Source organism: Aedes aegypti, chromosome 3 (genome assembly GCF_002204515.2).
Source record: "Aedes aegypti strain LVP_AGWG chromosome 3, AaegL5.0 Primary Assembly, whole genome shotgun sequence".
Taxonomy (NCBI): domain Eukaryota; kingdom Metazoa; phylum Arthropoda; class Insecta; order Diptera; family Culicidae; genus Aedes; species Aedes aegypti.
In genome coordinates this window covers 403450737-403972300 of record NC_035109.1, presented here as the reverse complement: position 1 = coordinate 403972300, position 521564 = coordinate 403450737, and the positions used below count along the sequence as shown (strand labels likewise).

The 521564-nt window shown below is 37.8% G+C and overlaps 5 protein-coding genes and 4 long non-coding RNA genes across 19 annotated transcripts; 5 read left to right on the top strand and 4 right to left on the bottom strand.

Annotated features, from left to right (window-relative positions):
- The first annotated feature begins 5571 nt into the window (after window positions 1–5571).
- Window positions 5572–52298, top strand: LOC5566716 (putative uncharacterized zinc finger protein 814). 2 transcript variants are annotated; one of them, XM_021855645.1, is made up of 28 exons: window positions 5572–5663; window positions 5971–6115; window positions 6171–6293; window positions 6357–6536; window positions 20868–21233; window positions 21317–21448; window positions 21512–21892; window positions 21956–22048; window positions 25732–26094; window positions 26150–26326; window positions 26395–26601; window positions 41485–41637; window positions 41701–41757; window positions 41827–41994; window positions 43267–43323; window positions 43389–43502; window positions 43561–43617; window positions 49283–49429; window positions 49521–49577; window positions 49641–49847; window positions 50463–50519; window positions 50578–50700; window positions 50918–50974; window positions 51034–51174; window positions 51348–51404; window positions 51463–51603; window positions 51716–51772; window positions 51833–52282. In XM_021855645.1, the coding sequence occupies exons 2-28, from the start codon at window positions 6020–6022 to the stop codon at window positions 52148–52150; spliced, it is 4086 nt and encodes a 1361-aa protein (XP_021711337.1). In that variant the 5' UTR covers window positions 5572–5663; window positions 5971–6019; the 3' UTR covers window positions 52151–52282. The 2 variants fall into 2 exon arrangements, with proteins under 2 accessions (XP_021711337.1, XP_001651125.2); XM_001651075.2 differs by having other exon boundaries at window positions 5578–5663; window positions 5968–6115; window positions 51833–52298.
- Window positions 29832–30341, bottom strand: LOC110679838. Its single transcript, XR_002502739.1, has 2 exons — window positions 30297–30341; window positions 29832–30238 (listed from the first exon to the last, which is right to left on the bottom strand). It is a non-coding gene; the product is annotated as an uncharacterized LOC110679838 (long non-coding RNA).
- Window positions 31462–32001, bottom strand: LOC110679837. Its single transcript, XR_002502738.1, has 2 exons — window positions 31752–32001; window positions 31462–31691 (listed from the first exon to the last, which is right to left on the bottom strand). It is a non-coding gene; the product is annotated as an uncharacterized LOC110679837 (long non-coding RNA).
- Window positions 52299–68450: 16152 nt separating the features above from the next.
- On the top strand, window positions 68451–149155 carry LOC5564120 (zinc finger protein 91). 6 transcript variants are annotated; one of them, XM_021855641.1, is made up of 35 exons: window positions 68451–68629; window positions 68937–69081; window positions 71983–72105; window positions 72172–72351; window positions 77868–78233; window positions 78296–78454; window positions 78518–78898; window positions 78962–79054; window positions 83477–83839; window positions 83895–84071; window positions 84140–84346; window positions 90621–90755; window positions 90961–91074; window positions 91172–91270; window positions 91343–91462; window positions 102179–102346; window positions 102417–102623; window positions 103607–103687; window positions 106822–106935; window positions 106999–107097; window positions 107162–107281; window positions 110891–110968; window positions 111022–111132; window positions 111202–111282; window positions 128769–128849; window positions 128903–129013; window positions 129080–129127; window positions 129192–129311; window positions 139212–139337; window positions 139856–139936; window positions 139990–140100; window positions 140170–140418; window positions 145189–145266; window positions 145330–145460; window positions 148938–149155. In XM_021855641.1, exons 2-32 carry the CDS (start codon window positions 68986–68988, stop codon window positions 140266–140268), a joined length of 4449 nt encoding a protein of 1482 aa, XP_021711333.1. In that variant the 5' UTR covers window positions 68451–68629; window positions 68937–68985; the 3' UTR covers window positions 140269–140418; window positions 145189–145266; window positions 145330–145460; window positions 148938–149155. The 6 variants fall into 6 exon arrangements, with proteins under 6 accessions (XP_021711333.1, XP_021711331.1, XP_021711332.1 ...); XM_021855639.1 differs by having other exon boundaries at window positions 111202–111294; XM_021855640.1 differs by having other exon boundaries at window positions 68934–69081; window positions 111202–111294.
- A 38925-nt stretch (window positions 149156–188080) lies between these two features.
- LOC5564127 (neuroglobin) lies at window positions 188081–311263 on the bottom strand. 3 transcript variants are annotated; one of them, XM_021855621.1, is made up of 4 exons: window positions 310828–311263; window positions 301415–302318; window positions 211752–211983; window positions 188081–188809 (listed from the first exon to the last, which is right to left on the bottom strand). In XM_021855621.1, the coding sequence occupies exons 2-4, from the start codon at window positions 301609–301611 to the stop codon at window positions 188585–188587; spliced, it is 654 nt and encodes a 217-aa protein (XP_021711313.1). In that variant the 5' UTR covers window positions 301612–302318; window positions 310828–311263; the 3' UTR covers window positions 188081–188584. The 3 variants fall into 3 exon arrangements, with proteins under 3 accessions (XP_021711313.1, XP_021711314.1, XP_021711312.1); XM_021855622.1 differs by having other exon boundaries at window positions 301415–302281; XM_021855620.1 differs by lacking the exon at window positions 310828–311263 and having other exon boundaries at window positions 301415–305232.
- Window positions 208342–209034, top strand: LOC110679836. Its single transcript, XR_002502737.1, has 4 exons — window positions 208342–208447; window positions 208510–208574; window positions 208632–208698; window positions 208768–209034. It is a non-coding gene; the product is annotated as an uncharacterized LOC110679836 (long non-coding RNA).
- A 52-nt stretch (window positions 311264–311315) lies between the features above and the next one.
- Window positions 311316–490855, bottom strand: LOC110679835. Its single transcript, XR_002502736.1, has 3 exons — window positions 490237–490855; window positions 489307–489328; window positions 311316–311635 (listed from the first exon to the last, which is right to left on the bottom strand). It is a non-coding gene; the product is annotated as an uncharacterized LOC110679835 (long non-coding RNA).
- Window positions 359985–467943, top strand: LOC5564113 (GATA zinc finger domain-containing protein 14). Of its 3 annotated transcripts, XM_021855619.1 has the most exons (8): window positions 359985–360061; window positions 361165–361573; window positions 416745–416941; window positions 417014–417163; window positions 443078–444286; window positions 444346–444730; window positions 466127–466803; window positions 467436–467937. In XM_021855619.1, exons 3-8 carry the CDS (start codon window positions 416798–416800, stop codon window positions 467598–467600), a joined length of 2730 nt encoding a protein of 909 aa, XP_021711311.1. In that variant the 5' UTR covers window positions 359985–360061; window positions 361165–361573; window positions 416745–416797; the 3' UTR covers window positions 467601–467937. The 3 variants fall into 3 exon arrangements, with proteins under 3 accessions (XP_021711311.1, XP_021711310.1, XP_021711309.1); XM_021855618.1 differs by having other exon boundaries at window positions 359985–361573; XM_021855617.1 differs by lacking the exons at window positions 359985–360061; window positions 361165–361573 and adding an exon at window positions 392216–392529 and having other exon boundaries at window positions 467436–467943.
- LOC5564141 (MD-2-related lipid-recognition protein) lies at window positions 468024–469159 on the top strand. Its single transcript, XM_001648386.2, has 3 exons — window positions 468024–468217; window positions 468415–468695; window positions 468754–469159. Exons 1-3 carry the CDS (start codon window positions 468127–468129, stop codon window positions 468853–468855), a joined length of 474 nt encoding a protein of 157 aa, XP_001648436.1. The 5' UTR covers window positions 468024–468126; the 3' UTR covers window positions 468856–469159.
- Window positions 490856–521564: the final 30709 nt, after the last annotated feature.

The window sequence follows — 521564 nt, the reverse complement described above, 5'->3', positions numbered from 1 at the left end:
GGGGCCCAGAGAGTCCTTATGAACTTATTCTCATCGCGGGCATTCGCGGGCTACTAATGTCTTAGGGTACTTTTATAAAAAATAATATGTTTTTTGAACAATTTTAATTTTAATTCACTTTGTATGAATATAATGAAAATTTTTATTCAACTCAAATGTGCTTTATGTATATACAAACAACTTCTCTAAAGATACCATTGCGGCTTAAGCTCTCTTTAAATTCATAAATAGCTTGTGAAAAACGGATCGTAAATATTAATTTTCTTGAAAAATCATGTCCACGGTCCACTCAAGGAGCTGTAAAAAATTCAAATTTCAATGAATCTGCTTCAAACTTTGGATTTGAACAACAGAAGTGTTGAGAAAGTCGGGAAAAATATTACTGTTCGGATAAAACAACTTTGATTTTTGAGGTTTTGGCCGCCTTCGAACCATTGTGCTGTGGTTTGACCACAAAAAATATCAGGATAAATAACGAAATTCGAAATAGTGCATTTTTTAGTAAGTTCGTTACGAAATCTGTTTACCGTGAGCGGAAATAGGAACACTTAGTTGCAGTAACAAATGCAATTAAATATTTTTTCATTAAAGTTTTTCAAATTATTTTTATTTTGCCATCGATTACCTATACTTGGAGCTACACTGTAACATAAAAATAGTATTGATCGACACAATAGTTATTTTATAATAAACATTTAAACACATAACTTCCCTTAAATGAGCGGAATCTGGTGCACTGATGGTAGATGGAAACCAAAGGCGTAACATGTAGTGGTGGTATCACATTTTGACATTTTTTGCTTAAAGCCGCGTCATAATTTGTCTGGCATGAGCCTTTGCATGCTATAAAACGTTTGACTTTTACTGTACGCCCTGTTTTCAAGTTGCCCGTAAGAGAGAGCGAGACAGCACCAACACACGGTGCACAGTATAAGTCATGAGAACAAAAGAATTTATGGCACGTACAGAGGCTCATAGACGGACTAATCTCTCGGATGTGATTCAACGGACATTCTGCATTCTGCGTCGTTGATGACATTGATGACCGTTTCAGGTGAAGATGAATCGAAGCCTAGCCTCAAATTTTCAAGAGCACAAATCTGGAGAACTAAACATCCGTTTGAGCTGAAAACTTGGTGACCAATCGATTAAGTTTTCAGCTCAAACGGATGTTTAGTTCTCCAGATTTGTGCTCTTGAAAATTTGAGACTAGGCTTCGATTTATCTTCACCTTCAAATGAATAATCTATTCAAAGTGGACATTAATGCTATTGACGAGATTGGCGACGATCAGTTAGCATTTTGCTAACCAGAATGATCCGAAGCCACTCCTACAATTATCTAGCTAGACGCATCGTTATCATATACGACGTAGGAAAGATTACTCTGAGGAAAATGACTAGTAGATTCATTGAGTAGAAATAACCCGCATAGAAAAATACAATTTGCTGCTCATTCCAAACAGTAAGTTTCTTTTAACTGTTATGGTAAGTGTATCACAAGCAGTTGCTATTTAATTGAACAATATGGAGCCTTAAGATAGGAACTGTTAAAAATTGTTAAAGTAAACTATCCTAAACAGTGACGTAACACTATAATGTGTAGATATTGTTGAACAATATAGACATGTTTTGTTCTTTTATATGAGTAACAACTCATGTATGTGCATTTTACTATATAATACTTCATTGCAACAGTTTGGCGAACGGTCGCCGATACACGCTTTTAAAAATATAGTTGGCAGTAAGTGAAATAACAACAATACTTTCATTTTTCGAAAAGATGCACTTTATACACGTCGACATTTGCATAACTGTGTTAATCATAATTTATTAATATAATACGAGAAAACAAAATTAATTATTTTTTCGATGATTGTGCGTAAGTTTTTGATCACTGAGTATATTATTGTTTAGCGTGCATTTTTCTGTGCCTCTTTCGAGACCGTGAAAAAAAAAAACAACAACCAAAACTTCGGTCGCGAAAAGTTTGTTCCGTTTTTTCCTTCAAGGATGCAGAAAAACAGCGATGGGACATTGTGCGGCCTACGGCTTGAGGAAACAGGTAAGTTGGTGAACGTAAGTCATGAATACAGCGTTATTGATTACGTTTTTCTTTTTCAGTTCAACAAAAGGAGAATTGGGTCCTAAAATGTTTAATGAATTCTTGTTTTTATTTAATAATACGAAAGAGCATGTTATTGCAACTACTTTAGCAAGTTTTCCAGCTCAAATAACGGCTATAACATTTTTAAACTTCAATTTTAAAAATGGTTTCGAATATGAACCTTGACACTTGTGATCTTGTTTGACATTCACTTTTTCGACAAAAATGCCACAGGGCATATAGTTTGAACACTGGGGTTGTTCCTATCTGACATTTCGGAAGGGACACGGAAAACAAAATATACCCAACATTTGAGTTTAAACCAAAAGGTGTGACAAAATCATAAAAAAATGTTTTTTGTACTTAAACCAATGAAAATCAATTAAAAATTGAGTAAACATGTGTTTCTGCCCTAAACTTAAGCGTTTGGTACTAAAATTGAGACAGGGCTTTAGGACCCTATTGAAGACCCGGCTACCGCCTGGGCCACAAGAAAAATACTCATCAAAAACGATTTCAAACCACGTCCGTAGCAACATCGTAAGTAAAATTTAGAATTGATATTGTTAATTTGAATGGTAAAACTGGCTATCCTTTTATGTTGCAGTTCCTGTTACACCGACGGACTTGTACCCCAAGTAACACAACATGTTCATATAAATCACAATGACTTCAATATGACTAATGAGAATGTTCTGTTTCATAGCGAAAAAACTGGAATTCATACTTATATATGACTGGAAAAGCGCAGAAGGTGGAGCTTGTGCAACATATTTTTGTTGTCAAAATTATGTGTCATATGGGTTTAGGTATACATAATTATGCATAATATTTTGTCCAACAAACCATTAACGCAACAAAATACTGAGAACATTTGGTAGTGGAAATGCATTGGATGGTCGACAATGAAAAATGTAAAAGTGCAAACATTGACAAGCCTTCATTTTAGATTGCATAACTGTTATTTAACGCTAAATTAATATGCGAATCAAAAATTATGGTGAAATATGCACTTTTACTTCGAAAAAATCAATTCGCCCTTATAAATCGTTCAATATACATTTCTCGACATCAAGCTAAGTAAATATTTCCAAGAAGGAATCATCACATTTTGCAAATTAGTTCATTATTTTGTTTTCTAATACTACACTGAACTTTTACTGAACTATTATTACTTTTTTCAAAGCTTCAGAACAAAAATCTCGTCGTTATGGTAAATATTCAAAATTAAATTCAATAATTAAAGATGGTCCCCTTAGACACACTGCATGACGAGTGTTTTGGGAAAAGACAAAAAATTTATTGCCAACCATTTGCCATTGTTTCATTCAAGGCAGTGAAATGTTTTCAGGGACAACTAGTGTGATCATAAATTTACAGTGTGATATGAGTTTGATAAATCACTTGACTAAAAACACGTAAGCCCTGCATGAACACAACTGTAAGTGAGTTAGGTAATTCCATTGAACCTTTTCGTACTAAACAGTGGCAAACAACCACCACACTCTATTCATTCATATAAATTGATAAATCGGCATTTAGAGCATACCTTAAAAATAATAATTTACTCAAAACATTTGCCTAAAAGTATTCAGTGGACACCATATGGCGAATTTCTTAGCTGGCAGTGTATCATCCATGCTATCAAAAGAATTAAATGTCACTTTTGTTGCATTTGTTTTATAGACAACTAGAAAAACTTATATTTGACTGAAAATAAACATAATTTGTTTATTCAGAACATGTTTGAAAAGAGTATATATTATGACATACATGTAACATGAATATGACATATTGAGATTGTTTATTTGTCGTAAATGTCTAAACCAACCGAAATAAGACATATAACCAAACACATGTTTTGCTAAACATAAGAAGACAAATATAAAACATAATATGGTTGAAACATAGTGAACATAATAAGAACATTTTCAGCAAAATGGTAGATTTGTATTGCAAAACAAATTATATGCCTTAGTAGAACATCTCCATTCAAGTTCAATATTGAAAGGTTTAACAAAACAAAATAGCGACTTACGTGAGACATGATATGATTCAAAAACTTTCTAGCAATCATTGTAGGACAAACTGTGTATTTTTAAATTGGATTTATGTTTTCGGTGTTACTTGGGACCCCGGCAGCAGCATCACCAGAACACCAGATATAATCCTCGGCAGGATTATATCCATAATCCCGATCCTTGCTTAATCATTCCGGGAGGGCCAGTAGACGACCGACGATTTTTTGTAATTTTCGAGCTTCTGAATGCTCAACGGGAACGAGCAGGACGGATAATGAAAATTCTGATTTAAGCTCAAGTTTTGTGTTTATAAATAATATAGCATAATGAAATACAGAAAAAAAGGTTAAACTTGTTGTTGAAATTATTTCTTATTCAATTTGTTCGAAAATAATTCTTATAATATAAACATTTAAGTACAGTACCGCATACGGTTCAAATACCGTAACAAACCATATTTCAACAATTACTCATACATTACCCGTTTTCATTCCAATCATATAGGTCAACTATTCCATAGCTATTTCCAACACAGTGATTTGTGTGGAATAGTGGACAATATATCCATCATTTGGCAAACTGTTAACGAAAAATTTTGTTCGGAGAAATCGACGTTTTTAAATGGTTACATAACTTAACCGCCTATTCCCCATATTGTGATTTCCCCGATTACTGTTCACCAAATTGTAAAAACCGTTTTCGGTAGTGTCGGTTTATTGTTATTTTTGATGTTTAACGAAATTATTGATATATTGTTGCAAATTGTTGTGCACACTACGGGATACAGTACGAATATAGTTCTTGAATATGCGGGAAGTGGCGACTATCTTATTTTAATATGAAATTTTCTTATACAGTCGACGCTCCATAACTCGATATTGAAGGGACCATCGAGTTAAAGAACACAAAATCAGTGCAAATGCAATCCAAGGGTCCATCGAGGTGGCCATGAAAATAAACTTTTACTGTGGTTCTCTAATCGATATCGAGATACGAAATATCGAATAAGGGAGAGTTGACTGTAGTTAGCTGAAATTGATTTTTTTCAGTTTAAACATAATTGACCTCCATAAATTGCAATGTAATAAATCAAATAAGATAGTTTGTACAGAACCACACATGTTCTAAATCATAAATAAGAAAATCATCTAAATAATTCATTTTATTGAAAAAATGTTTTTGGACTTTTGCCGTGAAATTTTTAGTTCTGGCCCATAGTGGGCCGCTGAAAACAAAGTTGCTGGAGGCGGAAAAGTTGAAAGCTGCTTTGCAAGGAGTTGGTGTTTAACAATCGTCCTTTCTTCAATAGGCCTATTCAAATGACTTTTCAAATCAGCTGATCCGGAAGCTCTTTGACAGTTCTTCTATGAAAATGACAGGCCCGTGTTAGCACCGGTCCTCCACCGATGTAAACAAATGCATAGACGGACCTGTCACATGAAAAGGCCTATATATCAGTAATTTCGAACATTTATTGTGGTAACAATTGTTGTGTCTTGTAGTACAAGTAGATAGAGTGGATCTCAGCTTATCGAGGTAAGATGCAGAACCACTTGAGCACTTCCATGATTTACTTTGGCGTGGGGGGTTTTCTCGACCGAAAAATAATTACTAATTATGCTAATTATAATAACTGTCTGAAACTTTACAATAAGAAACGAATCTGTATGACGCATATTGTGATCAATTATGAGCTCTGAAGCTTTCATAAAACCCCACTGCCCAAGTTAATCAAAAGTATCAAGAATATTATCCGGCACTATGTGCCAGACTTTGATTTAATGGTGGAATTTGAGTACAATCCAATGGCACGTCTTGCCACTCCTATTCTATCGCCCAGCAGCCGGATTCCGGACCTTGTCGAAGGACATATCTCAGGGAAGGATTTGGACATGGAAGCTCAGGAACGAACGGTTTTCCGGTGTACCGTTTGCGATTGGTACTACCTGAGTGAGGAAGGATTGTGGAACCATGTACAGCTTCACGACGTGAGTAGATCGTCTTTCTAATTGATGTATCTCCTCAAATGAATTTTCATTGTAGATTCCCGACGAAAAGAGGAAAAGCCACTTCGAGGAATTGATAACTTCCAGTGTGCTGTATGAATGCGAACAATGCAATGATCAACGGCTTTATGAGGAAGATGGCTACAATCAGCACATTATCGTAATCCATGTTTTATTTCCAGAGCACTTGAATTGGGTATAAAAAACTATGTTTCATTTGTAGGAATATCATGATGAGCCGCCAACTGAGCAAGTGTCCATCAAATGTGAATGTACGGATTGCGGGGACATTTTTGCCAATCACGATCTGCTATTACAACACGTCGAAGAAGCCCACCGGATCATTGCTTGTAGAATATGTGCTGCGACTTTCAATGATGATATAGAACTGGATAATCATAAGGTAAGTTATTTGTTTTAACAAACAAAAGGGCCGGATGCGTCTCCCAGCAGGACTCTTTGGAGAACTCGGTTGACCTCCAATTTTTGGCACTTTCCACGAGCTTTTTTGTGATTATTTTAAACTTAACATGGATTTCTCTAAAAGAATACGCTGCCCACCGCAGCGTGAATAAACACAAATTGCTAACAACCATCATAACGCGACATTGCACCGGTCGTTGCTAAACACGTATGGGAAACAGCAACCTACCCTGTCGCTTAACAGTGCGTTTGTACATTTGGCAACGCTATTCAACCGATCCAACCGTTGCTATAGGGACCCAGATAGCCGTAGCGGTAAACGCGCAGCTATTCAGCAAGACCAAGCTGAGGGTCGTGGGTTCGAATCCCACCGGTCGAGGATCTTTTCGGGCTGTAAATTTTCTCGACTTCCCTGGGCATAGAGTATATTCGTACCTGCCACACGATATACACATGCAAAAATGGTCATTGGCATAGAAAGCTCTCAGTTAATAACTGTGGAAGTGCTCATAAGAACACTGAGAAGCAGGCTCTGTTCCAGTGGGGACGTAATGCCAGAAAAGAAGAAGAAGAACCGTTGCTATTTTTCAAAACAAAGTGACGTTCGTTTTGCAAGATGCGCATGTTTTGTTATGAGGATAATTTTTTAATATATTTAAACCTTTTCATATTTAATATTGTGTATCCGATAGAAATCAAGACCAACATTATTTTAAAATTATTGTTTTCTCAGGAGCTTCAGATGAACTTCATCTTCTAGAGTAACTCCATAAAGGAAATCTGAAGGAATTTCGGAGGGATGTAAAGTAACGAATTCCTGGAGAAATCCAGAGGAAATGTGGAGGTGGAGCTCTGAAGCAATACAAGGATAAACTTGTGAGAATTGCCCGGAGGAACTTTTGAGGATGTATTGGAGAACTCTGCAGGATAACTAGGGGAATTTTCGGAATAACTCTAGAAGGATTCAACATGGAGCTTCGGAGGATTTCCTAGGAATTACTGGAGCATTCCTGGAGAAACTCCGATTAAATTATTGGAGGAACTATCTCGAAATCCAAATAAAATCCCAAAGAAATTTTCGGAGGAGTTCCCAGTGTAGCTCGAAATGAATTGCCGGTAGAGCCGCCCAGAAATTACATCGGGACATTCTTTTCAAGAATTTCTCCGAAGATTTCTCCAAAGAACTCCTACGGTATTTTCTTCAGGAATTTCTCATGGGATTTTCCAATATCATTTCTCATTCCTCTTCATCCAGGAAATTTTTTCTGAGGATTTCGTCCAGAAATTCATAAAGAAATTCTTATTTGGATTTTTCTCCAGAAATTATTCGGGGATTTTTTACAGAGAATTTAACCATCTGTAGATTTGCAGCAGGAATTTTTTCCAGAAATATCCTTCAGGAATTCCTCCGGGGATTTCAAGGAATCCTCCAGGGATATCCCCCAACATTTACTCAGGGATTTTCTTCAGGAATCTCGAGGGATATTTTTCAGGCATTCATCCGGCGATTTGCTGGCAAGAATTTCTCCGAGGACTCGCTCCAGGTATGCCCGTCGGGTATATATTTCCTTCAGATATTTATCCGTGGATTTCGTCCAGAAATTCCTCTTGGGATTTTCTTAAGAAATTTCTTTGATGACGTGTCTCAAGATTTTTTCCGGGGGTTTCGTCCAGGAATTCCACCGGGGATTTTCTCCAGATATACCTCCGGAGATTTTTCAAGAACTCCGGTGATTTGGTTCAGGATTTTCTCTAGGATGATTTTCTTCATAAATACTTTCGGGGATTTTTTCAGAGAATTTTTCCGGAGATTTCCTCCGAGAATTTCCCTTGGGATTTAAACCAGGAATTCATTAGAGAATTCTCTCCTGGATTTTTTTTCTAGAATTTCTCCAGGGGTTTCGAGGATTCCTTCGGCGAATTCCCCAGGAACCCCTCCGCGAGTTTTCTCCAGGAATTTCCCAGGGGATTTTCAATAGCTATTACTCTGTGGATTTCGTCCAGAAATTTTTCGGGGAATTTAGTCTAGAAATTCTTTCGGAGATTTTCACCAAGAATTGTTCCGGGTATTTCAACAAGAACCTCCGAGAATTTCCTCCAGGAATTTTTCTGGAGATTTCGTCCAGGAATTCCTACGGCGATTTTCTCCAGAAATTCCTTCGAAGATTTTTTCATAGAATTTCTCTGGAGATTTCCCCAAGAATTCCTCAGGGAATTCACTCTAGGAATTTCTCCGAGAATTTCAAGGATTCTCTCAGGGGGTATTTCTAGACCTCCTTGGTAATTTTTTCCAGGAATTCAACAGGGGATTTCTATAGCAATTTCTTGAAAAAATCCTCCGGAGATTGTTTTATAGAATTCCTCTGGGGATTTACTCCAGGAATTTCTCCGAGAATATCAAATAGCAATTCCTTCGGGGATGTTCGTCAAGACCTCTATTGAGAATTTTCTCCAGGAATTCCCCAAGGGACTTCTAATAACTATTCCTACTGGATTTCGTCCAAAAATTCTTTTGTTGCTTTTCCTCCAGGAATTGCTTCGGGAATTTCCTCCAGAAGTACCTTCGGAGATTGGTCCAGGAATTCCCCTGAGCATTTCCTCCAGAAACTTCCCTGGCGATTTGCTCTAAGAATTACCAAGGGATTTCCAATAGTAATCCCTCAGGGGATTTCGTCCAGAACTTCCTCTGGGTATTTCACCCAAAAAAATCATAGAGAAATTTCTCCTGGGATTTTCTTCAGAAATTCTTTCTGGGATTTTTTTCAGAGAATTTTTCTGGAAATTTCGTGAGAAATTTGCAACAGGATTTTTTCCGAAATTTTTTTCCAGGAATTTCTTAGAGGATTTTCTTCAGACATGCCCCGGGGATTTCTTTCAAGAACTTTTCCGAGAATTCCCTCCAAGAAATAATCCGGGGATTTCTTTCGCAGATATTCTTCAAGAATACATCCGGGGAATTCTTTTGGAGCTCCACCAGGAATTCCTCCGAATTTCCTTCTTAGTTTCTTTAGGAATATCTCTAGAGTTCGTCAAGCAATTACCCCGGAGCTCTAGAAACGCCTCCAGAGTTCCTCCAGAAACAAATCTGGAGTTCCTCCATAGTTTTTTCTACGATTTCTTTTGGAGATTCTGTAGGATTTTGCCCAGAGTTCCTACAGGAATTCGGTGCTTCACCGTTCATTCCTCCTGAGCTACTTTGGAGTACTTTTGGATTTCCTTCTTAGCTCCTTTGGAATTGTTGCGTAGTTCTTTCTGGTATTCCTCAAGGAATTTTCCGGGTTTCCCCCATGAATTCCTCTGTAGGTGCTCTAACTATTCTTCCGGCGTTCCTTCAGAAATTTCTCCGGAGTTCTTCCTGAAGCTTTGAAGAAACTTCGAAGCATATGCTAGATAAAATCCAAAAGAATTGCTGAAAGAACTCCAGAGGAATTTCTGGAGCAAGTCAGGAGGAATCACCGGTGAAGCTCCGAAGGAACTCTAAAGAAATTCCTGTAGGAATTTTGGACATAACCCTAGAAAATCTCCAAAGGAAATCCTGGAGTAACTACGAAGCAATTCCTGGGAGAAACTCCGGATGTCCGGAAGCGTTTCTAGAGAATCACCGGAGTAATTGCTTGACGAACTCCCGAAGAAATTCCTGGAGAAACTAAAAAGAAAGTTCAAATTCCCACAGTTGGAAGGAAACTCCGGAGGAACTTTCTAGAAATACAAATGAATCGCTGGATGAATTTTTTGGAAGAAATCTAGGATAATTGCCGGTGGAATCCGGAGGACGTTCCGAGGAATTGCTGGATGATATCCAGAAGAAATTGCCGATAGAAATCCGTAATAATTTTTAGAGGAATTCTCAGAAGAAGTCTAGAGAAATTCCCGGAGAAATTTTCTGAGGAACTCTGGACAAACTCCCGGAGGGAATGTAGTGATTATTCGAAGCAACTTCAGAAGAATTCCATTTCAATGTTTTACTATGATGGTCCTCTCAATCAACTTTCCAAAGCATTTCTGTTCTATGAGTCGATGGGAATTTCAGTAATCGACTCATGGAGGTTTGCCTGTAGTTGAGGAACTCTGGAAATTCTGGAGATATTTCTAAAAAAATCAGGACGAATTATGTTGAAAATCCGAAGGAATTCCCGGTGAGCTCCAAAAAATTTCCCGAAGAGTCTTGAAAAAACAAATCTCGGATGATTTTTTAGGTGGCCACGTCCAAGGAGGAAATTCTTGGCTCCGGAGGCGGAAACCTTAAGAGGAGTTCTTGGGACCTAGTGTTGCTCAGACTCATTCCCCGAAAATAAACATTTCCGAACTTGCGAAGCCACGAACTACTACAACCATGCTCTATCCTCCTGAGATAGAAAAGCAGATGGTTATGCTTGAGTACTGCCACCAAAATCGATCAATTTTGATCCCAGGAGAGCCACAATTCAAAGTTTCGGTGAAATGAAATGAGGTGAGTGAGTGAGTGCGAATTATTTCACCGAAACTTGAATTGCGGCCCACCGAGATCGAAACTGTCGATCCCATGTGCAACACTCAAGCCAACCACCTCTCCCCTCCATCTCAGGAATACAACGCACAGTTATAACAGTTCATGGCTTCACAATTCGAATTTCGGGGAAATGAGTCTGGTCACACTGCTTGGGACATCCCCTGGAGGTTTTTTTTAAATCGCCGGATGAATCTGAAGAAAATTCCGGTTTATTCCTGGTGGAGCCAGATCCTATTCTTGCACATTTAATTCATTTTTCGGCCAGAGGGGTTTTTGTAAGCTACATAGCTTATATATTGGTCAAAATATGCATCGTACTGAGGCGCTTCTAATTGCAAAGTTTCAGACGATTCGGCCGAGAAAAACCCCCATGGCAAAGTGGTTCTGTACCCTACTTTTTGTCTAAATGTCCAAACAATGCGGAACAAATATTGACTTCGCAGCACTAAACCGTAATCGCACCTGCTCATGTGATGCGAAGTTTTCTAGATGCGAAGCTAATGTCAAAGTCGAAACAATGGGACGGCGGCTGTGACGACTTCGGGCGGCTTCCACAGATGTAAATAAGCGGCTAAATTGACCTCTTACACACTAAGTCATTATTGACGAACTTCAATGAAATGTTATGCAGCTTGTGAAATTAATATTTCTGACGTCGACATTTCACTGAAAACTGTTTTATTTTGATCAATTATGATGTGCATTACTCTAATTTGGCAAGGAGTATTGATAATCTTTGTGAAGTCTCATTTATGTTGCTGCATGTGGTGTTAGAAATCAAGAGAGTTTTTAGACTTTGTTCTGAGCAATTTTCTCTCACTGTGTAAATAAGTTCGCAGCTCCAAACAGAGCTGCGATCGCATTCTGGATTTAACCAAAAAATACAATACTTCACGTTATTGAGCTCTCGCCGAGCGGTGTCACGAACACATGCGTAAATTTGCTGGTTGAAAATACTGCCATTTGATTTTGCTGGGGACAGCTGATCATTGTTTATATTTTCCACCAGCAATTTTTAAGTAAGTTGGTGACATGTACCGTGTATTTACACGAACGCAGAAACCACTATGTCGTGCAAACACTGTACACTGAGAAAAATCTACACGTCAAGGTCGTGTGTTTTACTTATAGATTTGCGCAATGAGGAAAACCACATGATTTGAGTGTGGTAGCCATATGGATTTCATCATTGATTTCACGGTATAATAACATGTGTATCAACATTAGGTTGTCATGTGAAACAAACATGAATTTCCAAATATTAAATCATGAAAACCAACTGATTTGCTTATTGAATTCGAAATGTAGTAGCTTTAGATAGTCATGTGTGATAGAACATAAATGTCATGGGACTGAAAGAATAAATTTGGTAGAAAAACTTTTGGTCCCCAAAATATGGATCCGAGGCTCCTCTGCTTGTCGCAAGCTCTTTTGATTTTTTTTCAAACCCGTGAGCCAGCAACAAGCGGGGCGCCGCAAGTCCATAATTTGGGATAAGCATATTCTTTTTTTTTCGAAACTGAAAGCCAGGAAAATCTGTTAGTGGAATCCGATTTTTCTACTAAACTATACATTATAATCAAGGTAGAATTCTCGTATATCGGTCAAACTTCACTAATAAAAGAAAAATCGAATTCACAAATTTTCATCTAACACTTTCAGCTTCAAAATTTGCTTCTTCTCTCTGGAAGCATGATGATGACTGTCGTTCGACACGAGATCCAACCGCAATTCAGTTCACTATGCATCCCATGGGTTGATCACAAACAATTTAGAAGCTTTGAACATGGAAATCGATAGCATAGCTCATGGATTTTATCATAACAATCTCATTGCGCAAATCAATGAATCGACCAACTTGAACATGATGATTATGACACAAGATAACCATAAGCAAAACACACTGAATCCGTGTTGGAGTGATGATCTATGCGTCCATAGGTTGACACATACGAATCTGAAGAGAAAGCTTCGGGAACTTATGTGGAAAAAATATGGAATCCCTGTTGTCGGTTGATGAATCAATCCATGAAGCAAAACACAGGAATTTAATGTGTAACACACACGAAGTTTGCAAGAAAATCATAGCAAATCGATATGGACGTTCATGAATCGATCCATAATTTTAAACACACAGATCGAGCGTGTGGATTTTTATCAGTGTAGCTGTCAATAATGATAAACAGAAGCAAGAATAGCAACTAGGGTAACGGTCGTATTTTGGACCCCCTAAGGAAGTGATTTTAGTTTTGTGTCCCAATTAATTAATTGCACAGCGTAACCAAGTCAAAGAACATGCCAAAATGTAGAGAAAAACTTCCTCTACGAGATAAAAATGCCCAAACGGTCATGTAGGATCCAAAAAAAGACGAAAATAATTGAATTGTGAAGCACTGTTTTTAATTATTTTGGACACACCAATACATTTTGGACCCTCAAAGTATATATTTTGCACCCGCGGCATTTTTTTTATCGTTTGGCGACAAAGTCCATGACACTGGATGTATAATATGCTTACCTATAGTCTAATCAATCGATCGACAATGGAAAACCGAAGAAATTCTACGCTTTTTGTCCAGAATTTGAAAAAAGTTTTTTGTTTACATTTGAAAAATTTCTGACGGCTCCAATTTCTGTGTGTAACGTGTTTATAACGGTTGCATGGATGCAGCGATTAAATTAAATTAATTTCAAATAAAATAAACACATTTTCTTTGCACAAACGGTTGATGCAAGTGTGAATCCCAACTAACATTTAGTGCAAATGTAAACATTCTCTAGGCCCTCTTTATACGGCTTTATGCTGAGTAAAGGCGCTGTACATACGAACGAAAGCTTCTAAGCGATCCTTTACCAACAAATCTGGCGAATCTACTCAGCTACTTTTAAGCTGTGTTGGCAGCTCTTATTCATACGAGCATTGCTCTATCTCGACAGTTATACGACAAGTAGCTGTTGTAACATCTTCGGAAGGCGCTTTCTCAACCATTTCGCAACTGTTGAATAATTGTTATACAGCTTCGCTGTATTATCGATTAAATATTATTTTCAAGCTGTTTCACGCTTCCGGAATTCATATCATAAGTATCTGAATTTAATGTTCCCAACGTTACTGCCACCGCTTGGAATCAAACTCACGATCTCTGCATCCACAAGTCTCCACGCTGTTCTTGTTGCCACCACAGTCTATATCGAAAGGCAAAGAAAACACAACGTTTTGTTCTACATCGAAAACGGTTCACACAATATTTATAATGATCGTAAAAGATGCCATAGCCGCGCTTACACCACTTCATCAGGCTGTAAAAGGGTGCGAAACGTCAAACGCAATGTTTACATCCAACAAGCTGAGTAGATGCGCCACAAGTTGTTGTTTTACAGCATACTGCTGTATGCTCGCTGTATAACCACAGACAAACAGACGTAACACTTAGAACTAATCTCGATCAAAATCATAGTCACGAGGACATGTGCGGCCAATGCTAAAATTATTGTATTTGGCCCGACGGGCCAACAGATGGCGGTAGTGTGCAAACGTCAAACGCGAACAATAACGATGCGAGCGCTGCGGGTGGCGGATTGGCCACCTACCATATTTTTGAATCGACCGTTAAAAAGGTGGTCGATGGACAATGATGAGAGTGTGACGTCTGTTTGTCTGTGGTATAACTAACGACAAAGCGCTTCTTAAATATATATTGAGCAGCATAACAAATCATATTGTATAGAAGCAGCCGGATTGATGATGGCGAGTTTTATTCCACATCATTGGGTTGCTATCTTTTACGGTGCTGAGTTACAACTTAGTGAAAGCAGCAAAAGCGATAACTGACGAAATTTATTCAGCTAAGATTTGTAACTGCAAAACGTTTGCGTTACAGCTGTATTAACGCTAATCGTTCTATTTTTGACAGCTTTTATTTTTCGCTGCGTTCGCTGTTTCAATTCAAACTGTTATACAGCACAAAGCAAATAATCTTGGCTTATAGCGCTAAAATTGTTAGTTGGGGAATAGTCCTATCTTCCCAAATGGCATGCAAATTGAGTTGGTCTTTCGATTTGAACTGCGAAATTTGCAGGAAATGGCCAAAGGGGTCCAAAATATAATGGTTACCCTACCGGTGCGGAAACCAACCTTGATATCAACGATCGGTGCAGAAATGAAAGAATAGCTAAAATAGAACCGCTTTGCGTATTCATTTTATGCACGCATCTGTGAACGCACTGGTGGGCATCGTCTTAAGATTTTCATCGGGATTCTTGTGGAGATATCTAAAGGAGAGATCACAGCAAGCGGTGACCGCGAACAGACGTTTTTAAAAAAATCTTTCTGCTATTTTACTCGCGCATGTTAGTTTTTTATCCGACTGAAGTAAAAAGTTATGGGTGTAGCTAAAATCGTTAGCAAGATGTTTTTAGTGCAAAATTGTGTTCGAAACGTGGAGTGGTAAACCTGTTTTCGAAAGAGAAATGATGTCCGAAGCTTCGCTGTTCGTGGGAAAACAAATACCCTTTGTGGAACCGGAAACGTCGTCTTCCCCAACTGATATCCAGTTTTAGGATTTGGTGAGTTTGTTCCATATTATTATTCGGGATTCAGTTGCAATTTTAATTGCTACCACCGGAATGATTTGATTTTGATTGTTTTTTTTTGTGATGTGTATCGTCGGTTTACGGAATCAAGAGGTTTACGTCTATTCAATTCTGTTGCTTCTCCTATGGGGAGCAGAAGACGGAATTGTGTTCGGTTTCGTTTTATACGGAAATGAAAAAGCATCGCGTGTTTGATAGTGTTTGATCATTCGAATCGGGCGAAAGACGAAGTCAATGATCAGATTTGTTTCAATAAACTGCTTGCTGCAGCCATTGGGGAAAAAAAACTGGATAATCTGTATGAATTTCTGAAAAAAAAACCTTTAACAAAATCTCTAATAGGAAAGTGTATAGAAAATTATAAAGAAAAAGACTTGAGAAGTCGAGTCTAGTACACGGGTCTGTAAGAATTTGAATTGCAAACCAAATTTAGTTTACTCCTAGGACAGGACGTGACAGCTCAACTAAGACTGCCCCGTTGTGTTTCAGTCAGAGCATTTCCTCTTTTTTACGCATCAGTGAGGTATCATTGATGGCTCCTTTCCAAAAAATCATATGTTTTGTCAGTCCCAAAAGAATCAACACAAAGACACTTGACGCCATGTTGAATCAATGTTGGGTAGCTAATTATTGGCTTTTCACTCCCCCTGGTTTCAGTCGATGACCTTGACGATGCAAAAGCCAGTGCAACCAGTGTCCTTTTAAGCAAATCTTGTAAACCCACTCTAATATCAAGGCTCATAATTTGGTTGTTTCTAACACGTTTCATTCATTTAGCACAATAGAGGAGGCTAGCTTTTTAGCCAAGGTTTGCACATCAAACGCAAACAACAATACCAGAAGATTGGACTATGGAATAAAACGTACATTTTTCGATAAAAACGACCTGCGCTATTTTTGGATAGATCGTCTCTAGTTTAGTCAATTTGCCAAATTTCAGCTTTTTATTTTATCAAAAAGTCATATAAATAATTAAGTTTACGCAAAAAATTTGCTCCATTGCACCAGTAGTTGCCGTCGTGTTCCAGTAGTGGATCAACTGACGGATGCTGTTTCCTAAATAGGTATACCATCAGTGCACCAGTATCCGCTCATGTCCCTATTTCCGCTCACTAGTGAAAAAAAATGGTTTTTCATGTCAAAAATCAATATTTTTCGCGCAGATATATTCTAGCAATATTAACAACTTTAAAATGAAGTCATCTGACATTATTTTCATTTGATAAAATAATTCTTTATATTGAAAACACAAGACCTCGTAGCTTACTAGGTATTTTTGTGTGTTCCAATAACCGCTCATGCAAACAATTTTAGTTTAAAGCCTTCTTTATAGCAGTAGTAGCTATGGTTCAACCATAAAAAATATCAGGATAAAAATAGTATTGATCGATACAATAGTTATTTTATAATGAACGTTTGAACACATAACTTCCCTTAAGTGAGTAGAATCTGGTGCACTGATGGTATAAAAATTAAGATACGTCCCAGAGATGATCTTTATGCTTCATTCGAATGATTTCAGTTGATGCTCCGAGGGAAAAATATTAAATGTATGTTAAAATCAGCTACCGTAAAATGGGGTGTTAAGGACTCGTGGGGTTTTAAGGGATTGAACTTCTCAATCAAGTTCGACAAATCACAGAAACCTCGAAAATCGATATATAAGTCATCTGAAATGCTCGATTTGTTCAGAGGATTGTGAACTGCATTATGTAATAGGAGCTGTCTATTAATATGAAGTATTGTGGTTTCTAGAAATTGAAAACCTTTCAAAACATTTTTGTTCGAATTTTATGGGCTAAATACATTTATCTATAAAACCATGAAATATATTTGAGAAAAATTCGCGAGTAAGGTAGAAGATAAGGAAATTTAATTGAGATCATAGTACATACAAAAACTTCATAAAATTATGTCTAGGTTTCAATTTTTAGAAACTTTTATGAAAAAAAGTCTCGTTTTGAAAATAAGTGAGGTGTTAGGGAATTATCTATTCTAACTTTTCTAAGTAACTAAACTCATTAAATTTATGCCGTAATATATTTCAATATAGTTTTGAGTTGTTCCGTCAAGTTGAACTACAATGTAAAGTTAAGGGATCTATTTAGTAAGTCACTAAATATCTCCAAAAATGACTTATTTCAAAATTTGGTAAAATTGGTAGAAAAATCTAAATAAAAACTGATTAATGTGAATATGGTTTTTTATGATAATATTTTCAAAAGTTGTTCCATCGCATTGGAGAAAAGTTTGCATATAGGAATGATTATCTTATTTGAAATGGTTTTGGAGTTATTAATTCTTTTAAGTTTTGAGATTTATTGGCGTAATTTCGGTCCACGGGTTACATTAATAAACAATCGTTTTGATTGAAGCCGACATTTCGAGCATTTATTTGCTCATCTTCAGGGCAAACTACAATTCACAAAAATATATACTATTTGTCTGGTCAAGTCCGAAACATTAATTAATACTACTTACATCATTGATTTGTTTTTAAGTCAAGTGGGTTTGGACAAACATTGATTGAATTTGAATTGAACACTGCAATTACAGATAAATTTTGGACATAATAACTTAACTCACATAATTTTAATTTGAACGGAGCACAAACTTACACAGCTTTTACCCGAGCACATCTAAACAGGTTTGACCTAAATTACGCAAATAAATCTCAAAATCAGTCTAGACGGTCGATATTCCATCAAATTCTTTTAAGTATTACCTAGGTCCTAGATAAACAATCATAATATAAGGTTATTTCCGAGCTTTTTTTTTTGAAAATATATAGTGTGCGGTATAATGTGAGCGATTTCGCTCTGTATTGGAAACTGGGTGTTACATGCAAATCCGTTATTTTGTGTGGTGCTTTATTTGAAAGGCAAATTGGACACTTACCCTATTCACACTTAAAGTTGTTGAAATTATCCATCTTTTGACAAGTCATGACAAGATTGCTCTGCACTGTTCTAGAATACGAATACTGCATATAAGTATAAAAATCTTTTCAAGACAATTGTGTGATGCACTGATAGCTTGCTTGAAAATAGAATCAATATGTATGAGAGATTTAGCAGTTAAAATAAAATGATTAGCGTTTTCAGGAGTTCCAACTTGAATTATATTGAAGTAATATTGTTGTCAGTAATAGTAGGCGTGCAGAACTAGAATGTAAGAACATTAAACATAGTATGCATTGAATTATGTAAAATAAAAATTTTCATTCCACTCTCAAACGTCAACCAAACTAGAAGTTATTTTCTACGGCTCTTTATAACAAATATCATCTTTAGATTTAACAAGACCTTTAGAGTTGAAGGGACACATCAACGATGTTGACCAAAATATTTTTTTTTTTGCTGTTGGCAAAATATTGTTTTATATACAAAGCTCAAATTCCTTAACACCCCATTTTGCATTTTCGTCAAAAAACACACATTTTTATGCTTATCTCAGAAATCTGCCATATGATCGTCTTCATTGTAATTGGCTTTTGATATAAATGCCGGGAGAATGGTAGGACTGTATTTTGTTCAATTATTGGCATACTAGAAGTTGCTCGAATTTAAAGTGGAATTTTTTTTGCATCCCTCAATACCCCATTTTACGGTATTTTGTTTAAAATTTCTTGTATCAATTTAGCGCAACTACTGGAACACGTGTACCAATAACACTGCGGAACACGTTTTTGCCTCAAGTACCAAAATACTGTTATTAACTAAATTAAGAGTTGCTGAGTCCATTGCCGTTTTCAGAAATATCATAGCACGTCTAGTTTTCGAGATATTGACTGTTGAAAATGCAAAATTTGACTGTTTCATCCAACTTGCATGCAAGTTTGCCAGCTTGTACGGCAATTTATTTGCTTAATTTGCTACATAACTCAAACTTCATGTATAAAACAATAATTATCAACAAAGTTCATAATATTTTCGATGGTAAAATGTTATTTTTGGTGGTTCAGAAAAGTGTTGTATTTTGCCATATAAGAGAAACGAAGAAGTTTATATGAAGACTGCAAGCTTGTTGAAAAAAATCGATTTAAACTAAATTGTATCATGAAATTTCAACTAAATTGTATCTAAATTGAAAGTTCAAGTCCTATTTAGAATGTTTGGTAGATTATATTACAGAAAAGTTTCATAAATCATACCTTAAATTTCATGTAAACATCAATAAAACCAGTGTTTTATACAACTTTGGCGACCTGTAGCTAAAAATTGTGATGTGCTGGAACATTTCTGAGAACGGCATCTGATTTAGCGACCCAAAATCTACTAGAGACACATTATTTGATCCTCAAGACACGCAAAAATGTCATTTTTGTTACGCTGTGTAATGGCTCAAGCGAATTTATGCTCAAAAAATAATTTTATTATTCTTTTTTATATTCTTATTATACAGTAGAGGTTGAAATCTTCCTGTTGACGCCAAAAGATCTCTGTAGTCCACTATCGGCACCGGCACCTTAGTTATACAATTGAAGCACCAAGTAGAATGTATGAATTTTCTGATAAACTAATAATTTTATTCCAACACCTTTCTGTTTATGTTGAGTTCGTCGACAAATAAAAAAAATCATCTGTGTCGATCCATGATCGGTAATGTTTCCCAAGTTGTAACAAGATTGATAAATAACAGTAGCCAACGAGAGCTCAAGAGAGAGAGAGAGAGAGAGAGAGAGAGAGAGAGAGAGAGAGAGAGAGAGAGAGAGAGAAAGAGAGCAATGAGAAAACCCCTTTCTGTCGCCTATTTCAGGAGTAGGCGGGGCACTAGGGTGTCCCAAAATTTAATGTGGTCAAAAAAATTGGGGACTCAACCGTCAAATGGTAGTTGAGGATGTTGAAATCATACTTTTGCATGAAGGGAACTCTGAGAAATGACGTTTACAGGTTGCCCTTGAGATTTTTGAAAAATGTCCTATCTTCAATCCCTGATTTAGTTACAACTATCATCCATTTCCCCCCTGATCAGCAGCCATGCCCACTTCGGTCTTCTGCAGATCACGATCCAAAAGGCTTCATTCAACGTCCTGACATTCTATGTACATACCAATTTTCCTTTTATAGTGCCGAACACTCTTTCAGTTTTAATGCTAATGTCTCTGCCCTCAACCATGTACTTAGTCTCGATAAATTGTATGGCCAAATAAAAAAAAATCTTTCTTATTCGAAATCCAGTTGTGTTAGGTGACGAATGATCTTGATTTCGTCCTATTTTTCTCCACAGAGCACCCATCATTTGGAGAAGAGTTATTCCTGCCCATACTGCTTGGAGACGACACCCGATGTAAATACATACAAAAATCATGCAGATTTCTGTTCAAAGCAACAATACTCGTGTGAAATATGTAATATCGAATTTGCGAGCTTAATATTCCTGGAAAAACACAACAGCCAAGTCCACCCCGAGTATATTAGCCAGCCTGAAGATGTTGTGGAAGATAGCAATAATGGTGAAATTATTATCGATAATATTGTACCAGCCAATGATGAAATCAAAATGGAAATTTCTGTGGAGGAACCAACGTTACAACCGGTGTCTCATGATCAGGCTCACGATGATATGCTTTTAGTTGTTTCCGATGCTCATGAGGTGAGTATTGTTTAGGTTAAACCGCAGAAATTGCATCTAATCAAAAATATGCTTGGACTGATAATACTAATATTTCTGACAAGGATAATGGTGAACCTCATGTAACGGTTGATAAAAAAGAATATCGTCGTTATAATGTGGGAAATAGAACCGTCTTTGAGTGTCTGATCTGTAATGCAACGTTCGATAAGATTAATGCCTACCGGTGGCATAAGGTTCGTTCGGTTACCATTGATTACAAGTTCAGTTCAGTCATTGAACGCCATTTCTCATTCCAGATTAAAACCCACATCGGAAAGACACTTATTTGTCCACATTGCGGAAAGTCACTGTGGAAGCTAAATGATTTCCAGAATCACGTAGCCAAGTGTGCCATCAAAAAGTTTCCCTGTGAGTTCTGCAGTCGTAGGTTTCCTACAAAAGAGGCTGTGGAAGTTCATATAAAAGAACGCCACAAGTTACAAGTACAGCAAATGATTGGATTGCCCATGGTCACGATGCCCAATGTAGACTGCAAATGTGAATGTACAGTTTGTGGTGATATTTCTGAGAATAGGGAGCTGCATTTCGGACACATGAAAGCTAACCATGGCCATAAAGTTATGTGTGATTTTTGTACTTTGACCTTTACTGACGATGACGAGCTGGCGAGTCATACGGTATGTAAGATGGAAAATCCAGCAGCATAACTAAAGTAATTAAATCTGCTTTAATTTTTCCAGAAATCCGACCACAATCAGGCTAGTCAAAAGTGTTACGAATGTACACTTTGTGGGATCATGTTTAGCAGTCAACAACGTTATAACATGCATAAGGTTGGTTTAGTAATTACACTTAGCAAAACTTATATAGTACCCCCCTGTTTTTTCAGTGCAATTCGGGTCGCCGGAGAGTTTTAGCGTTTTCATGCCCCCATTTATAATAAAATCTAAATAGGACAAACAAAACGAACTCTAGAAATTAGATTAAAGGAACATATTTCTGAAGTTGAAAAGCGGGCAAGGAAATAGAAATGGTATTATCGTATCGAGATGGAATGTGCCGGGATAAGGATGGGATCATCTTGACGGACGGACGCGAGATGATCGTGTTACATCTTACTTGCGCACCCCTAGGGGCCCATTCACAAATTTCATAACGCTGAAGGGGTTGGGTGGGTGTCCTCAAAATGTTACAGCCCATACGAAATTAGAAAAAATACTCATACAAAATGTGTTATGAGAGGGGGTGGATGGGTATCAAAAATGGTCATTTTTAGCGTTATGAAATTTGTGAATAAACCCTAGCGCAATCGTTATAAAAGTGTCGAGTAAAATTTAGTTTTCGCGTGCGTGTGGTGAATTATTCTGATATTTGAATTTGGTTGGCCATCCTCCATGTTTGCAGCAGAAAATAGCAGAAACTTGCCGGGAGCCTTTGAGGATAGAGGCAGAGAACGCATCCGGAGGTAATTTGCATCCACTATTTGGCGATGGCCGTTATCAGCCAGCGGCGTAAGTCAGCCAGCTAGCAAATCGTTTAGTAGCAGCACAGTTCGGCAATCTCAAGAACGAAACTAATCCAAGGAGAATTCCTCAACACAAGTTCAAGGGAACTGGTTCATTGGCAGCTTAAAGCGTAGCGGAATCTCGTGAAATTTTCGACCGTAATTTGCGTAGCAAAATCAGTAAAGTAGGATATGCGTTGGAAACGTGGACACAATTGCCCACAGGACGCAGATCAGAGTATGTAAAAAGTCAACAACCTGACAAAGGCCCAACATCATGATCATGAGAGAGCAACCAAGTGACATAATGCAAGACGACCAGATGATTACCTCCGGTGATGGGCCGCTCAATGGCGAGGAAGAGATACAGGCTCCGAAAGAAAGCAGAAACAGAAGAATTCAGGAGTCTGACTCGAATCAGGTGGAGATTCGGAGGTCTAAACGACCGAGAAATGTGAATCGTATAATTATAACTAATTGCATTTTTTTTCGGATTATCTTCTGTAGAATTAGTTCTCCCTGGGCTTGGGATTATATTTTCCAGGGAGCGATGAATTTTGATAATTGATCGCTGTTGTTAGTAGTTTTGATTAGATGTTGGGTAAATTTCAAAGCAATGGCAACCTTTTTATTACAAAATTTAGATTTTATCTTCTGACCTAAAGATTCTGGTTAAACTACTGTACTATGCAGTTGGGCTGCACTACGCTATCACTCATCAAAATTACTTTCACTTCGGGAAAATATAATTTCAAACTGGCGAGAAGATTACAGACTGAGGGTGGGTTAGGAGCACAATCAGACCCTTGAATGTGCAATGTGGGGTAGTAATTGGGAATGCCATTGACGGTCTGTAATCTTCTACGAGGTTTTCGAAAACCAACAGGGCGCGTGCACCGGGTTGCGGATAGGAGCAAAGGGAGATCAATAGCATCTATCTAAAATAATAGAGCAAAAAGCCGTTCCATGATTAGGTAATGTTAAGCGATCTTCTATGGTGTTCTAGTACTATAAAATTCTTCACTCACTGGGAATTCTGGCCTTGATAATATCAATAGTGATAAAAACATAAAATAATACCTAATACTTAATAAGCACAATGTAGCTTTAATGTAGTAATAAATGAAACAAAATCAATTTTCTATACTTGACAAGGTTTTGAAGACAATCAATGAGTGAAAGAACTACCTATTAGAAAAGCCACATCAGCTAAGTCTATACATATACAAATGTTGGTCATAGGGTCATGGCGAGCATTCGATATGTATGTCTATGACTGATTCTGATCTAATAGGGGCACTAGAAGACCACGCGGACAATTTCGAAACAAATTATTTTTATACATCGATCTTACGTTCCGAAAGGCTCAGCTATGCTGCAAAGTAATTTTATAAGTTATTCATTACTGCTGTTTAATTGTTTATAATTCTAACAAAACTACATAATTAACTCATTACTAATCACTGTTCCTATATTCTCTTTTTCTCTCCTTCTTATCTGTTGCATGATTATGAGCATCACTAATATAATGCATGAGCATGCACAATAAGAATAATTTCAGGATTGAAAGCAGTACATGGATACCTGGATAGAATAGCTTCGAAAAGGGCGCTCAAAATATAATATTTCTGGTCAGGGAAGTATTTCATCAAGGGTATGTAAAATTTTTCCATTATTAACACCTAGATCACATAAACAAATGAACTAATATCAAATATTTTTTGAATATTTTTATATAAATCAGCATCGTCAATCAGTGTAAAAACAGATAAAGTTTGTAAAGTTATCAACATCGATTAAATTGCGCTCTGTATAGTAATGTTCATTCAGTATCAAAATCTCCTAAAGCGTCGCATTGTGCCATCAGCAGCCCTTAGCATCACTCTCATATTGTTATTATTTTGTTGTTTATAAAATTTCTAGAAAGCGATCAGCATATACTTTCTTACTTGTACAATGGCCGATCTATTTGGAATTTTAATAAGTCAAATCAAACTTCAAAACTCAAATTAAATTGCTTTCAGCACATTTACATTTTGCAGCATTAATCGCATTACTGTGTCAAGTCTTCTCCATTCCCTATACCCTACCCCAACCCTTCTTATCCTTTCCGATGGTGTTCAAGTGGTCCGCATAGACTATTACGGCCATTACCTATCCCTTACCCCGGCTTTGGACTGACTTGCGCTCTCATTGCCCCACCAAACGCTGCAAAATGAAAATGAAAATGAAATTATCTTCTGTAGAATTAGTTCTGAATTCAAGATGGTTTTTTGTACAGTTACTCAATGTGAGTTTATTTTCACCTTCGAATTGTAGTTTAAACTTTATACAAGAGGAAGAATTGTTACATCCTACTTGCGAACGACTAGCGCAATCGAAACGTCATTTGACGTTCTACTTCGTAAGACGAACTTATTATGTAGCCGAAAGGCTCAAACGAATCACACATATATGAGACAGTTAGTGTTATTTGAAACCTCAACCTAAACGGCTGTTCTATCTTTAAGATCACGGTTCTCTTATAGTTAGTTCTCAGCTGTTAATAGTTCTGCTCAGTCAGTCCACTTCGGTAGTGCCCAGTCATTGAAGTTATAGAAATCAAAAGGTGAAAGCAGCACTACGACTATCTCGGGGATGGGATTCGATCCCAGGTCCTCGGCGTAAAAGGCGAGTGTTTTAACCACTACACCAGGTCCAAATGCCAAATCGGTATCGGAGCCAAACGCATCAATCTCCGAAGGCTCCGAAGCCTAACTCATCAAGATGGGCCCAGAATGCATCCCAATGTGATTTCTGATACTCTCAAGTGGTATTTTATGTAATTGCAAAAAGCGTTGTACACAACTGTTTTGCAGAACTCGATTTTTACAGCACGCGTAGTAAATATCCAACTCGGCAAGTCTCGTTGCGTAAACTACTATTATGTAACAGTGGAAAAACAGGATAGTACTATTTTGATTTATCTGGGTGTATGTCCATGCATGTTCAATAACTAATGCTCAATTTCAGCAAGTAATTCACCAAAGGATACAACACAAATGTTCCAAATGTTTGCGACAGTTTTACAAAACACATACATTTTTGGAACACAAGGCGCAATGCGTTGGTAGGATACTTTGCTGCAAATTCTGTGATGCAAAATTCTCAACTGACAAAGCATTGAGAAAACACCTTCAAAGGAATCACAAAGTTGTCGAGCAGGCATCAGAGCCAAACATAATTCAATCCATCAAAAGCGAGTGCCCGATTTGCGGGGAAGTGTTTGGTGATGGGTTTCAGCTTTCCAAACACGTACAAGAAAGCCATCAGAAGACTGTATGTACGATTTGCTTCGAAACGTTCGATAATGATGATGAACTTTTTAGCCATAAGGTATGTATGAATGCTTCGGTTGCAAGAAATGGTATCTTATCTCTTATTATTTCAGCTTACATCTCACCAAGAGCCAGCGCCCGACACGTTTGAGTGTCCTCATTGTGCCAAACACTTTCGCTCATCTGCCTTACTCAATAGCCATCAGGAATCGTGCGGCTCTCGATGTTTGCGAGAGTGTAATATTTGCCATAAGAAATATGTTAAACTTAGTCGGCTTATAGAACATACGGTTGGTTGTTTCTCAACTATGACTGGCATTACTATTGTTTCACCATTTGTCTATGTTGCAATCAACAGAGCTCGTGTCATCCAGAAATGATCTACAGTTGTCGCTCTTGCCCGAGAAAGTTCATCGAAGAGGCGGCTCTTCTCAGGCATGCGGATTATTGTGCGGAGCGGATATATTCCTGCAGTCAGTGTGATGCCAGTCGGAAGACCTTAGACGAATTCAAACGCCATGTTGCGCTGACTGGCCATGCGGCAGAGCCTGTGATAGCACCAGAGGTAACAAATTTTTGATATAGTTTACTGTTCCGTTGAATTTTCTGATAAGAGTTACTTATTTACCCTATTTCGTAAATGTACCTCAACTTACTGACTTCGATCCATGCCGTTTATTTGAATCTTGATTAAATTCGGAGGGGCAATCCCGTTTGGCATAAAGCCAATTTGGGTTAAAGGTCATTCCGTATAATTGTCAGGAAATTACCGTGATGCTACCGTATTGCGCGCACGCTCCTAATTGCGCTCACTGCCATTTTATCCATATTAGTTGATACATATTGGATAGTATAATTGCAAATTATATTACCATGACTGTAGTAGAATTGTTCAAAATACTAGCAAACAAAAATACCTTTTGCAATACATGTTTAAAATGACAGTGAGCAAAATTAGGAGCGCGCGCGAAATATGGGTACTTTTTACTGCCCATAACTGCAGATTTGTAACATTCGACAAAAGTAGGCATTGAGTAAGTGGAATACCAAGTGTGTATTTTATGGCAGTATGGGAAGAAATAAAAAAAAAAATCTAAAAATTACCAGGAACTCAAAAGTGCTTATTTGAGGCTGATATTTTGTACAAAGCATATCGCATACTAGGTGAATTGTCAGAAAATAATTCTGGTAGAGATTTCATTGCTATTACATTACGAGGCTCATGTCAGTCATTTGACTGTTAAGCGGTTATAATTACCAATATGACAAAACGATCCTATAACATTTCCCCGAATGATTGTCCGACATTTCCCCGAAAACCATTTCCCCGAATGATTTCTTCCCGAAGGATTTTCTCCCGAAAACCATTTTCCCGAATGAACTGTTTCCCCGAATGTATCGTTTCCCCGAAAGCTTTTTCCAAGACTAGAAGGGAGACTCAAGGCCTTATTATGTATTGCAAGATATAATAGATTCTAAGGATCAATGGTTTCACTGTAGCTAGTCACTAAGTGTAATTAAATTACGTTTAACCTAGTGGACATATGGCACGAAGACGTTTGGCCAAATAAGGCATCTTTGTGTAATAATGCGAAACAATGCGAAAGAACAGCCTATTATTAAAAGAAGGGAAATTTAAGATTGTCAGCTAAGTGTCACTGAATATTGGAACAGTATAAATATAAAGAACAGCCAATTATTCTTCGAAGGCAAAAATAAGCCGAATGTGCATTCGTCCAAATGTTCATAAGTCAACCATCTATACTCCAATAATACCGCTTCAAATGACACTGCCTATCATGTGCTCGCTTTTTTCATCAGGGTATCACAAAAAATAATCTTAGTTGTTTTGAGCCAAATGCTCGTGGCACATTATTTTGAACATCTGTAACTTTAAAGACATGGATTTCTATAACAAATTAATCAATTTTCGTCTAATCTTACATCAGCTAACACATTAAATACTTTTTGGCAGCAGGAACATGGATAGCTATTAGTATGTCATTTATATTACGATTTTTTCGGGGAAATGGTACATTCGGGAAAACAAATTTCGGGGAAATAGTTCATTCGGGAAAATGTCATTCGAGTAAATTACATTCGGGGAAATAGTTTTCTGGGAAATGTCGGACAATCTCCCCGAATACCATTACCCCGAAAACCATCACCCCGATAGTCAAGTACCCCGAAAATCATTACCCCGAATAGTCCGTTACCCCGAATACCATTTCCCCGAATGGACCATAAGCCCGAATTTTTTGGCACGAAAAATTGAAGATCCGACAAATGAATCCCATATACCTATTTCATAGAATTTAGATTTTCATTTGAATTTATGTTCTTCATGTTATCAAAGATTTATTATTCTTTTAATCAACAGCTATTCTTCATGAGCCAAGTGAGAACCCAAATTTTACTCACATGCGTGTACTTGATTTTGTGAGAATGATTCTGTTCACAGCAATAAATCATTTTTCAAACTGATGATAATGCTGACATGTTAATATTAGAGACCTTTCCCGCCCTCTTTCAAAATCGTTATATTATTTGGTAATGCATAATTATATTTTTATATTGCTGGAGGCTGATATTTTGTACAAAGCATATCGCATACTAGGTGAATTGTCAGAAAATAATTCTGGTAGAGATTTCATTGCTATTACATTACGAGGCTCATGTCAGTCATTTGACTGTTAAGCGGTTATAATTACCAATATGACAAAACGATCCTATAACATTTCCCCGAATACCATTACCCCGAAAACCATCACCCCGATAGTCAAGTACCCCGAAAACCATTACCCCGAATAGTCCGTTACCCCGAATACCATTTCCCCGAATGGACCATAAGCTCGAATTTTTTGGCACGAAAAATTGAAGATCCGACAAATGAATCCCATATACCTATTTCATGGAATTTAGATTTTCATTTGAATTCATGTTCTTCATGTTATCAAATATTTATTATTCTTTTAATCAACAGCTATTCTTCATGAGCCAAGTGAGAACCCAAATTTTACTCACATGCGTGTACTTGATTTTGTGAGAATGATTGTGTTCACAGCAATAAATCATTTTTCAAACTGATGATAATGCTGACATGTTAATATTAGAGACCTTTCCCGCCCTCTTTCAAAATCGTTATATTATTTGGTAATGCATAATTCAACGAGTTCAACATGTTCTAAAATGTCATTAGACTATGGTTTGAAAAATGTCAGATGAAAATGTTAACTGATATTAAACTGACCGCTATTTCAAAAGTACATCGCTAAAGAACAGCCTATGATAAAAGAAGAAAAAATCACTGTTGAAAGCGTCAATAATTATGATGCCAACAATCACTTTGCTTGTGCAACTTCCGAAAGAATAGCCGATAACTAAAAGGACAAATCTCTTGTTGGAAATTGTAATACTGACAAGATGTAATACAGACAAGTAATGCAGGGGCTTATTTTCAATTATTTTTTTTAAGTCACAGTCAACTTTGAATTTCGCTCAAGACAATTTTGTCAGTCGATTTTTTTTACCGCTATCGCACAAACTTCAACTCAAACGGTACAACTCGAAAGAACAGCCTATAACTAAATGAAGAGAAAATCATTGATTAAAATTTTTACACTGCGATTATACAACCTCGAAAGAACAGCCGATGATTAAAAGAATAAAAAATCACTAATAGGAATAGTAGTAGTTACTAAGCCGAAAACTTTGTTGTGGAGTTGGGTCTAAGCAGAAGGAAAGCCTAAGACCACCTCGGCTAGCACAGGTCAAACGCCAAGACAATGATTTACATATTCATCAACAATGAGCCAATTTATTCCATCTCATTCCTCACTGGCCCTATCTGCCTATCTTCTTTGCTTATTCTAACAATTTTCTTAGTTATTTACTCACGGACCGGAACATGCTGACGTGGGTTACGATTGACCGTACTGTGGTGACCTGCATGTTAGCCACGGACCCTTTTACTGCTCACCCTCGGCGATCCGCGTTGCGAGGAGCCAACCCCAACCAATGGCAACTTTTCGGTTCATCCGTGTGGCTTGCCACCCGGTTCTGTGTCGTAACGGGTAGGTGCTGACCACCCGGTGTGTCCGGAACTCGCTGGAGCCGTCAAGGAAGGAGTTTCTCTCCGCTGGTCGGTCTGCGTTCGGGCTGGAGCTAATGAAGCGCACGAAGAAGAAACAGAAAAAAAGGCCCTGCGTCGGTGACGCAGATATCAGCATGAGCTCAATGCCCGATCATAGCGCTACTCACTTCCACGGAAGGCCTTTCTTGTTGTATTATTCGCACAATGCACAGTGGGACGGATTGAGGTTTTAGGAGGAAAGATGGAACTCACGCTTTCAATTGTGATTTTACGTAAAAATGATGTTCTACAAAGTTGTTCCTATTATAAAAACAATTTTTTTGGTCGGAACGAAAATTAGGGTGGCCCTTCGTAAAAAAAGATAACCATCAAATCTTTTTAATTTTAAGGAATATTGATATAGTTTGTTCTACAAAGTTGAAGATCGGAAAATTTTAAGCTGATTTGACAAAAAAAGTTTTTTCCTAGCTCGAAAATTGACCGTTGTTGATACAATTTTCAACTAATGAGAAGTTGCCGACATTTTCATAACAAAATAAAAACATTTTTTATATGTTTCTATAGTTGGGGAAACAAAGAGAATTGTGTTGGCATGACGATAGTGTTTGTCAGCCTAAATTGCAAACAAAAATCGTATTATTCTTCTACGGATCTGTTTGTTAATGATATGACTGATTTATTTGCTATTAACCGTTAATAACAGATTTTAAAAAGCATCTCCCAAATATACTACAAGGTTCAATTTTCTGGCAAGGCTAAAACATATATACATGATCAAATAATGCACATATTTAAAGCCGAAAGATAATTATTGCCCCGCAAAAAAAAATCTTTTTATTTGTCCCAGCTACATCTACATGTAAAAAACGTTGTTTTTCATAAAAAATGTTTATAACAATCCACCGTCAAAATTGTACAGGCCTCAAAATATGCATTTCAATCGGCTCTAAAGATGAAGGGGAAACAACTTGGCTGAGAAATTTGAAAAAAAAAATAAAACACAAAAACCTATTTTTGAAGGGCCACCCTACATCAATAGCGAAAAATGCTCTAAAACGATCAATTTTTGAGCTAGGAAAAAACTTTTTTTGTCAAATCAGTTTAAAATTTTCCGATCTTCAACTTTGTAGAACAAACTATATCAATATTCTTTGAAATAAAAAAGTTTTGATGGTTATCTTTTTTTACAAAGGGCCACCCTAATTTTCGTTCCGACCAAAAACATTGTTTTTATAATAGGAACAACTTTGTAGAACATCATTTTTACGTAAAATCACAATTGAAGGCGTGAGTTCCATCTTTCCTCCTAAAACCTCAATCCGTCCCACTGTGCAATGGTTCGCACAATTGAGTTTGCGCTTCCTTGTCTAGGATGTCAAATCGCCCCGCGAATCGTGGCCTCGAACTCGCTTCGGTGTGGTCGCAACCGTTTGGCGTTACGCCAATCTGCCGTTCGTTCCTGCCTTGTGCTATTAACTACCTGTGGCCGTGAGCTTTGTGGCCAGCGATCTTCTCTGCGTTGGGGTTAGGTTTGCGCACCCAGCGTGCCTTCTGCACAATCACTATGAGTGGATAGAAACTGATGTTACTTTCCGCGCAAGATTGCGGGTTTTCCTTCTTACCTCCTGTAGTGTACAGCTATCTTAGTTGGGACGAAACTTCCCACACTGCCTCTGGTGTGCAAAATGGCCCCTGTGATGCGACGATTTACCCCGTCGATTGGAAATCCAATTTTCTTCTAGCCACAATTTGTGCACACTTCACTACGGCGATTATGATATTCGCGGCACGAGGCTGTTTCCCAGCCGATAATCCGAACCACCGCACTAGCAAATTACTGTGCTCTTCTTTTGCACATCGGCACTCTCCCGCCGCAGCACGATGATGCTTCTCGACGGCTCCACTAAGAATGATTTCTTTCCTTTAACACGAGCTGATCGTGAGCGTTGACGGAAGTTGATCCGATGATGTGTCAGATGCAGGATAATTTTCCTCATTGCAGGTGATTCAAGCGAGTAACCCACGCAGCAAATTTCCATCTTCTACCCACAGTTGGTTACACGGTCATACGATTCTGATCACTTCTGTGTTATTTGGCTTCATTTGAGTTAAAATTATACTTGGCATACTCTTTCATATTGGCTTAACATATCTAACGTAACACAACCTTACCACAGGCGCAGAGTTTTTTGTGAGCGCGGACAGGCAGCTCACAAAAAACTCAGACTCACTTCTACAAGAAGTCGCAGAGAGACTGGAGCAGATCTGAAGGTTATCCCTTAAGCAGACCTTAAGATGTTGATAACTGCAGCAAAACTAACAACGTGAGCGGTGTTGCTCACCAGATCTAAAAGCTCAAACATAAACAAAACAACATAACGGCAGCGAATCCTGCCAAAGGTGATCTGAACGCTCACCAATGAGCAAATGTCTCTGCGCTAGTTCTTGTCCCATCTTCTGTGCTTTGCCGTTCCTGTGGCAAACACTCAGAACGATCTATGCTAGTTTTAAGAGCTACAATAAAACTAGAGATCAAAACATGTAACGAAATGTACATTTAATGTTGGCTAATATGAGAACGATAATAGTGGATGTTGTCAATTACAGTTGAGAAAAGGACGCATTTCCTCGACCTAAATCACTACGAGCCCAGATAGGAGGCTTTACCGCGCCCCCCGGTCGCGTTACTTTAGAGGAAGATTTCGTAGTGACCCCCATGCAACCGACTACCACTTCGTTCAAGACCTGTGCCTGGAAATCAGTCAATGACACTCGGTTGGATTTACTCCTCCGACTGTGATGTGTCCGATCGGTTGATCGGCGACGTGTGCGCGCTTCAGGTCCGACGACTTGTGATCGACTGCAATGGGCTCTACTGATGGTTGCTTGATGGCTCGTAGTAGATGGAGGTTCAGACCATGTTCGACAGATGATACTGGTGTGCTGGTCTACTGGAGTGCAAGAACGACGAGGTTTCGGTTGATGATCTTGGTCCTCTAGTCTCTGCCGCAGAACGTGTTTTGGTGAAACGTATGCTCGTCGTCAACAGCTCCTTGCTCGCTGTCTGCATAGCTTGTCCGGCATTTGGAGCCACCTTACTAGTTTTTGGAGTCCCAATCTCCCTCGCCGGCTGTGCTCTCCGACTTTCTTTGCACCGACACTGTTTCTGGTATTTGGGGCCATCCTCTAACTTTCAGGGTTCCAATCCCCCAAGCCTTTCCTAGGCTCTGAACTTCTCTGGCGTTGTGTCTTTAATGGTCTCTCCTTTTTCTTGGTATTTGGGGCCTCCCTACTTGCTAACTAGTGTTCAGGGTCCCAATCTCCCGGGCCTGCCGTAGGCTTTGTGCTTCTGCTGCGTTGTCGCTGTATCTGGTATTTGGAGCCTCCCTACTTGATAATAAATCTTCGAGCTGTTTAGTAGAATACCTATAAGTAGATGAAAAAACCGAATTTAGTACTATACCATTTAATTCCACTAGAGTTTGTATCCTTTGACAGATACGCGTATTTCGACCTCAACTGTAAGGCCGTCTTCAGTGTCGTGTACTAGACTCGACGAAGTCGAGTCTAGTACACGACACTGAAGACGGCCTTACAGTTGAGGTCGAAATACGCGTATCTGTCAAAGGATACAAACTCTAGTGGAATTAAATGGTATAGTACTAAATTCGGTTTTTTCATCTACTTGCCTCCCTACTTGCTAACTAGTGTTCAGGGTCCCAATCTCTCGGGCCTGCCGTAGGCTCCGCTACGTACTCCTCCTCTCTCAGTACAGTCCAGGTGCGATTCCGCTGCGCCTGATAGTGGCCGTAAGCATCGAATCCGCGTCGAACCGAACTCAATCGTCGATCTCCGGCTCTCCACTCCTCCTATCCAGAAGCCAGCTGGTGTACTGCAGAGATCCCTGCTTCCCGTTTCCAAAAATGCAAGGTGCGATTTCTCCCGACTCGCGAACGGCGCGCGGTACACTTTCTGGCGCGATGGAAGTGTTGGTGTACCGCTGAATTATCTCCTTAAACCGCAGGGGCATTCTGTTCTATGACCGCAATGCGTGTGTTTTTTCCTTCTCGGCGAAGGTAGTTGTCTGCAAAGTGTTTGCTTGCATAGCTGGACGCTGGTCGAGGTGGAGAGGTAGTCTAATCGAATGTTGTTGCTCATCACACCTGACGGAAAACGCTGGATTCAGCTCAGCTTCGAACATCTTCGGCTGAAAAATGCCGCTGACGATAGCTTCGATTCTGGTGCAGAGAGATGAAACTTGTGCGGAGCAGCACCGTCTAGGTCCTCCGTGATTCCGGAGCGCGTTATGGTGATTCTTCACTGCGTTCCTTCTGCTACCCATAGGCGTTGTCTGCTAATCGTTCTGCACACAGAAATCATGACCGCTTTGCGTGTTTTGCTGATTCTCCGTGGATAATCTGTGGTTGGCAGCTATTGCTGCTTACATAGCTTGATAAAAAGGCTTCACTAGTCCGGTTTTATGTCCTTGGCATGGTACTGTCCACGTTTGCCATCCCTGACGTCTTCCAGCATGTACAAGTTGCTCCCCAAGACCTTAATCACTGTAGCCGGAATAAACTTGGAGTCGAGTTTGCGATTAATGTGATCTACCTTGGATGACTGCGTGAACGTTCTTCGCCATACGAGATCTCCGACCTTGAATACGATATCCCTTGTTCTCATATTGTACCGCTGCTTTGTCTTTTCGTGGTTGTTCTTGATGCGCTGGATAATGAATTCGTGGATACGGCGGATCGCAGAGAGACGTACTTCTTGCGCTACCTTCGGATCATCGGGCGTGTTCAACTCCAGCTGAGTATAGAGGTCAGTGTGCAGTATTAACTCTCTACCGAAGTTTGCAACGTGCGGACTGACACCGGTGGCCTCATGTTTTGCTCCGTTGATAGCTGCTATGATGGCTTGTAGGTTTTCGTCCCATCCACGGTGGTCTTCGTCTAACAGGGCTCGTAAGCAAGTGATCAGGACTCTGTTCACCCTTTCCGCATTGTTCACCATCGGACAGTAGAACGCAGTCTTCATATGGATGATGTTATGCTTGGAGATTAAAGCCTTGAATGCTGCTGATAGGAATTGTTTCCCATTGTCCGAGAGGATGATACGAGGTCTAGAGTACAGCAAGAAGACGTGCTGTTCTAGGAAGTCTACCATTTTCACCGAATTTGCTGAACGCATGGGCTGAACGACGACGTACTTGGTCACCCAGTCTACCACGACAAGCATAACTGTGTTTTCTGCGCGGGAACGGGTGAATGGGCCTACGAAGTCTACCGAAACCAACTCCCATGGCACGCGAGCAGGTTTAGGGCCACCCATGTTCGGCATCATTGTTCTGTTCGGCGCCTTGCTTGCTTTGCATGTTTCGCACGCCCTAACGTACTGTGCTGCGTCCTCAATCATTTTCGGCCAATAGAAGTGGTTCTGTAGTTTCTGCCATGTTTTCTGAAAGCCAAGGTGAGCCCCTGAGGCTGAATCATGGAACTTCGCAATCACTCCAGCTCGCTGGTTGAGCGGCACGACCTTCTTCCACTTGTGTGTCCAGGCTCCTTCTTCATTTTTGCTGCTGCAGTTCTTGTAAAGCTCTTGGTTTACCACACGGAAATCCGGAAATTTGTCCCCGGCTTTCTGCACTCTTTCCATCAGCTTCTGATACCACTGATCGACGGTGGCGTCGGCGGAAAACACCAGTGTGCTAACAATTCTGGAAAGCGCGTCCGGAACTATGTTGATTTCACCCTTTCGATACTTTATGTCGAAATCGAATGCGTTTAGTCGCAGTATCCACCGGCTCATGAGTGCTGTAGGGTTTTTCATCGATCTCAAATAGCTCAATGCTGAGTGGTCGCAGTGAACGGTAAATTTTGTACCCTCTACGTACCCTCGGAATTTCTCTATTGCTCTTATCACGGCTAGGCATTCTCGTTCGGTTACCGAGTATTTCCGCTCCGACGACGACAGCTTCTGAGAGAAATAAGCAATTGGGTGCTCTTCTCCGTCTGTTTCTTGCGTCAACACCGCCCCAATGGCTACGTCGCTCGCATCGCAGGCAATCGCAAACGGCTTAGTGTGATCTGGCATTGCTAGAACAGGCGCTGATACGAGTGCTGACTTCAATTTCAGGAACGCATCTTCTGCATCCTTTGTCCACCGGAACTTTGTTTTCGTTTTGGTCAGCTCCGTCAGCGGTACTGCTATTTTGGAGAAGTCCGCTATGAACCTTCGATACCAATTGCACATCCCCAGGAATCGTTGCACCTCTTTTCGCCATTGAGGAGCTGGGAAACGTACGATGCAGTCGATCTTCTCCTGATCTACATTCCATCCGCTTCGATTTAGCACATAGCCTAGATATTTCATTTCCTCCAAGCAAAACTTGGATTTTTCTGCGGATATGGTCAGACCGGCATCCCTCAGCCGCTTGGCCACCTTTTCAAGCATCTCAATGTGCTCGTCGATCGATCTTGAACAGATGATGATATCATCGAGGTAGTGGAACACATGAGGTTCCAGATCTGCAAAGAGATGGGTCATCAGCCACGCTAAGGCCTGACTCGCTGTGCATAACCCGAATGGTACCACTTTAAATTGAAAGTGCCCTCTTTGTGGTACCGTGAACGCTGTCACCGGACGAGATTTCTCTTCTAAAGGCAGTTGCCAGAATGCATCTTTCAGATCGATCGCTGATATGTAGTTGCACCCGCTGAGGTTATTCATAATAGCCGATATTTGTGGGATGGGATACCCCTCGTTCACCATCACCGAGTTTAGGTGGCGGGCATCCAGGCAGACTCTGTACTGGCCCGTCTTCTTCTTTACTGCAACCAGCGGATTGTTCCATGGTGAATACAGCGCTTCCTCTATCACGTCGAGCTCCAGCATCCGGTCGATCTCTTTATTCACTTCATCTAGAACGTACTTCGACATGGGGTAGTACCGTTGCTTCCGAGGCTTCGCTTCTCCGACGTCAATGCGATGGACGTATCGGTCAGTTCTTCCCAATTTACCGGGTTCTGCTTTTGGGAACTGGTTTATGGCTTCTTCCAATCTCCGCTTTTCGTCTACGGACAGCGACTTCATCGAGACTTGCTGAGGATCAACTCGCATGCCAGGCTCCAGGCTTATCTTGCAGCAGACTGGTTTGATGCTGAATGCGTTCCAGAAGTTCATTCCGAAGATCACACATGTCGGCAGCGTGGGGAGTAGCAACATCGTCACGACTTCATTCTTGTTGTTGTAGTCTATGGGTAGACGAGTGTATGATTGGATGCGATGCTCCGTGCCATCTGCTGTTCTTATGCCTCCAATCAGCGCTGTCTTCTGCAAGCCCAGTTCTTGTGCCATCTTCACGTTGTCGCCTCCTAAAATGGAGCAGTTGGCTCCGCTGTCGAGGAGGCCGGTAACTTGCTTTCCTAATACTTCCACTACTGCATGCGGACGATTGTCATTGTCGGGATTGATGATCAGTGAACTGATTTGGACTAAGTCGGGTATTACTGAGGGATCGTTATGGTGAAGCGAGGACTCCATACCCTCGGTTACTGATTCCCCGCTTGCGCGTTTCCCGAGCGTTGACGACATGTCGGGCAACTTCGCAGCGAGAATCCGTTCTGACTACAGCGATAGCAGAACAGCACCGCCTGTGGTTTGGCACAGTCCATGAAACGGTGTCCCTCTTCATCACAGTTCCAGCATATCATCACACTTCACTTGTTGGAGTATGGCTTCCATTCGCTGATCCACCTTCTCTTCCTCTTGCGTTGACTGCTCGGCTTCCGGAATGTAATGATTGTCTCCATGGCTTTGCAACTTCTCCGATTCCAACGCATGGACCTTTCCAAATCTTTGAAGCGGTTGCTGAAGCTTTGATGATCGCAATGAAGAGTGCGGTGTAGCTAGTTATGGCTCGATAAGTGCTCCATAAGGTAACGAGATTCTTCGTTGATGTTGTTGTAGTTTTCGAAGTTCATCTAGTTCCTTGCACGCCTTTACCAGCAAGCGTGTGGAGTGATGCGATGCTGCGATGGGAGCGTAGGTGGAGTTCATATTCTTCTTAATGATGAACAGCTTCTCAGGATCGGTCATCGGAGGGTCTACGTACTGGAATAGAGTGGTAATGTCTTGATAGAACTTGCTGAACGGCTCGTCCTCTCCCTGCAGACGATGGTAGGCCTCTGCTCTCAGGATATAGGCGTAGCTCGCTGGAAGGAATTCGTGCCTGATTAGGCGCTTGAAATCATCCCAGGATACTAACTCGCCAGTCACGTAAACGTTGCTGTACCAGTCGAGCGCGTCGTCCATTAGCAGGTGCTTAACGTTCTTCAACAATACGTCCTCAGGAACTCCCTCGGATGCTGCGAAGATTTCTACACGTTGTAGAAAAGTATTCAGCGATGATCCGTCCTTCTCGCCTTTATACCTAAATGGCCAATTGTGGATTGCCTTCAGTGTTCTTCTTTCCTCCAACAACGGCCTTGGGAGGTATTCTTGTGGTCTCTGGTTCAGCTGTCGTAAAAGATCGGCTCGGAGTTGGTAGTAATCTTCTCTGGCGTCAGCTTCACCTGCTTCTGCTCTAGGTGGTTCGTACGGCGGGGGTGGTATGCTGCTAATCGTTGGTTCACGCCGGCCGAAATCTTTCTCCATGGTGAATCTGTTGCTGGTTGCCACCCGCTGCCTTAACGCTCCCCGACCTCTTCCTCGGTTGGCAGACAAAGCTTCCAAGGACTCTGCTCCCCTTTCGTTGTCGTGTTGAGTTGAGTTCATCTGCTGCGGCCGATTCTCCAACGCTTCAATCCCTGGAGATGAAGACTGCCTTTGCGGATGTCCAGCTTGCTCGATGCCCACATGATTCGACGAATTTGAACGAAAAGACGGGTTTCCCTCTGCGTCGAATCCTCGGAAATCTGCCTCGGCGAATATCGAAGTCTGGCTGATCCTTTTCGGAATTGCACCGGTGCTGCTTTGGTTCACACTTTCACTATTCACGGGTCTAGCACTTTTTCTCGTTCTTCCCATCGCATCGTCGACATCCTCCAACGAAAACTGCACTAGTAGTGATAATGTGGCGTGCGTGTCGACGCAAACCTCCGGCGGATCGATAATTGCCAGTCTATCCCGATAGTGAATCAATCGCGATCGTATCAGACGCACGGCCGGGAGATCCCCGCGTTTCATCGCTGCTTCCACTTCTGGTAATAATTCGCGCATACGAGTTTGACATTGACTGATATTGTCCCCCGCATCCATAACGTGGGAGGAACTGTCATAAATAATGCCTCTAATCTCATCTTCCTGCATAAGAGCACGCAAGCGAACGGCCCTTGCCCTGCGAGGAAGTGCTCCGAGATTGTTAACATGGCGCAACGCCAATTCGTAACAGATCTCCTCTTCAGACAGGCTTGCTGGATCCATGATCCAAATGGTCTTAATTAGCCAACTAGACAAGAACTAATAAAATGGTAGGTTCTACAAATGTGTTACTTAATAACAGAATTGTGCTTCAAACTCAACACAAATTCTAAAAACTACAAACCACAAACCACAAACAAAAATGGTTCGTTTTGTTGGGCGCCAATGTTGTGAAACGATCTTGCTGGGTTGGAATGGGCAAGAATCGGTCCGGCTAACCACATAAAACGCCACAAAATGCAATATTAGTGTGCAAACATTTTATTTACTTTTCCTTAACCTGTCTCATGCTCCTACTCTTCTGGACCCTAACATTCTAGCTCTTCTTTCACTCTATGCCACTTTCTTCATAGTACTCACAGTCACCGCTTCATTGCTGCTTGTGGGCGAGCGCGTCCGCTTCGGCCAGTGGCCCATCTACCACCGTAATCCCCGGCATCCACGATCACCCGCCTCTCCGTGCCGAATCCCGGCTCTGTTTGGGATCTACGCTGTCGATGAACCTCGATCGTGTGACAGCTCGTACCTTGCTGATGGATTGGTCGCGGTCCAGAGTCCTCCGCCGAATGAGTCTGAAGGCCAATCGAAGCTGTAGAAAAAAGAGAGCCTTGTAGGCTCTCTTGTTTTGATGGTAGGGTTGTTCCAACGGGTCTGCTCGGTGCTCAAGCAAGTTCTTCGTGCGCCCCGGTGTTGGAGTGGATTGGATAATAGGACCTTTCCTGATCCTATTGCTGGACATTTTACGCCAGCGGATCCACAGATCTAACGAAGTGCTTGCCGCTATATATCGTAGCGCAGTTTGCTTGGGCGATGAGTGCGTCCCGAAGGGTCTGAAGGTGCTTCTCCAAATGCCCGACTGTCCAGGTGTTCCGAATCGTTTTCAGAGCGGAATAGTTCCCCACGGAACGCCGGCTCTCTTCGGCGAAGGCTGTGTGGACCAGTTGCTCGCTCGTTGCAGGCTTTATCTGGGACACCGAGGATGCTCCCACGTGCAAACACCTTCTGGGTGCAATCGTCCCCGGAAACTTGGTTCACTTCCACTCGATTTGCGCTTATGGTCTGTTTTAATCACCGACCGAGGTTTTCCACGGCCAAACTCTTCGCCGACTGTATTTTATTCGGGCTTTTACTTCTCGCGAACTTTTCCGGCACAGCAGGCGGTGGTCTTTTCCACGACCGGTCGACACAATGACTTCCTTTTTCTGCTCGCTGATGGTCCGATGGAGTGACTGCATTCCAATGCAGAAGCAGTTTTTGACAGCTGCTATGCTGTATATTCGCAAGTCAAATTATCGACTAATCTTTGCTTTCAAGCAAATTGTCCCTCGCAGCATAATCTTCACTCTCAATACAGTTTGCACACAAAATGTAACTGGCTAATATTGCAAGTATATTTCTAACGTAACATCCCTCTGAAAATATTCCTAGTTATTATCCCAGAATTTTCTCCAGGTATTTTTTCCACTAATTTTTCAACGATTTCTGCAGCTGTTACTTCTAGGAAATCTTCCAATGATTTATACAAGAGTTTTTCTAAGAAAATCCACAAATCCTCAGACATCTAACAATTCCTAACAGTTTTTCCAATATTTATTCCACGCATTTTCATTCTAAAACCTCCAATAGTGATTATCACGCCGAATGGTATGAGTGCCCTAGTGTAGATGTAGTTGTGAACCTTAGAGGAAAACAATATGAACTCTGTCTCGAAAAGCACCCAGAATCCGGGTGTAAATTTTTCAAATTGAGTATTATTTCCATATGCATTTTGATGAGTCTGGAAAGCGTGTGCAAGTTTCTTTGAATAAAACACAAACAAACTGTGTATGACGATCGTATGCTAGTCTACGTGTGTTCAAATGTCACTAAGCTCTATAAGTGCTCCAATAAATCCTCTGGGCTTCATCAACAAAATATGCAAAATATTTGCAGCTTTTTACCCACACGGAACCTCGCTTCAAGTGTACCCGCTGTCCGAAGACATTCTTCATGCGTAGGACATTGTTGCAACATTCCCAAAGCCACGATGAGGAGTACGAAAGGGAGAGGCATAGGGTGTCGATGGCCGATCCCAAGAATATAAAGGTAAATTATTAGATTTATTCATACATATCAGTTACAAATATGTTGACAAATCCTAATCTTCAGGAATGCGAAATATGTCATATCCCGTTTTCCAATAGACAAAGGCTACGACATCATATGGTAAGATAATTTTCTATTCAGAGCAAGATGTATAACTACTTATAACGCGCATTTATCCCTTACCCACAGCTTACAGTCCACGAGGAGCCGAAGCACAAGTGTGCAAAATGTGGAAAAGCATTCCATTACAAAGGTGAACTGAACCGCCATGAGCTAGTTCATGCGAAAAATGAATCGGGCTACTTGCCACCACAGGAGAAGAAACCGAAGACTGCCGTCGAACCAGCGTCAATACCGGTAAGACCATAACTGCCCATACTCGCATAACAGTCCCATATTCTATGGGATTTCCTATATAAATGGGACTGTTATGCGAGTATGGGCAGATAAGATTCAGCAACTAACCTACATTCAAAAATACTTCCCAAACATAGGCAAGTGTGTAATAATCGGCTCCAGAGACACGTTCTCGGCTCGTTGGGAGATTCCACATAAACGGTGTTAAGACTCCCCCTTGGGGGCATCCGCAATAATTTAATTTCCGATATCCATTTCGTATAACTATTTTTTGCAATTTCCATCGTAATAGGCTGTTTTTATCACGCCAATCTGTCAAGAAACGGCCTACTTTCCTGCACTGAAGTATGCAGTGCGGGAATAGTAGTTTACGGAACAAGTTGCAGAATGATGATTTTTACAGCACGAGTCGTAAATTTATTCTATGAGGCTTTCCTTCAGAGGTTTTTTCAGTAATTTTTCTACCGATTTCTCCAATTGTTATTCCAGATTATTGTAAGAATATTTCTACAAATATTCCAGATTATCTGACAAATCCACAACGGTTATCTCTAAAAAATATTTTAAGAATCATTCCAAGAATTCTTTTAAGAGTTCTTACGGGTATTTTTCAGGTATTTTCTATTCATTCCTGCTATTTTCATAGGGATTCCTTTAAAAAATCTCTATGGATATATGTATCACGAAATCTGTAAGGAACTTCAATTCACGGAAGATTCAGAAAAATCCTTGACGGAGTGTCTGTAGAAATTCTTGAAGAATGACTTGGAAAAATTTTACGGTAGATTTGAGTAATTCCTGGAGATATCCTTGAAGAAAAATCTGTTTGAAGTCTTAGAGAAAATTTTGAACGAGAACTTCTAAGAAATCGTTGAGGGAACTTTGGTATAGTTCCTGAAAATATACTTAAATTTTTGAATACAACCTAATTGGAAAACGCCTTAGCCAACAATTTATGGGTGTATCATCAGAGGAATACCTGAACGAGCCTCTGAAGAATTATTGAAGGTATCCTTAACGAAAAGTTAAGTTGGGAAGTCTGTTAAAAAGTTACTGAATTTTATTCTGATGAAATGTTTGAAGACAATCGGAAAACTTCATTGTTGAAGGCATTTCATTATCATTGTTTGGTCTCTTTTTGGCTCCTGTTCAATTTTCATTTTTGTTTCGTTTTTCAGCTTTGAGGTCTCAATTTTGTTTAAATTCTTAGTAGTTAGTAGTCCTGTTATTTTTTTTTCTTCAATTATAACTAAAAAAATATTCATTTTTCAGACTTGTGAGCAATGCAACATTCAATTCCTGAACAAAAGAATACGGCATCATCATATGGTAAAACAAATGAAACTCAACTGTTTGTTCAGAGTATAGACAGATTTTTCTGTTTTTCCCTACAGGTAACAGTGCACTCCGAACCAAAGTTCAAATGTCCCTACTGTCCAAAAGTGTACTATTTTCTAAATACTCTTGAGCGCCACCAAAAAACGCACAGCAAAATTGGAGCGGAGAAGGTATAGTATACTGGAAAATTACCTGAATTTAATCACTCATTACTCGTTCTTTTTCCAGATGTGTAAGACTTGTGGGTTACAGTTTGAAACGGCAGCGAAAAAGTGGCGGCATATGGTAAGTTCCCAGGTAACCATAAGCCGTACCCAAGTAATCGTAAGCACTTACGTAATAACCCGCAATCAGCATTAGAAATGCATACAGGCTTTATAATAGCACTAAAATGCAGACATGCCTAAGAACAGAACTTCCACCAAACACGAAATAAAGACCTTCATGTTCCTTGCAGTAGCCCAAAATTATATGGCACATAAAGTAGTAAAGCAAAATCTAGAATGCCGTGAAAAGTGTATTGTGATCTGTTGAACTTGGGTCGAACTTTTGCAGTACCAAGGGTACCCAATCTGAACCCGACTACTATGTCTCTATGTGTCTCTGCTTCCACTGCATAGAAATCATAGTAAAGCATCATTAATACCTCAAAGCCAGAGGGGCCTTCCTTAGCCGAGTGGTTATAGTCCGCGGCTACAAAGTAAAACCAAGCTGAAGGTGTCTGGGTTCAGGTCGGTCCAGGATCTTTTCGTAATTGAAATATCCTTGACTTCCCTGGGCACTTCGTATCAGTGATGCATTTCAATAGGGTCCTAAAGCCCTGTCTTAACTTTGGTATCAAACGCTTAAGTTTAGGGCAAAAACACATGTTTACTCAATTTTTAATTGATTTTCATTTGTTTAAGTCCAAAAAACATTTTTTTATGATTTTTGAAATTTTGTCTCACCCTTTGGTTTAGACTCAAATTTTGGGTATATTTTGTTTTCCGTGTCCCTTCCGAAATGTCAGATAGGAACAACCCCAGTGTTAAAACTTTATGCCCTGTGACATTTTTGTCGAAACAGTGAATGTCAAACATGATCACAAGTGTCAAGGTTCATATTTGGAACCATTTTTCAAATTGAAGTTTAAAAATGTTATAGCCGTTATTTGAGCTGGAAAAATAGCTAAAGTAAACATGCTCTTTCGTATTATTAAATAAAAACAAGAATTTATTAAACATTTTAGGACCCAATTTTAACGCGAGCCAAAAGTGAACTGAACGCGTTCTAATTTTGCACGCGAACGCAGCAAACAGTGAACTTGCGTGCACGATTCGGACGCTGCTCACGAACGGCCCGTTCACTTTAAAATGCACAGTGAAGCTCAAAACCCTTAGATTCAAAATTTTGAACTGATCAATGTTCAAGCCTACTTGATTCCTCGTTCAAAAATTTGAACTGGAACGCAAACTGAACGCGTTCAAATGCAATACTGCTTCGTATATGCCACACGATATGCGAATGCAAAAATGGCAACTGCGGAAGTGCTAATTGAACACTAAGCTGAGAAGCATGCTCCGTCCCAGTGAGGACGTAATGCTAAGAAGAAGAAGTAGTGCTTCAAAGCCTGATGAGCTAAGACATTAAAAAGGCATTACATTGGCTTTATATTTGCATACAGGGTATGTTATCTATTATTATTATTATTATCTTTATTAACGAGATTTGCAGCCCGAGGCTGGCTCATCTCGGGTATGTTATCTAGTGTTTTGATAGATGTATCACATACTTCGTGTTTGCATGTAGTGCAGGCATTAGGGATCGTTCAAATATTACGTAACGCAACAGGGGGAGGGAGGGGCTCTAGCATAGTGTTACGATCCATACAAAAATTTAAAATGTTCCATACAAAAGCTGTTACGTGGGGGAGGGAGGGGGTCTAAAATTAGCAAATTTTGCGTTACGTAATATTTGAATGAACCCTTACAGAATTCGTTCTCAATTGATTTTGAAGCACGATCAAAGCAAGCGAAGAAAAACATCTGAATACAAGTTTGACAAACAAGAGCAGCGAACGAGAGCCCCAAAGACAGCGATAATAAAATCAATTTTTCGTGACATTGTGGGTAGGTGTTTTATTTTACTGGCATCATAAATAATCCCCGAACATCCTATAGCAATGGTGTCTCCCAGGTTTGGAGCGTGTTTAGAGGGGTTTTATCGTGCACTGTTATGCCCACAAAATAATCAGAGCTGTAGCAGGAGACGATAAACAGACTCTCATGATGTGCAGCGAATCATGATTATTACAGAGAGCGATTGATGAGTGATATTCTCAATTTTCTCAGAATTAAACCTCTGTTTACTGCACAAAATAGTACTGTGTATGTACACCTACCCCCTCTTTGGGGCGCTCCTTCGCTGCTGCTGTTTATCAAGCTTGTTACGAATTGCGAAACATTGTCGATCATGGACCGATACATATGTTATGTCATTCTTCACTTGCTTTGATCGTGCTTCGAAATCAATAGAGAATGTATTCTGCAATGCCTGTTTGCCATTATAATCAAGGGAACTTCAAGGATCCTTGATTATACACGCAAAAAAAAAGTGCGATAAAGACTACCATTTTAGGGGGTTAACTTAAGGTGAAGATGAATCGAAGCCAAACCGCAAATTTTCAAGAGCACGGATCTGGAGAACCGAACACCCGTTTAAGCTGAAAACATAATCGATTAGTCACCACCAGCGAGTGACCAATTGAATAAGTTTTCAGCTCAAACTGATGATCCGCGCTCTTGAAAATTTGAGGTTTGGCTTCGATTTATCTTCACCTTAAGCGCTCGCATCAGCAGTTTTCAGCAGACCAGCAATGCGGTTGATTTTACCATGGCTGTAGTCGAAATCAGATTGATAGAAATGATTTCTGTCAAATGTACCAGTAATGTGGTGGGATGTACTATAAACATGGTTGGGCAGCGTCCATTTATTACGTAACGCTAAATTTTGAAATTTGTGACCTCATCCCCCCCTCTGTAACGCTTTTTGTATGAAAAATTTAATTTTTTTGTATGAGCCGTAACGCCTGAGCACCCCCCCTCCCCCTAGAGCGTTACGTAATTTGTGGATGCCGCCTTATATGTTCTGAAATTCTATGATAGTTTTAGGAATGGGCGTAGTCAGTTAAAATAGCTAAAATAGTAATGACGGGGTTGGTGGTCTAATGGCTACCGCTTCTGCTTCATAAGCATAAGGTCATGGGTTCAATCCCAGGCACGTCCCTTTCCTCGTACTTTGTAGTAGTATCGCTCACTTGCTTCTATCTACCACTCTTAATATATCACAGTTGATGTATCTATCACAGTTTATAACATTTGCTAGAACCCGAGACGGACAGAAATAAACCGTTTCCCTACGCTTCCATTCGTTCATCGTTATAGCATGCCTTCCTTTACGCCTGATACATAGGCAGTCTGCTAACCAAACCAGCAATCGTATCTGCCATAAAAAATACCCCACCCTTTCACCCTTCCCGCATGAACTGGCGTTGACGCAGTGATATATACGGTCAACCATGCGAGCCAGTTGAATGCATCATCAATTCCTTCCCCTTCCCCTCATTGGTCTGCATTCTGACGTGCAGGCACCATTGTTGCCTAAAAATAGAAGATCACCAGCACTTATACACTGAGGGTGCCTGTTAATCCCAAGCAGTCATCTGATTGGTTCCTTGTGTAAGTGCAGCTGATCTGGCGATACTGGAGTAGCAACCACGGGCGGCCAATCAAGCTCAAGCTAAAATAGTAATTTTTGTCACAGATTTTTTTCCCATGTAATAGCACGCTCTTTCGCTTTTTATAGCATTATATGTCTATATAAAGCTGTCAGGCATCAAATGACTGTACTATATGTGCATTAGACCTGTTCATATTTTGAAAAATGTCTTGAAATCTACCGGTCAAGCAGTATTCGGAATTCTCATGCTAAGAACAATGTCTGGTCAAATTTTCAGCTCATTTGATAAAGATTTCAGTATGCTTCAAGTTGAAAATGTGTTGTTGGGCTTATTTCAGGGTTTGAAAAATCATAACTAGCATGTGGGAAATCAAAACCACTTGCTATTACCACTATTTGAAAGCTAATTCTATTCTGTTAAAGTTTGTCGAACACGCTAATAAGATTAAATTGAGTTTTAACATTGTTTGATCCAAATTTGTACTCCGCTGTACCCAAAAATTACAGTTTTCTCAATATACATGGTATATAAAACATGCATTGGTATTATTTTTTTAGGCCCTAGTCAACGGGAATCAAACATAATACGTTTATGAATTCATTGACCATCAACAGATTACATGTTGCTAAAGGCAATAAATTATAATAAATGACCAAAGATCGAGCACCGCATCGCAACCTGATGATAGTTAAATCATGCATGACACATGTACCGGAAACGAATGAATTGAACAAGTTAGCATTGCTTTTTCTTTCCGAGTGATGATTGTTTTGATCGCATTTCACTGATCATTTAGAACGATTTGAAAACAATCATCATCATCGACTGAGAAAAGGCAGTGCTAACGTGTTCATTTTTTGTATTCATTGAAGCTCACGGTGGTGCTCTTGGCTCACCCACAGTGGATTTACAAATGTGCTTCAGAATTACCTATTTTTTACAATTTATTTTCGTAAGACAAATGGTTACTTTGAACGGGATTGACTTTTAGATATGCATTGTCATCATGTCTGGAAATTAAAAATCCGAAATTTTCATGCAGGCATGCTATTCAGTGAAAACAATTGCCGAAAAAATAGATTTTCAAGAACCTCGAGATACAAACCTCAACCAAACTATGTTAAAACTTGCTCCAATCATAAAAGTGTGTTCGGCAAAAGTTCGTAGAATTGGATGAACTACTATGTAGAAGTATTTCCGATAGATTTTGATGTTTCGTTCGGTAGTTATGATTTTTTAAAGCTTGAAAATAGCCCAAAAACACATAATTGATTTGAAGCACAACTAAATTTACTCTAAATTGAGTGAAATTTTGGCCAGAAGTTCATTTCGCAATGAAAAATCAAAGTATTGGTTGTCTGGGGAGTTTTCAGACATTTTTGAAAATATGAATAGGTCTAATGTGCATATAATGCAATTATTCTGGCGTATCATCGTGCTTACTGATTACTTGGGTACATTGATTCAAAACCATTCATATACAGCTGAGATAGTGCTGCTTAACCATTTCTAAGCCTTATATAAGCAGCATACCAGCACTTTTGCTCAATACACTGCTTCCAAAGTGATACCATCAGTGTACCAGTATCCGCTCATGCCCCTATTTCCGCTCACTAGTGTAAAAATTGTTTTTTCATGTCTACAACCAATATTTTTCGCACAGATATATTCTAGCAATATTAACAACTTTCAAATGAAGTCGTCTGACGTTATTTTCGTTTGATAAAATAATTCTTTATGTTGAAAACACAAAACCTCATGAGCGGTTATTGGGTCACTAGGTATTTTTGTGTGTTCTAATAACCGCTCATGCAAAAAATTAAACTAAATTTTAAAGAAATGCCGATTCTAGTATACACTCTTTTTTATTGCAGTAGTAGCTATGGTTTGGGCATAAAAAATATCAGGATAAATAACGAAATTCGAAATAATGCATTTTTTAGTAAGTTCGTCACGAAATGTGTTTACCGTGAGCGGGAATAGGAACACTTAGATGCAATTAAACATTTTTTTTATGAAATTTTTCAAATTCTTTTTATTTTGCCGCTGATTACCCGTACTTGGAGCTATATTGTGACATAAAAATAGTGTTGATCGACATAATAGTTATTTTATAATGAACATTTGAACACATAACTTCCCTTAAATGAGCGGAATCTGGTGCACTGATGGTACTTCCATGCTTGGTCTTTTGTAATGTTGGTTCAGAACGAAACTTGATTCTTTTTTCAGCTAAATGTTCATCAAATACCACGCTATCGGTGTCCTGAATGTGCAGATCCGTTCATGTACAAGCGAAGGTTGAGACGCCACATGAAAAACCGTCATAAAAAGGAAATACCTGTGATGTCGCACGGTCCATATTCAATGCTTTCGAAGGTAAGGTAATAAAATAACCTTAATAACAAAAGGGACTCAAAAATCAGTCAACATAAACATATTTGCTCATATCTACTATTCTAAATTTCAGAACTGTTCAAAATGTAATCTTGAGTTTGCCGACATGGATGAAAAGCGTAAGCATATGGTATGTATTATCGCCATAACATTCAGAGCAAAGACATAAAAACAATTACTGTTCCTTCTGCAGCAGGAAAATCATGCGGAATTATTGGTTTGGTGTTCTCAATGTCCGAAAGCGTTTGGCCATAAGGGTTCTCTGCAGCGCCATGAGCAACGTGTGCACGGTGCACTGCCAGTTCGCCAAGTGAACGCCATTCTCGAAGCGAACGCACTTCTCCAACCGAACACGGTGCCTGATGGTCCAAAAGGGTGTAATCGCACACAATGGGCGAAGGTAAGGCTTTTGGGCAACGCAGGGCAATTTAATACAGAGATTTTTTAAGGGAAACTCAATAATTATTGAGACAGTTCAGATTGGTTGGTAAATATGGTGAGCTCGTTCCATGCTTCTGTTTTATCTTCTTATTCGACAGTCAGCTCCAATTTTGCGTAATGTTTAGTAACATGCTTTAATTTTTGTTTTTTTTTTCAAAATATTACAAGATCTTTTAAAGATTCGACACTGGAGGTGTAATCTTTTTCTTTAGAGACTGTTAGATGACTTTTTGGACTTTGGTGTTGCATGGTTGGCATCAGGTGTCGAAATATTGTCCATTCAGTCAAGTTATGTTCAGATGCATAGATTACTATTTTAATTGTGGCAGCGTAATTGGCTTTATTATCACGTTTGGGATATGAGTAATTTTTCATTTTTCTAAATTATGGTTGACATGCTTCAGCAAAATTGTCTTACAAGGATATACGTAATATACCTTATAATTATGGTCTAAAAATAATATTGAAAGGAGAGTTCTTAAAAAAACATTATAACATAGACTGTCTGTGATTATAACTTTAATATATAATAAATACTTTTCATTGTTCTTTTTTCTTTGCTTTTTGGTTGAAGAACTGTTGGGATTGTGGACTAAAATTTACCACCAGTACGCAAAGCAATGCTCACATGGTAAGTTAATTGTTCATTGAAACTATTTCCAATAATTATTGTATTCGTTTTCCATTAGCGGGAGAAACATCAGGATCGACTGTTCAAATGTTTGGAATGCCTGAGCACGTTCATTTACGAGCGAAGTCTCGTACTGCACAATCGTTCACATAATAAAGTACCGCGAACTGTCACTGAAAAGGTAAGATGGATCACGAAGTTAAACAACGTTCAGGCTTATATTTTGTATGCTATCTTGGTGCACAAAACAGTACATATATTTTCATTGGAACTTACAATTATGAGATTTCAAATCAAGATAGCCTACTAGTTAGCCCAATGTCTGTAATTTTGTAATTTTCAATATTGTATTTCTGATTATCGTTTAAAATTATTTTTATGTTCAATGAACTCATCAGACATGCTCCAAATGTGGTGTCATGTTTCCTACCAAATCAGAGAAGTATAAACACATGGTAAGTATTTTGTATACTTGTATGAATAGCATTATAAAAAAACAATACATTGTCCTCAGATGGAAGACCATGCTGATTCCATGTATAAATGTTCTCAATGTCCAAAACTATTTGTCTATAAAGGCAAACTTGAGAAGCATGAAAAAACACCTCATGATACAATGGAAGAGAAACCACCCCAGAAACTGGTTGCTGAAACGGTAAGACATCTCTAATCGAAATTCCTTATGTATTCTGAATCAACTATTTTCATTAAATCTGTTTTTTTTTCCCATACTCATTCTGACGGAAACGATTGCAACATTATGTCTGTAATTTTGTAATTTTCATTATTGTATTTCTGATTATCGTTTAAAATTATTTTTATGTTCAGACATGCTCCAAATGCGGTGTCAAGTTTCCTACCAAATCAGAGAAGTATAAACACATGGTAAGTATTTTGTATACTTGTATGAATAGCATTATAAAAAACAATACATTGTCCTCAGATGGAAGACCATGCTGATTCCATGTATAAATGTTCTCAATGTCCAAAACTATTTGTCTATAAAGCCAAACTTGAGAAGCATGAAAAAACACCTCATGATACAATGGAAGAGAAACCACCCCAGAAACTGATTGCTATAACGGTAAGACATCTCTAATAAAAATTCCTTATGAATTCTGAATAAACTATTTTCATTAAATCTGTTTTTTTTCCCATACTCATTCTGACGGAAACGATTGCAACATTACAAAAAGGCGTGTTCGATATGTGGACTTCAACTTGAAACTCGTCCCAAAAAGAGACATCATATGGTAAGATAAATCATATTTTCTGAGTGTCGATCACATAATTTTTCTGACCATATATTTTAGTTAACGGCCCATTCAGAACCGAAGTTTGAGTGTTCTCTCTGTGGCAAACAGTTCTATTACAAGCAATTGCTAGACCGCCATGAAACTAGTCACCGGAAACAAAATAAACGCCTTACTGATGCAAGTAAATCTGACGGTAATAACATTAACAATCATATTGTTGACGGGTCATATGGCAATACAGCTGCTGGATTACAGCTTGAATGCAAAGCTGACGAGTTTAGTGTTCACGAAAATAGGGCAGATATTGCTGTTGATAATGAAGCATACGGTTTCAAACCAGACGAAGAGAAACCTAACGATAATAACACAATATAAATCAAGACTGAACCTAACGATACAACGTATATCATAGTCCCGACACAACCGCAGCTAATTAAACAAGAAAATTCGTACAGCTAAATGTTAGCGCGCAAATTTGCCATATGTGGAAGAAACAATAAAACTAAACGTAAAAATTTGGAAACAAATATCAGTGAATGGAGATATCACGACCATTTTAATCATAAATCTTATTTAATTGTGATAGACATCGTAACAATCAGGCAATGGACATGCCCTATATCAACTGCAGCGATTTGCAGTAGACAGGATGTCCCGGGCCCGATCTATCTGACAAGCCAGGTGTGTCCATCATGTCAATAGCCTGGTAACAATAGGCCTATTCAAATGATGTCTCAAATCAGCTGATCAGGAAGCACTTTGACATTTCTTCTATGAAAATGACAGGCCCGTGTTAGCACCGGTCCTCCACCGATGTAAACAAATGCATAGACGGATCTGTCACATGAAAAGGCCTATAGACTGATGGAAATTGAAAGTTTTTGTTTCTTATCTCGTTCAATATCAATTTTATTACACTCAGGCAAATAGACTATCGAAATACATTTAAACCCCTAATGAAAATTCGCCACAAGAAATCTGGTTGAAATTCATAAATTTGCCGTATGAAACTAGAATCCGAAAACAAAAAAAATGTTTTCGCTTGCAATCGATAGACCAGTGCGTACACCACGCGCCTATCGACGCGTTGATGTGGAGTGATGCGAATGCGATACATAAAGCACCATAAAGCGTTCGTATTACAATAATCGTTCCACCTTCTACAAGGCAAAATGTATAAATTTCGATAGTCCAGTTCGCTGCGTGTAAGAATTTCAAACAAAACAGTTGATTTTTATATAGATTTGTCATTTTTTACTCGGAGCAGCAACTAAAATCTTTCAAATGAAGTTTAAAGATCATCTTTGGGTCATTTCTTTATTTTCATACATCTATTTAAAAAATATGTTCCCATCAGTTGATTCAGTATTGGAACGCGACGACAACTACTGGTGCAAGGAAGCATTTTTTTTTTTTGCAAAAACCTGATTATTTATATGACCTTGTAAGATAAAAGTACAAATTTGTCAAATCGATTGAACTAGAGAGGGTGTCTACTACACCCGATTCTGTTTTTGCACGGATTTTTTTTTACACGGCCGTGCAAAAAAAGTTTCCATACAAAATTTTTTGCCAAAACCTTATTTTTACATGAAACGTCGAGAAATGGTGTTACTTTTTTTACACGGTTTTTTGAAATTTTGAACTGAAAACTTTTTTTGCACGGTACGCATCCCCCGTGCAAAAACAGAATCGGGTGTACCTGGAATTATCTGGGAATTTTATTCAACCTGGAAACAACCTGGCATTCTCAGGGAGTTTCGCCTGCACTCAGGGAAAATATTTCGAATGAGTTATACATGATAGAATATTTCCTCTTTGTATCACAAAATCTCATCAATTAACAAAATTTTCGGCTGCGCCGCTATTAGTGCATTTTCAGGTTAGCAGGTCTCTTGTAAAAGGCTTGGTTACTATTTTAATGCATCTCTCTACAAAGTGTCTATTTTTGGTTAAGGTCTCTAACTCTCTAATATGGTCTTTAAAATCACATTTTTTGCCTTAACCCCCTCTTTCCCATGGCAACTCCAGTTGACAAGATGCGGGTTTGTTAGTATTTTTTTTCACTTCAGACCGCTTGGCAGCAATGCAATCTTGCGTCCTGAGACAAAAGAATGCTGACAAACCCGCATCTTGTCAACTTCATTTACAGAAGAGAGGATCGATGAAGAGAAATCGATCATGCGACTTACGCCCTTATTCTAGCACACGCTTGATTTATGGTTGACAGGACGCGGTGAAACATTCACGGACGGAGAAATCAGAATACCCAAAAATAAGTTCTATTTACTCAAATTTGAGTAAACTGCATTTAGTTTTTACCCACGGTTGGGTTGTTTTGCTTCTCTCGCAACAGCAATGTTGTCAAAAACAGAGAGAGACGCACCGACCCAGCGTCGAAGTTCAATGGAATAAGCCAAATTTGGGTTCTTTCGAGTTTACCTAACGTTAAGTTGTTTTAACCCATCACGGAGACTTCGAAAGCTAACACTGGGTAGATTTTTGTTGCACTGAGTTGTTTGTTTTGCCGCTGTCAAATGGAAACAACCCAATGATAGGTATATAGCAGTTAACTCAAATTTGGGTTATCCAACGGAAGAGCCGAATTGCGTCAAAAGAAGTCAAAGTTGGGTTGATTTGCGGCTCCGTGTTGACAATAAAAAAAATTGCTGGTTGAAAATATAAACAAAGATCAGCTGTTCCCAGCAAAATAAAATGGCAGCATTTTCAACCAGCAAATTTGCGCATGTGTTCGTGACACCGGTTGGCGAGAGCTCAATAGAGCGCTGCATATGTCGAGCCTAACCTCACTTATTTGACAGCTGCTGGTCCTGTTGTTTATGTTTCGGACTTAGTCGTTTTTTTCATCATTTTTTCATCTTCGCATTTCTATCACCAGCATGATGATGGCGACGATTTTCCACGGTAGGAAGATAGAATAATACGATCCGTGGGTATCTGCAGTGGATTTGACCTCTCCTCGCAGCAAACTTTCACGAAATTAAGAATGATTCGAAAAAAGTACTAAGTCCAAACTGTAAACAACAGGACCAGTACCTGTCAAAATTGATGCGTGACGTCACAGTGCAGTGGAGTATATCGTGGTCGTGGTCTACACAGAAAGAAAAATCCATGTAAATTTCAGCGTAAAATCATGCACATAAAGGGAATGCCAGATTTGTCGCAAGTTTACATGACATATAGTGTAAAATTATATCAACATCTTGTAAATTTATGCGAATTGTCGCGTAATCGGTTAGAGCCCATGCTAGATTACACGATATGCAGTGGAAACTTACATGATGTTATTTCAATTTTACACGATTTGACGTGTAAAATTACGACAAATCTGGCATTCCCTTCATGTGCATGATTTTACGCTGAAATTTACATGGATTTTTCTTTCTGTGTATGGCAAGGCGCGTTTAATTCTCTAAGGTGTCCTATTATGCTCACTTTGTAGAGAAAATCAGACAGGGTAGGTGAGGAAGGGCTGGCCGTTTTGTTTACAAACATCTGAGACAGGTAGTCGAGAGATTGGCTCATGATTGGTTGGAGAAATACTCTGGCTACAGAGTAAAATGCACACACCTTGGTCTATGGGGCTCTGCACAAAAATCATCCACTCTCTTTCACTCTTACGTAAAATTTGTAAACAACAAGGCCAGTAAAAGTCAAAATCCCATAGAGCTTAGTGACATTTGAGCATACGCTCGTCATACACAGTTTGTTTTTGTTTTCCTCAAAGAAACTTGCACACGCTTTCCAGACTCATCAAAATGCATATGGAAATATTACTCAATTTGAAAAATTTACACCCGGATTCTGGGTGCTTTTCGAGACAGATTGCATATTGTTTTCCTATAAGGTTCACAACTACATCTACACCAGGGCACTCATACCATTCGGCGTGATAACCCCTATAGTGGTTTCTGCGCTCGTGTACATACACGTTACATGTCACCAACACTACTTAAAGAGTGCTGGTTGAAATTATAAACAAAAATCAGCTGTTCCCAGCAAAATCATGCGGCAGTATTTTCAACCAGCAAATTTGTGCACGTGTTGGTGACACCGGTCGGCGAGAGCTCAATACAGATTCAAAACAATGCAGAGTCCCATGGGGCTCTGCACAAAAATCTGTCTCTCTCTTTCCCTCCTTCATGAAATTAGTAAACAACAAGGCCAGTAAACGTCAAAATCTCATGCAAAATCAAAACAGTGCAGAGGCCTATAGGGGCCTACAGTGAAAAAAATCCACACGCTTGATCCGTGTGTTTAAAATTATGGATCGATTCATGAACGTCTATGTCGATTTGTTGTGAATTTCTTACAAACTTCGTGTGTATTACACATTCAATTCTTTAGTTTTGCTCCATGGACTAATTCATCCACCGACAACATGAATTCCATAGTTTTCCACATAAGTTCCTAAAGCTTTCCATTTCAAATTCGTGTGCCTTAACCTATGGGTGCATAGATCATCACCCAACACGGATTCAGTGTGTTTAACTTATGCTGTCGATTTCTGTGTTTCAAATTTCTAAATTATTAGTGATCATCTCATAGCGAACTTAATTGTGGTCGGACCTCGTGTCGAACGACAGTCATCATCATGTTCCATAGAGAAGAAGCAAATTCTGAAGCTGAAAGTGATAGAGGAAAATTTACGGATTCGTTTTTCCTTCTGTTAGTGAAAATGTCCGAGTTCATTCTAATTTTCTGTTAATAAAATGCATTCTTCCAGCTTTGGATATAATATATATGATGTTAGAGAAAAATCGGATTCCACTAACAGATTTTCCTAGCTTTCAGCTTCGAATAAAATGAAATATGCTAATCTCGGGCTCCTAAAATGTTGAATTAAATCTTGTTTTTATTTAATAACACGAAAGAGCATGTTACTGTAACTACTTTAGCAACGGCTATATCATGTTTAAACTTTAATTTAAAAATAGGGTCCATAAATGAACCTTGACACTTAAGATCATGTTTGACGTTCGCTCAGTCGACAAAAACACCACAGGGGTTATAGTTTTTTCACTGGGGTTGTTCCTATCTGACATTTCGGAAGGGACACGGAAAACAAAATACACCCAAAATTTGAGTTTAAGCCAAGGGGTATGACAAAATCTAATAAAAAACATAAAAAAAAATTGTGGACTTAAACATACGGACAACATTAAAAAATTGAGTAAACAAGTGTTTATGGCCTAAACTTAAGCGTTTGGCACTAAAATTGGGACAGGGCTTTAGGACCCAATCCCGCTTGTTGCTGAATCACTTGTTTGAAAAAAAAAAAAAAACATTCAAGTGAGCTTGCGACAAGCAGGAGAGCCTCGAATCCATATTTTTGGGAGCAAGATTTTTTCTATCAAATTTCTTCTTTCAGTCTCATGACGTTCATGTTCTATCACACATGACTATCTAAAGCCACTACATTTCGAATTCATTAAGCAAATCAGTTGGTTTTCATGATTTAATATTTAGACATTCATGTTTGTTTCTCATGACAACCTAATGTTGATACACATGTTATTAAACCGTGAAGTCAATGACGAAATCCATATGGCTACCACACTCAAGTCATGTAGTTTTTCTCATTGCGCAAATCTATAAGTAATACACACGACCTTGGCGTGTAGATTTTTCTCAGTGTGTATAGGGGCTGCACTATGGGCCAGAACTTAAAATTACGCGACAATATTCCAAACAGCTTCAAAATTAACAAAACTCGCGTACTCTGAGATAACGCCCTAAAAGCCATTGGTAACCACGTGCGTAGCTCGTTGTTTCTAAGCAAATGAATGAATAATCATCCAAACCAATATCACTGGCAGGTAGAAAATGATACTTTTATCACCCTAGCGTTGTTAAATAACGTGTAAATCCTTTCAAGTGCTCAGGAACAACGAGCTACACACATGGTTACCAATGGCTTTTAGGGCGAGATCATATGTTATGCGAGAAAACTCAACCTAAAACTTGAACAAGTCATCAACCTCAACCTATAACATGAAAAAGTCGTGTTTGGGACGATTTAGATACATTCTGAATTGGGTCCTAATATTTTTAATGAAATCTTGTTTTTATTCAATAACACGAAAGAGCATCTCACTGCAACTACTCTAGCAATTTTTCCCGCTCAAATAACGGCTATATCATGTTTAAACTTTAATTCAAAAATTGAGTCCATAAATGAACCTTGACACTTAAGATCATGTTTGACGTTCGCTTTGTCGACAAAAACACCGCAAGGGTTTTAGTTTTAACACTGCACTGATAAAAAATGCGTGGTGCTACAAACAATTACCGTGTGGTTAATTCTACTATGCCAATTCATAGTTAGAGTGAACATATGTTATGTCGCTTTTACCATGTTTTAGTTTGGATAACCATGGATTTATGACATAGCGCATAGTACCTACAACTACTAATTATAGTTAACTCCAGTGGGAAAAATATATCTAGCGTCAGATTAACTTGGAACTAAATCGTCTCTAAATTTTAAATTAGCACGTTTTACTAAAATTAATTTACAAAAAAATACAGGGTAAGCACCAGTGGTACAAAACGCAACCATGTCAGTGCAGATATGTATATTAAATTCAGATATGTATATAATTAATTTCCCAGGGCTTCAACAATCGACCACAGACGGCAGCTTCATAACCGCTATCCGCATACTTTTTCCTTCGCATGCCATAAGGTGAATCGATTTGCGTCGTACTTTGAACTTTGTCAATTTGCTAATTAAAGATTACTCTTGAACTTTTTAATTGTTCCCGAACCATGACCATGATTTCCGCCTCGACATCGTAGATGATTGTGGTTCCCTGGCCGATTGACGAGACAGAAAAGTGAAAGGCGCAGCTATTTGGAATACGCAACAAGCTGATTCTGATAAGTGTGGTTATGTTGGGCGCTATCTGTCTGGTCGTTCTACTGTTAATTCTGGCCAAGTCTAGCGCCACAGAGAATCGTTGGGATCAATTTCAACAGTTTCTCGAACGGAACGAGATCAAACTTCCCCTTCGAAGGTGGTCGGGCAAGGCAACATTCAACATAGCATTCCGTTCTGCGTTGGTTTTCCGGATCGGTCAGAGCCATCAGCTTTACCAACAACCCGCATAGAAAATTATAGTTTGCTTTACATTCCAAACAGAATGTTTATTTTATCGGTAAAGGTTAGTGTACCACAAATAATTACTTTTATGTTGAACAATATGTAACTAAAAGCTTATTACTGTATGAAATGATTTTCGTACTTCATACCGAACAGTAACAATTTGTTTCAGTGTCCAAATAATGTTGAACAATTTGGGGATGAATGCTCATGAAATACAGTGAAATTGTAACATCACATTTTGCCAAATTGTGTGTGATTATTTTTCCGCTTCAAACTAACACAGGGATATTTCACTATATTTTACCTTTTTTCAACAGTTTGGCAAACAGTTACACGCATTATTGTGTCCAATGTATTTGTGAGCGCGCATCAATATACAGATGTACTGTCCCGATTCCGATTAAACCATATGATACCTAAATTCAACAGTTTGGCAAATTGTTTTGCATGTTGGTATTTGTAACCGATCCGTACATGCAAATTTTCATCGTATTGCTGAAAACCGTCGCGCTTTTTTGTTTGTTTTTTCTAATATAAATTTCAACAATTCAGAGTGAGTGATAATTATATTTGGTTTTGAAACTAGCGAAGAAAACTCTCGTTGCTTCCGTTAAGATCCGTTCCGCATTGTGGCCGATAGTGACATCCCCGCAAGATGATGAAACGGGTTATGCTACCTGCAACGGGAAGTGAACTGAAGAATCGAGTGTTTGGAACTGGAATCGTGCCGCCGGAAGAAAATAAAAAGTGTTCGGTACGAATTACACGTTCATGAGAAGCATATCTAAAACATCAGATAACGGAAGTAATGTGGTTCTCCAGACGATGTGTATGATTTCAAAATACTTTTTACATAATTTTTTTTCGATTTTACTAAGTTCCATTAAGGGAAGAGATGGCAATATGAACAAGTCTTGTGGATTTTATAGAATGCTGTGAGAAATCATCAAATATTGGTTTGTATAATTGTTTAATAAAAATGTGCTAAATAAAAAATTGTAACATAATTTTAAAAGTTAATTGTTTTCTTCCTTATGTTTAGTTAAAATTGGATCTGTAGTCGATCTAATTGAAGTAAGTTTCTTCCACGCGTCTTTATTTGTTTCATTATTTCTTATTTAGATAATTTATGAATGCTTCCATAATGGTATAATTATAACAGAACAGTGAAACAAAGGGTTGAAATACTTCAAATTACCGTAAATCAACAATTACACATACGTTCTTTGCTTTCTTTCAAATTTATAGTTAACCTGTATCAAAACTGTTTGCTTTAAAGTGGATTGGACCAAAAATGGACAGTAAATCGACAATTACACAAATTGTGAACGTTAAATTTTGTTCGGGAAAATCGGCGTTTTCGAATGGTTACATAACTTAACCGCCTATTTCCCATATTGTAGTTTGCCCAATCACAATTCAGCAAACTGTTAAAACCGTTCGTGAAAGGGTGAGTTTATTGTTATTTTTTCTGTTTTACGAAAACATCCAAATATTGTTGCAAATGGCTGTAAACAGTTTTGCAAACAGTAAGCGTACGGTTCAGAATTATGCGGGAAGGCTTCTTTGGCTTTCCATGGCGTGGTTTTCAACCTATGATTATTTATTAAGAATTTATTTTGCTCATTATTAGTCGCATGATTCACTTTGCAAGAGATGATGAAATAAAAAAATCCCAATAAAAACAAAAGAAAACAACTAAATTGCATTTACAGTACAACTCAACATAGAGGTTGTTGTTACTAGTTTGCTAAAATCATCATAACCAGAAACATTGTAAATTTTACTACGACACGATTCACATAGTAAAGTTTACGATGGTATAGTCACGCCAATAATAAAACATGTTCTGTCAAAATCAAGTAGTAAAAATGTTTTAATTTCACTCTCGACATGGTTGGTGTCACTATGCTTTTCTTTTCAGTGTGGGGTTGTTCCTACCTGACATTTCGGAAGGGACACGGAAAACAAAATGCACTCAAAATTTGAGTTTAAGCCAAGGGGTGTGACAAAATCTAAATAAATGTTTTTTGGACTCAAACCAACGGAAAACATTAGAAAATTGAGTAAACATGTGTTTTTGGCCTAAACTTAAGCGTTTGGCACTAAAATTGGGACAGGGCTTTAGGACCCTATTGAATAGAAAATATTTGTTGAGCTTGAGCTTGAGCTTGATTGGCCGCCCGTGGTTGCTACTCCAGTATCGCCAGATCAGCTGCACTTACACAAGGAACCAACCGAATGACTGCTTGGGACTAACAGGCATCCTCAGTGTATAAGTTCTGGTGATCTTCTATTTTTAGACGACAATGGTGCCTGCCACGTCAGAATGCAGACCAATGTGGGGAAGGGGGAGGAATCGATGATGCATTATACTGGCTCCCACGTAGACCGTATATACCACTGCATCTACGCCAGTTCATGCGGGAGTGTTTGGATTGTGGGAAAGGCATGGCAGAGAGGTTTGCTTTTGTGGTTAGCAGACTGCCAATGAATCAGGCGTAAGGAAAGGAATGCGAATGGAAGAATGGAAGCGTTAGGGAAACGGTTTCTTGTCCGTCTCTGGTTCTAGCGTTTGCTATGAACGGATATAGTTTGAGTGTGATAGATTTAGAATGGAAGATAGAAGCAAATGAGAGATATACAACTACAAAGTACGAGGAAAGGGTTGGGCCTGGGATTGAACCCATGACTTTCTGCTTATGAAGCAGAAGCGATAGCCATCAGACCACCAACCCCGTCGAATAGAATATTTTTGTGTGGAAAAATAAGTAATTTGAGGTTTTATTTATTCAAATTCGCTCATATTTCATATGCCCTCCCCTTGGTTATGCGACCTTGCTGCGATGGGAGTGGCATAATCCATTAGCCCAGTAGATGGAAACCAAAGGCGTAACCTGTAGTGGTGGTATCACATTTTGGCATTTTTTGCTTAAAGCCGCGTCATAATTTATCTGGCATAGACGGACTAATCTCTCGGATGTGATTCAACGGACATTCTGCATTCTGCGTCGTTGATGACATTGATGACCGTTTCAGGTGAAGATGAATCGAAGCCTAGCCTCAAAGCACAGATCACAAATCTGGAGAACTAAACATCCGTTTGAGCTGAAAACTTAATCGATCGGTCACTCGCTCTTCACCTTCAAATGAATAATCTATTCAAAGTGGACATTAATGCTATTGACGAGATTGGCGACGATCAGTTAGCATTTTGCTAACCAGAATGATCCGTAGCCACTCTTACAATGATCTAGCTAGACGCATCGTTATCATATACGACGTAGGAAAGATTACTTTGAGGAAAATGACTAGTAGATTCACTGAGTAGAAATAAGTGGCGACTATCTTATTTTAATATGGTTTTTACATTGCCTCTCAACCAAAATTTTCTTCTACAGTCGACGCTCCATAACTCGATATTGAAGGGACCATCGAGTTACAGAACACAAAATCAGTACAAATGCAATCCAAGGGACCATCGAGGTGGCCATGAAAATAAACTTGTACTGTGGTTCTCTAACTCGATATCGAGATACGAAATATCGAATAAGGGAGAGTTAACTTTAGTTGGCTGAAATTGAAGTTTTTCAGTTTAAACATAATTGACCTCCATAAATTGCAATGTAATAAATCAAATAAGATACCCAACTAACATTTAGTGCAAATGTTAACATTCTCTAGGCCCTCTTTATACGGCTTTATGCTGAGTAAAGGCGCTGTTCATACGAACGAAAGCTTCTATGCGATCCTTTTACCAACAAATCTGGCGAATCTACTCAGCTACTTTTAAGCTGTGTTGGCAGCTCTTATTCATATCGGTCATTGCTCTATCTCGACAGTAATACGACAAGTAGCTGTGTAACCACTGACTAAACTGACGTGGTGGCTAGAGCATTTTGCTTCATGAATAATAACCAAATATTTGAATGAAAATACGTTGGAACACTAACTCCACCTGGTGGTTTTTGTAAAGAAACACTTTGACGGACAAATCTTTAGCACTCCGAGGAAAAACTACACATGTTCGGGTAAAAATACGAGGAATATATTTAATCATATTTGGGAAATAGAGAATACAAAAATCTAAGCTTTCCTTTACGAAATAAAATTTTCTTGACTCAAATATATTGCTTTAGAATCAGACTCACATGATTGTCGATAGTTTTGACAAAACTAAAATGCATCATACGAAATTGATTTAGTTTATTTTAGATTTAGTATTTTACTCATACCTTACTATTTTGAAACCAGTGTGTATTGTTTGGTTTGACTGATGAAGATGCTCGTTGTATAAATGTCACCTTCGTACTATTGACGTTGCATCAGTTTGACATTTGCGACCACTCATTATTTGAATTGACCGTTGCATATTTTCGGTTACCGTCTGCAATCGAGAGTCACGTCAGTTTAGTCAGTGGTGTAACATCTTCGGAAGGCGCTTTCTCAACCATTTCGCAACTGTTGAATAATTATTATACAGCTTCGCTGTATTATCGATTAAATATTTTTTTCAAGCTGTTTCACAGTAGAGATGGTCGGGTCTCGGGTTTTCAAACCCGAAACCCGACCCGAACCCGAACCCGACGGGTTCGGGTCGGGTTCGGGTTTGAAACTTTTTATTTTTTCGGGTTCGGGTTCGGGTCGGGTTTGAAGGTTAAAAAAATATCGGGTACGGGTCGGGTTCGGGCTTGAAAAAAATCGGGTTTTGCCGGGTTTGGGTCGGGTTTGGGGATAATTGTTCACAAAGTAACAACCGGAAAGCTTCCCTATGCATCAGAACCGATGAATTTATCATCTTTTCGAACTCGGGTTCTATTCGGGTTTTTCTTAGAAAACTTTCTCGGGTTTCGGGTCGGGTTCGGGTTTGAACAGCGAAAATTTTTCGGGTTCGGGTCGGGTCCGGGTTTGCTTTTAAATTTTTGTCTCGGGTTCGGGTCGGGTCCGGGTTTAAAGGAATAAATTAAGTCGGGTACGGGTCGGGTTCGGGTTTGAAAAATGTGAAACCCGACCATCTCTATTTCACAGCTTCCGGAATTCATATCATAAGTATCTGAATTTAATGTTCCCAACGTTACCTGCCACCACTTGGAATCGAACTCACGATCTCTGCATCCACAAGTCTCGACGCTGTCCTTGTTGCCACAACAGTCTATATCGAAAGGCAAAGAAAACACATCGTTTTGTTCTACATCGAAAACGGTTCACATAATATTTTATAATGATCGTAAAAGATGCCATAACTACGCTTACACCACTTCATCAAACTGTAAAAGGGTGCGAAACGTCAAACGCAATGTTTACATCCAACAAGCTGAGTAGATGCGCCAAAAGTTGTTGTTTTACAGCATACTGCTGTATGCTCGCTGTATAAGTAAAGACAAAGCGCTTCTTAAATATATATTGAGCAGCATAACAAATCATATTGTATAGAAGCTGCCGGATTGATGATGGTGAGTTTTATTCCACATCATTAGGTTGTTATCTATTACGGTGTTGAGTTACAGCTTAGTGAAAGCAGCAAAAGCGATAACTGACGAAATTTATTCAGCTAAGATTTGTTGCTGCAAAACGTTTGCGTTACAGCTGTATTAACGCTAATCGTTCTATTTTTGACAGCTTTCATTTTTTGCTGCGTTCGTTGCTTCAATTCAACTGTTATTGTAAATTTTGCACCCTATCGGATTTGTAATCGTCGCCGGTGAAACCGTCGCCAAAATCGTCGCCAGCCAAGCAACCACTGTGAATTTGACGTTACACCAGTCTTACCAACACAATGGCAAATCACCTCCTTTGATTTATTTTCTGGCATTTGACATTTCCCCAGTCTTGCCAACACAAAAGCAAAGTACCTCCTTTGATTGGCTTGCTGGCGATGATTTTTTTCAGTCTGTTCGAAAGTTGGCGGCGCGTTTTGTTGTGAATGAAACAGACAATATACAGCACAAAGCAAATAATCTTGGCTTTTAGCGCTAAAATTGTTAGTTTGTACAAAACCACACATGTTCTAAATCATAAATAAGAAAATCATCTAAATAGACCAATCCAGTTGCCTGCGTAGTAGTGCAATGTTGACAAAATTTTCTTCGTTTGCTGTGAGAACTGTCACAACATTGCTTTTGTTTGCTGTGAGAATTCAAATATAAACAGAATTGCTGCAAAACAACCACTTCCTTGTTGGCCTGCCGTTGACCGAAAGCTCAATGACGTCAAACAAACATCGATACGTTTTCATTCTTAGGAAATCGACTTGTGTAAGATTGATTGTGCGTTGGTGTTCGTGGCAGTTTGCTTGGGGACCTCTATACCGTTTTGCTTCGAAATCCGGACACTTGAGCACCTTGTAACATTCAACGCTGGATTTTTTTATTAGTTTGAAGTCTAATGAATATTTATTCCAGCTTATTATCGAAACAAATATATTTTTCGTCTGTTAGTTGGGTAAAAGAAGCATTAAATTTGGAATTAATCACTAAAAATATTAAAAATGAGAGATGCACGTTGCTTCGAAATACGGACACTTTTGCTTCGAATTCCGGACACTTGGATATTATCATTAAAAATCGTGAACAAGGTATTTGTAAAAAAAATCACATGAAAATTAAGCATCTTAAATGTTAGTTTTATTCGGAAGTAATATTTCTATTTGTTTCGCTTCATTAAAAATATCTAAAAAAAATGTTCGAAATATGTTGTAAGTTAATCAATATTAAGCAGAAGGTTGATCAGTTTATTTTTCTAAACTAAACTCCTATATTTGTTATTTTTAATTGTAATAGCTAGTGTTTTTTATCTATTGGAAATCATGATATTCAAAATTGTGTTGAAGTTACCAATTTTACCAATGTTGTGTGATAAATAAATATTCCGGTTGTTATTGGAAATTTATCATATGCATCAGCAGTCTATTTTTCGGTGTTTAATCTCCAAATGAAATCGAAACTCTTTGGAGTATATGAAAGCGTGCAATTAAAAAAAATAAACAAAAAATGGCAGGTTTCAAGAGTTCTATCAACTGGTATTTGTAATGTTGATATATAACTCAAATGATTGATGCTATAATAGTCGATTATTCGATTATCGAGTTCACAGCAGATAAAAAACCAGTTGAATATTTGAGTAAGGTAATCCGTTACCATATACAATTTTAATAATCAATGAGTGATTGTGGCTTGACATCTGAGTAATTAACTTAAAATTGCTATAAAATTGCTACACACAATGGACTTATTATGAGCGAAGGTAGTGGGGCACATATATGTACATCGTACTGCACAATTTGATTTTTCTATCCAAATGGGTTTGAAAATTTGAGTATAATTTTGTAGTTCAACACGTTTTAAATATAAATATCAAATTTTGGTTCACAAATTCACAAATGGAGATAAACATTAAAACGAGCAAGACTTGAATTGGTTCGATCGTAAAACAACCTGTGGGCTGCATTTGACGTTTCGTGAGAGGGGAATCTGGGCTGCATATGACGTTGATATTTTTCCTCTTCGCGAGTCTCTCTCAGAAAACAACTACACTGAACGAAATCTCCCGCCATACATTGAATGATTTTTGCCTCATCCGAGCCCCATTCCTATTTTCAGACACATTCAAGATGATTTTCATCTGCATGAAAATCATCTGTTTACAAATCACACTGAATGAAAATCATCCAATCATGGAATGAATTGTCTGTTTCCAAAAGCGATCGATAATTGAATGATCATCATACATCTAAATGTAAACATATTGAATCAAATACCAATAAGATATTTAAATGATTGCAAATCGAAGAGCAAGGCTTCTTAATTGTTCAACGCACATAAATATTTATTTCCACGAACTGTTAAGCTGCATTAAAAGTATAAAAATTATCAATCTTGAATCGACGACCATCGTGACTTGGCGTGAGGTGCCTATTTGAATAACGACTCCTTGATCCAGCCAACAATCCTTCATCTTTAGCTACAAATGATGTTTGGTGCTCCTAAATATAATAATCAGTTGTTACAGATAACAATAAGTCCGTCAAAAAGTCCAATTACCTGTAAAATCAAATCGAAAAAACTCCGAACTCTGCACGCGGGAACTGTTGCAACCGCCATTTTTTACTACAATTGACAAGGATGATATAAGGTCCAGCATCATTAGTCTTAAATATGACATTCAGAACATAATTGAATGATTTTTGATTTGGGACATGGTGGAAATTATTATCTTTTAATATAAGCACATTATTCATTCATGTTGCTATAATTCAAATATCAACATATTTTCATACGGATTAATGCTGAATGCCATCACAGAATCGGATGATTTTTGTTCAACAAATAGTGGATGCATCATATTCACTCAAAATCATTCAAAATAAGGAATTTTGAGATATGCAGCCGTGTGAATTACGAATCATTCAATTCAAGGCGGGAGATTTTGTTCAGTGTATGTTTAGAAAAACGGTGCCTCTTCTCTCATCTGGATGAATTCAATACAATAGGTACCTTTTTATTCGTATATATTGTTAAAACACGTTATCATCATATAAATGCGCCTTGTTCACCGTTCATCTTCACGGTGGAAATTGATTTTGAGAACGATAACTATCTCCATCCGTAATTATGTATAAAGGTTCAATGACGTTATGTTTGGTTAGCTTCTCTTCAAGATTAAACACTTTCACGTCGTTTGAAACCTCCCGGCAATAGGAAATTTAACATGTTTGTATAATAAATATATTAGAAGTTAACGGTAGTATTAAAATCTTGTTTATTTCTACTTACCAGAAGTTTTAAGCATAAGCGTCCGGCATTTGAAGCATTAAATAATTTTGCCTCGAAATCCGGACACCTGCAATTTATGTTAAAAATACGTATTTTTTCAATTTTCAAACAATTTCCACTGCATGTGATTCTTAAGGCCCAAACGCAATGATAGCGGAACGGCAACGGAATGCGGAACCGGTTCGCCAGCATGAATCACATCATCTCGACTGACCTGTCAACGAATGAAAGTGAACCAACACTGAGTCGACTAGCATTTTGTAGTTCATCCTGGCGAACCGGTACCGCTTTCCGTTGCCGTTCCGCTGTCATTGCGTTTGGGCCTTTACTCAAACATAACATCAACCGTTTAAAACATAAAACAACGTGTGAAAACTTTTTTACTTTGAATAATAATGATGAACAATTTCAACTAAATTTTAGCAAATTGGCTAAGCAGTACTAAAACAAGTACCTACGATGACAAGTGATTTTGTTTTTCATGTTTTTCTTTTAATTTTCACCACCTACTACGATGCTAATACGTTTAAAATGATTAATTTCAATGTATTATTTGATAGGTATAATATTATATACATTTAATTTCACTTTTAACATCCAAAAACGCTGAAATTGTTCAGAGTGTCCGGCTTTCGAAGCGTCCGGGAATTCGATGCAAAACGGTAATAATTTCACGACAAAAGTCCAAAAACATTTTTTCAATAAAATGAATTATTCATTTTATTGAAAAAATGTTTTTGGACTTTTGTCGTGAAATTTTTAGTTCTGGCCCATAGTGGGCCGCTGAAAACAAAGTTGCTGGAGGCGGAAAAGTTGAAAGCTTCTTTGCAAGGAGTTGGTGTTTAACAATCGTTTTTTCTTTAATATTTATATCAGTGATTTCGAACATTTATTGTGGTAAAAATTGTTGCGTCTTGTAGTACAAGTAGATAGAGTGGATCTAAGCTTATCGAGGTAAGATGCAGAACCACTTGAGCACTTCCATGATTTACTTTGGCGTGGGGGGTTTTCTAGACCGAAAAATAATTACTAATTATGCTAATTATAATAACTGTCTGAAACTTTACAATAAGAAACGAATCTGTATGACGCATATTGTGATCAATTATGAGCTCTGAAGCTTTCATAAAACCCCACTGCCCAAGTTAATCAAAAGTATCAAGAATATGATCCGGCACTATGTGCCAGACTTTGATTTAATGGTGGAATTTGAGTACAATCCCATGGCACGTGCTGCCACTCCTATTCTATCGCCCAGCAGCCGGATTCCGGACCTTGTCGAAGAACATATCTCAGGGAAGGATTTGGACATGGAAGCTCAGGAACGAACGGTTTTCCGGTGTACCGTTTGCGATTGGTACTACCTGAGTGAGGAAGGATTGTGGAACCATGTACAGCTTCACGAAGTAAGTAGATCGTCTTTCTAATTTATGTAAGGTACCGTGGGGCAAGTGGGTAATGGATTTCGTATAGTTGGGATTCTTCAAATCCTAGAGACTTTAAATGAAAACAAATGAGGTCGTGTATATTTTTTAGCTTGACTCCCACCAAATATAAGCAATATGCTGAAATTTATTTTTATGTAAAATTGAAAAAAAAAGTAGAGAAAAAGTTTTTGAAAAACGTCTCCTTACTTTTCACTTGCCCCACAAGTGGGGTAAGTGAAAAGTTTACCGTTTTGAACAATACATTCAAAAACTAACAATTATATTCACGATTTCTATTACCTTTAACATTTGTTAAGGCGTCCCAATGAATAATAACATAAGTAACATGTGAACAAAGAAAAATTTATTCTTGTTACTTGAATTTTCTTCTGTTCAGTTATGTTTGTTGAAATGATTCGACAACATTATAACTGCAACATTTCCAATGCTAGTTCTCACATCATGGGCCAGCAACTGCATTTCTGCTCTGTAGAATTTATACCACTCGTTATTTGTTAAGAAAATCGGGTATTACGTCGGATAATTCTTCGAGAGAAATCAAACGGAATCCTTCAATAAAGTATTTAGAAACTTTCTTATGTGGATACACCTATACCCCATTTTTTATGTTTTGAACTAGCTTTACATAGACATTCCACGAGATTTCCGTGCGTTTTCTTTTATTGGAACTTTTCAATCAACGTCTTTCTTTAAATCGGCTGTCCGAAGTAAACATATTAATATCGTAATTTTTGGCAACCTTTTTTTTAGAGAAGTTCTATGATATGGCCATGATATAAGCTTTTAACGCTTTAAGTATAGTGTTTCTTGAATTATCAGCAAGTCCTGTTGTTCTATTATAATTGCGAACCTTCTACACTTATAGCTACCTAAAGAGAAAACACAAATTCAATCTCTAATGAGATACTTTTCACTTGCCCCACGTGAGTAGAAAATTGACGGAGTTTCAATTTAGTTATTTTTAGGTCTATGTCGAATTAATTCTAAAACTTTTTTTATTGTTGTTTAAAACTGTCAGAAGAGGCTACTAAGAAGTGGTACAGAAAATTATTTTTTGCAATTTCTCATCGTAATAGGCTGGTTTTCATCACGCCAATCTGCCATGAAACAGCCTACTTTCCTGAACTGAAGTATGCAGTGCGGGAATAGTCATTACCTAACTGAAACCAGTGCTGTAATGATTCATTACGCAACGATTCCTCATTACGCAACTGTTTTGAGTTCCGTAATGTATCATTACACAACATTTTTTCAGAAACTTTGAAATGATGGCGAATGCATTCCGGTATAATTTCTGATACCCTCAAGTGGTCTTCTACGAAATTGCAAAAAATGTTGTGCGTAACTCGTTGCAGAACTCGATTTTTGCAGCACTCGTCGTAATTATCCTACTCGGCAAGCCTCGTAGGATAAATGTACGACTCGTGCTGTAAAAATCATCATTCTGCAACTTGTTCCGTAAACTACTATTCCGCAACTTTTTTCCGCTGAAAATATTAAAATCAGATTGCACGCCGCCAACTTGTTACGGAGTGATAGTTGACAGGTTAACAATCTTTCGCTCTCAGTTATCAGCCAGACATCGCACGCGTCGCACGCTCTTCGTTGCCTCTCTCGCTTTCACATTCGCAGTTCGTGGAAAATGTCCGGTACGCGGGTAAACACACTAGTGGTGGATTTCAGTGTTCTTCCTGTTCGCCCTGAAGTGGCGAAGGTGCACCAGTTTTTGGAGGAAGAATTGAAGATTCAATATGAGGACGTTAAGAGTATACAGTTGCATCATGCACGCAACTGTGTACTAATTGAAATGAAGACGAAAGAAATTGTCACACGCTACCAATTAGAGCATAATTGGAAGCGAACAATGCTTTCAAATAATGTGAAATTTCGTATTCCGGTCTACGTTGATTGCGAGGCAGTAACGGTCCGGGTCCATGACCTTCCGCCATCGATGAGTCACGTCACCATCGCGGAGCACATGTTAAAATATGGAGAGGTGATTTCCATACGGAAGGAAAAATGGAAGCATTATTTTCCCGGAATTTCCAACGGAGTGCGAGTACTAAGAATGAACATTCTACGGCATATTCCATCGTTCATAACCATTGAAAATGAAGACACAATGGTCACTTACAATGGCCAGCCAAAATCTGATCAATCGTCCCGTCCTGGCAAGTGTCCGGAGCCAACCACTACTTCCAATGGAAGACCACCATCGTCGACAGCAACAAAATCACCCAACGGTTTGTTCACGCAGGATGATTTCCCGCCGATAGCAAATAGCCTGCAAAAAACTACAACTCCCGTTCCCGAATCAGTGCAAGCTAAACAGAACGACAATAGCGAAAACAACAACGACGATGACTGGACCGATGATGAAAGTGCTTCAAACTCTTCGTCCGAATACAATGGTGCAACATACAAGCGACGGCGATCGAGGCAGAATAACAAAGGGTGTAGAACGAAAAAGGCTTGCTCCAGTCAGTGTTCCCCAAACACGGATCATGCGGAAATGTGTTCGTCGCCAGATGAAAAAGGCAAAAAGAAATAAACTTTTAGTTGTGATTCTTCTATACAATGTAGGAAGTGTTAATCGGCTCTGTTAAGCTGAATACGGCGTGTGAGCCTTAAAATAAACGAATTGGTAAAAAAAAAATCTTTCGCTCTATTATGCAATAATGGCTGAAAAATCTCAGAAATCTCTTGCCTAACGTAATGTTCTCAATGGCCTCAAAGTTTTACGCATGAATTTAAAACGTTAATTCACATATTCAGCTAAATTTACCAATTATTTTCACTTACCCCATTTACCCACTTGCCCCACGGTACCTTATCTCCTCAAATGAATTTTCATTGTAGATTCCCGACGAAAAGAGGAAAAGCCACTGCGAGGAATTGATAACTTCCAGTGTGCTGTATGAATGCGAACAATGCAATGATCAACGGCTTTATGAGGAAGATGGCTACAATCAGCACATTATCGTAAGCCATGTTTTATTTCCAGAGCACTTGAATTGGGTATGAAAAACTATTATGTTTCATTTGTAGGAATATCATGATGAGCCGCCAATTGAGCAAGTGTCCATCAAATGTGAATGTACGGATTGCGGGGACATTTTTGCCAATCACGATCTGCTATTACAACACGTCGAAGAAGCCCACCGGATCATTGCTTGTAGAATATGTGCTGCGACTTTCAATGATGATAAAGAACTGGATAATCATAAGGTAAGTAACTAACTTTTAGTTGTTTTAACAAACACTAAAGGGCCGGTTGCGTCACCCAGCAGGACTCTTTGAAGAACTGGTTTAACACCAATTTTTGGCACCTTCCACGAGCTTTTTTGTGATTATTTTGTACATAATATGGATTTCTCTAAAAAAAAAAGGCGAAATTCCTTAAGATTTTTGTCGGGATTCTTTTGGAGATACCGCGAGGGACCGAAATCCGTACACTTGACCTAATTATCATTATTTTGGTATTTAAATGGCTTAATATGCAGTATTAAATGGACGCATCTAATCACAATAAGTTATAATGCTATTATGCTGGTAATGCCAACTGTAGGTCATGATTTGAAAATTATAAAAATCAAAACGTGATCGCTTACCATTGTGCTGTGTGGTTTCTTTGCCTTCTTAGCGATTTGCTAACAAAAGTGGATATAGTTTTCAACAGATTAACAATAAAATTCCTTATTTTTTGATCCCGCTGCTTATCACGATATCTTTGAATAGTAAGTATTTGTTAATCCAATGCAGTATATGCCGTTTCTGACCAGTACAATAACTATTTTTGAGGTTCATTGTACTGTACGGATTTTGATTCATACTTTCAATTTGAATCTAAATCCGTACACAGGAAAAGTTTAACATATTTCATCATGTTCTAGCCAAAACACATGATACAGTGAAACCCAAATAGAGTGCTGGGGATTTGGAAAAAGCCGTTGAAGCAGTGCGCAATGGCCAATCATTCCGGAAAGCTGTGGATGCTTTTGGTGTACCGAAGACCACTGTCAAAGATGCTGTTGTAAATCGGTAAGCCCAAAAAAAGGAGCTCCCACAGTTTTCACAACCGATGAGGAAGCCGGAATTGTGAACTGGATCCTTGCAACGGCCGCAGCAGGATTGCCGGTGGGTGAAAAGCAGGTATGTTAAATCTATCGATTTTGGTGACGTTTTTTTATTTATGCATTAATGTATAGGTAATTTCGTACGTATTCACATACAATTCACAGTATACGATATTTTGCAATTACAAACTATAAAAGTGCCCTTAGAACACAAAGCTGAAAATGAGGCGTTGTCCAATTTGGTATGTAATGTCAATAATAGAGAGAAGAAGATAAAAATGCATTCAGGTTTTGAATTTCAAGTAGCTGTACGGATTTCGAATCACATGTGTACGGAATTTGATTCAACCTTATTCAGGTGTACGGATTTCGATTCAAGACAAGTCATTTTTATTCCTATTTTTTAATGATTTCTACTCAACTTTTAGATCTTGATGTGATTATTTACATCTAAAAAGATGTTAAGGTAACAGAAAAAATGCTGATCGATTCTGTATACAAACTCACAAATTTTAATCATAGGCTTTTATTTGGCTTAGTGCTTAGGTGTCCCAAACGGTATCTAAAGGAGAGATCACAGCAAGCGGTGACCGCGAACAGACGTTTAAAAAATCTTGCTGCTATTTTACTCGCGCATGAGCCTATGCATGCTATAAAACGTTTGACTTTTACTGTGCGCCCTGTTTTCAAATTTCCCGTGAAAGAGAGCGAGACAGCACCAACACACGGCGCACAGTAAAAGTCAAAAGAACAAAAGGATTTATGGCACGTACAGAGGCTCATGTCAGTTTTTTATCCGACTGAAGTAAAAAAGATATCCATCTTTTTACGCTAGCTTGCTATAAACTTTGAATCTCCCCTCCTTGACATTTCTTGCCTATACTATAATATTTTTATGGTTTAATCGAAGCAAACTTTGCGATGTTGAAAATTGTTCATGTTGATGCATAGCAACATCAACAATTCTCGATTACTTTTTCAAATCGACGTAAGTAACTTTCATATGGTTTTGAGAAAATTAATTCAGAAGAATCACAAGCTGTCTTTTAAAACTGTTTTAAAATTATTCAACTTTTTAAATTTTTTTCGCCGTGTACATCGCTTAAATTTTGCATACATTAAGCTCGCGTTCAAAAACTAGGGAGTTCCTGTTATTTCCCACAAAAAAAAATATTACAAAATGATAAGCCGATTTATTCAGTTACTTTCGACGTTTTTCTACCAGTGTAAAATCGGCTCAAGTAGTGTTTTGTTTTGATTCGTGGTTAAGTCACTTTGTCTCTCCATACAGCGGGGCGGCGAAAGTAGTGGTTAGGTTGCGAAAGTTGAGAATCTTACTTTCGTCGTTTTGTAAATCCGGAAATTAAACGTTTTAAAAGTGAAAAATCGAGTTGGTTCAGAGCGCATCGTGTAGAATTTCGTCTGCGAAACACGTAGAATCGATAAAGTAAGTTTGTATACTTTTTTGACTTGAGTCTGTTAGAATAAGTTTTCGAGAATTGTATTCTTGATATCAGTAACCGAAAATCTCAAAATATAGGTATGAGCCTGTGCATGCTATAAAACGTTTGACTTTTACTGTGCGCTTTGTTTTCAAGTTGTCCGTGAGAGAGAGCGAGACAGCACCAACACACGGCGCACAGTAAAAGTCATGAGAACAAAAGAATTTATGGCACGTACAGAGGCTCATTCCTCATTTTCTGTATTTAATACTTTTTGCCATTTTAGGTTAATGATATGCAGTCATCACTGGTTCCTGTAAACTCTCGATAATGAGTCATTTAATGAACTGAACCACGTTAATGAGTTATGAACTATACAGATAATTTGCATTTTTTAAAACAACGACCATTAAACGAGTTTTCAAAATTCAGGGAATATTGTCGATGATCCAAATCGCGATCAGAGCGGTTCTTGGCCTTATTACTTTTAAGCGATTGTTTGTTAATTGGGTACGGAACAAAGTACGGAGGATGCCAAACATATTTTATTACACTTTCAACTTCCCAAGTAATCATGATGTTCAAGCTGCAATTTATGCATATAAATGGTGTATATACAGCTAGAATTACTGTATATGAACAATTAAAATTGATTTAAAGTTGTAATGGATCCCACTAAAATAATATTAGAAGTTATAGTTTATAACACTAACTCGACTCGACAAACAAGCTATTTTACCGGCATAATGTAGTAGCTCGTAAGGAGCTGCGCATAATCGACATAGACCTTGACGAAGATGATGATTTGTAGATGTTTGAAATTTATTTGGAATGGTAGTTTTAATCTAACCACTGATCTAGGATACTCTACTGGAAGGATTTGACCTATGATTTTATGGCTTTTGCAGTCCAGGGAAATCAAAACGGAAAGTTTTGTTTTGCCCTGTTTCAACACTTTGTATTTGGCATTTATCAAGGGTAAACTAAAATAGAAAAGACTTACAACATAAACAAAACTTTCCGTTTTGATTTCCCTGGACTGCAAAAGCCAACGTGAACTTAGCATACGGTATCCGCTTAGCACAAAACTATTTTTTTATAATTAATATTAACAAACACAAATTTATATCATTTTTTTTAGTGAAATCCCAGAAATCGAACTCAAAAATAAAAATTGTTGAACCAAATTGATGGTAGCTATTAAAATAATGAAAACAAATTATAAGCCAGCAGATAATACAGAAATATTGTTGTAATGACTCAGAATTTATTTGATATCACAATTGGTTTCTCTGCGTGTAGTTTAAAAGTTTAATTAGTTGAAGATAAATACCATCAGAAGTTCATGTTAATATCTTCGGATATTACAAGCATTGAAAAATAATGGTTTTATTAAGTAAATTTCATCTTTTTATGGGGTATGACATCTTGCCCCGAAGTAGTTTTAAGTTGTTATATCTGAATCTATGACATTTGGTCGAAAGAACATTTCGTCGAATGGGCATTTGGTCGAAAATTTGGCCGAATAGATTATTGTCATTGCCAGAGTGACATTTTGACGTTAATACACAAAAGGGGAGTGTATATGTGGTACATGCTATTACTGGAGGTTGCCTATGCTAGAATACCACGATAGAGTGCAACGAATTTGCTTTGGTTTTCTGGTAAAGTTTCTTAAACAAACTTAAAGCATTCAATATGTGACGAGCGATATTTTGAAAGACATAGGTATACGGGATCCCGTATACGAGATTTCTGTTCTGTAAATACTGACTGCCGTAGATGCAGAAGATAGAGACTTCCCGGACTGTGGACTGATCAACATGTTACTTTATTCTTTATTTGCAGATTATAAAATAAGTGAATAGGTTATAAGCAAAGGGATGTAAGTGGCAAAAACCTAGTTTTGAGAAAATCAATTTTGAAGTTTTACAGTTATTTTTCATTCCATACAAATTGCATGGGAGCCAGAAAAACAAGACATCCTTCTACGATATATGTCATTTTTACTGTTGCATAGAATAATCTCCTAAAAAACCATTGGATAGCTTAGAAACCGCATTTTTCGTATACTTTACTCAAAATAACCAAAATGTCACTTACACCCCTTTGCGTTTGGGCCCCTCAAGTGTTATTTGGAAAACTATTTTTTACTTATCCAAACTTTCGATAATTGTAAGTTGAAGTAATAATGTCAAAAATAAGGATGATTTCTAATTTTACCAAAATAAGGAAGTTTAAGTAGGCTTAAATCGAGCTCATCTTGCTCCGTCTGACCCTAGGTGTCTTATATTATTGCATGATAAATAATCCCCGAACATCTGATAGCAACAGTGTCGCCCAATTTTGAGCTTGCTTACACGGTAAAAAATCAGCACGTTGGATTAAACGGATTGATCACTTGACTCAATTCAAAACACTGATCACCATTATTTAAACTGTTCTAACTTTGGATGTGCTCTACTGTCTTTAGCCCTACAATCTAAAGTGAAAAGTCGTCGCTTTTGAACATCATGCCTTTTGTATGAAAGCAATCATTGGCAGCTCGTTGTAGAAAGTGATTGAGCTCAATTCAACCTCTTTCAACAGATGCAAGTTGGTGTCGAGGTAAGATTCAAGACTTGCACTCCGAAGATTGAAGGTCGAAATCTTGTTCTGACGTAAACATTTATTTTATCTTTTTTTTTTAATTTCAAATCAAAACATGCAACGTTGAATTCAAGTGCTGTTATTTTGATATTGTCAAGATTTAACAGTAGTGCAAATCCAAGTGCAGAACTATTGATAACATCGTGCTTATTTTTTACCGTGTAGATTAGCTGATTTAGTGCTCATGATGTGTTGCGACAATGTGATATTAAAACACATTGGTGTTTCGGATCATGATTGTTACAGAGAGCGATAAGTGAGAAATACTTAGAATTCAATCCCTGATCTAGTTGCAACTATCAATCATTTCCCCCTGAATAGCGGCCACGCCCACTCTGGCCTTCTGCAGATCACGAGCCAAAAAAGGCTTTATTCAACGTCCAGACATTCTAAGAACATACAAAGTTTCCTTTCATAGTGCCGAACACTCTTTCAGTTTTATTGCTAATGTCTACCCGCAACCATTTACTTCGTCTCGATAAATTGCATGGCCAAACCAAAAAAAAAAAATCTTTCTTATTCCAAATCCAATGTTAGGTGACGAATGATCTTGATTTCGTCCTATTTTTATCCACAGATCACCCATCATTTGGAGAAGTGTTATTCTTGCCCATACTGCTTGGAGACGATACCCGATGTAAATACATACAAAAATCATGCAGATCTCTGTTCAAAGCAACAATACTCGTGTGAAATATGTAATACCGAATTTGCGAGCTTAATATTCCTGGAAAAACACAACAGACAAGTCCACCCCGAGGACATTAGGCAGTCTGAAGATGTTGTGGCAGATAACAATGATGGTGAAATCATCATCGATAATATTGTACCAGCCCATGATGAAATCAAAATGGAAATTTCTGTGGAAGAACCAACGTTACAACCGGTGTCTCATGATCAGGCTCACGATGATATGCTTTTAGTTGTTTCCGACGTTCATGAGGTGAGTATTGTGTAGGCTATACCGCGTAAATTGTGTCTAATCAAAAATATGCATGGAAATAGGAACTACATGCCGATAACTCTAGTATTACTGACAAGGAACCTCATGTAACAATTGACAAAAAAGAATATCGTCGTTATAATGTGGGAAATAGAACCGTCTTTGAGTGTCTGATCTGTAATGCAACGTTCGATAAGTTTAATGCCTACCGGTGGCATAAGGTTCGTTCGGTTACCATTGATTACAAGTTCAGTTCAGTCATTGAACGCCATTTCTCATTTCAGATCAAAACCCACATCGGAAAGACACTTATTTGTCCACATTGCGGAAAGTCACTGTGGAAGCTAAACGATTTCCAGAATCACATAGCCAAGTGTGCCATCAAAAAGTTTCCCTGTGAGTTCTGCAATCGTAGGTTTCCTACAAAAGAGGCTGTGGAAGTTCATATAAAAGAACGCCACAAGTTACAAGTACAGCAAATGATCGGATTGCCCATGGTCACGATGCCCAATGTAGACTGCAAATGTGAATGTACGGTTTGTGGTGATATTTCTGAGAATAGGGAGCTGCATTTCGGACACATGAAAGCTAACCATGGCCATAAAGTTATGTGTGATTATTGTACTTTGACCTTTACTGACGATGACGAGCTGGCGAGTCATACGGTATGTAAGATGGAAAATCCAGCAGCATAACTAAAGTAATTAAATCTGCTTTAATTTTTCCAGAAATCCGACCACAATCAGGCTAGTCAAAAGTGTTACGAATGTACACTTTGTGGGATCATGTTTAGCAGTCAACAACGTTATAACATGCATAAGGTTGGTTTAGTTATTATACTTAGCAAAATTTAGATAGTACTCCTCTGTTTTTCAACTTTTCTTTCTTATCTTGATTGTAAATAGTGCTTCAGAAAGATCAAGCAAAGTGCAATTCGGGTCGCCGGAGAGTTTTAGCGTTTTCATGCCCCCATTTGTAATAAAATCTATATAGGACAAACAAAACGAACTCTAGAAATTAGATTAAAAGAACATATTTCTGAAGTTGAAAAGCGGGCAAGGAATTAGAAATGGTCATGGAAATGGTATTATCGTATCGAGATGGAATGTGCCGGGATAAGGATGGGATCATCTTGACGGACGGACGCGAGATGATCGTGTTACATCCTACTTGCGCACCCCTAGGGGCCCATTCACAAATTTCATAACGCTGAACGGGTTGGGTGGGTGTCCTCAAAATGTTACAGCCCATACGAAATTAGAAAAATACTCATACAAAATGTGTTACGAGGGGGTGGGTGGGTATCAAAAATTATCGTTTTTAGGGTTATGAAATTTGTGAATAAACCATAGGCGCGTGATTGTGTGGTGGGCGATCAATGAACGAATGTGCTAGTTAAGAATCAAAGGCCGATCTTTTAACTTCAGCATATGAACGCTGCCCAAGCCACGACGTCAAGATCATCATAGGAGATTTGAACGTTCAGGTTGGCCAGGAGAAGGAGTTCAGACTGACGATTGGAAAGTTCAGCGGCCACCGGCTCACGAACGAGAACAGCCTCTTACTGATAGATTTCGACGCCTCCAAGAATATGGCCATTCGTAACACCTTTTTCCAGTACAGCCTCCCGTATCGGTACAACTGGAAATCACCTCAGCAGACAGAATCGCAAGCAGACCACATTTTGATCGATGGACGGCACTTCTCCAACATAACTGACTTCAGAATATATCGATTCGCTAACGTTGACTTCGACCACTGATGGTGAAGCTGCGCCCATAACTATCCGTCATCAACAATGTACGGTATCGACGCCCGCTTCGGTACAATCTAGCGCGACTGAAACAACCGGATGTCACTCGCAGCATCTTGAGGCAGCGTTGGCGTTACCGGATGAGGGCGAGCTCGATGGAGTCCCGCTTGAGGACTGCTGGAGGACAGTCAAAGCAGCCTTTAACGACGCAGCTGAAAACATTGTCGGCTGTGTGAAACGGAGATCAAGAAACGAATGGTTCGACGAGGAGTGCAAGGAGGTTTTGGAAAAGAAAGCAGCGTGGGCTGCAATGCTACAGCATGGTACGCGGCAAAACGTACAGACTCAAGCGGAAAAAGCAAACACTCTTATTCCGGAACAAAACGCGCCGTCTGGAAAAAGCATCCCGCAGGGCTTTGTGCCTCGAGATGGAATGTGCCGGGATAAGGATGAGATCATCTTGACGGAGGTGATCGTGTTACATCCTACTTGGGCACCCCTAGCGCAATCGTTATAAAAGTGTCGACGAGTAAAATTTAGTTTTCGTGTGCGTGTGGTGAATTATTCCGATATTTGAATTTGGACGGCCATCCTCTATGTTTGCTGCAGAAAATAGCAGAAACTTGCCGGAAGCCTTTGAGGATAGAGGTAGAGAACGCATCCGGAGGTAATTTTCATCAACCATTTGTCGATGGCCGTTATCCGCCAGCAGCGTAAGTCAGCCAGCTAGCAAACCGTTTAGTAGCAGCACAGTTCGGCAATCTCAAGAACGAAACTAATCCAAGGAGAATTCCTCAACACAAGTTCGAGGGAACTGGTTCATTGGCAGCTTAAAGCGTAGCGGAATCTCGTGAAATTTTCGACCGTAATTTGCATAGCAAAATCAGCAAAGTAGGATATGCATTGGAAACGTGGACACAATGGCCCACAGGACGCAGATCAGAGTATGTAAAAAGTCAACAAACTGGCAAAGGCCCAACATCATGATCATGAGAGAGCAACCAAGTGACATAATGCAAGACGACCAGGTGATTACCTCCGGTGATGGGTCGCTCAATGGCGAGGAAGAGATACAGGCTCCGAAAGAAAGCAGAAACAGAAGACTTCAGGAGTCTGATTCGAATCAGGTGGAGCTTCGGAGGTCTAATCGCTCGAGAAAAGTGAATCGTATCATTATAACTAATTGCATTTTTTTCGGATTAGTGACCCAGAGATCACATACACAGAAGGTCAGGACAGCGAAGGCGATGGCTCCGTCAGCACAGCGGACAATAGAAACCAACCTTCTCCCACGATGAGAGAAGTTAAGGAAGCCATTCAATAGCTCAAGAACAAGGATTTTTTCTATCTTTATTAACAAGATTTTTAGTCCTAGGCTCATTCATCTCGGGACCAACGGCTTTACTTCCCTTCCGAAGGATGTCGTCGTCACTATAACTTTTACGTCATAAGTGACTATCTCGGGGATGGGATTCGATCCCAGGTCCTCGGCGTAAAAGGCGAGTGTTTTAACCACTACACCAGGTCCAAATGCCAAATCGGTATCGGAGCCAAACTCATCAATCTCCGAAGGCTCCGAAGCCGAACTCATCAAGATGGGCCCAGAATGCATCCCAATGTGATTTCTGATACTCTCAAGTGGTCTTTTATGAAATTGCAAAAAGTATTGTACACAACGGTTTTGCAGAACTCGATTTTTACAGGACTCGTACTGCCCCTCTTTGCACAACAGTCCCATGTTGAAAAACGACAAACTGAGAAAAAGACGATTGAAATGTGGAAACAATTTCGCTCCATTTTGATTCTCTATTCGGCCTAAAATGTGTTATATTTCTACATATCACTATTTGTTGAGTACACGAACATGCCTAATAAATTTCTTTTGAATTCAAGTTGAAAATTTGCATAAAAATGCACACAAATCGTAGCGAGACTGTTATGCGATTATATACAATATAATATATCAATATAATTGCATACCAGTCCCATTATACTCATCGGCTCGTTCGACAGCTACTAAAACACTCAATGTTATTAACGCACTGGTTGATTCATTTGCTATTTATGTTCTTTGACCATAAAAAATAGTTATTGTAGTACAATCAACTCTCTGTAACTCGATGTTAAGGCGACTATAGAATTAGGGAAATATCGTGTTAAAAACACACAATCAGAGTAACTTTCGTTCAAGGGACCATCAAGGTATCCATGAAAACCCACATTTACTACACATTCTATAACTCGATATCGAGATACGGAATAGCGAGTTACGGATAGTTTACTGTATGTCCATGGATGAATCACCAGATAAAAAACATCGGATTGAATAATTTCTCAAAACACACGTCATGATGTGGAATGCGCTTACAGTCATGAGAGATCCAGAAGATCATCTTTTGGATACTGATTCAGGACGAAATTTTCTGTATTTTCCCAATAAGCAGATGAAGAAAACGATAATCGCTGATGGTTTTTATATGGAAATCTTGCTTTCGCGTTGAAAAGTTTTTATTTTCCACACTTCCAAGTACTCCTTGGGCAGTTTTACCAGTTATTGAAAAACGCAAAATTAAGTTTTAGTTCAATATTCCTGAGCACCAGCAAAGAATCGTTTTAAGTAGGTATACAAAATTTGAATCAAAAATTGTAGAATGAAATATATTGTTTTTGGTCCTAGTTTATTGTTATCCTCCTCGTACCACCCAGATGGTTACGGACATAAAAGAAAATTAATATTTGTATAAGCCTTATCTAAAATGAACATTAATTATGCATCATAATTGAAAATACATAATTATGTGTGACATCCACTAATTAAAAAATATTTTCGAAACAACGTAAATACATGACATTTACAATGCCGTAAGCATGTATGTTTTAAATACAGTCAAACCTCCATGATTCGATATCTGAAGGGATCATCGACTCATGGAACAGAAATGCTTTGGAAAGCTGTTTGAGCGAATCATCATAGTTACCCTCAAATTTTGTTTCTAGTATGGTTCCATGAGTCGATATTACAACATAGAGCATCGAATCATGAAGGTTTCACTGTATAATTGATGTCCCTTTACTTCGCTACACATCAGTGTATAACTAGTATTACCGATAGACCGAATGTAATACTAGAAGTGGTACCAATTCTGAGCCCGACCGCTATACGGACTTTGATGTGACTGTTATGCGAATATTTTCAAGATGGGACAACACAAGTGGGGTTTGTTTTTGTACAAGTTAGGAACAAAGGCTACTTTTTTAGCAGTTTTTATCGAGCTTCGGACGATGTTGAGTTGATTTATGCAAAAAACGCAAATCGGTCAAAAGTCGACATGGGACTGTTATGCGATTATGGGCAGCGTAGTAAATATCAAACTCGGCAAGCCTCGTTGCGTAAACTACTATTATGTAACAGTTGAAAAACAGGGTGGTACTATTTTGATTTATCTTGGTGTATGCCCATTCATGTTCAATAACTAATGCTTTATTTCAGCAAGTAATTCACCAAAGGATACAACACAAATGTTCCAAATGTTTGCAACAGTTTTACAAAACACATACATTTTTGGAACACAAGGCGCAATGCGTTGGTAGGATACTTTCCTGCAAATTCTGTGATGCAAAATTCTCAACTGACAAAGCATTGAGAAAACACCTTCAAAGGAATCACAAAGTTGTCGAGCAGGCATCAGAGCCAAACATAATTCAATCCATCAAAAGCGAGTGCCCGATTTGCGGGGAAGTGTTTAGTGATGGGTTTCAGCTTTCCAAACACGTTCAGGAAAGCCATCAGAAGACTGTATGTACGATTTGCTACAAAACGTTCGATAATGATGCTGAACTTTTTAGCCATAAGGTATGTATGAATGCTTCGGTTGCACGAAATGGTATCTTATCTCTTATTATTTCAGCTTACAACACACCCAGATCCAGCGTCCGACGCGTTTCAGTGTCCTCATTGTGCCAAACACTTTCGCTCATCTGCCTTACTCGAAAGCCATCAGGAATCGTGCGGCCCTCGATGTTTGCGAGAGTGTAATATTTGCCATAAGAAATATGTTAAACTTAGTCGGCTTATAGAACATACGGTTGGTTGTTTCTCAACTATGACTGGCAATACTATTTTTTCACCATTTGTCTATGTTGCAATCAACAGAGCTCGTGTCATCCGGAAATGATCTTCAGTTGTCGCTTTTGCCCGAGAAAGTTCATCGAAGAGGCGGCTCTTCTCAGGCATGCGGATTATTGTGCGGAGCGGATATATTCCTGCAGTCAGTGTGATGCCAGTCGGAAGACCTTAGACGAATTCAAACGCCATGTTGCGCTGACTGGCCATGCGGCAGAGCCTGTGATAGCACCAGAGGTAACAAATTTTTGATATAGTTAACTGTTCCGTTGAATTTTCTGATAAGAGTTACTTATTTACCCTATTTCGTAAATGTACCTAAACTTACTTCGATCCATGCCGCTTATTTGAATCTTGATTAAATTCGGAGGGGCAATCCCGTTTGGCATAAAGTCAATTTGGCTTAAAGGCCATTCCGCATAATTGCCAGGAAATTACCGTGATGCTACCGTATTGCGCGCACGCTCCTAATTTCGCTCACTGCCATTTTATCCATATTAGTTGATACATATTGGATAGTATAATTGCAAATTATATGACCATGACTGTAGTAGAATTGTTTAAAATACTAGCAAACAAAAATACCTTTTGCAATACATGTTTAAAATGACAGTGAGCAAAATTAGGAGCGCGCGCGAAATATGGGTAGGGGGACACGGGGCAGTATGGACACCCTAAGGAATTTGCCTATTTTGACTGCAAGGACATGAATACTATACTGTTTTTTATGTGCAGTATGCTTTTTAGAGTTCTTAAGCATTTGTTAAACATGGTTGCATAATTGGGAAAAAAATATTTTGTTTTCAAAAATAGGTTTAAAAAAGCTTATATTTGGTAGTCGCCATTAAGCTAGCGGGGCAAAGTGGACACCCCCATGGGGCAGTATGGACACCCTAATGTTTATAGGAAAATTGTCCCGCGATCGTTCTCAAAACCTCGAAAAATGAAGTTCATATTCAGGAAACCATAGTGACAGGTCACTGTGTCACTGGAAACATGATTAAAACCAATTTACGACATTTTTCGTAGAGATGCTTTCAGTATTGCCTCCAGGTTAGTTTTAATCAAGAATTGACGATTTTCAACTGATTTGTGGTTCCGCTTTATAATCATTGCATTGAATGCTAAATATTTTTGGATAATTTTGTATTTGAAGTTATAATTTTTTCTCTTTGAAGTGTCAGCTCTACTTTGTCACCCGGTGTCCATATTGCCCCAACAGTATAAGAAATTTTTATATAAGTTTTTCAATGTCTTAAAGTACCAGAAAAAAATCTACTATATTTTTGAATATAGCATAAATAATTCAAGATTCAATCAAGAGCTACATTATCGGTCAACTTGCAGTCATTTGCCTCTGAAACCTTATTTGGTGAGGTGTGAATGTTATAATTTTCGACCCAAAAAAAACATGCTCAATTTTTCTCTTTAAAATCAATGTTTTGAACATTTTTTCTGAAATTTTAGTGGATAATTTACCGTGTACGCACCAAACTTTGCGCAGTTAAGAAATTATTATCGTATTTTTACTTCAAATAAGGCTAAAATATGTATCTTTTTATTCAAACTTCTGCCAACGATAGGCTTTTAACCCTTCAGTAGAACGCGTGATTTAAAAAAAATAAAAATGATTCACAAAAAATTAAAAAAAATGCAAAAGGTGATGCAACACTATGTGCCTAACATTGCGCACAAAATCTGAATTGTTCCTAACTTTGCGCATGATGTGCCTAACTTTGCGCATGCCTTAAATTGCTCGTTTACTCTAAATAATTTTACTTTTTTACTGGTTTTGTATTAAATAAAAAGCTTACAACTAATATGAGTTTCATCAAGAGTTTTTCACGTGAATTTCAATTTAATTTATTCAATCACCTCAAACATAGAGTGCCCACGAATAGTAATTTACTCTGTTCTTATTTTTTTATAATACATATATTCACAAGATTACAATCTGAGCAATATAGTTTACAGCCGCAGCTTATGCGTATTTGTTATCGTACGTTGCTTTATATAACTTATTCTCTAGTTTTTTTTTTAATTCTTAAGATGTATCGTTGATCTCTCGCGATTAATTATTTTTTTATCTATTTGCCGCCAGTACGGATATTCCATAATTGAACGCTTTTTGCTAGACAATTGGAGCTTGAATCATTGTCCTTCAACTGGGAAGCCAACCTTTGCGCTATCAATTATCCAAGTTTACAGTAATAGTCTCCTGTGTTAATACAGTGGATTTTCCGAGATTTTTCAATGCACACCTTGCCTTCAGCTTCATACAAAAGGTACTTTCAAGAATATTACATGTAGCCGCTGCCTTATGGATTGAGTGACCATTCCTGGAAAGATCGACAGATTTTGTCATTTGCAAGGACGTACATGTATTTACGTGCCATTCCGAATTGTTGGAAGTGCGCAAAATTAAGACCCTCGTGTAAAAAATGGGTCCTAACATTGCGCATCGCTTTTTTCAAATAAAAATTCAACGTATTATATGGAAAATAAATGCAGGGCTGTTACAACAGGCGCGAATTTCGCGATTCTCGCGGATTTCGCGATTTTCGCGGATTTGTAGCGGATTTGGCCAGTTAAGCGCGAAAATCGCGGGTGGATAAAATTCTGTCGCGAAAATCGCGGATTATCCAAATCATGCGGCAAAAATTGTAGTTATATACATACAGTCGTGATTTCAAAATTGGAAAATTTCTATTTAAAGCAGAAAATCCAAGTAGATGAAAAAAACGAATTTAGTACTATACCATTTAATTCCACTAGAGTTTGTATCCTTTGACAGATACGCTCGAAGATTTATTATCAATAGAAAATCCAAGTCTTGTCCTTGAGAGCAGTAAAGTTCAGTTAGTATAGTCACTGATATCAAAAATACTGTTCAGGGAAATATAAAAAGCAGTAACATTTTATTAGTAAATCATTTTCATTTTATTTGGAGTCATTTTTCTCGAGGGTCGCTAGTCAATCAAGAGATAGCTCATCCCTAAATTCTTAATGACACTAATCTAAGATTCTATTCTATTGACGGCGATCTATAGGTTCTTGGCTTTAAGATAAACTGGAAAGAGAAAATTATACCGTTTAAATCCTGTGAGTTTGAAGGATATTTATCTTCCGTTAAAAATCGTACAAAATGGCGCTCATTAAGACCATTCAACACATTTGGCTTGGCTTTAAAATATTTGAAATCAGAAATGTGTCAAATTTACTGATCATTGATATAATATGTCAAGACATTAAACCGTGTAGGAATGCTAAATTTGTTCAGCTTGATTACATAAATGCATGCATTCAAAGTTTTTACGGATAATATGCGAACACTCTGGTTGAGTGTTGGCGCTGCAGTCATAGTTGGTTACGCTATAAAATCTTAGGATCGATAGAAAAGTTTAAAACAATATGACTACAAAGCTAGTGAAATTAGCAGTTTTGTCAGCGAAGAATAAGTATTGTAAATCTAGAAGATACAAATTACTTGAAGTTAATGGAAAGCAGCACTAAAAATTGTATGTATAATTAATGTAATATTTGGTGTAAATATAACTAAATAAAACCTATTAGCTGATCATTATAAAACCGTTTTACGATCTGCTTTAAAAACCAGTGCAACGATTGAATCACCACCACAACAAACCGGTTAAAAAGTTAGCACCTGGTGAAATCGCTCAAAATAATAGTTTTGCTTGGTAAATTCTTGTTCAGCAACAATTTTGTAATAAAAAATGGATCATTTATAAATTTGTAACTTTGGAGAAAACTGTTGAACACAGACGAGTGAAGAAAAAATTAAAAAAAGCATAATGCAGCTGATATCAAAACTACTAATATTTTGAGCGATTTCACCTGGTGCTTAACTTTTCAACCAGACACTTAGAAAAAATCTTTGAAATTTACGTCATATGTCACGTCTAAGTCACAAATGACGTAATTTTCCGTCACAATCTTGGTCACAATGGACTGAATATTATGAATCACAAAAATTTTCAGTCACATTGGACTTAATTTTACGAGAATGACGTATTTTTAAGTTTTAATACCATCAAATTTACGTTACGTACGTAATATTAGGGTTTCCTAAGTGTGCAGTACTATGACGAATTTCGGGATAATGAAATTGAATAGACATTTAGAGTTCTCCGTCAAAATTTCATGCGTTTTGCTCATAGGAAAACAAAGTTACAGCATGCTAAAGTTGAGAATTTTGTATGAAAATCGGCTTTCACTACTTTTATTCTGAATACAACTGTATGTAACTGTGTAAAATAGTAAGCTCCGCATAATAAAATTCAGTAGTTTAAAAACCAATGTTTATAAAATTTTATTGCGTTTTTTTTTGTTAAAATTTTGAATTTCATTTGTTTTAATATATAAATAAGGTCTTGTTGACATTTCATCAAAATTGATTTATAGGTGATTCAGATCTGCCCTGAAAAACTCGCTAATTTGATCGGTACCTCATGCAAACCATCGGGGTCCATTTTTAATTTGAACATCTAGTCACCCTAGAAACGTGTTTCTGGTTACCTCTTTCACTGTTTTGTTTTGATTCCGCGTTCCGTTCCACAGCGTTTCATCTCACTTCACTGCGTTCCATGAGCTAAATGACGTTTGAGCCATTTTTAATCTGAACGATGTGCAGATTAAAAATGGCTTCGGGGTGCAGATTTAAAGGTGTTCAGATTAAATGAGGCCAAACCAACGGGGGTACCCGGTATTGGATTTTTTTCGCTTTTTACCTTATTTCCTGCCTAGTGGCGCAACTTAAGCAAATTAAACATATTTCATAATTTAACTCTACCCTTAGTGTTGATAGAAATCCGTATACCAATTTGTCTTGCTCAATTGTAGATACTTTAAGGCAGAAAAAAAACCATTAAAAACTAGTTTATGATCAAGCACGCTTACGCATTTTTTATAATGAGTAGAAAATATGTCAATGAATCAGATTTTTTTGAGGCGCGGATTAAAGTTCCTAGGCGCGGATCAAATTTCTGAAGTCGCGATTTTCGCGGATACGATTTTAAGATTTTTGTAACAGCAAATATACTTTTCAAAACACAGTTTTGTTCATAAAAATGTTGATTTTTTGCAGATCCACTCGTTAGCGCTTGTTCTAAGACGGTGTAAAAGTACACGTTTGGTATGGCGATAGGTTTTTGTTTATTTACTAACATTAACGAGGGTTTCTTAGTAAACAAATGTATGTCAAATACTCATTTCACATAAACAAACATGTTGCTGAAACTGAATTGTTAAAAAAAATCAATGATTAATTATCATTTTTTCGTGCTTCTTTAAAATGCGCAAAGTTTGGAGCTGCGCAAAGTTAGGTGCGTACACGGTACTCCTCCGTCAGGCAACTGAAATATTGTTTGCATTTAAAGTGTAAAAGTATTCGCTTATGCAAAGATACAGGGGGTGTCCATTCTGCCCCGGGTGTCCATACTGCCCCCTGTACCCCTACTTTTTACTGCCCATAACTGCAGATTTGTAACATTCGACAAAAGTAGGCATTGAGTAAGTGGAATACCAAGTGTGCATTTCATGGCAGTATGGGAAGAAACCAAAATTTCTAAAAATTACCAGGAACTCAAAAGTGCTTATTTGAGGCTGATATTTTGTACAAATCATATCGCATACTAGGTGAATTGTCGGAAAATAATTCTGGTAGGGATTTCATTGCTATTACATTACGAGGCTCATGTCAGTCATTTGACTGTTAAGCGGTTATAATTACCAATGTGACAAAACAGCTCGGTATTTTTTTCGAATTTTCTAGAACAATCACAGATTTCAGTAAGTTGTTCGAAAGTATTTATCATTTGATAACTCTCCATGGTACTAACTCCAATTTGTCAAAAATGTCGAATGAAAAAAATAAATATCTAGGAAAAAATCTTATAATACAGCTGAAGAGCATTTTAATTTTTCATATTTGAAAATGACTATACTATTGGTCTTATGAAAATACTGGCGTAAAAGATAAATAATAATTAATATCCGGACGCTTAAGTAGTGTCAAATGAATCTTGGAGGTGCCGAATTAGATTTTTACCCTACATTGTTTCATGTTGATGCTTACACGATTGGCAAATATAATGACATATAGTTTACGCAACAAGTTGCAGAATGATGATTTTTACAGCACGAGTCGTACATTGTCGTACGACGAGTGCTGTAAAAATCGAGCTCGGCAACGAGTTGCGTACAACATTTTTTGCTATTTCTTAGAAGACCACTTGAGGCTACCAGAAACCATATCGGAATGCATTCACTATGTTTTACAATTTCTGAGAAAGTGTTGTGTAATGATTTATTCCGCAACTCTCCAGAAAGACAAAGCATTGCGTAATGATTCATTACAGCACTGGTTTCAGTTGCGTAATGACTATTACCACACTGCATAATTCAGCGCAAGAAAGTAGTCCGTTTCATGATAGATTGGCGTGATGAAGAACAGCCTATTACGATGATAAATTGCAAAAAATATGTTTTACAGGCACCCGCTCACAACGAACCTAACCACCAATGTACCAAATGTAATAAGGCGTTCCATTCCAAATCAAAGTTGGCGAAACATTTGCTCCGTCACAATAGAAGCAAAAAGTCACCTGTAAAGCCAAAGCCGATTCCGGTAAGATTATAGAAATAACATGCATATGATATGAGATGAGGTGTGAACTCTGAAAACAGATAGTATGCGTAAATCCGATTACATTATTTGTCTCTAATTTTAATCTAACATAAGTTAGATAGAAACTAGGCACCGTAGTTACGCAATGAATCATTGCAGCACTGGTTTCATTTGAATAACTAATGACACTAAAAATGTTTCACAGCCGTCTATGACCAGAGAACCATACATACAATGTCCCAAATGTGATAAGAAGTTTCGTTTCCAATCAAAGCTCAAAAGACATTTGCTCCAGCACGATAGAGTAGTACAAATCAAGGTAGTATTATAGGAAATAAAATCTTGTTTCATTTTCTGCTATGCGTGACGCGTCTACCCTGGTCGACACCTAATTCGATATTTTGTCATCATTATAGAAAAAGCATCCCATGAAGCGAAAGGAGTCGAAAACATCGTTCCCATGCTCACTATGCGACGCTGTATTTCCTAATGTTAGCAGTCTAAAATATCATAAGGTGATATATCATAAGTGCCGTTTGTATACCCTGTATCCTGTATGTAGTGTTTGCAACGATTTTCTTTTTCAGAGAATGATTCATCAAAAGCCTAACATCAAATGTCCCGATTGTGACAGAACATTCCATTTCAAGTCCCAACTAGAGAGCCATTCAAGCGTCCATATTGGAGTCAATGTAACCCGGGTAGAGGTGAATAACAAAATAATGACAAACTAAGCACAAATTTTGCAGGCATATCAAGTTTGACAATAGTTATTATATTATTATTATATTTTCAATCGGTCAAATGGCCGGACACCGCCGATATATAAGCTTTACATCTTGTTTTTGGAATGGTATTTATAGTTTTCCATTAGTGTCATTTTTCGGCCAAATGACCCGGAACCACTCAAAGTATATTGTTTCGAAAAGCGAATAATCGAAGATAAGAAAAGGTCATAAGCTTGAGATATTTACGTGGGTTATGGCTACGCGCCGTCTCCAAGGGATTTCGGAATATCTTCGAATCCAGTTCCAGAAGAAGAGCTTTTTGAGAACTTGTGAAGAACTGGTGCAAAAATATCGAAAAAACAAAACAAAAATATAGCGATTCAAATATTTTGTTATTATATTTATATTACTCTAATAATCCCTCCCCTGAATTTAATAAAAAGTGTAGTGAGTAACGTTTCTGAAAAAAAAAACTCAAGGTCTCTGGGGCACTTCTCTAATGTTTGTCTAGAAATGGTGATTTTCCCCCACACAGGTAGTAGTGGGAACGTTACAAATGTAATCATGTGTTCTGTGCAGTCTTCCCAAACGAACACCGAACACGTTGGTTCGGGCGGTTTCGGTACTCTCCTTGTTCTTTGTTTTCGTGTGCAAACCGAAACGCTCGAAACTGAACCTAAACCCAAACATGTGTAACATTGCAACCGCGGTTCAAATTTTGGTGCAAATCTTCGGTTGCAGTCGAGCTTCAGAACGATGACACAAACGGAGAGCCAGAAAATTCTTGATATCCACGCTTATCAATTTCTATTTATCGTGTCTTGTTGTTTGATATAGTAAAATTCTTGGTTTTTTCATAAAGTTACCACTGAATGTTACTCAAAGTATTGATCTCAATTGATCTGCTTAAATAAAACATTTGTTCAAGCCTCAAGGGTCTTGCGATTTGAACCAAGAAGTTCCATATATGATCGTAGAAATTTATCCGCGTGGATTTCAACCGTTCTCTGTCTGCCTGCTTTGTGCCATTATTTGAACCCAAGTTTGAACCAAAGTTTGAACCGAAGTACACATGTACCGGGTTCGGTTTGATACACTGGTACAGAGACGAAGCGCGTTTGTGGTTCAACACAAGTTGCAATGTTCAAACCAAAGTTGCCTATCGATTCGGTTCATGGGAAGACTGGTTCTGTGATTTGTATAATTGCGTAAATGTATAATTCATTTATTTACATTTGAAACATATCGTAAGCTGGTGGGAAATCGATCACTATTTTACAACTTTTTGTTATATTCAAATATTGTCAAATTAATTTCGACAAAATCACTACTTCATTGGTGTCTATCAGTTTAAATAATTGATTTTTATGAAATAACACCTAACATTTCATAAATTATTATTTGTTTTTATTTGAGTGGTTTTTCGCCCTTGGCGAGTTCACTACTTTTACATCTCATAAAATTAATTCCAATATTAAAAATTAAAAATGAAATTGACCCGAATATTTAAAATTGAAGATGGCACGATGGGGCGAAATTAATCACCATATAACAAAACATGTTTCAGAATCAAAAATGTCCCTATCTGCTCAATGTGGCTCATCTGATTCTGAAAATGATGTCAAAATTCTTGCGACGTGTTTGTAGGTAGGTATTATCAGAAATGTGGCCTTCCTCAGCCGAGTGGTTAGAGTCCGCGGCTACAAAGCCAGCCAGAGAGCTTTCGCGTATGCGGCCAAGCAACTGGTACACGAGGTAAATAAATGAATGAATGAAAACGGAAACCTCTAATAGTATGCAAAAAATGTAATAAAATGATACAGATAGTACTTCTCCGTATCAGACATATTTGTGTGGTACTGAATGAACATTGTCATAGATCTTGTCTTCCAACCCTGTTATGATGGTTGACAATCAAAAGCCTGTTGAAAGAACTCCGAGAATGTAACATCGGATCGGACATCAAACGATCTAGTAGGCATGGCACAACTTCGACGCCTCACTCCTATAGTAATGTCAGAATGGAATGCAAGGTTCTTCGTGGTGCTCCCGCTTGCCAACAACGATTCAGAGCTTCACATTTGGCGAACCTGCCAGAATTTTAAATAAATTTTCGTTTTTCCTGGAGAGCCTGGATTCGACAGCAAGCGGGAGTGTCCACTAGGAAATGTGTTTGTGTCGAGTGCTTCTTGAACCGCGTGTGAAAATATGTATTCAGAGTGATTGTGGAGTGAAGTTTGAATCTGATAAAAAGGCACCTGTAAGTAAACAGCAATGTGGTATATTCTATGAATAATAGAAAACTGAGGAAATATGACATTAATATACATTAGCCGCTTCACTACTCGCTGAAGCAGCAATGTTTCTCTCTGTTCTTGTTGTTGCTCTTATTGAACACCAGCATCGCCTCAACTATTTGAGTTGCGCGATGCAGGCTTTGAAGTGAATATTTTGTTTTGCATTTGAATTCAAACAGATTGCTTCGATGGAAATATTTGAATGTAATAGAAAGTGTTTCATCTATTTTATCCGATTCAAAGATTATGATCATTTCGAGCTGATTCATCTAAGTTATGAAGTGCGCATTCTGCTTTTATCAGGGGCCTATTTTCTGCATAGATTGAACGGAAAAAGAATAACGTTAGGTACTGAACTATTTTTTTTTGCAGAAATCAATTGAACATATCCGTACAAAACGTGTATAAAAAAATATCGTATAATTAAGTATAATTTGTAAAATAATGTGATTTTGCAAAAGAGAAGTGAAGTGTTAAAGTTATTAATGGTTTTCATGAATATTAATCAATTTGTATAACTTATCAATTAGTAATTTCAATCGAAAAAAAAACTCCCGTAACATTTATCAACTGTGCAAATTTCTATATACATAATAATAAAACTTCGCTTTGGTTGTATGTGATCATTTCATCGTTTCTTCTGTGATGATACACACATTTCTATATCTCATCTCTCCTGCTTGCAAATAAAAACAAAATAATTTCAATAAAATAAAATAGAGTGAAAAATGAATGTAAGTGTGTGCAAATATTCCTAACCATGGGCGATTTTGGATTGGTGTTCCAAAAGAAGATTTTTCGTTCCAATTAATCGATTTTTTGATGTTGAAACAACATGAAATCCTAATACAAGGGATTCGATCTTATTTTTAGTCGTTGTTCTTGTAAATTTGCTTACGAGTGAAGAAATCGAATCGATTTAAATAAAATCGATACAAAGGACGAATCGAATTTTTATTCGATTCAGTATTATCGATGTTTTGGTCAAATTTGACCAATAATGCACATGATTGTTTTCTTTCCTATTTGCTTCAGTACATTGTGTATCCCGTAATTTTTAACGAACAAGTTAAGTGTGAAGCATACTGAATCGGAGAAATTTGTGAATTTTGTGTCGATAACCGGTGAGATCAAAACTATTCAAATCTACTAAATTCATTATTATTTCTAAATAAATGTCATGTTAAAAAAAATAATAACATGTTTGAAAAAAAAAATATCCTTAACGCGACTGGTGGTTGCTATGGAAAAAATGCCCTTAACACAATTGGTGTATGCAATGCAAAAAAAAATGTACTTAACGTGACTGGTGGTTGCAATTAAAAAAATATTATTGCCGCGATTGGTGGTTGCATTTGGTTTGGTATTTGGTTGTCTTTAACGCGACAGATGGTTGCAATGAATATGTTGTTAACTCGACTGATGTTGTAAGCTCGACTGGTGGTCGTATATTTATTCTATGCAATGGTGGTGTACCCTTGCTACCGCGACTGGTAGTCGCATACTTGTTCATAGTAACTGCTATTTTTTTTTTTTTTTTTTTTTTTTTTTTTTTTTTTTTTTTTTTTTTTTTTTTTTTTTTTTTTTTTTTTTTTTTTTTTCTTTTTTTTATCAGTATCATTCCAAACATTACATTCATTATTTATTATATCTAGGTGTTCTGTGTTATTAGACAACACTATCATCCTAATTTGGTAAAACAAATCTAAGATTTTATTAACATTTTGTTAACAACATATTACATTTCATTTGCCGTAGCAGTTCAGATTTTTTTACAGGTGAGTTGATTTCACCTGCTTATAAGAGAAAAAAAAAAGTTTTTAATATACTTAACCTAACTTAACCTAAACATATAACGCATTAATCGTGGCAATAGTAGATTGTAACGATTTTTGCCTGAAATTATTGATTATTTTATTTGACATTTGTTCCAATGTTTCAACATTGGATATCCTATGTAACTCATTGGTACTATACCAGGGAGGAAGCCTCAGAATCATTTTCAAAATTTTATTTTGAATTCTCTGCAGAGCTTTTTTCCTGGTATTACAACAGCTAGTCCATATTGGTACAGCATACAACATGGCTGGCCTGAAAATTTGTTTGAATATCAAAAGCTTGTTCTTAAGACAAAGTTTTGATTTTCTATTAATAAGGGGATAGAGACATTTTACATATTTGTTACATTTGGCTTGAATGCCCTCAATGTGATTTTTGAAAGTTAAATTCTTATCTAGCATGAGTCCTAGATACTTAACTTCATCTGACCAATTTATTGGAACCCCTCTCATCGTGACAACATGTCTACTTGAAGGTTTCAAATAAAGAGCTTTTGGTTTATGTGGGAATATTATTAGTTGAGTTTTGGAAGCATTAGGAGAAATCTTCCATTTTTGCAAGTATGAAGAAAAAATATCCAAACTTTTTTGCAATCGACTACAGATGACACGCAGGCTTCGTCCTTTGGCGGAGAGGCCTGTGTCATCCGCAAACAAAGATTTTTGACATCCCTGAGGTAGCTCAGGTAAGTCAGATGTGAAAATATTGTATAATATTGGTCCCAAAATGCTGCCTTGTGGAACACCAGCTCTTACAGGAAGTCTTTCAGATCTGGAGTTCTGATAATTAACCTGAAGTGTACGATTTGACAGATAACTTTGAATTATTCTAACAATGTATGTTGGAAAATTAAAATTTTTCAATTTTACAATCAAACCTTCATGCCAAACACTGTCGAATGCTTTTTCTATGTCTAGAAGAGCAAGACCAGTAGAGTAGCCTTCAGATTTGTTGGAACGGATCAAATTTGTTACACGTAAAAGTTGATGAGTGGTCGAATGTCCATGGCGGAATCCGAACTGTTCATTGGCAAAAATTGAATTCTCGTTGATGTGGGCCATCATTCTGTTCAAAATAACCTTTTCAAAAAGTTTACTGATGGAGGAAAGCAAACTGATTGGACGATAGCTAGAAGCTTCTGCAGGATTTTTGTCTGATTTTAAAATTGGAACAACCTTAGCATTTTTCCATTTGTCAGGAAAATATGCTAATTGAAAACATTTGTTAAATATATCAACTAAAAATGATAAGCTACTTTCTGGAAGTTTCTTGATGAGGATGTAGAAAATTCCATCATCGCCAGGAGCTTTCATATTTTTGAATTTTTTAATAATAGTTCTCACTTCTTCCAAATCAGTCTCCCAGGCATTTTCGAAAACGTTCTCTTGATTGAGAATATTTTCGAACTCCTGAGTAACTTCATTTTCAATTGGACTAGTAAGTCCTAAATTAAAATTGTGCGCACTTTCAAACTGCATAGCAAGTTTTTGAGCTTTTTCGCAATTAGTTAGTAATAATTTGTTTTCCTCTTTCAATGCCGGTATAGGCTTCTGAGGTTTTTTCAAGATTTTAGATAATTTCCAAAAGGGCTTAGAGCCGGGGTCCAATTGAGAAATTTTATTTTCAAAATTTTTGTTTCTTAAATCTGCAAAACGTTTCTTGATTTCTTTCTGCAAATCCTGCCATATAATTTTCATAGCAGGATCACGAGTGCGTTGAAATTGCCTTCTCCTCACGTTTTTAAGACGGATCAAGAGTTTAAGATCATCGTCTATAATCACGGATTCAAATTTTACTTCACATTTTGGAATTGCAATGTTTCTGGCTTCAACAATGGAATTTGTTAAAGTTTCAAGAGCATTGTCAATATCAATTTTAGTTTCTAAAGAAATGTTAACATCAAGATTAGAGTCAACATACGTTTCATATATATTCCAGTCGGCTCGTAAATAATTGAAAGTGGAGCTGATAGGATTGAGAATCGCTTCATGCGATATTTGAAATGTAACAGGGACATGATCAGAATCAAAATCAGCATGAGTAACTAATTGGCTACAAAGATGACTAGAGTCAGTTAAGACCAAGTCAATCGTAGATGGATTTCTAGAAGAGGAAAAACATGTAGGGCTATCAGGGTATTGAATTGAGAAATATCCTGAAGAGCACTCATCAAATAAAATTCTGCCGTTGGAATTACTTTGAGAATTATTCCATGACCGATGTTTGGCATTAAAGTCACCAATGACAAAAAATTTTGACTTATTGCGAGTCAATTTACGCAAGTCAGTTTGGAGCAAATTAACTTGCTGTCCAGAGCATTGAAAAGGCAAATAGGCAGCTATGAAAGTATATTTACCAAACTGTGTTTCAACAGAAACACCTAAAGTTTCAAAAACTTTAGTTTCAAATGACGAAAACAGTTGATGTTTTATACGCCTATGAATGATGATTGCAACTCCCCCACATGCCCCATCAAGTCGATCATTACGATAAACAAAAAAGTTAGGATCTTTTTTAAATTTGGATCCAGGTTTTAAATAAGTTTCGGTAATAACTGCTATATGCACGTTATTAGCTGTAAGAAAATTAAACAGCTCGTCCTCTTTACCATTCAGAGAACGAGCATTCCAATTTAAAATATTTAAATTATTATTTGGATCCATTAGAAAAACGTAATCCAATAACAATTTTATTTGTAAATTTTACACCTACTTGGACTGCTTCAGTCATAGTGGTGGCTTTGAACATTGCATCAATCATTAGATTCAATTGTTCAGTTAGAAAATTAAAATCAGAGGCAGACATATCATCTGATGATTTCCCATTGGAATTTTCGGTAGACGAAGAAGCGGGGTAGGAGTTACCTGTGGCGGTAGGGTTTTTTCCATTTGATTTGAAACAAGTAGAATGGGTACTCATGGAACGAACAGGGGAAGAGTTCAAATTACCTGCTACGATATCGGCAAAGGATTTACCGTGGGTAGATACATTCGAAATTGAAAGATTCGAACGGCTACCCGACGGATTAAAATTTGTTTGTGAATGAACATGATTATGATCTTCCTGGTGGGTATGATTCCTAATCAAGCGATCGTTAACTGAAAAATGAGCATTGTTCGATACTCTACCAGGCAAATTCCGGAAACGACCGTTATCGTAACGGATATTATCCTTCATCTGCTTGGCACGAGCCTCAACGACTCTTTTGCGTGAAATGCATTCCCAAAAGTTAGCTTTGTGAGGGCCCTTGCAATTGGCGCATTGAAATTTTCTGGTATCTTCTTTCACAGGACAGTCGTCCTTAGCGTGAGAAAAACCTCCGCAAATCATGCATTTAGCATCCATGCGACAATTTTTTGTACCATGACCCCACTTTTGGCACCGACGGCACTGAGTGGGGTTCTGGTAATTTCCTCCAGGTTTCTGGAAATGTTCCCACGTCACACGGACATCGAACATAAGTTTAGCTTTTTCTAAAGCTTTAATATTATTTAGTTCTTTTTTGTTAAAGTGAACTAAATAAAATTCTTGAGAAAGCCCTTTCCGAACAATGCCAGATTGGGTTCTCTTTTTCATAATGATTACTTGGACTGGGGAAAATCCAAGTAAATCATTTATTCCATTTTTGATCTCTTCAGGTGACTTATAGTCACTTGAGAGACCTTTCAAGACGACTTTGAACAAACGTTCAGTTTTGTCGTCATAAGTAAAAAAATTTGTGCTTCTTCTCTTCAAGATATCTGAGAAGAAGTTCGCGATCTTTAAGAGTTTCCGGCAAAACGCGACAGTCTCCTTTCTTTGCGATTTGGAAGGAAACCTTGATTCCCCTAATGGAGTTCAAGATCTCCTGCCTAAATCCCCCAAATTCGGAACAACTGACCACGATAGGCGGCACTCTTTGCTTCCTCACTTGAATCAAAGAGCCTGGGCTAGAGGCTGCTTCGATTTGGTGTTCGGAAAATTTGTCTAGAGCATCGAACTGATTGCTCATTTCAATACAATTATTCATTTCACCCTTGGAAGAAACTTCGCATTCCGGGGAAGCGTCCTTTCTTCCATTCTTGCCACGTGTAGTGACAGTTTTAAAACCCACTTTTTTGGAAGGAAGTAGTGAATTCAGAGATTCACCCTTCCTTTTGTTAGTTGTTGATACCATGTTTAGTTAATAAACGAGAAAGACGTGACCTTCGAGAGGTTTTTTCCCTAGACGGTGTCCAAGAAGGATTACCACCGCTAGCTTTCGCCAACGGGTCCAACGAAAAATCGAAGGCACGGGTCCAAACAAGGATCGTAAAGGGATCAATAGTAGAAAAAATAGTACTGAAAAGTACTGTTTAAGTAGCACTGAAAAGTACCGTTTTTAATTTTAGCACTGAAAAGTACTGTTTGTGTAGCACTGAAAAGTACTGCTTTATTGCTTTAGGTAGTTTTTAAGAAAACTTCCAAGAGCAGAGAGAATTCATGTACGCACAGCACGAAGGTACGATGCGCACTGATAGTAACTGCTATTGATGTTGTTAACTCGACTGGTGGTCGTATACTTGTTCCTAGCAAGTATTATTGATGTTGTAAGCTCGACTAGAGGTCGTATATTTGTTCTATGCAATGGTGGTGTGCACTTGCTACCGCGACTGGTAGTCGCATACTTGTTCATAGTAACTGCTATTGATGTTGTTAACTCGACTGGTGGTCGTATATTTGATCTAAGTAATGGTGGTGTACACTTGCTATCGCGACTAGTGGTCACAAATTGGTTCCTAATAAAAGTGATGTTCACATGCATGCGCGACTGGCGGTCGAAAATGTATCTATAGAATAAGATATGTAAGCCCAATGATGGCTAGTAACTTAGTGGATATGTTATATCAAAACAAGTAACAACAGTCAAACAAGTCTTTGAGTGAGTATTTCCGTGAAAGTACGGTGGATTGAATGTACAACAAGATGAAAGTCAAACACTGATGCTACTCTGTTGAACGCATATATGTCAGTTTATTAATAGCAATATTTTGTCCAAAATTCGTCTTAGATATGTCATTTCATATAATTAGCTTGCCGTTTCTAATGTATGGAACGACATTCAACCGATCAATAATTTCAACGCCGTTCTGATTGTGTGGGTATCCTACAGCGGAAAAATGTTTCAAAGTCGTATGTACAAGTGAACAGTTGGGATATGAAACAGTATACATCGGTGAAGTTCTTAGCGATGTGAAATATACATCCTGAATTCCTGAAAGCTTTCGTGATGACGGAAACGATGTGAAAACTCATCACTTCAAACCTTTTTTTTTCTGAGAAGAGGGAGGATGTGTGGTACTGAATGAACATTGTCATAGATCTTGTCTTCCAACCCTGTTATGATGGTTGACAATCAAAAGCCTGTTGAAAGAACTCCGAGAATGTAACATCGGATCGGACATCAAACGATCTAGTAGGCATGGCATAACTTCGACGCCTCACTCCTATAGTAATGTCAGAATGGAATGCAAGGTTCTTCGTGGTGCTCCCGCTTGCCAACAACGATTCTGAGCTTCACAATATTCGTTTTGGTAGTTTTCATCCTTTTGAGGACTTGCAATTGCCACATTTGATCCTCGTTTTATGATGATGAAATTCCTCATTTTGCGTCTCGAACCTGCGACACCCGTATTAATGAGTTGTTGTCCTGCTCCTTTGCTCCTACGGCCACATAAGATGAATAGTATTGGAAAGAAAAGTGACCAATTTAAAACATCACTTTTCCCCGTCATAAAACCTGCAATTGTAGTAGTGAGAAGATTTATGTTTGACTCCCTCTTACCACTATAAGCAAACACAAAGCAAGTGGTATTTCTGTCAAAACACTGGATGGCATTTAAACATGCCCTGTATTCGAATATAAAGCCAATATAGTGCTTATTTAATGCCTGTATGCATCAGGCTTAGAAGCATTAATGATTCTGTAATAGGGTTTCTATGCAACGAAAGTGCTGTTATAAGGTGTGTAAGCATTTGTGGTGCTATTATAATGCATGTACGCATCTATGATGCTGATTAAGGGCTTATTATTAGTGATTATGGTTACTTGGGGCAATAAATAAATAATTACAGAGTTACGTTTTTTCTCGCTTAGGTGTCCCGGTACTTGAGGATCTTTCCCTATATCTCAATAATAACTGATTTTGTTTTTTATGCTTGTCTATTTTTTATGGGTTTATTATTACTGAAGCAAACTGAGTTATTATTGGGCTTGTTCACAAATTTCAAAACGCTGAAGGGGGTGGGTGGGTATCCTAAAATTGTTACGGCTCGTACAAAATTTGTAAAATTTCAATACAAAAAGCGTTACAAGGGGTGGGTGGGTGTCAAAAATTGCCATTTCGGCGTTATGAAATTTGTGAACAAGCCCATTTTTGTTGTTCTAACTTTATTTCAAACAAACAAATGACAAATTTTGCATTCATTCAAACACTCTAATTTAATGGTAAAACGTGACGTATATTTGCAACCCGCTATGTATGTATATCATCAAACAATTAAATTTAATGTTGTTCCTTAATCTTTTCATCCCGTCTAGAACACTCAGTCTGCCGAAAGCGACTCACCTTCCTACCCGTGCCCACATTGTACCAAACAATTTGACAGATCTGATCTACTCAAGCGGCATGTGAGGGAATGTGTCCCTCACGAGTGCTATATCTGCAACCAGACGTTTACCGCGTATGCTAAGTACAGTACGCACATGGTAAGCCACTATCCTTTTGAACTTTATTCTACAACACTATTCACATTTTGTTCTATTTTTATATTAACAGCTGACAAATCACCCGAAACTGGTGCACAGTTGTCCGTTTTGTCCGAGAAAGTTTTTCGACGAAGACTTTTTCCACCGGCATACGGGATACTGTGCGACACGGAAATACTCGTGTTGTGAATGCGATGCCACTCGAATGACTTCAGGCGAATTTAGGCGTCATGTTGCACGGACTGGCCATGCGGACACACCGGTCATCGATTGTGGGGTAATATGTGGATTAGGCTGTCCCAAAATTTCACTTTGTCAGGAAACTTGGGGGATCAACCTCCAAATGGTGGTTAAGGATGTAACAATCAAGCTTTTGTATGAGGAAATGATGGGTAGATGTTGCCCCGTTGAGATTTTTGATAAAAGTCCAATTTTCGAGAATTATCCTAACTAAATGTAAACATCCTGACCATTGAATCAAATTGTCATTAAAACAGACGAAAAATAAACAACAAAGCAAGCTTGCTCACAACCGTTTATCCCAACTTTTGCGGATTGGGATACAATCAGAAGCAAAATTGTCATGACAATCACAGGGCGCAACATTGTTCCAATCTTTTCAACTCGCGATTATTCAGTTATTTTAAACACAAAACCAAATTTGTCGATAATGTGTCAATGTTTACCAACACGAAGAAAGTTCTCGAAAAATTTCAATGCGAAGCCCAGAAAATCGCTGCGCACGTGGCGATCGATCATTGTCATATTCTGTTAAATTGGTGATAAACTGATGTTGCGGAATGAAATTGTTGCAACAAGAACAGGAGATGACAATGTCTTTGTAGCTGAGTGTTGGGTGACAATTGATTCACTGATCCTGACGCTTTCTTTATATGGCTTTATAGAAAAAAAAAAACACCGTTTTGGTTTACATCGAGAACGAGTCATGTAATGTTTTATAATTATGTTATAAGATGTTATAACCATGCTCACACCACCACATCTGGCTGTAAAATTGTGTGAAACGTCAAACGCAATGTTTCCATTCAACAGGCTGTGTAGATGCGCCACGAGTTTTTGTTTTACAGCTTAGGTACTGCTCTATATTCGCTATATAACAAATGACAAAGCGCTGCTTACAAAAGCTTGATTGTAATATCCTTCGTTACCTTTTGCAGGTTGAGCCCCAAAGTTTGCTAACAAAGTGAAATTTTGGGACGATATCGACGTCAACGAAATGACGAATATATTTCATTACAGGAGGCTCGCAGGGAGTTACAGCTTCCATGTCCGATTTGCAAAGCTGTTTTTCGATCAATCAGCTCACAACAATACCATATGGTAAGTATGATAGGATTGTAATTCATAAATCAAGCGTGTACTAGAATAAGGGCGTAAGACGCATGATCGATTCTCTTCATCGATCTTCTCTTTTGTGAATAAAGGTGACAAGGCGCAAGTTTGTCAGCATTTCTTCCACCTCAGGATCGGTGAATTCGCTTCGAAAGTAACTCCGATTCCTTATAATGTATAATGCTAAAAAAATTAATTATTCTATAAGTAGATGAAAAGCCGAATTCAATACTATACCATTTAATTCCACTAGAGTTTGTATCCTTTGACAGATACGCGTATTTCGACCTCAACTGTAAGGCCGTCTTCAGTGTCGTGTACTAGACTCGACTTGAAGAAAACATTATATATTTAAACTAGGTATAATCATAATTCCCTATCCATTGTTTTAACTTAATATTTAAGGACTATTAGGTACATTTCTTCCCCCTTCTGTAGAAACTTTCAATTACGACTAACAAATGGCGAAACAGATAAACGAAGGCTCCTACCGACATTTTGGGTCCACTACCCGGACTCATCAACCTTACGGACAAAGGACTGCAAGACGATTATTGGCTCGTCTGAAAGAGTCAAACCCCATTATTCCACGGATTAAAGGACTTCCAAAGATTCAGTTAAAAAAACAATGAGTTCTTCCAGAAACTATTATCATGACACATCCAGGATGACGAGATTATGGTTTTTATTCGACGTAGTGGCTCTTTTCCCCAGTGTTCCAGTAGAGGATTCCCTAAATCTTTTCGAGGACTGGTTATTACCCTAAAGGACGGATTCAGCATGGAAAGGAAAGGTCAGGAAACACATGTGGTTGTCAAGATTGTGCATGGACGAGTACTACTTTCAATTTCGAGGAAATTTTTACAAACAGACAAAAGGAGCCCCCAAAAGATACTTTCTCTTTCTGTTTTTGTGCGAACTATTCATGGCGATTTTTGAGGAAAATTTAAAGGAACAAGGAGTATTACTCTGGTGATAGTGGAGATACGTCGACGACATTTTCAGCGTTATTAAGCGTAACGATCTGGCTAAAATTTTGGATACATTCAACAACGTACACAAGGATATCAAGTTCACCCACGAGGAGGAGAGGGATGGAAAACTATCATTTTTGGATCTATTCGTCACCTGGGAAGAAAGTTCTTCTTAAAACTTCGAAATCTATAGGAAACCTACAAACTCCCAGCGAGTCATCCCCTACACAACGAATCATTCATTCCAGCATAAGATGGCAGCGTTTCACCACATAATCCACAGAACGCATTCTCTACCCCTCAGCGAAGACGGAAATACCAAGGAACTAGAATATGTCTACGAGGAAAGACAACATATTCGAAGTGCTTTGGCGACACTCACCCCTATCACCGAACCCTGGGAGGGAGGCACCGATACTACACACGAAATATAAAACAACGTTTGTTTGAACTGCAAGATATTTCCAGCTTGCCAACAACAATCAAGGCAGGCTTGGGGAAAACCGCTAGTTTTCTTTTGTTGTGTACCTTCGATCTTTCCTGACAAACATGGAAAAAGGGCCACAGTTTATTATTATTAATTATTATTATCAATTTTTATTGGAAAAAGTAAAACGATGCGTTTTTAATGCTTTATATTCAATCAGTTGGAAGGTGCTCACGTGACATTACTTACATATTGTGTATGAATTGATTTTCATTCAATTTTTGTCACTTTTGATAAAATGCGAAAATGTGTTTTAATCAGTTACGCGCTTTTTCCATGTTAATCCAATGTTTGAGATCTGGGCTCACAGTGACAGTTCGTGACAGCGGAATCTCGGCTCACTATGACGTACAGAAATTTTGTATTGGTTTCTCCCTCCCAGACCGAACCCATGAAGAGAGTCTCCATCCTATGCGACAGACACATCAGCAAAGAGCTCCGCCCAAAGCTGAGGAATTTCGGAATTGATTTGGTGTTTTCCAGCAGGGACAACCAACTTAAGACTTCGTTAGGCACTACCAAGGATCCGGTAAACACACTAAACAAGGCTGGTGTTTACTAAATCAGTTGTCCTCATTGCAACAAGGTCTACGTTGGTCAAACAAAGCAGTCTTTCGACGTTAGATTCAAGGAACGCTTAGCGGAAATAGGAAAAGCTCAGAAGACGATAGACAAGGGGATGTTTCATGATTTCAAATCTAAGGTAGCAGAACATGTCTTTTCAGAGGGTCATACAATCACGACGGCGTATATCAAAATTTTGAGAAATTGAATGTGGCGGAAAGTCTAAAAATTTACAAACAGGTACCTTCGACGCTGCTCAACAGAGACAACGGCAGCGGCAATACATTTGATACCTACTAATCCTTCCCGTGATGTACCTTACAGCTCTTTAATTGGAAGTTTCTACAAAAGGGGGAAGAAATGTACCTAATAGGTCTTAAATTTTAAGTTAATTAAAAATGGGTAGGGAATTATGTGTATACCTAGTTTTAATGTGTGCATACGATGGTTTTCTTCAAGTCGAGTCACTGAAAACGGCCTTACAGTTGAGGTCGAAATACGCATATCTGTCAAATCATACAAACTCTAGTGGAATTAAATGGTATAGTACTAAATTCGCGTTTTCATCTACTTATAGGTATTCCACTAAACAGCTCGAAGATGTATTATAATAATTCTATGTTTTGTTTCTAATGATACATTTTTTCGTCATTAAAATGTAATGTTCATGAATAAAATAATAAATAATCTTGTATTTGTAAGTAAGAAAGACATCAAAATGCAACAACCATCTTAGTTATTCATACAAATGAGATTTCAATACACTCAGTTTTTATATACATATTGTTGCGCCGCATCATTCTTAGGAAATTACATCAACTTGAAGAGTTTAGGGACCTCCTTGATGTTAGGTTATTCCCTGGCTGCTCCAGTTCTGTACTTCATGACACTATTGTATGGTAACAATAACAGCAGTCACAATGAAATAATGTTTCTAAAGTCGCACAGCCACATTTTAAATTTAAAATGTTATGCGTTTCATATAACTGCTTACTGATAGAGTATACTCTACTCTACATTGCATCAACCAAGACCATATGAATTTAGTAAAATATCAATATATTATTACTACAATATGCGATTAACAATTTTTACAGACCATAGCTCACAAGGAACCTCATATTAAGTGCCCTAAATGTGATGAAGTATTTCACTTTCAACGGAGAATGCAGAATCATTTGGCAAGCCATGATGGAACACCAGTTGATAAGGTAAAACAATAAAAGGTTCGTATTATTCCCAACAAGATTTATGTACAAATATCATTTTAACAGAAAATGGAACGAAAAAGACCAAAGGTCATGCGTTGGGAGTATCCATGTCAAAAGTGTAGCGCTGTATTCTACACCAACAAAGAATTGATGCATCACAAGGTGAGTAGTATTAAGTGATTTACTTGTGCAACTATCGTAATGTTGTAAATGCCTATTTTTTCAGTTCACAATGCATAAGCCGCCTTCTCGCAAATGTTCCAAGTGTCCAGAGTGTTCAAAAGTTTTCGACCGCAAATCCAGATTGACAGATCACATGAGCCGTCATCACGGCGGCGAACCAAGGGTAATAATGCATAATTTGAGTAAAAGTGAACTGTTTATCTTTTTCAAAAGTGTAACAAGTCAATTGATTATTAAGTATCATTTCAATCAATGCAATAATTACATCTGTTTTGGTGTTCTGTGTTAGGTAACACTATCATGGTAATTTGGTGAAACTGAATTATCAATCGCTTTGTTTATAACATATTACGTTTAATTTGCTGCAGCTGAATTCATCAAAATGGGCCCGGAGAGGTTGGCCGTCTGTCTGCATCGGCTGATAGTCAGAATCTAGGAAACAGAACAGCTGCTGGAGGAGTGGAAGTAAGGGGTCTCATCCGTTATGTCCCATCTACAAGAAGGGCGACAAACTGGAATGTGCGATCACTATCCTAAATGCCGCCTATAAAATGCTATCCCAGATTATCTTCCTTCGTCATTCACCAATAGCAAATGAGTTTGTGGAAGGTTATCAAGCACGTTTCATTAACGGCCGCTCGACAACGGACCAAATCTGCACTGTACGGCAAATCCTCCAGAAAGGCCGTGAATACCAAGTTTCTACGCATAACCTGTTCAACGATTTTAAAAGGGCCTATTTTAGCATCGACCGCAAAGAGCTATAAAAAATCATGGACGAGTACAGTTTTACCGGGAAGCTCACAAGACTAATAAGAGCAACGATGAAAGATGCGAAGATTTCAGACGAATATTCTAGTTCGTTCAAATCCCGCCGGGAACTTCGACAGGGTGATTGACATTGGTGCTGGCTGTCCAACATCGCGCTAGAAGGTGTCATGCGAAGAGCAGGGTTTAATAACCGAGGTACGATTTTCAAAAGATCCAGCCAATTTGGTTGCTTCGCGGATGATATGGATATTGCTGGCAGAACATTTGGAACGGTGGCAGATCTGTACACCCGCCTGAAACGTGAAGCAGTCGGCTTGATGGTGAATGCGTCAGAAACAAACTGATAGACGGAACATAGCGTGGCAGAGCCCGCCTAGTAAGCAGTATTACGATAGATGGCGATACTTTCGAGGTGGACGATTAGTTCGTCTACCTCGGATCCTTGTAAACGGCTGATAACAACGATAGTCGTGAAATCTGCAGACGCATCATCAATGGAAGTCGCATCTACTATGGTCTCCAGAAGAAGCTGCGATCGAGAAAGATTCACTCCGCACCAAATGTATCAAGCACAAAATGCCAAGAAGACCGGTGGTCTTCTATGGACATGAAGCATGGACCATGCTGGAAGAGGACCTGCAAGCACTTGGAGTGTTCGAATGAAGGGTGCTTAGGACCTTTTTTGGTGGTGTGTGGTGGCGGAGAATGAACCACGAGCTCGCTAGGCTCTACGGCGGATCCTGTATCCAAAAGGTAGCGAAAGCCGGAATAGGGGGGTTGGGGGATTCAGGGCATGTTGCACTACCGGACAACAATCCTGCAAAGATGATGTTGGCGTCAAATCTGGATGGTACAAGAAGGTGTGGAGTACAGCTTGATCAGGTGCAACAAGATCTGGAGAGCGTCAAATCAACGGCGTATTCTATTGAAGTTGTGAAGTTGTTACGCGCCTTCAAGATGGTCGATTGAGAAATTTTCCCACATGGTCCGCAGGATGATAGCTGAACTAGCTAATCGGCAGCCAGTAGTGATAGCAGGCGATATTAATGCATGGGCAGTGGATAGCCACGCTTGAGCATACTCCCCCCTCCCCCTAGAGCGTTACGTAATTTGTGGATGCCGCCTAAGACTAAAGGTGTCATAGAGCCCCAAGAGAAGTCGCCCGAGTTGCTGCGATCGATAATCGATGTACTCTTCCCGCACCATCCCATAAGCCCATGGCCCCCAGCGCCGTATGCGGCAGATGAAGGAGAAGAAGTGGCGAGAGTGACGAACGAAGAGCTGGCAGAAGTCGTGAAATCATTCGCGTCAAATAAGGCACCGGGACCGGATGGTATCCCGAATTTTGCCTTAAAAGCGGCAGTAAACGCGGATTCAGACATGTTCAGAACCACGATGCAACGATGCAAGAAATCTTCCCGGATGTATGGAAGCGACAGAAATTTGTGGTTGTCCAACAACCAGCTTGGATTCAGAAAAGGTAAATCTACTCTGGACGCCATCCAGTCGGTCGTTCAGACAGCTGAGGTGGCAATCGAGTATAAAAGCAGCGGCATCCGTTACTGCGCGGTTGTCACTCTGGATGTGAAGAATGCGTTCAACATCGCAAGCTGGGAAACAATAGCTCACGCACTTCACTGCCTCAAGGTAATGGTGCAGTTGTGTAAGCTTCTGGAAAGCTATTTTGATGGTAGGATTCTACTGTATGACACAGAGGAGACGCAGAACAGCGTTCGAATTACCGCGGGAGTAGCTCAGGGTTCAATCCTGGGCCCGCTGTTATGGAATGCGATGTACGATGCCGTACTGAGGCTGCCCCTTCCGACGGATGTTAAGATTGTTGGCTTCGCCGACGATATCACCCTAGTGGTCTATGGTGAATCGATGGAGGAAGTAGAGTTGACAGCAGCGCACTCTATTTCCATAGTTGAGAAATGGATGTCTAGGAAACTAGGACTGGCCCGTCACAAGACTGAGGTGGTGGTGGTCAACAACCGCAAGTCCGAGCAACGGGCGCTTATCTCGGTAGGTGATTGCACCATGGGCATGGGCATCATTGGGTAATAATCGATGACCAGCTCAGCTTCGCTAGCCACGTTGAATATGCCTATAAAAGGCATCTACGGCTATAGCGGCGCTTTGAGGATGATGTCTAACAGCTCTACTGTTATAGCCGGCAAATGCAAGCTCCTGGCAATCGTGGCGCTATCAATGCTAAGGTATGGAGGACCAATCTGGTCAAAAGCGCTTTGAAGGAACAGAAACCTAGAGTTGTTGGAAAGTACGTATAGGATAATGTGCTTAAGAGTAGCAAGTGCATACCGAACGGTATCTAAAGAGGCCGTGTGCATCATTGTTGGAATGACGCCCATTGGGATCATCATCAAGGAAGATGCTCTATGCTTCAACTAAAGAAGTACCAGAGGAGTCCGCAACGCGTGTACAAAAGCAACGCTCAGAGGTTGGCAGCAGGAGTGGGATAACTCCACTATAGGTAGATGGACCAGAAACCATGGGGAAGGGAACTTCCACCTGACGCAGTTTCTGTCAGGACATGGTTGCTATAGGCAGTACCTGTTTTGTTCGGGCATTCAGAATATCCTACGTGCCCCAATCGTGCTGGTGTGGAGGAAACAGCGGAGCATGTCGTGTTCGAATGCCCCCGTTTCATTGCTGTGAGAAATTGCATGGTCGATTTAACACGTACCCCGACAATATAATCCAGAGAATGTTTGCTCATGCCGAGTGCTGGACTGCAGTAACTACGGCTGTCACTCACACTGCTAGAATTGTAGCGCTTATGGCGGCTGCAGAGGTTTGTCCCTGCCGAGCCTGGTTCGTTTATGTGAAGGGCAAATTCAAAAAATGGACCCTTGCAATTCAGACATACAATTTTTTTGATAGCTTCTTTCACAGGACAGATGTGTAACAGATCAATTGCATTTTTGAAGGCTTCTGGAGGATAAGCCTTTGTTAATAACATTTATTCAATTTATTTTAGAAACTACCCCCAAACAAACGAAGTTGTAATGATTGTAATGTCGAGTTCAACAGTATTGGTGCATTTAAGTATCACATGGTAAGCAAATGCCGTCATTCAGTGACGTGTTCTATATGTGAAATTATTTTTAGGCAAAGATTCATGGAGAACATCGTTTCAATTGTCCTGTATGTTCAAAAGCGTTCCACCTGAAAGCTAAAATGCTCTTGCATTTGAGAACCCATGAAAAAAATAACCTGAAGGTAAAACATAGCAATGAAGAAATATATGTTTTCCATTTACTTCACTCAGTCTTCATTATTCCATTGCAGCTTATAATTATACCCGCTGATGTACCTTTTCCGACTTGTGGCGCTGAGGTTAAACCTATGCAGGCAGAAGGGCTACTTGAAGTACGTACGAATGTAATCAGTTTAGATATGCATCAGTTGTATTACCGATATTTTTTCTAGGCGAATAATCATGCTAATACCACAGACAAGCAGACGTAACACTCGAATTATTTTCATCGTACAGCAAACTAGTGCTCAATTCTGATGTTCGATAGTTGACTAATGACTCATTCGTGGTGCTCGCATCGCTTTTGCTCGAATGAGACTTTTGCGCACTATCGCCACCTAGTTCCCAGTTGGCTAATGGCGTTTTCGTTTATTGCTGGGGCGAACCTAGTTTCGCCCTGGATCCGCTCTAACAGCTGTCAAAACGTTTTTTCATTGGGTCGGGTCGAACCCGGATCCGCCCCCGGTTCGACCCAAACACAACGAGGTTCGCTCTGCTGATTTTTTGCGATCCAACCTGAGCGGGGTTCAACTGTCAAAAATTGATTGTTTACATTTTTATAATTAGCAAAATTAACGATTAAAGCAAAATTTTGCACTCAGAGTAACGAAATTTCATGAAACTGTGTGGCTGACAGTTCGAATGTAGGTTAAGGTGACCAGATGTGTCCCGGAAAAAATCAGGGACGTATGTTAGATCTCATCCCCAATAAAGTGCTACCCATATTTGATGTGTAATTTACATTCATATTCAATCTAAGGCAAGTACTAAATACTAAGTTAATTGGAATAAAAAGTATTAACACTGTACTGTTGAGTTGAAAATTGCTCTGTCCCGGATAATCCGGGACGTCTGGTCACTTTAATGTAGGTATGACACATTCGATTTGACTCGAACCTGGATCCGTTTTCGTTCGTTTATTGCGAGTCGGGTTAGCTCTGACCCCAGGTTTAAAACCGAAAACGCCATAAATCGCGCATAATTCATGATCTCGCCCTAAAAGCCATTGGTAACCATGTGTGTAGCTCGTTGTTTCTGAGCATTTGAATGGATTTACACGTTATTTAACAACTCTATTGTGAAGAAAGGATCATTATCTACCTGCCAGTGATGTTGGTTTGGATGCTTATTTATTAATTTGCTCAGAATCAACGAGCTACACACGTGGTTACCAATGGCTTTTAGGGCGTTATCTCAGATTATGCGAGAAATGTAGTATTTTTAGCATTGGGCGTAAATGCTTATTTCAGGTGTTACGTCTGTTTGCCTGTGTTAATTCTGAACCTCGTTTGAAATGTCATAAGTGTGAAAAATCGTTCTATTTCCGATCAAAACTGTTGAAGCATTTACGTTTTTACGCTAAATTAGCTAAGAAGCAAAATGTTCAAACATCAGTGGCGCAGGAAGTGGGTGGGACAGGTAGGACATGTGCCGTAAAATGGGGCGAATAGAAACACTCTCCGACATGTTTGAATGTGTACAACTCAAACCGTGTGGATGAAAACTCATTTTGTTAGTCTAAAATTAGGGTCGCGTCTTCCTTTGCTGAGACCCCAATTGCTGTTAAAAAATAAAAATAATATCGTACAAAGATTCATGAAAATATTGTATGTTTCTATTCACACTGCATTGGGGCGAATAGGAACACTGTTTAGTAAATATCAATACTTTTTTTCATTTTAATTGAAAACTTACCACTTTTTCAAGTGCATCTCGAAGAAATATCAAAATGTATTTACTTTGCGAAGAAAAACAGTAAAATTATTGAAAACAATTTCATCCTTCGATCATGTAAGAAATCGGCAAAGATGGCGGATGTTTCAAACTATCAAAACTGGTTGAGATTTCTTTTTTTGTGAAAAATGTAGCAACGTTTTTAATTTGAAAATAGTCTATCGACACTCTGTTGCTATTCGACTAAGAGAAACAATATATTTCAGTTGTTTTTTAAAGTTTATCATTACATAATTTTCGCATTTCTGACAGTAGGTCGCTTTGTTTCTATTCGCCCCACTTTTTCTGTTCACCCCGTTTTACGGTATTACGCACAATAAATCTTGGGTAGGACAGTCAAAGGATTGTCCTACCCACGATCCAACAAAAATAAAATCCAAACAAGATAAGCTGAAAGCTTGAAAAATAAATTAAACTGTGTACAGGGATTGAATCTTGAGAAAATTGAGAGAATCTCTCACGTATCGCTCTCTGTAACTATCATAACATGCTGCACACTATGAGAGACTGTTTATCGTATACTGCTACAACTTAGATCAGATTGGGGGGATAGTAGTGTATGATAAAACCCCTCTAAACATGCTCCAAGCCTGGGGGACACTATTGTTATTGGAAGTTCGTGGATTGTTTATCGTGCCAGTAAAGAAAAACACCTATCCCCAGCGGCAAACAAGCGAGAAACATGGATTTCATCATCGCTCTCTCTCTTTGGGGCTCTCGCTCGCTGCTTCCATTTATCAGACTTGTAACACCTTGCGATACAATGACGATCGTGGACAGCAACAGATGGGATATTTTTCTTTGCTTACTTTGATCGTGCTTCATACTCAAATGAGAGCGAAATCTGCAATGCCTGACTGTGTATCATCCGTTCAATATACATAAAAACTCAACTTCATACTAATTCTTATGGAGAATAAAATACACGATAAGGTTTTTCATTGTTTCTCATGCCTAGAGAAGCGTGACATGGTTTGTGCATGACCCCCAAAATATTCTGGCTCGTGTGAAGAACGATAGAGAATATCTAATCATTAGAAAAACTAATGGATCCAATCGCCTATGACATTTTTTAATGAATCAATGGATGGTTTCGTAAAAATATTAACGACCAACCCTGTGTATGTTCTGGGACAAATTTCAGTGGCATTCCAGTAATTCATGAGAAGTTTTTGAAACATCCATAGAGAATTATCAGAAGATTCTTGAAGAATCTTTGGAAAAAGATATGGATGAATCTAAAATCAGTTGTTTTAAGTAATTTCTGAACGTTCGACCACTTTTGATTTAATCTATCAAAGCATTGCTGAACCTCTTGAAGATTTTCAGAACAATTCCTATTGAACTCCAAGAGTGTCAAGAAGTTTTTGGCTGGCTTAGAATTGCCGTAGACATTTATGAAGTACCGTAAAATGGGTTGTTAAGGGATGAAAAAAAAATTCCACTTAAAATTTGAGCAACTTCTAGTATGCCAATAATTGAACAAAACACAGTCCTACCATTCTCCCGGCGTGTATATCAAAAGCCAATTACAATGAAGACGATACTATGGCAGATTTCTGAGATAATCATAAGAATGTGTGATTTTTGACGAAAATGCAAAATGGGGTGTTAAGGAATTTGAGCTTTGTATATAAAACTATATTTTGCCAACAGCAAAAAAATATTATTTTGGTCAACATCGTTGATGTGTCCCTTCAACTCTAAAGGTATTGTTAAATCTAAAGTTGATATTACTTCAATATAATTCAAGTTGGAACTCCTGAAAACGCTAATCATTTTATTTTACTGCTAATTCTCTCATACCTATTGATTCTATTTTCAAGCAAGTTATCAGTGCATCGTACAATTGTCTTGAAAAGATTTTTATACTTATATGCAGTATTCGTATTCTAGAACAGTGCAGAGCTGGGAGGGAGGCACCGATACTACACACGAAATATAGAACAATGTTTGTTTGAACTGCAAGATAACTCCAGCTTGCCAACAACAATCAAGGCAGGCTTGGGAAAAATCGCTAGTTTTCTTTTATTGTGTACTTTCGATTTTTCCTGACAAACATGGAAAAAGGGCCACAGTTTTCTATACACTAAATATTCATTTTTATTGGAAAAAGTAAAACGATGCGTTTTTCAATGCTTTAAATTCAATCCGATTGAAAGGTGCTCACGTGACATTACTTGCATTGTGTGCATGAATTGATTTTCACTCGATTTTTGTCACTTTTGACGAAATGCGAAAATGTGTTTTAATCAGTTACGCGCTTTTTCCATGTTAGTCCAATGTTTGAGATCTGGGCTTACAGTGGCAGTTCGTGACAGCGGAATCCCGGCTCACTATGACGTACAGAAATTTTGTATTGGTTTCTCCCTCCCAGGTGCAGAGTAATCTTGTCATGACTTGTCAAAAAATGGATAATTTCAACAAGCTTTAAGTGTGAATAGCATCTTTAACGGGGGCGACTATTTGGGTGATTAAAATGATCACCCCCAGAGTTGTCATTTTAGTGTAGTCACTCATTCTCACACCGGTGGCTACCATATTTAGTAACTCGTTTCCGTACCGGTCGTTGCTTTTTGGGTTAACATATGAGTTGTGAAAATAATGGTGATCAATTCAGGTTGGGAATTTTTGTAACTCTGCTGGGATATCTATTATATTCTGGTGCGGAATTATAAGAATTTTATCGGAAATTTTTGAGATTGTTTATAAATTCGATTGGATGCTAATTTGATTGGAACCCTTGCCAATTCTACCGGAATCCTTGTAAATCTTACAAGAAATATTGCAAATTTGAATTATGGTGAATCCGACTGGAATCCTTGGGATTCCGACTGGAATCCTTGGGATTCCGACTGGAATCCTTGGGATTCCGACTGGAATCCTTGGGATTCCGACTGGAATCCTTGGGATTCCGACTGGAATCCTTGGGATTCCGACTGGAATCCTTGGGATTCCGACTGGAATCCTTGGGATTCCGACTGGAATCCTTGGGATTCCGACTGGAATCCTTGGGATTCCGACTGGAATCCTTGGGATTCCGACTGGAATCCTTGGGATTCCGACTGGAATCCTTGGGATTCCGACTGGAATCCTTGGGATTCCGACTGGAATCCTTGGGATTCCGACTGGAATCCTTGGGATTCCGACTGGAATCCTTGGGATTCCGACTGGAATCCTTGGGATTCCGACTGGAATCCTTGGGATTCCGACTGGAATTCTTGGGATTCCGACTGGAATCCTTGGGATTCCGACTGGAATCCTTGGGATTCCGACTGGAATCCTTGGGATTCCGACTGGAATCCTTGGGATTCCGACTGGAATCCTTGGGATTCCGACTGGAATCCTTGGGATTCTGACTGGAATCCTTGGAATTCCGACTGGAATCCTCGGGATTCCGACTGGAATCCTCGGGATTCCGACTGGAATCCTCGGACTGGATTGCAGTCGGAATCCCAAGGATTCCAGTCGGAATCCCAAGGATTCCAGTCGGAATCCCAAGGATTCCAGTCGGAATCCCAAGGATTCCAGTCGGAATCCCAAGGATTCCAGTCGGAATCCCGAGGATTCCAGTCGGAATCCCGAGGATTCCAGTCGGAATCCCAAGGATTCCAGTCGGAATCCCAAGGATTCCAGTCGGAATCCCAAGGATTCCAGTCGGAATCCCAAGGATTCCAGTCGGAATCCCAAGGATTCCAGTCGGAATCCCAAGGATTCCAGTCGGAATCCCAAGGATTCCAGTCGGAATCCCAAGGATTCCAGTCGGAATCCCAAGGATTCCAGTCGGAATCCCAAGGATTCCAGTCGGAATCCCAAGGATTCCAGTCGGAATCCCAAGGATTCCAGTCGGAATCCAAGGATCCAGTCGGAATCCAAGGGATTCCAGTCGGAATCCCAAGGATTCCAGTCGGAATCCCAAGGATTCCAGTCGAATCCCAAGGATCCAGTCGAATCCCAAGGATTCCAGCGAATCCCAAAGATTCCAGTCGGAATCCCAAAGATTCCAGTCGAATCCCAAGATTCCAGTCGGAATCCAAGGCCAAGGATTCCCAGTCGAATCCCAACCAGGATTCAGTCGGAATCCAAGGATTCCAGTCGGCATCCCGAGGATTTCCAGTCGGTGTTCTTATCAAAATCTCTTTCCAATTCTGATCAGAATCCCGAGGATCCAGTCTGAATCCCGAGGATTCTAGCCGAAATCACGAGGATTCCAGTCGGAATCTAGTTGGAATTCCAAGGATTCCAGTCGAAATCCCAAGGATTCCAGTCGAATCCCAATATTCCAGTCGGAATCCAAGGATAGGATTCCAGTCGGAATCCCAAGGATTCCAGTCGGAATCCCAAGGATTCCAGTCGGAATCCCAAGGATTCCAGTCGGAATCCCAAGGATTCCAGTCGGAATCCCAAGGATTCCAGTCGGAATCCCAAGGATTCCAGTCGGAATCCCAAGGATTCCAGTCGGAATCCCAAGGATTCCAGTCGGAATCCCAAGGATTCCAGTCGGAATCCCAAGGATTCCAGTCGGAATCCCAAGGATTCCAGTCGGAATCCCAAGGATTCCAGTCGGAATCCCAAGGATTCCAGTCGGAATCCCAAGGATTCCAATCGGAATCCCAAGGATTCCAGTCGGAATCCCAAGGATTCCAGTCGGAATCCCAAGGATTCCAGTCGGAATCCCAAGGATTCCAGTCGGAATCCCAAGGATTCCAGTCGGAATCCCAAGGATTCCAGTCGGAATCCCAAGGATTCCAGTCGGAATCCCAAGGATTCCAGTCGGAATCCCAAGGATTCCAGTCGGCATCCCGAGGATTCCAGTCGGTGTTCTTATCAAAATCTCTTTCCAATTCTGATCAGAATCCCGAGGACTCCAGTCTGAATCCCGAGGATTCCAGCCGAAATCACGAGGATTCCAGTCGGAATTCTAGTTGGAATTCCAAGGATTGCAGTCGAAATCCCAAGGATACCAGTCGGAATCCCAAGGATTCCAGTCGGAATCCCAAGGATTCCAGTCGGAATCCCAAGGATTCCAGTCGGAATCCCAAGGATTCCAGTCGGAATCCCAAGGATTCCAGTCGGAATCCCAAGGATTCCAGTCGGAATCCCAAGGATTCCAGTCGGAATCCCAAGGATTCTAGGTGGAATCCCAAGGATTCTAGGCGGAATCCCGAGGATTCCAGTCGGAATCCCAAAATCCCATAATTCTCCGAAATCGATAAATTCTTACGAGGATTTTCGAATATTTCATAAACTTCTATCGGATTTCCAATAATTGCATCAGATTCCTAGTACAGGTCGGACTCGATTATCCGGAGTATCGATTTTTTTTTTCACTCCGGATAATCGAATCACTAAGAAAAAAATAAAAGAACTTAAATATTATCTTTTTGTTGTTGTTTTATTTATATGATGCCGTGGCGTAGCCAGAAATTATTTCTAGGAACAGTAGGGGTCTTTACAAGAAAAACAAAACTTTGACCAGCATACACAAAAAAACACTTTTTCAAACCCCCTTTTTCTTAAATACGTTCAAAACTGCAAAACCATTCATATTGTATATTGCAAAACCAAATTATTTCAGATTCATGCATAAAAATTGCAAAAACAAATTCCGGATAATCGAGTCTAAAATTCCGGATAATTGAATCCCGGATAATTCAGTCCCCGGATAATCGAATCCGACCTGTATTCTTATCAAAATCTTGAAGGTTTACCCGAATTCCCAAAATTTTGAAATTTCGACTTCATGCGCATCATGCATCAGATTTCCAAAACTCCAACCAGAATTTCATATCCCACACCGTATGCTTGAATTCAAATCGAATAGCAGCGCAACTATCGCGTTGCTAAATTTGCTCACCCGATGCTTTCCGAAAGCAGCGCTGTCATTTTGCTACCCTGGTTAGTAGCGCCCGGTACGGATCAGCGTAATGATACTGCGCTATGTAATTTAGTTTAGTCGCGCACCGTTACGGTTGCTCTAAGTGTCCAATTTGCCTTTTAAATAAAGCACCACATCAAATAACGGATTTGCATGTAACACCCAGTGGCATGATCGGGAAAAATCCTAACGAAAAGTTTCCAATACAGAGCGGAATCGCTCACACCATACCGCACACTATATATTTTCCAAAAAAAGCTCGGAAATAACCTTATACTATAATTGTTTATCTAGGACCTAGGTAATACTTAAAAGAATTTGATGAAATATCGGCCGTATAGACTGATTTTGAGATTTATTGGCGTAATTTAGGTCAAACCTGTTTAGATGTGCTCGGGTGAAAGCTGTGTAAGTTTGTGCTCCGTTCAAATTAAAATTATGTGAGTTAAGTTATTATGTCCGAAATTTATTTGTAATTGCAGTGTAATGTTGTTAGCCGTTCAATCAATATTTGTCCAAACCCACTTCACTTAAAAACAAATCAATGATGTAAGTAGTATTAATTAATGTTTCGGACTTGACCAGACAAATAGTATATATTTTTGTAAATTGCAGTTTGCCCTAAAGATGAGCAAATAAATGCTCGAAACGTCGGCTTTAATCAAAACGATTGTTTATTATTGTAACCCGTGGACCGAAATTACGCCAATAAACCTCAAAACATAGAAGAACTAATAGCTCCAAAACCATTTCAAATAAGATAATCATTCCTATATGCAAACTTTTCTCCAATGTGATGGAACAACTTATGAAAATATTATCATAAAAAAAACATATTCACATTAATCAATTTTTATTTAGATTTTCCTACCAATTTTACCAAATTTTGAAAGAAGTCATTTTTGGAGATATTTAGTGACTTACTAAATAGATCCCTTAACTTTACATTGTAGTTCAACTTGACGGAACAACTCCAAACTATATTGAAATATATTACGGCATAAATTTAATAAGTTTAGTTACTTAGAAAAGTTGGAATAGATGATTCCTTAACACCCCACTTATTTTCAAAACGAGACTTTTTTCAAAAATGTTTCTGAAAATTGAAACCCAGACATAATTTTATGAAGTTTTTGTCTGTACTATGATCTCATTATTATTATATCTTTATTATAGAGACTTTCAGCCCTTGGCACTATGATCTCGATTAAATTTCCTTATCTTCTACCTTACTCGCGAATTTTTCTCAAATATATTTCATGGTTTTGTAGATAAATGTATTTAGCCCATAAAATTCGAACAAAAATGTTTTGAAAGGTTTTCAAATTCTAGAAACCACAATACTTCATATTAATAGACAGCTCCTATTACATAAAGCAGTTCACAATCCTCTGAACAAATCGAGCATTTCAGATGACTTATATATCGGTTTTCGAGGTTTCTGTGATTTGTTGAACTTGATTGAGAAGTTCAATCCCTTAAAACCCCACGAGTCCTTAACACCCCATATTACGGTAGATGTTAGTTAATTATTGAAAAATGATTTCATCAAATTCCCATTGATATTTTCTGATCTCTATTTTGATACAAAAATACCTTCTGATTTAAAATACCTGAAGAGTGATAACTTCGTGATGTTGCCTTATGTGGAGAAAAAAATACGAGATTTACCATTTTTTCAAGTGTTCTCTAACAAAGCCAAACAAATTTTTTAACAAAGATGTATGTAAAACATCCTTGATACAATGTATGTATGTTTTGATAAAATAATATTTTACTAGTTATTTTTCAACAAAAACAAAATGTAGGGTCTGTGCTGACCAGATAAGAATTGATTTTCTAAAATCAAAGTTTTCAATGTAAACGCTTATTAAATCAAACAAATTTATCACAGATGCTGGTTGAAATAGCCTATAGAAAAATACAAAAATATAAAAAAATATTTGATTGTTTGGAAAAGTACTATAATTTTCATTATCAAAGTCGTGCCCATACTTTCTGGTACACCCTTTAGAACAAAATATTCAAACAGAATGGGATTTTGTTGACTTTACAAGAAACAAGAAGATCAAGAAAGATTCAAAGACGATTTGGATAAACAAGTGGAGTGCCATCCTTTTGCGTAAATTCTTAACGATTTTTTAACATGACTTTTCCAGCTACAACAAAAGCTTTCGCAACGAAGTTTAAGACTAAGTTCGAATGCAATTTATAGATCTGCAGATCAAGTAATTTAATTATTTATTTTGAAAATTACTCCAGATCACATTGCAGACCTGGTAGCGGTTAAGTGCCTTGAATATAGGAACATTAGAGAACACTAGCTTGGAAAAATGGATCAAAAAGACACCAGACAGGAATCAAAAAGAGACCGAAAATGGAGCAAACAGGAAACAGAAAATCAGAATGTAACCTAAAATGAACCAGAAGAAAAGAGAATCATGCCAAAAATTTCTATTTTTTTTTTGATACTTCATTACGCCGTCGTGTTACTGCTTGTATAAGTGTATATATTTTTTCATGTTTTTTTTTTTTTCTAGTAATCTCTTTAAAATTTAGGTACCTATTTTCCCAAAGATTCAGAAATAATTCTGAAAATTAAGTTATTTAATTATTTGCTGTGGAATTCCTCGAAGAATTTTTCTAAGGAACTTCTCCATGAATTTTGTTTCGGATATCTCAAGAATATAACCTGGATTTTAACAAGAATTACTATAGCAAAGTAACATTGGTAGCTGAATAACAGCTTATTCAGCCTAACTGTTGTTTATACATTGTTGAATGAACTTTTAGGGATGGTACACAAATTATGTCACGCTAAATCTCAACTTTCTTGACCCTCCCCCCCTTTGTCACGATTTTCAACTCAAAACTTTTAAATATCTCTGTTTGTTCAACAACTTGAATTAAACATGAGTAGAATAAGGATAATTTGAATAAAAGTACCTAAAAGAAGAGAATCATCAAACGAATTTTGTTGTTGACGAATAAGCCCCAAAAAATTTAATCTGTTCAAATATAAAATCTACCATCTGAGATATCTTGAAGTATCAACAGCAACATTGGCCACGTAGTGGCTCCGTAACACATCCAGAGATTCCCGGATAAGTAGTTAATTCGTTCATTTGATGGAACGATATCATGCGACACATCAAACTTCTCAGAAATTCGTACAAAATCTATTAGAAATGTATTCAGTAATGTAAGGTTATATTGGCCACCCAGTGATTATGTAGCAGGTTACCGTGTTTCCTGGATAACTAATATTTGAAATACAGGTATGTTCCGTTTTTATCACGTTCCGATTTCGTCAATAAATTATTCCGCTTTTATCAACACACAAACATTATTTTTTAATTTTCAAAATGATTAGAATATAAACTAAATACTTATTACGAAGCAATTGAATTTTCAATAGCCTTAGAGTTGAATTTTTCACATTATGTTAATGTTGAGCACCTACGATACATGGTAGGTGTCCAGTCATATACGATTCAATATGGTTTGACTCCTTCTTATTCACTAATCAATTGGAGTTTTCAAACTTAGGCATGGTGTGTTGAACAAGATTGACCCATCCATCAACAATCGAGAGTTGCTCTGGCCACGTCCTAGCAAAAACGTGAATTTTTTATTAGTTGAATACGTACTTAAGAGAGTTGCAGAGACCTCTTTTTTTCGTATATAACATGGCATCAACGAATTTCCCATGTAAATTTGATAGACAGCCCAAAGTCCATTAATTACGTTAGACAATTTTGGCGATTTTTGACCTACCCTCCCCCTATGGTATGCTTTATTGTATGAAAATTAAAAAAATAATTCGTATGGCACGTAACTCAACCCCAATTGAAAACTACTTAATCTGTGTGCCGGTTTTCAGCAGCATACTTGGCAAAACGAAGTTTAACGAGTCCACTAGTATTCAATAATATTTTTACTTAACACTACCTAAACTAGAACTTCAGGTTAGTTTATTGCCATTCTATTTGTGATCTAACGCAAAGAGAAATCGCAGCAGGCAGCAGGTGGTTGAGATTTGAATCTGCTTTCACGATTTTTTCCTTCTTCAAGTGATATCGGCCGGCAGAATGGTCAAATGGCTGATGCAAGTGCGTGAATTTTTTTAATTGTGTTCGATTCAGTGCCGATTTTGTTGTAGAGTCTAAAAATTTACAGGAAGATTAGTCCAGATAGTGTTCTTGTGCAACAGGAGCCGCGGCTGGATCAAGCGAGAACATGTTGGATTTGCGGAGGAACCCCGTTTTGCTCGCAGTTATCCAAGGAAGAAAATAGTATTGAAGTTTCTACTCCTCTAGTTCTCTTGTGTGCTGGAGTGTTTAAGCTACCCAATGCTGGATCAAGAATTTGGAGAGGTCTTTCCTACATTATATTCAATGTTATATTTATTTATTCGTTAAACAAACTATGAATGGTTCGTCACTATAGGTGTCGGCATCAGCCCTTATTCCAGTTTTATAAAAAATGTGATAAATGTATCTATTCTATTATTTATTTTTCAGAATTACTAAAACATATTCTCTGAATAGTTCGACATTAAAAGTATCGACGCACTTATAGATAACTTTTTAAATTGAGACTACATGAATCGCATCACTTACCAAGGTGAATCCTGATCATATAGCTTTTGCGATTCTATGACACAAGGTCGAAAGACCAAAGGTCGAAAGGACAGAAGGTCGAAAAACAAAAGGTCGAAAAGACAAAAGGTCGAAGAACAAAAAAGAAGAGACAAAAGGTCAAAAATCTTTTTTCAAAGAAGGAAATATCTCCCACCAAGCAAATCACTTTTGACCTTTTGTCCTTTCGAACTTTTGTCTTTCGACCTTTGGCCGTAAACCAGCTTTTGCGCCCCTCCTACTCCTTCCTGTGGAAACCATGGAGACGCAGAGGTGTTCTCGGTCTCTAGTAGCAATTGGTGTCACACTTACATTCCTTCCCTTCTCTGATGCCCGTAAGGCTATGGCCGGCGCCGTTATTTACATTACTAAGTTTGGAGTTTTCGAAATTGTACATTGAAGATGGTACGCTACTCCCAAGCTGTTGGTTCCCTGCACAATTCTGATCATTCAGGTCAATCACGGAGTAGCATCTACGAATTGTACAATCATCAATGCTTATGCTTAGTCTAATTGTGATCTAACGTAAAGCTAAAAGGCGATGGTGACGCTGTACTTGATTGATACATGCAGGAATTGCTTGCGAAATCCTTAAAGGAATCCCTGTCAATATTTTTTCAGGAATCCTTGGATGAATCATTTATTGAATCCCTGGAGGAATTGCTAAGATATTCCTGGAGCCCTATGGGATCCTTAATGCACAATGTGTTACTTTTCTCAATGCATTAGGAAGATTGACTTGTTTTTTTTTTCGACAAATTTGCTCATAACAGCATTTTCTACGTCTTTTTGGTGCCTTCAAAACTTGTATATTGAGAAGATGGGAAAATGCATTTTCTATCTTACTTTTAGGGGAATAGATCAAAATGCATCAAAACACATGAAATGCTACGCGTTTACTTACTGAAAATCTTTCTAGAGGACACCACAATGCTAGGAAGCATAATTAGGGCGCTATTAATTAAGAGCGCTACCCGCTGATGTATCTTCTCCGATTTGTGACGCTGAGGTTAAACCTCTGCAGGCAGAAAAGCTTACTTACTTACTAATATCAGCAGTTATATATTAGGGTGGTTCTAAATATCGTTTTTTGCTCCACACCGCTTATTTTAGATTATCGATCAAATTATGAGTGTGCTCCCAAAATTTGAGCTCATTTGGCATAATTTCGATTCTGCACAAGTTTGTATGGGGATTACTATGAGAAAAGTAAGTGAATTCGCACAATCAGTCTTAGTGTTTGCGCAAACGTGCTTTTGAAGGTTAGAGCAACGCTAATATTGTTAGATACAATGAGTTGAATAATATCGACTCGGATCATTATCTCGTTGTAACTAAAATTTGGGCGCGGTTATCCAGCGTCACGAGTTCCACAACAAACAGAACGCTGCGCTTCAATATACAACGCTTGTCGGCTGATGGGGTAGCTGCACAGTACTGTCAGCAACTAGACGAGCAGTTGGGAAGAATCAACGTTGCTGGAGACGTCGACAGCCTGTGGGACCCTATCCACGAAGCTGTACCAACAACGGCGCGGAAAGTGATTGGCACTGATCAACGACGAAGACGAAACGACTGGTTCGATGAAGAATGCCAGAGAGTGACAGACATGAAGAATGTCGCCAGAAGCCCTATGCTTGTGGCCGGTACCCGACATAACAGAGAGCGGTACAGGGCAGCGAGAGCCGAAGATAAGTGAATACGCCGTAGAAAGAAAAGGCAGCACGAAGAAAGTGTGGTAGCTGAAGCTCAAGAAAGCATGAACCGGAATGATATGCGGAGATTTTATGCAACGGTCAATGGTGCGTGGCACAATACCGTACCAGTGCCCGTCATGTACAATGATCGAGAAGGGAATTTGCTGACCGATAAACGGCGGTGGCTGTCAGGTGGAAGGAGCACTTTCAGCAATTGTTGAACGGTGAAAATGGAAATGTAGCGAGGAACAGGATGAACATAGATGATGACGATCAAGCTCTTGACCCACCGACCATAGGGGAGAATAAAAAAGGCTATCAGCGAGCTGAAGAACTGTAAGGCTGCTGGGAAGGACGAGTTCCCGGTCGAGCTTCTCAAGCACGGGAGTGAGCAGCTTTACCAGTCGATTCACCGAGTACTTCTGAAGGTATGGGAGGACTAAGAATTGTTCACCGGCTGGTTGGATGGCCTCATCCGCCCTATCTACAAGAAAGGACACAGACTGGAGTGTGCCAATTACAGAGGAATGGATCATTGAAGGTAGTTTTAGTCAGTGCTCACCGCATCAAAACAAAGGCGCTACTGTATATGGGATTTAACATTGTGACAGCATTGCTGATATGTCAAACACACAAGGCAACGGTGGCGCTATCTATGCTTCCCATAGCGGCCGTTTTGGTTATTTTAATAATCCATTACCCTGATGAATTCGGCGTAAAAAATTCTGTCGCGCGTCCTGTTTAACAGACTGAGACCGCTCGAGGAGTCCTTCGTCGGCAAATACCAAGCTGGTTTTCGTGAGGGTCGTTCGACAACGGACCAGATGTTTAGCTTGCGAATGATCCTAGACAAATTCCGGGAGTATAACTTGCAGATTCACCATCTGTTTATTGATTTCAAGGCGGCGTACGACTCAGTGAAAAGGAATGAGCTTTGGCAGATAATGTTTGAACATGGTTTTCCGGCGAATGGTTCGTGATCAAGTGTTCGGATCGCAGACGAGGTGTCAACCTCGTGCAGAGAAATGGTACTATTATCACAAGATCGCACATGCTCCTTGGCTTTGCGGACGATACAGACCTAATTGGAATCGATCGCAGGTCAGTGGAAGAGGCCTTCGTGCCTCTGAAGAGGGAGACAGCGAGGATAGGCCTGATCATTAATTCTACCAGAACGAAGTACATGGTTGTAGGTAGAGATAGAGTCAGGCATGGTGGTGTAGGTGCTGAGGTAGTGTTTGATGGGAATATGTTAGAAGTTGTTGAAGAATTTGTTTACCTTGGAACACTTGTGACATGCGACAACGACATTTCCCGCGAAGTAAAAAGACGTGTTGCAGCTGCGAATAGGGCCTTTTACGGGCTACGTAACCAGCTTAGGTCCCGCAGGTTGTAAACGGAAACAATATTCGCCCTGTATAAAACATTGATTCTTCCGGTGGCTCTCTACGGGCACGAAGCGTGGACGTTGAAAGAGTCAGACCGGAAAGCTCTCGGTGTTTTCGAGCGTAAAGTGCTGCGGACAGTACTCGGTGGGAAACTCGAAAATGGTGTGTGGCGCAGACGCATGAATCACGAGTTGTATGAAGTGTTCAAAGATGCGAATATTATCAAGCGTGTAAAATACGGCAGACTTCAGTGGGCTGGTGACTCAGTGCGATTGTCCGATGGAAGAATTGCGAAAATAATATTCAGCAGGGAACCAAGTTGAGGTCGGCGGCTTCGGGGAAGACCACGAATACGTTGGCTATACGCAGTAGAAGAGGACCTGGCGACCCTGAACGTTCGGGGCAACTGGAGAAGTTTCGCCCAAGACCGACGAAGATGGAGCTCTACAATACGCCCTGCAATAGCGTGACACGTTGTAGCCATCAAGGTATAAAGGTGTATGTGTTGAAACATCTTTGGCTAAAATAATTGACCTACTCTGCTGGCATCACTGGATATGTGCAGTGAAACGTAGTAGCCATGATTTGCGTGTGGCGCCAGTTCCAGCAATGTTGCCTGTTCAGAAGATAAATGAGAACTGTTGAAGAATATTTTCGATTGGATATTAATCAATAACTAATTGCTGAGACGTCCGATTTGAATACAGTCTTCAGCAAAGCTGAAGCTGACGAATGTATCTAACAGTGTTACCGTTGGTGTAACCGTGGGCAAAGCCTATGACCGATTGAATGAATAGCTTGCTTTTCCCATAGCAATTCCTATACAAACTTTGGCTTGGGTTGTCTCAGTTTTCTTCCATATGAGCTCAAATTTCGCGAAGACACTCAGAATTTGACCAAGTATTGAATGAGCGGTGTGGAGCAAAAAACGGTTTAGTGTTCTGTAGCCAACTAATCAAAGTGCCGGTCTAGCGTACAAGGAGTTGTGAGTTTTATACCCCCAATTTGCCAATTTTATACCTTCTCCCTCCCCCACGTAACAGCTTTTGTAAGGAAAATTTTAAATTTTTGTATGGACCGTAACACTATGTAAGACCCCCTCCCTCCCCCTGTTGCGTTACGTAATATTTGAATGATCCCTTACAAGTTTCCCAAAAGTATGATCGCTTACCTGCCTTTCCACAATTCGTTTATGTGAAGGGCAAATCCTCAAGTTGGACTCATGATTACCCTTGCAATTCACACACACACATATTTTGGTACCGTAAAACGGGGTTTCTTTGATAATGCGGGTAACTTTGATATTGCGGGACCCACCACATACTAAACGAAATCTATATAAATAAAAATGGAGTGGTGTTTGTATGTCACGAAATAACTTGAGAACGGATGAACGGATTGGCGTCAGTGTTTCACAGTTGCACAAGGAAGGGGATGCGACGTGTTCGTGCGAGAAAAAAGTTTGGGAAAGTCTCCGGAATAATCGAGAAAACCGAGGAAGACTAATGTGTCATTTTGTATGGGGGATTACATGACGTTTTACAACAGCCTACTTGATGGCAAGACGAAGTTTGCCGGGACCACTAGTAAGATAATATTTGTTAATCAGTTTAGCAAAACGAATGGAAAATTAAAGAATATTAGTATGACACTTCATGTCAGAGCTATTTTCATTTGAATCGAGAACGTTTGAGACTTAATAAACGAATATTAAAATTTTATGCAACTTTAGCAATTTCGAAACGTTTTCATACAATCTGCTCTACAATCAATATTTTATGTAGTTTTGAATTGTTCGTCACCGATACTTGACAGCCTAGCTATAATAGAACTTGACTATGGTCTCAAATCTCTTAGCGAAAACAATTTTAACAAATTGGAACAACCATTTTTGAAATCGGAGTCAGAAATTGCCATATAACGATATACGCCTAGAAATATGTAACGCCCTATAAATGTTACGTAAATCATTCAATTTTGTTCGATTTATATCACATTATCAAAGTAACCCAAAAACAGTAAACCGACTTTCGATTATATGAAAAATTATATCAATCTATCAACAGCAATCGATAGCTAGGATGCCAGTACTTGTTTTAAAAATATAAAATATAATTCTTTTATACAGCATGCATGAATATTCAAGTTTTCTTCGAAAAAAAAAAAAAAAACTATCAAAGTTATCCCGTTTTACGGTAGCTTCTTTTACAGGACAGATGGCTTTCAGAGTTACGCTAACATAATTTATTCAATTTATTTTAGAAACCAAAAACACCAGAAAACAGAAGTTGTACATATTGTAATATCGAGTTCAACACTATAGCTAAATGGAAGTATCACATGGTAAGCAAACGCCGTCATTTAGTGATGTGTTCTATATGTCAGTTTATTTATAGTTAAAGTTCCATCGAGAACCTCGTTTCAAATGTCCTATATGTGCGAAAACGTTCCACTACAAACATTCAGGGAAGGCACATTTGAACAAACATGGAACAACAGAACTGGAGGTAAAATCTAGCGATGAAGAAATTTATATTTTTCAATAAATTCACACCATTTTTATTTTTCCATAGAAGATACAGCTTGAGGAAATTATTCCAAAGCCACGAAGGCTACCCAAAGTATGTACGAATTTTAGCAGTTAAGATATGCATCAACTGAATAACCGATATTTTCTTTTTCTAGGCAAAAATTGAACCTCGTTTTAAATGCCCAAAGTGTGAAAAACCTTTCTATTTCCAATCAAAACTGGATCGGCATTTACGCAATCACGTTAAATTCGATAGGAAGCAAAATGGTTTGACGGTAAGAGTTTGAGGGAGCAATTCTTCTTATGTTTTGGTTGTCCCCACTAACTATTTTCGTAAAATGAAAGTAACTTCGTTAACCTTCTAGTACCCATTTTTGTTTATCGAATTAATATTTTTCGTTATCTGAAATCGATTTATACACGTTCTGGGCCTTTAGTATCATACCGGCGTATCTACAGTGATCGATTTCGCTTAATCGATTTTCTCTTTGGATTAGCACACGAAAATCATTCGATTTTCAAAACATTCTACGATGCAGCATGACGAGGGATGATGAGTAGTTTTTTATTCTTCTTTCTGGCATAACATCCTTTCTCAGCTTAGTGTTCTTATGAGCACTTCCACAGTTATAAACCGACTTGTCGAGTCTAGAACACGACACTGAAGACGGCCTTACAGTTGAGGTTGATATACGCGTATCTCCCAACGAATACAAACTCTAGTGGAATTAAATGGTATTCAGTCAACTCTCCCTTACTCGATATTCCGTATCTCGATATCGAGTTAGAGAACCATAGTAAAAGTTAGTGATCGAGCAAGTGGTAGGCGTTTCGGCTCGATTCCGTGCGGAAAAGAGATATACACAATTTAATTCACATATTTATTTCGGACTAATACGAATCACAATGAACATTAGACCATTTCACAAAAATCGAAATGTCTGGGATTCAAACAGTCACCCCCTAGTCCTAATTGCAATACGAAAACAAACTACCAGACAAATTTTCATCAAATTTGGAGAATATTAGAAGGTGCCTCAAGTCGAATTTGTGTTTTTTGACTATTTTTCACATTCAAAAATTTCTAACGAGAATTTGGAAAAACTAAAATCGAAATACTTACCACTAGTTGAACGTATTATTAGTACTTCACAACTTTTGAGAACACTGTATGTGGATTGGAGATGGTTTTGACCAAATAAAATTGGTTTCTGTTCTTCGAAGTATCTGTAAAACATTCATTTCTCTACAGTTTTTGTTCTACGAGATTCTTAACCTCATGCCTAATCATAAAAATTCAACCGTAGTATCATTCCTTTGCCTTTTCGGAACATTATTTTAGTACATCATTTTCGTATCCGAATTACGGATAAATTTAAAAAACCGTCAGAAACACGACATTCCTCATTTCACGGCATTTACAGCTCCTTCCAAATGGCGTAATTGCTGACATGTTACAAAATTGAAAGCTACTATTTTGTTTTTTCAATGATGGATGATGATTGAAGCAAACAGCTAGCAAATTCATCAATGCAGTCGTGCTTCAAAGAACATTCGCATTTGATGCTAAGCTGTTACATATTTGATTCTACTGCTGACGGATTTCACGTCAACTCGACACGCAATTGGCAGCACCCCTTCAGAATTCAATGAAACTTTCTGGATATCAGAAGTATGTGAAACTAAGATACTTTGCATATTTTGTATTTTCAAAATCGATCTAGACTAACATTTGAAAAGGGTCAAAGTTTTTTTTTACTTTTTTTATAAACTCGTATAACTCGAAAACGGTAAGACCTACAAAAAAGTGTTGTATGGGGTACTGTCGTGAAATTTCCTGAAGTTTTAGAAAAAAATATTGAAAAAATAAAAAAAAACATTTTCTACACCGAAAAAACAATGATTCAAAACTTTAAAGTCGATTTAAAAAAAACGGCCATTTCAGATTTTGATCATCCTTAAGCAAAAAGTTTCGTAATTAAATTTACTAAAAGTCGTCCATACATTGCAAATTGGGCATATTTTAGGGAAAAAAGTTTTCTAACAACGAATTTTTTAAGTCCAAATTTTTTTTTTGATTTTTTTTATTTCGGTTTAAATAGTCTAGTATGCTCATATTTTGAAGTGATAAATGAGTTTTAATCACAAAATAGATTATATTTGTTTTATTGGGAGTAGTTAAAAGAAATAAAACGGAATTATACAGAGTTTTTTTTTAAATTAAATACAATTGATCTCGCACCAAACCGCTTATAAGAAAATTAACTCCGTCTAACAATCCGATGGGTTGTTAATGGTTGGAAACATATCACAATAATATTTTATTTCTTATTTGGTCAAAGCCAATCTTAACAGGTGTCTGGAAAGGGTCAATATTATGCTTATAAAAAAAGTCGTGGTTTTTTTTTATCATGCATCATTATTTTTATTATTGCTATATATCCTAAAACGTAGTATCTGCACATGAATATTTACATTATTTTTGGGCTTTACTGAATAAATTGAATATTTTTGGTTCATCCTCTGAATTGGTATACCGTTTGGCTGCAATTTGTGTATCACTAATAGGCATAAAACAATGATATTTTTGGGTACCAGGGACAGTTTTAACCTTATCAAACAATTCCATCAATTTCTCTGACATGTTAACATACTGTTTATTAGATATATAACAGAAATTTAATTTGGTGTATCAGTTTGTTTCACTGCCCAGTCGAATAGTTCTCGCGGAGTTGCGATTGTGTTTCCATAGTCTTTTGCAAGACTTGCTCTTTTTGCCATTCGCTTGAGAGTGCCACCAATAGCGTCACAGGGGCCTTTGCCGTGGGATGTGGCAAAAAAGTGCAATTCTGCTTCCAATCCATATATTTTCTTGAAATTACATAAGCTGGCAATTTTTTTTTATTTTTATAATGAGCTGCAGCTCCATCTGACAAAAAAATTACTTTTGAGAAATTTATTTTTTGTTTAACAAAATTTATCAATTTTGAAATAAATAGCTGAACTGCTACTGTATCATGGGTCAACACTTCTGATATTATAATAAAACTAACGTTTTCCAATTTATTATCTTTTTTATGGTAAATCTCGAATGAGTGTAACGTTGCTTGGGAATTATTCCAGTGATATCCTTGAGCAGCGTTTTGTATGATTTTCAGAAAAGTCGCTAATTACCAGTATTTCACCTTGTTTTAAGGAGTTTTTTTGTTTCGTAGAAAAGAAGGCTGTTCTTTGCAAATAAAATCATGAGTTATTAGCTTATCAACTTTCTCCGCGAAATACGTAACAAATTCTTCAACATCTGACCGCTTGTTGGTGGTTGTGGATTTTGATTCACTTCGCCTCCACCCGAACGTCGTTTTTTCTTAGGCGGACTTCTGTGAAGCCTGATCACTAATATGCATAGTTTCATCAAGCTGATGACTATATCCCATAGCACGTATGTGTTCGATCATTGTTGGTGACAAGTTTCGCAACTGGCTACGCCTGCACTTAGGATTGTTCATACCGGCGCAATTCTAAATGAATTGCTCAAGCACAGTGCATAGGCTGGTTTTAGCGGGTCGTCGTTGGTGCGTCATCCCCGCATTCCCTGAGTTATCTTCTCAGGGGATCTGTTTGCAGATTTCCCCCTTGTAAAAAACAAAAAAAAAAATACCGGCGCAACATCTCGAAATTTTAATGCGCGATAAATCTTGTTGATCCATCTTTAACTTCTTTTCACAAATGACTTAGATAAAATGAAAAGAGTTTTATTGACATCAAGCTTAAATAGTTATATGCATAGGTAGAACGACAATTATAAGCTAAATACCTATCTTTCTATACACTCACGCGGTGATTGTTGAGTAACTCAGGTCGTTAACGGACATTTTAGGTAGATAACAAAACAAACATTATTTCTTATTCATCTGGCTTGTAACGCAGGTACGTTTAGTAGTATTTTCTAGAAGAAAATTTAATGGGGTATGGATCAGGTTGTTCCTTTTCAATGTTTGCAATCTTTCGAACCATAAAAATCCGTCGGATTGTTAGACGGAGTTGATTTTCTCATAGGCAGAGGCGAAATCCATAGATTGCCTTCATTTAAAAAATATAATCACTGCATAATTCCGTTTTTTAACTATTCTCAATAAAAAATACAATTTATTTCTGATTCAAACTCATTTATCACTTGAAAACACGATCATATTTGACGGTTTAGAACAAAATCTTTGAAAAAAAAAAAAAATGTTAGAAAAACTTTTTTCCCTTAGATATGCCCAATTTGCAATGTATGGACGACTTTTAGTAAATTTAATTACGAAACTTTTTGCTTAAGGATGATCAAAATCTGAAATGGCCGTTTTTTTAAATCGACTTTAAAGTTTTGAATATTTTTTTTTCAGTGTAGAAAATGTGTTTTTATTTTTTCAATATTTTTCTCTAAAACGTCAGGAAATTTCACGACAGTTCTCCATACAACACTTTTTTGTAAGTCTTACCGTTTTCGAGTTATACGGGTTTATAAAAACAAGTAAAAAAAAACTTTGACCCTTTCCAAATGTTAGTCTAGATCGATTTTGAAAAAACAAAGTATGTAAAGGATCTTAGTTTCACATAGTCTTCACACCCAGAAAGTTTCATTGAATTCTGAAGGGGTGCTGCCAATCCCTTTGTCGAGTTGGCGTGTAATCCGTCAATAGTAAGAGTGGCTACGGATCATTCTGGTTAGCAAAAGGCAAACTGATCGTCACCAATAGTATTAATGTCCACTTCGAATAGATTAATTATTTGAAATGGGCATCAATTCTATCAATGACACCGAATGTCCGTTGGATCACATCCGAGATGTTATTGCGTCTATGCCATATGAATTATGACGCGGCTTTAAGCAAAAAAAAAAAAAAATGCCAAAATGTGATACCACCACTACAGGTTACGCTTTTGGTTTCCATCATATGGGCTAATGGATTATGCCCTCCCATCGCGGCAAGGTCGCATAACCAAGGGGAGGGATGTCCATCTACGTTTGTTTCTTGCAGACAAATCACGACCGGTTGGTGTTTCGTGACTGAAATCTGCATAACACTGCACTGCATAGCGAATGAAGACGGATGGAATCGCTCAGCATCGTCCGAAGCCGATGAGGGGGTGGAGGATCTTGAGTTGGAATGCGATGGCCTGGGATACCGTTGGTTTCTGTTGCTAGCAGGGCCGCGTATGGTGTTGCTCAACTCGACTGGATTCCAGAAGGAAGGCGAGACTAAGCCCTTATGGTTATCAGGGAAGCGAAGGCATGTTAGTGTGACATCCATCGTTACTACACACCAATTCCAGCAATTGCATTTGCTGAAACCAAATCAGCAATACACCATTTTGCTGATGTACAGCACTTCTTAAATTATGTATTGGGATTCAGCAATTTAACTTGCTGAATACTTGTCAACATCATCAGGTTTATTGGTTTTCAGTAATTCATATGACAAATGATTGATAATCAGCAATCGATTAGAAAATTTGCCGTAAAACAGCAAATATAATTACTGAACTTCAGCTACAGTTCTAGGGCAACGTATATAACTTGGACATGGGCAGGCTGGTTGTTCTATGCTTATTTCCAATAAGATGGTGAAGAATATATGTACAGTAAATCATGTATTGCATTATTAATACACAATGCTACTTATTCATGATGACCATTTTCATAACAATTACAAATTGGCTTCAAAAATATCAAAATTATAATTTGTATCAACAGAACATCTGTGAAACCTACGAATGCAAGAGGATGTACTTTTGAAGAACAAACATTAAATGTAATAATAGCGCTCAGAATTGGCATTCATAAAACATTTTAAAGTGGTAATATGATGAAATATGTCTAACTTTGAAGCTAAGTTCATCTAAAATCTTAACATGAGTATATAAGGCATAAATCATGAGTATATAAGGCATAAATCAGAAGATGTCCGAAATAGATTATGGTTTTTGTTCAGTTGACATAATTTGGCCATCTGATGAAACACACTGGAATGTCACATGCATGCATACTTGCAGGCTTATTTCGTGGATCTGATGATGTTTGCTTGCCTTAAATTAAATTGTTGATTATCACTAATATACACATCCAAAACGCGAAAAAATGCATAAGTCAGATGTAAACACATAAAATTCTATTACAGTGAGAGGCAAAATAAAGTGCCCACCTTACCAGTTTTCGAATTTCTCTCATTGATTTGGTTCAAATTAAAGTTAACACACCTAAATCTTTTGTGATATTTTATTTTTGATGTTCTTTTAAAGTTGCACTTACGAAATTTTGATAAAAAAAAGAATTTTACTTAAAGAAAAAGAAAATCAATTTGTATTGAAAAAAAAGTAGTGACAAAAATAAGTGCCCACTTCCTTCTTGGCCCCAGAAAAGATGATTTAAGAAAAATAAAAAGCAATTTAATAGTTAATGTGTCCTCCTTTGGCCTTAAGGACTTGCTGGAGGCTCTTCGGCATGCTTTTCACCAGGTTTTGTAGGTGTTGTGGATCTAGTTCTTCCCAGGCGCGCTCCAAGGCTTCAAAATAATTATTTTTGTTGGTAACACCAGTTTTTTCAACCCTAGCATCGAGAATCGCCCACAAATTCTCGATGGGGTTGAGGTCTGGGCTTTGTGGAGGCCATTCCAGCGGTTTAATCCGACAAGACCGGAAGAAAGACTTGGTCTTCTTTCCAGTATGCTTCGGGTCGTTGTTCTAGAGAAATATGAATTTCTCTTCAAGGCCCGTCTGGATCAGCGAAACCTCCAGATTTTCCAGCAAGATGTTAATGTAGGAATCTGCCGTCATTATTCCGTCGATTTTCACGACGCTTCCTACTCCACTCCATGAAAAACACCCCCAGACCATCACATTTCATCACATCACACTTCCATGCGTCACCGTTCCTTGGATGTGGCGCTCCTGAAGCTCGAGCTGTCTAACCGAGAGCGGCGGGCTCGTGTGTGATGCAGAGCACCACATCCAAGGAACGGTGAAGCATGGAGGAGGAAATGTGATGGTCTGGGGGTGTTTTTCATGGAGTGGAGTAGAAAACCTCGTGAAAATCGACGGAATAATGATGGCAGATTCCTACATTAACATCTTGCTGGAAAATCTGGAGGTTTCGCTGATCCAGACGGGCCTTGAAGAGAAATTCATATTTCTCTAGAACAACGACCCGAAGCATACTGGAAAGAAGACCAAGTCTTTTTTCCGGTCTTGTCGGATTAAACCGCTGGAATGGCCTCCACAAAGCCCAGACCTCAACCCCATCGAGAATTTGTGGGCGATTCTCGATGCCAGGGTTGAAAAAACTGGTGTTACCAACAAAAATAATTATTTTGAAGCCTTGGAGCGCGCCTGGGAAGAACTAGATCCACAACACCTACAAAACCTGGTGAAAAGCATGCCGAAGAGCCTCCAGCAAGTCCTTAAGGCCAAAGGAGGACACATTAACTATTAAATTGCTTTTTATTTTTCTTAAATCATCTTTTCTGGGGCCAAGAAGGAAGTGGGCACTTATTTTTGTCACTACTTTTTTTTCAATACAAATTGATTTTCTTTTTCTTTAAGTAAAATTCTTTTTTTTATCAAAATTTCGTAAGTGCAACTTTAAAAGAACATCAAAAATAAAATATCACAAAAGATTTAGGTGTGTTAACTTTAATTTGAACCAAATCAATGAGAGAAATTCGAAAACTGGTAAGGTGGGCACTTTATTTTGCCTCTCACTGTATATGACAGTCTTTGGCGGCATCCATAAATTACGTAACGCTCTAGGGGGAGGGGGGGAGTAGTCTCAAGCGTTACGGCTCATACAAAAATTTTAAATTTTTCATACAAAAAGCGTTACGGAGGGGGGAAGGGGTCAAAAATATCCAATTTTAGCGTTACGTAATAAATGGACGCTGCCTTTAAAAAAAAACATTGTATGGATATTGAGATAACGACCCTGTCCAAATTGTATTAACATGAGGGTGTTCAAAATGTATATTGGATTTCCGAAATGTATAATAGACAGGCCGCTAAAGAACTCTATTTTTGAAGCTAATGCTACAGTTTGTAAATTTTTCTCCCCAGAAACTCAAAGTACAATGAGACATTCAGCATATAAGTAACATTACGTAATAAAATATTAGTATCTAATGCAGTTAATCGATCGCCGTTTCCAGACGTATCCTTAGCCTGTCCAAAATACATAATTTACCCTACATGTCAACCGATGCAATTAAAAAAAGAGAAAAAAAATCTTCTACTGGTTTCATTTGCAAATCAACATGAAGGATTCTGAGAAATAATATCTAAAATTCGCATGTTTTTTTTTTGTTTATCTCGGGGAATACCTGAGTAAGTACTATATTTAAGGAAATACTAATTATTGTTAAATAACTCAAGTGTTTATTACTAGGATGGTAACAATACCGGAACGACAAACGGGATTTTTTTTTCTTTGTTCGAAACATAAACCACTGCGACCAATATTTGATTTATTGTAGTATATCCCGTGTCCTTTGTTTAGTGCATTTCGTGTTACCTTATCACTATTGAGAAGTGATAAAGTATTCGGTTTTCTTACAGTTGTAATTCCTAACTTGATCGCAGGAAAGAATTCTAATTGAAAGGTTCCGCTATTTATACCCTTTAAAGAATGTGGTCGGTACACTCTCCCCAGGCGCGCTCCCTTATCAGTCAAAATCGGATCCCTTGATAAAGCCAAGAAATTACACCGATATTGTCCATGCATCAGAATCCTAGTCCTTACTTCTTCAAACTAGAGAACTAAATAAATAAAAGATAAGAAAACAAATTGTTGTATTCGACTCATTTTTTTCCTTGTCTCAAGATCATTCTCGGCAACCGGGAAAACCGAGTCTTGTCACTTTCAACAAGGTTCAAAAATGTAACAAGGACTAAAAAAAAAGTTCCTTTGATTACTATAAAATCCTGTTCTATTCGTTTGAAGCAGTCAGGGCTAGGGTTCACTGGTAGATCTTTACCCCATAACGCACCACGAAAAGGTGATCTACCCGCGTTATGGGTAAACGGGGCTTTACCTAAATGTTTCATCAACCAGACCCTGGTTGATCTCAATAAATCTCACAAGAATAATCAAAAATCAAGTTAAAATGCACTTTGCTGGATGATCATTAAAACAGCTGTCATTTTTATGTGAATTCGCTTTGCTGAAAGATCCAGAAAATTTCATTTTGCTAGATCGAGTGCTGAATTTACAGCCCAAAAAAAAAATCAGCAAAAATTTGCTGGTTTACTGCAATAAAATTTTAGTGTGTAGGTTGATTGAAGAAAATTTTAAAATATACAAATTTTGTCATACGCCCTATGTAAGGTGAAGATGCATCGAAGCCAAACCTGGAATTTTCTGAAAATTTGATCGATTGGTCACCACCAGCGAATGACTAGTGAGTTACATTTTCAGCACAAACGATTTAGACTCTTGAAAATTCGAGGTTTGGCTACGATGCATCTTTACCTTGGTCACCTCTTTCACTGTTTTATTTTGATTCTGCGTTCCGTTTCACAGCGTTCCATTTCACTTCATTCCGTTCCAGAAGCTAAATGACGTTTGAACCATTTTTATTCTGAACGATGTGATTATATGATTTGTATAACATGTTTTGAAAATTTCAACCATAGTTACAGTTACTGTTGTTAAACATATCATGGTTTTAAACACCGTGCGTCTAATCCCGAATGTCGGACGACAAACATTTCTAAAATGAACGATCCAAGTGAGGCTTCAGTATCAAACATTGCTTAGAGATTTTGTCTGATTGATTCGAAAAATTTAAGATATGTTTTATTCAGCAACTTTGGAATAATAATTGAAAAACAGAATCAGGAACTCAGGAACTACTGTTAATTTCAAAAGTACTGAAAAAATTAAAATTTTCTTTTTTGGCAATAATGAATATATATAATATATAGAAAAAATTAAAAACTTCAAACTTCAAAACGTATTTAGATTGATTTTAGATATCAACAAATGATACTTAGAGTGCTTAGACCGAGAATAAAAAATTGGGTGTTAGAAGGTTGAAACTGGATTCCGTAATGAAGAATCTAGAAGGTATCATATGTTAAGTCGACGTATATATCACGTAAGCCGAAGTGCGTTATATTACAAGTGTTATTTTCTCTTGCAGACTACGATTCCTACAGAGCCGCGTTTTAAGTGTCCCAAATGCGAGAAACCCTGCAAATTCAAAAGTGAATTGAAGAGACATCTAGAGTCCCATGCTAAACAAGAATTGAAGCCAAAAATTCAAAAGGTAGGATTTCGTGTAGGTTGGCATTACAATCATCAGTTTCGTCGCCCACCACTCACTATTCGATTAAAATTTTGAGTGAAAACTGTTAATGAATGAATCGAAGTAAAAAGAAATGTTGGAGCTTCTACACACTTAATTTAGTTTATTTTAATCAGGATCGGAACAGCCGAGTATGAAGTAAATGAATTTTATGAGATCTTAGGAAATAAATGCCAAGAATCAGTAAATCGCGCTTTGTTGTCAAGCAACCTGACAGTTTGTGAGCTGAATCTTCGTTTTAATTGAAAAACCGAGATTTGCTCAGCCGAGTGAATAAAAAAAACAGTGTGTACGTCTTCGCTTATCTGCCTTTCCACAATAATTAATTATTAATTTCGTTTATGAGGGACAACTCCTAAAGTTGGGCTTATGATTGCCATTGTTCAATTCACACATATAAACTTTTTGGTAGCCTCTTTCACAGGACAGATGTGTAGCAAATCAAATTACGCTAACAAGATTTATTCAATTTGTTTTAGAGACCACTACCCGCAGAAAAACAAAGTTGTACAAAGTGTAATGTCGAGTTCAACTCTTATGGTGCATGGTATTATCACTTGGTAAGTAAATTCTGTCATTTAGTGATGTGTACTACATGTCAATTTATTTATAGACACATTTCCATCGAGAATTTCGTTTTAAATGTCCTTTGTGTATGAAAGGGTTCCAGTACGAATCTTACCTGAAAACTCATTTGAGAAACCATGAGAAAAACAAACAGAAGGTAAAATATAGCAATGAAGAAATTTATGTTTTTGATTTGTTTCACGCTGTCTTTATTATTCCATTGCAGAAAGAGCCTGAGGAAATTATACCCGCGGATGTGCCTTCTCCGATTTCTGATAATGAGATTGAACCTACGGAGGCAGAAAGTCTTTATGCATCAGCTTAAAAACCGATAATTATATTTTTCTATGCGATTACGAGTACTGAGCCTCGTTTGAAAAGTCCAATGTGTGAAAAACCGTTAAATTTCCGATCAAAACTGTTGAAGCATTTAAGCTCTCACACTGAACTCGATTGGAAGAAAAATACTTTGAAGGTAAGTGTTTAGAGCTGTTTATTATGTTTTGCATCAATTAATTTGATAACACCTCGCCAATTCGCACAGTTCATAGCCGCTTCTCTCCATCCTCGACTGCGACCCACGTTCTCCAGGTCCTGATGCACCTGGTCAATCCACCTAGCTCGCTGCACCCCACACCTTCTTGTTCCGAACGGATTCTTGGCGAACACCATCTTTATAGTGATGTTGTCCGGCATTCTTGCATCACGCCCAGCTCAGCGTATCTTTCCAGCTTTGACCACCTTCAGGATACTGGGTTCGTCGTATAATTGAGCGATCTCGTGATTCATCCTTCGCCACCACACGCCGTTCTCCTGCACGCCGCCGAAGATTGCCCTTAGAACTCGGCGTTCGAAAACCCCAAGAGCTTGCAGGTCCTCCTCGAGTATAGTCCACGTCTCATGCCCGTAGAGGACTACCGGTCTATGGAGCGTTTTGTACATCGTGCATTTGGTGCGGAGATGAATCTTTCTTGACCGCAGTTTCTTCTGGAATCCACAGTAGGCACGACTACCACTGATGATGCGCCTTCGTATTTCCCGACTAAAGTTGTTGTCGGCCGTCAGCAAGGATCCGAGAAAAACGAACTCGTCGTCCTCCTCGAAGGTATCCCCGTCTATCGTGACACTGCTTCCAATCCAATCCCTGCAGGGCCCTGTCGCGATCAGTTCCGCCTACCAGCATGTACTTTGTTTTCGACGCATTCACCATTAGCCCGACTCTTGTTGCTTCGCGTTTAAGGCAGGTGAACAAATCTGCCACCGTTTCAAATTTTCCCAATAACATCCATGTCGTCCGCGAAGCAAACAAATTATCCGGATCTCGTGAAAATCGTGCCTCGACTGTTCAATCCGGCTCTCCCCATGACACCTTCAAGTGCAATATTGAACAACAGGCATAAAAGTCCATCGCCCTGTCGTAGTCCTCGGCGAGATTCGATTGGATTAGTGTGTTCGCCCGAGATCTTCACGTAGTTTTGCACACCGTCCATCTTTGCTGCAATCAATCTTGTGAGCTTCCCGGGAAAGCTGTTCTCGTCCATGATCTTCTATGCAGTGGTTTTCATATCGTTAAGGCTCAAGAATTCATCATCCAATCATCAGCGATCATCAAAAATTAAAAATTTGAAGAAATCGTCATGAAAATCTATCACCGCATTACAGATAGCAAGTGAAATGCAATGATAGATTTTCATGAAAATTGCTTCAATTTTGAGCAAAAAAAACTGGTTTTGAAAATTTGTAAAACGATGATGGTTATTTTCCTCCTAACCTATGCAGACATTAATGATGGCTTAAAAAGAAATATTTCGCTACAGGACCTCACTCAGTTGTTCGAACTAACAACAAAAGGAGGATAATCCAAAGTAATTCTGCGTTTTCAAGTCAAGAACTTTGAAATATTTTGCGAAAAATTAAACATAGTTTCATTTGCCTTCAACCCACGAATTTTGGTATATTTGACGAAATACCAAATATAGGTTCATTTATGCTTATTTGTCATAGTTAAACTTTGAAATAAAAAAGTTGATCAATAAAACATTTTTATCTGATTAGAATTAAAATTTAAAATTAAATCAAAATTAATTAAAGGTTGACCAACATAAATCTCACTTCACAATTACAGTGGGATTCCGTTTTTGGCAACAAAGTTGAAATTTTCAGTTGCCAAAAACGGAACCGTGCCAAAATCGGAACCCATATTTCAAATTTTATTTTTCAACTATAGGTTTTGAAAACATCATTAGATTGTTAAAACATCATCTTTATGGAATCATAAGGCATCGAGTCTTCGGAAAGGTTAACTTCGAAGCATTTTTCCGCAGGGTTATACTATGTTATGAAGCCCCGTAATGGTAATTCTGGCAAACGTTCTACATACTTTTTACGCCTCACCGTCTTCAATGGTTTTCTAGAAGCTTTATGTACACTTTTTGTGTAAGTGGGCCATGTAAAATCTATAATCGCATAAGTGACCTTCATTCAAGAACTGGACAATTTCTTAAAACTATGTAAGAACACGAAAAAAAAAAAAAATTATCACGTATTAACGAAACAATCTTCAGGTTCTCATAAGGAATCTACAGAAAAACGCTAGGGCGCTGATGCATCTTGCCAAGAATCCTTAGGATCTCACCTAGAATTTTCAGGATCTTGTTAAGGATTTTGCTAGGAATTAACATCTTGGGATTCCGTTGCAATATTGACAGATTTTGGACATAATCCCCCATAACCCACCATACATTCTCAGGATCCCTCAAGAAATCCTCAGTGATCCAAAAAGGTGAGACGAGAATTATGATTGTAACTCTGTGTGAGTCATACATTTTTTGTTGCTCTTATGTCGGTACTTGTGCTTTGTTTTTACAAGCTGTTCCATATCTGAAGAAAGGTGTTTTTAGTGTATCACCTACTGGCAGACTCAAGTGGGCTGGTAGCTCAATATGAATGCCTAAAAAAAGAGATTGGTCTCTAGTTGAGATACTGGTGGAGAATATTGGCCTCATGAAATGTTGCGTTTGCTTGACCAATGACCATCCTGAAGTAAATAAGCGCGTACGCGAGTCCTTATTAGTTGGTGAGATTTAGGGGAATATCGACGAAATTGGAGCTCTGGAATGTAATCCGTGTGGAGTTGACATGCTATGCAAATGACTAAAGTAACAGACACGATAATATTCACAAAAATTTACAAATTTTATTGGTATTGGAAAATGTTGCCAAAAACGGATCCATTTTGTTGCCAAAAACGGAATCCCACTGTATTTAGGTATTATAGGGTGGATTTTGGTGTGTAAAAATAATCAATATTTCAATAAAGAACAGGTGCTCCGCGCAACCATTTTATTTCAAAAAGTGCTCCGCGAGCTAGAAAGGCTGAAAACCCCTGTTCTATAGCTCTACATGGTCAATACTGTCGTATGACGCCTTGAAATCGATGAACAGATGGTGCGTAGGGATCTGGTACTCACGGCATTTCTGGAGGATTTGCCGCACGGAAAAGATCTGGTCATCTGGTCCGTTGTCGAACGGCCGTCGATGAAACATGCTTGATAATTTCCCAAGGATTCGTTTGCTATAGGTGATAGACGACGGAAGAGAATCTGGGATAGCACTTTGTAGGCGGCGTTTAGGATAGTGATTGCACTATAATTTTCACATTCCAGTTAGTCGCCCTTTTTGTAGGTAGGAGCTATAACGCCTTGCTTCGACTCCGGAACGGAACAGCTACCACCGTTTCCCAGATTCTGACTATCAGCCGATGCAGACAAGCGGCCAACCTGTCTGGGACCATTTTGATGAGTTCGGCTCCGATACCATCCTTGCCAGCGGCTTTGTTGTTTTTGTGATGTTGAATGGCATCCTTAATTTTGTATATTTGTTATGTTGAGCTTCTGATAGAACTTCCGCGTTTCTTGAGAACGGTACAGCAGCTCCATCTTTTGGCATTCTACCTCTTCCAGGCGGCACTTTTTGTCCCGGAATTTACGGTTTGCTGTTTCCGCTTCAGTATATCGTCCCACGTTTTACCGCATACCATGCTGCAGCATTGAAGCCCGCGCTGCATTCTTCTCCTTCAAATCTACCTGGTACTCCTCGTCGAATCAATCGTTTCTTGACCTCCGTTCCACACATTCCGATTATACTTTCGGCAGCGTCGTAAATGGCTGCTTTGACTGTCCTCCAGCAGTCCTCAAAAGGGGCCCTATCTAGCTCGCTCTCATCCGGCAACGCTGTCTCAAGATGCTGCGCGTAGGCATTGGCAACATCCGGTTGTTTCAGTCGCGTTAGATTGTACCGAGGCGGGCGTCGGTACCGTACATCGTTGATGACGAATAGTTTCGAATCTGTCTGCTGAGGTGATCTCCAGATGTACCGATATGGGAGGTGGTACGAATACCATATTCTTGGAGGCGGTGAAATCTATCAGTCGTAGGCCGTTCTCGTTCGTCAGCCGGTGGGCGCTGAACTTTCCAATCGTCGGTCTAAACTCCTCCTCCTGACCAACCTGAGAGTTCAAATCTCCTATGATGATCATGACGTCGTGGCTTGGGCAGCGATCGTACTCGCGTTCGAGCTGTGTGTGAAATGCGTCCTTGTCATCATCAGTGCTTCCGGAGTGTGGGATATGCACGTCAATTGTGCTGAAGTTGAAGAACCGGCCTTTGAGCCTCTTACACATTCGTTCATCGAATTTCTTATCGCTAATCCATTTCCGTCGCTGTGGTCTTTGCCGATTGTTCCGGTTTGTATTCTCTCGTTGACGTTCCTGTGCTGATGTGTTTTTACGGTTGGCTTGCAGGGCCTGACACCAACCCCCTAGATTTTCGGAGAACCATTCGGAGGACCATAGTGCGCAGTTTAGCTTAGAGTACATCTCTAGCACTCGGACGATGATCAACCGCCCCTGACAAGGGGAACAGACGCTGTTGTAAGCCGCTCCTAACATGGAGTACAGACGCTCCAGGTTTGCAGAAGCAAACCGCCCTTCCCTGTCAGCATACGACCAAAGTTCCCACCGGGGTTGATTACCCGATCTTCTCTAAGATTGCTCATACCTCGGTGTCTTGATCCTACCTGTAAGCTAAAAATAAAATCATTTTGATTTTCGAGATACGGAAAAATACAAAGCAAACTTACCTCGTCTTAAGGCGGGGTTGAGTATTAGAGGGTTGGAACTGTATTTTCATTTCGAAATTACACTGTATTCTGTATCTTAATCAACTTGATTGCTAAATTCCCACAGAAAACCGAGGATCCCGACTCACCGATTATTCATTTAAGTGTTATCTGCAAGGCTGAACTCCGTACTGCTGATTCCATGGTAAGTCAATGTATATACGTGAGCCGAAATGCGTTATGTTTGAAGTGTTCATTTCTTTTGCAGACTACGGTTCACATAGAGCCGCATTTACAGTGTCCCAAATGCGAGAAAGCCTTCCACTTCCGAGGTCGATTGCAAAAACATATAGAACAACAATTGAAGCAGGCAATTGAAAAAGAGCAAATATAAAAAAGGTAGGAATCAGACGCATTATCTAAAAGTTGGCATTATATTGGTGATTACAGAATAGTATAACCACTAGAGTGATGCAAATTTCGAAATTTTTGCTCCCCTATGCTTAAACGATTTAAATTATGGTTAAAAGCATCCTCCCAAAATTTGAAATGATTTGGAAGAAATTTGACTGTGCACACGCCATTTGAAGTTTATATGGAGATTTCTATGGAAAACGCCAACCTTTTGTGTTCAGCCCTCTATCTCTTCGTCACTAAGTTTTATGGAAAAGTAAACACACTCTTCTCATGTGAAATTCTTCCTTTTTGATTGGACCTCAGGATAAATTGTTATTCATAATCATAAAGTTGGTTTGCATGTAGTATGTTTCACCAACTGTTCAGCAGGCAACAGTGGTGCTCCTGGCGGGAAGAATAGATCAAAGTAATCCAGACTACTGTGTTCTACAGCAAATAAGCAGTGTTGCTCTGAAAGTAATTGAATGATCATCTCAGCATGGTTTAGACTTTGGAATCAAGAATAACAAATTATCCTTACGTCCCAACAAAATGTGGTCTTCGGCAAAGTTGTAGCAGGGAAGATTTTACATCGGAAGAGTGTGTTCGCTTTTTCATATATTATTATGGTGAGCAGATAGAGGACTGAACACAAAAGGTTTGGCTTTTCCATAGTAATTTCCATACAAACTTCAAATGACGTGTGCACAACCAAATTTCTTCCAAATCACTTCAAATTTTGGGAGAATGATTTTCATCATAATTGACACCGTTTAAGCATAGGGGAGCAAAAACTTCAAAATTTGCATCAGTCTAATAACCACTGTCAAACAGACGCAACACTGAAGAAAATTCCATCAACCACTTATTCAACTACCATTTTAAATTGTCTATGTTACAAACCTCAAACGTCAAACACACAGAAAAACGATGCGTGCGCCGCCGTTTTTCTTTGTGTTTGACGTTCTGCAGATCTGTAGATCTTGTTGCACAAAACGGTTTTTGGTGAATATGCTCCACAGATGATGATGGTATGTAAACTGGGCGATGGATTTTAATGGAATTTGTGCTACGTCTGTTTGTCTGTGGTCTAACAAACATCACGGACTTCGACTAAATTTGAGTCAAAAAGTCATTCCTGTTTGGCACATATTCCATCTTTTTTTGCTCCAAAACCTAACTTTGGACTCAATTAGACGAAAAATGTTACTTTTTATACACGTTTTTTTACTTTTAACTGAAAACTACTTTTGCATGGTGCGCTTAGAGTAAAGTGGGGCAAAAGTTCGAGTGGGGTAAGAGTTTCTTTTTAAGATTTCCAGCTCAATTCAAAACAAATCTTATAAATGTCATTTGTTTTCCTGGAAACTTTGATTATACCACTAAGGTCGAACTTTTGCCCCACCTTACTCTACTACGAAATTCGTTTTTTTTTATGCAAGATGCTCACTTTTTATGTCGATCGGACCATTACCGTGATAGAGAATTCGATTTGATATAATAATATATTCTAAACTACTCATGAATCTTCGGTCTGTGCACGCTTTATTATTGCAACACAGAGAGTGTGTTAAAAGTTCATAGTTCAGTATTATACACCCTCTTTATCGTCATTGATCTTTTGTCCACAGATTTTTTCACTCATCGGTCCACTGTAAAACAAAAATAACTTTTAACAACTGTTGACGAAAGCAGATGGAAATAAAAATGTGTAATTTTTACAAATAAGTGGCCAAATCTGCCCAGGACTATGTTTGAATGTATAGGTAATAGGATTAATCATGATGGAGAAAAAATATTGCACGACTTATTTTGAGTGGACAAATTGATTGATCCCAATCTGGATGCACTACCGGAACCGATTCCGGAAAAATGTCCATGGATCGATTTTGATACATACTTGACGCACCAGTCGCTTCAGAACTTCTTCTTCTTTCTCCATTTTGCAGTAAAATTTCGAATTTCAGCTGTTGGCTTTGCCAAAAACACGTCATGCTTCTGGAAATCCGGATTATCAACGGTATCCGGAGGTCATTGTTCATCTCCGTGGATGCACTGCATTGGTTTGCTCGTTCAGAACTTCTTGAAGAAATAAAATCGGTCAATATTTGACAAAGTTCCAGCCTTCCGAAATGGACCATATTTTCACCTATCCTAGTTATTTATATATTTTAGTATTTTAATACAAGGGATTTCAAACTCTTATGTCTCAAGATACTGTAAAGATTCCCAAAATACAGAAACAATTCGATTCCTTCTTTCCTCTCCTAAACCTAGGCCTACTATGATCTGAATTGATTTCATTTTCAGTACTAGCTAAACAGTACATTGGCTCACGAACATATTTTGTTTTTACTATACTCTGCTTCTAGTTTCTCATGATTCCCTAATTCGGTTTTCATTTACTTCTAAAAACAAGCAAAATCATGGATCATGGATTTTTGTTAAATTTTTAATCACGGGCCATAAAAATGTCATTTTTGCATAATGTACCGCGGGGCAAGTGGGTAAATGGGGTAAGTGAAAATAATTGGTATATTTTACTGAATATGTGAATTAACGTTTGAAACTCATGCGTAAACCTTTGAGGCCATTGAGAACATTACGATAGGTAAGAGATTTCTGAGATTTGTCAGCCATTATTGCATATTAGAGCGAAAGATTGTTAAAATGTCAACTGTCACTCCGTAACAAATTGGCGACGTGAAATCTTATTTTAATATTTTCAGCGGAAAAAAGTTGCGGAAAATAATTTTCTGTACCACTTCTAAGTTGTCCCCTCTGACAATTTTAAACTGCAATAAAAAAAGTTTAAGAACTAATTCGGCATAGACCTAAAACTAACTAAATTGAAACACCGTTAATTTTCTAATCACGTTCAAAGATGAATCGAAGCCAAAGTTCAAATTTTCAAGAGCACGGATCTGGAGAACCCAACATCCGTTTAAGCTGAAAACCTGGAAACTTTGATTATACCCACCTTACTCTATGCTTAATTTGCTCTATCGTTTTCAATTCTGTGAACACAATGAGATAGGGTAAGTGTTCCCTTAGTTGTGGGTGTTCCTATAGTTGCGGTAATGCCGTTTTCACTGATTTTATTACATTAGCCACAGAACCAACACTGCCAATTGACTTATTGACTTGTTGATACACGGAATAGTGGAAAAGAGCGTTCAAATTGCTTGAAAACTGATAAAATATCACTAAAATTGCTTAAACTTTTCTTACTTGTACCAATAGTTGCGGTAAAGTGTTCCTATAGTGGAGGATCCCATAAGAAATCAACGGATACCGCAACTATAGGAACACAAATTGAAAATATACCGCAACTAAAGGAACAGTGTACCAATAGTGGAGGTACATCTACCCTACCAGCTTAGTAATTCCATGAGCACTTTGATATTAATTTATTTTAATATTAATATTAATTTATATATTAATTAATTATTAATGATATTAATTTATTTTTCGTTACAGGCAACGGTTCATGTGGGAACAAATATTGAGTGTGATAAATGTGACAAAACATTCCATTTCGCATCCTGGCTCCTGCAGCATTTTCGTACTCATGAAGGTGAAAAATAAAGTAAGATTAAAAAAAAATAATCGAATACCAATGTGATTTTCAAATTCATACTTGTACAAAACCTAGAAGTAATAAAACTGAATCGATAGAAATTTGGTGGAATGGATAATACAGTACTTTATATGTTCTACATCTAGTATTGCGGCGCTCACATTAAATCCACATCCTGCGACGGCGGCAACGCGCAATTAAAACGCAACTTTGAAATTCAAGTAGTCTTCGATTTTTTTTGCTGTTCAAGAACGCGAATGGTTCAAATTTGCTGAATCTGCGAAATCTGAAGATTTTTAGTATCACTGCAACGGTATATCGACATTTTTATATAACACTGCGGATCAACAAAATACCGCTATTTAATTTATTAAGGGTTATTACATCCATTGCCGTTTTCCATAGCACGTCTAGTTGAAAATGCCAAATTAGACTATTTCATCCAGCTTGCAAGCAAGTTTGTCAGCTTGTTTTGAAATTTATTTGCTTAATTTGCCACATACTTGAAACTTCATGTGTAAAACAATATTTATCAATGAAGTTCATAACACGTCCAATGCTCAGAAGTTATTTGTTGATGGTTTAGAAAAGTATTGTATGTTGCCGTATGAAAGAAATGAAGAATCCTACATGCCAAGCAGATTCTATCGATCGGTGGCTTATATTTGGGAAACCATTACACAGTCATGGATGGTTTGTCCATATCATGCGTATTTCTCCCCGGTTAAGCCACACACATGATCATTGTTGTATGAAATGCGTTTTTCTTATTAGTTGATCGCCAACAGTATTAGGGCACTTGGAATCTCCTTCTATTTGGCTGACATGGTAGCGTTATTCGAACAACACGCCAAGCCAAGGCAAAAAAGGTCTGAATTAGCTACATATTTGTCATCTAAAAAAAAAAAAAATATTCATGTCGACAAAATGACATGGATCTATCTTGACCTCTGACTCGATTCCTTTTTACATAAATTACCTCACTGCGTGTTTTTTTTTTTAGTTTTAGAAGGTGGTAAATTGCTATTAACGAACTAACCCATCGATCACGTTTGATATGTAGACTAGCCATATCGAATTCGTCCATCGTGCGCCAGAGTGTCGGACTTGGAATCCACTACCGACTGAATCCACCTTCGCCCACGAGCCATTCCCCCCGGAACTACTACTTGTCATTACTTCATGGAGGCTATTGTGCAAACCAGCACTGCTTCTTATTTCGCTTCCTGCGTGTGACTGTGCATCTTGTCCTCCTGAGTTTTCCTAGCTCTCTTCATACTGCATCCCTGGGCTGGCGTCATGCCAGGGAAATGTTTCTACTGCTGTGATTGCTACGCTTCGTTGCTCTACTGCGACGCGTTTGGGGCTGGCATCTCGCCAGAGCCCTGCAAAACTTTTGCACTTGCTGCTAATCCACTGATTCTCGAGCTCTCCAGGCATAGTCCCCAACGGTGGAGCTAGCCTACTCCAGCGGAGAGTTCGCTACGTAAGAATATCTCCCGAAACTGTTAACGTAACGCGTTTGTTCCCGATTCACTGCCGCTGACTGGTGAAGTGCCGAGATCGATCCAGCGAATCCGGATGAAGGATGGCTTCCGGATCACTGGTGGCTCGACGACTAAGCCGGTGACTCGCTACGGACTACTCAGAATAGTTCCCGATGGTAGATTTATCCTACTCCGACGAAAATTTCGCCGACGGCGGAAGATCCTCCCGAACCGATGCTATCCATGCAGATGCGGAGGTCGATCCTGCAATTCCGGTGGAGGGAAACTTCCGGCTCACAGGCGGCTCGACGACCATTTACCGGTGCTGTTTCGCGATCTACTCAGCTAGTCCCAGGCAGAGGATCTAGCCTACTTCGGTCGTCCCCGTTGGTCTCCTTTACATGCTCGCTTCAACAAACTGACTTGTCGAGTGCCGAGGTCGGTCCATCGATGCCGGCTGCTCCAACGACTCAGAGCCATGTGATGTCCGCTGTGTTAAGTGCCGCTGCTCCTCTCGCCATCTTCGTTGTAACAGAAACATCAGCTGGACAATTGGTCTGTTTACCGCGTCCCATTTTTCTTCGTGAGCATACATTCGTTGGACAATACAGTATGACCCATAAGAAAATGCGAAAATTGTTTGAACGTCAATATAGCATCCACAAGCGTTATTTTCATTGTTTTTGCTAGTGAATGTATTTTCTGGTTATTGTAGTATATTCTGACATAACTTCGCTATCCAGGACAATTTTTGTCATATTTTTCTTACTGTCCTAAATAATGTAATGAAGCAAAGAAGTTCAAAGGTTTTGTCCGCCCAAAGCTAGAAACAGCGTCTGATTGTCTGGTGATAAACTTTCCACCTTCAAAAATCACACTTTATTGTTGAAAATTTTAGTTTTTTTGGTATCAGAGGACGGAGGAGTTCTTAGAGAACGTGTTTTTCATGATCACAATAAAATATTTTGCCAGGGTCATAGTTTTGAGGGCATTTGCGTCTTATAGGTTTGATATGCCTTTATTTTTTGTTAAAGATGATTAAAAAATAAATACGGAGGCCTATAACAAATGTTTGAGGATGAAATATGTTCCTTCAGTTAGAGACAACTTATATCAATACTAGCTCATAGGTTTTGAGCAAAACGGGGCCGCTTACCACACTTATATGAAGGTTCAATCAAAGCTCTCCAAAATGAGCCGTTTTTTTTCGAAAATATGTTTAAGTCTCCAATTACCCAGGTATGAATCAATTCTATCGTTTGATATGGGCGTATGCTGGAGAAAAGGCCTGTAAAGAATCTCAGGCCATCGTTGATGTTTTAGAAGCTTTCATCACACAGATATTGAACTCAACGTCCGCATGATAAAATTTGAAGGTATGCTTCCAATTCCTTTCTGGTAAGGTGAAAGTAACAGATAAAAATCCTGTCCAAAGTGAAAAACTGAGTCTAAATAGATTAAACAATACAAGTAATGAATAATATTCATGTTTCATTCACATTTTCTATGTAAAAACTACCATAAAACATTATATGACCATTTTCGCATTTTTATGGGCCATACTGTATTGTGCATATTAACGTCATTGCCAACGACGGATCTCTTCTCGGCTCGCTTATGCTTGAAACGCGGACATTCGTAAACCACGTGCTCAGGGTTTCCTCAACATCGTAGCATCCGGTGCATAACGGCAATATTGTGTGTCCAAACCTATTCAGGTAACGGAGCGGAGTCGATTATCGACGTTACTTTTTGTAGTCCTGGCCTAACGAGTACCGTAAAACGGGGTAACTTTGATAGTTTTTTCGAAGGAATCTTGAATATTTATGTATGCTGTTTCAAAGAATAATAATTTATATTTTTAAAACAAGTACTGGCATCCTAGCTATCGATTGCAGTCGATAGATTCCCAAAAGATTTATTATGAATGGATATATAATTTTTCATATAATCGAAAGTTGGTTTTCTGTTTTGTGGTAACTTTGATAATGGAGTATGAATCGAACAAAATTGAATGAATAACGATCATTTGTAGGGCATTGCATACCTCTAGGCGTTTAACGTTATATGGAAATTTCTGACTTAGATTACAAAAATGGTCCCAGTTTGTGCAAATGCTATTCGCTAAGAGATTTGAGACCGTATTCAAGTTCTATGATAAATAGGCTGTCAAAAATAAGTGGCTAACTATTCAAAACTACATCAAATAGTGATCGTAGAACAGATTGTTTGTAAGCGTTTCGAAAATGCTAAAATTGTGTCAATTTTCAATATTCGTATAAAAAGCCTCAAATGCACTTGATTCCAATGAAAATAGCTTTGACATGAAGTGTCATACTAATACTCTTTACTTTTGCATTTGTTTTGCTTAACTGATAAACAGAAACTTCGTTATTTCGTTTAATATGTTGTGGGTCTCGCACTATCAAAGTTACCCGCATTATCAAAGTTACCCCGTTTTACGGTAGTTCGAACTGGAGGGTAGACAATGCCTACACTCACAGCGACCACCTGGCGGTTCGCTACAGTATCGACTACAACAACAGCAGGCAGCGCGTAGAGGAAGCGGCTAGGTCAAGGCTAAGCCCTCGTAGGTGGAAGACATCGTACTTCAATGACGAAGTACTTAGGGAGCCGCTCCGTCGTGACCGTAACCTACTCGGGCTAAGCGAGGACGAACTGGTAGCGGTGCTTTCGCGTGCATGCGATGCGACCATGCCTAGGAAAGTCCACCCTAGAAATGGGAGACCACCGACGTACTGGTGGACTCAAGCAATTGCGAACCTATGCCGTGCCTGCCTACGGGCCAGGAGGCGGATGCAGCGAGCACGTACCGAGCAGGAGCGTGAAGAACGAAGGGCGGTGTTCACCGCTGCCAAAGTCGAGCTGAAGTCCGAGATAAGGGCAATCAACAAGGCCTGCTTTGAGGGACTCTGTCAGAGTGCCAACGCGAACCCGTGGGATGATGCCTACAGGATCGTTATGGCGAAGACAAGAGGTGCAATTGCTCCTACGGAGCAATCTCCACAGATGCTGGAGGGGATCATCGAGGGGCTCTTTCCGCGCCACAACCCTAGCCCATGGCCTCCTTTTGTAGGACAGCCTGGGATTGGGGCTGGCGATGAGGATAGAGTAACCGATGAGGAACTTGTAGGGATTGCAAAATCCCTAAGCATGGGGAAGGCACCAGGTCCGGACGGAGTTCCAAACTTGGCCCTCAAAGTCGCAATCTTGGAGGCTCCCGGTATGTTCAGATCTGCTATGCAGATATGCCTGGACGAGGGAGTATTTCCAGATGTGTGGAAGAGGCAGAGCCTGGTACTATTGCCAAAGGCGGGGAAACCACCCGGTGACCCGTCGGCGTATAGACCAATATGCTTGATTGACACGGTGGGGAAGCTGCTCGAGAAGATCATCCTCAACAGACTGTTGAGGTACACCGAGGGTGTAAATGGTCTCTCAAGCAACCAGTTCGGCTTCCGGAAAGGGAGGTCCACCGTAGACGCTATTCTGACGGTTAAGAATACCGCTGAGATAGCACTCCAGCAAAAGAGGGGGGGGGTATTCGCTACTGCGCAGTAGTGACTCTGGATGTAAGGAACGCATTTAATAGTGCCAGTTGGGCGGCTATTGCTGATGCGCTCCTGCGTCTGGGGATACCCGAGTACCTGTACAAGATTCTCGGAAGTTACATCCAGAATCGGGTACTAGTCTATGACACAGAGGTGGGTCGGAAGTGCTTTCACATAACCTCAGGAGTCCCGCAAGGTTCACTTGGGGGTGATGACCGACGATAAGCTTACCTTCGGTAGCCATGTGGATTATGCCTGCAAGAGAGCCTCCACAGCTATTGTGGCACTGTCCCGGATGATGTCCAATAGCTCTGCGGTGTACGCCAGTAAGCGTAAGCTTCTGGCCAGTGTCGCCTTATCCATACTGAGGTATAGTGGCCCGGCTTGGGGCACGGCTTTGAGTACCGATAGCTACCGTAGCAAGCTAGGGAGTACTTATAGGCTAATGTGCCTGAGGGTTGTGAGCGCGTACCGTACCGTGTCACACGATGCACTCTGCGTCATCACCGGTATGGTGCCCATTTGTATCATGGAAGACATAGAGTGCTTCGAAAGGCGCGGCACAAGAGTCATACGCAGGACTGCCAGACTGACCTCCATGGTCAAATAGCAGCGTGCGTGGGACAGTTCCACCAAGGGAGTGTGGACTCACAGGTTGATTCCGAGGTTAGATATCTGGGTCAATAGGCGCCATGGGGAACTAACATTCCACCTGACACAGGTCCTTTCGGGCCATGGTTGCTTTAGACAGTATCTATACTGTTTCGGTCATGCGGGTTCTTCCGAATGTCCAGTTTGTGCAGGTTTAGAGGAAACGGTGGAACACGTTTTGTTCGTGTGCCCGCGTTTCCGCACAATGCGTGACCGCATGTCGGGACACGACTCCGGACAATTTGGTCTAGAGGATGTGTGAAGACGAATTTGGCTGGAATGCCGTTTCATTGGCTATCACCCAAATCGTCTCGGAACTCCAAAGGAGGTGGCGAGTGGACTCGAGGAGTGACTAGTGCAGACGCTAAACAACAGGTGGTCCAAGGTTTCGCAGTCGGCTACGTAGGTCATACCGGTGTCCTACGGTCGAAATCGACCCTTACAGCGATTAAGTGGCCGCGGTGAGAACATCCTGGTAGCGCTGCTGTCGTGGCGCCGGCCTACTGGGTTGGATACGAGCCTCTGGTAGTTCGGGGCAGGTGGAGGCCCCTTCGTCAGTAATCCCAGTTGGTGCTAGCTGATAGGACCTGAGCCTTCAGTAGGTCAAATTGCGAAGCCCGCAGTATCAGTTCTTGATACCTGCGGTGCAGCTGGGCGCGGGCGTAGTGGTCGACCCTGCCCGCCTTCAGCGGACAATGGGAGGTGAGGACCACCTGAGAAGCTGGCAAAGCGTGTAATCGATGTTCGTTGCTGCATGGCTACGCAGCTAACCTGGAGGATGCGATGTGCAATAGCCCCTCTCCGAAGCAATGCCTTCTTGGTAGTCCCGGAGAGACGAAGGGTTTGGCGGCAAATGAAATGGTTTAGTGGGTCGGGGGTGTAGTCCTGTTTACTGCTTGCATGTAGTAAATGGTCTCCAACCCCACACTCCCGGACCTCGGTCCGGAGTCTGTTGAGCAGATTATCCCCCCATTGCTTAGAAGGAAAAAAAACCTATTCAGGTATTTCTTGAAGCAGCCATGACCAGACAAAAACTGCATCAAGTGGAAATTCACTGTTCCGTGTTTTCTGTTCACTCACATCGACAGGCACGGAATTAGTCGGTGAGTCCATCTACCCTTCTCAGCGCTATCCCACTGCTGTTGACATTTTCTCATGGTTTCATCTCTGGCTCATTTCCGAATCCCCCACGGGTCTGGGTCCCTGTAGACAAGCTCGCCAGTAGTCGCTTCTTGCTGCTGCTGATCGCTGAATTGTTGGACATAATCCGGATTAGAGCTGATATCACCTTCACGGCCCTCTCACATGCATAATCGACATGGCTGTTGAAGCTCATCCGATTATCGATCATCACTCCCAGGTTTCTGGTGAATCGATGGAGGAAGTAGAGTTGACAGCAGCGCACTCTATTTCCGTAGTTGAGGAATGGATGAAGTCTAGGAAACTAGAACTGGCCCGTCACAAGACTGAGGTGTTGGTGGTCAACAACCGCAAGTCCGAGCAACGGGCGCTTATCTCGGTAGGTGATTGCACCATAGAGTCCAAGCATATTGGAGTAATGATAGATGACAAGCTCAGATGCGCTAGCCACGTTAAATATGCCTGTAAAAGGGCATCTACGGCTATAGCGGCGCTTTCGAGGATGATGTCTAACAACGCTGCTGTAATTACCAGCAAACGCAAGCTACTGGCAAGCGTGGCGCTATCCATACTAAGGCATGGTGGACCAATCTGGTCAAAAGCGCTTAGAACGAGCAGAAACCTAAAGCGGTTGGAAAGCACGTACAGGATGATGTGCATAAGAGTAGCAAGTGCATACCGGACGGTATCTAAAGAGGCCTTGTGCATCATAGCCGGGATGACGCCCATCGGGCTCATCTTAACCCCAGGGCTACAGAAGGTTACGTCAATAATTGAATCTCGGCCATCACGACGGTATGTGCTGGTGGTACCATCGTTGGCAACATCTTCGTTTAGCCTTGCAAAGGCCTCCATTAAACTGCTCACTCTTGAGTTAGTGAAGCGACTGCCCAACTTTATGGCCCAGGCGTTGAAATCGCCGGCTATGACGACTGGTCTACGGTCTGTGAGCTTTTCTGTCAGAGCATCTCGTTGAACTGGTCAATAGACCATCGCGGGGGTGCGTAGCAGCTACATAAGAAGACTCCGTTAATTTTGGCTACAACAATCTGCACGATGCACCATTTCTTGGAAAGGATATCTTCCCACCGTCCATATCACCACTGATTTTGCGTTGTCTGCTATCCAGTTCCCATCGCCGGCCGGGACACGGTATGATGATCATCAATGCTAAGGCTTAATGACCGAATATTACCTTCTTTTGGTTTCTAATTTTTCTTTCTAGTTTGCCACCCTTTCACTGAAGGCTTTTCTTGTACCTTCTGAATTGCATCACTTTTCGAGGAAATAAATCATTCGGAGAAAAGGTTCATTAGGGGAACTGAAAGGTAGCACAATCGTGAAGAGTCGTTTTTACCCACATTTATCATAAGAAACTTTGAACAATTATAAGATTTTTGTTTAATTTATTTGTTTTTAATCGCGTAATAAATAATTCACCTTCGAATGATGTGGAAAATAATCCTTCCCTTTTTAATTCTTCATGCATCGCACATAAAAGTGCCACCCATTTGAGCAGTGCCCATTTATGATGCTTTAAAAATCTCGCTCATTACACATCCGTAAATCACCTAATTCCAATGCTATAAAATCACTCCTCATTCTTTTGTTAGCCAGACGCTAGACAGAGACCACGCTTCGGATTGCTCCCGAGAGTTCAGCAAACCACTCAGGGCCCAGCTTTAGCCGGTCGTTGAGCATAAAATATGGATTGAAAATAAATCCCACTGGCTCGTTGAAATGCTAATGAGATTACATGACCACCGCATCGGGGCTCCTTATTGAGCCACGCCTTGGGCCAACATTCCGGACTGCCGGTGATTTCAAAAGTAATTTTAATGCGATTCCATCGTTTGAGCGAAGCAATCCTTCGAAACGGCTCTTAAATACGCCACGGTGCTCCCCAGATCGTCATTATCAGAAAAAAACCATCAATTATGAGCTTACCGGTCGTTTTCTGTGATTATTAGATGAAATAAACCATGAACATTTTGTTTGAAGTTGGTTTATGTAGTGATTTTAACCTAAGTGTTTTCGCACCATTGCTTCGTTTTACTGCAAAACTGGGACTACGCGTGCACTAACACAAGCAAACTTGTAACTGCAAAAATCAATTGATTTCAAAATGGGTTTCTGTCAATCAAAAATCCATTGTATATAAATACTGTCAACTCTTCATAACTCGATATTGAAGGGACCATCGGATTAGGAGGCATCGAGTTACAGAATACAAAATCAGTGCAACTGCGATCCAAGGGGCCATCGAGGTAGCCAAGAAATCCAACTATTACTATGGTTCTCTAACTCGATGTCGAGATACGAAATATCGAGTTAGGGAGCGTTGACTGTAGTTTTTTTAACACATGGTGAACATTTCAGTTCTAATTGAATGAATCACAAAAAACGTGATTGTTATAAATAAATATAATATAAAGTGGATTAAGTATTAGTATCATTTATTGGCAGACTGTTCACGCGAATTTCAATAAGTTTTAACATCCTCAAACACTGTTTTCACACCTAGACAAAACAATCCTGAATTAACTTTCAATCGTGAATTACTTCTGATAATCACGATAAATCAAAAAACCCGTTGAAATAACACCGATTTCCTTTAAATTTATGGATTTATACCGGCGATTTTCTCAAAATTTTGCCTAGACATGCAGCATAGCCTTACCAACGACTCTGGTCTCGGAATTGTTAGAGTTGTTTTAGATAATCACAGTATTGGGACCACCGTGGTGGGCGAAAAGGAGGCGAGCTTGGTATTATTTTCTCTTCTCGCCTACTTAAACGTTTTCGTTTCATCGAGCGAGGAGCTGATTTCGAGTGCCAAGTAAAACCAAAAAGGCTCTGTCTGTAACTGTTTGGGAATGCAAATCCCTTTACCTACTTTTGCTCCGTCCCGAAAACGATTTTTTTCTACGTTGATGAGTGTGTGTGTGTTGACTAAGTTTGACCTGCGGTCAAAGGAAAAGTATTTGAGAAAGACAACGGCTTTTCGGATATACAGATGTTTCCGTTTCCGGGTCATTCGCCTAATAAGCTTTAGACTTCTTTTAAATCTAATGGAACTTTGCCCTGAATCTGTAGTTAGGGACATATCAGATCGTTAGGTGAAATTGATTCGTACAATATATAATTAAATTTATAGCTTAGCGATTAGTTTATTGAATGTGTTTTTAGTATTATGTTATCTTTTATTTACCTTGTTCATTTGTTCAGCTCGGGTGCCATGGGGCATAACATTTTTTTTACATTTATTTGCATAATTTTTAATGCATTTTATAATTTGCTCCTTTTGCACAGTTATGCCATTTTGGTAAGCATTGGTCCAAAAACGTTGAAATTTTAGATAAAAATGTGTTGAGAAAATAAAATGGAAGTCGAGTCTAATACACGACACTGAAGGCGGCCTTACAGTTGAGGTCGAAATACGCCCCAGACAACCAGAAATCGCATGAAAGTTCACGTTACAACTCGTTTATTCGTACTAATTACATCAAACCCGCAAAACACCGTGGATAAACTCGTCAGATTGATGAGTTTCCTCGCATAAAACTATTCTTTTCTGAGTTCATTTGTACATTTTGTTTCGTCTCGTACACTCGTACAAAGTAAGTCGAATCAATTCGTAGCAGCTGTCAAATCAACATTTGTTATCATAAGTTAAGTCGCATAAGATCACAGGTTAGTTCGGTAGAATATTTATACACTCGCATTGTATGTTATTATTCATCACATAATATATGCACGCATATCGCCTCCACTTTTGTACGTAGAAGGCCTTTTCGCGACATCTTATAAGTGAAATTTTGCACACATAAAGCCTCCAGGTGATTTCGTTATACGTACATTTTGGTTGTCTGGGGCGTATCTGTCAAAGGATACAAACTCAAGTGGAATTAAATGGTATAGTACTAAATTCGGTTTTTCATTTATTTTCCACCAAATAGCACTGACGCATAACTATCTTATTCGATGCTAAGCTACATCACCAAACCTTATTTCTCAAGCTTCTATGAAGAACTTGCTGAATGAACGTTTTCATTTCGTGCGAGATTTGTTGGGGTTTTGTAGAAGTTTACTGCACTATACTACTACTAAGAGCATCTGGGGCAATCTTTGGAGGAATCTCTGAAAAAAATCCCAGAAAAAATCTTGTGAGCATAACTGTAAATATTACTGAAGGAGTTCTGGGATGAATCCTGAGAGGTTTCCTTAAAGCAGGGGTTTTCAGCCTTTTTGGCTCGCACCTTTTTTTAAAATACTCACCTGATCTTCATCATCACTCCATTTGAAATCTGTTTTTTTTTCTTACACGATTAAATCGACCCTATTATTCCTACGATAATCGTGAAGGACGACTTATATTTGTCAATCTTTCATTAATTTTGAATTTGTTTTTTAAGTGTGTTTCTTTATGAAAAGTTTTGGTTCATTTGATTATTTTTTATTTCTAGATATAAAATTAGGCATATAAATTGAACTATATTTGGTTTGTCGTCAAATATTTCAATATTCATGGCTTGAAAGTGGCAGAATTGCTTTGGTTAGGCAATTTTCCGGCTTTTGCTGTTTGCTCGAAAATATTCTTAGTATTGATGAAACTGGTGAAATATTTGTAATGGAATACGCGATACAACGTTGTCCAAATCGATTATTACCGAAGTTGGCGGGATTTGGGGCAAGTGTGCCACCTTAAGCAAATTGTTCTCTAACTTTGTCTAAAGCTTAAAAAACCCGCCAATCCAGCCTCACGATGTTAGTTTCACATCTTTTCATAAGCACTGTGCCATTTAAAAAGAAAATAATTTCAAAAAGTATTAGTTTTGGAGCTCCTCAAATATCATCCAAAATACCCTGATTTTCAACACTATGGGGCAAGTGTGCCACCCTTATGGGGCAAGACGGCCATCGAATGAACATTCATGTAATTCTACTTGTAATAAAATTTTTATTATTTTCTGTTAATATTGCTAACAAAGCAGAGCCTAATTGACAATTTTAAAAATATTTTTTGGTTTACCGTCATGAGGGGATGCTTTATAACAAGGTTCATCACATGTGGAACTCTCTACTAGTCAATTCGAATAACTAAAATCGTTATTTTTGTCTCCATTCAATACGATATATGAATTACTCTTTCATTATAGAGGATCTGTATAATATTACACTAGATCAGCACTAAATAAAGGTAAAATATTGATGAAAATAAGTAAAATAGTTCTTAAAACGCCTAAAACCATGTTATTATCGAATATTTGGAGAAAAAATCATTGTGGGAGCAAAAATGTTCGCTATTCCTCTTCTACACTTCAAAAACCACTACTGGTGCCTCATTTTGGTTCATTATCATGATTTTGTTGATGATGTTTACATTTTTACGAATTTCACTCCAACCATTTTTGTTTACCAAATAGGTGGCATACTTGCCCCAAAAAGTATAGATTTCAACCAAAATGGATTTTGTATGTAAAACTAAATATTTTTTTTTGTTCAAATGCCACAATTACTTACACATTTGTATAGCTTCACAAGGTACAGTACGTTTGAAAAATTTGTTATTAATTTACCTCTCACCATGCTATTTAGAAACAACGAAATCTTATAAAAAATCACTGAAATTTTATGATTTTCACAAAAGTCGATCTAAATACGTGAAAAATAGAGCAATTTGCGTCATATTTTGACCATTGTATTATGGACTATAAGGGAACATATTATTAAGCTCAAATAAAAAATATAGTTTGTAGTTTTTACAAAAATCAGGGGTGGCACACTTGCCCCTATGGCACACTTGCCCCAAATTCCGCTGCATACATCTCAGTTTTTTTATACGAGGAGAGGATGAGCATCCCAACACCGCTAGTGCATGCCCAAGTAACATTGATAGCTAAATAACAGTTAATTAAGGTGAAATATGCTTAAGAGTGGTGCAGGCCTTACAAGCCAGCCGTAAAAATCATCAGTACAGGAAGCATACAATGTAAATTCGTACCGGAACAATCGGCATAGACCCAGGCATCGAAAACGGACTAACGATTGGAAACTCGGATCATGGAACTGTAAGTCTCTCAATTTCTTGGGAAGTACCCGCATTCTTTCCGAATTATTGAGGGTCCGCAAGTTCGACATCGTAGCGCTGCAGGAGGTTTGCTGGAAAGGGTCGACGGTACATACGTATAGGGATGGTTATACCATCTACCAGAGCTGCGGCAATAGACATGAGCTGAGCACAGCTTTTATCGTGATGGGCGTAATGCTGAGGCGCGTGATTGGGTGGTGGCCAATCGACAACAGAATGTGCAAATTGATGATCAAAGGCCGTTTCTTCAATATCAGCATAATCAACGTGCACAGCCCTCACCTAGCAAGTGACGATGACGATAAGGACGCTTTCTGCGCGCAGCTGGAACGTGAATACGACGGCTGCCCAAGCCATGATGTCAAAATCGTTATCGGAGATCTCAACGCTCAGGTTGGCCAGGTGGAGGAATTTAGACCGATTATAGGGAAGTTCAGCGCTCACCAGCTTACGAACGAAAACGGCCTTAGACTGATTGATTTCGCCGCCTCCAAAAACATGGCCATACGTAGTACCTACTTCCAGCACAGCCTCCCGTATGGGTACACCTGGAGATCACCCCAACAGACTGAATCACAAATCGACCACGTTTTGATTGATGGAAGGCACTTCTCGGACATTATCGACGTCAGAACCTATCGCGGCGCAAACATCGATTCGGACCACTACCTTGTGACGGTTAAAGTGCGCCAACGACTCTCCGTGGTGAACAACATTCGGTACCGACGCCCGCCCCGATACAATCTGGAGCGACTCAAGCAACCCGAAGTCGCAACTGAATACGCGCAAAACCTTGAGGCAGCGTTGCCGGAAGAGGGAGAGCTCACCGAAGCCCCTCTTGAGGACTGCTGGAGTAGTCTCAAAGCAGCCATAAACAACGCAGCGGAAGGTGCCATTGGGTTCGTGGAAGCAAATCGACGGAACGGTTGGTTCGACGAGGAGTGTCAGACGGTTTTGGACGAGAAGAATGCAGCGCGGGCGATGATGCTGCAGCAAGGCACCCGTCAAAACGTGGAACGATACAAACAGAAGTGAAGACAGCAAACCCATCTATTCCGGGATAAAAAGCGCCGCCTGGAAGAGTTGGAGTGCGAAGAGATGGAGCAGTTGTATCGTTCTCAAGAAACACGTAAGTTCTACAAGAAACTAAATGCATCCCGCAAAGGCTTTGTGCCGCGAGCCGAAATGTGCCGGGATAAGGATGGAGGTATCTTGACGGACGAACGTGAGGTGATTGAAAGGTGGAAGCAGCACTACGATGAACACCTAAACGGCGCAGAGGAGGAAGATCAAGACAGCAGGAGGAATGGCTCCATCAGTACGGCGGATGAGGGAGACGTGCCAACTCCCACAATAGGTGAAGTTAAGGATGCTATCAAACAGCTCAAGAACAACAAAGCAGCTGGAAAGGATGGTATTGGAGCGGAACTTATTAAAATGGGCCCAGACAGGTTGGCCACTTGTCTGCACCGATTGATAGCCAGGATCTGGGACACAGAACAGCTACCGGAGGAGTGGAAGGAGGGAATAATATACCCAATATACAAAAAGGGTGACAAGTTAGAATGTGAGAACTATCGAGCGATCACCATTCTTAATGCAGCCTATAAAGTGCTTTCCCAGATCATCTTCCGCCGTCTATCGCCACTGGCAAGCAGATTTGTTGGAAGTTATCAAGCCGGATTTGTGGACGGGCGATCGACGACAGACCAAATTTTTATGTTGCGGCAGATCCTCCAAAAGTGTCGCGAATATCAAGTCCCTACGCACCACCTATTCATCGATTTCAAAGCGGCCTATGATACCATCGACCGCGAAGAGCTATGGAAGATTATGGACGAGAACGGTTTTCCCGGGAAACTGACTAGACTGATCAAAGCAACGATGGATAGTGTACAGTGCTGTGTGAAGATATCGGGTGCTTTATCGGACCCGTTTGAAACACGCAAAGGACTTCGACAAGGCGATGGTCTTTCCTGCCTCCTGTTCAATATTGCGCTAGAAGGTGTTATGAAACGGGCGGGCTTCAACATGCGGGGCACGATCTTCAATAAATCCAGCCAGTTCATTTGTTTCGCTGACGACGTGGACATTGTCGGAAGAACGGGTTGGATTGAAGGTAAATACGTCGAAGACGAAATATCTGCTGGCTGGAGGAACCGAGCGCGATAGAGCTCGCATAGGCAGACGCGTGACGATCGACGGGGATGAGTTCGAGGTGGTGGACGAATTCGTCTATCTCGGATCATTGATAACGTCGGATAACAAATGCAGCAGAGAAATTCGAAGACGTATCATCGCCGGAAGTCGTGCTTACTATGGACTCCACAAGACCTTGCGGTCTGGTAAACTTCACTTCCGTACTAAGTGTACCATGTACAAGACGCTAATAAGACCGGTAGTCCTCTACGGGCATGAGACGTGGACAATGCTCGAAGAGGACCTGCAAGCGCTAGGAGTTTTTGAACGACGTGTGCTTCGGACGGTCTTCGGCGGAGTATGTGAGAATGGCGTATGGGGGAGAAGAATGAACCACGAGCTTGCGCAACTCTACGATGAATCCAGTATCACGAAAGTCGCCAAAGCTGGAAGGGTACACGTTGTGAGAATGCCGGACAACAATCCCGCAAAATGGTGTTCAACTCAAATCCGGCCGGTACAAGACGAAGGGGAGCGCAACGAGCTAGGTGGTTTGACCAAGTGGAGCAGGATCTTGGAAGTGTGGGGCGATCGAGGAATTGGAGGTTAGCAGTCATGGACCGAGTTAGTTGGCGTAACATTGTGACGCAGGTCTTGAAGGACGTAGAGCCAGCAAAAGTAAAGTAAGTATGCTTAAGAGTGATTTGTTCAACTTTTATTCAGCTAAATTGTTTGTTGGGTGACGGTTCACCATAGTAGTATCTCCAAAAGAACTTGAAACTATTGAGAACCAGAGCTACAGATCCAAAGCCCTGATAAAGGTGGATGGTTGTGATGGTTATGACCATGGTCACCATGTAAAGAACAAACGGACATTGATGTATAGTGTCAGCATCGAGGAGGCAGCCCCTCTAGCACGATATAGGTAGCGCAACCCTGGTCAGATGACCTATCAAAGACTCTCCACCAACCAAGAAAAGCAAACGGATTGATTTTACGGCAACGTATAAAGGACAACGATTGGAAAGTCGGATCTTGGAACGTGAGAACTTTGAATGAACGCGAAAAACGTGAATTCCGAGCGGTAGATCCCATCGAAAACACTTCATTCAATTACCACATCTCCTACAGCGGCGGCGATAGAGTAGAACGTGGAGTTGACTACATAGTGATTGGGAAGTGAATTATCTGGTGGAAGCCGGTATGCGACCGAATATGTGTGTTGAGAACGAAGGGCAAGTTCTTCAACTACAAGCTGAAAATTCTTGCACGATTGACATAACTTTTCCGATAGTTGTTTTAACATGCCTGGATACAATTGTTACAAGCATATTATCGGTGCTTCTAAACTGACAGTATGGTTTGCCTAATCGCTTTTGCTTTTGTTTCTATCTTCCATCACATAAATATTTCAATTATATTATTGTTGAATCAGCTTTCCGTACATTATTACCTTGAAACGTTATGAGCTGTACCGCAAAAAACCGCTGTTTTCCAACAAGCGATGTTGGAGTAGATGTAACTTGATGGGCTCTCACTCACAAGATAGTAGTTTGTATTCCTGCTCCCATGTTTATTTACATTTTGTCGCATTTTTGCAATGTCGATAAAGAAGATTCATGACGGTTTTGACAACATGACGGTTCTGTCATGATTGTATATTAAGGGTCACAAATTTCATAACGCCAAAAATGACCATTTTTGACACCCACCCACCCCCTCGTAACGCTTTTTGTATGAACATTTTACAAGTTTTGTATGAGCCGTAACAGCACGAAGATACCCACCCACCCCCTTCAGCGTTATGAAATTTGTGAATGGGCCCTAATATTGAGTAAATCATATCTATGGTTGATTCAATTATTTTGTGTAGTTGAACCAGTCATACCAAATAGTTAAACCAACCATAGATACTGTTGAATCGATTTGACTGGAATTCAATGTAAAATATGATTGATCTACCAGCAAATATGATTGACTGGACAATTTTTTTTTCTCCGTGTACAGCCTGATCAGCATATATTCATCAACGAACGATAATCTCAATGACGTGGAGGATGAGTTCTATGAGAGCCTAGATAAGGCCTACGGAAAGCGTCTAAAACCATGTCAAGATAGTCATTGGCGACGCAAAAGCGCAGATCGGGAAAGAAGATTTTTTCTGACCCATCATTGGAACGGAAAGCCCTTCCGTTAGCAATGATAACGGCCTGCGGCTAGTAACCTTCGCTGCTGCTAGAGGGATGGCAATCAACAGTACCTACTTCGCACGCAAGAATATCCGCAAACCTACCTGGCGACACCCGAGTTGCGATGCCTGCTCCCAGATAGACCACGTGCTGGTTGATGGGCGACATTTCTCAGATGTCACGGATGTCAGGACCTTTCGAGGTCCTAATATCGACTCGGATCCTTATCTCGTTGTAGCTAAAATTTGGGCGCGGTTATCCAGCGTCACGATTTCAAGAACTAACTGATAGAACACTGCGCTTCAATATCCAAAGCTTGTCGACTAACCCCATCAGTTGACAAGCTTTGGATAGCTGCACAGTATTGCCAGCAGCTAGCATCAAAGTTTCTGTAGATGTCGACAACCAGTTGGACCCCATCCACGAAGCTGTGACAACAACGGCGCGGAAAGTGATTGGCACTGGTTAACGACAAAGACAGAACGACTGGTTCAATGAAGAGTCCTAGAGAGTGACAGACATGAAGAATGTCGCCAGAACTTGGTACCCGACAAAACAGAGAGACGAAGAAAAGCGAATCCACCGTCGAAAGAAAAGACAGCATGAAGAAAGTGTGGTAGCTGAAGCGCAAGATAGCATGAAATGGAACGATGTGCGGATATTTTATGCAACGCACGGCACAATACCGTACCAGTGCCAGGACGAACATTGATGATGGCGAACAAGTTGTGGGCCCACCGACCATAGAAGAGGTTAAAATGCTATCAGCGAGCTGAAAAACTGTAAGGCTGCTGGGAAGGACGAGATCCCGGTCGAGCTTCTCAAGCACGGAAGTGAGTAGCTTTACCAATCGATCCATCCAGTACTTCTGAAGGTATGGGAAGACTAAGAAATGCCCCTCGGCTGGTTGGATGGCATCATACTCCCAATTTACAAGTAAGGGCACAGACTAGAGTGTGCCAATTACAGAGGAATAATCCAGCTGAATTTGGCGTACACAATACTGCCGCGCATCCCGTTTAACAGACTGAGACCTCTCGACTTCTTCGGCGCTGCGCGATATAGACCTAATTGGAATCGATTGCAGGTCAGTGGAAGAGGCCTTAGTGCCTCTGAAGAGGGAGACAGCGAGGATAGGCCTGACCATTGATTCTACCAAAACGAAGTACATGGTCGCTGGTAGAGATAACGATAGACTTGGTGGTGTTGGTGCTGTTGTACTGTTTGATGGCGATGTGTTTTAAGTTGTTGAAGAATTTGTTTATCTTGGAGCACTTGTGACATGAGACTACGACGTTGCCCGCTGCGAATAGGGCCTTTCACGGACTACGTAACTAGCTTAGCTCCCGCAACTTGCAAACGGAAACGAAATTCGCGACATTGATTCGGGCACGAAGCGTGGGCGTTGAAATACGTAGACCGGAAAGCCTTCGGTATTTTCGAGTGTAAAATACTGCGGGAAATACTCGATGGGAAACTCGAAAATGGATCACGAGTTGTTTCAAGTGTACAAAGATGCGAATAATATTAAGCATGTGAAATACGGCAGACTTCAATGAGCTGGTCACTAAGTGCGATTGACTAAGTAACTAAGTAAGAATTGCGAAAATAATATTCAACAGGGAACCAGGTAGATGTCGGTGACCCCGTGGAAGACCACGAATACGTTGGCTGTACGCAGAGGAAAAGGACCTGGTTACCCTAAACGTTTGGGGTAGGTGGAGAAGTATCGCCCAAGACCGACAAATATGGAGCTTTACAATACGTCCAGCAATGGCGTGACTCTATGCTGTAACCATGCAGGTATGAAGGTAGGTAAGCATCCACAGAAATTTCACACCCTGAAAGTTTCAAAATATTATTTAGAAAAAAAATGATTTTCTTCAACTTTGAGAGTGTTTTTCAAATTAATTTCAAGAAAACCCAATTTTGCAGCTACAACTGTCACATATAAAATGTAAAAGAAAATTTTCTCCGATAGAGTTTTTTAAACCTTCCAATTACAAAATCTTACCATGACTCACATAGTAAAAAATGGGGACGCTTGGTACTAAGTTTCATCCACGTGTTTCATTTCGAGTGGATACAGGGATAGGGAAATAGGCAATGAAAAGAATACAAAACAATTAAAGCACATTTACGAAATATGTTTATTATGTCTATTTTTTCTTTCTTTTAGTTTTTTTTTGTTTTTTTTCTTCCATTTTCTTGGTTGTACAGTATAATATCATATGACTTTTGTGTTTGTGTGTGTGTGTTTCTTGATGCGTTATGCAATCGTGTATTTTCATGCGTTAATCACGCACTCTTCTATATGGTTTTCGAATTTTGTGCTTTTGACGGTCGCTTACTGTAATTAGCACTTTTCTTCTCATCCCATGTTTTTGTATGTGTCGGTGTATGTATTCTATCAGGGGGAAGTTCGAAGGTAATGAATGATGACAATGGAAGTGGAGTTAGCTTTGTATGATAGTGTGCTTGTCCTCTCCGGTGAGGGGTGGATTTTTCTCAATATAGTGTTGCTGTTTATTTCTGTCTACTTCTTAGATTATGCGATTCAGGAAACCATATCGATACTGAACAGTAGCTTATGTTGTTGTTTCAACTTTTTCCCACTTACTTTCCCATGTTACGGTTGCGTCAGTACAGATGTTCTTTTCCGATTCATTACAAACGTATTGTTATTGGGAACGAGCCGCAGGTGGCGTTGGCAGAACGGAAAGTCACAAAGTCAAAGGAAAACGATCCAAGTATGCGGAAAGCTTTGCTTGTTTTTCCTACGTCATATATGATTTCATGGCTTACTGCGTCAAGAAACGCTGTTTTGCTCCAAAATTGATGGTTCATGCTTCGGAGCAGTGGGTTTTGCTAATTGACATCATTTACACGAGAGCGTGCTAACGCTGTTCCCTTTTGCGAGCTTTGATGGAAAAATTAAGAAAGCATTAACACATCACGCATCAACTCAAGCCAAACGGAATTCCAAGCACGAGTAAAGGATTGAGTGCCTATCATGACTATTAGTTTGTGCTATCATTGGATACAGGAAATTGTTTCTTTTTTTTTTCGCTAGAGTGGTGCTGGAGGCGTTGAAATGTGGATGGTTTTTGCTCATCAGTTGCGACAACGTTTCTCGAATGTTTGTTGCGCAAGAAGTCAGCCTTAGTTTCTTATTTTGGATTTACTGTGTATGTGTACTTGTGTAATTTTATCCCCCACTGATCCCAGTCGTGGAGCTCAACAATTTTTTTCTGCATGCTTCAACTGCTAAATTTATACTAAATTACTGATATTTTTCTCTATTAGCCGATATTTTCTTCTTTTTACAATCCTAATCAAAAGAACAATTTATTGCCAATTTCCCTTATAACTTTTTTTTTGTTTATTCTCGTGTCAAATTTCAAAAGCTCGTTACTATCAATATAACAATATAGGAAACAAAATAATTATTGTACAATTTGCCAATTCTATGTTTCCAAACTCCGATCAAAATATCCGCTTTTTGCCTTAAAAATATTCACCCGAATAAATTTCGACCAAATCGACCGCTTGAATTTTTATTCTAGCCTCCCTAAATCTACGTTTAGCTCCACCTTTTTTTCTGCCACAAAAGAAGGCTTTGTCACATATACTTCCTTCGTCGCCTATGTGTCTTGTCTCGTTTTCGCTTCTAATAGTCTAGTTTTGTTTACTTTATATATCTTTTTTTATTTATTTTTCTACATTACTCCTACAAATGTACGACTGTTTCAATGCATCATAAAGTTTTTCTTTTCCCTTATCTCGTATGGGTGATCAATAACCCTACTTGTTTGACAGAAATCTTCCTATAACGGTGACAGCAACATGGATTACCATTTAATGTTTGTTTACGGTTCGTTCTTTTCTTCGACAGCTGACAGCTTCTCAGTAGGCTAAAATGGTAAATTATGTGTATCTGCAAAGCTTCTTTCACTTATACTGGCACAGGGCAGAATAAAATTGACTTTGTTCGGTAATCATACAAACAATATAAAGTTTAAAATATCGTCAGTGTGATTTGATGATCAGATTCCAAGCTAGGAAAATGAAAATACACCAAAACCTACCTTATTCTGCCACGTGCGCTCTAATCAACGCTTGCTACGAGCTGGTTTTGTGTTTTCCGAATAACCAAATTTATGCCCTTCGGAGGATGGTCTGATGTGCTCATCGGGCTACTTTGTTGGGAGGAATTTCTTCTCCGCACCGATTGACGTAAAAAGCGCAAACTATATTCATCTACACAGTATATATTCATAGTAGCTAGGTATATTTCTCAGTAGATTATCACGATTTTCCTCCACTTGGTATGGTTTGTGCTTTCGGTATATTGTTTCATTCTGGTTTCCATTCCAGAAAAGAAATAGCAAATGCCGGTTGGAGAGTGTGCGCACGTGATAGGAGCAATGATTTACCGACCGTTACAGCAGCCAGCGGTTCCATTTGAAACCGCGGAATGTTTATGAATTTTGGGAGTTTTTATTTTCTGTCTCAACCGCTGCGGTGAACTTAAAGAGTATATCTACGAGGTGGAAGCTGTTCGGGGTGTTGAAATATGTACGATACCGCTCGATCATAAACGCAACTTAACCGACCGGGAAACTCACACGTCATGTGGCGCTGAAAATGCTATCGCGAGACCATAAACGCCATAAACAGAGTTTTTACTTATTCAGGAATAGTGCAATTTCCTAAACCGAGTAGGCGGAAGCAGATAGTAGGCACAGAGCTGCTGGACGAGAAAAGGCGATGGTTAAAATGGGTTGGCTGAAGCCCGCGTAGTCGTAGAAGGCCTTGATTTAGTAACTTCTTTTTATGGGATCACGTTCGCGACAGGCAAAAAATAACGTTGACGCTGAACGTGTGAAACAATAAAATAAAAAAGTAATTCTGCACAGTACGCTGGGCAAGCTGTTATCCTTAAAACCTGTTTTATTATTTCGAATCCCGCTGGAATTCTGCGGAAAATTGTTTACTTTCACGATTTATGTTCGTTCGTTCGCTCCGAATGATAGAAGGTATATTTTCGGGGCATTTGAGTCAGACAGAAGTACGATGAAACCGCTTCAACAACAGGGATAATAAACAAGACAAAAGAGGAGGACTTGACTCTCTTCCTCAAAAAGGTTGGCTACGGAACGGCAATGTAAAAAGTTTGTTGTTAGAATGAAATATTCGCATTGTTTTAAGATTAAAGCACGTTAGATACGGCGGGTAACGTTTTTTATGGGTCTTTCCTAAACTACGTTGGTTGATTTTACATTCTACCATGTGACCACGCGATTTTATTTATTTTTTAATATAGGGATGGTCAAATTCTCTTTCTTGGAATGGTGTTTGTATGTCACGAAATGGCATGAAAAAGAGTCAAAAGATTTACACAATTCTTTCACTATTATTTTCGTTTAGGGCTACGACGTGTTCGTGCGCAGAGTTGCTTAATATCAATCATATCAGCTGATGGCTGATGGTCTAAAACTATCACTATCACTTGCGAGCTATCAATATCACTTTGATTTGACAACCAACAGCAGTGATGCGACATCGCACTCTAGATCATAATCACTGTGGAATGGGTGATCACGTGGTAATTATCCAGGCTATTACTGTTTTTCATTGACCAACAAATAGTTTCAACCAATCTGCAGCACTGTTAAAAATATCGTACTGATAAATTGCCATTTAAACTGCTCAATTTAAGGCTAAACTTAACCCATTAGTGATATACATAGCCTATCGCTATCAATGCACTTGTGATGGAGTAGACAGCATGATATTGATATGATGTTGATTGATCCGAATTGTATCGCAGTCGGCCTGTACAAATCAGCAAATTTTAAGCGTTGATAGTGACAGCGAGCAACTCTGTTCGTGCGTAGAAGAACATTAGAAAAGTCTGCGGAATTGTCGAAAAAACTGAAGAAAACTAATCTGTCATGTTGTATGGGAGATTTCATGTCATTTTTCAACAGCACTTGATGGCAATACGACGTTTGTCGGAATCACTAATTGACACTAAACTTAGAAGCAGGCTCTGACCCAGTGGGACTTAATGTCCAAAAGGTAGGGTGGATCGCAAACGATTCCCATCTATATGTCTATCAGTCGCATTTGATGTTTTTGCGGTTATTTGAAGATTCTTCGATTTGCAATGTGTTTTTTTCGCGGCCGAAGTGATAAAAAATTGGATTAGGGTAGGTGTACCAGTTATGGCCATAGTGGTTCCCTATTTCGTCATACGTGATATCTTGAATGCCTTCACAATTTGAAAAATCTTTTGTGTTTTAGCAGCAAAATTAAGGATGAATCTTGATGTTAAAACATTCAAAAAGATTAAAAATGTAAAAGTTATCCAAATTTTGCATATGGCCATATAGGGAACCACTATGGCCATAACTGGTACACTTTCCCTAAGAAGAATTTTCCACAGGGCTTTCATGCAATCTCAAGAGATTTTAGAGAGTTGCAAACGATTCCAATCGATTCACAGAGATTAACAGGGATCCTTAAAATCGCTATTTGGCATGCCACAAGCAACTTTGAAGTTTAAAAAAAGTTAGAATAAAGTTGCAATTGCAATTTTTAAGCTGCTTAAGAAGTTAAAGTATGTGAGTATAAGGAACTGTTACATAAAGTACCGAATAGAACTGAACAGTGTTTAACCCGTTGAATAAGTTGCCTGTTCTTTCATGAGCGAGCAACGAAATCAGGATCGTGTCCGGTTCGCGAGTGATCGCACAACATGCTCATGCTGAACCCATACAACATGTTTATGCTCACGTATTTAGTTCAAACTATTGGTCCCGGCAAACTCGTTAACTCGTTTTCACGCTATTTCGTGACTTACAATCCATTTTTATTTATATAGATTATGTATTGATCTTTTACCAAAACGAATCTCTTAAACAATCTTTTCCCATACCCAAACTCCCAGTGTGTTCTTGTGGAAGTGCAGAGCACTCCTTGACTTCCATAAAGCAAGTAACACATCAACATTTCCCTCCCATCCCCAAATTGACCTGCATTCGGACGCAGCCGGCGCCGTTATTGTTTGTTATAATAATAAGAGCACCAGCACTTACACAGCGGGGATGCTACTAATCTTGAGTAGTGTCTGTTGATTCCCTGTGTAAGTACAGTAGCAAAGGAGTAGCAACTGCGGGCGTTCAATCATGCTTATACTTATGGTCATAAAGTACTGAATTAGACATTTAGTAACCTTAAGTTCTGATTAATTTCCGGGGAGCATCTCAAGCAGAAGGGTTCCACAAAGTCTTCTTAAGAGCTTTGCGGAGAAGTTCCAAACTAAATCCCTTCGAACCTCTTACGCAGCTTGAAAGAAAAAAATCATCGTGAGCTTAAAAACAATTTCAAAGTTTGAAGAAATTTTGACGATGCTCATAGATTATGTTTCGTTTCGTTTATCAAAACGTTGCTGTTGATTTCCAAAAAAATCTCAGCGGTTCTTTTATAGTTCTTATAAGGTTCTCGAAGGCTGCTCAGAAGTTCCTAAGGCGGCATCCATTTATTACGTAACGCTAAAATTGGATATGTTCGACCCCCTCTCCCCCGTCCGTAACGCTTTTTGTATGAAAAAAAAAATCAAATTTTTGTATGAGCCGTAACGCGTAACCTCCTCCCTCCCCCTAGAGCGTTACGTAATTTGTGGATGACGCCTAATAGTATGCAAGTAATTCTTAGAAGTGCGCAAGAGCCTTTTAAAAGCTCCAGCGGTTACTAACTGGCTTAAAAAGCAACTTAAAGATTCCCAAAGGGTACCTAGAGGGTTTTCAGAGGTTTCCAATGTATTACAAAGGGGTTTAAAAGGTATTGAAGGAATTCTCAGAGATTCCGAAGGGATGTTCCAAAGATTTATCAGCGTATTTTTAATCTAAATTCCCCTTGAAATCTTGTATATGAAAACACTTTATACATTCCTGAGACATTCCGGTAGTCTTGCAAAAGGTCCTGCCCAACGCACCCTTCCGGCTTTCGCTTACAGGGTTATACAGCGAGATCGTGGTTCATTCTCCGCCGCCACACACAGCACCTTAGCACCCGTCGTTCGAATACTCCAAATCTTTGCAGATCTTCTTCCAGCATGGTCCATACTTCATGTCCATAGAGGACCAAGTCCGGATCTCATGCCCGCTTTGTACTTGCGTCTCTGCATTTCACAACTAAAGTTGTTATCAGTTGTAAACAAAGATCCGACCTAGACGAATTCATCAACCTAGGCAGAATCTATGACAAAAGGTCGAAAGATAAAAATTCGAAAGACAAAAGGTCAAATGACAGAAAGTCGAACAGAAAAAAGGTCCAATGGACGTAAGGACGAATGAACTTATGGTCGAATAGACATAAGATCGAATGGACATAGAGACTAATGGATAAAAAGTCGAATAGACAGAAGGTCGAATGGACAGGGTATTTCTAAACAGTTAGTTTTTATGAGAAAAAAAAAAAACAAAAATGCGTTCCTTGATGGATTCGACTGTAATTATGCTATTTTGAGGCTACGGCGCTTAGTCTTATATGATCAAGCATCAGGCTGAAAGTAAATGTGGCCACAAACTTCATTCGCTGAGTAAACTCTATATCACGAACATTGATAAAAACGCACCGTACAACATCATTTTATCTCAGCTAAGCTAAACGATTAACCCCTCTCCGGCAGCTTCATTTTTTATCGCAAGAAATTGTGATAATATTTTTGTTCCTCGGTATTTTTGTACCATTTTTTCACAAGTTCTCAAAAATCTCTTCAAGTTTAAGAATCCGCGTCGATATTGATGATTGGTGATCTGGTTTTTAAGATATTCCAATGTTCCTTGGGGTCCGATATTTTCCATATAAAATGTCTTAAACCAGGTGTGCTGTTCAGCTCAAGAAAAGTAAAAAAAAAATCTGCGGAAAAATGGTCAAGAAATTTTCTACAGTGAGCCCCATTTGAATTGACATATCGTTTCAACTGCGTACTGCAATCAAAGAAAATGTTTTTCTTGAGCTTTTCTTGCAAGAAATTTCCCACGCATCGAGATAGGCGATTACTTTTCTGTTGAAGTGCATACTTCCCATCAGGCGGCCATTCTATTTTACGTCTACTTATCTGAAAAATAAAATGTAGGCTATACAATGCCATTTAATAAGAAGCTACTTAGAAAAAATATGGAAATAAAAAATATTAGAGATATTTGAAATTTACGATATCAGGGTGACCAGCGCACCGGGAAATCGGGAAAACCGGGAAAAAGCCGGGAATTTAAAATCACCGGGAGAAAATCGGGAAATATACGGGAATTTCAACTAACGCCGGGAAAATTATGCAAACCAGGTATGATTCCGACCAATACAACCCCTATAAAGTTATTTAGTGAGTTTTTACTTTAGCTTAAGGCTAAGTATCCCGTCATTCGTTTTGCCAACAATGATGACTTTTCAGCTTCCATTTCAAAGTGATAAAACTCAGTCTTGATAGTTATATTGACTTGAAAAAGTATCACTGTACGCGCTAACATGCATAAAGTATGCTGATACTTTTTCAGCTGTGTCAGTGCAAAACCAACTGATTTTCTTTGATACGAAATCGTGAGATGAATTAACAACAATCATCAACAACGCGTACACATTTCAATGACGGCCTACTTCGCCTTAAACCTTACAATCTCAAGCTTGTCGATAAAGTCAATATAGAAACAGAATTGGAACTGATTTGATCAATATTTTAGAAAAAGTCTAAACGACGATTACACTTAAATTAAAACTTTTTAATGTTGAAAAAACCTGTGTTCTAAAAGATTGTTTCATAACAATTCTTAAAGAATTTTATGTTACAAAATACAATATCAATATTTTTTCCACACTAAATTTTTTTAAAACAAATTCCACGATTACTTAAAACGTCAAATATCGTTCCATAGATCAGACTGAAATTTAGCAGAAACAAGAAGGGCCCACAAAATGCGCGGCAAAAAAATTTCCTTTTTAAAGTCGTTGGAAATAGCTTAAAATTAAACCGGGGATATTTTTGAAATACCGGGAAAAAACCGGGAGAAAACCGGGAATTTGATATTGACTTTTCACTGGCCACCCTGCGATATGATGTTTTTTGAAGTTTTCAAGGTTTTTATATGGCCAGTATGGCACCAGCAACATAAATGCTCATTACTCAAAGAGGACTGCACCATCTTACTCTCATTAATTTATTGTTGCGATGAGTGAATATCCGAATACGATAAAAATTCTGTAGCATGAGATATATACGCGGGTTAGGGTTACACGTCGGTCTCCCAAAGAATTTCGGAATATCTCTGGTTCCAGATGACCAAATCTTGACACAGGTTCTAAAACTAGAAGAATGTTTTGAGAACCTGTGAAAAAATGCTGCAAAAATAACGAGAAACAAAAAAAGTTATCGCGATTTGAGTATATTTCTTGCGGTAAAAAATGAAGCTGCCGGAAGAGGGGTTAAATCATTACGCGTGGTAAAGATGAATAAATTGTGTGTGAAATAATGAAAAAAATCCACGTGCTCAGCTGGGGTTCGAACCCAGGATTTTTGTAAGCAAGACGAGTGTTTTACCAACTAAGCTACCGAGCCGCTTCGTGACAATACAAGAGTCCTGGGTTTGGGTCCCAGCTGAGCACGTGGATTTTTTTCATAATTTCACCCATAATTTATCCATTTTTACCACGCGTAATGAGTTAATTTAAAAACCATGCGGATTGGATTACCGAATATCTCAATGTATGTGTCAACACATTCGGAATTTGTCAAATCACACGCGCAACAAGTCAATAAAGAAGTAGGTGACCACAATAGAAGTAGGCAGAGCAGCACAGACACAAAAAGAATCAGTATAACAAAAGTAAACCTGGTGCCAAACAGACTGTATCTAGATGCTGCGAGCCGGATCGCTTCGGATAACAAGCCTACGTCTAAAACTAAAAGTGAGTATCCGATCGATTAGAAGTGTGTGCTCCTGCTAACCGTAGGTTTCTTGTTATATAAATACTAAACATAGATTACAATAAAACACAACATAAAACATTCGCTTGTCCACAGAATCCCTGAAAAAGGCGCAAAAAATGTGACTGAAACGTCGGATGAAAACATAACTTTAAAATAGAATAAAATGCTTATACGCACTCTTAAGCCTGAGTCTGGAGAACAGCCCGTTTTAAAAGAAGCAAAAAAATCTGATAAAACTATTCGAAACCAAATTTCAATTGAAATACCCATATTTTTTCAACAATATAACTTGAAAGAACAGCCGATGCCGAGAAAAGGAAAAATCACTATGAAAGTGTTTGAAATTATACTAATAAAGGAATTGAAAAAAAAATACATATGTTATGTAGAGATAAAGAGCCTATGTGTATAGGAAGAATCCCTGTCGAACATACATTGAATAAAAAGCAGCTATTAATAAAGAGCAGCTGGTGTACAGGAAAAAGTTCTGTTGAAAAAAAAATGTTAAAAAACCTATAATCCCTATGAATTCTATAACTTACAACATCTTTCGTCTTTGAAAGGGAAAAACTTTTGATTGAAATTTCTGCAGCCAACCACAACAAATCATTACTTAACGAAACTTGCCAAATCTGAAGAAAAAATATCGGTGCGATTATTGCTCAACTTACAATAATCTTTTTAAGAAAAACCTATATTCTTGGAAAGGATAATTTTTTGAGAGAAATTTAGCAAAAAACTTTTATAAACTCATATAAAACAGTGGTTAATATATTTCTTCCTTCCATTTGTATTATTGTATTGAGAAAAACGGGGGGTAGGTCTGAATCTCCGGAAAGAACATGTCGTGGTTTATAGACAGCCCCTTTCTGAACGCAACGTACTTAGTGTACGATCCATTTAAAATGATGATCTTGTTATCTTTGTTGGCTACTTCGCCAATCCAATCTGTTTGTTTGAATATAATCTTTCATGGTAGTTTTATCATTCGACCTTTTGTCTATTCGACCTTTCGCCCACATACCCTTTTGTCGTCCGACCTTCTGTGCTTCGACCTTTTGTCTTACAACCGCTCTGTCGTGCTCGGTTCTACCGACAATATCCATATTATCCGCGAAGCAAACAAATTGGCTGGATCTTGTGAAAATCGGTCGTTGAACCCGGTTCTCCGCATGACACCTTCTAGCGCGATGTTGAACAGCAGGCACGAAAGTCTATCACCCTGTCGAAGTCCCCGGCGAGATTCGAACAAACTGCAATGTTCGCCCGAAATCTTCACGTTATTTAGCACACCGTCCATCGTGGCTCTTATTGGTCTTATTTGCTTCGCTGGAAAGCTGTACTTGCCAAATATTTTCCATAGCTCTTAACAGTTGACGATATTATAAGCAGCTTCGATGAACAGGTGAACTTCGTTGGGACTTCTGGCACGGCATTTCTGGAGGATTTGCGTATAGTAAGGATTTTCTCCTTCGTCGAGCGGCCGTTGATTAAACCAGCTTGAAAACTTCCCTCAAACTTATTTGCTATCGTAGTTAGACGACGTAACAAAATCTGAGATAGCACTTTGTTGGCGGCATTCAAGAAAGTGATCGCAAGACTGTTTTTTCACACCAGTTTATCGCTCTTTTTGTAGATGGGGCTTATGACCTCTTGTTTCAATTCATCCGGTAGTTGTCCCGTTTCCCAGATTCTGTCAATCAGCAGACAGACGGCCAACCTCTCCGGGCTTATTTTGATGAGTTCAGCTTCAATACCATCATTACCAACCGCCTTGTTGTTCCTGAGCTGGTTGATGGCATCCTTAAGGTTCAAGAATCCATCATTCAATCATTAGCAATCATCTTAACCTCCCTCAATATGGGAAAAGATTTGTTTCCTTCACTCGCCGTTCTGAAGTAGTCATTTCCACCGCTACCGTAACCCTATGCGCCTGTGTTCTTCGTGCTATTCAGGTGTTCGTCGTAGTGCTGCTTCCACCTTTCAATTACCTCACGTCCATCCGTCAAGATGCTTCCATCCCTTATCCCTACACATTTCGGCTCGCGGTACGAAGGCATTAAGGCGAAGTAGGCCGTCACTGAAATTTGTACGCGTTATTGATGATTGTTGCTAACTTACTCCATGATTTCTAAGTAATGAAAACCAGTCGGTTTTTTTGCTGACGATTCTGAAAAAGTATCAGCATAGTTTCTGCATGTAAACGCATATAGTGATACACTTGAACGATACAGCTGCTCCATTTCTTCAAATTACGCTTCTTCCATGCGGCGCTTTTTGTCCCGGAATAGACGAGTTTGCTGATTTCATTTTCTATCGATCCTCGTTTTGTCACATTCTTTGCTGTACAGTCGCCCCACAGTTATGGATCAACTAAGGGTCATTTTGCAGAACAAAATATGATTTAAAAAAAAATGGTGACATTGTACAAAACAAAATTACCTCCCAGGCACTGCAGAATATATCTGTTTTTGAAAATACACCTCGAAATTCCCGGTTATTTACAAAAAAGTGTTGATTGCGATGGAAATTCCAAACGATGTCCACCCCACAGATGTGGATCAGTGGGAGAGCAGGATCCTTATTATGGATCAAATTTACTCATATTATGGATCAAAACACTATAACAGCAATTTTCGAATGGTGTGCTAGTGAAAGCATACGTTTTGGCGTTTGTTTCGGAATCGCCTTATCGTTGATTCATAACTGCTACGAATGGCCATATTCTTGGAGGCGGTGAGAACCTCTGTAATTCGTTAAGTAATCACTTTGGAAACACTTTAACTTCCAAAGCTATATTTCAAGAGTTTAAGGTGAAGATAAATCGATGCCAAACTTCAAATTTTCAAGAGCACGGATATGGAGAACCAAACATCCGTTGAAGCTGAAAATTTAATCGATTGGTCACTAGCTGGTGATGACCAATCAATTAGGTTTTCAGCTCAAATGGACGTTTGGTTCTCCAGATCCGTGCTCTTGAAAATTTGAACTTTGGCTTCGATTAATCTTCACCTTAATGGATGACTTAGAACATATGTGGATTTGAGTACAGTATGTTATTCAATCCACTTGACCATCTTGAGCACGTACTACATTCATGATTCTACAATAAGTAACTGATTACGCTCGTAGATTTGAATATCTATATTAATGTGACCAGATGTGTCCCGGAAAAAATCCGGGACGCTTGTCAGATCTCATCCCCAATTAAGCGCTACCTATGTTTGATGTGTGCATTACATTCATATTCAATCCAAGACATGTACTACATACTAAGGGGTCTATTTTGTAATTCGAGCGAATTCACGTGACTCGTCTGAGGTCATTGTCGATCAAAGTAAGCATACATATTTCAGATGTCACCCGTCGACTCCCATAGTAATCCAGTCACATAGAGTGACAACTGTCGATAAACTCGAGTGACAGAGCCGAGTCGAGCGAAATTTTTGGTCGACAGTGACTCCAGTCGAGATGTTTTTGATCGACTCAACTTATGAAATAGGGCCCTAAGTTAATTGAAATAAAAAGTATTGACGCTGTACTGTCAAGGTAAAAATTGCTCTGTACCGGATAATCCGGGACGTCTGGCCACTTTAATCTAAATTCCAGCGAGTTCTTGAATGCTCTATGTAATACCGCCCTGTTTTTCAGTTGTCACTAACAGACTCTCTTTATTTAGCACATTATGCAGAAATGTATTTTCAAATATTGCCGAAAGATTAGTTTCTACGGGCTTTCCCGTTTAAAAAAAATAGTTAATGCTCTCATACACTGGTTCAAAATTGCAGTGAAGTTAAATTGAAAAGCAAAACTAAAAAAAAATAATAAAAACTCACTTGGCGATTATTAAATATTGTTATTCCATTCACAAAGTTCAAAGTTGCTGAGCACGTGTCGAAGCTTAATACAGCAATCCACACCACAATCAATAACCTATTAGCTGATCGTAAATAACATCGATCCATCTATAAACTGCCCATCCAAATTTGGAACACGCAACCTTCGATCTGGCCACCAATTATATGACGCAAAAATGGATAAACGGATGATCCCCTTTTAGAGAAACACTTTCATTTTAGTGTTTGCAGTGCCGCACCTTCCCTCACTGAATGAAAAACGACTGTTGCTGTGGGACCAATTATTGTCCGTCGTCGCATCAATCGCTTTGTGGAGCCCATTATCCACTTTTCTCATAAGCATAATCACTTTCGCATATAGCATACCCACACACACACACACACCTGAGCGCTGACACGAATATTCCATTTGTCATGTAATCATTCTACCTTTACCACATCTGCCACACCCAACGATGCTCCTGTGGTTCGCGGGCGGGGTGAATGTGCATGGCAGGGAAGAAAATTCAAAATTGTGGCGAAGTAACAGCATGCCATGGAAATGGGAAGCAGACAACGCTTTCTGCAAACTATTATTTCTACAAAACACGCTCGTCTAGTAGGCTAGTACTTCGGAAGTTTCAGTGGGTTGTTTTGCCACGTTGCCTCGATTGCTTCAATTTTTAGACGATTTTCCGCGTTTTCCCACCAGGGATGGCATGCAGAAGTTTATATTGTCTCGAGTGCACCACGCTAACTAAAGTGTTTGTTGAGTGCTTGTGGCAGGCAAGACAGATTGCGTACCTAAGTTGCAAATAGAGCGAATCCTTTTCCAAATTGGAAATTGCATAACAAACCAGACAAGCACACACATTTTCATTTACTGAGATGCGGAAACTTATTTCCATTTGATAAATGTTCAATTTCGCTTATGTTGTACCGTAAATCGGAGTATCTTTGATAATATGGGTAACTCCGATAGTGTGGGATTCACAACTTACTCAATCAAATAACGCAATTTCTGTTAATCAGTTGAGCAAAAAAAAAATCAAAAGGGAAAAGTATTAGTATAAAACTTCATGTAAGAACTATTTCCGTTGGATCATTTGAGGCTTCATATTTAAATAGCATCTAATCTTTTTACGAATATATTTTTACAAATTAATACAAAAATTATAGATCCATCCAAAATGCAGTCTTTCAACTGCAATAGATCACTTAGATACTTGTTTTGAAAATATAAAAAATCTTTGTGACAAAATGCAAAAATAATCCGCTTGTCTTCCAACAAATTTAAAGGTTACCCCATTTTACGGTGCGTGCACTGCGTGGCTTTAATTTGTTCGTTCGTCTGGCATGAAAAAAAAAAACTGACTCGAACATTTCCATCTTGAATCGAACAACTCGTTGTAAGTGTTTGGATTCGAGGAGATCTTTCGCATTGATTATGATTGCCTTGACCCTTGAGCACGCTCGCCTTTTTCTTGGTCGCTGGATGCTCCTGGGACGAGGAGATGAGACGTTAAAGATTAGTGACGAGACTGCCTGTGCCCATCCGTTATCAGATGGTTTTCTTTGGAAATCCGAAATTGACTTTTCTGGGGGATGTTCGTTTTGATTGATACAAATTGCTATTTTGTGTTGATTTTATACCGTCGAAACGGCGTTTTATGGCTTTGTTCGTATGTAATCGGGGTTCGTTATGGGGGAAATCTCGAGGAGTGACGTAAGCGCCGTTTCGAGCTTTCAGCTCAATTTTTGGTTAACAAGCATCATCAATTTGTTGATTTTTTCGATAGAAAACTGAAAAAATCAGCTGAAGTAGCGAGAAATAAGTGAATGCATCAGAGCATAAGTCCTTGCATTCATACTTTAGACAAACATATATTTTTTCATAAACTTTTCAGATTTTCAAAGCCTAAAAATAGTTGATATTTCAAGAGGAAAACAACCATCATCGTTAAACAAATTTTCAAAACCAGTTTTTTCGCTCAAAATTGAAGCAATGTCAAAAAAAATTATCATTGCATGGCACTGGCTATCTGTAATGCGATGATAGATTTTCATTAGGATTTCTTTAGACTTTAATGAGAAAACTGATTTTTAAGTATTGATGATTGCTGATGATTGAATGATGGATTCTTGAGCCTTAAATGGGGTTGAGCCTGCAGAGAACGCAGTAGGCTTTGCCGGGAACGCTCGTGTTTTGTTTTGCTCCACGTGCTTTTTTCGTGCTCCCGTTTTCGCGATCCCGCCAATTTAGGCTGGCGCTACGCCATCCGAACTTTAGTTTGAGAATGAATCACCAAAAGCCTCCGGAGTTTAACGTTATAATTTGTGTCTTTTGGCTAAAAGAACGAACTAAAAGCAACAAATACAGCGTTCTGTGATTCGGTTTGTTGAAGAAAAGTGCGTTCATGTGAATTAAAGGCTTTGTCCCATTTGGGAGAAGGAGGAGGAAGAAGAAGAACGTTAGAATCCATCAATTATTCTGAAGATATTTGAGTTCACGAAGGGTCAGAAATAAGCCCTGGGGGACTCTTCGAGAACGAAATCCCTGGAATGTTTCTTGCGGTATCCTCTAAAAGATTTATAAATGAAAAATCTTTGAAAAAATATTGGAGACATTTCTAAAACAATCGCTGAAGCAAGTCCACTAGAAGTTTAACTGCATTGGAGCTATGCTTACACATTTTTGAAATAGTCTTCTTTTTTTGGTGAAATTACAATCGAGGATTCAAATGAGTACTTCGGTGACCATTTTTACAGCTTTCTAACCAATTAAAAGTTGAGAGACCGACATCTCCAACCTATATAATTATTATTCCTCCAGCACTTCTCCCAGAGATTTCGCCAGGAAAGTTTTGCGGAATTTTGCCAGAAATCCAACGCGAATTTTTTTTTTTGAATGAAGACATTCCTTCAGGAGATCTCCCATGTATTCATACGGTAATTCGTCCAGGTTTTTCCAATATTTTAGGTTTGATAACTACGCGTAGCTGTTAAGCCCGAATGATCAAATACATAATACAGTTGAACTCCCGCCGGATTCCTCAATAATGCAAAATTATACTTAGCTTTTCCTGGAACTTCCCTTGTGTACATGTTTTGGTAAAATTCACAGAAATTCGTGAAATGAGTTCAGTATGAGAGATAATCCTATACATTCTCTTCAAAAGTCTTAAAATTAATTTTACACTCCATGCAGCTTATGCCATGTTCTAGCCCAGACAACCAGAAATCGCATGAAAGTTCACGTTACAACTCGTTTATTCATACTAATTACATACACTTGTACATTCAATGCATACTTCAAGGCGTTTAGTGCATACTTTCGGGCATTTAATCATTAGCCTTTGAATGATTAACCATTAATAATGATTATTGATAAAAATGTTGATCAAAAAAAATTTTGAAAACTCTCATCCAAAAAGCATTACGGAGAGGGGAGGGTTTAATTTTTTTTTTATTTTTAGCGCTACGTATGCACGTATGCAACGAATGAGCCATAAACGTGAAAATGAATTAGGGTAGGTGTACCAGTTATGGCCATAGTGGTTCCCTATTTCGCCATGCGTGATAATTTGAATGTCTCAACATTTTTAAAAGTTTTTTTTTGTGTTTTAGCAGTAAGATTAACGATATATCTTGATGTTAAAACATTCAAAAAGATTAAAAATGTGAAAGTTATCCGAATTTCGCATATGGCCAAATAGGGAACCACTATGTCCATAACTGGTACACTTTCCCTACTTTACTCATTATTGAAGAGGATAATTCAAATTGAAAAGCTTTAAGGCCCAAGTAAAAATGGTGCAAAATCAAAACTGAAAAAGCAGTTTCCTTTTTATTTAGTAGATATCTTCAGGCGATGTAGGATTGCAAACATCAAACGTGAACAAAAGCAGCAAGGAGCTATTGACAGAAATACCACCTACTAGGGGATAACGACAAATTTTCGCTCTTGAAAATTTTGTGCAAATTTTCGGATTTTCATACAAAGTACACAAACATCTTATGAACGGCTAGAAAACTAGTGCTCGGTCGAAATTTGATGATCAGCGCCTATAAGCAGCAATCCTTCATGAAGAATCGTACCACTCACAAGCGTCTAACTGGGTCTTCGGATTCGGATCAAAAACAACTGAGAAAATGCACCGTCTTACTTGAAGGAAATATTTAAGGGTCTTTTTTAATCTTATAATAACGTCCACGGATATACAGAAAAGCCATGCTGCACACTAAGCTCTTAGGTGAATTTCACCGTAATCTCAACAGCTGAACAGTTCGGTAAAATAAAACACCGTAATTCCGTCGAAATTTTACGGATTCCGGTGATTTTTCACCGAATACTGTAAAACTTTACCGTACTCCGTTAATTTATTTTACCGAACTGTTCAGCTGTTGAGATTTTTACAGGAATCCGTAAAATAATTTAAGTGTGTGTACTTGGTTTGAATTTTGAATTTCCGTGGGCATAAGCTATCAGCGTTTTTGTCACACGATATAAGAAATGCAAAATTTATTTATACATTAGAAAGCAATGTTGAAATATTTGTCGAATTTCGTTCAATGATTGATTGATGAGTCCCAGTTTTGCAGTAAAACGAAGCAATGGTGCAAAAACAATTAGGTTAAAATCACTACATAAACCAACTTCAAACAAAATTTTCATGGTTTATTTCATCTAATAATCACAGAAAACGACCGGTAAGCTCAAAAATGATGGTTTGTTTTTTTCTGATAAAGCTCCTGGCGATGATGGAGTTTTCTACATCCTCATCAAGAAAAACAAAACAAAATGTTAATAAAAGCTTAATTTTGTGCATCAGTATGAACCTTTTGAATTATCAAAATGAAAATAATCAAATGTGATACCCATACTTCCAGCAATAGATTGATTCTACTATTTGGCTACCTGTTAGGTTTCTCGGGGCACTTAGAAATTTCCTCTAAGGTGGTCAATATGTATTAAACATCATCGCCTATGGGAACGCATTTTCGAAAACTAGGATACTTGATATCAACTTTTCAATGATAATAAATCTTCGAGCTGTTTAGTGGAATACTTATAGGTAGATGAAAAATCGAATTTAGTACTATACCAATTTTTGATAGATTACTGATTATTTTCCATAATATCTCCATATGGATCGTTAGACATATGCAGTTTTTTAAGCGAAATGCGTTCCTTAGCCGAGTGGTTAGAGCACGCGGCTACAAAGCAAAGCCATGCTGAAGGTAACTGGGTTCGATTTCCGGTCGGTCCAGGTTCTTTTCATATAGAAATCTCCTTGACTTCCCTGGGACTAAAGTATCATCGTAGCTGCCACACGATAAACGAATGCGACAATGACAACTTTGACAAAAAAAGCTCTCAGTTAATAACTGTGGAAGTGCTCTTAGAATACTAAGCTAAGAAGCAGTCGCTGTTCCAGTGAGGACGTAATGCCAAGAAGAACAAGCGTCAAATATTTGCTAGAAATTCACCGAAAATCTCACTCGATATTCAAAAATTCTTCTTCTTGATATTAACGTCCTCACTGGGACAGAGCCTGCTTCTCAGCTTAGTGTTCAAAGAGCACTTCCATTCAAAGATTATCTTCCCAAAATCACCAAATCTGGCGAGGAATTCACTTATGATCACAATAGAAATCAATCTAAAAAGTATCCAAAATTGTTACTATTATCAAGAATATTTTCTTAAAATTACCACTCGAAGAACTTTACGGGCAACCATGCGTCTCCACGGTAACGACAACGAACGAACATAAATTAGTAGTATGCACCATACCCCCCGCACACCATTTTTTAGACTTCTCATCTTATACTGTGTCATCGTTTGATTCGATTAGCGTGCTTAAAATACCTATTGGACTTGCTTCAATAAGCTGTCTGTATATTACCCTATAGAGCCACAAGCCAACCAAAGCGCAAAGGGCTCATAATGACATTATCAATCATGTAGCTCGTCAACGCAACTGTGCAGAATTGATGAGTTTAATCGTAATGTACATCCAAGTAAGTGGATAAAGAACCTCTGTTCCATTCAAATTGAAAACAGACAAGTCACCGCCAACTTTTCTAGCTGGAAGACTACAGTCCCTATGATTTGCCCTTGCCTGTACTCCATGACTTGCTTTAATCTGCAATCTTCTCTATAACGTGAACAGATGAACCGTTCAATAAACGGTAACTTGTTGCTCCAGCTCAACTGAAACACTAAACCGAAGCGATCAGCTTTTAGTTAATAAAATTGCCTCGTCCTTTCCAACGTCATTTTCAGTTTGCTCTGCACTTTCAAACGTCCGCCCTCCTGTTTCCCAAATAAAGGTACAAACTGGTTTTAACTCTTTCGGACCAGCGACAAACAGTAGTTAAACGTGACGCTTACCTACTACCATATACAGTTCCCGGTCTCGCCGTCGCCTACTGTGTGACATGTGAGTGGAAGTTAGAGCTTCACCTAGCGAATGTGTTTCTGACTGCCATCATGCTTGCTTGGATGCTAGTCCTGCCTCTTCCCATAACCTACCGCTCTGCGGCTCCTATATTCCTAAGGTTCGCTGTAAGGTTACATCTACACTAAACACACATATAATGTATGTTTGTTCAATAAAAACGCTTTTCATGCTCCGGATACGGCGGGTTTGCTTCGCTGTATCCGGTCGGGTGTACAGGATCAGAACTCCGCGCGCTCCACTTCATCGTTGGCCATCGCCGGGACAGGGAGTCAGTCGGGTCATCGCGAGTGGTAATGGCGGAAAACTATCCAGTGACCGTTCGGAAGATATGAAGATGTATGACATGGTGCTCGTCCGATTTTCTGTTTCCTCGAGGCACGGTGTGCACATGTTCGACCGATAGCACGGTTCGTTTAGGAGATAGAAAATAAAAAGTTTTGAGCCGCTTCTGCTGCTGCTATTATGGGTTTCCCTCATTTCACTTCTGTTTTTTTTTCGCTCGGTCTTTCCTGCTGCACTGTTATTTTGTTTCTGCTGTATAAATGTTTAAATGCATACAAAAAGTTTCGAGTGTCCTGCACATTTCTGCTTATTTTGAGAGTAGTATACAAAAAGTGTTTAGTGTGTGTGTGTTAGTAAGTTGTAGCAAATGTTTACAGAGTAAGGGGGTAGGGGGTGGTGGATTTTCCAGTGGAAAAGAGCTGCCTCTTCTCCGTGGGCTGTGTTTTTCTCATTGTCGGTTATCTCATTTGGTATTGGACATTGTCTCACGATTCATGTTTCGCTCCAGTTCTCTCGATAATAGTAATAATAATAATCATAAAACGGTGACACGTCGTTTCGGCTCAAACGGTTCAAACTCACTCTCATCAACAGTCGGATTATTTCAATTTACGGGTCACTACTCTACAGTCTATTACGAGCACTTGCTGCTTGTTTCACTTCCGCTTCCGCTGCCTCCGGTACCTTCTTGCTATGATGACGTTCAAGAAGTTTTCTTGTCCCCGCTAGTCGTCGGTCCTGCCGCCGACCCTGTCGTCGACAAATTCGCATTGTTGACGTCCTCGTTATTGTTGGCACTTGATTCATAGCCTGCAACCAGCGTTTCGATTATGAATTTGATAGTCAGCTTGTAAATTCCTTCGACGTTTTGCGTATATCGATCTCCGAGCGTGTTCGATACCGCCGACAGAAAGGGTTCCTCTATTCTCTGCAAAGGGACAAGAAGAAGACGGATAAAATCGTTACTATATGTTAATGTGGGTGATTTTTCATTGGTAGGATTCGATGACAGATTTGGGAATATACATTGGTGAAATACCGCTGGGGAAATTCTTAAGAAAATGTCCCTTTCATATTTCCTTTACTGGTCTTCGGTGCCTCGTTGTGAAGAAAAATGGCATTCATAATAAAGGTAACAGCCTTGTGTTTCAGCGTGTATGGTATGAATGAACAGAAAATCGAACCGTCGGCGTCATATATGCTCCATATATTGAAACAAGTGAAATAACGTAATTTTGAATTCCATATGACGTTATTTCCATCATATTGAACTTCTTATTGTTTTGACCACACTAATTTTCAGTCACAGTGGACGTTATTTTACAATAATGACGCATTTATATATGCAAATACTATAACATTTAGGTTATTCAATTTTTTACATCGATTATTTTGCTTAACATGATATTTACGCCATGTGTAATATTAGTTTTTTTTAGTTGTGTGTGGAAGCAGCACGTCGATTAACACCTGAATGGTGCTGAGAGCGTAGACAACACGGAGAAATCAGACTACCCAAAACATAAATTCTTTTTACTCAAATTTGGGTAAAATGCATTTAGTTTTTACCCACGGTTGTGTTGTTTTACGTCTCTCGCAACAGCAATGTTGTCAAAAACAGAGAGAGACGCACCGGCCCATCGTTGAAGTTCAATGGAATAAGTTGTTTTGACCCACTATGGAGACTTCGAAAGCTAACGCTGGGTATTTTTTTTTCACTGAGTTGGTTTTTTCGCTGTTGTCAAAGGAGAACTACCCGAGCAGAAGAAAATAACTACTGAATACCAAATTGAGGTATTCCATACCAGATAATTTCCAATACTTACAACCTGAATGAGGTATGAATGAGCCATGCATAAGAGGTAAAATACCTCAAATAATACCTTCTGCATATTCTACAAATACCAAGCTAATAACTAGATCAGGTATTGTAATACCTAAATAATACTTGATGGATTTTCATATAAAAGTGAAATTTTTCAATACTAGTTCAATACCTCCAGCAGTCCTCAATAGCTGTCGAATACCAAAATGAAGTATTTTGAATTGTTTTAAACATTTTTTTTTCAAATACCATTATAATACCAAAATGAGGTATTGATAACTGAACAATACCTAATTGTGGTATGATACCAAAATATGGTATGCATAAGTTATTGACGAGTTATTCTTTCCTCCTCGGGTACCTAACGATAGCTATATGTCAGTTTACTCAAATTTGGGTTATCCCACGGAAGAGCCGAATTGCGTCAAAAGAAGTCAAAGTTGGGTTGATTTGTGGCTCCGTGAATGCACAATGGTCGGGCTCCATATAAAAGAGCGGCCAAAACTACCAATTTTTTTTGAGATTTCTAAGTATTATATATTATATATTATACATTATTATGATCCTTAATTGAAATTGAGCAAAAATTTTAGTTTCTTTGACTTTTATGACGTCAAATTGGCTGAAGTCAAACAATTGAAAAATATAACAATAAAATGAAGTACAAATTTCATATTTTAGGAATGCAATAATCCCCTAAAATTATGTCAGATAGAACATCTTATGGTTCAATACTTTTATCGAGCATGAAGAGGGAAAACAATATAATATATACACTTTAGTATTTTTGATGATTTTGAACATGAAAAACAACTCTTGTCGCGTCATGTCTCCGCCATTTCGAAAATTTCACATCAAAAAACATCCTTAGATCTTACAAAAAACGTCTAATTTTTTTGTAGAAATTTGCTGATTTTCATGTGAGAGCTGTTTTAATAATTCAATATTTTACATATATTTTAACGATATTTTCATACAAAGTTCATTTAAATAATATTTAACCACTCTTCATGCACATTTTGTTCAAAATCGGTCAAATGCAAACAAAATAACATATTCAGATTACATATTTCATCGATTAAGGTGATAAAACTAGTTTTGACCGAACTTCATTTTTTACCGACCATTGTGCAACAAATGAAATTTGTACGTCAGTTTAGTGGACGATGGAAACAACAAGACCCCAATTTTACCATTCAACAGTTGAACATTTTATTTAATTTCATTCAACAGTTTAATATAGCAGTCAAAAGGGGAAAATCTAATTCTACTATTTATATACGCAGAGTTGCGTTATGAAGAAAAGTTTATGGAACTTGCGTAGTCTGGTGTCCGGCCATTTGAAGGGCATGCCGTTTGGCCGAACGCCTAATTACCCCAATTATTGTTTACGTTCGAATGCTTTTTCGATCAAAAACCGTTTTGCATTCCCGTTTACGCCCGCAAAATCAAGTGGGTCGTGAATAGACCATTTCCGTCAGATCTAACCCCCAGTTTTTGTATTTTTCTTCGAAAGGCAATCATTTTTAATGAATGTTAACGCTTTCAGATTTTGTTTATATGCACTCCTAATTTTCTTACAAATTTTTGAAAACATAGATACTCACCACATTTTGAAAAATAATTCGAGAAGCGGCACAGTTTGTTCAACCCTATGGGAATCAGCGTGGTGATTTTGCAACAGTTTTTCGATTCCACCCCTGCATTGGGATGCTTGTTTACATTTGGAAACGTCAAATCAGGTGCGCGCTCAAACTGACCGTGATCCCGGTCAGGGCGCCCCGAACAGGAGCGCCAACGAAACTAACTTGAAGGTAATCAAACAAACGTTTTTAAATCAGGTTGGATCTGGCGCAACCCGTTCTGAATCACAGTTTCAACTCCAACCCGATTCAGGTTTAGGAAAATATGTTTTCCTCCACATATTCAAAATTCAAAACCACCCCCTAACAATCAATCTCTCATCCACCCAACAGTTACGGTACCGCTGGTTCTGTAGAAGGCTATTTTTACTATTCATGCTGGCAAATGCCTAAATCTATCTGTTGGATGTTGATCCGTAAGATTTCCGCCTTGAGGCAGCAACATCCGCGCAAGGAAATTTTGAGATGCCTGATCTATCTGTTTTCTGCCGACGAGGATTGAATAAGCCGGAAGATTCCCGCCTAGAGGCAGCAATAGCCGCTCAAAATTTCCTTGGGAGGCTGTTGCTGCCTCTTGGCGGGAATCTTCCGGCTTATTCAATCCTCGTCGGCAGAAAACAGAGAGATCATGCATCTGTCAACTACAATCCTCTCGTTACAGAACCGTGTAGTGTTCGCCGGGTGCAGTCTTAATCGGCTGAAGGTGGTTTCCGCGGTGATTCAGGAACCGTGAAGGAAGGGGGAGCGAAACCAGCGGAGCCCATAGGCCAGGAGAAATGGATGAACTTGTCATTCATTTTTTGTCAATACTTATACAAAATCTACTTTTTCTTTGACATAAATTCACTCTAGGTGAACCACTTCCCCTGGCCTATTATGATGAATGAAAACATAAACAAAAATCATCTGGTCATGCCAGCTGATCTTTAATTCACCACAACGTGGTGGCAATACCATAGGGGAAAAAGGGGTCTGCATTTTTTCGAGGTGAAACAAATTGCAGGGGACCGAGGGGTGAACTTACGTGCCACAAGTTTTTCATCGTTTTTTAATAGTTAAAGGCTCCAAACCATATCGGTTCCTTAGGAAAGTTTGTTCAGTAAATTGTAAGAAAGCATATAAGGCAATAAAAATTTTTCACGGAAATGGTCTATTCGAACGAATAGATTTCGATCGAAAGTTGGATCCGCCGTAAACAAGAATGAGGGTGAATATCTCAGCTTTTGACAGTAACTAAAACGGGTTACAGCTCATATTCGTCCTTCTGCATAATCGGACTTCCTGGACTGTGAACAGATTAACATATGTATTGTTTTATCCTTTATTTGCAGGTTATAAAAGCAAGATCTGCCAAAAACTCGTAATAAAACTCATCAAGTTCCTGCCAAGCATGAGCATGAGCATTGATGACCATACAATTCGTAGCTGCTACTTAGTTATTGACCAGAACAATCAAATTTGCACAAGGAATCAACAGATGGAACTTGGGAGTAGCTTGCCGTCTTCAATGTACGCTTAATAGAATTCCAAACCTATTAAAGTCAATAAAGGCGCCCTCCATACAGAGCCGTAGCGTGGCCTCACGGCGCCCTTGGCAAACCTCCCGTTGGGCGCCCCTATGATGCAATTTTGTATGTGATTGAAGCACATTGAAGTTTTCGTTGAACATCCCAAGTAACCATACGGCCCAAGCTATTATTCATGCATATATATGGTGTACATAAAGCCAGCATCTACTGTATAGCTACTTTAAGGTGTCAAAAGGCTTCACAAAGGTCGAGTAAATTTTATAAAATATAACACAAAAATGCCTGTAGAGGGGCCCTTTTCCACTTTAAATAAACTTTAATTGTAGTTATACAGTATTGCTAGCTTAACGTATACCGTTTATATGCATATATTGCAGTTTTTGCTTGGGATACTAGACAATTTCCATAAAGACCCTTTTTGAAATACTAGGATAACTCTTAAATGAATGCATATATTAAATTGCGACTCAAGCATTCACTAATTTAGAGTTCATTAATATAATTAGTAAATATCAATGAAACGTGTACAACACAGTTCTTCTTGAAAACTGTGTAAGATTTTATAAAATATGTTTTGAAGAAATTTGTAAGAAATCTACTGTTCATGAGGCACTTCTGCGGAAACAATTGAGCATAGCATTGAAGAAACTCTTTTTAAAATCAATAGTTTTTATATTAAATTTCTTAAATACATTTTTTTTTATTTCTTGACATTGTTAATTATATTATCATTTGTTAAAAAATGCAAAGGCTTCTAAATATTTTGTAATGATTTTGCCTAACAACTCCTTAAGAAAACATTTTTTAGTTGTTTTCGCAAGAGTCTTCCAATAAGTGGAAGCAAATTCGTCAAATTCTTAGAATAAAATGCAATAAAAAGTTTTTATCAATTTTTTAGTGGAATCAGAGGAAATAATAAGATAATATGTGTTTTGTTATACCATTTTGAAATTTAATTCCTAAATAGTAACATGGAAAAATATGAATTTGTTTTATTAGTTAATTAAAAGTTCATGGAATTTGCAACGAATTTATAAGCATCCCTTACTCAATAGCCTTGTTTCTGTGATACTCGTGTTAGTAATTTACTTAAAGAAAATTACAACTGTTCTAGAATTTCCAACACTTCCGCTTCTTGGTTGAATTTCAGAAATGGTATTAAATGTGATCTTCTTCTTTCTGGCGTTACGTCCCCACTGGGACAGAGCCTGCTTCTCAGCTTAGTGTTCTTATGAGCACTTCCACAGTTGTTAACTGAGAGCTTACTTTGCCAATGACCATTTTTGCATGCGTATATTGTGTGGCATTAAATGTGATCTAAAATTTATTAATGCTAAATCATCTCCAGCGAATCAAAAAAAAAACTTTAGTCAGTCAGCGTGGAATATGTTCATACTAGGAAAAAAATAAATTCAATCTTTTTAACTCATGTTTGCTTATCACTGACACGAAATTCTCTGAAAATGTTGTTCAGGATTCTGTAAGAGTTCCTCCCACGTGTAGAAATTTTTGAATATTCTGCCCAGCTGCACAGTGATGTCACGGCGGAGAAAAGTTAAAAATAACTTTCACTAACAATTCTGAAAGTATTTTTGTATTTCTCTTCTAAATTCAAACCCAGAATTTTTTGAAGTTTAAATAAAAACTGATTTTATTACATTTCCTCAAAGAACGTTATCAAAATTCTTGTGTTTGTGCTCCCTAGTAAAATGTATGGGGAATTATAATCAACTTCGACTAAATTTTCAAATGTGAGCACACACTCGAATACATGCTCCGCTTAAACTATACATTTTTATACCAACCTTCAGAAAATCAAAGGTTCATCTTGAGCAAACTTGCACACCATAATTTTCGGTTGGTTGAAGAATTTAGGTGCTAAAAATCTGTATGGCCAAAATGTTTAAATAGATCCAATGAACATTCTTGTTTAAATGTTGAAACAACATTTACAAATCATTTGAAAAATTCTAATGCAAATAAGTTGAAGGTCTTTGTATCATGTTTTGTTGTTGCTTGGCTGATGCGTCATAAAACTTGACAGATATGATGATCATGATAATGATGAGGTTATCATGACCAAAGAAGAGTCTATCATGCGATGAAAATAAATAGTTTCAGACGGCAATTATCTGGTCATTCATAGTAAGGGATCTTCATTTGGGCATGAACAATCCATTTCAAGACTTTCTATACCATTTGTATGGAGATAAATCACTGTGAGCTGTAATGAAAGGCCTGTTCAAGATTATCTGTCATAATGATCTACCGTACTCTGTGAACCCTGTTCAAGATGCTCTTAGGCTTTCAAAAAGACTGTTTAATTCTTATCAAGTTTATTTGAATAATTTTTTTTTCCAAGAGAACCTCCAAATAAATACCACAAACTTGATTTTTGCTCAAACCAGTTTTAATGGCTATTAAAAACCATTAGATATTAAGCAAGTATCCATGATGTTAGAATTTGAAATAAATGTATGGGAATCATCCAAAATACTGAAAAGTATTTGAAAGCGATTCAGGAATTGTTCAAATTTTCCATTATTATGTTGAAAAAATTCTGTTGGAAATTTGTTTTAGGAGGCGCCCTTATTTAATAAATGCCTTTCAAAATTAACAAAATACTTAACACATTTTGGCGCCCCCCAATGGCTGGCGCCCTTGGCGGGTGCCAACCTGGCCAACCGCACGCTACGGCACTGCCTCCATATCCTTACGGTCATCGAGGAAGGAAAGGAATGGTAAAGTGACAACCATTACTAGAGACCGAAAAATCTTCTGCATCTCCATGGTTATCCCGGGAAAGAGTTTTTGTTAGTGGGGAGGTTTTTAAAGTTACATCATCTGGAGTCATCTTGGTAAGAGAAGCGATTCATGTAACATCAATTTAAAGTAGTCTTTTTATCTGAACATTATGTCAACACTTCTGATGAAGAACCATTCAAAGAACTTAATACAAAATACAAACAAGCGCGTGTGTAACGGTCGATTTGAAACGGAAGGTATGTTGAGGGATGTGTTCAACTCAGTAAGAGCGATCAATGCGATTCATGCATCATCCATTTAAAAGTGATCTATGCCTTCAAAGAAATTTTTTTTCCAACTGTTCAAAGATTTTGTATAATTATTATTAAATAAAAAAGAGAAAACGTGTTGCATTTTATTTAATATACGCAAATGTGTAAGCTGTCAAAATAAAATGAGAAATACACTTGCTTCGAAACAGAAGCATGAAACGAGCTCACCAATTCATCATCGTTTTAGCAGCAAATAGTAACTTTTCTAAATTTGTCACCAATACGCTGATCTGCTTGATCCAGGGTTGGGAAAAATCTTGGAATTTACTGTATAGAAGCCAAGCAAAGCAAATCAAGTCAGCGAAGCCATTGAAACTCACGCCCATCGTTGCTGTAGGCAAAAAGCCTTGAAAATAGCAAAACACTCGTTGTTAAGGACAACCCAAAATTACTGTAGAAAAGTGTTCTATTTCCCGGATTTAGAGCCTTCAATGACATTAATGATTTAGAGGATTCATGCAGCCAATATAGGCTGGTGAGATTCACTTTTTTGAACTACCGTACTGGGAAGAGCCACGTGAGTTTCTCTATATTCAAGCCTACTAGTATTACCGTGGGGGTGCGAACTGGATATCAACAAGCAGCCAGGCTGCTGTCGAGCCCAAATATTTTTCACAATCTTACAACTCAATTTGTCCAAATTGACTTTTGTGTCTACGACCTTCAGGTATTTTCAAAAAAAAAAAAACAACGTCGGCTGGTTAAGCCGTAATAGACATGACAACCCTAGTTGACCAAATTTTCATCAAAATGATGCGAGTATGCCTAGGAGTGTGCAGTCATTACTTCGTCACGCTAAACAATGTTACACATTTTATGTGACACAAAAACTATCAGCTGTTGAGGAAACGTTTTACTTAATCTTATTGATGCGTATATTTTTCAGAATTTTTGAGAAATATATGTTTAATTAAAATACGGTCAGAAACTTTTTGATTCCGCTGGTTAATTGGACTTTTTGCCTGCATCAAACTGCTTTGTGTGAAGTATTTTAAGTGTGCACCTTGAAAATGGTTTCCCGTGAGACAAGCAAAAAACCAAAGGTTAGCACTAGTGGAAAAAATGTGTTCATATTGAATGACCAAACTGTTCGAGCCCGCACCCCTCAAGTATTACCATTCCCAGCACTGGCTTGATCCATCACGACCAAACCCGATTGCTTGGGTCATTGCTGCCCTGCATAAAGCACACAAACTGAAACGAAAATACATTCCGGCAACGACGCGAAAAAACGAAACTTGCGTCTCTACGAAGCATCTAATTCATAAAGTTTCTGCCAAGCAAGCAAAACAACTAGGAAGTTTACAAAATATCACAAATTATAATACAGACAAATCTGCAAGAGTCGATATCTGAAGGAACCATCGACTCATGGAAATATCGAGGAATGAAATAGAGATACCTTGGAAAGCGGTTTGAGGGGACCATCATAGTAACCAGGTTTCGATGTATATAAATTTCATATAGTGCAAACCTGGGAGGGAGGCACCGATACTACACACGAAATATAGAACAATGTTTGTTTGAACTGCAAGATAACTCCAGCTTGCCAACAACAATCAAGGCAGGCTTGGGAAAAATCGCTAGTTTTCTTTTGTTGTGTACTTTCGATTTTTCCTGACAAACATGGAAAAAGGGCCACAGTTTTCTATGCACTAAATATTCATTTTTATTGGAAAAAGTAAAACGATGCGGTTTTCAATGCTTTATATTCAATCCGATTGAAAGGTGCTCACGTGACATTACTTGCTTTGTGTGCATGAATTGATTTTCATTCGATTTTTGTCACTTTTGATGAAATGCGAAAATGTGTTTTATTCAGTTACGCGCTTTTTCCATGTTAGTCCAATGCTTGAGATCTGGGCTCACAGTGACAGTTCGTGACAGCGAAATCCCGGCTCACTATGACGTACAGAAATTTTGTATCGGTTTCTCCCTCCCAGGTGTAAAACTAAGGGGTGCGGGCTCGAACAGCTTGGTCATTCAATATGAACAAATTTTTTTCGTTTGAGGTTATGGCTTTCAGTCTTAAATAAAACTCAAAAACGGATTTTTGCTTACATCCGACGTTTCGAACACATATATTGTGCCTTTTTCAAGGATCTGTGTTATGCCGTTTGCCCACAGCATAGGTAACATTTGTCTAACAGCATAAAACGCTACAACAAGAGTATCAGTTTCCAGGTGATCAAAATTTGCAGGCGGACTTCCTTATCGTTCGGATACTTACAATTCCCCTCGATGGTCCCTTCAATGTCGAGTTATATAACCTCAAACATCAACATAACAGTCGTACCTCCAAGAAAGTTCAACATGGCCACATATTTTTTTCCAGTGCTAACCGTTGTTTATTTGCTTGTCTCACAGGAAACCATTTTCAATGTGCACACTTAAAATGCTTCACACAAAATTTCTGCAGGCAATAAGTCCAATAAACCAACTGAATCAAATAGTTTCTGACCGTATTTTAATTAAACATGAGCAATGTGTACCAGTTATGGCCATAGTGGTTCCCTATTTGGCTTTATTTTTTTCTATCTTTATTACCTAGATTTTTAGCCCTGGGCTAGTTCATCTCGGGACCAACGGCTTTACTTCCCTTCCGAAGGAAGTCGTCACTGAAATTTTTAGTGACTATCTCGGGGATGGGATTCAATCCCAGGTCCTCGGCGTGTGTTCTAACCACTACACCAGGTCCTTATGTGATATTTCAATAAATTTCACATTTTAAATCTATTTGAATGTTTTAACCTCGAGATTAATCTACATTCTTACTATTACAACACATAAAACCTTCCAACACGTGAAGATAGTCAAGTAATCACGTATGGCGAAGTAGGGAACCATTATGTCCATAACTGGTACACCTACCCTTTATTTCACAAAAGTTCTGAAAAATATACGCATCAATAAGATTAAGTAAAACGTTTCTTGAACAGTTGATAGTTTTTGTATCACATAAAATGTGTAACATATTTTAGCGTGATGAAGTACACACTCAGTTGAGCTCGGCTATTTTTCATTCTTTTACCGAGGTCCGCACAGCCGAGCGATCAGCAACTGAATTTAAACTGATATTTTAGCAAAAACTCAAGTTTGTTTATAGCAACACCTTCGGGTGCCGCTGACATCAAACGTCAGTTTTGCTGAGATGTCAGTAAACGAACTTTAACCGAGATTCGCACAGCTGATTTCGGCATTCTGATTTAAGTGTATAATGACTGAACACTCCTAGGCACACTCGGATCATTTTGATGAAAATTTGGGCTCGACAGCAACCTGGCTGCTTGTTGATATCCCGTTTACAGGTGTAAACTGCAGCATATAGTAAAAAAAAATCAAGTAAATCTATTGTTACGGCATCACGTTTAATTTCCAAGTAAAGGGGCATGAATGTTACATGATCGCGTAAAATCGTATCGATTGGAAAATAAGTGTATAGTTATTTATTCCTTTGTTCCGTACTCTTCCCGAAAGTGTTACAGAATTCTTCTTTGAAAATTCCTTCAAAAAATCATTCAGCAATTTATAAAGAAATTCCTACAAAAACACAAAAGAACACTTCATGTATTTTAACAGGATTTTTTTTTGCAAAGATTGTTCCAAAATATACTACGAATTGAGCTTAGAGAGACGAGTCGCGACTGAGATTCATTTCAAAATTCCTCAAATATTATACGCATTATTCTAGAAACTTTAAGGATTCTACTGAATAATATCAGACAGTATTGCAAAAATTTGTTAAACATTTTTTTAGAAATTACTCCGGGGTTCTTCCAGTAATTTACATTTTTTCTAAGATCCTTTATGGGATTTCTCGAAGTAGTTGCAAGGGGTTTTAAGATATTTTCCTCAATTTTCAATGATTGTCGCAGGAATCTTCAGATTTAACTAGAGATTTTAACATGATTTTTATCCTTAAAATCCCTTTGAAAGTTATCCGAAAGTTAAACGACGAATTTTGCATGGATATTACAAGCATGTTCAAAAAGTCGATTAAAGGCTCCCCCAAATCAAAGCGATTTTTTTCAGCGACAATTTGAAGCCTGAGGCAAATAAAGCTTGCATACAAGTTGGCTCAACTCTACAAATTCAGCATTCCCAATAGGCAATTTCTCAAAAACTAGACGTGCTATAATATCTTTGAAAACGGCAAAAGATTCAGTTGCCCCGAATTGAGTAAATAGCGGTGTTTTGGTACATGAGACAAAAAAATGTAAGCTGCAACTTCCAAATCATTGCCGATCATGAACCGATACAAATGCGATTTTTTTCTTCGAAGGCTTTGATGGTGATTCGAAATTAATTAAGAACAAATTCTACAATAACTCATCCCAGAACAAATACTTGAGGAAAAAAGAACAGTATAAAATCTATCTATACACACTCAATCTGTTCGGTAAAAATAACTGGGTTTTGGAACTACCGAAAGAGTCAGTAAACTAAAAAAAATGTCAGAAATCGAAAAACAGAGATTTTTTACTGAAATTTTGCAGAGAGATTCCTTTTCATATCATACATCGATAAAAAATAAAATATGGTGAAATTTGCTTTTCAATTACGCGTGGCGACAGATTTAATTTTACTGACTTTTTCGGTAGTTCCAAAACCCAGTAATTTGATCTAAGTGTGTAAGTAATTGAAAACCGAATTTAGTACTGTACCATTTAAATCCACTAGAGTTCGTATCCTTTGATCATTGATAAAATATATAGAATTCTCAAAGTTTGGGAGGAATCTATACATCAACGGAAATCAACTGGATAAGTTTAGTTAGTTCTAGAATTTACTGGATTATTCCCGGAATTATTCTGTGGATTGATTTAGAGATACTGAGTTTTTTCCCAGGAATTCAAGAATTATTTTCAAAACCTGTTACTGTTTACTCACACTTATCTTGGTATTACAAACATGGTGTTCTGCAAACTGTTTAGAAATTTAATTTTGAAGATAATGTTGCAATAGAATTGAAAATTACAGTCCACTCTCCACATCGTCACAGTCGATGTTCCATATGTCGATGATTCTTTCAGTCCCTTCATTCTGCACACATTTTCAATCTCCATATCTCGATATCCTCCTTATTTCGATATCTCCCTATCTCGATGTGATATTCATTCCCGACTTTCTCCCCGTATGTCGATATGCCCATTATCAATGGTAACTAGATTAGATTTTAGGGATTCAAAACAATTTGCGAAGACGAAATTGTAGTGTCTTAGTGGGACACGTTCTGAATTATATAAATATGATTTTGTACTGAATTCGATTCAGAGTGTAACTGATGTCATTAGATGTGCTATGAATGTAGCGCGAGTTTTGTATGTGTGCTGGAAAGATAAAAATACAGACCAGCTCGAAGAGCAGGGCTCATTCGTGTTCTGGATAGCAAACTTGAAAGTTGTGTTTTTTTATAATTTCCTCTAGAAGAAGTTTTCCCCACAGTTTTCAGATATTCCAGAAATGACGTCTGTTTGTTTTTAAGTTTCAATGGTAACGGAGTGATTTTCAATCTAGTATTCATTAAAATTTTGTTTTATGTCTCGATATCTCCCCATCTCGATGGTCCCTTCGAGAGTTTTGCAGACTTCATTAAAGGCCATATTTTATAAGATACTATCTTTGAGCCGCTCGCACCATCATACTAATGTAAGGTATTGAGAAATTTAAAAAATAAATCGCATCCTAATTTTTTTCATTGCACACACTGCTTATAAAAGAATAAGTGCACTATACGGAAAAAGTAGGCATTGAGAAAATAGCGTTTAAAGTTTGAAATTTGTCTTCTCATATAAATGTTCATAATTTTCTAATACATCTTTGGATGTCGCACAGCTTCTGTTGATCAACAAAAAAAGTTTCAATTCAAATTTCATGTATTGCAGTTGCTATTTGGGTTGAAAGTTCATATAGAGACTGTTGTACCTTTTATTTTTTTCAATATGGGACTGTGCCAACTACTATATTCAAATAAAGTGTGTTAATGTTTATATGCGAATGTTGCGGTAAAAACGGTGTTGGTTCGAAAACCGATATGGGACAGTGTAATGGATTTGAATATTCGATGCCTTCAGAAGACCGATTCTTTCGATGTCCAGGAAGAAAGATTTCATGAGCCCCCCGAAGTTTCCCGTAACGTTCTTCAGAAGCAACGAGCGGATATTAATTTTCCTCCAGATTTAATAAGACTTAAAGCTACCAATGCAGCTGTGTCGCTATTATAATTAATGTGCCCGCAGTCGGTGGATTTCTGCTCCCTGCCGCCTACTTAGATAAATATCTCTTTGACCTTAATGAAAAGACGGGCATTATTTTTGAACAAAGGAAAGACAAACCCATAAATTGTACAACTTACCCTCCAGATAGCCGTAGCGGTAAACGCGCAGCTATTCAGCAAGATCAAGCTGAGGGTCGTGGGTTCGAATTCCACCGGTCGAGGATCTTTTCGGGTTGGAAATTTTCTCGACTTCCCAGGGCATAGAGTATCTTCGTACTTGCCACACGATATACGCATGCAATAATGGGCATTGGCACAGTAAGCTCTCAGTTAATAACTGTGGAAGTGCTCGTAAGAACACTAAGCTGAGAAGCAGGCTCTGTCCCAGTGGGAACGTAATGCCAGAAAGAAGAAGAAGAAGAAGAAGAACCTCCAATATCTCTGAAGTATTTTTCATTATTACCTGAGGCCAGCAAATGAACGATTTAGCTTGAATTGGTGAATAATCACGATGAGTAACTCAAATTGACTACCGCAAAGATGGGAAAATTCCTGTTTTCGTTCGTCTGTTCAGTCAGTGGTTGCTTTATGTTTCCCGTGGTTGACCGTTGTCGTCGGTGTCCGGTGTGGATCAGTTTCACCCCTCGGGAAGGAAGGCTCTAATTACCGTCACCTAGGTGAGTGTGAGAAGGACCGTTTGTTGCTTTTACTTCGCCGATTATGGGCTTCGCACATCTTCATTATTATTATTTCTATTTCGTGTTATTATTTCTGCCGTGGCGTCTGACCGACATAATTCTTTCGCTGTCTCACCTCCCCGTTATTAAAAGGGAGACTAAAGTGGTCTCCCGTTTTTGTGGATTACTGCTAAAGAGATAGCAGTAGCTGCTTCGTACAAATGACTGCTATCTCAGATCTTTCATCATCGCCACAGGCCTTTTCGTATAGCACTATAATATGTATTTGATTGCAAGAGCTCACAAACATTAGCGGTGAACTATAAACCAGCAAGCAAAATCATGCTGCGGGTCGTGGGTTCGATTTCCGCTAAGGTAGGATCTATTCGAAAAGGGGATTTTCTCGCCTTCCCAGGGCATATTATCTCTGTGTTATAACTTTAGTGGAATTAAATGGTACAGTACTAAATTCGGTTTTTCATTTACTTATAGTCCTATGCATGGTCCTATGTGAATGAACTTGAAATACATTAAAACAATAAATGTTTCGGATATGATAATGAACGTGTGTGGGCAAAATCGGAACATGACTGTACCAGAAATGAATCTTCCTTACCTTTCCGTCGCTTCGCGCTAAGGATGGGTAATGGAGGACCAGAGGAAACGGATAACTGCGGCCCAGTGACGGTTGTTTTCGCACGCATCTCATCGAGCAGTCAGGGGTGGAAGATTTCCGCTTTATTGCTATAGATGCCTAGTAGCCAACTTTATAGCCAAAGGTTAGTGCATGCTAAGAAATGTTTTGTTAGGAAATTGCGTGTTTATGGTCCGGTGTGAGAGCAACTGTCTCTGTCCGCAATGATTACTTTTCTCCGGGTTGCCATGGAATGGATAACGATGCGGCTCCATGGCAAACAATTTCCTCCTTTCACTCGGCTCAGTAGGCCTAAATTAGTTGCTCTCATGGCGACGGACGGCTGACGATTGGCATGATGATTGCTCAAGGTTGACGATACGGTTGGTTTGGTTGATTGCAATAATTAAAATCACCTTTTGTGATCCGATGTTTGCTTCTACCTGTTGTGTGTTATCGACTAATTGATAAGCTATTGCCTGATCATTGAACGTGTATATGAGATGCATTTTGATTGGCATGAAACAACTCACTGAATATGTTTCTCATACAAAAGAAACTGGGAAAACGAATTCTTTGAAACAATATCATATTTTCAAATGGACAAATCCTATAAAATTAAATTGACATGTATGTGCAGGGTAATGGTACAAATACAGTTAATTTTCCATAACTCGATATTGAAGGGACAATAGAGGGAGTATTGGAGGGAGGTATCGAGTTATAGAACACAAAACCAGTGCAAAGGAACCTTCGAAGTAGACATGAAAACCAACTTTTTCTACGGTTCTCTAACTCGATATCGAAATAAGAAATAGCGAGTAAGTAAGAGTTGCGTTGACCAAAAAAGTGTGAAAGTATTTAGATGAAAACAGAGATCTACCAAATTTTCATTAATTTTGGTGAGGATTTAAAAGTCCAAAGACATTGAAGGTTTATGAAAATGTACATGAAAAAATAGAAAGATACTTCCAACACCTGTACAAATATCGTATACAAGATGATGCTAAAATACATCACAAAAACTTATCGCACCAGCCAGTGGCGTAACCAGAAAACCGTTCAGGGCGAGAATCTTTTACCGAGATCCGCACAGCCAGGCAGTCAGCAAATGAATTTTAACTTAAATGTGAGCAAAAACCAAGTTCATTTAAATCAGCACCCTTAGGTGCCGCTGACATCAAACGTCACTTTTACTGAGATGTCAGCAAACTACCTTTAATTGAGATGAACAGCTGAGATCGGCATTTTGATTTATTCTAACGTATAATTGTTTCTTTTCATGAGCTTTCTTTTTCTTCTTGAGTCAAAGCCAGCTTCTCAGCTTAGAGTTCTTCGATTACTCATCAACTAAGAATTTGCTTCGACAATCGTTCATTATTGATTTCTTTTATGTTGTACGTAAGAAAAACATTCTCGACCGATGAGATCGAACCAATCATCCTGGAAGAATAACGTTAATCATAACAATTTCACGTAGTTTTTCCTTCAATAACATATTTCAATGTGAAATACCGTAAAAATTTCAAGCTGAAAACAATTGATAGGAAATAGTGCTCTTTTAATCGAATTTTACACATTAATGAAACTTGCTGTATTGTAAATATTTTTAATTAACAATTAACTATGATACACAAAAATGCTTGATAAAACTAAAGGTCTACACATAACATGGGACTCTCTCTCTCTCTCTCTCTCTCTCTCTCTCTCTCTCTCTCTCTCTCTCTCTCTCTCTCTCTCTCTCTCTCTCTCTCTCTCTCTCTCTCTCTCTCTCTCTCTCTCTCTCTCTCTCTCTCTCTCTCTCTCTCTCTCTCTCTCTCTCTCTCTCTCTCTCTCTCTCTCTCTCTCTCTCTCTCTCTCTCTCTCTCTCTCTCTCTCTCTCTCTCTCTCTCTCTCTCTCTCTCTCTCTCTCTCTCTCTCTCTCTCTCTCTCTCTCTCTCTCTCTCTCTCTCTCTCTCTCTCTCTCTCTCTCTCTCTCTCTCTCTCTCTCTCTCTCTCTCTCTCTCTCTCTCTCTCTCTCTCTCTCTCTGAGAGTTTTCGTTTTGAAAGAGTATCATGCTGAATCTCACGGCTTTACTAAAACTTGAAGTTTATGAAACTGTTCGTACAAAGCTAACATACCTTGTATAAAATAAACCTTCTGGTGATATTATCAAGATAATTTTTAGACGAAATTCCAAAATTTGATACATTACACAATTAGTTTTAAGTTTTAGTTAAATGCAATGAGCAAAACCATAGATTTAGATTGTTTCTACAGTTTTTCCGTAGAAATCGGCAGTTGATCCTGTCAATAAAATTTAGTACAAATTCATTCATCTAAAAAAAATTGAGGCTTCAAATATTTCCCAATGTTTTTACATTTTATTAGTAGCACTAAAATTCATCTAAGTCAATTTTTAAACTATCCCCAAGGACTTATTAGAAAACATTAATAATTCTCAAAGTTTGAAGAAATGTAGTTTTACCAATAAACAGTATAAAAAGCGTAATTGCGGAAGGATCTAGTGTGATCAAATTAATATAATTGATAAAAACTACTTGCTCATTCTCATTTTAAATATCAATCGAACGTCACAAATTAGATTTATTTGTAAAACAGTTTTCACGGCTATTAGAGCTCACAAAAGAAGAGCTTTGAAGCCTAACTGCTTAAATTTTGGAATTTGGAAGTAAATTTAAAAAAATAATAAATATAAATTTATTTATATTTATAATTTCAAATACTTCAAAAGACTCTTCAACTTATGAATTCTGTAATATGTAAACAGGTATGTCAGGTTGTTTTTTTTTCAAAAATTTTGATGGTTTTAGAAATTTCAACTAGAAAAGACTGGATTTCCTATGTCTTATATGGAAAACCTTAGAATGTCACTTCAAATTTGTATCTGGATCTTCCAGATTTTTGTAAAATGTAGACTCAAAAATCTGGAATATTCCAGACAAATCTGGAAGTTTGGTAACATTGCTTTTGAGATGCTTTACTGCTAAAAATGAACCTAGATTTTCTTCAATTCTTTTTTTTCCGTTGGATATGTTTGTCCCAAAATTTTGCCATGTGATCATTTTGGCGCCCCCTGACGGCTGGCGCCCTTGGCGGGTGCCAATCTGGCCAACCGCACGCTACGGCACTGTGCATTTGATATGTTTGACGGTAAAAAAGTTTATGTTTTGCTTCAATTGTCCTTTGAAATATGACTTCAAGTTTTTCTCTGCTTTAAATTGGCATATAAGCAAGGGGGTGGGAGAATCAGATTTTTGAGCAACATGACGAACCCAGAAAGGTTCTTTTTAGCTCTTATGATAGAGGGAGAGCCCTTTTACACATCGGAACGACTGATTTCGAATCATTGAATTCCATGCAAGTGTTCATTTTACCCCGATACCTTTTTGATAGCCTTGTTTTGGACTTAATTTTTAATCTCACTTTTCTGGCATATGATATGATTTTTATTACCATGAATGTAGCACGTCGTACTAACATAAATCTTGAAAACTAGCCTAACTAAACTAATTTGGAAAAAAATGTCATTGTATGGTCTTAAAACAAGCATTTGCTTGATGTGTCCATTATGCCCCGAATTCCCCTATATTAAATTTCAATCAACTCATCTGATATGCTTTATCCATTATACTACACAAAGTACTTCAAGAAGTTCCTACGGCAATTTTGAATCAGCCAAGAACTTCTAGAGAGTGTCAAGGGATTCCACAATGTTTGATAGTGATCGCATATTCCGAAATCGATAGTACTACCACACGAGTACTTTATATAACACGATGCGATTGATCTTAATCCGTTGCTTCTTCAAAAGATTCTTTTGTTTTTCTTACGATTACAGAAAGGTTTTCTTTTACCAATCCTTTCAGTTGGTGTCCCACAATTTCCACTATAGATGTTCTCAATTGTTCTTCAAACGATCCAGAACTTCTGTTACTGTTCTCTAGGCAGGAGATAAACATGAAACATTTTAGTCTGTTTTCCTTTCTTCGTAAGCATTAGTACGACCTTGATAAAGCTGGTATGTATATTAAATAGATGATGAATTAATTTATTGATTGTTCAAGCTTTCTGTTGATATATGTTTTTTTTGTTGAATCATGGGTAGGACAATCCTTTGACTATCCTACCCAGGTGATTTTGCGCGTAGTTCATACCTACACACTTCCCGCACCACTGCTCTGAATATTAGCCGATGTATTCTAGTGGAACAATAAGGATTATTTTCTGATCACAGCAAGCCGTGCGCGCGGGTGTCTGCGTTTTGAATTTTGTGTCACGTTTAACACGTTCCGCGTTTTTTCAATTCGGCTGGTAAAAATTAGATTCGGCGGATGGTGCTATGCATATGGATTATGAACTGCAGTTTTATTTTAAATTTTTTTGTGTGTTGCGTGCATTCTGATGGGCAGTGCTAAGTTACGGCTCATTGTTAGAGGAGCAACTGAAACCCCTGGTTTCAATTATAATTTGCTGGCTCCACCATCAAGCTAAATCCTTCACAATCCCTAAATTCCCAATAAATAAGAAGAACATAGGCGCCTCCTTAATTATGGCTTGAAGGAGAGCGAACCTTGTTCCCCTTTCACATTTACCCATTATTTAGAATATTCATTCGAGCAGTTTGAGCTCGGGCAATATATCACCCAGCCCTGTTAGAATAAAATCTATCACAGATGGCGCTGACGTAAAACACGGAATACCAACCACATTCTATCTGTCATGCACCAATACAACTACCCCAGCAACACATATGTTATAATTGTGTATTATCTACTGATATATGACCAAAATTAGTCATATATAAGTTGATAATACACAATTATAACATGTGTGTTACTCGGGTAAAAAGGGGTTTCATTTTAATAAAACTCATCGACGGACCATGATCGTCCTCTTTCCAAACCAGATCCTCGAGTGAATTAGTAGTGCGCGACGTGACTAGTTTATCCATAAATTTGAGGTAGTCATTGTTAAAAACCTCAAGTGGCGAATTTTCTAATAAGTTTGTGTTGTTCTTAATAGGCGAAAATCAAGCTGGCAAAAAGGCAGTTTTTGTTCAATAGTACGAAGTAGTGAATAGTATTACGGTATGTGGTGAAACCATTGTTTAAAGTACTTTATGCTCATTGTATTTAATGTTATAGCCAGCCATTGTAGCCATAAAAGCATCATTGTTCTATTGTTTGCTTGTGAAGAGTTGTTAAGAAAAAGGTAATTATCGGGTAAAAGGAGAAAAAGTGGATCAGGTGACGTCACATGGGGTATTAATGAGGTGGTCAGGTCCCAGCAAAGGACCTTTTTCTTTTTATTTGGTGTTTTCCCAGAGCCCAGTCGGAAGTTCAGTGGTCCATCAGCGAGAGCAAATCGAGCTTTGGAAAGAATCGAAAGTACGGCCTCTCTGTCGTCACGTTTAGCCGGAAATCCTTCAGAAGCACTACCGTCGCCATTGTTCTACGACCACGCGGTGGATCCGCGGAGAATCCGACATACCACTGGGAAAGCCATCTCTGTCCGGCCGTCCGCCGAAAGTTCAGCTATTCTTCTTTCCGGCAGTCCGCCGAGGATCGAGCCACCACCAGTTCCGGCAGTCCGCCGAGTGATCCGCCGCGGACCAAGTCCCCATCCGTTCGGCATTCCGCCGAAGATCAGCCATCTTCTGTCCGGCCGTCCGCCGACAAAGAAGCCATCCGTTCGGCAGTCCGCCGAAGACCAAGCCATCTCCAGTCCGGCCGTCCGCCGACCAGCAAGCCACCCTTTCGACAGTCCGCCGAAAGCTCAGCCATTTTCCATCCGGCAGTCCGCCGTCAACCAAGCTGCACTAAGCTACGGCCGTCAGCCGAGTCAAACTACAACCACCGTCCGTCGAGAGTCGCCGATTACGCTTATTTCGGCAACCCGGAACCACCAAGCCTCGTTCCTTGGGGATCTTTCTATTAGCATTTGAGAACCCATGGTGCTGAGTTGGTACTTCGATTTACACGTGCGACACCTGTGAATAGGTGTCCCTTTTCAATTTGTAGTTCCTGTTTGGAGTGAGTTTCTTCTTATTGACGTAATAATATGTGAAAGGTAAGCCATATAAGCGACCCTAAGATACTAATTACCTCTCCTGAGAGCTAGCAAGTTACACAACCAACTGCAGAGGAGTTTCGAAAAAGGAATTTGGTGAGCTTGTTCTGATCAGCAGGGCATCACAATGCGTAAATATTACATTTGTCGGCTAGAACATCTACCAAACGTATCCCATGACACCTATGAGAGGTTGTGGAGTTCTCTACATTTTTCTTAAGTTGGTGTTCAATCAATCATCATTTACCATTCCCCAGCTTTCGCAAGGACGTGGCCAGGACAGCTCTAGATTATTGGAGGATGCGTCAATCTTGTCTAAGAGTGACTTTGGTAACGGATGGGAAGGGGGCAACCCTCATGCAATGGTCTATTACTGTACCACCTACGAATTTGTGCAAAATGCTTAATGCTAATGCTAATTTTTTTCGAGCTCTATTGTTTAGCTCTTCTGGTCGAGATAGCAACTGATCATGTAATATGTGTTGCTTAATAAATATAGCATGAGGAATTGCAGTTGAAAATTACGAACATTTGCAGAAGAAAATACACGGATAAAAATCTGATTTCCCAATCATGATTTACAAGCCATGAAATTCATAAATTGGCCTCGATATGATATCAGGAAGACAACTCATGGTTCCTGGAGTCATTATCATGATTCTTCATGAGCGTAACATCTAGAGTGACAACACTATGCTTTGCTTCAAGTCATTCGTATCGATCACACACAATTCAACATGACAAGTTGGTAGTGTGGTAAAGTACGGGCCCCCAATCAGAAGGTTCTTGTTTCGAACCTCTGACATTTTTTTTGGTTCCATTTTACCGGGTTGACTGACGGAACTACAAATAGATTATAAATATATGCGAGAGTCATGATTTTTGAGTAATCACCAACAAAAAAAAAATAACGCTTGTGTTGCGTACGGCAGTCTGACTCATGATATCATGAGTCCGAATCATGGTGTATTTTCATAAGATGAAAACACTCTGGAATCATGATATCAGGGTGCTAATCATGATGTTTGAAGATTTAGGAAATAAGGCTTACATTGTTTCGTTATTTAAACTTTCCAAATATGCAGTATTTAATCACAGTTCATAGATCTCAAACAATTCCTCGTCACCCATGTCTGACTCGAGAACCATTTCCATCCAGTAGCAGCAGGATTCCTTCCACAAAAGTTAATAGTTCGGAATCTGAAATGTAAATTACAATTCCCAACATTCCATCACACAATGCACAAACACACATTCAACTCTTTTACCACCCATTTCTCAGTTTCAGCCACGACGCGATGAAAATAGTTTACATTGGGGTTGGCATTGTTACCGACAACAATGCGTGCAGACAAGCGGAATAATAACGAGAAGGGAAACTTCTTGGGCGAAACGCACATGAATGATATCCGAGCATGGGCTGTCTAATCCTCAACCATCAAGGGATTTGCCAGCTAACCGGAATTGCTTCCCCATTCCGCGGTGGGGCCTCTTGTACTCCCACGATGCCTCTAGTTAGGGTTAATTTTACACGAGTACGGAATTAGTGGCGGTTATTACCTGAACCCTCGCCAAACATTGCGAAATAGAGCGGATTCCATTTCGCTTGTGGTTGTTCCCAGGTAAGCAACAATCCAACAGGAACTGACGAACAAAGGAAGAACATTAGCGTAAGTAGGGTTCATGAATTCGTTTTATGGATTGATTTCAAACTGCCATCAAGCTGAGAAGCAGGCTCTGTCTTAGTTGAAAAGTAACGCGAGAAAGAAGAAGAAGAAGAAGAAGAAAGATCAGCATTGTAATATAATTAGGGCTGAGTTAAAAGGTATAAGGCGCTCAAATCTACTTTCAAGATTTTTTTAAATTTTTCATTTTGATCAGAACTTCTACTTAAACCTCTTTAAAAAAAGTGTGCTTCTACGCCTCTGCAAATGAGCAATAGGAAGAGCAACTTTCTCGTCAAACTGTTTTGCGCGCAAGGCACCTGCAGGTATCTCATTAGCACATGGCCTCGGTCGCAGCCGCACACATGTTAATTCCGTAGTTAGCGAGCCCACACCATCATTTCCAACTTCTCTATAATAGTTAGCATATTGTTGTTTCGACTTCTGGCTGCATCATAACACGAGGGAGTAAAACGACAACGACGACGCCACCAAGGAATGACTTTTGTTTACTGTGCTGTTGGCACTTACCCAGAAGTATTCCTGTTTGAAACCCGGTAATCGCCTGTGGGACGCTCCCACCTGGTGGATGAACTCGAAGAAAGTGTCCAAATCATCTAGGCCCCGGATGCCCTCGTCTAGCGTGTTCATCACCTTGTTGGCATGCTCCTGCAGCTCCTCCGACGTTGCCTGTTCCTCTTTCGTTTTGAGCTCCTTGAAATTGGCAAACATCTCCAGCAGTTCTGCATGTTCTTCGAACAATCTGAAATGGGAAAACCGGAAGTAGAATTACTATTAAACTTTGTAATTCAGACTCAGGGTGATTGGTTGAGTGGGATACAGGGAAAATGAAAATGAGTAGCACAATTGAGCATATGTGACTATGACACCATCTTTAGTCAATTTGCTTAAATATACATGTACATGGCATGTAATGCTGTGGTACTTGTTGGATAGCGTTGATTTTAGCTATTCAATTTTTTAAATGTTCAACATGGTGTCACGAGCAACGAATCAGAGTGCCACGGTGCTCTTCTGACTGTCTGAGCAAAAAAAAAAATAGCTCTCGTTTTGAAGTTACGTCCTTTTAATGGTATAAGTCACCAACTCTAAGAAATATAGTGATATTTACACATTTTTCATTTGACATAGCTTTCAAATAAAACAGAATTAAAAGTAGGTTTTTTACCTCTTGGAGAATTTTGGAGGAACAGATCGTCAACACATAATTCATTATCTTTAAAAATACAAATTTCAAATAGAATAACGCAGTTTTCAAATATAGTAATCGTCTTTTAATGTGTTCTAGAACTTATTACATTTACAAAGCATAGCATAGACCAACTCTACAGGTCAAAAGTTGCTACTCCGTAATTTATTGGACAGTAAAAACTGCCCTTCAATCCAAATGAGTGAGGAATGGGAGTTTCCGCTTATTTTTAAAACTGCACATTTTAGCACAATTTTCTCAAACTTTTTTTTACTTTCGCCCGCTTGGAGCCGATATATTTCGAAATCGCCCTCCTGATATGTGATTTTGATACACGTATATAACGCTTTACTTTGCTTAAGCTTCCATTTATATCTTATCTTAAGTATATTGAAAATTGGTCAGTTATAAAGTTCAATGGTGTGGTATTCTTAATGTGATACAGTAAAACCTCTATGAGTCGAGAATTAAGGGACCATTGTTTCAAGGAAATATCGAGTCATGAATCAGATATTCTTTGGAAAGCTGTTTGAGGGAACCATCTAGTAACCAAGATTTTTAGAATTTAGTATGATTCCATAAGTCGATATCGAGTACACGGATAAAAATCTGATCCCCACACCATGATTTACAAATCATGAAATTCATAAATTAGTTAGGTCATAATATCAGGATCACAAATCATGGTTCCTGGAGTCATAATCATGATTCCTCATAAGCGTAACATCCAGTGTGAAAACACTAAGCGGCGCACTTTGCTTCATCTCATTCGTATCGATCACTCGAAATTTAATATGACGAAGTGGTTGAGTGGTAGAGTACGTGGCTCACAATCGAAAGGTTCTTGGCTCGAATCTCAATGCATGCTATTTTTAACTTTTTTTTTTATTTTGTTGATCAGAAACGGATGCGCGACTCAGCATTTTTGGCATTTGAATCATGATTCCGAGCAATCAGCTACAAAAACCTAACGCGTGTGTTGCGTTACGGCAATCTGACTCATGATATCATGAGCCCAAATCATGGTGTATTTTCATAAGACGAAAACACGCTGGAATCATGATATCATGAGTCATAATCTTGTTTTTGGATTCTGATTTATACCCGTGTACCGTCGATGGGGGTGAAAATGGGTCTAGTAAGTGTGGGTCAAAATGAAAAAATATGATTTATGAAATATTTCAGCTAATAACGCTGATATTACTAAAATTTATAAATCATTTGTTAGCATACGTATTATTACACATAATTAATAACAATATACATTTTTAGAAATAGTAGTTTTTGTTCAATATATCAATAAACTTGTATGTTGCAACTAGACAAAATTTACAACATTAAATTTCTCCTGTGCAAAGTATCATGCATGTACTTTAACCTCTATTGTTGTATTAGTAGAAGATTGAAAGTCTGTTCAATACACTCTACATGTATTTTTCGGAATCTATTTGATTTTTCCAAAAAAAAAAATATTTTATTTGGTACGGTGTCAAAAACATTCAAAATGGGGGGTGAGATTTAGTCAAGGAAGAACGATGTCGAACGTAATCACAAGTCTACTTTTTTAACGTTTTACGATGCCGTGTGTACTCTTTCCTTATTAAGATGTGTTTATTTTTTCTAAATACAGCACCGCTGAAACATCAAACAAGTCTTGTTAAGGAATCCGTGCATTGAATAACAATGTAACGTATTTTGTCAACTTCTCAAACCAGCAGCTGTTTTTCGTGCGCAACAACATCGTCAAATTTTATCGAATGGATTTTTATTTTTGAAATTTAATAAGGTATATTAGAGTTTTCATATTATAGAAACATCTCAAGGAAGTACAAATGAGTTGGATAGCTGAAATACCGGGATTATGATGTCAATATCTGCCTGAAATGTATTGATCGTGGAATGTTACACCGAAATTTAACTATTTGCGTAGATTTAAACCTTTACTGTCTCGTAACCTTCGGGGAAACTGAATAGGATTTATGGCGATTGGGATGATACTTTGAAGACAATTTGAGGGAAACGAACAAGAAAATTTATGTAAACTTGTTGATTGATGCTGGGTTTACATATTTTTTCTCACAGCTCTTATATTTTTTTTTTGCTAAAATCGTTCTTTTAATCAGGTTTATCATACTTGTGAAACATTTTAGATGTTCTTTCACTTGGAGTGCCGCAGTGAATAAATATTTTTGTTTTTAATTTTTTGGACAGTTGTTAATGTAGCATCAAAGTACATACACACCAAATTTGAAGTTTATTGGAGTTAAATTGCGATAGTTATACAATAACTCAATCGTACATATCCTTTTTTGACCCATTCTTACCCCCAACGACGGTAATAGACTCATCGACTAATGGAGGTTTGACTGTAAAAATGTTGAACATATGTAGTTTTGAATCATATATCCATCAAAAAATGAGCTTGGCTCTTGTATCCAGAGTCATACAATGAGAGTCATATCCTTAGTTTCCAATGCCAACAAATCAATCCAACTCTCTCAAACTCAATAATCGACAATTATAAAAATGATTTGCTGTTTAGTAATTTTTAATTGCAATTGTTATACTATACTACATGTATTATACAATCAATACGCTTGTTTTCAACCGTAGAATAAATTTCTATGTTGAATTATGATGATCTTATATGATCCACCCTTCCAAAGTTCGTTCAGTAAATTGTTTTTAATATAAGAACTGATTAGAATACGTGTTACCAGAATATTAAAATGAGTATTATCGACAAATCTATTTGTGAGAAGCAGGATGCCAACATCTGAAATAAAGGGTGTCCACTATGAAATTGCTCTAACTTTTTAACCTTTTGGTAGAATATCCTGTGATCAAAACTCGCGGAAATGGAGTCGAAAGAACAGCTCGTGCGTGATAAAATCTCTCGCATCGTTCCATCGCTAAAAGGTTGGGAATCGTGAATTCCACAGTGTCGCGAGTGATTAAGCGGTTCTAGAAACGATTGACCACCGATCGGAAGCTCAGAAGTGAAGGAAAAAGTATTCCGTACAACACCAAAAATCACAACCGCGTAGATGGGGCCTTCAACCGAAACTCGAACGCCTCCGTTCGGGATGTGGCTAAGAACCTGCACCTAAGCCGAAGTTTTGTCCAGAAGGCCAAAACTAAGGCTGGGCTTCGAACGTTTCAAGGTACAAAAGGCCCCTAATCACGACGAGAAGCAGAACAAGTCCGCCAAAACCCGTGCCAGGAAGTTGTACCTCAACTTACTGACGAAAGTTAAAGTGCACCTTTCGTGACCCAGGACACGATGAACGGACAGGTGTACATAAAAGATTGCCTCCAGAAGCGGCTGCTTCCTCTCCTGAAGGCCCACAACGTCCTTACAATCTTCTGGCCGGATTTGGCCTCATGCCACTACTCCAAGGACGTGCTGAAGTGGTATGCGGACAATAAGGTCAATTTCGTGCAGAAAATGTTCAACCCTCCCAACACTCAGGAGCTCCGCCCCATCGAGAAGTACTGGGCGATTATGAAGCAGCATCTTCTTAAACGACCTAAGGTAGTGAAGACAGTCGAGGAACTGAAGAAAGTATGGGTTTACATGCCAAAAACTGTTGATTCACAGGTTGTGCAGAATCTTATGGCCGGGGTTAAGGCCAAGGTGCGGGCATTTGCGTATGGACTGTAAATAAAATACGAGTAAAATGGTAAAATGAAGTTCAATAGTTATTTTTCAATCCCTGAAAATTTGATGGCAATCGGATGAAAACTCTAATTTTTCGAATCATTTTTTTGTGTGGCAATTTCATTGTGGGCACCCTTTATCATCTGCCCAATTGAATTATTTGTCAACGAAAAACTCATAATTTTCACTTATTTGTGTACTTCGAAACACTCTTCAAATTTAATGACGCTGATAATGCCCGTTTTTACACCCACTCCTCCGTAACGGTCTGTACATGGATGTTCTGCAAATGTTGCACAACATTTTGAAGACACCCACCCACAATTTGTGAGTACAGGTATGTTCCGTTTTTATCAACACGATCGGCAATTTTCAGTTGACAAAAACGGAACCGTGACAAAAACGAAATAATTTTCTTATACAACTTATTTTACAAATTTTAAAATAAAATTACAGTTTTGCCAAGATAATACACAATTTCATCATAATAATGGACAGTATTGATGTTTAGGAGCTGTGATTAGCATTAAGATTTTTCATTCGCTTAAGTTCGTAAATTAGGTGGATATGAAGAATCAATATGATAAATTAATGTGATATATCATTGATAGTTTAAGTTTTTTTGGTTAGAATTTAAATGTATGAAATATGGAATAATAAAATGATAATCACCTAAATGTGCTTTGCATCATGAGATAGGACATATTTGTAAAAATAACTAAAAGGAAGTGGGTCACGCTGATCATTGTCTTATTTTTGAATAAAGATTCAACAAGAAACATTTTTTTTTCTTTTCTTATCATCATCCTTCTGCTTCTTATTTTTCTTTATGGTATTACATTCCAACTGAGGGAGAGCCTTTTTCTCAGCTTACTGTTTTTATAAATACTTCCGCAGTTATCAACTGAGAATTTTTTTGCCAAGTTACATTTTTGACACCCGATTAGCGATCAAATGTGAGGTTATGTTGCAAGAGTTTTGTTAAGCTTAAATGAACATTTACACTTTCCTGTGCTTTGGATTGTCAAAATCTATTCTGTAAAATGATTGTGGTGATTTTTCTTCTAATGTCATCACTACCAACTTCGACAGGGATGGACTAATCGCCATTATAGAACAGTACTACCTTCACCTTTTAGCTCTGCGTTAGATCACGAATAGGCTAGCACTAAAATAAACTAAAGTTCTAGTGCTTTGTTTAGTAAAACAATATTGAAAAGGTTTATCAAAAACACAAAAGTGTACAAGCTCCAGAACAAGCATATCCAAATTAGAACTTTTTGGTTAGGATTTCTTTTGTTAAGTTTTTTTTGTTAAGTTTTAGATTGCAGTAGTCTGTGAACGCGAATGGACGTGAAAAAAATTTCGGCTGTCATTTTTTGTCATTAAAAATTTCTATAAGATTTAATTTCGCCGGTGCTTTCAATTTATAGTTTTCTGTACATGTTTTGAGTGTCATTTGTAGAGAATGTGTTTAGTGGTGAGATTCAATTGTTTCCTGCATCCTAAGGAGCGGATCAAACTGTGTCTGACTTGAGTCCGATGGGCTTGCTGGCAGCTTCACAGAGTTACAATGTGCGTTGCTAGAAAGCATATCGGCAGCATAAGTATGCAAATTAGGCTATATTTAAGGTAACTTGCTGGTGATTTCAAGTAAGTATCCGTAACTGTTCAATGATTGTTTTACTGTTTTGTTCTATATTCGTATGCGATTTTGAATCTCCTTTGTTTACACCAACGCACAGTGGTTCGATCTAGAACAAATGTCGGACAAAACCTCAAACTCTCTTCAAATCAGCTGAAATCATATATTTGACATATTTTATGCCATATTGAACTATTATGGACTTTTATTTTCGATTTTTTCTTGTTTTAGACTGATAATTAGAATATTCAGGTTTGGACAATACATTTTCAACTTTCCAATCTTCCATAGAAAATGGTCATCTTTACGGGCTGATTCGCAGTAATTTATTAACAGATTGAAATGAAATTTCCACAGCATGCCAGGCATTTTTTGAATTTCAACATATATTTTTGAGTAATTTTTCCATGCACAACTGCAATAGTAAAAACAACTAGATTAAAGCGCAACTTTTGACAAAAAATATTAACTATTCATCCGAAGATATGGAAGCTCTACACAAAAACCATCATAAGTAAATATGTTCATCTCGTTTTAATGACCACCTTATTTATTAAATGCGCCAATTTTTCAAATTTGAAAAAAAAACAGTACGATGAACTCGTGATTAGAAAAACCACTCAAAAATTAATGTTGAAATTCATGTGACGTCTGAAAAAAAAAATGTGAAAATTTCATGCACATTTGTCTATAAATATCTCAGATCTAACCCTGCCTTTATGCAAGTATCATCCATTTAATCAATTTCAGCATGTCATGTCTTTAGCTTCAGTCTGTTATCATACTTGTTTTAATAGCCAAAGCAAGTCCACGTAGGGAATGATTTTTCCAATTTGTTTCATTTTATCTGGAGGCTGCATTTCGAAGGAAATAGTTTCGTTCAGCCATCTTAATAAGTCGAGATAATTTGTGTTATTTTATTTAGTGACAGCTCAAACTTAAATTCAAGAAAGTTCAATATTTTAATAATATCAAATAAAGGTATAGACAATATTTAATTAAGGTATAATACCAAAATATTGCATACATAGGGGCCCAGAGAGTCCTAGCGGTAAACTCGCAGCTGTTCAGCTAGACTAAACTGAGAATCGTGGGATCGAATCCCACCAGTCGAGGGTCTCTTGGTAAAGTAAATTTTCTCGACTTGCCAGAGCATAAAGTATCATCGTACCTGCCAGACAATATACACATGCAAAAATGGTCAATCGGCAAAGAAAGTCCTTAGTTAATAACTGTGGAAGTGGTCATAAGAACACCTGCCTGATTAGAAGCAGGCTTTGTCCCAGTTGGGACGTAACGCCAGAAATAAAAAGAAGAAGAAGATTGGAGCGAGTTTTTCGTTTCTTCTCGGGACGGGATGCAATTCATGGCTATTGCGATTGCAATGCACGTACTAGCGTATTACAGAATTATTTTTATTTAATTAGAATTGCACTCCGTACACCTTGAAACGCGTTGAAAGTGGTTTATCGCAAGTTTTCGCAAAATAATTTGTACCCTCCTTGAAAGCTCTTGTTTTTAGCTTTCGAATGAACTTATTTTCATCGCGGGCATTCGCGGGCTACTAATGTCTTAGGGTACTTTTATAAAAAATTATGTTTTTTGAACAATTTTAACTTTAATTCATTTTGTATGAATAAAATGAAAATTTTTATTCAACTTAGGTGTGCTTTATGTATATACAAACAACTTCTCTAAAGATACTATTGCGGCTTAAGCTCTCTTTAAATTCATAAATAGCTTGTGAAAAATGGATCGTAAATATTAATTTCCTTGAAAAATCATATCCACGGTCCACTCAAGGAGCTGTAAAAAAAATCAAATTTCAATGAATCTGCTTCAAACTTTGGTTTTGATTAACAGAAGTTCCTCAACACTTCAGTCGGGAAAAATATTACTGTTCGGATAAAACAACCTTGATTTTTAAGGTTTTGGCCGCCCTCGGACCATTGTGCAACGCTGAAATGAGCGAAATCAGCAATGATAAAAGTAATTATCTGTGCAGCTCCATCTTAAAGTAGTGCAGAAGTGTTTGAGGATCCATTTGATTACATCCGAAACGATCGGTGCGTTTTTCCACTTGCGGGTCGTAATTGACACTCATTGGTTTTGTTGTCCTCTGGTGTTTAGTTTAAACGTGCTTTCCTTTTTTACAACTATTCTAGAGTACCGTACCCTCGGCCGTAATTAAATATTATTATATTTTGTAACAGGGGGCCCAGATAGCCGTAGCGGTAAACGCGCAGCTATTCAGCTTGACCATGCTGAGGGTCGTGGGTTCGAATCCCGCTGGTCGAGGATCTTTTCGTAAAGGAAATTTTCTCGATTCCCAGGGCATAGAGTATCTTCGTACCTGCCACACGATATACACATGCAAAAATGGTCAATCGGCAAAGAAAGCTCTCAGTTAATAACTGTGGAAGTGCTCATAAGAACACTAATCTGAGAAGCAGGCTTTGTCCCAGTTGGGACGTAACGCCAGAAAGAAGAAGAAGTATATTTTGTAACAGACAAAGTTAATTGGTCGTGTTTCACGCGTTTTTTTTCTTGCTCGGTTCGGTTTTTGACATTGGTTTTGTTGGTGTTTAGTTAAAACTCGCTTTACTTATTTTACAACTATTCTAGAGAACCGTATTTTTCCTGACATTATACCTCTCCCAACTTCCAACTCCGTAGCATTTATGAGGGTGTCGCTGAGTCGGTGGCCTCTCATTAAGTAAGTGCTACATCAACATATCCTTCTCCTATCCCAAGTTACGGTAAAGATGGGCGTGGCCAGGAATAGCGATATTCATGCTTTTAATTCTCTTATTCAAGATTGGAACTAGGTGCACTCCTCTGCCTTGTTTTTGAAAGCAGTCTGGACGAGATTATTAAAATTGACACATGAATGTTGCTAGTATCCAATCTACGAAGTATATCGTAACTACGCTAACGCTAACGCTAAGAATTTCTTTTGTTAAGTTTTATGAATAAGCGTATGACAGTTGGTATAAGCTCTTAATTAAACTTTTGGTCTCCGCGTGAAGAAGATGCGCGTGTCTACTCAAAGATCAAGATCCCAACAAATTTGAGATAGGAAAGTGCATGACGTGGGACCATCCAGTATCAACAGTTTCTCAAATTGTCACCCATTGCAGTCCTTTTCCCTCTTCCCTGATGCAAACTTATTGTATAGAGGTTCCAAATATTTCAATAGATTGTTTAGTTTTGCAGGACCTTTTCGTCTATCCTTGCAACAGGACCTAATCAATGGCTGTTGCTATAATCTGTGCAATGTGATAGAGTTTGAGAGATAAAAGATAGGTAATGAACCAAATATGACGGGGTCGATTGGCCACCATCAGCGAGAGATCAATTGGTCCGGCTCTAGACCAACGCTCCTGAAAATTTGAGGTTTGGCCTCAATGCATCTTAACCTTCTGATTGGGATTTAACGCACCACTGTCCGGCAGAACATGTGTTAAATAAACCGACTGATTTCCGCTATAGACACTTTTTCTAAAACTGCACCGGCCGTTTCACCAGTCGAATCTAATAATTTGCGGAGACGATAAAAACGTGACAGATGAATTTTCAACACATCCGTTCGCGCGCGCTGGCTACTGCGATCCCCTGTTCAAGGAATTATCACATTTACATGGTATTAGGATGTATGCACTGCAACAGAAAAGTAATCGCCTATCTCGATGCGTGGGAAATTTCTTGCAAGAAATGCTCGAGAAAAGCATTCTTCTTGGATCGCAGTACGCAGTTGAAAAAAAATGTCACTTCAAATGGAGCTCATTGTAGAAAATTTCTTGACTATTTCTTGCGCAGAAACGCACGTTACTTTTCTTGAGCGGAACAGCATGCCTAGCTTATAAATTTAATTCATAATAAGAATTAAATATTCATGTACCTACATATTTTAATCTAGTTATTAATTTTCACAAAACAAGGTAATTTAAGTTATTTCTAAATGACTGCTCCGTGCTGAGTAGAGCGTATGAAAATTTTACGAAAACTTTAGACCCAAAAGCCGTTTGCCATTTTAAAGATATTTTAGAGATGGTTTTTCATTGAAGCTAGGTATGCTGTTCCGCTCAAGAAAAGTAAAAATTTCTGCCGCAGAAATGGTCAAGAAATTTTCTACAGTGAGATCCATTTGATTTGACATTTCTTTTCCACTGCGTACTGTGATCGAAGAAAAATATTTTTCTTGAGCATATCTTGCAAGAAACTTTCCACGCATCGAGATAGGTGATTACTTTTCTGTTGAAGTGCATACTTCCCATGAATATATAAAATGATGGTTGGGAAAACTTATGCAAAACACAAACATTCGTTGATCATTTTTTTTAATAAAATCTGTCCAGAGGTAAAGAATACTTATACAAATCAACTATAAACTAAGTTCTGATAGTATTTTTTCTCTACTAACAATAACTTTAAATGATAAACACTGTTTAATTTCCTTGTAGGCCATCAAGAGGGCGCAACTTCAAAACAGGCCACATGCATAGAAATCGACTTGAGAGCACAGAATTGAGTGTTTTTTTTATCTGTTAATAAAGGTCTGAGGCCCACCGTGAGTATACTTCTTTTAAGTTGCCGGCTACAATGCGCCACGTAAAACTTTCCTAGACGAAGGGGTCGTCGCGATCGATGCTAAATGAATTAGGTCTCAGCGAGACAGACGTGGTCTGAAGACGTACGATAGAGAGCCACTATACGACCTATCCGTTTTTTTGCGAAAGAAACACCGGATGTGTAAGGCGCGGCCGGATACGATCGCTTCTCGGATGCTGTCGCCTCGCTAGTTGCATGAATATTTGATGGAGTATAAAAGTAGAGCGAAAGGCATAACTTCGTTAGGGAGAGACTTTTGAAGTCTGATGTTTTCGATTCCGTGCCCGATTGAAGGCTGATGGCGAGGAAAAAAGAAACGATACTGAATAAGGCTATCAATTATGCACTGTGTGATAAAACGCTTTGTAGAATTTTTCGTTGAAATAAAGTTCAGTCAGACAGTGGGATCCTTATTAGCCTAGTGGTAACATTCGCGGCTACCAAGCAAAGCCATGTTGAAGGTGTCTGGGTTTGATTCTCAGTCGGTTCAGGATCTTTCATAAATGGAAATTTCCTTGATTTCCTGGGCATAGAGTATCATCGTGCCTGCCACATGGTATACAAAATCGAAAACGGCAACGTTGGCATAGAAAGCTCTCAGTTAATAACTGTAGAAGTGCTCATGAGAAAACTAAGCTGTGAAGCAGGCCCTCTGTCTCAGTGGAGACGTAATGCCAAGATGAAAAATCGTTTGACTTTGACATGCTTTTTCTTTTTTTTATTTGATAAGTAATTTTAACTCCCAATTCGAATCAATTAATGACAAGCTTAGTTGTTCCGTTATTCTTCTCTGTTCATTATATTGTCTGAACACCGACCTTATAGAAAATGAATAAATTAAATTTTTCATATTGGGCCATTTTCGCCCATCGTTCGTTTTGGAGTATCCTCTCTTGAGTTACATTTGTTAAAGTGTTCCCCATTTTTTGCGGATACACATCTCGAAGTTAAACCATCGAGGCATTTCCAGTTTGGATATTTTTCCTCTATTTGCACTGCTCCGTGCCCTCAAGTCCCAATTAACGCAGTAATCATTATGCCAAAAAGTCAATCAATCATCAGTTCGTACCGTTTCCATCCTTCATCCGCTCGTTTGATTTGTCAGTCAAACCCACTGCAGTCGTGTCAAATCTAATTTAAAAAACTCCCATCTGTTGGAATGAAATGCTAGGAGAACGCCCGGCGCGGCACACAAGTGGCCCCATCAGTGTCACTATAGATAGAGACGGAAGATTAGGTAAGCTCCACCGACAATTCTAGATCGATATATGCGAGCAAATTGAACTTTCCAGCAGCATTTGTGCTCGCTCTCGCCACTTGACTGTTTCCGCTTGTTTAACCCTCTAATAACCAAATTTTTATTTTTGATCTTGATATCATTTTCGTGCAACCTAAAAACGATTTAAACACAATGATTTATCAATTTAATGAATCTCGATTTGTGATTTTCTAATTTTTATTCTAGAGCATCCCTACCTTTTTTCTTTTTTTTTTCTCGAAGCCTATTCTGATTACTGGTTTTTGAAAATAATTAAAAATAGTGTTAACAGTATTTTTTGAAAACATACTACATAATATTTTGAACTATGTTTAATTTTTCGTGTTAATCGAAAAGCTATTTGGAATTACTTAGTTCCGCTATGCTATGTTTTCTATCCTATAATATAAAATATTTTTTTTTCTATTACTCGTTAAATAAGACTCAATCATTTGTAGATTATGAAAAAAACAATTTTGTTTGTAAAAATACAATAACTTCTTTTAGTCAAAACTAATATCATTTTGATTCTTATACAAAATAAACTAGAAAAACTTTCAAAGGGTACCCAAAGACGGAGTTGGATATTAAAGGGGTTAATGTTTGCACAGTCTAGGGTGGGTGGAAGAAAAACGGCCATCTAAATATCCGTTAAAGCGAATAGGGCATCATCACAGGCAAAAAAAAATCTGTGCGTATTCGTGACCGGCTTTGCAATGAACGAGTTCGAGCACATGTATCAAACGGTTCTCGTTTTTGGCAACTTGGATCGTGATACATAAGCATAACATTCTCCCTCTGACGACAGTGAGCTCGAACTGCCGAAACGATTGGCAAATTACTTTTCTGAAACGAGGAAAATGCCATTATCGAAGAACTGGGGACTGGGGAGCTAGCGTTATGTAATTTGGCATGAAAGTAGTCGCCATTTGAGAAGGTGATTGGAAATGGGCAGTTTGAATCGTGTGGGATTTGAAAATAGATCTAGTTCTTAAACACCAATTTTTGAATTGATTCGGAAGGTATCCTTGAATTAATGTTTATTTTTTGCGGTTTCATCAGTTTGTTCTACACTAACAACACATACTTAGTCCAATTATCGTTGATTGCATTACTTCGTTTGATGGCAGTAATATCAATCCAAACAACCGTCATGTTTCAACAAGTATGTTTCTTACCAGTAAAAACCAGTTCAGAAGAGTAAGATGAAATTGTGAGGAATATGAATAAACAACCATGTTGTAAACAAATACGAACCGAAAAAAAAGTCATACGAAAGGCGATCTGGCATGATGATTTTTTGAGGATGGGAAAAGTGATATACTACAAGCAAAGATATACAATAAATTGAGAAATTGATATACTATACAAGCTGTTTGCGGAAGACGAGGAATTCCAAAGGATATAGAAGCACTGCAATTTTTTTTTATCGAGATACGCTGAAATTCTACCTGTAGCTCAACAAATCAAAATGTGTAGGGATATGAAAGGACATCTTAACGGATCGATACGAGATGTTTGAAATGTGGAAGCAGCATTTTGATGAACACTTGAATTCCACTGAAAAAAGGCTATTGGACCTGTTGATTCGGGCCCGTGTGAAGTTCCATTCTCTTCCCGATCAGTAAAAAAAAAGTAAATTGCGTATGTTTCTACCATAATTTTACCATATTTTAATTCAAGGACATCATTCTTGAGTTCTAAGCATGTTATAAGAATTCCAGTTTTTTATCCTCTTCATTTTTTGTCTATGTCGTTTTTTGAAATGAATTTTCAAGGATCTTAAGAGAATTTTGAATGTCTGACTACGAGTTTATCTTTGGGTTTCTAATGAAATTGAGTCAATCATTTTATCTTGATTGTCTTCCGGGAAATGAATCAGAAAGTAATTGTGGAATTTGGATTATCAACGAGAAAAGAATCACCCTCCACGTGATGCTCACACAACTTACCCAGCCAACTATCGAATCGCAAGTGGCCGAGTGTGAATGCGTCTTATGTGCAAGTGACAGTATCGTGTTAGTCAGGGATGCCAACATTGACAATATGACAGTCTGCATCACAAAAGAACGTCTAAAACTGATTGCTGTGATCAACCCTCATGCCGTTTAACAACGCAGTGGATTCTGTATCCCACATTCTTCCTCTACTCCAGAGAAGTTTGAATCTCTTCAAATTTAAAGACGTAATAATTCTAAAAGTTTATTCATTCAAAGTTCTTTTTAGCATTTTAAAAAGATAATTGTGCATTGCATGAATAATACAGTTATTTTGATGATTCTCTAATGCCATTTAAAATCATCCATATTCTATGTTCTATCACAAAAATCATCTCATGAATATCTGAGACGAGACTCGCGAAGACGGGCTTCGTTTTCTGTGATTGCTGAGTTTTTTTTCTTATTCCACTTTGTGTTTATACCAACCATGCACAAGCCGTTCATGCTTTCACATGAACATCTCAGCAAAAAAATGATTGCGTTTGCATCACACTGAATCATAAATAGCCTTTTGAGTGAAATTTCGTGCCAGCAAACGTAGCAGACATAAGAAATATCTAATCTTGTGTTTAGATTTATCAGCAATTTTGGAAAAAAAAAACTGCTCCCCCGACTGAGGTTTTTAATTACAGTTTATTGTGAATACAATACTTTTCACTTTTGCAGCCATAAAAACGGCGGGCTGCATTTGACGTATCGTGACAGCGGAATCTGGGCTGCATATGACGTTGACATTTTTCCTCTTTGCGAGTCTCTCTCAGATAAATATCATCAAATTTGGAATGGTTACACTCGTTATGTATTTTAGAAAGTCTATTCCCTTTTCTCCAATTTAACGTTTTAACGCCACTTTGTTTTTGTAAACAATTCTTTTGTATTCAATTGTGTTTTCATTACACAGAACTTCGAAGAAACAAAATTATACCCAGACAATCAGAAGTCGCATAACAGTTTACGAACGAAGACGTTTATTTTCACAAATTTCATCACACCCACACAACATGGTGGATGATATCGTTTGATCGATGAGTTTCTTCGCATAAAACGCTATTTTCTGAGTTCATATGAACATTTCGTTTCGTCCCGTATACTCGTACAAAGTAAGCCGGATCAATCCGTAGCAGCTGTCAAATCAATTATGTTATTATAAATTAAGTCGCATAAGAGTACAGACTAGTTCACAAGAAAATTTACACACTCGCATAGCATGTTATTTTTCATCATACAAATTATGCACGTATAGCGCCTCCACTTTTGTACGTATAAGGCCTTTTCGCAGCATCTTATACGTGAAACTTTGCGCATGTAAGCATAGCATAACGCAAAAGGTGATTTCATTATACGTACATTCTGGTTGTCTGGGTATATTACGCAAAGTATTACCAAAGACGAAATAGTATAACGCTATTGATAAATTTTCTATATCAACTTAATGTTTTAGTAAGTATCCAGAGCCGTCAACTGAAATAATTCATATCTCTTGTTTTAATTGTGCTTTTAACCGCTATGTCCGGGCCACCTTCACATTCATCGTGTAATATTGGTCATACATCTATATTGGAAATTTTCTCGACATCCCAAGGCATAGAGTATCTTCGTACCTGCCACACGATATACACATGCAAAAATGGTCAATTGGCATAGAAAGCTCTCAGTTAATAACTGTGGAAGTGCTCATAAGAACACTAAGCTGAGACGCAGGCTTTGTCCCAGTTGAGACGTAACGCCAGAAAGAAGAAGAAGAACATCTATATTGTATCAAATTTTTACTCGTTTTAGGTTTGGCCGACCATTTAATTAGTCTTACAAACTTCTCATCATTTTAATTTAGTACTAGCTGTAATCAGGCATTTTTATTATTCTGGTGGATTTTTTCCACCAGAGGGCGCTGCTAATTCAGTAGTCTGTGTTCATTACTCGAATTTTAAACAAAATAATCGATTGATTCATGCTGTATCATAAGTGGACTTTACATTTTTTTTTTTGCAAACAAGTGTTTTTTTTTTGCAAAGAGCGAAATTGAGGGATAAAAACTCTTCTGTTCCGGTTTTGACATTTGTAAAAAAAATCAACAATAGACAAGTAGATGAAAAAACCGAATTTAGTACTATACCATTTAATTCCACTAGAGTTCTTTTGGACAGCGGACATTGCCGGGGGCTCCTCTTACCCCACGACAAACAACACGCTGGAATCATCCGATCTGACATTTGCTCATAGCAAAACAACAAGATCGACTCAACCTGCTGCTTCTCTGTTCACTTTTTGTAGCACGCCATCGAAACTCTCGGTTTTTTTTTTCAACGCAGGGATCTTTAATCATAACATTTTTTTTCACACGAACCGAAAACAAAATCAGTATTTTTACACGCTCCATTTTTTCACTTTCACTATTTGACTTCAGCAACGCTGCAGGGTGATTCCTCCCATTAAATATGAAAATAAATGCCAGTTATCTTTCCGCAAAAAGCAGGAAACTGGCAGGATTGCCAATGTGGAATTTGGATTATCAACGAGAAAGGAATCACCCTCCACGTGATGCTCACACAACTTACCCAGCCAACTATCGAATTACAAGTGGCCGACTGTGAATGCGTCTTATGTGCAAGTGACAGTATCGTGTTAGTCAGGGATGCCAACATGAGGGGATGTTCTTATGAGCACTTCCACAGTTATTAACTGAGAGCTTTCTATGCCAATTGACCATTTTTGCATGTGTATATCGTGTGGCATGTACGAAGATACTCTATGCCCTGAAAATTCGAGAACATTTCCAACCCGAAAAGATCCTCGACCGGTGGGGATTCGAACCCACGACCCTCAGCTTGGTCTTGCTGAAGAACGTCTAAAACCGATTGCTGTGATCAATCCTCATGCCATTTACCATCGTTGTGGATTCTGTATCCCACAGTAATAACCAGATTTTTCAAACTATTCGCATAAAATTTGCTAGTTTGATTTCTGTAGGACAAATTTTCGTCAATTTCATCAAAAATTTCTCTTGGGATTCTTCCAAGATATTTTGCATGGTTCCGAGAATTCAACTTGGAACTACTATAAGAACATGTCTTTGATTTACTCCCTGCATTTTGAGGATAACGCAGAAATTTTCAATTGAATACCTTTGAAGATTCATCAAAAATACATAAGGAAATTACTCAATAATTTTCGTTAGATATTATTCTGGAACCGTGGAAATGGTAGGTAATTGTAGGTATGCTCATAGAATTCTATGCTCATAAGCAGGCTCTATCCTAGTCGAGAATACTTCTCAACTTATTCTACTTGGGAGGAAATGCCTGAAACATGTAGAAGGAAGAAATGAAACGAGATCACCTTTTCCAAACGACCAAAAACCGAAAACCCTTTTCAGATTGATTGGATTGCCGATGGAAATCTATCGCCAAGTGCGACTCAACTCGGTTCAAATTAAGAATCAGTGTTTATTTTCCACTTTTTACGATTATTTACTCCTTCTAGCCGTGTGTCGGTGGATGGGATGAATTGGATTGGAACTACCCATGTTGCGTTGCTTGTTTCGTTTCGGAGATGTGTTGCGTGATGGCGAGGAAAAACATCTGTCACGACCAATCAAATCGAAATTATCGGCAGAGTGCCGGCGAGATCGAGTGGTTTCTGCGGTAACATGAACTGGACTGGACGTTTCAGGGAAGAAGCATACAGAAGCGAATAAACGGATTGGAGTCTGCTCGGGTTCATTTTTTCTGGTATTTGCACTGAATATTGCAAACTTTACGATGTCCCAAAACGCGACACACAAATTGCGAATCATGATATCGAGGCGTGTGTGTTTCTATTTCGATTCATGTCATTCGAACCATGAGAATCAGGACGCAATAGATGCCTCTCCCTTAATCAATATTAAAGGCTATATCGAGTTTGGGAGCATATCAAAAACTAAAAAAAACATGGTACCGTAAATTCGGGTGTAATTGATCATTAGGGTGAAATTGACGATGATCACGCGATTTTATTTCTTACTAATAGTGCACCAATTCAATTGCAACCTACAGTAAATGAACTTTTTTTGTCTTAAATAATGTCTAATTGTGTATAGTGACATTTTTTGTACCACAAAATGTTTATTTCTATGAAAATAATGTAAAATTTTAGAATCAAGTTTGGTGTGAAATTGATAATCATCTATAAACTTCAAATTCTAAACAAGGATTTGGACATGGAGTAAAACTGAAAGTTTGTGAGGATGCTAAAAATATATCTCCAAAACAGATTTTACTATCGAAACTCTTACCAATTTGCTCGTTTTGTTGAAAAATTCAATTTTTTGCTACAGAGTAGGGAAATTCTTTGGAAATTGCCTACATTTAGGCGTTTTTCGCGGTATTCTTGAAATTTAATTATTGAATATTTTCATAAATATTGTCTCATTAAGAATTTGGCAAGCATATTCGGATTCAGGAGGCCCAAATTAAGTATGTAAAGTTGATTTCGAAACTAACAATAATAACATTGACAAGTGATCAATTTCACCCCGAAATGGGATTCCCCGATTTTAAATTTTAGAGCAGATTTTTGGCACTAACATCACATTTGTTAAAAAATTTCGGTACATGAGCCAATGAGGTTCACCGTCGTACTTGTTTTCCTGCATTTAGTTCTATGGTATTGATAACATTTTAGAAAGCATACCAAGAAAACAGTGAAAAATGATCAATTTCACCCGAAATTACGGTATGGTGAAATCTACCAGAATATACACTATTTGCAGTTGGGCAGTACAGTCGAGTTATGGAATCACTCCTAGTTTTGAAAACATCAAATGAAGGGGATGTCGGAAAATGTAGGTATTTAGAAAAAAAACGATTTGAATCCTACCGGTTGAGGGTATATAAATGTTTGAGCTGTCATTTTGAAATAATTTAAAATTCCTTGTTTCGTGAATATATTAAAGATTCAAATATGTAGATACATGAATATTTACTTCTTATTATGAAATAAATTTATAAGCTAGGCATGCTGTTCCGCTGAAGAAAAGTAAACATTTCTGCGCAAGAAATAGTCAAGAAATTTTCTACAATGAGCTCCATTTGAAGTGACATTTTTTTCAACAACGCACTGCGATCCAAGCAGAATGCTTTTCTCGAGCATTTCTTGCAAGAAATTTCCCACGCATCGAGATAGGCGATTACTTTTCTGTTGAAGTGCATGCTTCCCAATACCATGTAAAGCTAAGTATGCTTTTTTGCTCAAGAAAAGTTAATAAATTCCTTGACTGAATGGGTCAAGAAATTTGTTACAGAGTCTTTGAAGTGACATTTCGTCTCAACTGCGTACTGCGATCAGAAAAATGTGATTTTCTTGACCATTTCTTGGAAGAAATTTTCCACGCATCGAGATAGGTGATTCCTTTTCTTGTCAGTAGCAAACCAGCCTTAAATGTGATAACCCCTTGAACAGAGGATCGCAGTAGCCAGCGCGCGCGAACGGATGTGTTGAAAATTCATCTGTCACGTTTTTATCGTCTCCGTAAATTATTAGATTCGGCTGGTGCAGTTTTTGAAAAAAGAGTCTATGGCCGAAATCAGTTGGTTTATTCTGCACGTGGTCTGCTGGGCAGTGGTTCGTTAAATCCCAATCAGAAGGTGAAGATGCATCGAGGTCAAACCCCAAATTTTCGGGAGCGCGGGTATAGAGCCGGACCGATTGACGACCACTCGCTGATGGTGGCCAATTGGTCAAGTTTTCAGTTGTATCAGCGCTCTTTGATCCTCTAGATTTGTGCACCTGAAAGTTTGAGTTTTAGCTTCATTTCATTTTCACTAGAAAAATTGAGTGCTTCGGGGAAGCTCAAGCAGTCGAGTACGTTTCTCGTGTTGGCGGTGCGCTTCCATTTTCTCTATTTGCGCGCGATTTGCTGGGCAGTACTTCTGGGAAGCCCAATTTCCTGTGAAGCGAGCGATGGAATCAAGGAGAATCGATGAGAAAATGTATTCGCGTTCAGACGAGGATGGATTGCCAACTGGTGAGCTCGTTTCATGCTTATGATTACACATTTATATCGAGGCAACGTTTCGTTTTTGAATTAAAAAAAACTCTGGATGGTTCCTCAATACAAGGGATCGTTCAAATATTACGTAACGCAATTGGGAAAGGAGGGAGTCTTTCGAAGTGTTACGGTTTATACAAAAAAAGAATGAAATTTTCCATACGAAAGCTGTTATGTGGGGAGGGAGGGAGTCTAAAATTGACAAATTTTGCGTTACGTAATATTTGAACTATCCCGAGTGTCGGCATAAACCCTTATTCTATTTTAAATAATTTCAATATACACATACCTTTCTCTTTTCGTCATTACTATAAATAACCTTTGAATAGTTAGACCTAATTAATGTCGGCGTACTTCAGGGTATCGTTTTTTAATAAACGCAAATCTTTATTTTTCCGTAACTACTTCTTAAAGATACCCTATGCGATTTCTTTTATAAAATTTTCATGACTATTTCACTAATTAACATCAAACTAAATAAAAATAAAGAGATTGAATAGCGTTTTAAACTTTTTTTTCTTAAGTTATATGCAGAGGTATTCTCGGTCTCTAGAAGCAACAATCATTACACACGAATATTGCTTCCCCATCCCAACTGACTGTAAGGACTTGGCCGGCGCCGTTATTGATCAATAAAACAAGCTCTGCTAAAAAGTGATTTTCAAAGTGGGCGAATTCGAATTACTACCCCTAGGGGCGATTTTCAGCTCCAAGGAGACGGAAATTTATAAAATTGAATTTGGGGGGCGAAAAAGCTAGAAATGGGGTAGGTACGTTAAGTAAGGTACCCCGGGGCATGTGAGACATAAAAAAACGATAGTTCAAACAGACTGTTCAATATAATTTTAATATGTCAATATTTTGCAAATCCAACCATACGGTTACATTTTGGCAACATATTTGCTGGTGTGTGCATGAATTTGATCGAATAATTTCGAAATTGTGAAAACCTTAGAAGAAAGATGGACAATGAGCCATTATACACAGTTACCTCGCTAAACGGGGCAAGTGGGACACATCCAGTTTCATGCGTCAAACCACATCAGTAAGTCAATCATTGCAATAATAGGATTGATAGGAAATCCTACTTGATGGCAAGACGAAGTTTGCCGGATCCACTAGTTTCAATATGAAAATAGAAAAAATATTTTGAAAAATTAGTCATTTTGTCTCCCTATTCAACAATTACGTAATATAAGATTACTATTTATTGATAAAAATCATTCGTACTCTCTGGGAAAATGTTTGAAACGTATAGGAAAAGTTTTGATTCTGGTGCTTGTTTCGATAGGTCCCATTTACCCCAGGTATAAAGATATTTTAGGGTAAGTTAGACCATAGAAATATTCATATGAAATGAAAACAAAATACCTGCTTATCGTAAGCAGCTTGTAATAATAATTAAAGTTAGCTTACCGATGGTAATTCGTTTTATAGCACAATTATTTTTTGCAAGCCAATGCAGAACGTGAAACGTGTCACAATTTATCATGCAAGTTGAAAATGGTGCTGAGCTGACAACTGTTACATGGAGCACATGGTATTAAAAATAACAATAGTTTTTGTACTTAATACTTTCCTAATCATTTTATCTTCAACTTCCTAGAAGAATACCCCCTCTTAATGTCCCACTTACCCCGGATTCTCACTTGCCCCGGGGTACCTTAACTGAAAACCCTGTTCGGGTGAATGAATGTTTGCAATATTATTTATTTTTTTCTATCTTTATTAACGAGATTTTTAGCCCTGGGCTAGTTCATCTCGGGACCAACGACTTTACTTCCCTTCCGAAGGAAGTCATCACTGCAATTTTTTGTGACTATTTCGGGGATGGGATTCGATCCCAGGTCCTCGGCGTGAGAGGCGTATGTTCTAACCACTACACCAGGTCCGTCCCCATTTGCAATATTATTATTATCATTATTTTGACGTAGAAGTACGTCTCTCTTCTCTATACAGGAGTGAAATTGGAATTTCAAAACCAAGAACGTTACGTTGGCATGAAATATTTTAAACGTTTATAACTTTTCGCTGGCTTAACGAAATTTCTTGATTAGCATCTCAATCGAAAGCCAAAACATCAAAGCTTCATGTCGTTTACTTACTGAATCCCACATACCTGTCCAAATAGTTTATAACTGTTTTAAAAGAGAACGTTGATTTCAAGCAAATCTATAAATAGGGGTGCTAGAGAAAATTTGACGTCATTTGCTTTTCACTCTCCGATTGGCTCGCATCTCAGCAGGCGACAGATCGGCTTGTTCTGACCGGGCGTGCTTCTCAGGAACAGACATCGATAGCGAAGGACGCCCCCGTTTGTCTTGCTTCGCTCAAATCAAACTGTCGAGCGAGCGAGAGAAGATGCCGTCCGAAGATAAAGCCATCACCGCTGCCGCCGCCTAGAAGAAGAAGAGGAAGCAGTCCACAGGAGAAATTGCGGTCGAACTGTGAACACGGTCGGGCGAGTCATTCTCGCTTTGTGGTTCACCGCTTGTTTGCGTTCACCCAGCCATCGTCATCGCCGCCGCAAATTTCATCGGCCGAGGAGCTGTTGACCCGCGCTTCAAAATTTCGACTCGTGATAAAATCATCATTGGTGGTCAAGAAGCAATCCCGTTAGGAGCAAATACCAGAAGCCCCCTGAGTTTTGCTGGTCCGAGCAGTGTTATTTATCCGTAACAACATCGAAGCTAACAAAGCCATCGGTTCTTTTCAGAGCCATCAAATTTGTGGAAAAGAGTTAAAAGAGAAATATTTCCGACTTTATTTATAACTTCTAGTATTCCTAAATCAATTTCACGGCCTCATACAAAATTTCATTTGTCGTGAATAACGTATGACTCAACCATTTGAGATTGTACTCGCGGACGCTGCTGCAGTGCCGTCGGGGTGAGTGCTTAACATTTCACAACGATTGCAAAATAGAGTGGCTTTTCCAATAGCGCCTTTTATGTTCCATATTTTATGGGAACACTGATTAGGAAAATTATCCCATGTGACAAAATTGCGACATATTTAGAATGCTTTTGAAAATACATTCTCATTGAACAATTGTAATAATTTTGGCACCCATGGATCAGAAATTTACCGTCATAATTAAGTAAACTATTAATTATCAATGGCTCGTATTGAATATTTAGGGAATGCCAATCATTCCAACAATTCATGTTCGACCAATTTCTCACGTATTAGTATTCTCCGCAATTTTCAAATAATTCCAAGCAAAACACATTATTGGCACATACCCATTTCCCAGATTGGTCGATCAGAAAGCGAAGAGCACAAAAGGGAGGAGCATCATCTGCTATTCCAAGGTTATAAAACATGCTTCCTTCGTTGGATTCAGTTTCATTCCAAAGTGTAGAACTAGCCCTCGTGCGTTAAAATACACTCAAATAAAGATTTAAAAAAAAAAAAAAAAAGTTTCATTCCATTTCCGATTTCGAGCTGGTAAGAGCTCCTCCAAACTTGCTTAGCGAGAAGTACCTCGCTGCTAGAAGCCTGCTGAGCTGTTAATCCAGAATCTGGCTTGTGAAATCGCTCAAGATTTCAAGATTGAGCTACGTTTCCAGATTTCAACTAAATCCCTTTGTACGCTACTCTGTTGCTGTTGTGTACCCATGAAATATTAAGCTTGTTTGTCGAATAAACAGAGAACTTATTCACATCTTCTTCTTTTTCTTCTTCTTGGCATTAACGTCCTCACTGGGACAGAGCCTGCTTCTCAGCTTAGTGTTCTTATGACACTTCCACAGTTATTAACTGAGAGCTTTCTTTGCCAAAGTTTCCATTTTTGCATTCGTATATCGTGTGGCAGGTACGATTATACTCTATGCCCAGGGAAGTCAAGAAAGTTTCCATTACGAAAAGATCCTGGACCGACCCGGAATCGAACCCAGATACCTTCAGCATGGCTTTGCTTTGTAGCCGCGGACTCTAACCACTCGGCTAAGGAAGGCCCCAACTTATTCGCATGCATTTGCAACTTTTTCGATTTTCCATACAAAATGACCAACTTTGGTAAGTTAGATCTCAGTTATTTATGGAAATATTTTCGAATGAAACATTCACAGAACATCAGATGTAACTTGAATTTTAGCATATATTTTCGAAAAATTTTCCAATCACAAGTTTATAAGTAATAACGGTTTGACTAAACTGTAATTTTCGACGAAAAATTCAAAACTTTTTATCTTAAAATCTGATAGTCTTACACAAAAACTGTCTTCAACAAACTTATTCATCTCGTCAAAATCTACAACTTTTCTGAAGATTCCATGAAGCTATTCTTTCAATATGTTTAGTTATGTCAATCATAAAAAATCGTCAAAAAATTCTCTTTAGTCAAACCGTTACTGCTTTTCAACGTGTGATTGGAAAAATCACTCAAAAACATATGTTAAAATTTAAGTTATGTCTGATATTCTGTTAAAATTTCATTTAAATCAGTCCATAAATAACTGAGATATAGTTTATCAAAGTTGGTCATTTTGCATGAAAAATCAAAAGAGTTGCAGTTTTTATTTCTCATCGAAGAATCACACCATCAACGAAAATAGCGCGAAAGCAATAACCAATCGCGTGCGAGTAGCGAACGAAGTGATGAAACAACCAAGCGAGAGCCCCACCACTCGCCATCGGTGAACGGAGCTCGAGCAAATAAAACCACTGGTTGTTCTGTTCCCAGCTCATTCACAAATCGAACGGCATAACGAACGGATCAAGCAGCGGAGCAGCAAAGAAGAGCGCGTGAAAGCCACAGCAGTGTGCGAGTAGCGAACGGAACCAGAGAGCGAAAGCAACAACTGAAAATCATTCAGTGGACGGATTAGTAGTCAGCGCCAACCGGCGACCTGTTGGAAAGTAACGCCAGCAAAATATACACCATCTGCCTCTCCTTACCATTCGTATTCTTGTACTTGATGAATTCAATGAAATGGTTTGGTTTGGCGATGGAGCAAAGAATTATTAAGGATGATTTTACTTAACAAAGAGTTGTTGATAAATATTCCAATCAATAAGAGTTGTTTTGAAAAAGTTCACTTTTATCAGAAATTTCTGCTTTACCAAAGAGTTGTTAATGAAATTCCTGCAGCAAAGGGTCGAGTTTCTCCCCACGAATATTTCCAGCCAGGACCAGTCATGGAGGACAATCCATCCCGAGCATCACGGCCCCCGCTTCTAAAATTCTCGAGTACGGAAAATGGAAAATTAATACATAATGCTTATCTTGTACATCCCTTGCCAAGACATCAATTTCATATAGCCTATTTCTCAGATTAACGCAATAGACTAACATGTAGAAAAATTTCAGATCAATAGTTACTTATTACAATTGGTCAGGAAACAGTTTATTGAACAGTATTTAAAATCTGTCGCAATTTTAATACATTTTCCAATTTAATACTCGAGAATTTAGGAAGTGTTCCCCCATTATATGATAAATCAACGATGCTGTTAGAAATATTGCTGTTTTCGTTTGACGTGCAAATCCAGTCTAACTGAACTTCAAATGCGGTAACACCAAGTAACCAAATGATACTTAGCAATCATGATGCATATCACCGCCAACCTAGCAAAGAAAATCAAATCTTGACTTCGCCTTCCTTGTTGAAAATCTTACCGCATTTGGTGTTCCTGCATTTGGTATTTGCATTTCAAATGCACACAGCAATACCATATAATGCTGAGTAATATGATGTTATTACGGTCCGTCGGCGCTGCAGTGGTAAATTCTCAAATTCATGTAATTATGTGGGGTAAATTATGTGAACCAAATTGTAGTATACCGCGATATTTAGATCATTATAGATAAATCAGTAAATATCATCCAATAAACCCTTTTATGAACGTATGTTGGCCCTGAAAAGGGCCGATTGAGCTTGGATGCTGTGACCACGAGTTTACCACGAGGCGAAATCTAGAAGCGCGGATCGGTCAACCTAGAAATCTTGAGCGATTTCACAGACCAGATGCTGGATTGGCAGCTTGAAGAATGACAGCTCAGCAGATTTCTAGCAGCGAGGTTCTTCTCGCTGAGCAAGTTCGAAGGAGCTCTTACCAGCTCGAAAGCGGAATTAGAATGAAACTGAATCCGACGAAGGAAGCATGTTTTATAACCTCAGAATAGCAGACGATGCTCCTCCCTTTTGTGCTCTTCGCTTTCTGATCGACCAATCTGGGTAATGGGTATGTGCCAATAATGTGTTGGGCTTAGAATTACTTGAAAATTGCGGAGAATGCTAATGCGTGAGAAATTGGTCGAACATGAATTGCTGGAAGGGTTGACATTAACTAAATATTCAATACAAGATATTGATAATCAATAGTTTTCTTTATTATGACGGTAAATTTCTGATCCATGGGTGCCAAAATTATTACAATTGTTCAATGAGAATGTCTTTTCAAAAGCATTCTTAGTATGTCGCAATTTTGTTACATGTGATAATTTTGCTAATCAAAGTGTTCCCACAAAATATGGAACATCAAAGACGCTGTTGGAAATGCCACTCTATTTTACAATTGTTGTGGAATGTTGAGCACTCACCCCGATGGCACTGCAGCAGCGTCCGCGATTACAGTCTCAAAATGTTGAGTCATAAATTATTCATGACAAATGAAATTTTGTATGAAGCTGTGAAATTGATTTAGGAATATAAGAAGTCATATACAAAGTCGGAAATATTTCTCTTTTGACTCTTTTCTACTAATTTGATGACCTTGAAAAGGGCCGATGGCTTTGTTAGCTTTGATGCTCTTACAGATAAATAACACTGCGGGATGTTATCAGTTAATTGCCATGGTCAAACGGGGAATCCTCAACTCAAATGTATAAATTTGAGCAAGTTATTTGCTTATACGACGAACCGAAAGTTTCGTGACGTGGATGGCGCACAACAGTAACAGGTAGTGGATCACCGGGCTTAAGTCAAAATCTGATGATGGCGGCGATGACGATGGCTGGGTGAACGCAAACAAGCGGTGAACCACAAAGCGAGAATGACTCGCCCGACCGTGTTCACAGTTCGACCGCAATTTCTCCTGTGGACTGCTTCCTCTTCTTCTTCTAGGCGGCGGCAGCGGTGATGGCTTTATCTTCGGACGGCATCTTCTCTCGCTCGCTCGACAGTTTGATTTGAGCGAAGCAAGACAAACGGGGGCGTCCTTCGCTATCGATGTCTGTGCCTGAGAAGCACGCCCGGTCAGAGCAAGACGATCTGTTGCCTGCTGAGATGCGATCGAAGCGGAGAATTGAAAGCAAATGACGTCAAATTTTCTCTAGCACCCCTATTTATAAATTTGCTTGAAATCAACGCTCTCTTTTAAAACAGTTATAAACTATTTGAACAGTTATGTGGGATTCAGTAAGTAAACGACATGACCCTTTGATGTCTTGTCTTTCAATTGATGTGCCATTCAAGCAATTCCAAGGGTTGACTTGAGGAATGAGCTGCAGCGCTTAGGCAATCATCGATTAGTGACGCTTTGAGACGTGAAATACTGGATTATAGTGGCCCAGCCTGCATATTGATGAGTATCAATGTACAGAGCCTAAATGCTCATGCAATGGATATTGCTACAGACCAAAGCACTGGACCGATTCAATCGATTATCACGATCGAAGAGTTTGGCGAACTACAGCTGGAGCCAGAAACCGATCACCCAACCAAGCAACACAAGGAAGCAACGACCAAACAAACAAATTCAATCATCTGGCATTATTCCTGGAACACCATACACTGGTTCTCGAAACCACAGAACGACAAATGGTTCTTTTCAGGACTACCAAAATGAGTCCAAAAAGAGTTAACTTCTGAAAACATCATCCGCTCAATAACAACAAAAACTAGTATACTTACAAATTCATACACATGACAAATCAAATTATTAATCATCGTAGTTCTACGTCAACCCCGCGGTAATGTAATAGACATTACCCACCCCAATTTTTTTTTAATATGATATTTATAAATTAACTCATGAAGAAGTACTTGGAGTTTTTCAACAGAAATTCTTCTTCATCTTTCTGTCATCACATCCCTAAATATATGAACAATGAATGGATCACATCTATTATGTATCCCAAGTACCAGAATGGGCCTCTAAATCAAATGATGGCCATTTACAATCAACATTGCGAATCTATTGAAGTTTACCATGTCTCGGCAAATTCTAAAAACATGCTTCAAATCCATTCGAAATCGCAACACATAAAATAAAACAAAATGAAATATGCATCACTTACACTACAACCTTTTTTTCAATATTTTTTATAAATTTCATAATTCATACTAGCATTAGGAATAAAACAAAAATATGTATATGTAAAAGGTACTAGTCTACGTCGGTTGACGAAGATAAAATAAATAAATAAATTATTTAGCAATTTGGCTTTCGTGTGGATTTATTAATGTTTTATGACAGTTACGTGTTACAGTTACTATTATAGCATTAATAGTTAGAGGCGACATTTAACGTTGCCAAAAGATAATATTTTGGCCAAAGGAAGATATAGAGTTGTGAAGGAGAATGTGGGGTCGTGACGGACTTTGGTGTCAGGTTGGCCGACGGCGCTGCAGAATCGTTACCCATTCTGTGACGTAATTGAGTAAAGCGCCCAGTTTAGCGTATTGGGAGTCGAAGGATCGAAGCCCACCAGAACGATTCCATTTGCAAAAATGGCCATAGATGTAAATTTTTCAATTTTTGGCCAAGTGATTAGAATCCGCAGCAAAGCCATGCTGATGGTGTCTGGATTCGATTCCCGGTCGGTCCAGGATCTTTTCGAAACGGAAATTTCCTTGACTTTCCTGGGAATAGAGTATCATCGTACCTACCACACGATATACGAATGCGAAAATGGCAACTTTGGTAAAGAAAGCTCTTAGTTAATAACTGTGGAAGTGCCCATAAGAACACTAAGCTGAGTAGCAGGCTTTGTCCCAGTGAGGACGTCAATGCCAAGGAGAAGAATAAGAATAAGAAGAAGAAGAACAAGAACAAGAAGAAAACATGACGTTATGTTTTTCAGCTCAGACGTAGAAGCAATTTGAAAAAAAAGCACCAAGTCCATGTTCATGTAAGCTGAAAAGACGTAGAACCAGTAGAGCTTGTACCACCCTCTACTTCAAGTGTACCAATCATGGCCGTCCCACTCGGGTTCAGATTGGGTACGGGGTCGTCCAAAAATGACGTCCATCGTTTTTGGGGAGGGGGGGGGGTTGTGTCTATGAAAGTGTGAAAGAGCATGTATTAGGTATTGGAAAAAGCGTGACAGAGGGAGGAGGGGGGGGTCTTGAAATCCCGAAAATCGATGGACGTCATATTTGAATCGTCCCTACTACTTCAAGTACTGCATTTGGTCCCTTGGTACTGCAAAAGGTGCCCAAGCAGTACACTTTTCACGGCATTCTAGATTTGGCTCTATTACCTTATGTGCCATAAAATTTTGGAAAATTGCGAGGGACATAGAGGTCTTTATTTTTGTCTTTGGTATCAATAGTCTCTACGGTAGAGGCGTCAGGTTCATTCTGGTGGTATGGTACATGTCTCGGTTCGATTCCCGTTAATGACTAAGTGTTTTTAAAACAATATGTAGGGTGCAGAACCACTGCCGAAGTGAATCAAAAGTGCCAAGAATTGGGTCCGGCTCCCTATAAAACTTTTTAATTGCATTTCTTGTCTTTTTCTAAACATAGAGTTACACACTTCAAAACGTTCACCCAAAATATGAGTAAAAATATAAAGTTTTTACCCTAGTTGATTTTTACTCAAAACGGTATTTGTAACAAAATATGTGACAATTTGTATGTGCTGTAGTGCAATATTTTAATTTTAATTTACAACAACCTGTGATACAAAAAATGATCGTCACCTTCAGTTAATCGGGCTAGCAAACGAGTTCGTTTTGTGCGTCGTCGGTATGGTTTTTTTTTCGGTTTTCGTATTTGCTGGGCAGTGAGAACCGTGTGGTCTTTTGATTCTGTTGCATGCTCCTGTGGAGCAAGTAACGGAATCAAGGTCAATCGTGTCTGGTTTGCGTTGTGCGAGTGCGGAAAGATATACGTGTTCGGTCAAACATGGATTACCAACTGCTGAGCTCGTTTCATGCTTAAGATAAAACATTTTAATTGTGTGCAACGTTGTCATGTTTACGTAATTCTACAACAAACTATTGATGGTCCTTCATTACTAGTGTCGGCATAAATGCTAATTCCTGTGTTGTACACGTATCTTTATTTTTTTCTTAATTAAAAAAAAAAACCTTCGACATTGTGAATGTTGCGCTTCGTTTGATCGTGTTTCCAATATATTTTACTGTGACGAGACAAAAATTGGAAAACTATTTTTAAGTAAAAGTCGTATATTTCCTTCTTATCCATAGATAGCATCACTAGTTTTGAAATTGTATAGTACAGATGAAACTGGCTACGTAAAAATTTGGTACCTTTTTTACCAACTCGTTGAAAAAATACTCATCGGTTTCGCCATTATGAATCGATTTTTTTTTCGATTGAACAATACCGATTCACTCGATTTTAGGTATTCCAAACTGCTGTTAAAAATCGCTTAATCGAAATGAAAACATCGATTCAAAATCGCCCAACGCTAAATGGAACATGTTCGTATAAACTATAACTTATCTATCACTTTTAAACATATTACAAACAGCAAAATCCTAACAGAATAAAAGAAGAATAATTTAACATTGCGGAGTAGAGTAGTAATAATTTGTAGTAGAGAATAACTGCCGTTCTACGTCTACTAGTCCCATGTTCTATGTAAACTATGACCGCGGAACAAATATGCGTAGAACGGCAGATAATTAACCTAAGCTTTTTGTTTTTTTTTATTAGAAGTTACCCGATTTTTCATCCCGAAAATCGAAACACTGTTTATATTTCGCGAAGTTATTACGATATTTGAATCAATATGACCTCAAAAAAAAAAAAAAAACAGACGACGTAGGTTTTTTAAGAGCTTCACTCTAGAAAAGCACAAAAATGCGGATAAATTTCACGATTTCAATAACAAAAAAGCTAATGCTCTTCAAAGTACTTAGGGGCCATGTTGACTAAAGTCGTTGTAGCTAAACGGCCTCCGTCATGATCAATACATGTCTATATTCAGGTTGGATTCAGTACTTAACTTGCGTACCATAATACTTGCAACATTCGTTTAAATATTTACGTTTGGTTTACATTACAGAACGCTCATCCGTGTACCTGAGCTTGGAACGTTAAATCAGTGGTTTTCTCGAAGGAAATCGTGTGCATTGAAAAGCTACCTTTATCCTTCAATAAGATCAAAAGTTTATAGGCAGCCGTGCGGCAACATAGCATTCTTATTCTAAGCATAGCATTTCTTATTCTAAGCATCGCAGCAACATTTCAGCATAAGAATCACCCCTTAAGATGAGCAAATCCTCACAATTTGGTCGAACTTATGCCATGGCTTCCTTTTCATGGCATTATGGTGGAAAATTTCATTTGCCTTCCGCTAGCTACTCACATTTCGACAGACCATGGTTTAATCTGCTGCAGGCTACACAAGGCGTCAACTCACGCTCGTATGATTTTTTTTTCTTTCTCGTGGCATAACACGCTATCTGGGATGAAGAATGCTTCTTTACTTTTTGATCTATGAGTATTTATACAGTTTTAAAAAAAGAACTTTTTATTTATCAAAGTTACCATTTTTGTCAAAAAAAAAAAGTCAAGGCAATTTCCAACTTAAAAAGTTATTCGACCGTTCCGGAAACCAAACGCATCATACTCTTGTTTTAGAATTGTGTGTTTACCACCTTAACCAAGAAAGACTCAGATGTGGTACCAGAATCGAAAGTGGATCAAAGGAGCTGCCTTTCTTGATAAAAGTAAACTCAACTTTTCGACACAAAAATACTGCAATTAGCTTCATACTTATCGCACCCCAAGTAACACTGCTTGTCATATAATTGTTTAAAATGCACGTATTATACATGTTTGGTTGTAGTTTTCTTGTATAATTGACTTAATATCGTACGCTTGTATAGCTCAAAAAGCGCAAAAAATGGCGGCTTATATAACATCTTGCATAGGTCTAGTAATGAAATCAGAGCATTAATAATACCGTGGAATGAATGATTTATAAAAGAATTCTCAACATAATAGAAGAAACACCTAAATCTAAAACAGCTGTAAGTTATAATAAGGTATTCTGTAAGCAACACTAACTAACAAAATATATGCATATGACAACTACTTGCATTTGTTGTAATCAAGCTGATTTCAAGCAATATAACTTGCATAACACATTTATATCACAGCAAGGTGTATCAGGTGCAATGTAGCTATTTGCTAGTGGTTGAACTTGCAGAAAGCATTTATATAACAAATTGTTTATCATCAAGCCCAATAACGTGAAAATCAGAGTAGATTATATATACATTTATATTAAAAATTAAAAAAAACTCTGATCATACCCGACAACCTGAAAAGTTATTTCTAAGTTATGATGTCGATGATTTTGATTTATTGATCAGATTTAAAAATATTATTTGGAAATGCATTATATTCATTAATTGGAGTCATGTTTTAAATGCGGTTCGAAATATATGGAGTAATTTTTAATTTTACTCTCAGAAAATTTATGCGCCTTCAATGTAATGAAATAATGCAATTGAAAATCATCAAAATTGCAGTTTTTGTTCGATTTGTTTTGATCACAAAAAGAAAACAATATGGCGTAATGCTTACAGTGCCGTTGAGAAATGTTTGGAATGGTTGATACGTCTGAAATATAAATCCAAACTAATAATGCATTTAATAACTGAATATTAAACCGGTCATGATTCTTCCTTCTGATACTTATTCTTATCTACAAAAAATACACATCTAGACCGCATAACCAAAATTTATTCAGATCATTTATCTAAAGCTTGGGGCATTTCTTCCTAGCTACCATTGCATCATATTTTTAACCGGTACTCTAATGTGTATTTGTTTCTGACTCAATAAATCTTGCTTCCATTTAGATGTTAATATTACGTTCAATATATGTCTTGACGACAGCTCAATAAAAGGTATGTGAAAAAACTTACAATATACGCTAATAAAACATATTAAGAGCAAGTTCACATATGATTCTCGAATACGTTATCATATTGTCATTACGTAGTCATTATAACACCCTTATAACTTAATTATAACTTCTTTTTCGAAACCAAATGAAACGTCAAAATTTTATTTGTATGTAAACAATGCAGTAAAAATGATGGAGGCAAACAACATAATAGCATCTATTTCATCAAATACATTTGTTTTAAGAGCATGAAATAATCTACCAAGGATTTGGACCAATTTTGGGACATTCATAAATGGCAGAAATGTATTCCAACACGAGTGTAGTAGACTGTTCGAAACGGATTGGAAAACAGTAATACGGCCACATTAGGAATAATGTAAGTTGTAGAACTCGAGAAGAAACTGTCCGGTATCAGACTAAGGTGCGATTAACGGAGAAACACGCCTTCGAAAACATTTTCACAAGTGTAGTACACCATTGTTTGCGGGATGATAAAGTATTTCAGCATCCTGTAATTCCGACCTAATGATAATAATTCTCTCTCATATTAGAATACTTCGAAAAGAAGCTCAACTTCTTGTCGTCTGTATAGCTTTTACCAGCTGATCCTTCATTGCCATCACGAGACAGGGTATCCGAATTTAGGAAGAAAACACCGACAGACGGGAGTGGTATCAAAATTATTCAGGTCAAATTATACGATTCTCTGACGACAATTCTCTTCATATTGGTGCATTTGGTAGGAAACCAATGAAAAAAAAAAACACATCTTAGAATCCTATGTTTGTATCAATGGTAATAAGTTCTTATAAAGCTATATTAACGCTCAATGAACTGTATTTTTACCAAGACAATTCGTCACTTTTTTATTTTATGTGTGAGTGGAATATGTTTTAGGAAAACTATTTTATAGCTTTAATATTACAAAAGCTGTTATGGATTTCACGTATAATTCGCCTGTAAAACATTATCTTCTACCTGTTGCGTAGAAAGATGTTTTTGGTGTTACTTGGGACGTACATACGCACATATTACGTGTGCGTCAAATAAGAAGAACATAAGAAAAATTCCCAGGAAATTTCCTTTTGATCTAAAATTTGTACAATTAGTATGACTGTTCCGAAGCTGCTTGATGAGTGATGCCAAGTTCCAGTTGCGTCAATTTTCCTGCTTCCCAACTCAAACAAAAATTAGAATGGAACAGTTTTACGCTTCCATTTAGATTAAAACCATCGAGCATATGTAAATACTCATGGAAGCAAGTTTAGTGAACTTTTCGATTGAGCAATTGAAAGCGGAAGTCGTACTACTTGTATCAAACAGAAATCTAGATGAAATAACTGCAAACGGCAAATGAAATCTTATCGCCATTATTATGTCACAATCTACCATGTAGCACTTAGGCAAACAACTGCTAAATAGCTAATATTTTTCGCACGTGAACTCAGATTTGCTAAGTGAATACCGAGATAATGGTTTTTATCTACACCACCTGTTTGTCGCGTCTTGTCGACAGCACTAGACAACGTAATGTGACAAGCTTGCTTTGATAATGTTTCACGCACGAATGAAGCATATCTATTTGGTGATGCGTTGCTGGATGCTTATAATAGTAAACATAGGAGGCGTAGTCAATTGTACAGCATTACAACATAGTAGACTTTGAGTTGATGTAATTACTTAATGTATGATTTGTTAAACCCTGGAGTTCTTAGAATGATGGCATTGAAGCAGTGTGAAGCCATCTATGACTTTTGAAACCCAAATGGTAAATTTGCACGAAACAAATCGTTGAATAAATCATTCGCGTTTCATCATTTCCATCAGTATCCGTTACCGATGAGTCTCTCACTTTATCATTTACCAAAAGCAACCAGAGACAGTAAAGGGCGGGCGGTAATTGGGTGATTGTTGTTTGGCGCTCCATGGGATCAATTAGAAGATGAAACAATTCAAATTATAAGCTTCGGTCGGTCGAAAGTGCGGTCTAGCAGTGAGAATATTCTCCGAAACGACAGAATAATAGCTGTTAATTTGCATAAATTCATCCATCAGTGAAGGGCGCGCCCTTCCTTAGGTTTATGGTTATACCAACGTGCTTCGAATAGAACTGAATGCGATGCTTTGTTTTCGCTCTAATAGCTGTGTCGAAGTTCAACGAGAAAAATAAAAACAATCGCCAAATTTAGCCATTTCTATTCAAAGCCAACGGTCGGGGGTTAACGATTTGTATCCTAGATCCTCGTCGGACTCGTAAAATTTCATTTTGTGTTTTAGCGTCTAGATAATTGCGTTCAATTTGTTCAAAACGGAAAAGCACGGGTGAAATGAATTGATAGATGGTTCCATATGCCGGGTGAATTTCAATCATATTAAAACAAAAATTAGTTGGATTTTGATGGTAAATTCAATGTTGGTGAGCTTCAATTATTGTTCAGTGCTATGGTTAGTATTTACTTTATTTAAGATTGAATCAATTATATTTGCATGAATAACACTGAAAACCTACGAAATGTTTTCGTTTCTAATACCGTGTTGATTCATATTACGGACACTTAAGGCTTCAGTGAAGTACAACTAATCACTACACATATAAATTGAATCGTTCTGCACAAAACTTTAACGTAATCAGGCTTTGCAAACACTTAAATTTCTAATGGTGGGCGAAGATTCGGATTCCACATCTTTAATTCACTTTAATCGATAAAAATATTCGGCCTCTTCATGATTTTTATTCCGGACACAACCACACTTTCGCTTCATATTCCGGACGCTTTGTTTCGAATTCCAGACAGCCTTCTTGAAACACAATCAGAATAACCGAATCATTAATTACACGCGCCAAGCCGTTAGAAAGACGTCAAAACTAGTTGAACATTGTAAATTTTCATGGATTGCTGTGTAAAATGTTTATAAAAATCATCATTCAAATTGGGAACTTTTTAACGGCGCATTTTGAAACATTTCGAGTGAAATCTTTCCCATACAAAGTAGAGTGTCCGGAATTTGAAGCTGTCCGGGATTCGAATCAAAACGGTATATATTTAGTTGATTTCATTTCAATTCGAAATAGTTTAATCCACCGCAGATATAGGCATGAGTGAAATACTTAACGGATTCCAATATTTTTTGTCAGTACCAATGGTTGTAATGTACCAGTAGATTGAACTATGGAATAAAACGTTCATTTTTCGATAAAAACGACATGTGATATTTTTGGTGAATAGATCACCTCTAGTTTAGTCGATTTGCCAAATTTCAGCTTTTTATTTTAGCAAAAAGTCATATAATAATTAGGTTTACGCTTAAAATTTGCTCCCTTGCACCAATAGTTGCCGTCGTGTTCCAGTAGTGGATCAACGGATGGAAGCAGTTTTTAAAATGGATGTATGAAAATGAAGAAAAGTCCCAGAGATGTTCTTAATGCTTCATTCGTAAGATGTTAGTTGCTGCTCCGAGAGAAAAATATTAAATCTATGTAAAAATCAACTATTTTGTTTAAAATTCCTTGTAGGGTAAATTATGTATTTTGGACAGGCTAAGGATATGTCTGCGAAAGGCGATTGGTTAACTGCATTAGATAATAATATTTTATTACCTCATGTTACTTATATGCTTAATGTCCCATTGTACTTTGAGTTTCTAGAGAGCAAAATCTTACAAACTGTAGTATTAGCTACCAAAATAGCATTTTTTGGCGGCTTGTTTGTTATACATTTCGGACACCAAATATACATTTTGGACACCCTCACGTGAATATAATTTGGACATGGACGTTATCTCAATATCCATGCAATGATTTCTTAAGAAGACGATCATATCATAAAATTTTGAGAGTTTGCATGTGACTTATGCATTTTTTTGCTTAACGGATGTGAATTTTAGTGATAATCAATAATTTCATTTAATGCAAGCAAATATCATCAGAACCACGAAAAACGCCTGCAAGTATGCATGTATGCGACATTTCAGTGTGTTTCATCAGATGGCTAAATTATATCAACTGAACAAAAACCATAATCTATTATGGACATCATCTGATTTATGCCTTATATACTCATGTTAAGATTTTAGATGAACTTAGCATAAATTTTAGACATATTTTATCATGTTGCCACTTTTAAACTTTTTATGAATGCCAATTCTGAGTGCTATTATTGCATTAAATGTATGTTCTTGAAATGCATATCCTCTTGCATTCGTAGGTTTCACAGATGTTATGTTGATACAATTTACAATTTTGATATTTTTTTTTTTTTTTTTCAAAAGACACGGACACCGTCTTCAGCCATTTAGCTGCACAGACTGTAACTTAACACTAGACAACGGACAAGCATGCTCCAATGGTACAACCGAGAAACATTCCTCACGAGAAGTTTCAATGGTTGTAGCGGGAATCGAACCCACACCCCATGACACGATACGCTCATTGCCTGACGACACTAACCGCACGGCCACGAAGCCCACAATTTTTGAAGCCAATTTGTAATTGTTATGAAAAAGGTCATCTTTAATAAGCAGCATAGTGTATTATTAATGCAATACATGATTTCCCGTACATATATTCCTCGCCATCTCATTAGAAATGGGCATAGAACGACTAGCCTGTCCAAATTATATGCATGTCTAAGTTATATACGTTACCCTATCATTCCCGAACGTCTACTACTGGAGCACTAGCGCAACTACTAGAACACGTGTACCAATAGTGGCTCAAGCGAATTTATGTTAAACATTAGTTTTATTACTCTTTTTATATTTTTTCCTTATAGTAGAGGTTGAAATCTTTCTGCTAACGCCAAAAGATCTCTGTTAAGGCTTTTCGTTATTTTGTTACGATTTTTTATAGCTTAGGTAGTCCACTAATGGCACCGGCACCCTATACTCGTACAATCTAGTTTCTAAGCGTAACCAGAGGAATACGGGAATATTCCTGTGGCCAGAGTTATTCCAGTGGGTCACTGGGTCAATTCGAGTAAAAAAAGCATTTTTATGGGACTTGCAACGTTAGCTATAGTTATTAGCAATAACAATATCTTCGATTGAATAAATCATTAAGGTCTGATATTCAACATTATGAAGGAAGGGCTTCAGACCGAATGTGGCCAAACGGATTTACATAATGCCTGGAACAACCGGCTATAGATTTGTTAGATATCAACCCGTTTGTTTTTTCTAAACATTATATTTCATAAAAAAAGCATTCCCATAAGCTTGTTCAGATAAAATTTGGTCACTTTACAGTGTCTGAGAAGTCCCGTGGAACCAGAAAATCGTGATTTTAAGGATCCATCAAATGCAGGAAACATGGTTATCCAATTCATTAGGGTAACGACTGTTCATAACAGCTCATAACCGCTAACAGTTGGCGCCAGCGGCAAAAAGTACAGACAACAACCTTTCGAACATTCCGTTTCACTCACTGGCCGCCGAGCAGCGACACTGATGTTTGTATTCCACTCGCTGATCGCGCTACGCTGAATTCTCAAATTTCTCAAACTTCCAACACAATCGCATGGAAGAATGGTAGTCAGTTCAGTTTTCAGTCAGATTCAGTTTTCAATATCGCCTTATTTCTTTGATATAGTGGCCTCATTATAGCCGATTCCGAAAACTATCTGTGACATGAAATTTGCCTACCTCTAGGGGCATAAAGGCACAACACCTGTTTCAGCCGACCTGACCCAGTGACCCTCACAAGTGTTGTCTAACACAGAACACCTAGATATAAAAAATGAATGTAATGTTTGGAATGATACTAATGAAGAAATAAAAAAAATGCGTTGGAGTAATGAGAACTATGAACAAGTTTTAAAATTTACTATTCCAATCACGATTGAGCTATCAAGAACGCTTTTTATTTGCGGTTTGTTCCCTCTCGATCCAACCGTTTCGATAGCCGAACGGCGCGCGTACGTGCTTGACAATCGCAAGATCCTCGGTTCGATTCTGGCCTACTGCAAATTTTTAACCATAATATAGTAATTTTTACTGTCGAAATGGTGCCATGGTAAAATTGAATGCACAAAATGTTTGAAATAATTGCAAATTTAGTCTGCAAAAATCAAGTGGCGAGTAATTTAACCCTCGAATATCGTATTTTCAACTGCAACGCTGTTCTTAGTGTAGGCTTGGTGGAATAGGATGGCAATGGACAGTATGAAAGCATCACATGCGAAGATTATTTATTATACTGCGTTTATTGCTGATTACGAAAAAACTCTGTTTTTTTTATTTTATTCTGGATTGTCTTACAGATGTTACAGACAATCCGGCTGAAATACAGCAAAAATGTTATCCATACTTTGGCCACTGCTAATATTTCCATTTCCATTTCTAGAGAAATATACTTCCCTTCCGAACGCAATAGTCACTATAAGGGGCTGTCCATTAACCACGTGGACAGTTTTTTTGGGATTCCAGACTACCCCCCTCCCCCATCGTGGTCATTTGTACATACAAAAAAATTAAAATTTGTATGAACCGTGGTCTTTGGCCAGACCTTTCCTTCCCCCATAAATGACCACGTGGTATATGGACGACCCCTAACCTTTACGTCATAAATGACTAACTAGGGTACGGGATTCGATCCCAGGTCCTTGACATGAGAGACGTGAGTTTTAATCTCTACCCAGTGAACACAAACTCGTTTACGATAGCGTATAAGAGTACAAAAGTGGTGGCAATATACGTACATGCGCCATAAGGTTGCATGCAAGATGTACGTATATCGCCTCCACCTTTGTACTATTGTATACCATCATATACGATGGTGTGTTTACTGGGTACACCAGGCTCGTCCCATACTTACTTACTTACTTATTTGGCTTTACATCAATTATCTTGATAAAGCCTCGCCAACAATATTTCGCCAATTCCCTCGGTTCATGGCCGCTTCTCTCCATCCTCGACTGTGACCCACGCTCTCCAGGTCCTGGTGTACCTGGTCAATCCACCTAGCTCGCTGCGCCCCACGCCTTCTTGTTCCGACCGGATTCGTGGCGAACACCATCTTTACAGGGTTGTTGTCCGGCATTCTTGCAACATGCCCTGCCCAGCGTATCCTTCCAGCTTTAGCTACCTTCACGATACTGGGTTCGCCGTAGAGTTGAGCGAGCTCGTGGTTCATCCTTCGCCGCCACACGCCGTTCTCCTGCACGCCGCCGAAGATCGTCCTTAGCACTCGGCGTTCGAAAACCCCAAGAGCTTGCAAGTCCTCCTCGAGCATAGTCCACGCCTCATGCCCATAGAGGACTACCGGTCTTATGAGCGTTTTGTACATCGTGCATTTGGTGCGGGGGTGAATTTTTCTTGACCGCAGTTTCTTCTGGAGCCCATAGTAGGCACGACTTCCGCTGATGATGCGCCTTCGTATTTCCCTACTAACATTGTTGTCAGCCGTCAACAAGGATCCGAGGTAGATGAACTCGTCCACCACCTCGAAGGTATCCCCGTCTATCGTAACACTGCTTCCTAGGCGGGTCCTGTCGCGCTCAGTTCCGCCAACCAGCATGTACTTTGTTTTCGACGCATTCACCATTAGCCCGACTCTTGTTGCTTCGCGTTTCAGGCGGGTGAACAAATCTGCCACCGTTTCAAATTTTCTCCCAATAATATCCATGTCGTCCGCGAAGCAAACAAATTGTCCGGATCTCGTGAAAATCGTGCCTCGACTGTTAAGTCCGGCTCTCCGCATGACACCTTCAAGCGCAATATTGAACAACTGGCACGAAAGTCCGTCGCCCTGTCGTAGTCCCCGCCGAGACTCGAACGAACTGGAGTGTTCGCCCGAGATCTTCACGCAGTTTTGCACACCGTCCATCGTTGCTCTGATCAATCTTGTGAGCTTCCCGGGAAAGCTGTTCTCGTCCATGATTTTCCATAGCTCTATGCGGTCGATACTATCGTATGCCGCCTTGAAATCGATGAACAAATGGTGCGTAGGGACCTGGTACTCACGGCATTTCTGGAGGATTTGCCGCACGGAAAAGATCTGGTCCGTTGTCGAGCGGCCGTCGATGAAACCTGCTTGATAACTTCCCACGAACTCGTTTGCTATAGGTGATAGACGACGGAAGAGAATCTGGGATAGCACTTTATAGGCGGCGTTTAGGATGGTGATTGCACGATAATTTTCACACTCCAGTTTGTCGCCCTTTTTGTAGATAGGGCATATAACGCCTTGCTTCCACTCCTCCGGTAGCTGTTCCGTTTCCCAGATTCTGACTATCAGCCGATGCAGACAAGCGGCCAACCTGTCCGGGCCCATCTTGATGAGTTCGGCTCCGATACCATCCTTGCCAGCGGCTTTGTTGTTCTTGAGCTGTTGAATGGCATCCTTAACTTCCCCCATCGTGGGAGCTGGTTGGTTTCCGCTGTCCGCTGTGCTGACGTAGCCATCGCCTTCGCTGTCCTGACCTTCTGTGCCTGTGTTCTCTGCACCATTCAAGTGTTCATCGTAGTGCTGCTTCCACCTTTCGATCACCTCGCGTCCGTCCGTCAAGATGCTCCCATCCTTATCCCGGCACATCTCAGCTCGCGGCACGAAGCCTTTGCGGGATGTGTTGAGCTTCTGATAGAACTTCCGCGTTTCTCGAGAACGGTACAGCAACTCCATCTCTTGGCATTCCACCTCTTCCAGGCGGCGCTTTTTGTCCTGGAATAGGCGGGTTTGCTGTTTCCGCTTCAGTCTGTATCGTTCCACGTTTTGCCGCGTACCATGCTGCAGCATTGCAGCCCGCGCTGCATTCTTCTCCTCTAAAACCTCTTGGCACTCTTCGTCGAACCAATCGTTTCTTGAGCTCCGTTCCACATATCCGACAACGCTTTCGGCAGCGTCGTTAATGGCTGCTTTGACTGTCCTCCAGCAGTCCTCAAGAGGGGCCCTATCGAGCTCGCCCTCATCCGGCAACGCTGCCTCAAGATGCTGCGCGTACGCATTGGCGACATCCGGTTGTTTCAGCCGCTCGAGATTGTACCGGGGCGGGCGTCGGTACCGTACATTGTTGATGACGGATAGTTTTGGGCGCAGTTTTACCATCACCAGGTAGTGGTCGGAGTCAATGTTGGCGCCACGATAGGTTCTGACGTCGGTTATGTCGGAGAAGTGCCGTCCATCGATCAAAACGTGGTCGATTTGCGATTCTGTCTGCTGAGGTGATCTCCAGGTGTACCGATACGGGAGGCTGTGCTGGAAATAGGTGCTACGAATGGCCATGTTCTTGGAGGCGGCAAAATCTATCAGTCGTAGGCCGTTCTCGTTCGTCAGCCGGTGGGCGCTGAACTTTCCAATCGTTGGTCTGAACTCCTCCTCCTGGCCAACCTGAGCGTTCAAATCTCCTATGATGATCTTGACGTCGTGGCTTGGGCAGCGGTCGTACTCGCGTTCGAGCTGCGCGTAAAATGCGTCCTTGTCATCATCAGTGCTTCCGGAGTGTGGGCTATGCACGTTAATTATGCTGAAGTTAAAGAATCGGCCTTTGATTCTTAACTTGCACATTCGTTCATTGATCGGCCACCACCCGATCACGCGCCTTTGCATATCACCCATCACTATAAAAGCTGTTCCCAGCTCGCGTGTGTTGCCGCAGCTCTGGTAGATGGTATGATTGCCTCTAAACGTTCGCACCAATGCTCCTGTCCAGCACACCTCCTGCAGCGCTACGATGTCGAAACCGCGGGTCTTCAGTACATCGGAGAGTATGCGAGTACTTCCAATGAAGTTGAGAGATTTGCAGTTCCACGTACCGAGTTTCCAATCGCTAGTCCATTTTCGTCGCTGTGGTCTTTGCCGATTGTTCCGGTCCGTATTCTCTCGTTGACGTTCCAGTGCTGATGTGTTTTTACGGCTGGCTCGCAGGGCCTGACACCAACCCCCTAGATTTCCGGAGGACCATTCCTCCTAAATGTTCGGAGGGCCATAGTGCGCAGTTTAGCTTAGAGTCCTTCTCTGGCACTCGGACGATGATCAGCCGCCCCTGACATGGGGAACAGACGCTGTTGTGAGCCGCTCCTAACGTGGAGTACAGACGCTCCAGGTTTGCAAAAGCAAACCCCCCCTTCCCTGTCAGCATACGACCAAAGTTCCCACCGGAGGTTGGTTACCCGATCTTCCCCAAGGTTACTCGTACCCCGGCCAGTACCACGAGGAGGTAGGGATAGGAGTTGCTGGGCAAGAGGCTAAGGACCGCACAAAGGGGTCTATTTTATTCCTGCAGGTACGCGAGGTACCAATGGTACGCCATGCCCAGCCATTTACCGCGCCAGGCTCGTCCCATATGCCTAATCAATTTTGCACGCATGTTTTTTTCAAGAAGTCACAAAAAATCAAACGATATTCTTGTAGAAATAGAAACTCAATGAACAATTTTAGACTTGCAGCATGTATTCTATGCAATATTTACATTATTACTTCATTCGAATTCCTAAACAAATATGTACACCATCTCTTTAGCTATGCAAAACGTTTCATAAGGCATTGTAACATATTTTTATCATTTCAATTTTTTCAAGAAAAAATCTTCCAGCAATTACATTTACAATTCAGAAGAACCTCGTCGGTCGTAAATTGATCGTTACCGCCAGAGATTTCAAGTCCAATGAGTTTCTGGCCGCCTCTGGAATTCCTCAAGGAAGTCATTTGGGTCCTTTAATATTTCTTCTCTATTTCAACGATGTTAACTAACGTTCCCAAGAAATTATTACAAAGTTTCTTCAGAGTAATTGATTTAATTAGTTTTTAAATATTTTCCTAAGAATTTCTTCAGGACTTCTTTCTTCAAAGTAGTTTGAATAAAACTTCAGATTATTGGAATTTGTTGAGCAATTTCCACTGTGAGTTTTTTAAGTACTTCTTATCAGAATACTTTAAGAATTACTCTATGCGATGTAGAGATTATAAAAATTATAATAGAGATTGCCATGAAAATTCTTCAGGTAATGAAGAACTTGATCAGCCCTCAATATAAGACAATTTATAAGATTTATTTATTTATTTATTTATTTTCGTCAACCGACGTAGACTAGTACATTTTACATATACATATTTTTGTTTCCTTTCTTAATACTAAAATTATGAAATTTATAAAAAATATTGAAAAAGAAAGTGTAGTGTAAGTAATGTTAATTTAATTTTGTTTTATTTTATGCGTTGCGATTTCTAATGGATTTGAAGTATGTTTTTAGATTTTGCCGAGACATGGTAAAGTCAATAGTTTCGCAATGTTGATTGTAAATGGCCATCATTTGATTTAGAGGCTCGTTTTTGGCACATGTAATTTGTTCGATGATGATTTGTCAAGAATAAGTTACGATTTCGTAGTTGCCTAGAAGGAGCGTAGAAATTTAATTTTGATAAGATATCTGTAGAATCAATACGTTGCGAAACGATATCATTTACAAATGAAACTCTTGCGATTTCACGTCGCTCTTTCAAAGTTTGTATGTCAATAAGCATGCAGCGTGCTTTGTAGGGTGGAAGTGGAAATGATGTCCAACCTTATTTACGAAGAGCATATAGTAGAAATTGTTTTTGCGATCGCGGTCTTCTTCCGAAAATGTAGTATAGATTTCTTGGAAAAAATTTGCAGATAGGTTCCAAATTTTTTTCTGAGTTGTCACCCACATTTTCATCAAGGTGCATAACGGATGGAAAATTGTCAGATTTTAGTTTTGTTCTTACGTAATTGAAGAAGTTCTTTGGACAGGACTTTATTTCAAGTTCAGTTTTTGAATTATATTCTTCAAGCATCACTGATGGCAAGATTCAATTGATTGCAAATGTCCAAATATTTTGCTAAGTTTTCATCTTTCTGGTGTTTCTTATAAATTTTGTGTGCCTTTTGCTTCCGATTTTTTATGTGGTTGTTATACCATATTGGATTTTTTGTACTGAGGTTTCGCCGTATTGTTTTGGAAGGAATTTCTTGTTTTATGATTTCTAGTACAATTTCATTGAATATGTATGCAGCAGTTTCGACACTTCCTTCATCTCTGATTATTTCTTGCCAATTAACACTATTTAATCTACATTTAATTTTTTCATAGTCTGCTGATTTGTATTCAAAGGCTTCCTCGTATTCATAGTCGTTGGGTCTTGCATTCTTATGGATGAATAGGGAATATTCGATTGCTGTGTGAAACGCTTCATTTTTCCATAATGGATTCAATGACTCAGTTACACAGAAATCTTCATAAATGTTTGTCAATAAGAAATTCAAATAACAGTTTTGTCTGTTTTAATATGATTAATTTGGTTTAGTACTAAATTTGCGGTTTTATCGAAAATAAACTGCAATGTTTCATTGTCCCCAACGACTGGGAGTAAAATACTTTCATTTTCAGAGTCCCGTATGAAATCAGTATTGCGTTGGTTAAAATCACCATAGATGTGAACTTTAACCTCTGGGGGAGTTGTGATAAAATTTGTTCGGCACATTGTAAGAAATTTTCATACATGCCTTTATGCGCATGGTCAGGTGGAAAATACACTGAGGCAAACAAGTGTGTTTCACCTGCTATGTGTGACTTTACCCAGATATGTTCGATTTTTTTAAAATGTTGTGTGTTGATTGCTTCAGAATTAAAATCAGTTGAAAGAGCAACGAGTACTCCCCCGCCTGATTTTCTTCCGGACTCTGAAAAATTCCGGTTGCCTCTGAATACGTTGAAGCCGCTTCCAAAGACTCGCTTTTACGCTTTCATCCCAGCTTGTTTCAGTTGCCAGAATAACCAAAAAGGATGAGCTTAAAATGTTTTTATAAATTTCCTTCATTTTTGCTGGGCTTTACATGCGATTGAAATTTTGACAGTATATCAAGATTTCAGTCACACTCTGTGTACATTGCTAAGAAGTATTTGGAGGCACGTCGTTTGATAAAATTATACTGTGTTCTTCCGTAGAAGTTGACAGTGTTGTGAAAAACTCAATTTCTCATAATTCACGCTTGAGGTTTTTTATGCGTGAGTTGTCAATCACGCAACTCAGCAGTCAAAAAATCATGGATGAGTTGACTCACCTTTTTGCCTCATTGTCTCGTATTTCCACAGTTTACTCACACATGGCAATAATTTATTGTTAGTCTGGTAAAATTATAGTAATCCTTTCTAACGTAAACAACAACATTCGGGTTTGCGTTTGAATCATTTTGTACGGTTTGAGTTGATTGAGTGATTTTGCATCAAAATCTCAAGCGTGAGATTTGCAAATAAGATCTCTAATGAGTTTGCTCTCACGGGAGAGCGTATTGATTGAGATTTGAGTGTGAGTCATATCAACACTGCCCGAGGAGGAACAAATAACTCCCCAATAACTTATGCATACCATATTTTGGTATCATACCAAAATTAGGTATTGTTCAGTTGTCAATACCTCAATTTGGTATTATAATGGTATTAAAAAAAATCTTTCAAACATTTAAAAATACTTCATTGAGGTATTAAACAGCTATTGAGGTCTGCTGGAGGTATTGAACTACAATTGAAAAATTTCATTTTTATATGAAAATCCATGAAGTATTATTGAGGTATTACAATACCTGATCTAGTTATCAGTTTGGTGTTCGTAGAATATGCTTGAGGTATTATTTGAGGTATTTTACCTCTTATGCAGGGCTAATTCATACCTCATACAGGTATGTAGTATTGGAAATTATCTGGTATGGAATACCTCAATTTGGTATTCAGTAGTTATTTTCTTCTGCTCGGGGGTAGTTGAATCTAAAACATCTTGTGATGTTTTACAGTAAATTATCCTATGACTTCTTTTCAATATTTTTACATAGGATTATAAGCATCTGTGATATAATTATAAATCAATTCGACAACTTCAATGTTCTTAACATTTGAATTTTTCAATATAAGCACATAAAATGTTGCTGTCCTCTGTATGCAGGAAGGTCAGTCCATTACAATTTTTGCCATTAGCCATGAGAAAAATATTTCTTTAAATTGTACTCTATGTTACAGGCACAGCAAAGAAATTCAAATTCCTCATTCCGATGAAAAATATAATCTCCATCATTTTCAGCCGCCATTCGGTAAACCGTCCCTGCCACTCGCTCCGCAATATCTCACGAAAAGGACTCAGCTAAACGCGCAGCTGTACAGCGTGTCCATGCTAAGGGTCGTGGGTTCGAATCACGCTGGTTGAGGGTCTCTTCAAGTTGCGAATTTGATTTCACATGGCAGAGAGTATTTTTATGCTTGCGATATACATATGCATAAAATAATCAACATGGGAAGAAATCTCTCAGAGAATAACTGTGGAAGTGCTTATAAGAACATCAAGCAGAGAATCAGGCTCTGCCCATGTTGGGACGTAACGCCAGACAGAAAAAAGAGAAGTCACGCAAAAAAGTAACTAATTAACCAATTCGTTCGAGACTCTTGTGCGTCAATGCGTCACTTCACTACACAGCTGAGTCGTCCCCAACTTCGTTACAAATGTATCACCCTGGGTGAAAAAAGCGGCGACCACCCAACCAACCCCCTTGAAATCTTGAAAGAATTTGAATAACAAAGAACCTTCACAAGTTGTTCATCGCACAAAGTCGCACCTTCACCAGGGCGTCGTGTTGAACTGTCTGAACCGAGTCCCTTGAGCGGTATGGTTGAATGGCCCCGACCAGAACCACATAACAAGATCATAACACATTCCTATCAGCAGCAGTTACAAATAACAGAAGTTGATAAAATTTTGCTATCAAAATGGCTTTGTACTCTACTTGTTATATTTTTAGTAACACATTTATAACAACATTTGTTATATTTTTGACATCGCATTTATAAGTTTGTTGCAAATAACATCCGATGTCATAAACAGAAACATAGTTTGCAATAATTTTGTTATTTTGTAACATTCTTGCAACACAGTCTGTAATAATTTTGATATAATTGTAACAGTGTTTGTTATATTTAAGTTTAATTTGGTGCAAATTTTGTTAGAATTTTTGTTATTTTAACTACTAACGGTACATGTTTTATAACAGCTGGTGATATAAAAAAATCATATCAGGGGAACACATTCTGTTATAATCTTGTTTCTTCCGTCTGGTCGGGGCGGAAAGGAAACTGAACTTCTGCCTTCAGGTGAGCGAAGATTTGGCTTTGTGAATGGGGAAAAAAAAATCTGTGTATCACACAGCAAGGATCTTTTACGTAACACTTTTTTTCGGTGGTTCGTTCTGTTTTTAATTTACAATCAAGTTTTGTGGAGGTTGTGGGATGTTTGATGAAATTGGCAACAATGGTAGTTATTATGTAAATAAGTCTATTTGAATTTGCATTTGTATTAGGATATAGTGATGTATCGATCCGAACATATAGAAAGGCAACGAAAAATGAGGTTAGGAATGTTGATCAGATTGGTACGCAGAATGCCTTAAAAGAGTTTCAATATATTGCACATTTAGTAGTAGTGAATGAATAGAAATAAAGAGGATACTCTCTTCAATACCGACTTATGGAGGTTTGACTGTCTATAATCAATCTCGTATTTGGTATATTCTAACTCGCTTGTCGGGTTGCCTTGATAGTTAACTTTCCTGGCCACTTTGATTGATTTCTACATACCTACTAGTTTCTTTTCAAATTTATCTCGCTCCTTAGATGTCAACTGAAGTTAAATAAATAACATTCAAGCTGAGGGAATCATCTTTACAAAAAGGATGAATTTGACAGAATTTTAAAGCCTTGATTTGATGCCTCGGTTGGTGTATAAGTTACTCATTCGGCATATTATACTAATGCTCGGAAGTTCCTCCTCTGGAATCATAAATCATGGCCGTCGGTCATTGTGTGGAATAAAAGCGTGTCACTGTTGTTTGGCAGATAACCCTTCCCAACGTAGTTCAAAGGATCAACCGCAGGCGCTTAGGGTAGAATATCCAAGCAGAAACAAGCTTAGCCCAAGAGCGGTTTTTGTGGACTACTTTTCACCCTGAAAACCTGTCGCCATCGTCGGTTTTCCTCTACCAAGGGGTGAGTTGGTATTGTCAGCTCGGTAGAGATAGCTATAGTAAGTAGCTTGCACCAAAAGAGAACGAAATAATTAACAACTTTTGAGGTAATTAAAACATCAGATGACAGCAGCGAAACGCTCCAAGGCGCCGCCACGTTTGATTCAGTCAGAGGAAGCAAGAAGTTTGAAGTTATCAAAAGCGCAGCAGACTGCACCACGGTGTGCCATGATATATTGACGTTCTGTGATCTGCGAGCGAAGTGCAGAGGGGGTGATGATTTGAGAACTTGACAAGAAGACTATCTAATTACGAAACTAATTTTATCGAGCAGTGAGCTGCGGAGAATACAAAACCAATTAAATTCCTACCGGGTGACACTCTCTATCGGTATCACCTTTTCATGATACCAGAGGGATCAGGTATACGTTCAGAAAATTAAGTTGGAAATCAACACTTTCCAGAACAAGATTGAAATATGGCAATCTGATCTGCCTAACCTCATTGCGCAGGATGAAGTCGAGTAAAGCGAATTATGAGTGCCAACTGACAGGCTACCTCACCCCATTCGACAACGATCATCGTCAAATTACGTGAATTTATCTTCGCAACAATCAACAATAAATCATTCCTCTAATCCTCGGCATCCGGTTCCATTGTGATGGGAATCAACACAGTAGGCTGCATAAGCTCCAGATTGTTTCCTTCCAACGTTCTTCGATTTGTTTTGCTAACCCCCTTCTCCCGGTTTCACGCAGCGACGTTGTCATCATTTCCGTGAGTCGTCGCCTTCTAGGATTTTCCCACCCACAATCGCTTCGCCGCATTCAACCAAAAAGCTTAGGCTGATACACACAGGAAGAACAGAGGAATTTATTAGTATCGAAAGCATAAAAGGGGAAATGGAGATCTCGCTAGACAAAAAAACAAGGGCCTTTCACTTTATCGAGTCACCCCCATCGTCAACATCTTCTGTATGCGAGGATTTAATGATTAGGCAACTGCAAACTGTAAACATGTTTTGTTGGGACCGTAATTTACTATTTTGCGTGTTTACTATGATAAGCTGGGCGCTGCGCTCATTCATGGTTATGTTTTTGCACTGAAAAGCATGGCTAGTTACGCTATGCCAGTTGAATAGATAAAGTAATATCTAAAGCATGCATGGAAAACCATGGGCAATTTCAAAGGGGTAACAGGAGTGGAAAAATCCCCAAAATGAATTCCTTTCCTCACGTCTGTGTGTGTTTTATCCATTTCGGGATATGGCTGGCGGGAACCTAAGGCGACATTAATTTACCTAATGGGTTCCCAGGGCCGTTTACCCCGAGAGGTGGGGGTGCTGTGTAGCAACGTACATATTCGAAACGTTGATTGCTTTGATGTGCCGCGCAATTGTTTCACCTATCGATGAGAGAGTATATAATTGGTTTGAAGAACGAGTTGATGACACATAACGGGGGAATAAAAATCAATTTTCAAATTGGCTGCCGCTAGGTTTCATGGCTAAAATAAAATTGAATTATTAATATTGAAATTAATTTATATTCATGAAAATTAAATACAAAATTAGAAAAGAAGCTTAACTACACTTAAACTATTTCACATATTCGTCCAATTCTTGTTTACATTAAATACTCTTTCAATCGAAAACCGGATCGCATTCCCGTTTACGCCAGCAACATCAATAGGCCATAGATTCTAATGAATATGTTACGAGCTTATTTTGACGTTTAAGTTGTAGTGACGACTCACTTCGGAAGGAAAGTGAAAGTAAAGCCGTTGATCCCGAAATGAACTAACCTAGGGCTCCCGTTTGAACTGGAATTTCTTTTCGAATGCGTTATTAATTAATTAATTAATCGTTATTAATTATGCTCCTTACTAAAATATAGAGACGTTAAAGGTTGTTAAAGATTTCTGGAAGAATCTGGAAGATGAACTTGCACTCCTAGAGATATTCACCCACTTTTTTGTTTACGGCGGATCCAACTTTCGCTCGAGTCCTATTTGTTTGAATACATGGCCCATTTGATTTTGCTGGCGTGAACGGGAACGCAACACGGTTTTCGATCGAAAGAGCATTTTAACGTAAACATGAATAGGGGCGAAACAATCATTCAAAGAAGTCCTGGTGGAACTAATGGCCGAAATTTCGAAAAATGCACAAGAAACTTTAATATTGCTCAAAATCAAACTCTAATTGTTAAACTATCATTGAAACATAACAATTTACACAAACCGCTATTATGATACTTAACGCGAGTAATGGTTTCAATTGCGTTGCGTGGTAACGGAGTATTTCGTAGATACATACTGCAAACTTCATGTTAGAAACTTTACAACACTTATTCCAATTGCTCATGCAAAACTATTTTGGACCAAGTGGAAGTCAGAGATGCAAAGACATGATAGTTTCCATTGCCGGCCACGCCCGTCTTCTCCGTTACGAGGAAAGGAAAGGAAAGGAAAATGATGATATGACACCTACTTGAAGAGAGGCCAGCGACTCACCGACGCCCTCATAGATGTCAAGGAGTTGGATGATGGGAAGGGTAATGGTCTAGGGTTCACAATAAGCGAGTTTTGCGATCGGATTGAAATTTAGTGTATGTGTAGTTTAGTATACTTTTTGTAATTGAGTGTAAGGGTGAATGTAATGTTTTCATCATCGTTGGGAGTGACGGTGCTAAGAAAGTTAAAGTCACTCCATGCATGTTCGTCTTCCAGGAATGAGACACAGGTATTTCCACCTTGTGCCCTAGCTAAGAAGCTTTGGTTTGAGCGCCATTACTTGCTCTCTGAAACGAGAAGATAAAATGACCCAACCCCATGCTACAGAAATAGCCCAGTCGGTTAATAATAGCGGTGAAATCGGAACAAACTCACCAAATCCGTCCATTTATCGAAACGCCGAGTAAAAACATGTTTCCTCAAAAATTTTAATATTAATCTGTTGGGAATTTGAATCGACATCCTCTGAATGGTTTCATATATGAATTCGGTTTGAATTAATTTCTGCGTAGCACAATAATCATCATCGAAGGCGGCTTTTATACTTAACACAGGTTTTCAAAACTTAAACTTAGCATAAAATAAAAAATAATGAAAATTTCTCATTAGTAAGCTTTTTATTTTATTTTGTCAAAGTCACACTTATTACAACCGAAAAAAATCTATCCGGGTGGCGTAACATTAACGGAATCATGCAAAAATTTTGCACGCCACAAGCCATCTTTAAAATCTTCGCAAGTAAAAAATAACACTCAAGGACATATTACCTTGAGTACCAAAATGGCCTCTAATATGACATCTTGCTCCCCCCTTCACTTTCCGCTCCCTCCACCTACGCTTCTCACAGTGTTTTTGAGAGCGCACAAAAAAATGATTTTTTTTTGAGTTACTAACCTTATTGTAGAGGGGTGGTTTCTTAACTTAAAGCATTCCATAATGTGTTTTTCACAAATTACTAGTTTTTGAATGCAAACACGTAGTTATTGCTGTGATTTGTGTTGTAAAATACCACGCACTACCTAATCACTTCTTCTTCACGCACCGAGATATTGTTTGCTGGCTTTTCGGTGCCCGTTCTAAAATTCACTTTTAATCGTATTTCCACTCACCGTAGGAATTCAAAAATCTAATGCAATACTTAAAACACTTTGATTTTTCACGCACAATGCTCCTGGGAGCAATAAATCACTCATATTCGTCAGCTTGTGGTCGAAAACAGCACTAGAACGCGAATTTACTGAGCCAACGTCGCTCTCACTGATTGGAAGTGATGTCAGCTTTTATATTTGGAATGAAAATTGTTTTGATATTCATACACTTGCTAAAACCACGTATTTTACAATTTCAGGTGTACAATGACACAAGTGTTGCAAAACATTTTTATGCGTGAAAAAAACAATGTACGACGCAATTTAACAGCAAAAATGAATATAAGATATTATACAGTACATATGACTGTTGAATTTAAATGCATACTGATGGCAACTTTCTCCGTCCGTGAGAAGCGACAGAAGAGAGGAGAAAACTGTCAAAAATAATAATTTTGGTCAAAAAACATGTTTTCACTATCAAATGAAATAAATTGTGATTTTGAGCTTTTATGAAGTTGTTGATGAGTTCATATTGAGTATAATACCTTTGTATGAAACGTGTGCTAGTAATACTGCCTACATAATTCTGTGGGTGGAGAATACATGGAACATGATGATTTTTTTTGGCCGACGCACATTACATTGTGCTCCGCCTTGTTAGGTGGCTCGAGAGGGTGCTTTAGCGGGTGGCTCGAGTGGCTGCCAACATTATGTTTACGTGCTCAATGAACTTTCACCTTAAATCACAGCACAATCTGCCAGTTTTATTGCAGCTGTTTATCACTGTACAAAGCACTACAACCCGGATTACGTGGCACCTGCTAATATCGGCGGATTCGGGAACAACGAAAGCACAAAAAATTCTGAAGGTGGCATAGCGCCATCAGCCGAATCTATTTTTCACCGTCCGAAACGAGGAACCGAAGTAAACGTGACAGAAATTTCAAAACACAGCTGCCCGCGCGCACGGCTTGCTGTGATCCTCAACGCGAGTAATGGTTTCAATCTGAGAGAGAGGAGACAGCTGGCTTCGATTGCGAACTCCCTAAAGTCAAGGGAACCTGTCATCAACTGTCACTGGAAAACCGTACATTCGAAGAGCAGAGCGTGAAAAACCGTCAAAACTTGGCCAAACTAAAACTGGTTGTGACAGAAAATTCAGGTTGTTTTCCTGTGCCCTCGCATATAAAATCGTTGAATACATAAATCTTGTCGATTGGACTCAAATTTGATTGATTTTTTTAAAATTTTATGATATTTTTTTGATAACAAATGGGAAGCGAAAATGGTTTTAACCCAGTTTGTGCTCTCCGAACCATTGTGCACAACCCAAACATGAGAAGAATAAATCGAAGAAGCCAAGAAAACAAGCCAGTTGTCAGTGAGATGTCTTCTCTCTCTCTCAGGTTTCAATAGTACAAAAAGTAAATATTGTATAGTGTGTAAAATACAGGAGACTTCTGAGGGCTGGTCAATTAGGACAAGTATCAAAAACTAAATCACGTAAGTAATGTTTACCAATGAAAATATTCTCCAAGCATGCCGTATGTGTAACGTAATTCAATTATTTTTGTTTTGGTTGACCAAAAATGACACCCATATGTGACAAATCGGGCGGAATTCCCCTAATGAGCTACTCAAATAAAACAAAACGAGCGCAAAATTATTTTCGGCAAGCATGCACACGCTTATTGACAATGCAAAAGTTGTTAACTTGATGAAGATGACATGTCACATACGGAATGCCAAATGATAATATAAACACCACTGTTACTTAGAACCCCAAATTCGCCAACTCTTTCGCATGCTGTGATTGCATACAGATCAAAGCAAGCGTGGGAAAATGATTAGCAAGTTGAGACGATACGAATCGAATGGGGTCTAGCTAAATAAGTAAGAACAACATTTAGTCTCCGTCGTGGGTGTTTACGTTTCGCGAAAGTGAAATTCAAGGCGGTTGTTTTACTGCAGTTAATCGCGTTTCTCGAGGTTTTTCCGTGATTCCCACCAGTGTGAAGGAAAATTTGAGGTAAACTAATTACCGTGAAAACCTTTTCAAGGATGTTTTCTGTGCCAAAGTGCTCTAAAATGTAATGTAAAATATGTTGCCAAAATGTGATGAAGAATATTGGAAAAAGAAATGGGAAGAAATGGCAATTCAAGTGGAAAATAAAAGTGCACTAATTGAGTGATTGAAACAAAATTCGACGATTTTTTGTGTTTTGGCAGAGAGTTTTGAGATCTAAGAGCAACAAGTAGCAGTTTCACATCACAACTCGAAGGTAAATGTGGCTAAAATTCATATAATATGCTTGCACAATTTCCTTCACAACAAACGCAGGGTAAGGGGGGTGGAAGTGAGAAGAGGTGTAGTAAACGCCATACCGGTAGCCATATTTGGCTTCCATTTATAATGTCCTTAAAGTTTAATAATTCTGTTTTCAATGTTTTTAATTGCAAATGTTTTTAATTATCAAATAGATTCTTATCATCAAATTTTCTGCCAGTTTTCGTTGTAATTGGTCTACCCATATTTTCGCAATTCTGGATAACAGCTCACATTTCCCACGGCTCGTCCCATGTGTGTTTATGGCAAAGTAATTAGTAAAGCTAAACTATGACAACCTTTCGGTCAAAAGCCACTTACTCACAGTAACACCGTACGCACTCACGCCTTCATCGTCCTATGAACCCATCATGGTTTGGATGGCGAGTGAACACGAGCGTTGTGACGTCTTCAAACCTCGCAAGGCCTTGCCCAACCCAACCGATGAATGGACCGGGCTCGTTAAACGTGTTTATAGTTAATCAATTTTCTTTATGGCGGACCGAACTGTGCTGACTTATGGCATAAGTTTCTTCCCTTGCCGAGAAGGCTTGTATTTATTTTGTTTACTAGCCTCTGCTTCCCTTGTGCGACTACTGTAAAATGGGGTGTCATTGATTAGCGGAGTCATAGTCATTGGTAAGCCAGAAGACGAAATAACGACTGTGATGAAAATTCAAAGTCCTGTATCTTTATGCTTAGCTTTATTTCCACCCTCCAAATATTACTGAAGTAAGAATATATACTTCAAAATTATTGTACAAAACATTGTTTGCGCTTACTATTCCATTTTTGACTTAACATCGTAAAACCTGCGATGATACCTTGGAAACATGATTTTTTTTAGGCTGTTTATTTCAAAGCCTTGGACTCTACTTGCTCTAATGGTTTCGTTAAATGATACAATGATTCTCAAGCCTGCGGTAGAACTTGGCGGCTACCGCAGAATGGAAAATTTTCAAAAGAATCGCAATATAATGACTAGAACTAAATCTGAATTGCTTAGATAGAGGTGCGAGTAACAAGGAACCAATTGTTTCCCTACATTTTTCCACCGAATTTGTAAGAATTTTCGGGTTTTTAAATTCAATTAAATTATTTTTTTGTAGTTCTGTGCGTTTTTACAACATATTGTATAAAGAACTGTAAAAGCCTAGCACCTGCCAAAGGTATATTTTTACTCAAATCTGCTAGGACTCCAAAATGTTGAAAGATCAAATCTGTAATCCTTCCTGTTTATTGAAGCAATTTCAAATTACCGGAAACTAACAACATTGTTTGACATTTGTTCCATTTTTACTATCAAAAACTACGTGGGTGCTTGACATTTTTTGGCAGTTTGACGATTTTTTTGATCTACTGTCACAGATAAACAGAGCTAAACATTTGAGACTATTTTTGAGACTTTTTTATATTAAATGGAACAAACCTGAAGTGTATAGATGCATTGGTTTTAAAGTTTTCTTGTAGTTGCTCAACATTTTATTGCACATAAGGTAATAGAGCAAAATCTAGAATACCGTACACTAAAACCTCGGTATACCTAGCCTGTTTTTACGTTAATTCGATTACGTATTTTTTTATGAAGTTCGTGACTTGAGTTGGTACGATTCAATGTGATTTTTTTTTATTGAAATGCAAGTTTCGCGGAAATAATATAAAGACGATTTTTCAGAACAAAAGTGTCTTCGGCAAAATTGTTACATATGATGAGGACTACATTTTGACATCAAGTTAAATAAGGGTGGATCAACAAAATACGGAAATTTATTTGCCAACTTTATGCTTTTCAAGTTAGTGCTTCACTTCAATTCTAGGAGGAAAAAACTTCGAACCCGACAACGCAAAACAAAAACGAACCCGTGCTTGAGTTCTACCAATATCTAAATAGAGTGCATTGGAAAAAACGTAAGTGAACAATCTGGGGTAAGGATCTAGAACTTCGGTATAAATCAAAACAATATTCCGTTTACTTATGTGAATGGTTGAGGATCTGTGTTTTAATTAAAAACTATCAATGGACACTGGTTACTAGACTGATGCGAATTTCGAAGTTTTTGCTCCCCTTTGCTTAAACGGTGTCAATTATGATGAAAATCATTTTCACAAAATTTGAAGTGATTTGGAAGAAATTTGATTGAGTACACGTCTTTGAAGTACAGTGATCCCTCCATGAGTCGATGTTCCATGACTCGATATCGACTCATGGAACCATACTGGAAACAAAATTTAATGGTTACTATGATGGTCCCTTCAAACAGCTTTCCAAAGGATTGCTGTTCCATGACTCGATATTTCCATGAGTCGATGGTCCCTTCAATATCGACTCATGGAGGTTTCACTGTATATATAAAAATACTATGGAAAAGGCAAACTTTTTGTGTTCACATTCAGTCTTCTCATAATAATAAGTCATAATAATCTATGGAAAAGCGAACAAACTTTTCTCATGTGTAATCTTCCCAGTTACTACTTTGCTGAGGAACACATTTTGATGTGACGTAAGGATAATTTGTTATAAATGATTCCAAAGTCTACATCATGCTGAGATGATCATTCTATTACTTTCAGAGCAATACTGCTATTTTGCTGTAGAACATAATAGGCTGGATTACTATGATCTATTCTTCCCGCCAGGAGCACCACTATTGCCTACCGAACAGTTGCTGAAGCATATTACATACAAACCCACGCTCTAATCCAAAGATCTACCAATGCGACTTAATGCAAAAACAGCCTATATACGAGAGCAGATTATTTTTCGTTTAAAATGCTTAAGGCTCTAACGCAAAAAAATCTTTTCACAGCATAGCTCAAATGAACAACACATCTTTAAAACCAAATATTAGTGACAAAACTTTTCAACGTTTCAATATAAATTCTAATTTTGGAAGTGTACATCAAAAACACCGTCTATTATCGAGAGAAGGAAAAATTTGTGATTGAAATAATATTTTCTCCAGCATATCTCGGAAGGAGATCACGCGTTTGCTCCCAAAAAAGTATATGGTGAATATTGGCAGGTTCTAAAGTAATCATCATTGTAACAACACATCTAGCAAGAATTGATAAAAAATAAAAAAAATAAAAATGGTTAACATTTAGCTTTACTAAATAATAAAATTTAAAACAGTATAAATATAAAGAACAGCCTATTTTTAAAAGAAGGCAAAATTTATGAGCAAGCCTAAAAAAGAATGGACGCCAAAAATTATTGCGGCATAATAAAACGAAAAGACATAAAAAAGTGCGTTCAGAATCATCGAAGTGATTGTGCTACTTTTCACCGAATGCCATTTCCCCACATGACTGGTTTCCCCGAAAAATGGTGACGAGAAAGAATGATAAACAGTCAAAAGAAGGAACTTTTCTGTCATTCTCGGCTATACACATGTTGACAAAAATGCTGAGGTAAAACTCGAAAGCACCGCGAATTAAATAAAAAAGGGTGCATATTAGATGGTCAGTTCGTTCACCATCCTAAATGTATAAAGTTAGGACAGTTATGAATGCTAAAAACTTTTCGGGGAACTGGCATTCGGGGAAGACTGGCGTTCGAAGAAACGACATTCGGGGAACCGACATTCGAGGAAAAGTAGCACAACCCATCAAAGTAACTGCAGTAATCGATTTCTCTTTTCGCTGATAATTTGAGCAGATCAATGTTATCGATTGCCGCCCTTTTGTCAGTTGGAAACAAAAAAATACTTTAAAAATATAGCTTCAAAGAACAGCCTATGCATAAAAGAAGGAGAAATTCATTGAAATTTTAAATCAACAGTTTGCATACCTATAATTATGGTTACATCATATTTAGAAAAATATAGAACTATTTAAAGAAGGGTAAATTTGTGCTAAATATATAAAAACCTTCAGTGCAAAAATTTGTACCAATAGCGAAACTCAAAAGAACAATTAATATTTGAAAGAAAGGTAATTTCTGGATAAATATTAAAATACTATTGACAGTAACTTCCCTAATTTGCTTAAATTTATTGAAAAGCGAATGATTGTTGAATAAAGTGTCATTTTGTATCAATTGCTCCAAAACAAGCCTGATGTCATCAGAAAAATTCAATAGAAACGTAAAAACGAAAAAAAATGAGAAATACTTGATTTCAGACTCAGTATGCCAAATGACTTTATGCCAAATGACCTACCACCATCATCTAGTAATCGGAAAAACGAGATGTTCTCGCACTTAGAAATAATTTATAGATCTCAACTCACGCATAGGCCTGAGCTCCAATGAATTTTTGGAAGACTGTTGCTTGTACACATTTTAGCCTGATTAAGAACCACTTTTTTATTATCAAAGATTACATTGATTTCTTATATCTAGGTGTTCTGTGTTATTAGACAACACTATCATCCTAATTTGGTAAAAAAAAGTTAAGATTTTATTAACATTTTGTTAACAACATATTACATTTCATTTGCCGTAGCAGTACAGATTTTTTACAGGTGAGTTGATTTCACCTGCTGTTTAGAACCATATAATATTATATATTATATCAATGATGTACTTAGCAAACTAAAAAAACACAATTTGAAAATGAATCAACTTTCATGCAGTCTCCTAAAGGCAAAATCTTGTTCTGCGAACTGATTTAATTTGCGAACCTCCGATCTAGTTCATAAATTGAGAAACCAGTGTATGATTTATCTTTGAAAGCATACAGATTCAGAATCTTCGTTTTTGGAGCATGAAACTATTTATTACCGATAAATGTCTTATTCAAAAGATAATAATTGCCCAAAATTTATTTTAGGGGAAGGTGGTCCAATTCGGACCCTGTTCTAATTCGGACCATCAAACATTTCTCAATACTGGCGCTATTTTAAAGATCGTGTGTACCGTTTCTCTACCCACCGTCTGGCTAGGATCTAACACAAAACATTTGACGCCTTTCAGTTAATTCGTTTGATTTTTATATTTGTTTGTTGTTTTGAAGTGCTCTAGTGTGCTATCGGTTAGCATTATTTCCAAGCTTCTGGAATTGACAATAATTCTCCAATCTTTCTGTGTTATTTCATTATCAAATCCCCCAAGCCTAAGCTTTCATCTGACCATATGGTTTTGAAATGTCTATGCACTAGTTTGAACATCTCAAAATGTGCATTGGTCCAATCTGGACCTTTTGATATGGTTTAATAAGGACCCCTTGATTTTCAACGAACGAAGTCTACCGTTTTGATTCATATTACGGACACTTAAGGCCTCAGTGAAGTATAACCCAGCATAGAGCATACAAAATAAATCATTCTGTATGATTCCTAAGCGTTATTAAGCGTCGGAAGCCCTTAACTTTCGAATGGTGGGTAAAGAATACGCTTCCGCAACTTGAATAGTTTTAAATGAATCAAAATGTGTGGCCTATTAATGATTCTTATTCCGGACGCTTCCTTACTTTTGCCTCATATTCCGGACACTTTGATTCAAATTCCGGACAGCTCATGATAATCATAAATGGAACAGTCAAATCATCAATTGAAATCGTCGAACCACTAAGGAGACATCTAAGGTAGTTGGGCATTATAAATTTTCAAAGGTATTTATGGAAAAAGTTTACTAAAACGAGCCTCGAAATTGAGAACATTTGAGCGGCAAAAATTGAAACATTTCGTGTGAAATGTTTCCCATACAAAGTAGATTGTCCGGAATTTGAAGCTGTCCGTAATATGAATCAAAACGGTATTTCAAAAGCTCCAATCCGTGCAAGTCTTCTCGACTTGCCAGAAAATGGATGGTGCCTTCGTTCCTGTTGCGGTAAAGTAAAAGTCTTCGAAAAATCTATTAAATACGGTAGTCCACTAAAAAAGAAATCAATAAATCAGCTACTTGAAAAGAATCTCTATTAATACCCTTGCCTATTTTGAATACAGCGTTCCAAATTTGTATGACAACACGAAACAAAAAAAGTTTCACGAGTGCTCAGAACAATACAATCAACTTTCCCTTACCCGATATAATGTTTTTTTTTCAGCATGAAAATAATCACTTTAATATAGCCTACTTTGACCCTAAAATGGAAGTATGTCGATACTTCTCCAACTCGATGTCCCAAGATTCGATGCTGCCTCCTTCAGTTTCCCGAACAAGTTAACCTATTCAATACGATATTTTCATGCCATGGCTCTCACTCTTTCTCTATATTCATTAACGATTTTTTAAGCCCTGAGCTAGTTCATCTCTGTACCAACGGCTTTACTTCTCTTCTGAAGGAAGTCGTCACAATAACTTTTTACATCATACGTGACTACCCTTGGGAATAAGATTCAATCCCTGGTCCTCGGCGTAAGAGGCGTGTTTTCTTACCACTACATCGAGTCCGTCACTGATATGATTCTATATTTGTTGAAATTTTACTATATTTTAAGCAAACATGGCTTTTTACAATGTTTTTTTGTAAAAATAACAAAAAGCTCCTTAATTAAAACAATATATTTTCTTTACTCGATATGTCCAATACACAATGTTCAGTTTAAAATCTAGTTAGGGAAAGTTCACTGTACTTAACTTTGAATTAGTTTCAGATTTCACCCATGTTTTTTTTAATGAAATTCACATTTTACTTGACTCGAACTAAGTTGGAATTTTTCACGCATTGAAGTATTTTTTTATGCTTGCGCTTATAGAAGAAGTTCAAGCTTTGATACCAAACAAAACGGAGTTTTATTTTATAACTACCATAGCAAAAAAAAAAACGATAAAATATAGGGTGGTCCGAATTAGAATATGGGGGGTCCGAATTGGAACAGGGTTGGTCCAATTCGGACCTTTTACAGAACTTCGTTCAAACATGTCTAGCCATGCCCTGATGGTGGGAGATATCACAAAACTCTCTGAGAGAAAAGTCTGCGCGCTGAATCAGGCTTTCAAGAAAACATAAAACTTTTCCTGACGTACATCATGCTGAAAAGATATGACCAAAAAACTGTTACTAGGTCCGAATTGGACCATGTTTCCCTATCAATTAAATGTTAAAATTTAAATTACTATGAGTAGGCATTTTAACATTTGTTTAAGATTCAAGGGACCCACATGTAGTGAATAGGTCATTTCTTTGATTTTTAATCATGTTTTGTTATATGGTGATCAATTTCGCCCCTGAGTGACATTTTCTGCTTGTGATTTTCAAAGATGTTTATGAATTGTTGAATGTTGTTCTATCAAAAGTCAGTTATGTAGGCTAAAAAAGATCAGCAAAGTACTGATCTTGACGAATTTAGTTTGAGAATATCTGGAATCTTGAGGATAATATAACAAAAAGTTATAAATTAACAATCAATATGTCTTCGATTTACGGTACCGTAATCCGGGGTAACATTAATCAGTTTTAATGATTTTTCTTAAATATTTCATTCAAAAATGCAAATGTTGTGAGTTTTATATTTTTAAAACAAATACTGCCACCCATAGCTCGTGACTACAGGGTGTCCGCAAATTATCCGAACAGCAGAAAATTTGGAAGATGATCTCGCATTGAAAACAATGAAAAATCAATGTCCATGTACCTTTTATAATACATCTATATGTTAACAAAAAATACAACTTTAAAAAATTTCGAAATGACTGCTTGTTACTGAGATAGGCAAATTTATATTTTTCGGAGACGTTTTTCCTGAGGGCCGCTAGTCATACTGGAGATGTGTTATCCCTAAAACCTAAAATAGATGAACCCAAATGCCCTATTATTATTTGAAGTAATCTACATGTTAGTGGCTTCAAGTTAGACTGAAAATAGAAAATGGTACGGTTCAAATCCAGTGAGTTCTATGGACATTTCTCTTCCGTCATAAAGCTCGGAGAACAGCTCCTTTTAAGACACCTCAATACATTTGGATTGGTTTTGCAATTATTTAAAATCGTAAATGTATCAAACTCACTTCTTAAGAATATAATAACCCAATGTTTAAAACCATGCAAAAATATTGAATTTATTATGCTTGATTATATAGAGCCATGTCTTCAAAGTTTGTACGGATAATTTGCGGACACCCTGTATATACTGTATTTTGTTTTTTGAGAGATTTAAGCTTGTTTAACCAAATGTTTTATGTAACTTTTTAATTTAGCTGATATGGGGTAACATTGATCATCCTTCTAAACAACGTTCGGTTATATTGAAAATGTCGTTACTTACTAAAATCATAGCCCCTGAAGCCGAATATGAAGTCCAAACGCTTACATCTCATTTACTTTTTGAGTTATTTTAACCCATATCCTCCCAGCGTCCTAAAAATAGGACAGAAGCCCCGAACGCCCAGCGTCCTATAAATAGGACAGTACTTGTAGTGCAAATATCTTGAAAATAAAGAGGTTTACGAGAAAGCTGTCTTCTGCAAAGTTGATTACAGGACTGCTGACTTCCACTTGGTAAATATTTTAATTCAGAATTAACTCAACAGGGGGCGCACAGACGCCAACAAATGTTGCATATATAAGCAACATATCAAAAAACTTTCCGACGTACAAATATTTGCTTCGTTTATATCTCTGTCCAGCGATGAGATATAAAATTGATGTCTTCGACAAAGTTCAACAACTAAAAAAAACCTATTTGCATAGAACCTTATAAATTCGGAAACACTCACAAGATGGCGCTAGTGAGCAAAGACTTTATTTGCTTATATCTTAGTCCAATTATGAGATACAAAAATGGTGTCTTCGACAAAGTTGAACAACTAAATAAAACCTATTTGCATAAAACCTTATAAATTCGGAAAACACTCCCAAGATGGCGCTAGTGAGCAAAGACTGTATTTGCTTATATCTTAGTCCAATTATGAGATACAAAAATGGTGTCTTCGACAAAGTTGAACAACTATATAATACCTATTTGCATAAAACCATATAAATTCGAAAATCACTCCCAAAATGGCGCTAGTGAGCCAAACCTTTATTTGCTCATATCTTAGTCCAGTTATGAGATTCAAGAATGGTGTCTTCGACAAAGTTAAACAACTAAGTAATACCTATTTGCATAAAACCTTATAAATTCGGAAAACACTCCCAAAATGGCGCTAGTGAGCCAAACCTTTATTTGCTCATATCTTAGTCCAGTTATGAGATTCAAAAATGGTGTCTTCGACAAAGTTAAACAACTAAGTAATACCTATTTGCATAAAACCTTATAAATTCGGAAAACACTCCCAAAATGGCGCTAGTGAGCCAAACCTTTATTTGCTCATATCTTAGTCCAGTTATGAGATTCCAAAATGGTGTCTTCGACAAAGTTGAACAACTAAATATTACCTATTTGCATAAAACCTTATAAATTCGGAAAACACTCCCAAGATGGCGCTAGTGAGCAAAGACTGTATTTGCTTATATCTTAGTCCAATTATGAGATACAAAAATGGTGTCTTCGACAAAGTTGAACAACTATATAATACCTATTTGCATAAAACCATATAAATTCGAAAAACACTCCCAAAATGACGCTTGTGAGCCAAATCTTTATTTGCTCATATCTTAGTCCAGTTATGAGATTCAAAAATGGTGTCTCCGACAAAGTTGAACAACTAAATAATACCTATTTGCATAAAACCTTATAAATTCGGAAAACACTTCCAAGATGGCGCTAGTGAGCAAAGACTTTATTTGCTTATATCTTAGTCCAATTATGAGATACAAAAATGGTGTCTTTGACAAAGTTGAACAACTATATAATACCTATTTGCATAAAACCATATAAATTCGAAAATCACTCCCAAGATGGCGCTAGTGAGCCAAAACTTTATTTGCTTATATCTTAGTCCAATTATGAGACACAAAAATGGTGTCTTCGACAAAGTTGAACAACTAAATATTACCTATTTGCATAAAACCTTATAAATTCGGAAAACACTCCCAAGATGGCGCTAGTGAGCAAAGACTGTATTTGCTTATATCTTAGTCCAATTATGAGATACAAAAATGGTGTCTTCGACAAAGTTGAACAACTATATAATACCTATTTGCATAAAACCATATAAATTCGAAAAACACTCCCAAAATGACGCTTGTGAGCCAAATCTTTATTTGCTCATATCTTAGTCCAGTTATGAGATTCAAAAATGGTGTCTCCGACAAAGTTGAACAACTAAATAATACCTATTTGCATAAAACCTTATAAATTCGGAAAACACTTCCAAGATGGCGCTAGTGAGCAAAGACTTTATTTGCTTATATCTTAGTCCAATTATGAGATACAAAAATGGTGTCTTTGACAAAGTTGAACAACTATATAATACCTATTTGCATAAAACCATTCGAAAATCACTCCCAAGATGGCGCTAGTGAGCCAAAACTTTATTTGCTTATATCTTAGTCCAATTATGAGACACAAAAATGGTGTCTTCGACAAAGTTGAACAACTAAATAATACCTATTTGCATAGAACCTTATAAATTCGGAAAACGCTCCCAAGATGGCACTAGTGAGCCAAAACTTTATTTGCTCATATCTCAGTCCAGTTATGAGATACAAAAATGGTGTCTTCAAAAAGGTTGATAAACTAAATGGGACCTATTCGCCTAAAATCTTATTAGTTCGGAAAACACTCAAAAGATGGCGTCAGTGGTCGAACATTTCGATTGTTCATATCTCAGTTCAGTGATTGGTGTCTTCGACAAATGTGTTCAACTGAATGAGATCTATTCACCTGAAAACTTATTAGTTTGGAAAACATTCACTAGATGGTGCTAGTGGGCAAAGATTTTATTCTGCTAATATCTCAGTCAAGTGATTAGATACAAAGTTTGTATCTTGGACAATGTTGAACAACTAAATGAATCATATTCGCCTAGAACCTTATTTAGTTCGGAAAACACAGTGGTCTTTTTTTTATATCTCAGTCCAGCGATGAAATTCGAAATTGGTGTCTTCGACAAAAGTGTTCAACTAAATGGGATCTATTCGCCCAGAAACATACACTCCCGTGCAAAAGTTTAGGTTCACCCCCTCAAAAACATACAAAAGTGTTCTGTCCATTTCTCTGTGATTACACGTCCAATTGAAACTCTTTAAGCCGCATTCTAAAGGCAAAGAGTTATTTTTACTTCGTTTGTATTTTTCCTACAGCATTTTTTGAATTTTGTATACTAAATTTTTACTTAAAGTTGTGACATTTTTCAAAAAACACACTGAAAAATCATATCTAATTTCCTCAGCAACAGGCCGACCAAAATTTTAAATCAAAGTGTCATTAGAATCGTATTCTTATATTCTTTGAAGAGACCCCACGAAATTTTGGCGGAAAAATCTGGAAAGTATTTAAAATCAATGAAACAGTCAGTCAAGTCATCGTGCAAAAGTTTGGGTTCATCCTTCAGTATGATGCAAATCGTGCAAAAGTTTGGGTTCACCTGAGCCGCACGCGCATCATTTTTATCAATATCTCAGCCATTTTCCAACCGATTTTAATAGTTTAAAGCTTTTTTAAGCGCAAATAATGGCGCGTACATGATTGGTTTGAGATTTCACAGATTTAAGTAAGTTCAGGTGAACCCAAACTTTTGCACGATATACCATACTGAGGGGTGAACCCAAACTTTTGCACGATGACTTGACTGAATGTTTCATTAATTTTGAATAGTTTTCAAATTTTTCCTCAAAAATTTCATGAGTGCTCTTCAAAGAATATAAGATTACGATTATAATGACACCTTGTTTTGAAATTTTGGTCGATCCAATGCTGAGGAAATTAGATATGATTTTTCAGTGTGTTTTTTGAAAAATGTCACAACTTTAAGTAAAAATTTAGTATACAAAGTTCGAAAAATGTTTTTAGAAAAATACGTACGAAGTAAGAATAACTCTTTGCCTTTCGATTGCGGCTTAGAGAGTTTTAATTGGACGTGTAACACAGCGTAACAAAAATGACATTTTTGCGTGTCTCAAGGATCAAATTATGTGTCTCTTGTAGATTTGGGGTTGCTGAATCTGGTGCCATTCTCAGAAATGTTCCAGCACGTCACAATTTTTAGCTACAGGTCGCCAAAGTTGTATAAAACACTGGTTTTATTCATGTTTACATGAAATTCAAAGAACGATTTGTCAAAATTTTTTGTGATCTAATCCGCCAAACATGCAAAATAGAACTTGAACTTTCATTTCAGACATAATTTGATTAAAATTGCGCGATTAAATTTCGATTAAACCGATTTTTTCAACATGCTTGCAGTCTCCATACAAAATTCTTCGTTTCTTCTATATGGCAAAATACAACAATTCTCTAAACCATAAAAAAATAACTTTTCCGCATTGAAAGTATTACAAACTTTGATAATAAGTATTGTTATACACATAATGTTTGAATTCTGTGGCAAATTAAGCCAATATATTACCTTACAAGTTGGCAAACTTGCATGCAAGTTGGCTGAAATAGTCATTTTTTGCATTTTCAACAGTCAATATCTCAAAAACTAGACGTGCTATGATATTTCTGAAAACGGCAATGGATTCAGCAACCCTTAATTAAGTGAATAGCGGTATTTTGGTGCTGGAGACAAAAACGTGTTCCGTAGTGTAATCACAGAGATATGGACCGAACACTTTTGCATGTTTTTTAGGATGTGAACCTAAACTTATGCACGGGAGTGTAGTAGTTTGAAAATCTCAATTCAGTGATTGGATACAAAGTTAGTGTCTTTGACAAACTAAATGAGACCTATTCGCCTGGAAACTTATTACTTCGAAAATCACCTAAATGGCACTACTGGGCACAAATTTGATTCGTTAATATATCAGTCCACTGATTAAGTCCAAAGAAAGCTATGCACCTAAATCCTTCTTATTTCGGAATTCATTCAAATGATGGCGCTAGTCGGCAAATATTTTATTCACCTATATTGTAGTCCAGTGATGGAAAATTTGGTATCTTCGAAAACGATAATCAACTAAAAGAGATATTTTCGCAAAAAAAAACTTATTTACTGGGAATTGCTTTTATGTGCGAAACATCAAAGAAACAACCAATAAGAAATTGGTCTGCCTAGATCAAAACAATGGATACTTACTATCGAGTCGAGCAACAATCGATTATTTCGGATGCAATGCTCCTTACATTTTTTAGATGAACCTTGACACCATTTATTGAAGGCTTAAAGAAGAAAACACATTATTTCTAGTCGTCGAATGAAAAAGATGATCTCTTGAAGGGAGTGAAGAACGAAACCGACAAATTGACTTATCCATCCATGAACTGAACTCCAAGGATGAAGGGCGGCTGTCAAATGAGAGTAAAATTGAATAGCCGACAACCTAAGTCCAGAAACAGTTTTATGGATTAACGTGGAAAAGTAAAAATAATTATTCGCAAAATTACAGGTAATAAATTCGCTTGAAAGATATTGTTTGCAAGCAGTTATTTAAGGACTGTTCATTTTATAAAGTGGACACTTTGTTTATGCTATAACTTTTTTATTTATTGATAAAATCGTAATCGGTTTTCTGTGCATCGTTCAACTATTATTCTACAATGCTATGAAAATATAAGATCTTAGAAAATGCTTTTGGTTGAAGAGCTATATCGTTTTTTCAAAAACTCCTAAGATAAGCTGTTCGTCAAAGTTTAACATTATTTTTCGCAAAACAAAAATCCTATTTTTTTTAACAAATTGTTTGTTTGTATCCTCCACTATTCTACTAAAGGTAAAGCTTCAAAAAAATCAATTATATTCCACAATTATCTGACATTAGCTAACTTTAGTGATTTACCCATTTATGGTCAAATTTGCTGATACACCATCCTTTCACTCCCAGCAAAAGAGAAAAGTAAAAAGCGTGTTCAAAACTAGTTTGGATTACTAAAGAAACTATATTTGTATAAACGAGAGCTAAATCGTGAGTTTAAACCACAGTCCTAAGTATAAATTTTACTGGTTATGGTAGATTTAATAAAAAGGCTCATACTTTTAAAATCATGTATGCATATTTATCGATCTACAGCAAATTGTAAGCGGTTTTCTCCGAATATTTCAATTGGTAATCTCAGAATAACATATTATGAAAATAATATGTGGAAAAAAAATCGATTTTATTACAGCAGTGTTTCCAATTTTGATGATTGTCAATGTACTTTGAAAGGTCTTCTAAGAATAAAGCAATTGTGTTACTATTGAGCTTTAAATGTACGTGGGGACTAAATAAGTAACTCTATGAAGGCGTAAGGTATTTTTCATATTAATACTATATTAGCACTCCCCCCAGAACGTACTTTTAACCAAAAAATACTACTCATATCCATTCCCTTCAAATTTGATATATTTTTCTCTAAAAAATATAGGGGAAAAATGATTTCATTATATCTGTAAAATTGTTGCTCCAAAAATAACTTGATATTTTCCATCAGACTTCTGATTGATGATGCTTTCGAAGAACAAGCCTTTTTTGAAAATAAAAAATATAAATTGTCGAATTTTCCAGCTAATTTTTAACAATCATTGATTTTGATATCCTCCAAAAATCGACCGTTTCAATCGTTGTTCCATATTCGTGTGGAATTTAATTATTTTAGAGAATTTTTATTATCACAACATTGTACAATACTAGTCGAATGATGTGCAGAAAACCGATTGAAATTTCATTGATAAATTAAAAAGATGCAGCATGCACAAGGTGTCCACTTTATAAAATTAACAGTCCTTACTACTGCAGTGCGTTGTTGCCAATTTGATCAGAAAATTCTACTAAATTCCTAAAATGAATGTTCGAGAAAATCGCCTTCACCATTGTTTGGTCGTATTTTTGTATGGTTGTTCGCTTTTTAGAACCAGCGACACGTTGAAATAGCAGTATCTGTATCTTACTTACGTGTTAGATCAGACAATTGAATTAAAGTCACTAAACGATTAAGTTGTGGCATGCATCTTTCGCCTCTGAAATTTTGATTCTTTATGTTGCAATTTCCTTAACAGGGTACGTCCATAAATTACGTCACGCAAAGTTTTGCCATATTCATCCTCCTCAATTTTTCTCTATATCACACTTTTTGTATGGATTCCAATATCTATATGGGTAGTCACGTTTTCTTGTAACCCCTTCCTTCTTCTTATGTACGGGACGTAATTTATGAATTACCCCTCACTTGCAGTTTTTTTCAACTTGTCTACATTGTAATGGGTCGAAGAGCATGAGAATATTTTTGATTAATCTCGAAAATGAACTTATAGAACAACTAGATATGGACGACACACTTTCAAGAATTTTTTTGGATCCCCACCATAGACTTGGAATTATTGGTGAAATAAGATTTAATATATTGGAATACGACTATGAGCAACAAAAACGGAGCTGAATTCCAATTGTGAGATACCTTGGGCGTTACCCGAGCAAAGTCGGATAACTGGATGATATTAAATTGATAACAACTTTTATTATCGCTGTTATCATTTTGATATTATGTTATCAATGATAACCGAATGATAACAAAATTTGTTATCATTGTTTTCGTGACAGACATTTTTGATAACAAAATATGTTATAATACATGTTTCCTATAACATTTTTATAAAGCGTGTGTTATTGAACAAAGTTGACTTTTCGTCAAACAAAATTTTGTAAATTTTGTTTGGAGCCTAAGTTTAATCCAAAAAATTCATCTTTCAAAATTTTTCCTTGATTTATGACCACAAAATTCAAAAATACATGATGATACAAATTTAGTTATCAACTTGAACTCAATGATAACATAATTTGTTATTACTTTGTTATTCGACAAATAAATTTGAGTTCTCATTTTTGTTATGTTGGCTCTTAATTCAGCCAAGTTGATAACAAAATCAGTTATCAAATGATGATAACCAGGTAACAAGATTTGTTATCATTTTGCTATTCAACTTTGCTCGGGTAACGGGTTAAAATTAAAAACACCTCGAACAGCGGAATACGCCTAAAGTAAGGCAATTTCCTAAGCGAATTCTACGTTCTTAACAGTTATTCGTTAATATTGCCTAATTGAACATACTTATAAAAGTTTTAACAGCGGAATCGTTTTTGGCGATGCCATTTTTAATGAGAACTGCATTTTCCTTGCTCATATCGCTTGCAGAACTTATATGAGACATGAATCTTCGGTAGTGTCATCCTTAACCATTGAAATCATTGTTTTGCAAATTTGACAAATTTACGCATAAAGTTAACGCAATTTTTGCAAAAATCTTAGTTTTCAATAGCTTATGAATATAAGAAAGAGAAGCAACATGCATAATTTAAAAATGTTTCATCAATAAATGATGATACCAACTTATTACGAGCTATTCCGATCAATGTTACCCCGAATTACGGTACATGTTTTTAAAATACGAAACTTGCATCATTCGATTCTTCGAACAATATTCCGAACAAATGTCCAAAAACCTGGCCAATGTTACCCCGGATTATGGTGCTGCCTTGTAAGACATCATCGCAAGGAGTTTTCCGAAAAATATGAATGTGTGTTTTGGAGGCAACGTTGCACGTTCGCTTTGCTGAACATACAGAAACAAAGCTCGGGTGCGTGAGGTCTAGTAGTGACGTGGTTCTGTCAACGTTTCTCAGAAATGGGCTTCCACCAGGTTTTTTTTCTGTTTGAGCGGTTTCGATTTAAGTGCGGATCGTATATAACATTCGATGGATTCAGCGTTGATTCTACTGAACATTTTATGCTTTATTGTCGTGCTCTGCAGAGTTATCGATTTGATGTAAATTTTGGACTTGGAAATTTACGACTACCAGTTTGCAGGAGTTTAGTGTGAGTCAAGGTAGGATTTGGTATTGCTTTAAACGAGCATTGAAGTAAATTGTTGTAGCCACTGCTTGCATTTCGTTCGAATGTTATATTGAGGCGATTTCAAGAATATGATTTGTTTGTGGAAGTGCGGCGCTGAGATTATCTTCTCAGGATTAAATCCAAAGGACCAAAGCGTCGTCGTGATGGTTGCTTTTGATCATGGGAAAACTGGTTTCCGAATCATAACGGAACCGTTCAGTAAATTTCTTGGAAGATAAAGTGGCGAAAGGGGCCGCTCACTGCATGATTCATTAGGTTCCACTTGGTGTATGGCTTATCAGCGTACCGTAGCAGATTGATTTTCCTACCCCGAGGTTCGCAAAACTGCTATCAGAGTGAATGGTTGTTCAAATAAAGAGACAGTTTGCTATATGTCACATTGGGATTTGATTGGATTTCGTTTGTTCCATTACAAAAGTCGAGTCTAGTACACGACACTGAAGACGGCCTTACAGTTGGATCGAAATACGCGTATTTTTCAAAGGATACAAACTCTAGCGGAATTAAACGGTATAGTACTTAATTCGATTTTTCATTTATTTATAGATATTCTACTAAACAGCTCGAAGATTTATTGACAGTAAATGGGTACTTAACAGCAAAATCAACGGATGTAAATTTCCATTTGCCACAAAAACATTGTTGTTAAGATTATGGACAGTTCACTTCTCATTTCAACGTTATTTTTTTAAGAGACTGCTTCGGTCTGTTCATCATCATTCCAGCAAATCAATCTGCGGAAGTTTCTTTCACTGATCACATTTCCGCCTAGCTTGAGGTCTGCGATGGACGTTGGCACTGTCATCGTGAGGCTTTCCTCATGATTCGCAGGGTTGGAGGTCGGCCACATTCCAAGAAAATTGAAACATCCAGAAGCGCATTTCCTACATTTTGTGAGCTTAATTTTGTTTTGTTATGTCCGTTTATGTGACAACAACGACAGAAAACATGAAAAGTACTATTTCAGCAGCAGATAGATAATAATACTCTGTTAAATCCGCAAACATGCTGAGCTCCAAATTGCTACTTTCGGCATAACTCGAACCCAGCACGGGCTTTATGGTTTCGCATTATCTGCGATGCCGATTGCGTGTCATTTGACCGTTTTTTGGCCTGTGCGCATGATGAGCACCCAGGGGTCGTCGCTTTATTGCACAAATAGCTCTCCTATTTTAAGGACAACGAAATAAAGCCCCCAGGCTTCCACCGAATCGTAAAAGCTAACAGCTCAGCACAACAAACGAGTGGTCTGCTTATCACCGTCATCATCAAAACGGAAAGACAATGCTAATTTAAATCCTCGCCGGCCACTTTATGGCATGTCATTTGATTCCTTATTGGATATCATAATGGCGATGACGACATTTAGGTTGGACGTCACGCACTCTGCACCGTTTTATACACGCATCTACAATATACGTTTGAGCAAGGCAATCTGATCTGATGCCGCGTGGTTGCCATATTCGTTCGATCAACGCCATAAGTGCAGCAAGCCATGAATTTGGTGGCGAGCTATGAAACTGTTGGATCTGGTTTATCTGCCCATAAAAGCATAACTGTCCCATGTGGAAAAAGTAGGCATGGAGGATATATCACTCAAAGTTTTAAGTTTGTGCCCTGATACAAATGTTAATAATTTTCTGTTATAATTTTAAATGACTAATTAATTCTACCGCAAACATCACTCATACAGACATTATTGATCCGTAATCAAATAAACTTGAACATAATTAACGGTACATCGCTAGATCGTTATTATGGAGCAATTCTCGCTGAAACCAGGCCGCCATCGGCACCCATCGTTATAATTCCAATTTCATGCCACTGGTCGCTAGTTTTCGATAAAACTTAAGGGTGGTCCTTTCTGTTTTCTCAAATTGGTGGACCCCTCGTACGCCAGCAACCTGAAAAGTTTGCGAAAAAGCCAATTTTTTTTATAAATCTTGGGTATTTCTTCACGTGATATGTCTATTTCGCTTGAAACACATAGAAAACTTAGTGGAATCGTATAGAGAAAGGATATAGCTTTCATTTAAAGTTAAAAACATTTTGGCGGCCATTTTGAATTTGGCCGCCATCTTGAATTTTGTTTAAAAATTCGCTTTTTCACCACTAGCGCACCGCTCGTTTTGAATTCTGAGATCACCATCAGAAAGCTGAGGAAAAATTGCGTAAGATAGGCTACAAAAACTAGGTGAGCAATGGTATTTACCCTATGATATGAATGATTTTCTAAATAATGTTTTACGATTTTAACGTAAATGGCGAGTGCAATCGATGCAAACATCATTTTTTGCACAACAAAGAAACAAGTTTTCAATCGTTGGTGTATTGTTTGAGACAGATGAAGAATAGGAGTATTATTTTGAGTGAAAAAATCTGGCGGCCATCTTGGATTTTGACGCCACCTTGGTTTTAAGTAGTACACAGCTAAAAATATGTTGTAAATTTAAGTTTATTTTCATGCACATATTTGGAGCATCAAAATAAACGTAAATTTCAACGACCAATCCATTATTTTTCAATCGAATTCACTTTAAATTTACACGATCATGTAATATTCAACCATTTTTAGTTGAAAATTGAATGTATATTCATATACATTTACATGCTGCTGTAACAACACACGAATTTGATTTATTTTTAAAGTAGACTTCAGTTGACATCACATTTAAAATTAAATATTTTTTCTGTGTAGAATGAGTTCTCACCTTGTTAGCACTCAACATGTTGACTTTAATTCTACTGTTACACTTTATCTTCTTCTTGTTCTTCTTTTTCCTGACGTTACGTTCCTACTGGAACAGAGCCAGCCCCTCAGCTTAACTAGCTTTAATACAAATTATCAAATAGGATTTTTTTACGCTTATTTGCTACCTGAATGATTCTTCTGCATATCTTCGAGTTGAAAAATTGCATTATTTCTTTCATTTATTTGGTCTAAAACCATTGATAGAAATGAACAATCAGTTGAACAGCTGAGATAAGATAAGAATGATAGAATCTGATTGTTTTTTTTTTAACGGAGGTCTAATAAATCAACATGATGAGTACTGAGATGGTAAAATATCATTCAGGTGATAAAAACCAAGATGGCATCGAAATCCAAGATGGCAGCCAGATTTTCCAACCTCAAAATGATACACCTGCGTTTCGGCGTTACGTCCACATTAGAACAAAACCTACTTCTCATCTTTCAATTTCGCTATTTTTAACATGCATGTTGGGCGGTACTAAAAAGGATACTTTAGGGCTCAGAAAACTACAGATATTACCACAAGACTTACTCATATCCCGACGCGCAATCTTCATTGAATAAACAACAATGCATATGGTAAAAAAATATTTGTTTAATACAATAAATGTTTTTGGACGGTTTTCATTTATTGAATTTATTTATTCATTATTACTGAATTCAAAGATATGCCGAAAAATTATTCTGTTGTCAAAAATCGCATTATAAAAGAAAATTCCTGTTTAATAACCTGGATTTATAACTAATAAAGCTGAGTATCAGGCTCGGTTCCAGTAGCGACGTAACGCCAAGAAAATGAAGAACAATAAGAAGAAGAGTATACGTAACATTTTTTTATTGGTAGCCTCTAAATTCGACGAGCTGAGTGCTATCAAGGTGAACAATTATTTTTTCTATTTAAAATCAAGATGGCGTCAAAATCCTAGATGGCCACCGGATTTTTTCACACAAAATAGTATTCTTATTCTTTACTCGACTCGAATAAAACACCAAAGGTTGACAACTTGTTTCTTTGTTGTACAAAAAATGATGTTTGTATTGATTGTACTCGCCATATACGTCAAAATCTTATAACATGATTTAGAAAACCGTTCATTTGATAGGGTAAATAACATTGCTCACCTAGTTTCTGTAGCCTATTTTACACAATTTTTCCTCAGCTTTCTGATGGTGATCTCAGAATTCAAAACTAGCGGTGCGCTAGTGGTGAAAAAACGATTTTTATAACAAAATTCAAGATGGCGGCCAAATTTAAAATAGCCGCCAAAATTTTTTCAAGTTCAAATTAAAGCTATATCCTTTCTCTATATGATGGCACTTAGTTTGCTATGCGTTCCAAGCAAAATATGAGACATATCACGTGAAGAAATACCCTAGATTTATCAAGAAATGGGCTTTTTCGCAAACTGTTCAGCTTGCTGGCGTACGAGAGGTCCACCAATTTGAGAAAACAGAAAGGACCACCCTTAAGTTTTATCGAAAACTAGCGATCAGTGGCATGAAATTGGGATTCTAACGATGGCTGTCGATGGCGGCCTGGTTTCAGCGAGAATTGCTCATGACTAAAATTATCCATCACAATCAAGTAGGCGCAGAGATCGAAACCTGAGACCATAATAAATGGGCTTCGTAGCCGTGCGGTTAGTGTCACCAAGGCATTTAGCCGCATCGTTCTAAGGAGTGTGGGTTCGATTCCCGCCTCAGGCCGAAAAACTTTTCGACAGAAATGTTTTCCGACTGTGCCACTGGGCGTTGCATGCTAGTCCGTTGTCTAGTGTGGTGCTTCCTTCAAAGGGCAAATAGCCCACTAGAAGCATTAACGTGTAGTGTCTTAAAAAAAAAAAAAGCTGGCCCCAGTAATCCATGACAAAAAAAGTCGAACAAGCATGGTAATATAGGACAGTTGTACAATCTTCAAATTATAACAATGGTACCGTCAAACGGGGTATCTTGCAACAGAGGTGAAACTTGCAACACTTCGACATGTAAACGAATTATCGATTCGTTCAACATTGAGTTCAATTATTATAAATTGTTATGCCGTTTATTGACCTCGGGAAGATTTTGGCAAAGGTTTAGGTATTGTTTCTTTTTTGGTTGGTTTGCTGGAGGAGAAATTAATATGACACATTGGATTGTATTAACATAATGCTGAAAATCGTTCCTCGTACCACACAAACGGTGAAAATATGTCATTCGAGGCATTTGCTATCAGTTACAGTACTTAGTAGTGTTCAAATTGACAATATAAAAGTTTTGGTAATTTTATGCTTAAACACTATAAAAATTCAAAAACGTTTTTGACTACACTTGTGGGGTAACTTGCAACAGCAATTTTGATCTCAATTGTTTGATATTTCCTGACTTTTTCATTCAAAAACACATGAAAAGGCAAAATTGAACATATATTTGTACAGTAACATTAAAATGTTTGTACCTCAATCAATTCAATACGCGTTTGGTACTTATTGTTGGCAAATTTGAATACATCGTATTATTATTAGATATAATTTTATTTTCACCATGAAAATAATGAATGATTTTGAGAATCTGCGTGAAAATTAACTTACAGCTCAGCCATTCGGAGCTCTTTGCATGAAATATGATGAAAGTTGTGTCAACACACCAACAGAGACCATTTAAAGACATACAGATTAATATGTTAAACGTTGCTTAGATTTAAATATGTCTAAAAAAAAGTTATGTGAAGTAAAACCTAAAATACCATTGTATTGGTAGAAAAGTTGCATAAAAACGTTTTAATGGTTTTCCAATAACTGCCAAGACATATGATATGCTAGAATTTTCCCGTGTGGACACCCTATGCAATGCCAATGCAGTTTTCAATCAAATTGGTTCAACACTCATAATTCAATCGATAATATTTAGTTTTCTAAGAGAAGTATAGTCTGTTTCTAATTATTTTCATGCTTTTACTGCAGAAAATTATTAAATAATCATAATGACATGATATAGGATAAGTTTTTAATAGTGTACTTTAGGTAGCACTGTGTGTTGCATGTTACCCCACATCAGGGGTAGCATTAAAAGTGCAAAAAATGATATTTTTTTCATCATATATACAGTATTGGACAAAACATTTGAAACTTTTTCGATTTTACATGCAAATTGAACAAATTTGGTAAGCTATATCTCGGTTATTTATAGGCCGATTTGAATGACATTATGGCATAACATCAGACATAACTTGGAGTTTAACATAAAGATGTAAAGTTCAAATAACAGGTTCTTCTTCTTTCTGGTGTTACATCCCCACTGGGACAGAGCCTGCTTCTCAGCTTAGTGTTCTTGTGAGCACTTCCACAGTTATTAAATGAGTGCTTACTATGCCAATGCCCATTTTTGCATGTGTTTATCGTGTGGCAGGTACGAAGATACTCTATGCCCTGGGAAGTCGAGAAAATTTCCAACATGACATAACTAAACATAATGAAGCAATAGCTTCATGGTATCTTTAGCGAAGTCGTAGATTTTAACGAGATGAGCATGTTTGCTGAAGACAGTTTTTGTGTAGGGTTATCAGATTTTGAGATAAATACTTTTGAATTTTTCGTCAAAAATTACACTTTAGTTAAACCGTTATTACTTATAAACTCGTGATTGGAAAAACTACTGAAAAATATATGTTTAAATTCAAGTAACATCTGATGTTCTGTGAAAATTTCATTTTGAGTCGGTCCATAAATAACCAAAATCGATCATTTTGAATGGGAAATCGAAAAAGTTGCAAATGTTTTGTTCAATACTGTATAGCTATTAATATGATGAAAATGAATCTTTGAACTGTTTAGTGGCACTCCTGTAAATAAATGAAAAGCGAATTTAATACCATATCATTTCATTCCATTTAGAATTTGTGTCTCTAGTTATCGAGTTCAAAATATGCGTATCTGCCAATAGATACAAATTTTAGTTGGAATTAAATAGTATAGTACTCAATTCGAATATCATGAACTGAAACAAAATATGTTAATGCCCAAGTAAAATTAGAAATAATGGAAAAATGAAAACAGCTCGCTGTTTAATTTCGCAAATATTTGTTTTTACTTTTTTCGATTTTGTCGATTATTTTGGGGAAATGCTTTTTTAGTTTTGACATTGGCTCCAGTTCAGATTGGGCTTAATTTTTTCAATGCTAAATGGAATCAATATCAGAACAACCCAGGTAACCAATAAGCATTTGAATAAGCCGCCTAGTAGAATGCTTATAGCACTTTATCTGCTTTATGTTTTATTTGAGCAGTTTGATTGCTTAGCAGTCTTAAATCAGCAGAAGCATTACTATCTAAAATCACTCTGTTGTAAATCAGCTTTTTCACTGCAAGATGTGTTTTCGTTCCTGAGCACCTTAAATGCTAGTTTGTTGCTGTACGAGTGTCAGAAAGAAGAGTACAGATTATATGTTACTGATTATATAAGCATTCTGCCTCTCTCATGCCTATGCCTAGTGTGTGGGATGGCTCTGTCATCTGATGAAATAGGAGAAGGAATGTTGAAAACAAGCAATAGAGTAAAGTGGGGCAAAAGTTCGAGTGGGCAAGAGTTTCTTTTTAAGATTTCTAGCTCAAATCAAATCAAAACTTAGAAATGTCATGGTGGTTCGAATGCTATTCAAGTAAGAGACTTTCACTCCAAATATCATGAAAATCGATTGAGATTTGGAAAAGTTATGGCTATTTGTTGTTTTTCGACGAAAATATTGTAATGTTTGGTCAAACTTTCGATGCATGGAACCAAATAAGGATAAAATATTTTTCTATATTTTGTGTAATGGCGTTTCTAGGCCTATCATAAGGATGTTTTGACGTGTATTAGTTTTTCCATAAATAGTTGGAATCAATTTTTGGCCCATAGCGGGGCAAAAATCCGAATATGCGGGGCAAAAGTTCGACCCATGTATAAACCCACGGAAAATTTTTCAATTTTTTCTGAAATCTACATATTATCTTCAAATTTAGTTAAATTTGCCTGATCGTGTAAAAATTGTCACCAAAATTTTATATTTCCACTTAGTTTTGCGAAAAACTGCTATTTTTGTGTATATTACAATTAACTCGGTTTTGGGCAATTTTTTGATGAAAATTTAGTGTTTATTTTTCGTTAAACTTAAGTTTACGGCTGGTGTAAGGTATGCCTGTCATAAAAGGATCGATATTTTGTGTTTTAGCCAGCGAACTTTTGCCCCACACTAGATTCGAACTCTTGCCCCACCGGTGGGGCAAAAGTTCGAATAAGACAATCAATTTTGAAACTGTTATAACTAAAAATGAGTAAATATTTTGCTACAAGTTTGTTCAGCAAAATTATAGCCAATATGTTGAAGGTTCGCTGTATGGTATTTGTTTTGTTTCATCTGCTATTATTTTCCTGGAAACTTTGATTATACCACTAAGCTCGAACTTTTGCCCCACCTTACTCTATTGCTATTGGAAAAAGCAGCGCGTAAATACTTTTCGTTTTCTCACGCACGCGGGTTCTGCAACAAAATAATTCCGCCTGATTTGAGAGCCCTACAATGAAATGAAATGATTTCCTACTATGATTTGTACATCAAATTCAATTTCATTAATATGCGTCGGCATTGGTGCTCACTGAAGCAAATTCTGCATCCAACTTCTAAATCTATTCTGGAACAAATCAATAAGCTACACCCAAGTATGGTATGAAATCAACGCTGAGCAATAAATCGTCTGTGGGTTAATCTGTAGAGCGGAGCATCATCATCAGTTCACCAGTTCGTGATTTCGAATCGCAATCTAGGAAAATTCAACAAAAAACTGCACCACAACAACAAAACAAATCAAAGAGAGCAACGATGACAGAAAAATAAAGGAGAAAGAGAAGGAGATCAACAGTATTTTTGTTTTGTTTTGCTCTTCACGGGTGGCGTTACTCTTTTTTGACAGCAATGTGCAACGTTCCAGAAGGAGTAGCATCAAAGCAGCCCGTTATTTCGCCAAAACCTGCATTGGCGAAGCACTAAAGGCAGCTATAAGTTCAAAGAGCATTTAATGCATTGCCATGCTGACGCATATAATGCTGGATGAATGCTAGTTGAAATGCTTATTGGTTACTTGGGAAGAGTTCTGCGATGAAACAAGTGTGAGTCCGAAAATCCACATGAATCATTCATGCTTTTATGCGCAGTATTGTTCGAAACGATATTCTACACACTCAATCAAAACTAATCTTTCCCATTAGTTTCAAAAGACCTTTATTTTGATACTTATTCTTTGTCCGCACCAACAACTGCACCGGAAAGCTTCACGTTCCAGATGAAATCATGTGTCCATCGTCTGGCTGGAGGAAATGACCAACCATTTTCCGGACCCGCCTGTCACATTGTTTCCTCTGGCTATGAATTTTTGTAGTGCGGGTGTGGAGGGCGACCAAATTGCAAACTTTTAATCAGTTTTGTAACTTAAATCAAAAAGTTTTATTTCGGCTGACAACGACGGTATGCATAAATCAGACCAATAATGTGCGCCTTGGCGGTGACTTGCTTGCGGCGAAGACGATAGGGATATTATAATGGAGCCTAATTGTGAACCCTCTGGAAGGATATTTCGCCTCCAGTGTGGGTGTTTTAAACGCTATTTTTCGTCGGTAAACAGATTACATTATTTACTAGCTGTCCAAGTGAACGTCGTATTAACTAAAGCGTTTTCAGCTAAGGCCGTGGAAAAATTTCATATTGATGCCTATATTTCTAGTGGTTATTTTCGTTTACTTATTTTTCCAGTGGTTTTCTTCCATTATTATTTTACAAAATAGAACTTGAATTGTATCCTTAAAAGTTGAAAATCACTTCAATATAATGAAAAAAAAAAAAAATCAATATGGGAGGAGTACGTATATTTGTGAGCTACATAAAAAACCATATAAATTGATTTAGGGGCAAAAGGTCGAAACAGAAACGTCTAAATTTCAAAAGGTTGAAAGGCAAAACGTCGAAAGGACAAAAAGTCAAAGATGGTGGTAAATGTTTCTTTTTTTACATATAATCTTCCTTTCGACTGCTGATGCCGTTTAAGATATTTGGCATTTTGTTTCCAATATTTTTCGATACAGTGGTCCAACGGTTCTGAAAAATTGGTAATAAATTTGTGTTTTTTGAAGTGCAAAAACAGGACTAATCATTATCGGTTCATGAAACAGAACTACGGCTTCTTGAGCACTAATCATGGCTTTTATATAGGGGGAGATCCCCCAGTGCCGGACAGCACCCAATACCGGACAAAGTCGAAAAATTGAGAAATCATGGTCCAATCAAGATGGTGTATTAGAAGAAAAGAAAGCTATGATTGAGACTAATGTTTGCGTAGAATAACATATCCTTGAAATATGTATGCCTTTTTTGAAAAGTAGAAAAGTTTGAAAATCTTAAAAAAAATAATTTTGAGCCTATTTAGTAATTATTTTATATATGAAAAAATACTTTGGATCACGCAAGCATGATCGAACATAATCCTAATTTGATAGTATGAATGTATTTTGTACCATAATTGAACAAAATATGGACAAATTGAAATTTTTGTTTAGCGCCTCCTGTCCCCCAGTTTCGGACAGCTTGATTTGTTATATGATATCTTTGTAATTATTGCACCAGTGTCTCTAAATACATTCATTTTTCATGGATTTCGTCGATCACGGCATCAAACATGCAATAAAATTAAGAAGAATAAACAATCAAAACAACATCGTAGAATGTGCTATTTTTCATCATATATGAAAGAAGTTTTTGATGGACATCTTGCAAATTAAGAAAAACTCAAATTGTTCTTGTAAATATTGCAAATGCATTGAATTGGCAATTTTATAATATTCCTATAGTAAAAACATTCAATGATGCTCAAATTTACAGAATTCGAGGCATTTCCAGATCGTGTTCGGTATTGGGTGCCACCTTTCAAGATCGATCAATTTGGTACTAAAATACATCAACAAAATCCAATGTCAAAATTCATATATATGTTTTCGAATTTATTTTTGTACACAATAAAAATGATAATATTTATCATAAATGGGTAACACGAGCACATAAAACCAATATTTTTCGACTTATGAATTTAGTGGCTTAAGTGTCCGGTACTGGGGGATCTTCCCCTACTTGACTTTAATGCTCATGTAGAGTAAGGTTGGGCAAAGAAATAATACTCCACAGTTAATATCTAACATATTGGCCAAAATTTTGCTAAACGAACTTGTGTAAAAATATTTACCAATTCAACGTCTTCAACGAATATTTTCCCCACCGGTGGAACAAGAGTTCGAAAAAATATGCTGGGAATGCTGTAAAATAATTACTACGCACGCTATGTCTAAACCAGCAGATTATGCAATTATGGATTTTTTCCCACTAGAGTTCAGTATTTGGGTTATATTTTCATAATCGGAAGGTTTCAAAATATTCCATCGGTGAAATTTTTCCCATTCATTTTGTATGGGCAAAAATGTGTAGGAAAACGTGATTTTCATTTATTTTCATAGTCTTTATATGAAAAAATAGCTAAAAAGTAGAAAAATCAAAATTTCACCGATGAAATATTTTAAAACTTTCCGATTATGAATACCGTAATTTCGGGTGAAATTGATCATTTTTCACGGATTTTCTAGTCTTTTTTTCTATAATATCAACAATGCCAAACAACTAAATGCAGGAAAACAAGTATGAAGGTGAGTCTCATCGATTTATGTACCGAAATTTTCAAACAAATATCATTTTTATGTTAACAAACATCTCTAAAATAAAAAATCAGAGGATCTCATTTCGGGGTGAAATTGATCACTTGTCAATGTCATTATTGTTAATTTTCAAAACAACTCTGCATGATAAATTTGAACTCCCTGAATCCGAATATGCTTGTCAAATTATTAAAATTGCAATATTTATATAAATAACGAATTACGCGGGAAACGCCTAAATGTATGCAATTTCCTAAGGAATTCAATGATATCTAACAGAAATTCAATTATTTCAACCATATGAGCCAATTGGTACGAGTTTTGGTGATGAAATCTGGTTTGAGGATATATCTCAAGCATCCTCACAAACTTTCAGGTTTATACCATGTTCAAATCCTTGCTTATAAATAGAAGTTCATAGGTGTTTGTCAATACTGCACCGTGCATGATTTTGAAATTTTACGTTATTTTCATAGTAATAAACATTCTTTAACGCAAAAAACTTCACAACACACAATTCGACAATAGTGACGACAAGCAACGTTCATTTACTGCAGCTTACCTGATTATTTGTGCTCCATTACAAGTAAATAAAATCGTGTGATACGATGATCAATTTCACCCTTCTGATCAATTATACTCGATTTTATGGTATCCATTCAGAATAAATCTTTTGGCAATCTGTCAACTGCAATCGATAGTCAAGATGCCAGTATTTGTTTTAAAAATATTAATTATAATTCTTCGAAACAGCATACATAAATATTCAAGTTTTCTTCGAAAAAAACTATCAAAGTTACCCCGTTTTACGGTACCTCCGATGACATGCTGGTTCATTCTGATCGAAAAAAAATACATTTTGGCATACCCTACGAAAGAAAATTTGTGATCTAGTGTAGTGGTTAAAACTCACACCTCTCACGCTGAAAACCTGGGATCGAATCCCACCCCAAGATAGTCTTATGACGTAAATCCCTATAGTTCCTAGGAAATTCGTGAAGAACGTATTTGTCGTTCTTTCATTAATTTTGGTTTAATTTTCAAATTTAATTTTTTGACGAAAAGATTTGATTTTTTTTATTTCGAGGATAAACAATCACTGACAAGCAACTAAATGAAAAAGTATTTGTTTTTTTTTTGTCAAATATTTCATTATTCATGGCTTGAACATGGCAGAGCAGTTTTGATTTTGAATTTTTCCGACGTTTGCTGAAAGTTCAAATAACTGAGCGAGTTCAGGTAGCAAAATATTTCTTTTTGAAGCTTTAAGTAACGTCTCTGAATGGGTTAACCACAAGTTCAGCACTCTCGGAAATGTTCATAGTATTGATGAAACACGTGAAATATTTCCAATGTTGTAGCACGTTGTCAAAATTTCGATTATTATCGAAATTACATATACCACAGAGTTTTTTATATGAGGATAAGCACCACAACAAAACTTTCACATCCTAAAAGTTTTAAAATATTCTGTCGGAGAAAAAAGGATTTTTTAAACTTCAAGGATTTTTTTTCATATCAAATTTAAGAAACCTCAATTTTGCAGCTAAACTGCCAAATACAAAATGTTAGGGGAAATTTTCGCCGATAGAATATTTTTAACCTTCCAATTACACAATCTTAGTCCAAATGATGAAGATTTTCTTAAAAAGTCCGAGGTAGATGAAAGTTCAGTAATAATTCAATAATTCAAAATCTTAACACCGTGTGCATGAGACTCGTAAAAACTGTGTTTTGTGATCCACCATAACGCCAAAAACATCATATGGTGAAGATGAATTGAACCTCTTTTAAATTTTCAAAATCTCAAATCTAGATAAGCAAACAGTTATTTTAAATAAAAATGTCACTGATTGGTCTCAACCAACGAATTACTAATCGATCATGTTTTCAGCGTGAAAGGTTATTTGGTCTTTAAATGTATACTCTTGAAAATTATAGATATAGCTTGGTTAAGTATAATTAAAAGCGTAAATTAAAGCAAAAAGTTGAGATATTTCAACACTGTTCCATCATTAGGGCCTAACTGACTTGATCGATTTCTCTTCAACAATCTTTTTTTTTCTCGCTAATTAATTTATTTAGTTAACATCTACACAGATAACACTGAATCAACAATTTCACGCCACAATACTCGGTTCGTGGCCGCATCTCTCCAGCCTCGGTTCTGCCCGACGCTCGCCAAATCGATACGCACTTGATCCGCCCACCTAGCTCGCTGCGCTCCACGCCTTCTTGTACCAACCGGATCCGAAGCGAATACCATCTTTGCAGGGTTGCTGTCCGGCATTCTAGCAACATGCCCTGCCCATCGTATCCTTCCAGCTTTGGCCACCTTCTGGATACTGGGTTCGCCGTAGAGTTGGGCGAGCTCGTGGTTCATCCTTCGCCGCCACACACCGTTCTCCTGCACACCGCCGAAGATCGTCCTAAGCACCCGACGTTCGAAGATTCCAAGTGCTTGCAGGTCCTCCTCGAGCATCGTCCACGTTTCATGCCCGTAGAGGACTACCGGCCTTATGAGCGTTTTGTACATGGTACATTTGGTGCGGGCGTGAATCTTTTTTGACCGCAGCTTCTTCTGGAGGCCATAGTAGGCCCGACTTCCACTGATGATGCGCCTCCGTATTTCATGGCTAACGTTATTGTCAACCGTCATCAAGGATCCAAGGTAGACGAACTCGTCGACCACCTCGAACGTATCCCCGTCTATCGTAACACTGCTACCTAGGCGAGCCCTGTCGCGCTCGGCCCCACCAGCTAGCATGTACTTTGTCTTGGCCGCATTCACCACCAGTCCAACTTTTGCTGCCTCGCGTTTCAGGCGGGTGTACAGGTCTGCCACCTTTTCAAATGTTCGGCCGACGATGTCCATATCATCCGCGAAGCAAACAAATTGACTGAATCTCGTAAAAATCGTACCCCGGCTGTTAAGCCCGGCTCTCCGCATAACACCTTCTAGCGCAATATTGAACAACAGGCACGAAAGTCCATCACCTTGTCGTAGTCCCCGGTGGGATCCAAACGAACTGGAGTGTTCGCCTGAAACCTTCACACAATTTTGCACACCTTCCATCGTCGCTCTTATCAGTCTCGTGAGCTTCCCGGGAAAGCAGTTCTCGTCCATGATTTTCCATAGCTCTACGCGGTCGATACTGTCGTATGCCGCCTTGAAATCGATGAAAAGGTGATGCGTTGGAACCTGGTGTTCACGACATTTTTGGAGGATTTGCCGTACAGTAAAGATCTGGGCCGTTGTCGATCGGCCGTCAACGAAGCCGGCTTGATAACTTCCCACGAACTCGTTTACTACGGGTGACAGACGACGGAAGATGATCTGGGATAATACTTTGTAGGTCGCATTTAGAATGGTGATCGCTCGAAAGTTCTCACAATCTAACTTGTCGCCTTTCTTGTAGATGGGGCAGATAACCCCTTCCTTCCACTCCTCCGGTAGCTGTTCTGTTTCCCAGATTGTGTCTATCAGCCGGTGCAGACAAATGGCCAGCCTTTCCGAACCCATCTTATGAGTTCAGCTCCGATACCATCCTTACCAGCAGCTTTATTGTTCTTGAGCTGGTGAATGGCATCCTTAACCTTCCTCAAAGTGGGGGCTGGTTGGTTTCCTTCTTCCGCAGTACTGACGAAGGCATTTCCTCCGTTGTCCCGTCCTTCATTGCCTGTGCTCTCAGCACCATTCAGGTGCTTGTCGAAGTACTGCTTCCACCTTTCGATCACCTCACGCTCGTCCGTCAGAATGCTCCCATCCTTATCCCTGCACATCTCGGCTCGCGGCACGAAGCCGTTGCGGGATGCGTTGAGCTTCTGATAGAACCTACGCGTTTCCTGAGACCGGCACAGCTGTTCCATCTCCTCGCACTCCGTCTCCTCCAGGCGGCGTTTTTTCTCCCGAAAGAGGCGGGTCTGCTGTAGCCGTTTCCGTTTATAGCGTTCCACGTTCTGCCGGGTCCCTTGCTGCAGCATGACCGCCCGCGCTGCATTCTTCTCCTTCAAAACCTCCTGGCACTCCTCGTCGAACCAATCGTTCCGTCGACTCCATCCCACGTACCCGACGTTGCTCTCAGCTGCATCGTTAATGGCTGCTTTTACTGTTCTCCAGCAGTCCTCAAGAGGGGCTTCGTCCAGCTCACCCTCTTCCGGTAATGCAGCCTCGAGTTGCTGCGCGTATGCCGCTGCGACATCCGGTTGCTTGAGCCGCTCTAGGTCATACCGGGGCGGCCGTCGGTACCGTACGTTGTTAACGACGGAGAGTTTTGGGCGCAGTTTGACCATCACCAGATAGTGGTCGGAGTCGATGTTAGCGCCACGATAGGTCCTGACGTCGATAATGTCGGAGAAGTGCCGACCATCAATCAGAACGTGGTCGATTTGCGATTCTGTCTGCTGTGGTGATCTCCAGGTGTATCGGTACGGAAGGCTGTGCTGGAAGTAGGTGCTACGAATGGCCATATTCTTGGAGGCGGCAAAATCAATCAGTCGTAGGCCGTTTTCGGTCGTCAGCCGGTTGGCGCTGAACTTTCCAATCGTCGGTCTGAATTCCTCCTCCTGGCCAACCTGAGCGTTTAGATCTCCTATGATGATTTTGACGTCGTGGCTTGGGCAACTGTCGTACTCGCGTTCAAGCTGCGCGTAAAAAGCGTCTTTATCATCATCAGTGCTTCTGGAGTGAGGGCTGTGCACGTTTATTATGCTGAAGTTGAATAACCGGCCTTTGATCCTCAACTTGCACATTCTCTCATTGATCGGCCACCACCCGATCACGCGCCTCTGCATATCACCCATCACTATAAAAGCTGTTCCCAGCACATGTGTATTGCCGCAGCTCTGGTAGATGGTATGGTTACCTCTAAACGTTCGTACCATTGATCCCTTCCAACACACTTCCTGCAACGCTACGATGCCGAATCCACGGTCTTTCAGCACGTCGGCGAGTATGCGTGTGCTCCAGATGAAGTTGAGAGATTTACAGTTCCACGTACCGAGCTTCCAATCACTAGTCCCTTTACGTCGCTGTGGTCTTCGCCGATTGTCCCGGTTCGTATTCTCTCGTTGATTATTCGTTGCTTGATTTTTTTACGGCTGGCTTGCAGGGCCTGACACCAACCCAATAGATTTCCGGAGGACCATTCCCCCTAAATGTTCGGAGGACCATAGTGCGCAGTTTAGCTTAGAGTCCTTCTCTGGCACTCGGACGATGATCAGCCGCCCCTGACATGGGGAACAGACGCTGTTGTGAGCCGCTCCCAACGTGGAGTACAGACGCTCCAGGTTTGCAGAAGCAAAAGCAAAAGCAAACCCCCCCTTCCCTGTCAGCATACGACCAAAGTTCCCACCGGGGGTTGGTTACCCGATCTTCCCTAAGGTTACTCGTACCCCGGCCAGTACCGCGAGGAGGTAGGGATAAGAGTTGCTGGGCAAGAGGCTAAGGACCGCACAAAGGGGTCTATTTTATTCCTTTATTCTCGCTAATAACTTCGCCAAATTAAACAAATTCGTAATATTTCTTAAAAAGTAAAGTCGAGTCTAGTACACGACACTGAAGACGGCCTTATAGTGAAGGTCGAAATTTGCATATCTGTCAAAGGATACAAACTATAGTGGAATTAAATAATAATCTACTAAAATCGGTTTCCATTTACAGTCAAACCTCCATGAGTCGATATTGAAGGGACCATCGACTCATGGAAATATAGAGTCATGGAACAGCTATTCTTTGGAAAGCTGTTTGAAGGGACCATCATAGTAACCATGATTTTATGTTTTTGGTATGGTTCCATGAGTCTATATCGATTAATGGAACATCGACTCATGGAGGGATGACTGTATTTATACTCCACTAAACAGCTCAAAGATTTATTGTAATATTTTCTTGTTTATGGAGCAAGATGTTGTGATTATTAATCTAACAACACAAAAACATGTCACGGAAAGGTAATCAGTTTTCTGCAATAAAACTGTCGCGGAGCGTCCGCCAAGGCTTCGCGGAGTACCAAGTGCTTCACGGAGCACGATGAAAAAAAGTGCTGACGTAAAAGACCGTAGTTACCACTTTCTTTGGAAAAGAATTAAAGCCAATGGCCTCGGGATGAACAAGCTCAGAGCTAAAAACCTCGTTATTGAAAAACAAAAAAATAATACGACATTCATTTGGATATGTATGAGACAAATTTTCTATTGCAGCTCGTAACGTAAGCAGTCATTTTTTAATTCGATTCAGAACCACAAAACGGCCACGAAGTCTTAAATGGCACAGTCAAGAAAATTTTCCTCTAATTAGTTCTCTGCAGTTAAATAGCGAACTACCGTGTGCCTATATAATTTTGATTAAGTAAACATCGTTCATAAATTTGATTTGGAAAGTGTATGAAGCCATGTGCTTATTTCAGCTGACACGGGTCGCACCCTAAAACCCATAAAAGCAAGTGCAACAAAAAGTCCGTCCTGTCGACATGTTTCATCGTTCAGTTGAACCACGGGTACCTAAATCAGTTTAGCTTGACTTGATGCTACATGTTTCGTATGACCTGCTACATGTGCAGGGAAAATGTCCCACCTAGATTCTACGATGATAGTCGGATGCATCTACTCACTTGATAAACATGTGGATCCCGGTCGTCTCCATCGCTCGGCTGATGCCTTTCCACGAGGCCACCATCGTGTATTTCTGTTTGGCAGTGAGCGGCAACCGGCTGTCCGTGGGGGGAGGTCCACAGGCGTCCAGACTTGGAACATTGTTACCTTTGGAGCCCCCGTTACTGCTGGCTAATTTCGTTAGTTCACAACCCATGGCGCTGCTGCTGCTGTTGTTGTGTGTTTGTTTTCCTATGTTTGTGTTTGTGTGGCTGTATGTGTGCGAAACAGGTAGAAGCTTTTCCACCAATAATCGATTAGTTTCGCGTTTTTCCTTTTGCGACCGACTGCAACCGACGACGACAATGGGAGCCTCCGAAGGAAGCACCGAACGTGAACACTTGATTTCCCTCTTCTCTTCTAGGAGGCTAGTTGTGGCCTTCAGCAAATTCCATCACTCCATCTCATCCTGTGCTGAGACAGGGAACACAGGCTGGCGACCGGGGACACGTATTATAAGAGCATCCCGTATCAAATCATAAAGGCAATTTATTTCCCCGGTCCCAAGGTCCTGACAAGGGAAAACTCCGACGTTGCAAACGCTCACTAATTAATGCTCTCACTCACTTTTTGCCGGGTTTAAGTGCAGTAATTGGAAAATAACACTTCACACTTTGCTTTTGCTCTCTCCCACTACTCTTGCGGGAGCTTCTCCGGAATCTCAGCACTGGCCGAAGCCTACACTCATTCACTCACTCATGTAATTCCGTGGTACCGATCGAAGAAGACGTCCCCCGCATACAAAACAGAGATTTGGTTTGGCTTCGACCCAAAACGAAGGGTTCAAAACGATGTCGAATTCTCACGATAAATCTCTCTCACGTGCCCTGGAATTGTACAGTTGGGTTTCACGCTTGATTACACCTGTGATTTCCCCAAATATATGTACGGATGACCACATGCATGTAAATGGGTTTACCAGAGTCAGGAGAAGTTCCGTCCCAACAACGACACACACACGTTTGGTGACGAAAGGTCTTTAAAAATTGATTAGCTGTCAGAGTTGTCGGTCGTCGTGAAACGGAACCCTCTGAGACCGGGCGGAATCCATGAATGAAAGGCCCCCCTCTTTCGGATGGGGTGGTAGTGAGGACTGTGCCGGAAGGGATGGTGGGTGCCCAATAGAAGGGAAAACCATTCGTCGACGTCGACTGTCGTCGTAGTCAAAGACGATGTCTCGATAACGTTCACTCTCGATGATGTATAGGTGGGACCGAACGACGACGTTTGCACATTTGGCTCAGAGTGTGGAATACTTGACTGAAATTTATAAGATACTGTTGATATTGTGACTCAATAGTCAATCAACTCAATTCGAATTTACAATAGGTATTAGCTTAAAGGAACTTTGTGTAGGCGGTGAACAAATGGTTATAAATGCAACATTTTCAAACTATTTCAATACCATTACCACCAAAATTAGGTGCCCTGTTGATTATGATCACGTAAACTGGAGGAAATATTATGCCATAAAGAGTCATTCTTTCGTTAAATCGTTTTTACTTTATAATTAACATATAATTTTTGTGATGGATGGTAAAAAGTTCTAATTATTTAAAGAATTTAGATTTGTGCAAAGACATAACAAATATATTCAAATAAAATTTGTTAAAATTAGGTGTCCACTTGGTGATAGTTTATTTTTATTTGTTCAGAGTTTTTTGTTACTAATATGGAAGTTGAAAACAAGAAGGATACCTGACGAGATATCGGATGAAATCATGGTTGTTAGTTCAATTTTACGTAATTAATTAATTTGAAATTTCCCTGTTTAAAAAGTATCATCGTTTCTGCCACACGAAATACGAATGCAAAAATGGCAACTTTGACAAAGAAAGCCATCAGTTAACCTTCCTACGGTATTCGGGTCAATATGACCCAAAACGCACTTTCAAAGCGCCACAACTTTTGTTTGTTACTTTCTATTGTTATGAAATTTGGTGTCTTTTAATGTTTTGTGGAAAATACAAGTTTCTCGTTTGAAAAAAATTGGGGGCTTTTACGTTTAAGGTGCTCGGGTCATATTGATCCGGATTTGACCTACGAATTTCGCAGCCGTTTTTTCACCAAATATTAATTTTTTTTTGTACTCAAAATTATCGTCAAGGCTTATATTTTGGTTGGGCTCGATTGGCCGCTCAGAACCGGTGCCAAAGGGACCAAGGTTTGTAAATTTTCGCAAGAGCATTTGTAAGAGCAAAATGCATTTGTTGTGAATTGTGAAACATAGTATTTGGTCTAAAACGCATTGAAAACTAATTAGTTGTTCAGGGCACTACTGGTTACCAAGTGGCCAAGGAGAAAATTCCGGAGGCCATTGAATGGTTCCCAGAGCATCCGAAGTAGTGGCCAATTTATGTTTTCCGTAAAACACATCAAAATTTGCAGAATTTTATAACAAATTGATCCAAGACGTTGCTATCTGTATATGGCAACATTGTCCATATGGGTTCCCATGAAATATTCTTGGGTACCCTGGGAGGCCCTGGAAAATTGGCCAATTCATTAATTTGATAGAACCATATCATGCGACTTATCAAATTTCTCAGAATTTCATACAGAATTCATTAGAGATCCCTCCCTGCAGTTATCTAAGGTAATGTTGGTCACCTATTGGTTCCGTAACAGGTTCCGGGATCCCCGGAGAAGTGGCCAAAAATTCAACCATATCATACCACACAATTCTAAAATTTGATAGAGCTGCCCCGTGGGGCACATTAAAATTTTCAGAATCTCCGTTATTTAAAGTAACATTGGCCACCTAGTAGCTCCGTAAAATGTTCCGAGATTCCCGTATAAGTACCAAATTCAAAAATTCATGAGTTATTTTGGCTACCTGTGTTCTAGGAGTTGCGGACTAGTGGTCAATTCAAAAACAAATCTACACATCAACATTTATAGAATTTAATGAATAATTTATCACAGACATTTCGAAATGAATATTAAATTCGTGGTGTACTAACCTGCTAAGAGAACCACAGAACAATATCGATATTGCTGTAAAATTTTTCAATGTTTTGCTATTTTAGAGATAACTTTCCGTTTTACGGTTTAACAGAAAATAACCACAGCTGTTTTTCATCGTTCCATGTACTACCAGCATACTTTTATCAGAATATTTTATTCAATGACAGAATCATTCTCAAGCCTGCAGTAGAACTCTGCCGCTACCGTAGAAATGAAAATTTTCAAAATATCCGCAATATGATGGTGGAAAAGCACTAATTTCCGACCCATTCATAGATTTTGACCTACTTTGTATGGAAATCCGAAAATTGGCACAGAATTCTTGTGTGTCGAAAATTAACGCTTTTCCTCTAGTCCCAATAATCTAGGCTTATAAGAGAATATTGCAGATGATTTCACTTATTTATTGTCTACTTAGTTCTCCATAAAATTCTGTTTGATTTGATAGTTATGATGACTGACAAAACAACACCTTTCATCAAAACTGGCGATCGCATTTGATGGGAGCAGTCAAGTATTTCTATTTTTTCGAATTTCTGCAAACAGGAGCACCAAGTGACCAATATTCCTTCAGAAAAGTTAGCTGGTGAATTTTCTAATCAGTCATGTACATTTTGATATTGACCTTAGCACATAACCAAATGTTGTTTGATACAACGGCAGATATTGAGATATATCGATTTCAAATTGTAGTCTACTCGAACGGTACATATTGCTTTCATTTTAATGTGACGTCTATATACATTTGTTGATTTTACCGCAATATGAAGGGCCTACTGTAAACAAAAACAGATGAGTATTGTTCTTAAGAAGATTCTTGAGGAATACATTGTGGTTTGGTGTCGATAGATACCATGACCCCACAGTTATGGATCAAATAGTGTGGAGTCCGACCTATAAAATTCAATAAAACGACATGGAAATCGTATAATTGTAATTAAAAAGCACGAACTGAATCGTTTCAAATTGGAACTTCGGTTAGTAAACTGTTTTGAGTGTAATATTTACATACGATTACATAAAAATAAAAATTGAATCAGTTTCTGAAAACCATATTATGGATCAATTTTCATATTATGGAACAAATTGTGACATATTACGGATCAGTGCGCAAAATCAAGTGATTTTAAACTCAATGCATCTGTACTGCATGATTTGGTGAAAGTTAACTATGTGTCACATATTACTGCAAAAAATAGCGATGTTAGAGATGGAAACAAGGGTAAAATGTCCTTTTATGTGATATACTGCATTGTAGTAACTGAGGCATGAACTGTTTTCGCTCCACACCAAATTTTCCACCCATTTTTGTCTGCTAAAAAATGAAATTTACAAACCTTGATGTTGTATTAGTATTATCCTTAGTGCTATTGTCTGAAAACGTCGAATCCAATGCTTAAAATGGTAGAAATCTACATTCTTTGGTAGTGATCCATAACCGTGGTAAACAATCATTTCGTGGTCCATATTATGGATCACTAGTTAGAAGTGCTAATATTCGGTATTTAGAATCAACAATCAAGAAAACTGTTTTCTAAAGATGAATTCACACTAAATCGAAGCGAACGAGCATGTTTTATGCTATAACATATGAATTTTACCACTTGTGGTTGCTTATGAATGCTGACGGCACTTCTACAGAAAACGACCATATAATGATAGCTGTGTGGTACCAACTAAACATTTGTCAAATACACCGTTATTAAGCGGTTGAATGTCTTGATTAACTTTACAAATGCTAGAAGACAAATAGTATATCATGGGAAAATAATGTTTTACGTCAACGTTTATGTTTTGAGGGAGTTATCCGATGTTGAATGCCAAAGTGATCCGTCATTGTGGGTGATCCGTAACTGTGTGGGCATGGTAGTTTCGTTTTAAAATGATAGCATATAAATCACAGCGGTTGTATGAAGTACAACTGTGAGACAGCCCGAAGGTTTAAGGGAAATTGTCTACATTGAGGCGTATTATGCAGATTTACAAAGTTTAATTTCACAATAAAATGTTCACACAAATGTTCAAAATAAAGCGCGTGGGTAAAAAAGTAGAGTCTGATCCGTTGAATCTGTTGCATGCTCCTTTGTGGGTGAGCGACGGAATCCCGATCAATTGTGTTCGCGTTGTGCGGATGAAAAACGAAATGCGACAGTAGTGTTGGATCCGTTGAATCTGTTGCATGCTCCTGTGAAGCGAGCAACGAAATTAGGATCGTGTTCGGTTCGCGTAGTAACCTCTTTATTGGATTCATTAGTCATCCGTGTATACGTTTAGGTATTAATTTCGAATTATATCTTTATCGTTTACCAAAATGAATCCTTTCCCATATCCAAACTTCCAGTGTTTGCTTGTGGAAGTACAGAGGACTCCTCGGCTTTCATAAAGCAAGTAACACGTCAACATTTCCCTCCCATATCCAAATTGACCTGCATACGGACGCAGCTGGCGCCGGTATTGTTTGTAACAATAATGAGAGCACCAGTACTTAGGGGCCGTCCATTAATCAAGTAGCATTTTTTTACTGATTTTTTACTCACGTAGCACTTCGTCACAAATACTGATCCCTGGGAATCCCTGGGAAATACGTAGCATTTCAAGCACATAACCCCCCCCCAAACCGATTTATATTAATTACTGACAAAACAAATTTTGTCATATAAGAGAATTGCACTTTTATAATTAAGACAACAGATTCCAGTAGATATGACCTATAAAATACTTTAATTTGGGTTGGACCCTTGTCATTATCATACAAATTCGAAACCGTTCAGGAAACTTTGGCCAGATATAGAAAGAGTCACAATTGAAATATTTTTTGTTCAATATTCAATATGTTGAATGGGTTCACCGATTAAATCGAATCATTTGAATCGATGTTTTGAATCGATTCGAATGTCACGCTCATATGAAAAATTACAACAAGAAGCTTGCAAAATAAGACCAAATGATATTGCACATGATCGTTAAATTATTCCGATTGAATAACGTTTGAAATTAAAAAATATGTGTAGATGAAAAACCAAATTTAGTACTATGCCATTTTATTTCGACGAACTGATAAAGGGGCGCACCTGTGGAGAGTGTACCCACCACATTCTTCAAAGGATATAAATAGCGGAACCTTTCAATTAGAATGCTTTCCTGCGATCAAGTTAGGAATTACAACTGTAAGAAAACCGAATACTTTATCACTTCTCAATAGTGATAAGGTAACACGACATGCACTAAACAAATGACGCGGGATATACTACAATAGATCAAATCTTGGTCGCAGTGGTTTATGTTCCGAACAGAAAAAAAAAATCTATTGACGAAAGATACAAACTATAGTGGAATTTAATGGTATAGTACTAAATTCGGTTTTCCATATAGACGGATTCCATGTCAAATCTGTCAGTCACAGAACTCGACCATCTTCGATTTGGAATATATATTGCACATGTTTTTGGTATGGTAGGATAAGTGTTTTTCATAGAAAAATTGATCATTTTGACTCAAGTGTAACTTTTGAATATGGCCTATATATTTTTGTATGCAACTTATTTGAAAAATTCTAACTCCGAAACTGTTGATTTTAGAGAAAAATGTTCTATGAAGAAGTTATAGTGAACCGTTTGGACTATAAGAGAAAAAATATACACTGGAAAATTTTTTATTTATTTTCATGAAAAATTCAAAAATAAAACTTAAATTTTAAATTACACAAAAACCCCGTTTTTAATATTTTATAAATTTTCACCATAGAATCTTGATACTAAAAAGATGTTTAGGACAAAGTTTCATGATGGAGAAATTTTTAATTATAAAGTTTTTCTATAAACAACTTTTGGTCGATTTTGAAAATTTTGATTTTTTGTCAAAATAAATACGTTCTGATGATACAGTAAGCATCTTGAAATGATTCTAAGCCATAATGATTATATGAATAATTTCTCTAGAAGTAGCCAATTTAAAATTATATTGAGTTTAATGCATAAAATATGGTTTAAATATTGAAAAAAGGTTATTTTCATAAGTTTAAGAATGGGAATATGTAATAAGTAACAGGACAATGCATTTTCCAAACTTAGTTCGTCACAGAAAAAAACACGGGTAATTAAAATATGATAATGAGGTATTTTTATTATTTCCAGCATAGTATCGCAAGTCAGTTCCATCTGTAAAAAGTAGGTATTGAAAAAATGGACTGTGAAGATTCCAAAATCGTTTTCCATACGAATATTCAAAAAATTCTAAAGGATTGGAAATTGTTCAAATCTTAATGAAATTTTCGCAATTTGCTTTTCACTACGATATCTTTTCAAGAAAAATATAAAGATGATCAAAACACGGTTCATTTTTGTGTTACACGGTGCGAAAGTCTGTAGTGGGACTGATATACGGTTACTTTTCATTATGGGACAATTTGACTTGCTGTTTTTCCTAGTTTTTCCGAACATATCATATGATTCCATTAGTTCAAGCATTGGATCTCTGTATTGAAAACTGAACAAAACTCAATTTTGACAAAAATGCAGAAACTTTCACAATATGCTTTTCACTCGGATATTTTTCTGAATAGAATAAAATTGCCAAAATACTGCTCATTTTAACGTTATGGTTTGTGGTTAGTTTTTTTTTAATGGGACAATTCAACTTGATATTTATTCCTCATTTATCAGAACAAAACGTGTTGTCTCGTCAGTTCAGCTTTGGACAGATATGTTGGGATGCAGATATGTTGAAAACTGATATTAAGGTGAAGATAAATCGATGCTATCGATTCCTCAAGAGCTCATATCTGGTGAGCCAAAGATTCATTTAAAATGAAAATTTGATTCATTGATTCAACGGATGTTAGGTTCTCCAGATTTGTGCTCTTGGAGTTTTGTCTTCGATGCATCTTCACCTTAAAATAACTTTGACAGAAATACAGATGGAACTGACTTTCAATTCACGAGAGTACAGTGTGTGAAATATTTTGCAGAGATCTGATAGCAGTACAAACATTTGTTTAGTATCAAACAAATGCTAGAGTGATGTCAGATCCCAGCCAATTATTTAACACAGTATACTACATGCTTTGAGCCTGTGCTGTTTTAACGGGCATGTAGTTTGAATGGAATGGACCAATGCACGAGCTCACTATTTGACGTTTGAGCGGTGCAGTGTTATTTATGTGGCCATGGTAACTAGCGAATTTGGCACCGCTCAAACGTCAAATTAATGAACTCGTGCTTCGGTCCATAGACCAAGTCATTTAACAGTGGGATATTTACCACCAGCATAATTGATGTAGAATTTTTTCCAGTTCTTCAATTGCACATAGAATACTACTGATTGGAACTCACAATACTGTTTGATGAAATCGTAGGTTGTAATAATCTACAAGTCTTCAACGAAAAGTATCGATTATTGTAAAAACACATTTATATACCTAAAAAAAAAAACATAAAAACAAATAATGGTTGTTTATAGCATCATATTGCATTGAAAATTCTCGACTGCCAGCAGCATATGCCCCAAGGGTATTCCCACGCCACACGGCAGTCTAGCGAACAATTAATTTCCGTCAAGTATTCACCAATCTTGCCTCACTGTGCGCAACGGAAGCCTGGCAGTTGGCCAGTAGCGCTGTGAAGATGTAAGCTACCATCGGGATTTCAGGCCAGCTTTGCCTCGTAGTTGGCCATGGCCTCGACTGTGTGCACAACACGTACGTCTCTCTCTCTCAAGGGACCTGGATCGCTTTACAATGCTATGCCACCAGATGAGACCCAAACCCGAAGCAACTCAACCAGCGGCACACATTATGTACTGCTGATAAGAACGGAATTCAAGGCAGTTACTGTTCTTCTTATTCCATGGATATTCTTCTTTTGTCCAGCGGTAAACCCAGCTCAACTCAGCACAGCACTTGAGTGTATGAAGGCTTTTCAGCTCCGCTCCTTCCACTTGCTCCAGGAAAACACTAGGCACTATTATGATCCCTTCTTCACTTTTTGGTTTTGCAATGCACAACAAATATGGCTCCGTCAATCCCTTCTTCAAAAATGTTTCCTCTTCATATCCAAAGGAAATTGCCACAAAACGCAAGGAAAATCTCAACAGCCCGTACGTGAGATAAACAATGATTCCATCCACGAAAAACCCCTTTTCTTCTGCTCATCAATACATTACGCTGGAACGCGGGTGCTTTTGAAATTGATTTTTCCGAACTTAATTTCCCTTCCAAACCCGCTGCCACCACTTGGAGTTCTGTAGAGAAAAAAAAAACTGCGCCACGAAGACAGGATTCCCGAATGTGCTTCCTGCTTTTCCGCCGTTTACACCGGCAACGCCTCCCACATGTCCTTTCCATCCATCCTTGAAACGGGACCCAAAACACATCTACCACCCATCAGCTCCACCACTTCGATTAACTGACCCTCATCAATGGGGAAAATGCACCACGCTCACTCGCAGCAGGCGACGCGACGAATTCTAGCTGCACCCACTTTCGATCGCGACTGTTGTTCATTCAACACTAACCGACCGACTAGAAGTTGAAATCCTGGCTGGCACCTTTGTATCCAAACCCGAATCACTCACGCTCTCAGCGACCGATGCGCGCATGGTTATCACTGTGATTCCGCGTTCGGGATGAACTCTGTTTCCTTCAGTAGTGAGTGACCAACCCCCGAGAGTTCGGGCTAGCATGCCATGAAAAACTACCACCACCCACACAAATTCCAGGTTGCTGAGTTATGGCGCGGATGCTCCCCATTCAGACAAGAGAAGAAGCACGGTGTGCTGCTTAGACCATTATTATCAGGAAAAAAATATCTTCATAAAATCTGTGCTCACCGGATGTTTTTATGGGGAAAAATATAGGGCCGTTATAAGGCTACTTCCTTTTGATGGTATAAGTCCACAAAGTCAAAGAAAGACAGGTCAGGATTTTGTAAATTTCTAAAAATAAGATGCACAATTGCACTGAATAGAAAGAGGCGAAACCTGTTTGTAACCACCATACAAAACGACAGGTGAGCAAAACATTGATAGTGATTTTTTTCTGATAATAACGATCTTGGAAGCACCGTGAACCATCAACACCGGCTGCAGACCATGTGATGACGCTGGTGAAGGCGGGAGGCACGCTGGGCCGACTGGTGGAAATGGAGACGCATGGTGGTCCAGCAGCGACAAAACAGGTGGTCAGGTTTTCATCCACTGCTGGGGAGGGCATGAGCTCTCTGAAATGAAGCGAAACAGGAAGAGAGACAAAAAAAAGTTGCAATAAATACTGTGACTTTTGTGGTTTGGGAATGAGAGCGACAGGATCGTGACAGAATCATAAATTTACTAGATTGGAACAGACTCGGAACGTGTGTGATGATAAGAGTATTCATTCCGATGGAGTGTGACTTAGGAACACACTTTTGCTGGAGGGAGTATTTGTTTTGATCGCAGAACAAGGGAGCGTGTAATTCGAGGTGAAACAGAACTCGATGATGGACGTTTATGTCCATCATGCCTAAAATTGCTGCTATAGAAGTTGAATTGCCATACTTTAATTTGCAAACGTGCCAATTGAAGCTATTGAATGATGGATGCTGATCACGTACGGTACCGAACTGTCGTCGATTATAAATGGTTAATGGACGTCATACGAGTTGTTCGGTAATGGTACGTGTAAGAAAGAATCCATTGTTTGTCTTTTTGGTTGGTTATAGCGCCGATATGCTTGAAGTGAGTACCTGTTGCTTATTTTGTTTTCAAAGATGTGAAACGTTTTAGCGCACAGCTATGAGCATCAATCTTTAATTTTAATGATTCATAATGAAAACCAAGAGTCACTGATATTTTTACTAGCTTTACATTAATTATAACTGCAATTTATAGTTTTATTTATGATTAACGATAAATCCCGTATAAAATTCTTGTGAACTTCGTAATAGCAAATTACACACAAATCGTCAATATCTTTATGATTAATCATTAATGCTCTGCCTTAGATTTCACTTTTTTCATCATAAGGATTCAATGATATCTTGGATACACTGCATGGGTTCCATGTAGCATTTTTTTCACTGATTTAATATACCCCCTAGGGCAATTCAAAATTTAAAAACAACTCCTAAATATAAATCATTGAATTATATTATGGTGTTTTTACAGCATTTGACGTGAAAACATTGAACAGGTTTGTATAAACTTCCGTTTCTTAAGAGGATTTTGTTTTATAGGCTGGTTAAATAAAAAGGCACTTGCAATGAAGCATTTTTCCATATGTTGCTAATAATAGTTTCTCGTAGTTTCAAATTATAGAAGGTTAAAAACAGATTTCAGTTAGACTTATCAACAAAATATCCCAATTTGAGATAGATCTTTTTATTATTAGGAGTTTCAAATGATTTTGAATATATTAAATGTTCTTTTACATGCAAAGGTATCGACCGTTATAATTATATTTTGAATCTGTTTACCTGCATATCGGTCTATTTTTCTCGAAGTAAGAGGGAGCATAGAGAAGAAAACAATGAATAACAAAACGGCTAAAAAGGAAAAAACGCAGTTCATATAGAACGATCATGTCTGTGGCTTATCGGGGAGAAATACGCATGGTATGCACAAACCATCCATGACTGTGTAACGATTCCCCAAAAATATAAGCCACCGATCGATAGAGCCTGCTTGATCGCCAAACAGTATAAGGTCGCTTGAAACCTCCTTCCTTTTGGCTGTCTTGGTAGTGTCATTCTAAAAACACGCTAAGCCGTTTCCATAGGGGACGTTAGCCACAAGGAAGGACGTTTCAAGTAATACTGTTTCATATGGTATGCCCCCTTCAACATCTATTCCAATTTATCTCGCCGTTCTCTTACGGTACCTATCCATCTAGTATTCATTGCTTTCTTCTCCATTCCTCCTCTTACTTCGAGCAAAATAGACCGATATGCCGGTAAACAAATTCAATACATTTAAAAGTATATATTAGAAGCTGTTCATTTTTTTACAAAATGATTTAATAAATTCTTGGAAAAGTAGAGAAATTTTATTTGTTTAAGTTGGAGTAGTTATTATTATTCAGTTAATCATATTCTGGAACTTATTCAAACCTCAAAGTTTAGGCTAAAAATTTTAAGATTTAGAGGTGGCACAAGCGTCTTGAATATTCAAGTTATAAAAAATTACCTTCAGTGAAGTCACCATAACTTCGGTAATTTCTAACCAATTCTGAAATTTTCAGCACCACTTTTTTCAAAATTAAATTTATGAAAACTTTGTAGAACATCAAATATGTCAAAAATCAAAACTAGTTTTAATTATAAGTATATATAAGTCCAAATTTTTACTCATTTTACTACAAAATATCTTTGTTTGACCATAACTTCATGCTCAACCGATTCCAAATTTTTTTGCATGCTTTTGAAGCGTATTTAATTGTTTTCAAAGTTTTCATACATCGCATTTCACAAAAAAAATTGAACAAGATTGCACAAAAACATGATTTTGAACAAAACTTGCCAGTATTTTTCAAATTTTTGTCAGTTAAATAATATTTCTAAAGCTGAAACTGGTTTTCCTCATTTGTTAAAGGATTTTGCAACACTTTTAAAATAATTTTGAAACAAAAATATTTTTGCACATGTTAAATAGTATATGTACCATTCAACTCGTTATTAAAACAAGATGCTTCATAAACATAAGTTTGATAAGAAAAAACTTAAGTAGTCCAAAGAAATTTGTGTTTTTTAATTAAAAGCTATGTTTTGTGTTATTTTCGTTGAATAACTTAGTCAAAATGATTTAAAAAAAAAATGTTGTATAAACAGTTTGGTAACAACGGAATGTTCTTCAAAAATATGTATAAATATTTGGAATTAGTTTAGTATTAATGAAGTAGCAACAAATATGAATTTTTGAGTAAAATGAAGAAACATTTAGATAAAACTATTAAGACTAGTTTCGATTTTAGACAAATTTAATGTTCTACAAAATTGTCATGAATTTAATTTTGAAGGTAATGGTGCTTAAAGTTGGTTAGAAATTACCGAAGTTATGGTGACTTCACTGAAGGCCATCCCAACTAACAATTCAGAGCTACAAACAAGCATGCATGTTTAATTTTTATTTAATAATGGTAATGACAGCTGAATAAAAATGTTGCTCTATAAAGAGCTGAGAAGGTGCTTTTTTAACACAAACTTAGGTCAATGATCAACGTTATGCATTAGAATGAACAAAAGTTGAATCGCCACTTATTAAACGTTTCCAAAGATTCTCATTCGACTAGTCAAGATTGTTTTACTAATGAGCTGAACAAGACATGTTTCCCCCAATTAAAAAGCCAATATTCCACTGAACAAATGTATATGTATAAAAGGGTATTCAGAAGACGAACTAACGTTTTACTTGCGTCGCACTTCAGCTATTTCCATATGTTAAACATAAGCATGAATAAGAGCTTAATAAGTTTCTTATAAAATCTTAATTCAGCTTCAGTATGTTATAAAATCAGTTGATCCAATAGAGGCCAAAATGACGATTAATTAACACATTGTTCAGCAATAAATAAGCCTTGTAAAAGCGGCCACAATATAGCTAAATTTCATAAAATGGACAAAATATCCGAAATTCATGTTGAGTTCCGAATGCATTTCAAAGCTTATAACTTATGCTTTCTCAAAACTTTTTAAATAGTCGTTCAGAAAATAAACATGGTCAGCCTCCAGAAATGTAAAATTATTTTGAAAAACAAAAATAAACATTTGAGCTATGTATTCCTAGTAGGAGCAATAGCTAATTATAATAAGGATAGCAGAAGGTGATATTAACCTGATAGATGTAATATATAAAAGATCTGGAAGCGATATTTAAAATAAACTGCATACAAAAAACAAGCAAAATGATGTTTTCTTCAGATCTTTTATGTCAATCAAGCTTTGTTTGTCAGTACTTCGACAAACAAAGCTTGATTGACATAAAAGATCTGAAGAAAACATCATTTTGCTTGTTTTTTGTATGCAGTTTATTTTAAATATCGCTTCCAGATCTTTTATATATTATATCTATCAGGTTAATATCACCTTCTGCTATCCTTATTATAATTAGCTATTGCTAAGCTTTTTTCGCCTGCTCGGGATGTTGTTCCGTACAATAAAAGTGGAAATTTCTTTGACAGAATTGATTAAATGCATTTCTAAAGCGAAATGACATTTCTTCACAACTGAATAGTGCGATCTAAGAAAAATGATTACCTTGGCCATTTCTGAAAAAATATTCCACGCGTCAGGATATTTGAACATTCTTCTATTCAGGCGCATAGTCCTCAGAACACTTCAAATGATTTAAATATATTTATACAGAATACTATTTCTTTAATGCATAATAGGTTTATGAAAAATACAATAATATAATTAATTAATACAAATATAATTTATAAAATAAATAAATTTCACATTAAATTAATGAATTAATTAAATTGAAGTTTTGAACAAACTAAAACTTATCATGAAATTAGATTAAGGTGAAGATGCATCGAAGCCAAACCTAAAATTTTCACGAACATAAATCTAGAGAACTAAACATCCGTTCAAGCTAAAAACTTAATCGATTGGTCACCACCAGCTTGTGACCAATCGATTAGGTTTTCAGATCGAACCGCTGCGCTGTTTGGTTCTCTAGATTTGTGCTCTTGAAAATTTGTGGTTTGGCTTCGATGCATATTCACCTTAATCATTTCAGACTGATATCACTTTGTGTAAATAAACATTATTTTTGACCATCATTGACATAAATTTTCTCACTGTGCGCTAAAAATAGCCGACTCTTAGTTCAGAACTAAACATCAGCTGAATAATATGCTTGTTCAGTTTCTGATTAGCGTACCATGTGTTGATTAGACGATGTCGAATAGAAGCTCAAACATGATCACTATTCAGCTATGAGAGGTTTATATTTTGCACAGGACGATTTATTCTTCAATTCTAAGATGGCGCAGATGGCAAGGCACACCGCTGACGATTGGAAGGTCTCGAGTTCGAATCAAGTATCCAAGCGATTTTAATATGGTTGTTACATCATGATAAATGTGTCACTACATTTGAAGCGCCTGAAAATAAAAAATATTTGTTTTTAATTATATTTGGACCATTCGTATAAAAGCTGAACTAAATCCTTGTAAAACGTTTTGAAAGCTGAAAAATAAAGTTGGAATTCGGCGACATGCTTTAAAGTTTCTCCAAATTTGTGTGAACAACGCCTGAACAAAGGTTGGCCATGAAAATTGTTAAAATGTTATTAAACATGATGCTGAATAAAACTGCAATAATGGTGTTTGTCAAATGAGTGAATGTTAGTTGGGATTTTAATAACTTGTAAATTCACCTTCAAGATGCTTGCGCCACCTCTAAATTGTAACATTTTTAGCTCAAACTATGAAGTTTCTCTTTTGATTTTGATCTCTTTTGGGATGGTACACAAATTATGTCACGCTAAATTTAAACTTTTTCGACCCCCTCCCCCCCTTTGTCACACTTTTTGTATGAGTCCTGCGAAAATTTTGTAAGGCATGTCACGCTGGCTCGACCCCCTCCCCCCCTTGGAGCGTGACGTAATTTGCGCATGATCCTTTTGAGACCCTTCCCTCCCCCTTGTCAAACAACGTCAAAATTCGAAAAAAAAACTTCGACCAACCCCCCCAAAAAGCTGCGTGATTTATGGGCGACCCTGCAGCTGAATTTGGAGCCATATTTTACATCAGTAGGGTAAAACAAAACTATCAAAATGTTCTCGAAGCTTCTATGATTTGAAACAGACAGAAATATCCATCCAAAATGCGGCGTAACATCATGCACATGATTCTTTTCTAGATTTTACATTACACATCGTGTAAAATTACATTACCATCAGGTGAATTCCGCTACACATTGAGCAGCATAGACTTTAACATATTACACGAAAATTTGCACAAATTTATTTTATGGTAATGTTGTTGATGGAAAGGGTAGTGCTATAGGATACGTACGGTAGACGTTCTGGCCGACAAATATTATATTTACGCATTGCGATCATGCGCTGCTGATTAGAACAAACTCACCAAATTACTCTTTCGAAACTCCTTTGCAATCCGCCGCTCCTCTAACAGTGAACGCATTGCTGGAGCCATCACAATGCACTCTCTTGCTTTGGTTTCACCAAGCAGATTGCTGACAAAACGCGAAAATGGAAAAAAAAACTTCCATTCTGGCGACGCAAAACAAAAACGAACCCGCTTGCCTGGGTTTTAACGAAACCACTTTGTGTAATCACAGAATATCTTTTTCAATCCGTCCAGGTGGCGAAGTACCGTCGACGAAGGTACAAGCGCAGTCGCGAAAAAATCACAGTTGTACAATTTCAACTAATCAAATTACAATCGGCAAAATAACAAAGAACGCACCTTTTAGTTTAGTTGTTTAGTATCGACGTAATATTCACATTCGAATTAAAGTCTGGATGGCGTAGCACCAGCTGAATCATCGGCAAAATCGCGCAAAAAACGAGAGCACGAAAAATAACGACCGTTCGCGAGCAGCACCTACTGCGATTCATACATCGCGGAATCGAGCATGGACACAAATGCATGTAGGTTATGTAATTTTACACAATTTGTAGTGTTAATTTGCGATAAATCTGGCATTCTATTTATGTGTATGTGAATTTTATGATGATTAACATCAAAGTTGTTCTGAGATTTTAAAAATTTATATAAATTATAAAATTACTATTTTTTTTAGATTCCAGCACAGCTGGGTTTCGCTGGTTTTCAGTTGATTTTTTTTCTAATCATTCTATGCAGCGGAGCCCCAGCGAGCGAATACCCACTGTACTGAGACTCTGATGTAAAATACAAAAATCTCATAAAATACGAAAATCTCATAGATTCTTACAGAAATACCTTCTCACAGATAACAACATTATTTCAAAAGATCAAATGCCGGATTTGTAATTAAGACCAATCAAGATTTCCAGAATGGCTTACATAATCCCAGAATTATAATAAACCTAGAATGTCTATCGGGATTCCAGAATTTCTTCAGAAAAGTTCAATATGAAGCCGATTAAGAAAAGTTTTTTCTTGGCCTATCTTGATGCATGAGAAATTCCTACAAAGAATCTATCAATAAAGCAGTTTGTTCTGATTGCAGTACGTAGTTGAAAAGAAATGTAAGTTCAAACGGGAATCGCTGTATAAAATTTCTACAAGAAATCGGCAAAAAATTTCTTCAGTGGTTCCTAAGAAACAGCATAATTATCGTAATGCCAAAATTCACGTCGAAATTCAAAATTCCTACAGGAATTTTAAAACTGTTTTTGAAATCTTGAAATATCTTTCGGAATCTTGAAATATCTCTCGAAATATCAAAACTGATATTATTTTCCTATGATTTTTATTCGAATTTTAATTATTTCATTCAATTCTACAATTTTCAAGCATGAGTAGCAACCTCTGAAGCTAACTACCAATAGCTTTGTAGTAAACACTAGTTTTATACATATCAACACGTTGTTTGGTTTATAGTATGTTAGAAGGGTGTAATGAAGTAAAATGACACAAACATGTACCATTCGTGTTCCACATGTAGCATTAACTATAGAGAATGCAGTTAACTTAACTTCACTGCATTGTATTCATACCGCCTAATATTTCAAGTTATTTGTTATTTTAGTGTGTTCTGTAACATAACGAACTCAAACTTCTACCTTTCCTGATTTCTAACCCTTTTTGAATCATTTGGTAAAGCTGAGCAACAATAGCTTTTCTAAACATAATTAAACCTGTAAGTAATGCATTTTGACTGCATCATTGTATACGATTATAAGATTTTGAAGAAAACTTTCCTTGAGTAACTGTGAAACCCCTGACTAACACTAATTCAAAAAAAGGTGTATCCCTGCTGGGACGTAATGTCAAAGAGGAAGAAGATGAGTGCAAAAGGTACCATCATAAACAACCTGTTGTGACTTTGTTGTTTATTCAGTTCGAACTCTTGCCCTATTATGGAACAAAGATTTGCAATTGAGTTTTTACACCTTATATATCTTAAACTACAAATGAATCCTGATAAACATGGCTTATTCTTTGATTAACATAATAATTACGATATCTTAAAATGCACAGAAATAGTGGATAATTTTCTTTTTTATTTCTAGTACCATTTCAAACATTATATTCATTTCTTATATCTAGGAGTTCATCAAAATCAACTAAGGGATTATCTTAATTTGAACAGACATTTCCCTAGGGATGACTTCTATAAATATTCCTTCTAGAATATGTTGAAGTCTAATTCCAGAAATTTCTCTAGGAATTCAAAAAGAGATTATTCCTAAAATTTGACTTTAAGTTTATGACCAGTAACATTTTCCAAAGTATTTTCTTCAAGTATTATTTTGACAATTTTTATTAATGCTTCCAGTAATTTCTTGCACATCTATATATAAGAATTTCCCTGAGTAGCTGTTCAAAATTTTCAAGGATGTTTTCAAGGAATTTTGAAGAATTCCACTTTGATTTTTTTAGAATTCCTTCTAGAATATTGTTATTACTATGCCGTGAATTCATTTCAATTATGACATAAATAAACTCATGATGAATTTTTCCTAAAATTACTCCAGGTATTGCTTCAAATAGTTCAAGTTTTTTTCTAATACTTTTTAAGGTTCTCCAGGGTTCTCTTCATAATTTTCTCTATGATTTTAGGCAAGAATTTTTTTCCAATGGTTTATTTACTACAATTGGTTTGCACTAACCGTTCATCTAAACTTTTTCCAGAAATTTCTCTATGGAATCTTCCAAGAATTTCACCAGAGATCGCAGCAGGCCGTGCGCGCGGATGGCTGCTTTTTCTCGTTTGCTGTCACGTTCATATCGAGTCCGCCTCATTAATTCGGCCGGCGAAATTTTCAAACGGCTATACCACCCAGGAGAAACCGAAAAATGCAATAAAGTGTTTCCTGTGGTTCAGCTCTGCAATTCCGGGAAATTGGCGTTAGTATTGGTGCCAAAATTGACTGTGAAGTAGGGTAGAAGCACCAGTTTTGGCCATACGCCAGTTGTAGCCATAGTGGATTATACCCCGTTTGACATAGCCAATCAGCATGACACATTTTGTGTTCAATAGCTTACATTCACGGGATAGGGCTTCATTCATTTACTCGTCCAAATTGATTGAAAACATAAGAAAAACAATTAATTTTCATTATAATTTTAACTCCCATACACCTAATTTGGTCACTCTCATAAGAAATCAATGCGATTGGCCAATTTAGGAGCTGAAGTTAAATCTATGGCCGAAACCTGTTCTGATGGCCTATATTGACCAATGAGATTTTAAAAGCGAAAAATGGTTTTAGCTTAGTTTAGATATTTTACATACATAATATAGGTTGAAAGCTTGCATTTGCATATATGTAGTTTAAATGCGGCTTCCCCTATGATTTGTATTGACATTTTCTATTAGGCTGGTCCAAGCTTTTACCCTATTCAATTTTGAAACAAAGAATATCTTATCAGTTGTGCGATTTGTTCGTGTGGAGATGATAAGAAAAGAAGTGCTACTTGAAAGAATTAACAAGATCTGTTGAATAATTATGCATTGAAACACAACGTGTGCATAAAACAATGAAAATTCTACCAGTTATGCGTCTTCTCAACTGTTTGAATGTAGATGGTTTCATATATAAACCAAATGGCCTTCAGATGCTACATGTTTCACTTGCTCCTGATACTTTTCGACCCCAACTTATCACAAAAATAAAATAAAACAAATAAAATGCGTCCTAAAATAATCCTTTCCGAAAGAAAGCAAACCCATAAACAACAGCTTGATCTACATACATTTTGCAAGCATCCTACAGCAATGAACGAACAAGATTTGTCTACGTATCATCACAGGTGCAATCGCAGCTCCTCTACCATTGTTAAGGGACACTAAAGAAGACGACGACAATACCCCAAAGGGTGAATAACAATCCCTCTGTCGTCGTCTTCGAAAGTTCTCCTTCTGATGCCCAGTAAGGTGATATTTAATTCAGCAAACACAATTTAACCACAAGCAAGAAACCCAGTGTTCCACCTCATGCCAGCAAGCCTCCAAAAAGCTTCAGTTGAGGAGGATCCTCAGTCAGCCTCTGTCACAGCCTTGGTAGATCCATCAAAGCCACCTTCCTGCAATGGGAGAAACGAAAAAAATGGGAACGAGTGGCACTCATCATGAGCACGAAGCACTTCTGTGGGCTCACAAGTTGTGCTGCGGTGAGTGGCTCTTATGTATTGATTTTCATCCTGGCACATCGTCCTCGTGTGTTTGTCCTCACAGAGGAGGGAACAACGACTTGTATGCAACTCATCCAAGCAGGCGGCACATTACTCATACATGCAAAGCAAGAAGAGAGCAAACATGGAGCACATGACATGCTGAGACCGTTTGGGAAGTGGAACAGCTCGATGCAAGGAATAGTTGCACACTCAGACATGGACGCAGCCAGGATTTCCATCATGGGGTGACGGTTGTAGGCAAATGACCTTAACAGTTCTGTCGTGAGTTTTATTTATGCAAAATATATCATTCTCCTTTTCAATTCGCAGTGAGCACAGGGGAGTCCAGACTATGTGTTGGTTCAATTTGTTGGTTGAGTAACGGGTCTATTCATGGTTTGGAAAATTCTAGATTGAAAAAAAAAATGAAATTCGATTGATCGAGATCTTATTGAGTAGTAATTTTACCCTGACCAAGATAATAATATATTCCCCTTAAGCATCCCTATGATAGATTCCAGCAACATTGCAGTTGCATAATGACTATTACGACACTGAACTATTCAGTGCGGGAATGCATGCCGTTTCATGACACATTGGCGTAATAAAAAAGCCTATTACGATGAGAAATTGCAAAAAAATTAAACAGAACATTCATCTTCGTAACAAATCAGTTAATTTTTTATTTGTTTTTTTTTTTTCGTCGACCTGTCTACGCCCATGTACTCATAATTATACAAATGACGACGACGACGACAGGAAGTGCAATAGAGGAGATTCGTTCGTTCCCCGTGCTTGGGTTGGGAGCCCGGATTTGTGTTTTTATGCTTTGGGGCACACGGGGGCTTTTACTCCGGTTAGCTCGAGGCGGAAGAAACAAAACGAGGACAAACCCATCAACGGTGGCGGCGGCGGTTCACACGGTAGCTTGAGCAAAGTCGACCATGCCACCGAACCGAACAACGACACGACGACCATGGGTTTGTTGATTCTAGATGAAAGCGAAAATCTGGATCAATTTTTGTCACTTTCTTTCGAGCATCACTTGGTTGACACTGCAAAAACGTTGTGGTTCAACAATGTGGTGACGATGTCGATGGCTGGATGTTTGGATAGCTATTTAATGTGCTTTGTGGCTGGCCACCGTTTGAACAATTCCGTTAATGCCCCTAGTCTGGGCTTGAGCCGGGATCAAAAGGATGATGAAATTAATGTCTGCTCTATGTTCGCTGCATCAGATGGACATAGATTGGGGACATTATGGTCACTTGGAGTGTTGCGGGATGTGCTGAGGAGAACATCTGCTTCAGTATTGGGAATACTTTGTTCTTTTTCGTTTCAGTCCACGGTTGATTGACTTTCAGAATGATACATTAGAAATTGATGATTAAAGCTTATTACTAAGCAGTGAATCAATTGTTACTCAACACGCAGCAACAAAGACATTGTCGTCTCCTCTTCTTGTTGCAACAATTTTATTCCGCAACATCAGTTTATCATCACTTGAACAGAATATGACAATAATCGATCACCACGAGCGCAGCGATTTTCTGGGCTTCGCATTGCAATTTTCGAGAACTTTCTCCGTGTTGGTAAACATGGACAAATTACACAGCGTAACAAAAATGACATTTTTGCGTGTCTCAAGAATCAAATGATGTGTTTCTGGTAGATTTGGGTCTTCTGAATCTAATGCCGTTCTCAGAAATGTTTCAGCACGTCACAATTTTTAGCTACAGATCGCCAAAGTTGTATGAAACACTGGTTTCATTGATGTTTAAATTTAAACAACGAATGGTTGTGTTTTCAACTGTCTGTCACGTTTTTTTCGCGTTCTGCGTGTTGGATTTTCACGCGATTCCGATGATGTTTCGGCCGGTGCTACGCCACCCGGATTTTCTTTAGTTTATGATTAGTGTTTTGTTTTGTGATAAAAGTGCTTTATATTTGTGAATATTATACCTAAAGACGTTTTACGTGCTAGATGTTTAAGTGAATCCGCTAGTATCACCCGAATTTTATTGAATAGATCAAAAACCATATAAGTTTTAATTGATTTGATAGCTCCAGCTAAGTGCTTTCTGATACAATTTATTCAAAAGTGTTGTTTGAAGTGTGAAAACCACATTCAATAATGACCATTGTGCTGCGCATAGCTGTGAGAAGTGTAGGTCCTAAAATTGTGTGTGTGTTTTGAAGACAGAAATTATTTATACACGTATGTCGTATTTCCATTGAGATACGAAAACGTCTAGATGATATGAATTCAATATATATACAAAATGATTGATTTTTTGTGGAAACAGCTGCTGACCATAAGACCAACGAACGGATTTGGTGAGTTTGTTCCGATTAAACTGCTTATTTTCTGGGCTCTTTGTATCATGGGTTAGGGTAAACATATCTTCTCGTTTCAGAGAGCGGGCAATGCACAGTGGGACGGATTGGGGTTTTAGGAGGAAAGATGGAACTCACGCCTTCAATTACGATTTTACGTAAAAATGATAAAAAAAATGTTGTTCCTATTATAAAAACATTTTTTTTGGTCGGAACGAAAATTAGGGTAGCCCTTTGTAAAAAAGATAACTATCAAAACTTTTTTATTTTAAGGCATATCGATAAGTTTGTTCTACAAAGTTGAAGATCGGAAAATTTTAAGCTGAGGTGCTAAGGTGGCCCATCAATAATTGTTTTTTTGTGTGTTTTATTTTTATTATTTCGTGTTTCTCAGCAAAACTGTCTTCCCATCACTTTTAGAGCTAATTGAAACACAAACATACAAGGTATAGCTAATAGAAACAAATAGATTCATACTCGGTAAGTAGACCTTGACCAGGCAAAACGGGTTTTTTCTCTGCTTGTCAAATTTTTTCACTCATTTCAGATACAAATTACTTCTGAGTTTTTGGATTGCGATTTCGTGGTTTCGCTGGAACCATTCCTACGAGGCTTTGTCTTGCGATTCAGTGGATTTGCTGGAACTATTTCTTCAAGTGTTTTATTCAACAGTTGCAGTTTTTTCAAACATTCAAGTGTTTTGCTTTTCATTCAAGTTCGTTGTTGAAGTTTGGTGATTCAAGTTCATTTTGGAGTTTCGTTTGTTGTTGAACTTCCAACATAAGTATAAGTATTTTTTATTTTATTTCTTCATTTTACTATTTTTATTACTTTCTCAAACAAATTCACATCTTTTTCCTCGTTGAGTTTCTGTTATGGAAACTGACGAGGGTGAAGGGGGGTCAAAAGATGATCTTCAATCAATTGAAACCTCTTTGAATAAACCTTTTCGTGTGAAGGTTTATCGTTCCAGTTTTTCCGGTCCATTTGTAGTGTATTTTCGTAAGAAAGAAAATCCGATTAACGTTTTATTGATTTCATCTGAAATTTATAAAAAATACAAATCGGTAAAAGATATTAAAAAAATTTCTCTCGATAAGTTGAGAGTAATTTTTGGATCAAGAAATGATGCCAACACTCTTTTGGAATCCAAAATGTTTTCTGATTCCTATCGCGTGTATGCTCCTTGTGACGCATGCGAAATAAACGGAATTATTTATGATGAATTTTTGGATCGCGAAGATGTTAGGAACCATGGTTCAAGAATTTTTAAGAACCCATCCCTTTCTCCTGTTGAAGTCCTGGATTGTGTTCGTTTATTGTCAAAACAATATTTTGTTGGAAATGATTCCAAATATATGCATTCGAATTGCATCAAAATTACGTGTTCTGAAATGAAAGTGTGTGGAGTATGGGTAGTGGACACAAAAGTGTCTGCTCTTTAAAGAGAGCTATTTTTCAAGTGAATCTGCGGTGCATTAATTTCGTGCTACACAGTGTTGTGATTATGACATATGGTGCTCCAATGATTTGATGGAGTTTAAAACAGATGTGTTATTTTTGTCAGTGAAAACTCTGAAAATTTGTTTGCCAAAGTTGCAAAACCAATGGCCGAAGATCATGTTGTGCGGTATAACCGTTGTATGCGATACGTTCGTGATTGTGTGGTCAATACCTACATTACAATGGAATGCGAAGAACGTTTCCCTTTTACATATACCACGTAATGTTCTATGTTATGTGTACTGTCTTCTAATATAAGTGAGATATATATGTGTTCACAGGCACTCAATCTGTGGTCATCATTGATGACCATTTCTCACCGGTACCGCTGTAAAATTCTGTCAGAAATTAAAAAGAGGTAAGTTTTCTGATTGTAAAATTTCAAACGGACGTTCCCTTCTGGCGTCACACAACTTCGTGAAAAGGTCATTTATGGATGTTATGATCATTTTGTCTCGAAACATGCAGAAACATGTTTTTTTTTTCGTTTCTACGTAATGGATGAAATGAACTTTGAATGTTCATTTATCTTTACCATTTGTATCTCAATATACATATATGTGTGTTATCACATTTCAGTTGTTTTGCGTTGGTTGTGTAAAATGTGTTATACTGTGTAGTACGAATTGGATAATGTACTGTTGGCCTACAACAGACATATCTGTTTAAGTGTATCTAATTTGATCACACAACTTCATTAGGTTAAATGTGTGATCGGCACATACCAAGTAATTACGTATGTGGTCAGTTCATCACACTGTAAGTTTATTCATGATATTTGTGATGTCACAAACACAATAGCATATCAATTGCATCTACACAATAGTGATTTTTGAAGTTGGAAACACTTCTTAACGCCAAGCTCTTTCTTTCTTTTGGTGGATTTCATCGAGTCAACATCGTTGTTTTTCCCGAGCTGTGATATTTCATCCCTCGATTTTTTTTTTATTTCAACATGGCTGCCAACAACGTTCCTGAAGTCGAGATGCAGAGTGCTGAGGCTACATCTGGTAAGGTTGTGACCACCGAATCCCAGTTTTCTGAATCTGGCGATTCTTGTGCCATAAAAACAGGTTTACTAGCTGTGCCTTCTACTGCTGTGATTAACCCAGGAGACGGTGTTGGTTTGCCACGTGCTGAAGATGTGCCTCCCAGTGAAATTTCATCGGAGGCCTCTAAATGGCGTTTTCAAGTTAGGCTTGAGAATGGCCATTTTACACCTGCGTTAAAAGACGCCCTTCTGAGGGATTTGAATGTGTGTCTTTACTCTTCTCCCTCATCTTCTTTCAACCCTAGTTTTAGGGGCTGTGGCCTTAGGTTTGGGGTTGTCTGGTTTTCTCCAGACAACGAACCTAGCTATAATTGGCTTATTGAAAAGCTCACAGCAATTAATGAAAAAGCTGAAGACCTTAAGTTCGTAATCGAACTTTACGCTGCACACCAGAACAAAATCTGTGTGAATATTCCTTGGGATCCCAAGGAAGGTCTGCGTGACGCAAATGTTTTGAAGAGATTGAAATTTCAAAACCCCTCAATTTTAGCTGATCGCTGGAAGGTTGTGAAGACTAGCATTGATGATGCTTCTCTGGATGTTTTGCAGAAGCAAAACTTCCGGCTGAACTACGGGTTCTCAAAGTTACAAGTAGATGTACTTCTGCAGAAGAAATCTGCTAAATCAAAACAAATGTAATTTTTATTACCAGTCTGCTTATATTAAGCACCAAATGTTGCATAGATTTCTATGCAATTAATTAACTGAACTTCGGGTTCCCATTTTTAAGCAAGTTTTGTAGCTTCGTCTTACAATTGAGGAAGGGGCTGAAATGGGTTGCGCAACGAAGTGATGCGGCTGGTTTTGATAGTAATTCCATGTTATTTTCTATCAAATCCTTGCGCATCGCTGCGACACACATTGCAGTCCATCCTTTACAATCCGTGCGGCGATTCTTTCAGTAACATCTCCTTTAGATGTTCTGATAAATACAAGTTTTCTCTCTACTCTTTCCTATCTTTCTATTACCATACCACCCCCATCCTTTCCCTTTTCCGCTCAGGTAAATGATGTTAAGGCTGTTGTTTGGCGAGGCACAAATCTCCCAACTGGAGGGGAACGTGCTGCCAGAGCCATTTTACTGATACCTGATACTGATATGATGAATTTTTGGATCGCGAAGATGTTAGGAACCATGGTTCAGGAATTTTTAAGAACCCATCCCTTTCTCCTGTTGAAGTCCTGGATTGTGTTCGTTTATTGTCAAAACAATATTTTGTTGGAAATGATTCCAAATATATGCATTCGAATTGCATCAAAATTACGTGTTCTGGTTCAGTCCTGCCATATGCTGAAGTAATGAAATCTTCAAATAACATTTCTTCAGCTAATATTTTTGAAATTTTACCCAATGATGATGGAGTTGAATCATTCAATAATTTCAATAATTTTGTTTACAAACCTTCTGATAAAAGGAGAAGAACTGTTGATATTTCTTCGAACATACGAAATAATATTTCTGATGAACCTCAACCATCAACTTCTTTTGATATGAATTTTCCTCCCCTTAAGGCAGTGGTTCTCAACCTTTACAGTAATGCGACCCCCTTTGAAGCTTTACAAACGACTCACGGACCCTCAAAGGTGAATGTTCTTGAAATCGTTCTTGAAATTCAAGAATCCTGCTATGATTCTTTGGAGGAGTTTACTCATAATTGAGCCAGGAATGTAGATTTCTGGCTACTAGCATTTTTTCAAAAGTATCCTTGTCATACTCCATACCACCATAAACAATATTGACAAAATCCAACAAAAAAAAATGCAGGGCAAGTAGAAGAAACCCCTTGGGCACTTCCATCTTTCACTTTAACATTGTGGATTTTTTGCATCCGAAGGTCTGAAACTCTGCAGTAAACCGCATTTATGTCCAGTTTTAGAATAGAGTAACGAAAAACTTGGGACAACAAAGATTCATTTTAAGACGGTGAACTTTCTCGACCGAAACTTGGAAATTAAAATGTTACTTAAAAACAACGTTTTTTAGCAAAAATATGAACTCAGTAGCTTAAAAAATATTATGCCGACGTGAAACAAAAGTGCAAATAATAATATACATTCTTCAATATTCTAAATCGCACTAGCTTCTCAACAAAAATATTCCCAGGAGTCAATAGAGTCCTAATCCCCTGTCCCAATTTTAGTACCAAACGCTTAAGTATAGGCCAAAAACACATACCTACTCAATATTCACATGCATTTCGTTGGTTTACGGTCAAAACACATTTTTCCTGATTTATGAGGTTTTGTCACACCCCTCGATTTATGCTTAAATTTTGGGTGTACAGTCAAATGCGAACCAAGGGACCATCGAGTTAGCCATGAAAACCAACTTTCACTATGGTTCTCTAACTCGATATCGAGATACGGAATATCGAGTAAGAGAGAGTCAACTTTATTTTGTTTTTCCTGTCCCTTCTGAAATGTCAGATAGGAACAACCCCAGTGTTAAAAGTTGAGCCCATGTGGCGTTTTTGTCAACTAAGTGAACGTCAAACATGATCAAAAGTGTCAAGGTTCAAATTTGAACCAATTTTTAAATTAAAGTTTAAATATGATACAGCTGTTATTTACGCATGAAAATTTGCCAAACTAGTAACAAGAACACGCCCTACCGTGTTATTTAATAAAAATAAGCTTTTATCAAAAAAATTATGACACGATCAAAGATTTCATCAAAAATCGTCAGGTCTGGATGCTTTGCATTGGATATTTTAAGAAACTTGCCAATGGGCTTCTAAGCTCTGCTATATTCTGCTGAGGGGAGAATTTGTCAAAAGACTCGCCAGGAAATCTTCGAAAGCTTTGTCAGATATCCGTAAGGAATCTTCGCAGAAGTAAACTGAAGTTAACTGCGACAAATATCGATCAAAAATTTTTACTCGAAAACTTAATTAAAAATTCACAAGACTTCCACGAATGGTTTTTGAAGAAGCTGTGAAAAATCTTGCTTTGTTCACTACTTCCAATAGCTAACAAAGATCTAAGAAATTTTTAAAGGTTCTTTCCAGGAAGCTGGCAAAATCTGCCAAGAATTAATCTATTTTTAAAATCGCACTGAATTAAACTAAAACGAATCTGCGTAAAGTAATCATCTCTGGCTTGCTATGCCAGCCGACAGAATGACATTGAAGGTAATTTCCCAGTATTATCACAGTTGAATAAAACAAAAAAGGTTACGGCTTAAAAATATTTGAAAGACGTAATATGTGCAACTGGACAGCGTCCATTTATTACGTAAAGCTAAAATTAGAAATTTAGGACCCTCGTCCGTAACGCTTTTTACGTGAAAAATTTCAATTTTTTGTATGAGCCATAACGCTTTAGCCTACTCCCCCACTCCCCTGGAGAGTTACGTAATTTGTGGATATTAGGAACATATTCCTCATATCAAGAGAAACAACAATAATTCTCAATGGCTTCACGGACCCCCTGAGAGCTCGTCACGCCCCCCTAGGGGTCCGCGGACCACCGGTTGAGAAACCCTGCCTTAAGGCATCTGCACCTCACAAAAATATTCCAGGTTTTAAAAGATTTGATTCTGATTGTTCATCTAAGCCTAATAAGCAGTCCAAGGCTAATTATAATGAGCAAAATAACGAAAATTCAAGTCACTCAATTTTGAGAATCCTTGAAGAAATTGTTGACTTTTTGGGATTAAGTGATTTTTGGAAAAAAAAATCATTAAAATGGTTTTACCATTTTTGACCACTCTTTTGAATAAATTGAATTCATTTGTTCCCCTCATTGCCTCATTATTTTCTTCCTAACGGCTTCAAATAATTGCAATAATTTGAACATTTTACAATGGAATTGCCGCAGCGTCATTCCCAAAATTGATCGGTTGAAAGCATTAATTACAAATTTTAATGTAGATGTGTTTTGCTTGAATGAAACATGGTTAGGAACATCAAAATTTTTCCGTATTCCGCAATTTAACTTAATAAGGAAAGATAGGGATTCATCATTTGGAGAAGTATTAATTGGCGTTCGTGAAAATATTGAATTCAAACATTTAGTTTTATCTTTTCAATCACAAATAGAATACGATGCTGTATCTATTAGAAAAGAAAAATGTGAGTTTTCTATTGTTTGTTTTTATATTCCTCCAAATGCAAGTTTTTCGCTGTATCAAATAAAATGTATTTTGAATGAAATTCCTTCTCCATTTTATGTATTGGTCGATTTCAACGCACACAATTTTGCCTGGGGTAGTGAAAAAACGGATGGTAGGGGTTCTTTAATTATGGATTTGATTGATGATTTTAATTTGAATATTCTTAATGATGGATCGTTTACTAGGGTTGCTGTGCCTCCCAATAATCATTCATGTGTTGATTTATCCCTTTGTTCAAATAATTTATCAATGCAATCTTCTTGGAAAATTATTGATGATCCAAAAGGTAGTGATCATTTGCCTATTTTAATTGAAATTCAAACATCTAAATACAATAATATTTTAAATGAACCATGTGTTTCTACAGACGTCAATTGGACCAAATTTTCTGACTTTATATCTGATTCATTGATAAATATAGTTAATTCTGATTCACCAATTGAAAACTACAATACTTTTTCAAAGTTATTAAATAACTGTTTACGGAATTCACAGAACAGGAAATTAGTGTCTGGTACTGTAAAGAAAAATCTTCCTTCTTTTTGGTGGGATGATAAATGTTCCATTTCTTTAAATAATAAATCAGATGCTTTCAAATTATTTCGCAGACCTGGTTCCAGAAATCATTGTTTATTAAATTGTAAAGCTAAAGCACAGTTTACAAGAATTACAAAATTTAAAAAGATAAATTATTGGAAAATTTTTGTTGAAAATCTTGACAGAGAGATTTCTTTATCGAAGTTATGGTCTGTAGCTCGTAATTTAAGGAATTATAAATCGTCTCTTCCCACTGTTTTGGAATATTCGGAAAAATGGATAGATGATTTTTCTTCAAAAATATGTCCTGATTTTGTACCTCCTCCAATACATTTCAATGCAAAATCTTTTAATTATTTTCCGGAACTTTGCAATCCTTTTTCATTGGCTGATGAAGGATAACTTCATTTACTTTCAATTTATAATTCTTTCTTATATCAGAACATTGTACCTCTTGAATGGCGTTCCATTAAAGTTATTAGTATCGTGAAGCCTGGTAGAGATCATTCATTTGCAGATAGTAGAAAAGCAATTAGTTTGCTATCATGTTTTCGTAAACTGTTTGAACGAATGATTTTAAACCGCCTTGAATTATGGGCTGAAGATAACAAAATTTTTCCATCTTCTCAATTTGGTTTTAGAAGAGGTCGTGTTATCCGTGATTGTGTTTCACTTTTAGCTTCACAAATTCAACTTTCCTTCAATAAAAAGCAGGATGTTGTTTCAACTTTCTTAGATGTTTCTGGAGCATATGATTCTGTTTTAATTGATTTATTGTTCAATAAAATGAACAATTTAAAAATTCCAAATATTTTATGTAATATTTTTTTTTTCTAAATTATGATTTTATTCCATGATGGATGTTCCAAAACTATTCGTTATAGTTATTTTGGCCTTCCACAAGGGTCTTGTTTAAGTCCTGTTTTGTACAATTTATTCACAAGTGACATTGCTTCCATTATTCCTAATGGTTGTTACTTACTATTTGCTGATGATAATGTGATTCCTATTAGTGGCAAAAATAGAGAGATCATTAGACATTTTATGCAATGTGCCTTAAATAATATTGATATGTGGGCACATGAAAACGGGTTTTCTTTTTCTGTTCAAAAAACAAAATATATTGTTTTTACACGAATATTTTTTCACAAATATAAATTTATATCTTAATGGACTTGAAATTGAAGAAGTGGATATTTACAAATATCTTGGTATATGGTTTGATTCTAAATTGAATTGGAACACTCACATCAAATATATTCAAAAAGTTTGTGCAAATCCTTCTGATTTAATAACACTTTACAAAACTACTATTCGTTCAGTTATGGAATATGGTTGTTTTACATTTGGTAGTGCTGCACAAACATACTTTGTCAAACTTGAAAAAATACAGTACAACTCATACTTATCAACCATTAATTGACTTGTCTCTATTTTATGAATTGAAACAAGTTCCAAAAATTCAACATTTTAATATTTTTAAATTTTTATTCGAGCGGAAATTTAATGGAATCACTCCTGCACAATTTTATTTCACAGATGGTTCTTTGATTCATGATGATGCTGGCTTCGGTGTGTACAATTTATTTTCAGCTCACTTTTTTAAATTACAATCTCCCTGTTCTATTTTCATAGTAGAGCTGATTGCTTTATATTTTGCATGCATCTTGATCAAATATTGTACTCCAAATATATATATTGTTAGTTCCGACAGTTTGAGCTGTCTTCATGCATTGAATACAATCAATTTTAATTTTAAAACTCATCATATCATTTTTATGATTAAAAAAAAACTATTTGATCTCAACTCTCAAGGATTCGTCATAAAATTCATATGGGTTCCAGCTCATTGTAATATTTATGGAAATGAACAGGCTAATTCTTTAGCTAAATTAGGTGTGAATCGTGGCGTAATTTTCAATGGTGATATTTCGCCTTCTGAATATTATTCAAAATTTAAAAAAATATCTCTTTCCAATTGGCAAAATTGTTGGAACTCTAGTGATAAAGGACGTTGGTGTCATTCGATTTGCCTTAAAGTAAGCCACTTTCCATGGTTTAATAATATGTCAGTTAGTAGAAATTTTATTTGCTCATTTTCGAGGTTAATGTCAAATCATTATGCAAAATGACAAATATGGCAAAGAAAGCTTTCAGTTTATAACTGTGGAAGTGCTCTTTACAACAATAACTTGAGAAGTATGATCTGTGTCCCCACAATGTAAAAAAAGAATGTTGGTACAATTTTTTTCTGATGAAAAGCTAAAGACTTTTTAGTAACAAAAAAAAAAAACAATACATTTTTTATATGTTTGTATAGCTGGGAAAACAAAAAGAATTGTGTTGATATGACGATAATGTTTGTCAACTTAAAAATGTGAATAAAAATCAGATGTTCAGATGTGAATAACCGATAATAACAGATTTTTAAAAGTATCTCCCAAATTTACTACAAGGTTCAATTTTCAGGCATGCGATCTCTAAAGTGTAGAACTAATTAATCAAAACATTTATACATGATCAAATAATGCATATTTTTATTCTCCTTAATCTAGGCTGGAAAGTCAGCGTCATAATCAGAAATCTTATACTAATAATGTACCGTTTCCGATACGATATATCTCCTACGGTGGGCAAATCACTTGTAAACGGATTTACAATAATTAAGCTGCAGCCTGCAAAATCTCAAAACAGAAGTGTTCGAAAGTTTAGGAGGAGCCATTCCTGGGAATTCAACCGTGATGTTAATTTAGAAGATACTTTCAAAATACTTTCCTCTTTATTTTTATTGCTGAACTCCTTTGACTCTATTCAGAAGTACCTATATAGGAATAGGAAACAAAATGGTTTCTTATTCAGATTTGAATTCGAAAGATAATTAGGCTGATACAAATATTAAATTTCATTTATGTCCGAGACCACTTGGAAGGTACGAGGGGGGGGGGGATAAAAATAAATAAGGAACAAAAAAATAAAAATGAAAAAAGTATTTTTTTCGAATATTTATTTCTAACGATAATTGTTAAACTTTTTTCAAACGTCCTCTGGATCATTATTTTACTTGATTTTTTCTTTAAAAATTGAAAAAAAAAACCTATCTGATATCAAAAAAATTATGAATCTTTTTTTTTCTCCCCTTCAAAATTTTCGGATTTTTGAAGCGGGGGGGGGGGGGTTTACATAAAAGAAAATTAATATTTGTATCAGCCTTATTTCTAACGATAATTGTTAAACTCTTTTCAAACGTCCTCTGGATCATTATTTTACTTGATTTTTTCTTTAAAAATTGAAAAAAAAAACCTATCTGATGTCACAAAGATTATGAATCTTTTTTTTTCTCCCCTTCAAAATTTTCGGATTTTCGATGTGGGGGGTGACATAAAAGAAAATTAATATTTGTATCAGCCTTATTATCACGAAAAAAAAATATTTATATTTACCCCAACTAAATCTACATGTGAAAGAACGTTTGTTTTTCATGAAAAATGTTTATAAAAATTCGCCGGCAAAATTGTACAGGCCTCAAAATATGTCGGCTCCAAAGATGAAGGGCAGACAACTTCGCTGAGAAATCTAAAAAATAATAATAATAAAACATTATTTATGGGCCACCCTACATGAAAAGCAAAAAATGCTCTGCAACGGTCAATTTTTGAGCTAGAAATAAACTTTTTTTGTTAAATCAGCTCAAAGTTTTTCGATCTTCAATTATGTAGAATAAACTATTTCAATATTCCTTGAAATAAAAAAGTTATGATAGTTATCTTTTTTTACAGCCTAATTTTCGTTCCGAACAAAAAAATGTTTTCATAATAGGAACAACTTTGTACGTAAAATTGCAATTGAAGGCGTGAGTTCCATCTTTCCTCCTAAAACCCCAATCCGTGCCACTGTGCAATGGCGCTAATACCAAAGCTTATTAGCTAGGGCACAAGGTGTAAATACCTGTGCCCCATTCCTGGATGACAAACGCGCATGGAGTGACATAAACTTTCTTAGCTGCGTCACTCCCAACGATGATAGAAATATTACATTCTCACTCTAATCCAATTACAAAAACATACATTACACATACACTAAATTTCAATTCGGTCGCATCACTCGCTTATAGTGAATCCTAGACCATTACCCTTCCCATCATCCAACTCCTTGACATCTATGAGGGCGTCGGTGAGTCGCTGGCCTCTCTTCAAGTAGGTGTCATATCATCATTATCCCTTTTTCCTCGTAACGGCGAAAATGGGCGTGGCTGGCAATGGAAATTCTCATGTTTTTTCATCTCTGACTTCTGATCGGATAGCCATTTCTTCGAAAATAGTTTTCCATTAGCAATTGGAATAAGAGTGGTAAAGTAACAATTATGACAGTTTTCAGTATGCAATCTACGCAACGCAACGCAATCCAATAGGGTCCTAAAGCCCTGTTCCGATTTTAGTGCCAAACGCTTAAGTTTAGGCCAAAAACACATGTTTACTCAATTTTCTAATGTTTTCCGTTGGTTTAAGTCGAAAAAACATTTTTTTAGATTTTGCTACTCCCCTAGGCTTAAACTCAAATTTTGGGTGTATTTTTATTTCCGTGTCCCTTCCGAAATGTCAGATAGGAACAACCCCAGTGGTCGAACTAAAACCCCTGTGGTGTTTTTGTCGACTAAGCGAACGTCAAACATGATCTCAAGCGTCAAGGTTCATTTATGGACCCCGTTATTTGAGCGGGAAAAAATGCTTAAATAGTTGAAATAACATGCTCTTTTGGTTTTTTAAATAAAAACAAGATTTTATTAAAAATTTTAGGACCCAATTGCAAAGTTTAGTTTTTCGGTAACTGCCTAACTTCCACTCGGCTGGTTAGCCGTAAACCACGAATCAGAATTATTCAAAAAACAAGTATTTATAGAGCAACAGACTCTTGTTCCGTGACCGGTTGTTTGAGAACGTTGCGACCCATTGGAATCCCGCACAATAGAAATCTTAGTCAGCACGTCGTTGAAGAGTGTGGTGTGAAATTTCAATGCCTAAAAAATAATGCGCTCTTGGGCTAAGCATTGGATATAAATAGAAAGCGCTGTGTTTGGATGGGCATCTAATTCTTCAGAAAGAGATGCGCTTTGCGAAAAAATACCACGTGATTATTGAGCTGAAATCGAATTCAGGTTTACTTCTGCGTCCATGAGTCCTCTCGTGACGTAGGGGTAATGCGCCCTATCTAGAGAACAGGGTGCCGTGAGTTCGATTCTCACCGAGAAGACGTGTAACTTTTTCGCAAACTTCACATCAATTTGTTCATTTAATCCAATTACAAGGTATATATAATGTTTAGTTTCTCGGTAGTTGTCAAACTTCCACTCGGCTAGTTAGCCGTAAACCACGAATCATAATCAATTAAAAAATAAGGGCTCTATCGTACTTGGTTCCCCCGGTTCGATCAATGAACAGGTGATGTGATCACGAAATTTCTGGAGGATTGGTCGTACAATGAAGATTTGGTCCGTCGACAAGCGGCCGTTAATGACACCAGATTGATAGCTATCCAACAAATTCATTTGCTATTGGTGATAGATGACGGAAGATAATCTGGGATAACACTTTATAGGCGGCATTTAGGAGAGTGATCGTGCGATAGTTTTCACATTCCAATTCGTCGTTTTTTTGTAGATATGACCCCTTGCTTCCACTCCTCTGGTAGCTGTTTCATCTCCTAGATTCTGACAATCAGCCGGTGGAGACAGACGTATACTGCTTCACGACTAAAAACGGGCGAACCAACGTGCGAAGTTCGATTTTTGATCAACTTTGCTGCGTCGCAAGTCACTTCGCTATAGTGCGCATCTATGCCCTTCATCGTGTGCATTATGCGCACTATTGAGAATCGAGTTGTGACGCGGCAAAGTTCGTCAAAAATCAAACTTCGCACATTGGATGACCCATATTTCAACGCAAAGCAGTATACAACAATCTGGGTCTATTTTGACGAGCTCAGCTCCAATACTATCCTAACCAGTGTAGTGAATGAGCTGTATAATTGTTCAGAATTCATTATGCGTGTACAATAGACTGGCCCAGCTCAGTATGGGAGAAAAATAAAGTTGTATGATTCCACGGGGCACCCCCCAGGATTATTTCTTGGGGTTAGAGGAAGCCTTTCTGAAAAATTCAGCTCATTTGGTCGTTCCATGAGCTGGCGCATTTGAATTGAAGTTAATATGGGATTTTCAGCTCAAACATATGAGCAACAGCACATCATCTACTGTTTGGTTCAGAAAAATTGGTGTTTTAACCATCTGAAGTATATCATGCAATATACTGCTTGTATTTCTTCAACATAGGTTGGAGGTAACCACTAAGCGCATCATAGCCACCTATGACGCTGGGCGAGCTGAGGCACATGTCGCATGCATACACTTTGTCCAGCTAGCTTAAGACCACCTGATTTTTTTCAGATCCAATAGGAAAACAGTTTATATTTATGACCCACCCTATGACACTTTGCTTGTATTTGTGTAAGCAGTCGAATGTACGAGTAGTGGTGGATGATGATGAAGGATCAGTGTTTATTCGTCCTTCGCATACTTTTGCGGTGTCCATTTAAGTTAAGACCACAAGTGTTTTACGTGTGTTTTGAAATTTTTAAGAAGAAAAAGTTCATTATGTCGAAGGGAAAAGCACTGACGGATAAGGAGAAAGGCAAAATAGAAGCATTTCACCGGGATAAAGTTGGAATCAGAGAAATTGCTCGTCGGATTGGCCGGTCACATCAAGTGGTCCAAACTTATCTGAAAAATCCTTCCGGATATGGCAAAAATCGGAAGAAACCTCGCAAATCGAAGCTTTCCGGACGAGAGAAACGTGAAATCGTTAGAACCGCTTCGAACTCCCAAAAATCGCTGAAGCAGATTAAGCAGGAGCTGAATTTGAACGTTTGCCGGGAGACTATTCGTCAAGTTTTGGTCCAAAGTCCGTACATAAAAAGGGCCAAAAAGGCAAAAGCTCCAAACCTTACTCCATCCCACATCGAGAGACGCTTGAACTTTGCAAAAGCCAACATGAATCGACAGTGGACCATGGTAAGTTGTGAAAAGGGCGTATTATTTTAAAGCAATTTTTAGCGTGATTAAGGAATGTTTATTAAAAAGTATGTTTTCTTTTTTGTTTACTTCCAGATGATGAAAAGAAGTTCAATCTGGATGGTCCCGACGGATTTAATGGATACTGGAGAGATTTGCGGAAAGAAGAACAATATTTCACCACAAGAAATTTTGGTGGCGGTTCATGCATGGTTTGGGCAGGATTCTTTGCATCTGGAAAGCTGGACCTTGCGTTCACGTCGTTCAAAATGAACAGCAAGGACTACATCCAGGTGCTAGAAACGCGTCTTCTACCATTCCTGCGCAGATTTCGACGCAAAAAGTTCACTTTTCAGCAAGACAATGCTGCTATCCACACAAGCAAGGAAACCAAACAGTGGATAAAGGACCACAAAATCGATCTGCTGGACTGGCCAGCGCGCTCCCCAGACCTAAATCCTGTGGAAAACCTCTGGGGAATCCTTGTACGCAGGATTTATGCTGAAGGTAAGCAGTACGCCACTGTTGATGAGCTCAAATCAGCTATTTTGGAGGCATGGGGAAATATTGAGAAGACTGTACTGGAAAACTTGGTTAACAGTATGCCGAACCGAATGTTCCAGGTTATTAACAGGAATGGTAAGGTGACCGATTATTGACACATTAATTTCACTGTTTACATAGCTTTTACTGTGTAAAAGCGAACAATATATGAAATGGTCCTAAATAAAATGGACAGCAGAAATCAATAAAGTTGCTCTAAAAAATTAGATTTATTCATTAGTCGTAAGTTAATCATTACAAAATACTGTACAACTGAAGTACTCAATAAAACATTCACAACTACTTTGAAGTTCAACAAAATTTGTTTCATTTGTTCTAAAATGTAGGTGGTCTTAAGCTAAATGGACACAGTGTATAAGTGACTGTACGGGAGTGCTGATCTAAGCCTAAATTTCAACAACTGAAAAAGTAATGAAAATTAGATTAAATCCAAATACAACCTTCTGCAATTATGTTCATTAGGGTATCAACTAGTGTATTTGTCATTCTGGGTTTATTTGAACGCGAACAATTAATATATGGAACGAAACAGTGACATAGGGTCAATTTTCAATATATTTGAGACGAATATACCATACAAACTTCATAACGATTGCGCCAGCTGGTGGAGCAACCAATTGAGTTGAAATTTTGAGAGAGCGTTTTTCTTACCCTAAGGCTCATATCTAGGGGGTGCCCCGTAAAGTTTTTTTTTTTGTTTAAGGGCCAGTCTAGTGTACAATTCAGCTAACTGGAAGTGTTCGAAGAACGTCAATGAGCGTCACATCGGAATCGATGATGATCGTGAATGAGTAAAGTGGTATGCGTAAATGGGCGATGAAGGAAAACGAATGAAATGGATGGTGCGGAGAAGGTGAAAACGCGACAGGCGAGTTGTGGAGAAGTAGGACGAAGTTTTAAGTCTTGAAAGTACTTTTGCGTGGAGTAGCCGGAGAGAGAGTTCTCCTAGGCATAAAAAAAATCATGAGACTTTCGGAGAGAGTTCCGAATTTCGGAGAGTGAGTTCTCCTAGAAAAAAAAGGGATTTCGGAGAGAGCTCCGAATTTTGGAGAGTGAGTTCTAGAAAAAAAAAATGGATTCCAGAAAGCGAGATTTCCGGGGGAGCAAAAAAAAAAATAAGATTCCGGAGAGAGCGAGTTCTATGTGATGGAAAAAAAAAACCGAAGAGAGAGTTCTTCTAGGTATGTAAAGAATACAATATTTTGAGAATTTCGGAGAGAGTTCCAATTTTCGGAGAGTGAGTTCTCCTAGAAAAGAAAGCGATTTCGGAGAGAGTTCCAAATTTTGGAGAGTGAGTTCTCCCAGAAAAAAAAAATGGATTCTGGAAAGCGAGTTTTCCGGGGGATCAAAACAAAAACAGAAGATTCCGGAGAGAGCGAGTTCTCTGAGATGGAAAAAAAAAAATGCCGAAAAGAGAGTTCTAGTGTACCTAGTGTAAAGAATAAAATATTTTGAGAATTTCGAAGAAAGTTCCGATTTTCGGAGAGTGAGTTCTCCTAGAAAAAAAAAGGATTTCGGAAAGAGAGTTTTCCGAGATTGAAAAATGCCGAAGAGAGAGTTCTCCTAGGCATAAAAAAAATCATGCGACTTTCGGAGAGAGTTCCGATTTTCGGAGAGTGAGTTCTCCTGGCAAAAAAAGCGATTTCGGAGAGAGTTCCGAATTTCGGAGAGTGAGTTTTCCTAGAAAACAAAATGGATTCCGGAGAGCGAGTTTTCCGGGGGATCAGATAAAAACAGAAGATTCCGGAGAGAGCGAGTTCTCTGACATGAAAAAAAAAAATGCCGAAGAGAGAGTTCTTCTAGGCATGTAAAGGATAAAATATTTTTAGAATTTCGGAGAGAGTTCCGATTTTTTGAGAGTGAGTTCTCCTAGAAAAAAAAGGGTTTCTGAAAGAGAGTTTTCCGAGATTGAAAAATGCCGGAGAGAGAGTTCTCCTAGGCATATAAAAAATCATGCGACTTTCGGAGAGAGTTCCGAATTTCAGAGTGTGAGTACTCCTAGAAAAAAAAAGCGATTTCGGAGAGAGTTCCGAATTTTGGAGAGTGAGTTCTCCTAGAAAAGCAAGCGATTTCGGAGAGAGTTCCGAATTTTGGAGAGTGAGTTCTCCTAGAAAAAAAAATGGATTCCGGAGATCGAGTTTTCCGGGGGATCGAAACAAAAACAGAAGATTCCGGAGAGAGCAAGTTCTCTGAGATGAAAAAAAAATGCCGAAAAGAGAGTTCTTCTAGGTATGTAAAGAATAAAATATTTTGAGAATTTCGGAGAGTTCCGATTTTCGGAGAGTGAGTTCTCCTAGAAAAAAAAAAGGATTTCGGAAAGAGAGTTTTCCGAGATTGAAAAATGCCGGAGAGAGAGGGATAAAAAAAAAATGCGACTTTCGGAGAAAGTTCCGAATTTCGGAGAGTGAGTTCTCCTAGAAAAAAAAGCGATTTCGGAGAGAGTTCCGAATTTCGGAGAGTGAGTTCTCCTAAAAAAAAGCGATTTCGGAGAGAGTTCCGAATTTTGAAGAGTGAGTTCTCCTAGAAAACAAAATGGATTCCGGAAAGCGAGTTTTCCGGGGGATCAGATAAAAACAGAAGATTCCGGAGAGAGCGAGTTCTCTGAGATGAAAAAAAAAAATGCTGAAGAGAGAGTTCTTCTAGGCATGTAAAAAATAAAATATTTTGAGAATTTTGGAGAGTTCCGATTTTTTTAGAGTAAGTTCTAGAAAAAAAAGGATCTCGGAAAGAGAGTTTTCCGAGATTGAAAAATGCCGGAGAGAGAGGGATAAAAAAAATCATGCGTTTTTCAGAGAGTGAGTTCTCCTAGAAAAAAGTGATTTTGAAGAGCGAGTTCTCCTAGAAAAAAAATGGATTCCGGAAAGCGAGATTTCCGGGGGACCAAAAAAACAGAAGATTCCGTAGAGAGCGAGTTCTCTGAGATGAAAAAAAAATGCCGAAGAGAAAGTGCTTCTAGGCACGTAAGGAATAAAATATTCTGAGAATTTCGGAGAGAGTTCCAATTTTCAGAGAGTGAGCACTCCTAGAAGAAAAAGGATTTCGGAAAGAGAGTTATCCGAGATAGAAAAATGCTGGAGAGAGAGAGAGTTCTCCTAGGCGGAGAGAGATCCGAATTTCGGAGAGTGAGTTCTCCTAGAAAAAAATCCAGCTGCCTAGTTATTCTTGAGTTGTTGGATGGCATCCTTAACTTCCCTCAGTATGAGAATAGGTTGGTTTCCTTCATCCGCTCTAGTGACCCTCTGAGCCTGTGTCCTCCGTGCCATTCAGGTGTTCGTCGTAGTGCTGCTTGCACCTTTCAATCAACCCACGACTGTTAACCAAGATATTTCCATCCTTATCCCTACACAAATCGACTTGCGGCACGAAGCTCGGGATGCGTAAAGCTTCTCGTAGAACGTGTTCGTTTCTTGTGAACGAGTTTCCAATTGCAAGTCCTTTTAGATCGCGGTGGTCCACGTCGATTATTCCGGTCCGTGTTTACTCGTTGTCGTCCCTGTGCGTTCAATCAACCCCCTTGATTTCCAGAGGACCATGGTACGCACACTCGGACGATGACCAACCATACTCAGTTGTGAACCGCTCTCAAATTGGAGTAGAAACGATCTAGGTTTACAGAAGCCAAAATTCCCACCGACGTTGTTTACTCGATCATCTATGCTATGTCAGCCAGTATCGCGAGGAGGTAGGGATAGGAGTTTTTGGGCAGGAGGCTAAGGACCTGGCAAAGGGGTATATTTTGTTTCCTGCAGATACGCCTTTTAACGTTTTTCTCAAGATCCAATCAGTATGTTAACTTCGCGCCACAATAAATCGACGTAACATAGTTAACGAGGTTTAAAAAATATATTGCTGGTTATGTTTGCCGATCCCAAGTTAATGTATTCAACGGAGTTTTCAAAAAACCCGAGTCATTCGTTTTGCTATGTTTTAGTATGGAGTTTGTTCATAAACCTCCATGAGATCACTCACTACGCCCATATATTCGAAGGCCTGAACTGTATGAAGTTTTTGGATAACTGTAACTAATCGTCGGTCTTCCTAATCCTAGGTTATTACCACGGCTACTAAGCAAAGCCATACTGAAAATGGGTTCGCTTCCCGGTCGGTCCAGGGACGATCGCGATAATGCCAACTTTAGCAAAGAAAGCTCCGAGTTAAAAACTGCGGAAGTGCTTTCAGAACACTAAGCTGAGAAACAGGCTCTGTCTCAGTGAGGACGTTAATGCGAAGAAGAATCAATCGTCGAACTCGATACTTAGTAGGACACATTTTACTGAGCTGTTTTGGTTGTAATCCTTATTTGTAATCGTCAAATAGGTCACTGGTTACGCTTGCAGTTCAGAAATATTAAGTTCAATGGAATTTACTTAAATATACGTTTAAGTGTATTTCTATTCATTCTAAATCGGATTCGGTTTAATGTTCGGCAAATCGGCTCATCCCAGAATTTTATAAATGAGATTATCGCAATCCAAGGTCCAAAAACACTGCATCATCGGAATCAAAACAATCAAATCCCCGGAGCTTAATCAATGCTTGTTCAGTTCATTGTTGAGCTCTTTCGGCACGAAGGTAAACATTTCCGAGAAGAGGCAACGATGAGAGGACGTGCTTGGATTGCCTGCTGGGAAGTTTCCCGGATGCTTGCAGCAGTTGTAGCCTTGTAGGTTGTAGTAATCATTCTCAACCATTTTACGGTGTGGAAATATACATATTCGTTCCACACCAAGCTTGTATGCCATGAACGTGATGGGGGGTAGGAAACAGGTTTTCGTTGAAGTACCTTTAATGTTTGTTCAACCATATCCCTATCGGCTGACCCAATTTCCCAACTACGATGTCCCAAGTGTTCATTTTGTATTGACAAAAGAACGATACGATTGTTCAGTTTTCGGTACACTTTATTCGCTCTCTTGTTTTGCCCCGTTTGTTGAATGAAACGAGCTTTATGCGCGGTGCACAGACAGGGAAAGTCCAATCGGTTTTCCCCCTTGGTCTTGGTCTCGCTTCGAAGTTGTTTAGCAAGATGGAATTGTATTCACCAGAAAGCCCGGAAGGAATTTGACGGTAAAGCTGAATTGAATCGGAAACTGAATACACTGAGGCGTGAAGATGAAACAGGTTGGGCTGGGATCAGCCGCCGAGTGGAGGAAAGGACCTGGAAAATCCCGGGGTGGATTCAGGAAAGGCACCGTGTTTTTCACTCCCGGATGGAAATAAGATTGATTTCATGGCGTATTTGTTATTTTGCTGGGCTTTTGAAAATTGAGTTGTGATGTATATTTACTTCTTGTTATTATTATCAGGCCTTAATTCAATAAGCCTATCGGTTTACCGACTATATTGATGGTGATGTGAGATTTCTTCATATTTTTATCAGTTTGTATCAAGTTTCAGATGAGAATGAGGCAGTCCAAAATTTAAAATTTTTGTAACAGAAAATATCTAAGTAGCTGATAATAAATATATTGTAACATATCAACAATTTCAGTGGAATTTGGACAAGATTTACTCGTTGTTTTAAAATCAAAGTTACTTGAACCACAAATGGAACGAAAGTTCGAGTAGAGTAAAAGTTTATTTTTGGAATTTCTGACTCAAATGAAAATACAATTTATAAGGCTTTTCCCAAAAATTACAAGATAAATATTTAGAAAATAAAAAAAAATGTATAGTTAATTTCAAACAATAGGTTTGGTGTTTTGTCCTGTCTCGCGTTGTGCCTCATGAGTGTTAAACCTGATGATGGCCAAGAAACAGATTCTGGGTTGCGTTTATACTGTATCTTTTCAATCTCCGTAATTGATTCTGTTTGCTGGTTCTGCCCGAATAAAAACTCTTCCTGATTACCATACGCATGCATTTACTGTCGCATCCTAAGCGTCCTTTATTCCCATTTATAACCACTTGTGCCCGTTAAATCCAATCCATCGCACTTGGCAATGAAAACCAAACTCATGAGGGAGACAAATTTACGCGCCATCCTTTTATGGCTCTCCCATCCCCTCATTGGGGAAATAACAATCATAATAATAACGAAATTACAATCATACTGAAGGCTCAGTAAGGGCTCAGTTGAATCGTTGAAGTGCCACCACACATCGTTAGCGGGGATGAGAATGTAAAACCACACCGTCCTTATTTGTCCTTTGTTGAATGTGCGTGCGTGTGAGCCCCGCCGAATTAATCATATATCCTCGAATCAATTAAGTTAATTGCATAACTCTGGTAGCATCTACAAACAGAAACATCATCTCTTGGCAAGCTCATCCCAAGCCGCGAATTCTCGTAGAAATTTGCACGAGGCCTTCCGCGGAGGCGATAATGACGATGGGGATGTCGATGATGGCCATGACGATGGCGTTGGCAATGATAAGGATGAGAGCTTCCCTCCGGCAACGGCACTGTTCGACATAAAGCACCAAAACAGTAACAAGCCAAGGAAAAACAAGCAGCTCTTTGGGCACAGAACAGAAGTAGGCCGGACAGCCGGATATGAATGGGAAGATAAAAGTTTGTCCCATGAGTGCCGTCTCATTATGGCCTACTCTGGGTCGTGGGATGGCACACACAGGAAGGATCCCTGTAGTCGAGAGCACATTTTCCGTCCTGTCTGTTGTTGATTCTTGAAGATGCTCAAACCCGTCCAAGGACATGTCTGCCACGGACGGAAGTCAGACATATACGCACACGAAGATGATATCCTGTCAGTCGATGTGGCGCAGAAGAGGCGTAATGGAGTTACAAAAAATTAAACCTCTTTTGCTGCCTCGCCGGATGTGCATTGATCTTCTTGTTGTGTGGTTTGGGATACTTAATTATGTCATGGAAATTGCAATATAGTGTACCTTTTCTTCATGTGTGGTTCATAAAGCGAAAGTTTACAGTGGAACCTCCATGTACAGAATGTAGGGTGCACTTCATCTACGCGGTTTCTCTAGTAAGAGCGTTGCGACATCGATTCTAAGCCAGTCTTTTAGGGATGTTAATTTTCTAGACTCCTTAGAGGGCATGAGATGTCTTCGATGCGCGATATACAAATTCGAAAATGGTCAATTTGCAAACAAAAAACAGTTAATAAAGAGAATCAGGCCAAAAATCAGTTAATATATAACACCAGGGAGAAGAAAGTGATGTAGAATGGTGAACCGCGTAAACGGAGACTCGTAGGTAGTTGATTCCATTTGCTAAAATGTAAGCTATTATGCGTGCACAACAATTTTTGTTTGGTTTACTGCAATGTAAGGATCCCATGAACAATTTGCAAATACATTTCTTCAGGAATTACCTAAAAAAATATGTCGGAACCTGGGGAACCTTACAGGACTTCGCTGGGTAATTGGTTGGCGCTCAGTCACCAAGAGACATTTTTCATATTTTGAGAAAATGAGTTACAAATTTAACATTTTGAAATTTTTGAGCTTCTGGATATTTTTTGAAACGTTTTCCCAATTTTTTCTGCTACATTCAAACAATATAATGTGAAGTAATAGTAACGAAAAACACATATCTTATACTATTGATCGATCAATTTTTGTTTTACTATGATTTACTAGGTGTACTTGATTGATTGTGGCTGAACAATTTCTAGGAAAATAATAAACACTGAATTTTAAGATATCACTATCGTAAGATTCTTTGAGAATCTAAACCATCAATTATAAATCAGTATATATATTTCAATATTAAACAATAATATTGCCTCAGGTCCTGATGACAAGTCCAAGACAGTCATAGTAAATCAAGTATCAAGTGAAATTCTTGAGTACCGGCCAAAGTGTGTTGCTTCAAGAAGCGGGTTCTAGGAAATGTTATACTTACATCCTATAACTACCAAAAGTTCTCATCGGATTTTCGAATCGACGTTGGAAAATTTAACAGACAGTACTTTTTTTTACTTTTTGTCACATGCACAGATATTGTTACAGAGTTGTGTTTGATCCTTCGACCTTGACGCTTGCTCCTGCGGGGACCGTTTGAGTCAGAGCTGTTAAATGTCATGAATTTCACGTGACTTTGACATTTGAATATTGCTAATATCGTCTCTCCTAGTGGACAAAGTCATTGTAATATGTTTTTCCCGGTGATGTTTTCCGAATTACTATCGATTGCCAAAATTTGCTGATGCGGTATATCGCATGCGGGGGTGCTATAAGCATTTTAATTTTTCCAATATTTTGACATTTAACAGCACTGGTTCGAGTAAAGTGAAAAAGTACCGCGTTCGATTAGTTCTTTTTGATCTTTCGACGTTGACGCTTGCTCCTGGGCAGTGCGTCAAGAAAGCCCGAGCAGTTGTTTTCCCTCTCGGGTGGCGCGCCTATTTTCTCTGAGTGGTTTTATATAGCCGAGCAAACGAGTGAAGCTGAAAGTGGATTGTTGCTGCTCAAGGATGACGGATCAATTGGTGAGCTCGTTTCATGCTACTATTTCTAATCTATAAAATATGTATGACTGCACCTTTAATCGTTACAACGGTAAGACCAGCCCTGTCGTCCTGCTTAGTCGCACTTAGTCGACGACTAAGAAGCATTTCTCAGATTTTTTTTTTAATTTTTCACCCGAGGTCATAGAAAAAAATGTGCCAAATCAACAACAATCTAACGCCCCATAAGATATCAATCGAAATTTCCAACCTGTACCTACCACCGCTCTGTTACCCTGTTTCTTTCAGAATTTCATATAGAACATATTACCGCCCTGTAAAAATTCCATCGAAATTTTTGAGCTGTATCAACGCCCTAGAGTAATTTCACATTATTCCACGTAGATCAAAATTGAAAACTACAAGCTGTATCAACGCCCTGGAGTAATTTTACTTTGTCCCATATAGATCCGTAGCATCCTAACGCCCTGTATGACATCAATTAAAACTTCAAGCTTTATCAACGCCGAAGAGTAACTTGACCTTTCTTATGTAGACCAAGTGCATCCTTACGCCCATCTTTACGCCCCACATCACTTTAATATTTTAAGCATTATCAACGCCCTGGAGTAACTTGGACTCACGCCATGTAAATCAGCTGCATCTTAACGCCCTGAGGGACAAATGTCAAGATGTACAAACGCCCTTGACTGATTTGACCTTGTGTCACGTAGATCAGGTGTACCTCAATGATCTGCATCGATTGAAAGCTACAATCTATTGACGCCCTAGAGTGATTTGACCTTGTTACATGTAAATAAGCTGCATTTTAACGCCCTGTGGGACAAATGTTAAGATGTATGAACGCCCTTCACTTATTTGACCTTGTCTTACGGAGATCAGGTGCACCTCAATACCCTGTATCGATTGAAAATTCCAATCTGTATTGACGCCCTGGAGTAATTCGACCTTGTCACACGTAGAACTTAGATAAGGTGCACATTAACGCCCTGTAGGACATCAATTGAAAACTCCATGCAGTATCAACGTCCTGGAGTAATTTTGACTCGTGTCACGTAATCAATTCATATAAACGTCCTGTTCGATATCTATTTTCCTTGTCTTATGACCTTGTCCAATCACCTTGTCTTACGTAAATCAGGTGCAACCTAATGCCCTGTATCCATTGAAAATTCCAAGCTGTATGAATGCCCTGGAGTAATTTGAGCTTATTGATGTTTAAAGCTGAAAAAATTTTCAACTTATATGTTCTTAAGACAGTCAGTTCATACCCTTGTTTATTTTGGACCATTAATTTTCAAGTGAACTTTCATAATCAAGTATGCAAAAACAGCAGCATTTTCGTGTTATTAAATTTAATAAAATTCTGTAATTGATACTTGACAATCCCAAGATTCACAAATATATCCAACGTGAAACTACAAAAGATAGAACCATAGCGAAATATATTGAAATCAAGAGCAATTGTTGACTTTTTTTTCATTTTGATATCATTTCAAGAGCGATATTTTATTTTAATTTAAGCCAGCGGTAAACGCGCAGCTATTCAGCAAGACCAAGCTGAGGGTCGTGGGTTCGAATACCCCCGGTCGAGGATCTTTTCGGGTTGGAAATTTTCTCGATTTTCCAGGGCATAGAATATCTTCGTACCTGCCACACAATATACGCATGCAAAAAATGGTCATTGGCACAGTAAGCTCTCAGTTAATTACTGTGGAAGTGCTCATAAGAACACTAAGCTGAGAAGTAGGTTTTGTCCCATTGGGGACGTAATGCCAGAAAGAAGATTTGGCTGAAAATTGAACACCTCTTCTTAAAATTCCTGCTGTCCTGGACACAGCAGGACACACTGCTTTTAGAAAACTCAAGAAAAGTAAAAAAAATATAATATTTTTCTATATGTATGTATAATATATGAATACTTTAAATTCAAATATAATCAATCATTTGAAACATTGAATCTTAAGTATTAATTTATTTATGCTTAACTTTAAAACTTTTTTTTTGCTTCCTAATCAAATTTTCTTAGTCTGACAGGACTGAGAATACGCATAATACTTCGATGAAAAATGTTTCGAGTTATGGACGAGTAATTATCGCTAAAATGTGATTACCATTGGCATACATAATTAGAATTACAGTTGGTGTCGTATTTCGCTTCAACTTCATAAAACTAGAGGAGAAGCTGAACTGGCTAATCAAGTTTAAACCCTTATAAATAAAAAACAAAAAATAACTCAAAATGCTTAACCCTAGACTTAACAGTTTGTAAAAAGCTAAGTTTTTTGAAAAAAAAAATCTATTTATTTCTTCACGTATCTTTCTTCTCATATATTCCTTGAAGCACAAAGCAATATTAGGGGCATTTCGAATTCGACTCCATTTTGAATTTTATCAGACAAACGTGTTTCACCGTTAGCGCTTCATTTTGAATTCTGAGATAAGCATCAAAAAACTTATAAAAAACTGAGTTTGAGCAGCTGCATAAACTGTCCAATAATATTAATGAATGAATTTCTAATTAAATCCAAACATCATATTTTGTACAAGGTCATTTCGTTCTTAGTCAATTTATCAAACAAAAAGAAATACAAGAAAGTCAAGTAATAGAAAATATCATACTATTCAGTTGTATTGTCAAAATTATGCTTTTGACTTTTGACTGTTTCATCAATTTGCTTACATTTTTCACAATTTTGTATAAAAAGCGAAATGCAATAAGGCGGCATCCACAAATTACGTAACGCTCTTGGGGGAGGGGGGGAGTAGGCTCAAGCGTTACGGCCCATACAAAAATTTGAAATTTGTCATGCAAAAAGCGTTACGGAGGGGGGGAGGGGGTCAAAAATTTCCAATTTTAGCGTTACGTAATAAATGGACGCCGCCTAACGATATATTGTTTTAAAAGTAAAATGCCGAACATAAGAAAAAAAATAAATTTGAGGCGGACACAAAAACGTATTCAAATAAACGGTTCGATGAGGTTTTTGGATTTGCACTCGATGATCCGTTTTACATTGAGTGATAGGTTCTAAAAGACTGAGTTTATTTCATGGATTGAGATTAATTTTAAAGTGCACATCGTAATAGTCTTAGTTGTTAGACTCTAATAAATATCACATGCATTGTTATGGTAGTTTCAATTGGTACAAGGAGTAAATAATTTTCACTTTTTACATTAGCAAATTTATCAACTGAATCATTTTAAGCCCATGTACTTGATATCTTCGTTCCATATTTTAATAGAAATGGAATACAAACGAAAAACGTGCAAAAGCATATTAGTTTTCGTTTGTTAGGAATGTGTATTGAAGTATTTGTGATATTTGTAATTTTTATACATTAAATGTTGCTAAGGGTTTTGGATTTCTGTTTATGATCTGTACAGACTAAAAGTCGAAAACCCATAGCAAATATAACCTTCGTCATAGTTGATCCCTATATACTAAAATATGTGTGATATTTCTTATGAGAAAACATCATAATGCCTGGAAACAGAAGCGCCCTCTGGGCTATAGCAAAGCCCCCCTCATAAAGGGACGACTAAGAAGCTCAAATTTTACGACGACAGGGCTGGGTTAGACGTAAATATGATTTTTCAAAAAACTATGAAAGGTTCGTCACTATGAGTGTCGACATAAACACTCTGATTCATAAATTATTCATGCCTAAATATTTTTTTTTCAAAACACCTTTTTCTCTTTCCCTTTATTTTTGTAATTAAAAAAAACTTTGAATGGTTCGACACTACGAGTGTAGACTTGCGAAAGGTTCACTTTATTTAACAAACTTTGAAAGGTTCGTCACGTCAAGTGTCGCATAATTTTTCTCTACATAGGTATTGTTCATATCAAATGAAAATATTATATTTATATATAAGCATGTTTATATCTCACCAATAATTATTTAGCATGGTCTAAACGCTTATCAAAGTGAACCCTGTGACCCAACGATCCTCCCCATTAACAAACATCCCTCCCAGTAACCTTTGTGGAGATGCAGAGGCAAACACGGTCTCCAAATAGCGAAGGTTACACACCAACATTCCTTCCCCCAATCCCACCTGACTGCAAGGACGTGGCCGGTGCCGTTATTGACCATGTATAAATAGAGGCACTGAATTATGCACACTGAAGAAGATTATGGCCAATCCCAGTAGATCTTCTAGTTGATTCTTTGTGCATTTTCAGTCACTTCGGTCAATCACGGAATAGCAACCATTGATATGTGTAGTCAGTCTAAGCTAAGCTAAGCTAAGCTAAGCACAGATATTGTTACAATTTCTGACCAAATATGCTAGAAGGCAGCAATAAATGTAGTTCTATCCCTTTCGGCCGAATTCAGTTATGCGAAAAGGGTCATTAGGTCGAAAATGGCCGATAGTTCTAATGGATCTTTCTTGGAGGTACGACTGTTATGTTGATGTTTGAGGTTATGGCTTTCAGTCTTAAATAAAACTCAAAAACGGATTTTTGCTTACATCCGACGTTTCGGACACATGTATTGTGCCTTTTTCAAGGATTAGCTGTGTTCCGTTTTATCGTTTGCCCACAGCATAGGCAAATTTGTCCAACAGCATAAAACGAATTCCCCGTTCGGGTACTATACGGGAGTAGAAATCCGAAAACGATCCGGGTCGCAGAACTGAAAACGCAGTTGCCTGTTTTGGCGCCACTTTTAGCCTTACTAAGAGTAAGAGTTTTTTTTTTCACGGGGCCCAGATAGCCGTAGCGGTAAACGCGCAGCTATTCAGCAAGACCAAGCTGAGGGTCGTGGGTTCGAATCCCGCCGGTCGAGGATCTTTTCGGGTTGGAAATTTTCTCGACATCCCAGGGCATAGAGTATCTTCGTACCTGCCACACGATATACACATGCAAAAATGGTCAACTGGCATAGAAAGCTCTCAGTTAATAACTGTGGAAGTGCTCATAAGAACACTAAGCTGAGAAGCAGGCTCTGTCCCAGTGGGGACGTAAACGCCAGAAAGAAGTAGTTATTTTCTTCTGCTCGGTAAGGAATGAATGTCAACAAGGAGGAATTCACTATGAAAATATGAACAAGTTCCACAATATTTTTTGACTTATTTACAAGACATTTTCAAAAGTTCTGAAGCCGCCCTTCAATATTCCTTGAGGCATTTGATTATACTAAAATTCTGCAAAGAATATCAAAGTTATTTAAAAAATTCTACAAATCTTTTGGAAATTAATCAAATTAAAATTATGAAGTAATAAGTTTTCTTGGAAAAACATAGTTTAAGCGACAATTGTGTTACGTCTTTTCACATCATCTAAAGAAAACTTGGATACGCCAAAATTTCATGAAAGTTATGTCTTAATTTTCAACAAGAATTTTCACTATGTATTGTCTTAGAAATTCCTTTAGAAATTCTGTCTATATTTTTCAATTATTTTTTTCGGGCACTATACGAGTTGGAGTTAATGTATGGATTTCTTTAGTGAATTCTCATTACCAGACATCTCGAGCAGGGTATCCTCCAAAAACATAATAAATCAGAATGCAGGGAAAATGCTGCTTAATTCTAAAACAGCTGGAACGAATTTTGGGAATAGAATTTCCAGGATATTGACGCTTTTATTGTCGAAAAATTGCGCTTATCGCATATAACAAAAAGTTATTTCTAACAGTAACCATTCGATCGACAGCAACGGTTAAGCTATCGGTTGTTGCGCGATTCACCGAAGTCAGAACCATCACGCTGCTGCTATGTGAGACAAGCGAATTTTCCTCACTTCAATTGTTCAATATAAGAAAACGTAACTACTGAAGAGATTTATGTCAATAACCATGACTCTTGTTATTGACAAAAATCTCTTCAGTAGTTACATTGATTCAGAAGATTCTGCTACGTGTTAATTTGTTGTGTTTTTTATTATCATCAAAAATTCTGGGGGGGGGGGGCTGGATGATTCTGGAGGGGGCCAGGCCCCCCTGGCCCCCCTGTTCCTACGCCAATGTATGCAGAAGGTATTATTTGAGGTATTTTACCTCTTATGCAGGGCTCATTCATACCTCACTCAGGTTGTAAGTATTGGAAATTATCTGGTAGTTATTTTCTTCTGCTCGGGTACCGGCCAAAGTGTGTTGCTTCAAGAAGCGGGTTCTAGGAATTGTTATACTTACATCCTATAACTACCAAAAGTTCCCTTTGGATTTTCGAATCAACGTTGGAAAATCTAACAGACAGTACTTTTTTTTACTTTTTGTCACATGCACAGATATTGTTACAATTTCTGACCAACTATCCAAATATGCTAGAAGGCAGCAATAGATGTAGTTCTATCCCTTTCGGCCGAATTCAGTTTTGCGGAAAGGGTCTAGGTCGAAAATGGCCGATAGTTCTAATGAATCATAAGGCCGAATTTTGTTTTTCAGGTCGAATAGATTGTTAATTGTTATATCAGCCTAATTTTCATTACCTAGAAGCCCACAATATCCGCTGTGAAATATATCTAAACAGAACAGCCTTTGGTAAAAAAAACAAACACTTATTATGTGTTAGCTATTAGAAATAGTAGTAAACAGTCCAATGTTTTTTTCTTTTTATCGAACCATTCGGCCTAACGGCATTTGGTTCAATGGCCTTCGACACTATGGCATGTAAATGCAAGTAGTGATACGTTTCTGAATCAATATAACACATGACAACTAGGGTCGATGTACCAATAGCCGCATAGCCAAGAACAAAAAATCGTATAAAATCGAAAAATAACGCTAGCGTCATTATTTTTACATCATCTGAAAGCTTTTTATCTTGGTTTTGTGGGAAAAATATGAAAAATAAGAAAACTCAAATTTTTGTATTTATTATCGCGTGTGCCACTATAGGAATACATGTGCCTATAGTAGCACTATTTCTAATTCCTGTTCCTATAGTAGCACTAGCATCACGGCGTTGGCAAAATACTTATCAAAATCGTATTTTTACAAAACTTTTATATTTTTCCTACACAGTGTGGATTGAAAGCTTTCGTTTGATGTAAAAAAAGTTCTTATTTCATCAAATCTTTTGTATAATAAAAATAGTTTCTCTCAGTAGTGCTACTATAGGAACAATAGGTTAACTATAGGCGCAAGGGAGTTCAAATTTTAAGCAAAACTAATTATTTCGATCATTTTTTGAACAAAATCAGGCTGTGTATCAATGGTACTTAGATTAATAGCTCCTGACCTTTATGTCAAAAAATATTTTGAAAAGATTTATAGCGCTAGCGTAGCGGGACTGTTCACTAAGGGAACACCGACCCTAAGTTTTATTACTTTTAAATTGCGAGCTGCCAAAACGAATAGTGGGCTACATAGCCTTAAAAGCATTTGGTGGGATCGCAGAAGGCGTTTTGCTTGCCACACTCTGTTTTCGTGCTCTCGTTTTTCCGCAATTTTGGCGACGAGTTGGCTGGTGCTTCGCCATCCGGATTGTTGTTCGGAGGTGTATATTTAAAATAACCTTACTTTCAAGCAGTGAAAAATTCCTTCAGCGCGTTCCGTGTGATCAAAGATGTCTTCGGTGGGATGTTTTATGACCGGTTTAATTTAGCTCTACTCATTAGTTTTGTTTTCAAGTGAAACTTTTCGAGAATGTGAATTTCTACCGACAATACAATGCCACCGGATAGATTGAAAAAAAAAAAATGATTTTGTTAATTTTGCTCATTGATTGTATTACATTAAAAATGAGTGAAATTCGGCATTAAAAATGTGGTCCAAAAATGACCAGTGGTATGTGCGTCACAAGGAAAAGGGAATGCATACCCAATTAGGTAATTGCTGATTCAATTTGATGAAAACGCCGCCTTGGTGAATTTTAGTGAGATTGTTCTGATTACATTATTATTGGTACCCAATTATTAAATACGCGCCAGCTTCAAAGTAATCATCTTTGAAACAGAAAGTGTGTATGCATCATCATTATCCATTTGATAACGGTTATGCATACATGCGGGGCTTGTTGTTAGTGAAAGTGACTCATGAATGAACGTGCCTCTCTTCTAAAATGGGTCACTGGATCTGCAATAAAGCTATCATCTTCTAACTCCCGGACTGAAGTTTTACGCAAAAATGTTATGCCAAAGCAGTTTTGCTGAACACTTTTTTTTGCCATAATACCACTGCACTACACTGAGAACAGCGTTGTAGTTGAAATTACTATATTAGAGGGTTAAATTAAATACACAACGTCACTTGATTTGTGCAGACTAAATTTGCATTTATTTCAAATATTTTGTGCATTCAATTTTACCATGGCACCATTTGGACAGTAAAAATTACTATAAATATTATGGTTAAAAACTTGCAGCAGGCCAGAATCGAACCGAGCATCTTGCGATTGTCAAGTGCGAACGCTTACCTACAGACAAACAGACGTAACACTTAGAACAAATTTCTTCAAAATCCATCGCCCAGTTTACACTATCATCATCTGGTGAGCATGTTGCATGAAAAGGTGTTTCACGCAACAAGACCGGCAGATGGCGGTAGTGTGAGACATCAAACGCGAAGAAAAACGATGCGCGCGCCTCTGGTTGTCAGATTTGCAACATAGCGAATTTGAAATGATCGTTAACTGAGCGGTCGATGGAAATTTCGTCAGTGTTACGTCTGTTTGTCTGTGGCTTACCGCTCGGCTATCGATGCGGTTAGATTAAGAGGGAACAAAACGCAAATAAAAAGCGTTCTTGATAGCTCAATCGTGATTGGAATAGTAAATTTAAAAACATGTTCATAGTTCTCATTACTTCAATGCTTGTTTTGGTCCAGGAATCAGTTTTACTCGGAAAGATGCATTTTGAGCTTTAGAATGAAACAAAGTTGTAGACCATTCAATTTCAAGCAACTTTGCCAAAACAAGTTTTTTTTGTATCTCTTGAATTGACCGATTTAGAGCTTTTTTCCTACGGTGACATACGGTTGTCCGAACAAACTGGTTTTCTAGCTCTAGAATTTTCAATTCAAATTTCTCATCAAAGTAATCTATGAAACACTTTTAGAGCTTTGATAAATGCGTAATTTGATGAGTGATTAAATCCGCTATCTCCTTCCGTTTGGGAGTTATTGTTGTTTTTCTCTCAAAAACATGCCTACTTTGATTGAGAATATCTCTGATTGAGGCAAACATAAAAAACATCTTTTGACGGCATTCAAAAGACAAAATAAAATTGTATATTATTGCGCATTTCTTTCACCACTGGACTATCGCAGAAGTTTTTACAAATGCGGGAACGCTAATAAAAGTGCGCGATTGCATCAAATCGAGTCGGTGTCTTCAGCGGGGTTATTCATCGCAGTCCAAAGAATAAGTGCTCTGAAGACACCAACCTGATTCGATGCAATATCGCACTTTTGTTCGCATTTTCGCACTTATGAAGCCGCACTTCGCAGTCCAGTAGTGAAAGAAATACACAATATATCAAGAACTTACAGATGTTTTATTTCCGTTTTTGAGTTTTTTTTCCAACAAAATACAAACGTTTCTAGGTACAAGAAGTACCGAAATTTGGGGCAAGTGTGCCATTTTGAGCAAATTGTTTTCTAGCTTTGCCAAAGCTTACCAAACCCACCAATTAAGTATCATAATGTTAGTTTCTAATCTTTTCATAAGCACTGGCCATTTAAAAAGAAGATAACTTCAAAAAGTATAAATGTTGGTGGATGAAATCGTTTGATCGATGTGTTTTCTCGCATAATACGCTATTGTATGAGTTCATATTTACATTTCACTTCGTCCTGTATACTCCTACAAAGTAAATCGGATCAATCCGTAGAAGATGTCAAACCAACTTTGTTATTAGAAATTAACTCGCATAAGGGGTCGTCCGTAAACCACGTGGTCATTTTTTCTGACTTTCCAGAAGCCCCCCATCGTGTCTCTTCGGGGTTTTGGCCAATATACCCCCTCCCCCTTCCCCTATGACCACGTGTTTTTTTTTTTAATAAATGAAGCATAAATTGGAAAAACTCGAAAACAAAACTCAAAAAACCAAATGTACTGGTAGTTCCAATCAACACCTTCACCAGATTACATTCCTCCAATGTATCAGGTCAGGTCTCGTCTACCCATTAGATTCTTCCAAAACTGTCAGTAAAATAGGAATTGTTTTTCTTCCTATAATTAATAATTGAACATCAGAGATGTCTCTGAGGATTTTTCGAATAATTCTTCGTGAAATTGATCCTAATTGAATCATTGGTGGTTTCTTGAGATAGAGGAGAGAGCTGGCTTTGATTGGGAGCATCCAAAAGTCAAGAGAACCTGTCACCAACTGTCACTGGAAAACCGCACATTCAAAGGGCCGTGCGTGAATAACCGTCAAAATTCAAGTAAATGTAATCAAAATTTCTGGGTGTTTTTCAATGATTTCTCATTTAAAAATGTAGAATACCTAAATATAGTAGGGTGCAACCCTACCTGGTTTTGGCCATACGCCAGTTGTAGCCATAGTGGATTATACACCGTTTTACATAGCCAATCACCGGAACCTTTTGTGTTCAGTAGATCACACTCACACGATAGAGCTACATTCATTTACTCGTTCGAATTAATAAAAAAAACAATACATTTTCCTTTTCCTTTCAACTCCCATACACCTAATTTGCCCAGGGTACCCCTGGAATATAAAGCATTGAAAAACGCATCGTTTTACTTTTTCCAATGAAAATTATTATTTCTTGCATAGAAAACTGTGGCCCTTTTTCCATTTTTGTCAGGAAAGATCGAAAGTACACAACAAAAGAAAACTAGCGGTTTTCCCCAAGCCTGCCTTGATTGTTGTTGGCAAGCTGGAGTTATCTTGCAGTTCAAACAATCGTTGTTCTATATTTCGTGTGTAGTATCGGTGCCTCCCTCCCAGCTTATTACCATCCGTCAGCGTTAACTAATCAACATTAAAACCTTTTTTTTGCGGTGTGATACTCGTACACTAATTGTTGTTTATTTTCTGCATGGACCCTAAGTCCTTTCTTGTCGTATTTTTGTTTTCCGTAGCACTCAGAATAAAATTAAAATTTTAAATGTATTAATAAAGCTTTATTTTTTCTTTCAAAATCCAAAACTTTGTCAGTAAATATAAATGTCATTGAATATCGTCATAAATGCTAGTTTTGCTTTCACTGCTTTGTTCGTAATCCGTTTCAACAGTTTCCGTATTAAGTTTAACCTTTTTATTGTTTTGAACAAATTATGTTAATTCGCTAAAAAAATTCTTTGATAAATTGCTGTACGAAAAATGTGTTGGTTAACATGAAAAATAGAACTTGCCATCGAACTGAAAATATTTTTGTGCAAAAATTCTTGCAATTATCGCCAATTATCGCCATTATCGAATATGTTAAATTATTTTGAAAGGATGCAAACAGAACAATGTCTGCATTCTCTGCAAAATAAATACTTATTTCAAGATTATATCAGAAGAAAATTTTACTAGAATATTTGATGGAATTCACTGAGGAGGATTTTGCATCTTGTTTCTTTTGGAGTTTCAATAGGAACTTTCAATCAAGTATTCCCAAACATTTGTTGGCAAAATTTTGGAATTTTTCATGAATTGATGTTAAAAAAATTATTTGAAAATATTGTTTTAAGTAGAACAGAGTATAAGAATGTACAAATTTAAGGTATAAATTTTAAATTAGGCGTATTTTTAAGTCTGAAAGTTTTTCTGAAAAACCACAGCAAATTAATCTGCAAAATTTCGTCACATGATCTGTAAGATTGCTTCTAATTTTCTCGACAAAAGCTAATCTCTATCCACAGCCAAATTCTTTCAATAATTTACTCTTCGATGAATTTTTATCGGGAATTATTCCAGTGATGTAATCATGCTTATTTGAAATCCTAAAGTGGTAGATCCCACCTCTTACTGGGCATCGTTCATCGTCTAGTTTACATGAAAAGACATGTTTGTGAAATATTCATGTATCGTTTTTACTCATATTCAAACACTTAAGGCCAACAGTGACTTCAAATGAATCTGATAGGGATACATTAGCTGAAATTCGTAAAAATTTCAATTTCTTCGCATAACTTAACATTTAGCTGTTGGGTGTGTTGATAATAATGTGATAATCAATATTTTGATTCAAATGCAGAACACCGTGTTCTTTCTGTCCCATATTCCGAATCCGAACACTTGATTCAAATTTCAAACAGCACGAATAAATTGTGTTTGAATGCATAAATTCGCATATTTACTGTCCTCGAATTAGATAACCAATAACTCTTAATATATAACATAGATTAAAATACATGATAATTAAATTCTTAATGACTGTTATGACATATTTCAACAATATTGCCATACAAAAACGGATACTCCTACGCCAAGGAGCATTAACCTAAAAAAGTCTGCACGCTCTCTACAAATTTAGATACTCTCAAATAAATGCAACTTTATACCAGTTGGTTGGTAACCTACGACGAAGCCCGCCACCATTCACTCAATCGACCATCAACTCGCGCGTAGATCCCAACTCAACGAAAGAAACCCAACGGGAATCGGTTTCTCTCTCGCACCGTGTGCCAGTTTGAATGAATAATCCAGCTAAGCCTGCTTCGCCGGGCGCTAACTAAAGTCTCTCTTTCTTCATTCCACATACACATCGAAGCGCAGCAGGCTGATGTTGTTGCGCACTTGGGACATCAAAGCAACCAACCTTTCGTTTGCCAACTTGTTTTGGGGTGCGCAGCAGGCCCAGGTGACGACGATCGTCAACAGTTGGTCATAACAATTCGGGTCACGATCAGGTCGAGAGGTGCGGTGCGCGTGTTTAACCGTTTTCCCGTATGTTGCCTTAGTTCGAAAGGTGCTTGACATAGAGCTACCGTTGTCGTCAAGGATACGTGAGCAAACATCGGATTACTTGATTGATAATGGATGTTCGATTGTAATGTATCAAATTTTAGGTGTTTTATTCGAATCGATACAGTGCATTCAAAGTGGTTAAGTGGAGTGAAAATTTCCACCTGTTGCAGATTCCCGTTTTTTATGAACTAGATACCACTAGAGATAGATATTGTGAGTGTGTTGTGGTTTGTGTATGGACATAAGATCTCAAGAGCGCCAAACAGTCGTCTGGTGTCTTCGCCTTAAGTGCTTTGACATCATAGGTGCTTTTCTTGCGTCTATACTATTCATCCTCTCTGCATATTTATCGTCTGGTATGGCGACTTCGCCGCCAGCATAAAATGAAAACACCAATACTATCCTGTAGCGGGTAACCATAATCCACTACGACCACAGCACAAAGCCAACAGAGTCCAACAGAGAGCTGAAAATGTTTTAATCCGCAACCATTCTTCGAGATCGTTATAGATGTGAGGAGAATTATTCAATAAGGAAACCTGTTACGGGTTGATTCTCCTTTGGTTGCTCTTTCCCCATTCCATTCCATTCAGTCTGTTTTCAGCGGTCCGTTAAGTTCTCGTTTCTTCGAAAGTGCGAAGTTTTGGAGCTGTAGAGATCCCGACCAAAAGTGTGCCTTTCTTCCTTATATATTGCTAATATGGTTGGCTGCCATCTTTTCCGGGAAGCGAGTGCAACTGAATGAGATCAGTGGATCAAGCCATCCAACAGCGAACACCCCCTTTCCTCATCCGCAGAGGAGAAAACGCATAAGGTGCAAGAGAAACCAAAAAAGTGACCCCCTGAGTGCGATGCTGCTGAGAGGAGATTAGCGTAATGAAGCTTGAATCTATGCTGCTGTGGACCTTGCCGATCGTAGTTGGCCATGGCATAAAGCCATTAGAACGGTTTTCAAGGTAGCACGGTTAGTGGCTTACTTAGATTCACGCAGAGCGAGCGGCGAGAGGCGCGAGCCGATTAATTGAGACTGAGGCGTGAAGATACCAGCCAAGCGTAGTTAGTTAAGTGTTTTACAGCTATATTGACCAAGTTTCTTGACCTTAGGTGGTGCTGAGAATAATCAGTGAACGAAGTGCGGTAAGTGCAGTGTGATTCTATGTACTAGAAGAAGGTGCAGAACAAAGAAGAATACTAGAAAATTTCCAACTGGTGGAGAAGTGACCAGAGAGTGAAAATAAAGCAAATCAAGTGAGCACTTGAAGCAGGATAATTGGAGACATCGATGCAAGAGTGTGTAGTTTAAAGGTGCGTGCTGACTTGGACCTGAACAAGCTGTGGCGAAGCAGCTTGCACTGGTGTTCAAGATCTGCAGACGAAGGGAGTTTAGTGGGAGGGGCGTGAGTCGTGTAATGAAAGGCTGTCGCTGCTGTTGCTGCTGCTACTGGAACCAATAGGCGCACCATTGAGAACGAGTACAATGATGGGAACAATTCGCATCGGAGACTAACGTGTGGTAAGTCTTTTGCTTTTGCGACTAGGGGTTTGCCTTTTAGTCACCGTAGCCGTTGTTGCGTTTGAGTTATTTTTTTTTTTTGGTTTCGCACACCTCCATTTGTGCTTTCGATTGCCTTATTGTGGTTCAAGCGAGATAGACAGGGCACTAAAAAGTCATGTTTACTGCGGTGATAATGACGAATGATGAGATGATGACGGCGATGCTAATGAAATTGCTGCATTTCCCGTGAAAGGTGCAAAATTTCTTAATTGAATGTTTTGGCCACAGTTTCACAAAAGTCATTTTGATTAATTGTGAAGCAGTTTGCCAAGAAATGAGTTTCAAGTTGTTTACGGCAATTAACATTTGGCATGGAGCAAATTATAGTTAGAAAGCATGTACGTTCGAGTAGGAAAGCAGTCTCATAGTGAGTCAGTTTTGTTAGGAAATATTAATGCAATTTATTTTTATTTTATTTTCAATAACGCGATTTGTAAGACTTTCTTCTTTTACACCTCTATGATCATGGTAGATATAATCCTTAAGCGGAAAAATGTCAGCTCAATCAGTCTAATGATCCAAATCCATCATAATGTTGTTGCCATACGCATAGGCTACGATGTCAATTATGTTCATAATCGTCCTCCGGAAGTTTCAAATCGTTTGCGAGAAATTTTGCTGAGCGTACGCTATTTAAAATTTGTTGAAAATTACTTCGAACATACAATGAACGAGGTAGTTGCCAGTGTTGTCTTACACTGGATACATAATTCGGTCTATTGATATTTAACCAACATATTTTGCGTCTTTTAAGAAGTTTACACATATTTTAAAAGTACTCTAAAGTAGAAAAGAAGTACAGGTCGGACTCGATTATCCGGAGTATCGATTTTTTCACTCCGGATAATCAAATCTTCCGGATAATCGAATCACTAAGAAAAAATTGAAATCTTCGATAAAAGAACTTAAACATTATCTTTTTTTTATTGTTTTATTTAAATGATGCGGTGGTGTAGCCAGAAATTATTGCTAGGAATAGTAGAGGTCTTAACAATAAAAAAAGATTTTTGCCTAGCATACACAAAAAACCACTTTTTCAAACCCCCCTTTTCTTAAATACGTTCAAAACTGCAAAACCATTCATATTGTATATTGCAATACCAAATTATCTCAGATGTATGCATAAAAATTGAAAAAACAAATTCCGGATAATCGAATCTCCAGATAATCGAGTCCGACCTGTATTAACAAATAAAATCTATTTTTTTAGAGTTTTAGGATTATAATTATCATGGTGGGATTTAATCAAAAAGAAAACCGTGCTTGAATCTAGCGTGAAAAAATGAAGAGCGATAATACCCGAGAAACTAAAGTATATACAAGCTGTTTCCAACTGCTTAAGAGCGCAATTTTTTTTCTCTCCAAGATAATTGCTCTCTTGCCTCCCTAAAAATGGATGGCAGGTTCGCTCGGGTCGCTATCAGTTAAATCGAAGATGGCGCCGAAACCTAACGCATGTTCATCGACCCCAATGCAACCCGACAAATTTGCCCCAGTGCCGTCCCATTGAGATTTTTTCGGCTCCCTCAGTGCCCTATTGTATAAAAATAACACTGCGGAACACGGTTTTGTCTCAAGCACCAAAATACCGCCATTAACTTAATTAAGGATTGCTGAATCCATTTCCATTTTCAGAAATATCATAACACGTCTAGTTTTTTACTATTTCACCCAACAAGTTTGGCAGCTTGTATGGCAATTTATTTGCTTAATTTGAGACACGAATCTTCGGTAGTGTAATAGAATTTGATAGAAATCATAGTTTCGAAAAGTTAAAAAAAATTTGCGTTTGAATAACCCTTAATTTTCGCAAAAACCATAATTGTTATTAACTTATGAATATAAAAGAACGAAGCACCATTCATGCTTTGAAAATATCCCATCAATAAATGTTGAGTCGAGCCGTTTTTATCAATGTTACCCCGGATTACGGTATGTTCAGATTCCTTTTTCACAAAAAAATGCGTAGTTTATGAACGGTCTCAAACCACGTTTGCTCTCCCGTAACAATACTTTACATTGGGAATTATTTGAAACTAAAAATCATTCAAAAAAAAATCTAAGTACTGGTAGTTTTAACGCTGACTCATAAATTGTGACTGGTATGTATATTTCCCACAATTTATTGATCAAGTATTTTACTCAAAAATCTCAGCCAAATCCGTATAAATATGCATTTATCTCTCATAGCTATATTTATTGAGTCTATAAATGTTGTCTGGGCTCATTCTCTAAAAAAAATAATTTTGAAACAAACTTTAAAACGTCGTTTCTAGCTAGGCGTCAATAGGCACACGGCTCACAAATTTGGCCAAACATGCAGCTCAAATAGCTACAAAAAGAATTTAGTAATATTGTTGGTTCATACCACGATCAAGAGCTGTTTTACTGAGATTAAAGCATTGAAATGGCTGAACACTATGTGTTGTTTATCAGTAAAAATGTATATTTTGTGGTAAGTTTGATAATGATTTTGTCTTTTGAAATCAGCTGATTCGTAAATTGTGGGTGATTCAACTACGTGGGTGACTGTATAATGAATCCATTTTACGATTGCTTATTTTAAAACAATATTTAAAATCGCTATAGGAAGTATAGACTTATTTTAAGTTTAATATGTGTCCATTCATAAAACACGTGGTCATTGAAGGTTCTATTCCGTGAAGCCGAAAGGGTCATTAGGCCGAAAATGGCCGACAGTTCCTCAATCGGTAAGGGGCAAGAATTTTAAGATCGAATGGCTTGTTAGTCATTACCCTGACACATTGCATTACCTAAAATTCGCTGAAAGAATTTAAAGGTCAAATAGGGTGTTGGTAGGGTAGGCACAGGGTCCGCTGTGAAATAAAACTAGAATCAGCCTAGGAAGTAAACACACTGATGAATGTGATAAATGATCAATCAATCAATCAATGATTTAATTTCGGCCTAAACCTCCGGCCTGCTCCCGTCATTGAGGGGAAAGGAGGGTGTTGGCTACATGACCACAAAAAGCGTGTGGGGTAGCGAGGAGGGCGGTAAGTAGCAACGTCGACCTCGTGGTTTTATCGTATTCGAGAAAAAAGTTGTTTTGGCATTTAATAGTGTTTTGAGTTGAGTATTTATGAGCTCTGATGATCCACCTGTCAATATTATTGAAATATTCTTCAAATTACTTTAACCATTCATTATAAATTGATAAATGATTTTGAAATTTGTCACATTTTCCAACAATCTGAATTTTTTCGGAAGCCCTTAACTTTCACAAATAACCTTTGATAATTTTAGAATTTAGCTTATTATGTAAATTGTCCGATTTTGGCTATCATAATTTCTCGAAGATCATCAGAAAAATATGCATCTGTATTTTTTTTTTTTTTTCAAAATAAACCGGTGTTGTAATGTAATGCTAAATACTACAGAAGAAATTTGAGAGACGTGTCTTTAGTATTTTATGAAGATTTTTTTCATAACTTCTTGAAAGATGCCTTTATAATTCTCTCCAGAAAAAATAGATAGAATTTTTGTATGCAACTGTAAAATAAGAGGGAGTAATTCTATATTTTGCTTTAATTAATTTCAGTTTTATTTTTCAGAGAACTTTCTAGAAAGTTAGATAATCCCCAAATATTTTCACAAGATCCATGGAGGATATTTGTGGATGGATCACTGAAAATTTGTGTCGAGAATTGTGAAGGAATTTCAGATTATTTTTTTATAGGTATTTCTGAAAAAAAAACAATAGGAGCATCGATCATTCATCATTTTTTCAAAAGTAATCTCAATTTATTCAATAGTTCCAACAGCTTTCAGCCATATCCAATTATCATGAAATAATCCATAGATTTCTTGTATGCGGCAGTTTTTTTTTTTTTTTTTTTTTTTTGATGAAAACATAAAAAATATCTGAGAATTTTTTGCCATCTTTACACTGTTCCATTTGGCCTAATTATTCTATTTCCATATTGATGAGCACATTTTTTATAACAGTATTTAACATTTTCACCTATTCACTCACAGCTCTGAATCAGTTTTAGAATCGGTAGCAGTCCTCCAACAGAGTCAATCTTTTTGAAGTCGTAAGCTTCTACCAACAATTCATATATAATATCAGCCATTCCATGAAAAGCGATCTAGTGGGTCACCGAGTTCCGTGGAAATTTGCTGTTTTGTTCCTTATCCAAAATAAGAATACATGTGTTTTTGGATTTTTTGATTAAGGTGACCATTTCCGAAATAGGGTGACCAGAAAAATCGTGATTTTACTTAATTTTTATTTGAAAAAAAATTATAACTTTTGAACCGTTCTACCGATTTTCATTTTTGGACGATATGAAAGCTAAAGATTTTGACTTTTTAGGAAAAATATGAAACTTCACAAAAATTGTTTTTTACATGAAAAAAAAAACAATAATTTCCGTTTTTTCGTGTTTTGACGGCCTCGGGACCAAAGGGGCTATTGCTGTTCTCATTTTTTCTTGAAAGTTCAGTTAATTTTACGTTTACTGTCAAATTTTCAGCGATGTGTGTTTTTTAGTTTTTGAGATATATTTTTTTGAAAATAAAAAATCAGTCTTTTTTCATTGGATCTCACTCAGCTCATTAGATTTTTTTTATTTAAATAAAAAATCATAACTTTCGAACAGTTCAACCGATTTCCAATCTTTTTTTATGCTAAAGCTAAAGATTTCAACTTTTTAGAAAAACATATAAAACTTTGAAAAAATATTTTTTTTTTACATTAAAATAAATGTAAATTTCTAAAAAAATAGAAATTTTCATATATTTTCATGTAATTTTTTTTTTCAGATTTTTTAGTTCGTTAAATTTTGTGTGAAAAGTTGAAATCTTAAGCTTTCATTCCATAAAAAAGAATAAAAATCGGTTCAGCTGTTTAAATGTTATGATTTTTTGAAAAATAAAAATTCTAGTGCGCTGAGACCTACCCAAGTAACCATTAGCTCTAATAATAAACCCTTCATCAGCATCATAGATGCGTACATGCATTATAATAGCACTAAAAATGTTTACACACCTTATAACAGCACTTCCACTGCATAGAAACCCTATTACTGCATCATTAATGCTTCTAAGCCTGATGCATACAGGCATTAAATAAGCACAATATTGGCTCTATATTCACATACAGGGCATGTTTCAATGTCATCCAGTGTTGTGACTGATATACCACGTGCTTTATGTTTGCATTTAATGGTAAGAGGGAGTCAAACATAAATCTTCTCACTACTACAATTGCAGGTTTTATGACGGAAAAAAGTGATGGTTTAAATTGGTCACTTTTTCTTTCCAATACTAACCATCTTATGTGGCCGAAGGAGCAAAGGAGCAGGACTTCAACAACTCAACAATACGGGTGTCCCAGGTTCGAGACGCAAAATGAGGAATTTCATCATCAAAAACGAGAATCAAAATGTGGCAACTGCTAGTCCTCAAAGGGATGAAAACCACCAAAATAAATAAGTCTGATACGGAAAAGTACTATCTGAATCATTTTACTACATTTTTGCATACTATTCGAGATTTCCGATTTTATTAATTCATTTATTTACCTCATTTACCTCATTTTTCATCATATTTAATTCATTTATTTAGCTGGTACACTGCTTGACCGCATACGCGAAAGCTGGCTGCGTACGCGAAAGCACAAAATATTTGCCCTTAAAACTTGGCGAAAACAACTTACGTTTCTCACGAGGTCTTATATCAGCAATAGTGGTGCAGAGAAGCACGGGTATATCTTTGCATTATAATGGCACGCTATGTCGCCTTTTTTGCCATTATAACAGAATTATATGCGTATATAAAACTAACTTGCATCAAATGATTACCCTATATGCGCATATAAAGCTGTTACAGTGCCGCATTACCGTGCTTACTGGTTACTTGGGTACAGTGTGTGCTGATGAAAAATGGCTGATTTTTTATTTTCAAAAAAATATATCCCAAAAACCAAAAAACACACATCGCCGAAAATTTGACAGTTAACGTAAAATTAACTGAACTTTCAAGAAAAAATGAGAACAGCAATAGCCCCTTTGGTCCCGAGGCCTTCAAAACACGAAAAAACGGAAATTATTGTTTTTTTTTCATGTAAAAAAACAATTTTTGTGAAGTTTCATATTTATCCTGAAAAGTCAAAATCTTTAGCTTTCATTTCGTCCAAAAAGATTGAAAATCGGTCGAATTATTTAAAAGTTATATTTTTTTTTAATAAAAATTAAGCAAAATCGCGATTTTTCTGGTCACTCTATTTTGGAAATGTTCACCCTAATCAAAAAATCCAAAAACACATGTATTCTTATTTTGGATAAGGAACAATATAGCAAATTTTCACGGAATTCGGTGACCCACTAGATCGGTTTTTCATGGAATGGCTGATATAGGATGTTTTCCTTATCACAGTCACAATTTGCCTAAATATTTTGCTAGAAATCACCAATAATACGGAAAGTTTCTCAATGAACACTATGGGAACCAAACTTCGAATTAATTGCGTAAATTTTAGGACAGAGCTTCTCAGCTTAGTGTTCTTATGAGCACTTCCACAGTTATTAACTGACAGCTTTCTTTGCCTAAGTCGCCATTTTCGCATTCGTATATTGTGTGGCAGGTACGATGATACTCTATGCCCAGGGAAGTCAAGAAAATTTCCATTACGAAAAGATCCTGGACCGGGAATCGAACCCAGACACCTTCAGCATGACTTTGCTTTGTAGCCACGGACTCTAACCACTCGGCTAAGGAAGGCCCCTAATTTACTACATACGCACTTTTTTAATCCTAGGGAGTATTGAGGTATTAATCCCCTTTGCCCCATCCCCCCTCAAACTCGGGTCTAAGTATGAAGTGTTGCGAAACAGATTTTTTGCAATTTCTCATCGTAATAGGCTATTTTTCATCACGCCAATCTGTCATGAAACGACCTACTTTCCTGCACTGAAATATGCAGTGCGGGAATAGTCATTACGCAATTGAAACTAGTGCTGTAATGATTCTTTACGCAACGCTTTCTCAAAACGCAACTGTTTTGATTCATTATTACACAACAAATTTTCACAAATTGTAAAATAATGGTGAATGCATTCGGATATAATTTATGATACCCTCAAGTGGTATTCTACGAAATTACAAAAAAATGTTGTATGTAACTCGTTACAGAACTCGATTTTTACAGCTCTCGTCGTAATTATCATAGTCAGCAAGCCTCGTAAGATTAATTTACGACTCGTGCTGTAAAAATCATCATTCTGCAACTTGTTCTGTAAACTACTATTTAAACACTTGACTATAGATTTGAAATTGGCGTTTAAAAGGCCAAGGTTGAAAAATAAAAAGCTTAAGAAGAGATAGCTGGAAATAGATACCACTAAAATAATGTTTTAAACAGTGTTTGAAATCAAATGAAAATCATCAATAAGCGTCCTCAAGCGAGCAAATCACTTCTTCGCATAAGCCTATTCTCCTATCAGCTTAGCACGCAGTCCTCTTGAAGTACTTCCTTCTCGTGGAAGTCACACATGTCTGGTGCTGAATAGAAGCTCTGATTGTAATCCGATAGGCGTACAGCAATAATAATACGGATTAGCACCCTTCGGAGCAGGGCAGAACAAGCACCTGACTTTATGCCTTCATGGCACATCTTTTTCTAACTTCCTTTAGTCGGTGTTTCGCCATTAGTGGCACATAGTTCTCGTCCACAAATTCACATCCGCAAACCGCCTTCAATGCTTCGGAAACCACCGGAGCGGCGTTTGACAGTATGTGTACTCAGCTCCTCCCCTGCTCCACTGTTAATAACTTTTTTTTCCACATCAAAATCACTGGAATGTGAAATTTAAATCAATTGTTTAACATAAGCCCAACTTTAGCCCCAGAAGTTGGATGGAAACGAAAGCACACCATCGGAGCATGCCGGTTAGACCTGTTCATATTTGAAAACATGTTTGCAATAGTCTGAATTCTCAGGCTAAGAACAATATCTGGTCTTCTCCTGAATATTAGAAATCCAAAAAATCATACAGGTTTGTTCTTCAGTGAGAACAGTTCCCAAAACTAGTGATTTTCGAGAGTTTCGAAAAGCAAACCTCGACCAAACTATGTAAAAACTTGCTCCAATCATGAACCAGTTTTGAACAAACTTTAAAGGAAACAAATAAACTAACATGTAACGACATATAATTGAACATATAATTGATTTGAGATACACCTAAATTTTCTCCAAATAGACTGAAATTTGGACCAGAAGTTCATCCTGCATGAAAAATTAGAATATTGATTGACTAAAGAAATTCCCGACTTGTATGAAAATGTGAATAGGTCTAATGCCGGTAGCAGTGGAACAGAAAATAAACCGGAGGCAACCAGACGAATAAAAAAAACGGCCGCAGTTATGGTATTGTAGTTTCAGAAACCAGTGAAGTAACACCACGCGCGTACCTTAACTTGCTGCGACGGTGGCTGAGGATGGCAGTCACTTCCAGTAGGGCGAATGTTTTCGTCGCGTTTCGGAATCACGTCGAACGCCGAGAAGATCAAATCAAATTTTTGAAAACCGAATCAACGTCTTGATACCGCACCGCACTCGCGTTTCGTCCTCGGGGACGACCGTTGGCTTGAATCTAATTTACGGGAAAAACACGTTACCAACTCACGGAAAGCCAACACAAATTACGATTGTGATAACTTTCTCGTTTTTTTTTTATCGCAGCAGTGAATAGAAGTGAAAAAATAGTATAAAACCAAAGCAACCGGGGGGCGCAAAAGTGATCCATTGAAGACTGACTGACTGACTGTTGGTGGTGATTCGAACAAATGTGATCCGTTTTTTTTCGCTAGATTTTTTCACTGTAATTTAAAGTAGCGTTTTCCCACTCACGCACACTCGGATCGCTTAAGCCATTGTTTAAGGAACTTTAATGCTAGGTGCGGAATAACAACAAACCAGAGCACCTGAGCTAAAGGCCGGACGAGCGGAGCTCAAACGCCACAGAAGCAATAGTAGGCTGTGAAAATCTCCCACCGCTGAATAACTGCCACCGCACAGTGGTTCGATCTAGAATGAATGTCAGCCAAAACCTTAAGCTTTACTTTCAATGACAAGTATAGTGTTCGACATAAGAGGCCTTCCTTAGCCGAATCGTTAGAGTCCACGGCTATAAAGCAAAGCCATGCTGAAGATGTCTGGGTTCGATTCCAGGTCGGTCCAGAATATTTTCGGCATGGAAATTTCCTTGACTTCTCTAGGCATAGAGTATTATCGTACCTAATGCGATATCGATATCGATACAAGTATCGATATCTATAATAAAGCTCATTAAAACACTATGCTGAGAAGCAGGCTCTGTTCCAGTAAGGACGTAATACCAAGAATAATAAGAAGAAGATGTGTTCGACACAAGTTTAACCGAGTTATTTTTTGTCAGAAAAACCAAAATATTAGCTTAAACTTTTTTTTTTTTTTTGTTCGTGTTTCTACTACTACCTCCATAAACCGATATTCGGTATCTCGATATTGATTTAAAGAATCAGTAAAAGTTAGTTTTTGCAAGTTCTCATCGTAATAGGCTGTTTTTCACCACACCAATTAGTCATGAATTGGCCTACTTTCCTGCACTGAATTGTGCAGTGTCGTAAGATTCATTACACTTCTGGTTGAAGTTGCGTAATAAGTTATTATGCAATACTTTTTAGTTTCGTAACTGTTTTGAGTTACACATTCACAATTGCACGAATTTTTAGATTCTTATGAAATTGTTCAGGTGCTGAATATAATTGCACACTCACTAACATCAGCAGGCGTATGGTTTGAAAACTATTTATTACGTTTCAAAATAATGCAAAGCAGTCAAATAGATTGCAAGAAAGCATCTTTATAGTTAAGTTTAGTTAAGCATTCATTGGTGTAGAGCATAGTTTCCCAAACTGTGGGTCGCGACCCCCTGGGGGGTCGTGGGACAGTTTCTGGTGGGTCGCGAGAAAATTTCGTTTTGAGCTTGACTTCCAGGACACATTATTTATTTTTTTCAATCAATGCTTCAGATGTTTGATATTGCACCAGTCAGGAATATTCACGGCTCGTGAAGAATCTCTTGAATTTTCAATTTGCTTGGGATTGGAATCATAATGGATTCCGAGACCAAACTTTCTGCATTCCGTAGAGCAAAATATTCGGAGATTGATTCAATAAACTTGATGATAACAGATTCTGATTATTTTTCTCGATAATTTGCAGTATCTTAGTTCGAAAAAATAACAATATATTGATATTAAAGCGACAACCATAGCGTGTGTAATATTTTTACAAGAATTATAAAGAACGATGTGTGAAATGTTTTTAGTTGAGGAAACTAAACATCGCATTTATTTTTAATTTCTGAATATTATATATCTTTTAAAAATTATTGAAAAATTTATTAGTTTTACCATCAAACAATATTTACTGGATGAAGTCATTTTATTCAAATTTGTATAACTACGAAAAAGTTTCAAATATGCACCATTTACAAGTAGTTCGGTGGCTTAGTTGGTAAAGCGCTCATTTAGCGTATAAGAGTCCTGGCTTTGAATCCCTGCCGATCACGTCGATTTTTTTTTCATAGTTCCACCGATAATTTATTCATTTTTACCACGTGTAATGAGTTAATTAATTTAACCATTTACAATTTCATCATTTTTACTACAATTTTCAGCAAATGATTTCAAAGTAGAAAGTTGGTAATAACCTTTATCTAGATGCCTGTGAGGAGAAAATCTAAAAGAATTCGTTGTTTATCTTTACATTAACGAAAATTAACCAAAAACAACAGTGATGCTTACTTTGACTATGCGAACATGAATTTTATAGATTGCATGTCTATCACTTTCCTGACAATGTAATTAAAGATCTCGAAAATTTAAGTACGAAACTCATTTTTTTCCACAATTTATCACTGGTGGGTCGCGAGAAATTCTCTTGATGACTAGGTGGGTCGCGTACCCGAAAAGTTTGGGAACCTATGGTGTAGAGAATTCTCCACCGTATCGCCAAGTACACCAGACAGACTAACAGGCTAACAGATTCATTTCCCCTAGTTTCTTTTCACTGATTCTTGAAAGCGCGAACACGAACCAATAGCCAGCCGCCGTAAAGCTCATTGGGAATTTTTTCCTTTGAGAAGATATTGTTTGCTGAATCCAAAATGATAGATACATCTAAATCATCTCCCGAATCAGATCTGTTTCCCGCAGATCCAGGAAATAATCGATTTACGATTTGGCATTACTTATAAATCAGCCCTGTCGTCCTGCTTAGTCGCGCTTAGTCGACGACTAAGAAGCTTTTCTCAGATTTTTTTTTAAATTTTTCACCCGAAGTCATAGAAAAAAATGTGCAAAATCAACAACAATCTAACGCCCCATAAGATATCAATCGAAATTTCCAACCTGTACCTACCAACGCTCTGTTACCCTATTTCTTTCAGAACTTCATATAGAACATATTACCGCCCTGTAAAAATTTCATAGAAATTTTTGAGCTGTATCAACGCCCTAGAGTAATTTCACATTATTCCACGAAGATCAAAATTGAAAACTACAAGCTGTATCAACGCCCTGGAGTAATTTTACTTTGTCCCATATAGATCCGTAGCATCCTAACACCCTGTATGACATCAATTAAAAATTCAAGCTTTATCAACGCCGAAGAGTAACTTGAGCTCCCTTATGCAGACCAAGTGCATCCTTACGCCCATCTTTACGCCCCACATCACTTGAATATTCCTAGCATTATCAACGCCCTGGAGTAACTTGGACTCGTGCCATGTAAATCAGCTGCATATTAACGCCCTGTGGGACAAATGTCAAGATGTACAAACGCCCTTGACTGATTTGACCTTGTCTCACGTAGATCAGGTGTACCTCAATGACCTGCATCGATTGAAAGCTACAATCTATTGACGCCCTACTTGTCTCATATAGATCAGCAACATCTTAACGTACAGGGCTGTAGGACATTATTAAAAAAATTCATGCTGTTTAAATGCCCGAGACTAATTTAACCTCATTCCATGTAAATCAAGTGCATCTTGACGCCCTGTGTGACCTCAATAGAAACTCCGTGCACTATCAACACCCTGGAGTAATTTGACCTAATCCTATGTCGATCAAATACATCGCATCGCCCTATAGGACATCAATTGAAAATTCAAGCTTTATCAATCTCTTGGAGTAATGTGACCTCATTTTACGTAAACCAAGTGCATCTTTACGCCCTGTAGGACACCAATTGAATATTCAACGCCCTGGAGTGAATTGACCTTGTTACATGTAAATAACGTTACATTTTAACGCCCTGTGGGACAAATGTTAAGATATATGAACGCCCTTCATTTATTTGACCTTGTCTTACGAAGATCAGGTGCACCTCAATGCCCTGTATCGATTGAAAATTCCAATCTGCATTGACGCCCTGGAGTAATTCGACCTTGTCTCACGTAGAACTTAGATAAGGTGCACATTAACGCCCTGTAGGACATCAATTGAAAACTCCATGCAGTATCAACGTCCTGCAGTAATTTGGACTCGTGTCATGTAATCAATTCAATTGTCCAATGACCTTGTCTTACGTGAATCAGGTGCAACCTTATGCCCTGTATCCATTGAAAATTCCAAGCTGTATCAATGCCCTGGAGTAATTTGAGCTTATTTTATGTAGATCAGGTACATCGCAACGCCCTGTAGGACATCAATTAAAAATTCCAAGCTTATGCAACGCCTTATTTCACTTAGTTCAGAAACATCTTAACACTTTGTATAACATCAATCGACCAAGCTATATCAATGGTCTGAAGTAATTCTGTTTTATTCCATATAGATCTTTGCAAGATCTGGAGGATATTTACGCCCTGTTTAAAATCAATAGAAATTTCTTAGTAGTATCAACGCCCTGGAGTAATTTGACTTTATCCTTTGAAGATCAGGTGCATCTCAACGCTCTGATTGATGTCATCGAAATTTTCAAAATATATCAACGCTCTGGATTAATTTGTTCCTTTCTCACGTATACAGTACTGGACAGAATAAATTGGCCGTTTTTCCATACAAAATGGTCAAGTTCGGAGATCTGAATCTCAGCTTTTAGTGGTCAGATTGATCTGAAATTTTCACCACAGCCTAGATATAACATAGATTTTACTCAATTAAAATTTCACTGCATTTGAAACACAATCTTTTAAATTATTAAAAATCTCTCAATTTGCAAAAAATTGCAAAATTTAATTTTGAAAATATTTTGAAAACAATCAGTTTTACCGAAAAATGATGTTCTACAAACTTGTGTGTCTAATCAAATTGTACATTTTTTCAGAAGGACATATTGCTCTAAATATTTTCGTTTAAAAATTATTTTTCTCGAAATTTGAGATTTGCGATAACTTAAAAGTACGTTAATGAAAAACTATGAATTTCTAGCCTAGCAAATTTGAGGTTACTTTCAAGCTGCAGTGAAAATTTCAGGTCAATCGGACAACTAGAAACCGAGATATAAGATTCCAAACTTGATCATTTTGTATGGAAAAACGGCCAATGCGTACTTTATTCTGTCCGGTACTGTATCTTAAAGTCCTATATACCATCAATTGGAAATTCTAGCCTGTTCAACGTCCTGGAATATTTCAAGCTTGTTCTATGTAGTTCAGGTGCATCTTAACGCCCTTTAGAATATCAATTGAATATTCCAAATTGTATTACCGCCGTGGAGTAATTTGACCTTATTCTATGTAGATCAGTAGCGCAACCAAGATTTGGTTCTAGGGGGGGTTTTGCAAATTTCAAAATACTTTTTGAGAAGATATTTTTTGATGAAAAAATTGAGTTGAAGAATTTAAGTATGTTTTAGTTTTTGCATAATAAAATGAATTAAAAAATATAACGATAAATTAGCGTGATGCTGCTCAGCTGCTCTCCCGCTGTGTAGTTCATTAAAAATGTTTTCGTGTTTTACAACAATGAGAATGAATTCGAGAATAATCTTTAAGAACAGAAATTTGCAATAAAAATCATTGAAAACTAATTGTCAGATCTTACAGAATTGGCAATCTATAAAATCGAGTCCATAGATCAAACATGAGGGCTACTTTCATTGTGAAGATTTTATGTCCAAATATGTGATAACACCTTAAAGTTCTCTAAACGACAATTAAACTTTATTTTGGATGACTTTGTAGTCCGGTTCGTTTACTATTATAGTGGGATGACGGGGTTGGTGGTTTAATGTCAACCGCTTCTGCTTCATAAGCAGAAGGTCATGGGTTCAATCCCAGGATCGTCCCTTTCATCATATTATACCATAAAAATTATACCAGCCCTTACACCTTCCCGCATGAACTAGCGTAGACGTAGTGGTATATACGGTCTACTGTGGGAGCCAGTTTAATGCCACATCAATTTCTTCGCCTTCCCCTCATTGATCTACATTCTGACGTGGCAGGCGCCATTATAGCGATAAATAGAAAATTACCAGCACTTATACACCGAGTGGCTAGTGTGGTGCTTCCTTCAAAGGACAAATAGCCCACTGGAAGCATTAACGTGTAGTGTCTTTTTTACTGTTCTGTAGTTGTATGTGTTGAATTTCAAAAATATACTTGGCAACCCTTTAAATTTTTCAGCTCTGGGGGGGGGGTGGTTTGACCCCCAAAACCCCCCCTTGGTTGCGCCACTGATGTAGATCAGGTAGATTTCAATGCTCTGTAGGACATTACTTGAAAATTCCAAGCTCTATCAACATCTTCAGTAATTTAACTTACATCCACATTAAAGAATTGAATCGTAACGCCATGTAAAAATCAATCAAATTTTTCATTCTGTATGGGCGTTGAAGTGATAATACTTTGTTTCACGTAGATCAGTTGCATCTTAACGCCCTGTAAAAAAAAAAACAATTAAGTTTTGTTTGCTCTATGACTTTAACTAACGTATATCAAGTGGAGAGTATTATTATTTATTATATTGGTGAGTTCTTTCCGCTTTATAACGTTGTTAATAATATCTATATTTTGTCTCATATTATATTTCCATACTATTTGTCAAACGATTTTGCTACTTTTCCTCGAATGTCGCTTCTGCGAATGACAGTTCCCCGAATAATCCTTTTCCTCGAATCCCATTTTTCCGAATGACCTGTCACTTCGAGAAGTGATGCAGTTCATGAAGGTGCAAGAATAGTTCTCAGTGACAGAGTGCTACCAGATGACTGGTCCGTTCACTACTCTGAAATGTAGGAAGTTGTGAAACGGGATATTCGGAGAACAGACATTCAAGGGACCAACGTTCGAGGAAACTTTGGGGAATCAATATGTAGGGCAAAGTAGCACAATCCCTTAATTAAATGGGCTGTATGCGCTTTATCTCAAATATTCGGTATTATTAAAGAAATTGTTGGTTAAATTATCTTGAGAGATCCTTCGATAACAGTACGTGATTATTAAGAGGCCCAAGACCACTCTCGAAATATGTTAATGTTTAAAGCTGAACAAATTTTCAACTTATATGTTCTTAAGGCAGTCAGTTCATAGTATTATACAAATATTGTAAGTTTGTTTTACGTTAGGTGTACGAATATGGGATTGGGTCAATTTTAGACACAAATTCAATACTTTTCCATTATTCCAAAGATTTAAGCAAATGAATACAGTTTATAAATGCCGAACAATAGATGACACCTATGACATTCGTTATTGATAAAGTATATAGAAGTCCATGGATCATTTCATAGTTTTATACCAACTTGATATGGAAACAGTGCCTCGTACGAAAATGAAATTGAGTCACTGTAAGCATCAAAAAGCTTATAAAAAACTGAGTTCGAGCAGCTGAATATACTGTCCAATAATATTAACCGAATGAACGAATTTCTGATTAAATCCAAACATCATATTTTGTACAAGGCCATTTCGTTCTTAGTCAATTTACCAAACAAAAAGAAATACAAGAAAATCAAGTAATAAAAAAATATCATACTATTCAGTTGTATTGTCAAAAATATGCTTTTGACTGTTGCATCAATTTGCTTAAATTTTTCACAATTTTGTTTAAAAAGCGAAATGCAATAACAATAGGGGCCTTCCTTAGCCGAGTGGTTAGAGTCCGCGGCTACCAAGCAAAGCCATGCTGAAGGTGTCTGGGTTCAATTCCCGGTCGATCCAGGATTTTTTCATAATGGAAATTTCCTTGATTTCCCTGGGCATAGAGTATCATCGTACCTGCCACACGATATACGAATGCAAAAATGCCAACTTTGGCAAAGAAAGCTCTCAGTTAATAACTGTGGAAGTGCTCATAAGAACACTACGATGAGTAGCTGGCTCTGTCCCAGTGGGGACGTTAATGCCAAGAAGAAGAAGCAATAACAATATATTGTTTTAAAATCAAAATGCCGAACATAAGAAAAAATTAATTTCGAGGCGGACACAAAAACGTTTTCAAATAAACGGTTCGATGATGTTTTAAATTTGCACTCGATGATCCGTTTTACATTGAGTGATAGGTTCTAAAAGACTGAGTTTATTTCATGGATTGAGATTAATTTTAAAGTAAACATCGTAATAGTCTTAGTTGTTAGACTCTAATAAATAGTCACAGGTATTGTTATGGTAGTTTCAATTGGTACAAGGAGTAAAAAAATTCCACTTTTTACATTAGCAAATTTATCAACTGAATCATTTTAAGCCCATGTACTTCATATCTTCGTTCCATATTTTAATAGAAATGGAATGCAAACTAAATACGTGCAAAAGCATATTAGTTTTCGTTTGTTAGGAATGTATATTGATGTATTTGTGATATTTGTAATTTTTATATATTAAATGTTGCTAAGGGTTTTTGGATTTCCGTTTATGATCCGTCATAGTTGATCCCTATATACTAAAATATGTGTGATATTTCTTATGAGAAAACATCATAACGCCTGGAAACAGAAGCGCCCTCTGGGCTATAGTAACGCCCCCTCAAAAAGGGACGACTAAGAAGCTCAAATTTTACGACGACAGGGCTGCTTATAAAGTAAGAACTTTCAGCAACTAGATCTTCGTCGTTGTGTAAAGGTTGACCCAAGTACTCCACGTTGAGGAACGAACTTATCTCATTAGTATAGATTCTGCATTGGACACTGTAGCATTCTTCCGGTGGCGTTTTTGGAAATGTTTGGATTGCATTTCTGAACCGAATGAATTTGGTTTACTGGTGGATAAGTCAATTAGAGCTTATCCATAGTTTTCATAACACTGAAGAGGGTAGATGCAGGTCCTTGGGATATTTTAATTTTTTTTTTTATATAATTATACAAAAAGCATTACATGGAGGTGTTTGGCGTTATTAAAATTGTTTATTAAACCTTATACTAACCGTTCGCACCATATCAAAACAAAACCGAAAAAATAAAGTATCGAAGCATGCTGTTAAACTGATGCACACCTCACAGCAAATAATCACTGTGCAAAAATTGTCTGCACAGTAATCTAATAAGGTGCAAAATGCTCAATGATGAATAAGTGCAAAATTATTTCCAAGAATTGCGAAAATTTTATGTAAGCATCACCAAAAATGCTTCGGAACGGCAAGAATATGGTATTTCAACAGAGCACTAAGGGGTCATGCACAAATTATGTCACGCTCCGAGGGGGAGGAGGAGGTCCAGCCAAGCTTGATAAGCTTTACAGAATTTTCGGAGGTCTCATACTAAAAGTGTGACGAGGGGGAATGAGGGGGTTGAAAAAGCTGAAATTTAGCGTGATATAATTTGTGTATCAGACCTAAGCAAGAACGTCATTTTCATGTCAAACTGAAGGTGGTCCGTCTTAACCCGTTTTTCCCTACAGCGGGTGCTCTTACCCCGAATTTCCTCACACTTATAATTACGATGAGCACCTAGTTGCAAACAACATTTTTTTATAATATAATTCAAATATATAATTCAAAAGAGTTGCGTAATGAAAAAACGTTGCGTAAAAGCCATTACGTTACTGATTTCAGTTGCGTTATGACTATGATGATACTTCATAATTCAATGCAGAAAAGTAAGCTGTTTCATGACAGACTGGCATGATAAAAACAGCCTATTACGATAAGAAATTGGAAAAACTAAGTTACATCGCAATAGTTACATCGCTGTTTTTCATCACGCCAGTCTGTCATTTAACAGATTTTTTTCCTGCACTGAATTATAAGAATATTGTAAGAATCATTATCGCAACTGATTTCAGTTATGCAATGAACATTACGCAACGCTTTCTTAACGAAACTGTTTTGAGTTGTATAATGAATCGTTACGCAACAATTTTCAGAAATTTCAAACTAATGGTGAACGCATTCCAAGTAACAATGGATCAATGCATGCGTTCACTCGTTGACGTTTGAGAGGTGCCGTTTTTTTTACGTGTCCATGGGAACGAGTGAATTCGGCACCGCTCAAACGTCAAATTAGTGAACTCGTGCATTGGTCCAAACAGATTTTAATTGGTTTTGTACATCTTTCATGATAGTTTTATTGAAGATTTGCACATTCCTCTATGTTTTATAGCAAATTTCATTTAGTACAAATGATCTTGGACTCTTCTCCTAAAGATCGGTTTGTCTCCATCAAAACCACCTTAAACCTACGAGCTCTCAAGTGAAACTTGTATAACAAGTCTGAGTTCAGAAGAATTCATTATGGATTCATGACGGAGTTGAGTAAAACCACAGCCATCATTGTGATAATCGGTGTTTTCAGATGGAAACCATGATGGGAGAATCCATGTAAGCTGCAATGTTTAACATTTGGGTTCCCGTAATTGATGAAATTGTTTTTCTGAAAATGAAATTTTATCGAGGCGCATGGCGCGTTTCGGGTGCTTTATGCATGATATTCACGATGTGATAAGCGTTACAATCAAAAACATAAGTAGATATATTAAAAACGGAAAGTTATCATCAAAGATGTTGCATTTTGTTATATTTATGATATGCAATATTATGAAACAGTTTTATCAATTTGTTTGGCTTACGAATTGTGCCAACAAGATAATAATATTGTAAGTTTGACTTGTTTTGAGACTTACTTGTGGATGGTTTATGGAAGTGTTGAGGACTGACATATGTGCATAATTATAAGTTTTAAGAGAAACTTTAAATTTGCTCTCCAACACTGTCTCTAGTATGGGCCTCCCTAGATTTATGAGATGTTTATAATGGGGTTGGCGTAGGTTTTAATATTTACTGGTTTTATATAATTGGTGATACAGAACATTTCAGGAATAGCATAAAATTAATTTTGCTACTTGGGATCTTGCTATGATTTCTGATACCCCTGAGTGGCCTTTACGAAATAGCAAAAAATGTTGTTCGCAACGCGTTACAGAACTCAATCTCTACAGCACTCGTCGTAATTATACAACTTCAGAAGGCCGGCTCCAAAGGCACATTCCCCACCAGTTTGGAGATTTGTGCCATAAAGCCTCGTTAACTCGTGTTGCAAAAATCATAGTTCTGAAACTTGTTGCGTAATAGTAGTTTACACAACAAGTTGCAGAATGATGATTTTTACAGCGAGAATGCTGTAGAAATCGAGTACAACAACATCATTTTATTGCAATTTCGATAAAGACCATATGGAGTGAAATCATATCGGTATGCATGCACTGTTATAAGGTTATCTACGAAGACTTTTCGTGTGCATGCAACCGAAATGAAAGGGTAAACAAAACATATACATGTTGGAAAATTTTTCAAACTTTCACGAAAATATCGAGATAGAGAAGAAAACTTGCATGGGTAACTGAAACAGATAGCATCGAGTTAGAGAACATCGAGTTGGAAAGGTATCGACTTACAGATGGATCAAAGTGTGCTAAGTTGCTTAACAGTTTCCTTTGTATAGTCGTAAGGTCACTTCGATCACGAAACGTCGAAAGCTCATTATAAACAAAAAAAAACAGTTGATCTCAGCTGTCTCATGGATTGCCTTATTTTTCCATTTCTGAAAAATGTTTTGTAATAACTCATTGAGCAAATCAAAACAGTTGCGTAATGAAAAGGCGTTGCGTAATAATCATTACGCAACTGATTTCAGTTACGTAATGACTGTTACAATACTGCATAATTCTGTGCAGGAAAGTAGTCCATATCATGACAGATTAACGTGATAAAGAAAACAGCCTATTTCGATGAGAAATTGCAAAAAACTACTATTTCGATATTTTGTCACAGCCCTTACTCAAATTTTGTCAGATAGGAACAACCCCAGTGTAAAAAAGTTAACCCTTGTGGTGACAGCGTCGACTGAGTGAACGATTAAAAGTTTTGAGGTTCAAAATTGAAATTACCTTTTTAATTAAAGTTTAAATATGATATAGCCGTTATTTTAGCGGTTACACTGTCAAAATACTTGCAAAAACTCGCTCTTAGGTGAATTAATAACAAAAAGATTTTATCAAAAATTTCAGAATCCGTTGAAACGTTAGTTTGAGCGATTGTTTGAGAAAATGTAAAAGGGATAACAATATCCCGGGGTTAAAATCAATATTTTTATTTATATGTTTTTCAACTTTCACTGCAATAAGGCGACTCAGACCTACCAGCAAGAAGAAGTTGAACTTTCACCTATGAAAAAGTATGCTAAAGATTTATGCATTAGAGTAAGGTGGGGCAAAAGTTCGACCTTAGTGGTATAATCAAAGTTTCCAGGAAAACAATAGCAGTTAAAACAAAACAAATACCATACAGTGAACCTTCAACATATTGGCTATAATTTTGCTGAACAAACTTGTGTCAAAATATTTACCCATTTTTAGTTATAACAGTTTCAAAATTGATAGTCTTATTCGAACTTTTGCCCCACCGGCTAGAGTTCGAATCTAGTGTGGGGCAAAAGTTCGCTGGCTAAACACAAAATATCGATCATTTTATGACAGGCATACTTTACACCAGCCGTAAACTTAAGTTTGACGAAAAATACACACTCAATTTTCATCGAAAAATTGCCCAAAACCGGGTTAATTGTATTATAGGGCAAACGCTCCCTTAGTGGAGGTAGCTCCAATAGTGGAGGCAGTGTGTTTTAGCATGTTTCGCACTAATCAATGATTATGTGATATTTTTCTATGATGTAAGATGTGAAAATGATGCGAGTAATCGAATAATATCCATGATTTTTAACCGAAAAACAATTTAAAACAATTATTTTGCTTAATTTTTTTGCTCCTTTGCACCTATAGTGGTGCATCAGTACCCATAGTGGAGGGTCCCATAAGAAATCAATGGTTTGCGCCACTAAAGGAACCATTCTTAAAACATACCTCCACTAAAGGAACAGTGTTCCTATCATTGGTGCAAGGCTTTTTGCAGTGAAATTTTAAATGAATCGTGATTTTTATACATTTGAGTGATAGGAGGATTTGAGATCTATCGATTGATACATTAAAATCATATATTTCATGGTTTTATCACCATGTTTTAGCAGTTTTCCCTTAGGTGCACCACTAATGGTACACTTGCCCTACTCAAAAATAGCAGTTTTTCACAAAACTAAGTGGAAATGTAAAATTTTGGTGACAGTTTTCACACGATCAGACAAATATTACTAAATTTGAAGAAAATATGTGGATTTAAGGCAATTTACAAATTTTTCCGTGATTTTATGCATGGGTCGAACTTTTGCCCCGCTGATTCGAACTTTTGCCCCACTATGGGCCAAAAATTGTTTTCAAGCATTTATGCAAAATCTAATACACTTCAAAGCAACCTTATGATAGGCCTAGAAAAGCCCTTACATAAAATATTGAAAAAGATTTTATCTTCAATTGGTTCCATGCAACGAAAGTTTGACCAAAAATTACAATATTCACGTCGAAAAACAACAAATAGCCATAACTTTTACAAATCTCAATCGATTTTTATGATATTTGGAGTAAAAGTCTCTTACTTGAATAGCACTCGAACCACAATGACATTAATAAGATTTGTTTTGAATTGAGCTAGAAATCTTAAAAAGAAACTCTTACCCCACTCGAACTTTTGCCCCACTTTACTCTATCGAACACATATTCAGTGTTACAGCGGTTTAAGATAGCCATGAAAACCAACCTTCACTCTGATGTTTATCTCGTTAACGAATAGGGGCCCAGATAGCCGTAGTGGTAAACGCGCAGCTATTCAGCATGACCAAGCTGAGGGTCGTGGGTTCGAATCCCACCGGTCGAGGATCTTTTCGGGTTGGATATTTTCTCGACTTCCCAGGGCTAGAGTATCTTCGTACCTGCCACACGATATACGCATGCAAAAATGGTCATTGGCATAGTAAGCTCTCAGTTAATAACTGTGGAAGTGCTCATAAGAACACTAAGCTGAGAAGCAGGCTCTGTCCCAGTGGGGACGTAACGCCAGAAAGAAAAAGAAGAAGTTAACGAATATCCAGGTATGTAGGATGGACTGTACTTATTTGTCATGATTTTGATGAGATGTACAGAAAGCTGTTGGCATTTGGGAAAGGAGATTATTTAAGTCAGAATCATATCATATTCAAGTGATTCAGGGCTTATTAGATCTGATTCACTTAATTTTAAAGTGAATTAGGTATGATTAAGTTCATAAGCGAGGTCTGACTAACATAATCTTTATTTTTTTCAAGTCCGAACCACTTCATATTCAAGCGATTCATGTTTGATTCACTTCAAACCCTATGGGTAATGTCTGATTCAATTTATATTCATGTGTTACATATTTAATTCACTTCATATTCTTGTGATTCAGATTTAATTCACTACATACCCAAGTGATTCACGTCAGATTCACTTCATTTTTAAGTGATTCATGATAGATTCGCTCCATATTCAGGTGATTCTTGAGTGAACTTCATGTTTAACAGTTTCAGGTTTGATTCGCTTAATATTCATGTCATTTCAAATGATTCATATCAGATTCACTTCACATTTAAGTGTTTCAGGTTTGATTCACTTCATGATTAAGTGATTCAGGTCCTGATCACTTCATATTCAAGTGAGTCATGATTGATTCATTTCATATTCCAGCGATTCATGTTTGATTCGCGCCATATCTAAGCAATCCAGGTCTGATTCACTCTTTATTCAAGCGTTTCAGGTCTAAATTACTTTATGTTCAAGTGATTCAGATTTAAATTACTCAAAATTCACTTGATTAAGGTATGAATTATTTCAAGTTGTGTTCTCTTTATAATCGAGACAGATTCGTTTTATACTCAACTATTTCAAATCTGTTGTATTAAATATATGCATCAGGTCTGATTCACTTATTATTTAAAAAAAAAATAAGTTGAATTACTTCATGTTCGCGTAATTCAGATCTTATTTACTTCGAATTTAAGTTATTCAGGTCTGATTCTCTTCGAATTTAAATTATTCATTTTTGTTTCATTACATTTTCTAGTGATCCATGTCTGATTCCCTTTATGTCCAAATAGTTAACCCTTAAAGGTCCGAGACGAACCCTAAATTCTTAACTGGCCACAATTCGAAGACCAGCCGATCAATTAATTTGAAATAAATTTCAAAGTTAATGTGAAAAGTGGATGTTAAATCCTTGGATAAGACATCTCGTCTTTCATAGGTACACGCTCAAAAAGCGTTCTGGAAAACGTGAACTGTCAAAACTACCATGAACGTTCTCGTATACATGATCTAGTTCATGGTGTATTTTTGCTTGTTGACGAGTTCACGCCTGCTATTCACAGATACGAGAACGGATTTTTTTCTGTGTAATGAAAAAATCGTGGACACGAGGGGTCCAAAAGCTAGAAGGTTGGTGTCTTCGGCAAAGCTGTTCAGCAAATCAAGGGCTATTAATTTTTTCGCTAGGTGATGCTAGTAAATTAATATATTTAGTATTCTTTACCTCAAAATCCTTTTTAGCTCACAGGAATGAAACGGCTGTCATCCACGAACAACTGTCGCATAACTTATGATATCGCCCTAAAATTCATTGGTAACCGAGTGTGTAGCTTGTTGTTACTGAGCAAACTGATGGATTTACACGTTATTTAACAATGCTACGATGCAGAGAAGCACCTACTCTATCTCCCAGTAGTGATAGTTTTTTATGTTGGTCCATTTATTTGCTTAAAACAAATAGCTACACACTCGGTTACCAATGACTTTTAGGGCGAGACCACATGTTATGCGAGTAGTGAAGTTAAGCCAAAATTTGGTGCTGTAGAAGGTGCTGATTTGACAGCTCGCGCAAAATGTTAAATTATGCATTAACGATTTAAGCCAACTACTGCTAGTCTGTGGTTGGAGTCTTCGGAAAGATAGTCAGCTATCTTCGGCCAAACCGTTCAATAGAGTAAGTACTTGCTATCTTGTGGTGAAAAATCTGATAAAAAAGACATGCACTAGGTGGTGCTAGTAACAAATTGTCTTCAATCTTCTGTATTTCAAGATGCATATCAGCTACTGAAGGACTATCTGGCCATGGAAATTCTGATTTAGAATTCAATCACTAGATAACGCTAGTAACAAATTTTCATCAATCTCCAGTATTGCGATATACTAAAAAATAAAGCTTCATGTTTAACGGTGGAACCTAAATGAGGAGTAATCCTAAAGATGGCGCTACAGTCATCTTTTCATAATTTTAATTTCAGAATCTTGTCATTGAATTATTAAACCATATTAAAGCATAGTTTTAATGGCTTTCCTTATAGTCTCGTGAAGCACAGTTGCATAGATTTCATATTCGTCAATATTTTTCACCTACAGATAATCCTTAATCTGCTAAATATCTTTGCCGACATAAATCTTCTAGCAGATGAGGAAGGGGTGGAAAAGATTGAAGATTTCTTTTTACTAGCGCAACGTAGCGGATTAACTTCCAATTCACCGCTAGATAGCCTTTGATATGCTGAACAGCTCTGCTGAAGACACCAACCTTTTAGTTGATAAGGATCTTAAGATACAGACAATTAAAAACAAAAATGTTGCTAGCGCCACCAAGCGGATAAACTCTCATTCAGACTCTTCACCGCCATATAGCCCTAATTCTGCTGAGCAGCTTTGTGGAAGATACCAACCTTCTAACTAATAAGCATCTTGAGATACAGACAAATGAAGAAAAAATGTTACTAATCCCACCTAGCAGATGAATGCTCAATTAGATTGTTCACCTCCTTAAATCCGCTGAATATCTTTGCTGACGAAATCAACCTTAGAAATCTTGAGGTTGTAAAGATTGAAGATTTCTTTTTACTAACGCCACCTATCGGATGAATTCGCAGTCAGACTCTTTACCGCCAGATAGCTCTTGATCTGCTGAACAGCTTTACCGAAGACACCATCCTTCTAGCTGTTAAGGATCTTGAGATACAGATGGTTGAATGACTCGCCAGATAGCCCTTGATTCGCTGAACAACTTTGCCGAAGACACCAACCTTCTAGATCATTTGGATGTTGAGATATCCATTTGAGTCCAATTTTGGACGTCTCGTGTCCACGCTTTGTCCATTATCTAGATAAGAGGGAGGGGCCAGGGGGTATGTCCCACCCAAGGATTGTAAGACCAACTAATCAACTATTGATCTAATGGTCTCCGAATTGTGGCCATTTAAAAATTCTAGGTTCGTCTCAGGCTTTTCTAGTGATTCAGGTCTGATTCACTTCATATTCGAATAATTTAGCACTTATTCTATTCCTTTTAAGTGATTCAGGATTGGTCGACTAAAATTTCAACGATTCATGCCTGAATCACATTCATACTTGAGTGTTTCAGTTCTGATTCTCTTCATATTCCAGTGATTCAGTTCTGATTTACTTCATTTTCTAGTGATGCAGGCTTAAATCATTGCACATTGGTCCACGGAACGAAATTAAGTGGAATAAATTAATAACTTGAAAATATAAGAGATAGAGTTTTGGTGTCTTCTGAACATTTGTTTGTCTGGTTATGGCGCGTTATATGCAAAAGTGTCCTAAGCGCCAAATTTCATAGCTTTCGAAATTCGCTCTCAAACTTTTTTATTTCAAAAGATAGCGCAACAAAATGTTCTACAATATTGAAGATTATAGAAAATATGAAACTTCGTAGAACATCATTTTTTTCTATATCTGATAGTTTTAGATATATAGGTCACTTTAGAACTTTTTGGTCAAAAATCAGTTTTTTCTCAATGGACCAGTGCATGGGTTCACTAATTTGACGTTTGAGCGGTGCCAAATTCACTCGTTGCCATGGCCACATAAATAACACGGCACCGCTCAAACGTCAAATAATGAACTCGTGCACTGGTCCATACTAACGAAAATATCAATTTTTCAAGCCTACTATGTTCTGAAGAGTTTTAGATATGAGCAAAATACACATTTTTTTATTAATGTGAGTTTTAAAATTTTTATTTCACTTTTTAATCATATAAGCTCAAAAATATTCAAAATCTATCATTATTTGCTTGTATCAGTCATATTAGAAAGTTAATATTAAAATGATAATAAATCTTCGAGCTGTTTAGTTAAATAGATAAAAAAAAAACCGAATTTAGTAGTATTCCATTTAATTAGACTAGTCGAGTCTAGTACACGCCAGTGAAGACGGCAGTTGAGGTCGAAATACGCATATCTGTCAAAGGATACAAACTCTAGTGGAATTAAATGCTACTTATTAAAAGCCAAACTTCGTATTTTCAAGTGCACAAGACAGGAGAATCTGACAACAGTTCGCGTTGAAAATCAATCAAATTACTTCCTTGCTAGTGGTGACCAGTAATGGGATAAGTTTTCAACGTGGAGTGCTGTTTGGCTCTCATGTCTTGTGCTCTTGAAAATTTGAGGTGTGACTTCGTTCTATAATCACCTTAAATGAGGGATTAGTAAAGGTTATATATAAACTTGAAAAAGTATCAAAAATAAGTAGTTTTTAATATGTTTGAGATTTTGATCAATGTTTTTTTTTCCTATGTTATATTCATACGGAGGCCGAGTGCATATAATTGACATAGTTAAGTATTGTCTAGTTCAAAAAACACTTAAGGTACCGTGGGGCAAGTGGGTAATGGAATTCGCATAGTTGAGATTCTAGAGAATTTAAATTGAAACAGATGAGGCCGTGTATATTTTTTAGCTTGACTCCCACCAAATATAAGCAGCATGCTAAAATTGATTTTTATGAAAAATTGAAAAAAAAAATACAGAAAAAGTTTTTGAAAAATGTCTCCTTACTTTTGGGGCAAGTGAAAAGTTTACCGTTTTGAACAATAAATTCAAAAACAAACAGTTATATCCACGATATCCATAAGCTTTAACATTTGTTAAGGCTTCCCAATGAACAATAACATAAGTAATATGTAAACAAAGAAAATGTTATTCTTTTCACTTGAATTTTCTTCTGTTCAGTTATGTTAGTTGAAATGATTCGACAACATTATAACTGCAACATTTCCAATGTTAGTTTTTACATTATAGGAAGCAACTGCATTCCTGCTCTGTATAATTCCCACCGCTCGTTATTTGTTTTTGAGAAAGTCGGATATGACGTCGAATAACTCTTCGGGAGAAATCAAACGGAATCTTTCAATAACGTATTTAGAATCTTTTTTATGTGGATAGACCTATATCCCATTTTTATGTTATGAACTAGCTTTACATAGACATTCCACGAGATTTCCGTGTGTTCTCTAATATTGTAACTTTTCGGTCAACGTCTTCCTTTTAATTGGCTGCCCGAAGTAGACATATTAATATTGTAATGTTTGACAACATCTTTTAGAGAAGTTCCATGATTTCTAATAGCTTTTAACGCTTGAGTATAGTGTTTCTTGAATTATCAGCACGTTATGTTTTTCTATGATAATTGCGAACCATGTTTACTTATGGCTACTTGAACACAAATTCAATCTCTAATGATAAACTTTTCACTTGCCCCACCTGAGAAGAAAATTGACGGTGTTTAAATTTAGTTATTTTTAGGTCTACGTCGAATTAATTCTAAAACTTTTTTTATTGCAGTTTGAAACTGTCACAGTGGACAACTAAGAAGTGGTACAGGAAATTATTTTCAGCAACTTTTTTTCACTGAAAATATTAAAATAAGATTGTACGCCGCCACCTTGTTACGGAGTAACAGTTGACAGGTTAACAATTTTTCGCTCTATTATGCAATAATGGCTGAAAAATCTCAGAAATATCTTACCTATCGTAATGTTCTCAATGGCCTCAAAGGTTTACGCATGAGTTCAACGCGTTATTTCACATATTCAGTGAAATATATCAATTGTTTTCACTTACCCCATTTACCCACTTGCCCCGCGGTACCTTATAGAAACTTAAAAAAAGGGAATGCAACTGCATTTGCATTGTCCAATCAAGTGAAAGCTTCAGCTTATATTGGCAGGACTTCTTTTAAATTTGTTTAAATTCGTCGAGTTTTCCTTCCATTGACGGTATTTTATAGCATAGAACGAATATTTCTGTAATTATTAACGATATGAATAAAAATACTAATACTAAGCTACTTGTTCATCCCAAGAATGATTCAGAATTTATTTATGCATTAAAAAATGTTCGAATGTAATTGAATAAGAATCTCAAGAAGTTGAAAAATCTGTTTTCTAAGTAAAATTAAGGGATAATTCAAAACACATTTATTAGAGACAATCAAAATGTACTATCACCAAATTTTCTTAAAATGCACTTTGAGATATGCTTATTCAAGTAACGGGAAAAGTTTTTGATTTCACTTGCGCCATTTTGAAATGTTACGCTTGGAAAAGTGGGTGAAAAAACTACAAAAACGCTTATATCTTTTCATATGAAAATTTTAGAGATATGACGTCTTCAGAGAAAATGTGTATTTTGCTCATATCTAAAACTCTTCAGAACATAGTAGGCCTGAAAAATTGATATTTACGTTAGTATTGAGGTAAAACCCGATTTTTGACCATAAAGTCCTAAAGTGACCTATATCTCTAAAACTATCAGATATAGAAAAAAAATGATGTTCTACAAAGTTTTCATATTTTCTATAATCTTTAATATTGTAGAACATTTGGTCGCGCTATCTTTTGAAATAAAAAAGATTGAGAGCGAATTTCGAATGCTATGAAATTTGGCGCTTAGGGCACTTTTGCGTATAACGGGCCTTGACCAGACAAACAAATGTTCAGAAGACACCAAAACCCTATCTCTTATATTTTTCAAGTTATTAATTTATTCCGCTTAATTTCGTTCCGTGGACCAATGTGCATTGGCTATTCAAGACTCGAATTATTATATGCCCACTAGCGCCACCTAGAGGCAAAATTTAGATCCAAATTGTTTACCTTCAAGATGCTCCCGATTTTCTGAACAACTTTGCCGAAGACTCGAAGTTTCTATCTTCTCTGGATCAGGAATATAAATAGCTTGAAATGCTCGTTTTTATATGCTCACTAGCGCCACTTGGCAGCAAAATTCGAATCAAAATGTTTATCTTTCAGATGTCCTTTACCTTCTGAACAACTTAGCTGAAGATCGGTTCTTTGAGGTGATGCTAAATTTTTTGAGGGTGATTCAATATTGAACTGAGTGTTTTAGTGGGTCCGTATTTATGGCAGGTAGTGTATATGCACAACATGTATTCATATTTACGTGTAAAAGAAGCCTCAATCCCTTGAAAATGAAGTGGGGCGTATTATCTCGAGTTACCCTACAAAGTATACGTAAGAAAATCTATCTACAGTTGCATTCTCATCAGAAAATTGGTCACTCCTATGCGTTGGAATTCACCCAACACGTTTTTCCAATACAGTCCACTCTCCCTTATTCGATTTTCGGTATCTCAATATCGAATTAGAGAACCAAAATTTTATTTTCTTGGCTAACTAGATGGTTCCTTGGATCACATTCACACTGGTTTTGTGTTCTATAACTCGATACCTCCTTAACTCGATGGTCCCTTGAATAGGGAGAGTTGACTACAATAATAACTCTTGATTCCAATGAACACCCAATTATTTGTATTATTGTAACGAATTTATATAATAATAAATCTCCAAGCTTTTTAGTGGAATACCTATAAATAAATGAAAAATGAAAATATTCAAGGGTACAAACTATAGTAAAATCAAATAATATAGTACTAAACTCAGTTTTAATGAATTAAATTATGAATTTATCTAAACTTGTCACAAACCTGGCCACTACGAAGCATAAATGAAATATGAAACGCATTTTTCTCGTATGAAATTCAAAATTCAATGATTTCGTTTCAAATTTTAGATTTACGCCACAAAAGGACAAAAAGAGGCCCAAAAATATAACCGTTCTGAGAAAACTCATTATTGGTGATTTTACCGCTTTCGAACCACTGTGCACCGATTACTTCGCCCCAGTAATGTGGTGATGGGGGTTCTCGTCTTGAGTTCATAAATTACCTTAATCACTGTTTTACCCAAGCAGACCCATTTGAGTAACTTTTGCAGTTTCAAAAACGGCTTGCTCATTTCAAGCAGTGAATTCTCGGTCTCTTTCGTCGTGTGGTTATTTTTCAAAATAACCACCCAACTAGAAACAGTCAGTCAGTCAGTGGTCCGAGAACAAGAACATACACTCACAAATACGGTCTGCATGCTGCTTGCTTCCAGAAGAAGGCTGGCGAAAAATGGAATCATAAATGAAACGGACTAATTTGCGGTCGGTCGCGTCGAGTTTTTCTTCCATCGGGATTTTTTGTGCATACCGGATAGATAGCTATACACAATCAGTGAATGTGATACCAGTGTAGTGGAAAGGCTGGAAAATGGTCTAATATATAATCGAGGAAGAGAAGAATTGGTGAAAAGTAGCCAGTAGCAAATTGAGATCATAACGACGAAGCAGAAGCGAAGAGAATCAGTATGCGTGTTAAAACAGTGCGGCAGATCAAGAATCAACGGGTGAATCGGAAGAACCAGAACGAATACGGTTGGTAGAAAAGCAAAGGCATTGAGGGGGAGGCTCGGCTGGAAAATCCATATGTATACACTCATGATGAATAGTTATTGTAGTTTGCAGCAGTGGAATATCAATGGGACTGAATAGATGCTTATCCTGGTGGATATATTAATCAGAGCATTGTTGGATTTTTTCTCTCACATTTCCGATTTCATTTCTACATCTATCTCTGGATATGTTTGCAATTATAATAATCATATTTGTTTTGGAGTTATGGATGTTAACGTTCCATTAGTATGTATTTATATGAGCTTATATCTCTATTTCCTTCCCAAAATTATCCACTCCATTAAGATCGCCCATTAGGGCGGCTCAAAATTTAATAAAGTTTGGTAATTAAAACGTGACCTAAACACAATGTAGGTTTATATAGAAATTACTCTGGAGTAATTTTGAAAAATATTCCAAACACGTTAGAACTAAGAACAAACTTATCAACCCTTAGTGAAAACTCATTCTTCAAACGTTAATGAAGGATGTTACTGAAAAAACAAATCCTTTTTCAGCTTATTTTGTTTGGGATTTGTGGATGTTTGCAGGGCTATAATCCCATATGAAGCTAAACAATAGCAAGCAAACTCATGAACCCTGTCCCATCACTAAGCATCTATGGTATGGTTTGAAAGTTTGAAGAATGATTTTTTACTATGGGATGATAAGTGTGTATTTACATTCCAGTATTTACGTATTTGGAACATTTTTCAAGTTTTCTCCATAGTAATTTCCTTAAAAACCTACATCTTCTTTGGGCCACCTTTAAATCTGAAAGGAAGCAGAAAATTTCATAGAACACCATTTTTATGGTAATTATGGTAATAAAGATATGGGAGATTTGGTTCTCAAACTTTTTTTAAATTTTGAACCTCCACATTCGATAATTAGGATCTAAGGAAGCTCAATTTTCAAACCCGTAATATAAATAAGGCATTACTTCGTTCAATGAATATATTTCAACCGTAACATTTCTTCCTAATAAAAACTATCATATTACGTGAGCACTGGAAAATACCTCATCAACACGTGGAGCGAACAAAACACACATCCATCAACTGATTTGATAAAAAAGCAACTAATCACTTCTCATAACCGGAACGAGCAGTCACAATAGATGCACATTAATCGTTGATTAACCGATTCCTCTGCTGGAATCCCCCGTCCAATTTACCGCGAGCTGTGCACTTTCTTTGATCGTTTCTCAATCACTTGATTCACACAGCCCAATCATCCGAGCAATTTCCGTTCCGTCACTCGCCGCCACTCTCGTCATTCGCTAATAATTTACAGCATCCGACTTGGCGCTACCGCGGTCGTTAGTTAACGATGATGCTCTTCATAAATAAGTTATCGATAAACTTATCACACATCGATTGTGCAGACGCGAAGGCGAATTCATTTTTTTTTTCACCTGTTTTCGCAAGGTATTCTCGTGGCTCAGGTCAATGAAACCGCCTGGCTTGCGTTGCACAGTGGGCAAAAATGGGCCCTAAACCGCAACTTTGAGAAGTCTCTGGTTTGAAACGTTTTTTTTTCTATATTTATTAACGAAATTCTTAGCCCTGGGATAGTTCTATTTTACTGCTTCTGTTAGGACAAATAAGAATGACAACTTTTTGTATGACAACAAAATTGAGAAGAATGTCATTTTCTGTCAGTTTTAATCATATTGGGCAAAAAGAATTGTTCCCAGTGGTGTGGCTAGGGTATTTGGGGCCCGGTGCGTGATTCGATTTGGGGGCCCTCCAAATTAAGGTAAACGCCATCTAAATGAAAGACGCTAATGAAACCGACTGTTCAAATAAACATTGAACGAATAGATTTTGTAGAATTATGACAGGTAGGACTAATGTTGAGATACAGCCATTCCATGAAAAACCGATCTAGTGGGACACCGAATTCCGTGAAAATTTGCTATTATGTTCCTTATCCGAAATAAGGATACACGTGTTTTACGTATTGTCGGCAGCCTAAGCAGTTGAACTTTTAGGAAGGCAATTATACACAACAACAAAGCACAAAAATTAACAGGAGACACCTAAACTACACTTGAGCACACTTAATTTATTAATTATTATGCACAAAACACTATTTTGTTCTCTAAATCGTCTATTTTTCCTCACCAAAGTCACGAGGCACTTGTTCTTTTATCGGCAATGCAGTTACTATTGTCGGCAACAAAATTATTCTCTTCGGCAATCCAAAAAAGTACAAAAACTAGGTTATGTATTGGTAACTTTTCGTATTAGTTGACAATGCCTGAAATTGAACGTCACTCATTATGTTCTACTCGTTGAAAGAGCCAATGCAGAAAAATACAGACTACACTGAGAACAGCATTGCAGTTATAAATAGAATAGCTGAGAGTCATATTGAATACACAACGTCACTAAATTTGTTCTTATTTGTGATCAAACGTCAACATCCCACCGCAAAATCGCTAGTGTTTGGAGGTGATTTTAACCTCCAAATTTCCAAATAACCTTCAAAACATCACCTCCAAGTTAGTTCCAATAACCTCCGTTATATGAAATATGGTGGCGCGTCGATCGTCGCAAGTTTATCGTTAAACAGTCAATTGCATATCAATTATACATGCGGCGATCTGGACTATAGAAATTCATACATTTTGCCTTGTAGTGTGTAAACGTCAAACACGAACAAAAACGATGCGAGCGCTGTGGGTGGCGGATTGGCCACCTACCATATTTTTGAATCGACCGTTAAAAAGGTGATCGATGGGCAATGATCAGAGTGTGACGTCTGTTTGTCTGTGGAGATACTATCAGCATTTTTTATCACTGTTGGATCAAGCATATCTTTATCATCTATCTTTGGGTAAAATATACTATTTGCAAAATTCTATAGCTATCCCTATCAATCCTACCATTGATACAAATACTGAAACCAAAATCTTGCGCATAATGGGAAAAGGCCAATAAAATATAAAATAAAATAAATCAAGGTATGTTCTCATGGATATTTTCGGAACGGGCACGACGAGGGAATGACGGCAATCGATGTCCGACGTCATTTTGAAATCCAAGATGGCGGCCTCCGGTTTGGTAAAATCCTTGAAAATCCATGCAATATGGGTATTTTCGGAACGGGTACGATGAGGGGATGACAAAAATCGATGCTCGACGCCATTTTGAAATCCAAGATGGCGGCATCTGGTCAAGGAAAATTGATGAAAACCCATGCAATATGGGTATTTTTGGAACGGGCACGACGAGGATGTGATGAACATCGATATCCGACGCCATTTTAAAATCCAAGATGGCGGCATCTGGTCAAGGAAAATTGTTGAAAACCCATGCAATAGGGTATTTTCGGAACGGGCGCGACGAGGGGATGACGGAAATTGATATCCGACGCCATTTTGAAATCCAAGATGGCGGCCTCTGGTTTAGTAAAATCATTGAAACCCATTCAATATGAGTATTTTTGGAATAGGCACGATGAGGGGATGACGGAAATCATGAATCATTCATAAATCATGTGTTTGCTCATGTTATATTGAGTTACGTCATAAAGAGGTTACGTTATATCGAGGTATGATTTTACTAATCCGGAGGCCGTTATCTTGGATTTCAAAATGGCGTCTAACATCAATTTTCATCATCCCCTCGTCGCGCCCGTCCCAAAAATACCCATATTGCATGGGTTTTCAACAATTTTCTTTGGCCAGATGCCGCCATCTTTGATTTCAAAATGGCGTCGGATATCGATGTTCATCATTCCCTCGTCGTGCCCGTTCCAAAAATACTCATGTTGCATGGGTTTTCAACAATTTCTTGACCAGATGCCGCCATCTTGGATTTCAAAATGGCGTCGGATATCGATGTTCATCATCCCCTCGTCGTGTCCGTTCCGAAAATACCCATATTACATGGGTTTTCAACAATTTTCCTTGACCAGATGCCGCCATCTTGGATTTCAAAATGGCGTCGAGCATCGATTTTCGTCATCCCCTCATCGTGCCCGTTCCGAAAATACCCATATTGCATGGGTTTCCAACAATTCTTACACTCCTGAAGCCGCCACATTGGATTGCTAAATATGGAATTTAGTTAATTTTCTATACCCATCGTCCAACAATTTTTATTCTATTTTTATCAATTGATAAATATAGAACCTCTATCATTGTTATTTGAGATATGTTGTACTGATAGTATCATCATAAAAATTTTTTGGGATAGGGATACTATCACTCTATCCTCTTTCTCTGATAGGAACCATTCTCTCATTGATACTATCAGGATGGACAAGAAGTGATAGTATCATCTGGCTGAACTGGTAGTATCAGTTGTCTATCAGATAGATGATAGTTTCATCGTCTATCTGATAATTTTGATGCCTGCCCGTGAAATATATTTTTGCAATGAGAATACATATTTTTTTTTAGCCGAACACATCAAGTCAAATTGCGAAATTTGTTCAAAAATAAATGAGGACTTACGCATTTTTGGCCAAATCTCACCCCCAATGACGGTACTTGCACATTTGTTTTCAATGTTCCACGATTTTTTTCTGGTTTATGAATATTGTTCGATCCATTCGGATCAACTTTGCCAGTAAAATTGATTTGCGTTCCTATTATTCTCAGTGTATGAGAAAATCAGAATTGGCCCTTTGCAAATCAATTCACTTATGACTTGACACAAAAACATCATCCTCTGATTGCCTGTAGAACAACAGGAGTGTTGCCAAAATAGTTCAACTATTAGAAGACGTATCTTTTATATGTTCCTCAGTATATTGAATATTATGCCCTACAATCTACTAATAAGAAAGTATTAAAAGGCTCAATTGTTACCAATGCATGCTTTGTTGGCTAATTCAAATAAAATAATTAGTTGTGTTCTATTTTTTCGGTGAATTTAAATCGTGAATAATAAATACACCGCAATTGAATATGGTTTTCTGGCAACCTAGTCCAGCAATAAAAATTGATTGCCGAGGAAATCAAAGTGCATTCATTTTAATTTGTGATTTAAAGTATAAAAATTAAGTATTTTCGAGTGCTTTATATACAAATCAAATGTTCAAGAGTGCATAAGTGATCGGTGCGTAGCTTGTGTGAAAAAAATTGGCATTGGAGCTGAGAATTGGACCTTTTAATGTGGTGAGTTTTTGTAAGCTATTCTTGTGTTGTTTTATTCGGCAGCTCACAAATGACGATAATTTCGTAAGCATTTATTTGATTTAATGATAAAACCCATGTTATATAATATTTTTGTGAAAGATGTGATTTACATGGAAGATTATAGTTCAAGGAATATGTTGAGTACATTGAAGTTAACTCTTGTTCCATAGATAAATTTAAACAAGGACGATAAGTTAGTGTTGCCGAAAATACCCTCAGGGTGCCGAAGCCATCATTTACCCTATAAAATTCCACAAAAATTGTTTTTTTACATGGAAAAAAAATTGTCCGTTTTTCCGTGTTTTGAAGGCTTCGGGACAAAAGGGGCTATTGTGATTCTAGTTTTTTCTTGAAAGTTCAGAAAATTTCACGTTTACTGTCAAATTTTCAGCGATGTTTGTTTTTTAGTTTTTGAGATATAATTTTTTGAAAATAAAAAATCAGTTATTTTTCATCGACATACAGTACGTATTTGCGCATTAGATTTTTTATTAAAAAAAATCATTACTTATGAACAGCACAACCGATTTCCAATCTTCAATATTTTTTCTGAAAAGTTGAAATCTTAAGCTTTCATTCCATAAAAAAGATTGGAAATCGGTTGAGCTGTTTAAAAGTTATGATTTTTTTTAAATAAAAAATCTAATGCGCTGAGACCTATAGCGTGTGCCGATGAAAAATGACTGATTTTTCATTTAAAAAAAAATAGGGGGAGATCACCCAGTGCCGGACAAAGTCGAAACATTGAGAAATCATGGTCCAATCAAGATGGTGTATTAGTAGAAAAGAAAGCTATTGTGTAGACTAATGTTTGCGTAGAATAACACATCCTGAAATATGCATCCCTTTTTAAAAAATTAGAAAAGTTTGAAAATCTTTAAAAAATTGACGTATCTTCTTAATTTTGAGCCTATTTAGTAATTATTTTGAATATGAAAAAATACTTTGGATCCCGCAAGCATGATCGAACACAATCCTAATTTGATAGTATGAATGTATTTTGTACCATAATTGAAGTAAATATGGACAAATTACAATTTTGGTAAAGCACCTTCTGTCCCTCAGTTTCGGACAGCTTGATTTGTTATATGATATCTTTGTGATTATTGCATCAGTGTCTCAAAATACTTTCATTTTTCATGGGTACCGTCGGCCATGGTATCAAACATGCAATAAAATTAAGAACAATGAACATTCATAACAACATCGTAAAATGTGCTACTTTTCATCATATATGAAAGAGGTTTTTGATAGACATCTTGCAAACTAAGAAAAACTCGAAATTATTTTTGTAAATGTTGCAATTGCATTGAATTGGTAATTATAAACTATTTCTATAGTGTACACATTCAATGATGTTCAAATTAACAGAATTCGAGGCATTTCCAGATCGTGTCCGGTATTGGGTGCCACCTTTCAAGATCGATCAATTTGGTACTCAAATACATCATCAAAACTCAATGTCAAAATTCATATTTATATTTTCAAATTTATTTTTGTACACTATAAAAATGATAATATTTATCATAAATGGGTAACACGAGCCCATCAAATCAATATTTTTCGAATTATGAATTTAGTGGCTTAAGTGTCCGGTACTGGGGGATCTCCCCCTATCTCAAAAACTAAAAAACATACATCGCTGAAAATTTGACAGTAAACGTAAAATTTTCTGAACTTTCAAGAAAAAAGAACAACAATAGCCTCTTTTGACCCAAGGTCTTCAAAACACGAAAAAACGAATTGTTTTTATTTTTTTATGTAAAAAAAAACAATTTTTGTGAAATTTTATACTTCTCTTGAAAAGTCAAAATCTTCAGCTTTCATTTCGTCCAAGAAAATTGAAATTCGGTCGAGCGGTTCAAAAATTATAATTTTTTTTAAATAAAAGTTTTGCAAGATCGCGATTTTTCTGGTCATTTTGTTTCGGAAATGGTCACCCTAATCAAAAAATCCAACAACACGTTTCGGATAAGGAACGAAATAGCAAATTTTCACGGAATTCGGTGACCCACTAGATCGGTTTTTCATGGAATCGCTGTATATTGATATGTTGTTGTAGTAGTTTAATAGCAAAAATGTCAATTAATGAGCCTATATTTCTTCTTTTCTTAATTCTTCTTCAGAGACACGTTAGTTTACTGAAAATTTTAGAGAGGACTTCCAGTGAATTGACATGGAAGTGGAAATATAAGCTGGTAAAGTAGCACAAGAAAGCAATGATTCATTACTGCATTAATTAGGTTCTAAGAATGTTAGGACATTTCCTTAATTTTTTGATTTATTTAGTTGAGATTGATTTGTAAATTCTTGATGAAAGAAATGCTTAATGATCGATAAATTTGCCCAAGGTTTGCTTACAATGAATTACCAAACGAACTTCGATGATTTCTCCAGGAATTCATTTTGTGATTTTCACGGACCTAGAATTTTTCTAAGGGTAGCCATAGAAGTTACCTTAGAGAGTCCATCATGAATTCCTTCAAGATTCTTTCAGAAATTTTTCAAGAAAATCATAAGTGCTCAAGGAATGTATCCTATGATTTTACTATCATTTTCTTAAGGTGAAGATGAATTGAAGCCAAACTTCAAATTTTCAAGAGAACGAATGTTTCGTTCTGCAGATCCGTGCTCTTAAAAATTTGGATTTTGGCTCCGATTCATCTTCACCTTAAACCTTCCATCAAGATTTTCGTTTACAACATCTTCGAGATTTCAACTATTATTTTCTCCAGGGATTTTTTTGAATTTCCTTCAAAATTATCAGATTTCAACCAGAGAATTCGTTCAATAATTACTTCGGTGATTGTTTCTAAGATTTTTCTATGAATTATTCTAGAAACTATCGAGAAATTTCTCAAAGGTGTCTTCTGAGAATTTCCCCAGTACTTTGCTCAGGAAGAGATCAAGGATTTTTTTTCAGAAAATATTGATGATTTTTTTCAAAAATTCGGGAGATATTTCAGAAGGCAATCTCAAAGTAACATCTAATGAAACTTGATTTAGTTTGAAAGTAAAACTTAATGAACTCCCACAAAGTTCTTTGAAAGAACTCTTGGGCTTTCGTAAGTGCATTGCTAAGATGATTGCAATTACTTGAATATTTACAGTAGTATTAGCTGTAGTGTGGAACCTCAGATAATTTCTCATGAAATAAGGGGCCCAGATAGCCGTAGCGGTGAACGCGCATCTATTCAGCATGACCAAGCTGAGGGTCGTGGGTTCGAATCTCACCGGTCGAGGATCTTTTCGGGTAGGAAATTTTCTCGACTTCCCAGGGCATAGAGTATCTTCGTACCTGCCAAACGATATACACTTGCAAAAATGGTCATTGGCATAGTAAGCTCTCAGTGAATAACTGTGGGAGTGCTCATAAGCTGAGAAGCAGGCTCTGTCCCAGTGGGGACGTAATGCCAAAAAGAAGAAGATGTAGGAAAAATCTTCTGAGAAATTTCTGAAGGAGCTTCGTGAGGAACCCCAGGTAAAATTTGAAGAGGAATTACTGGAAGTGTATAAATTATATATCCTCGGATCCCAGGAGGAATTTTAAGAGCAACTCCTAGGGAAAATGAGGATGACTGCTTGAATGAATTAGGATAGGAATACTCGCAGATCTTCCTGGAAAAATCCCCAAAAAAATTTCTTCATGAACTGTAGAATGATTTTTTTTATTTCTTGAGATAACTCCTGTAGGAAACTTCGGAAGATCTTTTATTGTTACAACTGGGAAAATAAAAATAGTCAAGAAAAGCGTTGTAGTGCCCATGGGTTTCCTGGAGCAAATTACAGTATGGCCCATAAAAAAAATGCGAAAATCGTCATGTCATGTTTTATAGTAGTTTTTATATTGAAAATGTGAACGAAAAATAAATGTTATTGACTACTTTTGTTGTATAAACTATTTAGACTCAGTTTTTCACTTTGGACATGGTTTTTATCTGTAACTTTCACCTTACCAGAGAGGAATTGTAAGCCTACCTTCAAATTATATCATGCGGTCGTCGAGTTCAATATATGTGTGATGGAAGCTTCTAAAACATCAACGATCGCGTGAGATTCTTCACAGGCTTTGTCTCCAGCATTTGCATATATCAAACGATAGATTTGGTTCATACCAGGGTAATTGGAGACTTAAACATATTTTCGAAGAAACAGCTCATTTTGGAGAGCCTTGATTGAACCTTAATATAAGTGTGATAAACAGCCCTTTTTTGCTCAAAACTTCTGAGCTAGTATTGATATGAGTTGTCCCTAACCGAAGAAAGTTCATTATCAAAAAACTGTTATAGACCTCCGTGTTTATTTTTTTTATTCAACTTTAACTAAAAATAAAGTCATATCAAACCTATAAGACGCAAACGCCCTCAAAACTATAACACCGGCAAAATATTTTATTGTGACCGCGGAAAACACGTTCTCTAAGAACTCCTCCATCCTCTGATACCATACAAACTAAAATGTTCAACAATACAGTGTGATTTTTGAAGGTGGAAAGTTTATCACCAGAGTATACGACAATCAGACGCTTTGAGTGGCCAAAACTTCAATAATCAGAAATTACATTCACTCGCAAAACCAATGAAAACAACGCTTGTGGATGACGTTCAAACAAGTTTCGCATTTATGGGCATACTGTACAAAAGCTAAATAGGATTCAAAATGACAGCGCGGTAAAGAAAGATCGTGGGAAAAGCTGTAATAGTCAAAATATATTTAATCTTCTGATGCAATTATGTATTAAGAATGAGCGAAATTGGGCAAAATGTGTCACTTTTAGAAATTTGCACGAGACGAGACTATCACTAATCGGAAATAGGTACATGTTATAGTAGTTTGCAGAACAAGTTGCAGAATGATGATTTTTACAGCACGAGTCGTACATTTATCTTACGAGGCTTGCCGAATAGGATAATTACGACGAGTGCTGTAAAAATCGAGTGCTGCAACGAGTTACGTACAACATTTTTTGCAATTTCGTAGATGACCACTTGAGTGTATCAGAAATTATATCGGGATGCATTCATCATTATATTACAATTTATGAAAAAATGTTGTGTTATGATTCATTATGCAACTCAAAACAGTTGCGTAATGAATCATTACAGCACTGTTTTCAGTTGGGTAATGACTATTCCCGCACTGCATACTTCAGTGCAGGAAAGTAGGCCGTTTCATGACAGATTGGCGGGATGAAAACCATCCTGTTACGAAGAGAAATTGCAAAAATAAGTTTTTGCAATTTTTCGTCGAAATTGGCTGTTTTTCATCATGCCAATCTGTCATGAAATGGCCTACTTTCCTGCACTGAAGTATGCAGTGCGGGAATAGTCATTACGTAACTGAAATTAGTGCTGTAATGATTCATTACGCAACTGTTTTGAGATGCGTAATGAATCATAACACAACAGTTTTTCAGAAATTGTAAAATAATGGTGAATGCATCCCGATATAATTTCTGATATCCTCAAGTTGTCTTCTACGAAATTTAAAAAAATATTGTACGTAACTCGTTGCAGAACTCGACTTTTACAGCACTCGTCGTAATTATCATCATTCTGCAACTTGTTTCGTAAACTACTATAAACCGCACACTCAATCTCTTCGGTAAAAATTACTGTTTTTTGGACTACTGAAAAAATCAGCAAACTTAATAAAATGTTAAAAATCTAAAAACAGTATTTTTTTCTGAAATTTTGCAGAGGGCTATCTTTAATTGTTAAAAAATAAAACATCATGGTGTTTGCAATTCAACAACACTTGGCAGCAATTTTCTTTACTGATATTTTCGGTAGTTTAAAAACCCAGTAAATTAATACAGACGCCAGTAATCTTATCTAAGTGTGCAGCCGCTCCTCAATGTTGCGGTTTTAGGTCTGTTTCTGTCCACTGTGCATTGTCTTGTGTTTTCTGACGTACGGTTTACATATTTCGGAATTAAGTTCACTCATGGCGTCGATTCGGTTGATTAGATTGCCTCACTCGGAGATGCACCGGCTCGGAAATGATGGGGGCCCAAGATGCATTAGGTTCGCGTACGCGTAGAAGGCACGGAAGTAGTCGGATGTGTGTGCAAGCTCAGTAGCTATTAGGTAACACGAGAAAATCAAAAGTGTTTGTGTTTTTCATTTCGATGGATTGAAATTAGACTTTCATTGGAAAGATGTGAATGTTAAGTGCATGCGGTAGCAATCAGCTGAGCACCCACTAGGCAACGCCGATCAAAAATCCCCATACCCATGCATTCATGGACGTGGCCAGGTGTTTTATTAGTGAGGTGAACGACCATAAAAGTAGGTTACATATATTAGGCCAGTTTAATTAAATTTATGTTCATATTCTTAGACAACTTCCAGAGCGAATCCACAGAAAAAAATCTTAAAAAAAACAATTTTAAAAGTATTTTAAGAGAATTCCTTAGAGTAACTTTAGAAGAAATGGTTACATAAAATAGTGACGAAAATTTAAAGATATGCATTTATTCCTGGATGTGTCCTCTTCAACCTACCCTACTCTAGCTACGCTCACGCATCCTCCCTCCCTTCTCGCCTCTTCTAGACATGCTGTGAGCTAGCAGTTTATATTGCTGCTGGGAAATTGGGTGATCATTGCAGGTGAGCCATCGATATAGCCGGCCTGGCACACATCAGGCAGAAGAAGCCCATTTCCATGGATTTTTTTTTCCTGCACGGCGATGCACATGAATGACGAGCTCCAGGGCAATACCGCAGAGTGCTGGCGATGAAAAAGTGCCGATATTGAACGTCATCATGTGAACTGTTTTGCATCGTGATGATGATGCTGATGTGGTTGTGCCGTTTGCGTCCAACAAGTTGCACTGAAAGAGTTGAAATCTTATCGAAAGTCGAGCCTATGGAAGGCTGGTATAGACTCAAGTAGTCGTAGCAGTAAACGCGTTAATCTGCAAGACAAGGTTGAAGGTGGTGAGTTCGAATCCCACTGCACACTGGTCCAGGAAGCTGATTTAGGCGGACATGAGGTTTTCGTCAAGATTTATTGATTTTAGAGCCATAGTTTCTTCTGAGAATATGTTCAGAATTTTCAGTACTACAAAATGTACGAATCAAAAAATTTTTTACGGTGATCGCAAGAGTGACGTATACGCCAACTTTTTTTATTTTAACGAATTGTAAGTTCGTATGTTCAGCAAAGTTGTAGCAAATGATCATAGAAACAACTTTGCCGAACAAACTTTTTCTCGGTTTCGCTTAGGTGTCGAGATAATTAATTATTTTTAATAAAAAATCGTTTTTTTTTGCTCCCAAGTGTTTTATTTTTTAGTTTTATTGGCCTACTATGTTCTACAAAGTTTTTATACTTACCATTTGCTACAACTTTGCTGAACATACCAAAATTGTATTTCTTAAGGTTTTCATGTTATTTGAGATTTTCATCATAAAATTAGCTATTTTGTATGCCTTGTATCTTAACTATGAGCACCTCAAAAATATATATCTTTCCACCAAATGATTTTGCAGCCTTTCAAGTACCTGTGAGCAAAATTTGGAGAAGATGATATTTTTCTAACTCGTTTAAAATTAATTTTACTAATAGACGATATAAGATAAATCCATATTTATTGAATATTCAAACATGTTCAACTCACAAAAGTCATGGCTACCTAAGCACATCAAACCAAAGGTAACACGTGTATTTGTGTAGAAAGATAAAGTACATCGTTTTTCAGTTGTATTCGACTAACTTGGAAGCTTCTGAAAGAAATTCATCGTCTTCTCCTCTGCCAGTATTTAATCTATTCCTAAAGAAGATCACCGGGTTGGAAGTCAACATAAGCCATATAAAATACATGTACAAAATTTACAGTGCGATTGAATTTTGTTGCATGATATTCCCAAAATCTTCTGAATGCCTGGAAGAACCGGCTATAGATTTGTTGGATACAAATTCGTTTCAATTCTTGAAAAGAAGAAATCAAACATAATTGTTCACTAAATTGCATTCCCATAAGCTTGTCACAGATGTTCAGATACAAATTGGCCACTTTATCGTAAGTTTGAGGCGTCTCAGGACCCAAAAATGGTCATTTGTAGGATAAATCAAATGCAATACTCATAGTTATCCAATTCAATCGTTTCTCAAAAGGTTTACACTGATGCAATTTTCTTAAAATTCCGTCATGTAGTGGCCACATTATAACCGATTCAAAAAAAATCTGTGACTTGAAATTTGCCTACCTCAAGGGGCACATACGCACAGTACTCTTCTCACCCGACCTGACCCAGTGATCCACCGGAATAACTTTGACCACAGGAATATTTCCGCATTCTTCTGTCCACTTCTAGAAACAAGATATATGTGCCAGTATACTGACAAAAAAATCATTTGAATCCATTAAGAATTCGCTGAGCGGTGAGGGTTTTAGAATTTTTGCTTTCACTCAGGCCTATACGGGTTAATGAGAGAACTCCTCCCCTTCTTCCTATGTGAGCACGTGGTTTATGAACGGTCCCAGTAGATTAATTATTGTTTGGAAAAAAACGATCTTCAGCAAACTTGTTCAGTTATAGATCTTGCAGCTAGGCGGCGCTAGTAAGTATCCAAAATTGAGCATTTCAAGCAAGTTCTATCTTGTGATCCACATAGGAGCGAAATTTGGAGTATTCGGAAAAGTTGGAGATGAGCCAGCCACCGGCTGAAAGCCTCGATAATAAAGATAATAAGTAGTTGGGCTTTTCTTAGCCATAAGAGTTAGAGACCACGGCTACAAAACAAAGCCATGCTGAAGGTATGTGGGTTCAATTCCTGATCGGTCCAGGATCTTTCCGTAATGAAAAGTTCCTTCATTTCCCTGCCACACGATATTCGAATGTGAAAAGAAGAAGAAGGAGTTCTAAACTGCTAAGGCATGGTGTGAATTAGACATGAATCACTGAAAAAATCAGCCTTGAACCAATTCAATATGAAGTAATTCAGACCTGTATTACTTGAATATAAAGTGAATTAAACCTGAATCACTAAAATATAAAGCGAGTCGGACCTGAAAAACTTGAATATGAAGTTAATCAACAAGAATCATTTGGAAATAGATAGAGCGGATGATACATGAATTACTGGAATGTGGAGTTAATCTATCATAATTCACTTCATTCAGTTCTGAATAACATGAATATGAAGTTGATCAGACCTGAGCCAATTGAATACGAAGTGAAATAAACTTGAAACAATTGAATTTGAAGTATATCAGAAATAAATTACTTGTATATGAATTGAATCAAACCAGGAACACTTGAATATAAAGAGAATAAATCCAGAATAATGAATTTAGAATAAAACTGATTGCCTTCCGAATGATCTTGAATTTCTAAACAATTTTGCCGGAGACTCTTTTATGTCATCACTAGATAGAGTTTGCTTAAAATGCTTAATTTTACATTCTGACTCACGCCACCTAGCGACGAAATCTCGAACCATACTCTTTGCCTTCGGATGATCACTTTTTGATGCCAAAAACTAAAACTTTTTATCTCGTATGGATCAAAAGATTGAACTTGCTTAACATGCTCAATTTTAAATGCTCACTAGCACCACCTAGCGACAAAATTTCGAACCGAACGATTTGTTCTTCTGATGTCCCTAACTTTATGAACACTTGTGCCGAAGACTTTCTATCTCATGTGGATCATAAGACAGAACTAGACAGACCGCACCATTATAAATTATCAGCATTTCTAGATACAGTCTCATGAATGTACATGTTTTGAGGAAATGATTGAACTTTTCGGAGTGTTTTAATATTCAGCTGAGTGTTACAATACTTCAACTGCCGTTATACGCATAATTGTCCCATGTTCCAAAATATGCAATCGAGAAAAACACGTTTAAAGATTTTAACACATTTAGGCCTCTTATTGACCAAGTGTGTGGTAAATTAAATTTAAATCTTCACAATAGTATAAAGAAAAGCGTGTTTATTAACGTCAAGAGTTTGTATTATGGGAATAAAGTAAATTTAGCTACGAAATTAAAGGTGGGACTGTTATGCCTAGAAATACGGGGTTTTTGGTGCATTTCTACGCATAACAGTCCCACTGAGAGTAGTGACCAAATGTGCTAAGTATACTGCTGTAGATGACCGTTCTATACGCAATCTATACGTAATTGCACCGAATGTAGAGGACGTATATCCTCAAGAGTTTGTTAAGGCACCTTATGAAGGCTCAAGTGGCATGTGCCAAACGGAGCCACGTGTGGGGAAGTGAAAAAAAAACGATTTTATAGTTTGGGATGGAAAGCAAAGTTTTCTGTATGTGTGATAATGAGAAAATGTATGAGTTAGTGAAAGAAAGAGTGGATGAGTAAGTTAGAGAGTTTATAAGATGTAGTAAATTCCTGAATCGACTCTTCCAGTTGCAGGCTTGACAGAAACTCATCTGCGAATTCAAGGTCATTCTGCGGAGTAAATATTTTACTCAAAATTCACGACACAAATCTTCACACGATTTGACATTTCTTTGGACTTTGTTTGCAAAACATATCGTGATATTTGATACATCGCAAATTATGTTTAAGAACCACCAACATATTTGCAACTTGCACCGAAGAGCCAACCATGCGGAAAAACCCAGTATGTGGCCAGGTCATCCAATTCTTCTTTTGACTTGACTTTGACTTCGTCTTGACTTCAGCAAGTTTGGTATGTCGCAAGATAGGTCTCAAGACCGCCAATATAATGGCCACTTCCTCTGGGGGGTATCCAAAACAACCTGGCATGTTATCAAGTCATCCAGGAACCTTTGAATTACCCTTATTCAGCCTTGATTTGAGTTGCCAGCTCGGTTTCAGAACCGACAGTTTAGAGGCCATTTCCCCCAGGAAACCGGGAATTCAGAACAACTCGACATGTGCTCAAGTCATTCAAATACATTTGAACCAACTGTAGACTTGATTTGCAAATTCATGAAAATTGATATGTCGCAAGCCAGGTTTCAGATTCGCCAATATAATGGCCACTTCCATCAGTGAACCAGTATTCGGACCAACCCAGCATATGGCCAAGTCATCCAAAAACGGTCGAACTATTTTTATTTTGACTTCGTTTGCTAAATCATAAAGTTGATTTGTCGCAAGTCATGGACTCGAAATTAAAGTGGTTACTGATTCTTCAAGTGGGATTATTTCAATACTCCTCGTGATGAAACAGGTTGTGTTCCACATGGGATGTAAAGCCAACGTAAAAAGATGTTCAAAACGATTTTCCCAAACACCAGCTAATTCAAAACTGACAACTGAATATTTTGTTCAAGATTAGCGCAGCGAATTGTACAGTGTGACAGTTAAGCGTAGAAATACAGTAGTGGGACAGTTATGCGTGGAAATTCAACAATGGGACAAATTGACTTAGCTTGCTTTTCATTGAGTTTCTGAACAAAGTTAATTTTTGGTAAGTGTTTTCTAAAATTATACGTAAAAATAAACTGTTTGATGACAAAAAGTCAAAATGCACAAAAAGTAACATGAGACAATTATGCGTATAACGGCAGTCAAGTGAGTCCGTTTTTATGATGGGTAGTGTATATTCTCAGAAACGATGAGATTATGGATGATTTAAATTTTTCAATAAATTCAAAGACAGTTCTAACATGTCCATTTCCTTACACAGCTCCATATCATAACCATGCGTCAAAACTTATACCAAGGAATAGCATAGTTGGAACTGAAAAGAAGGGTAAAACGGCCTACTATGAACAGTAGAGAAAGGAATTAAAAATGGATAAATAAATAAATAGCGGATTTCAGATAGCTTACCGGGTACCCCCGTTGGTTTGACCATATATAATCTGAATACTTTTTAATTTGTATCCCGCTAATTTGCATATCGTTCAGATTAAAAATGGTTCAAACGGCACTCCAATATACAATATGGATGGTTTAGCAGTTTTCGACGTAGGTAGGAAAAGGGGGTTTGAAAAAACTGAATTTGAGATAACGAGAATTTTTTCCACAATATTTGAATTATATCATCTTTGGTATTTTATGAATGCTAATGATAATTTTTACACACTTAGAAAAACTACCGACTTCGCTAATTAATTTACCGAAATCTCAACAGCTGAACGATCGGTAATGAGTTCAATAAATAAATTACCAATCAATCAGTAAATTGCATCAGAAGAACAAACTGTCAAAATTACTGATTGATCGGTAAATTTTACCGAAGCAAACAAGCCTGCAAAGTAATTCAATTTACTGTAAATCTGTTATTTTCAAACCAATATTGATCTTTGGAATTACCGAAAAACTGTAATTTTTTCAAGCCACCATTAATTTTGTGAGGCATATATTGGATTTTTCTGAGGAAAATATAGGATATAATAAAGACATGTTTTATTCTTTAGACATGTTTATTTCACGTTTAGGGATACATTCTTATGAATTCAGTTTGCAATTAAAGGAAACGCCATAGCACCACTATGGGCGGTTTCCATACATACTGGTGGCCAAAAATATTTTTTCTATTTCATGTCGTATTTATGAGTTTTGTTATACAAATTTCATGTTTTCTTTTCAAAACCAAGTTTTCGAGACTGACTTTTGCATAGGGCCTATAGCGTAATAATAAGTTTTGTTACAAATGATGCATATAAGCCATGTATGCGATTAATATTGGGCAAACCAATATAAATATTAGAACTTACATAGAAATAATCATGTGAATGATTTAGTGATATTCAGATATTCTCTGAATAATTTTAAGCTGTTTTCAACAGAAAATGGTGAAAAATATTGGAAAAATTCAAAAAGCCCTGAAATAAAAAAGTACAAATTTGTGCAGCCAAATTCTTTACGATCTTTTAGTTTACATCTCAAAGGATCCTTGGAAACAAAAAATCAAATATATTTCTCCAGTGCATTTCCCGCATTTTTCCGACCTAAAGTACAAATTTTTGTTTCATTTTATTTTTCTAAGATAGCTTTTTGAATAAGGTGTCGGACTGTGTATAAAGACCTGTTTAAAATATTACGATTATGCAGTATATTGTATTCAATGTGTATGCCCAGTAATTCGTGGGTAGCAGTGATGAAAATCGTCTTCGGTTCAAAATATATTAATTTTAATATAGAACATTTTGGATTTCAAATCTTTTATACCTGTATCCATCTCACGAGACCAATCAAGGGATTGTTCAGAGCTTCAGAGTTCGGTTTCCAAGAATGTTTCCGTATCATCTTAAAGCAGTTTAGCGAACACTAAACAATTGGCAGCCATATATGTCATAAGACGGTATATAATCCGGGGTGGCGAATAACTGGTACATGGCGAATACCGGTACACCTTCCCTATGGTGGGTGTGACAGTTTTACATCATCGGTAATGTAGGGGTGTGTTTACTAAACAGTTAGCTTTATATCTCATCGACATCAGTGCTTCGACTTATTTACCGATTTGCCAGTGAAAATATTCACCATATTCGTAAACTTATGATAGAATCACTGACAGTCAGCAATTTTATTTACAACTAGAGGTCCCGGCAAACTTCGTCTTGCCATCAAGTAGGCTGTTGAAAAACGCTTTTGATCGTCTCATATAAAATGACAGTTTCGATCGCGCTCGTTTTTTCAACTTTCCCGGTGAATATCCTGGGATTTTTATTCACACGAACACGTCGGAACCCTTGACGAACAAAACTGAGGAAGAATCATTCAAATCCGTTGACTCGTTCATAAGCCATTTCGTGACATACAAACACCATTCCATTTTTATTTATATAGATTTTCGGTGAATTACCATCATATTTACCGATATATCTATATATTTTTTTTCATCGATTCAAATCGGTACAAAAGTTACCGAATTCTGGAGGTCTGTTTGGTGTGTATGACAAACAGTCAGTAGAGTAAAATTTGATCCATACTCTTAAAAAAATATCATTCTTTATAGAGATTCACGAATTACCGATGATTATGGCCTTTTTTATGATTTTATTGATGAACTTTTGCATTAAACTTGAAATGCAACTTGAAAATCTACCAAAAATTAGTTCTCAGAAAAAATAATTAATAAAAAGATAATTTTCAGGATAAATTTTTTTTATAAGCCAAAGCGTTCACTACAACTTTCTCCTCTTAAAATAAACAGTGTCGCAGCTAAAACATTTTAAATAAATTGTATGCTACAACTCATATGCCATTTTCAGAACTTATTGAAAAATTCTCACTAAAACAAGGCCGCCATCGGCACACATCGTTAGAATTCCAATTTCATGTCACTGATCGCTAGTATATGCTAAAACTGAAGGGTGGTCCTTTCGGTTTTCTCAAATTGGCGGACTCCTCGTACGCCAGTCAGTTTTTGAAAAAGACCATTTTTTGATATATCATGGGTATTTCATCGCGTGATATGTGACATACAGGGGATAGGCAAAATGATTGAGATAGGCAAAATTTTGCCCAAATTCAAATGCTTATAACTTTATGAAAAATGGATGAAATTGGATGCATCTGGAAGCAGTCGACGGCAAATTTGGTCCAGTTTTAAGAACTTCCTTGGTCATGCATATTGGCCACTGGACACCGGAGATGTTCCGGATTTTCTGAGGTCATGTCCAAATGTCATTTTTTCTGTCGCTTCTATTTTTGTGCGGTGTAAAGTTCGATAGATGTTTGCAATTTTCCTAGAAACTAGAACTAAAAGGAAGTTGAATGCCACTGGACGCATTAAGATTGGTTGGAAATCTTCAGAAATATGACCATTACCGTAAAACTGGTTCTTGAAAGCATGATCAGTCATGTTTGTATTTCCAATCATGTAAATATTATCCGGAGCTATATCCAAGCGAACACTAACCTTAAAAATGATGTTTCCTGCAGCGTATTCAGAACCATTAGATGCACAGACCACTCTATAGAAGGTTCCAGGTACCCCGGGGGAAGTGGTCAATTAGGAACATATCCGGAACCATATCAATATGGGCATCAAACTTCGGACATGTTCCGAATCGGCCACATTCCCCGGGGCACCTGGAACCTACTATAAAGTGGTCATGGCAGCCGGTGATGCTGGAAATGCTTCGGAAAGCATAACCTTTGAAAATCATGAAGTTTGATGATATTGATATGGTTCCGGATATGTTCCTAATTGACCACTTCCCCCGGGGTACCTGGAACCTTCTATAGAGTGGTCTGTGCATCTAATGGTTCTGAATACGCTGCAGGAAACATCATTTTTAAGGTTGCTGTCCGCTTGGATATAGCTCCGGATAATATTTACATGATTTGAAATACAAACATGACTGACCATGCTTTCCGGAACCAGTTTTACGGAAATGGTCATATTTCTGAAGATTTCCAACCAATCTTAATGCGTCCAGTGGCATTCAACTTCCTATTAGTTTTAGTTTCTAGGAAAATTGCAAACATCTATCTAACTTTACACCGCACAAAAATAGAAGCGACAGAAAAAGTGACATTTGGACATGACCTCAGAAAATCCGGAACATCTCCGGTGTCCAGTGGCAAATATGCATGGCCCAGAAAGTTCCTAAAACTGGACCAAATTTGCCGTCGACTGCCTACAGATGCATCCAATTTCATCCATTTTTCATAAAGTTATAAGCATTTGAATTTGGGCAAAATTTTGCCTATCTCAATCATTTTGCCTATCCCCTGTATTTCCCAGTGACATAAAATTGGAATTCTAACGATGTGTGCCAATGGAGGCCTGGTTTCAGCGATAATTGCTCATTCGTTAATCAAAATGATCGATTTATCTATGGGAAACAATAAGTCTTATTCTATCATGTGTAAAATTCAATTCAAATCGACGATGGTCGAATTCTCAACAAAAATAACCTTTTAAGTAAACAAATAGTTACAAACTTCGTCGATTCGCATGCTTTAGCATCTGAAACTGCTTTCTGTAGCAATTTAGCACATAAGTCAGCATACAAGCTGATAAACTTGCATGAAATTTGACTACAATTAATAATGCATTTTTAACAGTCAGTATCTAAAAAATCATGCGTGCTAAAACATTTAGAAAAAAGCAATAGATTTATCGGCCTCAAATCAAGAAAATAGCGGTATTTTGTTGCTTGAAAACAAACTTGTACTCTGTACTGCTATGTTATGATTAGGAGTTAAAATTATCAGTCTTCATCCCCGCAAAGTGGATCAATCAAGGTTTTTCTCCTCTCTCATGGTTTTGTCCGCCATGCATGAGCTGCGGTTTGCCTTTTGGCAATATGCACTATATTCCGTTCCGTGCACTGCATTTTTCATTTGTTCTGAATGGCGGATGTTGACCTTTCTCCAGGTTCGACTGGCCCTCTCGTCTCGGGATGCTCGTTAGATGAATGAAATATGAAACGCGCGAATGGCGGTAGGCCATGGATTTCCATCAAGAAGGCTTTCCACTCGCCCGTAGACGCGAATATATAGATAGGTATAGAGCCCCCTGGCGAGGGAAAGCTGCCGCCATAGTCGACGGGAGGCTATATTTTGATGTATCAAAGTTGCAATCGTAGTAACCGGCGATTGCCGGCGGAGTCTGGTATAGATGAAGTGGGATGTTGAGCACTCGAGTGCATATAGTAGGCCAAGCTGCCGGAACGAAGATGCATCATGACAAGTGGCAGCGAATGAATGCACTCGGCTCTAAACAATGGCATATTTTGACATGCCTAATTGCCGAATAGATTAGCGGGGAATCAATCATCTCGGCGTTCAACGAACTGAATAATTCAGTTGATGATTTCGATCATTTATGAACAGTGTTTTGATACTAGGCAATGGTAGCATTTACTCTGAATTACTGCAATTTCTTTCACTGATACACTGGTCGTCAAATTGGACGTTTTTGTTAGTTTCAAGTTTAACAATAGTGAGGACGTCCCAAGCAGATTATCCATATTTCGTGCAACAGCTTAGAGTTGAAAAGAGCTTATTCTTGCAGCTTAAATTTGCTCAACTTTATGACATAATCCACAAACAAACGCTCATTTGATGAACGCTTACATATAGCATTTTTTGAAGAAATATGTAAGATTACGGGGCTCAGATAGCCGTAATGGGCCCAGATAGCCGTAGCGGTAAACGCGCAGCTATTCAGCAAGACCAAGCTGAGGGTCGTGGGTTTGAATCCCACCGGTCGAGGATCTTTTCGGGTTGGAAATTTTCTCGACTTCCCAGGGCATAGAGTATCTTCGTACCTGCCACACGATATACGCATGCAAAAATGGTCATCGGCACAGTAAACTCTCAGTTAATAACTGTAGAAGTGCTCATAAGAACACTAAGCTGAGAAGCAGGCTCTGTCCCAGTGGGGACGTAATGCCAGAAAGAAGAAGAAGATAGCAGTAATGGTAAAAGCACCAAGATCAAGCTGAGGGTTCTGAGTTCGAATCCCACCGGTCCAGGATTCTTTCCCGAAGGAATTTTTTTCGAGAGCTTAGAGTATCCTCGTACCTCCTACACGACATGCACATCCAAAATGGTCAATTTATAAAGAAAGCCCTAAGTTATCAACTGTGGAAGTGCTTATAAGAACACCAAGCTGAAAAAGCAAGTTCTGTCCCAGTTGGGACGCCAGAAACAGGATAGAAGAAGATGGGATTTCTCCCAAAACATAACTAACTACTACTTTGCTCTTTAATTTCATCACAATTTTTTTATAAAAATCAACACAAAAATATATCATAGGACACGACACTGTTTTGATTTTGTATGGGATTTTGGGTTTCACTAGCCTTGTTGTTTACAAATTCTACGTAAAGGTAAAAGGGAGAGAAAAATTTTTTAGTAGCGCCACATAATAAAAATGCGTCACAACTGATAACAAATTCATCTGACGAGTTATAAAAGACCACTAAGTATCTAAAGTATTCTAAAATTAGTGACGCTAATGTTTTTATTCGTATTTACCATTTGACACAGCATCTGTTTCGCCTGTATTTAAAAAGAGCTGTTTTTCCCAGGCCAACTTACTTATCTGTTTATAGCTGCACACTATACATTTTAATATCTTGTTGTTTTACCAGATTTAGTAATATATCATTTATAAGTTTTTTTTGTTGCTAATATGTCAATTTTGGGTTGTGTCATTCAACTCCATTTTTCGTTTTTTCATCCTTTTGGATTATTCAAAGGGGTGTGAACGTGACGTAAAACATCATTGAATCAAATTTGAGTGTCTAGCTAATAAACCTGTTTGCATTAGCATCAGACTAATAAGCACTTTCAGTGCACAAAAATGCGCACCTAATTTGAATTGCTGCCCGAAACAAAGATATAAATTCCTCACCCAGACAACAATTCCCACTCGAAAAATCGTCGTCTTGGCCCGACTGCATAACAAACAATGATCTAAGAAGCATCGGGCAATTCCAAACCAACAAAAATCGCTTCTTCAACAGCTCTCCGCCAACGGTTTCCAAACAAATTAAAGCCCATCGAGTGGTAGAAGCCACACCAGTTTGTTCGGTTGGCCAACCAGCCCATCCATCAAATGATACTCCCATGGACCTTCCTCCCATCGCTCCTGCGTCAGCGAGCAGTTTTTCTGCTTTGTCCGCTAGCCAAAGCTGTAAATGACTTTAAGCTGTTTTCCACACGCCGAACAATGAGTATTCTGCCCATTTTTCGGGGATGCCACTCTACTCTGGAATGAATGACTGTTGATTGCTCAGACAAAATATTGAAACTGAATGATAAATACTCCCATTATCTTACTGGGCCGGGTGAAAGGCCGCTGAAGAAAAATCAATCTTAGTGGGCCAGTTAGCGTCTCCCGGTTTATGCAATTCATGCCTACTACGATGACTCGCAACGCAACAATATCTGCTAGTCATTCATATGGCCTGCTATGATGGGCTAAATATAGCTGTGAATTTTTGCTACGCTCCGTAAGGTGGCCTCCTTCGCACGCGGCCACTATCGAAAAGCGCAAATGGAAAAACAACTGATTGAAAGAATGACTATTATTTTATCGCCATTCGCGCGGCAAGCGAACCCCATAACCTAATCCAAAATGTTGACCCTCTTTGCGTTTTTCTCTTCGTTTTTGCAGCGGTGGAAAATGAAAGTTTTGTTTCCCCGGCCGGACCGAAATTCGTCAACTGCATGAATCCGCCGTATAGAATGCCTCCGCAGCCGCTCGGGACGTATGGTGTGCAAAATGACCATCCCATCCCTGGTACAGCCGCAGCAACCGACGGTCCACACGTGCTGAGTCCACCCCTGCGAACTCACTCGAGCAAGTTTCCGGTAAGTTGAATGACTCGGTGATATATGAAACAAAAATGACCGAATGACTAATGGGGCTTCTGGGTTCCGTAGATCGAACGCGAACTGGTGCTTTCCTCGAACAAGAACGCTTCCAAGATTCCGTTGATGCACGATAACCGAAACACAAGCATTCCTTTGTTGAACCGTTCGACAGTTTCCGCAGTGGGACCGGACTTGCCGACTAAGCAAACCCAGGCGTGGGTAAGTAATGGATATGTGTACATTAGGGTGGGCAATAATGATCTAGCTGCAAAAATCCAAAGTTACTTCCCTATTTTTTTTATAATTGGGCCTCCAAAAGCAACTGTGTAAGTCGAAGCCCTATGGAACAAGTCGAGTGGTTACAGTCTGTGGCTACAATGTAAAACCATGCAAGGTTTTTGAGTTCGATTCCCAGTTGGTCGGTACACGGATAAAAATGCGGCACTCTAAAACGGGAGAAAGAGTCATGATTTCGGGAGGAAGGTGTGTTTTCATGTTATGAAAATACACCATGACCAAAAGTCATGAAATCATGAAGCATTTTACCGTAACGCCGGCTGTACGTTACGTTTTCAATTTAAAGCGAAGAAAAATGTTAGCTGGAATCCTCAAATCATGAAGCATGTATGCTGGAACCATGAATAAAATTCATGGAAACATAAGCACTATTCATGGATTTAGTCATCTGTCATTTATGATTCCTATTTTTGATGCGAAAAGTGGCAATTTCGGTCATGAAATAGGATCTGATATCATGAACACAGTTCATGAAAACATGAGCACTTTTCATGTATTTAGATGCCTGTTATTTATGATTTCGAATTTGGTGCTGAAAAGTGGCAAATTGAGTCATGAAATCAAGATGCAGGATCCCCGAATCATGAACTCATTTCATGAAAACAGGCATTATACGTCAATTTAGATCCCAGTTTATAGTTGTCATTTGTAAACAAATAAAATGAAGATTAAAATAGTTACGGTTTTTGTGCCGGTAGTTTCGTAATAAACCGTGAAAACATTCCTAAAACGGCAACATAACGAGTGCCACATCTTCAGCAGGAACGCTTACATTCGTTGGTTAGGTTTGTACGCAAAATGTTGTTTCGAGCATCAATTGAATTGGCAAATTGTCCCTGGGCTCACAAAATGCTGGTGGATTACATGAGTGATGGAACACTTTTTAGCAACGCGGATGTTGAAAGTGGAACTGGAACATTCGGCCACCGAAGGACTTTTGTGAGCTGCTCTGTTATGAGATGTGAGGAATGCATCACTTCCAAACAGTTAAAATCGCCGACGAGCTTGTCAAGCAAAATTATTATTATTATTATTTATTTTTAATCAAAAATTTTGAAAGAGGGAAAAACCCCTTTGAGTGATTTCTTTTTGGAAATCTTTCTCAAAGAGGCACAAAACCTCTTTATCTTTTCACAAAACGTTATAAAACACACTTAAAACTAAAGGCTCACACGGTAACGAACCATAACAGAGCCATTGTCTTAAAAGGGACGTCAATTAGGTATGGAATAAGGGCATCAATTCAGTCGAATAAAAACCAGTCGGGGAACGAACCACAACCTCATTGATATCTGAAAATAAATTGAAAAGAAAAAAAGCAACAACGAAGTATCAAACAAAATATGAGATTTCATTCAAGAAATGGAACAATAATTTTAAAATTGGATGGCATTTTGCACCTAGTATGTCACGCACAGACACAGGAACTGAGGGACCAAAATTAGTTAAGCTGTTCAATAATTTGTTTCTTGGAAAAATATATTTGTCGCAATGAAATACTATATGATCAATGTCTTCATAGGATTTTCCACAGTCGCACAAATTGGAATCTGTAATGTTGATACGATACAAATGGCTGTTGCAAATGTAATGATTTGACATTAACCTCGAAAATGAGCAAATAAAATTTCTACTAACTGACATATTATTAAACCATGGATAGTGACTTACTTTAGGACAAATCGAATGACACCAACGCCCTTTATCACCAGAGTTCCAACAATTTTGCCAATTGGAAAGAGATATTTTTTTAAATTTTGAATAATATTCAGAAGGCGAAATATTACGATTGAAAATTACGCCACGATTCACACCTAATTTAGCTAAAGAATCAGCCTGTTCATTTCCATAAATATTACAATGAGCTGGGACCCATACGAATTTTATGACGAATCCTTGAGAGTTGAGATCAAATAGTATTTTTTTAATCATAAAAATGATATGATGAGTTTTAAAATTAAAATTGATTGTATTCAATGCATGAAGACAACTCAAACTGTCAGAACAAACAATATATATATTTGGAGTACAATCTTTGATCAAGATGCATGCAAAATATAAGGCAATCAGCTCTGCTATGAAATTAGAACAGGGAGATTGTAATTTAAAAAAAATGAGCTGAAAATAAATTGTACACACAGAAGCCAGCATTATCATGAATCAAAGAACCATCTGTATAATAAAATTGTGCAGGAGTAATTCCATTAAATTTCCGCTCGAATAAAAATTTAGAAATATTAGAATGTTGAATTTTTGGAACTAATAGAGACAAGTCAATTAATGGTTGATAAGTATGAATACTGATATTAGAATTATAAAATGCATTCCAAGGAATTGAAACAATATTTTCAACAGAACAATGATTGAAGGAGTCTAATATTTTGCTCGTGGGATTGATTTCAAATAAAGAGCTTAAAATATTAATAATCGGATGATTGTTAGAAAAACAATTCATCATAAATTTACAGTTCAATTCTTGAAAACGAATTTTAAGTGGAATAACACCTGCCAAAACTTCAATTGATTGAGTATGAGTTGAATTCATAAGTTTTAAACAAATACTCAAGCAACGAAATTGTATCTTTTCAAGTTTGACAAAATATGTTTGTGCAGCACTACCAAATGTAAAACAACCATATTCCATAACTGAACCAATAGTAGTTTTGTAAAGTGTTATTAAATCAGAAGGATTTGCTCCCCACCAAGTACCAGTGATTGTTCGTAGAAAATTTATTCGTTTTGCACAAACTTTTTGAATATATTTGATGTGAGTGTTCCAATTCAATTTAGAATCAAACCATATACCAAGATATTTGTAAATATCAACTTCTTCAATTTCATGTCCATTAAGATATAAATTTATATTTGTGGAAGAATATTTTCGTGTAAAAACAATATATTTTGTTTTTTGAACAGAAAAAGAAAAACCGTTTTCATGTGCCCACATATCAATATTATCTAAGGCACATTGCATAAAATGTCTAATGATCTCTCTATTTTTGCCACTAATAGAAATCACATTATCATCAGCAAATTGTAGTAAGTAACAACCATTAGGAATAATGGAAGCAATGTCACTTGTAAATAAATTGTACAAAAAAGGACTTAAACAAGACCCTTGTGGAAGGCCAAAATAACTATAACGGATAGTTTTGGAACATCCATCATGGAAAAAATTCATAATTTTGAAAGAAAACATATTACATAAAAAAATTGAAATCAAATTTGGAATTTTTAAATCGTTCATTTTATTGAACAATAAATCAATTAAAACAGAATCATATGCTCCAGAAACATCTAAGAAAGTTGAAACAACATCCTGCTTTTTATTGAAGGAAAGTTGAATTTGTGAAGCCAAAAGTGAAACACAATCACGGGTACCACGACCTCTTCTAAAACCAAATTGAGAAGATGGAAAAATTTTGTTATCTTCAGCCCATAATTCAAGGCGGTTTAAAATCATTCGTTCAAACAGTTTACGAAAACATGACAGCAAACTAATTGGTCTTCTACTATCTGCAAATGAAGGATCTCTACCAGGCTTCACAATACTAATAACTTTAATAGAACGCCATTCAAGAGGTACAATGTTCTGATATAAGAAAGAATTATAAATTGAAAGTAAATGAAGTTTTCCTTTCTGGCAATTTATTCAATACAATAAATTTAATATTATCAATTCCAGGAGCAGTATTTTTGGTAATTGATAACGCCATATTAAATTCATCCAATGAAAAAGGATTGCAAAGTTCCGGAAAATAATTCAAAGAATTTGCCTTGAAATGTATTGGAGGAGGTACAAAATCAGGACATATTTTTGAAGAAAAATCATCTATCCATTTTTCCGAATATTCCAAAACAGTGGGAAGAGACGATTTATAATTCCTTAAATTACGAGCTACAGACCATAACTTCGATAAAGAAGTCTCTCTGTCAAGATTTTCAACAAAATTTTTCCAATAATTTCTCTTTTTAAATTTTGTTATTCTTGTAAACTGTGCTTCAGCTTTACAATATAATAAATAATGATTTCTAGAACCAGATCTGCGAAATAATTTGAAAGCATCTGATTTATTCTTTAAAGAAATGGAACACTCATCATCCCACCAAAAAGAAGGAAGATTTTTCTTTACAGTACCAGACACTAATTTCCTGTTCTGTGAATTCTGTAAACAGTTATTCAATAACTTTGAAAAAGTATTATAGTTTTCAATTGGTGAATCAGAATTAACTGTATTTATCAATGAATCAGATATAAGGTCAGAAAATTTGGTCCAATTGACATTTCTACAGAGATCAGGAACACATGGTTCATTTAATATATTATTGTATTTAGATGTTTGAATTTCAATTAAAATAGGCAAATGATCACTACCATTTGGATCATCAATAATTTTCCAAGAAGATTGCATTGATAAATTATTTGAACAAAGGGATAAATCAACACATGAATGATTATTGGGAGGCACAGCAACCCTAGTAATCGATCCATCATTAAGAATATTTAAATTAAAATCATCAATCAAATCCATAATTAGAGAACCCCTACCATCCGTTTTTTCACTACCCCAGGCAAAATTGTGTGCGTTGAAATCGCCCAATACATAAAATGGAGGAGGAATTTCATTCAAAATACATTTTATTTGAGACAACGAAAAACTTGCATTTGGAGGAATATAAAAACAAACAATAGAAAACTCACATTTTCCTTTTCTAATAGATACAGCAACGTATTCTATTTGTGATTGAAAAGATAAAACTAAATGTTTGAATTCAATATTTTCACGAACACCAATTAATACTCCTCCAAATGATGAATCCCTATCTTTCCTTATTAAGTTAAATTGTGGAATACGGAAAAATTTTGATGTTCCTAATAATGTTTCATTCAAACAAAACACATCTACATTAAAATTTGTAATTAATGCTTTCAACCGATCAATTTTGGGAATAATGCTGCGGCAATTCCATTGTAAAATGTTCAAATTATTGCAATTATTTGAAGCCATTAGGAAGAAAAAAATGAGGCAATGAGGGGAACAAATGAATTCAATTTATTCAAAAGAGTGGCCAAAAATGGTAAAACCATTTTAATGATTTTTTTCCAAAAATCACTTAATCCCAAAAAGTCAACAATTTCTTCAAGGATTCTCAAAATTGACTGACTTGAATTTTCGTTATTTTGCTCATTAGAATTAGTCTTGGATTGCTCATTAGGCTTGGATGAACAATCAGAATCAAATCTTTCAAAACCTGGAATATTTTTGTGAGGTGCAAATGCCTTAAGGGGAGGAAAATTCATATCAAAAGAAGTTGATGGTTGAGGTTCATTAGAAATATTATTTTGTTTGTTCGAAGAAATATTAACAGTTTTTCTCTTTTTATTAGGAGGTTTGTAAACAAAATTATTGGAATTATCAAATGATTCAACTCCATCATCATTGGGTAAAATTTCAAAAACATTAGCTGAAGAAATGTTATCTGAAGATTTCATTACTTCAGCATATGATAAATTGGTCTTATTTCTTATTTTTTTATTTAATTTGGATTGATGATCAATGTAAACAGCACAATCTTTCAAAGATTTGTGCTTCTGTTTACAATAAATACAAAGGTCCGAATTTTTATTACATTCAGACGAAGAATGCGCTTCGCCACACTTCGAACATTTTTGTTTATTGGAGCAAAAACTGGAAGTGTGACCAAAAAGGAGACATTTGTCACAATGCATGAGCTTAGGGTAGTAAAGCCTCACGCGAAATTTTACATTATCAATAATTACGAAGTCTGGCAGGACTGAACCAGAAAACGTAATTTTGATGCAATTCCAATGCATATATTTGGAATCATTTCCAACAACATATTGTTTTGACAAACGAACACAATCCAGGACTCCAACAGGAGAAAGGGATTGGTTCTTAAAAATTCCTGAACCATGGTTCCTAACATCTTCGCAATCCAAAAATTCATCATAAATAATTCCGTTTATTTCGCATGCGTCACAAGGAGCATACACGCGATAGGAATTAGAAAACATTTTGGATTCCAAAAGAGAGTTGGCATCATCTCTTGATCCAAAAATTACTCTCAACTTATCGAGAGAAATTTTTTTAATTTCTTTTACCGATTTGTACTTTTTATAAACTTCAGATGAAATCAATAAAACTTGTCAAGCAAAATCTTTGCTCGAAGTCAAACATTACCCGGTTCTGCATAGTCAGGAAGAAGTAAGTACATTTTGAAACAATGTGGGAACTCACGGAAATTTCGCCAAGAATGTCATCGATATGATGACATGGTTCCAAAGAACTTAAACTTTTTCAAAAACAAAACTGTTTTATAATTTCACTAGAAAACATCACCGATCGCCATGAGACACGTTGACTAAGGTAAAGAAAATGACAGTTAGATTTGTGTAACGCCCTGAGCATACAAATTCTTGCATAATAGTCACGATTTCATGACTTTAAGTCATGATATCATAAAACAGAAAATTTTATGAATTCATGACTTTTTGTTCATAATTCCAGCAACGGATTTTTTTCCGTGTATGATCTTTTCGTGATGGAAATTTCTTTGACTTCCCTGGGCATAGAGTATCATCGTATCTGCTACATAATATAGGTACGAATGCGAAAATGACAACTCTGGAAAAAGAACGCATTCAGTCAATAACTTTGGAAGTGCTTATTGAACACTGCTGAGCTGAGAAGCAGGCTCTGTCCCAGTGAGGGCTTTGTCTTTTTGATATTTTAATGCCCTTTACTTCAACAATGGAATTCGTTAAAGTGGATTAGGCCACCTTAATGTTCATGTTTGTTCGCTTATGTCTTATTATTTTCCTGCAAAGCACCCTATCAAGCATGAAATAGCATGCACAATGTGAAAATTCAACTAGAATAATGGCACGTACTTCAAAAAATTCGCTTCGGCTCTAAATTTAGCGCTGGATATGATCGATTCCCTATCATCCGAACCGCCTACTACGGTGTTGGCCATAAACGGTGGCATAAAACACATTCTGACACGACACGCATCGTTACTTTTATGAGACGTTATGCCCGCGAAAAAAAAAACGACCGAAAGAAAAGCAGCATTCGTCATTGCCCTTTTGAGATATAGGGTAGGTGTACCAGTTATGGACATAGTGGTTCCCTATTTCGCCATACGTGATTACTTTAATGTCTTCAAACTTTGAAAATTTTTGTGTGTTGTAGTAGTTAGATTTAAGATGTATCTTGATGTTAAAACATTCAAAAAGATTTAAAATGTGAAAGTTATCAAAATTTCATATATGGTCAAATAGGGAACCACTATGGCCATAACTGGTACACTTTCCCTATGCGAGAAACGAGCGTCGGTCGTAAAACTCAAATTAAAGAACGTATCGCGCAAAATCTATCATCATGGCCCGCTTGGATGGAGCGGTGGACTTTTTGTTCATTCCAAAGAAAGAGGATTTTCGGGGAGAGTGTCAAATGCTGTATCCAAAAGAGCATTTGAATTATGGGGTTTGAAATTTTGGATTCAACACTTTTAGATTGATTTATTCAATACATTTGGATTGGATCATTAGTGGTATATGAAGGTATGCGACGATTCACAAATGGTTTTCGTGCCTTCGCTGTCGTTATATTACTCTTTTGCAAAATTAAACTCCGCCTTCTTTGTTTAAACGTTGAAAACTGTCATTATGATTGATTCGAGTGTTGATTTCCGATCAGTGACATTTTCAGTGGAGTACGGTTCTCAAATTCATCAATCAATGCTTAATGGTTTCAATGGACAATTTAGCATGAAAAACTTGTTCTGGTTAGTTGATTTCACCTGCTTATAAGAGAAGAAAAAACGCTTTCAATTAACTTAACCTACCTTATCCTAGATATAATGCATTAATCGTGGCAATATTAGATTGCAACGATTTATATCTAAATTTATTAAAATTTCAATCGACTTTTGTTCAAACGTTTCAACATTGGATATTATATGTAACTCATTAGTACTATACCAAGGAGGAAGCTACAGAATCATTTTCAAAATTTTATTTTGAATCCTCTGCAGAGCATTCTTCCTGGTATAACAACAGCTAGTCCATATTGGTAAAGCATACAACATGGCTGGTCTGAAAATTTGTTTGAAGATCAAAAGCTTGTTCTTGAGATAAAGTTTTGATTTTCTATTAATAAGTGGATTAATACATTTTACATATTTGTTACATTTGATTGGAATGCCCTCAATATGATTTTTGAAAGTTAAATTCTTATCTAGCATGAGCTCTAGATACTTAACTTCATCTGACCAATTTATTGGAACCCCTCTCATCGTGGCGACATGTCTATTTGAAGGTTTCAAATAAAGAGCTTTTGGTTTATGTGGGAATATTATTAGTTGAGTTGCTTGCTTCAATTAGGAGAAATCTTCCATTTTTGCAAGTATGAAGAAAAAATATCCAAACTTTTTTGCAATCGACTACAGATGACACGCAGACCTCGTCCTTTGGCGGAGAGGCCTGTGTCATCCGCAAACAAAGATTTTTGACATCCCTGAGGTAACTCAGATAAGTCAAATGTGAAAATATTGTATGATATTGATCCCAAAATGCTACATTGAGGAACACCAGCATTGAGGAACACAGGAAGTCTTTCAAACTTGGAGTTCTGGTAATTAAACTGAAGTATACAATTTGTCAGATAACTTTGAACCATTCTAACGATGTATGTTGGAAAATTAAAGTATTTTAATTTTACAATCAAGCCATCATGCCAAACACTGTCGAATGCTTTTTCTATGTCTGTTTTGTTCAAAATGTCATTTTCAATAAGTTTGACTAGTTGATGACTAGTAGCTTCTTTAGGATTTTTGTCCGGTTTTGAAATTGGTACAACCTTGGCATTTTTCCATTTGTAAAAAATATGCCAACTGAAAACATGCACAGCTAGTTTTAGAAAAATTAGTTGGTAATACATTAATTTCCTCTTCCAATGCCGGAATTGGCTTCTGAGGTTTATTTCAAAATTTAAGGTAATTTTCAAAGTGCTCATAGCCAGAGTCAAATTGAGAAATTATACTTTCAAAAATTTTGTTTTGCTGTCAAAACCCAGATAAATGGTAAATAATAAATAGTGAACACATTTAACTAGAAAATCTGGGGAAATCCAAATGTTAGTTTTCATAGATAAAACATTTTTGTCTTGTTTTTTTTTTGAACGATGGAACTTCCGATTTGTTGCAGTCCTTTATTCATTAATTGGAGTGTTTTTAAATCAATAATTCAGGAAATTCATCAAATAAATCGCCAATTTTAATATATTTGGAGGATTTTCTTCTTACAAACTTCAAGCTTGTTTAGCCCCTCCTTAGAATTGATGGATTCTGCTCAAAATTTCACAGTAGTTTATTGTAGCATGACCAATATGGGCCACCCCTGTGCACTCAGCCTACGATATTTTGTAGCTATTAAGTTTTTCTGTACAAGGAAATTATCAAAGACAAGAAAAATTTTACAGTGTAAATGTGTTTCATTATTCTACATAATCACGAAGGCAATCAACCTAGGAGGAACAACCAATTTCGAAAAGAAGGGATAATATGCAATAAAATAAAAGAAAAAACAGATTCCATCAAACTATTTTGTGAATATCTATATAAATAAAAATGCAATGATGTTTGTATGTCACGAAATAACTTGAGCACGGGTGATTGGACTTACATGATTCTTTCACTGTTGAATTCGTCCAGGGCTCCGACGGGTTTGTGCGAAGAAAAAATTAAGAAAGTCTTCGGGATAGTGGGGAAAACGGGAGTAAACTAATCTGACATTTTCTACACGGGACTTGCATAGTGTTTTTCAACAGCCTACTTGATGACAAGACGAAGTTTGCCGGGACCACTAGTAATAAATATTACACTAATATTCTTTGCAAATACAATTAGAAAGAACACTTCCTATTAAAAGAAGGAAGTATAACTATAAAAAACATAAAACTTACTATAGCATATGTAAGAGCAGCTTATCTTAAGTGATTTTGCTACTTTTCTCCGAATTTAAGTTCCCCGAAAGTCGTTTCCCTGGACGCCAGTTCCCCGAATATCCCGTTTCCCCGAATAGCCCAGTTCCCCGAAAAGTTTGTAGCTCTCATGCCTAATTCTCATAACTTTTCGCGTTTCAAGGTGTTGAACGAACCGGTTTTCTTATATGCGGTTCTTTCTGGTTTCACCGTCCTCGGCATTTATAACAAAATTTGTTTAATTGAGAATGGCCTTATAATCTATGGCGTAATTTTATGGCTTTCTCAGGCTTATAAATGACACGGGACCGAAACGTCGGGCTTAGCTAAACAAACCGTTTTAATTTATAAGACTGAGAAAGCCATAAAATTACAACTATCCTCCCAGTCGCAACTCCATCACTACTCACAATCTATAATATCTCCTTCTTTTGATGGCTTATCATTCTTTCTAGTTCAGCACCCAGTCCCTAAAGACTATTTTTGCACCTGTTTGAAATGCATCACTTTTCGAAGAAACGGATCATTCGGGAAAATATCTTTCGGGGAAGCTGGCATTTGGGAAAATGACATTCGGGGAAAAGAAGCTATGTCTTGTTAAATAGATGTAAAATTGTTAAACAGCTTTTAGACAGGGTTTTCCTTTAAAGATTTTAGTCGAGTCTGGCCATGAATCACGTAGTTATTTATTTTGGATTTTCAAGACTTCCTTGTTGTAACAGATTTTGTTACCCGGTTGGCACGTTTTTTCTAGCAAAATATGTTATAATTTTGACTGGTTAGTAGTTAAAATAACTAAAATTATAACACAATTTCTTCCATACTAACCAAAATATGTTATAATTTAAACAAAAGTGTAACTCATTATGTTTCGAAATAAACAAAATTAAGCTCATTTTGTTATTTTCCATAAGTGGATTATAACAAAATTTGTTATAAGCAATATATATCATTTTTATAACAAATTGTGTTAAAATTATGTTTTAAATTGAAACATATTTAAAACAGCCTTTGTTATTATAACTGATTTTGTTTTAATTATGTTATAATTTTCTCCATCAACTCAATGTGCTTCTAACAATATTGAAACAAAAATGTTTATTTGTTACAAATCTTAATATAATTGTGCTACAATTTTGTTGTAATCCACTGGTCGGGATCCCCCTTCGTGATCTTTGGTCCATACAAACGTTCTGAAATTTGCATGGGCAGTGCATGGCCAAACCCTCCACCCTAAGTGACCAAGTGGTTTTTGGGCGGCCACTTAGAAGGTTTGCTTAAGACAGGGTTTTTTTTTACTCAATTCCGATTTTATTCGCTTGATATCCATAATAATGATTTAGACGAAGTAATAATAAATAGACGAAATAATAGACGTCGGTGCCCGATATTCGAAGCTTCTGAGAATTGGGTCCCAATTTTTTTTTATGAAATCTTGTTTTTATTTCATAACACGAAAGAGCATGTTACTGCAATTACTTTAGCATTTTTCCCGCTCAAATAACGACTACATAATATTTAAACTTTAATTTAAAAATAAGGTCCATAAATGAACCTAGACACTTTTGATTATGTTTGACGTTCGCTCAGTCAACAAAAACACCACAGGGGTTTTAGTTTTAACACTGGGGTTGTTCCTGTCTGTCCTGGGTGTGACAAAATCTAAAGAATCATGAAAAAATGTTTTTTGAACTTAAACCAACGGAAAACATTAAAAAATTGAGTAAACATGTGTTTTTGGCCTAAACTTAAGCGTCTAGTACTGAAAATGGGACAGGGTTTTAGGACCCTATTCGAATCAATTCGATGTATTTCGAACAACAATTAAAACAAAATTATACCAAATTATTTTTTTTCCACTCCTTATAAATAAGTGCATAAAATCGATTATGTGGAATGTCGCATTCTGGGGAATGGGATTCTGGGAAATGTCCTACAACCATCATTTTCATAGTAGGATCGCGAGTGCGTTGAAATTGCCTTCTCCTCGCGTTATTAAGATGCATCAAGAGTCTGAGAATCAATGTCTATAATGACGGATTCGAATTTTACTTCTTGGTATTGTAAAATGCTTCAACAATGGAATTCGGTGAAGTTTCGAGAGCATTGTCAATATCAAGTTTTATTTGCAAATATATGTTAGCATCAAGATTACTATCGATATATGTTTCATATATATACTCCAGTCGACTCTTAATTAATTGAAAGTGGAGCTGGCTGGTTTGAGAATCGCTTCATGGGATATTTGTAATGTAACAGGGACATAATCAGAATGAAAATCAACATGAGTAACCAGTTGGGTACAAAGCAGACTAGAGTCGGTTAAAACCAAATCAATAGTAGAAGGGTTTCTTGAAGAGGAAAACTAAATAGTGCGGCAAGGATGTTGAATTGCGAAAAATCCTGAGGAGCACTCATGAAATCAAATTCTGCCGTTGGAATTGCTTTGTGAATTACTCCATGAACAATGTTTGGCATTAAAGATACCAATGACAATTTTGTTTTGAATTATTGCGAGTCAATTTCCGAGAACCATTTTGAAGCGAACTTGATGCCCAGTGAATTGAAAAGGCAAACAGCAGCTATGAAAGTATATTTACCAAGCTGTGTTTCAACAGAAACACCCAACGTTTCAAAAATAATGATTGCAACTACCCTCCAGCCGATCATTGCGGTAAACAAAAAAGTTTGGATCTCTTTTGAGTTTGGATTCAGGTTTCAAATAAGTTTCAGTAATAACTGGTATATGTAATAACTGTACATTTGACAGTTAAAATATAAACAGCTCATCCTCTTTACCATTCAAAAAATGAGCCTTCCAATTCAAATTATTTGAAATATAAGAAAAATTCTTGTAATGTTTACAATCAAACCAAAATTTTTGGGTAGTTTTATACATATATTTACTTCAAAAATCAAAAGAAAAGTTAATCGATGGAGCCTTGAGTGTAAAATTGAAGGCATTTTCGCTGGATGCCCTCCATCAAAGTCTTTACAGTGTCATCCGGTGCCAGTTTCTCAGTTTTTTTTTTCTATTTCCTTAACATATCCTTCTCGTCTTTGACTGTCTGCTTGCTCTTCCAAAGTTCCCGCTTCATTATTGCCCACCCGACTAAGGGTACATAACAAAATTGTATCAGCATATGTTATTATGTCATAAGTTTTTTTCGAACATAGGTTGTTACAAACTTGATGCAGGATGTTGTTAAAATAACTAAAATTATAACAAAAAGTGTATGAATAGTAACATAAACATAACAAAATGTGTTTTAATTCTATCAAAAACATATCAAACCAAGTTCTAATGTTTGATACAAAGTATCAAAATTATAATACTGTTCGATATACGATAATATTGTAACTAACTATTTATTTTGTTATAAAGTTGTTAAAAATGAACAAAACAATATCTTAAAGGGAAATAAAACACATTATGTAATATTTCTGTTTTATTATGTTCTATGGATAACGGAGCCTAACAAAATTATATCAAAATATGATATGCATATCATATTCTGATAAAATTTTATTATATTTTTGTTACAAGCCTCTAGTCAGGCAGTATTGCTCCACCGGGCGCAGCTTCGGACAGTTTGGCGGATTCATGTCCTTTGGAACAAAATGGACATAATTGGCCTCATACCACTCCAGGACACTGCCAAATCTGGCCAAAATAGCGGAGCTTCGTCGTGCTGCTGCAAGAACGGCAAAGGGCGCTTCTCGAGGCACTCAGATTTGTAGATCTCGCCATTTACTGTGCCCTTTATTACGAAAGGCTCACTCCTCAGCAGGGATGGGAAAAGTACTGTAGCCAACATTTACCACCTCTACATTTACATGTTTCTACACGTCCATCAAAATCCAAAGCAAACCATGACCGTTCAAAGCAAAAAAAAAATGTCACGGCTCTTCAAAACTGTAATCTTCTTCTTCGCAACGTTTTTTCAAACCCAAATGCGAAATGACTCGAGCACAGTGGTGACACGTTTTTTTTTTCGGCTATCGGAGTTTTACATTTTTGCTCGATAAAGGCAGCATGAAATTGAACTTGTTTATATGTATCGCAAAGGAGTGTGCTCTTGCTGTTAGCGCCAATAGATTTCTGTTAATTGAAAACACAAGCGAAATATTAGCGATTTAATTATTTAACATTTTTTTCAATCATTCACCTTGGAATGGCTGCCCGAAAACGGTCATAGTGGAGAGACAAAAACAGTCAAGCAGTGTGTGAACCGTTGGCAGCGCAACACCTGATGGTATTCGCTCTAACGAAGGTACGGTGCTGCCATCTGGAAAAAGATTACTCTATGCGTGAAGCGTCGAAAATTTAACCCGGCAAGGTATACGAAGTGAAATTTCAAATGCTTATATAAAAATAATTACAATAGCTATTTAAATTCTTTTCAGTACATGTTGATAGACTGTTGATGGGCTACATTATAGACAAATTATTTTGATTTTTATATTTTTTCCTCAATATTATGCAGAGTATATAGCTTATCATAAAACTAACCCCGTACACTTAACAGAATTTAATTAAATTTAGTTTTGATTTTTTTACAAGCATTTGAAAATTGACTTTCTATGCTTTGCCATGTAAAAAAATCGGAGTTTTACGCATAAGGTCAACTGTGGTAATTGCCTCCATCATCGCGAATTGATGCTGCTGCTCCTGTTTTGTGTTTTGGTTGACTAGCAAAATCGATGAACTGTGGAAAATTATGGTCACAGTTCCCAAGCCTGCTCCTCAGTCCGCAAGAGCAGATGGCCTGCCAAACGAGATATTTGGAGGCGAACTTCATCATTTTCTTCTTCTTAAATTTGTCGTCCACATCGAACTTGCTCTTGCCGGTAAAAAAGTCCAACCCCGGAATTTGCTTAAAATCGGCTTTTATATTCGTTTCGTCGTCCATCACACAGCACTGCAGCCATATTTTGTCAGCATCTTCTCGTAGAGTTTCCGTGCCCGAGTTTTAGCCGTCGATTGTTGCCGCTCATCGCGGTTTGGCGAGTTCTGTACCTTGTATGTATGTAGTCCAGCTCTTTTTTTGCATTCTGGACGTAGCTCTGCGACATGACGATCTTTTTAGCCAAATCACGGCTTGAGACGTTGGGTTTGCTTTAATCATCCGCTTCACCTTTCCTTCTGTCTTTTTGTTCTCCGGTCTCGGTTTTCTTCCAGCTCCTTTGCCGTGGTCCACATCAACCGCTTCTGAAACCGCTTCAACACTCTGGAGACGGTTGAATGGTGAATGTTCAACATTTTCCCAACTGCCGGTGCGACAGGTCAGGAAATTCCAGGTTTTTTGGAATGAATTTGTTCTCTCGCCTTGCGTTGGTTCATCTCTATTTTCGTTGAATCGAAAAACACGACTTCAAGTTTGACAGCATGTAAACAATACACACCAATGAGAAAGTGTGCAAAATTTGGTTGATTTTTACCCAATGGTAGAAAAGTTATGCCCTGTGGACGAACGAAATAGGTTGGTAAACAAAGTGGTTTGCGCAAAATAATTTAGCACGACTTTGTTCTAAAAATAGGAGGCCACCGCTGTCGTCATTCACTGCCGCGTGAAAAAGGGTAGAGAGCGGATCAACGGAACAACATCAAGCGTACGCACCATCGTGGCCTCTTTGCGCGATCTTGTTTGCGAAGTTCGCCCATGGATATTCGAGCCAGAGGAGGGGTGGATGCCAGGTATGTTTTTTCGGTGTCTTCCAATGTTTTCCACTTCAAACTTTCAACTATCAGGGAAACTTTATACAGTGGCCTAAATTTAGTACAACAATTGCATCAGGTAAGAAAAGCAAGACTCGATTACTTTTTCAAATCGACGTAAGTAACTTCCATACGGTTTTGAGAAAATTAATTCAGAAGAATCACAACCTGTCTTCTAAAACTGTTTTAAAATGAATCACCTTTTAAACATTTTTTCGACGTGTACATTGCTAAAATTTTGCATACAATGAGCTAGCGTTCAAGAACTAGGGAGTTCCTATTATTTCACACAAGAATTTTATGACAACATGATAAGCCGTTTTATTAAGTTACTTGCGACGTTTTTCTACCAGTGTAAAAGCGACTCAAGACGTGTTTTGTTTTAAATCGTGGTTAAGTCACTTTGTCTCTCCATACAGTGGAGCGGCGAAAGTAGTGGTTAGGTTGCGAAAGTTGAAAATCTTACTTTCGTCGTTTTGTAAATCCGGAAATTAAACGTTCTAAAAGTGAAAAATCGAGTTGGTTCAGAGCGAAACGTTCCTGCGAGGGTTTTCTACAGAAATACTTTCGGAGACTTTTTCAGAAAATTCATCCGAAGAAGGAATACCTTTGAGGATTTGCACCAGGAATTTCTCCTGAGATTTCCTCCAGGAATTTCTCCGAGACTTTATCCAGGGTTTTCTCTGGGTATTTCATCCAGTGATTCATTCCGGGGATTTTCTCCAGAAATTGTTTCGGTGATTTTTTCAGAGAATTTTCCAAAAGATTTCCTCCAGGAAGTTATTTGGAGATTTTCTCCAGGAATTCCTCCGAGGATGTCAAGGATTACTCCGGGGATATCCCCCTACATTTATGCCGGGGATTTACTTTAGGAATTCCTCCAGAAAGTTTTCCAGAGATTTCCATCAGACTTATTTCCGGGGATTTGCTACAGGAATTCTTTCGGGGATTTCTCCGATGATTTCTGAAAAAAAAATCCTCCAGGAATTCATCCAGAGTTCCTCCAGGTTTTTTTTAAGTCCTTCAAGAAATTATTTCGGATTTTCTCTGGCAATTCTACTGGATTTCGTCCAGCAGTTCCTCGGAACGTCCTCCGAATTTCTTCAGGCAATTCTTCTACATTTATTCCAGAACTTCCACTGGAGTTCCTCCAGCAATTCCTCTAAAGTTCCTCCGTAATTCCTTGAAGGTTCCTCCGGTGTTCCTACCCAAACAGTGGGAATTGCTTCGAATATCTCCCTTAGTTTCTCCAGGAATTTCTCCGGAGTTCGTCAAGCAATTTCCCTGGAGTTGCTCTAGAATTGCCTCCGGAATTCCTCCAAGAATTGCTCCATAGGTCCTCCAGGATTTTCTTTGGAGATTCTCCAGGATTTTGTCCAGAGTTCCTGCAGGAATTCCTTTAGGGTTCCTCCGGGAATTCTTTCGGAGCTTTACCGGTAATTCCTCCGGAGTTTTTCCAGCAATCCTTATGGATTTTATCCAGCCAGCATATCCTCTGAAGTTCCTCCAGAGCTCCAGGGAACCAAAAGTACTTCCCGGGGGAGCTTTGGAGAAGCTTCGGAGGATATGCTGGATAAACTTATGGAGAAAATTCCTTTGAGGCCGTGCGGGGATTTATTTCTGGAGTAAATTTCTGGACAAAATCCCTAGATTAAGAGCTTTTGAAAAGAAAACCCCGGAGGGCTTCCTGGAGAAAATAATCGGAGAAATTCCTGGTTTAAATGCTTAGAGAAATTCCTGGAGGGAATTTCCTGAAAAAATCTCTGGAAAAATCCCCGAAAAAATTTCTGGAGAAAATCGTCAGAAGAATCCTTTAATGAATTTCTGGACGAAATCCCCAGAGAAAATTCTATACCAAATCGCTATCCGAAATCCTCCGAATGCATCAGAAATTCCAGCACCAAAATCGTGGAAGAAATCTACGGAGGAATTGCTTTTGAAAATCACATGAGAAATTCCTGGGGAAAATCCTGGAGGAGTTCTTGGGAGAACCTCCGGGGGAATTTCTGGACGGCTCATTAGGGAATTCCTTTGGAGCTCCACGGGGAATACGATGAATTTAATCAGAGTTTCTCAGGGAATCCACCAGTAACTCCTCGGAAATCCTCCGGAGTTCCACTAGGAATCCTTCTGGAGTTACTCTGAGTATTCCCCTGGATTTCCTAGGAAAATCCTTCAGAGTTTTTCCAGAAAATTTCTCCAAAACTCGTGCAGGAATTTCCTACGAGTTTCTCCTAGAATTCCGTCAGAGTTGCATCTGACATCCCTACGGATTTCTTATTTTCAAATATTCTTCAAGTAATTTCTTCTGTTTCTCCAGAAATGCTTCCGGGGTTCCTTCAGGAATTTCTCTGGAGTTTCTCTGAATATTCCTTCAGGCTCCTCTGGGAGTTACTCCGGGGTTCCTCCAGAAATCCTTCATAGTTTCCTAATGAATTCCTCCACAATTGATCTGGTAATTTCTCCAGAAATTCCTCCAGAGTTGTCCCAGCAATTCTTCCAAAGTTCATCTGGAGCTCCACCGGAAATTTATTGGCAATTCTTCCGAAAAAAGCGAGTTTTTTTAACAGTGTTGTACAAAACACAACAACGCGACGATTGAAGTGTAAATTAACTTGTTTGAAAACTGTTTTCAAAGTTTTCATATCGCGAGAAGAATTCATAGAGGCGTACATGAGATTGAGAAATTTGCTAAAGAGTCCGAAGAAGCTCATGAAAAATTGTTATATTTTTGCTAGAATTTTTGGAGATTTCTGGAGGAAAAGGTTGGCGTGTTTAGAAAATATAAATGCATAAAAATTTCTGGAGGAATTGCTGGAAAAATTCCGGTATAAACTGTTGTAGAAATCCATGATTAAACAATTGAAGAAATTCTTGGACAAAGAACAAAAAGTTTGTCGATGATTGGCTTGGAATATCATAGAAAATTTCTGAAGGAACTCGTAAAGTAATATTCTGCTAGAAATTTTATTAATTGAATTGTTCATTCAATTTATCCTTTTTGCAATGCTTAGAGGAATACATTCATATTACTTTGGAAGAATCCTTCGATATTCTTTTAGATACATTTCATGTAACATCACTGGAGAATTCCGTGAAGAAATGAATGTAGAGGTTCATGTAACAATCTGTGAAGGTATTCTTAGACGAGTTTCTGGTTGAACTCCTGCTGAATTCTCAAGAATAATTATTCATAGCCAAGGTAACTTCCGATTAAAGTGAAATCTGATTGAAAATAAAACCATGCACAGGTCAGCTATTGCCTGACGAGCATGGTTTTAAAACAATATGCTAGAGGAATTAGCTGTGGAGGATTTCTTTGAAGAAATTCCTGAACAATAATGTCAACCATGATAGAGGAGAGGCTAATTTTCTGACTTACCAGGCTTGACTAAAAATGGAGCAAATGTCATAACTGGGAAGGCAGTTTTCTGCGTTAAAATCAACAAATAAACAAAAAACACAGCAGTTTTAGTTTGAAAGTAAAACAGTTGTGTGTATTTATTTTTTCAGAATTGAAGATTTTAAAGAAGAAAACTGATTTTTTGTCAGTTTTGGCATTTGCTCCATTTTTACTTGGGCCTTAACCCGGAAATTTGGACTTTATGAGGTTATGGGAATTATGCACTTCAACAGAAAAGTAAACGCCTATTTCGATGCGTGGGAAATTTCTTGCAAGAAATGGCCAAGAAAAGCATTTTTCTTTGATAGCAATACGCAGTTGAAAAGAAATCTCAATTCAAATGGAGTTCACTGTAGAAAATATCTTGACCATTTCTAACAGAGATATTTTTTACTTTTCTTGAGCAGAACAGCATACCTAGCTTTACCATGATAATTGAAAAGTTTTGGGTGAAAGACATTGGAAGACATTTTTCTATGCAATTGGAAGACATTGGAAAAAATCACCTGGCATCCCTGGTCGTTTTATATTGAACGGACCCAAGCTAAACGTCATATCGAATGATCCCTACCAGAAAGCAAGCATGTTTGCGGCAGCCATGAGCCTATGCATGCTATAAAACGTTTGATTTTTACTGTGCGCCCTGTTTTCAAGTTGCCCGTCAGAGAGAGCGAGACAGCACCTACACACGGCGCACAGTAAAAGTCAGGAGAACAAAAGAATTTATGACACGTACAGAGGCTCATTGGAGCTCGTAAAAACCTGGATAGCGTATACGGAGAACCTTACAAATTCATTACAAATTTTATCTGGATCTTACAGTTTTTGTGAAATGGGTCATCAAAAATCTGGAATATTCCCGACAAATCTGGAAGGTTGGCAACGCTGGAAATGACAGTCCCGTGTTTGCACCAGTCCTCCCAGGCCCATGACAAACATATTGCGCAGTTCCCACCTTATTGGACCCCGCACTTCAGAAGTGCGGGCGGGTTCATAAGTGCGGAAACGTCAAACCCTTTGTTTTCGCCGTTGGCGGGCAAGAAAAGGCAGTGAATCGGTTTCGCGCCAACGAAAATTGTTTTCGTTTTACACTCAAAATAATCCAAACGTCATTGCTACGTGAAAAATCACGTAGGCCAGTTCAAATTCATTTTATCCTGACTTTACCCGACTAAGGTAATGATCACCAGGGCAGGAACATCTATATATTATGACAACGGTGGGAATGTTACTTAAGTGAATTGATTAAACAAAATATGAACAGTTCGTCACTGAAGTGTCGACATAGACTCTAGTACATTAACATGAAAAAGCCTATACCTTTCCTTTTACCTGATTTTTATCATTAAAAAAAAATAACTTTTGAATGGTTCGACGCTAAAAGAGTCGACTTATCATATATTCACGTTGTCTTTAGAGTACTGATAGGTGATTTTTTGAACTGAGGTTGCATGAATCGCATCACTTACCAAGGTGAATCCTGATCATGCAGCTATGATCCCTTCCCACTAACACAACTCCTACCCATGACAACCATGGAGATGCAGAGGTGATCTCGGTCTCTAGTAACAATGGATGTCACACTAACATTCCTTCCCTTCCCCCGATGACCGTAAGGACGTGGCCGGCTCCGTTATTGACTTTTAAATGTCTGGAGTTCTCGAAAGTGTACATTGAAGATGGAAACCTACTCCCAAGCTACATCTCTTGGTTCCTTGTGCAAATTCGATTATTCTGGTCAATCACGGAGTAGCAACTACGAATTGTACGGTTATCAATGCTTATGCTTATGCTTAATGGTAGAAAAGTTATGCCCTGTTGAATGTGTCGCAATAATTTCGTGTTCGCCCTTTAGGGGGTTTTCCATACGATTTGAAACAATAAGAGCGGTTATCCGTAGGAAGACAATTTGAAGAGAAGAAACTGACACTGTCTGCTACACTATTGGCATAAGAGTTTCCTTGGGTAAATCCGTTCGAAATTACGTGATTCGAACGGCTACCCGACGGAAGAGAATTAGCTTGTGAATGAGCATTAGCCTGGGACACGGTTATATGAAAACTTTAGATTCTCGCTCCAGTCCACTTTTTGGATTGCATTAAGGTCCCATAAAAAATGTGCAAAATTTCAGCTCGATCAGAGAAACTATATTTTAGCGCCAGCCGTTCAAAGTTTGTATGGGATTTACTTAGCTTAGCTTAGCTTAGACTGACTACACATATCAATGGTTACTATTCCGTGATTGACCGAGGTCAGTGAAAATGCACAAAGAATCAACTAGAAGATTGGCTGGGATTGGCCATAATCTTCTTCAGTGTGCATAACTCAGTGCCTCTATTTATACATGGTCAATAACGGCGCCGGCCACGTCCTTGCAGTCAGGTGGGATTGGGGGAAGGAATGTTAGTGTGTAACCTTTGCTATTTGGAGACCGTGTTTGCCTCTGCATCTCCACAAAGGTTACTGGGAAGGATGTTTGTTAATGGGGAGGATCGTTGGGTCACAGGATTCACTTTGATAAGCGATTAGACCATGATAAATAATTATTTGTGAGCTATAAATATGCTTATATGTAAATATAATATTTTCATTTGGTATGAACAACATCTAATAAAAAAAATTATGCCGACACTTAAGGTGACGAACCTATTAAAGTTTGTTGAATAAAGTGAACCTTTCGCAAGTCTACACTCGTAGTGTCGAACCATTCAAAGTTTTTTTTTTCAATTAGAAAAATAAAAGTAAAAGGAAAAAGGTGTTTTGAGAAAAAAAAATTGGACGTAAATAATTTATGAATCAGAGTTCATGTCGACACTCACAGTGACGAACCTTTCATAGTTTGTTGAATCTCACCGTTGTAACGATTAATGGTGCAATCATACATGTTTTATAGATTAGAAATAGTAGCATGAAACGAGCTCACCAATTGATCCGTCATCCTTGAGCAGCAACAATCCACTTTCAGCTTCACTCGTTTGCTCGGCTATATAAAAGCACACAGAGAAAATAGGCGCGCGACCCGAGAGGAAAAACAACTGACGACTGCTCGGGCTTTCTTGACGCACTGCAGCAAGCGTCAACGTCGAAAGATCAAAAAGAACTTATCGAACGCGGCACTTTTTCACTTACCCTAAACGAACATACCGATCACGCCAAGGTCGAAGGATCAAACACAACTAAATGATCACGCCACTTTTTCACTTTCACTCGAACGACGCGCGACATGTTTGATCCTGCCCTCATCGCCGGCCCCCGCAGGAGCAAGCGTCGAAGGATCAAACACAACTCTCAAAGTTTGTATGGGATTTACTATGGGAAAACTTACTTTTGCAAAGAAAAATCGCCAGAGGTCACTCATTGACCTCTATAAAAATTCTGAACACATATCTCGATAGGTATTTCTACGATGAACAACATTGCCGAAGACCGCAAAGCAATCCGATGCTCTTTTGTTAATGATCTCCCTTTCCTAAGAATGCCAGATTGGGTTTGCTTTTTTATAATGATTACTTGGACTGAGGAAAATCCAAGTAAATCATTCATTCCATTTTCGACCTTTCAAAACGACTTTGAACAAACGTTCAGTTTTATCGTCATAAGTAAAGAAATGAGCTTCTTCTCTTCAAGAGAAGAAGTTCGTGTTCTTCAAGAGTTTCCGACAAAACGTGGCAGTCTCCTTTCTTTACGATTTGGAAGGAAACCTTGATTTCCCTAATGGAGTTCAAAATCTCCTGCCAAAATCCACCAAATTCGCAAAAACTGATGACGATAGGCGGCACTGTTTGTTTCATCACTTAAATCAAAGAGCCTGGGCTAGAGACTACTTTGATTTGATGTTCGGAATACGAGTAATACGAGGATACGAATAACTGACACTGTCGAAATACGCAATAAGGGTGAAATTAAAAGGTACAAGGTACAAAAATCCACTTTTTTGATTCTCTGTTGAGATTCTTCTCAGGTCGAACCCATTAAAAAGGGAACATTAACCATTTCACCCTTGAAAGAAACCGTGCATTCTTGAGAAATGTCCTTTATTCGATTTATGCCACGTTTATTGACAGTTTTAAACCCCACTTTTTTGAGTGAAAATTGAGAATTCAGTAATTCATCCTTCCATTTGTTTGTGGTTGCAACCATGTTTAGTGAAAAACGATAGAAGACGTAAGAGACAGCTCATGATGATATTCAGCATGCGACCACTTTGTTTAAGGTTAAGTCAATGAGTTTAAAGTTTCAAGTCCCCATTTCGAATCGTGAGCATTAGCGATTTCAAGATTTAGCGTCATGAAAACTATTATTCATTATCCATATTGATGATTTATATGACATTTTACCAAGCATTACAGGAAATACAGAGGAATGCTTATGCAAAGGGAAGTTGTTCTCCTTATGAAGTTAACTACAATTTCTGGTACCATTATTGATTTCAATGAAAGTTAACGAGAAACACAATCTTTCATTGACGTCTGTGAAATGTTGTTGAACATTATGTCAATATGGTTATCAGTTTATGATTACAGGGTGTCCGCAAATTATCCGTACAAACTTTGAAGACATGGCTCTATATAATCAAGCATAATAAATTCAATATTTTTGCATGGTTTTAAACATTGGGTTATTATATTCTTAAGAAGTGAGTTTGATACATTTACGATTTTAAATAATTGCAAAACCAATCCAAATGTATTGAGGTGTCTTAAAAGGAGCTGTTTTCCGAGCTTTATGACGGAAGAGAAATGTCCATAGAACTCACTGGATTTGAACCGTACCATTTTCTATTTTCAGTCTAACTTGAAGCCACTAACATGTAGATTACTTCAAATAATAATAGGGCATTTGGGTTCATCTATTTTAGGTTTTAGGGATAACACATCTCCAGTATGACTAGCGGCCCTCAGGAAAAACGTCTCCGAAAAATATAAATTTGCCTATCTCAGTAACAAGCAGTTATTTCGAAATTTTTTAAAGTTGTATTTTTTGTTAACATATAGATGTATTATAAAAGGTACATGGACATTGATTTTTCATTGTTTTCAATGCGAGATCATCTTCCAAATTTTCTGCTGTTCGGATAATTTGCGGACACCCTGTATTGTTTTAATGTGTGGTCTTCCCCCGAAAGATTTCTACATAATATAAACTCATATGTTATCTCACTTTGGAAATTTTATTTTAATCATACCAAGCACAGCGTAAATCATAAAGAAATTACAATTGGAGGTTACTTATTTATTCAAAAAAGAAAATTAAATTAGAAAACATGCAAATTCAAACTAGATAAATTACTATGATTATGTATGAACGATTTCTTTTCTTTGAATTGCAAATTTGTTTTATCAAATCACAACTTGAACATTACATTCATATGATTTATAAATAAAAATGGAGTGGTGTTTGTATGTCACGAAATGACTTCCAAACGGGCCAACCGATTTGAATGATTATTTTTCCGTTTTATTCTTCAAGTGTTCCGACGTGTTTGTGTGTATAAAAATACCAGGATATTCACAGGAAAAGTTGAAAAAACGAGTGTGAACGGAACTGTCACTTTGTATAGGACGATCCATAGCGTTTTTCAACAGCCTACTTGATGGCAAGACGAAGTTTGCAGGGCCCACTAGTATGATTATAAAAATGACACTTTCTATGATCTCTGGTTTGCTGGGCCCTGTGATTCAGTGCACAAAGTTTTGGTTGAGCGTTTCTTTTCAGTTTACTTTTAAGGAAGTGCAATTCTTTTACCCTTCGGCTATTTCATTCTCATCCTACAACTATTTTTGTGTTTTCTCTTGATTTCATGATGTTTCATTGAAAATAATTTTCAAGCCGAAGACATGCTCTGTTAGAAAACTGAACCCAAAACCCACGGCCTGCTGTTTGAATTATTCTCAAGTTTTTGGCGAAAATACCACCAAATCACCCCCTCATCGCTTCTCAGTTGATCACATTACCGACTTTCGTTCGTTCCGCCTCATTTGTTCCACCATCAGGCTGCTCTAGAACAATTTCTCAAAATTTTACCCTTATCAATTCGTGATATCGGACGCGGGTTGCTAATTTCTCCCAAAACGGAGGCCTCCTTCCTTCATTCATCAAAAGGGTGAAATTTCGCTATCTTACACCACTATCAACCCAACTCGGGGGAAGGTGTCAAAATCAGAGTTTTTTTTCTTCATTTTCTTCTGTGCGCCAACTGGGATCGAAAGATGAACGATCCAAGCAATCATGTTCACGGGGTCACTCCTCCAATGATTCTCGGCTTCAAACGAATCGTTGAACAAAACGAAATCAAGCGGAAAAGGGTTTTTGCCTTATTGTTGATATTGTAGATGAAACATCCCTTTACGCGAGCTATCTCTTCCCCAATTTGATGGGAAATTTTATGCCGGAAAATCGATACCAGAATGCAAAGTCCATCAGAAAAATTTCCGCCTTGTTGCAAATGGGCGCGAAGAGTTTCATTTCGTTACGCTCGTCAGCAGTCAATGTCGAAGCTTACAAACAGGAATGTTTCACCATGTTTTATGTAATTATGGAAGAATTTGTCAAAAGGGTTCACAATCTGAGCAAACTTTCTCTGAAATGTAATTTAATTTGTATCGGTCGGCTAAAAAATCCGTTCCATCGCCTACTGTGACAACATTTTCTTTTATATTACACTGATGATTTGTGTTTCATGAATTCATTTATTTTCTTTGATTCAGAATCAGGCTCAAATTGAGGTCATCCATTCATCCATAACCGGAACGATCCCTCGAAACGCGGTTCGTTTGCCTGAAGATGTTACGGCTCTAGCAGAGCGCGAAGGACTTTCTAAGGATAGGGAGACGGTGAAGAATTCAGTGTCGAAAAATTATCATAAGCTGAAGGACTTGATTTCGTCCAAGTTCAAGAAGGATAGCCCCGACGCAGTTGAAGACGAGTTGAACAACGTCTCGTCGCTGCTTCAGCATCAGCTTCAACAACAGCACGACAGTCTCGGATCGTCATCATTCCACATGCCTGGAGTAAGTCAAGGTAACAATCTGAACCACGCTCAATCCAATATCAATCTGTGGAGTTCAAATGCCAGAGGTGATTCTCCGTTGTATTATCATAAGAAGTTTGCTGATCCGGCAGAAGGATACAACGCCGATTCGTTGTCCGGATTCCGGAGTATGAAAGCTATGTCACAACCTCAGCTCAATACTGCTATCGATGTCAACAGAACACCCCAGAATTTCCCCAACCAAATGGATGGAACTGATAGTGACGATGGGGGTTTCCGTCAACACAACAATTCAAGAGTGATTGTTCAAACCCCAGCTCAACAGCACAATCGACAACTACAGCAGAACTATGTTCATAACTATCGTCATAATCACCCTCAAACTGGACAATCAACGCCTCAAACGAACCCAGTGAACTTCCAACATACTCCTCAAGCAAGACACAAAATTCTAGCAGAATACTCGGACAGTTCTGTTCCGCATCAACAGCAGATGCCACATGGGACGAGCCATATGACAATCAATATCGGTGAATCCAGCTACAATGGAGGACACGAACATATGGATAAGAACCACAATCCTATGGAATCCAGTGGTCCAATTCCGGGAGCAAGATCCATACAGAAACCATCAAATCCTTCACATTTGATCAACGGAAATCAGGCCAACAATAGTAACAACACAGTGGTGCAGATCGCTTCCGATTCGTCGCATGTCGTTCAGATGAATTCCAATGGAAGCAAACAAATTGATTCCATTTCCAGCTCGGATTACGATCGTAATGGGAACCATAGCTCCAACGTAGACTCAGGCCGAGGAAGTGCTGCGTATTCTAGCGGAAGAAAAGGTGCTGTCCAGCAGTCGATCAATATGAATACGGTCGAACAAACCGAGCGTAGTCGAAGCAAATCGGAATCGGAATGGGTAAGGTTTCTCTGGGAAAGGGTGAAGATCAGGATTTTCATTTTCTTTTCGTTTCACAGATCGATGTCGTAGATGCAGAGCTTCGCAACATCCTAGAACCTGGTATGAAAGGAATGATGATTCGTCCGGAAAGTACCATGTCAGAAAGTGCTTCTTCTATGTCTCCTCCGTTGCCTCCGTTATCGCCTGACGGAGGAACGGCATATCATACGCCAGCTGGTGTCGGAGGGCCCAACACCATGCATAGCAAATCAGGCAACTCGTCAAAGCATCAATCCAAACAAGAGTACGGAACGGATACCTACAATCGAGCCAGTAAAAATCCTCAGCCCATAGGTCCTTCAAAGGGACAGCCTTCGGTGAACACCATCCAGAACTACATGCACAATCTGAAACTCTCGTCCAGCAGCAAGAAGCATGAGCAAAATATGCTAAAGAAACATCGTAAGTAGTTCTTTATGTCTCATTTATGGGACCGTAAAGGTCCTATATTTTGCGCACTTAAGACTTTTAAAATTTCAATCTGTTATAATTATTTTAATACATAACAAAATACTCTGAATTTACGAGTGCATATTCTTATCGATGTTATTAATAGGGGGAAAATATTAAAGCCTCACGAGCTTGTAAAATATTATATCTTGTTAGGGGTGTCCGTGTTCCTATTTCTGAGCGCTCATTTTGCGTGAAAAGATTTTGCACTAAAGCTTGAAGAATCTGTCCAGGTAACATCGTAACATAGCTGAGTCGCTTAAAATACCTCGTTATCTATTAACCAGCGTTTTGAAATGCTTCCAGGATGCACTGAAAGTTGACCGGAAAGCTGGATTCCGTGGGAAGCAGAACGATAAGTTCGAATTGTTGCAGAATTTATTGTTTAGGATAATTCATCACAATCCAAACGGTGTCCGGCTATTTGATCGAAGACCATTTGGCCAAACGCCGTTTGGCCGAATGCCATCTGGCCGAACGGGTCGTTTGGCCGAATTCCGAACAAAGAATCATCAAATTGCTCAAACGATGTGTTGTTTGAATGATTTCAACATGATTTTTTTCCTTCTTTTGATCATAGGATATTCTTTCAAGAGAATTTTTCATAGTTATTGGAATTAGTAATATACGTTCATGAAGAGAGCTATTCAAAATATGTATTTTTACGCTTTATGCTTGAGTATAGCACTAAACCGAACGACTCGTTGAAAACACTGACGTCAAAAAAGCTCACAATTTACCGTTGTGAAAAGAAGAAGCCGTAACTTGTGGTTGTTAGGGTTTTGGAAATTCTGCTTTCAGCACTGACTGCGTCTTGAACTTACAATAAAAAGCAAATTATTTGTATATCAAGGATGATAGATCCTTCTTTTAGATCCATTGTTGTAAGCAATCACGGTAGTCGACACGTTTTCGCTGATATTCGGCTTTCCTTAAACATTCACACCACAAGCGGTCAAACGAATGTCGAAAAGAAAAATGTCAATTGAATGCTTCTGACCACGATAGCTTCACTAGGAAACGTTACGGTTTTTTTTGTTTTTGTTCTACTTTCACTGTATGTGTGTCTCATTCGACATAACAGACAACCCAGACAACCAGAAATCGCATGAAAGTTCACGTTACAACTCGTTTATTCATACTTATTACATCAAACCCGCAAAACATTGTGGATAAACTCGTCAGATTGATGAGTTTCCTCGCATAAAACACTACTTTTCTGAGTTCATTTGTACATTTTGTTTCGCCTCGTACACTCGTACAAGGTAAGTCGAATTAATCCGTAGCAGCTGTCAAATCAACGTTTGTTATCATAAGTTAAGTCGCATAAGATCACTAGTTAGTTCGGTAACAAATTTTTACACTCGCATTGTATGTTACTATTCATCACATAAGGCCGGAACAAATCTTAAAATCTTCTTTTGTCACCTTGCATCAAAATGTGTCGAGGGGGGGACAAAAAATAATAAAATGGAAATTCAGGGAAATCCATCATTTTTTATTCTCATATTGTGAAAAACTATGTTTTGCCACATATATCCGTCAAGTCAAAATGTTTGAATAATAAACACGACATTTTTTCGATGTTCGTAACACTCTACTCGTACTCTAGCTAATAACAATTTCAAGATGACTGCGAAAATGTTGCACTTATATGCAACTTGAAATCATATTTAGATTGTATCAATTTGGTCCAACATGTGTAACATTAAGGCGATTCAAATCTTAAAAATGTTTGAAAATCCAATCTCTCATATCTTTCTTATAATCTTCACCATAAAAATAGTGTTCTGTAAAATTTTCAGCTTTCTAGGTGTTGATTTAAAGTTGGCCCAAAGACGATGTAGGTTTATATGAAAATTAATACGCAGAAATTCTGAAAAATGTTCCAATTACGTTAGTACTGGTGGTACAAACATATCATTCCATAGGGAAAACTTATTCTTCAAGTCTTAATGAAGGAAGTTGGTGAAGAAAAAAATCCGTTTTGAGCAAATTTTGTTTGGGATTTTTGTAGATAATTGCAGGGCTGTGAAGCTAAATAATAGCTAATAAACTCATGAATATCTTTTCTCCTATCGATCGGATTGAATTGCTCTCTTCAGCAAACTTCTTTATTATGGTTTGAAGAATGAGTTTTTACTATGGGATGATAAATTTGTACTTACATTCCAGTACTAACGTGGTTGGAACATGTTTCAACATTTCTTCATAGTAATTTCCATATAAACCAAGATCGCCTTTGGATCACCTTTAAATCACCACCTAGAAAGCTGAAAATTTCACCAAACACTATTTTTATGGTGAGGATTGTAAGAAAAATATGGGAGATTGAATTTTCAAACTTTTTTTAAATTTTGAACAGCCCTAATGTAACATTCCCGGTCGGTCCAGGATCTTTTCGTTATGGAAATTTCCTTGACTTCCCTGGGCATTAAGTGTCATCGTACCTTCCACTTGATATACGAATGCGAAAATGGCTACTTTGGCAAACAAAGCTTTCGGTTAATAACTGTGAAAGTTTTCATAAGGACAATAAGCTGAGAAGCAGGCTCTGTCTCAGTAGTGACGTAATGCTAAGAAGAAGAAGAATTCATGTAAATCATAAAAAAATCTCTTTTCATAGGCAACTCTGTTACAGTAAAATAAACAGATTGAGAACTTGTTATCCAATAACACCTGTTAGCTCATATAATACAGTAAATACGAATTACAAAGCTAGCTAAAAAACACAAAGAATAATGAAAATCTACACTGAAAATAAGATGTTTTATTTATTTTCCCCTTCTGATTTTTTGAAAATTTTGAAGGAGGGGGGAGACAAAAGTAAAATTTCAAATTTGTTCCGGCCTAATATATGCACGCATATCGCCTCCACTTTTGTACGTAGAAGGCCTTTTCGCGACATCTTATAAGTGAAATTTTGCACATACAAAGCCTCCAGGTGATTTCGTTATACATACATTTTGGTTGTCTGGGAATGTCAAACTCTTCATGTTGTTTATGATCCGATGTCTGAATTCTATGCAAAGCTTATAATTTATGCAAATGTTATCGTGTTAATCGACATTCAATTGACACTTTTTTGTGCTTGTCGATGTTCATTCTAACGCTCGTGCTGTGACTGCTGACCGCAAATTGTCGAATGTTTACAGCACTGTTAAGATATAACCGTTCCTTGAAATCCATTACAAATGCACGTTACCTATTGTTCCTCTTGTTTTCGATTTCGCCAAATGACCCTTTCGGTCAAATGGCATTGGGCCAAATGACCCGGAACCATTCAGAATATGGTTAAGAAGTCAAAAGTGCGTTACGGGGTAAGATGTCCGGTTAGGGTAATATGTTCTGGTAATTCAAGGATTCCTGGTACGAAGTCCTTGTTACTGGCAACGGTTTCTGAAATTGAATCTTTTTAGCCTAGCAGGTGGTTAAAGACTCGAAGTTTGGCAGTCCCGAGACTACACTTGAAGCCAGGGTAACAATCATGAGTATTAACTCAACAAAGGCTGTTAAGTACTGGTAATTAAAAAACTCACGTGAATTCTAATTACTAAACAAATTATCTAGCTTGATACGTTTTTGCTGCTAGTAAAAAGCCCCTTTTTCTAGTATTTTACTGGGACTAATTTAACTAAAAACGAAAAAAGGATGGGACAAGAGTTCCATTGCATGATCAAATATCAGTAATACCGATTTGGTTCTTCAGAAATTAAACTGATTATGTTTACTAAGAGGCGCGCCTTCGCTGAGATGTAAGCCGTAATTATTTATTTATTTATTTGGCTTAACATCAATTATCTTGATAGAACCTCGCCAACAATATTTCGCCAATTCCAATGTTCGCTTCTCTCCATCCTCGACTGCGACCCACTCTCTCCAGGTCCAGTTGCATCTGGTCAATCCACCTAGCTCGCTGCGCCCCACGCCTTCTTGTATTCTTGCAACATGCACTGCCCAGCGTATTCCTCCAGGTTTAACTACCTTCACGATACTGGGTTCACCGTAGAGTTGAGCGAGCTCGTGTTTCATCCTTCGTCGCCACACGCCGTTCTCCTGCACGCCGCCGAAGATCGTCCTTAGCACTCGGCGTTCAAAAACCCCAAGAGCTTGCAAGTTCTCCTAGAGCATAGTCCATAAAAAACTACCGGTCTTATGAGCGTTTTGTACATCGTGAATTTGGTGCGGGGGTGAATCTTTCTTGACCGCAGTTTCTTCTGGAGCCCATAGTAGGCACGACTTCCGCTGATGATACGCCTTCGTATTCCCCGACTAACGTTGTTGTCAGCCGTCAACCAGGAACCGAGGTAGACGAACTCGTCCACCACCTCGAAGGTATTCCCGTCTATCGTAACACTGCTTCCCAGGCGGGCCCTGTCGCGCTCAATTCCGCCAACCAGCATGTACTTTGTTTTCGACGCTTCACCATTAACCTGACTATTGTTGCTTCGCGTTTAAGGCGGGTGAACAAATCTGCCACCGTTTCAAATTTTCTCCCAATAATATCCATGTCGTCCGTGAAGCAAACAAATTGTCTGGATCTCGTGAAAATCGTGCCTCGACTGTTAAGTCCGGCTCTCCGCATGACACCTTCGAGCGCAATATTGAACAACAGGCACTAAAGTCCATCGCCCTGAACTGGAGTGTTCGCCCGAGATCTTTACGCAGTTTTGCACACCGTCCATCGTTGCTCTAATCAATCTTGTGAGCTTCCCGGGAAAGCTATTCTCATCCATGATCTTCCATAGCTCTACACGGTCAATACTGTCGTATGCCGCTTTGAAATCGATGAACAAATGGTGCGTAGGGACCTGATACTCACGGCATTTCTGGAGGATTTGTCGCAAATCTGGTCCGTTGTCAAGCCGCCGTTGATGAAACCTGTTTGATAACTTCCCACGAACAGGTAATAGACGACGGAAGAGAATCTGGGATAGCACTTTGTAGGCGGCGTTTAGGATAGTGATTGCACGATAATTTTCACACTTCAGTTTGTCGCCTTTTTTTGTAGATAGGGCATATAACGCCTTGCTTCCACTCCTCCGGTAGTTGTTCCGTTTCCCAGATTCTGACTATCAGCCCATTCAGACAAGCGGCCAACCTGTCCGGGCCCATCTTGATGAGTTCGGCTTTGGAGCCATCCTTGTCAGCGGCCTTGTTGTTCTTGTGCTGTTGATGGCATCTTTAACCTTCCTTTGAGATGAGATGAACCAGCCTAGGGCTGAAAATCTCATAAATAATGATAATAATAATAATCTTTAACTTCCCCCATCGTGGGAGCTGGTTGGTTTCCACTGTCCGCTGTGCTGACGTAGCCATCGCCTTCGCTGTCCTGACCTTCTGTGCATGTGTTCTCTGCGCCATTCAGGTGTTCATCGTAGTGTTGCTTCCACCTTTCGAACACCTCGCGTCCGTCCGTCAAGATGCTCCCATCCTTATCCCGACACATTCCAGCTCGCGGCACGAAGCCTTTGCGGGATGTGTTGAGCTTCTCATAGAACTTCCGCGTTTCTTGAGAACGGTACAGCAACTCCATCTCTTGGCATTCTACCTCTTCCATGCGGCGCTTTTTGTCCCGGAATAGGCGGGATTGCTGTTTTCGCTTAAGTCTGTATCGTTCCACGTTTTGTCGCGTACCATGCTGCAGCATTGCAGCCATTCTTCTCCTCTAAAACCTCCTCGCACTCTTCGTCGAACCAATCACTTCTTAAGATCCGTTTCACATATCCGACAATGCTTTCGGCAGCGTCGTTAATGGCTGCTTTGACTGTCCTCCTATCGAGCTTGCCCTCATGGCAACGCTGCCTTAAGATGCTGCGCTTACGTATTGGCGACATCCGGTTGTTTCAGTTGCGCTAGATTGTATCGAGGCGGGCGTCGGTACCATACATCGTTGATGACGGATAGTTCTGAGTTCCCCCATCACCAGGTAGTGGTCGGAGTCAATGTTAGTGGTCGATTTGTGATTCCGTCTGCTCCGGTGATCTCCAGGTGTACCGATACGAGAGGCTGTGCTGAAAGTAGGTGCTACGAATGGCCATATTCTTGGAGACGGCAAAATCTATCAGTCGTAGGCTGTTCTCGTACGTCAGCCGGTGGGCGCTGAACTTTCTAATCGTCGGTCTGAACTCCTCCTCGCCAACCTGAGCATTCAAATCTCCTATGATGATCTTGACGTCGTGGCTTGGCCAGCGGTCGTACTCGCGTTCGAGCTGCGCGTAAAATGCGTCATTTTCATCACACTCGCCCTCCTTGGTGGATGATATCGTTTGATCGATGAGTTTCCTCGCATGAAACGCTATTTTCTGAGTGTATATGTACATTTCGTTTCGTCCCGTATACTCGTACAAAGTAAGTCGGATCAATCCGTAGCAGCTGTCAAATCAATTATATTATCATAAATAAAGTCGCATAAGAGTACAGACTAGTTCGCAAGAAAATTCACACACTCGCATTGAATGTTATTTTTCATCATATAAAATATGCACGTATATGGCCTCCACTTTTGTACGTATAAGGCCTTTTCGTAACATCTTATACGTGAAACTTTGCGCATATAGGCATCGCATAAGGCAAAAGGTGATATCGTTATACGTACATTCTGGTTGTCTGGGTATGCACGTTGATTATGCTGAAGTTAAAGAATCGGCCTTTGATTCTTAACTTGCACATTCGTTCATTGATCGGCCACCACCTGATATCGCGCCTTTGCATATCACCCGTCACTATGAAAGCTGTTCCCAGCTCGCGTGTATTGGCGCAGCTCTGGTAGATAGTATGATTACCTCTAAACGTTCGCACCATTGCTCCTCACCAGCACACCTCCTGCAGCGCTATGATGTCGAAACCGCGGATCTTCAGTACATCGGAGAGAATGCGTGTGCTTTCGATGAAGTTGAGAGATTTGCAGTTCCACGCTAGTCCGAGTTTCCAATCGATAGTGCATTTCCGTTGCTGTGGTCTTTGCCGATTGTTCCGGTCCGTATTCTCTCTTTGACGTTTCTGTGCTGATGTGTTTTCACGGTTGGCTTGCAGGGCCTGACACCAACCCCCTAGATTTCCGGAGAACCATCCCCCCTAAATGTTCAGAGGACCATAGTGCGCAGTTTAGCTTAGAGTCCTTCTCTGGCACTCGGACGAGAATGATATCAGCCGCCCCTGACATGGAGGGCAGACGCTCCAGGTTTGCAGAAGCAAAAGCAAACCCCCCCTTCCCTGACAGCATACGACCAAAGTTCCCACCGGGGTTGATTACCCGATCTTACACAAGGATACTCGTACCCCGGCCAGTACCACGAGGAGGTAGGGATATGAGTTGCTGGGCAAGAGGCTAAGGACCGCACAAAGGGGTCTATTTTATTCCTGCAGGTACGCGAGGTACTAATGGTACGCCGTGCCCAGCCATTTACCGTGCCGTAAGTCGCTATTGAGGGTCTAAATAGCGAGACCTTTTCATCACATTCGATTTTTATCAATCTCTGAGGAATCATAATAAGAACTGTACAGAAATCGATGCTTCATTACCTATCAATGAAAATGGAGTAATGCGACATGCACTATACATTAAAGATACGGGTAATGCCACAATAACTCAAAATAATGGTCGCCGTGGTACATCCAAACAGAAAAAAACTTTAATTAATAAAATTTACAGCCATAACCTTTTCTCTGAGCGAAAAATATTACATTGTCTGTGTGTTGAGGTCATATTGATCCCATGTACAAATCGCTTTAACTTAACCAAATTTAAACGGATTTTCGATTTTTTTTTACGTAGGAACAGGGGGGGGCAGGGGGGCCTGGCCCCCTTCAGAATCATCCAGCCCCCCCCCCCCCCCAGAATTTTTGATGATATTGAAAATAAAAATTAAAAGCCAATAAATTTAACATGAAGCAACATCTTTCGAATCAATGTACATGACTCTTGTTATTGACAAAAATCTCTTAAGTAGTTACGTTATTTTATGTTGTACAACTACAGTGAGAAAACCTCGCTTGTCTTACACAACATCGGCGTGGCGGTTTTGACTTCCGTTAATTGCGTGACAACCGAAAGCTTAACCGTCCAGCTGTCCATCGATCGGTTACTGTTAGAACTAGCTTCTGATTTTATACGATATGTGCGATTTTCGACATCTCCGTAGCAAAAAATACCATGGAATAAAAAAGCGTCAATATAATGGAAGTATAATTTCCAAAATTAGTTTTTTTTTTCTAAAATCCAATTAGTTCTGCATAAACCATAAAGCAGCATACTCACTGCATACTGATTCCTCATGTTTTTCGGAGGAATGAGAATCATCTAAAGAATTCTTTATATCAACTTCAACTCCTATAATGTCAGAAAAAATAATTAAAAAAATAGAATTCTAAAGGAATTTCAGAAAATATAAAGCGTGGATTTTTGTTCAAAAATAAAGCTTAACTTGCAAGGAATTTTGGCATTTTTTCAGATAAATGACAGAAATTTAAACTGGTGTGAAAAAATGTAACAAAATCGACCATAGTGTGACCATAGTGATTCAATTTTTAAAGTCATTTTGCATGAATCAATTTATTGCTCAGACTACATTTTTCCAAGAAAACTTATTATTTAGTAAATAATTTGATAAATTTCCAACAGATATGTATTATTTTTTTTTTTTTCAAAAAAATTTCGATATATTTTTAGATTTTAACATGATGAAATTCCTCAAGGAATATTGAAAGGTGGTTTCAGAACATATGCAAATCTCTTGATCAAATAATATTGTGGGACTTGTTCACACTTTCAAAGCGAATTCTTCCTGGTGGACATCCATTCTTCTATGTCTACCTTATATTAGCAAATTGATTCCGGAAAATGTTCCAGGATTTACTTAAAAAATATTACTTATTTTTTCAAAACTTCAGTTTTTCCGCAATACCTCAAAGAGAAACATTGATTCTGTCATATCTAATGCTGAGATATTTCGCTGAATTTCGTCTGTTAATTTTTTTTAAATAGTTTTCCCAAAAGAAGAGAGAAATTTGTTATATAAAAACTTCTGGTAAGTTCACCAAAAGTCATTAAGAAATATTCCCAAAGTACTCCACAAATTTCGTCAAAAATCTTCTATATTTAGGATTATTCAGCAATTGGAAAGAAAATTGTTTTTGAAATGTCTCTTACCTCCGAATTTTAAGAGGTAATTTGTCGAAAACACCAGGAAAACTTTTGCTTCCGAAATCAGCGTAGCGGTAAAGGAATCTGTAGAGAAACATGTATCAAGTAAATGGGAAGGGGGAAAAATGTATTATGCTATTCATAAAGAAATTTGTATTGAGCGTCCTTAAAACACTTCTTTAGAAATAATTTTGACAATCATTGGCAGAATCCATATTCTAAGGGGGCGAAATTTAAAAGTCAAGGAAGGATAGATCTCAAGGATAATTTCTAAAGAAGATTCTGTTGGACCTTGTTGACAAATTTGTTTTATTTGTAAATTCATTGGATAGGTTTTAACCATCCTGTAATTTACCTCTATATAAAAGATTATAAATTATCTTTAATTGTACCATTGCCCATCCATTATTCTACCTGCTTCAACATTTTGTTGTTTCTCCTTCCTTCGCATGACGCTTTGAGGAACTTCGTACAAAAATCTTTCGATACTCAAAAAAGCAACATTTAAAAAAAGGTAAATTATAGGAATTGCAAAATTCTTATACGTATGGTTCCTGATTCCTGAAAGTCCATCAGGGATTCCTTAACAAACTTTCAAAGTAATGCAAAAGTTTCCCCTAAGATATAAATTCATTAAAATCTCACATTACGACTTTTTCCACAATACATCTTCGTCCATGTTCTTAAAAGATGCCGGCAATATTTTTGCGTTAAACTTATACAATACTACATAATAACCAATAATAGACCCTTCAAAAAAGTTTGGTGGGAATTTCTAGAGGTAGGAAAAAATGAGTTATACATAAATATGTTCACCACAGTATCATCAAACTTCGGAGTTCATACAATATATTATCTTAGATTTGAGTTAGAGGAATTCGGGGCATAATGGACACATCAAGCAAATGCTTTTTTTAAAACCATACAATGAAATTTTTTTTAAATCAATCCCGGCTAGTTTTCAAGTTTGATATTAGTACGACGTGCTACATTCATTCATCATGGTAATAAAAATCATATCATATGTCTGAAAAGTGAGATAAAAAATTAGGTCCAAAACAAGGCTGGTGAAAAGGTTTCGGGGCAAAATGAACACTTGCATGAAATTTGATGATTCCAAAATATTTAATGTCTGTCAGTCGTTCCGATGTGTAAAAGGGCTCTCTCTCTTCATAAAAGCTAAAAAGAACCTTTTTGGGTTCGTTATTTTCCTTAAAGATTAGATTATCCCACCGTCTTGCTTGTATGCCAATTTGAAACAGAGAAAATCTGAAAGTCAAAATTCAAAGGACAATTGAAGCAAAACATTAACTTTTTTACCGTCAAACATTTAAAATGCATTACAGATTTCATGCAGTGTATGAACTTTTGATGAAGTATTCATATTCTCAGAGATTGAGGGGCTGTCAATTTCCACCGGGTGTTCATTATGCCCCTAATCCCCCTGCAAAAGTTCCATCCATTTTAACACCAATCATTTTCTATTGTAGAAGACGAAGAAAAAAGAACAAGATTTTTTAGTAGTAGGACCACTTAATCTTTTCTGTGAGATACATTGCCAACAACGACACAAGCTTTTTTAGTATTTTTTCCGATATTTTTTTTTTCGACACCTACACGTTAATGCTTCCAGTGGACGATTTGCACCACACTAGACAACGGACTAGCAGGCAACGCCCAGTGACACAGTTGAAATACTTTCCTAACGAAAAGTTCTCCGGACTAAAGAGGGAATCGAACCCACAATTCTTGACACTAGGCGGTTAAATGCTAGGTAACACTAACCGTACGGCCACGAAGCCCACAAATTTAAGCTGCAATTAATCTAAATATTACAAACAAAGTTCTTTTAAACCTTCTTTTGTATGTGTTTCTTTAGCAATCTGATATGGAGTGATTCGTAAAGGAATTTGTAAAGTAATGCCTCAAAAATATTGAGATATTCCTGGAGTAGTTTTTGTACCAAAAATGGAGACTGGATAAAATTTTAAATTTTATTTATGGAAGAATCCTGAAATTACCATGCGCCAAAAATTTGGAGTTATTTTCAGAACCTGAAGGAATACTTGATGTATCTTCTGGAGATTTTTTTGAGAAGTTCAGGAATCATTTGCAAAATCTTTGTAAGTCTGGTGAAAAATTTCTTCAAAAAATTCCCTAATGAATCGTTAATGCGGTTTAAAGAAAAAAAATCTCTCGAGAATACTTAGATAAATCTCTGGTAATTTTTTCGGAAGAATCTTAGGGAAGCAATAATATATATTTTTTAGAAATCCCTGAACAAATTTCTCGGGAAATTTGAATTTTTGCGGAAGAGTTTTTGAAAGAATGTATTCCACTAGGAGCTGTATAGGAATGTTAAATTTTTTTGGTTAGGCATTTTCGAAAATATAAAAATATATTTTCAAGAGAGTTTTGAAGGAAGGGGAAGTGTTGCTCCTTGATTTATGAGGAATCTAAAAAATAATATTATTAAAAAAATACAGATAGATCTGCGAAGAACTTCTCTAAAAAATCATGAATATCATTTTCTCAATTGAGTTTTTTTTTAAATTGCTCATGAAATTCTTGTTATTACGAGAAATCTTTACAGTAACACCTGGAAGTGTCAATCATTTTTTTAGGAAGTCTGGATAATTTTTCCTGCGATTTTTTCAAACAATCCTTTAGTAACTTCAAAAGGAAAGTTGAAAAAACTGTTGGCGAACTCTCTGAAGAAATGATTCCTTACTTGGTGTTCTTGTAGACTTTTTTGATGAGACCCCTAGAATTTTTTGAACATTTTTTTTTTTTGAGAAATCCTTAGTAATTCCTGAAAAGCTTAAATAAATTATTAATGAACACAGGAGGGCACATTGAACTTAAAATTGTAATTTATATGTAATAAGTACATGGAGGACCTTCAAGCAGAAATGATTAATAGAATTTCTAATGCATTTTCTGGCGGAATCAAGATTTTAAGCAGTTCGATAGAGATTCATCGAGAAGAATGGTAAGCTAATCCCAAGCCCCATTCACTAAATCCCTGTGCAACTTCGATTGCTCTGGTCAATCATGGAGTAGCAACTATGAATTGTACGGTCATTTATGCTCATGCTCATGCTCAGTTCGATAGAGATTCATCGAGAAATTGTCTGGTGAGTTCAGAAAGTCTAGGAATGATTTTCCGTGGAAATCCCAGCACGAACTCAGTGAAAATTGGTAAAGGAGTTCATGGAAAAAGCACTAAAAAGTACGAAAATAATTCATGAAAAAATTCCTGTAGGAATCTCTGTAAAGCACATTGTTGAATACCTGAAAAGTTTATGGAAAAATCACAATGGACATGCCTTGTGAGTTTTTTGCTAGAACCCTTATAGGATTTTGATTGGATTACAAAAAAATGAATGTTTTTCGAAGCGAAAATTGAAATTTACAAATATTTCTGATGTGTTGCCAGATGAGACAAAATAACCTATGAATAAAATCAATACAAATCTGTTAAAACTACGAAATTTGTGGAAATCGTGAAAATTGCGACCGACATTACTTCTGTAAAACAAGTATTTGCTAGGCCCCCTCCAGAAAAAAATCCTAGCTACGCCAATGCAGCTTAGTGTTCTTATGAGCACTTCCACACTAAGAGCTTACTGTGCCAATGACAATTTTTGCATGCGTGTATCGTGTGGCAGGTACAAAGATACTCTATGCCCTGGGAAGTTGAGAAAATTTCCAACCCATCACGTCGACCGGTGCGATTCGAACCCACGACCCTCAGCTTGGACTTGCTGAATAGCTGCGCATTTACCGCTATGGCTATCTGGGCCCCTTCGCGGATAGGTGTTACTGAGACCTTTATTCCTTTATTCCAAAACCAACGAATTTTTAAAATTTTGGCACTCATATCTCAGTTATATATAATATTATACTTTCTTCGGTGAAGATTTACATCAGTGAAAGTTTCTGAAGGGAATGAGTGCTATAGAGTGAAACAATAGGTGGCTGCAGTTACGTTGGCTTATAAGTGATGCTGGAGTCTTTCTAAAATCAAGTCCCAAGGCAGTTCATCATATATAGTGAAAATTTGATCTTCATCAACTAAAGTTTTCCGCCTACAATTACATTCCGCAGTGAATTCGTTGAATAATTACTGCTAAGCACTACTACGTCAAGTCCCCTTCAGAATTGTATGCCAATTGGTTACTCTCTTCAGTTTGTCCTTTGTTCTTTGACAAAATGAATCAAAACAAACCACTCACTCGCTCCACATCTTCATCGTCCTCTTCGTTGAACGCAATCGGTAAACAGCAAACACTTCAACATAACAATAATGTGGAATCGTTAACTGACCTATGGGATAAGATTCAGGAAATGTTTGCGCAGTCGAAAAACGATATTGAAGCCAAAATCGATTCTTGCAAGACGGACCTGGAGAAAAAGATCGATGCTCTTGAACAAAAACTATCTGATCTCAGACTGGATTGCGGTGCAGAAATAGAAAAAATTGCTAATGTTGTTTCGGATGTGGAAAACGATCTAGCTTGTACTAAACGAAATGTTGTTCGGCTGGAGTCTTCTCATGAGCTAATCGTTTCTGGAGTACCGTACACGAACGATGAAAATCCAATGTTAATCTTCCAGAACATTGCTGAGGCTCTATCCTACTGTGCGACAGCTATACCAATGGTGCATGTCAAACGGCTTGCAAAACTTCCAATCAGCGTTGGATCATCACCGCCTTTACTTATTCAATTTGCGCTACGGAATCTACGTGATGAATTTTACGGGAGGTATCTACGTGAGAGATCGCTCAACCTTCGGCACATTGGATTCAACAATGACAACAGAATCTACATGAATGAAAACCTAAGCCAGGCTGACAGGGAGATCAGGACGCAAGCAATCAAACTTAAAAGACAAGGACGGATTCATCAAGTATATACACGAAGTGGAATGGTTTATGCACGGATAAAAAACCAGGATGATGCAGTACCGTTACAATCTTTGGAACAACTTTTTTCGTACGTCAACTAACCTATCCTATGAATTTCTTATTCCTGCTCATATTATCCATGTTTCACTTCCATGTTAATCCATGAAACCCAGTCCGCTCCTAAAAGTCACTGAATCGAACTGAATTGCCGAATTTTCCCTTCCTTGTTATATACACTTTTTTCCTACCAAGCAAATCCATCAATCCGATCCCAAGTTGTCCTTGTCTCCATCCTTCCTGAAAGTTAATGGAAGAACATCGAGGAGATCACATCGTCGAATTTAATTATGGTAATGCTGCTGCTGGTGCTGAATGGATGCTGCTGTTGACGGATTGCTGATGCTGTTGCTGTGATTTTTTGCTACTCAATTGAAGATGACACTGATGATCTATTGTATATGGCCTACGTAAAACTCGATACTGTTGTTTGCGATACTGCTGTTATTTTTGTGCTTTACTATTGAATTAGCTTCATAAGCCAATTAGACTGCAACTATTGTTTATTGAATTCATGTCCAGAAACTTAATTAGGTTAGGATACTTCATTGATGATACTGTTTCATATCTGCTGCGACTGTTATATGGGTTTCTTTTGAAGTTCGTTCTATTTTTCGTATACGATAATGGCTAATTCACATAACAATACCTCTGCGTCTATGTTGATTCCAAGAGCAGTTTTTAACACAGTTTTAGACAAAAATGCAATAAATATTTGCCATATAAACGTACAAAGCTTATGTGCTAGAAATTTTTCCAAGTTTCATGAACTCAAAGCTAATTTTTTCAACAGTAAAATGGATATAGTATGCATGACGGAAACTTGGCTTGGTAATGTCGTTACAGATCAAATGATTTCTATTGAAGGATACAACTTATTGCGAAATGACCGTGATCGACATGGTGGAGGTTTGTGCATATATATTAGAAACAATTTGTCTTTCAAAATACTACAATCGTCCATTCCATGCAATCCAATGAATTCTACATCAACAACTGAGTTTCTGGTGATTGAAGTGCGGAGTGGCTTAGAGCCATTCTTGTTATCTTTGTATTACAATCCTCCCGATAATGACCGTCAAATACAATCATACATTTTTTATCGGAGACTTCAATACAGATCTTTTAAAAAATAATTCTAGATCTCATCGTTTTCGGGACACGTTGTCTTCCATGTCGTACACATGTCTCAATAGTGAACCAACGTTTTTCTATACAAGTGGTTGCTCTTTACTAGATCTTATCATAACTGATTCTCCCAGCATAGTCTCAAGTTTTAATCAGGTTTCAATACCATTTGCTTCCAGGCATGATCTTATTTTTGCTTCGTTAAACATCGCCAAGGCTGATGATAAGATAGCTATTTACAGAGATTACAAAAATTACAATGAACGGAGCTTGCATGACGCATTTCATAATATGAATTGGGATTCCTTTTATAGCATCACAGATAGTAACATTCTTCTTAATGTATTAAATAATCGTTTAAAATTCTTACATGATGAATTCATTCCTTTACGGAAGCAAAAACATAAAACCAATCCTTGGTTTAACCGCGATATCGAGCTTGCTATTGTAGACAGAAATATTGCTTATTCTAACTGGATACGCAGTAGGGATGCTTCTGATGAGCTCCATTTTAAACGACAAAGGAATAGAGTAAATCTGTTGATACGTGATGCCAAACGACGATATGATTCCAATAAGTTTAACGCAAGTTTGCCTTGTAAGCAATTATGGTCTAATATAAAGAAATTAGGAGTTTCAAAAACTAATTCTTTGGAAAATAATCTTGACTTTTGTGGAGATGATATTAATAGCTATTTTACAGAGAATTTCACAGTAGATGATTTATCTACACCGACTGTAAGTTATAGATCTGAAGGATTCAGATTTCGCTTGGTGGATGACACTGAAATAATTTACGCCATCAATACAATAAAATCGGGTGCTGTAGGTTTAGATGGAATTCCTATAATATTTATCAAAATAATGCTACCACTTATGTTGCCGTATTTTAAGCATTTGTTCAATACTATAATTTCTAGTTCAAAATTTCCGAGTGGTTGGAAAGCAGTGAAAATTATTCCTATTAAAAAGAAACCTAGACAAAACTCGATCAGTAACCTTCGGCCTATCAGTATTCTGTGTGCTCTTTCCAAAGTTTTTGAAAAACTGTTAAAAACGCAAATTTCTGCCTTCGTTTCTGAGATGGAATTCCTACATCCATTTCAATCAGGATTCAGACAACATCATGGTACAAATACAGCCTTAATGAAAGTTCATGATGATATTGCCAAAGTTTTAGATAAAAAAGGAATCGCTATTTTGCTGCTGATTGATTTTGCAAAAGCATTTGATCGAGTGTCGCATCGAAAGCTTCTATTGAAATTAGGAGAAGTGTTCCAGTTCTCTCATGCGGCAACTAAGTTAATGCATTCATACCTAACTGATCGATCTCAGGCTGTTTTCTGCAATGACAAGTTATCTCGCTTTGAGAGTATTGTATCTGGAGTTCCCCAAGGATCAGTACTAGGGCCATTGCTTTTTTCATTATTTATTAATGATTTGCCCTCCACCTTACGCTACTGTTCAGTTCATCTCTTTGCTGATGATGTCCAGATATATTTGTGTGAATTGGAGCCAAGTAATTATGGTTCCTTGGGAGAAAAGGTTAATTATGATGTACAAAGAATTTTAGATTGGTCACAGCGAAATTTGTTACCAATCAATCCAGCAAAAACTAAAGCAATGCTGATATATAGAGGTAGGAATATTTTTGAGTGTCCGGATTTGGAAAAGGATGGAGAAAACATAGAATTTGTTGATCGTGTAGAGAGTCTAGGAATAATCATAACGTCTAAACTTAATTGGGATGATCAGATAAACTCCCAATGTGGTAAAATATATGGTTGCCTAAAAAGATTAAATTTAGTTACCAGACATTTTAGTATCCCTATCAAACTTAAACTTTTTAAAACTTTACTTCTCCCTCATTTCATTTATGGTGATTTTATTAATTTGAATGCGTCGGTTGCTTCGCTAGATAAGTTGAGACTTGCTCTAAATTCTTGTGTAAGATACGTTTATAATTTGTCGAGATTTTCAAGAGTGTCTCATCTCCACAAAGAACTCATTGGTTGCAGTTTTTCAAACCTTTATAGATATAGGTCATGCATAACAATATTCAAAATTCTATTGTTGAAAAAGCCAGAATATTTGTTTACAAAACTTTCTCCTATGCGATCCGATAGAAATAGAAGCCTTTTAATTCCTCAACATCGTTCTGCATATTACAGTCAATCTTTGTTCGCAAGAGGTATTGTCTTCTGGAACCAATTGCCACTACATATTAAAACAAATGTCTCAATGGTGAATTTTTAAAGGGACCTAAAACAGTTGTTGGCAGCATGATTCAGGGATTTGATGAAGTATAGTTTGAATTAACATTGAAAATTAAATATTAGAATATCTTTGGCGTATTATTTTCTTATCAAGTGTAATGATTTACAAGGCTTTTAGCCTTATATTACATGAATTTACAAATAAATAAATAAATAAATAAATAAATAAAGGGCCAAATCCGTATGAATGTCACAAAGTTATAGCTATTTTAATTTGGGTTCGATTTGTCATACATACTTTGTTAAACATAGTTTGAGTGCTTCGTGAAGCCCAAGCAGGACAGTTCAGTTTTGCGTCGTCCGATAAATTTGGCTCACGGTTTCGCGCATGTTTTCGTCGCCGGAGATTTTTTTTTTCCTGTTTTCAAGCGTCTTGCTGGGTAGTGCTTCGTGAAGCCCAAGCAGGACAGTTCAGTTTTGCGTCGTCCGATAAATTTGGCTCACGGTTTCGCGCATGTTTTCGTCGCCGGAGATTTTTTTTTTTTTTTTTTTTTCTCCTGTTTTCAAGCGTCTTGCTGGGTAGTGCTTCGTGAAGCCCAAGCAGGACAGTTCAGTTTTGCGTCGTCCGATAAATTTGGCTCACGGTTTCGCGCATGTTTTCGTCGCCGGAGATTTTTTTTTTCTCCTGTTTTCAAGCGTCTTGCTGGGTAGTGCTTCGTGAAGCCCAAGCAGGACAGTTCAGTTTTGCGTCGTCCGATAAATTTGGCTCACGGTTTCGCGCATGTTTTCGTCGCCGGAGATTTTTTTTTTTCCTGTTTTCAAGCGTCTTGCTGGGTAGTGCTTCGTGAAGCCCAAGCAGGACAGTTCGGTTTTGCGTCGTCCGATAGATTTGGCTCACGGTTTCGCGCATGTTTCCGTCGCCGGATTTTTTTTTTTTTTTTTTTTTTTTTTTTTTTTTTTTTTTTTTTTTTTTTTTTTTTTTTTTTTTTTTTTTCCTGTTTCCAAGCGTCCTGCTGGGTAGTGCTTCGTGAAGCCCAAGCAGGACAGTTCGGTTTTGCGTCGTCCGATAGATTTGGCTCACGGTTTCGCGCGTGTTTTCGGCTCCTAAGATTTTTTTTTCTGTTTTGGAGCGTCTTGCTGGGTAGGTATTGGAAGGCACAAGCAAGACGGTTTATTTCGGGACGCCAAGAAGTTTTGCTGTCAGTATCAGTTTTGTGTTCAGTCGAGGATGGATTACCAACTGGTGAGTTCGTTTCATTCTTGTGATAACACATATTTTCTTGAAAGCGTAACTTTTAAGTAATTTTAAAACAAACTTTGAATGGTTCGTCACTATAAGTGTCGGCATTATGTTTTTTTCTTATACAATTTCAATATACATATATTTGTCTCTTTTATACGTTATTAAAAATTATCTTTTGAATTGTTCGACATTGTGAATGTTGACGTATTTTTTAAAACTTGTACCATATCGAGACAAAATGCAACGTAATACTCATATGTAATTTTCAAACAAACTATGTATAGTTCGTCACTACAAGTGTCGGCATTATTCCTGTTTCATATAATTTAAAATATATACATGTAATTTTCAGTTTTCGTCATTAATAAAAACATCTTTTGAATAGAGTAGTGTTTGATCCTTCGACCTTGACACTTGCTCCTGCTGGGGCGGGTGATGAGGGCAGGATCAAACATGTCGCGCGTCGGTAGTGAAGCGGTGAAAAAGTGATCGGTTCGTTAGTAGTGTTTGATCCTTCGACCTTGACGCTTGCTCCTGCGGGGGCGGGCGATGGGGGCAGGATCAAACTTGTCGCGCGTCGTTCGCTCAGAGAAATGAAAAAGCGCCGCGGATCGCTAGTAGTGTTTGATCTATTGATCGCGTCGCTTGCTCTTGCGTGGGCGAGTGACGAACACTTGTTCGGCGTTTAATGCGATTATCGAATTATTTCGCGAATCCGGTTAGGCGTGATTATATCATGGCTCGCATCACCAAACATTGGTGACTCCCAGATCTTTACCTTATCCCACTAACCCAATATCCTCTCCATGACAACCGTGGAGATGCAGAGGTGATCTCGGTCTCTAGTAACAACGGTAGTCACACTAACATTCCTTCCCTTCCCCGATGACCGTAAGGACGTGGCCGGCGCCGTTATTGACTTTTAAATTTGAGCTCTCGATTTGTGCACATTGAAGAATGGTAAGCTAATCCCAAGCCCCATTCATTAATTCCATGTGCAACTTCGATTGTTCTGGTCAATCACGGAGTAGCAACTACGAATTGTACGGTCATCTATGCTTATGCTTATGCATACTTTGTTAAACATAGTTTGTTTAACAAATATATAAAAATTACATGCCATGACACAAACGAAACATGTGTTTGTAATTCATCCTCGACTGTACAGTCACAATCTCGGCATCAACACGCATAAGCTGGGATATAAAATCACTCCGATGGCGCGTAAATAAAGCGCCAACTGAAAAAAATATCACTACGAGTGCGTGAAAAACGAATCGGACATGGGCTTTTACGACGCACACTTTATACAGATTACTGATTTTTTGGAAAAATATTCAGATATTCAAATGGAAATTTGTATATTTGGAAACTTTAAAATTTAATCTTTGTTGTGACAATTCTACTATGTAGTACAAATGATTTTTATTTTCATGAATTTCTTGCATAGTTTTAACTTCTATCTCAAGAATACAGAAATACAGATATTTGAAGAAAAAAATACAGATTTAAATGAGGTAACCCTGGTGCTACTATAGAGACACTTGTGCCTATAATAGAACTATTTCTTATCTCTGTTCCTACACACTAAGCTCTTACGGTGAATTTCACCGTAATCTCAACAGCTGAACAGTGCGGTGAAGTAAAACACCGTAACTTCATAGGAATTTAACGTGTTCCGGTGATTTTTTACCGAATACTGTAAAAAATTACCGCACTCCGTTTAGTTATTTTTTGCAATTTCTCATCGTAATAGGCTGGATTTCATCACGCCAATCTGTCATGAAACAGCCTACTTTCCTGCACTGAAGTATGCAGTGCGGGAATAGTCATTACCTAACTGAAACCAGTGCTGTAATGATTCATTACGCAACGCTTTCTCATTACGCAACTGATTTGAGTTCCGTAATGAATCATTACACAACATTTTTTCAGAAACTTTGAAATGATGGTGAATACATTCCGATATAATTTGCGATACCCTCAAGTGGTCTTCTACGAAATTGCAAAAAATGTTGTACGTAACTCGTTGCAGAACTCGATTTTCACAGCACTCGTCGTAATTATCCTACTCGGCAAGCCTCGTAGGATAAATTTACGACTCGTGCTGTAAAAATCATCATTCTGCAACTTGTTCTGTAAACTACTATTACCGAACTGTTCAGCTGTTTAGATTTCACAGGAATCCGTAAAATAATTTAAGTGTGTATAGAAGCACCACCTTCATGACGAAGGCAAAAACAAATCAAAATCTTTTTATTTTTAACAAAATTTACTTAATTCTTCAATAATTTTTTCTAATAAAATATAGATTCTCTTAGTAATGCAAGAAAGCTTAAATTTTAAGCGAAAATATTTATTTTGTTCACTTCTAAACAAAATTGAACCTTGAATCGATGGTACTTAGATAAATAGCTCCTGACCTTCATGTCAGAAAAAATGCAACTATCTATTGCAAAAAACCACTAGTGCAGAGACTGTCGACTAAGGGAGCACCGATTCTATAGCAATCAAAAAAATCAAACGAAAGTTTTAGCGTCTTACTAGATGATTTTGGAGAAAAAGTGTAGAATTAGGAGCTGCGCAGAATAAGCGGCAATTACTGTAAATAGGATTTAATTTAAAATCAACTTCCATTTCATTGCAGTATTCGGTCTGGATACGGACGGTGCCTCCGTTACAAACACAACTCGTTCCCTCGATTTGGAATCGCTTCTCGGGGGTCCCTGGGATGCTGGCCAATCCGTCAGTGAGTCTGAAACTGACGGTGGATTGCAGCAGATTCGCAACCAGTTGGAAGGCCTCGAGACCATGTACAGCGAAGTGCTCAAAATGCTCGGCAATCGCATGGCCAGTAACGACATCAGTCAACGAGTCAACCGTCGACGGAGACATGGAAGTTTATCTTCCCTTCCGTCCAGCTCGGTCAGTGGTCGACCCATCCGGGATCGCCGTCGAACCGATGAACGTCGAAAGGTGCGGGATATTCGAGGCATTAACAAGCGCTTCCAACGGCTGGAGTCACATGTGGTCACACTTGCGCGCAGTGTGGCTCATTTGTCGTCGGAGATGCGCTCGCAGCATGTCGTAGCGCAGGAACTGGAAGAAATTCGGAACGACATGGCAATGTTACGATCTCAGTCAATGCATCATATTCCGTTGAATGCCAGTGCCGGTGCTGGAGCGGTGGGAGCAACGGGAGGGAATACCAGCTCCAAGGAACCGATGAATCTGACCAATCCCAGACGAGTGAAGAAGCTTACGAAGTTTTTCGGAGAAGATCCACCTTTGATGAAGCTGTTTCTGAAAAAGCTGGGCTATGAGGTAGGGCAAACGCTCCCTTAGTGGAGGTAGCTCCAATAGTGGAGGTAGTGTGTTTTGGCATGTTTCGCGCTAATAAATGATTATGTGATATTTTTGTATTATGTACGATGCGAAAATGATACAAGTAATCGAATAATATTCATGAAATTTAACCGTAAAACTATTTAAAACAATTACTTTGCTTAATTTTTTTGCTCCTTTGCACCTATAGTGGTGAAACAGTACCCATAGTGGAGGGTCCCATAAGAAATCAATGGTTTGCGCCACTAAAGGAACCATCCTTAAAATATACCTCCACTAAAGGAACAGTGTTCCTATTATTGGTGCAAGGCTTTTTGCAGGGAAATTTCAAATGAATCGTGATTTTTATACATTTGAATGATAGAAGGATTTGAGATCTATCGAATGATACGTTAAAATCATATATTTCATGATCTTAACACCGTGTTTTAGCAGTTTTCCCTTAGGTGCACCACTAATGGTACACTTGCCCTAAGAGTTTTAAGTAAAACCGTTAAAATGGAAAATGTCAAATATGCTTTTGTAATGATGATATTTTTGTGGATCCCTCGAAAGATACTTGAAAATTTTGTCCCTCATGGCAATTAATACCGCTTTAACCATCATTCCAGAAATACGCCTCAATCTTCGAGAACGAACGGGTCGGAATGATCGAGTTGCCGTACCTAGGAGAGGAGAGACTGCAAAAGATGGGCATTCCGCTGGGGCCTCGATTACGAATCCTGCAGGAGGCTCAGATATCACTCTGTCGCGATACCACGCTCTGCATCGTGTAAAGCATGTGCGCTATTCTTTCTCTTTATGGGCGACACAGTTCAACCGAGCCAAAGACATTCATCGATAAACTAAACTTAAATATATTCTTCGCAGAACATCACTCCCCCAACAGTCCCAGTGCTAACCAGTAAAACCACCTCCGTCCGTTCTATCGTGGACACTATTTTATTTGTAGTATTACTCTTTACTCAAACAGCGTGAAGTTTGCATATCATGACAATTATCAGTGCAAAATCGTTCCTTGGAACGCCTCTGTATGGCTCCCGTTTCCAATACTCACAACGGAACTCGTATTATGTTAATATACTGTTGAAATAAACGATTTTTAATTATCAATCGAAACTAATACAAAGATGTCCGGTTAATAGGAAAGAAACAGTCAAAACATTCGTTCGGTTTGGAAGCGATAACGTTTCGATCATATTACAATTCTCCACGTTTCTCGCTACTAGAGCTTAGTCTTCGGTTAATCGAGCTACGTAGCAGACGTGATCCTCTGGTGGAAGAAACGACCAAACTCTCAAGATGAACCATTTCCTAACGACTCTGTTGTTGATCGGCGCGGTGACCATTGCTCGTGCGGAAGTAATTCCATTTGAAAAGTGTAACGAAAGTGGTAAGTATAACAGCTTGATTGATGTCATGCGAAAGGGCGGCGAGATTGATCACCGGAAATTGGGTTTAAACGACTGATCGCGTCACTCGCGGTGTTATCAACAGTAGGTTGAAGGTCGTCCGGTGCAATAATCTCATCGTTACTGTTTGTCGGTGAATGAATGCCGTGTCTTATTTTCTTGTCACTTCAATTTGTAGTGAAATGTACAGTTCACGAGGTTCGCGTGGACCCCTGTCCGGAATCGGCCCAGAATAAGCCATGTGTGATGGTGCGGGGTACCAATGCGACGATCGCCTTCGATTACACTCCTGACTTCAGCTCCCAAGTGGCTACTGCCAAGGCATTCTGGGCTTCTGCGGTTGATCTCCCCTTCGCTGGGTTGGACCAAGAAGGATGCAAGTACACCACTTGTCCTGTCGTATCCGGCCAAAGGCAAAGCTACTCCTATGATCTGCCCATTATGAAGTCTTACCCAATGGTAAGTAAATCGCTTTGTGATCGCTATTTGAGTTTGTTTAACGTGTTTTGTTTTGCAGCGGCAATACAAAGTCAAGTGGCAACTGCTTAATGAAGCTAACGAGATGTGCTGTTTCATGATTGATATGGCAATCAAGGCCAAGAAGGGTCGCAAGAATTAGTTTTAAGATTTTTTAATTTTTGTTTCATTAAAGAGTCTATTAATGTAAAGTAAACTGTTTTGTATATGCTTAATTCACTTAGTGTAACTACATAGAATGAGAAAAGTCGTCCGTGGGATTAATGATGGATGAGTCCAATAAAGTTGTAGTGACATACGGAACATAGAATAATTGGAAATTGTCTATCTCTTGCAATCTAAACGTCGACAAAACTGGAGTGATCGTAGTTTGAGTATCGAATCTAAAACCATGGAAATTGTATGCAACATTTTATGTCAAAATATTATCGAGAAATTAAAATATAGTGTATCTGGAATGTTCTTTACCCACACGTTGTACATGCCTAATGATGTTATGTCCTTACTTACCAGGCAATTTAGGAAGATCGAATAAGTGGTAGTCAGCAGATGCGTGTTAGCGAATCTATTTTCAGACACTTGGTTTCTATTTTGATGCAAGTCTGTAAAAAGTCTCTATTTTTAATGCATGATCTCAATGATCTCTAAAGTCTTTATCTTTTCCTTGCATTGAATTCTGATTCAAAATATCTAATCTTTCAGAGATTAGTCTTGGAAATCTATGAGGTCGCCTACCAGGAATTCCTTAATCAACTCAACCATTTACCATTAAGTTCCGACCGATTTATCATTAAGTCCCTTCAGAAATTCATCTAGAAGGTTCTCCAACATTTCATCCACGAATCACTGAAGTTCTTTCAAACAATCGAGTAAAATATTGAGTAAACTTTTATTTGAGGTTTCTCATCTGCAGTAGTATTTGCTAGCAATCATTTCAGCAATTTCTATACATATTTCTTCAGACTCCGTTTAATGTTTTTTTACAAGATATGACTCCAGAAAATCGTGCTGGATTTTTGTCTAGGGTTTCAATTGTTTATTTTTTTTTCAATCCCTTCCTTAGGAATTCATCTAGAAAAAACTAGGGAGCTTTTCAAAAGTCCTCGTAACAGTTCAGCTGGAATTTCTACAGAATTTTCATGAGAAATTGTTATAAGAATTGCTTGACAACACATTATGCTTTTTTCAAGGGGTTCTCCAATATTGTCTTTAAAATGTCCTTGATGATTCTATGAAGACATCTCTGAGAAAAATCTTGGAGGAATCCTTTCAATATATTTATGCTTTTATTTAAAAATCTTATGGAAACCTTAATCTAGTGATTGTTTCTTTTTACTTTCTTGATTCCAGTATGATCTCTTTTGGGCCCATTCACAATTTTCATAACGCTGTAGGGGGTGGGTGGGTATCCTTAAGAAAAATTTGAAAAGTATTCATCTTCTTCTTCTGCTTACTATGCCAATGACCAATTTTGCATGCGTATTTCGTGTGGCAGATACGATAGTATCATCTATGCCCTGGGAAGTCGAGAAAATTGCCAACCCGAAAAGATCCTCGACCGGTGGGATTCGAACCCACGACCCTCAGTTTGGTCTTGCTGAATAGCTGCGCGTTTACCGCTACGGCTATCTGGGCCCCCAAAAGTATGCATACAAAAGGTATTACGGAGGGGTGGGTAGGTGTCAATAATGATAATTTTTGGCGTTATGAAATTTGTGAATAAACCCTTTTTTCCGTTTCGACACTAGTAATACTCATGTTTTGTTTTTAATCATCTCGATCAGACTGCGTTCAGGAACAAGATTGGGGAGTAAAACATGATCCAATCTTGAACAAGAAAACCAAAAACATGAATATATCTATTCCCGGTCACGCCCATTTTCACCGTAACTCTTTTTAATATACGAATGGTGTTTCCCAAAAGGATTTATCAGCATATCCAGTAGGGTGGCTAATATTTCTGAGCGAGCACTCCATCATGACATTATGTGCACCCGAGTTTATTTACATTATCCATTTCCCAACTTTTTTTCAGACAAAGCATTTGACTTAATATTGGCAAACCTTTACGATTCATAGCTAGCTTGGTATAATTGTATTGTAATCCAGCTTACAGATAAGTTCATCTGTTACGTTAACGCGGAGAAGACTACACATAAATACGGGGAAGACCATGTGAAGCTCTGAATCGTTGTTGGCAAGCGGGAGCACCACGAAGAACCTTGCATTCCATTCTGACATTACTATAGGAGTAAGGCGTCGAAGTTGTGCCATGCATACTAGATCGTTTGATGACCAATCCGATGATACATTCTCGGAGTTCTGTCAACAGGCTTTTGATTGTCAACCATCATAACAGGGTTGGAAGACAAGATCTATGACAATGTTCATTCAGTACCACACATCCTCCCTCTTCTCAGGAAAAAAAAAGTTTGAAGTGATGAGTTTTCACATCGTTTCCGTCATCACGAAAGCTTTCAGGAATTCACGATGTATATTTCACATCGCTAAGAACTTCACCGATGTATACTGTTTCATATCTCAACTGTTCACTTGTACATGCGACTTTGAAACATTTTTCCGCTGTAGGATACCCACACAATCAGAACGGCGTTGAAATTATTGATCGGTTGAATGTCGTTCCATACATTAGAAACGGCAAGCTAATTATATGAAATGACATATCTAAGACGAATTTTGGACAAAATATTGCTATTAATAAACTGACATATATGCGTTCAACAGAGTAGCATCAGTGTTTGACTTTCATCTTGTTGTGCATTCAATCCACCGTACTTTCACGGAAATACTCACTCAAAGACTTGTTTGACTGTTGTTACTTGTTTTGATATAACATATCTACTAAGTTACTAGCCATCATTGGGCTTACATATCTTATTCTATAGATATATTTTCGACCGCCAGTCGCGCATGCATGTGAACATCTTTTTTATTAGGAACCAATTTGTGACCGCGATAGCAAGTGTACACCATCATTACTTAGAGCAAATATACGACCACCAGTCGAGTTAATAACATCAATAGTAGTTACTATGAACAAGTATGCGACCACCAGTCGCGGTAGCAAGTGTACACCCCCATTGCATAGAACAACAATACGACCACCAGTCGAGCTTACAACATCAATAATACTTGCTAGGAACAAGTATACGACCACCAGTCGAGTTAACATCAATAGCAGTTACTATGAACAAGTATGCGACCACCAGTCGCGGTAGCAAGTGTACACCACCATTGCATAGAACAAATATACGACCACCAGTCGAGCTTACAACATCAATAATACTTGCTAGGAACTAGTATACGACCACCAGTCGAGTTAACAACATCAATAGCAGTTACTATGAACAAGTATGCGACCACCAGTCGCGGTAGTAAGTATACACCACCATTGCTTAGAACAAATATGCGACCACCAGTCGCGCTAGCAATATCAATAACATTGATTGCTAGGAACAAGTATGCGACCACCAGTCGAGTTAATAACATATTCATTGCAACTATCTGTCGCGTTAAAGACAACCAAATACCAAACCAAATGCAACCACCAATCGCGGCAATAAAATTTTTTTTCATTGCAACCACCAGTCACGTTAAGGACATTCTTTTTCAAACATGTTTTTTTTTACATGGCATTTATTTAGAAATAATAATGAATTAAGTAGATTTGAATAGTTTGGACCTCACCGATTATTGACACAAAATTCACAAATTTTACCGATTCAGTATGCTTTACACTTAACTTGTTCGTTAAACATTACGGGATACACAATGTACTGAAGCAAATAGGAAAGAAAACAATCATGTGCATTATTAGTCAAATTTGACCAAAACATCGATAATACTGAATCGATTAAAATTCGATTCGTCCTTTGTATCGATTTTATTTAAATCGATTCGATTTCTTCACTCGTAAGCAAATTTACAAGAACAACGACTCAAAATAAGATCAAAAATCCCTTGTATTAGGATTCCATGTTGTTTCAACATCCAAAAATCGATTGATTGGAACGAAAAATCTACTTTTGGAACACCAGTTCAAAATCGCCCATGGTTAGGAATATTTGCACACACTTACATTCATTTTTCACTCTATTTTATTTTATTGAAATTATTTTGTTTTTATTTGAAAGCAGGAGAGATAAGATATAGAAATGTGTGTATCATCACAGAAGAAACGATGAAATGATCACATACAACCAAAGCGAAGTTTTATTATTATTTATATAGAAATTTGCACAGTTAATAAATGTTACGGGAGTTTTTTTTCGATTGAAATTACTAATTGATAAGTTATACAAATTGATTAATATTCATGAAAACCACTGATAACTTTAACACTTCACTTCTCTTTTGCAAAATCACATTATTTTACAAATTATACTTAATTATACGATATTTTTTTTATACACGTTTTGTACGGATATGTTCAATTGACTTCTGCAAAAAAATAGTTCAGTTCCTAACGTTATTCTTTTTCCGTTCAACCTATGCAGAAAATAGGTCCCTGATAAAAGCAGAATGCGCACTTCATAACTTAGATGAATCAGCTCGAAATGATCATAATCTATGAATCGGATAAAATAGATGAAACACTTTCTATTACATTCAAATATTTCCATCGAAGCAATCTGTTTGAATTCAAATGCAAAACAAAATATTCACTTCAAAGCCAGCATCGCGCAACTCAAATAGTTGAGGTGATGCTGGTGTTCAATAAGAGCAACAACAAGAACAGAGAGAAACATTGCTGCTTCAGCGAGTAGTGAAGCGGCTAATGCATATTAATGTCACATTTCCTCTTCATTCAGTTTTCTATTATTCACAGAAAATACCACATTGCTGTTATCTTACAGATGCCTTTTTATCAGATTCAAACTTCACTCCACAATCACTCTGAATACATATTTTCACACACGGTTTAAGAAGCACTCAACACAAACACATTTCCTAGTGGACACTCCCGCTTGCTATTGAATCCAGGCTCTCCAGGAAAAACGAAAATTTATTTAAAATTCTGGTAGGTTCGCCAAATGTGAAGCTCTGAATCGTTGTTGGCAAGCGGGAGCACCACGAAGAACCTTGCATTCCATTCTGACATTACTATAGGAGTAAGGCGTCGAAGTTGTGCCATGCCTACTAGATCGTTTGATGTCCGATCCGATGATACATTCTCGGTGTTCTTTCAACAGGCTTTTGATTGTCAACCATCATAACAGGGTTTGAAGACAAGATCTATGACAATGTTCATTCAGTACCACACAGACCACACATCATAACAATAATCAAAAAGTAATTAACTTATGAACACATTGTTTTATAAAACATCCACGTTTCATGCCAATTTTATTTCTAGTTTACTTTCATTGAAATCGTATATAGTATCAAAACATTATATATAACGTTATCTGAAGAAAAACGCTCCTCTGTATTAGCAAAATCTTAAATAAGAGATATAAATATAAGCATTAATGATAAAATTAAATCATTTAAAAAAGAAGACACGGACTCCGTCTTTAGCAATTTTGCTACACAGACTGATAACTTAACACTAGACAACGGGCAAGCATGCTCCAGTGGCACAGCCAAGAAACATTCCCGACGAAAATTTCAATGGCTGAAGCGGGAATCGAACCCACACCCCATGACACGATGCGTTATTATGCCTAACGACACTAACCGCACGGCCACGAGGCTCTTTCCGTGCATCTATGACAAAACATTTTTAATTGATCCCACAACTTATACACAATTTCTCCAACTCTGTTCCAGTTCGGATCCCCCATGTTCTAATTCGTATCACCCTATTTTTTTTTTTTTTTTTTTTTGTTGCTATGGTAGTAATAAAATATAACTCCGATTTGTGTGGTATCGAAGCTTATTGAACATCTTTTGTAAGTGCAAGCAAAAAACATAAATGTGTGACAAATTTCAATTTAACTCGACTCAGAACTAGCTCAAGTAAATTGTGAATTTCATTTAAAAAACGTGAGTGAAATCCGAGACTGGTTCAAAACTGGATACAGTCAACTCACACTGACTCGATTTTGAACGGATCATAGCGTTAAGGAGGTATCGAAATAAAGAAGATGTATTTTTAAAATTGTGGAGCTTTTTGTTATTATGACAAAATATATTCCAAAAGGTTATTTTAGCTATGAATATATGTAGTACAATTTCAACACATTGCAACTTTTCATGATAATATCGGATTAAAAAAATGAACTTGTATGGAAAACTCAAACCGATAGCACCGAGACTCGGGACATCAAGTTAGAGAACTATCGACTTACACATAATGGTCAAAATACGCTGTATTTAACCCTCTAAAAACGTTTTGGGCAATGATTTATTTTTATTCGCAAATTTATGAGTTTTAGTTTTTGATTTTTATAATTTATATTTTTGAACATCTCTATCCTTTTTATTTTTTTTTTCATGATGCCTCTTCTGGTTACTGATTTTAATCAACAATAATAACTTGAGATTTAACATTGCATTCGAAATTATTATTTTTTTCTGGAACCTATTTATTTTTCCGTGTAACTCACGGAAAAACAGGTTAGCCATTAGTTTTGATCCATTTATTAGTTCTGATTGAATTGAATTAGCTGCAGATCCGACACCGCCAATCGACGTATTGGCTTATTCATACACGAAATAGCTGAAAACATCGTTCAAATTGCTTTAAAATTGATGAAATACCACCTCAACTGCTTAAACTTTTCTCACTTGTACCAATAGCTTAGCTTAGCTTAGCTTAGCTTAGACTGACTACACATATCAATGGTTGCTATTCCGTGATTGACCGAAGTCAGTGAAAATGCACAAAGAATCAACTAGAAGTTTGGCTGGGATTGGCCATAATCTTCTTCAATGTGCATAATTCAGTGCCTCTATTTATACAGGGTCAATAACGGCGCCGGCCACGTCCTTGCAGTCAGGTGGGATTTGGGGAAGGAATGTTAGTGTGTAACCTTTGCTATTTGGAGACCGTGTTTGCCTCTGCATCTCCGCAAAGGTTACTGGGAGGGATGTTTGTTAATGGGGAGGATCGTTGGGTCACAGGATTCACTTTGATAAGCGATTAGACCATGATAAACGATTATTCGTGAGATATAAACATACTTAGAAATATAAAATTTTCGATTGACATGAAAAATTTTCAAGTAAGAGAAAATAATGCCGTTACTTGAAGTGACGAACCATTCAAAGTTTGTTGAACAAATAGCTAAAAGCAACATTCCTACAGGATATTTTACTCAAATTGAAAAAAAATATCGATTGGCTAGACCATCACATAATATTCTTATGCCGACACTTACAGTGGCGATCCATTCAAAGTTTTTTGAATAAAATGAACGTTTTGCAAGTCTACACTTCTAGCACAGACCAAACCATTCAAAGCATTTTTTTATGTATAAAAATAAAGGTAAGTGATTTAATACAAAAAATATAAAACAATAAAGTTATGAATAAGAGTTTATGTCGACACTCACAGTGACGAACCATTCATAGTTTGTTGAAAAATCATATTTATGTAACGATTAAATGTGCGGTCATACATATTTTATAGACTTGAAAAAAAAAAGGCATGAAACGAGCTCACCGATTGATCCTTCATCCTTGATTGAGCAGCCACAATCCACTTTCAGCTTCACTCGTGTGCTCGGCCATATAAAAGCACTCAGAAAAAAACGCGTCACCTGAGAGGAAAAAAAAAACTGACGACTTCTCGGACTTTCTCGACGCACTGCCCGGCAGAAAAGAACGCGTCACCTGAGAGGGAAAAATAATGACGATTTCTCGGGCTTTCTCGACGCACTGCCCGGCAGAAAAGAACGCGTCACCCGAGAGGGAAAAAACTGACGACTTCTCGGGCGTTCTCGATGCACTGTTCGGACTTTCTCGACGCACTGCCCGGCAGAAAAGAACGCGTCACCCGAGAGGGAAAAAACTGACGACTTCTCGGACTTTCTCGACGCACTGCCCGGCAGAAAAGAACGCGTCACCTGAGAGGGAAAAATAATGACGTTTCTCGGGCTTTCTCGACGCACTGCCCGGCAGAAAAGAACGCGTCACCCGAGAGGGAAAAAACTGATGACTTCTCGGGCGTTCTCGATGCACTCTTCGGACTTTCTCGACGCACTGCCCGGCAGAAAAGAACGCGTCACCCGAGAGGGAAAAAACTGACGACTTCTCGGGCGTTCTCGATGCACTGTTCAGACTTTCTCGACGCACTGCCCGGTAGAAAAGAACGCGTCACCCGAGAGGGAAAAAACTGACGACTTCTCGGACTTTCTCGACGCACTGCCCGGCAGAAAAGAACGCGTCACCTGAGAGGGAAAAATAATGACGATTTCTCGGGCTTTCTCGACGCACTGCCCGTCAGAAAAGAACGCGTCACCCGAGAGGGAAAAAACTGACGACTTCTCGGGCGTTCTCGATGCACTCTTCGGACTTTCTCGACGCACTGCCCGGTAGAAAAGAACGCGTCACCCGAGAGGGAAAAAACTGACGACTTCTCGGACTTTCTCGACGCACTGCCCGGCAGAAAAGAACGCGTCACCCGAGAGGGAAAAAACTGACGACTTCTCGGACTTTCTCGACGCACTGCCCGGCAGAAAAGAACGCGTCACCTGAGAGGGAAAAATAATGACGATTTCTCGGGCTTTCTCGACGCACTGCCCGGCAGAAAAGAACGCGTCACCCGAGAGGGAAAAAACTGACGACTTCTCGGACTTTCTCGACGCACTGCCCGGCAGAAAAGAACGCGTCACCCGAGAGGGAAAAAACTGACGACTTCTCGGACTTTCTCGACGCACTGCCCGGCAGAAAAGAACGCGTCACCCGAGAGGGAAAAAACTGACGACTTCTCGGACTTTCTCGACGCACTGCCCGGCAGAAAAGAACGCGTCACCCGAGAGGGAAAAAACTGACGACTTCTCGGACTTTCTCGACGCACTGCCCGGCAGAAAAGAACGCGTCACCTGAGAGGGAAAAATAATGACGATTTCTCGGGCTTTCTCGACGCACTCTTTTCTCACTTGTACCAATAGCTGCGGTAAAGTGTTCGTATAATGGAGGGTCCCATAAGAAAACTACGGATACCACAACTTTAGGAACACAAATTAAAAATATACCTCAACTAAAGGAACAGTGTATCAATAGTGGAGGTATTATTTTTCACTGACATGCCGATGGTTACTGCGATGAAATCAATTTTCTCATTAAGTGAATGAGCTTTACAACAATAATATGTGCAATTTTTGTACTTTCTGAATTTTGTGCGGTTAAATGAAGTTGAATCGTGCTCAGTATCTCCACTATTGAAACCTTTACCCTAAACACTAAAAGTTTTATGGGTATATTAGTGAAAAATAAATTATTTGCTATTCCGTTGCAACGGCTTACTTTTCCTATCACATAAAACAATGCTGGAAAAGGCTGCTTTTCAGCAAGGAAAGCGTTGCGGAAAAGTAGAACTTTTCAGTTCTGTTTTCGGAGTTGCCAAAATAATAGGGTAGATGTATTAATCTTCGCCCCCTCCCTAGTTTTCGCCCCCCTGGTAGAACATTAGCTTGTTCTAGATTGTAATAAAATAAAAATGTTTTACTTTTTAACTTATATAAAAGATTGGAATAAAATATACTTAGTTTCCAAATGTTACTAATTAAAGTAATCTTCTAAACCGCCAAATAATCACATATAAAAATGTGGAAAAAATGATACGCTATTTTTTGCGTTCATTGAGAAAAGCGTCTATTTTAAAAGGCAAGGAAAACATATTAAGATAACTATTTCATCTTTAAAAAATGAATAGTTCTGATAAGACATGCATCAGCAAGAGACACGAATAGATTTTTTCAACTATTCCAGCAATTATAACCAGTTTTAAACTATTTTTTCAGGGTGGCGAAAACTAAAGCACGTTTTTGTACGATTCTAATCTTCGCCCCTGGCGAAACTACCTGTAACGTTCTTTCAGTGGTGCGTGCATTAATTTTCGCCCCTCCTCGAAATTGTTCGAAAAACAAAACAAACTCATTGATTTATTAACTGTTTACAGGAGGTTACAGGAAGTTTAAAGGATTTTCTAAATGTACCGAATAGTTCCTTCTTCTTCGTATTACGTTTCACTGGGACAGAGCCTGTTCTTAGCTATATATTCTCAGCAGTATTCATATGAGCACTTGCACAGTTATTAGCTGAGAGGTTTCTTTGCATAAGCTGCCATTTTCGTATTCTTTTATTCTGTGGTAAGCACAAAAACACTTTATGCCTAACGAAGTCAATATTATTCCCGTTAAGAATAGATCTTCGACCGACCAGGAATTGAACTCAGACACCTTCAGCATGGCTTTACTTTGTAGACGCGGACGTTACCACTAGAATTAGGTGGGATTAAGAACTTCATCAACGTTTTTCAACCGACTACTAAAATCTGTTTAGTTTACCATAATCTGGTAAAAATCCTGTGCAGTAAATGTGACCATTTCCATAGTAGCATTAACTACAAAGCTTTTAGATCCGTGACACCTACCGTACAGCACAGTGTGGTTCAAATCAAGTTTATTTCTAGTCATAAATATTGCAATTCTGGTTAAATAAATAAATTTTCTTGTGTATTGATGTTGACTACACTTCAAAAAAGTTAACAGATTTATGTAGTCTTGAAAATTGTTGGTGTAGTTCTTAGTTTTACCATGCATTCAGTAGTTTCTACAATAAAATTCATTTCAGTGTATGATATTTGTTGCTCATCATTATACTGATAGTCTGTGACGAAGAACAAATTGAACTTATTATTGTCAATCAAATAACCCACCATATTCAGCAAGAATGGAATAGAAACGAAATATGATCAACCGATTTTTAATATTAAATATTATTTTTACCACTACATGAGTTAATGGGTTTACCGCAGTACTTTTTTTTCCGCATTCAGTTTTTGGCACTGCTAACATTATTGAAAACGCTGAATATGATAAATTTCTCCCGAAATAACGGTACTTGATATAATTATTTAAAAAATATTGGAGAACTTTAATGTATGACATATCGGGGTTGATTCCGATATTCTGACATTGGATTATTTCATGTTGGGAAATTTCTCGACTTCCTGGGAATAATAACATATATCCAGGCTTCCGAATTCTCACTCACTCTCACGATAATGGATCTATCCCTCACAGCAATTTTCAGCGATTAGCTGCCTTGCGATTTTATCCGTCCACAAAACAAAGCGAAAATAGATAATTGCACATTTCCGCAGCTGTGAGAAGTTTGTTTCCTCTTTCTCCGATCCATGGAGAACTTTTCCTGTATCCATCGCCACAAGCAGCAGTTGCTTTTATGCACCAAATCAACCACTCCTTTCGTCAAGTTGGGGTGGTAGCATGGTTAGCGTGCACGCATCGCGGTTGTTTTTAGCAATGTACTAGGTTCGAATCCCGTCGCCGGCACTAGTTTTTGTTTATCCACATAGTGATAATTCTCGGGAACAGTTGGTGAGCGAAAATATGATGGAGTGAAAAATAAATTATCCCCCGGAGTGGAGTGGTTTTCGGTTATCCACCATCGTAGCTCCAGGGAAAATTAGTGTGAGCGATAAAAGATGTTCACGTGAGGAAGCGAAAAAAGCATTCTCCTTACGTGAGAAAAATCGTAGATTTCGCATCATTGATACGAAAATTCAGAACCCTGCATATATCACATAAATGCTACAAGAGCATAAATAATAACTTTGCAATAAATAAAAACAATACATAGTGGAAATCAGGACCTTCCATAGCCTTCGTTAGTAGGCGGCTACAAAGCAAATCCATGCTGAAGGTGTCTGAGTTCGATTACCTATCGGTTCAGGATATTTTTGTAATGGAATTTTTATTTGAGTTCCTTGTCCATGAAGTGTCATCGTGCCTGCCACACGGTACGACTGTAGAAATGGCAACTTATGTAAAGAAACCATTTAGTTATGAACTAAGTACTCTTTGAAAATTAAGCTGAGAATCAGGCTCTGTCCTAGTGTGGACGTAATGCCAAAAAGAAAAAGACATAGTGGAAATAGGCAGGATAAGTACCAGTGAAGATGAAAAGTGAGAAGATAATAAGTACTTGATTAAACTATCGAAAACCTGTACTTCAATTAATGGGGGCGAAGATTAGAGCATGGGTGGGGCGAAGATTGAATTTGGGGGGACGAAAATTAAAGCACACCATCAATCCAAAAATTATACTTTTTTCAATAGTAAAACTTTGTTTTGGATAACTTTGCAGCTTGATCATCCTAAAATAATAGATGAATAGTTGAATAAACCCAATAACATTATTTGATATTGATTAATAGAGTCAGAAATTTATTATTCCTGCGATTACATGGTTTAGGGGGGGCGAAATCTAGTGCTTCTACCCTATCTGAGTGCGCCCATAAACCATTTGGGCGTTCCAATGGGAGAAGGGGGTCTTGCCAAGTGTGACAAGCCTTACAATTTTTTTGGAGGGTCCATACAAAAAACGAGACAAAGGGGGAAGTGAGGTGGTCGAAAATTTTTAAATTAAGCGTGACATACTTTGTGTACCATCCCTATTGTTAAATTATTCTGGATTTCTCAATGACATAATCAAACTTCGGATGATTCAAATCCGATTCAGCTAAGGGATTCTAACTTGAATTCGGATCATCTAGTAGACGTAGAGAAGATTACCAGTTTACTCTCTGAAAAGTAGTTATTTTCAAGCGGTCGTTCGTGTAAGCAGTTCGGCACATGAAGAATTAAGTGAACAACAATATAGTGGACAATTTTCTGCGGCGTCTTACCTGGTTCTTCTTCGAATGTAAAATAAAGACCAGCAATGAAGGCGTGAAAATTTGTGACAGTCGTTCAACTGTATCACAGCCTACATGATTGAAAAACAGTGAGCTGTTACTACGCATGGTTGTCCATGTGGGTCCACTTAAAACATAGGAATAATCCAACTTGAACGGCATTTTTCGTAATTACAAAAAATGTTTTATGCAATTCATTGCAAAACTTGGTTTTTTTCAGCACTCGTCGTAATTATCCAACTCGGCAAGTCTCATTGGATTAATGTACGACTCGTGCTGAAAAATTCATCATTTTGCAACTTGTTTCATAAATAACTATTACGATGTCTATTGTTTGAATATAATTGATCAGTTATTCGATTGAAATAGAACTTCCCGGGACTTTGACGGGAATCACGAGAAACAGATGTTTTTCCTGAGAAGTGGGAATCCAGGGAAACCTCATTTCCTGGGAAATGCTTCCCGGGATTGAGAACCTAAACCATAATCACATATCAGTCAAATTCTCGTAAACTAGGCACTTAAACAATAACTAAAAGGTGTTGTCTCACGACTCAAATCTCCCAAATGGCGAGAAACGTGCCCCTGGAGTTGGCCTACGGCCTATTTTACGCACAGCTTCTAAAGCGCTATAGCTTTAGAGCTTATAAGGAATATGTCGCTACAAAATACTCACTCATGTTTCCGAATTAAAAATAAAAGATAAAAGAATTGTAGACCATAGTTGGATAGGAGTACGTATGTGCAAAAGTCTGATAATGAAAATTATTCCGTGCAATACAATAATTATAAAAAATGCTCAACGAGTCAAAATGGCTGAAACCCTCTGCGCTGGAGTACCGATCATGGTAAAAAAATGTATCATCCAACCAGCATGGTGGCCGTGCTTGAATAAGGGGCGTGCTTTTGATAGTTTAATTGTGACAAACTTTTTTCTTCAAAAGATATTTACTAAAAAGATTCTTAATGATTCACAAAAACATAGTATCTGTTCATATAGAAAAGAAACAACGAATTATCGAACGAAAAATCAAGAAACTTCAACCATAAAATGTCGCATACAATAGTGCAAATCCTATTTTAAATGCTCGAAGGATTGTAAAACCAAAACAAACATAGTTTAAATTTAATTTAAACATCAATAAAACCAGTATTTCTTAGAGCTTTGAAGATCTGTCGCAAGACAATGTGTCGTGTTGAAACAATGCTGCGTACGGCAACGGATTAAGTAACCCAACATTTATTAGATCATCAAGTCGATAAAAGTCGATCGCTAAAATTCAAATTGAGAAAATATTTTAAATTGGTATGTTTCCACACATGGTCCATGATCATTGAGATCAAAAAACTGAATATTTGTGTATCAATGTTGTACCTGGAAAGACTTCAATGATCGATTCAATTGTTTTGCATTTTCAAAACTAGCAGCTTTTCAAATAGTAAAGGGTCTGAAAGCTCCTATTATAATTTCAAAATTCCTGTCAAGTAAACATAATTTTGAACAAAATTGCCGTTTTTAAGAGTTTTAAGATTTAGATTTGACATTTGATTTAGATTTAGATTAGACAATCCATAATAAGCTTATTTTGGTATTTCTTCCTTTCTTTTTGGCATTAACGTCGGCGCGGTAAATGGCTGGGCATGGCGTACCATTGGTACCTCGCGTACCTGTAGGAATAAAATAGACCCCTTTGTGCGGTCCTTAGCCTCTTGCCCAGCAACTCCTATCCCTACCTCCTCGTGGTACTGGCCGGGGTACGAGTAACCTTGGGGAAGATCGGGTAATCAACCCCGGTGGGAACTTTGGTCGTATGCTGACAGGGAAGGGGGGGTTTGCTTTTGCAAACCTGGAGCGTCTGTACTCCACGTTAGGAGCGGCTCACAACAGCGTCTGTACCCCATGTCAGGGGCGGCTGATCATCGTCCGAGTGCCAGAGAAGGACTCTAAGCTAAACTGCGCACTATGGCCCTCCGAACATTTAGGGGGAATGGTCCTCCGGAAATCTAGGGGGTTGGTGTCAGGCCCTGCGAGCCAGCCGTAAAAACACATCAGCACAGGAACGTCAACGAGAGAATACGGACCGGAACAATCGGCAAAGACCACAGCGACGAAAATGGACTAGCGATTGGAAACTCGGTACGTGGAACTGCAAATCTCTCAACTTCATTGGAAGTACTCGCATACTCTCCGATGTACTGAAGACCCGCGGTTTCGACATCGTAGCGCTGCAGGAGGTGTGCTGGACAGGAGCATTGGTGCAAACGTTTAGAGGTAATCATACCATCTACCAGAGCTGCGGCAACACACGCGAGCTGGGAACAGCTTTCATAGTGATGGGTGATATGCAAAGGCGCGTGATCGGGTGGTGGCCGATCAATGAACGAATGTGCAAGTTAAGAATCAAGGGCCGATTCTTTAACTTCAGCATAATCAACGTGCATTGCCCACACTCCGGAAGCACTGATGATGACAAGGACGCATTTTACGCGCAGCTCGAACGCGAGTACGACCGCTGCCCAAGCCACGACGTCAAGATCATCATAGGAGATTTGAACGCTCAGGTTGGCCAGGAGGAGGAGTTCAGACCGACGATTGGAAAGTTCAGCGCCCACCGGCTGACGAACGAGAACGGCCTACGACTGATAGATTTTGCCGCCTCCAAGAACATGGCCATTCGTAGCACCTATTTCCAGCACAGCCTCCCGTATCGGTACACCTGGAGATCACCTCAGCAGACAGAATCGCAAATCGACCACGTTTTGATCGATGGACGGCACTTCTCCGACATAACCGACGTCAGAACCTATCGTGGCGCCAAACATTGACTCCGACCACTACCTGGTGATGGTGAAACTGCGCCCAAAACTATCCGTCATCAACAATGTACGGTATCGACGCCCGCCCCGGAAAAAATCTCGAGCGGCTGAAACAACCGGATGTCGCCAATGCGTACGCGCAGTATCTTGAGGCAGCGTTGCCGGATGAGGGCGAGCTCGATAGGGCCCCTCTTGAGGACTGCTGGAGGACAGTCAAAGCAGCCATTAACGACGCTGCCGAAAGCGTTGTCGGATATGTGGAACGGAGCTCAAGAAACGATTGGTTCGACGAGGAGTGCCAGGAGGTTTTAGAGGAGAAGAATGCAGCGCGGGCTGCAAGGCTGCAGCATGGTACGCGGCAAAACGTGGAACGATACAGACTGAAGCGGAAACAGCAAACCCGCCTATTCTGGGACAAAAAGCGCCGCCTGGAAGAGGTGGAATGCCAAGAGATGGAGTTGCTGTACCGTTCTCAAGAAACGCGGAAGTTCTATCAGAAGCTCAACACATCCCGCAAAGGCTTCGTGCCGCGAGCTGAGATGTGCCGGGATAAGGATGGGAGCATTTTGACGGACGGACGCGAGGTGATCAAAAGGTGGAAGCAGCACTACGATGAACACCTGAATGGCGCAGAGAACACAGGCACAGAAGGTCAGGACAGCGAAGGCGATGGCTACGTCAGCACAGCGGACAGCGGAAATCAACCAGCTCCCACGATGGGGGAAGTTAAGGATTGCATTCAACAGCTCAAGAACAACAAAGCCGCTGGCAAGGATGGTATCGGAGCCGAACTCATCAAGATGGGCCCGGACAGGTTGGCCGCTTGTCTGCATCGGCTGATAGTCAGAATCTGGGAAACGGAACAGCTACCGGAGGAGTGGAAGCAAGGCGTTATATGCCCTATCTACAAAAAGGGCGACAAACTGGAGTGTGAAAATTATCGTGCAATCACCATCCTAAACGCCGCCTATAAAGTGCTATCCCAGATTCTCTTCCGTCGTCTATCACCTATAGCAAACGAGTTCGTGGGAAGTTATCAAGCAGGTTTCATCGACGGCCGCTCGACAACGGACCAGATCTTTTCCGTGCGGCAAATCCTCCAGGAATGCCAGGTCCCTACACACCATTTGTTCATCGATTTCAAGGCGGCATACGATAGTATCGACCGCATAGAGCTATGGAAAATCATGGACGAGAACAGCTTTCCCGGGAAGCTCACAAGATTGATCAGAGCAACGATGGACGGTGTGCAAAACTGCGTGAAGATCTCGGGCGAACACTCCAGTTCGTTCGAGTCTCGGCGGGGACTACGACAGGGCGACGGACTTTCGTGCCTGTTGTTCAATATTGCGCTTGAAGGTGTCATGCGGAGAGCCGGACTTAACAGTCGAGGCACGATTTTCACGAGATCCGGACAATTTGTTTGCTTCGCGGACGACATGGATATTATTGGGAGAAAATTTGAAACGGTGGCAGATTTGTTCACCCGCCTGAAACGCGAAGCAACAAGAGTCGGGCTAATGGTGAATGCGTCGAAAACAAAGTACATGCTGGTTGGCGGAACTGAGCGCGACAGGACCCGCCTAGGAAGCAGTGTTACGATAGACGGGGATACCTTCGAGGTGGTGGACGAGTTCGTCTACCTCGGATCCTTGTTGACGGCTGACAACAATGTTAGTCGGGAAATACGGAGGCGCATCATCAGCGGAAGTCGTGCCTACTATGGGCTCCAGAAGAAACTGCGGTCAAGAAAGATTCACCCCCGCACCAAATGCACGATGTACAAAACGCTCATAAGACCGGTAGTCCTCTATGGGCATGAGGCGTGGACTATGCTCGAGGAGGACTTGCAAGCTCTTGGGGTTTTCGAACGTCGAGTGCTAAGGACGATCTTCGGCGGCGTGCAGGACAACGGCGTGTGGCGGCGAAGGATGAACCACGAGCTCGCTCAACTCTACGGCGAACCCAGTATCGTGAAGGTAGCTAAAGCTGGAAGGATACGCTGGGCAGGGCATGTTGCAAGAATGCCGGACAACAACCCTGTAAAGATGGTGTTCGCCACGAATCCGGTCGGAACAAGAAGGCGTGGGGCGCAGCGAGCTAGGTGGATTGACCAGGTACACCAGGACCTGGAGAGCGTGGGTCACAGTCGAGGATGGAGAGAAGCGGCCATGAACCGAGGGAATTGGCGAAATATTGTTGGCGAGGCTTTATCAAGATAATTGATGTAAAGCCAAATAAGTAAGTAAGTAAGTTTTTGGCATTAACGTCCTCGCTGGGACAAAGCCTGCTTCTCAGCTTAGTGTTCTTATGAGCACTTCCACAGTTATTAACTGAGAGCTTTCTTTGCCAAAGTTGCCATTTTCGCATTTGTTTATCGTGTGGCAAGCAGGGTTGGGAAAAAATCTGAAATTCACTTTACAGTAGCTAAACAAAGCCAATCACAGTCAACGAAGCCACATGGAGACGGAATTCAACTCAATTTTGGGTTGTTTCAACGCAATTCCGTAGTTGAGCCCAATAACTCAATTTTGGCTAAATTTCCAAGGTCCCCACTAGGTAGTTTGGCTTTAATTCCATTAGAAAAATATACTCAATTTTGGGTTGATTTAACGCAAAATTGAGTTCTTTCGACCCAAACATAAGAAAATTGGCTTATTGGGCCAAAGTACCCCCATTGGGTAGATGCAGCTCTCTTTATTTTTGACAACATTCGTGTGGGAGAAAGAGAAAACTGAGAGATTTTGGGTTGAAACAATAATCGATATACTTAATTTTGGGTAAAGTAAACTCAAAAATTAGGTAAAAGTATTTCTCCGTGCAGTGAAACTCACGCCCATCGCTGCTGTAGGCAAAATGCCTTGAAAATAGCAAAACACCCGTTGCTAAGGGCAACCCAAAATTACTGTAGAAAAAAGTTCTATTTCCCGCATTTAGAGCCTTCAATGACACTAAAATGATTTGGAAAATTCGTGCACCCAACAGAGGCTACTTGATGAGATTCACGTTTTTGAACTACTGTACTGGGAGAGCCACGTGATTTTCGCGAAAATTCAAGCCTACTACTATTACCATTCGCAGCACTGCACATTGCATTGGTCCCAAAGCCATATCTAGGAACACGGTGTACTAAATTAAGAAGGTGATATATTCCGAAAACTGACAGCTACTTGACGACGTCATTCCTATCCACCTCGAACAAATTTTCAAAAAAATGATCTAGTGATCCGGATGGTATATGGTACGATAGGAGTGACGTCACATGTTTACAACCAAACTTGATGTTTATATCAGTAAAGAGCCTGCCTTGTTAATTTTTTATGCCGTGTCTAGGAAGACAAAAATGATTGCGCCTAAACCATCAATTTTAGATATATGGTGCCTTCGGCAAAGTTTCTCCATATTTTTCAGACATATTTTTCAGAGATGTGAAATTAGGGTGGCCCACATGGTTTACGAGATCAGCACATAAACTTTTTTGCTGACGCATTTAGGACTACACAATGTTCTACAATGTTTTAAAACAACCGATTTGGAGCAACTTTGCTGAAGAACCCAAATTTCTATCTCTTATGATTCGCGAGTTATGATTTAAAAAAAAAAAAAGTTAGGGTGGTACTGAAAAATCAGTTTTTTCTTGATAACTTTTTATACGATAATTTCTCGCAAAAACTTTGTTCCGAACACTTTTAGAACTTTTGATTGCGCAACTTTTTGCCGAAGAAGCTACTGTTCTATCTCTTATGGTTACAGAGTTATCAGAAATTTTCTTCGAAAAAATTGTTGTTTTCAAATCCCGATATATCCGAAAGGCGCAAACGGATTTTTAATCTTTTGTCGGCATTAGAAAGATTATTTCTTTTTTTTTGTTTATGGTGAAAAAACTGTGAGGACGTTTTTTATTTGAAAAGATTGACAAAATTTTGAAAATTATATGTTTTTAACCAAAAATTGTCTATAACTTGAAAAATATTCGAGATAGCTCTTTGGTGCCTTCTGCAAAAATGTGCAAAATTGAAAGTTCTGATAGTGCTTCATACAAGGTATTCATAAAAAATCAACGCTTACACATATATTCACAATAAACCGAATTTGATATGGTAAAGAAAGCAAAAAAAGAGATATTTGCTAGAACAATCGAAATAACTGTATGTATGTCATTTACCGGTAATCGAACCCAGACACCTTCAGCATGGCATTGCTTTGTAGGACTCTAACCACTCGGCTAATTTTGTTCTCAATGCTTATTTTGTTCTAAAAAGTGTATTTTGATGAATTAATTACAAACGGACACCGAAAGGCAAACTATTGTTTTGCGAACTAAACTTTCTCATGTTAAGGACTGATTCAATTTATAAAACTCCGTTTTCTTTCGTAGATTAATATTCCAGTGTACATTTTGCGCCAGCCCAATGTTGTCTGTTTGGAAGATAAATGACCACTGTTAAAGATCCGTTTGTATGTGCCTGCTAAACAATGAAAAAACAAAAGTGACCTATCGGGTCGTGAAGGTTCAACATCATTAGCTTTTTAGGTTCATCGAATTTTGGCACTCTTAAACCAATCAAAATCTATTTCCATCCGATACAATCACCTGAGATCGTTATTCACATGACATTGAGCAACGGACAAAGCACCTACCACAGAGACAAACTTGTTCGAGTGTACCATGAAACGGACACCGACGACGACCTTATGATTCTATTTCTCATCTCTACTGACCTTTTCCAACCGAGCAAAAGTTACGTAATCCTTTCTCAGTTTTCTCCAGCTTTGTTTTTCCTCTGGGGGTCATAGCATGGCGAACACACCTTCGCAAATCTTTTCACCCCCTGTATGGTCCCTCCCCTTCACCCGATGTCACAACTAAAGAAGAAGATAACGCAAAAAAAATCGCTCCCTCCGTAAACAATCATCCCACCTTACCGGAGAGTTTGAAACAATTCCTCTACTCAGCCAACCGACAAACGATGTTCGCCATCCGTGATGCAATAAGGTGGGCCATTTTTGTTTAAAAAAAAATCAAATTGTAAAAATTTTAGATTACACCTCCAAAAATTGTTTTCATTTGGATGCCCAGAAGCCATTGTCAAAATTTGAGTGATATCCATAAAGTCTAATGCTAATTACTAAACGAGCTTGAATTTCATAAGGAGAAAATCGACCAAAAGGTGGGGGAAGTGTACCAGTGGGGTAAATGGATCATTTGTCTATTTGAGGTTATAGCACCTTGCTTCGTTTTTGGTTAGATTCATACGTTGACACCAATAACACTGCAATGCTGGTAAGTGGATCAAGTATCATTATCATAGTTTGACAAATTGCTTACGTAAATTTGAATTAATTTTAATATTCTCAAACGTTGTTTTCCTGTAACAATTTCACATTTCTAGCCTAAATTTGTGAAACTGGTAAATAATTAATCCACCTAAAAGTGTTTTACAAAAACATTAAAAAAAATATTTCGAAATTCTAATCATATTTTTGGTGGTTGATCTAAGCTGAATTGCAAACAAAAAATACAAATTCTCCAATAAAAGCATATTATTGTACATTATAGTTCTCTCAATCGATATCAAGCTAATATCAAAATATAACTATTTTGTTTCTAAACGGAAAGACTTTCGGTTTGTTGCAGTCTCTTATGTTGATTAAAATCGATAATGCAAGAAATTCATTGACTACAGCGCCATATATGGTCGAAAATGTAATTGAAACCGTGTTTCCCAAAGATTTGGTCGATTTTTTTCCAAATTTCAAATTTTAATAAATTTGGACAGTAGCTCCTGAGGGTCCAAATGCACAAAATTGGCGTGTGCATCATTAGATATTTGTAGTTTGATCATTATGGTTCACCCTAATGTGCAAACTTTTCTCAAACTGTTCCTTAGGTATCTACGCCAACAGCTGCTCAGAGCCTCAGGAGGTTTACACGCGCACTCGCGACGGAAGGGGAAAATTGGAGCACTAATCTAGATCGCAATTAATTTTAGCTCGTTCCCTTGAGAGGAGACGTGTTCCCTCTCGTCGTTCCACCGCAGAATCCGTGAAGTATGTCGGTATGTTGTTATAAACTTCAACCGAAAGAGTCTATCGCCCAGTTTCCACGGATTCCACGCGCGACACACGATAACTGATAACGCGGTTTGACAAATGATGAACTCAAACTCGAAGAAGACGACAACGACTAATGGGGGATGCTAAACTGGGCGAATCCTCCCCAAGTGGTGTGAAAACTTCGACCGACTGACGACTGAGCGAGCGACCTTGTGAAGTGGAGTTTCACCGATGCGATTATTATGGGGAAGATGTATGTAGAATGTAGATATGTAGGGTGCTGCATGCCTTCGCTGTGTGTTTTCTTCGATAAATAAGATAAATAGAATAATGAGATAATGATCGACCCAGACGACGACAGCCGAGTTAAACGATAAGTGTGCGGTGGGTGCATCGGTAATTTTGTTTTATCTCGCCTGTAAAGGTAAGTTAGATGAATATCTGTGATGCCAATAGGAACTTGTATGGTAACTTTATAGGTTGTGCGTCAATTGATGATAAATGAAATGATTGATAATGCATCACCAATTTCACATAACAATATTCAATTTGAAACTGCTTCCCTTCATCTTATGCCCACACCCTCTAATTCTTGAAGCATCTTGTATAAGTCAGTTAAGAAAGGTTTGCCGTACAATAAAAATCTGGTCAGTTGTTCATCGGCCACCAATGAAACAGGTTTGATAACATCCCATGAACTTAGCTTTTCAAAAGAATCTACCATGCCCACACAGTTACGGATCACCCACAGTGACGGATCACTTTGGCGTTCAAAGTCGGATAACTCGCTCAAAACATAAACGTTGACGTAAAACATATTTTTCCAATGTTATACTATTTGTCTTCTAGCATTTGTAAAGTTAAGCACAACATTCAACCGCTTAATAACGGTGTATTTGACAAATTTTTAGTTGGTACCAAACAGCTATCATTATATGGTCGTTTTCTGTAAGAAGTGCCGTCAGCATTCATAAGCTCCCACAAGTGGTAAAATTCATATGTTATAGCATAAAACATGCTCGTTCGCTTCGATTTAGTGTGAATTTATCTTTAGAAAACAGTTTTCTTAATTGTTGATTCTAAATACCGAATATTAGCACTTTTAACTAGTGATCCATAATATGGACCAGGAAATGATTGTTTACCACGGTTATGGATCACTACCAAAGAATGTAGATTTCTACCATTTTAAGCATTGGATTCGACATTTTCAGACAATAGCACTAAAGATAAAACTAATACAACATCAAGGTTGTTAAATTTCATTTTTTAGCAGACAAGAATGGGTGGAAAACTTGGTGTGGAGCGAAAACAGTTTATACCTCAGTTACTACAATGCAGTATATCACAAAAAAGGACATTTTACCCTTGTTTCCAGCTCTAACAATGCTATTTTTTGCAGTAATATGTGACACATTGTTAACTTTCACAAAATCATGAAATACAGATGCATTGAGTTTAAAATCTCTTGATTTTGCGCACTGATCCGTAATATGTCACAATTTGATCCATAATATGAAAATTGATCCGTAATAAGGTTTTCAGACACCGATGCAATTTTTAATTTTTATGAAATCCTATGTAAATATTACACTCAATACAGTTTACTTACCGTAGTTCCAATTTGAAACGATTCAATTCGTGCTTTTCAATTACAATTTTACGTTTTCCATGTCGTTTTATTGAATTTTATAGGTTGGACTCCACACTATTTGATCCATAACTGTGGGGTCATGGTATGTAACAATTCACTCCTCTCTCCGAACTCATTCAATTATAAGGTTAATCAGCAAAACTCTAATTATCGGGTTAGCCAATCGGGGGCACGACAAAGACTGCCTCACTCATAAACCTCAGGGTCAGCACGCTCACCAGTGCAATTCGGGGTCAGAAAATCCTCGGGTAATCACAGCACTTTTTTTTAACAATTTAACGCTTCACTCCCATTTTCTTAAACTAAGCTTAGGCTTTGTCTCTCTCCGCCACACCTTATTCTTTCAGCATCCCTGCATCAACGGCTGTAGAACCTCGACGCAGATCGATGCAGAGCTCTACGTAGAGCAACAAGGCAGCAACGCTGTGGTCTCCCGGGATGGATTAGGGTATGGACCGATGCACGCGTTCACTATTTGACGTTTGAGCGGTGCCGTGTTATTTAGGTGCCCATGGCAACGAGTGAATTCGGCACCGCTCAAACGTCAAATTAGTGAACTCGTGCATAGGTCCATGGACCTAACACGGCACCGCTCAAACGTCAAATAATGAACTCGTGCATCGGTCCATGGGCACCGTAGGCCTACTGCGTGGCCTACTCCTTCCAATATGATTACGGATCTGCCTTCGGCTGGTTCGTGGCCGAATTTCTGCCTAGATGGACACCGAGACACCGCTGGGAACTCGGTCTGCAAATGCTATTTAAAACCGACGGGGTTCTGCAGTCCATTTAACCACGTCTATCTCTTCTTTTTTATTTTATAAATTTCCTGACTCTTCTTGAACAATTTTTCGCTTCCACTTTTAGATTTAGTTTTCAATTTCTGACAGTTTCAGTCGACGCACTCTGGGAAAGTGAAGATATTATGGAATCGTTGACTGTCTTGAGGTCCTTGATCTCGTTGCTCAGTCATTACCCTCTATATTGATTCAATGGCTCCCCAAAAGATGGTAACCAAACCCTCTGATTGTGGGGTTTTCACTAAGGTGGGTAGGTGGCTGCGTGACTACTACCCACTTATCCGCGAGCGGGAATGGCGTCTTGTGGGAGTTGCTTGATGGTGGGTGAGATTCAAAATTTTACTTTGAATTGGGGCATGATGGGAATCTGTGGAACGACACTGTGTTCGGGATGCCTTTTAAATTATATTTACACATTTAGATTTACATGTTTTCCAAAATTATGGATTAATACAATTGCCAAATTTACAGCCATCCAAATGTTTGTAGATGCTTCTTTTTCCTCTCGGGGCAAGACTGCCGTCTCCGGTAGATGCACTTGCTTTGACGACCTCCAACAAACGTCAAATTTTCAATTTTCAACATCAAGTAGCACCCACAAGACGCCATTCCCGCTCGCGAATGAGTGGATAAGATCTAAAGCCAAACTTTTCGGGAAACCAAACAATGTACAAGTTTTCCTAACGTTTAACAGTTTACATTCTACGAAACGCTAAAATCGAATTTTCCGGTGACTCTCACGCCATAAAATAGCCAACACGTACTAAACTTACTCGAAAGTTCAGCTCTATTTAAGGTGCAAGAAAAAGTGACTCAAAAGTCAGAAGTGCAAAAGCAGTTTTCTCCTTTTAAAACAATAAATTGATGAAAATTAGAACACACAGCCATTTTATTTGGCAAATAAAAGAGCTGTGTGTTTTATTTTCTTCGATTTGTCTATTTAAAGAGAGAAAACTGCTTTTTCAGTTTTGACTTTTGCACCATTTTTACTTGGGAGCGGTTCCATTTGAATTCGAATGTCGGTTTACTTTTGTATTTTTTGATTTGGATGAAATTTTGCACATGCTTTCTTTATGCCCAAAAATGCCTTTTTGCATCATCGACTCGTCATTTTGACTCTAGCCTTACTTTTGAGAAGGGCCTAAGAAAAAAATCCTTAATAATTTTCAAAAAAATATAACTTAGAAACGGTTTGTCCGATCAGTTTGGTGCCTTCCGCAAAGTTTTAGGTTATTGTTGGGACTATCTGGAAAAAAATATACACTGATTTTTCCGTGTACCTTTATTGTTGTAAATTTTGCGTACTTTCATAAAATCGAGTTTAAAAATATTTGAAAAGTTTATTATGACCATTTTCAAAAATTCACCTATTTTCAAAAAATCATAACTTTTTTGTCCAGATTTCTCCATCTTGACCCACTGTGCAAAAGTCTTCATTTTTTGTCTACTTTAACATATAAAAAAATAAAAAAAAAATCAAAAATACGATTTTTGAGAAAATTTATTTTTAAGCTTTATTTTCGATATATAAAAAATTACAACATTTTTTTTACAGTGTATATTTTTTTTCCAGATAGTCCCAACAATAACCTAAAACTTTGCGGAAGGCACCAAACTGGTCGGACAAACCGTTTCTAAGTTATAATTTTTTGAACATTATTAAGGATTTTTTCTTAGGCCCTTCTCAAAAGTAAGGCTAGAGTCAAAATGGCGAGCCGATGATGCAAAAAGGCATTTTTGGGCATAAAGAAAGCATGTGCAAATTTTCATCCAAATCAAAAAATATAAAAATGAAATTTGAGAAAAAAGTCGTCATTTTCTGTGGAACCGATCTGCACTGATTCAATGCGCGATATCCAGGTAGTCTGAAACGGACACCTGACGACGTCGGCAAACTCAAGTATGGACCGCACCAGTGCGCAGTACAGCGCTTTCAAGCAAAGCGTATCTTGAAAATCAGTGGTAACTTTCATAATAAACCCGAGCTGTCGGTTTGCCCGTGATATGATAGGGGAACTTACGTATTGTCGGCAGCCTAAGCAGCTGAACTTTTAAGAAGGCAATTTTAGGCAACAATGGAGCACAACAATTAGCAGGAGACACCTGAACTACACTTGAGCACTCTTCGTTTATTGATTGTTATACATAAAACACTATTTTGTTCTCTTAATCTTCTATTTATCCTCACCAAAGTCACGAGGCACTTGTTCTTTTATCGACAATGCAATTACTATTGTCGGCAACAAAAATGTTCACTTCGGCAATCCAAAACTGCGCAAAAACTAGTTTATGTATTGGTAACATTTCGTATTTGTTGACAATTCCTGGAATTAAACGTCACTCATTATGTTCTACTCGTCGAAAGGGCCAATGCAGAAAAATACAGTCTACACTGAGAAAATAATTGCAGTTAGAAATAAAATAGCGGAGATTCAAATTGAATACACAACGCCACTAAATTTATGCAGACTAAGGCGCCATCCACATATTACGTAACGCTCTTGGGGGAGGGGAAGTAGGCTCAAACGTTGCGGCTCAAACACAAGCGTCTTGGAGGTGAATTTTCAAGTTATAAAAAATGGCCTTCAGTGAAGTCACCATAACTTCGGTAATTTCAGCACCATTACCTTAAAAATTATTTTTTTTTTTTGAAAACTTTGTAAAACATCAAATTTATGTAAAATCAAAACTAGTTTCAATAAAAAGTAGTTTACTCCAATTTTTTTTATTTTACTGAAAAAATATCTTTGTTTGACCATAACTTCATGAATACTCAACCGATTCCAATTTTTTTTGCATGGTTTTGAAGCTTATTTAATTGTGTTCAAACTTTGCATACACCGCATTTTACTGTTTTGGCCAAGTTATTCAACATTTTATTTTTTATCAGTTAAACAATATTCTCAAAGCTGAAACTGGTTTTCCTTATTTGTTAAACCTTTGAAAAGGATTTGGCAAAACTTTTTAAATAATTTTGAAACAATGATATATTTGCACATGCTACAAAAATACACTATTCAACTTGTAATTCAAACAAAATGCTTTAGAAACATAAGTTTTATATAAAACATGTAATATTCGACAAAAAAAACTTAAATAATCCAAAGAAATTCGATTTTTTCTTTAAAAAAATCATGTTTTTGGGTAGTTTTTGTTACAAAACTAAGCATGGTCCTTGGTTCGATTCCGGGTTGCCGCGAAAATTATTAATTTTTTCCAAATTTCGGTTCAATGACGTAAATTTATGAATTTCAATCCAATTTCTTGTGGCGAATTTTCATATGGAATTCCTATGTTTATCGATAGTTCGTTTTCCTGAGTGTAGTTTGTTTGGCCCAATGTCACCTTCTCGAAGGGGTGAGTTTGGGCCAATTTTCAAATGATTCCTATTTAAAGGAAAATAATCAGATTTCAATTATTTGTTCAGCATTTGCAACGTATTCTCATATTTAACCGAACATATCAAGTCAAATTGCGAAAGTTATTTAAAAATAAATGAGAACTTACGCATTTTTGGCCAAATCTCACCCCCAACGATGATACTTGCATAGTTGTTTTCATTTTTTTTAATGTCAAGAATTTCACCGTAAATTAAACTATTCACTGACAAGCTGAATGGCTCGATATGGTTTTGGTCTGTAAAGGTTGCTGCTCTTGAACGCTCTATCACCAAGTTATTACCGAAAGAATGAATGGTATTACAGTCTAACCTCTTTTTACGACCGTTTTTTTACCGACGGTTTGTTTTACGACCACTTTTTAACGACCGAAATTCAGATTAACGACCGTTTTTATAAATGACCAATGTAAGATATTCAAAATAGTGGATCATGATGTTCAGCAAAATTGTTCAGTAGTTCAGCTAGCACCACCATCACTGAATTGCGAAATTCTACCACTAGGTGATGCTAGTGAGCATGAAATATTTGTTTTGCGGTTATCTTAGGATCCTGGCCACTTAGAAATATGGCGCCTTCGGCAAAGTTTTTCATTAGCTCAAGGACTATCATTATAAAAGCTATGAGATTCAAAATTTTGCCACCAGGCGGCACAAGTGAGCATAAAACTTTTGTTTTGCGGATATATCAGGATCCTGACTACCTAGAAAGATGGCGTCTTCGATAAACTTGCTGAGAAGCTCAACTTTGCCCAAGACGCCATGTCTATGTAGTCAGGATCCCGCAAAACAAAAGTTTCATGCTCCTAGCGCCGCCAGGAGGCAAAATTTTGAATCGCATAGCTTTTATGATGATAGCGCTTGAGCTTCTGAATAACTTTGCCGAAGACGCCATCTTTCTAAGTGGTCAGGATCCTGAGATATCCGCAAAACAAAAATTCTACGCTCACTAACGCCGCCTGATGGCCAAATCTCGAATCTCTTGGGCAGAATAATGATAATCCTTGAGCTACTGAATAACTTTGCCGAAGACGCCATCTTTCTAAGTGGTCAGGATCCTGAAATATCCGCAAAACAAAAATTCTACGCTCACTAGCGCCGCCTGGTGGCAAAATTTTGAATCTCATAGCTTTAATAATGATAGCGCTTGACTGCCCATAACTGCATATTTGTAACATTCGACAAAAGTAGGCATTGAGTAAATGGGATACCAAGTTTGCATTTTATTGCAGTATGGGAGGGAACTGATATTTCAAAAAATCACTAGGAATTCAAAAGTGTTTATTTGAGGCTGAAATTTTGTACAACTCATATCACTTATTGGGTGAATAGTCAGAAAAAAATTCTGATAGAAATTTCGTTGCCACTGCATTATAAGGCTCATGTATAATCTCAATGTGACTGTTATGCGGTTACAATTGCCAATGTGACAAAACAACTTGGTATTTTTTTCGATTTTTCTAGAACAATCTCACAGATTTTAGTAAGTGGGTCGAAAGTATTTGTTATTTGATGACTCTCCCCGGTATTAACTCGAAATTTCCAAAAATGTCGAATGTGACTGTTATGCAGTTATGGGCAGTTGAGCTAATGAACAACTTTGCCAAAGACGCTATCTTTCTAAGTGGTCAGGATCCTGAGATATCCGCAAAACAAAAGTTGCATGCACACTTGTACTGCCGGTGACGCAATTTCACTTAAGAAGTGTTGCCAGCTACGACAAAATTTTGAACCCTTCATGAAAAACTGGATTACAGTTGAAGAGTATTGCTATGTTGCTAAGCATTCTATTTTTCTGTTCCGCTCAAGTTTTATGGTTTTGATCTTTTCTTTATTCTTTTTGAACAGTGCTGCCAGCCACATGAACATTTGTGATTCGGCCGACTGTATAGCACGCAACACTTCCTTCAACTTTGGTCAACATTCGGTACCGTCATCTTTGAAATTTTTTGGTATTTGCATATCACACCCCCATAAAATTGGCTCTTTTGATAACAATCGAGTAGTGTTGCCATCTGTTACCAAAATATGAAATTTTGAACGGCCATTTTGGAAAGTTCTCAACCCATGCTTCAACTTTGCCGAATATCCCGAATCAGTATTTCCGCATATAGACGTTGCATTTTTCAAAAACATAATTATTACCCAGATTATTTTTACGACCCCCCGATAACGGTCGTAAAAAGAGGATGGGGTGTATTAAAAAAAATCCGATTGCGATGTCCCACACTATAAACTTGACATTACCCTTTAATGTGGAAAAAGTACCCATTATTTTTTTATATATGGAAACGTCAAAAATAGGGGTATTTTATTTTTTTCAGATAATGGATATTTTTTGCCCATTCATATGTTCCGTTCTTCTACTCTATAATGGGTGAAAAATTCCTTGCGATTTCATAAAATAGAATTCCACATTAGCAGCAGTTTTTAATAGACATAGTAGAAATAAGTGCCCAGAAGATCAAGGTAGCCCAAGTAACACCAAAAACATCTTTCTACGCAACAGGTAGAAGATAATGTTTTACAGGCGAATTATACGTGAAATCCATAACAGCTTTTGTAATATTAAAGCTATAAAATAGTTTTCCTAAAACATATTCCACTCACACATAAAATAAAAAAGTGACGAATTGTCTTGGTAAAAATACAGTTCATTGAGCGTTAATATAGCTTTATAAGAACTTATTACCATTGATACAAACATAGGATTCTAAGATGTGTTTTTTTTTTTTCATTGGTTTCCTACCAAATGCACCAATATGAAGAGAATTGTCGTCAGAGAATCGTATAATTTGACCTGAATAATTTTGATACCACTCCCGTCTGTCGGTGTTTTCTTCCTAAATTCGGATACCCTGTCTCGTGATGGCAATGAAGGATCAGCTGGTAAAAGCTATACAGACGACAAGAAGTTGAGCTTCTTTTCGAAGTATTCTAATATGAGAGAGAATTATTATCATTAGGTCGGAATTACAGGATGCTGAAATACTTTATCATCCCGCAAACAATGGTGTACTACACTTGTGAAAATGTTTTCGAAGGCGTGTTTCTCCGTTAATCGCACCTTAGTCTGATACCGGACAGTTTCTTCTCGAGTTCTACAACTTACATTATTCCTAATGTGGCCGTATTACTGTTTTCCAATCCGTTTCGAACAGTCTACTACACTCGTGTTGGAATACATTTCTGCCATTTATGAATGTCCCAAAATTGGTCCAAATCCTTGGTAGATTATTTCATGCTCTTAAAACAAATGTATTTGATGAAATAGATGCTATTATGTTGTTTGCCTCCATCATTTTTACTGCATTGTTTACATACAAATAAAATTTTGACGTTTCATTTGGTTTCGAAAAAGAAGTTATAATTAAGTTATAAGGGTGTTATAATGACTACGTAATGACAATATGATAACGTATTCGAGAATCATATGTGAACTTGCTCTTAATATGTTTTATTAGCGTATATTGTAAGTTTTTTCACATACCTTTTATTGAGCTGTCGTCAAGACATATATTGAACGTAATATTAACATCTAAATGGAAGCAAGATTTATTGAGTCAGAAACAAATACACATTAGAGTACCGGTTAAAAATATGATGCAATGGTAGCTAGGAAGAAATGCCCCAAGCTTTAGATAAATGATCTGAATAAATTTTGGTTATGCGGTCTAGATGTGTATTTTTTGTAGATAAGAATAAGTATCAGAAGGAAGAATCATGACCGGTTTAATATTCAGTTATTAAATGCATTATTAGTTTGGATTTATATTTCAGACGTATCAACCATTCCAAACATTTCTCAACGGCACTGTAAGCATTACGCCATATTGTTTTCTTTTTGTGATCAAAACAAATCGAACAAAAACTGCAATTTTGATGATTTTCAATTGCATTATTTCATTACATTGAAGGCGCATAAATTTTCTGAGAGTAAAATTAAAAATTACTCCATATATTTCGAACCGCATTTAAAACATGACTCCAATTAATGAATATAATGCATTTCCAAATAATATTTTTAAATCTGATCAATAAATCAAAATCATCGACATCATAACTTAGAAATAACTTTTCAGGTTGTCGGGTATGATCAGAGTTTTTTTTAATTTTTAATATAAATGTATATATAATCTACTCTGATTTTCACGTTATTGGGCTTGATGATAAACAATTTGTTATATAAATGCTTTCTGCAAGTTCAACCACTAGCAAATAGCTACATTGCACCTGATACACCTTGCTGTGATATAAATGTGTTATGCAAGTTATATTGCTTGAAATCAGCTTGATTACAACAAATGCAAGTAGTTGTCATATGCATATATTTTGTTAGTTAGTGTTGCTTACAGAATACCTTATTATAACTTACAGCTGTTTTAGATTTAGGTGTTTCTTCTATTATGTTGAGAATTCTTTTATAAATCATTCATTCCACGGTATTATTAATGCTCTGATTTCATTACTAGACCTATGCAAGATGTTATATAAGCCGCCATTTTTTGCGCTTTTTGAGCTATACAAGCGTACGATATTAAGTCAATTATACAAGAAAACTACAACCAAACATGTATAATACGTGCATTTTAAACAATTATATGACAAGCAGTGTTACTTGGGAGGTGCACTAAATAAATTCTTTTTCCTGCCGTGTGCGCTAACTGAAAAATCAATTTTTACAGGATGATTTTAATGCCGAGTATACCCGGTAACTATATGAATGTCCTGCAGGAGAAGCAGCCCCATTTTCTTAGCCAGCAACCCTAAATGCTGACAATAAATGATACTCCTGCATTAGACCGAAAAATAATAATTGTTGTTTATTGGAATTATTTTATTGAATAAATTGATGTTTTTATATTAGTAGGATTCTAATTTAGATTTTTCTACGAAAGTAGCATACAAATCATATTAAATTCTCTTAAATAACAAAGAGTAAATTTTACTCTGTTTCTCAAAATATGTTTTTAGGATAGTGGGTAAAATTTATTCGTTGATCTGACGTACAAGCCGTTTACTCTTTAATGAGTACAGGGCCTTTACTCTTTTTATGAGTTAAACTAGTTTCTCTCAAAGAGGGTACTTTTTTACCCATTAAAGGGTACTTTGTTCTTACAGTGCAGGATTAAATTTTTTTTGTTTTTGAATATCACTCTCCGAATATGGTTCGATCAGCTAATTCGGATCAAAATCTAAACCTTGCCAGTAATTTTTAAGGTTCATATTCTTCTCAGTGTATGAGAAAATCAGAATAGACCCTTTTCAAATCTATTCACTTTTGATTTGACACAATTACATCATCCACTGATTGCCTGTAGAACAACAGGAGTGTTGCCAAAATAGTTAACCTATTAAAAGACGTATATTTTATATGTTTCCCAGTATTTTGAAGTTTATGCGCTACAATCTTCAAATAAGGAAGGCATTGAAAGACTCAATTATTACCCATGCATGCTTTGTTGCATAATTCTAACTAAATTATTAGTTGTTATCGATCCATTCTGTGAATTTAAATCGTGAATAATAATTACACCGCAATTGAATATGGTTTTCTGGCAACCTGGTGCAGTAATAAAAAGTGATTGCCGAGGAAAACAAAGTTCATTAATTTTTACTTGTGATTTGAAGCATAAAAATAAAGTATTTTCAAGTGCTTTATAGACCAACCAAAAGTTTAATTGTGCATAAGTGATCGGTGCGTAGATTTTGTGAAAAAATTGGCATTGGAGCGGAAAATTGGACCTTTCGAAGTGGTGAGTTTTTCCTAAGCTGTTCTTGTGTTATTCTGTTCGGCAGCTCACGAATGACGATGATTTCGTAAGCATTTATTTCATTTAATAATAAAACCCATGTTATATGATATTTTCGTCAAGAATGTGATTTATATGAAAGATTATAGTTCAAGGAACATGTTAAGTACATTGAAGGTAACCCTTGTTCCGTAGATAAATTCTAACAAGGACGATAAGGTAGTGTTGCCGAAAATACCCTCAGGGTGCCGAAGCCATCATTTACCCTATCATCATAATGAAAACGGAATGTGAGTTTTTCATCTATATCGGGATGCATTCACCATCATTTTACAATTTCTGAAAAATTGATGTGTAATGAAACAGTTGCGTAATGAGACACCGTTGCGTAATGAATCATTACGGCACTGGTTTCAAGTTGCGTAATGACTATTCCCGTACTGCAAATAGTAGTTTACGCAACAAGCTGCAAAATAATGATTTTTACAGCAGGGGTCTTAAATTTATCCACCGAGGCTTGCCGAATTGCATAATTACGGCGAGTGCTGTAAAAATCGAGTTCTGCGACGAGTTGCGTACAACATTTGTTTGCAATTTCTCATCGTAATAGGCTGTTTTTTATCACGTCAATCTGTCATGAAACGCCTACTTTACTGCATTGAATTGAGCAGTGCGATAATAGTCATTACGGAACTTAAATTACTTGCGTAATCGCAACGCTTTTCATTACGCAACTGCTTTGAATTGCGTAATGAATCATTACACAACAAATTTCAGAAATTGCAAAATAATGGTAAATATCTGATATGATTTTTGATACCCTCAAATGGTCTTCAAAAAAATTTGTACTAAACTTGTTGCAGAACTCAATTTTCACTGCATTCGTCGTCATTATCGAACTTGGCAAGCCTCATTGGATAAAAGTACGACTCGTGCTGTAAAAATTATCATTCTGTCACTTGTTGCGTAATCTACTACTTTGCAATTTGTTGTGTAATGATTCATTATGCAACTAAAAAACAGTTGAGTAATGAAAAAACGTTTGGTAATAGTCATTACGTAATCCGAGATGAACCAGCCTCGGGCTGCAAATCTCGTTAATAAAGATAATAATAATAGTTATTATTATCACGTAACTGATTTTAGTTGCGTAATGACTGTTACAACACTGCACAAGCCAGAGCAGAAAAGTAGGCCGTTTCACGACAGATTGTCGTGATGAAAAATAGCCTATTATGATGAGAAATTGCAATAAAAAAATATACTGAGTGCCTTCATCGAACTACTCTGGATGACTTAGTCAACTCAACGTCCAACGGATACGATTGCTCCTAGAAATAATCCAACTATAACGACATCGAAAAATAAAAAAGTGTGCAACTTGTTTGCAAAACTAATAATTCTCTTTTTGCAACTTGTTGCGTTAATTTCTTTTCTTTTGTAATTTTTTGTTCAATCAAGTATGCCTAATGTCCTTAAAGTGCCACAATTTCCCATGCACACTTCTGAAAGCCTTTTACGCTTTGATCGGAAGAAGCCATACACCATCCTGCCTCAGCATTCCGTCAACAGTGTCAAACAGCGTCAACGTCGACCAGTGGCCACTGCGTTGTATGAGTTACTTGATCTGCTTTGGAGTGCTTCTATTCGGTCTCTGTTTTCTTTTTATGACCCCAAACCCATTCAACCCTTTCGCCGGCTTCGTCATTCATCGTTATTGTCGCCTTTCCCATATGCAATCTGTTCATTCCATATAGCCTACTACCATCACCGCCTGCTACTTTTGATGGCTTACCTACCATTTGTGGAAAGGAAAAAATGCTTGTGGTTGTTGATATTGCTGCTTTTGCCATCGTCGATGTAAAAGACCTTCTTCGATCCCAAAATGGCTCAAGCATGATTAAGCTTGAAGCAGCCTCTTTGGACGTGAATGCGACTTTGGTTTCAACGAATCAATGTAAACGGTAACAAGAGTGTGGCATCCGTAGTAAGTATGGGAAAAAATGTAGTCAAGATATGCCACTAACAATATCGTGTGAAAGATGAAAAGTATAACAATAGTGCCCGGATGGATGCTCTGGTAAGTTGTCGTTTCAGGGATTTCTTGTTATGTTATATTTGAGCGTGATATCGGTGGAAAGTTTACCGATTAAGAGGAAAATAACCTTCGTCGTTTAACAAACTATCTAAACCAGTTTGTTAGTTCAAAATCAGAGCAATTTTCATGAAAATATATCTTTGCATTGTATTTGCTATTTGTAATGCGGTGATAGATCCTCAAGATTTTTTTTTAATTTTTAAGTGATTGATTGCTGACAATTGAATGCTGTATTTTTAATCCTTAAATGAATGAGGTTCCGTGTAGTATGAGGTTACAGAAAATCAATAGTTAACATAATCTTTATTGTCAGCTAACGTGAATATTGTGATTCTAACTTTTTTCAGTGGATACTAATGAGGGACTAATATACTTCAAATCATTATTTTTTTCGATGTTTCTGATTGTTATGTATTGAGTATAAGGGACTTGAACATTTGCGTCAAATGATCTACTTGCCCCTCCATGGTGGTGGGGTAACTGGTGCACCAATAAAAAGGTATATTCTCGAAACAAATGTAATGAAATTATGTAGGGTAAGAATGACATTACTCTCATCATTGTTATCAGTGATATGTTACATATTCAGAAAGTTTTAAAATAAAAAAATCTGAAACATTTACGAACAAATGGAACTTGACTAAACGAATGTGTATTATCCGAGATAATCCAGATTAATTATATTATTATTACTAAAAGTGAGACGCCAGAAAGAAGAAGGTGATATGATTTTTTCAGAATATGTTGCTCTTTACATCATGATTTAATTCAATGGTGGGTAACCTGATAGACACACAGAAAATCGCTACTCACTTATTATCTATTAACGGATGTCGCAACTGACAGCTTTCTTGTCTCGTTAGGTATAAAATCTTCTTACGTTCTGTTCCAGGGACGTTCTAACTTTTTTCCAACTACACTTTACCTGAACAAATACCGCTCAGAAACTCTGCATTATCGTCATCATCTCCATTTGCCATTTCCTCCCAATCATGATCTGCATATTCGCTGTTCAATGTTGGGTGCAAAAACTTTCCTAAACTTGAATGTTTTTTGTTCAAAAGTTCTTTCTCCCCGTTTGTCGCACCAGATCTTCCAGTGTCTTGGGTCTAGATGTTCATTGTCTGTCGGATAGTAGGTACTATGTGTAGTGTATCTGAAAAATGTAAATACGTCGCACTCGCAACCCATAAGGTAGGGAACTCGATGCGATAATGTCAACCCAACGAACCAACGTCTGTCTGTGAGCAAACATTATGCAAAACCGGTGAGCAGCAGAACAGAAGTGGTACACAGATCAGAAAAAGGTTTTGTTTTGTTACATACTGTCGCTTACCGCATATCCGCAGTGCCCCACGTGTGCCTTCTGTTCCCAAAAAATGTCGCAACATGGGTGTGCTCACGTGGGGCTACACTTATTGGGTATCCATGTGGGGCTACCGGGTGGTGTTCGAAACAAAAACGAGAACATTTACATCGCTGTTAAGTGGATACCCCCTATCACAATTAAACCGGTTGTAATTATCGGGACTTCTGTGGCCTAGTGGGCAGTACATATCGAGAGCTACATGGCAATTATTCCTTGTCATCTGCGTATTTTTCGATTATGAAATTTGTTTCTGTTTCCCTGTCAAGAGTGAGAGAATGCGATGTAAAAGTTACACGCATTTGATTGATGTAAAGATATCTACATGTACGATGAACAGTATGCGCCAAAAACTGCATTTTATCAAAAAACTTTGGAGTTCATTCTTCAAATGGTTCCCAAGGATGCTACAAACAATTTTGTTATGGAGGAAACCTTATGGAATGTTGGTACCCTTTTTGAGCATGAGCATTGATGACCGTAAAATTCGTAGTTGCTACTCCGTGATTGACAAGAATCATCGAAATTGTACAGGGAACCAACAGATGTAGCTTGGGAGTAGCATACCATCTTCAATGTACATTTTCGAGGGCTCTGAAATTAGTAATGTCAATAACGGCGCCGGCCACGTCCTTACGGTCATCGGGGAAAGGAAGGAATGTTAGTGCGACATCCATTGTTACTAAAGACCGAGTATACCTCTGCATCTTCATGGTTGCCACGGGAAGGAGTTTTGTTAGTGGGAGGGCTTCAAAGCTACATGATCAGGATTCACCTTGGAAAGTGATGCGATTCATGTAACCTCTGTTTTAAAAGTTATCTATCAATGCGTCCACATCTCAAACATCGAACTATTCAAAGGTTTGAGTCTCGAAATTTTATAAAACATGAATAAACGCTTATGTCAACACTTAAAGTGATGAATAGTTTGTTCAACAAATTCATTAAAAAAAACATGTTATGATACAAATGTGTTATTACAAGCATGAAACGAGCTCACCAATTGGTAATCCATCCCCGACTGAACAGTTACAATCGCAGCGTCAACACGTATAAGCAGGAATATAAAATAACTCCGATGGCGCACGAATGAAGTGCTAACTAAAAAAAAAAACACTCCGAGCGCGCGAAAAATGAATCAGACTGCTTGGGCCTTCGCAAAGCACTACCCAAGCGAACGAGGCCACCGAAAACACACTCCAAGCGCGCGAAAATGAATCGGACGGCTTGGGCCTTCGCAAAGCACTGCCCAAGCGAACGAAGCCAGCGAAAATCATTCCGAGCGAAAATCACTTGGGCCTTTGCAAAGCACTCTGTTGGAACCCTTTTTCTCTTTTAGAAAAAGTCCGATTTTTGTGATTTACTAATCACATTTACTAAAATGTATAGTTCTGCAAAATTTCATCATAGGGTATCCCTTCTATTATGGACGACTGTTTTTGAAATCTAACTTGCATCTTTTTAACATAAATTTGAAGCTTTTCTTTTGTGCTATCATTGCGGTATTCCGTCCTAGTATTGCGGTAGTACGTTCCTAACATTGGGATATACCAAAAAATATATATTTTTTTTTACATTAAGTATGCATTCAATGTCACACAGTGTTTGATCATTAAAATTATGCTCCCTCCATGTTAATGACATTGCACGGTACTCTCAGTTTGTATAACTTTTGACATATATATGAAAGAAACTGATGTATTACTTCATGTCAAGACTCGAAAACAAATCAACAGAATCTAAATTTTTTGCCGGTTTCGTCTCCTCATTCGTCGTAATTGGACAATGTTAATGTAGATAGAATAACGCTCGCGCTAACGGCTCACCATAGTAGCATGTCCAAAAGAACTTGAAACTATTGAGAACCAGAGCTACAGGTCCAAAGCCCTGATAAAGATGGATGGTTGTGATGGCTATGATCATGGTCATTAGACCTGTTCATATTTAAAAAAAATGTCTGGAAATCTACCGGTCAAGCAGTATTCCGAATTATCCTGCTAAGAACAATGTCTGGTCAAATTTTCAGCTCATTTGATAAAGATTTAAGTATGCTTCAAGTTAAAAATGTGTTTTTGAGCTTATATCAAGGTTTGAAAAATCATAACTAGCATTTGGAAAATCAAAACCACTTACTATTACCACTACTTGAAAGCTAATTCTATTCTGTTAAAGTTTGTCGAACACGCTAATAAGATCAAATTGAGTTTTAACATTGTTTGATCGAGATTTGTTCTCCGCAGCACCCCGAAATCACAGTTTTTCGAATATATATGGTACAAAAACACACATTGACATTATTTTTTCAGACCATAGTCAACAGGAATAGAACATTGTAAAGCTATGAATTCTTTAACCATTAACAGGCTTACATGTTACCTAAGGCAATACATTACAAAAAATGCCCAACGATCGAGCACTGCATCGCAACCTGATGATAGTTAAATCACGCATGACACATGTACCGACGAATGAATGAATTGAACACGTTAGCATTGTTTTTTCTTTCCGATTGATGATTGTTTTGATCGCACTTCATTGACGATTCAGAACGATTTGAAAACAATCATTATCATCGACTGAGAAAAAGCAGTGCTAATGTGTTCATTTTTTTACATTCCTCAAAGCTTACGATGGTGCTCTTTGCTCCTCCACAGCGGATTCACATATGTGCTTCCTTATTTACTATTTTTTACAATTTATTTTCGTAAGATAACTTGTAATTTTCAACGGGATTGAGTTATAGATATGCGTAGTCATCATGTTCTGGAAATTAAAAAATCCGAAATTTTCATACAGGTGTGTTTTTTAGAGAAAACACTTCCTAAAAACAGTGATTTTCAAGAACCTTTAAGCACAAACCTTAACCAAACTATGTTAAAACTTGTTCCAATCGTAAAATCGTGTTCGGCAAAAGTTCGTAGAATTGAATCAACTACTGTGTAGAGGTATTTCCAATAATTTTTGGTATTCCGTTCGGTAGTTATGATTTTTTAAAGCTTGAAATTAGCCCTAAAATACATAATTGATGACCTTGATTTTTGAGAAAATTGATTTTTAAGCTTTATTTTCGATATATAAAAAATTACAACATTTTCTTACAGTGTATATTTTTTCCAGATATTCCCAACAATAACCTAAAACTTTGCGGAAGACACCAAACTGATCGGACAAACCGTTTCTAAGTTACATTATAATGACCGAAAATTGAAAATTATATCATAATTTTGTATTAAAATCGCTGTATCTTTAAAACGGTAAAAGTTAGCCTGATTTTTCCGTGTACCTTTTTTGTTGTAAATTTTGCGTACTTTCATAAAATCGAGTTTAAAAATATTTAAAAAGTTTATTATGACCATTTTCAAAAATTCACCTATTTTAAAAAAATCATAAATTTTTTGTCCATGATTTCTCCATCTTGACCCACTGTGCAAAAGACTTCATTTTTTGTCTACTTTAACATATAAAAAAAAAAATCAAAAATATGATTTTTGAGAAAATTTATTTTTAAGCTTTATTTTTGATATATAAAAAATTACAACATTTTTTTTACAGTGTATATTTTTTTCCAGATAGTCCCAACAATAACCTAAAACTTTGCGGAAGGCACCAAACTGATCGGACAAACCGTTTCAAAGTTATATTTTTTTGAAAATTATTAAGGATTTTTTTCTTAGGCATTTTTGGGCATAAAGAAAGCATGTGCAAAATTTCATCCAAATCAAAAAATACAAAAGTAAACCGACATTCGAATTCAAATGGAACCGCTCTGCAGCGAAAGTTTGTGTGCTTTGCACTAAGGACTCTTCCATGGCGTAATGATCAACACCTTACCTCTTACCACGATCGCTGTCAGCTACTGGGAATTGACACATTAGAGAATAGACGTCGAATAGCACTGGCCTTGTATGTAGTGAAGCTTCTAAATGGAACCATAGATTCTTCAGCACTCCTGGCCAGAATAAATTTCAATGCACCTGAAAGATCCCTTCGAAGACACATTTTCCTTCGATTGGAAGGCCGCAACAGTCGTTATGGACATTGGACAGCATGATCCGATTCGCTTTATATCGAACACTTTCAATAGCGTTGCTCACCTGTTTGACTTCAACATGCCTGTCTCTGCAGTACAGCAACGATTTTCGTCGCATTTCCGAACTAATCAAGCTGACCAGTAATTTGTTTTGTATGTGTACTAAGTTAGTTTTGTGTTTTACACTGTAGTTGTTTATTGTTTTAGTTCATTCGTGTTTACTCCAATGCAGATTTTTTTATATACTTCATTAAGACATAAGTCAGATGGAGATTGTTATTAATAAATAAATAAATAATTTCTGATACCCTCAAGTGGTCTTCTACGAAATTTCAAAAAATGTTGTACGTAACTCGTTGTTGAACTCGATTTTTACAGCACTCGTTGTAATTGTCCTACTCGGCAAGCCTCGTACGATTTTATATGTAACGAAATTACTAAAATGTTATTTATGTAACAATTAGGGTAAATCGTCAATTGTTGAACAGTCTAGTTGCTTGTCGAATGATTCACAGACCTTGCTTTTCTTATGGGGTGCCCGAACAATTAACGTGAAATTAGATTGTTCAGTAATTGGCGACTCACGCAAGATTAATTTCAATCGCGAATCGTATATTTATCCAACAAGACTTGCCGAGTTGGATAAATATGACAACCGCTGAAAAAAGTCAAGTTTGGTGACGAATTGAATGCAATAGTTTTTATCACAGAAAATAAATGTTCTGTTATTTCTATAGCCGTCGTCGTTGGGTCTAGGGATTGACCAAACTATAAGCTGAACTATCTCAGTACATATTGAAACTATTGATGTAAAGTTTCGACGAAAGTATTTTTTCGTAATTGATATTTGCATGCTAGTTTTATGGGGACACGGGAGACCGTGTTATTTTCCCTATCTTTCGTCTCACTCTAACAATAATCATCAAAACTTTGTGGAAGCAAATCTCCAGTTTTAGTGAACCGATGAAGCTGAAAATTTATCGGGTTGTGCACTACATATATAGAATCATAGTGATACATTTTCGCATTGATATATGGAATGGTTCTTGGGATTTGCTTTTTGAAATAGATAGGGTGATTATGATGACGTCCCATGCGGCCTTATGTGGGAGCAATTTCTTTTAATTTTCCATCAGTATGAAATCGTTGTTACATTCTTCTGGCTGGACATAACAGGAGCGGCTCGAATGAAGTAGGTACATTTGCATTGGATTTCGATTACGATACACAGAAAATACTATTTTTATTTAAACCGAAATTTTGATGTGAATTTAATCAACAGGAAGGGTTACAGTTTTGATCTACATTTTGATTTACATTTCGGAGTCCTAGCAGACTCGGAGAAAAAAGTTCTTTTGATAATTATTAGACATTTAGAGTTATGAAATATGTGGCAAAGAACATATATAACCACAAGAGCGATAAGTAAAAACCCGAAACACGCAATAAGAGAAACTTATAGTATTGAAAGGTACACCGCAAGTTTGTAATTTTTGGACAGATATCGGAACATGATTTTTTGTTGAAAATACTTTGATTTCCATGAAAAGTTCATAAATATATTTCGTACGCATAACATGAATGTCTCTATTATTCCACATTTTTACCACATTGAAATAGATTACGCAAAGGAAAATCAATGGAAAAATGTTACGAATCTCATGGCAAAGGTGTGCACGATGTTCAGTCAACAATGAAATAGAACGTACAAATAACTTTCACACATGGTACAATAATTCTGAAGCATATACATTGTGTTGCACAAGTTATTACAACAACATTAAACTAATTTAACATGACATTCACCAGTGATGTGCAGAGAAAACGACGATCCTATCACATGTGATTGTATGTTTGCGGGGCAATTTCTCGTGATACAAAAACGGCGCCTACTCCGATCTTCAATGCACGCCTATGATCCATGGATACCTGTGTTGACAAGTACACTTTACATGGTTGCTAGGATTGCTCATCACAACATGAGCATTCGAAATATATTCTTTCTGAATGGAGCTTTTAACATCCCTAACTCCCATACAACTACATACACTTGATGCGTACTCTGTTTCTCTCGTGGAAGCAACGTCGCAAAGGGCTCATAAGTAAGTTGCGCCAATACCAGTCGGTTCACATAATGATATAGTATTTCCCCGTAATATGCGTATGCTCAACTGAAGTATTGTACCAAAGACAACGGCATTTCTTATTTTTTTATTTTCACAAATGTTGTCTGAGACCAGAATAACTAAGTATTTATTCAAGAACCAATAATACAAAAAAAAATATATTGAAGAGCTCACCTCAAATGATATAAATATGAGTTATATTTTTCAGATAAATACTTAATGAATGAATATAAATATAAATATAAATATAAATATAATAAAACAACTCGCTGTTCGTAGGTTTTCTGGGATATTGAGGGTGCTTTTGATAACGTGTCTTTCGATGCCATATTGAAAGCTGCACTGCCCATAACTGCATAACAGTCACATTCGACATTTTTGACAAATTGGAGTTAATACCAGGGAGAGTCAAAAAATCATAAATACTTTCGATCCATCTGTGAGATTGTTCTAGAAAATTCTAAAAAAATACCAAGTTGTTTTGTCACATTGGCAATTGACACATTCCACGCACATCTACGCCAAGATATCAAAAATTCAAACTCTGAAATAATTCCAAAGCTATGCAGAACATGAAAGACAATATGTTGAATTGTGGAAAAAATATAAATTTGATTGAAAATACAGTGAAAAACATACCTGAAAAATTATATAAAGTTTATATAATTTATTAGTGAGAAATTGAGGCATTAAACAACTTTTTTATAAAAGCCCTGTATCATAGTTAATTAATTGTAATATGATTGTCTTATTCGTTAACTAGAAGGGTATTAGATGGCATTGTTATGTGCGGGTTTAATTTTTTCAAACGAATTATTGGTTCTTCGAAAACGTATTTTTTTCAAATAGTCACATTATTATGGTGTCGCGTTACGATAATTGCCTTATTTTTGACATTGTAAAATAAATACTTCTTATAGAACTCTTATATTTTGGATTCTCTTCCTACTCGTCAGGATACGTGTTTCCATAAAAAAAAGATTTAAAATCGGACCATTCTTTGAAAAGTTACACTAGGTGCAAAGTTTTGGTGTCGCGTTACGTTAATTTTAACCGTAAATTTTCATGATGAAACTACAAATTTCAAAATGCTCGTTCTCAGCAATGCTACAACCGATTTTCGAAATTTTTGATTTTTGGTATATGGAATAGCTATACTACCTTTCAGCGTTGGTGCCACCCCACTAAAACCCTCCCCGTTTTTGTAAAATGTGGGTATGACCGTTTTCTCTTGTTTTTCACTCAAATCTGATCAAGTAGCTCTGGTTTTTAATGAACTCGTTGGCTAGTGACCCAAATCTTATCAGACAGGTTCCGTTTAGTGCAGGAATAGTCTCTTACATGTTGTGGAATACTTGGCTTCGATGGTAAACAACGTGGTTCTCCAGCGGATAATCCGGAATATCCGTAAAAATGGTCAGTTCATAAAAATAATGCAAGACTATTTTTTTGCAAACTCATCAGAACTCCTTATTATAAAACGAAATAGATTATTTGAATTGTTTATGGATCTAGGTGGTCACAATAATGGCCTCTGAAAGATCCGGAACATCCGTAAAAATGGTTATTTCGTGAAAATCATTCTAGATCACTGCGTTTTTTTTTTTTTTTCAATACATATCATAAATCAATTACTAAACATAACGGATGATTGGGATTGTTCTTGGATATATGTGGCCACAATAAAGCTCTTAAGAGGATCTGGAGCCACCGTAAAATATGGTCACCTCGTAAAATTCAACTTAGACACGTAGTTATTTTTTTTTTTTTCAAATCTTCTGGATGTCTTGCCATGACATTTATCTATGTTGACATTCATCCTTTACGTTGAATAAAAAATAAATTTGATTAATTTTGCAATAAACTTCGACGATCAAGGTGGTCTTTAATTTCAATACTAATTATGCTTCTTCTTCTTCTTCTTCCTGGCGTTACGTCCTCATTGGGACAGAGCCTGCTCCTCAGTTTAGTGTTCTTATGAGTACTTCCACAGTTATTAACTGACAGCTTTCTTTGCCAAAGTTGCCATTATTGCATTCGTATATCGTGTGGCAGGTACGATTATACTCTATGCCCAGGGAAGTCAAGGAAATTTCCATTACGAAAAGATCCTGAACCGACCGGGAATCGAACCCAGACACCTTCAGCATTAAGAAGCTTTTATGGTCGTCTACAAATTTCTGAAACAATATTCTTAAAAAAAATATTGAATCTTTTTAATAATTTTACCCATTTATCAGATCCATTAACTCCACTGTGTTATTGAAATTCGGGTAGTTCCGACAACCATAAACGTCTGCTTGTCGACTTTGCCGAAAGCATACTTTTAAAAGTACATCGTTGAAAGGTTTACATAATTTTATTTAACAATCAAATTCAATCATTCTAACATGTATCAAAGCTCAAGATTATTCGCGCCGCCATAAGAAAGCACTGTACCGTAAACATTCTTGAAAAATCACGGAAATATCTTAATATTATTGCAAAGAATTTAGTCAAATATATATGATGACCACAAGCGCCATCTACGCTTTTACAAAGCACGACATTCTCCAAAGGTTTCACAGAAACATTAAATTAATTTCAACCAGTGTCGGATCAAATTACCCCACTGTGAGGCAGAATGTCGAATGTATTAAACAAATAGCAATACTAGATAAACATTTTTTCTGAAAACTGAAAGCAACATTACCAATTTTATCAATAAAAATAAAAAATTCTTTTTGCGTAACGCGACACCATTTGCAGAACCCTGTTGGAAGATAAACGTAACGCGGCGTTCATAAAATGAAATCAATGATTTCTGCAATTATTAAATTTTTCCTTCCAGTTTGAAGTTACACTCTGATTCTTATCAATACATAGAAAGATTGCTTGGAACAAACCCGGATTGTAAAAATTATAGCAGAGCAGATAACGGCGATTATAGAGTGATGTATAAAAAAGTGCATTTCAGCGATGGTGTCGCGTTACGAAATGCAACTGCTTTTAGTTACCATATATACAGTGTTATGTTTCAAAATGAATGTCACAACATAAAGTACATTTAATATGCAAGATATAAAACCTGTTTAATCACATGGTCACAAGGCATATTTCCGAGAACAGGCCTAATTTGATAATGAAAGTCGATTCCTCGTGGTGTCGCGTTACGCTGGAATGTGTCAATTGCAACCGCATAACAGTCACATTGAGATAATACATGAGCCTCATTATGCAGTTGAAACGAAATTTCTATCAGAATTATTTTCTGACTATTCATCCAATATGCGATACGAGTTGTACAAAATTTCAGACTCAAATAAGCACTTTTGAATTCTTAGCTTTTTTTTGATATTTTAGTTTCATTCCATACTGCAATAAAATGCAAACTTGGTATCCCATTTACTCACTTTTGTCGAATGTTACAAATATGCAGTTATGGGCAGGCTGCACAAAACCATGGGCTGCCTACACTGATTACCAATTGGATTTACCATGTGCTCGAAACCGACATCTTTTCCCGACATTGCGTCAAGCTGCGATTTTGAAATAGAAAGTTTGCGAATGCCTCCAAGGGAGAGTCTTCTCACCACTTTTGTGGAATCTCGTAGCAGACACGCTATTGAGGCAACTCAACAATAGCGGTTTTCTATCTTATGGATTGCGACCTGATGCAAACGTTCGGAGTCATTCTAGATTCATAACTTTTCTGAACACCTCACATTGGCGTATGGATGTCTTATGTGGTGGCAAAAGGGCGAAATGAGAACAATACAATAACCATCAGGCCATCTTCAAATGATGTGCTTGATGGTGATATCTGGTGTGTTCACTACGACTCCCACGGCAGCGCTCGAGCCTCTTTTTGAGGTTGCATCACTATACATACATTTCAAACAAGAATTCGTGTTCTTACCGTTTATGGGTACTGGATCTACTTAGCTTAGCTTAGACTGACTACACATATCAATGGTTGCTATTCCGTGATTGACCGAATTCAGTGAAAATACGTCTGGGATTGGCCAAAATGTACTTCAGTGTTCAGAATTCAGTTCCTCTATTTATACAGGGTCAATAACGGCGCCAACCACGTCCTTGTAGTCAGGTAGGATTGGGGGAAGGAATGTTAGTGATTAATCTTTGCTATTCGGAGACCGTGTTTTCCTCTGCATCTCCACAAAGGTCACTACGAGGGATGTTTGTTAGTAGGGAGGATCGTTGGATCACAGGATTCACTTCGATAGGCGATTAAACCATGATAAACTATTATTTATGAGACATAAACATGCTTATTAATATAATGTATTCGATTGGTATGAAAAATATCCATGTAGAAGAAAATGATGTCAACACTTGAAGTGACAAACCATTCAAAAATATGTAAAACATAAATAAGAGATTATGCCGACACTCTCAGTGACGAACCATTCATAGTTTGTCGAAAAATCGTGTTTACGTCCCACCGTTGTAACGATTAAATGTGCATTCATACATATTTTACAGGTTTGAAATAAAAGCATGAAACGAGCTCACCAATTGATCCTTCATCCTCGACTGAGCAGCCACAATCCAATTTCAGCTTCACTTAACGCCTAAAGACTAACTGAGAAAGAAATCACTCTGGAAACGGGAGAAAAATAACATGCATGCAAAAGATTGCTATGATGACACGAAACAAAAACACGAACTTTTGGGCTCCCACGAAGCACTGCCCAGCAAACTGAGCGCAAGCCGAAAAAACGAAAAATAACAACAACAACGAGGCACGAAACCGACTCGTTTGCTCGGGCCATATGAAGCCAATAAGAATATATACCATAGGGGGGTCCGTAGCCTTGAGGTTACGCTTTCGCTTCATAAGCGGAAGGTCATGGATTCAATTCCCAGCCCCTCCAAAAAATAACCCGTCCAGCCACCAGAAGACGCCGCACGGAGGACCGTGCTTAGGAGGGGAGCACATCCATCCTCCGTCAGTTTCAGATGGTGACTGAGACAAACTGACCCACTTCGCAGGCAGCTAGCCTCAAACGACTCAGGAACACGGCAAAACGAACCACCGCGAGAGCAAAATGGACTATGGCTTATGGAAATCGATTGGACCAACAGCAGAGCACTCTCCTACCTGCTCGGTGTGAGAGCAAAAGAGCAGAAGAGAGTGAGAGCAGATGTAAATATAGATTAGTTAAAAATAGAACTGTATCGGTAAGGAAGATACAGATAAACTGATTCCGGCACAGTAGTGGCCAAGAGCACGGAGTGCCTCAAAAAAAAAAAAAAAAAAAAAAAAAAAAAAAAAAAAAAAAAAAGAATATATACCGAGGTGGAGAAAAGATATTTGGTGTGCGTGACATCCGTGTACGGTGCAAAATATTTCACAACTACAAGCGAGTGAGGTTCCGTAAGAAACCGTGTAAATTAGTGACGTTGTTATTTTTGTTTATGTTTTTTCTCTTCATTAATACATAGCCATTGCTTCTTTTTCCACACATTGATATAGATTCTCATTGATATTGAAGCACTCAAAAACAAAAAGAGAACGCGCAACCCAATAGGGTAAAACTGGGATTGCTTCGGACTTTCTCGATGAACTGCCCGGCAAAAAGAACGCGCAACTAGAGACGGAAAAATGACACTTGCTCGGGCTTTCTTGACGCACTGCCCGGCAAAAAGAACGCGCAACTAGAAAGGGAAAAAATGACACTTGCTCGGGCTTTCTGGACGCACTACCCGGAAAAAAGAACGCACAACCCAGGAGCTTAGCTTAGCTTAGCTTAGCTTAGACTGACTACACATATCAATGGTTGCTATTCCGTGATTGACCGAAGTCAGTGAAAATGCACAAAGAATCAACTAGAAGTTCGGCTGGGATTGGCCATAATCTTCTTCAATGTGCTTAATTCAGTGCCTCTATTTATACAGGGTCAATAACGGCGCCGGCCACGTCCTTGCAGTCAGGTGGGATTGGGGGAAGGAATGTTAGTGTGTAACCTTTGCTATTTGGAGACCGTGTTAGCCTCTGCATCTCCACAAAGGTTACTGGGAGGGATGTTTGTTAATGGGAAGGATCGTTGGGTCACAGGATTCACTTTGATAAGCGATTAGACCATGATAAATAATGATTTGTGAGATATATACATGCTTATTTGTAAATATAATATTTTCATTTGATATGAACAATTTCTATGTAGTGGAAAATTATGCCGACACTTGAGGTGACGAACCATTAAAAGTTTGTTGAACAAATACCTATATGTAACATTCCTACAGCTGTCAGGACGAAAGCATGTGTTATTATATTTTACTTATTTGAAAAGAAGCAAAAAACTCGATTGATTGGAACATCATAAAACACTCTTATTCTTATGTCGACACTTACAGTTGATCCTTTATCCTTCACTGTGCAGCCACAATCCACTCTCAGCCTCACTCGTTTGCTCGGCTATATAAAAGCACTCAGAAAAAAAAAGGCGCGCGATCCGAAAAGGAAAAAAAACTTGGCTTTCTTGACACACTGCCCAGCAGCAAGCGTCAAGGTCAAAGGATCAAAAAGCACTAACCGATCACGCCACTTTTTCACTTACTAGACCGACGCGCGACATGTTTGATCCTGCCTTCGTCGCTCGCCCCCGTAGGAGCAAGCGTCAAGGTCGAAAGATCAAACAGAACTCCAAAAAGAAGGCACTACCCAGGAGGAACAAAAATGACGCTTGCTCGGGCTTTTTCAACGCACTCCGTTAATGGGTAGGGTCGGTGTTCCCTTAGTGGACGGTCCCCTATAGTCGCACTAGTGTCTTTTTACGGCCGTTTCGCTGGTAATCGTAGCAACATAATTTTTGACATGAAGATCAGTAGCTATTTATCTAAGTACCATTGACACACAGCTCGATTTTGTTCAAAAAATGATCGAAATAAATAGTTTTGCTTAAAATTTTAGCTCCCTTGCACCTATAGTTAACCTATTGTTCCTATAGTAGCACTACTAAGAGAAACTATTTTGTTATTAAACAAAATAGTTGATAAATTAGAAACTTTTTTACATCAATCGAACGCTTTCGATCCACACTTCAAAGGAAAAATATAAAAGTTTTGTAAAAATACGGTTTTGATTTGTGTTTTGCCTATTCCGTGAGGCTAGTGCTACTATAGGAACAGAAATTAGGAATAGTGCTACTATAGGCACATGTGTTCCTATAGTGGCACAAGCGATAATAAATACAAAAACATGAAGTTTCTTATGTTTCATAATTTTTCCACAAAGCCAAGATAAAAAGCTTTCAGATGATCTAAAAATAATTCTGCAGGCTTTATTTTTCGATTTTATACGAATATTTGTTCTTAGCTATGCGGCTATTGGTACATCGACCCTACTGGATCTACTGGAGAAAAATTCAGTAAATCGTAGACCAACACATATATTTCCACTTTTGGTGAATTGGGACAAAATTGTCCTTGCTCCAAGTGATCTCACAATTGCTTGTCACTTCCTTACAGTACATTTACCACACAATTCTCTTCACGGGAAGAGTGGACGTCTGGCTATTTGGAAAGAAGTATATCAAACAATATAGTATGTTACACTGATGGCTCCCTTCTTGAAGGTAGAGCTGGTGCTGGTGTATATTCTCGTGCGCTAAGGCTGAATCAGTTTTACTCACTTCGTAGACACTGCACCGTTTTTCACGCGGAAATGTTTGCATTTTAACAGCGCGTAATGGGTAAAGTCATATATTTCTGTTTAGATAGTCAAGCTGCTCTTGCTTCTACCAACTCAATGTCGAGACTTGTTATCGCATGTCGAACTCAAATTGAGGAACGAAATTCAGTCAACTCAGTAAACTTTGTATGGGTACCTGGCAATTCTCCCATCGCTGGGAATGAATTGGCTGATGAGCTAGCTCGCAAAGGTGCATCGCATGAAGTTGTTGGCCCTGATCCAGCGATTGCAATTTCGAAGTGCTGGGTGAAGCTTCAGATCAATTCTTGGCGGCAACTCAGCACAAGCAATATTGAGATAGTTTGGAGTCGTCTGCCCATAACTGCATAACAGTCACATTCGACATTTTTGCCAAATTGGAGTTAATACCATGGAGAGTCATCAAATTATAAATACTTTCGATCTACTAACTGAAATCTATGAGATTGTTCTAGAAAATTCGAAAAAAATACCAAGTTGTTTTGTCACATTGGTAATTATAATCGCATAACAGTCACATTGAGATTATAAATGAGCCTCGTAATGTAATAGCAATGGAATTTCTTTCAGAATTATTTTCTGACTATTCACCTAGTATGCGATATGAGTTGTACAAAATATCAGCCTCAAATAATAACTTTTGAGTTCCAGGTAATTTTTTGAAATTTTAGTTTCCTCCCATACTGCTATAAAATGCACACTTGGTATTCAATTTACTCAATGCCTACTTTTGTCGAATGTTACAAATATGCAGTTATGGGCAGTCGTGTCGTCAAACAAAATTGTACATTACTGAGCCACCTCCAAGGGTGGCAAAGTATTTACCAAATCTGTCAAAGCAGAATTGCAGTCTCTTGGACAGAGCGTTGACAGGCCACTGCCGACTCAACTATCACATGGCAAATATTCAACGTGCTGAATCATTTATGTTTGATATTTGTGATTCAGATTATGGAACATTGTATTACCTGATATTTATGATGATGATATCTATCCTGTTTTTGCGCAATTACGTTTCCAATTACTTGTTTAACACTTATAGTTTGATTTGCTGCTGAAAAGGAATCACTGAAAAAATATCTCGCCGATTCGTTGCAGAAATTTACTTGCAGGAATTTCCCATGCATCAATGTAGGTCGAGAAATTACTTGTCAGCAACGAATCAGGCTTATTATGATAAAGTGAGTTCAGAAGCCTGAATCTTCAGGGCATTCTGTTATTCTTAACCCTCTGTGGTAATGAACTATAGGTTCTCTTTACGCTCATGCGTTTTGCATTGCCTTTTTTAGGGCGCTGTTTGAACCCATTGTGATAGGAAGCTACATGCTCTCATTTCGCTTATGAGATTTTCCCTCTGCAAGGGACCCCACCCCTATTTCTTCCCATATTTCCCATCCCTTTTCTTTCCCACCGGATAGAAGAATATGAAAATGGCTCAAATATGGCGATTGCACAAATCTCCCAATTGACGGGAACATGCCTTCGGAGCTGGCACATTTCAGACTATTTGATTTATAGCACAGACAAACAGACGTAACACTGACGAAATTTCCATCGACCACTCATGATGATCATTTCAAATTCGCTATGTTACAAATCTCACAACCAGAGGCGCGCGCTTCGTTTTTCTTCGCGTTTGATGTTTTTTGCAATTTCTCATCGTAATAGGCTGTTTTTCATCACGCCAATCTGTCATGAAACGGCCTACTTTCCTGCACTGAAGTATGGAGTGCGGGAATAGTCATTACCTAACTGAAACCAGTGCTGTAATGATTCATTACGCAACGCTTTCTCATTACGCAACTGTTTTGAGTTGCGTAATGAATCATTACCCAACATTTTTTCAGAAATTGTAAAATAAAGGTGAATGCATTCTGATATAATTTCTGATACCCTCAAGTGGTCTTCTACGAAGATGCAAAAAATGTTGTACGTAACTCGTAGCAGAACTCGATTTTTGCAGCACTCGTCGTAATTATCCTACTCGGCAAGCCTCGTAGGATAAATTTACGACTCGTGCTGTAAAAATCATCATTCTGCAACTTGTTCCGTAAACTACTATTACACTACCGCCATCTGCTGGTCTTGTTGCACGAAACACCTTTTCGTGCAACATGCTCACTAGATGCTGATGGTGTAAACTGGGCGATGGATTTTGAAGATATTTGTTCTAAGTGTTACGTCTGGTTGTCTGTGTTTATAGTTTCAATAACATTGGGAGCTTAAAT

Excerpts from the sequence above, each read along its gene's own strand:
- LOC5566716 (XM_001651075.2), top strand. The coding sequence starts at position 6,020 with ATGGAAGCTCAGGAACGAACGGTTTTCCGGTGTACCGTTTGCGATTGG. Across the intron at positions 50,701-50,917 it reads CGCGAACTGTCACTGAAAAG|ACATGCTCCAAATGTGGTGT; the intron begins GTAAGATGGATC and ends TGAACTCATCAG. Across the intron at positions 51,604-51,715 it reads AGAAACTGATTGCTATAACG|GCGTGTTCGATATGTGGACT; the intron begins GTAAGACATCTC and ends CATTACAAAAAG.
- LOC5564141 (XM_001648386.2), top strand. The coding sequence starts at position 468,127 with ATGAACCATTTCCTAACGACTCTGTTGTTGATCGGCGCGGTGACCATT. Across the intron at positions 468,218-468,414 it reads TGAAAAGTGTAACGAAAGTG|TGAAATGTACAGTTCACGAG; the intron begins GTAAGTATAACA and ends TTCAATTTGTAG. Across the intron at positions 468,696-468,753 it reads TTATGAAGTCTTACCCAATG|CGGCAATACAAAGTCAAGTG; the intron begins GTAAGTAAATCG and ends TTTGTTTTGCAG.
- LOC5564113 (XM_021855617.1), top strand. The coding sequence starts at position 392,463 with ATGCGTGTTAAAACAGTGCGGCAGATCAAGAATCAACGGGTGAATCGG. Across the intron at positions 392,530-416,744 it reads GAAGAACCAGAACGAATACG|CGGTGGAAAATGAAAGTTTT; the intron begins GTTGGTAGAAAA and ends TCGTTTTTGCAG. Across the intron at positions 466,804-467,435 it reads TGAAAAAGCTGGGCTATGAG|AAATACGCCTCAATCTTCGA; the intron begins GTAGGGCAAACG and ends CCATCATTCCAG.
- LOC5564120 (XM_021855639.1), top strand. The coding sequence starts at position 68,986 with ATGGAAGCTCAGGAACGAACGGTTTTCCGGTGTACCGTTTGCGATTGG. Across the intron at positions 107,098-107,161 it reads AAGAATTGATGCATCACAAG|TTCACAATGCATAAGCCGCC; the intron begins GTGAGTAGTATT and ends CTATTTTTTCAG. Across the intron at positions 107,282-110,890 it reads ATCACGGCGGCGAACCAAGG|AAACTACCCCCAAACAAACG; the intron begins GTAATAATGCAT and ends AATTTATTTTAG.
- LOC5564127 (XM_021855621.1), bottom strand. The coding sequence starts at position 301,611 with ATGGGTTGTGAACTAACGAAATTAGCCAGCAGTAACGGGGGCTCCAAA. Across the intron at positions 211,984-301,414 it reads GGGATCCACATGTTTATCAA|ATTGTTCGAAGAACATGCAG; the intron begins GTGAGTAGATGC and ends TTCCCATTTCAG. Across the intron at positions 188,810-211,751 it reads TCAAACAGGAATACTTCTGG|AGAATAGAGGAACCCTTTCT; the intron begins GTAAGTGCCAAC and ends GTCCCTTTGCAG.